At 44.4% G+C, this 558,097-nt stretch overlaps 6 protein-coding genes, 6 long non-coding RNA genes and 1 pseudogene across 42 annotated transcripts; 8 read left to right on the top strand and 5 right to left on the bottom strand.

The window, feature by feature from the left end:
• Positions 1 to 29,339: 29,339 nt before the first annotated feature.
• TC2N (tandem C2 domains, nuclear) lies at positions 29,340 to 76,224 on the top strand. 6 transcript variants are annotated; one of them, XM_045060406.1, is made up of 13 exons: positions 29,385 to 29,473; positions 35,804 to 35,936; positions 43,508 to 43,630; positions 44,995 to 45,228; positions 52,527 to 52,694; positions 54,290 to 54,381; positions 55,583 to 55,658; positions 56,424 to 56,524; positions 56,906 to 57,022; positions 61,389 to 61,580; positions 68,656 to 68,770; positions 71,044 to 71,243; positions 73,188 to 76,224. In XM_045060406.1, exons 3-13 carry the CDS (start codon positions 43,564 to 43,566, stop codon positions 73,296 to 73,298), a joined length of 1,473 nt encoding a protein of 490 aa, XP_044916341.1. In that variant the 5' UTR covers positions 29,385 to 29,473; positions 35,804 to 35,936; positions 43,508 to 43,563; the 3' UTR covers positions 73,299 to 76,224. The 6 variants fall into 6 exon arrangements, with proteins under 6 accessions (XP_023111731.1, XP_044916341.1, XP_023111732.1 ...); XM_023255963.2 differs by lacking the exon at positions 35,804 to 35,936 and having other exon boundaries at positions 29,340 to 29,473; XM_023255964.2 differs by lacking the exons at positions 29,385 to 29,473; positions 35,804 to 35,936 and adding an exon at positions 29,970 to 32,146.
• LOC105260679 lies at positions 57,615 to 60,890 on the top strand (annotated as a pseudogene).
• A 32,808-nt stretch (positions 76,225 to 109,032) lies between the features above and the next one.
• Positions 109,033 to 243,954, top strand: CATSPERB (cation channel sperm associated auxiliary subunit beta). Of its 13 annotated transcripts, none has more exons than XM_045060392.1 (28): positions 109,033 to 109,294; positions 113,002 to 113,080; positions 115,757 to 115,845; positions 116,356 to 116,454; positions 118,268 to 118,408; positions 122,845 to 122,905; positions 134,302 to 134,397; positions 138,750 to 138,899; positions 144,091 to 144,186; positions 144,324 to 144,442; positions 146,109 to 146,141; positions 150,605 to 150,671; positions 150,946 to 150,992; positions 151,626 to 151,778; positions 153,315 to 153,467; positions 161,158 to 161,302; positions 173,060 to 173,214; positions 175,547 to 175,701; positions 187,353 to 187,543; positions 189,519 to 189,857; positions 195,116 to 195,255; positions 197,841 to 198,038; positions 199,463 to 199,573; positions 203,585 to 203,695; positions 205,024 to 205,159; positions 206,683 to 206,783; positions 207,466 to 207,540; positions 243,652 to 243,954. In XM_045060392.1, exons 2-28 carry the CDS (start codon positions 113,002 to 113,004, stop codon positions 243,694 to 243,696), a joined length of 3,285 nt encoding a protein of 1,094 aa, XP_044916327.1. In that variant the 5' UTR covers positions 109,033 to 109,294; the 3' UTR covers positions 243,697 to 243,954. The 13 variants fall into 13 exon arrangements, with proteins under 13 accessions (XP_044916327.1, XP_044916323.1, XP_044916322.1 ...); XM_045060387.1 differs by lacking the exon at positions 243,652 to 243,954 and adding an exon at positions 217,075 to 217,487 and having other exon boundaries at positions 109,034 to 109,294; XM_045060393.1 differs by lacking the exon at positions 243,652 to 243,954 and adding an exon at positions 217,075 to 217,209 and having other exon boundaries at positions 109,034 to 109,294; positions 207,466 to 207,558.
• On the bottom strand, positions 128,341 to 140,111 carry LOC123386185. Its single transcript, XR_006599929.1, has 2 exons — positions 139,665 to 140,111; positions 128,341 to 128,918 (listed from the first exon to the last, which is right to left on the bottom strand). It is a non-coding gene; the product is annotated as an uncharacterized LOC123386185 (long non-coding RNA).
• A 14,491-nt stretch (positions 243,955 to 258,445) lies between the features above and the next one.
• On the bottom strand, positions 258,446 to 262,157 carry LOC109500986. The gene is made up of 2 exons (XR_006599928.1): positions 261,675 to 262,157; positions 258,446 to 259,720 (listed from the first exon to the last, which is right to left on the bottom strand). It is a non-coding gene; the product is annotated as an uncharacterized LOC109500986 (long non-coding RNA).
• Positions 262,158 to 267,767: 5,610 nt separating this feature from the next.
• PPP4R3A (protein phosphatase 4 regulatory subunit 3A) lies at positions 267,768 to 305,519 on the top strand. Of its 2 annotated transcripts, none has more exons than XM_011283450.3 (15): positions 267,768 to 268,251; positions 278,999 to 279,054; positions 282,398 to 282,496; positions 285,915 to 286,532; positions 290,291 to 290,368; positions 290,449 to 290,565; positions 290,998 to 291,114; positions 292,981 to 293,112; positions 293,214 to 293,316; positions 295,006 to 295,164; positions 300,381 to 300,550; positions 301,678 to 301,820; positions 302,400 to 302,590; positions 302,971 to 303,197; positions 304,254 to 305,519. In XM_011283450.3, exons 1-15 carry the CDS (start codon positions 268,110 to 268,112, stop codon positions 304,362 to 304,364), a joined length of 2,463 nt encoding a protein of 820 aa, XP_011281752.1. In that variant the 5' UTR covers positions 267,768 to 268,109; the 3' UTR covers positions 304,365 to 305,519. The 2 variants fall into 2 exon arrangements, with proteins under 2 accessions (XP_011281752.1, XP_011281751.1); XM_011283449.3 differs by having other exon boundaries at positions 290,998 to 291,153.
• Positions 301,814 to 347,743, bottom strand: LOC123386184. The gene is made up of 3 exons (XR_006599926.1): positions 346,909 to 347,743; positions 302,141 to 302,448; positions 301,814 to 302,009 (listed from the first exon to the last, which is right to left on the bottom strand). It is a non-coding gene; the product is annotated as an uncharacterized LOC123386184 (long non-coding RNA).
• Positions 347,744 to 347,851: 108 nt separating this feature from the next.
• Positions 347,852 to 477,297, top strand: CCDC88C (coiled-coil domain containing 88C). 7 transcript variants are annotated; one of them, XM_045060383.1, is made up of 31 exons: positions 347,854 to 348,097; positions 348,838 to 348,938; positions 355,956 to 356,064; positions 400,705 to 400,774; positions 414,739 to 414,797; positions 415,668 to 415,751; positions 418,330 to 418,470; positions 418,724 to 418,908; positions 419,642 to 419,723; positions 420,095 to 420,253; positions 429,560 to 429,706; positions 430,367 to 430,511; positions 433,645 to 433,829; positions 438,131 to 438,268; positions 439,305 to 440,375; positions 442,352 to 442,479; positions 444,095 to 444,230; positions 444,998 to 445,114; positions 445,280 to 445,468; positions 446,603 to 446,764; positions 447,894 to 448,171; positions 451,090 to 451,233; positions 453,283 to 453,469; positions 455,420 to 455,565; positions 458,115 to 458,204; positions 459,521 to 459,759; positions 464,605 to 464,793; positions 467,447 to 467,512; positions 470,219 to 470,287; positions 471,150 to 471,439; positions 474,988 to 477,297. In XM_045060383.1, the coding sequence occupies exons 1-31, from the start codon at positions 348,038 to 348,040 to the stop codon at positions 476,005 to 476,007; spliced, it is 6,186 nt and encodes a 2,061-aa protein (XP_044916318.1). In that variant the 5' UTR covers positions 347,854 to 348,037; the 3' UTR covers positions 476,008 to 477,297. The 7 variants fall into 7 exon arrangements, with proteins under 7 accessions (XP_044916319.1, XP_044916318.1, XP_023111729.2 ...); XM_023255961.2 differs by having other exon boundaries at positions 444,095 to 444,233; XM_045060384.1 differs by lacking the exon at positions 464,605 to 464,793 and having other exon boundaries at positions 347,852 to 348,097; positions 444,095 to 444,233.
• On the bottom strand, positions 400,689 to 407,880 carry LOC109500985. Of its 2 annotated transcripts, none has more exons than XR_006599927.1 (3): positions 407,743 to 407,880; positions 405,463 to 405,712; positions 400,689 to 401,104 (listed from the first exon to the last, which is right to left on the bottom strand). It is a non-coding gene; the product is annotated as an uncharacterized LOC109500985 (long non-coding RNA). The 2 variants fall into 2 exon arrangements; XR_002158917.3 differs by lacking the exon at positions 400,689 to 401,104 and adding an exon at positions 402,710 to 403,430.
• Positions 477,298 to 481,182: 3,885 nt separating the features above from the next.
• On the top strand, positions 481,183 to 510,616 carry GPR68 (G protein-coupled receptor 68). Of its 5 annotated transcripts, none has more exons than XM_045060401.1 (2): positions 481,183 to 481,670; positions 507,239 to 510,616. In XM_045060401.1, the coding sequence occupies exon 2, from the start codon at positions 507,375 to 507,377 to the stop codon at positions 508,455 to 508,457; it is 1,083 nt and encodes a 360-aa protein (XP_044916336.1). In that variant the 5' UTR covers positions 481,183 to 481,670; positions 507,239 to 507,374; the 3' UTR covers positions 508,458 to 510,616. The 5 variants fall into 5 exon arrangements, with proteins under 5 accessions (XP_044916336.1, XP_044916338.1, XP_044916339.1 ...); XM_045060403.1 differs by lacking the exon at positions 481,183 to 481,670 and adding an exon at positions 490,520 to 491,180; XM_045060404.1 differs by lacking the exon at positions 481,183 to 481,670 and adding an exon at positions 491,776 to 492,184.
• Positions 510,617 to 515,589: 4,973 nt separating this feature from the next.
• Positions 515,590 to 556,042, bottom strand: DGLUCY (D-glutamate cyclase). Its single transcript, XM_045060381.1, is given in 15 exon segments — positions 515,590 to 515,908; positions 515,910 to 515,942; positions 521,509 to 521,660; positions 522,363 to 522,470; positions 522,473 to 522,481; positions 526,280 to 526,428; positions 531,408 to 531,507; positions 535,169 to 535,432; positions 541,867 to 541,986; positions 541,989 to 542,069; positions 545,267 to 545,389; positions 546,542 to 546,689; positions 549,820 to 550,018; positions 551,767 to 551,920; positions 555,952 to 556,042. Coding segments are annotated over 15 exon segments (1,848 nt in total). The 3' UTR covers positions 515,590 to 515,791.
• Positions 545,001 to 549,926, top strand: LOC109500984. Its single transcript, XR_002158916.2, has 3 exons — positions 545,001 to 545,433; positions 547,618 to 547,720; positions 549,790 to 549,926. It is a non-coding gene; the product is annotated as an uncharacterized LOC109500984 (long non-coding RNA).
• LOC102902534 lies at positions 555,263 to 556,890 on the top strand. Of its 2 annotated transcripts, XR_006599924.1 has the most exons (4): positions 555,263 to 555,447; positions 555,528 to 555,904; positions 556,001 to 556,134; positions 556,756 to 556,890. It is a non-coding gene; the product is annotated as an uncharacterized LOC102902534 (long non-coding RNA). The 2 variants fall into 2 exon arrangements; XR_006599923.1 differs by having other exon boundaries at positions 555,263 to 555,904.
• Positions 556,891 to 558,097: the final 1,207 nt, after the last annotated feature.

The raw sequence follows: 558,097 nt of genomic DNA, 5'->3' as shown, positions 1-558,097 counted from the left end.
GCCCTCAACTCTGGCCTTGTAGTAGGATGACTCGTGGAACTTTTAAGAGAAAAACCTGATGTCTCGGGCTTTGCCCCCAGAAATTCTGGTTTCATTGGTCTTTGGTAGGGCCCGGGCACTGACTTTTTTTTTTTTAATGTTTATTTATTTATTTTGAGAGACAGAGAGCAGGGGGAGGGACAGAGAGAGAGGGGGAGAGAATCCCAAGCAGGCTCCTCACGGTCAGTGCAGAGCCCAACTCAGAGTTTGAACTCACACACCGTGAGATCAAAACCTGACCTGAGCTGAAATCAAGAGCCAGGCACTTAACCCACTGAGCCACCCAGGTGCCCCCCGGCATTGATACTTTTAAAAACTGTAGTAAACAGCCAGAGTTCAGAGTGCACAGTTACAAACCCTATAAAGAGAGGGGGACAAATATGGCCCAACCTTGGTCACCTTGCCCTCGACATCTTTTCAGCCATTTGCAGGGCTCATTGCCCATTTCCTGATCAGGGACTCTGGCTTTCCTTTCAAGAGTCAGAACCCCAGGCAGGGGACAGAGAGAGTCAACAGTGCAAGTCACGGGTTAGAGAACAGGTGGGGACAGCTGCCTTTGTGTCCCGTCCCAGGGGTTGACCTGAGGCTTCCGGAGGAGGGCATGTACTCCCTGATGAGGTTCAGTCTACAACACAGATGGACAGATATTCCCATTCTACTCGTTGGGAGCATATTTATTAAAGAACTACTGGGTGCCAGGAACTGTGCCTGTTCCTAGGATTAGTTGAAAGTTTCTTTAGCAGAGGAAATAGTATATTTGGCTCCCTTGCCCAGAGAGCATTTCTCTCACCCGTACTGCGCACCTGACTTTGCTCCCAGCTGTGTTTTTGTTTTTTAATTTCAAAGTTTATTTATTTTGAGAGAGAGAGAGAGAGAGAGAGAGAGAGAGAGAGAGAGAGAGAGATCCAACAGGGAAGGGGCAGAGAGGTGGGCGGTGGGGCAGAGGAGCCGAAGCAGGCTCTGTGCTGGCAGTAGAGAGCCTGATGTGGGGCTCGAACTCATGAACCATGAGCTGAAGTCGGACACTTAGCCGACTGAGCGACCCAGTCGCCGCCCAGCTGTGGTTATTTTTTAATTAAAACGAACCTTCCCATTGGGCAGCCGGTTTCCAGTGACGTTAACTAACAACATCGATGCCTCGGGTGCAGAGCTCGGAAGAATCAGGACAGGTTCCTAAAGACGTGCCAGCATGCAGGCCCGGCTCAGCTCCCTGCGGAGCGCAGAGCAGGAGGTGGCCCCGAGCCTGGGACTCCCCTCGTGTGGGCGGCTCAGGTGACGAGGAAAAGGTGTGTGTAGAACGCTGACAGTTTATGTGAGCACCGGGCAGCTCTCAATTACCCGCTTCGGCTCTACACAGCACAAGGGTAAGGTTTCCTTAATGTCAGAAAAAGAAGGCAGGAAGGCTGTCTCTTGGTGATTCAAGGACCCATTGGTGTCAAATGTGCCACATTTGGAACCCGACCCGAGTCTCCGGGGCTCACATTTTATTTGTCCGCGTCAAAACGTGGCTTCCTGCTTCTGAGAAAAAAAAGGCACGGAGAGACTCATAAAAGCAGGCTGAAAGAGCTTCTTGGACCTCAGATCGCTCTTTCCAAACATGGCCTGATGAGTTCAGTGTAAATGAATCAGAAGCATGTGGGATCAATTTACCTTCAAATACACCGGGGCCTAAAAATTAAGGGACAAAAAAAAAAAAAAAAAAAAAAAAAAAAAAAAAAAAAAAACAACGCCCCGGGGCAAAGTGTGTATTGACTGTAAGGCCCAACCCCAAACATTTGGGAAACCGTTCTAGAGGCTCCCAGAACCTGAAAAGCTGTCGGTTTCACCCACCCCTTGGGAAATCTTATTTTCACAAGATTGGGGATAAGCTTGCTCTTTGAATCACGGCATTGTGCTTCTCTGGAGTCTGATGGGGCTGGCTGTTCCCTCCGGCTCAGATACCTGGGCTCTGCATCGGGGTCGATCGTCAGCTTTGACCCATCCCCGAGCGGTGCTGAGAACTTGTTATATGAGCCCCGCTCCGGACCGCTCCGTCGGGTCCTGAAGGATGAAGGGTTCTGTGGTGGGAGCGGCACCGGATTAAGAGCGGAGACACCTGCACCAATCCTGTGTTACCTCCTAATCTTCTGGGCTCGATATGGATGAAAACTTCCATTTAGCTGCCTCTAATTCTAAAGCTTGGTGATTCCTTGAAATGTACTTTGGGGATGACAGCCAGCATTTCCATTAAACTGCAATTTTAGAGTTTCATCGCGGCTTGCCAATCATAACATTTTCTAATTGGCATGGAATCCACCTACCTGTTGCCTCTAGGCCTGGGTAATGTACTTAGAAATGTTCTTAGGTAACTGTCTTGGCCCTTGGGGTGTGATTTTTCCAGATGGTGAAAACATTTAAGGAGGTCTGATTACTTCATTTGCGGTGGTTTTAGGTGTGTTTCTGTGACCTGATTGTTTACTGTAATGGGTACAAATTCTTCATCTGGGCGAGCCACCCAACTTCGGCTCCTCTAGTTTCTAGATTCAGAGAGGTGAACAAGACAGATCCGGTCCGGTCCATGGATAAGAGAGTTTCCCCAGGGTTACGCAGCCTGTGGAACAAAAGTGGAATACAATGTGCTAGGTACCTTTTAGCGGTGTCAACAAAATGATTTTGATTAGAATGTAATAATTACTAAGACATATCTACTTTACACAACAAAAAGTCTTCTTTTTAAAATGAGTTAATTAGTTAATTTTGAAATTTACATCCAAGTTAGCATATGGTGCAACAATGATTTCAGGAGGAGATTCCTTGGTGCCCCTGGCCCATTTAGCCCACCCCCCTCCCCCAACCCTTCCAGCAACCCTCTGTTTGTTCTCTATATTTAAGAGTCTCTTACGTTTTGTCCCCCTCCCTGTTTTTATAGTATTTTTGCTTCCCTTATGTTCATCTGTTTTGTCTCTTAAATTCCTCATATGAGTGAAGTCACGTGATATTTGTCTTTCTCTGACTAACTTCACTTAGCATAATACCCTCCAGTTCCATCCGCGGAGTTGCAAATGGCAAGGTTTCATTCTTTTTGCTTACACAACAAAAGTTCTTATGAACATCTATAGATACACATTTGACATTTAGCATAAAATGCCTCTGCTTACAATTGTTACATACATGGCAAGAAAACACAGAATCAATGTTGGGTGAAAATATTCTTTCTTTTTGATACGCTTTGTACTTTGAAACGCAATGTTTTCTTTTCTAGAAGAGAAAAAAAAGCAAACATTTTTTAAAGCTTTTCATTATTTTGGAATTGGCCAATGCTCATCAACCACAAACAAATACACAGATTGTTCCTTCTTACTGATATTTTTGTTCTTGAAGTTCTTAGTGTCTTTACTTAACAAATGGCTGATATCTTCATTAGAATCCATGCGCAATTGAAGATTAAAGAAAAACAAACCAAACAAACAAAGCAAAACAGGAGGCTTTAGGACAAAGGGAGGCCATAGAGGCAAGGTTTATCACTTTGGTAGCTCTTAGGGATGACAGCCTCCAGTTAGAATGTTTCACTTGCTAATGCTTCCTCCTTATGAATCTTTGCCTCCAGTCATCCGTGAAAAAAAACCATCTGGGCAAGAAAACAGGTGTCAAATGGGTATGGCAGTAAATTGCCATGGAAAGGAATTCCATATTCGCAGGCAGTGACTAACAGCACTGTTTTCTGAGGAGTTTGGCATATTCTTGAGCAATGGTATAAAATGAAGGCAGAGGTAAATTGTACATAGATGCAGACATCAGGGTCATTGGGATACTAATTTGTCAAGATTAACTAATTAATCACTACGGATTTAGAGCCAGAGAGTCATGGGACAGCTTGATATCGTTTAAAAGTAGTTTTTGATTCAGGAGGATTGTTTTGGTTTCAACCCAGCCTTTTTTCTAATTCTTGCAATCCACCCTTCTACACAAGGTATCTGATGTTGCACAACTGACTTGTATCACAAGAGAGCAACTGTACTTAAAAACTGTGCTCTAGGGGCGCCTGGGTGGCTCAGTCGGTTAAGCATCCGACTTCGGCTCAGGTCACGATCTTGCGGTCCGTGAGTTCGAGCCCCGCGTCAGGCTCTGGGCTGGTGGCTCAGAGCCTGGAGCCTGTTTCCGATTCTGTGTCTCCCTCTCTCTCTGCCCCTCCCCCGTTCATGCTCTGTCTCTCTCTGTCTCAAAAATAAGTAAACGTTAAAAAAAAAAAAATTAAAAAAAAAACTGTGCTCTAGGGCGCCCTGGGTGGCTCAGTCGGTTGAGCATCCAACTCACGATCTCGAGGTTCATGGGTTTGAGCCCCGCGTAGTAGGGTTCACACTCATGGTGTGGAGCCTGCTTGGGATTCTCTCTCTCCCTCTCTGTCTGCCCCTCCCAGCTCACTTTCTCTGTCTCCCTCAAAATAAATAAACTTAAAAAATTTTAAAAACTATACTTTAAAACAGGTACCTTGAGTTCTTCTGTGTTTTAATGCAAACCATTTATAATTTATCTGTAAAGAGGAGCATGGATTGCTGTTATATTTGTGAAATATAATATACCCTGTTCTTAAGAATTTTATCAAAAAAGCCATCATGGGTGCAAGGCCAGGCTATGACATTTGCAAGGAACCTAGCTCCTTACAGAGACCTGTAGTCTTACATTTTTGTTTTGTTTTGCTTTTGTCTAGTTCCACATCGAAAAATACCCCATGGAGGTTTCCACTGTAAGCCTGGCATTTCCACACAGCCTCTTGCCAGTTTTTCTGAAAAGCAGACCTATGTATGGTCCAATAACACTGCTGAATTTTTATGTGCATGGGCACTATTGAAACTATAATCTACTTCCAGTAAAACCATGGTTAGTCAAGAGGATCTTTTCAGCTCAGAATTTATGCATAGTTGGGGAGAGCTAGACCCCCTTGCTGCCTGTTTTTTTGTTTTTTGTTTTTTGCTTTTTTCCTGTTGGGACTTTGGAATGTATTATCTTCTTAGGGTTCTCTGCACCATTAAAAAAAAATTCTGTGACATCATTTTTCCTCCTAAAAGCCAGGGCTTTCCACAAGTAGGTGGTGAAGAGCTCTCAGGTATAATGCAAGAATTCGGGGACCATAAGGGACACTACAAAGGAGTGGATTGCCTCATTTGCAGCAACATGTCTAGATGGGGCAGGCCTGCCATGCTCCTGAGTGAGGTCATAGGCTTGGGGAAGTTCTTTTCCCTTCCACTTTCTCTTCCCAATTCTTCCCTGTCCTCTCTTCTCTCCCCTTGTCCCTTCTCTGACTTGTCCCTGCACCCCTGCCATTGAATCTCCATCCAAAGTTGGAAGGAAGTGGCCGAGGCTAGGTCCTGTCCAGTGAGAGCACAGCGGGGTCTGGGGGGCAAAGCACAGCAACCCCCCAGCTCCTCTTTAAAAAAAAATTTTAACGCTTATTTATTTTTGAGGCAGAGAGAGAGACAGAGCATGAACGGGGGAGGGTCAGAGAGAGAGAGAGACACAGAATCTGAAACAGGCTCCAGGCTCTGAGCTGTCAACACAGAGCCCAATGCGAGGCTCGAACTCATGGACCACGATATCATGACCTGAGCCAAAGTCAGATGCTTAACCAGCTGAGCCACCCAGGTACCCCTCCTGCCTAGCTCCTCTTGACTCCTCTTCCCAGCACACAGAATTTCTCCCAGACTCCAGAACACCCTTTCCTGAATAGAACCGGGATCTCCTTTTCCTTCTTCTCCTCCTGTTGTCCCTGCACAAAAAAAGGAAAGCATCTTCATCTGGTGATGTGACCCTGGGTCTTTCTTGCAGCTGTTTTTCATAAGGATTCATTTTCAGGGTTCCTTCTTGATCTCCAGTCTCTCCACTCTAGGGTCAGTCTCCTTTATTCCAATACCCCCTGTCCAGGAGCCAGGCTACCCCCCTCATTCCCATTTAAAAAAAATCTTTCCATCTCTCTCTTGGTCCCTAGTCCATCATGGCACCTAGTAGCTGGACATAGCACCTATATTCTTCATGTAATCTGGAGCAGAGAGGCTGGGAAAGACTGGAGTCCCTTTAAATATGGGACGGTGCACAGTCTCCAGAGACCAGAGTCTCTGTGCCAATAACAACCCTTCACTTTCTTTGTAAAACATAGTCTAGCACTCTTCACAGATTCACAGACTGCAGAATCGTTCACCCAGACTACTCCCAGATGGGACATAGTGTGGTTTTATGGATAGTAGCCTTTAGTCGGGCTAATATATATCCTTGCAACTATCATCCATACACCACTTTTTCACAGTGGAGTTGATATCTGGCTATGACTTAAAGAATTCCTCAAGCATAGGGAGGGAAGGGCGCTGAGACCAGTGTGGTTGGAGCAGAGGATAAAGGGGCATGTGGATGGCAGGAAGCGATGGAAGTTGAGGTCAGATTGTTTATGTCCCTGTTCATCTCACTGAACTTGGTCTTTGTTGTGGAGGCCAACACTTCACAGAACACTAGTCCACGGAGGTGCTAACCAGGACTCTAAGACAAAAGAGTTCACTTGTTTAATAAGTTGAGGAATCTGAATCTCCTCTTTAAAGACTGGCAAATGACATTAGAAAATGAAAGGCTCTGAAAAGTTCTGCAATAAAAGGAAACATGTTTACTTTTGTATGAAGGTTAACCAAACTTATTCACAAGGGATACGCCTGCCTTCCCCCCGCCCCCCCCAGCTAAAACAACCATCAACATCGCCAGGAACAATCTTCTTTAGAGTTTGAGAGTTGCTGTCTCTGCTGTGGGGAGCTATGGTAGGGTTCTTATTTGATCTTGTTTTACTTTTTAATTAGGGGAAGGGACACGGTCTAATTTGTAGGAAGATCCCTTTGGAAATGGTGTGTGGAGATGGGAGAGGCAGAAGTCAAGAAAATCATTGCAGTTGTTCACATAAGAGATCATGATCTCTAAACTGGTCTTTCTAAAGAGTGAAGCTAGCTAGTTTCTTGCTTAAAACTCTTTATCGACATTTGCTCTGCCCACAGGTGAAGGTTCAAACACCTGAATGTGGTTGACGAAACCTTCCTCAGTCTGGCCCCTGCCTACCTCTCCAGCTCCGTCTCCTACCTCTTGCCCCTCCTTTATAAGCCATTTTGAACGAAACAAACCTGAAAAGGCTTATGAATTCTCTCCAGCTGTTCTTGCTAGAGCTGTCCTCCTTGGCTCCTCTCTACCCACTTGGCAAATGCCTTTTGGCAACATTGCCCTCACAGGTCAGGTGCTCTGGGAGCTTTCCAGACCCATGCCCGACACTCCAACTGCACTGCCACCCCCCGCCCCCTCCCCCCCGTGTGGAGTAAATCACTCCTTCTGCATGACCTGTGTCTCCAGCATTGTGGTCACCACATGGAGCTCCAAAATGCAAACTCCTTCAGGACATGGTGTGTTGCTTCTCACTATAGACTTAAGGGCTACCGCAGTGCCCGGCACAAACTGGGCGGTCAGTGTCATTTGATTGAACATGATCATGGAAACTGACAAGAAAAAATGGAGGAAAAAGGGAAAGATTCAAGAGAATTGCAGTAGATGGAATCAGTAGGTCTCCGTGATTTATTGGGTGTGGAGGCTAAGAGACACCCTGAACCAGGCTAAAGAATACTTCAGGAAGAAGAGTTTGGGTAGTGGGGAAAGGTAAATTCCATTTTTAAAAGTAGGCTCCACACACAACGTAGGGCTGGAACTCACGCCCCTGAGATCAAGAGTCAGATGCTTTATGGACTGAGCTGGCCAGGTACCCCCTTCCCCCCAACACACATACCTTTTTTAAATGAATTCCATTTTTTTTTAAGAAAGAGAGAGAGAGAGGGGGAGTGTGTGTGTGTGTGTGTGTGCGCGCGCGCATGCATGAGCGGGGGAGGGGCAGAGAGAGAGAGAGAGAGAGAGAGAGAGAGAGAGAGAGAGAGAACCCCATGGAAGCTCCACACACGTGCGGAGCCCCGATGCAGGGCTCAATCTCACCACCATGAGATCATGACCTGAGCTAAAATCAAGAGTCAGACACCTAACTGACTGGGCCACCTAGGTGACCCTGATGAATTCCATTTTAAACCTGCTTCTTTAGTTCTATTTTTCAGTTGAGGTATAACTTACATACAGCGGAATAAATGCATAGATCTCAACTACACGGATATCTTGGACAGGAAAACTATGAACTTGCAATGACTGTAAGCCAGCTGGAGGTATTCTGAAGATGCTCAGAAGCATGTGTGGAAAGAGAGAAATTTGGTGCTAGAGATTGGACCCTGGGGGTCCTTCTGAGAAGTGACCATGGAGATGTAGATGAGGTGGCCCCTTGGAGATGAGAAACTTGAGGATCCAGTCTTTGACCTAGATGACCAAACACACTTAGGACAGCAGTCACAGAGCCAGTCACTTCCTTGAGTGAGTGATGGGGCGCCTATCCTCATGGTCTGTACAAACCACATACGAGGAAAGAATGCTAAGATAAACCAAAGTGACTCAGAGCCGCATATGAAAATTGAAAATTGCATTAACCATGCCACCTAGTAGCTTCTTGAAGCAGCGGAGTCATTTTCCAATTAACCCATTAGGCAAATAAATGTTCCTGGTTGGAGGCTAGCATTTATTTTCCCCCAGAGTATACTGTATTTAATTAAATGTATAGGAAAAATTCTGTTGGCCTAAGGAGTTATGGCAATGTGGTAGGAAGAGCGCTAGTCTGGAAGTCTAGACATCCTTGGCTCTTTTGCCAACTCTCTCTGGGGAAAGAGAATTTTTTGAGGTTCTCATAACCTAGGGCAAGGCACGTGACCCCCTCAGAGCCTAAGGTCTTTCTTTTGTGACCTGCGGAACATTTTAACCCTGAATCCTGTGTTGACTCAACTCCTCAATTTTTTTCCAGCTTTCATCTGGCCCTGGCTCTGACCTGGTTAAGAATCCCTGCTCTCACAACTCTTTGCTCTGGCCCCTGGCAGATAACCCTTCTCTCTCCATTCAAAAGCAGCCTGCGTTCTTTACACCAGCAGATGGAAAAGTGAGCTGAACACCACTTGGGTTCTTCATAGGAATTTTATTCTATAAAATTCGGATCCCTGGATGTAATTGTGTCAGCCTGGTGAGGCGGGAGGAACACTGGGATTGGAGGTGACTAGAGCTGGATTTGGGTCCTCATTCTGCCACCTAGCAGTTTGTGACCTGGAGAAGGTGCTCAGGTTTTATGAACCTCACTTTCCCCATCTGTTAAATGGAGATAATGATACCTCCTTGTTGTTTTGAGAAATAAGATGGTGCGCGTGGAAATGCTTGGTGCTTCTCTTCTAGCAAACGGCAATTGCCCCATGCCTTTCTTTGCCTCAAATATTCTGAATATCCAAGCCACGATTCACCCGAGCCATGACTCAGTTTATAAACAATTCCTGGAACTTGGAGGACCAAAGTGGTCCCATGTGCTTTAGCACACCCTCAGCAATTTCCATTTCATTTCACTTCAGACTTGAAATCTGACCCATTTCATCCTCACGTTCTACAAACTGGGGACATGGTTTCTAACAACATTTCCACTCTTCCAGTGCCCTACGGATGTACCAGGGAGGTGGTTTTAATTGCATTTTATTGATGATGCCCTGTAGAGACCATATGGATCTGAAACAATTTAGAAATTATGCTATGTGGGCCAATTACTTTGTGTACAATGAGGGATCTGAGGTGGGGCTGGGGGGTTGACTAGCTCTGGTGACCTGGTGATAGATGGGCATACAGGTCTCTTGATTGTTGGTCTTGTTCTTTTCCCCTTAGACCACAGAATGGGTCTCATCCTAAACTATTTTAACTGCTTATATCTCGAGTAATCGGAAAGATAGTTCCTTAATCCACAGGGCTCTCCTTGTTCGTTTGTGTTGAAGGACCTTCACTAATTGAGGACATTTTCGTGTCCTTTCTTGAGATTCAATAGGGTGAATTCTGGCACCATGAGGGACAGCAGAAACCACACACATAGAGGCCAGAGGTGTGTGCAGCTCCAGCTAGAGTTGAGGTAGAATACTCATCATCAGAAAAGGCAAGAGTTCACAAGCCTTGGGTGGAAAATGGACAGCTGCCTCTTCAGTCTAAGGATCTGTGATACAGAGAGAGAAGCAGAAAACATTCCCATGCGGTGCTCTGGTCTTTGGAGTTCATGGAGGATCATGAGTAGGCAACCATCGTACGGACAGCTCTGGGTGATGGTGGAGGCGATGTTTGGTGACAGTGCACGAGGACTGCCACGCACACCTCTCCCTCTCTCCTCCCTCTCTCTCTTTCCCTCCCTCCCCCTCTCTTCTTTTCTTTCTTATGCAAACTTATCTTGAGTATTCTTTATATACCAGGTCTTGTGCTAGATCCTTAACCCTGACTCTAAAGAACTTACGCTTCTCTCTCCTTGATTGTCCTTCAAAGACTCACCCATCTTTCTTACTCATCTCCCTACTTTTTTTTTTCTTTTGTTCTTCCTTCTTTTCCACCTCTCTGTTTTTCCTTTTCCCATGGGTCTTTGTTTCATTGGTAATCCAAAAGATAGCTGTGGTCTCCTTGGTCTACCAGGTCTAGATAATATTGCCTTGAACTTCTCATTACATGCCCTATGGAATTCCAAAGCACTCACTGATTTCTGAACACTTCCATGGGACATAGAGAGGGCTTTTATTTTCATGGTCACCTCTGACTCCAAACACCGAACTTCTCTTGAATTTGCTTGGTTCATAGGCCGTCTTACTACCAACCCAGTCCCTTGCCAAGTTGACCCTGACACGAAACTCTGCCTCTTGCTTGATTTCCAGAAAAACAAGATGAAACAACACTTCAGTGGGTTGAACAGTGTCTGCCTCCCCCCCCCCCCCCCCCGCCCACTCATGTCCCTCTGGAACATCAAAATGTGAACTTATTTGGAAATAGGGTCTTTGGATATGTAATTAATCAAGTTAAGAGGAGGTCGCATTGGAATAAGGTGAGCCCTAGATCCAATGACTGATGTTCTTTTAGGAAAAACAGAGGACATACAAAGATACACAGAAAGACGGCCATGCGAAGACGAGGCAGAGCTGGAGTGATGTGGCCACAGATCAAAAAGAACCAAGCATTTCCAGGAGCCATCAGAAGCTAGAAGGGTCAAGGAAGGATTCTTTTCTAGAGACTTCAGAGGGAGCTTGGCCCTGCTGACACATTGGTTTTGGACTTTGAGCCTCCAGAAATGTGAGAGAATAGATTTCTATTGTTTTTAGCCAAGTTTATGGTACTTTGCTATGGCAGCCCTGGGAAACTAACACAAACACCATTTTCATTTGGGTGTGCAGTCAGCTTTACAGAGGACGTGAGAGTGGAGACAAAGCAGAGAGGAATGCACATTGTAGCTCTCTGTGCCTGCTGTTTTGCTGGCTCCCTCTTCCATGCTCAACCTGCCTCTGCATCGCCTCTCCCCATGAAGTCCCCAAATTCCAAAGCCGTCTTACCCTATCATGCAGAACTCTGGGTCTCAAACTCGGCTCCCAGCCCACCACTGAGGCCAAACCCTTCCCGACACTTAGCTGTATGAAAATACTTTGCAGGGACTAGCAGCCCCTCTTAGAAGGGAGATGTGGATTGAAAAAAGCCACACCTATTCCCCTTTGGGGAGACATATTTCTTTTCGACTTCCTGTTCTGCAGCCTGCCAGAGACCGTGGGTTAGGCTTCTTTACCTGCACCCATCTTTAGAATGCTCAGGGTGTGGGTTGTAGAAATCAGAGGGACTTGTCTGTCTGTCAGTCAGTGGACGTTGCCCTGGGCACTCTGGGGAGACATTCAAAGAACACAAGAGGTTATCCTGTCCTTGAGGAACATTCCAGAAGACCACCCTTAGCTTTTCTTTATTCAGAGCTTTGTTCAGCTGGTTCAATCTCTCCCGTGTTCTGATAACAATCTCTCACCTTCTACTTCTTCCCCCTCCGCCTCTGTATTTCCAGTTCTCCAATGTGCCTACTATTAGACAGCTTTAAAAGTTCTGTCACCCTTAGTATTCTGTTGTTTTATGGTTGTAAATTTCCAAGACCTGGGGGCAGTATTGTTTTTCTTCAATTTTTTATAGGAGATAAGGAAAACCAAGCCCAGAGATGGAGTAAATTGTCCAAGATCAGCTGTGTTTACGTGACAGAGCTTGCTATCACTTTCTGAGAGTGGTTGATAGCCTCAGCCTTTTTAGCCTGGAAAAATCTACTTAATTTAGACTAGCCATCTTCTCATTAGCATGAGAGCTCTGGATCCGTAAGCTTGATTCCACTTAGACACTCTCTGTTTTAAGAACTGATTTCTAGCCTGATTTTAAATTAAGTTTATTCAATGGTTTGAAGAACTCTGTGTTTAGACTCCGGTTTCAGAGAAATATTCTTACTAGGTTACACGAATATTTTGAAACTCAGCCCTTCCTTTTTTTTTTTTTTTTTATTCAATAAAAGTTTGCACAAACAATGCATCCCACAGGAGAAACTTATGCCAGATCCCAGATGTTTAACACGTTTGCTTCAGATATTGGAGTTCATGGCCTCTTGTGCTTGTTAAACTAAAAAATGTAAGACCATAGAAATGATTTTTAATATCTAAGAGCTCTGCAAGGCCAGGCTGGACTCTGGGCAATTGCATCATTTCAACAACCTTTTGATCACAGGTTTTTCATGTGTGTATGTGTATGCATGTGTGTGTGTGTGTGTGTGTGTGCGTGTGTGTGTGTGTGTGTATGTGCATGCGTGCATGTGTGTGTATAATTTTTTTAAACAATCCAAGCAAACATTTCAAGGAGAGGAAGCATAAACTCTTTTTTAAATGTTTATTTATTTTTTTAAATTTACTTAGAGAGAGAGAGAGAAAGTGCAAGCAGGGGAGGGGCAGAGAGAGAGAGAGGGAGAGAGAGAGAATCCCAAGGAGGCTCCACACTCAGCACAGAGCCCAACGTGGGGCTTGATCCCATGACCAGAAGGTCACAACCTGAGACAAAATCAAAAGTTGGTTGCTTAACCTGGGCCACCCATGCACCCCAGAGCACAAACTCTTTAGTTTTGACTCATTTTCAGTTTATTTTGGTTGCTCTATGCAGAAATGTTCAAAAAGTTCCTTTTCTAATCCTGATGTTGACTCTTACTTGTAACCACATGGCTGGGTCTGCCATTTGATCACCCAACCCTGTATTGATGAGTGTCGGGGTTCACAATGCCATCATACATGATAATATCCTGCATCTACTGGGGGCTGACTGTGCCAATCACTGTGCTGTGTCTTTGCTCGTGTTGTATCATTCAACCCTCACACCCATCACCTTCACACCTACTACTTTGGTCCCAGCCACCCTCCTGTCTTGCTTCCATTATAATTAGTTGACTATCTAGTCTTTCTGCTTCCACCGTTTCCTCCCGGCTCCCTGCCATCTCTTCTCAACCCAATAGCTGGGGTGATCCAAATAAAAGTTAAATCTTTTAATGTCATTCCTCTACCCCCAAACCGTTCAATGTCTTCTCAGCCTATTCAGAATAAAAGCAAATGTCTTTTTGATGGCCCATGCTATCTCTCTCGCCCCAAACCTTACTCTATGCTCCTCTGTCCCTAATTTCCCCTTCTCCCTCTCTTTCTCTTATTCTAGTTATGTGGCCCTCTTACAGCTCCTCAGATAAGCCAGGCAAGTTTCTTCTGGATGGCTCAATAGAGCAGCAGAAGTTCAAGCACACATATAATATTATGTCTATTAAGGAAAGTGGAAGATAATTTGTTTCAAACAGTTAACAACAGGTTGGTGACGTACTGGTGGAAATTTCAAAAATAAGTTCAGCAGAGGTTAAAGCACACATAATATTATGCCTATTTAAGGTAGGAAAGTGGGAGATAACTTGTTTCAATTAACAATAAGTTAGTGATCTACTGGTGGGATTTAAAAAAAATATCTAAAGCCCACGAGAATTCACATTTTTTCAACAATCTTTGTTATAGGAAATTTGGCCAAAGGCAAGTTTCCCTTATAAATACAAAAAATTGGGGCACCTGGGTGGCGCAGTCGGTTAAGCATCCGACTTCAGCCAGGTCATGATCTCGCGGTCCGTGAGTTCGAGCCCCGCGTCAGGCTCTGGGCTGATGGCTCGGAGCCTGGAGCCTGTTTCCGATTCTGTGTCTCCTTCTCTCTCTGCCCCTCCCCCGTTCATGCTCTGTCTTGCTCTGTCCCAAAAATAAATAAAAAAACGTTGAAAAAAAAATTTTTTTTTAAAAATAAATACAAAAAATTAAAATTAGTGGGGCAAAGCATTTTTGTCCCAACAGCATACACTTAGTTTTGAGGGACTGTTCATTTCACCTACTGTGCAATGTTAAGGGTTGGGAGCTTTAAGTTATGGGCATTTAGTACCTGCAACTAACATACTGAACCAATGAATGAGCAATGATACCCAAAAACTAAGGCTCTCTTAAATAGCCGGAAAATAAATCATTTTGGGAGATGTGTTTCAGATCATTCAGAATACACTTTTTAAAGCACTAAAACTTTGAAATAATTGTAGTCATTCTGATGGATCTTAAAAATAAAATATTGTCCACTTTCTTGTCCTGGTAGCCAGACTATGCCATATGGGAAGTTTTATTTGATGATGATTCAGGATTATCATTATAAACATTGGTGGCTGCACTCTGCTGTATTATAATATTGGTGTATAAGTCAGTTTGTCCATACCTTGAATGGTCCCAGGCAATGGTGCTTCTTAAATCCCCATGTCTTCCTTGCATAATTTTATAATAGGTATGTAGGAAGGGAAAAAGGAGTCACAAATGGGCAATTTCCATCCTGAGAGTTTTGTGGGAGACTTAGCTGTGTTGGTGTTTCAGAGGGAAAGGTAAGCTTTATGTGCTAATCATAAGCAAAAGGGCCTTGGATCCTTTTAACAACCATTTTCTTCACCATCATTTCTGTCCTGCTGCGTCTGCAACACCATCGAGCAGCTCCAAAGTATTGGCCACATTTAGAACTGGGGACCAGAGACACTTTGACACACTGCCTGGACCAAAAAGAGGGAGAATAACCAAAGGGAGGGTGGAGGCGTAGCAGACACAAGTTCCCTTCACTTCACATCTTGTTTATAGGAACCTTATATAGGAAGGTACAAAATTGTCGTTCAGCCCAAAGATCAACTTAACCTGCCAACATACATCTTAAAAAAAATTTTTTTTTCAATGTTTTTATTTATTTTTGAGACAGAGAGAGGCAGAGCATGAACAGGGGAGGGTCAGAGAGAGAGGGAGACACAGAATCCGAAGCAGGCTCCAGGCTCTGAGCTGTCAGCACAGAGCCTGACACGGGGCTCGAACTCACAGACTGTGAGATCATGACCTGAGCCAAAGTCGGATGCTTAACTGACTGAGCCACCCAGACGCCCCACCAACATACATCTTTATACATATACTCTACCATTGCGACATGGTCTTAATCACTTTAATTCACACTTAAATAGTGCTTTGGTGTACAAAATGCTTTGTGTTTTTTTCTTTCCCTCATCGAATATTTGTTCAGTATCTACACCACTGTCCCAATACTTTCTGGTAGACATTAGGAGTACAAGGACAAATATGGCCTGTCCCTCCCCATTTTCTTCTTTTGAGCATCATAATGACCCTGAGAGGTTGCTAGGGCAAAGACTATTATCCCCACTTTGCAGGAAAGAGATTGAGGCTCAGGTTCTCGCACTGTCACAAAAAAGTACAAGAGCCAGAAATTAAACTCAGGTCTTCCGCCTGTAAACCCCATGTTTTTTCCAGTACGTTATGCCTTAAACCAACACTGAGAGGTGAGCATCATGCAAAGCAAATGAAAATGTATGCGCATCACAACCGAATGAAAATGCCAAAGACTCAGTTCCAAAGAATCTTGTAAGGACCTAGTTTTTGGAGAATTCCCGTTAAGTGTCTCGTGTTCGAGTGACAGAAACCAAACATGTGTTAACTTAGGCAAAGATGTAATTTGTGGGTTTATAACTGGTGTGGCTTATGTATTAGAACAGTGGTGGGGCGCCTGGGTGGCTCAGTCGGTTGGGCGGCCGACTTCAGCTCAGGTCATGATCTCGCGGTCTGTGAGTTTGAGCCCCGCGTCGGGCTCTGTGCTATCAGCACAGAGCCCGGAGCCTGTTTCAGATTCTGTGTCTCCCTCTCTCTCTGACCCTCCCCTGTTCATGCTCTGTCTCTCTCTGTCTCAAAAATAAATAAACATTAAAAAAAAAATGGGGCGCCTGGGTGGCGCAGTCGGTTAAGCGTCTGACTTCAGCCAGGTCACGATCTCGCGGTCCGTGAGTTCGAGCCCCGCGTCGGGCTCTGGGCTGATGGCTCGGAGCCTGGAGCCTGTTTCCGATTCTGTGTCTCCCTCTCTCTCTGCCCCTCGCCCGTTCATGCTCTGTCTCTCTCTGTCCCAAAAATAAATATACGTTGAAAAAAAAAATTGAAAATAAAAGCTTACTAAACTTTAAAAAAAAAAAAAAAGAAGAGTGGTAAAAACAGGGTGAATCTTCCCTAAGGACTGAATGCAACCACGAAACCTCCTATACCACTTTTGCTTCTCTTGGCATATCTCCTTTATTGTATATTGACTTCTCTCTTGGAGATATGGCCCCCAAAGGGTCTTCCATCACCAAAACAGAGGACTGACTGCTCTTTTCTGGTTACAGTTTGAAAAAAAATATCCTAGACAAAGATTCTGATGGACGTTCCTTGGGTTTAGGTGCCTTCTCATGAGCCAATCAACTCTGATGGGGGTGGGGTGGGGGTTGTGAAATCATGGGAAAATATAGCAGCTGCTGCTGGAAGTCCACGTTTGGAGTAGAGGACAGGGTGTAGAGGACCAAAGGGACAGGAAGAGAGATGTTTGTCTGGAACAACTGATCTCTCAAGATTGGTTCTGGGGAATTTATTCTATCCCCCTCATCTGAATTGAAGAAAAAAGGTCTGATTGGCCATGTCAACCATTATAGAAACATGAGGGAGGTCAATTTAGGGTAATGTTTACATAATCTCAAATCTCAGAGCAAAGGGGAAGAAAACATTCGGTGGTAAATGATCAGATTGGGGAAACAGTGACTTGGAAGTTCAACTTACCTTTGCACTTCCTTTCAATGATCTGTGGTTGTGCAACAGACCTTTCCAAGATGTAGAGCCTTAAAACGTTTTATCATTATTTAGCTCCTAAACGCAATATGGGCAGGGTTCAGTGGGGAAGGCTCATCTCTGCTCCATAAGGTGTCAGTGGGGGTAGCTCAACCAGGAACTGAAGGATCCACTTCCAAGGTGGCTCACACACATAGCTGGAAAGTTGGTGCTGGCTCTGTTGGATCAGAGGGTCCTGGCCCTTGGTTCTTTTTATGTGGGCATCTCCATGTGGGTTTCTCTGCAAACTGCTTTGGCTTCCTCGGAGCAAAGGTGGCTGGATTCCAAGAACAAGCACCCAAAGACAGCCAAATAGAAGTTGTACTGCCTTTTATGACCTAGCCTTAGATGTCCTATTTCATTATTTCCACATTCTGTAATTGACCAAGTATTCTCTTGGTCAACCAGTCACTATGGTTAGCCTACATAAAGGACAGGGGACATAGAACCCAACCTTTGAGAGGAGTTTCAAAGAACTATGAACATGATTTAAGTCACCACACAAGTTAATACATTTCCTTACTTTTATGACTACTTCAGTTGGGTTTTTTTGTTACTGGTGGCCAAAAGTATCCTCACTGATACGGTTAGTGTCATCTCAGCTGTTGACAGTAGAGTGTCCTAAATTCACAGGTTCCAAGTACAATGCCAATTGTAGCATGGTTTCCAATAATTTGTTACTAGTAATTTAATAACAAGGTTTCGAAACTTTTTATGATTTTTTTTCTGTTTGCAAATCAGAGCAGAATCAAGCTGACCACTATAATAGCAGAACCGTCATATATTTTAATTCTATTAGACTTCTCTGAATGGGTAATTAAGGGATAGAATCAGAAAAAAGGATATGGTACATAGGAGCGTTATTCTAGGTTGAGGGCCATTGGCCTGGATGCCTCTTTTAGTAAGAGTGAGAAGAAACTCTGGGGTGCCTGGGTGACTCAGTTGGTTAGGGCATCTGACTTCAGCTCAGGGCATGATCTCACGGTTCATGGGTTCGAGCCCCGTGTCAGTATCTGTGCTGACAGCTTGGAGTCTGGAGCCTGCTTCGGGTTCTGTGTCTCCCTCTCTCTCTGCTCCTCCCCCACTTGCACTCTGTCTGTCTGTCTCTGTCTTTCTCAAAAATAAATAAAACATTAAAAAATTTAAAAAAGAGAGAGACAAAACTCTAGATAGTCTGTGTGCTTAGAGTCAAATTCTTTTTCTTCTCCATTATGCTGCAGCTAAGCTAGTGGGGTTAAAGACTTGTGATCACATTTTATATTCTCTATCTAATCCTTTTGGCCTTTCTGTGGGCAAGAAAAAGAATGAAGACATTCTTCTCGGTCATCTGCATTGTCCTGCCCCACGATGAACCCTAACAAAGCAAATAATGTTTAAGTGTCCATTGTGTTCTTAGCACTCGGCTAGGCATTGCAGGTATAAGGATAAGATGTGGTTCTCTAGGAAACTAGAAAGTGAAAGGCATTTGGAGAGCAAGAGGAAGCAACTTAAAATTAAACCAGGTGCATAAGCCAGCCTTGTAAAGAAAAGGAGAGTGAGTAAGAGCTGAGCACTTCTTGGATTTTAGGGTGCTTTCTGCCCAGGTATAGCAGCAGATCATGTGATTCTCCCTTCCCTGCTGCCTCTGAGCCAAGGTCAACATCTGACCCAGCGTGCCCAACTGTGTGCTAGGAAGACCGGCCAGCAGCCTGTGCCTTGTGTCTGGAAAGTCTGAGCTGAGCGCATCAGATTGCTGGAATCTGAAGGGAGCCGCAGTGTCTTCTTTTGGGCGGTAGGCCCTAAGCTCAAAGTTCTAGCAGATTTGCCACCAAGGCATGCATCATGGACTCCGGTGCAGGCTGCAGCTCTGAGGGGTCAGAGACCCCAAGAAGCGGGTTGGGGTGTGCAGGCATGCAGAAAGAAGGAACCTCTGGGAGATGAGGGGCCACAGGGTGTCTGGACATCCTTGGGTTCTGCTCTTCCTGGGGCTCACTTGGTGAGATTCCTGAAAAAGTATGTTCCCTTTGTTTCCTTGCCCAGAGTGCCATGCTCTGTCTTTTACTTGAACTAATTTGAGTGGGTTTCTGTTCCTTGTAACCATCGGAGCTCTGTCTAGAACAAGTCAAGAATTCGTAGAAGAGATGGCCATTTCAATGGGCCTTGAGTTATGAATTGGATTTATGTAAACATAACTCCTATGTCTGGACTTTCCAGTTTGCTGACCGAGCCTGTGATTTAATGAAAGGAGCTTGACCTTTAAAGTCACACACACACAGCCTTAAGGTCAAATCCTGACTCCTTCATCACTTCCTTGTGATCTTGGAAAAGTTACTCATCTATAAAGTTTAGACAATAATCCCCACTCTGCAGGGTTGTTGGAAGAATTAAAAATAAGTCTATTCATATGTGTGTGTGTGTGTGTGTGTGTGTGTGTGTGTATACACACACACACATACATACCATTAACAGTGCTTGGCATGTCAGCAGAGAATGGCAGCTATTATCATTCCAAATGTATTTGGATGGGAGAAGGGAAGTAATATTTAACCCTGTTCTCAGTAATGCAAAGTGGTTTTGATTGAGGCATTTTATGTTTTTCAACTTTTTCTTGAGTTTATTTATTTATTTTGAGAGAGACAGCTTGAGTGGGGGAGGGGCAGAGGGAGAGAGAGAGAGAGAGAGAGAGAGAGAGAGAGAATCCCAAGGAGGCGCTCCGTGCTGTTAGCACAGAGCCCGAAGCCGGGCTTGAACCCACAGACCATGAGATCGTGACCTGAGCTGAAACCAAGAGTCAGATGCTTAACCCACGGAGCCACCCAGGCGCCCTACATTTCTTCACATTTTTAAGTGGCTTTGTACGCTGGGGGCAAGTGTGTGGGCATGTGGGCATGCGTGTCTGTTTGGCAAGGATATTGTTTGTTCCCCTTGCCTTCTTTCCCACTGAAGTTGTATCCACTATGTTCTCCGACTAGTTATTGTTATTAATCAGGCTTGCGGTATGAGACGAACAGCGGTGATGAGTTGGTCAGGCTTCCAAGCAAGCTCATGTTTTGCAGGAAACGCCAAATTGTTTCCTGAGGGGATGTTTTTTAGGAATGGAAGGGTATGCTTCATTGGCCCTCACAGACCCCGTGCTGTCCCCGGAGTGCTGTCACCTCCCAGGGTGATACAATAGCTCTTTAAAAGCCAGTGCGCGGAGCTGCTGTCCAGTTTTGCTGGAAGTGTGTTTGCGTTGTTGTTTTTCTTTTTTCTTCTGGTAAATGAGGCTCAAGTAGGAAATGGATTGCAGACCTCCCACATTTCCTCAAGAAAGATCCCAACTTCATCCGTCCCCTCATAAACTAGAAGGGTGGGGGAAGCTAACAACAGGCAGGGAGTCATGGAGGGGAAAGGAATGCCCGAGAAAATAGGACTGAAAGTGTTTTGAAGACACTCCTCCCCCAACCGATGCCTCTAATTAATAAAAAGATCAATGCGTACTTCAAACTAACAAATTAAGACGCAATTGTCGTAAGAATACGTCTTTGGATATTTGGCTCACCTGCCAACCACATTTATTCGTGAATTCTCCTTATGGAGCAGTTTTAAAGAGAAGGAAAGAAAGTCTTGGCATCCTAAACTGCCTGGGGATTTTTCTGGGCGTATGAGTTTTTCCTCAAATTCTGATGAAAGCAAAAATCACAAATAATAGCCTTCAAATTTTATTTCAGATAGTGAGTTTGAGTTGCATTTGTAAACAACCACTAGTATTCAGATGTAGTCGTCCAAAGAGTTTTTAAATCTTTCTCTTTTCTGCTGTGACACATATTTTGATTTCATATCTGACCAAAAGGATAGAAAATTGTTAAACAGAATTTTACTGAAGGTTTTACTGAGGCTGAATCCTCTGATTTACCGTTGGCCCAACGGGAGCCCCCTAGTGGCACGAGAGGGGGTCTGGGCACACTGGTCTGGAGCTCTCCTCCACCTCACCACAGAAAATCGTGGTTGGAGGGTGTGTCAGGAAACCATTGCCCTGCGACGGTCCCAACACGCCGAGGCATGAAATGACAATCATCTATTGTTTCTCATGTGTCTGCTGGTCAGCTGGAGATTAGCTCATCTCGTCTGGGTTTATCTGGAATGAATCTCATTCCATGTCTCTCATCCTCGTTGGACCACCTGGCTTGGCCCAGGCGAAATCTTCTCATGGCTTTGGCAGAAGCACAAAGGGCAAGCGGCAACATACGAGGCCTTTTCAGCTAAGCGCTGACATGTAACACTCTTGGTCCTATATCACTCTATTGGCCAGAGTGAGCCGAATGGCTGAACCCATAATCAAGGGCTAGGCAAATCTAGTCCACTCCTTGAGTGGAAGGAAATTCAAAGTCATGGCCAAGAGTATGGGTACAGTGAGGGATGAAGGGCTGGGGCCAATACTGTAAACGGTCACAGAGAAGAAGTTCTATGACTACTCTTGGTGAGTGAAACCATACTGCTCGCCTACAACTGAGACATGCTAGTCTGTTCTGTGGCAGTGATGATGGCTATCATAACTTGGTGCTTTTAAGCCCTCAGTATTTCTCCTAATTTCTCTAATTTTGGTTCCACGTCTCTCCCTGGGCAACCTTCTGATTATCACTCAGCTTCCTATATGGTTGTTTCTGTAGGGTATGGTATAATGTTTGGACCATGAGCTAGAAGCATCTGGGACCCATAGCGATTGTTTGTCTCATGTTCTGTTCACAGACAGGCCCTATTAATATTGGTAGAATCTATTGTCTACCTCAGTCCCTAGGGAGCTTGGCTGAGCCTTCTTCTTCAACAGAGTTTCACTTAAAATGCTAATGGTGAAAAGACACAAGTTTCTAAGCTTGAAAAGTTCAAAAGTCAGTTTCCATACTCCAGTAAAGTCATTCTGTGAAGCCAGTGAGCAACTAAATAACTACCCTCTCTTGGGGAGATCCCTGTTGGTGTATGATTCTACCCAAATGTTTGTAGTTCCTACTTATAACACCAGGACTTTTTCTTTCACAGGGGAAGGGAAGAAAAGTATAACCCACGTAATCATCCTGTTGGGCAGCCAAGGACACGCCTGGCGAATCAGAGGGATCCAGCCAGGGAAGCAGGAGCACTAAAGTGTTACCGATACAAGAATAGGATCTTACAGAGTTATGGGAGAAACTTGGGGGAATAAAGGTCTGGAAGTGGGGTTGAAGGATCAAAGCCTAAACGGCCCCCTATGAGGTACTGGTGCAGGTGAACGTACTGGGTCAGAATTTGCATCTAGGAAACCGGGCACACCTGGCCGCACAAGCAGACTCCACGGAAGAACTGTGGAAAAATCTAGGGATAGCTCTCAGCTCTGTAGGTCTTCAGCCAGGCTTTGGAGGAGGGCCTGGGAGGACTGGCTGTGGAAGCTGACAGCATCTCTGTTGGTCTGCCACTGTAATCTTGGGGGGTCTTCCAAGAGGAATAGCTCTGTTTCATTTATACCTTCCAGATCTTGTCCACATTCCTCTTGCGCTCAGTCTAACATAGAGCCATACATAGGGAAAGAAATTTTGGGAGATGTAGTTACAGCTTAAGCAAGTTGACAGTTTAAGCCATTGTACATGGGAGTCCAGAAGAATGCAGACACATTTACTTTAGGTTTGAATCATTTCTTCCAAACCATACAAAGTTCACAGGAAGTAGGAATTTAGATGTTTCTCTTCCTTCATTAAGGGAGTCTGGGGGCATTTGTTCTGGAATCCTGGGGCAGTTCCACATGATGTGCTCCACGTGTCTTTCCTTCTCTTTAGACCAGCTTCCCAGTCTGGGTGAGTTGATGAGGTGGTTGGTAGAAAATCCTCCTTTTTTTTTCCTGAATCCTCTCTTCTTTTCCTCTTTTATAACCTTCCTTTGATCCCAGCGGTGCTATTGCCTCTTGTCCTAGGGGCTGAATAATTTTCATTTAGGCTTCCGTGAAACTGTCAGCCTCTTGGTGCTATGAAGCTTCATTGATTAATGGGGCTTGGAGAAGCAGGAGGATGGTGATGTGTTGGGGAAGGGCTTTGGGGCGAAGGCACTGGGAAAAGAGGACTTCATCATGCTAGGTCTCTTGGTGGAGCATCTATGACCAGCCATTTTCCCACTGTTCCCTAGCTTTGGTGGGTACTAGTTATCCAGGAAAGAAGAGGATGGGGGAAGGAAAAGAAAAAAAAAAAAAAAAAAAAAAGAAGCTCACTCCATTGCAAACAGTCCCGGTTTATTCATCACGTGTCCTGGAGACCAGTAGACAAACTCCCTGGTGGGATACTCAAGAGCCTTCAGAGCCAACTTCTCACACTTAGTTTCTATCTCTCAATATACAGTTGACCCTTGAACAAGGCAGGGTTAGGGATAGGACCCGTTGGCCAGTCAAACATCTGGGTGTAACTTCTTTTTAATGTTTAGTCATTTTTGAGAGAGAGAGAGACTAGCAGAGGGGCAGAGAGAGAGGGAGAGAGAGAATCCCAAGCAGGCTCTGTGCTGTTAGCGCAGAGCCTGAGGCGGGGCTTGATGTTATTAATGGTGAGATCATACCTGAGCCGAAATCAAGAGTTGGATGCTTAACTGACTGAGCCACCCAGGCACCCCTGGGTATAACTTTTGTCTCCCCAAAACCTTAGCTGCTAATAGCTGTTGACTGGAAGCCTAACTGACAACAAAACCAGTCAATTCACATGTATTTTGTATGTTATATGTATTATATGCTGTATTCTTACAACGAAGTAAGTTGGAGGGAAAAAAATGTTACTAAAAATCATGAGGGAGAGAAGATACATTTACAGCACTGTACTGTACCAAATTCACGTGTAAGTGGACCCAGGCAATTCAAACCTGTGTTGTTCAGAGGTCCACTATATTCTCTGAGTGACACCAGACCTCCTGAAGCTCACTCAGGGAAATTCTTCAACGTGCAGGAAAGAGATTCACAAGGGCTGCTGAGTGATGGTGACTCTAGGCCAGTTTTCAGGTCAAGATGTCAGCATTCTGATCAGGTGGCCACCCAAAAGAGAGAACAAAGAGCTGTGGATTCATAAAGATATTTATTTGTCCAATTGGGACAAACTTAAAGTCTGTGGCCTTAATACCTTTGAAAAATTTTCATGTTCCGTGTCTCCCATGCAATGCTTAGAGCAGGAGACAACATTTTCTGGTGTCTTATGTAATCTATATGCCATCATTTCTGACAGTGTTAAAATCAGGGTAAGTAAAGTTACCTGCTTGGTGGGGGTGGGGGGGTGGGGAAGCGGAATCCCTAAATGTTAGGAGTTCACACCATAAAGTTTATTTTTCACTCCCATCACAATCCCGTCAAGATTAGCGGGTGGTGGGGAGAGCTTTGTTCTGTGAAGTCAATCAGGGACCTGGCCTCCCATCTGGTCACATTTTCAGCTTCAGCAATGGTCTAAGGTGGTCAGGGAGAGGGTGGGGAGAAGGCTCACCAGTTTTTTTTGTTTTTTTTTTTTTAATTTTTTTTTAATGTTTATTTATTTTTGAGACAGAGAGAGACAGAGCATGAATGGGGGAGGGGCAGAGAGAGAGGGAGACACAGAATCGGAAGCAGGCTCCAGGCTCTGAGCCATCAGCCCAGAGCCAGATGCGGGGCTCGAACTCACAGACTGCGAGATCGTGACCTGAGCTGAAGTCGGACGCTTAACTGACTGAGCCACCCAGGCGCCCCATCACCAGTTCTTAATTATCTAGACCCAGAAGTAAAACTCTACCTCTGCTCAAATTCTATTGGTGAGAACTGGCCCCATGTGAGGGGGAAAGGACAAAGTAATTCAGCTTTGTGTTCAGGAAAAGGAAAGGAAGTTTGGTGAGCATTCATGGCTCTGCTGAAATGTCACTCTCCCTCTGAAGCAAGTGCTTAGGATTGTTCCTGATGTACCACTGGTACTCAAGAATGTTAGTTGAACAAGTACATAAATGAATGAATGAATGAATGAATGAATGAATGAATGAATGAATATGTATAGGCTTCTGCTTTTCTAAGGCAGAAAATGAGAAGAAAATAATTTGGGGGGAAGCAGAAATCTGTCTGCCACCTCCATTTTATTCATATGGCCATTTGTATTTGTGATATTACTTCACGAGCACTCTGGGAATTCATATTCTTTTAAAGACTTTTTTTTCTCATTCATTCAACAAATATTTGAAGGCCTTCTATGGGTCAGGTGCCAGGCTCAGGAAGTTATAATTCCTGTCTATTTGGTAACTCACGTAGGATGAGGTTAGTAGGAGGAGGGCAAAGAAGCCAACAATCACAATGATCGTGTAGGTGCCATGATCGAAATACGGATGGCTGGTGGTGGGAGTGCTGGGGTTGGGCACCTAATCCGCTCTGGGATGGCTGTTACGGCGTTTCATCTTCCAGAAGAGGTGATACGAACGTGAATGAATGAACGTGAATTTGCCAACTGAGACCCATACAATAGAGGTAAGGGAAACAGTAGTGCAAATTTGGCAATTGAGGGAACAACAGGTGGTTCAGAAAGTCAAAAATGTACCCCAAAATGGGTAGTGGAGGGGAGGCTGAAGGGGTAGGACTGGACTGAGTCATCCATCATTCATAAACTGCACTAAATGCAGGATGAATGAAAAGGGATTGGGACAGGGATGAGGTGGTTTCTCTCTCAAATGAAAGAATATGAGTAGGAAAATCTAACCAGCGATGTTATCCACACCAACCTGGTTACATTTTTCTCCTCAGATCTGCTTCAAAGAGTATAATACATTAAACGTTAACATTTAACATTAAAACTAAGCCAACAAAAGCCACTCGGAATGTTGCAAGAACCATCACTTTATGGGGAGAGTTTAAACCACAAGGGCACAGAGAAAGGTATATAGTATCCTTTATTCCTATCTTGCCTCTGGAACAGGAAGGAGGCCCATTTCGAGGAAAACAAAGGACACGGTTTCATTGTTTTCAAAGAACTATCTTTGTCAACAGAAGTGTTCTTTTAAGGACACCTTTTTAGATGGAAGGTGGAAGGAAAGGAAGAACGTTTCAGGGAACGCTTTCTCTTGGGACTTTGGCATCAGCGAGGAGGTTGGTAAGATTGTTCAGTTAGGGACCCAAGGGCTCAGTCCAGTTAATAAGTATTACTAAGCATTCACTCATTCTTTTTTCCTTCAGCACATCTGAGCGACACTTTTATGCCCTGCATTATGATGTCAGTTGCTGCAGGAGAGTAAAGGATAGGTGAAGGTCCCTCGCCTTGAGAACTAGCACGTGCAGCTAGAGGTTTCTAGCCAAGGATGTGCTCTATTGAAGGGTGTGAGATGATAGAAAATAAATATCGGTCTCTTAGGAGTGCCTGGGTGGCTCAGTGGGTTGAGCATCTGACTTTGGCTCAGGTCATGATCTCATGGTTCATGGTTCATGAGTTGGAGCCCCACATCGGGCTCTGTGCCAACACCTCAGAGCCTGGAGCCTGCTTCAGATTCTGTGTCTCCCTCTCTGCCCCTCCCCTGCTCGCACTCTGTCTCTCTTTCTCTCTCTTTCTCAAAAATAAAAAACAATATGTATCTATATCTATATCTATATCTATATCTATATCTATATCTATCTATAGACATATCTATCTATCTATCTATCTATCTATCGTATTGGTCTCTGCCCCAGGTTCCTGGCTCAGGAAATCCTAAAATCCTTGTAAATTTCCAAGTGATAAGAGCACTAGGTGACTCTATGTGGGCTCCTGGATGAGGAATGGTCACCAGAAAGACCATGATTAAAAACTTGCCAGAGGGGAAAGTGGCTGGAAGTGGGGCTAATACGTGATCATGCCTATGTGAGGAAACCTCCATTAAATCCCAATAGTGCAGGGTTTGAAGACTTTCCAGGTTGGCAAACACATCCACACTGGAAGGATGATGCACCCCAACTCCACGGGGACCCTCCCAGACCTTGCTCTATGTATCTCTCTTCATCTGGCTGTTCACCTGCATCCCTTATCATATCCTGTAATAAACTGGTAAAACTAAGCATTTCCCTGTGTTCTGTAAGCTGCTCTAACAAATTACTTGAACCCAAGGTGGGGGGCGGTTCATTGGAAACTTTGACCTATAGCTGGTTGGTCCGAAGCACAGGTGATAACCTGGCATGTGATGTGGGGGTGGGGTGGGGTGGGGGTGCAGGAAGACAGTCTTGTGGAATTGAATGCTTCACCTGTGGGATCTGATGCTCTCTCCAGGAAAGTGATGTCAGAATTGAGTTGAATTGTGGGACATCTATCTGATGTTGCAGAGAATTACTTGGTGTGGGGGGAAAAGCTCCACGTATTTAGTGACCAGAAATGTTGGAAATGAAATGTTTTATATGAGGAGTAAAGGAGATACACGGGCAAGAGATAATGCAGGAGGAAAGAACTGGGTTTTCCCCTGCAACAGGTGGGAAACTGAGTTTTTCTAATACAAAGTGTCAGAGAAAATATACATATTCTCTCTCTCATTTGACCTTTAAATAGAGCACATATGTGTATATACACATGCACACATTTTATATAATATATATTTAAGAGCCTTGGAGTCTGAAGTCCAGAGTCGGTCTTGACTCGATACTCAGGCAACCACCATTTGTTTGACTCTCAATATTTTCAACTGTGAAACAAGGATAATAACAGTTACATCATAATTGTGAGGGTCGAATGAGATGACTCATGTGTAAGCTTTGTGTAAACAGTACAGGACTTTGCAAACATTTGTAATAGAGAAATGATTGAAGGTGAACGTACGAGGACGTTTAAGCAGTGTTTATCAAAGTGTGTGAGTTGAAACACTAATTCCCCAGGATGGCAACAGGCATCTCTCAGAAAGAGAGTTGTGTGGTGTGTAAGGGAGGCGAAACTTTACCGCCACCCTTTTAGGGTTTCTGGCTGGGACTGAGAATTAAGTTGGCATAGATGAACAGGAGTGAAGCATACAGATCTTTAACATGGACACAGCAGCCCTTATGGGAGAATGAAGATCCAAAGAAGCAGTTAGAGATGAACATTATATACTAAGTTGAACAAAGGGTGCTAAATAATGGAAAAGGGGCTTGAGCTGGGGCAGATAATGGTGAAGGGACTAGGAAGATCAGGGTTAGTTTCACAAGGTTTGTGGGTATAGACTTCCTTTATCCTCTACTCCCTGGTGATAAGAATGTTTCTTGCCTCCCAGTATAGGGAAGACATCTTTCACTCGGGAGTTTCATCTTCCACTTTCAGGAAGAAAAAAGAGGGTCAGAGTGATCTTCTTGTATCTGCTGTTGTTCAAGTGCCTTTAACTTAAAAGAACCCTTATGTCAAAGTGGCATATTTTGGCCTACCATCCTTCAAGTCAAATAAAGTTGGGAACTACAGGATGATACAAAGCAAAACACAGTTCTTAAGCGTGTTAAGTGCCCGTGACTCTCAAGGAGGGTAATTATACTGTGTCTGTTTCCCAGATTAATTTGATCTTGGGATCTAGCCCCCCCCTCCCCCCCCCCCCCCCTGCACTCCAGCATCTGTAGGGCCTGGAGATGAGCAGAACCCACTTACCCCCTCTGGGACAGACTGCTCCTTGGGAAGAAAAGGCTTACCTTTACTTCAATTCGTACTTCCTCAGCCTTTCAAAAGCTGAGCCATTCATCAACAGGTAATCTAGGAATCCACTCAACAACTTTCCAGGAACGGGGCTGAGACTCCCACCGTGGGAGGCATAAAAGAAAAGGGCGAGCCCACTCCTTGCCAGGGTGCTAGAGTGGATTCTAGCATAATATGGGGGCCCGGGCACTGTAGTAGACACCTTCCAACAGACCTATTGCTAGCGAGGTGGTAGTAGCTGTGAAGCCACAAAAGTGAAGAGAAGCGGGCTGATCCTTAAAGAATTTAAAATTAGGGTGTAAAGTCAGGTGACGCTACAAGGCAGCTAAGAAAAGCTTCTTCCGTTTCCAAGGGTGCAGCCACACCTCTGGCAAGAAAGCCTGCTCCTCCGTCCCCTCTACATAAAAGTTCATCAGGCCCCAAACGTTCCCTCTGTCCCTAGGTTAGTTTTTACCTCCCTTCTGACCCCTCCAGGCACTCCAAAGACCTCTCCGGAGGGGCCCAGGGCAGCGGCTGGGAGAGGCGGGGAGGGAGGGGCCGAGCGCGCAGGCCCGCGCGCTCAGGTACCGGCCGGGCGGCCCCGCCCCGCCCCTCGGCGCGCACCTCCCGAGGGGCGGGGCGGACTTGGAGGGACCGGGGGCGGGGTCTCGGGGCGCGGCCGCACGAGGTGACCCGGGGCCCGGCTCCCGCGGGAGGCCACGGCGGAGCGCCCGCTGGCTGCAGGAGGTAACCGGCCTCGGCCGCGCGGCGCCGTCTCAGCGCGGCGTGGAGCGGGGGGCGCCCGGGAGCGGCGCGTGGAGACCCCGCGCGGGGCGGCCGGGCGGCACGTCTCGGGCGGGGAGGGGGCCTTGCGCTCAGGTGCGCCGTGGGGCCGCTCCCGGGCGCTCAGCGTGGCGCGGGCCTCAAGCGGCCGCTGTCGGGGGCCTCCGGGGGTGGGGGGCGCGGTGTGAAGGCGGCCCCTGCCCCAGCCGCCCGGGGCTTGCGGATGTGTACGGTTTTTCGTCTCCTTTCACTCTTTAGAAACGTCGCCTTGCTTGGGGGCTGGGGGTGGGGGGGGGCGGTTTCCCGAGTCTCTCAGTGACACCTGCTCTCCGGAGCCCTCGGGGAGGTCTGAGGTCCCCGGACAGCCGAGCTCACCCTGGGGGGGGGGGGGGGGGGGGGGGGGGGGGGGGGGGGGGGCTCAGTGACTCAGGGGTGGGGGGCGAGGCCAGGCCCCTGCCCTGCCGGGGTCCGCTCACTGGGACGCCCGGACGGGAGGGACTGGGCCGCCCGGACGGGAGGGAAGGGACCCCGGCCCGCACCCTGCACCCCGCTCTCTGCCCGGTACAGGTGGCCTCTGGGCAAAGAGGGAAGCGAACTTCCTTTGCCTGGAGAGTCCGGTAAGAACACATTAGCGGAGTGTCTTTAATCTGTGACGTTTCTGAAACTTGTAGAAGCAGAGAAGGGGTATTAAAATGTCACTTCCCTATGGTTTTTGCAAAACAGGAATTATACACCCAGCTTGATTTTAGATTTGGCTTCTATCTCTTACAGTTTTTCTTCTTCTTCTTCTTCTTCTTCTTCTTCTTCTTCTTCTTCTTCTTCTTCTTCTTCTTCTTCTTCGCTGTGGTTTCCTTTAAATAAAGGAAAGTAGGATGGCTGATTTGTGGGGTATATTGCACACAGGTAGGCGTCCAGGGATAGGCAAGATAGTTGCCAAGCCAAAAACACCGATTCCTTTAGAATACTCAAAAATACAGCATGTAAAAGGATTGCGTTGGTTTTTAGAATACTATTGATTTTCTCACTCCAGGTAGGCATGTAGTAGAATTTTGTCTTCTGATTAATACTGCAAAAAGTAGCCTGGAAATTACGAAGAGTCAACAACAACACCGTCTATTTACTAATTTGATGTTTTGGTATGTAACTTCATTGTGGTGAAAAACTGCTTCTTCTGGAAGGACATGTTAATATTGCTTGACTTGAGAGCTGGGATTGGAGGAGATTTGCCTTTTATCTCTTGTGTTTTGTAGTTTTTGTTACTATGAGTTACCTTCGTAACTGGAGGAAAGTCTTTATAGAAATTTGTGTTTCTTTAAACCCGTCAAGAAAAATATTTCAAAAGTATCTCTTGTATTTTATTGGCTCCACTTGAATTATAATTGTATTCACGCATAAAGCTAACAGACTGAGAGATTAATTCAGGCTGAGAGAAAAGCAGTGAGATTCTTGGAGACCATCTGGCAGACCTGTCTAGTATTGGGATTTTCTGAAGTCAGGATAAGAGTTGTAAATGTTGGGAGCATCATGGATTTGTGTAGTTAGTCCCGTGAGAGTGGAAGAAATCTTCCAGTAAGAACAAGAAAAGAAGACCAAGCATGGGAAACCAACATTGAAGTGCTGTATAGAGACAGCCACGGAGAGTGAGGAGGAGAATTCAGGAAAGAAGGAGGAAAATCTAGCAGATAATGGTGCTTAGAAGCCGGGAGAGGAAAGAGTTTTAATCAGGAGGGAAATCTATCTCAGTCAAATGAGTCAGAAGGATCTGGAAGATAGGCGCTGATTAAATGTCTCTCGGCTTTGGTAGTTAGGATAGGAGGAGGTCATTGACCTCAGCAAACACAATATAAGTAAAATGATAACAATAGAAGCCAAATATGAATGAATTTGAGGAGTAAATAGAGAATGAAGAAATAAAGATAAGGAGTGTAGAGTCCTTATTTTGAGAGACAAAGATTAGAAGAAGTTACAGGGTGGTAGAGGGGAGTTTATGGTCCGTTCGGAAAGAATATAAGGACAGTCGAATACCTTTATGTTAAAGTGCATCTCACAGCATTGTTCCCCTCTCGTGGTTAAGTAGCAGAAGCTGAGAGCAAGTAGCTGAGCAGACTGAATAGAACTATTGTGAGAAAGATTTTCATCGTCCCTCATTCAAATGATCGCGATCTTAGTGGTATTTTGGTCTCTTGGGGTCTGGTGTTATCTGTGTTAAAGTCACACTTTCACAAACTGTGTTGGATTGTATTTCACCTGAGTTCCAGGACTGTGAGACTCCCAGCTTGCATTCAAGTCATGTGATTCCTCTTATATATTTCAGTGATTCTTCTAAATCTCTTATGTGGAAATCAGACGTCTTTACTAAATCGGAATTCATGAGGCATGCACCAAGGGCTTTGCTTCAGTTATTACCATGCATTCAAGGGAAAATGCCCTTAACGTGAAAATTTCTTTACAATGAGTGTCACTTCAGTCATCATTGAAGTTTAATTTTTTTCGTTGCCGTCCAGACAAGTAGTTTTATGTATATTTACCTGGGGAATATGCAAATACTCGCTACAATGGAAAAGGCCAATAACCAAATGTTGCAAAGGATATGGAGCACCTGGAACGCTCATTCTCTGCTGATGGAAGTGTAAATTGGTAAAGCATTTTGGAAAACCTGTCAGTGTCAAGTAAAGTGTGACATATGCATAAAGTGTGTTCAAACCTGACAAAATCCTAGAAAATGCAAAGTAGCCTAAAGTAACAGACAACAGAGGATGGGTGCAAAGGAAAAGGACTGGAAAGGGGTGTGAGGAAACTTTTGGGAATGGTGAGTGTGTTCACTTTCTTTTTTTGTTGTTGTTTATTTATTTTGAGAGAGAGAATGGAGATGGGGGTGGGGGGAGGGGCAGAAAGAGAGACTCCCAAGCAGGCCCCGCACAGGGCTCGATCTCATGAACAGTGAGATCATGACCTGAGCCGAAATCAAGAGTTGGGCGCTTAACCGACTGAGCCACCCAGGCACCCCTTCATTTTCTTGGTTGTGAAGATGCTTTCACCAGTGTATACATATGTTTGACTCATGTAATTATACATTTTAAATATGTATAGGGATACCTGGGTGGCTCAGTCGGTTGAGCTTCCGACTTCGGCTCAGGTCATGATCTCACTGTCTGTGAGTTTGAGCCCCGCGTCGGGCTCTGTGCTGACAGCTCAGAGCCTGGAGCCTGTTTCGGATTCTGTGTCTCCCTCTCTCTCTGCCCCTCCCCCTCTCGTGCTCTGTCTCTCTCTGTCAAAAGTAAATAAACATAATAAAAAAACCTTTTTAAATGTGTATAATTTACTGTAAGTACCGCAATAAAGCTGTAAACAAATAAATAAAAATAGTGGAAGATGGGGTGCCTGGGTGGCTCAGTCGGTTAAGCATCCAACTTCGGCTCAGATCATGATCTCGCGGTTTGTGGTTGGAGCCCCACATCCGGCTCTGTGCTGACATCTCGGAGCCTGGAGCCTGCTTCAGATTCTGTCTGTCTCTCTCTTTCTGCCCCTCCCCTGCTTGTGCTCTGTGTCTCTTTCAAAAATAAATAAACATTAAAAAAATTTTTTTTAAATAGTGGAAAAAGATATGCTAAATATATTTTTCTTTTAAAAACTGTAGTTATCTCAGGGTGATGGGATTATTGATAATTTTTATTTTCTTCATATAGTTTTCTGTAATTTTCATGTTTTCAACCACAGCCATGCATTTACTTAATTTTTAAATGAGAAATTATATGTACAAAATAGTACTTTTCACACAGCTATAGATTTAGAGAATACAAATAAAATAAATGCCCCTGTACTCATATCATGCTTTAGAAATAATACTTATTGGGGCACCTGGCTGGCTCAGTCAGTTGGGTGTCTGACTCTGGCTCAGGTCATGATCTCACAGTCCTTGAGTTCGAGCCCCACGTCGGGCTCTGTGCTGACAGCTCAGAGCCTGGACCCTGCTTTGGATTCTCTGTCTCCCTCTCTCTCTGCCCCTTCCCCACTCACACTCTGTCTCTGTCTCTGTCTCTCAAAAATAAACATGAAAAAAAAATTTAAAGGAAACAATACTTATGAATATTTTCAAAGCCCTGACTGTGCCTCTCTCTTTCCATGCTGCTACTTTTTTTTGGTATATTATATTTATGAGATTCATTGATGTTGCTATGTTACAGTTCATTTACTTTTTATTGCTCTATATCATTCCATTGTATGACTTTACTGCTGTTTATCCGCTTTCCTGTTAATGGATATTTAGGGACATTTTCCATTTTCTTTTTTTTTTTTTTTTTAATTTAATTTTCACTCTTTGCCACTAAGAGCTGTTTTGTTATGGCCATTCTAACGCATGTCTCTTTGCCCAGAAGTAGAGTTGTGGATCTTCAGTTTTGCTAGAACATACTGAATTTTTCTTTTTCTTGAGAGAGAATGTCAGCGTGAGTGAGGGAGGGGCAGAGAGAGAGAGGGAGAGAGAGAGGGACTCCCAAGCAGGCTCTACTCTGGCAGTGTGGTCTATCTGCACTGCCAGACCCGGGGATCTGTCTCACAAATGGTGAGTTCATGACCTGAGCTGAAACCAAGAGTCAGACGTTTAACCGACTGAGCCACCCAGGTGCCCCCATACTGAATTGTTTTGCAAAGTGGTTATACCAGTTTTTACTTCCACAGGCAGTGTGTTCAATGTTCACTTTGTTCCCTTCCTCAACATTTGAGACGTTTGTACAACAACATTTGTAATGATCTGAATTGTTTCTTTTCGACAATCTGGTAGGTGAGAAATGGTCCTCCATTGAAGGTTGAATTTACATTTCCTTAATTACTGATGATGTCAGATGTTCCACAATTCTGTTATGTCGGTTTATGTCTTTTGCCTATTTTTTTGACTTAAAAAAATCTCCTTCTAGAAGTTGTATTTATTTATGGTACTGAGTCTTATTGGTTATGCATGTGGGAAATATCTTCTCCCCAGCAAGTGGCTTGTCTTTTACTTTATATGGTTTTTGATAGATGTATTCTATAGTTTAGAGTACTTGAGTGTTTCAGACTTTGTCTTTATGGTGTATGATTTTGGCATCTTTTTGTTTTTAAGCTTCGGCTTTTTTTTTTTTTTAATGTTTATTTGTTTATTTTGAGAGAGAGAAAGTGTGTGTGCGCCTGTGAGTGGGAGAGGGGCAGAGAGACAGTGAGCGAGCGAGCGAGAGAGAATATCCCAGGCAGGCTCTACACTCAGTGCAAAGCCCCAAGCAGGGCTCAATCTCACGACTTTGAGATCATGACCTGAGCCGAAATCCAGAGTCAGACACTTAACCAACTGAGTCACCCAGGTGCCCCTTGGCATCTTGCTTAACACATTTTTCTCTTCCTTGAGGTTAGAAAGATGTAGTCTTATATTTTCTTCTGAAAGCTTTAAAATAGTGTTGCCTTTTGTATTTACGTCTTTAATCCATATGTGATTGATTTTTGTGTCATGTGAAGTGGGGGTCCAGTTTCATTTATTTTCCAGACGGGTAATCAGTTTTTCCTAGCATCATTTATTGAACATTCTGGTTTTCCTCCTACGGATCTATACGCATCATATGCCAAGTTTCCATATATGTGTGCATACGTTTTTGGACTAATCTTTCTTTGGTCTCTTTGTGTATTCTTGCTGCAATCATATTTACTTTAATTGTGTAAAGAGCCTTGATACCTAAGAGCAGGAGTCACCTACTTACAATTCTTTTAAAACTAGACTCCCCCTCAAATTAATTTTTTTTCTAAAGTAAACTTTCATTGGAATATATTTTAAATCTTAAATATCTACTGTAATCAGCTGAAGTCACAAGGAATACTGAAGCTACTTTAATGTAGACTATATCAGGCTTTTTGTTTTTGCAGATCCTGTCCTAACTCATTAGAGTTCATTCTAACTTGTAAATAGAGAATTTTCATTTTGGGAATATAGTTAAGATTTGGAAAAACTTTCACACTGAAAATAGCTAAGAATGCTGTGGTGCAATTTTTAAAAAAGGTACTTACGAATTAATATGCCAAAATCAAAGAGAAAGCTGAAAATCAGAGACTAAAGGAGCCCTTAATTCTTACTTGCTCTGAGTGCATTTGCTAAACTGGGGAGACTTGATTAGATTTGATTAAGAATTCGGTGGATTTGCAGGACAGGAGGCCTAGTTAGAAGTCAGCCTAGGGCTCGTTCAAGGTAAGCTAACAAGAGACTCTCTGCCTCTAGTTCTGGAAATCCCAAAGTTCTGTGGCCTCAAGGACTAAAACTCACTCTACCTCTTTTAGGGAACCACAAGGGAAGTTGCCTTGATGCCAAGTAAAACAGGAGAAGAAAACGTGTCCTTGGAAAGTTGTAACCATGGACGGTGGTAGAGAGGTGGTTCACATCACCTTGGTGTTCCCCCCAAAATTCCAAGATGTAATTTTTTTAATATCTTATTTTTCTTTAGATACAATTCACATACCACAAAATTCACCCTTTTGAAGTGTACAGTTCAGTGGTTTTTCATATATTCACAAAGTTGTGCAACCGTCATCACTAATTCTAGACCATTTTTTCCCCCGGAAAGAAACCTGTACCCATTAGCAGTCACTTCTCATTTCCCCCTTTTCCCCCAATCTCTGGAAATCACTAATGTGCTTTCTATTTCTATGGATTTGCTTATTCTGGGAATTTCATGTAAATGAAATTATACAATACGTGGCCTTTTGTGTCTTGCCTTTTTCACTTAGCGTGTTTTCAAGGTTTATCTGTTTGGTAACATGAATCTGTACTTGGTTCGTTTTATTTTTTTTTATTATTTATTTATTTATTAAAAAAAATTTTTTTTTAACATTTATTTATTTTTGAGACAGAGAGAGACAGAGCATGAACGGTGGAGGGTCAGAGAGAGGGAGGCACAGAATCTGAAACAGGCTCCAGGCTCTGAGCTGTCAGCACAGAGCCTGACGTGGGGCTTGAACTCACGGACCGCGAGATCATGACTTGAGCCGAAGTCGGCCGCTTAACCGACTGAGCCACCCAGGCACCCCAGTACTCGATTCGTTTTAATGGCTGAATAAGATTCTACCATATTTTGTTTTTGTATTTCTGTTTGTTAGCTGATGGACATTTGGGTTGTATCCGCTTTTTGGCTATTATGAATAATGCTGCCGTGAGCATTTGTGTACAATTTTTGTATGGAAATATAGTTTTCATTCTCATAGCTGTTACCTACGGAGTGGAATTCTTGGGTCATATGGTAATTCCATGAAGGAACTCCCGAACCATTTCCCAAAGCAGCCGCACCAGTTTTTATTCTCACCAATAATCTTTGAGGGTTCCGGTTTCTCTAGATCTTTGTCAACACTTGTTTTTGTCTGTCTTTTTGGTTATAGCCGTCCTCAATGTATGTGGATTGGTATCTCGTGGCTTTGATTTGCATTTCCCATTACTGCTGATGTTAAGCACCTTTTCATGTTGTTTATTGGTCATTTATCTGTCGTATTTCTTTAGAGAGTCTATTCACATCCTTTGCCCATTTTTAAATTGGGTTATATGTCAATGTATGAATTTAAAATAATATGGTAAACAAATGCAGATATTCTCCGTGGCAGTGTATTTTTATCTTTGTCTCTAAAAAGTTCTGTGAATAAAGTTTCAAAGTCACTGAATAATTTGTCAAAGATAACCAAGTGCACAGGAAATAAGACAGCCTGAACAAGAGTCAGCAGAAACAACAGATAATAAGAAGTAAACTTACAAAAGCTTACATATTGGAATTACTACTTATGGATTATTAAAATAACGAGGATGGGCTCAGGGCACCTGGGTGGCTCAATCAGTTAAGCATCCGACTCCTGATTTTTCACTCAGGTCATGATCTCAGTCATGGGATCGAGCCCCGAATCAGGCTTTATGCTGGTAGCACGGAGCCTGCTTGGGATTCTTTCTCTCCCTCTGCCCCTCTCTCTCAAAAAACAAACAAACAAAACTATGATAGGCTATATTTAATGAAGTAAAATACAAGTCCTTCCTTTTTTCCAGCTGCTTTTGAAATTTCCTCTTTATCACTGGCTTTGAGCCATGTTATTGTGATGTGTCTTGGCATAGTTTCCTTCATACTTTCTATGCTTAGTGTTTGTTGAGGGTCTTAGATCTGTGGTTGGTAGTTATCAAATGTGAAAATTTTTAGTATTATTTCTTCAAATATTTTTTCTGCCTCCCCCCATATCCTTCATGGATTTCAATTACACGTTTATTAGGCTGCTGGAAATTATCTCATGGGTCATAGATGTTCTTTTTATTTTGTCTTTGTTCTTTTTTCTCTTTGTTTCATTTTGGGTAGTTTCTCTACCTGTGCCTTTAAGTTCTTTAATCTTTTCTTTTGCAATCTCATCTGCTATTAATCCCATCCAGTGTATCTTCTACCTCAGATACTATAATTTTCATTTTTAGAAGTTGCATCTTTTTTGTATCTATCATGTGACTTCTTAACTTTTTGAACATACAGTGTCAGAAATGTTTTAAAGTCTAACTGTCCATGTATTTCTGTGTGGTTCCAGTTGGTTGATTTTTCTCAGTGTTTTTTTTTTTTTTTTCCTTTTTGCATGTTTGGTCATTTTTTTATTGGATGCCAGATATTGTGAATTTTACCTTGTGTGCTGGATGTTTTTAGATTTTTAGAAGTATTTTTTGCTTTGGGACATACTTGTTTATTTGGGAGAGAGGGGGACAGAGGATCTGAAGCAAGCTCTGTGCTGACAGCAGATGCAGGGCTCGAACTCATGAACCATGAGATCATGACCTGAGCCAAAGTCCTCAGGTGTTTAGCCAGCTGAGCCACCCAGGTACCCCAGGACACAGTTTTTTTTGAAAATGGTTTGATCCTTTTGAGTCTTGCTTTTTAAATTTGTTGGTTGGAAAGCAGACTAGCATTTAGTTAGGGCTATTTATTACCCCACGGAGGCAAGACCCTTCTAAGTATTCTACCCAATGTCCTGTGAATTATGAGGTTATCCCAGTTTGGTTGGTGGGAACAGACATGAGTCCTGACCTTGGCGAGAGATGGTATGGTTTTTGTAATCTTTTCTGGTGGTCTTTGCCCAGTCTTGTGCGATTTGCTTGTGTGCATGCTCTGAGCAGTGCCCTGCTGAATCCTGGGGGGTAGGGGGAGGCTTTGCTGAGGTCTGTGGTTGTCTCTGTGTGTACCTCTCTACTCTCCAGTAGTCTGTCATGCAAACTCTATCTGCCTTCTTTTTCTTTTTAAGTTTTTATTTACTTTTGAGAGAGAGTGAGAGAGAGAGAGAATGAACACATGAACTGGGGAGGGGCAGAGAGAGATGGAAAGAGAGAATCCCAAGCAGGCTCCATGCTATCCACGCAGAGCCCAATGCAGAGCTCGATCTCATGAATCATGAGATCGTGACCTCAGCCGAAAGCAAGAGTCAGAAGCTTAACTGACTGAGCCACCCAGGTGCCCCATCTATCTGCCTTATTCATATTCACATAAAGTTGTTTTCTGCATCCCTCCCCCATAGTCCCCAGTTCATTTTGGATGACTCAAGGCCATCAACTTTGAGGACCTTTGAGAAGCAGTAATGGTTTTTAACCAGTCCTCCCACATTCCTTTCATGATTAATGTAAAGTATTTGCAGGCTGGCTGGGGGTCAGAAATGTGGTTTGATGAGTTCATTAGGAGTTTTTATATGAGGTAGTTATACTTTGTTCCTTTGTCGATCAACTATATATTTGCTGAGTTCCTCCTATGTTCCCAGTATCATATAGGGTGCTGAGTGATAAGTAGAAAGTAAGTATAATATTGTTTCTGAAAAGTTTATATTTTAGAAGGGGAGAGAGAACAAGTATCATAAATGTCAAGAAAATATATATACATATATATATTTTTTAAGTTCACTGGATGTTTAGAAATGAGAGAATTCAGTATGACCTGAGTGGTCAAGGAATATATCCTTTAAACTAGGGCTAGGGGCACCTGGGTGGCTCAGTTGGTTAAGCGTCTGACTTCAGCTCAGGTCATGATCTCCCAGCTTGTGGGTTCGAGCTCCGCATTGGGCTCTGTGCTGACAGCTCAGAGCCTGGATCCTGCTTTGGATTCTCTGTCTCCCCTCCTCTCTCTGCCCCTCCCCCACTCATACTCTGTCCCTTTCTCTCTCCCTCTCTCATAAATAACCGTTAAAATGTTTTTTTTTTTAACTAGGGCTAAAAAAGGGATTTTGAAAATGTATCAATTTTTAAAACAAATCAGTTACAAGATATAATGGAAGAAAAGATGCCTTTGCTGATAGCCAAACAGATCTTAAAGGCATACACTTAACAAGAAAAGTTCTACATTTATATGAGAAAAACTACAAAAACTCTTCAAAATACAAACACAGGGCACCTGGGTGGCTCAGTCAATTAAGCGTCCATCTTCGGCTCAGGTCATGGTCTCACAGTCCGTGAGTTCGAGCCCCGCGTCGGGCTCTGTGCTGACAGCTCAGAGCCTGGAGCCCGTTTCGGATTCTGTGTCTCCCTCTCTCTCTGCCCCTCCCCTGTTCATGCTCTGTCTCTCTCTGTCTCAAAAAAATAAATAAACGTTAAAAAAAAAATTTCAAAATACAAACACAGACTAGAACAAATGTTCTGGGTAGGCATGCACAACATCTTAAGAATGTCAGTTTTTTTTCTAAAATCATTTATAAATATAACAGAATCCCAACAAAAGTACCATTAGATTTTTCCTCCTGGGGCTAGACAGATTGTAAAGTTCATTAGTAAGAACAGACAAGCAAGGAAAGCTGGGAAAACCTTGAAATTAAAGAGCAGTAAGGTTGAGGGGGCCAGCCCTGCTGCATATGAGAGCATATTATTGTAGGCCATTATCATTTTATTTATTTTTTATTAATTTTTTAATGTTTATTTTTGAGAGGGGGGAGGGGCAGAGAGAGAGGAAGACACAGAATCTGAAGCAGGCTCCGGGCTCTGAGCCGTTGGGCACAGAGCCCGACACCGGGCTCAAACTCATGGACCACGAGATCATGAGGTGAGCTGAAGTTGGACATTTAACCACCTGAGCCACCCAGGTGCCCCTGCACTTTAAAATGTGTTACAGGAAAAGACAGTCCAGTTGAAGAGAATAGAAAATATATAAATATCTCAATTATATGTGGAAATTTAGTCTATAATAAAGGCAGCATTCTAAAATCATTGGAGAAAATACAGAATTTTAAATAAATGGTGTTTGTGATACTGGAATAGCCAACTGGGAAAGGTAGGATTGAATCTACTTCTCATACTGTATGTACACTGGGGTGTTAATATAGAAAGTAACACCATACTAAGTATTAGAAAAGACCATGGGTAAAGTCTTTTATGACCTACGTATGAGGAAAAGTTTCCTGTGAGTCCAAATCCAGAAACAAAGAGGGAAAACATAGGTAACCATAACTACGTGTATGTGTATTCACACATTTATGTATGTTTTTATGTGTGTATATATATACACACACATCTCCCCCCCACGCCCCCTCTCCCCCCCCCCCCCCCCCCCCCCCACACAAGGCAGAAAATACCTCAAAAAGACAATGACAGACTGGAAAAATGTTTGCCACTTATATCATGGGCAACGCATTAATCTCTCAACTATATAAAAATCCTCTAAAACTGAGTCAGGAAAGGACCAATAGCTTTATAGAAAGATGGGCAAAAAAGGTAATGAACAGCGAGCTCATAGAAACAAATACAGATTAGCCTTATATGAAAAGGCGCCCAACCTCACGTAAAAGAGATGCTAATTAAAACAACAGAAGATATCATTTCTTTCCTATCAGATTGGCATTTTAACAAATACTTTGTTGGTGTCTGTATTTGGAAGCTGGAGCTAGTGTATTGCATTAAGAATTTGCAGATTATGGCCTGCTGAATGGGGAGGTACGAGCCACCCGCAGGGGTCTGCAGGTAGTTAGTTCCCTCATCATCTGAGCTCCCACTTTGGGGAAATGAAAACCCCCCGGGGTTGTTTTGATCGAAGGCACAGTGTCAGTACACCCACACAAAGGAAGTAAAGTCAGCAGATGTGTTACTTACAGATCCCAGAAACGGAAGTGGGAAGGTAGAGATGAATTAAGATTTGCTGTGAGTTGATCACTCTTTCATCTGGGTGATAGGGATTTTCTTACATCATTTTATCATCTTTTGTATACATTGGAATTTCCTATGAAAAATGTACAGAGTTTCAGTAGGCATAAATGAAGAGAGTGCATTTGGAATAAAGTCCGTGAGCCCAAGGTGGGCAATTGGACATAAAGTTCTTTTTTTTTTTTTTTTTAATTTTTTTTAACGTTTATTTATTTTTGAGACAGAGAGAGACAGAGCATGAAGGGGGGAGGGGCAGAGAGAGAGGGAGACACAGAATCGGAAACAGGCTCCAGGCTCTGAGCCATCAGCCCAGAGCCCGACGTGGGGCTCGAACCCACAGACTGTGAGATCGTGACCTGAGTCGAAGTCGGATGCTTAACCGACTGAGCCACCCAGGCGCCCCTGGACATAAAGTTCTTAATACAAACTTAAGTTCCTGGTAAATTTAAAACAGACTCCCAGGGCGTTTGGCTGGCTCAGTCGATACAGCATAGTACTCTTGATCTTGGGGTTATAAATTCAAGTCCACACTGGGTGTAGATATTACTTAAAAATAAATCTTAAAAAAAATAAGACAGACTCCTTTTATTTCCATCTTATGTTATATGTGACTTAGTTAGCTGATAACTGTGTGTGTGTGTGTGTGTATGTGTGTTTATTTTTATTTTTTTATGGCAATCACCTTTTATTTTTTTCTTTGCTTCTCTTTATTTATTTTTTTTAATATATGAAATTTATTGTCAAATTGGTTTCCATACAACACTCAGTGCTCATCCCAAAATGTGCCCTCCTCAATACCCATCACCCACCCCCATCAACCCTCAGTTTGTTCTCAGTTTTTAAGAGTCTCTTATGCTTTGGCTCTCTCCCCCTCTAACCTCTTTTTTTTTTCCTTCCCCTCCCCCATGGGTTTCTGTTAAGTTTTTCAGGATCCACATAAGAGTGAAACCATATGGTCTCTGTCTTTCTCTGTATGGCTTATTTCACTTAGCATCACACTCTCCGGTTCCATCCACGTTGCTACAAAGGGCCGTATTTCATTCTTTCTCATTGCCACGTAGTACTCCGTTGTGTATATACACCACAATTTCTTTATCCATTCATCAGTTGATGGACATTTAGGCTCTTTCCATAATTTGGCTATTGTTGAGAGTGCTGCTGTAAACATTGGGGTGCAAGTGCCCCTATGCATCAGTACTCCTCTATTCCTTGGGTAAATTCGTAGCAGTGCTACTGCTGGGTCATAGGGTAGGTCTAGTTTTAATTTTTTGAGGAACCTCCACACTTTTCCATTTCTCCACATCCTCTCCAGCACCTATAGTCTCCTGATTTGTTCATTTTGGCCACTCTGACTGGCGTGAGGTGATATCTGAGTGTGGTTTTGATTTGTAATACAGTGTTTAAGATATATTTTTCTGTTGGTGTAATTCTAAATGTTAAACCAACTTATAAAGTATGAAGTTGTATATTGGCTCCATTTATAGGACCTTTGGATTACTAAAAGAATTGATTTGGAGGAAGTGAAAATTTTTCTCAAACTTTTTATGAGTGCCGTATTTTCTTGCAAATTTTGCTTGGGCATTGATTTGGGTATACCTGGCAAAAAAGAAGACTGAGAGTGGAATTTTCCCTTTTTTTCAGGTTTAACATTGAGATTTTTCATCTAGTGATTTTTGAGTATCTCATTTTAATAACTTATAAGAAGCCTAGCTTATACAAAATTATATATAAGATAAAAAATCTATCTTCCTTGAAACATTTTTGCTTTGTATTCCTCATTACATCTTAGAAAGACAGATAATATGATTTATTTAGTGATACCTAACGCATTAAGCCTGATCATGTTAACTTATTTTCTGTTCTGCCAACAGATTGATACTAAAATTGGAAGTTTGTATCAATTGCTGACTGTTAGAAATTGTTTGTAATGGCAACAGAATTTCTAAAGAGCTGCTGTAGAGGATGTTTCTATGGTGAAACAGAAAAGCACAATTGTGAGTTTGGCTTCTTTTTACATCGACAAACATTTATTTAATATCTTTTTTAAATGTGGCATTTTGTAATATAAAGATAAATGAGAAATATTTCCTGACATCATGGGGGAAGCAGACATAAATGTAAGGCACACCAGGTAAGTAATAAGGTACCCTGGGGCATAAGAGACAGAGAGAAATTCAACCTGGCGGACACCCTGGGACATGACCACTGAGAAGATGGCATTTGGCATGGGAGTCTGAAGAGGACTTCAGCAACTGCGTGGGAAGAAGAAAGTCAGAGAAGGTGAAGATTGGACACGAGGATTAGTAGGTGGATGAAACTGCACAGGCAAAGGCAGGGAGAGAAGAGAACTGTTGAGTGTTTTTGGGGACAGTATACTCCAGCAAATGTTTTAATTCGAATAAAGATAGTTCTAGTTGATGACAATGCATTAAAAAACACCTTTCACAAATGAATGACTAACGGAGAAGAGACCCATTATTTCATCAAGACCCCATATTTATGAAAGACTTCTGGAGATTTCCCTTTCTATTTAATGGTCTCTTCATTTTCTTCAGAGTTATGACTGGAACTTTATTTGTCTTTGGCTTTTTCTTGTGTTTCATTGTCTGGAGCATAGCTCCCTAGTATATTTGAATAGGAAGGCTTCTTTTTGCATTAAAACATTTCATAAATTCCTACACAGTAGTAGTTGGACTTTCATCCAGTCAACAGACAATACCGCTCATACATAAAGATGAACTCTGGGTGTCCCTTACCTCCCCAGCCTAAGTCACCAGCTTAGGAAACACATATCATTTGAGACCAAGGACAAAATAGGTCACAGAAGCTAATACAGAGAGAGTTGCTAGTGTATTGGGGTAAAAATACATTTTATTTTGTGATTCAGTAAAGATTTTTGGAGACTTGGGAGACCTTTAGCTTCTTTTCGGAATTGCTTTATATATTTAAGACTGATATTAACCACTAGTACTGACAACAAGAATTGCTTCGTTGGCCGTATTTTTAAATACCTGGCTTTTACTTGAAAGTATTGTGGAATTAACTACAAAATAAACTTATTTTCCATCTGTGAACTCTTTTGTGGGAATGAGTTTCTTTAAAAACTGCTTTTACCATTATGATAAGTTAATATACTTTGGCAATGGTATGCTAAATTTGCAAATATTGCCTGGACAGAATTAATGTAGATTCCAGAAGTGCTTGATAGGACCTAGAAGTGGTAGTTTTTCTCTCAGCAGTTTCTTCTAGAAGATTAAGTAAGTACCAAAGCATGGTAACTTTAGATTATTATATATAACTCTACATTAATATTTGTGATTTTTCTTTTTCTTTTCTTTTTTTCTTCTTTTATATGTAGTTTCCACAGAAAGAGACTTTAAAGCAGCAGTCTCAGAATGTCAGAATACCACTGTCTGTGTACCTCCATTGACTTCTGTCTCCGTAAAGCCTCAGGTTGGCTGTACTGAGGATTATTTACTTTCCAAATTACCGTCTGATGGCAAAGAGGTACCATTTGTGGTGCCCAAGTTTAAGTTATCTTATATTCAGCCCAGGGTACAAGGAACTCCTTCACATCTGGAAGAACTGGAAGGTAAACAATAAAAATGGCAGGATTTAAAAATCAACATGTAGCATTTAAATGCTATTGTTTCTGTTATTTTGTTCTTTCATATGTTTAAAGATATAAAATCCTTTTATATATAAATTTTGTATTTTGTTTCTTATATGTTTTGCTCTTTCTGTAGAGGAACTTAATGTATAATATTTTTGAAAGATCTCATTATGAAATCTGATCACATTCAACACATCTGTGTATAGATGTGTCCTTTTTGAAAGGAATCATGTAATATCTCAGTTATCTTTAACACGTCTGGAAAGAAAATGAGGAATTTGTTTTTATTTGATCAGTAAATATAGAAAGCATTCTTAAATTTTTTTTGTTTGAGGATAGTTATTTTTTTTTTTTATTATTTTTTTCTTAATGTTTTTTTTATTTATTTTTGAGACAGAGAGAGACAGAGCATGAGCAGGGGAGGGGCAGAGAGAGAGGGAGACACAGAATCTGAAACAGGCTCTAGGCTCTGAGCCGACAGCACAGAGCCCGATGCGGGGCTCGAACCCACAGACCGCGAGATCGTGACCTGAGCCGAAGTCGGATGCTCAACCGACCAAGCCACCCAGGCGCCCTAGGATAGTTCTTATTTTCTATCTTCTAAAATTTGGTGTAAAGAGAAGAAAGGAAGCAATGGAGTAGTCTTTCTTCACCACTACACTACATGACCCAGTCTCAATAGCCACTTGAATGAAATAGTCATTGGGTAGATTTTGGTTGATGTTGTTAGAGGCCAAGAGAGTGATGGTAAGAAGAAACAACATGTAACTCTTGTATTTTAAAAATAATTTGCTTCAGTCCATTGAAACACTCTCACAGTGTCCCCCCCCCACCTCAAAGTTTTGTTATGAAACATTTCAAACACACAGAAAAGTTGAAAGACTATAATGGTGAATGTCCACCACATAGAATCTGTTATTAATATTTTACCAAAATTAATCACGTGTCTGTCTATTGATTCTCCTATCCATTATTAATCCTCTTTGAGTGGGGCATGGGTGAAGAACACATTTCAAAATAAATTGCAGACATTAATATACTTCTAAATACTTAAGCATATATGTAATTTATTAGAGTTCAGTATCTGTTTATAGTTTTCTTCTTTTGATATAAATGTTATACATAATGAACTACCTAAGTTTTAAGTTTGTATTTGTTGAGTTTGGTTAAATGCATGTAACAGTGTAATCCAGACTCCTGCCAAAATCTAGAATATTTTTCCAAATAGTCTTTTCTGCCCCATCCTTCTTCTCTTCTTTTTATTTTTAAAAAAAAAATTTTTTTTTTCAACGTTTATTTATTTTTGGGACAGAGAGAGACAGAGCATGAACGGGGGAGGGGCAGAGAGAGAGGGAGACACAGAATCGGAAACAGGCTCCAGGCTCTGAGCCATCAGCCCAGAGCCCGACGCGGGGCTCGAACTCCCGGACCGCGAGATCGTGACCTGGCTGAAGTCGGACGCTTAACCGATTGCGCCACCCAGGCGCCCTCTTCTCTTCTTTTTAAAAAAATTTTTTGACATCTATCCATTTTTGAGAGACAGAGACAGAGCATGAGCAGAGGACAGGCAGAGAGAGGGAGATACAGAATCTGAATCAGGCTCCAGGCTCTGAGTTGTCAGCACAGAGCCCAGTGTGGGGCTTGAATCCACAAACCGTGAGATCATGACCTGAGCCAAAGTCAGACACTTAACCGATTGAGCCACCCAGGCACCTCCCATCCTTTTTCTCTTCTCATTTTGGGATTCCAATTAGACACATGTTGGACCTTTTTATATTGTTTTTTGTGCCTCTGAGACTTTTTTTGTTTTTGCTGTTCAACCTTTTTCCCCCTCTGTCAAGATTGGGTATTATTGACTGTCAAGTTCACTCTTTCCTCTGTCATCTCCATGCAGCTGTTAAGCTCATCCAGTTAATTTTTATTTTAGACATTATATTTTTCAGTTGTTGAATTTACATTTGGTTCTTTTTTTGTAGATTCTATTCTTTGGCTGTGATTTCATTTTCTTTTTTTTTTTCATTATTGTGAGCTTATTTTCTCTTATGTCTTTGGACTCTAGCATCTTTGCTAATTGTAACATCTGAGTCACTTAGGTGTGGATTCTGTGCTTTTCTTTTCTTTTTTGAAAGTGGGTCAACTTTTCATGTTTCATTGTGTATGGAGTAATTTTGGATTATATTCTGGATGTGGGGTGTTTTGTTGTAGACACTTTAGAATCATATTACTCTGAGAGGGTTTTTTTTTTTAAACAGGTGATTAACTTAGACTATGCTGCAAATTCTGGGTCTTTGGTGGCAGCTCTTAGCTCATATTATATTACTCTGAGAGGGTTTTTTTTTTATTTAAAAAAAATTTTTTTAATGTTTATTTATTTTTGAGACAGAGAGAGACAGCATGAACGGGGGAGGATCAGGGAGAGAGGGAGACACAGAATCTGAAACAGGCTCCAGGCTCTGAGCCATCAGCACAGAGCCTGACGCGGGGCTTGAACTCACGAACCGTGAGATCATGACCTGAGCCGAAGTCCGCCGCTTAACCGACTGAGCCACCCAGGCGCCCCGAGGGTTTTTTTTTTTTAAACAGGTGATTAACTTAGACTATGCTGCAAATTCTGGGTCTTTGGTGGCAGCTCTTAGCTTAGTTTTTGTATCTTTTCTTAAATTGTTAAATTTTTGTTTTTTAATGTTTTATTTTATTTTTTGAGAGGCAGAGCCAGAATGAGCAGGGGAAGGGCCGAGAGAGAGAGGGAGACAGAATCAGAAGCAGGCTCCAGGCTCTGAGTTGTCAGCACAGAGCCCGACGTGGGGCTTGAACCCACAAATGCAAGATCATGACTTGAGCCAAAGTCAGATGCTCAACTGACCGAGCCACCCAGGCGCCCCATGTATCCTTAGTTGGGGTCCGTTCCATATATGTGTGGCTCAGGGATCAGCCAGATATTTGAGCAGACTGTAGTCACAGAATTTGGAGCTTTCTCCTTTCCAAGATTCCCACCTTGCTTTCTAGCAGCTGTGGCTGCTCTGAACTCCGCCCTCTGGTTCTTCAGGCCAGAAAGAGTGTGGATTTTTCTGTTGGAGTTTATCCGCCCTGTGCAGCACCAACTTTGGCTTGCCCTCAGGCTAACAGTCATTAAAACAGGCGGCCCTGTTCCCTTTCTTCCAAGAGTCAGTGCTCTCCAGAATCTGCACTGCTTTTGGTCACTGTCCAGTCCCTTCAGGGTTTTTGTTCATTTTGTTTTTGGTCTACAGTGTACTGTTGTTATCTATAGGAGAGTTGGGTTTGGTAGGAGTGATCTTTTTTCCTTCCTTCGTTCCTTCGTTTTTTCCTTCCTTCCTTCCTTCCTTCCTTCCTTCCTTCCTTCCTTCCTTCCGTCCGTCCATCCATCCATCCATCCATCCTTTCTTTCTTTTAAATTTTTTTTTCAATGTTTATTTTTTTTGGGGGGGGACAGAGAGAGACAGAGCATGAACGGGGGAGGGGCAGAGAGAGAGGGAGACACAGAATCGGAAACAGGCTCCAGGCTCTGAGCCATCAGCCCAGAGCCTGACGCGGGGCTCGAACTCACGGACTGCGAGATCGTGACCTGGCTGAAGTCGGATGCTTAACCGACTGCGCCACCCAGGCGCCCCTCTTTTTTTCTTTTAGAGAAACAAGGAAAGAGGAACCCTGTGCCTGGCCCACCACCTTGTTTTACACATATCAGTAGTATCTCTCACAAACAGTGTTTAAAAGCTTTGTGTCACAGGATACCTTGATAATTGGTCTTTCTCCTTTTCTTGTGCTTGTTAACAGCGTTGAGATTAAGCCATACAAACAGTTTTGTAATCTGTTTTATTCCTATCACACATTGTGAACATGTTTTCATACTCATTGCTTTTTAATGGCCCCATAGTATTAAATCTATAGATGTCCCATAATTTGTTTAATGAATTTTGTCTTCTTAAAACATTTAGGGTATTTTATGTATTATTTTCATAATAAAAATGAGAAATACCTACCTAGCAATATGTGATAATTTTTCTTTTGTCTTTTCATTAAATCACTAGAAAACAGATTGCTTTTTGGTTTGAATGAGTGGGAAATTGGTTTACACTTAAATTATAGGCTCAGTGAAGATGTGGTAAAGCCATCTGATTTTTATTATATTGGAGAGAAAATCATTAGAGTCAAGAAAGTATTCTTGGTGCCTAATTATAGAAATCAGACATGCGCAGGTTGTTTGTGTATGTGCCTGTGAATGATGGGTTGACAAGGAAATTTTGAGAAGAAGACAGGACAGAGCACTGTCAGTATGACTAAAATTATGTTTCAAGTATTCGAAATGTGTTTTGTTTCATTTCTTACTGACGTGTCCGATGACAGCCATAGATTGCTGCTTTGTAACCCAGAGATCCCATCGTTCACATCTTACTGCGCTTGCTCTATCTCCTATCTACCTATCCATTAAGAGAATGTGTTTTGAATCAATATTGAAATTTTAAATAGAGCTTTTGAGAGGTGTAAAGTAAATGTTACTTTGCATTTAGTTTTATATTTATAGCACTGTGGTTCTGTAAATTGAGAAGCATTCCTTTTGAGCTTTAAAAATAATATCACTGTATACTGTTTGAGAGGAAAATTGGAATTCTGTAAAGGAAAAATGAAATCAGAATATTCTTTTTTAGGTATAGCCCATAAAGGTAGTGAGTCATTTTTGGTACTACTACTCCTGACAGCATATTCTTGTTACCATAAACAGACTTGTAGCAGTGTTTGTGTGCTGAATGATTTAAGGGTTAGCTTATAAGGTGCACAGGCTCCTTAACAAAGCTCTCTGGCATCAGAACCCCCTCTTGGCGCCCCTCTGCCTATGTATTATGCTTGGATTGCACACATAGCTATTTGAACTGGGGTGAGGATAAGATCTCACCTCATAACCCCATATTTTATTTTTCTTTTCTGAACTCAGTGTGAAGCCACCTGTTTTATTGTTTAGCTCAATTCAGAAAATATTGGTTTATACTGTGGGTTCTATTTTAAATGGGACAAAAAGAATGAAAAGATGGCAATAATTTAAACTCTTAAAAACTTTATGCCTCTGTGTTATTTCCAGTGTGATTCTTAACTTTGAAAGGAACTTGATCTATTGTTTTACCCTTTTTAAATTGTGAAATATGCACATGTAGAAAAAAGGAACAACAGAAATATGTAACTCAGTGATTTACTCCAGTGCAGGACACGTGTATGGTCACCACTCGAGTAAACAAATACGCACTGGCAGCAACCCAGATATAGTCTTTTGTTTATGATAGGTCCTTTCATTCAGCATTATGTTTGTGAGCTTCACTCAAATTGTTGTCAGTAGCTTCAGTTTTAGTATCTGTACAGAAAATACATTTATTTTCATTTATTATAAATGGCGTGGTATAGTGTTTCTGCATAGCATACAAAAGGTCTTTTTAGGTAGCCTATATAGACTACTGTTCATTTTACTGTTAATGGGCATTTGAGTTTTTTCCAGTTTTTGGCCATGACGGATAATAATGCCTCTGAGCGTTCTTGTACTCGTCTGTTGGTGCACATGTGCGGGCATTTCAGTGGTGTGTATGTCCCCAAATGGCACTGCCATTTCATAGGGCATACGTCTCCCTCAGTCTTGGTGGAAATTGCCAAACTGTTTTCCATAGTGATTGCCTCTGTTTATATTCCCTCCGGCAGGAGTGCGATCTTGTCAACGCTTGCTTTTATCAGGCTTTTTAGTTGTAACCCATGCTGGTGAGTTTGTAGTGGAATCTCACTGGAGTTTTCATTTGCGTGTCTACCTCATGACTAATGAAATCGAGCACTCACTCATGGTTTTGGCTATTTGGATGGCTTCTCTTCTGAAGTGCCTGCTTGAGGCTTGCAGCCAATTTCTGTTTGGGCTTGCCTTTTTCTTATTGATTTGTGGGGAGTTCCTTATACATTCTGGATATAAGCCCTTTGTTGGTTATATGTGTTGCACATAACTTTTCCCACTCTATGGGTGACCATTTCACTCTCTTCAATGGTCTCAAAAAATGGAAAATTTTTAATGTAGTCCAGTTTATTAAAAAATGTTTTTTATAATAATGCTGTGTTGCATTTAAGAAGTTCTTGCCTGCCCTAAGGCTGTGTAAACTTTCTTATAAATTGACTGAAATGTAGACGTTTTATTGGTTTGCCTTTAGCATTTAATTTAGATCCGCAATCCACATGCAATTAATATTTTATGAATTTTTTTTAGTTGGGATGAGGTTGTTGTGTTTTTCTTCCGTATCAATATCCAATTGTCTTAGCACCTTTTAGTGAAAAGACTGTTCTTTCTGCATTCTTATCCAGTGCTGCATTGATTGTAAATCTAATGTCCATAAAAACAGTGTCTCTTTCTGGTCCTCTGTTCTGTTCAGTCTTATTTTATTGTGTACCAGTGTTCTGTTCTTAAAACTCAGTAGCACAGATCTTTCCATCTTGTTTTACTTCTTAAAGTGGATTTCATTTTTTTGTTTGTTTTTGTTTGGTTATCCTAGGCCCTTTGTGTTTCCATGTAAATATTTTCTAATAATCTTTTTGTTGATTTCTAACTTTATTATATCGTGGTTAGAGAGCACACTCTGTGATTTCTGCCCTTCCAAAGAATTGCTCTGCATATCTCAGCATGTGGTCAGTTTTTATAAATGTTTTGTGTCTTCATCAAAAAACGATCTTCTTTTTACTTGAAAGATGTTCTTTATGCAAGTAGAAAAATAAAAGGAAACTCAGGGATGCTGGATGGCTCAGTTGATCGAGTGTCCAACTTAGGCTCAGCTCATGATTTCACGGTTCGTGGGTTGAAGCCCCACGTCAGGCTCTGTGCTGACAGCTGGGAGCCTGGAGCCTGCTTTGGATTCTGTGTTTCCCTCTCTGCCCCTCCCCAACTCACGCTCTCTCAAAAATCAACAAACGTAAAAAAAAAAAAAAAAAAAAAGAAAAGAAAAGGGAAACTCAGATTAAAAAAATACAGGAAAATACAGGATTGTGTATAGGGCAAAGAGAAATGCCGCAGCACAAGAGAGAAATTACCAGACTGTCTTGAGAGCAGGTTTCATGGCTGATCCCTGGCAGGATGCTCCATGCAGAGCACAGTAAATAAACATGTGCGGATTTCTATTTTATATCTCAAGCACATGTGATTTAGTGTTACTTGAGGAAAATTTTTTTCTTCCTCTTGCATTGGATACGCCAGCTGTTAGTTAATAACTTCAAGAAAAGGGTAAAACTGTAGAAACACTTACTTTCAGGATCTGCAAGAGCATCTTTTGGAGATCGAAAGGTAGAACTTTCCAGTTCATCCCAGCATGGAGCCAGCTACGATGTATACAACCCATGCTATAGGTATCAGCACATTTCACCTGATTTGATCCGGCGCCTTCCTCCACGTTCAGAAGCAGTGAGACTATATGGATCAGGTATGAAAATTTTTTGTGTTTTTTCTTTGTAGAATGTAGGAATCAAATAAATGCAGAAATCAAATAAATGTAGAAATCAAATGTAGAAATGTAGAAATCAAATAAAGTCTAAGACCCTGGAAGAGATGATTCTCATGATGAAGAACAAAAAATAAGATAGAGAAAAGCAAGGCTTCAGAAGTGATATGAAAAACATTATGGCTTCTCTGTGGTATTCTATCTCATGTAAAAATTGAAAGATTAATGAATTATGTGTATTGAGAGTTCCAAGTTCCATTTTCTTTGTCCTTTTCTGAAAAGTTTCATTTTCAGATTATTTCTGTATTTTATACATCATCTGCCTATTCAGAAATTCTACAACAGGTATTTATTAGCTTTTTCTTTCCTGCTCTGTTCAGTGAAAATGATAAATTTACAAACTCATGATGAGATGACGAATGTAAAGAAAGAAAATAGAAAATGCCCAAATAAGGAATGCCTGGGTGGCTCAGCTGGTTAAGCATCTGACTTCGGCTCAGGTCATGATCTCATGGTTTGTGAGTTCAAGTCCCATGTCGGTCTTTGTGCTGACAGCTCAGAGCCTGGAGCCTGCTTCAGATTCTGTGTCTCCCTCTCTCTGCCCCTCTCCTGCTCACTCACTCTCTCTCAAAAATAAATAAATGTTAAAAAATTAAAAAAAACAAAGTGCCTAAATGATTATAGAATTTTCTCGGTTTAATATTTGAGGACTGTATCAATTTTAGACTGGTATAAATGTACATATCTGATTCATAAAATCCTGTTTTTCAAGATTTTAATGTTATATATAGCTACCTCAACAACTGAATTCAGGGTAAGGTATTGAAAACAAAACAGAAGTATTTATTTAAATACTTATTTCAGCACTGTGTTAGAATACACAGTATACAGAGTTCCATTCTTTAAGAATCTCCTAATTTAGGAGAGAAGCTAGAAATATAGACTAGAAATATAGGAGCACATGGAATTCAGTATTTTTTTTTTTAATGTAATAAGTACTCATTAAATAGTTGAATTGCATTTAGCACAGAGGACCTACGTTCTCTTATATCATTCCTATGGGATATAGAATTGAGTAATGAAGCAAAAAGAATGAATATTTCCTGCTTGATAGTTGATGTGGATGTGAAAATGTATTGTTTGATTTATATTGGTTTCTGTTTGGAACAAAAGTAAAATAATTGTAAAAAGTTTAAAATTTTATTAGAAGAGGTTTTTTGTTTTTTTTTTCTCATGTTTATTTTGAGAGAGAGAGAGAGCGGGTGTGTGCACGCACGTGGGGGAGGGGCAGAGAGAGAGGGAGAGAGAGAATCCCAGCAGGCTCTGTGCTGTCAGTGCAGAGCCCAACTTGGGGCTCCATCTCAGGAACTATGAGATCGTGACCTGAGCCAAAATCAAGAATCAGATGCCTAACCGACTGAGCCACCCAGGTGCCCCGAGAAGACTATTATCTCTTAAATCGATTGCATTAATATTCATGATAAATAGAACTAAACAGAGATTTAGTTCATGGTGAATAAGTAAAATTCCAATGTTTCTTCTTTAATGTAAAGACATTTTTCCATGTCCATTCGTAGTTTGTGATTTAAGGACCAGCAAACTTCCCAGTTCCCCTGGGCTAAGCAAGTCTATGTTTGATCTTACAAGTTCATCCCAGCGGTTCATCCAGGTGAATTACTTATATAAATGTATACGATAATTTATTTTCAAGCTAAAAACTCAGAAATGTGTGAATTACATTAGAAACAACATGTATAAATCTTTTGTAGATAAATCTATGGTAATATCTGAAGAGTTAACACTTGGCATTTCCCATGTATATTATTTCAGGAAGCTCTCAGCTGAATGGTAAAAGGCAGTAGTTTTTTTGTTTTTTTGTTTTCTTTTTAATGAATCTTATGTCTCTTGGTGTACACTCAGGCAGTCTTGAAGGCAGTTGGAATTTAAAATGGTCTGGTTCAAAGTGCTTATTGATTTAACCTTCCTTGTTGATCGTAACTACCTAGTAAATAAAAAATACTATTTCTATTCAGACATAGGGCCTAATTAACATTAACACAGCATCCTCCTATTTTTTAAATGGAATAACTTTTCGATGTTTAAAAAAGTTTCTTCTAAAAATATAAGTAAATTGTAATCATTAAAAATTGGAAGATAGAGTTAAGCAAAGTGAAAAGACAAATCACCTATATTCCTGTAACTGAGAATAAAAGCGCTATGAAAATATTGTTGCATATACTTGTGGGCTTTTTTTCCATGTAAATGTATATGCATACATTTTATTCAAATGGAAGTGTATTCTAAATAATCCTTAGCATCCTCAGTACAGTTAATATTTTACAGAATTAATTCTTCATAGCATCAACTTTTTAATGTGTATCAGAATTGGTTGGAGAACTTTAAAATACAGATTGCCAGGCCTCACCCCCAGAGCTTTCGAGTAGCCCTGCACTGGGGCCGGAGTTTGTATTGCTAACAAATTCCTTGATGATGTTGATGTTGGTGGTTCAGAGGGACTGTGCTTTCATAACCACTACTTTGCAAGTTTTTAAGTAACAGGGCACTTCCAGATATATTCTTATTTTTACTTGTACTTTTAAGTATGAACGTAAACGGTGATCTCTTCCTCCTTATTATAAAACTAAACCCCAGACAGCAAAGGCTTTCCCCATGTATGATCTAGTAAGCTCTTTAAGACTTTCCTGTTAACACACACAGAAAGCTTGTCTTCCTCTTTACTATCTGACCAGTGACACTGTTGATGGTTAGCATGCAGTTTGATGCTGGGGGTGTGGGGAAGTTGGGGCATAAGTTTCAGATCCTTGAACTTTGCTGTGTGATATCTGACTAGAGACCAATTTTATCTGTAGAGACATGATTCCCTGTCCAGTGTGCCTAGCAGCTCTTCTTCCAGGAAGAACTCCCAGGGGAGTAACAGAAGCCTGGGTAAGGAGTAAAGTACCTTCTTTTTATATTCTGAGGGGAATGAATTCTGCCGAGTCGTAATTTGAACATGTATTTGATAAGGTAAAAAAGGACAACTCTAGATGGTTATATCCATGTTACCGGCATATGAATACTCAGATTAGATGGCCCACTTCTTGTGTTCGGGCATGAATGCATCTTTAAAAAAGGCATAGCAGTTGCACACCTCTTGTTTGTTTGATATAAAGTATACTAGTGAAGGAACTTCCGGCAGCATATAGGATTAAAGCCATATCATTGTTTTGTGGTAAAGTTTATCTTAGTTTTAACTTAAATCTCTCACGCTATACTTGGGTTAAGTTCTTAAGCCAGGTACTTTTTACAGCAGGCCTTCCCCTGCTATAAAACGTTGATGTGTCATTTTTGTCTTATTAAAGTGGCAACTTAAAAGGGTAATTTTGCCATTTTTCAGTTGTACTCTTAAAATTGGATTGTATCGGGGCACCTGAGTGGCTCAGTCGGTTGAGCGCCCGACTTCAGCTCAGGTCATGATCTCGTAGTCCGTGAGTTTGAGCCCTGTGTCGGGCTCTGTGCTGATAGCTCGGAGCCTGGAGCTTACTTCGGATTCTGTGTCTCCCTCTCTGTCTGCCCTTCCCCTGCTCATGCTCTGCCTCTCTCTGTCTCAATAATAAATTAAAACATTAAAAAAATTGGATTGTATCAAAGCATGATTGGATTAGAAGGATTGCATAACATTTCAAATGTCCCTGTCCTTTTACAATTCAGATACAATTACTCTGTCAGGAGATGAAAGAGATTTTGGGAGATTGAATGTGAAAGTGTTTTATAATTCTTCAGTAGAGCAGATCTGGATCACAGTTTTACAGGTAAGTTAACTTAGTTAATACCAACTCTGCTTACAAAACTGAATATTTTCACTATAAGCATCTACTGTTTCTCTCTCTGGGGAATGGGACAATACTTTCTTTGGAATTTAGGACTCTGTAACATTTTGCATAAAACTGTATTTAATAAAGACTAAAGAAAATAAATCTGTAGGTATGATGGAATTATGGTTTTAACCTCAAGAAGGAGATTGATATGATGTCTAGAACATTAAATGTCAAATTATTTCAATGTAGATGAAATGAGAGCTCAGTAGATTAGTTTACTTTTATAGTTTGTATTTAAGTCATTAACTCAAGAAATACACCAAATATTTGTATTGTCAGAGTCCTTTATAAAATCTGTACTTTTAATTTTTTTAGTGCAAAGATTTAAGTTGGCCTTCTAGTTGTGGAGACACTCCTACCATTTCTATAAAAGGAATACTAACATTGCCCAAACCAGTGCATTTCAAATCTTCAGCAAAGGAAGGCTCTAATGTAAGTGGCTGTTTTTGTTTGAATTTCTTTTTATGGGTTTTTTTTTTCCATATTTGTCACTATAAACCACTTAAAGAATTGGAATAAGAAAGTGTTTTTTGGGGGGAAATTGCAAATTATATACCTCTTGCTTTTTATTTTATTTTATTAAAAAAAATTTTTTTTTTCAATGTTTATTTATTTTTGGGACAGAGAGAGACAGAGCATGAACGGGGGAGGGGCAGAGAGAGAGGGAGACACAGAATCGGAAACAGGCTCCAGGCTCCGAGCCATCAGCCCAGAGCCCGACGCGGGGCTCGAACTCACGGACCGCGAGATCGTGACCTGGCTGAAGTCGGACGCTTAACCGACTGCGCCACCCAGGCGCCCCTATACCTCTTGCTTTTTAAAGGCAATTTTGAGCCTTAAAAATATTTGATACTTCAGTGCCCAATATTAAGATGTATTTAAAAAGAAAATCTTTCTTTTTTTTAAGTTTATTTAATTTGAGAGAGAGTGAGAGAGTGAGCTGGAGAAGGGCAGAGAGAGAGAGAGAGAGAGAGAGAGAGAGAGAATCCCACGCTGCTCCACACTGCCAGTGCAGAGCCAGATGTGGAACTTGAATTCCCAAACCGCATGATCATGACCTGAGCTGAAATCTAGAGTTGGACGCTTAACTGACTGAGCCACCCAGGCACCCCTAAAAAGAAAATCTTAATCACTAAAGTATGTACAAGATAAACAATATCTAAGAAGACTGTTTTTCTTGTATGAAAGGAAAATGAATGTCTGTATTTTTATCGTCCCTCCTCCTACCCTGCTTTGGCTTTGTGAAATAATTGCTTGATTGCAATAAATTTCTTTTAAATACTTCCAGCTATTATAACTGGAAGACTTATCCTGACTTTGGTTTTATAGATTTCAGATTTCACATTAGTTTAAAGACATCTTCATTTTTGTCTCCTGATACATGTTGAGAGGTTAGTGTTTTTCCATGCAAATGAAAGGTGTTTTCTGTAAGTACATATAATTTAAAAATAAGGTTTCTCAAATGACTAATACCATGAAAAAATTTACTCTCACTAGTAATTATAGAAATATGAATTTAAATTGCATATTGCTTTCTCTCTTTTTTTCTTATTAAAATGAAGAAAAAAATTCATAAATACTCTAGAATATAGAACTTTCTGGAAATTATTTTGACAAAACACATCGAAACCTTGAAATATTTATGTGCTTTTACATAGTAATTCTACTTGGAATGTGTTCCATGGAAGGAGTTTAAAAGGCAACTAAAAAATGTGTAAAGTATTCTTGGCAGTTTTGTTCATAGGGGAAAAGTTGGAAACTATCTACATGTCTTAATAGGGGATTGGTTGAGAAAATTCATGGTATATATACCATGTGTATTAGTTTCCTCTGGTTGCTGTAACAAAGTACCACAAACTGGATGGCTTAGAGCAACAGAATTTTCTCTCCCACAGTTTTAGAGTAAGTCTGAAATCAAGATGTCATTAGTGTTGGTTCTTTCCTTCAGCAGTGAGGGAAAATCTGTTCCACGCCACTCTCCAAGCCCCCGGTAATGGTTAGCAGTCTGAGTCATTCCTTGACTTTGTTTCATGCTTCCATCTTCCCATGGCATTTTCCTTCTGTCATTGTGTCTTCATGTGGCCGCCTTCTTACGAGGACTCTAGTCCTAGTAGATTGGCAGTCCACCTACTCCTGGATGACCTCACCTTAACGTCACTAGCTACATCTTCAAAGACCCTATTTCCAAATAAGGTCACATTCTGAGTTACTGGGGGTTAGAACTTCAGCATATCTTTTGAAGGCCAAATTTAAACCATAACACTGTGTGATAGAATACTGGGCAGCTGTAGAAAATTTTTAGGTAGAATTTTTAAGGACATGGAAAAATGCTCTTAAGTAAAAAGACAGTAATCAAAGTTGGTTTATATGTATTAGTATCTCACACTGAAAATATGCCTTTTAGAAAGTCTAGATGGAAATAAATTTTAATTGGTTATGATGCTGACACTCAAAATGAATCCTTCCTGAATTAAACAATTTCACTTTCTGATTTTCAAATGAAACTGAGTTAACTTAGGAAAAGTTAGGAAAAATTGTTCTTATATTAAAGTTGGCATAGGATCTTACTTTTAAGATTTATTACTATTTATCAACTTGTTTACCTCTATTATAGCAAAATGTGAAGTCAGCCAACACACTTGTTACTTCATGTGTAATCTCATTGCATCTCAAGTTAAAAATTAAACATTTTATGTATACTATATTGTTGGTGTGGTCCTGTGGTTGAGACTCTGAGAGAAAAAGATAGCTCTGGTGGTTGGGAGGCTCTCAGAAACAATTTTGACTATACAGACATAAGCAATTACAATAAAAGTGAAAATTTGGGCACCGTATCTAAGATACTGATTTTAGTTACCCAGATCAGATATCTTGTCTTTCCAAAAGGAAAACAAAAACAAAAACTCCTTTTCAAACGAAAGCAGTAAAGATGGGAAGAAGGAAGTGTATAGCGAAAATCAGTCTAGTGTCAAGAAGATGTTAGAATAACAAAATATTAAAAGTAACAAAAAGAACATTTGGGAAAATATTCTGAGCATGAAAAACACTGACTTGCTGCCTGGACTGGATGCTAATGAGAGAAGATAGGACTTTTTAAGGAGATTGATTTTCAGATTGGAGAGAGTGGAGCAAACATCACTAAAAGAGAAATCAAATCCCAAGGTAGGTGGGAAGAACATTAGAAAAAGAATAGAAATAATTTAGGTCTCTTAATGTGAATGGATAGATTTGGGGTACTTCCTGAGAGAGCACATGTGAGATTCTTGAACCACTTACTGTTGAAAAATTGCGGTGGATAGCAGGAATGAGGCCCCAGAACCAAAGATGGAAAACAAACCCAGTTTTCAAAAAGGAGAAAAGCTATATTCTGCTAAAGTTGGTGTTGATATTGACCTGAATCCCTTAGTAATTAAAAGGATAATTTGTGACTTCCGCCCTTTTGGCTCCCTGAGCAGCGCCATCACGGTAGGCAAGAACAAGTGTCTTATGGAAGGTGGCAAAAAGGGAGCCAAGAAGAAAGTGGTTGATCCATTTTCAAAGAAAGATCGGTATGATGTAAAAGCACCAGCAATGTTTAATATAAGAAATATTGGAAAAACACTAGTCATGAGAACTCAAGGAAGCAAAATCACATCTGATGGCCTTAAGGGTCGTGTGTTTGAAGTAAGCCTTGCTGATCTGCAGAATGATGAAGTTGCATTTAGGAAATTCAAGCTAATTACTGAAGATGTTCAGGGAAAAAACTGCCTGACTAATTTCCATGGCACGGATCTTACCTGGGACAAAATGTGCTCCATGGTCAAAAAATGGCAGACCGATGATTGAAGCTCACGTTGATGTCAAGACTACCAGTGGGTATTTGCTTCGTCTCTTTTGTGTCGGTTTTACTAAAAAACACAACAATCAGGTTCGGAAGACCTCTTATGCTCAGTACCAACAGGCCCGCCAAATTCGGAAAAAGATGATGGAAATCATGACCCGGGAGTTGCAGACAAGTGACTTGAAACAAGTGGTCAATAAATTGATTCCAGACAGCATCAGAAAAGATATAGAGAAGGCTTGTCAGTCTATTTATCCACTCCCTGATGTCTTTATTAGAAAAGTAAAAATGCTGAAGAAGCCCAAGCTTGAATTGGGAAAGCTCATGGAGCTTCATGGTGAAGGTAGTAGTTCTGGAAAAGCTACTGGGGATGCTAAAGTTGTGCTAAAGTTGAACGAGCTGGTGGATATGAACCACCAGTCCAAGAATCTGTTTAAAATTCAGACATTTAATGGTGACAAATAAAAAATCTTATTTGGGGGGCGCCTGGGTGGCGCAGTCGGTTAAGCGTCCGACTTCAGCCAGGTCACGATCTCGCGGTCTGTGGGTTCGAGCCCCGCGTCAGGCTCTGGGCTGATGGCTCAGAGCCTGGAGCCTGTTTCCGATTCTGTGTCTCCCTCTCTCTCTGCCCCTCCCCCGTTCATGCTCTGTCTCTCTCTGTCCCAAAAATAAATAAACGTTGAAAAAAAAAATTTAAAAAAAATCTTATTTGGGATGTTTTAAATAGATAAATAGATAGATAGGTAGATAATTTGTGACATTAAGAAAGGCAGTATCCAGGATAAATTCTGGAAAAACAATTCATGGTCATTGTCATCTTAATTTACACTGAAAGAATTTTTTTGTTGTAAAAAATTAGATCTTCCTTTCTTAGATTATAAAATGTTATTTTCATTTCTTTGGTATTGCCATATCATCTCTTTTTCAGTCCTTTTATTTGTATATTTTATATCATTTTCCTGCATTTTTTTTTTTTAGAGTATTGAATTTATGGAAACTTTTGTATTTGCTATTAAACTCCAAAGTCTACAAACCGTAAGGCTTGTATTTAAGATTCAAACCCAGACACCCAGGAAGAAAACCATTGGAGAATGCTCACTGTCACTCAGAGCTCTTAGCACACAGGAGATGGATTACTCTTTGGATATAACGCCACCTTCAAAAATTTCTGTAAGTGATAGTAGTATCACTATAAAAGTGTTTTATACTTTAAGAATTATTTTGTGGATGACCTTCTGTTGGAGTATAACTTGAACACTCTAGAATATATTAGAGGATCGGGAAGGCTCTCAAGAAGCAATAATAATAGTAATAATAATGATGTCATTGTTTAATAAGGCTTTTTACATAAGTGATAAAAGGTTAACAGAGACCCTTTGCTTTCTCCGTTGAAAAATAACCTTAGGGTTACCTTCTCCTAGGACATTTTTATTAATGTTTCATATTTTATACTTCAGGAAAATAATCCTGAAGTTAGGAGTCATTTTATTAAGTTTTTAAAAATTTCTTTTATAGCTGATAATTTAGGAAGAGCAAGAAAGAAAGTTGGGAATCATAAATTCCAAATTCAAACAAGATTGACTTAAAAAAAAAAAAATTCTGTTGGGGCACCTGGGTGGCTCAGTTGGTTAAGCATCTGACTCTTGATCTCAACTCAGGTCTTGATCTCAGGTCATGAGTTTGAGCCCAGCACTGGACTCCAGGCTGGGTGTGAAGCCTACTTAAAAAAAAAAAAAAAAAAAAAAAAAAAAAAAGAGTGCCTTAAAAGAGATTAGGAAAGTGATTTTAATCATGAGCAAGCTCAATATCTATCCATAAATTGGGTAGAATGGAGGTTCTTAACAGCTAGTTTGTCAGTTTTTATAAAGAACTTGATTATCTGTAGTGCTGATTGATTTTTGAGACCTGATAATTTGTTTCTCTCAACTAGCCAGCTGAACACTATCTTAAAATTGTTTAGAAATCCCTAATAATTTACTTATATAGTTTCTATGTCAGGATAACAGTTATAGAAATTTTTTAATCTTTAAATCTTTATAAGCTTTTATAAGGCCAAGCCTGTATGTAATTTTAAATTTATATAGGATTTATATTTTACCTGCCTTCAAAAATATTTAATGTGACTTAAAGTGGTTCTTATCCTGGCTACACATTAAATCAGAATTTGGTGGGGGGTGGAGAGGGTGGGGGGAGATGGGAGGTGGGAGGCCAGAATCATCTATAGTTTTTTTTTTTCTATAATTTATTTATTTTTTATAATTTACATCCAAGTTAGCATAGAGTGCAATAGTGTGTTCATGAGTAGATTCCTTAATCCCTCTTACCCATTTAGCCCATCCCCCCTCCCATAACCCCTCTAGCAACCCTCTGTTTGTTCTCTGTATTTAAGAGTCTCTTATGTTTTGTCCCCCTCCCTGTGTTTATGTTATTTTTGCTTCCCTATGTTCATCTGTTTTATATCTTAAAGTCCTCATATGAGTGAAATCATATGATATTTGTCTTTCTCTGAATAATTTCGCTTGGCATAATACCCTCTAGTTCCATCCACATAGTTGCAAAGGGAAAGACTTCATTCTTCTTGATTGCCAAGTAATACTCCATTGTATTTGTATCCCACATCTTCCTTATCCATTCATCCATCGATGGACATTTAGACTCTTTTCATACTTTGGCTATTGTTGATGGTGCTGCTATAAACATTGGGGTGCGTGTGTCCCTTCAAAACACATACCTGTATCTCTTGGATAAATACCTAGTAGTGCAATTGCTGGGTCATAGGGTAGTTCTATTTTTAATTTTTTGAGGAACCTCCATACTGTTTTCTAGAGTGGCTGCACCAGTTTGCATTCCCACCAGCAGTGCAAAAGAGATCCTCTTTCTCCGCATCCTCGCCAACATCTGTTGTTGCCTGAGTTGTTAATGTTAGCCATTCTGACAGGTGTGAGGTAGTATCTCATTGTGGTTTTGATTTGTATTTCCCTGATGATGAGTGATGTTGAGCGTTTTTGCATGTGTCGGTTGGCCATCTGGATGTCTTCTATGGAGAAGTGTCTATTCATGTCTTTTGCCCATTTCTTTACTGGATTATTTTTTTTGGGGGGAGTGTTGAGTTTGGTGAGTTCTGTATAAATTTTGGATACTAACTCTTTATCTGATAACGTCATTTGCAAGTATCTTCTCCCATTCTGTCAGTTGCCCTTTAATTTTGCTTATTGTTTCCTTCACTGTGCAGAAGCTTTTTATTTTGATGAAGAAGCATCTGTAGTTTTTAAAAGCTTCCCAGGTGATTCTACTCTGCACTCTGGCTTGAGAACCAGTGAATTAGAAGGGAATTAGAGATTAAAAAATAAAAAACAGGGGCGCCTGGGTGGCGCAGTCGGTTGAGCGTCCGACTTCAGCCAGGTCACGATCTCGCGGTCCGTGAGTTCGAGCCCCGCGTCGGGCTCTGGGCTGATGGCTCGGAGCCTGGAGCCTGTTTCCGATTCTGTGTCTCCCTCTCTCTCTGCCCCTCCCCCGTTCATGCTCTGTCTCTCTCTGTCCCAAAAATAAATAAACATTGAAAAAAAAAATTAAAAAAATAAATAAATAAATAAAAAACAAAGGATTTCTATAACTGATCAAGAAGTGAAATTTTTAGATAGTTCTTTCTTGTCTATTATTTTCTGTCTCCATCTCCAATGTGTTCTCTGTACGGTATTTATTACAACTTAGAATTCAGTTACTTGGTTTAAGCAAAACAAGGCTCAAGCTTCCATCCGTTTTCTTTATGTTTTACTGTGTTCTTAGCAAGGGCCTAATTATATTCTTGGCATTGACTGTTGGTACGTAGGTAGGAATGAAAGAATAAATGATTAAATGGAAGCATGCTATATTAGATTATTTTTATATTCTGTTTAAATGTAGGAAATTTACTTTGTAACTGTGACAAGGAGTTTGTCACTTGCATCTTTGAAACTAGGTTTGGTAGACCTTAAGCTGCAACCATAGTTTACAGAAGGCACAAAATATATTATTCAAATGGATAATTCATTTACTAAAACTTTAAAGACGGGTAGAGTATATCAGAAGATAACTCAGCAAAGGTATTTTCTGGAGAATTGAGTTGTTATAATCTTATCTGCCTTGGAGAATCTGAATGAATGATTTTGGCTAAGTTTCTACCAAATTACTTCATGTTTTAGAGGTCTTGCTACAATTGTGTATCTGTTGTGTGTTAGGTCCGAGGGGTACAAAAAGATTGATGGCCTGAAAGAAGAACTTAGGGGCTATATTGGACCAGTGGGTTTATATTAGTGTGAATGTTTCATATTATTGGCCAATGCAAAAATAGTATGCTTTGTTTCCTGTGTCGAGGAGGAAAATTGATATTCTAGTTGACAGAGCCGGACTTTCACACCCATCCTCCACGGTGACAATTATGCCACCACACACAGCAGAACTTTCATGTAGAGCTAACGTCTTAGTAGAGAGTTCTTGACCCTGACAAATAGTAACATAAGTATTTATTTGAGAACCCAAGTCTCTGTTGAATAATGCGGAAAAGATGAGATTTTTATTTACAGAGCCTTACATACAACTGATGTGGTGTTAGGTGATTTAATGCTCACACTCAAATCTATGAGCTTTCTGCTCTCGGTATCCCTACTGAGGGCACCAACACATGAAAGCACTTGCATGATTTCCTCCAGCCAGTAGTTGGCGAGCCAGGATTCGAACAGAAGCATTGATTCCAGGACCAGCTCTACCATATGTCACTTCCCCCCAAGAAGATATTCTCAGAGATCACCAGATCATGGTTTTCTCTAACTATGCTTTTCACTTTCAACAACGATTCATGGAAGGCTTGGAAAGTTTTCTTTTCTTTAAAAAAGGATCCATCGGGGCGCCTGGGTGGCGCAGTCGGTTAAGCGCCTGACTTCAGCCAGGTCACGATCTCACGGTCCGTGAGTTCGAGCCCCGCGTCAGGCTCTGGGCTGATGGCTCAGAGCCTGGAGCCTGTTTCCGATTCTGTGTCTCCCTCTCTCTCTGCCCCTCCCCCGTTCATGCTCTGTCTCTCTCTGTCCCAAAAATAAATAAAAAACGTTGAAAAAAAAATTTTTAAAAAGGATCCATGTTGCAGGATTAGAGATCATGTATCTTCCATAGTTTTGTGCCCATTAAAAATGCACTTTATACGTGCTAATTGATTGGAATTTTATTTTATTTTATTATTTTTTAAAAGTTTATTTATTTTGGGAAAGAGAGAGCATGCACAGTGTGCACGAGCTGGGGAGAGGCACAGAGAGTGAGCGACAGAGAGAATCCTAAGCAAGTCCTGTGCTGTCAGCTCAGAGCCTGACGCCATCCTCAGTCCCACAGACTGAGATCATGACCTGAGCCGAAGTCAAGAGTTGGACACTTAACTGACTGAGCCACCCAGGTGCCCTGATTGGAATTTTAATTTTTTGGTTATAGGGACATTGAAAACCACTTTGAATAGTTTTTCATGATCTGAATTAATATCCTGGAACATAATAAATAAGTTGAATTCAGAAATGACACTGGCAAATTAGAAATAGCAAACCTTAGGGGCGCCTGGGTGGCGCAGTCGGTTAAGCGGCCGACCTCAGCCAGGTCACGATCTCGCGGTCCGTGAGTTCGAGCCCTGCGTCAGGCTCTGGGCTGATGGCTCAGAGCCTGGAGCCTGTTTCCGATTCTGCATCTCCCTCTCTCTCTGCCCCTCCCCCGTTCATGCTCTGGCTCTCTCTGTCCCAGAAATAAATAAACGTTGAAAAAAAAAAATTAAAAAAAAAAAAAAAAGAAATAGCAAACCTTTGCCAAGCGCTGCTTTGTTTTGTGAGAGTGAGCTCTACAAGTGTGTAACACTAAGGGAAGTTTTGCCACCTTTAGGTGTTTTCATAAGTGTTGTTACATTGTGGACACACAACCATAATAACAAAAAAATTTTACCCATAGTTTCCTTGGTGTTTTGTAAATAATAAATAGCTGTCGTTTTTTTAATGTTTATTTATTTATTTTGAGAGAGCACCAGCAGGGGAGGGGCAGCGAGAGAGGGAGAGGGAGAGTCCCAAGCAGGCTCTGCACTGTCAGCACAGAGTCTGACATGGGGCTCCATCTCACAGTTGGAAGATCACGACCTGGGCCAAACTCCGGAGTTGTGCTCTCAACCGACCGAGCCACCGAGCACCCCAAGTAACTTGTATTTAATCTATTTTTTTAAATGCCAAGAACAGCAGCATTTTTTTAAATAAGAAAGAGCTCTGTTTTATATATGGCTACCAAAAAAGATTTATTAATCCATTCTTAAACTCTGATTACAAAAGCAAAAATAGTACTTTCACTTTATTAGAATTCAGCATTTGTTGCCAAAATAGACAAGTTTGATCATCATTTTAGACTTTTCAAGGGGGAGTCTAACCTTGACCGTTGAGTTTATACTTTAAAGTGGTTCACTTTTCATTGCCTCGCTCTCGATTTATGTCATGACCAATTTAATTTTAAAATTTTTATTTATGTACTTATTTATTTATTAAATATAATTTATTGTCAAATTGGTTCCATACCACACCCAGTGCTCATCCCAACAAGTACCCTCCTCAATGGCCATCACCCACTTTCCCCTCTCCCCCACCCCCAGAAACCCTCTTAAATCCAGGTATAATTGGCATACAGTGTTATATTAGCTTCAGGTATACACCATAATGATTCAGTGATTCTGTACATTACTCTGTGTTTACCACAGTAAGTGTAGTTACCATCTGTCACATGTAGTGCTATTATAGTATTCCTGACTATATTCCCTATGCTATACTTTTCATCTCCATGACTTCTTTATTTTATAACTGTACCTCTTAATCCCCTTTATCTACTTCACCCATCCCCTCACTCACCTCCCTCCTGGCAACCACCAGTTGGTTCTCTGTATGTGAGAGTCTGTTTGTTTGTTTTGTTTTTTAGGTTCCACATATGAGTATCATCATATGATATTTGTCTATCTTATTTCACTAAGCATGATACCCTCTGGGTCCATCCACATTGTAGCACATGGCAAGATCTCATTCTTTTTTATGGCTGAGTAATATTCCACTGTGTGTGTGTGTGTGTGTGTGTGTGTGTGTGTGTGTGTGTGTGTGTAGACACACGTACAGATCTTTTTAATCCTGGCATGAGCAATTTTAAAATGCCAAATCCTGTTTTGAAGGAAACGCCCATGATTCAGTCGATGGCAGATACATGGAAAGGTTCTTTTTCAGTGAGTTATGTGCTGATGGTTGGGGAATACTCGGTAATTATCAAATACAAATCTCTTCATCAAGTGTCATTCAGCCATTCTGTAGCTTTGTTGGAATCCATACTCACAAAGATTTTTGTGCCTGTCTGTGCTGGGCCCCAGGGAGGTCTGTTAACCTGATGTTCTTTCTTCTCAACATGTGAGCAGTAGTATTTTTCTGTTTGGATGACTTTATGTTTCTCTCCTTGATTTTTTACTCCAAGGACCTTGAAATCCACATAAGTAGGCTGGCTTGTGTTCCATCTCACGGATTACTAACTTTCTTCTTTAGTCAGTGCTACAGAAGAGCACATTTTAACTTTTTCCCCTCTGAATCTCCTTCATTTCATTGTTTGCCTCAGGTTTTCTTTGACCTTTTCCTTATTATTTACTGCCTCCGTCTCTTTCATTAGCTTCCTTTTTGCCAACTTTCTTGGCTGGCTCTCATTCAGCATAGTAATTCAGATCTTAACCTACACATTTATTCCTTGTAGTCATCCTTTGTCTTCAAATCTTCTAATCTGGGTAGCATCTACTGCTGTGTCTATAGTCAGAAAAAATAACGGTGGTTCTTATATATGAAGCTTTTCATTATAGTTTATGTATTCTTAAAAACAATTCAAATGACTAAGTGTTTTGAAAGTGGCCTTTTTTGGTGTTTATTTCATGGACATTTTCTTTACAAAAACTGCTGAAGAATTTCATCTGTTTTCAATTTGAAATATCTTTTGACCTCCCTGGTTTTGAAGGATCAAGTATGTAGGTTTAACTTGGCTTTTCAGAATCCGTGAAAGTGAGTACCTCATATTTACAGAATCCCTGCATTTACCCTAACCATATTTTCTACCATAATTTTGTGTGTCAATAAAAAGCATCGCTTTCAAAACTTAAAATTGTAGCTCTTTGCTTTTGAATTTTTGAAATATCTCCAAAACTTTATTCTTAATTATCAAATGGCACTTTTTTGATACCTAGGTTTGCCATGCAGAACTTGAACTGGGGACTTGTTTTCAAGCAGTAAATAGCAGAATTCAGTTACAGATTCTTGAGGCACAATACCTTCCAAGCTGTTCATCACCTCTCACTTTGAGTAAGTATATCTGTGGTTCAAAGTGAAATCTTCAGAAAATATTAGTCAAAGCTAGTTTTTCCTATATTTCTTAACAATGGAAATTAAAATCATACTTTTGTTATTTAACTTAAACACTTACCTTTTAACTTAAAATTACTTTATTGGATTTCAGATTTTAGCCATGTGTCTACTCTACTCCGTAGTCTCTTAGATTTTTATCCATTTGATGCTATTCCTTATTTGGGTCATTAGTTTATATAGGTTGAGTGTCCAGAGGACTGTCAGATATATTTCACCAGCCTAGATAATTTATCTTTTCTCTAGGTCTATGCCCATTGTTGAGTATTCTGCTCACTAGAAACTTAATTCAAAAAACCCCCAGAAAATATCACACATAAACCTTGAAACACTTTTCCTTCCCTGTGCCTTTGGGCACCAGAAGGGGCGCTGATGTTTTGGTTGCGTAGGCCTGGTTTATATGGCTGTTCCTAGAGCTGGAGGTGTGAAGTCAGTCCTCCCTAAGGGCTAAGAGTGGGGTAAGAGTGCTCCTTTATTCGGCTACGAGAAGAGAAGATCCCTGCAGGTGGGCAAAAAGCAGTGGATGTCTGAAAATAAATGCAAGCGACCATTCAGCTCAGGAAGTTAGGAAAAAAACAGCAACACAAAGGAAAGTAGAGGTAAGGAATTAAAGGTAAAGCCAAAGTTGATAGATACCGAGACAACAGCAAAAGACATAATCAATGAAACCAAAAACTTTTTCTTCGAAAAGATCAGTAAAATAGACAAACCTACAGTAAATTGGATCGAGCAAAAAATAAAGAAAACAGGCACAAGGAAGAAGATAACATTTCAAATTTGAAGGTGGTTCAATAATAAATAAGACAACCCCATTTATAACTATATCAATTCATTTGAACATCTCTGTAAAATAATTGATTTTTGGAGAAGAAAATTGTTGAAATTCACTGCAAAAGAGGGAGAGCATCTGAATAAAATGATAACCATGTGTAGGTAGTTAAAGAATTTCCTCTAATAAAAGCACCAGGCCAAGATGATTTTACTGGTGGATTCCACCAAACTTTCAGGGAACATTTAATTCCTATTTTATATAAGCTGTTCCAAAGCATGAGAAACGATGGAAAAAGTAACTTTATGAGGTTAGCATATTCTCGATATCAAAACAGAAAGGATAGTGCACACAAAAAATAGCTATAGACTGTTACCACTTATGTAGATAGATGGAAAAATCATAAAATAAAAATAAGCAAATAAAATCTAACGTGGTATTAAAAGAATAAATTACCAGGGCTACAGAGGGTTAATATTCTAGGAAATAAGGACATCAGTAGAAATCCACAGATGGAATTTATTTATGACATTAATAGGGTCTTTCTTTGATCAAAACTGCTGTCAGGATTATCATAATCTCCACGTTGGAAATCTGATGGTCCGTCTAGGTCCTCACTTGGCAGCTCCCTTTTTTCTGGAAGTTCCCTCCTTACTCTCTTGCTGCCCTGGCCACCTCAGCTGTATCCATCCCATGACTACTCAAACTAGTCAGACTGCCCTCTCTGCCTGAGCTGTAGGGACCACGTGTCAGTGAGACGGGGGAGACGGGGGAGTATGCTTAGGGGAAAAGTTACATAAACCTGAGTTTTACCCAGTGCAGTTCCCATCTGTAAAAGCTGACTCTCCTCCAATTTCTTCCTGCTTTTGGTCAGTCTTTAATGGCTTGTGCACTTGTTTTTTATATTTTTTTTTCCCCCAGAATTTATCATTTTAATCTATGGGAAGGTTAGTTTCTACAACTATTCTGCCATTACTGGAAGCTCTCTATCTCCATTTATTTAAAGAGTAAATTTTCTCTAGTGGGTGTGTGTTTAACCTCAGGAGTCTCGAGCAAAGAATTTTATCTGTGTAAAACCGTGAACTAAATTCCTCCAGCTGTCCAAAGAGTTGGCCCCTCTCTTTTGTATAATCCTTTTCAGTGTGTGCTGCCCTATTGCTGACTGTCATGTATGCCTCCAGTTTCCAGTCTTTAATGGCATTCAGGTTAGAGAAAGATTAGATTCATTGGAGGTTGCTGTAGTTTTTTGTAAAGCGTGATGAGAACTATAAAGTTTACTAGAGATGTTTTCCGTTATGCCAAGAGCTCGTCAGATCTTTTTTTTTTTTCGTCAGATCTTGAGAAGCGGCTTATCTGTATTTTCACACCAAATGTAACATATAGATATGTATCTTTTATGACATTTAAAATAAAATCTTACATATCAAAATTTCTTATTGTTTAGGTTTTTTTGTGAAGGTGGCAATGTTTAGTTCAGGAGAGTTGATTTATAAGAAGAAGACACGCTTACTGAAGGCCTCCAGTGGCAGAGTAAAGTGGGGAGAAACTATGATTTTTCCACTCAGACAGAATGAAAAAGAAATTATTTTTCTCATTAAGCTTTACAGTCGGAGCTCTGTAAGAAGACGACACTTTGTGGGGCAGGTTAGTAGGGATTTTTTTATCTTGAATTCTTTGCTTGCACTTTTGTATGCTCAAAGCAGTTAGTCATCAAAGGGAATACGGGATAAAATTGAAGTTGAATAGAGTAAAATTCTTCAGCATCATAAAATTTAATGTTGCCACAAAAGTGAAATCTTGTCACACTTTGCTTTAATACAAATAGTTGGAATTTCTGAGCAGTCAGGCTTCTTATCTTGAAATAAGTCTATTTCTGAGCTTCTCAGCTGTAAACACTATAAGAAAGGTCAGTTTTTCAGTACTGTTGAGTTTGACGCTAAGTATTTAAATCAAATTTTGTAAGGCTGGAGATATCCAACTTTCTTCTTTCTGTGTCCTGTTCGATTTAATGTTTAACTCTGTGTGCTATTAACTGAATAATGTTAGATTTGAATTTGAAATTTGAATGTTAGATTTAAATTTGAAAACATTAGTGTTAGCAGTGGTTGTGGTGGTATTTAGATAGTTAGTATTGGTGTCTAGATTAATCTATTTAAAAATTTTTAGTCATCTGTGTAAGACAACAGAACGCTTGCTTACTTGCCAATCCTATAGGGACTTGTTTCCTTTGTAGTTTCCAAAAGTAGCTCATTATCTTTTATCTTAATTATGATTGTTTGGCTTGAATTTAAATTCCAAAATCTACATTACTGGTTTAAAGGCTTCTGTCTGCTTGATAACAAGATGTTATTAGCAGCCTATGTGAAATCCTTAAATTATATGTGAATTTTCAAAGATTGATAATAACTTTTTGACCCACTTCTTCACGTGTTTTACCTAAAACATTTATTTAAAAAATTACAGTTTTGTCGTTCTTCATTTATTCCTATTTGGGAAAGAGTTTGGACTCAAAAGCTCATATAGGTAGCATACTTTTCAAAGCCGTGAGGCCCATGAAGTGGATTCAGTTAAGGCTTCCTATCTCACTAAGCCTCAGCGATCATGTAGGAATGGAATGGGAGATTTCAGGTGATTTTCAGCATAACGTTTTTGGTGATTCCATTTTCTTGGTTGAGAGTCCAGTTAAGAATAGTAATTCTGGAAGGGTTCTGGCTGTCCATCTGTTCCCTCTGGCTTCTCTGGTGTCCTTAGTAGCCATCATGATGGGGTAGCCAAATGTGGACTCAAGGTCTCCCCACCCTTACATCAGCCAGAGCATGCTGGCGTTATCTGATTCATATCATATATTAAGGTTCTTTGTAAGATTTTATATGAAGGTAAAGTTCTTCAGATCAGGAAATTAAGGGGGAAAGGTTGAAAATCAGTGGCCTGCTCCAGTTTCTTTATTTAAAAGAATTAGAAACTCCGTCTCACAGAAGTTAATTCCAAAGTAGTGGCACTTGGTAGTGCTAAAGCTGAGGTGAGAATTCAGGCTTTGGGTTCCTTGCCCACCTTGCCTCTGTGGTATGTAACCAGTGTGATGTCTTACATTTGCATGATGCTTTGCAATTTTCTCAAATTCATTCATGTCTATTACCTAAAGTTAGTTTAGATTTCAATTAAAATCACAGCTTTATCTAATGTAAAAGGTGGTTAAAATGGACATTTCTTACCAATCTAACTTAAATCATGATTAGTCTCCGTTAATCCTCACAGAAGTGTTTCAAATGATCAGGATCAATTGTAAGTTGAGCTCCTAGGCTTATTGAATAACAAAAGATACTAATTACTGTTTTGAGAGAAATGATTTTTATAATCTTTCATGTTGAAGTTTTAAATTGGATTGATTCATATAAAACAGTCTGCAGGGCGACTAGGTTAAGTATTTTAACATTTACGTTTCAAATACAAATCAAACAAAATTTTGGAAAAATGGAAAGATGTTTAATTGAAAATACGTGAACCAAACTTCCACTCGTCTTTCATCCATAAGAGTTCTTAGCAGTTTGAATTCAGACTCTGTTAAATGGTTGTGCTGTTCCTTTCTAGATTTGGATAAGCGAAGACAGTAATAACACTGAAGCAGTGAATCAGTGGAAAGAAACCATTACAAATCCAGAAAAGGTTGTTATCAAGTGGCACAGATTAAATCCATCTTGAAGACTTCACACATTAATTTGATGAAGAATTTGACATTCTTTTAGAAGACTTAGGATTTCAATTTGCTACCAATGAAAAGAGACAAATCAATACATTTGTCAATTTATTTATGGAGGTCATAATTGTAATGTGTAATGGATCTTATAGAAAATTAAATTTGATTAAAGAAAATGGGATGAATTATATCTGATATCCAAAATAAAGGGGATGTTTTAAAACTATGCCAAAACAGACAGTGAAATAAAGAGTAGTATTTCTGGGGCAACTAAATAAATTATAAAATCAATGAGAATTTCAACCATAGGTGGTGATTGCTATCTTACATTTATGGGTTTTTTGAAAGCTTTCCCTAGATATTTAAAATCTAGTATTTCAAGTCTCTGTTAGTACTGTTAGATATATAGAAGACTTTACTACTGACTGTTTCAGTGCCGGTCATTCTTGATTAGATCTTGACTCCACTGCTTACCTCTTGCTACCTCTCTTCTCTCAGAAAACAAATATGAATCATCGAACCACTTCAGCTCTTAGGTATTCGGGGAAGAGTTGTGCCCTAGGTTTCTTACTTCTTACCCATAAGGCGTCACATTGCCACTGTATAAATTATTTATCTCCGAGAAACTTCAAATATAGAACGCTATGTTTTGGCAAGAATAAACGAAAACACCAGAAGGTTGAAGTTTAATTGGAAACCTTGTGTGTACACATTTTGCTGTGTTTTCCTCCCTCAAATATTTTACCTTTTGTTTTAATTGGAGTTGGAATAAGATTATCCTCCATATAGCTCCTCCTAATTAGCAGAACTAAATGAGCTTAATTAGCAAGTTCAATATTTTATGATAATTATTTCCCTTTTTTTAGTGCTTATATCTCTCTCTCTCTCTCTCTCTCTCTCTCTCTCTATATATATATATATATATATATATATATATGAACTACTTGTTCTATAATCCACAGTGCTATTTTCCCATGTTTTTTAAGAAACTGTACGTGATAGCATTATATAGCACATATTTTCTATTGCAGTTTCTCTCAGGAACTCACTAGAAGTCAGTATGTGGGCCTAATTTCAGGTTAGTCAGCTATGCAAACTATGCCCCAAAAGAATAGCTGCTTGGAGAAACAGATAATACCTTCCTTGATCTTGGCAAGTCTGACTGTAGTTTTGCTAATGAGTAGACCAACTGCTCTGTGGTCATGGTCTTCCATTTTTCTTTCTCTCTTACCTTGTCCACACATGCCAGGAGGTAGATGGTGATATTTTAGACCAGAAGATACTTTGGTATAGCTTTAGAATACCCTCTTCATTCTAGTTCTTATGTTCTGTATGTCTCATTAAGATTTTCTCAAGTAAACCCTTAATTCCTTTTTTCCTAGGTATCATCTCCACAAGCTACAAAATATGCCTAATTTACACGTTCTTTGCTTCTATTCCCTAGAGTTTATGTTACACTGGTGGTGTTGACAGTGTGCATTTGGAAATAATTTTCTGAGATTTGTGAACAATGAAATATTGGTCAGTACTCACGTGAACTTTCAAGAGAAATGACCTTGACTGTAGTGTTTTACATCTTTGAGACAAATGACTTTATTTTTTTAGAGCAGTTTTAGGTTCACAGCAAAATTGACAGGAAGGTACAGAGAGTTCCCAGGAACCCCTGACCCCCACATACACATACCTTGCTCATCATCAACATAGCCCACCAGAATGATACATTTGCTAAAATCAGTGAACCTACATTGGCATAGTGTTATCACCCAAATTTAGGGTTCGCTCCTGGTATTGTCCATTCTGTGAGTTTTGACAAGTGCAGAAGGTCGTATAGTCACCACTGTAGTATCATACAGAGTAGCCTCACTGCCTTAAAAATCCTCTGCAAATACACCTATTTTAATAGCCACCAAATAGGTATTGTGGCTTTTGGACAATAAATAACAGACTTTATTGTTTTTTTTTTTTAATCTAGAATTTAATTTGAGCAGTTTTTTGTGTTCTATTAATGCTTCCAATTCCTAAATTTATTATATGTAGTCATGTATTTAACTCAATTTTAATTATTTAATGTTTAATGTTTTTGCAATACGTATACAATGTATAATTTCAGAGAAAAGTGTGATTTTTTGGTTTCTTGCATGTCTTGGAATCATAGGTAAATAAAAAAAAATAAAAAAAAAATCTTTTCACTTAAAAGACCTTTCAGTTAGAGTAGTATTGACACAACTAAGTTCCCAAATATTTTAATTAGTTTTAGTTAAGCCTTTTTCTGGTGCGAGAGGTACCGAATACAGATGATATTCTGGTTGTCTTTGAAGCTTTACATGAAATATGAAAAGAAACACACTTTTTTGTTAATAGCTACTCAAATTATGAGAAAAAACATTAGCTGGTAATAAAAACATGAGATAGTAAGCAAAAATCACTTGTCTTTGTTTTTACTCGGGTATTTCTTGACCTTTACCCACTTATCACAAGGACAAGGGAATCAAAATGGTGCTAGATGACCAGAGAGAGCCATGGAAGGGTTCACACTGATAGCTGATAGTTTATACAATGCTAATCCCTAACACTGTGCTTATTTATGTGTAAGCTTTCAGATTGATACAATTAGGTAGCTACAGCCCATGTCAAAATACAACATCACTCTTCAGCTTTCATTTGGTTTTGCATGACTTTTTCTTTTAGCAGACCTCCTAGGGAAATTATCACTGAAGTGTATCAGTTCCAGCATTTACCAGACCGTTAAGAAGAAACCAATGGCATTTTGAACATATGTAATTATGAGCTGAAAATAAGCTAAGGTGAACTTCTGCCTAAATATAGTTATGTGAATTTCTGTGATACTATTGTACTGAAACCATATTTCCCAGAATTTCCCCCCAAATTGTTACTGTTTGTTTAATAAAATAATTGTTCATTTTTGAAGGATTTTAGAAATTTTCAGTAAATTTCACTATTTTATATCATGACGGCAATATTTCAAAAGGATACGTTATTTCCTTTTGGTAGTTGATGGGGTATATTGAGGGAAGTACCAGATAAAATATCTCTATGTATACTGTATTAGGGTTTTTTCGGAGAAACAGAACCAACAAGGTGTATGTATACATTTTTAAAAAGATACATTTTTTTAATTATGAGAAGTTGGCTCGTGTATTATGGAAGCTAAGAAATCCCATGATCTGTCACACAGGCTGGAGACCCAGAAAGGCCAACAGCATAATTCAGTCTGAACCTGAAGGCTTAAGACCCAGTGGACTCAATGGTATGAATCCCAGTATGAGGGCAGGAGAATATGAGATGCTTAGCAGGGAAGCAGGAAAAAAGGGATCAATTCCTTCCTCATCTCCCTTTACTTTATTCAGGTTCTCAGCAGACCAAAAGATGCCCACCCACATTGGGGAGGGAAATTTTCCCAGCCCAGTGATGCAGATGCTAATCCTGTCCAGAAGCATCCTCTCAGACACACCTAGATAGAACGTGTAACCTGGGCACCCCTGGCCAGTCAGGTTGACGCATAAAATTAACAGACATCTACTTGTGTTCTCTTGGTGGGTCGGCTGAAATTACTGTTCAACAATTTCAAATGCTTGGAGTTTTGGCTGAAACATTGAGTTGAGGAAAGAATTATGAAAAGTGAGTATATATGAAGTCCCATGTCCATTTTGAAATAGAGGTTTAATATTTTAAAAGATATTAAAAGAGTTAGTGTTACCCTCCAGAATTGGGTATTTTTTGGGTAAATTGTCTGAAGATGAATGCTGCCAACATTTTTAGTCCTTTCCTGGTGGGATTTCTTTAACTTGGCAATTACTGATTTTTAAATTTTTTTCATGTATGGAAGATCTGATGTCTAAAATAACTATTTTATTAGTTAAAACTGGTAAGTAAATTAAATTATATAATGATAACTATATTAACTATCTAACTGTATTAAGCCATAGGACTCTGATAACAGCAGCAGATGTCCAGAAAGTTCCGTATGTCTTCTCGGATGACTAAAAGGTATCTGATTCCATACTGAGCTAAATCACTGAGTAAGATAGATGATGATGTTTATTTAGTATTGATTTTCATATTGTCATGCCATGGAATTTTCTGAGTCACCATTCTTTAGTTTCTGAGGCAGGAGGATGATAAAAAAATATCTGCCCTTCATGATAGGACTAGATTTATTAAAAAAAAATTTTTTTAACGTTTATTTATTTTTGAGACAGAGAGAGACAGAGCATGAACGGGGGAGGGGCAGAGAGAGAGAGGGAGACACAGAATCTGAAGCAGGCTCCAGGCTCTGAGCCATCAGCCCAGAGCCTGACGCAGGGCTCGAACTCATGGACCGCGAGATCGTGACCTGCGCTGAAGTTGGACCCTTAACCGACTGAGCCACCCAGGCGTCCCAGGATTAGATTTATTTTAACAGATTTTGTTGACTGTGGCTCTTGCTGTCTTTTAGTTTAATTTCTCAGTCTTTAGTATTTCTTGATTATACAGTATATGGAGACTTGATCTTGAAACAACTAAATTTTTAAATGAGCCATTTTGTGTACTTCATAATTGTAAAAATGTCTATATGTTACCTTTTGCAAAGAACTGTTGTAGGTGCTTTTAGGGGTAGAGGTGGCTAAGCTATCACTCTTTACTCTGGGGTTTTATATTTTAGTAGGGAAATAAAATAGCATAAAGCAGAATTGTAGTAAAAAGCAGGATTAGAGGTATGGTCAAAATGCTTTAGAGGCTCAAATAAAGAAAATCAAATCAGCTGAAGGAATTAGGAGCATCTCTGATTTTTTTTTTCTTTTTTTTATAACACACATAGCCCCCACACACAACATGGGGCTTGAACTCACAACCCTGAGATCAAGAGTCACATGCTCCACATGCTAAGCCAGCCAGGTGCCCTTCTCCCTCCTGGAAACCATGTCTTCCCTTAGTTTTCATGTTATTATGCTCTGTTTGCTGTCTTATTAGCCTTCTAGCCTTTTCTTTCTTCTCCGTTGGCTCGTCTTTGTGCACTTTAAACACTGGGACTTCTTTAGGACTCAGTCCTAGACCATTTTCTCTTCTCACTCCATTTTGCCCCTCAGGGCAATCTCTTCTATTTTCATGGCTTCAACTGCTATTTACTGGCCAAAGGCTGCCAAATATAAATTAAAAAAATTTTTTTGAACGAGAGAGAGAGAGAGAGAGAGAGAGAGAGAGAGAGAGAGAGAATCCCAAGCAGTCTTTATGCTCAGTGTGCGCTCCATCCCACAACCCTGGGATCGTGACCTGAGCCGAAACCAATAGTCGAGCACTTAACTGACTGCACCCCAAGGCTGCCAAATTTATATCTCTACCCTAGTTTGCTAATGAGCTCCACTATCATTTGGCTGATACGGACATCCTGTCTCGAACATATCCCAAGCGAAACTTTGGATTTCCCATTCTCCCACAATCTGGCCTGCACTGTTCCCTATCTTAATAAAAGGAGCCTGGAGCCACCTTGGAGCTTCTCTGTCTTTCATTTCCCGCACTCAAATCAGTCACCCTAGTCGGTAGCATACGTGCTACGGAGATCTTGAATCCACCCGCTTTTCCGTCCCGGAAAGATATTCCGGGACGGAATTCCTAGTCAAACCCAGCATCCCCTCCCACCTGTAAGTTCTATTCTCGCCCCCTAATTGGTTTCCTGCCTCCCTGTTTTCCCTCCAAACCATTCTCCACGCAGTGGCCAGGGTGATAATTTTTTAAATACAGATATGATTGTCACTCCTTAGTTCCTATTGCTTTTGGTGTGAAGTCCAAAATGTTTAAGTCTACAAGGCCCTGCATTATCTGAGCTCTGCCTTTGACTCCAGCCCCATCTTTCCCACTGATCTGCTTTCAGTTCTTGGAAGGCAATACGCCCCTCGCTTCTTCAGCATCTTCACACATGCCATTTCATCTAAGTGTAGTAGTTATCCTTTTCACCCTTCCCTTTGCTAAATCCCTTGTTTAGGTGCTCACTTAAATATCTGTTCCTCAGACGTCTTTGCCTTCTCATCTTAGGCAATGTTAGAGGCTATTTTCAGATGTAATTTTCCTTTATTGATTTTATCATAATTGTCATTAAATAATTACACGATTTTTGTTCAATGTATCTTCTACCCTGCAGTTTTCATGAAAGTTTTCATGTTTACTGCTGCATTCCTGAGGCCAGCATCGTACCTGGCACATAGGAAGTACATATCTGTTTACTCATCCACTTAACTGATAGGCAGTGGTCTGAGTGTTTGGGATACAGCAGTGGACAAACAGAAGAAAAATGAATGAACACATTGAGTCATGTCTTATTGCACAATAGAGTGGGCTTAAAGACTAATATCATCTTGTGGAGAGAGATAATGCTGGATTATTTAGCAAATTTACTTTTAAAAATTCATTGACGCATTTCTTAATTATAGAAAAGAGGAACATGATAGCCTCACACTATGAGTTCTGGCCTAGGAAAAAAAATTCTGAAATTCTCAGCATTGTTTAAAATCTATGATTCTATTCAGTAACACTTAATTCTAAATTTTGTAGATTGCTGAGATAGTAATCACATTTTGCCTTATTATTGCATGACAACAGCTTCATGTATATCATTACCAAGCACAAAAAGTATATTAATTTATCTAAAACATTTATTTTTTTGCAGTTAAGTTTGCTTCCTGTATAAAATAGGAAGGTTACTTAGATTGTATCCAGCTTTGAACATTTCCTGTAAGATGTAAATAACCTCTTTAAATTAGCAGCCCAAACAGGATCCATATGAATTCCGTAGAATAGGTGAGTAGAAGATTGGTTTGTTGACAGTTCTAGTCCTGGAGGATAGAATGAGAGATTTGGAGGCCTACTGTGATAGAATTTAGGGAAGAGACTCAAGCAAGATGCTGTCTGAGAAGCAAGCCTAACCCCGTGTATGTCTCAGTGGTAAGGACGTGTCCTCAACAGGTAATGAGTCTGGACATGAGGAAGGTGGGGAGGATTGCTGAGGAATGTTTTCTTATTCATAATGGAAAAGGAGCCCCGGGAAGGAGGACTGACAGTCACCAGAAGGAAGAGAGGCCTCGAGGAGGAAGGAAAGCCTGTGGAGAGCAGTGAAGGATAGAGGTGGGAAGGTAAGGATGTGGTTATATGAGGTGCCTATATGCTTCCTGATACTGTATCTTCTTTCTTTTTATAGAAGACACTTGTAATTCAGATTCCCTTCAGTGTACAGAATTCTTACACTGTCCCTTCCTCTCCTCCTTTCCTCCATCCTGTTCCTGCCCCTCATTTCTCCCTCTCTTCCCCTCCCTGCCATTTACCAAAACCCGTTTTCACTTTCTTTCTAGAAAATCTGAAAATGAGTTTGGCCCAAGATAGTAAAGTCATTGACTCTGACTTCTAGTAGAGTCTTCCAGGGTAAATGCCCATCATCCTGGAACACAGGGATATTTATTCAACAAATAACTATTGAGTAACTACATTGTGCCACTCATTTTAGGTGCTGGGAATACACCCAATACACAACACCCCCACTCCCACCACCGAGCTTATATTCAAGCAGATGTATCAGAACATACAGAATATTTCCATATAGAATTTGATGGATTTCATGCAACGGGCAAGCAAATAGAAGATCAGAAAATCTGTTCCTGGTCTTTCCTTCTGTATGACTGCTTCATGTACTAATCGTCCTAATTTAAATTCCTTCTGTCTTAGTTTATTTCAAATACTCATGTTCATAATATATTGATGAGTTACTATGTAGGGTTTTTTACAAAAGTACATTTTTTAAAATATTTATTTTTGAGACAGCGCAAGCGGGGGAGGGACAGAAAGAGGGGGAGAGAGGATCTGAAGCAGGCTTTGCGCTGACAGGCTGACCGCAGCAAGCTCGATGTGGGGGCTCGAACTCACAAACTGCGAGATCGTGACCTGAGCCAAAGTCGGACGCTCAACCAACTTGAGTCACCCAGGTACCCCTAAAAAATACATTTTAAAATGCTATTTTCCTTAAGTTACTCTGAGCTAAAACAGGACATACAGAGATGTCAAGTGACCGTCTGAAAAGAAGAAACTCAGAATTCTTAACCCAGGCAAGTATTGTGATTATTTTAAGAAAAACCCACTTGTAAATAAATTTTTATCTGTGTTGCTTGTGTGTTTGGGTTTTCTTGGCTTTAAAAGACAGCAGAGATGAAGTTTATTTTCTAAATGTGATTTTGTTTTTATTGAGTTTAGACAAAAAGAGGCAACAGACATCTTTGTATTTTCTGCATTTACTTCCTGTGTGTGTGTGTATTCATATTTATAAACCTCACTGTAGTCCCATGTCAATCCTTTTCTGTGTTGTAAGGCTGGGGGTAAAAGGAAAAAAAGGCAAAAGGTATCAAAAACATTTTCTTAAAATGTTAAAACTAGATTGTTTATTAACTGAGTATAGTTTCTTCTCTGGGACACTGAAAAAAGGACTTGAGTCTTTTCTAAAAACATTTCATTTCTTTTTTTCTTAAAGAAATTTTTATTGTTTTGAAGCCTATGGGCAAGGCAGCAGGAAGGGTGGGCTGAGATAGTGGGCTTTTGCAGGGAAACGGTGACATCAGGGGTCCAGAAAACTGCATCAGGTGGTGGGATTTGGCTTATGGGGTGCATGTGTGTCTGTCTGTCCGTGCACTCTGCACATGTGTCCATTATCTTGTAGAATTAGAAAAATGACATCTGTTTTCTTGAAAGGAATGGGAATAGATGATTCCAACAGGACTGGGAGAGTGAGGGAAACATTATGACAGATTTGATCTACGGTCCAGTTTGTTTCTTTTCCCAGTCCAGAAAAAAATAAACTTGAGAAATAACAAAGGGAAAAGTTTTCCCTTTCCTAGTCCAGAAGAAAGTAAGTTGCAGAAACAACAAAACAGGAAAATGTTTGGAATGATGCCTCTGTTTATTTGGCTTAGAGAGTGTGGTTCCGAGAGGCAGGAGTTGCTCATTGAGTCTAGCGTTCTAGTTCTGCTGCGTGGGTAATAAATAGTACATCCTATTCCTGGCTCCTTCTTGAAAGCTGAAAGAGTTAAAACGGTCTTATTTTTTTTCCCCTAATGATATTACCTGGGTATATGAAACAAGATAATGGTTTTTGGCTTTTTTTTTCCTTCCCCCACGTGCCTGAGGGTGTGACACACTTCCGTCACTAACAATGAGTCACAGTGGCAATAATTTGCACCAGCTTGTGAATCTTGAAGGAAGTCCGCTGGGCGATTTCTTGAGTTATTGAAGTCAATAGACCATGGTGAAATTCACACACATACCTAGACTTTGTAGTTTTCTGATTTTTCTTTGTGTGTGTGTGTGTGTGTGTGTGTGTGTGTGTGTGGTAAAATAGACATAATATTTACCATCTTAACCATTTGTAAGTGTATAGTTCATTAGTATGAAGTATATTCATATGTTCTGCAGCCATCATCACCATCCATCTCCATAACCCTTTCCATCTTGTAAAACCCATACTCTGTACCCTTTAAATTACTCCCCATTTCTCTACCTCTCCCCCAGCGCCTGGCAACCACCTTCTACTTTCTGCCTCTAGGATTTTGACTGTTCTAGGTCTCTCATGTAAGTGGAATCCTATAGTATGTATCCTTTTGTGACTGGATTATTTTACTTAGCATAATATCCTTAAGGTTCGTCCATGTTGTAGCACATGTCAGTATTTTCTTTCTTTTTTTTTTAAATATGAAATTTATTGTCAAATTGGTTTCCATACAATACCCAGTGCTCATCCCAACAGGTTCCCACCTCAATATCCATCACCCACCCTCATCAGGGGCACACGTCAGTATTTTCTTCCTTATTATGGCTGAATAATATTCTATTACATGTATATACCATATTTTGCTTATTCATTCATCCCATAGGGTATATTTGGGTTGGTTATATATTTCAGCTATTGTGCATCATGCTGATATAAACATGGGTGTGCAAATATTTCTTTGAGATTCTACTTTCAATTCTTTTGTGTATATATTGGCAAGTGGAATTGCTGGATCCTATGGTAATTCCATTTTTGATTTTTTGAGGAACCACCATACTATTTCCATAGCTGCTAAACCATTTTACGTTCCTATCAATAGGGTGGGAACAATAAAGCTTCCAATTTCTCCACATCCTTACCAACACTTGTTATTTTCTTTTTTGTTTTGTTGATCATAGCTGTCGTAATGGGTATAAGGTGATATCTCATTGTAGTTTTGATTTGCATTTCCCTGATGATCAGTGATATTGAGCATCTTTTCATGTGCTTATTGGCCATTCGTATTTCTTTTTGGAGAAATGCCTATTCAAGTCTTTTGCCCATTTTTGAATTGGGCTTTGTTTGTTTGTTTTTTATTCAGTTTTAGGAGTTTTCTATATGTTCTGGTTATTAATCCCCTACCAGATATATGGTTTGCAAATATATTCTTTCATTTTGTGGACTGCCTTTTACTATGCTGATACTGTCTTTACTGTCTTTTGATATACAAAAATTTAAAATTTTTATTAAGTCCTATTTCTCTGTTTTTACTTCTGTTGCCTGGGCCTCTGGTGTCATATCCAAGAAACATTGACAAATCCCAAGTTATGTAATTTTATCTTTAGGCAGTTCAGACATTAAAATGTAATTTATCCTTTTGAATGTTTCAAAGTCCTTATTCCTTATTAATATTATTATGTAGATATTTTTTAAGTCCTATGGCTTAATGAGGAATGTGGAAAATAAACAAGTTCATATATTTTATTTTTAAAATCAAGATGTTGGAAGGTTAATCTTTTGGACTTTGGGCCACATTTGAGAAAAATTGATTTAATTACTTTTTTCCTTTATAAAGTAGAAAAACTTTTTTCAAGACCTTGTGTCATTGAAGTAGATAAAGACAGTAGATAAATGTGGTTGTTGCTGAAGAAGGGAGGTGGAAATAAGGGGAGACCAGCACTGCTCAGGGCAGCTTCACCTGAGTGAAGTCTCTGAGTGGAGCGTCTGGGCCCTCAGTTTTACAAGGCTTGAATTTTCATTCCGTCAGAACACTAATAAATTCGGGCAGTTGGCTAATGAAACTTTCCAAAGGCCAATGTACGAAGTACAATACCAGTTTACTAATTTACAAAGGAAACCTAGTCCCTTCTGTTAACAGAAATATTTACTTCTGCCTTCACAATCAATGACGAGTTGAATTTTGGAAGCTAGATGATTGGGCGGAGAGCACGAAGTCAAAGCAAAGGGACATGGATTGTAGACAGAAGCTATTACCCAGGCTCTGGCATGGCCGGTCTAGCATTGTGCCCCTAACAGGAGACTGCTGAAGAGCCTTAACTTCCGATGTCTGTGTTTAACGCCTTTCTCCTGGAGGGCACAGGACTCGCACACTCCGTTCTGCCTCTTCGGCTTTCTGGTTTGCGATAGATCATTCTAATCATCCGTACCTATTCAGAGTCTCTGGCTAGGCAAGTTTTCACTCACTTGATGAGGTTTCAGCTTGCTGCTAAATTATAATCCCCTTTGATGGCGCCTCCCAGACACAGGTCCCCTGAAGTGCAGCTTTACGAATTCCCCTCACATTTTGGTAATATTTAAACGTATGTCCAAAGTCTCCAGGTTTGTAATTTCTGTTTTATTAGTAGTGTTTGAAGTATTTGACACGGTTGATTACTCCCCACTTACAAAAACACTTTTCTTCATTTTTGAGAAACTTTTTTTTCCCCCCATGTATTCCTGCATTAGTGGGAGTAGCTGTAAGCACTCTATGAGATAGGAAGGAAAATATGGCCCTGTCATCCACAGGGTAAGGAAATTCGACGGGGTTTGTATTGTGCTTGTTTGAGAGCCTTCCTAGCGCAAGGAGGGGAAGAGAAATTGATCAATGCAGAATTCCTCTCTGGCTTGTCAACAAACATCTCCAGTCGTCATCGTCCTCGTGGGAAGCTGCATCCCAAGAATATGGCATTTTGAGATTTGGATGACTGGAGCTCACATCATACAGCTCCAATAATGGTCTGTTTCCCAAAGATAACAGGGAAAACGTTGTTATGAAACACCTGACTCGTCTTTGTGTGCTTCTCACAGTCCAGCAAGATTTCCATTTTTATTACCGGGTCATTTGAAAGTGCTCAAAGTGTACTTTTGATACCATTTGTCATCTCAGTTTACTTATCTGGAAGTGACAGTGTTGTGCTGTTTTTCTGCCTGAGGAAGAAAATGATGAGAAACAGGTTTGTCACTCCAAGTATGGTGTAGAGCTGTTTTGAAGGAAATTAGTCTTATATTGGTATCATGTTTTCAAGATTGACTGAAATTCCTTTACTGTTACAGTAATTCTCTGCAAGTTTCAGAAGTAGAGTGTCCTTATTATGAGAACATTAATTCATAATATAAAACTCTAAATTTTATATTTAAAAAATATAAATTAGTGGGTTGCCCGGGTGGCTCAGTCGGTTAAGCGTCTGACTTTGAAAGCTCAGGTCATGATCTCACAGTTTATGAGTTCAAGCCCCACGTCAGGCTCTGTGCTGACAGCTCAGAGCCTGGAGCCTGCTTTGGATTCTGTGTCTCCTTCTCTCTCTGCCCGTCCCCTGCTCATGCTGTGTGTGTGTGTCTCTCTCTCTCTCAAAAATAAATAAACTTTAAAATATATATATAAATTGGTTTATATGTTCATAAATTTTAAAGAAAGACTCCTTCAGTCAATGCTGCCTTTCCCGCTTCTGTGGGGTGGTGGTACTGAAAGTTATCTGCGAGCGATTTATCTTCTGCATTATTAGCCCACGTGGCAGGTTGTCACCATCCACTTGGCATATTACCACGGTGTTTGCTAGAAGTTACAGGTTCTTACAGCTACAGCTGCTGAGGAGTGTGCTAACTCTAAGGTTAACCTTTATGCTTGCTGTCTTTAGGATATGGCCACAATTACAGGAACCATCAGTAATGTTTTTGGAGGGGAGGAGAGTTACTATAGTGTACTTACAAAACACAGCTGAAAGTTTACGTTTATGGAAAGGACTGTTATCTGCTAAGATTCCAAAGAATTTTGTCATGGAGGTGGGGTAAAAGTGAGGAAACACTTACTTAGCTCCCAAGCATGGAGAAAAAACATCGCTTGTCACCAAGCTTATTGGTTTTAAGTGTAATCGTTCCATTTGAAGAGGTTAATGTCCATAAGAAAAGAAAATGTTAAATTATACACACATGAGAAATAGTTTATCTTATATAGATAAGTGACTTTCAAATTAACCCAAGTATACTGAGCGTCTATCATATGTGGGATCCAGAGAAGACTGTATCTCTATTTTTTTTTTCAGTTTTACAATTAAAGCTATTTGCGAGTCGTTTAAAATGTTTAATTTTTAACTTATTCAGCATGTGTTTATACGCTGCCTCCCATACATGTCTAGGGGAATGAGGTGGGAAGGCTCAGCTGTGTTTTGTGTAACAGAAGGATCATTAATGGTTGGAGAGCTTCCAGATTGAATCTGACTCAAGTTAAATAGCAACAGTTAATAATAACCAAGAGAGATTAGTTGCATGCCAGAAGTCTCTTGAAATAGGCTGTCCTGGGAAAAGAGAAGTAATTTGATAATATGTAAATCCCATCTTCTTTGGGAATGCTTATTTCTCATTTTCTCAGGACACAGCCTAAGAGACAGACTCTGATCACATCTCAGTTCCTGGTATCGTTAGCTCAGATCTTGGGCTTTATACGTGGGTGCCTCATCTACCGTCTTGCCCTTTGGGGCCGTGCTCATGGCGCTTTCCATTGCCTTCCTCTTTCTTCCTTTCTTGCCTTCCTTTTCTCCACCTCACTACCCAATTCTATGTGTTGTGAGAGTCTCAGAATCACTTTTTCTAGGAAACCTTCTGTATTAGGGTTCTCTGGAGAAACAGAATCAATGGGGGTATATCTATATCTATATGTATGTATATGTATACACACATATATCCCATATGTATAATTCCTTATTATATATAAGGAATATATAAGGAGTATATTACTCTATATTGTATGTATAATATATAATACGGAATTAGCTCACAGATCGGCAGTGTAGGCTGGCAGGCTCAAGACCTGGGAGAGCAGATGGTGCAGTTTTGGTCCAAAGACCAGTGGGCAGAGATCCAGGAGAGCCAGTGCTACAGATGAAGTCCAAAGGCAGTATGCTGGAGAATTCTCTCTTGCTCAGGGAGGCTGATCTTTTCATTCTATTCAGGCCTTCGGTTGATTGGATGAAACCCACCCACATTACAGAGGGCAATTAATCCTCTTTACCAAAATGCACCAATTTAAATGTTAACCTCAAGGAAAACACCTTCCATGTTGACACATAAAATCCGCCGTCACACCTTGCCTCTTCTCAGGCTGGCCCCAGTTTGGGCGGGGGCCCTGGATGCCTGAATTAATGTTGTCAGTGCTGTGCTTGTGCTTTTGAAGAAACCCTTAGCAATAGCTTATTTTATAAAGTTAAGAAATTGTAGCATTTATGGTTTGAAGTTATACTGAATGTTCTAGATGTGATCTCACTGGCTCATAGCACTTGCCACAAGATTATTCTCTTCTGTGGTCTGGCTGCTATACTTCTGTTAATGTGACCCAGGGTTTTATTCATTTCCCCCCGTTTTATCACTGTTTGAATTTGCGATTAAACCACTAGTTCTTTTTCTCTATATGAACTGTCGTTAGACCAATTTGCTTCCTCTCCTTCCTGTCCTGTTTTTCAGTACTTGACGGCATTTAACATTAAGTATAGATTTCACATTATAATTCCTATCTTAAAATATTATGATTTAGCCCATCTGGTTGATTTTAGAACCATGGAACCATAGAGGCAAAATGAACATTTCTGTAGCAAAAAACTGGGATCCAAAGTCAATGTTGCATAGATTTCTTTAGCTAATTAGTGCCAAAGCTAAATCAAGGATACATATTTACTGGTGTCTAGTCCAGTGATTCAACAGACATCAAGTACCTGTTATATCTCCAGGTAATGTGTTAAATTTTGGTTAATGTGCTGTATTTTGGTTAAAATAATTTTAGAATATATAACAACTTTATGACATAGGTCACTGTCCATTTTAGTTACAGAGAAGGAAATAATGAGGGATCAGTTTTTATTCAAGCCTATGTCTTTGTATAATTCAAAATTCAATCGTTTTGTTATATCTTTGCCTTAGTTGTTAAAATTCTTTTCTTTTTTTTGTTTTCTTTTTATTTATTTATTTTGAGAGAGAGAGAAAGAGAGAGAGAGAGAACAAGCAGGGGAGGGGCAGAGAGAGGGAGAGACAGAATCCCAAGCAGGCTCCGCACTGTCAGTGAGGGGCCCGATGCGGGGCTTGAACTCATGAACCGTGAGATCATGATCTGAGCTGAGATCAAGACTCAGGCACTTAACTGATTGACCCAGGTGCCCATGTTGTTAAAATTCTTAAAGCACCCAAGGTAGACATATTGCTCTACTGTCTGTTACAAGGAGCTGTTGACTTTAATAAGTATGCTTTAGGTATCATTTACTTAACAATAATTTAATCAAATAGAGATCTACCTAGTTGAATTACATTACTTCCCTTCTCTGTCCTTTATTTTTAAAAAACTTTAAGTAGACTGCATGCCCAACTTGAGGCTTGAATACATGACCCTGAGATCAAGAGCTACATACTCTACCGACTGAGCCAGCCAAGGACACCCCCCCGCCCCGCCCCTGTCTCTTCTTTTTCAATAATGAAATGAGGCTATTTGGGTATGATTGGACAGGAGACATACCTTACCATGACGTTGTGCTTTGCCTTTTTGTTTCCACATCAAATAAGGGTTGACATGTCAAACTGTGAAGAAGTCAAGAGAAACTTGTTTTCAGGTTTATTACTGTTTCTTAAATACTACAAGTGGCAGCAAAATAGCCTTCATTTGAATCAGTACCCTCAGTCGCCCCACACTTTCCAGAATAAGTGCATTTTACTTAAACGTATTGGAGAATTTGAAGTTGAATCTCAATAAGTGTTACTTCCTTTCTCTTTGGTTATACACAGTGTCCCCAAGAGATGAAAGGCATAACATGGATTTTTTTAAAATGCCATTTAGGTTTCTTTTTTTTAAATGTTTATTCATTTTTGAGAGACAGAGTGCGAGTGGGGGAGGGGCAGAGAGAGAGGGAGACACAGAATCGGAAGCAGGCTGCATGCTCTGAGCTGTCAGCACAGGGCCTGACGCGGGGCTTGAACTCATGAACCATGAGATCGTGACCTGAGCCAAAGTCAGACACTTAACCAACTGAGCCACCCGGGCGCCCCTAGGTTTTTTTTAATTTTGCATTTAGTAACTGTAAGCAGTGTGAACACAGCTTAAAATATTTGCTTTTCTTCTGACTAAAACATGGGCAGTTGTATTATTGAGAGCAAATGCTCAGCTTTGAGATCTTAGATCTGAAAAGTCAAAACTGTATTTCTGTTAAACATGTTTTGGTTTAATGATTGACAGCAGGTAGTTGAAGTGCCGTGTGGTGTGAGTTGTGGTAGTTAGTATCCAGGCCCTTCTCCTAATAAGAGGATTTACCAAAGAACCAGAGAGAGGACAGTATGTCTCTCTTTGCCCAGTTCCTGCTGAGTCAGACTTGGATGAAGTATGGGGTACAGGCCGTCCATCTCTGGAGCCAGATGAAAACTTTTGGCCTTCATTCCAATTGTCACCCTACCTTTCAACTGGTAGCCACTAGTCTTTGATTAAAAAAAAATTTTTAAGCCCCTTAGAAGGTTTTCTGATGCACAGTCCAATCTATCATTATCAAAGATGAGAGGGAATTCATTATGTCAGACCTACTTCAAAAACTATAAGTTTGGTTTTAAATCACTTTCAAAGAAATCAATAATCCAGGAATGAATGTTTTCATTTTAGCCTACCTATTATGGTTACCAGAACAGGGCGCCTATCTTATAATGAAACTGAGAAACCTTTTCATTCCTGGAATTTCCTGTTGGGAGTGTAGAGTTTTCTAAGCAATATGTACCACTGGCTAGTTACACAATATGTTGGATTTTACTGCCAGCTCTTTGTTTAAAAAGGGCGTGAGAGGTTTGGCCCAACAGGAATGTGAAGTCAAAGTTAACTATGACGTCATCTTACTGCTTGTCACTTGAATGAACCGGATTCGTAAGTAAATACATATATATTAAAATTTTTTATCAGCTCTGATGAATCAGTTGTAAAATAATTAGCTTTCCCTAGCACTTCCCTGCATATGATTTGGGGAAACTTTTTCTTTTTCACTCCAGGAACGTGTTGAGAGGGGGGAAAAAACGTGGCCCCCAAAGTTGCATCCACAGGTTAAGGGACATGTAAGGGAGGTTTCTTTGGTGATTGTAGCAGAGAGGAAGGTGCACTCATAGAGTATTTACATCCCCAGACGTGGCTGGAGGTTGATTCTTCATAGTCCTGTCCAACTTGCTGAGCTTCAGGCCCCTATTCTCCTGTCTCTATGTGCACAGGTGCTTTGTCCGCCACAAAACATTTCAAGTTCTGTTTAGAATAAGAATCTTACACAGAAAAGTGTCTACAGTTTGTGCTGCTTTTAGAGGTGTATTTAGAGACCATGCTATATAGTCTCCTTCAATAACACGTCGCCTCATTTAATAATTGTAACCGTCAGGAATTCCTTAGGTTAATACCTAACTTATCTCTATAAGACAGGGTTTCTCAACCCCGGCACTGCTGATATTTTGGTCTGGAGAATTCTTCTTCTTCTTCTTTTTTTTTTTTTTAAGTTTATTTATTTATTTTGAGAGAGAGAGAGCAGAGAGAGAGGGGGAGAGAGAAAATACCAAGCAGGCTCCACATCGTCAGCACAGAGCCTGATGCGGGTCTGGAGCCCTATGTGGGTCTCGATCCCATGAACTATGAAATCGTGACCTCTGAGTCATGCCCTCTGAGTCTGTTGCTTTAATGACTGAACCACCCAGGTGCCCCTGAGCTGGAGAGTTCTATGTTGGGGGTAGGTGGGACTTGGGGGGCTGACCCATACATTGTAGGATGTTTAGGAATGCCTCTGGTCTCCATTCGCTAGATATGCCCCTGCCCCAGTTAGGACAACTGGAAATGTCTCCAAACATTGCCAAGTGTTTCCTGGGGGGATGGGGAGAATTTCCCCGGGTTAAGAGCCACTGTCCTGAGGCAAAATAGAATGTTAGAGAAAAGATCTTAGCAATTACCCAGCTCTTATTTTCTCATTTTCCATATGGCTATGATTTACTTAAGATCTCATGACTCCTTAGTCCCAGAGATGACTGGGGTTTCCTGACTTTGCAGTATCTTTTCCTACCATACCCTCCTTCCTTGGTTTGGGTTTAAGATATCCTGACGCCCTGCTTATGGGCTTGTCCAACCACGTGGCTTCTGTTAGGGCATAACCACCATTTCGTAACCTGTTCCGTACAGGGCGCACAAAATCTGTAGTTACCCTTAAGTATCCGCTTGAACACATTGCTTTAGTTTTCTTCCTCTCAAGCAGCAACCCTGAAACGTGGATTTACAAGTGGTTTATTAGCAAGTGTTCTCAGGAGAACTTGGTAGAGCAGTGGGGAAGGGGACAGGGAACAGAAGGAAAATAGCCGACAGACTTCCAAGGAGGTAGTTTCAGCTCAGTCTGACAGGAGAGCTCTGAAGAGAGTGGATATAGATCTTATCTCAGAATTTCCCAGATCAGGCACAAAAGACCTGGAGTATCTACACTTCCCTCCCCGTCAGTCATTGTTTACGGTGGAGTTTCTTAATCTGGACACCATTGCCATTTGGGGGCTAGTTCCTTGTTCTTTGTTGCGGGAGTCTGTCCTGTGCACTCTGGGTGTTCAGCGGCTTCCCTGGCTCCTGCCTGCTCGATGCCAGTGATCTCCCAAGCCCACCCCCCCCCCCCCAGTAATCACAACCAAAAATGCCTCTAGACATTTTCACCCCCGGAGGTCAAAATACCCCCCAGTTGAGAACCACCGGTTTAACGGTGGCCCCTGGGGAGGTCTGAGTTCCCAAGAACTTCACGTGATCAGACAGACACAGGTGGAGGCTGTGGGGCGGGGGGGAGACAGCAGGAGCCAGCGTGCCGGAGAGGTTAGTGAGTTCCAGTGGGTGTGCGTACAGCACTGACATCTCCAGTTACACGTATATGAACTCCGTAAATTTCTCCTCCGCTGCAGGAGCAGTAGGAAGGATCTGATACGAAGGCCCCGTTTTCCTTTAAGGGCACATACTGGAGTGACTCCGACAGGTGTGAGTGGCCTCGCAGCAGGTGCCGTGTCAGCAGTACTAGGATCACCCTGCCATGGCCAGCACACACCCGAGCTGCTCCTCCACCTGGGCTCATCTTAATCTCTGTGGAGTTGCTCTGATCAGAAATATGATCTGAGAAAGAGTGCGATAACTTGGAACCATTCCTGCAAGATTAGGGTTTCTGGCTTTTGTTTGCTGCATCATCACACAAAATCACCATGTTTTGGCTGTAATCTTGGACCTATTTTCTTATTTCCCTTCCTCCTGGTCATCTATTCATTTCTTCAGCAAGTGTTTCTTGAGTGCCTAATACATGCTCAGTACTTTGCTAGGAATACAAGAGGAGACAAAAGACATATGGTCCCTGCTTTCAGTCTGGTAGAGGGGAAAGATAGGAAATAAGCTGTGGTTCCAAGAGCAGGGTTGTCTGAAGATGGCCATGAAGCCTCATTCTTGGTTTTCTAGCCAATGAGAACTGGGGGCTCCTCTTCTCCCGGTAGGAGGGCTGTGCACAATTCTTACGGAGCTGGTGGCTTTGTCTTCCCCTTGGAAGTGATTGCAACTTTGCAGGGAAGCTGGCTGCCAAAGTCCGACTGCCTGGCACCAAGTGGTTTGCTCATTCCTCTAATGTGAAGGCTCTATAAACAGGGGCTCATTGTCTTCCTATGAGAAGCAAAGCACAGTAGTATGGTGGTTCCCGTAGGAAGAGGGTAAGATACTCATATCTTCTAAACACTGAGAAAGTTAATCCTGTGAAGACCTAGGGGAAGAAACTTCTAGGCAGAATATGGAAAATTTTTGAGGTGGAGAAGAGCTTGATATGTTTGAGGAATTCGAAGAAGGCCAATTTGGGTGCACAGAGCATGGTGATTGAGGGAGGGAAGGAAGGAAGAGGCATGAAACAAAGGTGGAGTTCAAAATACAGGTGGAATCCGGTCATAATAAATGGCCTCGTTGGCCATGGTTAGGAAATCAAGTGGAAAGTGGAAAGGGGTGGAGAGAGAACTGAGATCAACTTTGGAGGCACAATCAGCTGGACTAGTTGGCCAACAGGATGGAAAGGAGAGAGGGAGAGTCCAGGATGATTCCTGAACATTTGACCCATGCTGCTAGAGGTGCTAAGACCAGGGTGGGGGGAAAATGGTGGGAGGAGCAGGTTTGTAGGACAGGATGCAAACTGCCATTTTTGTTATGTCATGTTTAAAATGTGAACCATCTGAGTAGAGATCGAAGTGGGCAGCTGAATACATACCAGTTAGAAGTTCAGAGACAAGGTATAGGCTAGAAATGTAAATTTGGGGGTCATCAGCATACATGTGATATTCCCGACCAGGTTTGCCAAAGGAATGAGTGTAGACAGAGAGGAGTACCAGGGACTAGTACTGAGGTTCTCCAGTATGGAGAGGACACAGAGATGAGGAGGAACCAGGAAAAGATACTCAGATGACGGGCTATCTCCAGTGCCTTTGGTTAACGTAAAAAAACATTACAACTGGGCGTTGGAAGGAGAAAAGGAACACCACGAATGATTCTTTCTGTTCAGTCTTGGGACCACAAGGAAAGTTATAGATCATGAACACCTCCTTGGGTGATAGAATTGTATATGTTATCCAGTTATATAGGGTCATCCAAATGATACAGAAAATGATTCCGTTTTTCAACATTTTCATAGAAATGAAAATACAGCGTTTGAGAATTCTCAGAAACCTTCCCCATGCCTTCAGGATGAGTTTTGCACTTCTCCCATGTACCCATCACACATATCCTTATCACCACATTGATATGCAGGATGGTAAAATGTGAAGAACCATGAGTTCACATGCTGTTCCTTCTGCCCTCCGCACCCACCCCGTAAGTGTACAACTCTGAATACCAAAGGCCCTTCTCAGCTTTTAGTTTAGGTGTCATCTTAAGAGGTATTCCCTCAAGGGAACATAACCCCTACACCCTATTCTCTGTTATAGCCTACAATACTCATGATCTCTTATTAATGTATTCAATCCTTTGCTAATTTTTGTCTGTCTCCTCCACTGGGTTATAAATTCCATGAATACAAAGACATGGCAGGCAGTATGCTACCCCAGTCTGCACATACGTGATAAATATTTTTTGAATGAATGAGTAGTGATTATGAAAAATTTTTGAAAATTAACAATAAGCAGTGATGTAAAGAGTTCCTTTTCCTTTCTCTTGCTACACAAATGTCTGTATCTTACCATTTGTAATTTTTTTTTCATTATTACTTTTTGGTGTCTATGTGACAATGGCTGCCCCCACACCCAACTTTTCGCCATTTCTGTTATTTCTTGAGCTTTATACTATGTCTGCCTAGTCTTCTGCATACCGCTATATCTGCTTTTCACCACCTGTAGGTCTGTGCTCACTCTTCACCTTTTAAAATAATCTTGCCCTTTAACAACCATATTCTTCCAGCCTCCTTCTTGCCTGACCTCAGCTTGCTGCTTTGTTTGTACTTCTGGTGCTTACCTCCAACCTGTCCACCTTATTCCATATCACTGGCTCCAAATTGGCTTCCGGTTTACAGGTACATTTCTGGGCCTATGCTCTTGTTGGGAGCCCCCAGGCATCGCACTGATTTGAAGACCTTAGGGAGGGGGACTTGAGAGCTGGGCCCCGCAGTGACTGGTGATGGGATAATCAGCTGTTACTTGGCTGGTATGCCTGTGCTCTTCCACAGATAATTTACCCCTGCTTTTCTTGGAGGCATAAGACTTTGGCACAAACAGAAGGATTTGCCCTGGAACTTCTCCACTCTATGGATGTCTGCCTAAGGTTTTTCATTTTCAGAGGCCTTCAGCTGTGATTTTTCCAATAAGATCTCTTGCTTGAATTATGTCTCTGCCTCAGTACAATCTTAGTTATTTAAAAAATCTTAAATAAAACAATCTGCCTTAGTTATGGTCTTATCCTGTTGGTTTTTACTTTTTACCATAATGGTCTGATACTATTTTTAAAGTTTCTGCCTGTAGTAGACATTGTCAAATACGTGGTGTTGCCCAGAACCCTCTGTTCCTGTGTTTGGGATGTCCTTACGTAGGCGTCTTGGTGTGAAATGGAACCCAAATCCCACAGAGTTGGTATCTCAGCCTTCACCTTGGGCCCATGTATATGACCTAGGTGTGATCAGTCAGGCACATGGACTTTGAAACTGGAGCCTGTGTGGATAAGAAGCAGGGCAGTGGTGAATCTCAGCAACATCCAGTTTTAGAAGAAGTACCTTGTGTCCAGTTCCAGTGAGGGTTGTGTGGTAAACAGTAGGTGGTCAGTGGTTTGGGCTGTAGCTACAGCCATGTGCTCATGGATTCTTCTATGGCATGATATTTGGCTATGATCTTGGCTCCTGTGAGCCTTTCCAGCAATTATGCAGGACCAACAATGTCCTTTCAGTTGACTCCTATTTAGAAATCAGCCATAGTTAGTTACATCTAAGAATTCTACCTATTTTCTTTACTGATTTCTCTTTATATCATTCCTTCTTGTACCTCTGATCATCTTTCTGGGGTCCTTTTCTTTCTTAAAGTGCGTACTTTAAATTTTTTTAATGTTTATTTTTGAGAGACAGAGAACAGAACTTGAGCGGGGGAAGGGCAGACAGAGAGGGAGACACAGAATCTGAAGCAGGCTCCAGGCTCTGAGCTGTCAGCACAGAGCCCGACGCAGAGCTCAAACTCACGAACCACGAGATCATGACATGAGCCAAAGTTGGATGCTCAACTGACTGAGCCACCTAGGTGCCCCATGAAGTGTATTCTTTAAAAGTTCCCTTAGTGTGGAGTTCCTGATGGTACAATTGACTTGAGCAATACAGGAATTGGGGGCACTGATCCACTGTGCAGTTGGAAGTTTGTGTATAACTTTTACCTCCCCCACAACTTAACTACTAATAGCCTACTGTTGGAATGGATGCCTAACGGACAATATAAACAGTTGAATAGCATACATTTTGTATGTTTGTATGTATTCTATACCATATTCTTAGTAAGTTAGAGAAAAGAAATGTTACCAAGAAAATTATAAGAGAAAAAACATTTATAATCTTGTACTATATAAAAAGAATCCCCATAGGGGCGCCTGGGTTACTCAGTCAGTTAAGCGTCTGACTTCAGCTCAGGTCATGATCTCGTGGTTCTTGAGTTCGAACCCCACATCAGGCTCTGTGCTGACAGCTCAGAGCCTGGAGCCTGCTTCACATTCTGTGTTTCCCTTTCTCTCTGCCCCTTCCCCACTTGCGCGCGCACTCTCTCTCTGTCTCAAAAATAAGTATTAAAAAAAAAAAGAAAGAATCCCTATATAGGTGGACCTGTGCAATTTAAACCCATATTGTTCAATGTCAACTGTTAAGTGCTGTTTTTATCTACAAATGACTATTTTGCTCTCATCCTTGAAAGATAGTTTTTCTGGGTATTTTTCTCAACACTTTGAAGGTATTTTTCCATGGCATCCTGGCCTTAATTATCACTAAAAAAAGTCAGTTGTCTTTCTAATGGTTTCTTTGTAGGTGGTGTCTTTTTTCACCTCCTTTTGCATTCTTCTTTTTGAGAACTGAAGATCAAACTGAGAAGGTCTAGAAATTACTAGAAATCTATTTCCCAGCAAATCTCCTAATAGTCATCCTGTTTTAGTCTGAATATCAACTCTAAGAGCCAAAAAATCCTGCCCCATCTATAAAATTGGTTCAGTTTTTCTTTCACTGTGATTCTGTCGCTTCTTCTCCCTCATACCTTCTTTGGATTCCATTTTTTAGGGTTTATTGTAACCCTCAGAAGTTTTACACTACCACCACCGTCCCACATAGCTGCTGACTCTCCATCAAGCCCTTCCCCTCTCTTAGAGTCTAGATTTAAAATCAGTAAGCAAAAATTATGGAAACAGTCCAAGTGTCCATCATCTGATGAGTGGGTAAAGAAGATGTGGTATATATACACAATGGAATATTACTCAGCTATAAAAAGAGAATGAAATCTTGCCATTTTTAGTGACACAGATGGAGCTAGAGAGTATAATGCTAAGTGAAGTAAGTCCGTCAGAGAAAAACAAATACCATATGATTTCACTCCTACGTGAAATTTAAGAAACAAAAAACAGATCACCAAAGGAAAAACAAATAGAGAAAGAGACAAACAAAAGTTCAGACTCTTCACTATAGAGAACAAACTTCTGGTTACCAGAATGGAGGTGAGTTAGGGGGATGGGTTAAATAGGAGATGGGGATTAAGGAGGGCCCTTGTGATGAGCATCGGACGTTGTATGGAAGTGTTGAATTACTATTTGTACACCTGAAACTAATGTTACACTTTATGTTAACTGACTGGAATTTAAATAAGAACTTAAAAAATAATAAAATAGAATCAGTAGGCGAGGATGTAATGAACTGAGGTAAACTGAGCCCATCCAAGTTGAATGATGTTAACAGATCGGCAACTGTAGAATCAAACAAGCATAAGCTGTTGAAGGCTAACCAAAGCATCGTGCTCGGTAAAGAAGCACTCCCATTCAATCAGGAATGACATAAGGATGAATTCATCATAACTATCTTTGTTCTCAAGGTATTGGCCATTGCGATTAGGCTGAAGTAGAAATAAATGGTAAAAAACAAACATTTTGGTTTTTTTAATGTTCATTTATTTTGAGAGAGAGAGAGAGAGAGAGAGAGAGAGAGAGAGAGAGAGAGAGAGAGAATCCCAAGCAAACTCCACACTGTCAGCACAGAGCCTAAGGTGAGGCTTGAACTTACATACTGTGAGATCATGACCTGAGCCAAAATCAAGAGTTGGATGCTTAACTGACTGAGCCACCCAGGCTCCCCACAAGAAACATTTTAAAAGGAGAGAGATTAAACCAATATTTGCAGACCCTGGGATTCAACTGAAAGGCTAAATGGTGGGATGATTCAGTAAGGTCACCAAGACAAAAAGCATATAAATAGAAATTTATATGTTCAAACAACAACCAGTTAGAAGTAACGATGGAAGAAATGATCCCACTGCATAGATTTGAAAAAGATAAAAAGAAAAGTATAGACTTAGCATGAAACATGAAGAATCTTTCTGAAAAAAATTGTAATTTTTTCTGAAAAAAATTATGGCAAGAACAACAACAACAAAAGACATTTAGATAGGAAAATTTAATGTCTTCATAGTATTCTCCTTCAGTCAGTCCGACTGACATCAACAGGATATTTTGGTTTTTGTTTTTTGTTTGGACAAACTGATTCCAGAAATCACATGGACAAAGAAGTAACAATTACCAGGAAAATTTTGAAAGGAGAAAATTAATGAAAGTGTACTAACTATACTAAAAATAACATATTCTACAGTAATAATAAACTACTGGCACATGAATGAATCAATAATTCAAAGGAACAGACTAGAAGACCCAGAAACAGACCTGAAGATACGCAGCAATTAAATGAAAGTCTCATTTCAAAACAGTGGAGAAGAAAGGGATTATTCAGTAAATTGTGTTGGGACAACTGAGTAGCCATCTGAAAAGAAAAAAAAAAGTTGGATCTCTACTGCAGAGATTATACCAAAATGATTTCCAGATGAATCAAAGAAGTCACATTAAAAAAAATGAAACCATGAATTACCAGAAGATAAACAAGAAAATCCACTTATTTAACTACAGAAAGGAAAGGAAAGGAAAGGAAAGGAAAGGAAGGAAGGAAGGAAGGAAGAAAGAAAAAGAAAGAAAGAAAGAAAGAAAGAAAGAAAGAAAGAAAGAAAGAAAGAAAGAAAGAAAAAGAAAGAAAAACAAAAGGAAAGAAAAAAAGGAAATCGTATAACCATAAAAAGAAGTCTAATGAGAAAGGACACAAAGTGGGGCTATTTTGTAATTTACCTCATTGACAAAGGGCTAATTCCCTTAACATATAAAATCATTAAGAAAAAAAAAATCAGTCCAGAAAAAAATGGGTAAAACCTAGGACAGTTAAGAAAAAAAGGCAGAATTTAATATGAGAAATGCGAATGCAGTGACAATACGATATTTTCCGCAGCATGACGGCGCTTGGTTGGTGAGGAGGTGGAGATACCGTGTTCGTGCTGGGCTGGAGCGTGTTTCCACAACAGCTGTGATGGGCAGTTGGGAGACAGCAAAGTTCTAGGAGCACGTTTCCTTTAACTCAGCAATTTCACTCTCAGAAATTTATCTCAGAGCTATATTCACATATGTGTGAAATGACATATGGACAGGAATATTCTTTTGTAAGTTTTTAAACTTATTTTGAGAGAGAGAGAGTATAAGCAGGGGAGGGGTAGGGAGAGAGGGAGAGAGAGAATCCCAAGCAGGCTCTGAGTCATCAGCACAGAGCCCAACACGGGGCTAGAACTCACGAATTGCAAGATCATAACCTGAATTGAAACCAAGAGTCAGACGCTTAACTGACTGAGCCACCCAGGCGCTCCAGGAATATTCTTTGTAACTGAGAAAAGATTGGCAATGAGCGACATGTCTATCAACGGTGGCTGTTTATATAAAGTATGGGACACGTGCACAATAGAGTAAGAGGCAGCCACTAGGAAAAAATGGGACAGCTACAAGGAAAGAGCTCCAAGATTTAATATATATATTAAAAAGTAACACAGATAACAATGACCACAGGAATAAGAATCCAGGGAATCTGACTTTAGGGTTCCTAGTCTTTACTAATATATATTGTCCCCAGTGGGGAAGAGTATGTTTACTCTTTTTAAAAATTTCTTTTAATGTTTGTTTATTTTTGAGAGAGACAGAGCTCGAGAGGAGAAGGGCCAGAGAGAGAGGGAGACACAGAATCCGAAGCAGGCTGCACAGAGCCCGATGTGGGGCTCGAACTCACAAACTGTGAGATCATGACCTGAGCTGAAGTCGGACGCTTAACTGACTGAGCCACCCAGGTGCCCCGAGAATGTTCACTCTTTAAAAGCTGCCCAAATGTTCACTTTCTTTTGTTTGAAGATACACAAACATGTGGTAACAAAGTAGTCCTGAAACACTGATGACAAAAAGGACAATTTCAGGCCCAGTCAGTTCTTGTCTTAGCCCTCCTTTCCAGGGGCATCATCTTTCCAGGGGCATCATCTTTAACAGTGTGTGTGTCCTTCCAATGATTACCCCACACAGCCTTATAAAATATGCTAATCCTTCTATTTCTTGATTTGCCAGAGTATGCTTTGTTAGTGAGTTCAGTTTAAATGGTGGAACCGATAAATAGCATTTATTACGACTGTGTCATAGTCCAACCAGAGAAGCAGAATGAGTAGGAGATTATATCTAGCTATCCAGCTATCCAGGTATCAGTCTAGCTATCTACATATCTATGTGTAAATAGACATACATACCTATGTGTCCATACACACACACTAGTTTGTTTGCTGTTTTATGAAAGATACGAGTAATGTGCCTATAATATCGGCAAGCTGTCTGTCTTCTGATCATACTTTTTCCTTCCTTCCTTCCTTCCTTCCTTCCTTCCTTCCTTCCTTCCTTCCTTCCTTCCTTCCTTCCTTCCTTCCTTCCTTCCTTCCTAGCAGGAGTCCTCTGTCATCCTTTTCCAGTCTAGACTGTGCACCCTCCACGCTTGCTGCCCGCTCATCATCCCAGGACCTACCTTTCACTATTCTTCTGGATTACTCCAATTCTTTCTGGATCCCATGTCTTTTGTTTTGCTTGAGTACGTCTGCAAGCAACTTCTAAGAATGACACATGGGATATAAGTTTCTAAGTCCTCACTGTATCTGTTAGATACTGCATTAGAAATAGACTCACCACATAATCAAAAAGGAATTTATTTGAAGGATAATGGGGTGCTCACAGACTCCAGGAGACTCAGCCTTAGAAAAAGATAAAGGTCAGGCAGGTCCAGGGAAGGTCACAGCAAAAAGTGCTCATCTATATTGCTTGCAACCTACCTCAAGAATGGACTCCCATTGTCAGTCTTGTTCTGCTCTGATTCCCAGTCCAGGAAAGGAGCACTTGTTTTTTCTGGTGCGTGGGTCATATACTTGCCACTTGACTATGAAAAGGTGAATCTTGATCAGTGGTGCCATTGGACTACACGGAGAGGTTGAGTCCCCAAAAGTGAAAAAACGAAAACTGTTATTAACAAAGAGTGGTGGAATAGATGTTGAACGAAATGTGTTCATTAAACTCTGCTTGAGTAAAATGTCTTTTTTAAAGTTTATTTATTTATTTATTTTGATAGAGAGAGAGAGAGAGAGTGAGCAGGGGAGAGGCAGAGAAAGAGGGAGACAGAGAATGCCAAGCAGGGTCCATGCTGTCAGCACAGAGCCCAATGGCAGGGCTCGAACTCACAAACTGTGAGATCATGACCTGAGCTGAAACCAAGAGTCAGACTCTTGACCAACTGAACCACCCAGGCTCCCCAAGTAAAAATGTCTTGAAATGTCTTTATTCTGTTCTCATTCTTTCTTATGTGATGCGTTATAGAATTCTAGGTTGAAAAATCATTTATTTTTTCTGTAGGACCTTGAAGGCATTGCTCTGTTTCTTCTATCATCCAGTACTGTTGATAGGACTTATGTCAGTGTGATTCTTATCCTTTTAGTGGGAATTTCTCTCAAGGTTTTTAAATAAAAACTCCAATGGCCGACAAAAATCCAACTGCCTCTGGAGATGCTTTCTTGGGGCCATCTTGTTAAACCACCCAATTGTCAGGCGACTCTATCTAAGGAAGCATAAACAGTTATTGGTATCAAAGGATGCTGTGATCTTTGGATTTGAATTTCAACCAACCCTTCACATCTCTCTAATAGGGCACAGTAATAGAACAGAAGTCGATGAGAGACCAGCATGCACTCAGAGTCCAGATTCTTATCTAATGCAGATAAGTTCAAGTATGCCAGATTCTTCCTCCACCTTCAGTCTCCATGATGCGCTCACCAGGGATTGCCCCAACTGGATGGCAGGCGGCTGGCTGAGGACCACCTGAGTCTCCAGCCAGAGGCAGGTGTGAGCTAGGCTGGAGGGGAGCCAAGGGTGGGATGGGCTGGGGCAGGGAGGAGGAAACAGGGGCTGCTCTCCAGAAGTTTATAAGCATCTTTATCCTTGTTCTGAAATTTCATCAACTGGGATCAGATATGAACCTGATTTCATTTCTCACGTTGACATTTCAGTCTGTATACTTGTGTCTTTGTTTTGCTTTGAGAAGGTGTTGAATTTTCTTTGCCCATTGTCTATATTAATACTTTTTCTCCAATGATTTTACCATTTAAAAGAATTCCTCTTGTTCTCTTGATAGTTTTCATCCTTCTTCTCTATGACCCTGATGATAGTTGTGATCAAAACTGTTTTCCCCTGGACACCTTGAGACTTATCTTTATTTCTGAGATTATTTTGTCTTTTTCTTCCATTTCCTGAGTTTGGTCAACTCTGACTTCACATCTTCCTGGTTTTTTCTCTGTTTCTATTGTTGGTTATTTCAAACTTATTATTCAAGGTAATTTTTGTTTTAATGTGCAGATTCTTATTTTAACACTTTAATTCAGATTAGAGGGTTCTGTTAAAGTTTCCTCTCCTTTGTACTTTTTGTTTGTTGCTTTGGGCAGGGAGAATATTTTCTTTTTTTAATTTTTTTAACATTCATTTATTTTTGAGAGACAGAGAGAGACAGAGCATGAGTCAGGGAGGGCAGAGAGAGGGAGACACAGAATCTGAAGCAGGCTTCAGGCTCTGAGCTGTCAGCACAGAGCCCAACGCGGGGCTCGAACTCACAAACTGCGAAATGGTGACCTGAGCTGCAGTCGAATGCTTAACCGACTGAGCCCCCCAGGCGTCCCCGAGAATATTTTCATCTGCTGAAATGTTTCACTTCTCATGATCTGTCTTCTAATAGCTTTGTCTGATGTTCATGCCACTTTGTGTTCATTTTCAAACATATTTTATCTGGACAAGCCTCAAGGAGGGGGCGGAAGTTGAGTGTCTAGCTAGGTTTCTGAATTCAAAAGCACCTTCTGTTGCTTTAGTGAAGTTCGTTTGTGAAGTAAATGCAAACTTTTTGAGGTAGAGTCAGTGTGTTTTCCAATTTTGTGGTTCTCGTCTATCTCTGTAAGACCTTCAATTTCTACGGCTTTCTTTTTTCTCTTCACCATCTAACATCTGTGAGATTCCTCCACCTTCCACGGCATCTTACCTCTTCTTCAGAATGCTGCTCTCCTAAAACTGCAGGAGAACTTTCAAGCCAGTGCTCTAACCTGCCAGTTCTCAAAGCTGGTCTTTGTATGTCCTCTCTTAGGTGGGGGATTCCACAAGAGAGATTCTCTGTCTTCCACCTCTGCAAACTCTTGTTCTCTCTTCTTTTCTTTACAGTCTCTCCCTGACCTATATGTGACATAGACTCTGGAGTCGGTTCTTCTGGTTCTAGAAATTGCTTTCTCTACTTATATGCAAATTGAAAGTGTTATTAATCTCTGTTTCCTGGTTGCTCTAGGATTGCTTTATTGATTCCTCTTATTTGTGTGACTTTTAGGGAGAATATATGGGGAAATTCAACTGTAAGTAGCCACCATTTACCTTCCATAATGTTTTGTACTTATCAGTTTGTTCATTTGTTTGTTTTGTACAGGTTTTATTTTTACGTAATCTCTACACCTAACATGGGGCTTGAATTTCCAACCCCAAGATCCAGAGTCACATGGTCTACTGACTGAGCCAGCCAGGTGCCCCTTCATTTATTTTTAAGAAGTCTCCCCTAGCCCCCAGATTATGGTTTAAACATACCATTTCTCAGTAAAAGAATCACAATTCCGTACAGAAATGACTGATTGTCTGCCTGGGACAGGAAATGTATAAGGTGAGCCTGGAATATCTTGTCCTATAAGGAAGGAAACAAGGAAGGGAGCTATCAGAGATCACTAGAGTCATTTCAAGAAGACCAGAGCCAACTTTCAGACAACACCTGCCCAAAATTGCACACTTTCAGCAACAATGAGGATAATAACTAATGGATAGAAACACTCAAATATTTAAATAGAAACCTATTGGGGTGCCTGGGTGGCTCAGTCAGTTGAGTGTCCGACTTTGGCTCACTCAGGTCATGATCTCACAGTTAGTGAGTTCGAGCCCCATGTCAGGCTCTGTGCTGACAGCTCAGAGCCTGGAGCCTGCTTCGGATTCTGTGTCTCCCTCTTTCTCTGCCCCTCCCCTGCTTGTACTCTGTGTCGCTTTCTCTCTCAAAAACTAAACATTAAAAATTTTTTTAAATCTAAAAAATAAATAGAAACCTATGAGTTCATAACGATACTAAAAAACAAACCTTATTGGTTGCTTCTATGAGGATTCTAGAGAATCAAGTCGCTATTTTCAAACTGGTAAGCGAAAGAACGAAGCATTTATTTTGCCTTTACTTAGGAACTATACTCTGAGTAACCAGATAACTGTTGAAGGAAAGTTGATCTTTATAAACGTATTCCAGCAAATAAATGAAGAATAAATGATAAAATATCACCATATTGCAGCCTCTAATGAATTTAACAGGTGTAGGAGAGAAATGACAGCTGCTATGTCATGAGAAGAGAGACAACCAGACTTTATGTGCCTCCTGTTGAAAGTATCCAAAAACACCTATGAAGTGTTCCTGCCAAAAAAATTAAACCTGAATCTGACCAAGCCTCTAAATCAACTTAACAACTTACAGGACAAATGAGATAGACTTAATGGTAGAAAAAGATACCATGGTGATGCCATCAGCGAAATCCAGACTGTGAGAGACACATTAGCAGTAGCGAGTTCTTCAACTAATAAGTTGCAAGGAGAAAGAGAAAAAAATGATAGGGGAGAGGTAGGGAAGTTACCTGTAGATTGAAAAACTTCAAGGATAATGGCTAAAATGAACAACTCAGGAAACAACAGATGTTGGTGACGATGCAGAGAAAGGGGAATCCTCTTACACTGTTGGTGGGAATGCAATCTGGTGCAGCCAGTCTGGAAAACAGAATGGATGTTCCTCCAAAAGTTAAAAATACAACTATCCTATGATCCAGCAATTGCACTACTAAGTGTTTATCCAAAGCATACAAAAATACTGATTTGAAGGGACACATTCCCTGATGTTTATAAGCAACATTATCAACGATAGCCAAATTATGGAAAGAGCCCAAATGTTCATGGACTGATGAATAGATAAAGAAGATAGATATAGATATAGATATACACACACACACATGATGGAATATTGCTCAACCATAAAAAATAATGAAATCTTGCCATTTGCAGTGACGTCAATGGACTAAACAGTATTATGCTAAGTGAAATAAGTCAGAGAAAGACAAATACCATATAATTTCATTCAATGTGGATTTTAAGAAACAAAACAGATGAATATGGTGGGGGTGAGGTGGAAAGAGAGAGACAAACCAGAAAACAGACTCTTAACTCTACAGAACAAACCCAGGGTTGCTGGTAGAAGGCAGGTGGGTGGGAAGATGGGTTAAATGGGTGATGGGTACTAAGGTGGGCACTTGAGATGAGCATTGAGTATTGTCTGGAAGCGATGAATCATAAATTCTCCTGTAGCTAATATTGCACTGTATGTTAACTAACTGGAATTCAAATAAGAACTTGAAAACGGAAAAAAAAAACTTCAAAGCTATATCAATTAATTGCAAAGTATGAACCTCATTGGATTTTTATTCATACAAAGTATAACCAATTTTAAGCATGAGACAGCTGGGAAATAGGTACTATCACTGGATAGACATTCCAGGATTCATTCTTAGCTTTAGGAATGAAATGGTATCATGGCTTTAATTAAAAAGTAATTTTCCCTAAGGAATATATACTGAACTATATATGGATGTTTAAGATATCTTCAGGATAATCCTGGAGAAGAAAAATGAATGGGTAGGTGTATCGATGAAACAGGACTAAAGCTAGGTGATGGATGCAAAGAGGCTAATAATACCATCCTTCCTGCTTTTTCTAATGTTTGAAATATCCCATAATAAAACATTTTTTAAAACTGGGAGAGAACTGTTAATCTGGGGTGATCAAAATGTCCTTGTTATTTTATTCTTTGAACTTTCTGAGTCTTTATAAGTTTTCTTATATAGAAAGTATGAGCAAAGTATGTCTCTGATTGGAATGGACTTTGAAACCATGAAGCAATGGAAATGACCAGAAAGGAAAATACAGATAAATTCGATTGCATCACATTTGAATTACTGTACATCCAAGCTCATCATAAACAAAATTGTGACAAATTGGGTTTAATATTCACAGTAAATATTGCGAGGGACTGTTTTACCATTTCACAAGCAAAACACTAAAATTCCAGTAGGACATGGTCAAGAAGTCTTCTAATTTATAGAAGAAAAAATGGCTAATAAGCATATTGTAAATTTTCAGCTGCACCAATACTAAAACAAGAAAAACGGTGAGATACTTTTTTTGGCTTGTTATAGACTGTATCTCATTCTCAGTGCTGCATTTTCTGGAAAGCAATTTGCCAACATGTATCAGGAGTCTTCAACATATTCATAGCCTACGAAAACCTTTCAAATGTTGGGACAGATTTTTGTTTAAGACTGTTTATTACCACATTATTCATAACAGGAAAACACTGAAAGCAGCTGAATGTCTTACGTTTAAATAATTTGCGTGTAGTTATTTTAGATATGTAAGTGTGAAAACTTCTGAAAAAACACTTGAATTACACGAGAAAATAATCAGAATAACAATGACTGAAAGCTATATACAGAAGGATCCTACATGAAATGTATAAATGTGTAGGGAAAAGACTGACTAAATTTGTCAGAATGTTAGCAGTGGTTCTATCTGACCATTGGTTTATAGGTAAATTTCCCTATACCTGTTTATATTTTTCAAGTTTTGCATTATGAGCACTTTTTTTTTTAATTTTTTTTTCAACGTTTATTTATTTTGGGGACAGAGAGACAGAGCATGAACCTGGGAGGGGCGGAGAGAGAGGGAGACACAGAATCGGAAACAGGCTCCAGGCTCTGAGCCGTCAGCCCAGAGCCCGACGCAGGGCTCGAACTCACGGACCGCGAGATCGTGACCTGGCTGAAGTCGGACGCTTAACCGACTGCGCCACCCAGGCGCCCCATGAGCACTTTTATAGTAAGAAAAAATCCCCTCCCCCCCCTCAAAAAAAAGTCAAAGTCATCCATCTGTCTTTCAATTAGCCCCTTCCCTGGTTCTCCTCCTAACTGGATACCCAGTTCCTGACTTGTGTTCCAGGGGGAAGAACATCTCTCATTGCACTGTTAACAGAGAAATGATCTGCCATGGGAGTTGTTTGGTCCTCATTTGCATCAAAATTAATTCATCAGTAACTCTGAAGCAGATCCTTGTCTTCTGGGGGAAGGAAAACACTAATCAAATTGGGAGGAAGCATCACATGGGGGCAAATGAAGAAGGGAAACGAAGGTGTGGCTGGGGGAAAAGAGGGCCATGTCACCTGCTGCTTCATAGTTTTCTTGAGAGCCCTCAGTGTGCGCCTCTAACACTGCTCAGGCATTCCTATTTTGATGCAGTGTGGGCAAGCAGCAACCACAGTGTTGCCACAGAGACTGAAAATACAAAGCCCTCGTCACCTTCCGTAGTCAGAAACCAGCAGCAAAAAGGAGTCCCAGGTTTCTGATAACTAACTTCTTGTTACAGAAGAAGCGTTTTGTTGAGTTCTCCTCGTTATTTCAGACTGAGGGGTAACTTTCTTCTTTAGGTCAGTGGGAAAGGTAAGAGAAAGGTGTTTCTTATACAGGCTCTTCCAGGAATAGATTAAACTAGCGGGTTCTACCTGGCCATGGAAAAGGATGTCTGAAGGAGGGCATGAGTGTAAAACAGGTTTTATTATCCTTACTAAAAAAATTGCTAGTCCCGGTGACCATTCATGACTTGTCGGGATAGTTAGTAAATCAGAGAGGTCAGTCTGGGCTCAGTAGCCAAAGGCACCCTAAGTGGATATAATCAGCAAGACCAAGGCCATTCACAGAACCATGAGTCTGGAGAACAGCTTGGTATCTCACTTGGTTTTGCTGATTCCCAGGCATACACAGCTCATTCCCATCTTTGTGCTTTGTGTATTTACTTATCTTGTTTACCCCATCAACAAGGTCGTCTCTCCTTTTCTAAAAGTCCCGATATTTCTTTAAGACATAGTTATGAAGCTCTCTTTGACAGATTTTCTCCTCTTAAACCTCTTTGTATGTAGTTAGCATTTCCTTTTACCATTCATGCTTTTCCCCAGGCACTCAGTAGTCCCATGATGATTTACGGACTTTGAGAATAGTCATTGGTAGGTTTCTGAACCTTCCTGGGTGGAACATGGTACGTTTGGCGAAACTCCACCTCTTAAAATTTTTAAAGAAACTGAGAACAAACTGAGGGTTGATGGGGGGTGGGAGGGAGGAGAGGGTGGGTGATGGGTATTGAGGAGGGCACCTTTTGGGATGAGCACTGGGTGTTGTATGGAAACCAATTTGTCAATAAATTTCATATAAAAAAAAATAAAGATGACCTTTGGTTCTCTGAAAGAGGCAGTTAATTGGAAATTCCAACTGCCTAGCCTTTAGATTTTCCAAGCCCACTTCCGTACTTGGTAGCAGCTGATTGGCTGTTACTAAAGTTAAGTGGACCATTAAACCAGTAAACTGAAAATTTGGACCCAGTCTTCTTTCTGAGCCTGAATGGAAGAAAGCTTGGGAAAACACAACAAAGAAAGGGGCAAGTGATCAGGCATCTACTCTTAGAAGGCAGTCACGGTAAGAAATAGTAAAATGAGAGCCCTACTCTAGTTCACACCGACAACGTAATCACTCTTCTATAACGGAGTGACTTCAAATGAATCCGATGGTGGAAAATGCAACTTCATTCTTTAGGACAATTCCCAGTGTTTATTTGGCGCCGGAGAATAGAAAATACCCCGCTTTGTGACTTACGTCTGACCATTAGATAAAGCTCATAATAGTTAGATGGGATTGAAAACTGGAGGTAATTTAAGGGCGGAAAGAGTGAGTCGGGAGTGGGATGCAGACAAAGAAATTGCTTCCGGACATCAAGACATAGATTCAGAGCTGGTGTTTATCCGTTGTGTAGCCTGTGTAAAGCAGCTGCTAAAAGCCTAAAGTGCATCATTCGTTCAGTTCTCACAACCACCCTGCGAAGTGGCTGTTATACCCGGTTTACTGAATTGAAGAAGTTAAGTAACTTTCCAAAGGTGAGACATCCCAAACGGGCAGAGCCGATCTGAAGTCAACGTCAGTGCTTTTTCTGTAGCCGTAAGATGGTGGTTGAAAGGAGGTAGGACTAAATTGAAGAAAGTTGTAATACTGAAGAAGGAGGAAAGGAGACTAATGAATGTATGGAACAGAATCTCGGGGGGCACATGTAGCAGTTTCAGTAAGAGGTCAAATCTAATCATGTACTTAATAGCTTTCTGTTTTTACATTCTCGTTTTGTGGCATCTCTGTGTGCTGGCTAAATCTTTTGAATCAGGAGGTCTTGGTTCTATGCCCAACATGTTACTAGCTAGTAATGGGCTTTAGACATGTAACTTCGTGTCTCATATATTAACTCTAAAATACATTCCATCTCTAAGTGTAAAAATGAATAAATATGGGCTGAATTACTAGCACAAGGGAACATGCAGCTACTAGCAAAGTCACGGAGGGCCCAGAGGGCCTTCCTTAGCTGTCTCTCTCTTCAATTATGCTCTCTTGGCTTTCCTTTCCTTAATGAAAGCACTTAAAAGCCTTTCAAAGTAGGTTTTTAGTTCTTTGGTCAAAGATAGATACAACCAAATCCACTCAAATGAAATTAGAGAACTTTTTATATTTATCTGAGAGAACTGAACTGGGACAAGTCTGAGGATAACGTAATAACAGCATCTGTCTGGAGCCCCGGGGCATAATAGATTTCAGTCAGTTTTTTAAGGAGGAGAAAAACGAATGGGTTCTGGTACTGGTGTTGTGTCATTTAATGTGAATATTGAGCAAAATAATACAAGATTTTCCTGGCAAAGGCACTATTTTCTTTTTCTTTTTCTTTTCTTTTTTTTTTTTTTTTGTTTATTTTTTTTTTGAGAGAGAAAGAGAGAGAGAGAGAGAGCGGGAGGGGCAGAGGGAGAGGGAGAGGGAGAATCCCAAGCAATCTCCATGCTGTCAGTGTAGAGCCTGACACAGGGCTCAAATCCACGAACTGCGAGATCATGATCTGAGCTGAAACCAAGAGTGAGCCGCTGAAATGATGGAGCCGCCCATGTGACCCTAAGGCACTATTTTCAAAGTGACTGTGATGACTTCTCCATTTAATGTTAAATTCATTCCTACACCAAAACTATAATGGCACATAGCACCATGCTGATACAGTTTCACCATGCTGAATAACTTTTCAGGGTTGTGTGAATTAGGCAACTGACTGTCCTAGATGCACTACATGGTTAAAAAAAAATAATGTCCATAAGGAGTCAATATGTAGTTTAAGAGACAATTGGTGTGTGTCTTATATAAATGGTACATCTGTGGTTTTTAATCTGTGCTGGACTTCAAAACTGTGATCTACTGTTTTTGAATGCAACCTTGAGCTCCACCTTTGCAGGGTTTCTTCTGTGATTAAATTGATTATGGGGCGCCTGGGTGGTTCAGTTGGTTAAGTGTCTAACTTTGGCTCAGGTCACGATCTCACAGTCTGTGAGTTCGAGCCCCGCATCGGGCTCTATGGTAACAGCTCAGAGCCTGGAGCTTGCTTCGGATTCTGCGTCTCCCTCTCTCTCTCTGCCCCTCCCCTGCTTGCTCTGTCTGTCTCAAAAATAAATGAATATTTAAAATTTTTAAAAAAAGATTACAATTGTAAGCAAATTCAGAGCAACTGGGTATCTGAAAAGATTTTCTTTGGCTGGAGGTGAGCTGCACTAAAACTTAACAAAATGTTTCTGGACAAAGAGAGTGAGAGAAGAGAAACAGAAGGACACTAATTCATCTGTTTTGTGTCAGTTTGTTAAAACAAGTTGTTTTCTCAGATGACCAAAAAAAAAAAAAAAAAAAAAAAAAAACCCTTAAAAAAAACCCACAGTTCTCCCCAACCATGTGATAAAGATGATGAATTTAAAAATCCGATGAATGTTTGAATGTTATATTGTTGATTAAATGTATTGAATCAAGCAAACCAATTTTAAGGGAGGAAAAACATCAGTGAAATTTAATTTACTCAGCAGATGTCAGGAACCACACAGGATCTGGATTATGCTTTACCTGCATCTGGCAAGTCAATCTGTTACTGTTTCTTGGATGCTGGCAAAAGACACAAGACTCCTAGGTCAGAGACAAAGGACTTCATCACTACAGCAAAAGCAGTAGCCAGAGTGTCAGCATGATGTTCACTCCCAGTCTCCATGCCCCCCAAATCCCATGGAGTAGATATCCATCATGGAAGCTGTATTAGCATACTAAGGTTACAGTAACAAAATGCCACACACTAGTTGGCTTAAACAATAGAAGTGACTCACACTTCTGAAGGCTTAATGTCTTCATTAACTACATTAACCTTGAACTAACACCTTAGTTCAAGGTGTTAGCTGGGTTGGTTCCTTCTGAGGGCCAAGAAGGAAGGATCTGTTCCAGGCTTCTCTCCTTGGTCATCTTTTCCCTGTGTCTTCACATCATCTTCCCTTTGTACATATCTATGTCCAAATTTCCTCTTCTTATAAGGACACTAGTCACACTGGATCAGGGCCCACCCTAATGATTTCACTTTAACTTAATCACTCTTGTATAAAGACCCTATCTCCAGCTACAACTGCATTCTGAAGCCCTAGGGGTTAGGGCTTCAACATATAAGTTTTTAGGGGACACATTTCAGCCCATCACAGATGCTTGCTTACACACATAGTGGGGTATATTACAGGAGGAGAACACTGAGCCTGGGAGATTCACCATGGAAACAAGCCTGCTCTTGCCCAAGGGGGATGTTACCTTGTTCCTCAAGGATTCTTGCCACAAACACGACTCTGAGAAAAGGCCTGGGTAAAGAGGGGCCAGGGCTTTGCGGTGTTGGCACACGGGGCGGGGGGACATACAGGGATGCTCAGGGCTCGTGTGCATTCTCTCTCTCAAGAGCAGTGCAGTCAAAATATCAGATAAGGTACAGCTCTGCCTTCTCAGAGTCTTTATCAAGTCAGGCTCTGTTTTATACAGCTGAAGAATTGATCACACCTCTCCAACAGTTATCTACATTGAAGAAAAACCAGAGCCCCAGCTCTTTAGTTTGTGGTAATTATAAATATCTTTAATACCAACAAGGAAGTAAATGTAGAGCTTAGTCAACTGTTAACATTGGTTTGTCACATAAAGGGAAATATTTTTAACTTAAAAGGAATAGATGATTTCTTTACTATGTAGTTGTTTACAGAAAAAGGAACTAAAAAGTATGTTCAGAGCAACTGAATAGAAATAATTCTTATTTCTTTCGATAGATGGAATTGCCACTTTTATATATTATAATTTTACTTTTGACCATATTTGACCTTTCATCAGGAATAATATATAATAAAGGTAAGTTTCAGACTCTCTTACTCTCTATTTTCTCGTAGGAGTTTTCCTTTCCATCCCTTCCTCGTTAACAGTTAAAATGCTTTCTTGGTACTTCTCTTTACCTTACCTCTCAGTTTTTTTCAGGTATTATTTGTTGTACTCTTGTCTAGCAATTTCTAATAATATTGTGAATCTATTGTTATTAAGTTGTGTACATAGAGACCTTTATTATAGTGTTTCATCATTTATAAGTCATAGAATATTAAAGTTTGAGGAGCACTTTATTTTTTTTAATTAAAAAAATTTTTTTAACGTTTATTTCTTTTTGAGAGAGAGAGAGACAGAGCATGAACGGGGGAGGGGCAGAGAGAGAGGGAGACACAGAATCGGAAGCAGGCTCCAGGCTCTGAGCCATCAGCCCAGAGCCCGACGCGGGGCTCGAACTCACGGATGGCAAGATCGTGACCTGAGCTGAAGTCAGACCCTTAACCGACTGAGCTACCCAGGCGCCCCTATTTTTTTAATTAAAAACATTTTTTTAAGTTTATTTATTTATTCTGAGAGAGAGAGAGAGAGAGAGAGAGAGAGAGAGAACGAGCAGGGGAGGGACAGAGAGAGAGAGAGAATCCCAAGCAGGCTCTGCACTAACAGCGTGTAGCCTGATGCAGGGCTTGAACTCATGAACCAGTGAGATGACCTGAGCCAAGATAAGAGTCGGACGCTTAACCAACTGAGCTATCCAGGCACCCCTAAGGAGCATTTTATATTTGAAAAATTGTTCATTATTTAAATAGATTTTTTTCATTCTTCCTACATGAATGGTTACCTGTGGTATGAATTATAAACTGCATCATAAAGCGAACAGATTGAGACTGAAGATTATTTTCTGAAACTAATACATGGATTAAATCACTCAATAGGACTTTTATGGTGGAAACGCTTTGTAAAAGGAATGAAACAATCCACCTCCACTTGTGCAGATTGTTTAGATTCTCTAGCATTTTGGACTGGATCTGCTAGAACATAGTAGATGCTTGATTCAAAAAAAAAAAAAAAAAAATTGTTGACCAAACAATGAAGAGGGGGATTCAGTCTGTCTTCTGTTCACAGGTTTGTTGCAGAATTGCTTGAGTTCTAGGATGACCCAGTACCAGTCCCTAGGTTCTTCTGAAGAATATGTAACACACGTATGGGTATACTCTAAGACTGGAGAGTCACAGGCCAACTTCTAAGATTTCAGAGAAGGGAGAGTTGACTTCCACCTGAGTCGGGGGTGGTCAGGGAAGGCTTTGAACAAAAGAGAGAAATCAATCCAGGCCCCCAAAATGAGTAATCTCTATCTATGCATGCATGGGGAAGAGCATTTTACAAAGACAACATCAGGGTAAGTGATGGTAAAGTCATGGAGGTAGGTAATCATATAATGTGAGGGGAGAAGTGTGTAGCTTCGTTTGGCTAGAATGAAGGGTTAGAAAAAGTAAAATACTTTGGAAAGGTAGGAAATCGGCTCATGTCAATGAGATACTGGAATGCCAAGCTGGGATTTGGGCTTTAGTCTAAATTCCTTGTGATCGAGGTTGTCAGAATGGATAAAAACACATGATCCAACTCTGCTGTCTACAAGAGATTCACTTTATTATTTTTTTTTCAATATATGAAATTTATTGTCAAATTGGTTTCCATACAACACCCAGTGCTCATCCCAAAAGGTGCCCTCCTCAATACCCATCACCCACCCTCCCCTCCCTCCCACCCCCCATCAACCCTCAGTTTGTTCTCAGTTTTTAAGAGTCTCTTATGCTTTGGCTCTTTCCCACTCTAACCTCTTTTTTTTTTTTTTTTTTTCCTTCCCCTCCTCCGTGGGTTTCTGTTAAGTTTCTCAGGATCCACATAAGAGTGAAAACATATGGTATCTGTCTTTCAAAGAGATTCACTTTAGACCAAGATAAGAAGGGATCTTCCTCCCAACCCCGCCCTTTTTGGGGGAGGAGTCACCTATCTTGGCTCTCTATTAAAATACAAATTCTGCCTTCTGTCCCTTTTCTGTGCTCCCCAAAGACTTGAAGAGTCAACAACTATTTAATATTTACATGGCAGATTTTCCAGCTTTGTTTTATTGTTGATCTTTACTTTTGTACCATTGTGGCTGAAAAATATACTTGGTATGATTTCAGTCTTACTAGATTTGTAGTATGTGTGATGGCTCTTTTAGCGTGATTTAACCAGGGGATTCTTCTGTGTGTACTTGGGGATAATGTGTATTCTATTTTTCTTGGATTGAATGTTATATATAATATACATATTATATATAACATATATATATAACATATGTGCATGTGTATATATATATATTATATATTCTGAAGAGTGCTTCCAGTTTATATATATATATATATATATATATATATATATATGCATGTGTGTGTGTACATATATTTTTTTTATGTATTCTGAAGAATGCTTCAAGTAAAAAGTGTTCTTGTTGATTTTGCATCTGGATAATGAAATTTGTTGAAAATTTTAAAAATTAAAAAAAAAAAAAAACCAACCCTGGTTTTTGGCCACTTCTGAATTTAAAATATACAGCTATAATTCTTACCCCCTTAAAATTATTTTGTCAGTTTAAAAACTATGATTCTTTTCATGGAAATCCTTCTATCAGCGACCTAAAGTATGTGTATTCTTGTTGTTATTTAGGTGATATAGAGAAACACTTTGCTTGTGCCAGTGAAGGGATCCCCCCAAAGAATGAAATAATCAAGCTGTACCTTTCTTCCAATGACTTGGTAAGATCCATTAATAATATGTGACAACCTCTCACATTCTTTTTAGCTCCACGTGTAAAACCACTAACACTGTACTTTTTCAAATACCTTCTACTATGTTCAGACTTGGGGAGGTAAAATTCTACGTAAATAATAATCTTTTCTATTCCATTCCATTTGTATCAAGTGAAATATTGCATTTAGCCATTGAACATCCTGGGTTGTTTTTTCTTTTTCTTTTTTTTAAGATACCTTCTCCTTCCCTTTTTATTTTATTTTTTTAAGTTTATTTTGAGAGAGGGAGAGAGAGAGAGAGAGAGAGAGAGAGAGAGAGAGACACATTCTCAAGCAGACTCTGCACCATTGGCACAGAGCCCAATTCGGGACTTGAACTCATGAACTGTTAGATCACAAGCTGACCCAAAATCAAAAGCTGGATGCTTAGCTGACTGAATGGCTCCCTCCTTCCCTTTTTAAAAGGTTGGCTGTAATGATTTTTATTTTTTATAGATCTGATTTGTTCTTTTGAAGTTTGACAGATACAGCCTGTTAGAGAAATTTACTTCACATGACCTAGAGAAAGAATCTTTCTCTTTTAGAACAAGTACCACATTGCAGATGCCATTTGGGGTAAGGGATCATTTGATTTCTTCATTTCATACAATGGCATTTAAACACACACACACACACACACACACACACACACCAAAATAAGATAGCCATGCAGCAAATGCTAACAAAAACCTAAGTTAAGAAAAAATGTACAGATTGTTTGAAAGTCTATGATAAATATAACACCCCACAAGGACAAATACATTTTTCCCAAAGTCTTTTTTGACTTAGTTCCCAGTTCTTTCCTGATATGCCAGACATATATTTAAGTCTTTTATTCACAACTGCTACGAAGGGCATGCCCTTTTGAGTCAAAAATGCCTTTCCTCTTTGTGATTACTTATGGGGCAAAAAATGGATGTTAGAGGAAGAAAAACCTTCAGAGCTGGGGTCAAATCTTGGAGTTATACACAGACATACATGGTCTGTCATGCCCTGGAGCAGGTTACCTAACCCCTCTAATCCCTAGTTTTGTCCTCTTAAGAAAGAACTTAATTATCACCTACTTTTTAGAGAGTTGTCATATAGTAGTTCTAGAATATATTAGTAGAAGTAAAACCTAACATTTATAAAATGTTTATATGTGTCAGGCATTTTTCAAAGCGTTTTATGTTCATTACAACCTTTAATCTTCTGTAAGATGAGTACTTAAGATAAGTAGAGGAGTACTGGACCTACCCTCTTAGGTTCTGTACCTGGGGCCTGTAAAATAAATGGACAAAAGACAGATTAACAGGAGAAAAACCCAGACTTTACTGACACATGCAGTATGTATAGCCACAGGAGAACTCAGTGGTGAGTAATTCAAAAGGGTGGTTAGAATTTGGGGCTTATATGCCATCTTAACAAAGGGCAATAAGTTGTAAATCAGTGACAAGACAGGGAAAAGGTGTTTGTCTTCATCTGTCTTCCAATCTCCATTAGAACCTAAGTTCCTTGAGAGCAGGGCTTTTTGTCTGTTTTGAGCAGTTCTGCTTCCCCAGCCCCTGCAACACTGCCTGATTTGTGGTAAGAGCTCAGAAAACGTTTTTGGAATGAATATGTTTCCCTATTTTGTAGATAGGGAAACTGAAACCGAGGCAACTTGCCCAAAGTGGTCTTAACTATTAGGAGAACTAAATGAGGTGAAGTTGTTAGCATCTATCTCGTGTTGGTTTTCATTTGTGATTGCTGCATTTTCTTTTTTTTTTTAATGTTATTTTACTTATTTTTGAGACAGAGAGAGCAGGGGAGGGGCAGAGAGAAAGGGGGACAATAGGATCCGAAGTGGGCTCCATGCTGACAGCAGAGAGCCTGATGCGGGGCTCAAACTCACAAACTGTGAGATCGTGGCATGAGCTGAAGTCAGATGCTTAACTGACTGAGCCACCCAGTGTCCCAGTTGCTGCATTTTCATATACCTTCTCAAAACTGAGAAACAGCAATAAAAATACACTAAAATGAGTTTTCCTTTATACATTTGCTCCTTGTAAAATTTAAACACAAAATAATGATTTTAATAAAACAGGGATTTCTACATGTGATGGGCATGTGGCTTTGATTCTATATTTATTAAATGTAATAACTTTATGTCCATTCTTTTTACAGAAAAGATTACCATATGGTTGAGGTTTCAACCTATTATGACACTAGTATGATAGGTTACTAAGTTCTAGAAGCGTGCTTTTTCAAAATAGATTTTTTTTTTCCTGGTTAGAGACGAAAATTACTACAGATAGACGTCTTTAGCAGCATAGACAATTCATAGATTACCTCTCATTTTTAAATTAATGTAGGAGATGCTTCTCACCATCAAATTGTCATTACTTTCCACCCCTTCTCTTTCCTACAGAAAATCCAGTGTTTTTTACTATCTGAAAGTGGGCATACTTCGCAGGAATTTCTAGGTGTGTTCACATCAGGAGGACTTGCTCCCAGCTTGGAAATTATAAATAGTACATATACAGGCATCTTCCACTTTAACTTAACTTTGGTAATGACACTTTATTTTATTCTTTATATTATTAATGAGAAGCATACTCTCTCTTGTAGGATGTGTTTTTTTTTAATAGCTAGCCCATAAGATCACATTTATATATGTTTTAAACCTAACAGTACAGTGTTACATGTTTTGCTTTAAACAATTTTTAAGAAATTAAAGAAAAAATAAATTTTTTTTTTACTATTTACCTATGTATTAATGATTTCCACCACTCTTCATTTTTTTGCAGAGATATAAGTTTGGGCTATTTTTTCAGCCCAAAGAATTATTATCATTTCTTTTCTTTAATATTTTATTTTATTTTATTAATTTTTTCAGATAAAATGGTTTATTCCTTGTCTCATTCAAAATATTCATGCCAGCACTTTCCTTTGGGTAGCAAATAAATTTGTAAATTCTGGACATCCCTTCCCACATCATTACAAATATATTTGAAGTGTTTATTTTTTTAATTTTTTAAAATTTAAATCCAAGTTAGTTAACATATAGTGTAATGATGATTTCAGGAATAGAATTTAGTGATTCATCACTTACATATAACATCCAGTGCTCCTCCCAACAAGTGCCCTTCTTTTTTTTTATTAAATTTTTTTTAATGTTTATTTTTTTTTGAGAGAGAAAGCGTACGAGCAGGGGAGGGGCAGAGAGAGGGAGACACAGAATCCGAAGCAGGCTCCAGGCCCTGAGCTGTCAGGACAGAGCCTGAGGTGGGGCTCAAACTCACGAACTGCGAGATCATAACCTGAGCTGAAGTCGGATGCTCAACTGACTGAGCCACCCAGGCACCCCATAAAAAGTGCCCTCCCTAATTCCCATCACCCATTTAGCCCCTCCCTGCACCCAACACCCCACCAGCAACCCTCAGTTTGTTCTCTGCAATTAAGAGTCTCTTATGGTTTGTCTCCCTCTCTGTTTTTATCTTATTTTTGCTTCCCTTCTTCTATATTCATCTATTTTGTTTCTTAAATTCCACATATGAGTGAAATCATATGATAGCTGTCTTTTCTCTGACTGATTTATTTTGCCTAGCATAACACATTCTAGTTCCATCCACATTATTGCAAATGGCAAGATTTCATTCTTTTTTTATCACCAAGTAATATTCCATCGGGTCTATATACAACATCTTCTTTACCCATTCATCAGTCATGGGCATTTGGGCTCTTTCCATAATTTGGCTATTGTCAACTGTGCTGCTATAAACATTGGGGTGCACGTGCCCCTTCGAATCAGCATTTTGTTGCCTTTGGATGAATACCTAGTAGTGCAATTGCTGGGTCGTAGGGTAGTGGCTGCACCAGTTTGCATTCCCACCAGCCGTGCAAAAGGGTTCTCCTTCTCTGCATCCTTGCCAATATCTGTTGTTTCCTGAGTTGTTAATTTTAGCCACTCTGACCGGCGTGAGGTGATATATCATTGTGGTTTTGATTTGTGTTTCCCTGATGATGAGTGATGTGTGTGTTAGCCATCTGGATGTCTTCTTTGGAAAAGTGTCTATTCATGTCTTCTGCTTGTCTCTTCACTAGATTATTTGCTTTTTGGGGAGTTGAGGTATCATTTCTTACAGTACAGGTGTATGGGCAGTGAATTCTCCAGGAGTTTCATCCCCTTGAAAATGTCTTCATTCCCCCTCATTTTTTCTGGGATAACAACTTTATTAAGATATAATTGCGTACCATACAATTCACCTATTTAAAGTGCACAATTAAATGGTGTGTAGTATATTCAGAGAGTGTGCAAAAATCACTACTGTCTAATTTTATAACATCTTCATCACCACAGAAGGACAGCCCATCCCTGTGAACTCCCCAGCACACCCTCTGCTCTTCAGATGCAGGTGACCACTAAACTACACCCATCTGTTGTAGATTTGCTTCTTCTGAACATCTCATGTAAACAAAATCATACAACATTTAGTTCTTTGTGACTGGCTTCTGTCAGTTAGTGTAACGTCTCCAAGCTTCATCCATGTGGTAGGATGTGTCCTACTTCATTTCTTTTTTAACTTAAATTCAAGTTAGTTAACAAACAGTGTAGTCTTGACTTCAGGAGTAGAACCTAGTGGTTCATCTCTGACATAAGACACCCAGTGCTCATCCAGAAAAGTGCCCTCCTTAATGCCCATCACCCATTTAACCCACCCCCTCACCCACCTCCCCTCCAGCAACCCTCAGTTTGTTCTCTGTATTTAAGAGTCTCTTATGGTTGTCCTCCCTCTCTGTTTTTATCTTCTTTTTCCTTCCCTTTCCCTATGTTCCACTGTTGAGTTTCTCAGATTCCACATAGGAGTGACATCATGTGATATTTATCTTTCTCTGACTGACTTATTTCGCTTAGCATAATACCCTCTAGTTCCATCCACGTTGTTGCAAATGGCAAGATCTCATTCTTTTTCATTGCCCAGTAGTATTCCATTGTGTGTATGTATATGTATATATATGTATATATACATATATATGTATGTGTGTGTGCATGTATATACACATACATATATATGTATATGCATATACATATATGTGTATATGTATATATGCATATACACACATATGCATATACATATGTATATGTGTGTGTTTACATATATGCATGTATATATGTATATATATACATATACATATATATGTGTATATATATATGTATATATATATATACATATATATATACATATATATACCACATCTTCTTTATTTGTCCCCTATATGTAATGTGTCGTTTTTCTCTGGATGCTTTTAAGATTTTCTCTTTGTATTGACTCTGATTGGGTTGCTATGGTCTTCTTGGATTATAAATTTACCAAATTTGTGAAGTCTTCAGCTACTATTTCTCTGAAAAAATATGTTCTTCTCCTTAGTCTGTTTTCTTCATGAGATTCTAATTATGTGCATTATCTCACGGATATCTAAGGCTCTGTTCATTTTTCTCTAATCATTTCCCCCTTTTTCAGAATGGATAATTTTAACTGCTGTATCTCTAAGTTTACTGATTCTTTCTTTTATCATCTCCAATCTGCTCATCTACTAAATATTTTATTTCAGTTATTGTACTTTGCAGCCTCATTATTTTCATCTGGTCTTATTGTTATATTTTTCACTCATGTGCTAGGATTCCCTATCCATTCTTTCACTAGGACATTTTCTTTAAGCGTATATACATTAAAAAAATTTTATGTTAGAGAGACAGCACTGGCAGGGGAGAGAGGCAGAGAGAGAGAAAAAGAGAAAGAGAGAGAGAGAGAACCTTAAGCAGGCTTTATGCTCAGTGTGTAGCATGACATGAGACTCGATCCCACACCCGGGGTCATGACCTGAGGCAAAATCAAGAGTTGGATGCTTAACTGACTTAGCCACTCAGGCACTTCTAGCCTATGTACATATTAGTAATAGCTGCTTTGAAGTCTTCGTCTACTCTCTGGACTCACTCTGGGTCAGTTTGTCATCTAACTTTTTTTTTTTTTTTATCAGTTAGATGTTTCTGTTTCTTTTCATGTCTTGTTATTTTGGTTGAAACTGGACATTTAAGATAATAAGCTGTAGCAGCTCTGGATTCTGTTATGTTCTTATGAGAATTTGCTGGGCTCTTTTGTTGTTGTTGTAGTGTAAAAGATTCTTTCTTGTCTGGACACAAACTGTAAACTGTCTTAGCTATGGTTTCAGCAGCTGCTATCTTTGCTCAGGTTTTAAGCTTCCATGGCTGACTTTTTAAAAATGTTATTTAGTGTTTATTTTTGAGAGAGAGAGAGGAACTAGAGTGTGAGCTAGGGAGGGGCAGAGAGAGAGGGAGACACAGAATCTGAAGCAGGCTCCAGGCTCTGAGCTGTCAGCACAGAGCCCCGATGTGGGGCTCGAACCCATGAACCGTGAGATCATGACCTGGGCCGAAGTTGGATGCTTAACTGACTAAGCCACCCAGATTCCCCAGGGCTGATTATTTTAATGAGGACTTCATGAGTCTCCTCTGCACTTGTCTTGCCCCAGGGCGCAAGAAGAGTTTATATTTAACTCTTAGCTCACCACTCTTGCAGTTCCCTTGTCCATGGGATTTTCCTTTTCAATTCCCCAGTTCTCTTTTAACACCAAGTTCTGTCCTCTGACACATCAAGCCAGTAATGCCCCAGTTTTGTGCTACCTGAGCGTGGTTGCATGGTATTCCACTTTATGGCTATACTATTTTACATCCCTATTAAGATTTTAGTTATTTCCAATCTATACTATTACAAGTAATGCCAAAAAATATCCTTGGATATATTTTATTTCACACATATGTGAGTATAATGTAGGAGAATTCCTAACAGTGAAATTGCTGGGTAAAAGGTATATGCATTAGATGCTCTTGTTTAATTTCATTTTTAAAGATAAGGTTGAATATGCAGAATAAGTGTGGCCACGAACATTGTAAAACACTGTGTTCTGATGTCTTCTTTATTCAAGTTCAGTGATCGACTTTACTGGTTGATTGAAATTCCCAGAGAAAACATTACGAAAAATACAGGTAAGAGTGATCTGAATTAATTCTTTTACTCATGGGTCTGGATTGCCAAATTTAGCAAATAAAAAATTATTTATTGTATTAAAAATTATTTGCTATTCCATATGATGTCTCATGTAGTATTTCAGACATACTTACTAAAAATTATTGTACTTTATCTAAAATTAAAATTTAACCTGGGTTCCTGTATTTTATCTGGCAATTCTATTATAGATAGATTGGTTTGACACACATAACATTTATATTGTTCTTCATTTAAATAAATTCATTTTCTAGAACTCAAAAACTATAGCATCAAGAAATTCATGTGCCAATAGGTTACCTTAAAATAGACTGCAATATGTAATGAATTATTCACTATGGAGTCTTCTATTAAATGTTACATGGCAGCATAAATAGCTTTATATCCTACTGCAAATACTCAGATGGAAAAGGAGGAAAGTATATTGAGCTGGTGGACTGAGCTAGTAGATCTTGAGGCATGAGATACATTTAATGAGATAGATTGAAAATGATGGAGGGTAAATTGTTTTAATATGGCAGGGGAAAGAAGCAGAAACCAACTTGGCTTCACTGAAGGAAAAATAAGACATTTGTTTTTGTCATGGAACCAAATAAAAATGCAACCAGGTTACAGGAAGGAATTAGTGCTAATAAATGGACAGTCATCAAGACCCCATAGACTGCTTTCCTCCTATTTCTCTTTTCTATATTTTCTGTAAATCTACATTTGTTTCTCTCTCTCTCTTTCTCTGCAGGCTATCTTCCTAAACATGCCTCATTGCTAGTCAGTTTTTTAAGTATATATTTCTTAGGGACCAACCCAATTCCAAATTCCCAGAGGAGTATCTTTAATCAACAAGTGTTGTTCCAGCATCCACCTGTGTATCAATCAAATAGTCATGAGGGACCAGGACAATGGGAATCCTATAGGCCAACCCCTTTAGGTACAGGAGTAATTAAAGGACATATGAAATTGTGTGTCCTTCGGAGTAAAAGTGAGAGTTCATTAGATAAATGATCGAAAAGATTCCAAATAGGGAAGTGTCAAAGCAAAAGTCTGTAAAAGAAATCCCAGTGCTGTAATATCTGATATGATTCATATCGGCATTTTTATCCTTTATTCATCTCAATTTTTTCCAAATTAATCTATTGAAAGCTTGGTGGGTTTTTTTTTTTTTCAAGGAATTCATCCAGAAAATCATACTCTTTCTTCTTTCTTTCTTTCTTTCTTTCTTTCTTTCTTTCTTTCTTTCTTTCTTTCTTTCTTTCTTTCTTTCTTTCTTTCTTTCTTCTTTCTTTCTCTAACTTCTCTCTCATCAGTATAAGGATGGATCATTCTAGCTCCTTGGCATAATATTGATATTACTTTGAGAACTGAAAAAGTGAAGATCACTCGTTATTTTTGCTTCTTCTATTTACAAACTTTAGTTTCAGAAATGCAGTGATTCTAGGGTGACCCAGAGAGGAACAAAGGCGAGCTGAGAGCTTGAGTATTTTATGGAAAGACACCAAATGGGCTCTGCCACAACTCCCAGGACCGAGTAAAAGAAATATATTTGAGTGCATAATTTAATAGGAGAGGATGGTCTAATTTCTAATATGCTAGAAATTGGAAAAAAAGTGTTCAGGGGAAAGGAGATCATACTTTCTCATTCATTTTTTTCTTCCTTAATCATATCTTATTTCCTGTTCTGCCATGAATTGGAGTATTATGTAAACATAACATCTTGGGAAGGGTAGTTGAGGTCACATCAACCACCAAGGTAGCAAAACAGTCATCATAGTAATGGTGGAGCTAGCAGGTAACATTGACTGAATCCTTGTATTTCATCACTACTGTAAACACTCTACTTATATTAACTCATTTATCCCTATATGGTAGGTCCCATTATGATGTCCATTTTCAAATGATTTAACAGAGGCCCATGGAGCCGTAGGGAGATGTAGTGATAGCCAGAGAGTGCTGGAGGCAGCCTGAAGTTTGAACAGCATATAACTATTGAAAGTCTAAAGAGTTGCTCTTTGATTTACACTTCATAACTTGTCCATTTTTTCCCTTTGAAAATGAGGTATAATTTACATTCAGTAATATGTACCCTCTTTAGCGTCCAGGTCTAGAAGTCTACACAAATGTATACAGTTGTGTAATCACTACAGTCAAGATGCAGAACTGATCCATGACCCAGTAAAATTACCCCACCTGTAGTCGACCTCTCCCTGTTGCCCAAGCCCCAGCAACCACAGATCTGTTTACCCTTCCTATCATTTTGCCTATTGTAGAGTCGTATAAATGGAATCACGGAATACGTAGCCTTTTGAATCCGGCTTCCTTCACTTAGCGTAATTCATTTGAGATTCATCTGTGTTGCAATTTCTTCAAATTTCCTTACTGGATAGGATTCCGTTGTATGGATGTACCACAGTTAGTTTTATTGAAGGGCATTTGTATTTTTCCAGTTTGGGGCAATTTTGGGAAGAGCTGCTACAAGCATTCTCATACAAGTTCTCTTATGAACATAAACTTTTATTGCACTTAACTAATATTGACTAGTAGGATCACTGTGTTATGTGGCAAATGTAAGTTGAACTTTATAAGAAATTGTCAAACTGTTTTTTCCAAAGTAGCTGTATCATTTTGCATTCTCACCAGCAGGTTATCTGACTCCATATATAAGAGCGTGTGTGTGTGTATAATTTTATCCATTCTAATAGGTGTGTAGTGGCATTTAATAATAGTTTTAATTTGCATTTCCCTAATAATAATGACATTGAACATTTTTTGTGCTTATATTGCCATTTGAATTACCTATGCAGATCTTTTGCAAGTTTGTTATATATTTTGGATACAAATCCCTTACCAGATGTATGACTTATAAATACTTTTTCCCAGGCTGTGGCTTATATTTTTCATCTCTTAAGAATATCTCTCAGGTCACCTGGGTGGCTCAGTTGGTTGAACATCCAACTTGATTTTGTCTTAGGTTGTGATCCTAGGATCATGGGATACAGCCCCACATCGGGCTCCCCACTGAGTATAGAGCCTGCTTGAGATTCTCTCTCTCTCTCTCTCTCTCTCTCTCTCTCTCTGCCCTTCTCTCCCCCACTCATGCTCACTCACTCTCTCGCTCAAATATATATATACATATATATATATATATATATATATATATATATATATATACATACACACACATATATATACACACACATACATATATGTATCTTTAAGATATGTATATATACATATCTTTAAGATATATTAAATATCAGAGTTTTTAATTTTGGTGAAGTCTAATTTATCAGTTTTTTATTTTATGGATTGCACTTTTGGCATCACAGCTAAGTCAAGTTCACAAAGATGTTCTCCTATGTTTACTTCTAGAGGTTTGTGGTTCCAGGTTTTGTATTGAGGTCTATGACTCAATTTGAGCTAATTTTTGTATGTTATATAGACTGAGGTTAATGGTGGGGGAATATGGATATCCAGTTATTCCGGCACCACTGTTGTAAAAACTCTTTGTCTCCGTGTTACTATTTCTGGGTTCCCTGTCTTTTCACAAATACCAATTGTCTCAATTATTTCAGCTTTATAAATAATAAGCTTATAAGAAGTAACATTAATCCTTCAACTTTGATCTTCTTTTTCAAAATTGTTTTGGTTAGTATACTTCTTTTATCTTTATAAATTTTAGAATAAACTTATTTAGTTCTATTTGAAAACTCCTGTGGTTTTAAAATGTTGGATAGCATTAAATCTATAGAGAGAATTGACATCTTACCAGTGGACACTGTATACGCTGTATCCATGAACACTGTATACCTCTCCATTTATTTATATCCTCTTCGAACTACTTCATCAGGGCTTTGTGGTTTTCAGCATAGAGATTTTACACATTAAAAAAATTGTAACTAAATATTTCATGGCTTTGGTATAAGTGGTTATTTTTATTTTATTTTATTTATTTTATTATTTTTTAAATATGAAATTTATTTTCAAATTGGTTTCCATACAACACCCAGTGCTCATCCCAACAGGTGCCCTCCTCAATGCCCATCACCCTAAGGGGTTATTTTTAATATTTGAATTTCCAACTGTTGACTGCTGCTATGTAGAAATATGATTGATTTTGTAGACTGACCAAGTGCCTTGCAATCTTGTTAAAGTCACTTATTGGATCAAGTAGCCTTTTGTATATCCTTTGATTTTTCCATGTGGAAAAACAGATATAATTTTATTTCTTCCTTTCTAATATGTATTCATTTTATTTCTTTTTCTTTCCTTATTGTAAAGGCAGGACCTCCAGGACCATGTTGAATAAGAATGGTAAAAGGACATCTAGGCATTGTTTCCAACTTTAGGAGGGAAACATTCAATATCTCAACATTATGTATTATGTTAGGTATTTTGTAGATACCCTTTATCATGTTAAGGAAGTTCTCAATTTGCTGCGTTTTTGTGGTGAATTGGTGTTGCATTTTGTTAATGCTCTTCTGCATCTGTTGAGAAAATAAGGATTTTCTTGTTTAGTATGTTGATATGATAGATTTCCTTGATTCATTTTTGAATTTTGCACTAGCCTTGTAATCCTAGGATAAACAACTCTTGGTCATGATGTATTATCCTTTTTATATATTGTTGGACTCATTTGGCTAGTAGGTTCTTGTGGTTATCAGTCTAGAGTTTTATTTTCTCCTAATGTCTTCATCTCCATTTGGTATCCAATAAAGCTATCACTATACAATGAATTGCTTTGTTGTTGTGGATGCTGCTGATGAACGCCAGGGTGGCGCTCAACTTTAAGTGAAAAAGGACAGACAATGCAAGGCTTTGGGGAAGAGTCCGGGTAGCCCAGCACAGCTGGTAACATTCAGGAGTTCTTATGGAGCTTCAGATGCTTTAGTCTTTATCACCCTGGGGAATGTCTTCATGAGGCCCTGCAGGATCAAGCTTTTTGGCTCTTGAGCCCCAGATATGGAACTAGAAACACACCTGCCCAGATGCTGTGTCTCCATCCCTCCATTTCTGATGACTTCAAGAATGTTTTTGACTGGGAAACCAGTGACCTTCCCAGAAAGCCCAAGCTCATGGTGGGTTGGAAAATATTTGCCAAGAGGCACAAGGTTTCCTAGCCACATTATTCTTCTTTCAAAGATATTTTCACTTTGGTCTCTGAATTAAAATGCTTTCTACTTAAGGATTTTCAGAAGGCTTAACTAAGGGGCTGTGATACCATTGCATTCCCCATAGATAAAAGAACCTGTCTAAATCATTTTATTGCATTGGAAGTCAAGCTTTCACTAGAAACCTGTTTCTGGATATTTCTTGGTTTATTTTATTTTATTTTTTTCTTGGTTTATTTTTAATAGTTGCCCTTTTGGTTCAAATTATACAGATTTTTAAAAATCCTTTTTATCCAGGAATCTGGGCAGAAAGGTTGGCTTTTAAGTTTTGATGCATGCTCTTTATTGGACAGCGTTTATGAATAGTGAACAGGTTCATTGTTGCTGGGTCAGACAGCAGTGCTGGGGCCAGCAAGGGGCCCTGTGTCCAAATCCCCCCACCCCTCCCTCTCCGGATGGGCTCTGCTTGGCAACTTGGTGCAGCTGAGGTCATCTCCTGGACTTTAAGGGTGAAGATTCCCATGGAAACAGATGTAGAACAGTCAAGTCAGCAGGGGCAGGTGAGATTGCCAAGAAATTCCGCCTGGTCTTGAAGCCCTCTGTTAAATAAAGTAACTTTGGGGGCTATTGGTTGTAAAATTACCACAGCAATGGTGATACTATAACCAAGTTCTGAAAGCTTGGGTTTCTGGGTCTGCTTTTCAGAAGGGTGACTTCAAGGTTGAAAAAACACGCGCCTCATTCTAGAAACACGGCACTTTGCATAGAAGTTTCTTTGAAAGGGAGTCCTGGTTTAATTGCCAAAATGAAATGCAGGTGGTCACTGCCTGAAATCCCACAGTGCTGTGTGTTTGTTTGTTGGGGTTTTCGAAATCTCGGCCTGCAGGTAAACCTGGTGAGAAGCAAAAGTAAGTACATAGGCTGTTAGAACTAAATAACACTGAACATAAAGCTGACTTCTAAGAACAGAAATAAACAAATACATGCACACATAAAATGAGGAAGAGTCTTTCCTATATTATGGAAGGAATTTTGTAGTATTGATATTCTCTTTTCATTAAATGTTTGGTGAGCTTCTCCAGGCCAGTGAAGATATCCGGGTCTGGGGTTTTCTTTGTGAGAAAGCTTTTAACCACAAATTCAGTTTCCTTAATAGATGTGGGAACATTCGCATCTTCTAGTTTTTCTCAAGTGTGTTTTGGCGGTTTGCATCTTTGTAGGAACTTTTCCGTTTCATCTACATTTTTGAATTTATGACACAGCGAGTAGAATAGACAGTCCCCAGTGAGGTTCCCTATTTCACCTCTAATATGAGTTATTTGCACCTTTTTTTCTTCTTGATTAGTCTGGCAGTTTCCTCAATTTTATAGACCCTTGCAAATAAACATCTTTTGATTTCACTGATTGAGAATATTAGTTTTTTGGGGGTTTTGTTTTGTTTTGTTTTGTTTGATTTTTTGGCCTTCATTTCACTGAACCTCACTCTTTATCTTATTCTTCTTTTTGCTTTTGGTTTAATTTGCCCCCTTTTCCCTAGTTTCTTAATTTGGGAACCTTTAGATTAGGGGTCGGCAAACTACGCTTTTGGCCCGCAGCCTGTGTTTGTACACAGAGTTTTATTGGTACACAGCTATGCTCATCAATTTATGTGTTTGCTGGGGCTGCTTTTGTATTACCGTGGCAGAGTTAGTGTTGTGACAGAGGCCATATGGCCCACAAAGCCCAAAATATTTACTATTTGACTCTGTATAAGGCCTTTACTGTCTTTCAACCCGAGCTTCAGATCATTGATTTGAGGTATTTCTTTTATCCAATATAAATATTTTACTGCTATATATTTCTCTCTGGCACTGCTTTCGCTGCGGCTCGTAAATTTCGATGTGGTGTGTTTTCATTTTCTCTCAGTTAGAAATACTTTCTCATTTGCCCTCCTGCTTTCTCTTTGACCTGTGATTATTTAGAAGTACATTGTAAGATGTCCAAATACTTGGAGATTTTCCAGATATCTTTCTGTTATCTATTTTTTTCCAGATTAATTCTGTGTTCTGAGAACATATTTCATATGATAATTTGTTAAGATGTCCGGTATGGCTCGTTTGGGGAATCTGGCACGCACACATGAAAAAAATATTCTGCTATTCTCAGCTGGAGTGCTCTATAAATGTTGGTTAGGTCAGTTGGTTTGATAGCATTCGGCTTTTCTATATTCGTACTGATTTTTGTCAGTTACTGAGAGAGGGGTTTTGAAATATCCAAGTATAATTGTGGATTTTTGGATTTCTTTTTTCAGTTTTATCAGCCTTTGATTCATGTACTTTGAAGCTCTTGTTAAGCATGTACACATTTGGAGTTGCAGCTTTTTAGTGAATTGATCCCTTTATCATATGCATTGCTGCTCTTTATTCCTGATATTACCTTGATCTGAAATCGTCTTTGTCAGATATTGATATAGCCACTACAGCTGTCTGTGAATTAGTATTTGCATAATGTATCTTTCTTTTTTTCATTCTCTTGCCTGTTTTTCCCAAGGCAACCATTAGAACACATTGACCAACAGAATGAAAGCGCACAAATGAATTTTAAAATAAAATCAAGGCGTCAGTAAATAAGATCAAACACAAAAGTACTGATGCCTCCCACCGAGAATCCAATCAGATGGAGGAAGGCAGAAATTTAAATCAGAGAGCAGAGCATGTGAGGAGGGAATTAACCATAGCACAACAAGATAGGATGAAAAATTGCTCAGGTTACTAGTGTAATGGAGGAACTGGAGCTGTAGGAAGGACTCCATGGAAAACAACCAGCTAGTCTAGCAAAAATAAACATTCAAGCACTGGAATAGCTATGGTGCTATCCCATAGCTATCTCATAGTGATGGGATACCATCACCTTGGTCACTTATCTAGTGGACACATCTTCTTTACCCAAAGTAACTAGGGTTTTAACAGCCAGATATCCCTCTTTTCTATAACTCTTAATGCAGTTCTACTGTTGTTCTTACTGAATTCTTGAATAGCGTGTGAGACCGATGTGAGGGCACATCAACTACTTGACTAGGTTTGTGTGGAGCTTTGTCATTGAACCTCTTCAACTTCCAGTTCTGGATCTACCAGCTAACCCTGCATTGCATGGCTTCTTGGCTGTTTCATATACATCTTTCACTACATTAACCACATTGCAGGTGGGATTAATATTTCCTGTGTGTTTAGGATGAGTGGGATTAGTATTACCACCAGAAGCATGTGCTGGTTAATAAACATGTGGGAAGAGATGCAGTTGCTATAAATCCAACCTAATTTGATTTATAATAGATAATAATTGGATGTTACTGTTAATAAAGAATTAAATCCAGAGGCGCCTGGGTGGCTCAATCGGTTAAGCATCCAACTTCCGCTCAGGTCATGATCTCGCAGTTCTTGAGTTCCAGCCCCATGCAGGGCTCTGTGCTGACAGCTCAGAGGCTGGAGCCTGCTTCCAATTCTAGGTCTTCCTTTTACTCTGCCTCTCCTCTGCTCTTGTTCTGCCTCTCTCTCTCTCTCTGCCTCTCTCTCTGTCTCTGTCTCTCTCAAAAATAAATAAACATTTACAAAAAATTTTTTAAAAAAGAATTAAATCCACACTTTTCCTTATATTCAATCGCTCCATGTGCCGTTATAGGAACCATACCATTTCTGTCTTTAGTCAGAACTTGTAAAGAGTTATCCAAGACGTGTGGATCCCCAGGGCTCTTCATATTTTAAAAGTCAAAGATGGTTATGTACATACCAACTCTGAACCAGTCCCACAGAGGGCCAGTTAAGTCATACATCCAAAGATTGACTTCTCTGGGTCAGCCAGTCACGTGGGAAGCTCCTTTTGTAGAAACATACATGATGTTTTCTCACACCATTATCTTTCTCAAAGTCCAGGAATTGCTTGATGGAAAATAGTGACAGCAAGAAGCACAAATATCATCTGATCTATTTGGGCACACTAGCTACTTCAGCAGCCACTGCACAGACCCAACTAGATGCCTGGGTGTACATGAAAACCCATTTAGCTGTCATTTGGGTCAGGCATGTTTTTCACGAGTGCACCCTGGTTTTAGCCTCAGCCTTGGCCCATGTCACAAGAGCTCCCAGGCTGAGTTCACCACCCATGGCTTCCCCATCAATGCTTTTATATTTATATTTTTATATATACTTTTATATTTAAAGTGGATTTATTATAGATAGCATATTCAGTCTTGATTTTTACATCTTGTCTGGAAATATTTTGACTGGTATTTTTAGATCATTTACGTTTAATGTAATTGTTGATATGGTTGTTTTGAAATTTATCATCAGGGTATTTTCTATTCCTTCTCTTGTGTTTTCTTTTTTCTCTCATGAACCAGTAAATTTTAATATTAGTTACTTAATAGTTAATTTAATAACTAATATTTAATATTAGTTATTAATTTCACCCACTACAACAGAATCATAAGCCCTGTCCCCAGCTAAATCTGCCCCTACCACCCCCCCTTTAAAAGATAAGCTCCTGGGATCTGGGCCCCAGTGGGGTAAGTGTCCCTCATGTGAGAGAAGTTGTAATTCTGAAGAAAATGACCACCAGAGTAGGAAGAGCTTTTAGCCCAAAGGGAAGCCAGAGGGCACACGTCCAGCCACCCTCAGGGACCAGGAGCCCGTCCCAGGTAGACAGAAATTTTTGCGTGGGATGAGGCTCTGTGCTGAGCCTGAGGTGCTGGTGAATGGACTTGCCAGTGAGAACAGAAACTCAATAGTGAAAGCCACAGCCGGGGCGCCTGGGTGGCGCAGTCGGTTAAGCGTCCGACTTCAGCCAGGTCACGATCTCGCGGTCCGTGAGTTCAAGCCCCGCGTCAGGCTCTGGGCTGATGGCTCGGAGCCTGGAGCCTGCTTCAGATTCTGTGTCTCCCTCTTTCTCTGCCCCTCCCCCATTCATGCTCTGTCTCTCTCTGTCCCAAAAATAAATAAAAACGTTGAAAAAAAAATTTTTTTTAAAAAGATAGTGAAAGCCACAGGGGGAAGAAGTGGCCGGCATTCGTGTGGCCAGTGTGTGACTCTGTCCCTCACCTCACAGGAGGAGGGGGCGGGTGTCTGTGGTGGCCAGACCCTGAGCTCGTGGGTGGATCCGCAGCCAGGAAGGGAACCAAGAAAGGGTCAGCAGGCAGGAAACAGGGAAACAGGATGTGCAGACCGCCAGCCTGGGGAAAGTGCACTGTGTGAGGCAGAAAGTTCCATCCCTGCCCCTCCACACTCCCTCCACGCTGACAGTGTGGAGCCTGATGTGGGGCTCAAACCCATGAACCATGAGATCATGACCTGAGCCAAAGTCAGACACTTAATTGACTGAGCCACCCAGACACCCCTCTTCTGTTCTACTTTTCTTTCTCTGTCTTCATTTATATTAATTATGTTTTATTCTGTTTATCTCTACTATTGGCTTATTATTTATACCTTAAATTATTTTTTTGTGTGTTGGCCCTAGGGGTTACACCATATATATATATATATATATATTCTTTATGTGTATATATGTATATACGTGTACATACGTGTATATATACACATATGTATACACATATATACATATATACGTGTATACGTGTACATACGTGTATATATATACACATATGTATACACATATATACATATATATACGTGTGTGTATATATATATATATATACACACACACACACACATATATATATATATATATATATATATATATATATATATAAAGTTTATTTTGAGAAAGAGCGAATTGGGGAGGGACAGAGAGAAAGAGGGAGAGAGAGAATCCCAAGCAGGCTCAGCACTGTCTGTGCAGAGCCCGACGCGGGGCTCAAACCCACAAACTGTGAGGTCATGACCTGAGCCAAAGTTGGATGCTTAACCAACCGAGCCACCCAGGTGCCCCTACACTATATATTTTAATTAATCATGGTCTGCTTTAAAATAATAGTATGCCACTTCACATGAAGTGTCATCATTTGCTTTTTACCAAGCCACAACAGCTCTTATAGAAAAATTATGATCTAAAATATCATCTGGATTTATGGTTGTGGTAGTAAGGCTACTTCATAATTCTTTTTTTTAATTTATTTAACCATCAAAATGTCTGTAGGAAGAGCATGGGAAACCTTATATTTAAATGCAGTCAAAGCGATTGGGAAATGAATAATAATATTGTTGGTCGTGTGTATATAGCCTTAAATTTCACCACCTTGGCACACACAAAAAATAGCTAATTATTCGCCTTTTGTTTTCAAACAGATATTGCAGCTGTAGAAGAATGGTTAGTAAGGATCACATTACAACACGGATTACATATTTATACTACGGAAGGAACACTATTGGATAATGTCCGAGGTAAATGCCAACAGAGAAAAGTAAAATGGAATTCATAATATTCTTTCAACAAATGTTGTAACCTACTATATGCCAGACTCCGTGCTAAGTTCTAGCGATAAAAAAGAGAGAGAGATGATCATTATCCTTGAGGGGCTCCCATTCTGATGAGGAAAACAAATAATTAAATACACCTCTAATGGATAATAGAGGTCTGCAAAGAGTGCTATAGAAATATGGAAATATATCTTTTTTCTATAATCATATGGAGGTCATGATAAATGATGGCTTTATAAAGTTAGTTTTTGCACGTTCTATGAACATGTTACAAAAGATAGTGTTCATTGCATTTCAGTTTCCTTTAGGATGACCATCAGCAAAAATATTTGCTCATTCTTTGTAGGAACATTTACATTTTTTCATGAAAAATTGATTCTTTTAAGTTTATGAACACTGAGTGACATAATTGTCTAGGCTTCTCTTTTCCAGTTGTCTGACTTATAGGCCAATTTTTGATCATCCATAGCATTAAATTGTATTTTTTTAAGTCCTCATTCCTGGATCTTGTATTTACTTTCCTCACCTTCCGTTTTTTTTTTAAATTTAAATTGCAGTTATTTAACATACAGTGTAATATTAGTTTCAGATGCTTTTTACTTTTATTCTTTTACTCCCACTCTGATAATGGTGCTATGTAGAATGCAGAATAAAGATAAATAAATAATACATCTTATGGAAAGTAGTAGCTTTAGGAGAGTGGGTAGCTTTAAGAAAAGTGATGATGTCCCACCCAACCTTATGTCAATTAAAATCTGACCTCTAAGGGTGCCTGGATAACTCAGTGGATTAAGCATCTGACTCTTGATTTTGGCTCAGGTCATGATCTCGTGGTTCATGGGTTCAAGCCCCACTTCAGGTTCTGTGATTACAGTGCAGAGCCTTCTTGGGATTCTTTCTCTCTCCCTCTCTCTCTGCCTCTCCCCCCCCACCCCAAATAAATAAATAAACATAAAATAAAATAAAATCTGAGCTCTAGAAGTGGAGCCAGCCATCTGTAATAAAAAAAAAAAAAAATCCCCCCAGGTGATTCTGACGTGCAGAGGATTGAGAACTGGTCTAGAACAAAGGTTGCATGTGTGCAAAAGACAGATCTATTTAATGTAGCATTATTTGTAATGGAAATGAGAAACAACTTAAATGTCCATCAATAGGGGAAAAGACAGATACCTGTAGAATTTTCTGTTAAAATGAAGGAAATAGACCCATATATATCATCAAGAACAGAACTCAAAAGCATTGAATGAAAATTCAAGTTTCAGAATAGAATAGGAGAACATTTACTCAAAATTTAGAAAACACATAACAATGCTATGTACCATTCATGGGTACATATATATTGTAGTAAAAATGTAAAAACATGGGATTAGAATCATACACAGCAATTTCATGATAGTGGTTGCATTTGGGGAAAATTTGGAAATGGGGCCACAAAGGGAGCAGAGATATCTTCAGTCATTCTATATTGTTTTATTTCTTTAACCAAAATTAAAACACCTGAAAAATGACAAAATGTTGTGCTTTATTATTTTGTCATAGCATCCAGGTTTTTAAAAAATAGTCAATTATTGGGGCGCCTGGGTGGCTCAGTCGGTTAAGCGTCTGACTTCGGCTCAGGTCATGATCTCGTGGTTCTTGAGTTTGGGCCCCGTGTCGGGCTCCGTGCTGACAGTTCAGAGCCTGGAGCCTGCTTCAGATTCTGTGTCTCCCTCTCTCTCTGCTCCTCCCCCACTGACGCTCTGTCTCTCAAAAATAATAAACATTAAAAAAAATTTTTAATAGTTATTCAATAGTAATTGCAAGCCTTTGAGATGGATATTTTGAAGCCCTGTGCTAGCTACCTTTAAGTACTGAAGTAACAGTCCATAATTATTTCAGTTTTCAAAATATTTTTGAAATCTGAATCACAACACATTGAAAGGCACCCAGGTTATTATCTACTGCATTTAAATGTTAGCATATACTTAATTTAGAATGTATAGAGGTAACGTGGTAGCAAAGAGTTCTACAAATGAGTTGTTCTTAAAGGTTCCAGATGCAGAAATGAGATTCATGTGTTTGAGGAACGGAAAGGAGGCCTGTGATGTGGAAGCAGAGTAAACGACAGGCAGAATGGCTTATAATACGTTTGGAGAGGCCAGCAGGGAGCATGGTGATAAGTGCAGGTGTTATTCTAAGGGAGAGCCTTTGGAGCGTTTGAAGCTGGAGAGTGATACATTCTGACTCCTGCTTTCTAAGTGGGTCACCTTGGCTGCTGTGTGAAGACACTCAGAGAAGGATGGCAAGAATGGCATAGAGGAGATTGGTTGACAGCTGTTGCCCTGGTCCACCTGGGAGGTGGTCCGGGGGACATGGGCCGGGGGGTGGAGATGGTGAGAAATAAGAATCTTTAGAATGTGTTTCGGAAGTAGAGCTGGTAGGAGTTCCTTCCTGGTGGACGAGGGATAAGGCAGACAGAGGAATCAGAATGAATCCTAGATTTCTTACTGAGCAATCAAATGGGTGATGGTCTCATTTACTGAAATGCTGGAGACATGGGGAGAAAGCATTGAGAAGGGGCAATTAAGGGTTAAAGTTAGGGTTAGAGTAGGAACTCTTTATTCACTAGTAACTCCAAATCCACCCCCTAGACCCCTCCACTAACACTGTTCCTAATCACAATCCCTGGTTCCCTTTCATAAGGGTCCCTTTTCTGTCTCCTCCTTGACTTCTCAATAGTAGTCAAGACTTATAACCACTCCCTCATTCTTAAAACATTTAAAATACAGTATCTGACTCTAAGGGAGCTTGTACATCGAGGTGTTTTCATTTTGATGTGATCATGTCCCAGCAACAAGGTCCAGTCTCTCTGTCCTGTAAGATCTGGTTATTAATTGCCTGCACAGACATGCTGTCACCCTGGAGAGTCAGCTGCCATACCCCAAATGCCTTTGAACTTCAGAGTGAATAACATTGGTTTATAAGTTCCATCTCTTTCTGGTCTAAGCTACACTGTATCAACCCACATGGAAATCTACCTCCATTTCTTGCTTTTGCAGGAAGTGAAAAATGTATCACTTAAAGTCTTTGGGCTTTGCCGCAGATTTGGGGGAAATGGTAAAGATCTACATTGTAGAAATGTAAACAGCTAAAGAATCAATTATTAGATATCTCTTCATTTTACTTTTTTAAATGTTTTTTTCATTTTTGACAGAGAGAGAGAGAGAGACAGAGCATGAGCGGGGGAGAGGCAGAGAGAGAGGGAGATACAGAATCCGAAGCAGGCTCCAGGCTCTGAGCTGTCAGCACAGAGCCCAATGCAGGGCTTGAACCTACCACTAGATCATGACCTGAGCCAAAGTCGGACACTCAACCGACTGAGCCACCCAGGCGCCCCTAGATACTTCTTTTTAAAAATCCCTTGGCTGTTTTTGAAATTCAGACAACAGTATTCTGTCAAATTGCCCTGGCTTGCTTTTTGTACTCCCTTTTCTCATTTTTCAGAAGAAAAAAAAATTCCCCTATTTTCTTATCATTAAAATTTGACTTCATCCATCCCCAATGCTTTGCATATCCAAGAATAGATTGCCAGGTTGATGGGTGGAACCTGTACCCCTCTCATTGGTTTTTCCTTGTAATCCCAGCCCAGCTTCTGTGTCTCTTCCGGAAATCCCCCAGTGTCTCAGCCCCTAATGATACCTTTCCCCATCTACTGGTATTCTGGATTTATTCCCGTTGTTCTATATCTGCTGCTGTTTCTGTGGAATCAGAGGAAGAGAACAAAAAGTAAATGTGTGGTGTGGGCTTTTGAAGCAGAAGCTGTTCTCCATCGTAAGTGTCCTATGACCCAGCAATTCCATTTCTAGGGAGAGATCCTGCGGCCAGTCCTCGTCCCCAAAGGTGACCAAAGCAGTGTCTGCCATCACACACGTTCTTCTGCAGTGTGACTATGCCAGGCCCCCATGAAGGGCACTTAGCCTTCATTCCTTCTACTCTGGAAAATAAGAATCAACCTTTTTTTTTTTTTTTTTTTTTTTTTTAAGCTGATGAAGGGTGAGGTAATACACCTGCTTTTTGGAAAATGAAATAGGCACTCTACATAGTGCTTTAAAAATCCTTAAACTGGGCACTTGTGATGAGCACCAGGTGTTGTGTGTAGGTGTTGAATTGCTAAATTCTACACCTGAAACGAATATTACCCTGTTTGTTAACTAATTGGAATTTAAATAAAAACTTGGGGGAAATTCAAAATAAAAAAACCTTTAAAGGAAAGCAGTAACGTCCCCTATTCAAGCCTGCAGCCACGATTTATAAACACCTAAATTTGATTTCCACAGAACCTATTCTTCAGGGGGATCTCGGGGCCATAATGACAAAAAGTGATATCAGCAAAGTGTATCAGCACGTGATGGATCTCAAAGTGGCAAAATGCCCCTGTGCTAATGATGTAGCGTTACTTGGCTTCATTTTGAATGAAACCTACAACGGTAAGTCCGTGGCTGTATTGAAAGTTGGATGTGGGTTTTGTGTTTTATAACAGCAGTGTTTAACTGGCAGTGCAAGTTAGACTCAACGGAGTCAAAACGTTTCCTAAAACTACCTGCGAATTTACTCTTTGTCACTTCCCCTTGTCAACTTGCAAGCGTGATCAACTACTTTTACTCTGCGACTTTTGGTCATGTTCATCGTGACTGTAGTGTCTCTCCTAATTTCATTTATCTCCTGATTTCTATTAATATGTTATTTCCTCTCAGAGGTGACTCCTTGTGTAAAATGGGAATCATGTTCTAAGGCATCATAACATTACTTCATTTACTATGTAGGTGCTTTTAGATTCCTACTGTAGTATTTAAAAGCATCCTACTCCGTTTCAACTTTTTTTTTAATGTTTATTTTTGAGAGAAGAGAGAGAGAATGAGTGGGGAAGGGGCAGAAGGAGAGGGAGACACAGAATCTGAAGCAGGCTCTGAGCTGTCAGCACAGACCCCGACGTGGGGCTTGAACTCACGAGCTGTGAGATCATGACATGAGCTGAAGTCGGACACTTAACCAACTGAGCCACCCAGGCACCCCATCATTTCAACTTCTAATGTATTATGATAGTTGTTTTTCCTAGATCATCGGTGACCTTCTAGTCCCCAAACCCAATGAATGAAAAGGAAAATAAAAGAATTAAAAGAAACAAAATACTATTACTCACAAATAATATGGGCACCCTAAAATCCCAACTAAAATCCTCGAATCCAACTCACCATCCATGTGGATGACCGACGTAATACTCAACGGCCAGACGTCGTTTCCTGCAATGATCTTCCCCCATCGCACTTCTGTGGCCATATTCTGGACCTCATCATCTCCCCTAATGTTGTTACCTGTGGAGTCTCTACCATGAGCAACTCACACTGTCCACGCCCCCTCCCCTCACGTCCTTACCACCTCTTCTAGTGCTCCCACTCCGGCGCTCCTTCGATTTCACTGAGACTTCAGTGTCTTGTCCCTACCACCTTCTCCACTTCCCAACACCCTTGGTTTTCTCTCTCCCTCCCCTCCCCCATAATTTGCATAGCCCACCCTTACAGATCCTTCTGTAGCTTCCCTGCCCTGCTCTGTCTTCCATTCCCCGAGCAGTGCCAACTCCGGTTAAAACCACCTCTAGTCCTGCCCCGAGACAGCGGAATGTTGCTAGAGAAGACACTGCACGCCAGTCTCCCTTTCGCATTCCACCGACCGCTCTCACTTTAAATTCCCGATCCCAAGTCTCAAGTGGGCCCTCAGCACCACCCAGAAACCCTGTCCCTCTTCGCTGGTATGTTTATTTTCCGATTCCGCCAAGTGGCCTTATCTCACACCCCTTCCCACACCTCAAACCCTCCACGTCACCCCCTTCCCCTTTCCACTCTCAGCTGTGCCTTTGTCTAATATTTCATATAGAAAACCAGGATCCACCACAAGGCACTCCTTCGTCGTTGCACCTGCAAACCTGCCGTTCTACCCGCATTGGTGCTTGTGAGCCTTGCCTTCTCGCCTGTTGCATTGCAAGAAGCATCTCTGCCCAGACTCCACCTGTCGGAGGCCACCACCCCCAACCCTTGTGTTCTGGATCCCGTTCCCTGTGACCATCTGAAGCACCTTGCTCCTGCTGCCTCTCTGCTGCAAATGCCACCTTTCCCTCTGCATCGTCTGCTCTCTCTCCTCGCTGGATTGGGTCCATTGGCGTACAGACAAACCCTCCTTTGTTTGGGAGCATCCTAGCTGTTCTTCTGTTGTCCTTCAAAGCAAAATTTGGGCAAAGAACTTATTGTAGATGGCGCTCCGTTGTCCCACCTCCCGCTTTGTCTTCATTCCGCTAGAGATGAGTGTTTGGTGCCCACCAGTCTTGTGAAACGTTTCTTCCCAAGACCATTCCTGATTTCCATATTGTCAGTTCCAGCTACCCGTTCTTCTTCTTTTTTTTTTAATGTTTTTTTTTTTTAATTTTTTTACATTTATTTATTTTTGAGAAACAGAGTGAGACAAAGCGTGAGCAGAGGAGGGGCAGAGAGAGAAGGAGACACAGAATCCCAAGCAGGCTCCAGGCTCTGAGCTGTCAGCACAGAGCCCGACGCGGGGCTCGAACCACAAACCGTGAGATCATGACCCGAGCCAAAGTCAGACGCTCAACCGACTGAGCCACCCAGGTGCCCCCATGTTTATTTATTTATAAGAGAGAAAGCACAAGCACAGAGCTTGACACGGGGTTCAGACTCACGAGCCGTGAGATCATGGCCTGAGCTGAAGCTGGACACTTAACCAACTGAGCCACCCAGGCGTCCCCAGCCGCCAATTCTTTATCCTCATTCTACTTTCCTTCCCAGCAGCACTGGACACAGCTGGCCACTCGGTCTTCAAAACACTTTATCCTCTTGGCTTTCTCGGTATCACCTTTGATTGCTTTTATCTGACCACATTGGTCATTCCTTAGTTTTCCAGACAGACTCCTCTTTGGTGTGTCCCCTCAAGTAGTCGTCAAACTCAGGGCTTTGTCCTTGACTCTCCTTCCTTAGGGAGCCACGTCTCTCTCTTTGAAAAACTTAACCCAGTCCTATGGTTTAAGTGCCATCTCCAGGCCAGTGATTCTCAAACCTATATTTCTGGTGCTGAGCGCTCCGTGGAGACCAAACTCCTCTATGCAATTGTCTATAGTTTACATTTCCTCCTGATGTCTACTGAGCATCTCAAATACAGTAACTCTGATCCAGAACTCTTGACTCATCTCCCTCTGAAATCTGTTCTTCTCCAGTATTCCTTATCCCAATTCATATGGAGTTGCTCCAAGCTAAAGTCTAGAACACATTCTTGACTGCCCTTACTCTCGTGACATTCCAGGATGGTGCCGTACCCAGTGTGTATCCCCAGTGTGACCGCTTCTTTCCTCTGCTGAAGTCTTAAGTCAACGTTGGTTTTCCACGAGACTAATTCATAGCTTCTTAAGTGGTCTCCCTATTTGTATTCTTGCCCCAGTACAACCCATCTTCCATACAGCCACCAGAGTGGTCTTCTCAAGTATAAACCAAATCACATCACTTCCCTGCCTCAGACACGCAGCGGCTTCCCTTATGGCCAGTAGAATAAAATCCAAAGTCTTCACAGTGGTCCACATCAGCTTCTGTAACCCTGGGGTACAGTCGTGGTCGTTGTTATACAGAGTGGCTTTGTAACTTAATTTGAGCCTCAAAGTATTAACCAGAACAAGACATTTGTTTTCCTACTTACCCTTCTATTGAATATTTCTAAACTTTGCAGGGCCCTGGTCATGTGATATCATACTGGACACCGATGACCATCCCTACTTAGAATATAGGATAGTGTTATCTGCGGAACGAGACTTAGAGCTCAGAATGGCAACACACGTCATTAGCTTTTTCTCTCTCTGGAAAAAGTATATGGTGACAACACTTCCTGCTACATCTTTCCCTACACAGAAAACAGCTGAGAGTGGAAATATACACTTCACCACATGAGTGGTCCTACATTCGTCTTTGGGAAACAGAGCACATGCGTTAGATCATCAACCGTCTTCAGGCTCTCCCACCACCCTCAATAATTATGCCTGTTGACTAGATTTCAGGTTAATATTCCACATTTAAAGCAAAAGACTCTCAACACTCCTAGGTATGGCCAAAGAAAAGTGAGATCAAAGTATTTGCGTTGTGTTCTGTCTTCTTTTACGAGGTTCTCATGAGGCATAAGCAAATACTTTTTCTATTTTTTTAAAAATCACAAATAGTAAAGTAAATCAAACATAGTTTCTTCCTCTTGGAATTTTAACTTCCTTATTGGAGTTTTAAAACTATTGACTAAGATTGTATTTCTGAACTAGGAATGTACTTATGCTTACAAAAATACCATCAGGGAAGAAAAAAACCCTCTTCCTCTACTCTCTTATGTCTAGTGAATGAGGGCTGTGAATTAAATTAACAAAGGCAGATCATCAGGAAAAAAAGGCACACATCTTAAATTAATATTTACATTCACAGGAGCACCTGGGCGGCTCAGTCGGTTAAGCGACCGACTTTCGCTCAGGTCATGATCTCGCGGTTCACAAGTTTGAGCCCCGTGTCGGGCTCTGTGCTGACAACTCAGAGCCTGGAGCCTGCTTCAGATTCTGCTGTCTCCCTCTCTTTCTCCCCCCCCCCCCCACTCACACTCTGTCTGTCTGTCTCTTTCTCTCTCTCTCTCTCTCTCTCTCTCAAAAATAAACATTAAAAAATATTTACATCCACAGAGTTAACTTAAAAGCAGTGAAGCTCAAATAAGTGGTTAAACTTGGGGGCATATATACCATTTTAACAAAAGAAAGAAGGTTGGGCTTCAGGGGGTGATAAAGTATGGGGAAGTGACTAGGAAAGACGTGAGGGGATTAATGAAAGAGAAGGGCCGTTCTGGGAAAGTGTGTGTATGCAAACTTAGCATCGACTTCTCTTCCATCTCTGGTGAGAAGAGGGCTCTTCCTCCTGGCACAGGGGTGGGGAGGCATGTGTCCCAAAGAGAAAGTCATGCTCTGCTTGTAGCCAGGTAAGGGGAGGGCAGAGATCTCTTCCTGAATCTGTTGATTCTCAGCTGCCTTCAGCTCAAAAAAATTCTTTTTTTTAAAAAAAATTTTTTTTTCAACTTTTATTTTTATTTTTGGGACAGAGAGAGAGAGAGAGAGAGAGAGAGCATGAACGGGGGAGGGGCAGAGAGAGAGGGAGACACAGAATCGGAAGCAGGCTCCAGGCTCTGAGCCATCAGCCCAGAGCCCGACGCGGGGCTCGAACTCACGGACCGCGAGATCGTGACCTGGCCGAAGTTGGACGCTTAACCGACTGCGCCACCCAGGCGCCCCAAGCTCAAAAAAATTCTTAACCAGAGTGGCATATTTTGGGGGGACATATTCTGATCCCTTTGATACAAAACAGAATCCTTAAAATTTAAATCAGACAGTTGGCTAAAATCCTATGTTAACCTGAAGTCGCTTCATCTTTCCAGTGCTTAGGAAGTGAGATTCTAGCCAAGGGGAGGCGAGTTGAGGCAGGGCAGAGATTGGTTTGGAAGGTGGGGCAGATGTCAGTTCTGGCTGCAGCAGTCTGGGAACCATAGAAGTGGGTTACTCTCTTCGTAACGTTATCTAGACTGAATCTTCCTTTTTTCTCCTGTTAGGTATTTACATAGGCCTCAGTTTTTCTGGATTTTGGAATTACAGTGATACCACGTGGTATAACCTGACAGATACGATCTATTCCCAAGTTGGAGAAGGTAATTCCTCTAATGGTGACTTCATCTTCAGGATCCCATATATAGCAATACTTGATCAGTATGAATGAAATGAAATGTCTGTGCTGAGGAGCTCACCTTTTCCTTCCTTTTTAACCTGGTGTGATTTCTCCCCTTAGAACACACAAAGCTTTCAGTGGTGGATATGGTTTTAACCAATCACTTTTTAGTTATCCTCACCTCTCTGGGTCTTTTTGTAAGTGGAGATCTCCGTTATCCATCATCCTCTGTCTTAACGGTATGTGAATTGCTTTTAAATACGTTCCTAGTTCGGGGCTCCTGGGTGGCTCAGTCGGTTGAGCGTCCGACTTCGGCTCAGATCATGATCTTGCGGTTTGTGAGTTTGAGCCCCACGTTGGGCTCTGTGCTGACAGCTCGGAGCTCGGAGCCTGGAGTCTGCTTTGGATTCTGTGTCTCCTCCTCTCTCTGCCCCTCCCCTGCTCATGCTCTGTCTCTTAATAATAAATAAACGTTAAAAAAAAATAAATAAATACATCCCTAGTTCAGAAATACAATCGTAGTCGTTAATTTAAAAACTGTAAGAGGAAAATTAAAAATTCCAAGTGGAAGAAACTATGTTTAATTTACTTTACCATTTGTGACTTAAAAAAAAAATAATAGAAGAAGTATTTGCTAATGCCTCATGAGAACCTCCAAGAGGAAGAAACTATGTTTGATTTACTTTAATGTTTGTGATTTAAAAAAAAAATAGAAAAAATATTTGCTAATGCCTCATGAGAACCTAGTAAAAGAAGATATAACACACTCCAAATACTTTGATCTCACCTTTTATCTACATAAAGTAGACATACTTGATACTTGAGCTATGTGTGGTGTGTCTTAGAATTTAAATGCTTCTTCCTTTTAGAAAATGTAAAGCAAAATACAATGGCTTTTTCCCTTGCCTCATAGTGTTGACCATATCCTTTGGAAATGGTGCTAATTTTATTGCCGCACAAGTTTATGTTTTAAACATGCACATATAGAAGATTTTTTATCTATTTATAGCTATGTATGTTCCCCCAAATACTTTATGGTAATTTATACAGCTAAATATAGTATTACAAATGAGTCAGAAAGTTAGCACTGGGATTGAGTGGAGGGGCGTATACATTTTGGTGAGGATACGCAATACATATACCATGAAATTCTCAAACAGGTCAATAAACATCTCTCAAAAACTACCACAACAGAAATAAGAGCAGTGATAGAGATTTTGAAACAGTGGAAAAAAAGATGAGAGAGTATAGAAGGGGTGATTGCTTTGGTTGAGAAGCAGGTATTTGTTACATGTGGGGATTATGAATATTCACAGCCTTCTCTCCTTCCTCACCATTTCTGAGGAAGTACCATGTGTTGCTCAAACAACCAACAGATCTGACCTTTTATGGGCTTACCGTGGAATTGTTGGAGACTTGAAGAAGCCGGGCACAGTGACTTAAGTCCAAAACATGGAGGATTGGGCACAGGTTGTACAGTGAGGGCTGGCCCTGGGTGAGGCAGGAGAAACAGGGGACCATGGAGAAAATAATATGTTAAGGGATTTCCTAATCCCAGTGGGTGGCAGATTTAGTACCTTTCTGTACCCTTCTAAACTCTTCCGTTTAAATCATTATGTGATTTAAAAAACAAAAACAAAAACAAAAAACTCAGATCCTTTCTGTAATTAAGTCCAAGTACAAATAAATCAACAAAACAGTGAAACAAAGCAAAGACCAGAGAGGAAATCCCCAGGATATTATTTAAACTATGTTAGAGGCTGGTTTTAATGGGTGACACTCCTAACCGCTGGGATACAAAAAGCATCATTTCCTTTAGTATAATTCAAATTGCTGTGTTTTGTTATGCTTCCTGATACGCAAGCAAAAATTAAAGTGTTGTTGTTGTGTTTTTTTTTCTTGTAGTTTTCAAGGGCAGACTTTTGTGGTTTCGAAAGGGTAAGAAGCTTAAATTTTCCAGGGGTTGGTTAGAAGAGGAGTGTTTCCTTGATGACCCGAGGGATGAGGCACAAGATTAAGAATTCACAACACAGATCATTCCTGTTACTATGATATTATTTCCAGTTTGAACTTAAAGAAACTTGCTCCCAGCAGACATTAAGCAATGATGTCCTTCCCTTTCAAAGGAAGAAGTGTATCTGCTTGTTTCATTGGCCTCCCCTCCCCCACTTCTTTGCAAGTTCTCTCCAGAACTGTTGTGGTTGTTCGGGTGTATTCTGCACAAGGGCACCCCCTTGAAAAGAGAGTCGGGGCTGAAATTTGGCTAACACTTTTCTCCCCAGTCCATCTACCCCCCCACCCCCTTGTGGGTCTCTGCCTGCCTGGAGAAAGGGGCACCTCCAATTTTCACAAAAGTGCCATTTAAGCCAGCCACAGCTCCGCTGCTGGCCTGTGAAGGGTGGGGTGGGGAAGGGATTCCATCCGTCTTTTCTTTCCTCTGTTATTACAAAGTCAAGTTTTGTGATTCAAGTAGGTCATTCCCATCAACATAAGCATGCTTGAGTTTGGGGCCCACCACAAAATTATGAGGATTCCTAGCCTATTGCCATGGCCCGTCCCCCTTCCATCCTCATGCAGGCCTGTGGGCACACACCCAGCTGTGCACGCACACACACATACACACACACACACTCACTCGCTCTCACCACCTAGAAGGAAGGAGCACTTACGTCTCAGGACGCAAATGCAACAGATTCCTGCCACACTAACTGGAGGAAACGTAAAGCAGAGACCCAGGGAGGTCCGATGGGCAACACTGAGGTACATTAGAAAGATCAGGGGGAAGTACCTGCCAAAATAGAATTCCGTACCCGGCACAACTCTGTCATTCAAGAACGAGCCGGAAGGAAAGAAAGTTGCACAGATAAGACATTAGCCGAGCTTACTACCCAGAAACCCCCACGAAGGAGTGGAATACCAGAAATAGTGACAGACCTAACACGTATGCTCTAAACTCTATCAGAGGAAGGAACTTCGTCTGTGAGCTCCACTCTGGGATCCGCGTCCAGCACGGTGCCTGCCACAAAGTAGGCACTTAGTAAATATTTGTTCCAAGAATGGAATTGGCGTAAAAAAAAATTTACAGTTCCAAATTTTGTGTTTAGTACTTGGGCGGAACCAAAACTCCAGATACTACAAGGAGGAAGGGAGATGATTTTCAGCGGATGACCAGCCTATTGCGAGACCCTCGTTTGGTGGGAGAATCAATATGGGGAATCATTTTGGAATTTGATAGAAAAACGTACTCAGTTCAACACAAACCGTACAGTTTAAGGGATAATTACCCGAAAAGAAAAGGAAATATGACCTAAAGCTTCCAACCCACCAGAAGAAGGGAAGAAGATTAAGGACTAATCCATCAGTTCCCACAAAAAGCAAGAAAGGAGGAAAACAGGTGCAAAGATAGAAGAAATGGAAAACCAACCATAAAGTGAGATGTTAGAAATCAATCCAAATATGTCAGCTAAAGTTGAATCATACAAGAAGCAATAGAATAAAGAGACAGAGGGGACTATACCCTGAGCTCTTTTCCTTACCCCTCGGCTCCCACTAACTTTCATCTCCAGTCCACCTGGCTGTCAAGTCAGCAGTGTTGGGGATGCTAGACAGCTGGACTCAAAGCCTGAGCTTTGAGGAACCCCTCAAGCTTTGGGGAACCCCAATGAGGAGGCCTGGCATGTCTTTCCTCTCATGGGTCAGGTGAGAACAAGGCATTTGGTGACCTGCAGGTAGAGGGCCAGAAGGTGGAGGCTCCTGGAGAGTGCTTGGCTTGCAGAAATCCAGGAGCCCCCAGAGAAGGTTTCAGTCAACCTTGTGAGAGTGGCTGGCCTCCTGGAGAAAAAAAGCCCAGCGGGAAGGCTGTTTTCTCCCTGTGCCTGAGGTGAGCAGGGTGAAGGAGATGGAAGCAGAGAAGCTTCTTTCTGGTTCTGAGGTGAGGGGGAATGGCAGCCCAGAGGTGGAGAGACCACTTGGCCTTCGGTTACTTCACAGTCTGAGATGCTTCCCAAACCAGACTTGAGTGCTCCCTTCAAAATACGTCTAAGCCAGCTCAGCAGGCGGAGAGCACAAAAGATCATTCGAATCAGACCATACAGCAGAGTTGCTGATGGAGCAGGTGATAAATGAAGAACAACAACAAAATGAATCGATTCCTTTAACAATTATCCAATGAGCATCTATTCTATGGCTACTGTTCTTGGCACTGAGATATTAGCGAGAAGAAAAGACCACCAACATCTATTAGCTTAGAGTTTCAAGTGCCACATGAAAGTACTTCCTGGGATTAAATACCACACTTTAATTAAAGTGTCTAATTAAAAAAATAGGATGAATTGGGGCACCTGAGTGGCTCCAAGGGTTAAGCATCCGACTCTTGATTTTTGGCTCAAGTCATTAACTCACGGTTGGTGAGTTCAAGCCCCACCTTGGGCTCTGCACTGACAGCATGGAGCCTGCTTGGCATCCTCTCTCCCTCTGTCTCTGCTCCGTCTCTGCTTGTGCTCTCTCTCAAAATAAATCAGTAAACATTGTTTTTTGTAATGGAATAAATTGAGGGATAGAATAGCCACTGTTTAGATGCAGATAAGCAGTGCTGAAGATGAAGAGGAAGAAACCTCTGAAACCAGGGAAGATGGGTAAAAATCATGGGGCAAAGATAGGCCTTTGAGGATAATCCAAGTCTAAGAGGTGAGAGAACTTTGGGGAGGAATAAAAAAGGAACAGATAGAAGACAGGCAATAATAACACAAATAGCAGAAGAAAATTACACCAAAATTAAGAAAGATCCAAGGCTATCTATTGAAAAAACCCACTATATCCTGGAAGAATTGAAAAAGATGTATGCTTGGGCATATCCTAATATTTCCGAATTTGACGATTAAGGGGAAAACACTACAACTTTCCAAACAGAAGAAACAAATGCAAAATATACCTCACTGGCATTAGAGTTCACTTATACAGCAGTAGAAGCTGAAAAAGAGTACAATACACATCTACAGACTATCAAGACAGAGGGACCGAAATTCAAAAATCCTTTTTCTAGGGGCGCCTGGGTGGCGCAGTCGGTTAAGCGTCCGACTTCAGCCAGGTCGACGATCTCACGGTCCGTGAGTTCGAGCCCCGCTTCGGGCTCTGGGCTGATGGCTCAGAGCCTGGAGCCTGTTTCCGATGCTGTGTCTCCCTCTCTCTCTGCCCCTCCCCCGTTCATGCTCTCTGTCTCTCTGTCCCAAAAATAAATAAAAAACGTTGAAAAAAAAATTTAAAAAAAAATCCTTTTTCCAGTCAAGAGATTATTCATCTTTCCAATTAAGAAAGAATTTGGAAAGTGTATCACCCAGTTATTCCAGCTAAGGAAAATACTCAGGAGAGAACTTTAACAAAATAAACCAGTGAGCACAGATGTTGGGGAGATAAAGAGAACAGGAAACAGTGATGAGCAGTGCTTAGCTGTTTCTCTCGTCTTACCTAATATCTATGTTTTCTGTCTGTGTAAATCAAAATGGAGTGCTTGATGAAGATCTTGAAACAGAGAGAACATGTTGCAAGGGAAATTAGAATTTCCAACATCTAAAAGTGACTATTTTCAAACAGTAATACATTCCCATAATTAAAAACCAAAACAGTTACATAAAGATCTACATTAAAAAGTCCCATTTGCTGGGCGCCTGGGTGGCGCAGTCGGTTAAGCGTCCGACTTCAGCCAGGTCACGATCTCGCGGTCCGTGAGTTCGAGCCCCGCGTCGGGCTCTGGGCTGATGGCTCAGAGCCTGGAGCCTGTTTCCGATTCTGTGTCTCCCTCTCTCTCTGCCCCTCCCCCGTTCATGCTCTGTCTCTCTCTGTCCCAAAAATAAATAAAAAACGTTGAAAAAAAAAAAAGTCCCACTTGCTCCTTTGTATATACTCTCCCTGCTTCTTCCTGTCCCCTACATCTTTTAGATTTTCAGTGACATACATTTATTTACTTATTTATTTATTTTATTTAAAGATTTAATTTTTAAGTAATCTCTACCCCCAGTGTGGGGCTCGAACTTAACAACCGAGCGAGCAAAAGTCCCACACTCTACCAGCTGAGTCAGCCAGGTGCCCCCTCAGTGACTTTTAAATGTAAATTTAAATTATTATGAATACAAACTCCCCTCACTTGCTCCCACTATATCCTAAATATGAACATATCTGTTGTTTTCACTTAGCAACATGTCAGGGGGGAAAATGCCATATTAGTACGTGTACTAATTGTTGTTTCTTGCCCAACCATTTCCTTTGTTGACATAGAATTTTTCTCCATGTATTTGCCTCACACTCCTGAACTATCAAACTTTAGAAGTTTTCATTACGTTTTTCTCTTTTTATATCTTAAGTCTCCCTATTGCCTAAATGATATTTTTATTTCTTCTTTTATGTAGGTTGACTATGTCAAAGGAAAATTGTGGTATAATGAAAAATGTTTTGCCAACAGAGAACACTTTGAAGGTAAATTGAGAAGAGATATTAACAGGCTTTTTTTCAACATAGATGGCGTATAAAGATGAAATAAAATGACATAAGATAAAAATAGAATAAAATAGAAAAGTAGGTTTATTTTATATAAGTTAATGGCCTAAAACTGAGGGGGGAGGGAAATTAAATCTGAAATAGGCAGGCCCTGTTATAAGTTAAAAAAATATTGTATTTGAATGTACTTAATTAATGATGCATTTAAAACTGTAGATGCTGCTTTTAATTTCTGTACCTTTGTATTTTATAGTTGATTATGTTACTATCACCTTTGAGAGAAACAGGACCCTGAGTGAGGTATGTTCTTAAATATTTTAAAAGGTAAGAAATTTTAGGGGCGCCTGGGTGGCTCAGTCGGTTGGGCGTCCAACTTCGGCTCAGGTCATGATCTCACGGTTCGTGGGTTTGAGCCCCGCATCGGGCTCTGTGCTAACAGCTTGGAGCCTGGAGCCTGCTTCGGATTCTGTGTCTCCCTCTCTCTCTGCCCCGCCCCCACCTGTGCTTTGTCTCTCTATCAAAAATAAATAAAATGTAAAAAAAAAAAAAAAAAAAGGTAAGGAATTTTATTTCTTGGATTATTTCATGGATTGTTATTAATCTAAAAAAACGGCAGTTCTACAGGCTGAAGGACTTCATCCCTCTTCGTGCCCAGTTGTGTTTCTACTTGGGTTTAACGGTACTTACCTAGCTACGTTAAATCTGGAACTACACAGTAGTTCTCGAAAAACAATTCATGCCGGAAAGAGAGGCTTCACAGTGTTTTCTGGACTCCCCTCCCCGCCGGAAGAGAAGCACAAACAGCAAAGATTTATCACTATTATTTGTGGTTGATCAGGAGAACACAGTGGCTCACTAGTGTATCTGCTTAAGAGAACTAATTAGAACTTACATTTTAAAAATGGCATTAACTTTTCCTTTCTCTTTTTGTAGTCAAGCTCTTGTTTTTACAGCAAAGAACCACTCCGTCAATGGTTACCTTGCTTACCTCACATTTTAAAAGGAAGGAAAACTATCGCTTCAACTCTGGTAACGTTTCTTGTTGACCAAGAGCACAGTGCTGGAGTCTACCTCTTCTCCAACCAGGTAAGCGTTATGGCCCCGGGGGGTTACTCTTGATGACACAACAGTGAAAATTTACCCTTGCAAATTTATCTCCAAGTTCTTGTTATCTTTGGCAGTAGGGGTGGCTATAATTAACCACCACAAAATTATTTATGGTTGATAATATAGTTTAAGGCACATTAGGGATTTCTTGCCTCTGCTTTACCGTTTAGTTTGATGAAAACAGAAAATACGATGGTGTCTGCATAGTGATTCTTTACTTCTTCTCCAGGAGAATATAAGCTGAGCTTGGTCTATATAAGGTTAAGGTTCCATAAATTGATTTGTTTAAATGAACAAAAACTGGGGCGCCTGGGTGGCTCAGTCGGTTAAGTGTCTGACCTCAGCGCAGGTCATGATCTTGTGGTTCATGAGTTCGAGCCCCATGTCGGGCTCTGCGCTGGTAGCTCAGAGCCTGGAGCCTACTTTGGATTCTGGGTCTCCCTCTCTCTCTGCCTCTCCCCCAACTCTCTCTCTCAAAAATAAATAAACAGTAAAAAAAAAAAATTAAAATGAGCAAAAAATGGGACTAGCCCTACCCTTATAATTTTAGTGGAGAAAAAATAATTTTCTTCTACCCTCTTAAGTTCAGTTCTTGAGGCCCTGCAAATTAAACTGATAAAAGACAGATAACAGGAGAAGAGAAAACAATCGATTTATGCATGCAGTGTACATACATGTGGTTGAAAATCAGTGATGAGAGACTCAAAAAGGTGGTTCAAATTTGGGGATTATATACCATCTCAATAGTTTAAGGGGGCAGGAGAGAAAGGCGCTTAAGGGAAAACAAGTGAAAAGATAACAGGAGAACAAACAGGAGATAAGAAAGTTTGTGATAATATTTGCTCATACAGGTTTGAGTGGTTTTCCCATCTCCTCAGGGCCATAAAACTCCTCTGGAGGAGGGATTTGGGGTGGGTTTTATTTGTGTTCTCCCTTCTGGAAGTAGATCTGCTCTGAAGAGGAATTAATGATAGTTTTATTTCCCAGAAGTTGCTGCTTTTAGTCAGAGAAGGGAAGGCTTTTTTTTCTGCATCTGTTGAATCTTAAATGTCTACAGCTTAACGATGATCTCTATACCACAGTGGCATATCTTGGGGTACACTTTCTGATCCCCTTCAACGTCACGATCCAAGTAGAGTTGTAAGGTGACCCAGGCATCCACGCTTTTAAAAGGTAGGGTGCCATGACAGTTGTAAGCATGGGCGTTGGAATCGGTCTATTTGAGCAATAGCTCTATGATAAACTTCCCCATGCCATTTATTATAGAAGCTTGGACAAATTATTTAATCTTCTAAACCTCATGCTCAACATCTATAAAATGGGCATATGAGGCAGGGAGAGGCAGAGCAAAGACACATCGATGGTTGCCACTCCTTTCAGTTCTCTTCTGTGCTAATGGATGCGTCCCTGTCTTAATCAAAATCCAAGTAACAGGAAACACAAAAAATTGTAACATCGTCTAGTAATATAAATGGTAAAATTCTTATGATTTGTTCATGCTTAATCTATTTCTAGAAAACCACCACTGTCTCTGTGAGCACCCTAAAAAATAACAAACCAGGATTAAAACCAAAATTTCCACTTTTCGTATTTCCTTCATCATTCTCTTCTCCTGTGGGAATGGTATTCCATCCGCGAAGCCATTTTCTGTATGCTTATGGTGATCAGGTGAGTACACATGACATTTCACGCTCTAGGGTAGGTGTAAATCATGCTCTTGTTCTGTGCCGAGTGGTTATACGTCAAGTAAAAAACAGCATCATCCTGATGCTCAGGGAGATAGAAGGCCCAATGAAGAGAAAATGAGAGCAGAGGAATTAGGAGAGTGAATGCAAACAAATCCTTTGCAAAGTTTTGCTGAAAAGTAGAGCAGTAAAATGCAGCAGTGGTAGCAGGAGGAAGGGAGGTCAAGAGAAGAGGGAGAGGGGCACCTGGGTGGCTCAGTTGGTTAAGCGTCCAACTTCGACTCAGGTCATGATGTCACGGTTTGTAGGTTCGACCCCCACCCCCCGCCCCCAACCCGTCAGGCTCTATGCTGACAGCTCTGAGGCTGAAGCCTGCTTCACATTCTTTGTCTCCCTCCCTCCGCCCCTCCCCCACTTGTGCTCTGTCTCTGTCTCTCAAAAATAAACATTAAAAAAAATTTAAAAAGAGAGAGAAGAGGAAGAGACAGAAGGAATTAGGCTATGCGGATGGGAATTATTCAGTAGAGAGGGAAAGACTGGTGATGTGGGTGAGAGAGGGAAAAGTTGCTGGAGCGACATGTCTAAATACAGTACCAGGAAGAAGGGAGGGCTTTTGGATTCCAGAGCCGGTAAGTGGGTAGATGTGGTAATGGAAGGGGGTGGAAATTTATCTTTTATTTTCTCCACAAAGACCAAAGTTATTGTTTGAGCATGAGGGTGGAGGAGCGTTGGGGGTTTGAGGAAAGAGACAACAGAGAGAGAGAGTTGCCTACGAGAGTGGGAGAGTGGATTGACGGATGAGAGAAGACAGTACAATTGCTTGGGCTTTGTGCTCATGGATTCCAAGTGCGACCAGTTCAGCATTATTGTACGTTCTTCTCTGTGGTCAGTTGTGGGGGTCCACACACATCGGAGAAGACAGAGAGTTGTATTTAAACACGGTTGGAGTTTTATCAAGAGGTGATCAGGAAGTAAAAGAGTGTACAGAAGGAAATGCAGTGAGACAAAAAAAAAATTAAGAAATCAAAGGCATGAGTAATAAAATGTAAACAAACTATTTACTTGCAGAAGATCTGATTGCCTATGTAGAAAACTTAAAAGGTACATACACATTATTAAAAAGAGGAAAAGAGTTAAACAGTGGAAGGGAAAGTCAGTTTCATTTCTGCTCATGATCAGCAAATTTGAAAGCATAATTTTTTAAAGTTTATTTATTTTGAAAGAGAGAGAGAGTGAGCATGAGCAGGGAAGAGTAGACAGAGAGAGAGAGAGAGAGAGAGAGAGAGAGAGAGAGAGAGAGAGAGAATCCCAAGCAGGCTCCACACTGTTAGCACAGAGGTAGACACAGGGCTCAAACTCACAAACCATGAGATCATGACCTGAGCCGAAATCCAGAGTTGGATGCTTAACTGCACTGAGCCCCCCAGGCACCCCTGAAAGCATAATTTTTAAGACCTTATTTACAACAGCAAAAACAAAACAAAGCAAAACTACACACACACAAATTTTAAAGTATGTAGGAATAAATCTAAGAAAAGATTTCTGAGACTTATATGTAGAAAATTATAAGCTTTATTGAAGGACATTTAAAACTTTAAGAAGAAACAGATAAAAACATACTTGTAAATAGGAAAACTTATAATATCATTTCTTCCTTAAATTAATCTGTAGATCTAATACAACTTTAATTAAAATCTCAAGGCTTGTTGTGGAGTTTAAGTTAATTCTAAAGCATGTATAGTGTATGTCAACTCTACCTCAGTATAAAAAAATTTTTTTAAATAAAGCCCCCCAAAAAAGTATATATGGAAAAACGAAAGACCAAGAATAACCAAGACACTTCTTTTTTTTTTTGTTTTTTGAGTTTATTTATTTATTTTGAGAGCAAGAGAGAGCCCAAGCAGGGGAAGGGTGGCGGGGGGGGGGGGGGGGGGCACGCGGGGTGGGAGAGAGAGAGAAAATCCCAAGCAGGCTCTGCACTGTCAGGACAGAGCCTGAAGTGGGACTTGATCCCATGAACCATGAAATCATGAGCCCAAATCAAGAGTCAAACACTTAACCAACTGAGCCACCCAGGCACCCAAGATGCATCCAAAAAAGAATAAAGATGAGGGATTTGTACTACCAGATATTAACAGTTTTTAAAAAGTTTTCATAATTAGAATGTGTTTTGACCCAGGAACAGACCAACTGACCAATGGAATGAAATAGAAAGCAAATAGACCCATTCATATCTAGAATGTTGATCGAGGCCAAAAATAGCATCACAGCTGAGGGGAAAATAAAAGATTGCTTAAAATAGGGTGGGAAGCATTGGTTACATATGGAAAATGTTGCCACATACATCACGTCCAACTCCTGATGGATTAATAATTTAAATATAAAAACTTTTACAGGAAAATATAAGTAAATGCCTTTCTGACATCAGGATAGGGAAAGCATCTTTTTTTTTTTTAATTTTTTTTCAACGTTTATTTATTTTTGGGACAGAGAGAGACAGAGCATGAACGGGGGAGGGGCAGAGAGAGAGGGAGACACAGAATCGGAAACAGGCTCCAGGCTCTGAGCCATCAGCCCAGAGCCTGACGCGGGGCTTGAACTCACGGACCGCGAGATCGTGACCTGGCTGAAGTCGGACGCTTAACCGACTGCGCCACCCAGGCGCCCCAGGATAGGGAAAGCATCTTAAAACAAGACATAAAAAAACAGCGACCATTAAAAAAGGTAGCATCACTTCCATTAAAAAGAATTCTGGTTCTGCAAGATGGCAGATTTAGAATCTTTGGGCCCTTGTTCTCCCATAGACACAGTGAGTTAGCTACAAAATACAGATCAGAGTACCTTTGCAAGAACTCTAGAGACCAGTTGATTAGCTACAGCACCCAGACCAACATAAAACCAAAAAGGGATTCTAACAAAAGGGGTAGGAAAATTTGCCCATCTGTGCCCCACCCCCAACCACTTTAGCATGGCACAACCAGGAGGAAACCTCCCACACAATGGAGCTTCCCTTGGGATAAAAACAAAAGAGTGGGCCTTGCATCCAACATTCTGGCTTGTCTGAGGGAGGCCCAAGGGACTGGTTTCAGTCTTGCCTAACCCAGAGCACTGATGGAACTGGCAGGATTTTTTGGAAACTGCTGTAAAGGAGGTGGAGTAGCATTGCCAAGATGGCGGAGCAGGAAGCATCAGACATCCCTTTCCCCCCAGAGACACCAATATAACAATATACAGACCACAATACCTTTGAAAGAACTCCAGAATCCATTTGAGAAGCTACAGCATCCAGACCAACCAAGAGATTCCAACAGAAGGGATAGGAGGACTTAACAGCATTTTCCATATCCATCCATGACTCTCCTTCTATTTGACTTAATGCAGCACCACTTGGAGGAAGCCTCCCCCTCCGGGGATCCTCCCTCAGGATGGAAACAAAATAATTAACTGTGTGTCCAACATTCTGGCCAGACTGGGGAATCTGTGTCACCTAACTCAGAGCACTGATGGAACTGGCAGCCTTGTTCGGAAACTGTTGAAAACAGATATGACCTCTGCAGCACTTTAAAGCTGCAGTTCTACAGGCACATGCCAGGAGCAGCAAGAGCTTATGGGTGTCTGGAAGGAGAGGGATAAACTGCTTAGGCAACTTGAAACAACTAAAAACACAGCACAAGCCAGAGAAAACACATCCTTGGAAGAGATTGCAGAAGTCCTAGAGCCTCTAGCTGGTCTAATTGGTAAAGGTCTGCATGAAGCCAGTCCATAAACAGTGGGAGAAGTGGTTGTGTAATCAAATGCCCAAGTCTCAAAACAATAGCATCACAAGGCATGCAAAGAAACAGGGAAACATGGCCCAATCAAAGGAACAGAATAAAACCCCAGGAAATGACCGTAAAGAAATGCAGACTTATGAGCTGCCTGACAAAGAATTTTAAACAACTGTCATAAAGATGTTCAACGAACTAGAAGTGAGCATGGCTAGACAACTAAAAGAAATAAAGAAAATAATGAACTAATGGAGAATATAAAAAATAGATAGGAACTATAAAAAAGGTCAAACAGAAGTTCTAGAGCTGCAACATACAATAACTGAGCTGAAATACTCACTAGAGGAGTGGACGTTAGACTTACTATTTGAAATCATCAAGTCAGAGAAGCAAAAAGCAAAAAAGAATGAAGAAAAGTGAAGAGAGTCTCAGAGACTTACAAGGACTATCAAACAGACCTATCTATGCACTATGGGAATTACAGAAGGAGAAGAAAGAGAGGAAGAACTTATTTAAAGAAGTAATGACTGGAATTTTCCAAAGCTGAGGAAAGAAACGGATGTATAAATTAAAGAATCTTAAAGAATTCCAACCGGGATGAATCCAAAAAGACCAACACCGAGACATAATTGAAATGTCAAAAGTCAACAAAGAATCTTGAAAGCAAGGAGAAAAAAGTGGCTCATTATATACATTGGAACTTCCGTAAGATTATCAGTGGATTTCTCAGCAGAATCCTTGCAAGCCAGAAGTGAGTGGGATAATACATTCAAAGTGCTGAGAGAAAAAAAAATGTCAATCAAGAATACTACATTTGGCAAACTGTCATTCAAAATTGAAGGAGAAATTAAGATTTTCCAGGAAAACTAAAGATGAGGGAGTTCATTACAACTAGACCTGTCAGGAAGGAAGGAAGGAAGGAAGGAAGGAAGGAAGGAAGGAAGGAAGGAAGGAAGGAAAAGAGGGAAAGAAATTACTGAAGAGCCTCCTTCAAGGTGAAAATAGAGGATGCTAGATAACATCAAGAAGTCACGTGAAAATTTAAAAGTTTTCCAATAATGTAAATACATGGACAAATTTAGTACTTGCACTGTAATTTTGGTGCATACATTCACTTTTAATTCTCGTATAGAATTTAAATGAGAAAATCATTTTTTAAAATTATAATCCTATGTTAATAAATATATAAAAAGATGTAATTTGTGACATCATTGACATAAAGTGGGAAGGCAGTGCTATGTAAGAGGAGCTTTTGCCCACAATGAAGTTAAGTTTTTATCAGATTTAAAAGAATGCTATAACTTTAAGATGTTTTATTGCAATGGTTACCACAAAAAAAAAAAATGTATAGGATATATGCACAAGAAAATAAGGGAATCAAAGAATGTCACTACAAATAATCAGTGAAATGCTAAAGAAAGCAGTAAGAGAGGAAAAGAGGAGGAACAGAAGCTACAAGACGCACAAAAACACAAACCAAATGGCAATAGTAAGTCCTTCCGTATCAGTAATTACTTTAGGTGTAAATGGATTAAATTCCCCAGTCAAAAGACAAACATAAGCTGAATCTATAAAAACAAAAAACATTGAGAAAAACTCTCAGGATGCAACCATGTTCTGTCTACAAGAAAATCACTTTAGATCTAAGCACACCCATAACCTGAAGGTAAAAGGGTTGAAAAAAAAAATATTCCATCAAATAGTTACCAAAAGAGAGCAGGGTTGGCTATACTAATACCATACAAAATAAACTGCTAGTCAAAAAGTGTTGGAAGAGACAAAGAAGGACATTATATAAGAATAAAAGTTCAATTCACCAAGAAGATCTAACAATTATAAATATTTATGCCCCAAGCCATCAGAGCTCCTAAATATAATGAAGCAAACTTTAAAAGAATTGAAGGGAGAAACAGCAATGTAACAGTAGGAGCCTTCAATACCCCGCTTTCAATAATGGATAGAAAAACCAGACAGAAGATAAGTAAGAACACAGAAGACTTGAACCACACTGTAGACCAATTAGACCTAACAGACATAATCAGATGACTCCACCTGACAACAGCAGAATATAAATGCTTCTCAAAAGACACAGAGAACTCTTTAGGACAGAACATAAGCAAGGCCACAAAAAAGTCTCAACACATTTAAAGTGACTGAAATTATACAGTGTTTTTTTCTGATCATAATGGAACAAAACCAGAAACCTATAGTAGAAAGAAAACTGGAAAATCCACAAGTATATGGGAATTAAAACAACACGTTTTTAAACAACCAGTGAGTCATAGATGTCGTCAGAAGGAAAATTAGAAAATATCTTAAGAAAATTAAAATGAAGGAGCGCCTGGGTCATGGTTAAGCATCCGACTTCGGCTCAGGTCATGACCTTTTGGTTCGTGAGTTCAAGCCCCACATCGGGCTCTGTGCTGACAGCTCAGAGCCTGGAGCCTCCTTCAGATTCTGTCTGTCTGTCTCTCTCTCTCTCTGCCTCTCTCTCACTAGAACTCTCTCTCTCTCTCTCAAAAATAAATAAAAACATCTTTAAAAATGTTAAAATGGGGGCGCCTGGGTGGCGCAGTCGGTTAAGCGTCCGACTTCAGCCAGGTCACCATCTCGCGGTCCGTGAGTTCGAGCCCCGCGTCGGGCTCTGGGCTGATGGCTCAGAGCCTGGAACCTGTTTCCGATTCTGTGTCTCCCCCTTTCTCTGCCTCATGCTCTGTTTCTCTCTGTCCCAAAAATAAATAAACGTTGAAAAAAAAATTTTTTTTAAATGTTAAAATGAAAATGAAAACAAAACACACCAAATTTATGGGACGCCCCAATAGCAATACTAACAGGAAAGATTATAGCTACAAACACACACATTAATAAGGAAGAAAAATCTCAAATCAACAACCTGACTTTACATCTTAGGAAACTATAAAAAAGAACAAATCAAACCCAAAGTCAATAGATGGAAGGAAATAATAAAAATTAGAACAGAGATAAAGGCAATAGAGAATACAAAAATAGGAAAAATCAACAAAACTAAGAGTTGGTTCTTTGAAAGTTGAAAGGCCAACAAAATTGATCAACCCTTAGCTATATTAACTAAGAAAGAGAGGAGTCTGGGAAGGGATAGAGGAGACCACAATTATCTAAGATAAGGTATAAAAGGAAAATTATTTGGACGGTGGTCAAAGAGACTTCAGTTGCATTTACAACATGTTAAATTTAAGAAAAGCCTATTTTCAGGTATAACTTGTCATTAAAATTCATTTTTAAAAAGAACTTTAAAAACCTGAAATCTTCATGTGAATAAGACTTAGGCTATTAAAAAGGGTACCAGGCAGGATTCATCCAATACAGGATCTGATTTATCTTCAAGCAACCCGTAACTGAAAGATGAGGGGATAGAGACACTCACGTGCTATGGTGGAGTATACGTGAGGATTTACCAAGGTCCCAGGACCACTCTTGCAAGTGTCCGGGGCCTCTTCCACACAAAACATGTTCACATCCAGATCGGCTGGATGCCTGGAACATGAAAGTCTCGTGTCAGTATGAGGTGAGCTCGCTCCTTCCTATCCGAGTACACCCCACATTTCATCCTTTTAGAATCAAAGGGACCCCACTTGGGAGATGAAGGGATACCTTCATTCTCTTACACATTCACCACGCACACTGTGTAGACCTGTGACTCGGCCACATACACTGTCATCCAGGTCCTAGGAAAGAACCAGAGCGTTGATGAAGTGGGTAAGGAGTCTGTACGGGCGTGCGTGCGTGCGTGCGTGCGATGGATGCGTGGGAACATGGGGAAGGCCATGCTGTAGGACTCTGCTTACCTAGGAAGATAAGGCTGATAGGCGAATGCTGACGGTCAGATGGCAGCCTCTTCAGTGAGCTCGTATCTTTTTATTTCCTTAGGTATGGTTTTCGATCGACGGCGGCAACACTTTCGAATTTTTAGCGGACTTTCACGATGATATCATAAAGAACACTTACCATAGTTTTTATACTTCAGATATTACTTTCGTTTCCCAAAGTGGAAATGTTTACTTGACGAAAGCAGGTGAGGAATTCACTTTAATTGGCGTAAGCACTACATGTGAGTCAGGGATTAGAAGATACGTGAAAAAAATTCTGCCATTTTAATCAACTAATCTTAAGGTCTCAAACCTGTTAGGGGTGACGGATTTTTATTTATTTATTTTTTTATTATTTTAAATTTTTTTTTTCAACTTTTTTAAATTTATTTTTGGGACAGAGAGAGACAGAGCATGAACGGGGGAGGGGCAGAGAGAGAGGGAGACACAGAATCGGAAACAGGCTCCAGGCTCCGAGCCATCAGCCCAGAGCCCGACGCGGGGCTCGAACTCAACGGACCGCGAGATCGTGACCTGGCTGAAGTCGGATGCTTAACCGACTGCGCCACCCAGGCGCCCCAATTTTTAAAAAATATTTTTATTGTGGCAAAATACACATAACATGAAGTTGACCGTGTTGCTCATTTTTAAAGTATACAGTTTGATGGTATTAAGTACATTCAAAACGATCAGCCATCAGCATCGCCCATCTCCAGAACTCTTTCCATCTTATAAAACTAACACTCTGTATCCCTTAAAAAATAAATCCTAATTTCCCCCTGTCCCCAGCCCAGCAACTCCCATTCTGCTTTCTGTGTCTACGATTTTGACTACTCTAGGCCCCTCATATAAGTGGAATCTTCCAGTGTTTGCCCTTTTGTGCCTGGCTTATTTCGCTTAGTATAATGTCTTCAAGATTCATCCGTGTTGTAGCAGGTGTCAGAATTTTCTTCATTTGTCAGACTAAATAACATTCCACTGTATGTATATACCACATTTTGCCTATCTATTCATTCCATCAAGGGACCTTTGTGTTGCTTCCATGTTTTAGCTATTTTGAATAGCACTGCTATGAGCATAGGTATACAAATACCTCTTTGAAACCCTGCTTTCAATTCTTTTGGGTGTCCGCCCAGAAGTGGACTTGCTGAATCATATGGTAATTCTATTTTTAAGTTTTTGAGAAACTGCAATTCTCTTTTCCATAGTAGCTATGCCATTTTACGTTCCCACTGCCAGCATAAAAGAGTTCTAATTCCTCTGCATCCTTGTCAACACTTGTTATTTTCTGTTGTTGTTGTTGTTGTTGTTGTTGATAGTGGTCATTCTAATGGGTGTAAGGTAGTATCTCATAGTTTTGATTTGCATTTTCCTAATGATTGATCATCTTTTCTTGTTCTTATTGGCCATTTATGTATCTTCTTGGGAGAAATTTCTATTAAAGTCCTTTGCCAATTTATTAATCAGATTACTTGTTTTTTGTTGCTGAGTTGTAGAAGTTCTCCATATATTCTGGATATTAATCCCTTATGAAACATTTGCAAACATTTTTTCCCATTCTGTGGGTTGCCCTCAGTCTCCTTGGTTATGTTAATTCCTAAGGATTTTATTCTTTTTTTTATGATATTATAAATGGAATTTTTTTCCTAATTCCCTTTTCTTTTTTTTTTTTAATTTTTTTTTCTTTTTTTTCTTTTCTTTTTTTTCTTCTTTTCTCAATGTTTATTTATTTTTGGGACAGAGAGAGACAGAGCATGAACGGGGGAGGGGCAGAGAGAGAGGGAGACACAGAAACAGAAGCAGGCTCCAGGCTCTGAGCCATCAGCCCAGAGCCTGACACGGGGCTCGAACTCCCGGACCGCGAGATTGTGACCTGGCTGAAGTCGGACGCTTAACCGACTGCGCCACCCAGGCGCACCTCCCTTTTCTGATTATTCATTGTTAGTATATTGAAATACAACTGATTTTTAGGTATTGATTTTATATTGTGCTACTTTGCTGAATTTGTTTATTGATTTTATATTGTGCTACTTTGCTGAATTTGTTTATTATAACTTTTTTTTGTAGAATTGTTGGGGGTTCAACATATAGGATCATATCACTGTGAACAGAGATCATTTTACTTCTTCCTTTGTGATTTAGATGCTTTGTATTTTTTTTTTTTCTGGCCTAATTGTTCTGGCTAGAACTTCTAGTACTGTGTTGAATAGAAGTGGCGAAAGCAGACATTCTTGTCTCATTCCTGATCTTAGAAGAAGAGCTTTCAGTCTTTCACTATTGAGTATCATGCTCACTGTGGATTTCTCATAAATGGCTTTTATTATATTGAGATAATCTTTTATTCCTAGTCTAAGTGTTTTTATCATGAAAAGATTGGAACACAGATCCCAATATTTGGAGGACAGGGATCTGTCCCACCCTGAGCCCACCCTGGCTCCTATAAACTGCCCCAGGAATATGTGCACAGCTGCCTGCCAGGTGGCTTGAGTAGAGGATGGGTAAATACTGCCAAAGGCTGACATTAACCGTAATTTACCATCCAAGCCTTACTCCGGAAGTTGCAAGCCTTCAATAGACTCCAGAATTCCAAAGTAATTACATCAGATATACTCTGCCAGTGCAATTGTTGTCGGCCGACAGATTCCTGGGACTTCCTACTCTACAGTCTTCCCAGAATCCTCCAGGGGGTGATAGAGTTTTAGGATCTACTAAAGTAGGACCCTATGAACAGCCCTAAAGAGGGGGACCCTGGAACATCATGCTAAGCTCTCGTTTACAATTTCTGTGATGTTTTACTTTCTCAATAGACAATAATATACTCCCACTTACTGAGCTACATTTGTGCTTAGCACAAATGCTTGGCGTTTAACATTCACAGCGTCCCAGCTGACGTAGGTAATGTTAGCCTACTTTTTCAAATTGATGCAACTCAAATCACATGATTTGTAAGAGGTGGCATTGTATAAATGGTATATGACTCTCAATCTACTTTAATTTTGTGATTTTGTTGACCAAGCTCACATAGCTCCTCTCAGTTTATTGTGCAGCAAAAGGAACAGTTATGGACAGATGCCCAATCTTTTCCAAATCAGTTGAATTTTGTTAACCAGTCTTGGAGCCTAGAATGATAAAGGAACATGGTTCTCTGTTCAGGGCTACATCTCTATGATCTGCATTCTCATTTTATTTTGTTATTCAATTACTAGGTCTTTGAGATCTTGTTTTGTTGAATCTATTAACTTGTTAAGGTCTATTGATGCAAAATATGGGGGATATTTTACCTTATCTTGAGACAGGCTTCGTCTCAACTGGATTCTTTATATCTTTTAAATGCTATAGTACCTTCCTTCTCCGCGTTTTCATTCCTCTTCCCCTCTGCTCTTCCCCACCTTCCTCTTTTCCCCTTTTCCCTCACTATGTCTTCTCCTCCTTCTATCTCCGATCCTCCTTTATTTCTCTCTAATTCATCACAAAAGTGTGTAGCACCGGTCAGATCTTCTATTTGCTCTAATATAATGTAGGTGAGTTATTCTTGAAACCTGTTTGCTTCACCTCATCAAGGTAGCACTTGAACTTGTTCTGCTAGGACAGTGCCTTGGAAGGTGGTAAACCTGGCTACACTCAAGAGGGTTTGATTTTTTCCTTTGAGAACCATCTTATCCATTGTCAACTTCTCTCTTGTTAGGAGAATATTCCTGAGAGCCCTCAGGATTTTGTTGATTTATCTTCCTTCTCTCAGTATTACCTAAAAGGGCTGGGTGTAGAGTGGTGTGACCTGTTACATCAGAATTTTCTTTCTTCCCTTAGCACTTTCTTTTGTATGTTTTGACATATCGTTCTTTTCCCTATTTTGATTGTTGCTGGTGGTTTTGTTTTTGTCTGTTACTTATTTTTGTGGCAAAATATACCTAGCACAAAATTTAGCATTTTAACCATGTTAAATGAGCCATGTTCATCAATGAACTGACATCAAGTACATTCACGTTGTTGGGCACCACCAACACCATCCATCTCCCGCCAGATCTTTTGCATCTTCCCGAACTAAAATCCTGTATCCACTAAACAATAACTCCCCATTTTTCCTTCCCCCGAGCCTCAGGCCACTACCTTTGTCCCTGTGAATTTGACTACTCTAGGGACCTCAGATAAGTGGAATCATACACTTTTTGTCCTTTTGTGACTGGCTTATTTCTCTTATCTTCAGGTCTTTTTTTTTTTTTAATATTTGTTTATTTTTGAATGAGAGAGAGAGCGCGCACACAAGCGAGGGAGGGGCAGAGAGAGGGAAGACAGAGGATCCAGAGCAGGCTCTGCACTGACAGAAGCAAGACTAATGTGGGGCTCGAACTTACAAACCCAGAGATCCTGACCTGAGCCGGAGCTGGGCAGTCAACCAACTGAGCCACGCAGGCACCCCCATGTGTTGAGGTTTTTACTCATGTTCTAGCAGGTTATTAGTACTTTATTCCTCTTTATGATCGAATAATATTCCATTTTATGGATATGGCACATTTTGTTTATTAGGACATTTGAGTTGATGGACATTTGATGTTTAAACACTTTTTAGCTCTTATGAATCATGCCTTTATGAACATTTATGTTCAAATTTTTGTGTAGAAACATGCTTTCAGTTCCCTTGGGTACGTGTGTAGGAGTCTAACAGCTGGGTCATACGGTAACTCTGTGCTTACAGTTTGAGGAGATGCCAAACTCTGTACTGTTTCACATTCCCACCAGCAATGCGTGAGATTTATTTTTCCACACCCACACCAACACTTATTATTTATTGTCTGCTTTATTTTAATTACTTGAGTGAGAAAAGGTATCTTATTGTGGTTTTGATTTGCGTTTCACTAATGACTAATGATGTTGAGCAGCTTTCCATGTTTTTGGTGGCCATTTGTACGTCTTTGGAGAAATGTCTGATCAAATCCTTTACCCATCTTAAAGTTGGGTTAATTGTCTTTTTATTGTTGAGTTGTAAGAGAACTTTATATATTTTGGATATTTGTCCCTTAACAGATACATGATTTGGATGCGTTTTCTCTCATTCTGGGTTATTTTTTGACTTGTTGATGGTGCCTTTGGATTCACAAACATTTTTAATTTTGATGAAGTTCAATTCGTCTATTTTTCCTTTTGTTGTTTGCACTTTAGGTGTCCTCTCTAAGGAAACAACCATTGCCTAATCCGAGGTCATAAAGATTTACTCCCATGTTTTCTTTAAAGGGGATTATAGTTTTCATACATACGTCTTGGTCCATTTTGTTAGGTGTTCATAAGACGATGAAGCTATCCATTGAATAAAAAATAAAACTGAAGTTCAATCAATAACTTCATAGGCAAGGAGATTTGCCTTCAGAAATACAGTCTTCCCAAACAGTGCTCCAGTGGCACTTCTGTAGATTATTGGGTAAATTTGGAATTGGGGCTAAACTTAGAGATAACTGATCAGGTCTAACCACAGTGAGAAAAACATTGATTATTCCCGAGATAAGAGTGAGGCTGGATTCATTGTTGTTGTTTGTTTTTAACAAGTCAGCATTCTTTACTGTTTAGTTTCCAACCAGTTTCTTCTGGTCTCTGATACGATGTTAAGCAATAAGCCTTCTGAAGCTTTCTGCTATAACTTCAAAAAGCAAGGTTTCTTCGACCTCATTATTGTGTCCTCAATGCACACCACCAGAATTCAGTGTCAGATTCAGTGAATCTCCTTATTGGTTCTTCCTTACTCAACGATGAGGAGAGACCACAGAATTCTGATTCTGTTTCTCCAGGACCACACCACTGTGTTTATGTATTCTATATCCAATTTGTTTTCCAGCTCATTTTTAAACTTTTATTCAATTTCTGTTGGTATCAGGTTCATCTTCTTGGTGTATTTGCTGCTCTATTCGTTGAGACGGCAGTTGTGACATAGCATTTCAGAATCGAATGATCAGCCATCACAGGATTATGAAATAAACGAAAATGGCTATGAGTAATATTAGGAGGGGTTGGAAAGTAGAGTGAGATGTGGAATACTTCCAGTATTCCAGAAAGCTCCCTCACGCTACTTTCCCATCAGTATACCTTTAAGGGTTGCCGTTATTCTGACTTCTAATACCCTAGATTAGTTTTATCTGATTTTGAACTTCACATAAATACAATTATGCATATATATTTTTTTTCTCAGTCAACATTATGACCGTGATATTCCTCCACACTGATGCAGCAATTTGTTCTTTTTCACCGCTGTGTAGTCTTCCACTGTCTGAATACCATATCTCTTCCACTTCTAGTAGGTATTTGAATTGTTTCCATTGGGTGCTGATTATCGATAGAGAAGCCATGAACATTTTTGTATTAGTCTTTTTCTGGACAGAGCTTTCGTTTCTGTTTGGCATATACCTAGGAATAGAATTGCTGCACCGTAAAGTGTATGTTTATTTGGCTTTTTGTGGAAAAAAATGTTAAGTACTATCAACGTTTCTCCAAAGTAATTGCATCAATCTATTGTCCCATGAGCAACATGGAGGAATTCTCGTTGCTCCTCCTCCTCTCCAGCACTCAGGTTGTTAGTCTTTTAAACAGGAAGCCATTGTGATCAGTATGTAACCATATCTGCTGAAGATTTGCTTTGCATGAGTAATAATGTTTAGCACATTTTCGTATGTTCATTGACCAATTTTTATATATTTTTGGTAAGTTATCTCAAGCCTCTTTGTAATCTAGTTTTATTGGAATGACCTTTTTGATTGATTGCTCTGAATTTTTAATGTATCATGGACATGAGTCCTCTTTTAGAAATATGACTTACAAACATCTTTTTCCAACCAATGGCTTATCTTTTCTCTTCTCTTTTTTCTTATTTTATTTTGTATTTTTTTAATGTTTATTTATTTTTGAGACAGAGCAGGAGCGGGGGAGACACAGAATCCGAAGCAGGCTCCAGGCTCTGAGCTTCAGCACAGAATCCGACACGGAGCTCAAACCCACGAACTGCGAGATCGTGACCTGAGCCGAAGTCGGACGCTTAACCAACTGAGCCACCCAGGTGCCCCTCTGTTCTTTTTATGGTGTCCTGTGAGGGGCAAAATTATTGGTTTTTAAAAGTTCAGCTTATCGGGGCACCTGGGTGGCTCAGTCAGTTAAGCATCCAACTGTGGCACAGGTCATGATCTCACGGTTCGTAAGTTCGAGCCCCATGTCGGGCTCTGTGCTGACAGCTCGGAGCCTGGAGCCCGCTTCGGATTCTGTGTCTCCCACTCTCTCTGCCCCTCCCCCACTCACGCTATTTCTCTCTCTGTCAAAAATAAATAAACATTTAAATAAATAAACATTTTAAAACAGAGGTAATGCAAATAAATAGATGATAGATAGACAGATAGTAGATAGGTAATAGCATCACCCAAGCCCAGTGAAAGCTGGGATGGAAGAGGGGCTGTCCTATAAGAGGAATAGTGTTGGAGGCTCAAAGCTACTGCCAGAACTGTATCACTAAAGTAGGGAGAAAGGCAGGGAAAAACTACCTAGACTTTTCTCTCCTTCCCTTGTTCTTCTCTCCTGCTAGTGCCAAACCCGATCAGAAGCCTTCTGGAAACAGAGCACAAGTATTGCAGTTCGTAGAGGTCAGCCTTCCAGTGTAGCAAACAGGGAAGAGGAAGTCTAAGGATGTATCTGGAGGAAAAGGCAAACAGAGAATCAACAGCGCATATTATGAAATAAAAATTGAAATAGGCTAAATAAGATTACTTTGCAAGCAGTAAAAATAACACCTAAGAAAATGGAACTAAATTGTCAATATAAATGATGAACTATGACAAAGTATAGATAGAAACTAAAGAAACATGTCTTGGGAATGCAAGCTGGTGCAGCCACTCTGGAAAACAGTATGGAGGTTCCTCAAAAAACTAAAAATAGAACTACCCTCAGACCCAGCAATTGCACTACTAGGCATTCATCCAGGGGATACAGGTGTGCTGTTTCGAAGGGACACCTGCACCCCCATGTTTATAGCAGCACTATCAACAATAGCCAAAGTATGGAAAGAGCCCAAATGTCCATCGATGGATGAATGGATAAAGATGTGGTATATATACAACAGAGTATTACTCGGCAATCAAAAAGAAAGAAGTCTTGCCATTTGCAACTACGTGGATGGAGCTGGTGGGTATTATGATAAATGAAATTAGAGAAAGACAAAAATCATATGACCTCACTCACATGAGGACTTTAAGAGACGAAACAGATGAACATAAGGGAAAGGAAACAAAAATACTATAAAAACAGGGAGGGGGACAAAACAGAAAAGACTCAAAAATATGGAGAACAAACTGAGGATTACTGGAGGGGTTGTGGGAGGAGGGATGGGCTAAATGGGGAAGGGGCACTAAGGAATCTACTCCTGAAATCATTGTTGCACTAGATGCTAACTCATTTGGATGTAAATTTTAAAAAATAAAATAAAATAAAATAAAATGAAAGAAAGAAAGAAAGAAAGAAAGAAAGAAAGAAAGAAAGAAAGAAAGAAAGAAAGAAACGTGTCTACATGGAATAAAAAAAAATAGGTGGAAAGAATCTAAAATGATAAATACAGATGCTTGAGAAACAAAGTTGTAGGAATTTCCGGTGAAGAACGGAGGCGGTGTCTCTGTTTCTCTATATCTACAGTTCCTGGCACGTCCCCTCCGATACGAGTGGACAGATGGGTGAATGAATAAATACTGAAAATAGAAAACAATACAGGAAACCAAAACTGACAATAAGATTTTTTTTAACTAAAAGCGAAACACTTCTGAATTATTTGAAATAGAAAATGTAAATCAACTTTAAAGGCACAGAAAAATCAAGTCAGTCTTGGATTTTTTTCTGCTGCCACGATGAAAGGCACATATTCTTCTACAGAACTTTCAGAGAAAAATAATGTTACCTAAGAATTTGGAGCCAACTAACTTCACCAGTAATTCACATGCAAAGCCAACAGAAGAATGTTGTAAAACCTATGTTGAGTCAAAGCTGGGGTTCATTGATCATAAGATGACTTTGTTCTGTTATCACAAAGAAAAACTTCCAATGAAACCTTAACACCCTGTTTTAACAGTGTTCCTGAGTGATGCTTGGATTACTGTGACATTATTGCCTTATTTGGTATGTGATAGGGTAATCGTTCTGAGTGGTATTTCACTAGCGAAAGATAATGTAATGTCATCTCCTGTGCGATTCTTCCTTCCTTTTTTTTTTTAAAGAATTTTTTTAATGTTTATTTATTTTTGAGAGACAGAGACAGAGTCCAAGTGGGGGAGGGGCAGAGAGGGAGACACAGAATCCGGAGCAGGTTCAACGCTCCAGCACCGGATGCGGGGCTCAAACGCATGGACCGCGAGGTCATGACCTGAGCCAAAGTCGGAGGCTTAACCGACTGAGCCACCCAGGCGCCCCGGATTCTTTCTTTCTTAGGTTCTATGAGACACTTGGTGTCGTACAAGAAAATGTGACATTGTGGTGATTCTTCCAGTGTCGCTTACTGATAAATATATACCCTGCTTTGTTTTCTTCTCTTACTGCGCCCATAACAATTTTGTTTCAGTGCCAAATTGTAATGTAATATTATTGAAGGCATCTTAAGCATCAGTAAAATTCAACAATATTATACCAGTGTTTCAGGAAACTTGAAGTGATGGGCAATATAAAAAGCTGGCACAAAGTACATGCCTGTGTGGCCCAATGACCACTGTACTTTGAGTGCCACCTGGTGGGAAATGATTGTAAGACACGGCAATTACGAAAGTGATCTCAATCAAAATGTTAAAATGTGAAGAAAGTGTATCTTATGTTTATAGATGAAATATGGCCTAGTGAACCTTAGCAACTGTAATATTTAATTTTGTGTCAACTTGACTGGGCTAAGGGGTGCTCATATTTTTTTAAATTATTTTTTAAATTCTTTATTTTTGAGAGAGAGAGAGACAGAGAGACAGAGAGACAGAGACCGAGAGGAGACACAGCATCCGAAGGAGGCTCCAGGCTCTGAGCTGTCAGCACAGAGCCTGAAGCGGGACTTGAACTCCCCAACTGTGAGATCATGACCTGAGCTGAAGTCAGACACTTAACCAACTAAGCCACCCAGGCACCCCAAGGAGTGCCCAGATTAAACTATGTCTGAATGTGACTGTGAGGGTGTTTCTGGAGGAGATCAGCATTTGAACCAGCAGGCTCTATAAAGCAGACTGTCCTACCCAGTGTGGGTGGGTGGGCCTCATCCAATCCATTGGAGGCCTGAGTGGAACGAAAGGGTGAAGGAAAATGGAATCCCCTCCTTTGCTTCCTGCCTGCCTGTGAACTGGGGCGTAAGCCTTCTGTCCTTGGCCTAGGACTTAAACCAGGGGCCTTTCTGGTTTTCAGTCCTCATGTCTTTGTCCTCTGACTGGGAGTTATGCCATCTGATCCCCTGGTTCTCAGGCCCTTGCTTCTGTAGCTTACAGCCGATCACAGCAGTTCTCAGCCTCCAAAATTGTATGAGATAATTCCTCACAGTAAACCTCTGCCCATATCATATCCACTTGTGCGGGGTGACAGAGGTGGAATTGGTGAGTAAAGGTTGGCTTCTATATGCATCTTGAAGCTAGAGTCAGTAGGATTTGCTGATGGCCTCGATACAGGCTGTGAGAGGAAGAGGAGAATTAAGAATGACACCACGGGAGGTGCCTGGGTGGCTCAGTTGATTAAGCGTCGGACTTCGGCTCAGGTCGTGATCTTGCAGTTCGTGAGTTCAAGCCCCGCATCGGGCTCTGTGCTGATAGCTCAGAGCCTGGAGCCTGCTTCGGATTCTGTGTCTCCCTCTCTCTCTGCCCCTCCCCTGCTCACACTCTGTCTTTCTGTGTCTCTCAATAATAAATACATGTTAAAACAAAAAAAAGAAAGAAAGAAAGAATGACACCACGGTTTTGGATTGAGCAAAAGGAAAACTGCAGTTGGTGTTATGGAGAGGAGGAAGGCTGAGGGTGGAGGAGTTTGCCTGGGGGTCGGGAGTCCAGTCTGGGATGAGTCTGGTTTGAGATGCCTGACCGCCATGGATCTGGAACTGTCAGTAGGTGGCCAGATACACAAATCTGGAGTTCAGGGAAGAGAATGGGATGAGAGGTTTACATCTGGGAATCATCTGCAAAAAGATGGATTTAGTGGCACCTGGGTGGCTCGGTCAATTCAGTGTCCCACTCTTGCTCTCAGCTCAGGTCTTGATCTCAAGTTCCACGCCCCATGTTGGGCTATGTGTTGGGTGTGAAGCCTACTTAAAAAAAAAAAAAAAAAAAAAAAAAAAAAAAAAAAAAAAGGATTTAAAATCCTAAAACTGGATGAGATCTCCAGAGATAGAGAAGAGATCTAAAAATTGAGCCCTGGGGCACTCCAACATTCAGGGATTGTGGGAGGCAGCTCCCTCCCTCTCTCTCTCTCTCTCCCTCTCTCTCTCTCTCTCTCTCTCTCTGGACCAGTGTCCGTTCGGTTAGGTGAGTGCTATGCTACTACCAGATTACTGTCAGGACTGCCCATCATGTTTCTCTAAAGGCATGAGAGAAACACAGGACACCAAATTTGGTTCAACCTATTCATCGTAGGATAGCTAATGACTCCACGGTCTCTGCAGATAATTCTCTTGGCATCAGGAAGAGGAACCACCACCAGGGGGAGCTCACTTCTCTTTCTCCAGATCTCTTCTGTGACCCTCATTCTGGCCTTCACCTACTTCAGGGAACAGGTTCTGTAATGAAATGGAGCCCCGAAAGGACTTTTGAGGGACTTAACCAAGACCAACATGTATTTTAATAATTGTGGAGTCTCAAAGCCTTATTTCCACCCCTTAGTTTAAGTGAAGGGTTTTTTAGTTTTTTGGGGTTTTTTTGTTTTGTTTTTTACAAGGCATGGTATTCAAACGTCTCTAGTTGTATTACATCGACACCAAGAGACTTCTGTTTCTTTCCTCGTAGGATTAAGAAGATATAGTAAAATCGGATCTATTAATGACGATATCTTCACATTATACTATGACCACATGGGTTTCATACATAAACTGACTCCAGACCATTTTGAAGCTGGTGGGTCATTTGCAGCCTTTGGAAATTCTAAAGGTATTTTTGGACAGGTTAGTGATATAATGCATTGAAACTGTTCACCTTGCTTTAAGAATACATATACCACATTCCACACACAGAATTGTGGGAAAACAGGAAGGTATTTTCCTTGGGACAAACTCGTATTAATGCACTTTGCTCTGTTTGACTACAGGAAAAGCCTCCAGATAGCAGAGAACATCTCCAAAACCTTCTTCCCAGTCCCTTTCAGGGTTATATAGATTTAACTCCACCCAGACTATCTTCAGAGCAACATGACCAGATATTCTAACCTTATTACTTAGACCTATTACTTCCAACCCAGGGTCACGATAGGTTTGGTTTTCTGCCTCCCAAGAAATATGAGCAAGAAATGTGAGTTCCATTTTTCCCAGTGGTTTACCTTTCCTCTTTCATATTAACCCTGCCCCTTCATTTTTTTTTTCCTTTTCTGATGCTAATATAGGACTTCCTCACAGGTGACAGTGCAAAGAGTTGTTCTAATAATTTTAATGTATAATGTGCCACTTGTGATGGTGCATGTGCCTAAGAACTCATCACTGGGCACATGGTCACGAAATGAACTTTCCTGAGTGTATCAGCAAAGAACAAGGTTTTTGTGTTCACTGGGGCTTAACAAAACCTTCCCTTCGGCCTAAAGGAAATGGAATAAAGGCCGACTCTAGTTTCAACAGATCACTGCAAACTACCAGGCCAAGACTGGGGCCGAAAGGTTGTTGTCTTTGCTTTCCCTGTCCGAGATATTCCTAGAGAGGGCGGTGGGAACTTCCCTGTGACTGTGAAATGCCTCCATGTGACTTTCTGTGCAGTTGCCAGTCTGCCGTGTGGGCTCTGCATAGACACAAATCAAATGACATGAGGGGAGGGCGGAACTTGCCAAAAAAGCAGATTCCACAGTTTTTCACTAACTTCACAATTTGTAGGAAATGACTTAGTTCTCTTATGTGAAAGTTTACATTCTTAAAATCAAAAGCCAATAAATAGGTTTGTTTTTTTTTTAACTCACCTCTCTCCCCCAGACAAGCTGTGTGTGCATCCTCCCGGGATAAAAATCACCACTGGCTTTTTCGTGGCTCTGTGTCCCTGATGAGGAAAATGAGGCAGAGCAAGGCTGAATAATCTACCCCAAATCACACACACCACTGACATCTACCCAGACAGCAGGTCCCAGGCCCCGCGTGTTGCCTTTCATTGAACTTGTACACACTTTTCATAGGGTGGTCTTGTCACTCCCAGGCTAGAATGGCTTTAGGAATTCTAAAATTGTTTTTAATCTTTATTTGTTTTTTTGAGAAAGAGAGTTGGGGAGGAGAAGACAGAGAGAGAGGGAGACACAGAATGTGAAGCAGGCTCCAGGCTCCGAGCCATCAGGACAGAACCTGATGTAGGGCTTGAACTCACAAACTTCAAGATGACCTGAGCCAAAGTCAGATGCTTAACTGACTGAGCCACCCAGGCACCCCGTGGTGTTTGGAACTCTAAAGCACTCTCAGCCTTTCGAGAGCCCTTAAGACACTGATTCTGTCTCATGTCTATTCTCCTGCGTCTGTTTCCCACTCTCTCCCCTCTTCAGTGGGTTCCCAAGTTTAAGACACTAGGGGGACAAGACATGACAGAAGATGGGTCTTGGAGGCACTGTTGAATGGCCGCACCCCCAACCAGTCGGCACTACCTACCACCCCCACTCCCCATGTCATAACAACGAGGTCAAACCACAACACCCCCTTCGGGATGGTCCTCAAAGTTCCCCAAGCTGGACAGGATCAGGATCAGAGTAGAGCGTGTTGGAAAGACACTACGGGTCAGAAATTGGGGCAGCCGTGCTGGCGTGGACTATAGGGAAAGGCTTGTGAAACAGAAGAAATGAGAAAGGCTATAGCACAAGAGAGGGGGGGTTGTGGGGTCAGCCGTGGGGTCACTGGCATGCGGCGGTGGGAGCAGCGGCTTTCAAGTGAGGAGCCGTATGCCACAGCCCCCTCCTGTAAAAAAACAAAAACAAAAAACAACTCCAGTAAGAACCGAGCTCCGAAATCTGCCCCTCCAGACCCCTCGCACACAATGGAAGACATGCCTCGGTGCATTCTTCCACTCCAGCTCCTGCCAAGGTCACAGGAATCCCAAACTGAATCTTACTCCCCAGAATTTGCCTCCGCACCAGGAGAAGATATTATCCCTCATACACGCGTGGGTATTCAAACAGAACATGTTGAAATATTACTCCTACTGATGAACAAAAACGGTCCTGCTTTGACCTGAACTGGAAACAAATCTCATATTTGCATTTTGCCCTAAGTGAAGTATAAAGTAGTTTAGACGCACTGTTTTCTTTTTTTCCTACTCCAGCCTCCTGACATGGGCTTCGAAACTGCACTCGCGCCACAGTTTATCACTTTAAAAGAAGTGGTTTTTTTTGCGTACGTCCCCACAAACGAACCTCAGGAAAGTAGATACACCAAGAAATTCAGCAACATCCACTTGGGAAAAGTGATACACTCCAGGTAGGGACTGATTTGCCTCACACGTATTTAGATTTCACACTGGTTTCTAACCGCTAAATTTTTTGAGTCATGTTCTTAGCTGTACCAGATAGAGTATATCTTTTTCCGATACCTCAGGAGCCCACATACGTTGGTAGATTCCAAGGTGCCTTGACTGATGCCCCAAGTTCAGAAACACAGGATTGATCACGTCAGCACCTTCAGTATCAAAGATTTCGTCTTTGAGTAATCAAAGATGTCCTGGGCTACATTGGATACTGCTTGTCTATACTGCTCACTTACATGGCATTTCTCACATGTACTAAGGACAAACACATCTAGCAAAGCGAAGGTCATCTTGCACAAAATACCGCACGGCAGGGTATGTGGTATTCTTAGCCACGCTTACTTCTAAGATAACAGCAAGAGCCCAGGACCTTTAAAGCTACCTTTAGGGCTAAAAACCGTCTTTGAAGACCACTATGAATTTTACAACCCCCAAAATCTAACAACCAGAAAAGGAACAATTTCAGATGACCAGAAGAAACTCACCCTACTCCAAACAGGTGTCTCCGCCAGATTGAAATCTGTTTACTATATTTGTATCGGGATATCAGTTTGCACCTTGTCGCGTAGCCAACAACTTCATGTGCCATGGGGCAGCTCACACAGAGATGGAGGTAAAGACTGAAGTTGGATAGGATGGAACAAATGCTGCTAGTAGTCCCCCTATCCCACACAAGGATGATAGAACTTTCTGTGTCGAAGAAAAGTACCTGGGATTTTGTGTGTGTGACATTTCCAAGCCACTTAGTCTTTTTTTATTTTTATTTTTAATGTGTGTGTGTGTTTAGAGAGAGAGAGAGAGTGCAAGAGCATGAGCAGGGGAGGGGCAGAGAGGAGAGGGAGACACAGAATCCGAAGCAGGCTCCAGGCTCTGAGCTGTCAGCACAGAGCCCAATGCGGAGCTCGAACCCACAAGCTGGGAGATCATGACCTGAGCTGAAGTTGGACGCTTAACCAGCTGAGCCACCCAGGTGCCCACCACTTAGTGTACATAGGCACGTCCTTGTAGAAAACATACAGAATCACTTTTTAAAAGACTGACATATGATTAATATAATCTCAATGTTAATATTAGTGTTTTACATCCTAGTAATTTAAAAAAGCATATGATCCTCTTAAGGATCCAAATACAAGTTTCCCCTCACTATCCAAAAGTAGAGTGTTCCTGTGAAACTTTTTGGAAGCCAAACTGGCGTAAAGACGCAATTACCCTTAATTTTTATGGAAAAATTTCTGAGCATTCCCAGACCCCAAAAATAACCTCCATTAGGCTTTTTCTGATGCCTTACGACATATCTTGCTAACGGATGCACAAAATGAATGGAGATTGGGGCGCCTGGGTGGCGCAGTCGGTTGAGCGTCCGACTTCAGCCAGGTCATGATCTCGCGGTCCGTGAGTTCGAGCCCCGCGTCAGGCTCTGGGCTGATGGCTCGGAGCCTGGAGCCTGTTTCCGATTCTGTGTCTCCCTCTCTCTCTGCCCCTCCCCCGTTCATGCTCTGTCTCTCTCTGTCCCAAAAATAAATTAAAAAAAAAATGTTTAAAAAAAAAATTAAAAAAAAAATGAATGGAGATAAACCACAGCTGCTCACACAGGTCAGCCCTCTGGCATCTTGGTGCAGAGAATGCTGCGAGCGGTTCAAGGGGGAGGAGTTCGGCGGGACCTTCTTGCTGCTGGGGATGTGCGCTGCCCCTATGAGGGCTCAGCTCACTGCAAAACCAAAGCTGGATTCTGTTTTCACTTTTTGTCTCTTCTCGTGGAAGTGGGCATCCTCTTGGGATTTCTTTCAGTTAGGGAAAACAAGGGCTAATGTTGGTCTTTCCTAAAAGTGGAGCGGCGCAAGGTGAACTCTGGAAAAGTGAGGGTGCCTGTGTTTAAAAATCAGAACAGCGCATTCTGGGGTCAGATTCTACCTTTGCTCTACTGGTGCGGAAACGAGGAAATGGGCATCTCCAAGGCAGGAAATGGGAGAAAAGAGCCAGGATCAGAGAACTAGAAGAAAGCCAAACTTCAGCTGGACTGGTCAAGGATTTGGGACCCAAGGTTCCAAAGTTAGCAATCGGCCAAGGCAGATTCTAGGTATTCAGGGGCTGGAGCAGGGTGAGCCCTTCATTCATTTTCCCACAAACAATTGCTTAAAACCTGCTATGTGCAAGGCACTCTGGATACCATAGAGCAGTGAAGACGACATTCGAACCCACGCACATCTTGAACTCGCGTCATTGACAGCAGAAGAGCATGGGCCATCAAGAGAGTGTTTTCCTGAGGGTTGAACCCTTATTGGAGGATGTTGGAAGGTTGCTCGGGGGCGGTGATGCTTATGATGGGAACAGAAGAATGCGGATGAAGAGAGGGGTGGGGGGAAGTTTCCAGACTGAGAGGACAACACGTAGAAGGCCCCCAGGCCAATGGGAACATGGTGTGTGTTTGAGAAACCAAAGGAAAGCCAGAGTGACTTCAGTGTTGTGAAAGGAGGAGAAAAGTCATTCAAGACCGTGGAGCCAGGTTGGGTGGGGCCTTCTGAGTCCCGCGGGGATGGGGTTGGGGGGTTAGATGTCATTCCAGGTGAAGGAGAGGCATTGAAGTCTTCTAATTATGTGAGTAACTGGATAGATAGATGTGAAATTTGCTCACTGCATAAGCTGGAGAGACTACCTTTAATTTTCCTCTTACTGTCCTTCAAGCCCCTCCGTGGACTTCCCTCCGTTCTATCTCTAGATGAATATCAGGCAAGTCCCATAGCTTTTCTCTTCGAGGGCAGGTGAATATTTCCTTGGTCTAAAAATGTCTAAGTCAGTCTAAGAATCACGTGACTCTCTTCTTGTCCAGTGTTTTAGGAGAGGCCAAATTCTTACCCAATTTAAATTTGTTTCCCAGCCCCTGTTTGGGCCTGACCTGGACTGGGGAGCTGGGGGAGGTGGGGTATTGCTCATTCTTACTATTTTTCAGCTTCTAGTATCTTCTTCCCTTGAAGCTTATGGTTTCTAGCCCTTCCAGAGTTCGGGGAAGAGAAAGCAGGTGAAATAAAGGGGGGAGAGGCCCTCCTGATGGAGACCTCCAGAGTCCTTTGGAAGGGACAAGGCCACTACTCCACCTGTCCACCCTGCTGGTTCCCTCGACCCCTTGGGCAATCCCCCTGGGAAGGTCTCCTTTCTTTCCCACCCCAACACTAGGCCTGGTCCCCCAGAGATCAGCATCATCTTGATTTCTGCGTGAACATTGACACATTTTTTTCTTTATGGCTTTAACATGTACCCATGCATCAAAACATACTATTTAGTTTTGCTAAATGTATTATTCTTCTGTGACTTGCCTTTTCCATACAGCGATATGCTTTTCCATACAGCGATATGCTTTTTAAATTCCTCGGTATGGATGCATCTGTAATTCACTCACATTAATACACCACGATCTATTTGGCAACTCTCCTATGTTTTCGTGTAATAGTCTTAGTTTGGCTTTTCATTTTTAAGTGTTTAGTCTGTCTAGAACCAATGTGTGTCGTGTGAAGTAGGAACTGATTTCTTTCTTTTTTTATATATATAACCAGCCATCTGTAGAAGTCACTCTTTCCCCCCACTGATGTGGGCTCCCCCCACCCTGCAACATGTGATGAGTCCATGTGTGAGGGAGTCTGTTTCTGTCTCTCTTTTGCTTCGCTGGAGTATTCATGTTCCCTTTGTCACAGTGACTAAAACTCTGTGTAACAACCCCTCCTGGTTTTTCTTGGCCTTTGTCCTTGCTTTAAAATTTTTTTTTCAATGTTTATTTATTTTTGAGAGACAGAGAGTGAGTAGGGAAGGGGCAGAGAGAGAAAGGGAGACACAGAATTCAAAGCAGGCTCCAGGCTCTGAGCTGTCAGCACAGAGCCTGACACAGGGCTTGAACCCACGAACCGCGAGATCATGACCAGAGCCAAAGTCGGACGCCCAACCAACTGAGCCACCCAGGTGCCCCGTCCTTGCATTTAAATGTTACATTCAGCTTGTCAGGTTCCATTAAGGGAGGGGGAAAAAAACCACCAAAAAACAATAATCTGTTAATAGAAATTACCTCTTGCAGCCAAATTCTGCCTGGTATCTGAGATTCAATCTTGGGTGGAAATTTCCGGCTCTTCTCCTCATAGTGAGATAATGCTTTAAAAAAATTTTTTTTAATGTTTATTTATTTTTGAGAAAGAGCATGTGCAAGCAGGGGAGGGGCAGAGAGAGAAGGAGACAGAATCCCAAGCAGGCTCTGTGCTGTCAGTGCAGAGCCCGATGTGGGGCTTGGACTCACAGACCACAAGACTGAGCCAAAGTCAGATGCTTAACCAACTGAGCCATCCAGGCGCCCCAAGAGACATTCATTTTATGGACAATCAATGTGACACTGGATAAGAATGCAAAAAGAACAGTCTAGGCTTTTCAATAAAAGGTGCTAAGACAGCGGCCTGAGCTTAAAATTGAGTTGGATGCTTGACCACCTGTACCACCCAGGCACCCCTAGATAATTCTACCAGAACTATAGACACAAGACAGCTTCCTGACCCTCTATAATGGGTCGAGCACTATTATTTTATACTTCTCTCATCCTGATGTGTCTTTGCCTGTGCCCCATGGCTTTTGCTTCCTGTCTCCAAGTAGCTTCAAGCTTTTGCTACATAGGGGGACAGAGGGAGGGGAGGTGGGAGGGAAGCAGGGCTTCAGTGCCAGCACCCTCCAACCACCCCTCCCAGCACTGATCACTTCTTTGGAGGCCAGTGTGCAAAAGTGGTTAATATCTTGCTTCCCATGGCTTTAAATTTTTGCTTCCTATGAAAGAAAGTTCAAGAAAGTGGGTGATGCTTGATGCCTGTTTCCTCCCATCCTCCATTCTGCCTGGACCACCACCAGGGGGTCTCTCTGGTCTATTGCCCTGCCCCTGTCTTTCTCATGAGCCTCTGGGAAAGCCCATGGGAAGGAAGTAACTTGTGAGTTCAAAGGGGACACCCCTTTGAAAGGTACCCTAGCTTCTCCAAACTCATAATGCAAGCATATACTCAGGCTTCCTTTTTTTTTTTTTTTTTTTTAACAATTTTAGCCAATTCTTACTTGCTTGTGTTGTGGCCAACACTGGGTCTCTCCCTCCCAAGCTCTTCTATTGGTAAGTCTCTTCCTGTGTTCAGACTCTCCTTGGAATGGCTTATTCCCCTGGATTTAATGTTAGTTGGTCATGTTAGTTGGTGACCTTAGTTCTCTAATGGACTTATGGAGAGTGATGACTTTGTGCTTTATTTCCTTTGTTTTCTTGTTGGATTGATATTTCTTCCTCTAAAGCAAAATCAGAAGTCTTATAACTAGGGGCGCCTGGGTGACTCAGTTGATTGTGTGTCTGACTCTTGATTTCAGCTCAGGTCATGATCTCACAGGTTTGTGGGATCGAGCCCCACATTGGGTTCTGCTCTGAGTATGGAGCCTGCTTAAGATTCTCTCTCTGTCTAACTCTGCCCCTCTCCCCTGCTCACATACTCCCTCCCTCCCTTTCTCTCTCTCTCTGTCTGTCAGAAAACAAAAAACAAAAAAAGAAACAACCCACTGATTTCTTACCTCTCCCAGAACAGTAGAGTTTAATTACCCCCAACAGCAAACCCTAGACACTTGAGTAAAAGAGACTCGAGTGGAGAAGGGGAGAAACAGCTTTGGTAGTCAAGGTGTCTGCCTGGCCATTGGTCATTGACTTCAGAGGCAACGAGGGTCATTTTTTCTCATTAAGAAACTTCACTCTTTTTTTAAAATTTTTGTAATGTTTTATTTATTTTCAAGATAGAGAGAGACAGAGCATGAGCGGGGATGGGGCAGAGAGAGAGGGAGACACAGAATCCGAAGCAGGATCCAGGCTCTGAGCTGTCAGCAGAGTCCAACGTGGGGCTCGAACTTACAGACTGTGAGATCATGACCTGAGCCGAAGTCAGAAGCTCAACCGACTGAGCCACATGGGAGCCCCTAAGAAACTTTACTCTTTAGAGAAGTTTTGGGTCCATAGCAAAACTGAACAGGAAGTACAGAGTTCTCATACATCCACCCTCCGTACCCACATACACAATCTTCCCCACTGTCAATGTCTTGCACTATGGTGGTACACTTATTACCTACATTGACATACCATCATCACCCAAAGTCTATATTAAGTTTATATTTTATATTTTTATAGTTTATATTATGGTTTATAATATAAACTATAATATAGTTTATATTATGGTTATATTATGGTTCACTCTCAGTGTTCTATATTCTGTGGGTTTTGACAAATGTATGACATGGACCCACCTTATAGTACCATACAGAGGAGTTTCACTGCCTTAAAAATCCCCTATGCTCTGCCTAATTATCCCTCGCTCCCAGATAACCCCTAGCAATCCCTGGTCTCTTCTCTGTCTTCATAGTCTCGTCTTTCCCAGAATGTCATACAGTTGGAGTCATTGCAGTATGTTGGAATCATAAAATATACAGCCTTTTCTGGTTCGTTTCTTTCACTTAGTAAAAGGCATTTAACTTTCCTTTGTGTCTCTCCGTGCCTTGAGAGCTCTTTTCTTCCTAGTGGTGAATAATATTCCATTGTCTGGATGCACCACAGTTTATTTATCCACTCACCTGCTGAAGGACATCTTGGTTGCTTCTAAGTTTTTGGCAATTATGAACAAAAGCTCTTATAAACATCCTTGTTTAGATTTTTGTGTGAGCTTAAGTTTTCAACTCACTTGGATCAATACCAAGAAATGTGATTGCTGGATCACGTGGTAAGAATATGTTTAGTTTTATAAGTAGCTGCCAAACTGTCTTCCAAAGTGTCAGTACCATTTGGCATTGCCCCGAGCAATGAATGAGAGTTCCTGTTGCTCCATGTTGTTGCAGGCATTCAGTGTTGTCAGTGTTTTGTATATTGGCCATTCTAATAGGTGTAGTGGTATCTCATCGTTGTTTTAATTTGGATTTCCTGATGATGTATGATGTGGAGCATCTTTTCATATGCTAATCTGCCATCTGTATATCTTCTTTGGTGAGGTGTCTGTTCAGTTCATTTGCCCATTTTTAAATTGGGTTGATTTTTTTATTACTGAGTTTTAAGAGTTCTTTATATTGTAGGGGATCAGAATGTGCCACCCCAAAATATTCCAGTTTGGCGTGAGGATTGTTTTCAGCTGAAGACAATTGAGAAGAAGCAGATACAAGAAAAAAAAAAATCTCTGACTTAAAACCCAAGTTGCCCCTTTAATAAAATGCACGTAAGGACACTGTGACTCGTAGGGATAGGCATTTCAAGGCATCACACAACTGATAAATGAAAGAGCTTTTATTTCTCCTCTGGTCTTCTAACGAAGAGCATAGATTTTTATCATTTTCCTGAATTCTCATCTTACAAAAAGAAAAAAGAACAAAGAAAAACAGTGCAGCAATTAAGCTCGTGCGTGTGCGCACAAACACACAAAGAAAAAAAAAAATCTCTGCCCTCTCCCTCCCCACCAGGAAAGGCAAGATGATTCCTAATCTCCAGAGACTCTTTTAAGCCCAGAGGCCAGAGTGGAATCTACATAACCAATCTTACTAAACAAGACTTCTCTTTCCTTAGTTTCCCTCAGAGGCATATTTACTTTTCCAGTTTGGCACTCCTGAAAGCCTAAACCGCTTTTCCTTTGCCTTGTCGCTTTTCAGAGAATTTACTGTTCTTTGTTAAAATGTTTTGTAAGCCTCAGGTTCTAACCACCCCTTTGAGTTCCTCATCACTGAAGTTTTCTCTAGTGTGTAAACCTGACACACAGGTTAATAAACTCTATTTGTTAGACGCCCAGGTAGCTCAGTTGGTTAAGCATCCAACTCTTGGTTTCAGCTCAGGTCACGCTCTCACAGTTTGTGAAGCCCCTCGGCGGGGTCCGTGCTCACAGTGCAGAGCCTGCTTGGGATTCTCTCTCTCTCTCTCTCTCTCTCTCTCTCTCTCTCTCTCTCTCTCTCTCTGCCCCTCCCCCACTTGCTTTCTATCCCTCTCTAAATAAATAAATAGATAGATAGATAAACATTAGAAAAATAAACTCTATTTGTTTTCTTCTTGTAATCTGTCTTTTGTCAGTTTAATTTCCAGGCCCTCAGGTTCAGAATTTAGGGAGGTAGAGGAAAAAAAAAAAAAAAGAAAAAAAGGCTTTTTTCCTTCTCTACAGTTCATTTTGGGTAACAGTCCTTTATCAGGTGTGTCTTCTGCAATATTTTCCCCTGGTCTGTGGTTTGTCTTCTAATTCTCTTGACAGTGTCTTTCACAGAACAGATGTTTTTAATTTTAATAAAGTATGGCTTATCAGTGTTTTCTTTTATGGATCATAACTTCAGTGTTATATCTAAAAAGTCATCCCCATACCCAAGGTCATGTAGATTTTTCTCCTATGTTAATCTTGTATGAGTTCTATGGTTTTGCATTTTATATTTAAGTCTGTGATCCATTTCAAGTTAATTTTTGCAAAGAGTGTAAAGTCTGTGTCTAGATTTTTTTTTCTTTTGCATGTGGATGTTTCAAGTTAACATTTTTTAAATGGATTTTTTTTCCTTGACTGTAAAGTACTTGCTCCTTGCAAATTTCTTAGGAGTCAGATAAACATGAAGAAGCAAATTAGGATCACAACTGTAAACATTTTGATGAGTTAGCAATTAATCCTTTTAAATATGCATTTTTAATTTTTTGCTTACCATTTTTCACCTTGCTTCTTTCATTTATTCTTTGTTTCTTTTCTTCCAAGATTTTATTTAAATTCAAGTTAGTTAACATCCAGTGTAGTATTGTTTTCAGGAATAGAATTTAGTGATTCATCGCTTACATACAACACCCAGTGCTCATCACAACAAGTGTGCTCCTTAATGCCCATCACCCATCTAGCCCATCTCCCCACCCACCTCCCTCCATCAACCGTCAGTTGGGTCTCTACTGTTAAGAGAGTCTTATGGTTTTCCTCCCTCTCTGTTTTTATCTTATTTTATTTTTCCTTCCCTTCCCATATGTTCATCTGTTTTGTTTCTTAAGTTCCATGTACGAGTGAAATCACTCTGATGGACTTGTTTCATTTAGCATAATACACTCTAGCTCCATCCATGCTGTTGCAAATGGCAAGATTTTATTCTTTTTGATGACTAATAGTTCACTGTATATGTATCCATATATCTATATCTATGTGTCTGTATCTACATCTATATCTGTATCGTATCTTCTTTATCCATTCATCAGCTTGTGGACATCTGGGCTCTTTCCATCATTTGGCTATTGTTGATAATGCTGCTATAAACACTGGGGTGCCTGTATCCCCTTGCATCAGTATTTTTGTATCCTTTAGATAAATACCTAGTAGTGTAATTGCTGGGTCATAGAGTAGTTCTATCTCTAACTTTCTGAGGAACCTCCAAACTGTTTTCCAGAGTGGCTGTACCAGTTTACATTCCCATCAACAGTGCAAGAGTGTTCCCCTTTTTCCACATCCTTGCCAACATCTGTTGTTTCCTGAATTGTTAATTTTAACCACTCCGCCTGGTGTGAGGTGGTATCTCATTGTGGTTTTGATTTGTATTTCCCTGGTAATGAGTGATGTTGAGCATTTTTTTCATGTGTGTGTTAGCCACCTGGATGTCTTCTTTGGAAAAGTGCCTATTCATGTCTTCTGCCCATTTCTTAACTGGATTTGGTGGGGGGTGGGGGGGGTGGGTGTTGAGTTTGGTAAGTTCTTTATAGATTTTGGATACTAGCCCTTTATCCAATATGTCATTTGCAAATACTTTCTCCCATACCGTAGTCTGCCTTTTAGTTTTGTTGATTGTTGCCTTCTCTGTGCACATGGTTTTTATCTTCATGACGTCCCAGTAGTTCATTTTTGCTTTTGTTTCCCTTGCCTCCGGAGATGTGTATAGTAAGAAGTTGCTGTGGCTGAGGTCAAAGAAGTTGCTGCCTGTGTTCTCTAGGATTTTGATGGTTTCCTGTCTTACATTTAGGTCTTTCAACCATTTTGAATTTATGTTGTATATGGTGTACCAAAGTGATACAGTTTCATTCTTCTGCATATCGCTGTCCTGTTTTCCCAACACCATTTGTTGAAGAGACTGTCTTTTTTCCACTGGATATTCTTTCCTGTTTTGTCAAAGATGAGTTGACCATACAGTTGTGGGTCCACTTCTCGGTCCTCTACTCTGTTCCATTGATCTATGTATCTGTTTTTGGGCCAGTACCATACTCTTGATGATTACAGCTTTGTAATACAGCTTGACGTTTGGAATTGTGATGACTCTCACTTTGCTTTTCTTTTTCAACATTACTTTGGCTATTTGGAGTCTTTTGTGGTTCCATACAAATTTTAGGATTGTTCTATCTCTGAAAAATGCTGGTGTTATTTTGATACAGGTTGCATTGAATGTGTAGACTGCTTTGGTTGTATAGACATTTTAACAATATTTGTTCTTCTGATCTGAAAGACTACACCAAAAAAATTGCTAGAATGATACATGAATTCAACCAAGTCGTAGGATATAAAAATCAACGTACAGAAATCTGTTGCATTTCTATGCACCAATAATGAAGCAGCGGAAAGAGAAATCATGGAATCAATCCCATTTATAATTGCACCAAAAGCAGTAAGATACCAAGGAATAAACCTGACCAAAGAAGTAAAAGATCTATACTCTGAAAACTTTAAAACACTTATGAAAGAAATCGAGGACACAAAGAAACGGAAAAACATTCCACGCTCACGGACCACATTACTTCTTTCATTTAGACATTAGAACATGACCACTTTCCTTATATAAGGAAAAACACTTTCTAAATATGATTTTAATTGTTACATCTATTCTAACTAGATCATGTATTATCATTTACTTAATTCTCTGATTGTCGGTATTTCTTATTTCTAACTTTCATCATAATGCCATGATGAACATCTTTGTGTGGAAAACTTTTTTTCTTTTTCTGCATTTCAAGTTATTGCCTTAGGATAGAGCCCTGTCAGTAGACTTATGGAATCATAGAGGGTAAATAATGAGAGAGCCCTTCATGCACAATGTCAGTCTGCTTTCTGGGAAGCTTGTACCAATTTACAAACCATCAGTAGTGGATGAGTGCCTATCTCCACTCAATTCTTGCCACTCCTGAACCCTGTCATTTAAAAATCTTTGCTGGGGCGCCTGGGTGGCTCAGACAGTTAAGCCTCCGACTTTAGCTCAGGTCATGATCTCCCGGTTTGTGAGTTCGAGGCCCACGTGGGGCTCTGTGCTGACACCTCAGAGCCTGGAGCCTGCTTTGTATTCTATGTCTTCTCCTGTCTCTGCCCCTCCCCCGCTCATGCTCTGTGTCTCTCTGTCTCTCAATAATAAATAAACATTAAATAAATAAATAAATAAATAAATAAATAAATAATAAAAATCTTTGCTAACCTCTGATGGGTGAAAAACTGTATCTAGTTGCAGTGGTTGAGATTTCATTGATTGCTAGTGAGGTTGAATAAATGATAATCAAATACTCATTTGTTAGCCATTTTTGATATATTTCTAAATCATATTTTCACAAACTTGCTCATTTAAACCACTGTTTTATCCAGATGGGTTTGATATTTGTTGCTTTGGTCTTTAGGAAAACTGGAACAGCTTATATAAGAGAGATACTACAACATAACCTTACTGAAGGATTTTTGTCCTCTATTATTGTGGAAGTGATAGACCCTTTTGGAATAGAAGAAGTGAACGAGAGCTCTTGTTTGTCTAGTTCCCTTTCCATTACTCAAACTGGCAATGTCACCTATAAACTTACTCTTCAACCGCAAAGTAAGTGTAATAATATAGCACATCTCTGATAGCTTAAAAAAAAAAAAAGATGAATTATCTTTTTAGGAGGATTGTTCATGCTTACTTATAAAACAGTAAATTTCAAAATTTTGTCCAGTTGACAATCTGCTGAAGTCTACATACTCAGGTGCCTGGAGGAAGTTTTGGTTTCTAATATAACAAACCCTAACTATAACTTCATTAATATTTCACCGATACTAGTGCCTGTCTTTTATGCCTGTAATGTTATTGATTTCATCATAAGCAGTATTCAGGAGAAGTAAAAAAAAAAAACACAAAAAAAAAACCCAAACAAAAAACAAACAGAAATCCAAAAAAAAAAAATTGTTCATGTAGATTTTGCCCTACATACTAAAATAATTTTAAATCACTGTTATGTAGGGTAATTCTTTTCAAAGGATTATACGTGATAGATACAAAGCCAAAGTTAGTATAGTTTACTGTAAGGATTTGGATTTTATTGTGAGTAAATGGGGGAGCCATTGGAGGGTTTCATGCAGAAAGTAACACGACAGGACTTAGATTTTAACATGTTCACTTTGGTTCCTGTGTTGAGAATATACTGCGTAGGTGATGGAGAGAGGTTAAGAAGGAAAGGACAAGAGAAATCAGTTTCGAAGTTGAAGTAATCAGGTGAGAGATTATATTAAATTGAAGATGCCTGTTACTCATCCAAGTGGGGAAATGAGGTTCACATTTAGGAAGACAAATGTGGAGTTCAGGAAAGGCATCTGGACTGGAGAGAGAAATTTGAGCCATTAGTACATGTATGATACTTGATGCTATGCGGCCAGATGATGTCGCCCGCAAGATGAGTGTAAATACGGAAAGAAAAGGCCTAAGATGCAATCCCTAACATTCCGACAAGTCAGGAAAGGAGACTGGACGGTCTGCTCAAAGAAGAACTAAGAGAAACTGTCTCTCAGAAGCCAGGTGAGGAAGGTCTTTCAAGAAGGAGGTCAGGTCAGAAGAGGAAGGAAAACTGACCAGCAGCTCTGTATGAAAGTTACTGACAAAAGCTTTTGTTGGCTGGAGTAGTATAGATGAAAGTCTGGTTGGATTAGATTCGAAACATTAGGAAAGGAGAGGAATTGAAGACAGTGAATGCAGGCAACCGTCTCGAGGAATTGTTTATAAGGGGAGGAGAGAGATTATGTGGCAGTTGAAAGAAAGCTGGGAAAGGATTTTTGTTGGTTTGTTTTAAGTGGGAGAAAATTAGAGCATGTGTACATGATAAAGAGAGCTATGAGGGTCTCTTCTGACCGCTTTATTTTTTCAGAATGAGGAGAATATTGGTGGTGGTGGTATGTTTCAAGACCTATCAAAGACATTTGATTGTGATGACTCCCCTTCCTTGAAACAGCCTTCTTTTGGCTCCCTGCACATCCTCTCTGATGGATTTTCTCCACTGATTTCTTCTTTATCTGCTTGGTGAAATCTTTCTCCCTTTCCATTCCTTATATGGTGGTGTTCCTCACGGTCCTTCCCTAAAGTCTAGTTTCTTTTAAATCTTCATGCTTTTTCTGAACAATTACTCATCTACTCAGCAAATATTTGTTGAGCACCTTCTATGTAGTAGGCACACCTTTAGGTACTGGGGAATCACTGGCTATGTTATCCTTCTCTTGTGAAGATTCTAAATTATTAAGGTTGTTGGCATTTCTATAGTAATCAGCTTTTTTGTCACTACTTAGCCCTATGTGGGTATTTTTTTTCTGAGAAGGATTTTATGGAACTAGTTTCATAATAAAGTTAAAGTATAGGTTTGTGCTTGACATATTTGTGATATACTTTCTACAAAATAATTTGAATTCTGACCTCAAAATCTGGCCAGCGTGTTCTCTGGTTAAGACCATAGTTTAAAAACTCAAATTGTGTTTTCATCAGTTACGTCCACCAGTGTGCTTGGAGAACATTTGCTATTTTATTTTATAATAAATGATTCCTGTATTAGCCTCAGGTACCATTTCTTCATTTCAAGATCTGGATGTGGAGAAGACCGTGGTGATTCCTGGTTACAGCAGCTTCATGATCATAAGCATTTTAGATGATAAGAATGCCTTGGCTATTGCTACCATGCCTGCAAAAGTACTCAACAATATGACCGTCCCCAAAGACTCCTGGTTCTTATACAACTTTGGGCACAGGAATGGACGAATGTGGAAAATATATGCAAAACCATGTAATTACTGGTTTCAACAACATGATGATTCCCTATCCCTCAATGTCCTGAAATACATTGATCTGGGGAAGTCTCATACTTTAAAAGTTAAGGTCATACCTAATACAAAAGGTAAGCTTATTTGTATTGGGAAACATCAAAAGGAGATGTTGTTGTTTTTCTGGAATATATACCCTTTGATAGTATTTCCTTTATCTTTGGCTTATGTAGTAACTGGCATTCTGCTAATCACAGTATGGGCTGCTAATGACTGAATGCTTACTGTGTGCGAGGCTCTGTACTAAATTATTTTTGTGTATTTTTACTACTTACAACAACTCTAAAAGGCTAGATTTTAATTCTCATTTACAGATGAGGAAAGTGAGTTAAGTTACCAGCCCAAATTTACACAGGATTTTAGTTTAGATTTTTGCTGTCCTCTGAAAAGAAAATCTTTTAGTTACTTTGGTGTTGTTGTAATTATTTCAAGTATTTATTTTAAGCCCCAAAAAGCCTTTTAAAATAGAATTCTGTACTTTTCCCTATTTTTCCATGACATTGACTTCTTATAAAAGTAATATTAAACTTCCTAAAGATGATGGGGAAATGGCATACTAGAAAAATAAAATAAAAATTTTAGTAAAAAGCTGAGCTAGAAAGAGAGGAGGAAAGATGGAAGGAAGGGAGCAAAAGAGAAAAAAATCTTGTCGCCAGAAATGAAGAGGGAACTCAAAGCCAAATAAATTAGCTACTTTGTGGCTCCCTGAAGGATGTGAGACTCAGATATAGGCCATATAGACAGAGGGATGGATTTTAATGCCCAAGCATTAGCAGCATATGCTTTGTGGTAGGAGGTTGGAACCAAGACCATTAAGTAAAGCTAAGAGCTTAAATCATGAAGAGGGGATTAGGAAAACTACCAACAAACCAAAGAGGGAGCTTGGGAGGTTATCGTCTCCACAAGACTCAAAGTGGAAAAAAAGGATCTCCTGTAAAAACCCCAACTCCTTAAAAACCCCAAACTCCAAGACTGTATAATCCCCAGAGACTACACACCAGTTGCAGGAATCCCAAGCTGAGAAATAATTATAAGACCTGGGCTCCAGCATAGGCAAGCTTCGTAGGAATACTTTCATGACCCAGGGAACATAGACTTCCGTGGAAAAATCAATAGCCATTGAACATGAATTGAGGAAAAGAATCTTGTTTTATTTTCTTAGTGTTTATCTTATTATTTATTTTGAGAGAGAGAGAGAATGTGCAGGAGAGGGGCAGAGAGAGGAGGAGAGAAAGAATTCCAAGCAGGACTCGATCCCACAACCGTGAGATCATGACCTGAACCACTTAACCCACCCACGCGTCCCAAGGACAAGAATTTTAAAACATGTAAGAAAATGACCTAAATGTAAAAGTCTGCAGGCTCTCTCCAAGAACTCGATATTTAGTCTCTAAGAAGTTGAGATAGGGGCGCCTGGGTGGCGCAGTCGGTTAAGCGTCCGACTTCAGCCAGGTCATGATCTCGCGGTCCGTGAGTTCGAGCCCTGCGTCGGGCTCTGGGCTGATGGCTCAGAGCCTGGAGCCTGTTTCCGATTCTGTGTCTCCCTCTCTCTCTGCCCCTTCCCTATTCATGCTCTGTCTCTCTCTGTCCCAAAAATAAAAATAAACGTTGAAAAAAAAATTAAAAAAAAAAAAAAGAAGTTGAGATAATAGAAAAATCAGAAAGACACAATAAAACAAGTACATGTAAAACTCTCGAGGAGACAAAAGAAGACCTGAACCATGATGAAAGGACAAAACGCTACTTTTAAAAGGGCTCATTTTGAAAAGCAGAACCAAATACAATTTATACAAATGAAAATTACAGCCTTCAAAAAAAATGGAGGACATCTATTTCTGTTTCAATCAATATTGTGGACTTAAATTTTGTGGAAATCTTCCTCTTGAAACCCTTAGAATCCTCTCATTGATTATATGACTCATTGTCCATATTTCCTTCAAGTAATTTTAGAGTTTTAATTTTATAGTTTTAACTTTCCAAGTCTTTAATTGATCTAGATTTTGCTTTGGTATATCGTAGGTGGTTAGCTAGTGGTTCGAATATCACTTCTTGAACAGTGTGTCCTTTCTTAACTGATTTCAAATACAACTTTATCGTGTAAACAATTTACCTATCTCTTGGACCATTCTGGATATTTAAAACTCTGTTCCTTTGTTATCTCTTTGTATTCGGGCACAAATCCTACAGCGTTCTAATTATTGCAGCTTTAAAATATACCAAATTTGTTGTTGAATTATATAGTTTTACTTATTCAGTTTGATGGAAGCCAATAGTAATCAGCAAATCAACTCAATTGCCTCTTTGTGAAGAAAAGCCTAGTGCATGCTATACAAAGTGTGGGTGTCTTGACGAGCCACATCAGCAGCATCTGGGTACTTGTACAAAGTCCAGAGTCTTTTGTGGTTCCACACAAATTTTAGGGTGTTTTGTTCTATTTCTGTGAAAACCCCTATTTTGTCAAATGCTTTTTCTGCATTTATTGAGATGATCAATGATTTTACCCTTCATTCTGTTAATGTTATACATCACATTAAAGTCCCTGAATAGTAAAGCAGTCTTTGGAGAGAACAAAGCTAGGGGCACCTGGGTGACTCGGTTAAGTGTCTGACTCTTTCGGCTCAGGTCATGATCTCACGGTTTATGGGTTCTAGCCCCATATCGGGCTCTTTACTGACAGCGTGGAGCATGCTTGGGACTCTCTCTCTCTCTCTCTCTGCCCTTCCCTTGCTCTCTCTCTCTCAAAATAAATAACAAAAATTTTTTTTTAAAAAGGAAAGAACAAAGCTGGAGGCATCACACTCCGTGATTTCAAACTACATTACAACACTATATTAATCAAAACATACGGTCCTGGCATAAAAGCAGACACATAGGCCAATGGAGAAGAATAGAAAGCCCAGAAATAAACCCATACATATATGGTTAACTAATCGTTGACAAGGGAGGCAAGAACACACAGTGGGATCTATCCTCTGATAGATCCAGTGTTGGGAAAACTGGATCATCATATCCAAAAGAATGAAACTGGACCCCTATCTTATACCCCTCACAAAAACTAATGAAATGGAATAAAGACTTAAATGTTAAGATCTGAAGCCATAAAACTCCAGAAGAAAAGATAGGGCGAAAGATCCTTGACATTGGTCTTGGCAATGACTTGGATATGGCACAAAATTCAAAGGCAGCAAAAACAGCAGTAAACAAGTGGGACTACATCAAGCTGAAAAGCTTCTGCACAGCGAAAGAAACCATAAGCAAAATGAAAAGACAACCTACAGAGTGGGTGAAAATATTTGCAAACCATATGTGCAATAAGGGGTTGGGTAATACTTACAATACATAAGGAATTCATACAACTCAATAGCAAAAACAAACAAAACCCTGCAAATAATGCAATTAAAAAAAATAGGCAAAGAACCCGAATAGACATTTTTCAAGGAAGGCATATGAATGACCAACAGATAACGTGAAAAGGTGCTCACCATCACAAATCATTAGGAAAATGCAAATCAAGACCACACTGAGATATCACCTCACACCTGTTAGAATGACTAGTATCATAACGCCAAGAGCTAGCAAGGACTGCTGAAGATACGGAGAAAAGGGAACGCTCATGCACTGTTGGTGGGAATGTAAACTGGAACAGACACTATGGAAAACAGTATGGGAGTTCCTAAAAAATTAGAAATAGAACTATGATATGATCCAGCAATCGCACTTCTGGGTGTCTATCTGAAGGAGATGTAATCAGTATCTCAAAGAGATATCTGCAGTCCCATATTCATTGTGGCATTACAATAGCCAAGCTACGGAAACAACCTGAGTGTCGGTTGATGGATGAATGGATAAAGAAAACATGATGTGTGTGTGTGTGTGTGTGTGTGTGTGTGTGTGTGTGTGTGATGAATATGGATGATATGCTAAGTGAAATCAGCCACATAGGGATAGACAAGTGCTGTGTTATCTCACTCAGGTGTGGAGTCTAATTTTTAAAAAGCCTAACTCACAGAAATTGAGAGTAGAATGCTGGTTGCCAGGGGTTCAGGAGTAAAAAGAAATAGACCGATGTCAGTAGATACTTCTCACTGTAAAGTGAGTCATCGTAAAGTGAGTAAGTTCTGGGGATGTAATATACGACATGGTGACTATAGTTAATAGTACTGCATTATATCCTTGAAATTTTCTAAGAGAGTAGATCTCATATGTTCTCACCACACACACAAAGTAACTGTGAGGTGGTGGGTGTGTAATTAACTTACTGTGATGATCATTTGACAGTGTCTATGTATATGTATACACACACACATATATACATGAAATCATCATATTATACGCTTTAAATATATCCAGTTTTCTTTGTCAGTTATACGTCAATAAAGCTGAGGGGGGTGCGGAACTTCAGTGCCCTCCACAGACCCCGCTAAATCAGAATCTGGGTGTTAACAGAATACCCAATGATAGTAGGAAGCACTGGCCAGATCGCTTTGGTTTAAGGGAAACTGTTGCAGATGAAACTTCAGGCTAATCATTTCCTACTTCTCAGCCCTTTCTGATTAGTAAGGATGGAAGTTAGACTACTTGCTCTGCCAAATCTCTTTTTCTATTAAATTTCTCAGTATGGAGTGATTGCAAGGCAGAGACTGGCCTGACGATGTGCCGCGTTAACTGCCTAGTTTTGTCTTGGCAACGGTGGCCGACAGCTCTTTTAACTGAGCATGTATCCTTCAGTTTCTTCCCTGAGCCATCCAGTTCAGTGTGACCGGTACTGTCCAAGTGACCTTTCCATGCATTTGAGAACTTGGCTGAAGAACGAGAAGTGGAGGGGAGCAATATTTCTTTGAGAAAATATTTGCAAAGTTGAATTTTTCTAAGAACCATCAAAGTTAACTCTACATAAATTCCTAACTATATTTGTGGCCATTATGCATCCTTCATAACGGACTCTGCAGTTGTTCTAGAATCCTGATTAGCCAGTCATTATGAAATTGTTTAAAATTTTCATGATTATGCAGCCCTTGGGTTGCTCAGTTGGTTAAGCGTCCAACTTTTGATTTCGGCTCAGGTCATGACCTCGCGGTTCATGAGTTAGAGCCTCACATGGGGCTCTGCGCTGACAGTGCAGAGCCTGCTTGGGATTCATTCCCTCTCTCTCTCTCTCAATAAATATTTAAAAAAGTAAATAAAAAATAAATTTTTCATGATTTAATTTTTTCCTTTTTATTAATTTCCAGAAGAATTTTACCTGGAGAGATAGATATAAATGTAGATACAGATATTTTAGTATAGTTGACACCCAGTGATTTAATTTTAACCTTTGGCCTTGTTTCCATAGGTGTTCGAACACTTGAAATACCACTACTGAATGTCATTGTTGGAAACCCAAATTTGTTAGAAGTTAAAACTGAAGGCTCTTTCGATGATACTGATAGTTATGTAATGAAAATTTCTGCAGCTAGCAAAGCTTTACGTCAAGTAAGATTTTAGTTACAAAGAAAAAATCTATTAATTATGGAAAACTTAGAGTATAAACTAAGAGAAAGAAGAGAAAATCACACATAACCCTATCTATCAAGAATGACTAAGCACTTTTAACATTTGGGAATTAACCAAAGGCATCGTAGCATTACGGAACAGAGGTTGAATGAGTTTTGGAGAAGACTGGCTGGTATAGATCTTCTGGTACTGTGAACTTGGGAAGGTCACTTTACCATGGCTCAGTATCCTCATCTAGAAAATGGAGATGGTAATGATAATACCTACCTCATAGGGTTGTTTTTGAGAATTAAATGTGATAATTCAAGTAGGACATCTAAAACAATGTCTAGGGGCACCTGGGTGGCTCAGTCGGTTGGGCGTCAGACTTCTGTTCATGACCTCATGGTTCACAAATTTGAGCCCCACATTGGGCTCTGTGCTGACAGCTCAGAGCCTGGAGCCTGCTTCGGATTCTGTGTCTCCCTCTCTCTCTCCGCCTGTCTCTCTCTCTCTCTCTCTCTCTGTCTCTCAGAAATAAACATTAAAAAAATTTTTTTTAAATAATGTCTGGCATGTAGAAAATCCTCAGTCACTATAAACGAACTGTATTTTTCTTTTCTTTTTTTCCCTAAAACTGGGAGAGCTTTGTACATACACTTTGAACATTTTGCCCCTTCCATTTAACTATATGCTTTAATCCTTTTGAGTTACTAAATATTTTTCTACATATTTCAAAGTTGTTTTTATCATGAAGATTTTTGGATGCAGAAACAAGTAGAATTTCCATGTACTTAATACTCAAACAGTAGTCAAGACATTGCTACTTTTGTTTTATCATCACCCCTTCCCCCCGCTCTTTGGTTTTTGGCTTATCGTCTGAGATATTTCAGAATGAAAGCAAACATCATGCCATTTCACTTCTTATATGATTCAATACATGTGTATAAAAAATATGTGACTATCTCTCACATAGCTATTATCATGCCATTGTTTTTCCTAAAACTTTTTAAACAATTTTTTGGCATCCTATAAAACCTAGTCCATAATCAAATTTCCCCAATTTTCTTAAAAATATTTTTATAATTGTTTTGTTTGAATTTGGATCCAAACAAGATTCACACAGCACGTGATTATTTTTCTCTGAAGTGTCTTTTGTTTGAAGGTAGGTACCAGTCCATTTTCTTCCCTTGTCATTGAATCGTAGAAATCAGATCAGTTGTGTTATAGAATGTCCAACATTTTGGATTTTTTTTGTTTGCTTCCTTGTCTCTTATTTAACTTGCATGTCTCCCAACCCTAACCATATTCTCTTTAATGGTAGAACAAACCGTGTTTAGATTCTGGTCCAATGTATTTTGGTAAAACTTTTTAAAAATACATCATGTTCAATGGGTACAGAGTACAGGGACAGAGGTACAGTCTACAACATCACTACAGTATTAGTATTTCTAGATTTTTAAAATTCCAAAAAGACTTTAAAATTTCAAACGGAATATAGCTAATTTTGTTGAATATTCAACAAAATGTGTTCAAACACACATATTGTGCATAAATTCCTACTAAAAACATATCTTTGTGAGCTACAGCAATTGCTACATGTATATCTTCTTTTCAAAATGAATACCAGTGGAAGTTATTTTATTCACATCATCCAAGCAAATCTCCAGATGTTCATGAGTGAAGGGGGGGAAGCATCATCAGTCTGAGTAGGGTGTAATAATGGAGTTTATTTCATAAGCTTTCTCATTTCCAGTGTTGCCCACAGCTGTTAGATTGCAATGTACTTCTTCCTGGAAAAGAACGTGTTTTCTGTCATGATTTATTCTCAAACAATCTTTATGGTCAAACATATCTCTCTATTTCTATTTTCACTCATTTCTTTTCAGATATTCTTAAATTTTTTTAATGTTTATTATTTTTGAGAGGCCACGAGCAGGGAGGGGCAGAGAGAGAAAGAGATGGAGACACAGAATCTGAAACAGGCTCCAGGCTCTGAGCTGTCCGCACAGAGCCCAATGCGAGGCTCAAATTCACAAACAGATCATGACCTGAGCCCCAGTCGGACATTGAACGGACTGACCACCCAGGCGCCCCTCTCTTTGTATATTCTTTCATTGGTCACTGTGTTAGTTTACTTGGGTTGTCATAACAAAATACCACTAGGATTTTGTTATTTGTTATTTGCTATTAAGACTAGGAGTCTTAAACCACAGAAATTTATTTTCTCACGGGTGTGGGGGCTGGAATTCCCAGATCAAGATGTCAACAGGGTTGGTTTCTTCTGAGGCCTCACGCCCTGGCTTGTAGACGGCCGTCTTTTCCTCGCGTCTTTACGCTGTCTCACCTCTGCGTGTGTCTGTGTTCAAATTTCCTCTTGTTATAAAGACAGCCATTATATCGAATTAGGGTGCACCCTGATGATCTCAGTTTAACTTAATCCCCTCTGTGAAGGCCCTGTCTCTAAATAACAGCCACGTTCTGAGACACTGGGAGTTAGGGCTTCAACATACAAATTTTGAGTGAACACACTTGAGCCTGTAACAGTTACTTTAAGTAATCTTCATTTACTTGGATATTTCCAGGGTTCAACCTCATTGGCGTTAGTTGTCTGGGGAGCATCTACTGAGTGCTTTGTCACAACGGTCGTGCCAACATTGAAAAACAGCTGTAGTTATCTCAAATCCATGCATCATATTCCGAGTAAACCTATCCCACTGGAAGACTGGACTAGTGGCATTCACAAAGACAGTCAGGGGTTCAATATGATCAAAACTTTGCCGGTAAGAACCCCAAGCACATTGTCGTAAGGGTGCCCATGACATACTACTTTTGTGTGATTGGCTGGCCATTGTGTCTGAACATTTCTTTCCTAAGATACTCAAAACACCGGTCATTTTTCAAACTTCTTGTCATTTTGAGGATGTGATTATTATTTATTTCTAAAATATAAGAACTTCCTGAAATAATGATTTTTCTCGGTAACTCAGTGCCACCATTTTAAAAATCACTTTATGCTATATTATGGTGGCATAATCTCGGGGATTTTGTAATATACAGTGATTTGTCATTATGTTGACCTGTCCCGGGCTGATAGTTTACTGGTTCCATTGTGATGTAGTTACAGTTTTTTGTTTTTTTTTAGGTTTTTTTTTTTTTTTTCAACGTTTATTTGTTTTTGGGACAGAGAGAGACAGAGCATGAACGGGGGAGGGGCAGAGAGAGAGGGAGACACAGAATCGGAAACAGGCTCCAGGCTCTGAGCCATCAGCCCAGAGCCTGACGCGGGGCTCGAACTCACGGACCGCGAGATCGTGACCTGGCTGAAGTCGGACGCTTAACCGACTGTGCCACCCAGGCGCCCCGTAGTTACAGTTTTAATTTGTGCCTTGTCAGTATCTGTGACACCTTAAAAAAATATACATATATATAATTATTATATATATAATTATATATATTTATATATTATATATTATATATTTATATATAATATAATATAATATAAGTAATATATAATATTATTAATAATATAAATATATATAAAAATATATATAATAATATATATAATATATATAAATATATAAAATAGTATATATAATATATATAAATATATATAAATAATTATAATAATATATAATTATATAATTATAATAATTATAATTAATAATATAATATATTAATAATATATAATATAATATATAAATATATATAATATATTATATATAATTATTATAATATATAATATATATTATATATATAATTATTATAATATATAATATATATTATATATTATAATTATTATATATATATAATTATTATTCTTTGCTATTACTTTTAATTTTCTCTGTGACAAAAAAGCAAATAACCAAACTTGAAGGTTTATTTACTAAAGACATCACTAAGACTTTTTATAAAGTGTTGAAACTTTATTGCATTTGCTTCATGGTAGCTATTTTATCTACTAACATTTTTTTCACTTATTTACAAGTTGCAAACAGTTCTATTACCATGGGTTGAGGTTGTCGAAATTCCGGAAGAATAAGGTGTAAGGAGTGCAGGGGAAGTAGAAATGGACTCTAATACCTGGAACTAAAAATTAAAAAAAAAAAAATTGCTTTGAATGTTTTTATGGAAAATCAAGATTTTTAAGTTAAAGACTTAGTAAATAACAATGAATTACCTGTTTTCTTTGCTTGGTCACTTACAGGTCAACTACCGGCCTCCATCTAATATGGGGATTGCCATTCCCCTCACAGATAATTTTTACCATGCAGACCCTAGCAAACCCATACCGAGAAATCTATTTCCTAAGTCAAAGGTAAATAATTTTTCACATTTAAACCAGTACTTATTTGAATTCGAGAAATCATTCAGCGAAATTACAGATGGCCCTAGCTGCAGGGATTAAATGAGAAGGTGTATTCTAAACAATGTTCTACCTGCCCTGATATGTCAGCACTGTTATTATTACTACGACTCCTGCCCTCTTCCTCTTCCTCTTCCTCCTCCTTTAGCCCCGTCTCCTCTCACTGCTATTTCTAGAGGTGGTTTTGGAGCCGAGAAGTCTAAGTGGACCCCTTTCTCCTGACTGTTCCCTGGTTCCCATCTGGATTTCCAAGGGGATACGTGGCGTGAGAGTATCTTTTCTCAAAGGAAAGGAGCCCCAGGCCCGTTTTATGTCCAGCTTAGTGAAGTGAAGGGTTGTCCTTGAGGAAAGAAGACTGTTTGATCCAACACAGACACATTTAAAGTGCTGCCAAGGTTCTTCCTAGAGAACAACCACACTCTCTGGAGTGTGGACTGAACACGGTGGGAAGAACAGAGAGAAACCAATAGGTTCCGAGGAAGAGTACGTGATGGGCAACGCACCTACCTGCCTGTAGACGTGCACAGACATCCACATCCATTCCATATCCGCACGCACTGTGTATGTGCACGCACACGTACACAAAGACATGAAATGGTTCTTTCTCTTGTTCAGGACTCTCTCTTGTCACCCCATGTCATTGGGAGTAAAAGCCAAATTCTCACAGCGGTCTATCAGGTCCTTCATGATTTGGCCTTGGCATTGCGTCTGACCTGATTTCCCCCAGGGTTAATCTGCTCTAGCCACACTGGCCTCCACGTGGTTCTTCAGATATGCCAGACATATTTCCAACTCAGGGCCTTTGCAGCTGAAAAAATTCCTGTCTGGGATGCTCTTCCGCCAGAGAGCACACGGCACACTCTGTCACTGTCCTCGGGTCTTTGCTTCAATGCCACCATCATTGTGAGGCCTGCCTTGACCACTCTATTTAGAATTGGAAACTCCACTTCCGTTGTTACCCACTCCTTGTCCCCCTTCTCTCCCTTATTGTTCTTCATTGCACTTATTATAATTTTACGGATTTTGCTCATTTGTTTTAGTTATCATGATTCATAAAAAGATAAGCTGGATAAGTCAGGGTTGTTGCTGTTGATTTGAAATCTTCTCCTCTGCTGCCTCTTTAGTTCCCAGAACAGTGCCAGACGTAAAGAGTGCTTTAAGACTATTGGACAAACTAATAATACACATTTGTGCAAATATTATTACACACGTAACACAGGGGGAGGTTGACTTTTGGTTGAATCTTGCATTTTGGTGTAAGAAGCTCTGTTCCAGGCGATGACCAGCTATAATACTGAGTTCGGCTTTGATTCCCCTTTTTTTCCCCAAAGATAAACCCTGTTGTGTCACTAGAACCAAGCTTCTACTACTGAAATATGATTTCACTATACTTAGGTGGAAATCCTTAATTTGTTTGGATTTTCAAGATTCTCTTGGGAGTTGAATAGTAACTGTATCTAATTTACAGCTAAGTCAGTAATTTTTTAGTGTACTTTTTATGCAGTCGACACATGTTAATTTCAACATTTCTAGTGCTATCAGCTACTGTACAAACAGATGTTCTCTGAGGATACAGCAACAAACAAGATAGACAGATACCTTTATAGATCCTTCCTGTAATGGGGGAGGATAGGAGTTAAACAAAAAAGTTGTACAAATTAAATACTGTTTCTGTATGTATGGCTGTGCATAACCCGAAGCAGAATTATCTAGGCATATTTCTGCAACACAGCTTTCTCAATTGTCCCTCGCAGCTACTGAATCAGAAACTATGGGTGCAGTCCTGAAATTTGCATTAAAAAAACCTCTCCTAGTTAATCCTTACTTACCCTTACACTTAAGACAGCCAAGTAGTAGAAATAGACACAAAACACACAAGATGCCTGTGGATCAGGGGCATATAATCTAGTCCAAGGGAGTCAGACTGAAAGAGGAGTAGGGGTGAGCCAACAAAGGAAGAGCAAGGCAGGGTGTAGAAGAGCGTAAAGGAGAGACAGAGAGCATCCCAGGAGAGGCGGTGTTGTCACAAGGGCAGTCATGGCAAAGGGCTCCATGAGTCAGGAGAACCGGGAGGCATGGAGCGCAGTGAGTGTGTCTGTGTAAAACAGAGAATACACATTCCGTTCTGCGTGGAACATTCATACAAAGTGATGGCTTATTTTGTAATAAAGTCTTAATGAATTCCAAAAAGGCTTAATATGGTCCGCATTCTATAACTTTAATTCAAATTAAAGAAATGCAAAACAATGCAAAAAGACAATAGTATGTGCAGACACACATATATCTTTAATTCACTCACCCCTAAATCTGTCTAGTGTGACTTGTGAAAAATCCTAAGTAAAATATTACCAGCAAGTCAAATGCAGGAATACACTAACACCATAGTGTATCAGGAGACTGTAGAGTTTCTCCAGTGTGAGCAAGTTTGAGCATAGGAAAACATTAAAATAACATACTGTATAAATGGATTGAAGTAAAACTAATCTCAACAGAAGCCATAAAACATATTTGATACAATGTAACATTCATTTCTGAATAAGTTTATGTAAACCAGAAATAGAAGTGATACAACCCAATGCAATAAAATCGGTGAGAAGTCCTTAGCAAACATATAAAATTCAATATTAAAGCATGAATGCTTCAATGCTTCCATTTTATTTTGTTCTGTAGGGTCAACCTAAGTCAACACAACAAAAAATAAATAAAGTGTAAATATTGTAAAGAGACAAAACTCACCATTTCCACATATAATTACTTACTTAGAAATATGGAAGAAACCACTGACGAACTATTAAAATGAATAATAATTATCACTAATGTAATCCAATGGATATCAGATCACAAAGAAAAATCAGTAATGTTCCTATATATCTGTACTAATTAATTGGAAGTAATAATGAAAAACAACCCACACTTCATCTGCCTACAATAAAAGATGCAGAATTTAATCTAAAATTATGTGTAAGGCAGGTATGAAAAACATTGTATGATTTAGGTGAAGCACATAAAAAAACACCTAATAAATTGAGAGAAGTCTCATGTTCTTGATGGGAAGGTTCACCATTAAAAAGCTCAGTTCTCTCCAGAGTAATTGCACTGCATTCAGTGCAAATACAATCAAAACCCACCAGGGTATGTTTGAGGGAACACGGTGGGCTTATTCTAAAGCTCATAGTGAAAAGAAAATTTGTATTAATAAATAATCTGAAGGGGCTCCTGGGTGGCTCAGTCGGGTAAGTGTCCAACTGCAGCTCTGGTCATGATCTTGTAGTTCGCGGGTTCAAGCCCCGCGTCGGGCTCTGTGCTGTCAGCTCAGAGCCTGGAGCCTGCTTTGGATTCTGTGTCTCCCTCTCTCTTTGCCCCTTCCTCACTCATGCTTGCTCTCTCTCTCTCTCCCTCTTTCTCTCTCTCCAAAATAAACATTAAAAATAAAATAATAATAATAATCTGAAGAACAGAAAATGGATTTGTCTTCCTCTATATAAAAAGTAATTAAAATAATATAGTATGACTCAAAGTAAGCAGATAGAAGGAAGTAGTAAAGATTAGAGTGGAGGTGAATAAAAAAGAGAATTGAGGGGCGCCTGGGTGGCGCAGTCGGTTAAGCGTCCGACTTCAGCCAGGTCACGATCTCGCCGTCCGTGAGTTCGAGCCCCGCGTCGGGCTCTGGGCTGATGGCTCGGAGCCTGGAGCCTGTTTCCGATTCTGTGTCTCCCTCTCTCTCTGCCCCTCCCCCATTCATGCTCTGTCTCTCTCTGTCCCAAAAATAAATAAAAAAAAAAAAAAAGAGAATTGAAGAAAGGTGGAGAGAATCAACTTTTACTTCATTATTAATGGATATTTTTGCCCTATTAACTTCTCAGGGATTTTATGCATTCAGGGAACAAATATTTATTGAACATTTACTCAGTTGGCAGAAAGCCTGCCACAAAAAAAGTAAGTCAACCTGTATTCTATTTGCAGAAATCTGGTAAATTCAAACAGTGTGCTAATGCGTCTACTCGGGAAGAGTGTAACTGCACAAATGATCAGAAATTTTCACATGCTGTCGCTTTCTCAGACTGCAGAGAAAAGGTAAGCTAATTTTTAATTACCCGAAGACAAAATACTTTCATATCAATGAAGATTTTGAAATGTGCAGTTTGATTAAACATGAGTGTAAAGACAAAGAAACGTCTCATTATGACACAGAATTAAATAGGACACAGAGCTAGAAAGATCTGGATTTAAATGTGCCTAAACCAGTTAATTAACCACTCTATAAGATAGAAGAATACCCGCCCTACCCCGTCCATTTCACAAGATTCTTACGAAGATACGCACACAGGCACGTATCTGTATGAAAACAATTTGTGACCTGTCCTACGCTACACTGGATTATGGTGAACACTGATTCACTAAAAAAAAAAATGTGGACATGAGTGTCAGTGCTGGGAATATGGGAGATCAAGTCCTTGTAATCAAGGAGTTTGGTCTGGTAGCAGCCACAAGATAGAAGACAGTATAGTATATTGGTTAAGAGAAGGGTTCTGTGTCAAATGTTTTATTCTGTTAGCCTCAAGACATCCAAGAGTGTATCAAATGGATATTGATGTTTGCAATAGGTGAGTTAAATGTCCACTTAGTATAGCTTTCAAGCAGATCTATTTCAAGGCCTTGTAAGACTATATAATAGCATTATAGACTCTCCATCTCTGTCTTCTATCTATCTATCTATAGCATTATATTAAGTGATTTGATTTTTATAAAATCTTTTATATAAAGATAAAATCACTGAATACCATGTTGGGCGTAGAGTTAGCATTCAGTGAATTGTGAGGAGTGTCGTATATACCCCTGCAACTCTCCCCTCACTGAATTACAATGTATCTCTTGAACATTTGCTGACTGCCAAACGCTGCTCTACGCATTCTTCGCAATTTGTCTCCAATTCAAGGCACTGACAAGCCAGGTAATTTGCCAAAGATCACCTTGCTGATACATGAAAGAGTTAGATTTCAGCTCTGACTCCAGAGCCTGAGCTTAAAGAGTGTGGCCGAAAGATCATGGCTGGCTGGGAGAGAGGTGTGAGAGAGGTGGCCAAGAGCCACCTCATGCAGTGCCGTTTGAGATGTGGGTTAGCCAAAAAGGTTTGAATACCATCATAGAAAATTTCTGAAAAAGACCAATAGAAAGCCATGAATTTTGTTACCACAATGTTTGTGTATTACTTTTGGAGTTCACGTTAATTCTGCTGTAAGACACCGTGTTTTTCACGCCCTGAGAAGGCAGAAGCCCTGAGGGGCACATGTCCCTTAGAATGGCCAAGCTCTCGGAGAATGTATCTATTCACTCTTTACCAGGAAACGAAATTAGTCCTGAATTGTCCAAATTGACATTCATTCTCGGAATTTGCATTTTAGGTTCCTCGTTTTAAGTTTCCAGTTACACAATATCCAATTTCTTTGGAAATTTACAGTGAGGATGGACATATCCCAGTGGAAATGCCGTATCTGGTTACCGTGACTGAAGTGAACAGGAGGGAAAATTGGAAACTAAGTAGGATTTGCTTTCTTCTATAATTATTTTGTCTTATAAGTAATGTTGTTATTACCTAGGTAAGCGGCTTATAAAACCAGTTTACAACAACCAATAGTTCTTTGGAAAAGAATTTGAGTCCGTTGGCAACTTGCGGTTTACTGTCCTCCTTGTCTCCCACGTATTTCATTATTACTTTCGGTGCCCTGGATTTCGTGGCATAACAGCATTTTTGAAGAATTTGAACTATAAAACATTTGAAAGCCATTTTGTAGATGAGTAGCAAAAACGATTGATTGAATTTGTGCTACACGTTGGTCTAGTGTCTCTTTCGAATGGTTTCGCTGTGTTACAGAGAAGGTTCTAAAAGGTGTGGCCAGATAGCCTATAGAATCTATTCTCTAATACGAGCAAAGTTTTTTCAAAATTCTATGGTAAAATAATTTTAAAAGATGCAGAAATTTTTTTAAACAAGAAAAATCAGGGGCACCTGGCTGGCTTAGTCAGTAGGGCACGCAACTCTTGATCTCAGGGTTGTAAGTTTAAGTCCCATGTTGGGTGTAGAGATTACTTGAAAGTAAAATTGTAAAAAAATAAAATTAAATTAAAATTAAATTTACCACAATTCAATGTTACCTCGAATATACAACTTTTTCCTGCACATTTTGTTTATAAATACTTTGAGGCAATCTCCCACTCGATCAGTAAGTAGACAAATAGATTGATAGATAGAATTAAATGAAATTTTGGCCAGTTATTAATGTTACCAAATATCCAGACACTGGGTGTTCAGTGAGTCTTACTCTGCCCAGTATATGCATTCTTGAAATGAAAAATCTAGCAAAGAAAACTACTATTTCACTTTACTAACATCCCCATTTTCTGTGGTATGCTGGAGCCCAATGTTGCCAGCTTTTGAGCATCAATTGTTAAATATTCAAGCGTTTTGTGTACTGGTTGTTAAGCCATTAGTAGCTGGAGATTAGCCATGGTGAGGCTATTTATACCATGGAAATTGGCAAATGCTGCTATCAAAGCTTTCTCCTCCCTTAGATCCCATGTACCATTATACCACTGCAATTTCTAATCCCCACACCATATATCTGGTTTTAGAAAGAATTACAAGAAAAGCAAGAACACCTGATCGTTTCTTTTAGAAAAGATTTAAGTGATCCTCTTGTGAAAGTTTTCTGCCACCTTATCGAAAATCATTTACCAACCACTAAGGTTGCATTATCTCATTGCCAAAGATATAAAGTATGGACAGGTTAGAACTTGTCATAAGCATGGGGTTGGAAGAAAAGGGCAACCTGAATAAAGTGGTCAAAGGGCTTGTCCCTCTTGACAATGTCCTTGAGAAGATGCATTGTTGGCCTCATTTCCCTAAGTACATTTTCTATAAAGTCAAACAGAACTGAAAGTCTGGGATAACTTAGCCATGTTACGGAGGAAATTCCTTCATTGTACCTTGATGTATGTAGTAAATTTTATGCAAAATGTGCAAACAGCATAATGTGCTTAAAATATACCTCATGTACTTTTAGAACACAGTGTACCAGAGAATGTAAAAAAATTGAAAGATTACTTAGAACCACGTCTTGATGCTCCAGTGTATAATCCTTTAGGCCTCAACTTAAGTATAAAGGTGAGTTGACAGCATTTTTGTTTTTCCTGTTTTGAGTTCACAAAGAACATGTGTCTAAACTAAGATTGGTTTACGTTTTAAAGTATAGCTGTCCGTCAGTAGCAGAAACTGTATCTTTAAGATATACGGAAAAGTGTTTATTTTTCCTCCATTTCTCTTGACATCAGTATTTCAAAAGGTATCTGAAAGTTAAATTGAACACTTTACTAGTTTTTGAGCTGATAGGCAAAACTAACAGGTTATTTTTCAAGGTAGAGCAGAAACGTTATTTCCAAAATTTAGGAGGTAAATGAGTTTTCTTGTGTGTACGTTTGGATGTATACAGGTATGTCTTCATAGCGCCCATAAGAACACATGAAATTGATATAATCTAGGTAATTATAAAAGTCAGTAACAATTAGTGAATGTATCAAAACCATGAATATGATGATTAGCCCAAATTACTCGTCAAGTCCATGTTAGGTTTTGTGTCTCTGTTTCTTCATTCTAAAAAGAGGTATCACCTATTTGTCCTTCTCCCTCCGTTCTAATTTTGATACATGAAGTAGATGTGCAAAAGCCTTAGGAAGGGGATCGGATTTTTCTATGCATCATCTGTAGGGAAAGTGGCCACAGTGTGTATTTTAGCTTGAAGGAATATACGTGTCCATGCTGCTAATGACCAAGTGTGTTTCTTCCACAGGGCTCTGAACTTTTTCACTTCAGAGTGTCTGTTGTTCCGGGCGTCACTTTTTGCAACTTAGTTGAAGAATTTCAGGTATAGTAAATGCACAAGGTACTGATGGGATGATGGCTGGGGAAGTAACATGACAAATGTCAGTGCAAGAGACACTAAAGAGAAAAAAAACAAACAGCATAATTTGTGTGACACACAAGGCTTGGAGACCAGAGATCCTGAGGAATGGTGAAGGCAGAGTGCGTGACAGGTATAGGACCCAGCAATGCTGGGAAAATTTTAATAAGTGCTTGTATTTGTTTTTATTCTTTCTCCATCTTCCATATTTAACTCAGTTTTCAGACTTTTACCGCACTTCCTCTCACGGCATCTCCCCAGAGGAACACAGGTCTATAACACTCAAGTTTCCATTATGATCTTCCCTTTGATTATCATTGTTGTGATGATAGTCTTAATATGCCTAAAGCTGTCAGGATCCAAAAATATTTGGAACCAAAATCAGTGCCCCTTAGGGGGCAGGGAATGAGAATTTGAGTTAATTGATTAATGACTCATTCATTATCGAATAGTGATACCACATTATCAAAAATAAAATCTCTCTTTCTCTCTCTCTCCCTCTTTCCCCACCCCTCTCCTTTTTCTTTTTTTCTTTCAATATATGAAATTTATTGTCAAATTGGTTTCCATACAACACCCAGTGCTCATCCCAAAAGGTGCCTTCCTCAATACCCATCACCCACCCTCCCCACCCTCCCACCCCCCATCAACCCTCAGTTTGTTCTCAGTTTTTAACGGTCTCTTATGCTTTGGCTCTCTCCCACTCTAACCTCTTTTTTTTTTTTTCTGTCCCCTCCCCCATGGGTTTCTGTTAAGTTTCTCAGGATCCACATAAGAGTGAAAACATATGGTATCTGTCTTTCTTTGCATGGCTTATTTCATTTAGCATCACACTCTCCAGTTCCATCCACGTTGCTACAAAGGGCCATATTTCGTTCTTTCTCATTGCCATGTAGTACTCCATTGTGCATATAAACCACAATTTCTTTATCCATTCATCAGTTGATGGACATTTAGGCTCTTTCCATAATTTGGCTATTGTTGAGAGTGCTGCTATAAACATTGGGGTACAAGTGCCCCTATGCATCAGTACTCCTGTATCCCTTGGGTAAATTCCTAGCAGTGCTATTGCTGGGTCATAGGGTAGGTCTATTTTTAATTTTCTGAGGGACCTCTACACTGTTTTCCAGAGTGGCTGCACCAATTTGCATTCCCACCAACAGTGCAAGAGGGTTCCCGTTTCTCCACATCCTCGCCAGCATCTATAGTCTCCTGATTTGTTCATTTTGGCTACTCTGACTGGCATGAGGTGATATCTGAGTGTGGTTTTGATTTGTATTTCCCTGATAAGGAGCGACATTGAGCATCTTTTCATGTGCCTGTTGGCCATCCGGATGTCTTCTTTAGAGAAGTGTCTATTCATGTTTTCTGCCCATTTCTTCACTGGGTTATTTGTTTTTCGAGTGTGGAGTTTGGTGAGCTCTTTATAGATTTTGGATACTAACCCTTTGTCCGATATGTCATTTGCAAATATCTTTTCCCATTCCATTGGTTGCCTTTTAGTTTTGTTGGTTGTTTCCTTTGCTGTGCAGAAGCTTTTTATCTTCATAAGGTCCCAGTAATTCACTTTTGCTTTTAATTCCCTTGCCTTTGGGGATGTGTCGAGTAAGAGATTGCTACGGCTGAGGTCAGAGAGGTCTTTTCCTGCTTTCTCCTCTAGGGTTTTGATGGTTTCCTGTCTCACATTCAGGTCCTTTATCCATTTTGAGTTTATTTTTGTGAATGGTGTGAGAAAGTGGTCTAGTTCAACCTTCTGCATGTTGCTGTCAGTTCTCCCAGCACCATTTGTTAAAGAGACTGTCTTTTTTCCATTGGATGTTCTTTCCTGCTTTGTCAAAGATGAGTTGGCCATACGTTTGTGGGTCTAGTTCTGGGGTTTCTATTCTATTCCATTGGTCTATGTGTCTGTTTTTGTGCCAATACCATGCTGTCTTGATGATTACAGCTTTGTAGTAGAGGCTAAAGTCTGGGATTGTGATGTCTCCTGCTTTGGTCGTCTTCTTCAAAATTCCTTTGGCTATTCGGGGCCTTTTGTGGTTCCATATGAATTTTAGGATTGCTTGTTCTAGTTTCGAGAAGAATGCTGGTGCAATTTTGATTGGGATTGCATTGAATGTGTAGATAGCTTTGGGTAGTATTGACATTTTGACAATATTTATTCTTCAAATCCATGAGCAGGGAATGTCTTTCCATTTCTTTATATCTTCTTCAATTACCTTCATAAGCTTTCTATAGTTTTCCCTCTCCTTTTTCTATCCTGACCCTGCCCTAAGGCTAGCCCCAGTAATGAGTCCACACTGCTGCAGATGTATGTTAACTGGTTTTAAATAAAATATGTTAAGGTTTTAAATAAAACCTTAAGAACTCAAATAAAATAAAATTGGCAAAAATACAGTAATTCAAAACAAAAAAATAGAAGCATAGCAAAGGCTTCAAAATAAAAATGCAATATACACACCACCTAAGTTCTAGAGTAACCCCTGAGCAACATAGAAACCAGGAACACATACTAGCATAGCAAAGATTTTGAGAACTAAACTGACAATGGAGCCACCACAGAAAGTAAAGCAGAACCTGGGGTCTGAACTCGACCAGTGTGTCCAAATACTAAAACAAACAAAACACCCAACAGGGGCACCTGGGTGGCTCAGTTGGTTAAGCGGCTGACTCTTGATTTTGGCTCAGGTCATGATCTCACTTGTGAGTTGAAGCCCCTCATCAGACTCTGTGTTGACAGTGCAGAGGCTGCTTAAGATTCTCTCTCTCCCTCTTTCTCTGCCCCTCCCCTGTTCACGCTGTCTGTCTCTTGAAATAAATAAACTTAAAAAAAACACTTCCCAAAGAATTTTTAACAGGACTCAGAGTCTCACAACATAACTATATGTTTTTAATATTTATTTTGAGAGAGAGAGAGAGAGAGAGACAGACAGAGCACAAGCAGTGGAGGGGCAGAAAGAGAGAAAAACACAGAATCTGAAGTAGGCTCCAGGCTCTGAGCTGTTAGCACAGAGCCAGACGCGGGGCTCAAACCCACAAACCATGAGACCATGACCTGAGCTGAAGTCAGCTGCTTAACCGACCAAGCCACCCAGTTGTCTCCCACAACATAAATATCTTAAACGTCCAGGATAAAATCTAAAATTACTCACTATGCCAATAAATAAGAAAATATAATCCTCAAAAGACAATCAGCACTGGACAGCAAAATAAAATAATTACACGTTATTATTTTTTAAAATTTATTTATTTTTGAGAGAGAGAGGGAGAGAGGGAGGGGCAGAGAGAGAGAGGGAGAGGGAGAATCCAAAGCAATCTCCATGCTGTCAGCATAGAGCCTGACGTGGGCTCAAACCCATGAACTGTGAGATCACGATCTGAGCCAACACCAAGAGTCAGACGCTTAACTGACTGAGCTACCCAGGCGCCCCCAGACAGATGTTTTAAACCAGCCATGATAACCAGCTCCCATGGGGTAAAGGTAAACACTTGAAATGGCTGAAAAGGGAATGGAAGAAATTCTCAGTAGAGAAATGGAAGCTGTAAAAAAGTACCACATGGAAATTTTAGAACTGAAAAATACAGTATTTAAAACTTAAAAATCACTTGATAGACTCAGTGGCAGAACAAATATGGCAGAGAAAAAAAAAATCAGTGAATTTGAAAATAAATCAGTAGAAATCCACCCTGAAGAAAAAAGACTTCACAAAGAATGGCCTCCTTTCTGCCCACGAACGCCACTGAGGAAGCATCGTGAAAGTCTCCCTCCCACCGCCATCATGTCTAAGCCAGAGTCTCCCAAAAAGCCTGAGCAGCTGTGGAAGCTTTTCATCAGAGCTTTGAGCTTTGAAACAACCGAAGAGAGTCTGAAGAGCCATTTTGAGCAATGGGGAACGCTCACAGACTCTGTAGGGATGAGAGCTCCCGACACCAAGTGCTCCAGAGGCTTTGGGTTTGTCACGTAAGCCACTGTGGAAGTCGTGGATGCAGCCATGAATGCAGGGCCACACAAGATGGGCGAAGTGTTGTGGAACCAAGAGGGCGATCTCCAGGGAAGATTCTCAAAGACCTGGTGCCCACTTACCTGTCAAAAAGATTTGTGTCGGTGGCCTTGAAGAAGACCCTGAAGAACATCATCTAAGAGATTCCTTCGAACAGTATGGGGAAATGGAAGTGATTGAAATCATGACGGACCGAGGCAGTGGCAAAAAGAGAGGCTTTCCTTTTGTCCCGTTTGATGACCATAACTCTGTAGACCAGATCGTCATTCAAAAATACCATGTTGTGAGTGCGAAGTAAGGAGAGCCCTATCTGAGCAACAGACAGCGAGCGCTTCATCCGGCCAAAGAGATCCAAGTGGTTCTGGAAACTTTGGTGGCGGTCGTGGAGGTGGTTTTGGTGGGAATGACAACTTTGGTGTTGACAGATTTGTGAGCTCAGCCACGCACAGCATGGCAGGGCCTAGCTGCTACAGAGAAGACATGTTTTAGACAATACTCATGTGTATGGGGCAAAAACTTGAGGCCTGTGTTTGTGATTAATTGTATCACAGGTTCTTTTATTTTCGGTTCTGTGGAAAGTGTAAAGCACCCCAACAAAGGGTTTTTATGTCGATTTTTTTTTTTGCACCCATGCTGTTGATTGCTAAATGTAATAGTCTGATCATGATGCTGAATAAATGTGTCTTTAAAAAAAAAAAAAAAAAAGAATGGCCTCGGGAACCTATGTGATGACATCAAAAGGTGTGACCTTTATGTCACCAGAGTCAGTGAAGGATGGGAAAAAGGGATTGATGCAGGAAAAGAAGAAAGAGGAGAAGTGGGGGGGGGGAGGGGGAAGGAGGAGGAGAATGAGGAGAAATAAAGCCTGAAAATGCCCCAAGTTTGGTGGAGACATAAATTTATATATTCAAGAAGCTTAATGAATCCAGACCAAAAGAGATCCTGTCTAAACACATCATAATCAAACTACTAAAAATCAAAGACAAAGAAAAAAAATCTTGAAAGCAGCCAAAAAAACAAACAAACAAACAAACAGAAAACATGTGAGTGGACAATAATTTGAATTACTGCTGATTTTTTTTCTCGGAAACCTTAGAAGCTAGAAGAAAGTTGTCCAACATCTTTAACGTATGGGGGACAGGGGTAGTTTGGGAAGGAAGGGCGGCCAATCCAGAATTCTATATCTAGTCCTTCAGGAATGAAAGAAAGGCGAAAGCATTCCCAGATGAAGGAAAATTAGGATAAGCCACTGTCAGCAGAAACTCTCTTTAAAAAAAAAAAATGTATAAAGAAGTTCTTCAGACTGGAAAGAAATGTCAACAGAAGGAAACAAAGCTTCAGGAATGAAAGAGGGACCAAAAAAAAAAAATGAATGAAAGAAAAGAGGGGGGTGCGTGGGTGTCTCAGTCAGTTAAGCGTCCAACTTCAGCTCGGGTCACGATCTCACGGTTTGTGGGTTCGAGCCCCACATTGGGCTCTGTGCTGACAGCTTGGAGCCTGGAGCCTGCTTCAGATTCTGTCTCCCTCTCTCTCTGCCTCTCCCCCACTCACACTCTGTCTCTCTCTCTCTCACTCACTCAAAAAATAAACATTAAAAAATTTTTTTTCTTAAGAAACAGAGGAAATGATTGCATAGTTAATAAAAAGAATCAGGGCACCTTGGTGGCTCTGTTGCTTAAGTGTCTGATTCTTGATTTGGGCTCAGGTCATGATCACAGGGTTGTGGCATTGAGCCCTGTATCAGGCTCTGCCGTGAGTGTAGAGCCTGCTTAAGATTCTCTCTCTCTCCCTCTGCCCCTCCCCTGCTTGTGTTCTCTCTCTCTTTCTCCCTCTCCCTCTCAAAATAAAATAAAGAAAGAGAATCATTAAGAAATAGAAAAAAAGAGTGTAAAATTTCTTGGGACTGTTGAAACCTGCTTTTCAAGTATCCCGAAGCAACGGATTTTTGTGCACCATAAAGGACACTATTGGGAGAACTGAAAAAATTTGAACATCTGTAGATTAGATAACAGCATTGTCTCAGTGTTAATGCCTTGATTTCGGTAATTACAATGTGGCCATTTAAGTGGATTCTTTGTGTTTAAGAAATGCAAATTGAAGTATTTGGGCAGTAAAGAGACATTGTGTCCAGAATATACTCCTTTATGATTCTGGGGCTTAACCTTTTTTGAGACATGGTGTGGGATATATGGATAGTCAAAGAAGATTGGAAGGGAAACATTTGAGGAAAAACTGTTTTCAAGAACTTTAGAGGAGGCGGTTTGGCTGGAGAATACAGAATTCAGAGGTGATACAGGTGCCTAGTCTCAAAAAATAATGGATGGCTTAACTGAACAAGTGAAACTTTTATAGTGTCTGGCGAGGTGACTCAAATTTTATTTTAGGTAAAAATGGGTAAGGAAGGGATTCTGGGTAGAGGGAACAGCAGCCTCAAAGACAGATAAGGGAACGTATAAAACTTACCGCTTGAGTAGCTTATAGACATTTGGATGGAACTCAAGGTTATGTATAAGAACATGGGTAGGTTAGGGTCAAATTGTGGGAGACCTCAAATGTCGTAAAGAGAGCTTTAGAACATTCCTATTAGCAATAAGAAGATATTAAACATTTTCGAAGAAAGGTTGGACACAAGGTCTATAGGAGCCCAGTCAGAGTCAGAGTGAATCAAGGTTTACAGCAGCCCAGTCAGAGTGAATCACAGGATTTTTGTTCCAAGCGCTGGGACATGTATTTGTTCTTTCTTGATGATATTGAACAAAAAACTTGTAGCCCCAGGAGCTGCTGCTGTCACCCATGAGGGCTGTGGGGACTGAGAGGGGAGATACCCAACACCAAGGAAGCAGAATAGAAAGATGGAAACAAACCCCAAACGGACTATGATTATAATAACTTGTTTCCTCTGGCTCTAACTTCTGCATAGAAAAGAAAATTCACTTTTGCAATTACAGGTAGCGTATAAACTGTCTCTCTCATTGGCCACAAACATATTAGATCTCTCTCTCTTTTTTTTTTTTTTTTGAATGGAAAATCGAGGGTTCTTTTTTTTCTAAGTTTATTCCGTGAGAGAGAAAGTACACGAGCCTATGAGCTGTGTAGCAGCAGAGAGAGAGAGAGGGAGAGGGAGAATCCCAAGCAGGCTCCATGCTGTCAGCACAGAGCCCAACCCAGGGCTCTATCCCATGAACCATGACATGACAATGTGAACCAAAATCAAGAGTCAGACGCCCAACCAACTGAGGCACGCAGGCACCCCAGATTAGATCTTTCTTAACAAAGCTAATTATCCAAACTCTTCTGATGGTCCAGCTTAAAAGGAAGATTTTGGTTTTTAATTTTTTTTAATGTTCATTTATTTTTGAGGCAGAGAGAGACAGAGCATGAGCAGGGGAGGGGCAGAGAGAGAGGGAGACACAGAATCCGAGGCAGGCTCCAGGCTCCGGGCCATCAGCACAGAGCCCAACGCGGGGCTCAAACTCGTCAACCGCGAGATCATGACCTGAGCTGAAGTCGGACGCTCAACCGACTGAGCCACCCAGGCGCCCCTAAAAGGAAGATTTTTGTTTTCTTACAGTACCGTTTGGAAGGCCACAAGTAGAATATCCATTCAGCATCTAACATTTTCTACCAAATTCCCAATAATTCCAGTACCAACTGAACACATACCATTGGCTCTAAAGTACAACAGGAGATGGTTAGGCCAGCTGATCCATTATTGCAAGGATAAGTATCTGCCCAGGTGGGAAAGAATGGTTTCTCGCTGCTCTCCACACCACTCAGCCGGGTCCACCTTTTAAATTCTGCAGCTTACAACATCCCACTTCCAGTAACAGTTCCCTATGGTCAAAATTCTTTTGGTTGCAAATAAAGCAACTTCACTTAAAAAAAATAAAAGTGTTTTATGGACAGATTGGTGTCCTACCAAGATGAATCTGGCGATGTTATTATGTCAACCTGGATTGACAGGGTGGAAAGGAGGTTAAGTGGTTGGTTTGTACAAGGTGAGTCGATAGAGCTCACAATAGCAGGATCGAAAATGGAATGGAATAAGTGAAAAATAAATAAATAAATAAATAAATAAGAAGGGGTGCCTGAGTGGCTCAGTCGGTTAGGCAGCCGACTTTGGCTCAGGTCATGGTCTCGAGGTCCATGAGTTCGAGCCCCATGTCGGGCTCTGTGCTGACAGCTCAGAGCCTGGACCTGTTTCAGATTCTGTGTCTCTCTCTCTCTGACCCTCCCCTGTTCATGCTCTGTCTCTCCCTGTCTCAAAAATAAATAAAACATTAAAAAAAAAAGGGGGGGGGGCGCCTGGGTGGCGCAGTCGGTTAAGCGTCCGACTTCAGCCAGGTCACGATCTCGCGGTCCGGGAGTTCGAGCCCCGCGTCGGGCTCTGGGCTGATGGCTCAGAGCCCGGAGCCTGTTTCCGATTCTGTGTCTCCCTCTCTCTCTGCCCCTCCCCCGTTCATGCTCTGTCTCTCTCTGTCCCAAAAATAAATAAAAAAAAAAACGTTGAAAAAAAAATTAAAAAAAAAAAAAAAGGAATGGAATAAGTGAAACTGAGAGAAATTGTAAAAGAATTGATGGCATACGAGGGCTGTTTCTAAGAAAAGGCATACCTCCTTAGGTCACTAGGAGGGAGGTGGTAGTAACTTCAATTTGAGCTGTATCCTAAAACAGCATAGTGATCCTTTTTCTTATCCTTGGCATTTTCCCACGTTTGCCACTGTCTTACTTCCACTCATCCCTTCTTCTTCTACCTCAAAATATGATCTTGCTTCCTGCCTCACAGACAAAACCCAAGTCACCGGGCTCAAACCACCTCACTCTCTGTCCCCACTTCTACATTTAACATAAACGGGGCCCATTCTTGACTCAAGTCCCAGAGAAGAAGATGCCTCTGTGTCCCTCTGTTAACAATCCTGTCTCTCTTCTAGGAACTTATTTTTATTAGTTATCCATTCAGGTGTAGGAAGCATTTTGAATATACAGAAGTTTCCCTATGTTAACACCTAGAGGATTTTCCAAAGAGATGATGGCTTGAAAGAGCACATACTGATTCCCCCTCCCGGGAATGCCCATTCTTCTTCTCCTCTTCTGTGGACCCAATTATTCTTCAAGATCCAGCTCAGGAAGCTCCATCCCTAGTCACCCTAGGCAGTTAGTCATTCCCTACGTGTCTTCCCAAAGCACTCTGTCCATTCCTCTATAACTGAACACAGAACTTTTCCCCGCCGTATCCTGCCTGCCGCCGCCATTAAAGACCGATGATAAAGGTATAGGATGGTAAATACAATTCTTATCCTGTATTGTGTGCAAATCATTTCTTGCCAGATTGTCAAGTGACTGTCTCTGGGCTTTGTGGATCCCGAATATCTGCATGTAGCTGAGCAGAAGCTTGCTAAATTGGTTAATAATACCTCTGCTGTTGGGGAAATCATATGAAGTTCAGTGTCTCGAATGACTAGATTCAGAAAGCTAACGGACTTTGCTTTTTCCATTGCAGATTTATGTTGATGAAGTACCATTGCCATTTCCGGGACACACACTTATTGCTGTGGCCACAGCTGTAGTGCTGGGGGCATTAATTTTTATAACATTTATGCTTCAAATACGTAACATCCACCCAGGTGATATGTTCCAAAACTTTATGACAACAAACAAAGTGAACTTATCAAATCTCAGCATCAATCAGCTGCCTTATAGATGAAAATCTGAATAGTGAGCAAACAGTAATCACAATTCTCTCTTTATTTCCTGTTTTTATTAGACAATTCCTAGAACAATATGTTTAAATGTGAATATAAAAATGAGATAAAATGCTCTTACCATCCAACTCATTATAACTCAAATTGCTATTTGTCAGTGTATTTACCATTCTGTTTTCCTATTTTAAATACATGAAAAATTATTTATTTATTTATTTATTTATTTATTTATTTATTTAATCCTTACACCCAATGTAAGGCTCAAGCTCACAACCCCAAGATCAAGAGTCACATGCTCTTCTGCCTGAGCCAGCCAGGTGCCCCTACGTATACAGAAAATTTCTTTTTTTATTTTTTAACATTTATTCATTTTTTAAGAGACGGAGAGAGACAGAGCACTAGTGGGGTAGAGGCAGAAAGAGAGGGAAACACAGAATCCGAAGCAAGCTCCAGGCTCTTAGCTGTCAGCACAGAGCCCGATGCGGGGCTCAAACTCACAGACCGTGAGATCATGACCTGAGCCAAAGTCGGACACTCAACCGACTGAGCCACCCAGGCGCCCCCCCCCAAATTTCTTATGTTAACCCTTACATAGAAGATTTTCCTTGAGGTTTTTAGGAAACTGTAAAATGACAACCATCTCTGTGTGGAATGAGTTTTCCGTATGTTTTAGCTTTTATTGACCGGAGCCCATTCTGTGGGATCAGAGCGCCTGCGCCTTGCTCTGTTCACAAAAGAGTATAAGCAGAACGCAGTCCTGCCAGGGAAAGGCAGGTGCGGAGGAGACCCATCCGCAGGTGTACTATCAGAACCTCCTAGGAATTAAAGATGAAGCCATTTGAAGCAACTTCAAAACCAGACGGTAGTGCCTAAAAAGAGGGAGATGTGACCCCCATTATGGGGGTGTTGGAAGAACACTGTGTGTGCAAGGTATTGGTTTACAAACCCACGTGCAGAAATCCAAGAGATGTACCTCTGCGTGCTCTCTCAGAGCACCTGCTCCCAAATAGAAGATGGCCAATACATTCTGAGATCAGGCTACACTCTCTTGGAAAAGCTCAGGAGAGGCAGCACACTGCTCTGACAACGTAAGGAAAAGGTAAACATCTGGTTCAGGAGAGCGCAGCTCTGAGAGCTATAAACTGTGGTCGTGCCTGTATATCGGGAAAGGTCTCTTGAGGTGGCAGTGAGCAAGGTGGCTCCAAGGATCAGACTCAGGAGCCAGGCATCCAGGATTGCCACTTCCTCGATTTGTGACCTGGGCAAGTTACTTCCTTGTGTCTGAGTTTCTTCACCTGTAAAAAGGAAATAGTCTTAATACTCACCTGATAGGTAGATAATTAATAGGCAGGTTATTGTGAGGGCCGAATGAATAGTTGCATGTAAAGTACTTAGAACAGCGCCTGGCTCCATGAATACTCTAATTGTTAGCTGTTGCTGTTTGGTGGCGCATAATAGTGATCGTGTCTAATTGTAATAAAAAGGGAAATTTATTGGAAGAATACTATAGAAAGATAATCCAAGCAAAATCTGGACAATCGATTCCAGATTCCAGAATGAGAACGTTCTGGGGACCTAGGAAACAAGAGTTTTTCAACTCTTCAGAGCATCCATTGGGCCAAAGGTCTAGAGATAAAACATGGCACCGTGGTTAAAAGTGTAAGTTCCAGAGTCTAACAGCCGGGTTTTTTTTTTCTTTTAATAAATGTTTACAAATTTTAGAATAGTTTTAGATTTATAGGAAAGTTGTGAAGATAGTATGGAGGGTTCCCATATAACCCACACTCAGTTGCCACTGATATTAACATCGTATGGCCTGGTTTTTATCTCCCTCCATCACTTACTAGCCATATGGCCATTGGTAAGTTATTTAACCTAAGATTCTATACTATGGTCTATAGATGCACACGTGTGTCTTCCTGTACATTCAAAGATGCTCCTGCTAAGATAATCCAACTATTGTACATGCACCCACAAATTCATTCACCTCTTCCCCCCAAAAAGACAATTCAAAGTCTACCTGCTATCAATTTCTCTTAGTTTCTTCTTGAAAAGGGGGGAAATGGTGATAATTACAATGCTTTCACAGAAAACAAGAAATGTGAATAGAGTTTATGACCCTTGTTTCTGTAACACATACTAAAGCTGATATTAGATTCCTCTCCACTCTACATTCCATGTGCTCCCTTGCCTTTGAACCTCAGCAGCTCAGCTGACTAGGATCCTTTGCCCAAGAGAATGAACTATCTTCATTTCCAGAGGGTCTGAGTCTTTGGTAAACCTACCCTTTGGTTGTCGGGTGTCTGTTACTTTCCGTTGGTCATTATCCTTGGGTATTTTTGGTAATAAACCTTTGTGGCCCAGGATCCACCCAGGTTAATGTTGGTCCTCATTGTGTTACAGCATCTCTACTTTTCCTCAGTAAGATCAATTATTCTCCCTCTGCCTGTTTTCCTAATATACTAGGAACCAAAAAAGGCTACATGGCAGTCTTGGTTTCCAAGTCAGTGGAATCAATATCGTGTTCACTGCTGGAAGCATTTCTACACTAGCTGGAGAGACCACTTGATTGTCAGAGCCCAAAGTTCAGGGCACAGAGAGCAAAGTTTCAGGAGTATTTTATTAAGTGAAATATTAAAAAGAACCATTCATTCTCCATCCTTGTTTCCCAAATGAATGTGTTATAGCTATAAGGAATAACCCTGTTTACTGGGAATTATGGCATAGAACATACATTTTATCCAACCAGGGAAATTGCCAGTGTCCAAGGGGCCATTGTGCATGGACTTTCAGTAGACTTTCTCTTTATCATAAGATCACCTATTTCTGGGTGACAGAGTAACAATAGTGCTGTGAATTCCAGAACATCAACCCATTTCTTCACTTGTTTTTGTGCCGTTGAGGATAAGGTCACAGGCAAATCGTGAGGGGCTGAAACCAATAAAGTCACAAAGTACTGAAAAGAATATCATGTCTCCCCACTCGTAACTAGAAAAAAAAAAATTTGACCTAATACAAAACTTCAATGTATGTGGAAATGAGAATAACCTGTTTCTAGATTTTTCTGATTGGAAAATTCTGAATACATTCAACAGGGCTTTACTATTCTCATGGGGGGGGGGGCGGGGAGTGCAGGGATTGCCCCATTCCTCGTGTTGGAATATAAAGTGGCAGGGATGGAAGAACACCATGGCAGCATATAAGGCATTCAAAGCAAATGGGCAGGCACGATCACTGTGTAATAAAGATTGACGTCTTTTTCAAGAGCAAAAGGCAGCATGCTTACTGCCTGTTATCAAAGAGTCAAGTTCCCTAAGTTCAGGGTTCCTTTCACATAAGGTAACTCATTACATGGGTAGATGTCACCCCACCCTCTTTGTGTTACCCTGAGACTCAGGTGAAAAATGTGGTGCCCAAACGATGATAATTTGGCTAATGCTATTGCTGAAGGTGATAAATAGTCCTTTGTTCTGTCCCAGGAGTCTTGTATCTTCACCCAGCACCCAGAACTACCTTGTAAGTTTGCAAGTGGGATAAAACCTCAGAGCCTTCAAAGTTATTGACACAAACAGGACTTAAATTTTTTCGTAGGTTTGCTAGATCATGAGAGTAGAGTAACCAGATCTGTACTGCAGCCTGTATTGGGCTAGACGCCACTCAAAGCTGTCCACTTTTTGAACCAAAATGAATTAGAGCAGAATATTCTAAACATTATGTGTTATGTGTTGCCTCACATTTCCCAAATGACCTACCAGGCACTGTTTGCCCTCCTTAGTGGTGGGGATGGAAGATGCCCTCACCTGCCCTTTACTTTGGATTGAGAGGCCCCCACAGGCTCCGGAATACTGAATTAGCCCAGACTTTGCCAAAGTGTATTCTTGTTGAGTTTGATTTTCTTCTCCATCACACATGTATCCTATCAAGATATCTTGAGAACTTGCTTCTACATGCTTCTCAGGGCCATGAAACATAATATTCTATAGCCTAGTGAGGTGGTCCACTCACTCCCCACTAGCCTGGGGAGGAGAGTCAAAGGGGGCAGAACAGTAAAGGTATATTGCTGCCCTGCCAGGGGAAGGCCTGCACTTGAAATAGAGCAATACTCCAAGTACCAGGCCCTTCACTGGTTGTCTCTGCACCGTGATTACTGTGCCTACTCTGCTGTCATTGTAATGACCATGCAGGACATGGTCATCTAGCACCTCCCATCTCCACCAATACCAGGATCCAGCTCTCACTGCAGCGCCACCCACCCCCATCCAATCCTACTATACAATATGGTGGGTAAGAGCTTGGGCTCCAGAGTAGGAACATCTGGGTGGGAATGTTGTCTTTGCCACTTTCTAGCTGCGTCCTCTTGAAACTATTTCTGTGTCTTGGTTTCTTTGTCAGTGTGATAATGTTACTTACCTCATCGGATTATTTGGGAATTAAAGGAGATAATACACAAAGTGTATTAGAACAGAGCCTGGTACCTAGAAAGTGCTGTGGACCTGTTAGCTACCCAAAGAGAAGGTCAGGGAGCATGCCTTGAAAGATTCAAATACTTTCCTTATCAATCCACTCCTAATGACACCAAAAAGAAAAAAAAAAAAAAAGGGAGAGAGACTTCCAGGTGTCATCAGTCTGAATTCCTCTCCACGGGCCAGGCGCTCTATAGCCTTTTAGTGTCCTGACATAATGCAGATAGTGGGTCAGATTTGCATTAGTTCATCCAGTCCCTTAGAAGCCCAGCTTCAGCTAGCATACTGACTACAGTATCGCTGTGACAATAAATTGAGAATAATCAGTACTATATTCTTTAGTCTTTGGTCGAACATCTCCAAACTCTTGGCCCGTAAACATTTCCCTAGAGTTTTGACAATAAAATCAGCACATTTCTATACCTGCAATTCTGTGATGTAACTCTTCTGAACACCGTCCTGTTTATTTTGAGTCAGAACCCAACATTCAATAAAGAGTCGGGCACAAGAAAGACTTTGAGATTCAGCCTACAAGAGAGGCCCATCTGGAAGCCACAAAGGTTTCACTGAAGGAAGAATTTAGACAGTATTTGGTTGGCTGAGCATATTGGATTCTAAAGGAGCAGCGACCCTCACACCTCAGCTCTCCGTGGTTCATGGCAACAAACGTGTATTTCTTGCTCACTGGTCTGTGCATAGGCTGTGGTGCTTCGCCTCGAAGCAGGTCTGCCCTGCGTATCTGTGGTTCTGGAACACAGGCTAAAGGGCAAGGGCCAACCTGCCAGCTCTTCTCACAGCACAGGACCAGACACAAGAGACCAGCCAACCCATCTAAACTACTTAAAGCAAGAAGTACGCATCATGTTTGCTCACATTCTGTTAGCCAGATCAAACCACGTGGCCAAGCCCAACAAGACAGGCATGTCCATTACTTTCATTCTAAACATCAAGTTTTAAGATCCCTCTCTTACCTGATTGCTGCTTTTATCTATTGCTGTGCAACCAACTCCACAGTTTAGTGACTTAAAACAATAACCATTACATTTGCTCAAGATGGTGTCGTCTGAACTGGACTTAGTTGAATTGTTCTGCTGGTCTTGCCAGTGATGATGTCTGAGCTGCTTTCTCTCTCCATGGAGTCTCGGGGCCTCTCCTTTTCAAGAGACCTGTCCACATGGCCTCTCTTTGTGGATTCTCTACCAGGATAGCCAGACCTCTTATGTGGTAGCTCGGGGCTCCTAAAGATGCAAAAGGAGAAGCTTGGGTCACCTACTGGCACAACATCATCCATGTTCTATTGGCTAAAGAAAGTCACCAGGCTAGCCCAGATTCAAGGGAAGAGGACTATGCCCGATCATGAATATTGAGAGATGAGGTTTTTTGAAGGCCACCAATGAAATAGACCACCAGAAACCACCCTCCTTAACAAGTCTAGGTTCCTTCATGTGCTGGGAGTGAAACATCTAAGATGGCTTCCTAACTCACATGCCTGGCTCTTCAGGTGGTCTGGCCAGAACAGCTAGAAGCTGGCCAGGCACCTGCCTCTCCACATGGCCTAGCTCCATGGAGCTAGCTTAGGCTTACTCACACACTTGTGGAATCGTGGTAGTTGGATTTCTTGCACGGCAGCTGGCTTTCCCCCAGAATACAAAAGCAGGAGCTACCAGATTTTCTTCAATACTTGGACTTCAAAGTCTCACAAGGTCATTCCTGCTTCATTTTAATGGTCAAGGTAGTCCCATGGCCATCCCAGATTCAAAGGGAGGAGGAATAGACTCCACCTCTTTTGTGTGGCAACATGGCACGGCCAAGAGCCTGTGGGTCTGGTGGGATTGTTGCAGTCGTCTTTGGAAATATAAGATGCCATTTTGATGTTCATCAGAGAAATATACCTGGTCTCTGAACACAACTGGAAATCCCTAAACTCATTTCTGAACCAGGTTTTCATCACCTCAGCTTTTGACCATGTGTAATGAGAGCTTCATTCAGAAGGGTCACAAAGTAGTCTGGCCAAGACTATCTTACATATACCACTACTTTTGGTGCCGAGAGCTCAGACCCTGGAGTCTGCTTCAGATGCTGTGTCTCCCTCTCTCTCTGCCCCTCCCCTGTTTGCACTTTGTCTCTCTCTCAAAAATAAATAAACATTAAACAAATTTTTAAAAATTTTTAAAAAGCAAGTCAGCTAATATCTATCCTGCTCCCCACACACCCCCATCTCATGTCACACCCAGGGGACTCAGGACCCTGCACTGACCCAGGCAGCTTCAGGTTACAGCGGCAAGGGGTTCCTGGTGAGACCTTTTCACACACTGCTGTTGTGTGACTAAGCTCCCACACATCGAGCCACACACAACTACAACTTCTATCTCAGGTCTCCAATTCAAGTAAAAAATCCTTGGCAGGAATCAGGCTAAAGGAGTCTCAATGAGATGGTTATCCCAAGATCAACCAGCTGTGGTCACGTGACAGGGACATGAAACTCAGCCTAGCCCTTCTGTTCACTGGGGTCATCCCAAGAAGACAAAAATTCTTATTACATAACTTTGTCTCATTTAATATATTTTGTCTGGAACTCAAACTTGAGGAATTTTATTTTGATTTCTCCTTTTTTTAAGTTTAGAGAAACATTTATTTATATGCAAGTTAAATTCATCCTTTTTGGTGTACAGCTCTAAGAATTTTGACAAATGTATGTGAACATTCATGTAGCACAATCACAATCAAGATCTAGGGCGCCTGGGTGGGCTTGCTGTTGTCAGCACCGGGCCTGCCTCTGTTTCCCTCTCTCTCTGCCCCTCCCCCACTCAGGTGCGGTCTCTCAAAAATAAATGGTAAAAAAAAAAAAAAAAAAAGAGAGAGATCCAGAACTTCCCCATCACTCCAAAAAATTTTCTCCTGACCTTTTTTAGATAACACCTCTCCCACTCTTACTGCCTGGGAGCTGTGGGTCTGTTTTTGGCTCTACAGTTTTTTCTTTTCCAGAATGTCATATAAGTGGAATCATCTGGTATATAACCTTATACGTTTGGCTTCTTTCTCATAGCAGAATGGAGTTGGAATTTGTCTATATTGTGTATATCACTACTTTGTTTCTTTTTATTTCGGAGTGGCATTCTATTGTATGGATGAACCACAGTTTGTTAAACTGTTTACCGATGAGAGCATATTTTGGTCGATTCTAGTTCTTGGCAAATAGGAATAAATGTGCAATGAACATTTGTATACAGGGTTTGGTATGATTTCAACAAAAAAATATGGGATTTTGATTGATATTGTGTTGAGTCAATAGTTAGATTAGGGGAGAATTACTTTTTTTTTTTTTTTTTTTGAGAGAAAGAAAGCATGTGTATACACTGGAGCAGGAGCGGAGTAGAGGGAGAGGGAGAGAGAAGATTCCAAGCAGGTTCCATGCTCAGCACAGAACCTGACACTGGGCTCTATCTCACAACCCTGATATCATGACCTGAGCCAAAATCAAGAGACAGACACTTAACTGACTCTGCCACCCAGATGCCCCCAGAGGAATTGAAATCTTAACCATACTGAGTGATTCACCTCCTGAATGTGCTACCTCTCTCCACTTATTTATATCTTCCTTCATTTCTCTTATCGGCCTTTTGTAGTTTTCAGCATATAGGACTTGCATACAATTTGAGAGACTAAGTATGTCATGGTTTTGGTGCCATTGTAAAAGGTACTATTGTTTTAGTTTCAATTTCTATTCTCTATGAGAAGAAGAAATATATATAAACCAATCAAAAAATATACAGGATCCATATGCTGACAATTATAAACAAAGATGAAATAAGTCAAAGAAGATCTAAGTAAACAGAAGAGATATAGTGTGTTAAGTCTATGAATTAAAAACTCAATATTGTTATGATGTCAGCTCTCCCCAATTTGATCAGCAGGTTAAATGCAGTTCCAATCATAACCCCACAAATTTTGTATAGATATAGACAAGCTGATTCTAAAATTTATATGGAAAGGCAAAGGAACTAGATTAGCCAGAACGATTCTAACAAGGACAAATTCGGATGTTCGTGCTGTCGGATTCCAAGACTTGCTATGATTCTACAGTCACTGAAGGAAGGTGGTGTTGGGGAAAAGATAGGTATATCAATTAAGGGAACAGAATGGAAAGCCTTTCCAGTAAATGGTGCTCGGACAACTAGATGTCCATATGCAAAAAAAAATCAACCTCAACACATACTCCCAAACTTATACAAAAATTAACTCAAGGGGCGCCTGGGTGGCGCAGTCGGTTAAGCGTCCGACTTCAGCCAGGTCACGATCTCGCGGTCTGTGAGTTCGAGCCCTGCGTCAGGCTCTGGGCTGATGGCTCAGAGCCTGGAGCCTGCTTCCGATTCTGTGTCTCCCTCTCTCTCTGCCCCTCCCCCGTTCATGCTCTCTCTCTCTCTCTCTCTCTCTGTCCCAAAAATAAATAAAAGTTGAAAAAAAAATTTTTTTAATTAACTCAAAATTATCATAGAAAAAAACTTCTGGAAAAAAAAGTAGGAGAAAATTTGCATGACCTTGAGTCTGCTGATGAGTTTTTAGATACGATACAAATGCACCATCTATAAAAAAATAAATAATGACCTGTGCTTTTTGAAGTTAGTTAACTATTGCACCGCAAAAGACATTATTAAGAAAATGAAAAGACAAACCAGACTGGAAGAAAATATTTGCAAGTCACATATCCAGTGAATGCAGAGGGGTGTCTGGGTGGCTTAGTGGGTTGAGCATCCAGCTCTTGGTTTCAGCTCAGGTCATGATCTCACGGTTTTTGAGTTCAAGCCCTGCATCAGGCTCTGTGCTGGCAGCGTGGAGCTTGCTTGGAATTCTCTCTCTCCCTCTCTCTCTGCCCCTCCCCTGCTCTCTTTCTCTGTCTCTCTCTCAAAATAAATAAACTTAAAAAAAAACTTGTATGCAGAATACATAAAGAACTCTTTAAACAAGAAGAAAGTGAGCAGCCTCTAAAATGGGCAAAAGATCAGAACAGACACTTGCCAGAAGAAGTTATACATATGGCAAATAAACATTAATAGAACATGGTGGCTGTGGGGCACGTGGGTGGCTCAGCTGGTTAAGCATCTGACTCTTAATTTTGGCTCAGGTCATGATCTCACTGTTCGTGAGTTTGAGCCCAGTATCAGGGTCTGTGATGACAAGTGCAGAGTCCGCTTGGGATTGTCTCTCTCTCTTTCCTTTTCTCTCTTCTCTCCACTCGTGCTCACAGTTTCACTTGCTCTCCTTCTCAAAATAAAGAAATAAACATTAAACAACAACAAAAAAAAGAATTTGGCAGTTGAGTGGCAGAGGAGGAAGCACCGTGATGATGTCAAATACTGGTGTGGTTGCAAAGTCATGGTAACTCTTAATCATTGCTGGTGGGAATGCAGAACAGTACAGCCACTTTGGAAAACAATTTGTTAGTTTTACTAAAGGTAAACATACACATACCCTTTGACCCAGTAATCCCGCTCCTAGAAATTAATCCAAGTAAATTGAAGGCTTGTGTTCACACAAAACCTGAATGTAAATGTTTATAACAGCCTTATTCATGACTCCCAAAAGTAGATTCAACCAAGCTATCCTTCAGCTGGTGTACTGATAAACAACCTGTTTAGAGAATGCTATTCACTGATAAAAAGGAATAGACTGAGTTTTGTTTGTTTTTTTAGAGAGAGAGAGAGCATGAGCAGTGGAGAGGGGCAGAGGGACAGAGAGAGAGAATCTTAAGCAGGCTCCACACTCAGCATGGATCCCGACACAGGGTTTGATCCCACCACCCTGGGATCATGACCTGAGCCAAAATCAAGAGCCATATGCTCAACTGACAGAGCCACCCAGGTGCCCCCGAAGGAAAGGACTGTTCATTGGGGTGCCAAGGTGGCTCAGCGAATTAAGCGTCCAACTCTGGATTTTGGTTTAGGTCATGATCTCATGGTTCCTTGGGTTTGAGTCCCGCATCCAGCTCTGCACTGACAGTGCAGAACCTGCTGGGGATTCTCTCTCTCCCTCTTGCTTTGCTCCTCCCCCCCTCAAAATAAATAAGTAAATTAAAAAAAAAAAAAGAATGGACTGTTAATTGATGCAACAACATAGAGGAATCTTACATGTATTTGGCTAAGTAAAAGAATCCAAACCCAAAAGACTATATTGGCACTTTCATATGATTCTACTTCCACAACATTCTGGAAGAGGCAAAACTATGGGAGCAGAAAACAGATTGGTGGCTGCCAGACATTGGGGGAAGTTGGAGAGGTAGACCACAAAGGGGTCATAGTTGGATTTGTTTAGCATCGTGGAACTGTCTATGGTCCTGTTGTGGTGGATACATGACTCTACATTTATCAAAATTCTTGGAAATGTATATACCACAAAGAGTGAAGTTGACTCTATGCCATTAAAAAAAAATCATCCAGGAGGTTGAGACATCTCAGAATGGAATGCACTTTGTAACAAATGAATCTAACTGTATTGCAAATGTCTGATATGACCTTAATGAGATGGGTGAAGGAAAAGGAGGTGACCTGAGTAATTTGGGAAAAGAAGTGTCTTGACTAGATACTGTAAGGCTAAAGACAACATGAACAGAAGGTACTGTACTTTAGTTGTTAAATTTGTTTCTTAAAGGGGTACAGATTGGAAATTCTGAAACTACTTAATGCATATTCTAGGGTGGAGCAAATAAGTAAATAAAGTGTAGACTATAGGCTCCAGGTTTCTCACTGTGAGAGAAAGAAATTGCGAAGAAATAAAGGAGGAGCCCCTGGGTGGCTCAATCCATTAAGCCTCTGACTCTTGATTTCAGCGCTGGTCATGATCTCAGGGTTGGTGAGATCAACCCCGTGCTGGGCTGCTTGCTGGGCATGAGGCCTGCTTAAGATTCTCTCTCTTCTCTCCCTCTGCCCCTGCCCCATTCATGTTCTCTCTCCAAAAAAATAAAAATAAAAAATAAAAACAAAGAAGCAAAGGGAGAGAGGCTAGAATGAGCCCTGTGATGCTAGATTAAAGTGAGAGACACTAGTATAAACTCAGGTTTTTTTCTTTTAATTTCATTTAGTTTGAATTCCAAGATAGTTAACATACAGTGTTATATTAGTTTCAGGTGTACAACATAGTGATTCAACAATTTTATATGTACATACTCTGTGCTCATCATAAGTGTGCTCTTCACCCCCTCACCTGTTTCCCCCATCCCCCACCCACCACCCCTCTGGTAACCATCAGTTTGTTCTCTATAGTTAAGAGTCTGATTCTTGGGGGTGCCTGGGTGGCTCAGTCAGTTAACCCACCAGACTCTTGATTTCAGCTCAGGTCATGATCTCACGGTTTGTGCATTTAAGCCCCACATCGGGCTCTGCACTGACAGTGTGGAGCCTGCTTGGGATTCTCTCTCCCCACCCCTCCCCCACTCTTTTTCTCTCAAAATAAATAAACTTTAAAAAATTTAAAAAAGAAAAAAATCCATATTACTACTAGCTATAGACAACTAGTTTTAACTTAACATATGCAGTATGTGCGTATACGCATTTGACTTAAATGGTATTATGGTGAAAATCTCATTCTGTTTCTTTCTTTATCGCTCAAGATTTTGTTTGGACTAGTCTGTTGCTTCTAACTGGTGCATAAGAATTCGTATTTTAAATGTGCATTCACCACATTCTAGGTATCCATTCCCTTAATGATCAAACCTAGATTTGCCTCCAACTTCGCAATCCATAAACACCACCACAGCAAGCATCCCATTATATGCCACCTTAAGGGCAGAGGGGGTATCTGTCCCACCCCCAGACACACACATCTGGACGCTGATTCCTCTTTGCTGAGTCAACGGGAATTTGCATTCTTAATCCACTATGTACCTCCAAATGGTTATTTCTAGAATGTCCTAACCAGTTTCTACTTGCATCAAAACTTCCAGAGTTCCCCTGTACCCTAACACGTAGTAGCATACATCTATTTTATTTTTGTCCTTCGGGTATAACATAGTTTTAAAATGTATTTGCCAGATTACTAATAAGTTTGAGCACCTCTTCATATAGTTGCTAGCCGTTCACTGCCTTTTGGTGTACTTTGCTCAATTTTCTGTTGAGTATCATTATTTTCTCTGCGATTTGCTTGAGCAGATATCAAGTGGTTTTCACGACTTTGATCATAATCAACAGGAAGAATATATTTAATACTATAACCAATGCATATATATTATCTATAATATATATCATATTAGTATATGTAAAGATTATATATGAATATATTAATTATAATATGTATTGATTATATGAACAATATGTAATTGTATATTAAGTCTATGTAAGTAATTTTGATTAATTATATGTTACTATGCATTAATATATATGTATATGTAAATATTATATTCTCCATACACACTATGTATATATATGTATATATTTTATTTATTTTTTATTTTTTTTAATGTTTATTTATTTTTGAGAGAGAGTGAGACAGAGCATGAGCTGGGAGGGGCAGAGAGAGAGGGAGACACAGAATCTGAAACAGGCTCCAGGCTCTGAGCTGTCAGCACAGAGCCCAACGTGGGGCTCAAACCCACAAACCGTGAGATCATGACCTGAGCTGAAGTTGGCCACTTAACTGACTGAGACACCCAGGTGCCCCAGTGTACATATGTATATTTTAATTTGCATTTTATTTACACAATCTAAACAAAAAGTTGGTGAGTATATTCCCCTAATACTTACTATGATCTCTGATATTCTCCATTCCATTCTACTTTATTTTTTAAAAAAATTTTTAAGTTTATTTAGTTTGAAAGACAGTGAGCAAGCTGGGAAGGGGCAAGAGAGGGAGAGAGAGACAATCCCAAGCAGGGTCCACACTGCCAGTGTGGAGTCCGATGTGGTGCTTGGGCTCACAAACCAGGAGATCATGACCTGAGCTGAAATCTACAGTTGAACGCTTAACTGACTGAACCACCAGGTGCCCCTCTACTTCATTTAAAAACAAACAAACAATGTTTGTTTATTTATTTATTTATAATTTTTTTTTAATTTACATCCAAGTTAGTTAGCATATAGTGCAACAATGATTTCAGGAGGAGATTCCTTAATGCCCTTTACTCATTTAGCCCATCCCCTCTCCCACATCCCCTCCAGTAACCCTCTGTTTGTTCTCTATATTTAAGAGTCTCTTATGGTTTGTCTCTGTCTCTGTTTTTATATTATTTTTGCTTCCCTTCCCTTATGTTCATCTGTTTTATATCTTAAATTCCTTATATGAGTGAAGTAATGATATTTGTCTTTCTCTCATTTCACTTAGCATAATACATTCTAGTTCCATCCATGTAGTTGCAAATGGCAAGATTTCATTCTTTTTGATTGCCGAGTAATACTCTATTGCATATATATATATATATATATATATATATATATATATATATACACACCACATCTTCTTTATTCATTCATCCATCAATAGACGTTTGGGCTCTTTCCATGCTTTGGCTATTGTTGATAGTGCTGCTATAAACATGGGGGTGCATGTGTCCCTTTGAAACAGCACACCTGTATCCCTTGGATAAATGCCTAGTAGTGCAATTGCTGGGTAATAGGGTAGTTCTATTTTCAGTTTTTTGAGGAACTTCCATACTGTTTTCCAGAGTGGCTGCACCAGCTTGCATTCCCACCAACAATGCAAAAGAGATCCTCTTTCTCCACATCCTCACCAACATCTGTTGTTGCCTGAGTTGCTCATGTTAGCCATTCTGACAGGTGTGAGGTGGTATCTCATTGTGGTTTTGATTTGTATTTCCCTGATGATGAGTGATGTTGAGCATTTTTTCATGTGTCGGTTGGCCATCGGGATGTCTTCCTTGGAGAAGTGTCTATTCATGTCCTTTGCCCATTTCTTCACTGGATTATTTGTTTTTTGGGTGTTGAGTTTGATAAGTTCTTTATAGATGTTGGATACTAACCCTTTATCTGATATGTCATTTGCAAATATCTTCTCCCACTCTGTCGGTTGCCTTTTAGTTTTTCTGATTGTTTCCTTCGCTGTGCAGAGGTTTTTATTTTGATGAGGTCCCAGTAGTTCATTTTGGCTTTTGTTTCCCTTGCCTCCAGAGATGTGTTGAGTAAGAAGTTGCTGCGGCCAAGATCAAGGAGGTATTTGCCTGCTTTCTCCTCGAGGATTTTGATGGCTTCCTGTCTTACATTTAGGTCTTTCATCCATTTTGAGTTTATTTTTGTGTATGGGGTAAGAAAGTGGTCCAGGTTCATTCTTCTGCATGTTGCTGTCCAGTTTTCCCAGCACCACTTGGTGAAGAGACTGTCTTTATTCCATTGGATATCCTTTCCTGCTTTGTCAAAGATTAGTTGGCCATACGTTTGTGGGTCCATTTCTGGGTTCTCTATTCTGTTCCATTGATCTAAGTGTCTGTTTTTGTGCCAGTGCCATTCTGTCTTGATGGTTACCGTTTTGTAATACAGCTTGAAGTCCGGGATTGTGATGAGTCCATCTTTGGTTTTCTTTTTCAGGATTGCTTTGGCTATTCGGGGTCTTTTCTGGTTCCATACAAATTTTAGGATTGTTTGTTCTAGCTCTGTGAAGAATGCTGGTGTTATTTTGATAGGGATTGCAATGTTTATTTACTTTTGAGAATGAGAGAGAGACAGAGACAGAGTACGAGCAGGGGAGGGGCAGAGAGAGAGAGGGAGACAAAGAATCTGAAGCAGGCTCCCGGCTCTGAGCTGTTAGCACAGAGCCCAATGTGGCGCTCGAACTCTCAAACCTTGAGATCATGACCTGGGCTGAAGTCAGAGGCTTAAGCCACCCAGGTGCCCCTACCTCATTGTTTTTAATGCTGATTGCAATCACTACACTGAATTTATCACCCAATAATGGTCTACAAATGATCAATTGATGTAATTCCTACTCAGTCTGTCATGTCTCTATTTTGCCAATGGGTACATTGTTTATCAGAAAGTTTTAATTTTGATGGACTCAAATTCATCCATTATTTGAGTCTTGGTTAGGAAGTTTCCCCCACTTCTAGTTCACATAGATATTTTCTTACATTTTCTTCAATTTGATTTATAATTTTAACTTTTGAATTTAGGATTTCAGTCTGAGACACACACACCCCCCCCCCCTTTGTTTAATAAAAAATGGAGACTTAACTTTATTTTCTTTATTTTTCTCCATGGAGTGAGCTAATTTCCCCAATACCATCAATTAAACAAAAAAATTTTTTGCCATTCTTTTGTGGCACCTTATTTATCATAGCAGGGTGTTTTTGTCTTTAGACTTTTGTAAGGAGGAGTAAACAAGTTGCAGATGGGGTGATTTATAGTTGGGCTTGCTTTTCAAGCAGGAGAAGTTTCAGTCAGTTACATGAACAGGAAATGTTTTTCTCTGTGGTTAGTTAGTTTCAGGGGACAGCTTTGATCTTAGCAAATCAATCATGAGACAAAGAATGGGGAATTGGAGGATCAGTGTCTGGCCTTGTCAGCAGGTTCAGGCAAAGGGGAAAGGTCTGTGTTTGGCCTTGTCAGTGCCCCCTCTTGTGCAAGAAAGACATCATTTGTCTCAGAACACTCTTAGGGGTTAGAGTCATTTCTGCGGGGTCTTGGTCAAGGCTCAGTGAAACTGTCCATGGAGTCAGCAGTTCCTTGTTGGCGCTCTCCTTGGAGCACTGGCTGAACCATCTGTTGAGCTCTGATGGTGGTCCAGAGCTGAGAAGGGGTTTTGGAAGCAAGGCATTTAGTTGGGAATATAATTGTAGGAAAGAGGAGACAAGTGACGGAAGCTGTGTTAAGAAGCACAACGAGGACTCGAAGCCAGTGGGAACCCATCTAGTGGATTCAGACAAATTGGTGTGAGAGGTCCTTTGATAATGGGTCAGGACCATGGTTGCCATGCAAAGACATTTCTTGGTTAGCATCTTAAGTGTCCTTGCTTATAATGTGGAGGTCAGGGAGGTTGAGGGGGAACAAATGTGCAACACCGGGGGACTTGAGTCTTTATGGGTAGAGGAGGAGTAGAGAAAGAAATGGCAAGGAGGGCTGAACTGAAAAGGAAAGGGAAGGCATGACTCACGGAAGTCCTGGAACTAATGGGGGATAGACAAATGGAAGAATAATGAGAAGGAGATGAAGGAGGAATATGAAGGAGACCAGATCGGAGGGTCTGAGGTACTCATGTTCCAGAGTCATGGGCAGAAGCTGGCCCCACTGTGATGTCGTCTACTTGTTCCAAAGCTAGTGGGAAAGTAGTCTGTCTCCTGTCATTATCTGCTTCTGACAGCTCTCAAAAGAGCCTCAGTTTAAGGTCTCCTGTTGGGGTGAATTTCCCCAACTTCAAAATAAGACTGGTGTGGTTTTTAAAATTTTTGTAAATATTTATTTACTTTTGAGAGAGAGAGAGAGAGAGAGAGAGAGAGAGAGAGAAAGAGTGGGGGAGGGGCAGAGAGAGAGGGAGACACAGAATCTGAAGCAGGTTCCAGGCTCTGAGCTGGCAGCCCAGAGCCCAATGCAGGGCTCGAACTCACAGACCGCGAGATCGTGACCTGAGCTGAAGTTGGACACTTAACCGACTGAGCCACCCAGGTGCCCCTAGACTGATGTTTTTTAAATTGTGAAACATGAACCCAAAGTTGTACTCCTTACAGTTTTACAGAAGTCAGTGGTTAGGAAGGCAGTATGGTTGACATGGGTTTGAACCGTGCAAGTCCTCTTACACACAGATTTTTTTCAACAAATACAGTCCAGTACTTCAAATGTATTTTCTCTTCATTATGATTTGCTTAATAACAGTTTCTTTAGCTTTCTTTATTGTAAGTATACAGTATATAATACATATAACATACAAAATATGTATTAATTGGCTATATTATCAGTAAGACTTCCGGTCAATATTAGGCTATTAGTCATTAAGTTATTTGGGAATCAAAAGTTCCCCCAAGGATTTCTGACAGTGCAGGGAGTCAAGGCCCATACCCTCTGCATTGTTCATGAGTCAACTGTATTGGTCTTCCTAAGATTGGGTTCAACATTGGTCTTTTGGTGATATTCCTTCCAGAAGCCCTTTAACCTAAAGATAAGGGCTGAAGTCAGATGTCTGGGGGAAAGACAGACTTGAACTACTGGTAATAAATAAGAGTACATTGAGTAAGACCTTGTCAGTATTTGAGAATATCAGATTGGGGGTGCCTGGGTGGCTTAGTCAGTTAAGTGTCCGACTTTGGCTCAGGTCATGATCTCACATTTCGTGAGTTCAAGTGCTGTGGACAGCTTGGAGCCTGGAGCCTGCTTTGAATTCTGTGTCTCCCTCTCTCTGCCCCTCCCCTGCTCGCTCTCTCTCTCTCTCTCTCTCTCAAATATAAATAAACATTTAAAAAATTTTAAAAAAGAATATCAGATTGGATCAGATTTGAATTTTCTATGGTACAAAAAAAGTAAGGAATCTTCACTGGCTTTCCAGTAATTATTTCATAAAAGGATAATCAGTGTTGAGAGGAGAATGAAAATCAAAGGGTCAACAAGGTTGATGGCAAGACCTTGGGCTAAGTCAGGTTGAGTTCTTCAGAGTTGGACTGGTTTAAGTGTAAGAGCACCATTGGCCCATTCTGGTTTTGGTGGATCAAGGGTGGTACGGACCATGCAATTTTTGTAAGATGAAAGAACGCATTGAGTATCTTGAATAACTTGAGCAATGAGGTGAGTTCCTCTATCTCTGGAGAGGAACAAAAGGATTCCCCAAGTGGGGAAAATCCTTTCTAGCAATGAGTTAGCTAGAGCTGTGGCAGTAGCCTATTTGCAGGGAAAAGCTTCCAACCATCCTTTTTCAAATGCAGACTATAGTTAGAACATATTTGTATCCATGAGACTTTGGGAGTTTAATCAATTCCATTTTCCAGTGGAGAAAGGGACCTGGGGAGCTGGCTATCATCCTTGCTCTACCTTTACATTTTTACCAGGACTATGGTTCTGGAAGATGGGACAAATTAAGTAAGGTTCCCTGTTCAATATGAGGGCTGAAGTGTCCTCATCATTTTTGGAGGAGACCCATTTGTAGAGGAGACCCTTAAGATTTCCACTATCACAATGTACAATATTATGAAGGGTGTGGACCAGTATGGAAACTGTTCATGAATAAGAGGAAAGTACCTGACCACTGGGTCTAAAATGAGGTTAAAGAGCCAAAAAGGCTGATAGCTTGCTGTGTGCTTGAGTGAGGATGCTTTCATGTTTGTAAATAGAATAGGATAAGGAGTTTTAATTTTAAGTGCTAGTGAAGTAAAGCAGAGCTTCAGTCAACCCCTGAAGTATGACAGTCCATGGGTATTGGTGATCTGTACATATGAAGGCAAAAAAAAAAAAAAATTGTAGTTGGGGTGAAGAGGTATATTGGAAAAAGCAGAATATAAGTCAGTGACTATAAAATGAGTAGTGTGTGGGATAGAGGCCAGAACAGTGTGGAATTAGCAGCTGGAGGAAACCTGAGTTTGACTATTCTGTTTCTTGTTCATGAGTCTTATGGGGTCCAGTATCTCTTGGCAGTAAGTCTCTTTACTGGGAGTATAGAGGTATTACAGGGACTGCCTTAAATTATAAGTTGAAAACCATGGAAGGATTCTGCTTTTAGAGGATCTTACGGTAATCTTGGAAGTAGCATGGGCTGGTTTATTTTTACTTTGAGAGATTCAGCCTCCCGGATTTGGCCTATAAGTGGAGGGAGCAAGTTCAACGGGAGTCAGGTATCTTAGTTAACGTAGCTAGTACTTGTCTTAGTCTGTTCAGGCTGCTATAACAGTATCAGGCACTGGTGGCTTATAAACAGCAGAAGTTTATTTCTCATAGTTCTGGAGGCTAAGTGCAAGATCATGGCACCACTTCAACAGCCATCATGATGGCAAGGGTCAAGAGAGCTCTTCTGCAGTCTCTTCTATTAGGGCACTAATCCCATTCAAAAAGGCCCCGCCCTCATGACCTAGTCACCTCCCAAACACCCCACCTCCTAACACCATCACATTGGGAGTTAGTTTTCAACACATGAATCTGTGTGGGACAGAAACATTCAGCCTGTAGCATCACTTAAGGGAATCCAAAGGGTTCTGATTCGAACAAGAAGTTATATGATGCATGAGAGTCATTGAAAGGCAAGGATAATAGGCATGGAGTCAGGGACTCGAGGGTGAGGTCATAGAGAGGGCAAAGACTGATATTCCAATTGGAGAGTAAATATCTTCTCAGAAGGTTTACTGGGCAGTGGGCTAAGCAGAAGGCTGTGCTGTAGTGAGGGGTCTTGGTGAGACAGAGAGATGCTTAAATAAAGGCAAATCATGTGGCAGATTATCTAGTCTTGCCCCAGGTATGGCTTGTATACTCCAGGGGATGGTGGTGGGGAAAAAAGAGATGCTGGTTGTGGAATGTGTTGTTCCTGTGCCCACTGGGAAGGTGGTGGGATCATTATTTCCCCTTCCACAGTGAGAGTCACTTGTGGAGACAAGGGGGAGGGTCCCTCGGGGAAAAGTCACTCTTCTATTTGTTTTAAGGTCAGGTGACTCAAGTCTGAGATCCCCCCTTTTTTTAAATAAGATTTACAAGTATCCCTATGTGTGGTTGCTGTGGAAGGAATAGATCGCCCTGCTTTCTTTCTAACTCTTTCGGTTGTGAAGCAACAAAACCAAACAGAAAGAGAATTCAAACCAAGAATCAAAATCAAACTCTAATAAAGATCAAATGTATATCAAAATTAAAAGTACAGTGACATATCATGGTACTTTTCTTTTAGTTTTTTTAATTAAATTTTTGATTTTAATTCCAATATAATTAACAGGGTTATATTAGTTTCAGGTGTACAAAATAAGTGATTCAACAAAAACTCTATACATTGCTCAGTATTCATCACAACAGGTGCACTCCTTAATCCTTATCACCCACCCATTTTACCTATCCCCCCCCCACCTCCCTTGTGGAAACCATCAGTTTGTTCTCAAGAGTCTGTTTCTTGGGGCGCCTGGGTGGCGCAGTCGGTTAAGCGTCCGACTTCAGCCAGGTCACGATCTCGCGGTCCGTGAGTTCGAGCCCCGCGTCAGGCTCTGGGCTGATGGCTCAGAGCCTGGGGCCTGTTTCCAATTCTGTGTCTTCCTCTCTCTCTGCCCCTCCCCCGTTCATGCTCTGTCTCTCTCTGTCCCAAAAATAAATAAAAAACGTTGAAAAAAAAAAATTAAAAAAAAAAAGTCTGTTTCTTGGTTTGTCTCTCTTTTTTTCCTTTGTTTGTTTTGTTTCTTAAGTTCCACAAATGAGCGAAATAATATTTGTCTTTCTCTGACTTACCTCACTTAGCATCATACTCTCTATGTCTATCTATGTTATTGCAAATGGAAAGATTACATTTTTATGGCTGAATAATATTCCATTGTATATATATACCACATCTTCTTTATCCCATTCATCTAGTGATGGATACTTGGGCTGCATCCATAATTTGGCTATTGTAAATAATGCTGCAATAAATATAGGAGTGCATGTACCCTTTCAAATTAGTGTTTTTGTATTTGGGGGGTAAATCACACCCAGCAGTGTGATTATTAGATCATAGGGTTCTATTTTTAATTTTTTGAGAAACCTCCATGCTTTTTTCCACAGGGGCTGCACCAGTTTGCATTCCCACCCACAGCGCATGAGGCTTCTCTCTTCCCCGCATCCTCGCCAACACCTGTTGTTCCACTATACAACCATTAGAATGGCTCCGTTTCAAGACTGATCATACCACGTGTTGGAGGTATAGGTCATACAGTGGTTGTACAGCCACTTTGGAAGACAGTTTTATCATTTCTTAGAAAGTTAAACTTCTGCTGACCATATTCCTATGTACTTTCCCAAGAGAAATGAAAGTACATGTCCATACAAAGACTTCTACCCAAATGTTCATGGCAACTTTACTTAGACTAACCCAAAACTAGAAACAACACAAATATCCATCAATAAGTGAATGGATAAACAAATTGGGCTATGACCACACAATGGAATACTGCTCAGCAAGAAAAGGGAATGAACTATGGGTACAACCACAACAGGGATGAACCCCAAATCATTATGCTGAGCAAAAGAAACCAAAGAGAATACACATTGTATACAAACCAATCTATTGCAACAGAAAGCAGATCAGTGGTTGGCTGGGGGTGGGGTGAAGCAGTGGGAGGGGCATTGAGGACACTTTAGCAGGGGATGGATATTTTCATTATCTTGATTGTGGTGATGTTTTTTTATTTATTTATTTTTTTTAATTTTTAACGTTTATTTATTTTTGAGACAGAGAGAGACAGAGCATGAATGGGGGAGGGCCAGAGAGGGGGAGACACAGAATCCGAAACAGGCCCCAGGCTCCGAGCTGCCAGCACAGAGCCCGACGCGGGGCTCGAACTCACGGACTGCGAGATCATGACCCGAGCCGAAGTCGGCTGCCCAACCGACTGAGCCACCCAGGCGCCCCTGTGGTGATGTTTTTTTACTGGCATACACATTTGTCAAAAATTACCAAATTATACACTTCATATATGTGTCTTTTATTATATTTCAATTACATCTCAATAAAGCTAATAAAAATTAAAAATGGAAACATGAAAGACAATATAACCACAAATCCTGGCAAGATTAAAAGATGTATGATATCTCCAAGGGCAACAGGACAGAAAAAGCAAATTTAAAAAGCTGGAAGAGGGGCACCTGGGTGGCTCAGTCGGTTGAGCGTTCGACTTAGGCTCAGGTCATGATCTCACAGTTTGTGAGTTTGAGCCCCACGTCAGGCTCTGTGCTGACAGCTCAGAATCTGGAGCCTGCTTGGGATTCTGTGTCTCCCTCTCTCTCTGCCCCTCCCCGACTCAGGCTCTGTGTGTCTCTCTCTCTCAAAAAATAAACATTTTTTTTTTTAAAAGGAAAAAAGAAAACAAAATAAAAACCTGGAAGAATGCATTCTTCCCTAACAAATTCTAAGTTACCAAAATGAACCTAAGAAGTGATGGAAACTTTGCATAAACCAATTATCATTAAAGAGACTAGAAAAGGTATTAAGCAACTGCCACTGAAATAAAACCAGAATCAGATTAACAGCTGAGATTTGTCACCTATACAGAATAGATCATTCCAATAGTATTTGAATGTTTCCTTGCCATAAAAAAAGTGGAAACTCTCCCAATTATTTTTTTTTATTTTTTTTTAACGTTTATTTATTTTTGAGACAGAGAGAGACAGCATGAACAGGGGAGGGTCAGAGAGAGAGGGAGACACAGAATCTGAAACAGGCTCCAGGCTCTGAGCTGTCAGCACAGAGCCCGACACGGGGCTTCAACCCACAGACCGCGAGATCATGACCTGAGCCGAAGTCGGACGCTTAACCGACTGAGCCACCCATGCGCGCCCCCTAATTCTTCTTCTAAAGTTTATGTACCTTTAATGGTAAAAATGATCAGTGATTCCAAATAAAATATTAGTAAATCGAATCCAGCAGTGCAGTTAAATGCACAATACAGCATGACCAAGTCGTATAGTCCAAGGGTGCAAGGACAATTCAGGGTCAGGAAGCTAAGCAACATAGTTCATTTCAAATGCATCAGTAAGTTAAAAGAGAAAAATTAAATAATCATATAATTTAATCCTTAAAAGGTACTTGATAAAATTTGGTAGCTCTTCCTTTTATAACATAGGCATAGTTACAAAAACATCAATAGCAAATGATATCTTTAAGTGACAAAACACTGAAGCGACATCAGTGAAAATCAAGAACATGACCAAACATTTGTGGAACAAAGGCACCCCAAGTCCCCTTCCATGGTACCCCTTCTTGAATGTACGCGTCATGTGTCCAGGGATTTTGCTTTATCCCCCCAGGTATCCTCAGCCCCTAGGACACTGCTTGACTCTCAGCAAACGTTCAATGAACATTGGTCAAATGATCAAAACCATTAGGAACAAGGCAGGACAACCTGCTACTATAACATTCCACGTCGTCTTGGAAGTTATAACAGGAACACTAGGACCAAGAATAAGGTACTGGCATAACACTGGAAAAGGAGAGATAAAAACCATCTATTTGTTGCTGGCATTATTTTATAACCAGGAAGGCCAAGAGATTCTCATGAGAAGAATGCATTAGAACCAATAAAATTCCTTGGGGCGCCTGGGTGGCTCAGTCGGTTAAGCATCCCAACTTCAGCTCAGGTCATAATCTTGCAGCTCACGAGTTTGAGCCCCACATCAGGCTCTGTGCTGACGACTCGGAGCCTGGAGCCTACTTTGGATTCTGTGTTTCCCTCTCTCTTCCCCTCCCCCACTCGTGCTCTGTCTCTCTCTCTCTCTCTCTGATAAATAAACATTAACAAAATTTATAAAAAATCAATAAAATTCATGAAGTTCATAAAATGGCTTATAAGTTATATGTACAAAATAACCATTCTCTATTTTAATTTCCTAGAAAAATAAATGGGGGTATTTTTCCCATTCATAATAGCAACAAAATCTATTAAGTACTTGGAAGTAAACGTAACAAGATTAGAACCTATATGAAGAACACTATAAAAATCTTTTTGAAAGCCATAAAATAAGATTTGAGCAAAAGGAAAGACACATCATGTTCTTGACTGGGAAAAAATACAAAAATGTCAATCCTTCAACCCGTCATTAGAATAGATAAATAGATCAGTAAAATGTATTGTCCCTAATATAAATATAGTAGTATTCATATTGACAAAGGTATTATTTCAAATATGTGGAAAATAGTGGATTTTTTTAATTAAATGGTGCTGGCACAACAGGCTAGTCACCTGGATGAAAATACAGTTGAAGGCCTATCTTAGCACCATATACAAAAATAAATTCTAGAGGCACCTGACTGGCTGAGTCAGTTAATCGTCCGACTCTTGATCCCGGCACAGGTCATAATCCACAGTTCATGAGACTGAGCCCTGCATCAGGCTCTGCACTGACAACACAGAACCTGCTTGAGATTCTCTCTCCATCTCTCTCTCTCTCTCTCTCTGCCCCTCTCCCTCTCATGCACTCTCTCTCAAAATAAATAAATAAACTTAAAAAAATAAATTCTATATGGATTGAAGCATAAACATCTTTCAAGAAAATATAAAATATCACATGTATAACCTAGGACAGGGAAGACTATGGACAAAACTGGAAATCCAAGAGCTATAAAGGAAAGGTGAGATTTGGACTACATAGAAATTAAAATCACGTTTTGGAAAAAATACTATAATCGAAGTCTGTATATTATAACAACTTTAGAATCATCAGGGAAACACAGATCAAAACTCCAATGAGCTACCACCTCACACCTGTCAGAATGGCTAAAAGCAACAATACAAAAAACAACAGGTGTTGGCAAGGATGTGGAGAAAGGGGACCCTCTTGCCCTGCTGGTGGGAATGGAAGCTGGTGCAGCCACTCTGGAAAACAGTGTGGAAGCTCCTCATAAAAGCTAAAAATAGAACTACTCTACGATCCAGCAATTGCACTACTAGATACGTATCCAAAGAAGACAAAATACTAATTCAAAGGGATACACGCACCTCAATGTTTATAGCAGCATTATCTTCAAAGCCAAATGACGAAAACGTCCCAAGTGTCCATCAACTGATGAGTGGATAAAGAAGTGGCATATATATATGAATGTGCATGCCAAAACCTTGGCATCCATTCTTTGGATGGAGCTAGAAAATATTATGCTAAGTGAAACAAGTTAGAAAGACACGGACCATATGATTTCACTCGTATGTGGAATTTAAGAAACAAAACAAGCAAAGGGGGAAAAAGAAAGAGGCAAACCAAGAAATAGACTCTTAGCCATAGAGAACAAACTGATGGTTACCAGAGGGGAGGTGGGTGGGAGGATGTGTGAAATAGGGGATGGGGAGTAAGGAGGGCACTTGTGATGAGCACCAGGTGTCATAGGGAAGTATTGAATCACTATTTGTACACCTGAAACTAATATTACACTGTACGTTCACTAACTGGAATTTACATAAAAACTTTTAAAAAATAACAAACTTAGAAGATATTTTAAAAAAACAGAGAACAAATTATTTATGATCCCTAAATATAGAAAGAGCTCTTACATTTCAGCAAAAAATGGATTAGGTAGCCCAATGAAAAAGTAGATTGTTCACAGACAGGCAAATCCGAAAGACAACAAACACGAAAAACTGCTCAAATTTGATGATACTCAGGGAAATTCAAATTAAGATAACAATGAAATGATCCTTTTACTAGCGGCCTGGTAGCATCTATTCCTTATAGGGATATCAGAATATTCTCAGATATTTCTGGTACAAATGTTAGCATCAGACTTTCTGGAAAATGATCTGACAGAAGCCACCAGTCCCTTTCCTGGGGACCTAGCCCATAGAAATAAGAGAGAATATATATGTTCTATGAACTTTATTGTAGCATTGTTTATACTAGCAAAAATAAGTACAAAGTGAATGTTTACCAATAGAAAATAGATACATGCCCCAAACCATGGAGTATTATACAGCCTTTATAAAGACTGAATTAGGGATACACTGGGTGACTTGGATGAACTTCCATGAGATATAAAAAGCAAGACGGAGATAAGGGTGTTTAATTCTACTTTTATAAGACAATATATGTTTGTGGATATATGTTTATTTTGTATGTGATTAAACATGAGGAAAAGACAGGATGATATCAATTAAGTCATTTACATAAATTCCCCTGGTGCATGGTATGAAAGTAGAGAAGGATGTAAAGGAGAAGGAGAATGAGAAGGGAAACAACCAAAAAGCTAAAGAAAAAACACTGCATCAAAAAAAAAAAGTATATATGTATTTTTGTAAAATTATAAGTGGGTGTTTTTGCAATTTTATGTACGGTTGATTCTTCTTTCTTGCAGATTCTATATTTTCCAGTTTGCCTATTTACTAAAATTTATTTGTAACTCCAAATCGACCAACAGAAACACACATTAAAACAAGGTTATGGTCAGTTGACAAAAATGTGGTGACCAGAGGCTCACAGGAACCTAAGCCCGTGTTTCATTAGAAGCGATGATGCACTATTCACTAATTAAGGGTTTGCAGTGACCTTGGAGAATGTAACTACCACATATAATGAGAACTGACTGTGTTTAGTACACATTTTTTAAAAGATGAGGTAAGGGAGAAATTATCTTATATTTTCCATGCTAAAATACTTGAGTGTTCTTAACTGTATTTATCTTATTCACATTAAATCTTACTAAATCTGATTAGTTCTGGGAGTTTGCTGATTTCTTTGCTAATTTCTGAGTTCCTTGATTTCATACAATGATGTCACATTTTAGTCTCATCATTTCCAATAAGTACTTCTTTGTACTTTTTAATGTCTTTATATATTGTCAATGCCTTTCAAACAACAGAAAAAAGGATGAAAAATGAGGTTCCTTGTAATATCGCTGAGTTAAAAAAGAATAACTTTGGAGCACAGGTCACAAACTCAATGTCTGTGGGGCCAGGCATGTCATTTGCACAATCAAGTGTCCCAGAAGCACCCCCTTGTGGAAGGTTCATTACAAACATTGCAATTTTCAGTGTTTGCAACTAATTCAGAATTTTTTAATACAGTGTGTGAGCCAGATACAGTCGAAAGTCTGCCAGTTTATGACATCTTGCCACATGTTGACTTTTAAAAAAAGTTTTTAAATGTTTTTGAATGTTAATAACTCTGTTCCACAGCAGCTGCTGGTATATTGTATTTATCATTTATTCAAGTGTTAGTGGGAAATCTAAATAATGCTTAAAATAAAAATGACAAATTATACGGATGATACTGATAAGCTACACAGTAGAAATAATAGCTTCTAGTAAGCTCCACCATTAGAAGCATGTCTGCTTGATTCACAACCCAATATTGAAAAGAAAAAAATTATTAATCACTTTAGAAAGAAAAAAATGGCTTTGGTAAAGATCTTAGATTACTTTGATTAAATAATCTAAGTTCTAATCTAATGTTCTTAGCAAAAGAAAAACACATTAGATAGATAAACAAATGAATTAAGGAATTTCAAAAGGGATATAAAACAACACCACCTAGAGGAATTTTCATCCTTTTTAATTAAGTCTGCTGAATTTCTGGAACTTCTTTTTCTTGGGAACAAATGTCTTTAAACTGCTCTACTGACTCATCTGCATATGGTTACCTATTGTAGCTACAAGGCACTTACTGATTCTTCTAATAGTCAGAAACTTAAGGGCTTACAGGGGCCAGGCACGGATAAAAAAGCAGGACAAGTGAGCACTGACAGGTGTGTATGCTCTCTCTAGACGTAGTTTCTACTCTGTGTCACCTACCCGTTGTTGTCCCATGGTAATGTGAGCAATGTGGCCAGATTTCCCAATCCCTGAAGAGAAGTCAGAAGTCCAGATTTTTTTATGTAAAATTTCCCAATTTTTAAACTATGCAGGCACGTGTCATAGGTCAGCGAACTGGATCTAACCCTTAGATTAGTAGTTTGCAACCCCTGGTTAAAGGATCAAAAGGTTAAGCAGGCAGAAATCAGAAGCATGTTGATTATTAGAATTTTAACTGACACTGGTGGCCCCGTAGGCATTGGACCATAATCTCTGTTCTTTATCTCCTTCTCCTCCCTTTAGAAATGTAAAGATATTTTGAATTTCAAATGTCCTCTGAAAACGTAGCTCTTTGCCAAGCATTCTCACGTATAGTTTATCAAAAGAGCCAACACGCTCTTGATGTTTGTTCTATTATTTAATGTTTTAAAACTCAAGAAGTCAATTCCATTAGGAAATATCAAAAAGCTGACTCCCAAATTCAAAAAGATCATGTTGAACTTCTGGGTCAAAAGAGTTGGTGGAGGGTATAAAGGGATGACCACTCTAATAAGAAACATCTCCACCTTCCGGCTCCTAGACGAAATGCAACAGAAAATAGTATTGGGAGCCAGTTAGTGCCTAACTGGTTACACGAAAAGTTCTGAGTCGGGCCGCCTGGGTGGCTCAGTCAGTTGGGCCTCTGACTTCGACTCAGGTCACGATCTGGTGATGTGCGGGTTTGAGCCCCATGTCAGGCTCTGTGCTGACAGCTCAGAGCCTACAGGCTGCTTTGGATTCTGTGTCTCCCTCTCTCTGCCCCTCCCCTGCTCATTCTCTGTCTCTCTCTGTCTCTCAAAAATAAATAAGCATGAAAAAAAAAAAGTTCTGAGGACAGCCACAAACATTTGAGTTGCTCTGGCAACCTATTATACAGGAGGCTTGTCAGTGTATCCTGAATGGGATCCAGTTCTGGAGTGATCATTGTTAGAGTTTCAGAGATCACATGCCCGGTTTCCGTGCAACTTTATTTATTTCTGTACGGAAAACATAGTGTACATGTAATGACTCTCTAGACGTAGTTTTTGGTAACTGGATATGATAGGAAGATATATCAGTCAGGGTTTAAGAAGACACTTAGGGAAGGTGGAAGGATGAGGAAAGTATAAGGAATAACTAAGTCACTTTACAATTTTTTTTAATGTTTATTTATCTTTGAGAGAGAGAGAGAGGGAGAGAGAGAATCCCAAGCAGGCTCTGCACTGTCAGTGCAGAGCCCAATGTGGGGCTCGAACTCACAATTCGTGAGATCACGTCCTGAGCCGAAATCAAGAGTCAGGTGCTTAACCGACTGAGCCACCCAGGCGCCCCAAGACACTTTACAATTTGACCAGAGCAGCCCTGATCATGTCATGCAAATTATCTTGTAAATCTTTTAAGCATGTCTTTCATTAGTTCCCAACTCTGTTAAAAAGACAGAAGATAAAGGATAAAGGATACCCAAGTACTATTGCATGCTTGTAATCCTATAAATTTTTTTCAGTGTAACCTGCATTCTTCAGGACAATTTGAGAGGTTTTGGTTTGAAGATTATCTAGTTCAGGCCACCTGGGTGGCTCAGCCGGTTAAGCGTCCGACTTCGGCTCGGGTCATGATGTGGCAGTTTGTTGGGCTCTGTGCTGACAGCTTAGAGCCTGGAGCCTCCCTCTCTCTGCCCCTCCCCCACTCACACTCTGTCTCTCTCTCAAAAATAAACATTAAAATAAAATAAAATAATCTAGTTCAAGTAGAATCCCAATAGTGAATACCTGGTAGGTAATGACACTGTCATACTGGGTCCATATTCTGTTTAAAAAATAAATCTGTTGCTAAACCATATGGGAGGGTGATACAAACTTTTTTTTTTTAACCTTTATAATAAAGACTTGACATTCCCTCTATACATCATGTTAACAAGCAATTTTAAACCATGGTTTTTAAAAAAATAACGGGGAATGGGGGCTTCTGGGTGGCTCAGTCAGCTAAGCATCTGACTTCGGCTCAGGTCATGATCTCGCCACTCGTGAGTTCGAGCCCTGTGTCGGGCTCTCTGCGGTCAGCACGGAGCCTGCTTCGTTCCTTTCCCCCTCTCTCTCTGCTCCTCCCCAGTTCATGCTTTCAGCCTCAAAAATAGAAACATGAAAAAAAAATTTAAAAAAAGGATATACTTAACACTCCTTGATATATTATCATATGCTCTTAATAAAAGGGACTCTTTAGAAGTATTGTATCCGTTATTTGAAGAGGAAAAACAATACATCTTTTTGATGAATAGCTTCCCGTGGTAGAAAGAACATTGAATTCAGGGTCCAGAGCCCCACCTTCAAGCTTTAAGCTTCAAACTCCATCTTCTCTCTTGCCAGCTATGAGAAGCTTAGGTGAGTCCTAATTCTCTCGACCTCATTTTTCTCCTCACTAAAATGAGAGGCTTGGATTTCATGATTTCTGGAGTTCAATCCCACTGCCACCACCTTTAATCGCATTTATTTTTATTCTGAAGAGTGCTTCCTAGATATTGTTTGGCTAATTGATGAAAACTGTAAAATAAAATACCAATCATTTTTTAGCAGAAGACACATAGGATATGAAATTGTGAAAACCCCTTTAAATACAGAATTATCCCATGAACCATCATATCCCCAGAAAAGTTAAAGTACGATAGTCTTAGGAGGAATCCCGTGCTTTACATACAATTTAAATTCCTCTTCAGAAGCCAGAAAATATTCAAAACTTTTTTTTTTTAAGGTTTGTTTCATTTTGGGAGGGGGGTGGGGGGCAGAGAGAGGGAGAGAGAGAATCCCAAACAGGCTCAGTCCGAGCTATCAGCCAGGAGTCTAAGACAGGGCTCAAACTCACCCACTGTGAGATCATGACCTACCTGAGCCAAAAACAAGAGTTGGCCTCTTAACTGACTAAGCCACCCAGACACTCCAGAAATTACAATATTTTCAGATAATCTTTCCAGATGCAAAATTTAAAATTAAATATGGGAAATACAGGCTTCCAGTTATAGAACAGTAAGTCACGGGAATAAAAGGCACGGGATGGGAATACAGTCAATGATCCTGTAATAGTGTTGTATGGTGGCAGATGGTAGCCACACTTGTGAGCAGAGCATAACATACAGATTGAATCACTATGTTGTACACCTGCAGCTAATAGAACGTTTTGTGTCAACTACAATTTATTTTGCTCAGGCAAGGGTTTTTTTTTAATATGAGATCTTACAAAATACGCCAACCAAGAAGCAAGAGCATGCAAAATAAGATCAGGATTAGGTACAGCTGTGAGTAACAGCAACTTCAAGTAACCATGATTTAAACAACAGGGAAATTTGTCTTTCACACAAAAGCCTATAATTAGCAGTCTAGGGCCAGTAGGGTGGCTTGACTCTCTGATGTTCTTAGAGATCCAGGCTTTCCGTAATTCTTTTTCTCCCTAGCTTTAACGAGGTATACTTGACAAATAAAATTTTCTATATTCAAAGTACACAACTGAATGACTGATACATTGTGAAATGACAACCACGATCAAGTTAATTAATGCATCCATCACCTTACAGTTACTTTTTTGGGGGGGGATATTGAGAACACTTGATATCTACTTTCTTAGTGAATTTCAAGTATATAATACATTATTATTAACTATACTTACTTTGTTGTGCATTAGATCCTCAGAACTTACTCATTTTATAAATGTAAGTGTGTACCTTTGGACCAATATCTCTCCATTTTCCCCACCTCCCAGCCCCTGGTAATCACCATTCTATTCTCTTCTATGAGTTTGACTTAAAAAAAAAAAAAAGTGGAATATACTATATTTGTCTTTGTCTGGCTTTGTTTGTTTGTTTGGTTTTATATTTATTTGTTTATTTTTCCAAATTTTTATTTAAATTCTAGTTTAACATACAGTGCAATATTGGTTTCAGGAGTAGAATTTAGTGGTTTAGCACTTACATATAACACCCAGTGCTCAACACAAGTGTTCTCTTTAATACCTGTCACCCATTTAGCCCATCCCCTCCCCACCTCCCCTCCAGCAACCCTCAGCTTGTTCTCTGTAGGTAAGAGTCTTCTATGGTTTACTTCCCTTTATCCTCCTTCCCCTATGTTCATCTGTTTTGTTTCCAAAATTCCACATATAAGTGAAATCATATGGTATCTGTCTTTCTCTGACTTCTTCTGCTTAGCATTTTACTCTTTGGTTCCATCTACGTCCTTGCAAATGGCAAGATTTCATTATTTTTGAAGACTGAGTAATATTCCCTCATATATATATACCACATAACTATATTTCAATTTTTTGAAGAATTCAACTTAAAATTTATTTAAAAAATTTTTAAGTTTAAATATGAAAATGTTCAAATATGCAAACAGTTGTTGAATGTAAATTCCTATCATTCATAGGCTACTGAAAGGATGACAACTTCTGAACACATTTGTTCTCTCTACACACGTTAGGTTTCTCATTTAGGTTGGTCAGTGAGTTGGTGTTTGCATAGTGCGGCTGTAGAATTTAAATTGCCGAATGACATGTTGATATTTTAACAAATTGTATTTATAAAATGGGGTTTATAGAGACAGCAGTTAATGTTAGCATTCAAATTCCAGTTAATCAGTATTTTGTTTGATCTTAACAGTCTGCTCATGTTTAGCACGTAACATCCTTTTTCCTAAAAAAAGAGAATGACTTCATCTTTTTCATTAGAAAGAGTTCAGGGCACCTGGGTGGCGCAGTCGGTTAAGCGTCCGACTTCAGCCAGGTCACGATCTCGCGGTCCATGAGTTTGAGCCCCGCGTCAGGCTCTGGGCTGATGGCTCAGAGCCTGGAGCCTGTTTCCGATTCTGTGTCTCCCTCTCTCTCTCTGCCCCTCCCCCGTTCATGCTCTGTCTCTCTCTGTCCCAAAAATAAAATAAAACGTTGAAAAAAAAATTAAAAAAAAAAAAAGAAATAGTTCAAAAGACAGCCTTACGGTAAAAATCTTTTATATTGAACTTTCTGCTCTTTAGTTGGCATTAAATGTAGTGTATTAGGACTTTTTCCCAGGGTTCAACATCAGGTGATGGTATCACCTGCACGCTTTGTACCAACAGGTGTCTGAAACTTGCAAGGATCTTTAGTTCCACTAAAACTTTGTATTTCATTTTCAGGTATTCTGTTCCTTTAAATGATTGGGATAGTGGAGCCCACCAAGACTCTAATGGTTTCAACATAACAACCACACTGCTGATAGGAATTTAAGTAAATTAGAGTAAAGTAAACAATGTGTATTAGTGATGTAAATACCAGGCCATTCTAATCTAGTTCCTTTCTTTTGAGATGCTTAAAATGCTTTATGACTATTTTCTGTATTATGTATTACGTATATATTATTATATATTATATGTTATATGTTAATGTACTATTATTAGAGAGACTACATGTTTATATTTATATTATATTTATATTATATTTATTTATATCTATCTATATCTATATCTATATCTATATCTATATCTATATCTATATCTATATATCTATATCTATCTATATTTATAGACAGAGGGAAAGAGAGAGACTTTGTAAGACGTTCAATTTAGCCAGGCAGAAATAATGATAAAACAGGGACGCCCAGGTGGCTCAGTCAGTTAAGCATCCGACTTCGGCTCAGGTCATGATCTCACAGTTTGTGAGTTTGGATCTCACCTTGGGCTCTCTGCTGTCAACACAGAGCCCACTTCAGATCCTCTGTCCCCATCTCTCTGCCCCTTCCCTGCTCATGCTCTCTCTCTCTCTTAAAAAGAAATAAACAGGGGCGTCTGGGTGGCTTGGTCAGTTAAGTGGCGGACTTCAGCTCAGGTCATGATCTCACGGTCCGTGGGTTCGAGCCCCGCGTCGGACTCTGTGCTGACAGCTCAGAGCCTGGAGCCTGTTTCGGATTCTGTGTCTCCCTCTCTCTGACCCTCCCCTGTTCATGCTCTGTCTCTCCCTGTCTCAAAAATAAGTAAAAAAAAAAACAAAAAACGTTAAAAAAATTTTAAAAAATGATAAAACAATATTCAAGTGAACTTTCTAATGACTATTATACATTTTAACAAGATGTTACCACCCAAATAGCTATACCTAATTTTATTTCCCATCATATCACCTGTAATGGGTTCAATGGTGGTCCTTAAAAAGATATATCCATGTCCTAATCCCTGGAACCTGCGAATGTTCCTTTACTTGGAAAAGAAGCCCACAGATGTAGTTCAGTTAAGGGCTCTGAGATGGGAAGATTATCCCAGGTTATCTGAATGAGACTTAAATGCCATCACAAGTGTCTTTGTAAGAAGAAGCAGAGGGAGATCTGATGCATACAGAAGAAGAGGAAGCAATGTGGCCATGGCGGCAGAGGTTGGAGTAATGTGGCCACGAGCCAAGGAACACCTGCAGCCACCAGAAGCTAGAAAAGGCAAACAACAGATTCTCTCCCCTAGTGCCTCTGGAAGGGAGCACCACTCTGCTGGCACCGTGATTTTGGACTTCTCGCCTCCAGAACTGTAAGAGACGGATTTCTGGTTTAAGCCCGTTTGTAGTGATTTGTTATGGCAGTTCCAAGAAACTAATACCTTACATTAGTTACACTACTTTCAGATGTGTTTCTAGGATGTCAACTGCTTTTCAATTTCCTAATCTTCCAGAGTTGCTTATGTCTATATGTCTTAATAATAGAAATTTAAAAGAACATTGAAGAAAGGACTATTATATTCTGGGTTCAATGATTATTTAATCTGTGACAACAAATTGTAATATTTCAGATCTTATCAAATGAGGTTTCAAGTATGCATTGTTCCTTCAGATCCCTTTATTTAACTATGTAGAATGTGGTAGCTATTGAGAATTTTGTATCTACTAAGAAAAAAAAGATACCATATGTCATCCTATCATGGAAAGCTGATTTATTTGGTGAAAATAACTAAAATTGGTGAGTAAACATCTGTAAATATCTTAACACAACCTGTGATAATACAGTCAGAAATTATAAGGCCAAAAGTGAAGAGAACCCAATTCCCCAGGAGAGAAGGACGGAATCAAAGTCCAGGACATTAGGAGGAAGCCTTATTGGAGAAGACAGACCAGAAGTAGAACACCCCTCACAGAACTATAGCCAGTGTTCAAGTCACCTGGTTTGGCAAAGGTATTTTTAGCCTTAAACTTGCTTTAACACGATTCTTAATTGGTAGTGATCCAGGGACCTGGCAAAGGCAAATGAAACTTTTCTTTGAAGTGAAGTAAAGTACCTCCATTCTTGGCCTCGAGTTATATCTACAAATAATTTTTTTTTCTTTTCTTTCTTTTTTTTTTTTTTTGGAGAATTTATTTATTTATTTATTTATTTATTTATTTATTTATTTATTTATTTATTTTATATGAAATTTATTGTCAAGTTGGTTTCCATACAACACCCAGTGCTCATCCCAACAGGTGCCCTCCTCAATACCCCTCACCCACGTTCCCCTCCCTCCCACCCCCCCATCAACCCTCAGTTTATTCTCACTTTTTAAGAGTCTCTTATGGTTTGGCTCCCTCCCTCTCTAACTTTCTTTTTTTCTTCCCTTCCCCTCCCCCATGGTCTTCTGTTAAGTTGCTCAGGATCCACATAAGAGTGAAAATATATGGTATCTGTCTTTCTCTGTATGGCTTATTTCACTTAGCATAACACTCTCCAGTTCCATCCACATTCCTACAAAAGGCCATATTTCATTCTTTCTCATTGCCAAGTAGTATTCCATTGTGTATATAAGCCACAATTTCTTTATCCATTCATCAGTTGATGGCCATTTAGGCTCTTTCCATAATTTGGCTATTGTTGAAAGTGCTGCTATAAACATTGGGGTACAAGTGCCCCTATGCATCATCACTCCTATATCCCTTGGGTAAATTCCTAGCAGTGCTATTGCTGGATCATAGGGTAGATCTATTTTAAATTTTTTGATGAACCTCCACACTGTTTTCCAGAGTGGCTGCAGCCACTCTGGAATACAAATAATTTTCAAATACAATGCCCAAATGGTAGCCCAAGAATATCAGGAACCCCCAGAAATCAGACTCTGAGCAAGAGAAGGCAGAAACAGACCTGCAAACCCTTCAGGCTTTGAAGACATCAGGCACAGGCTATGAGACAGCTGTGCAAGCTAAGTTTACATAAATAAGAACCAAGGTTGGAAATATTTCTAGGGAAAGAGAGGGTTAGTTAACTGGATCACAGGTTGTTATAACAAAACAATCCAGATAAAAAGTAAGGGATGTCAGGGCACCTGGTTGGCTTAGTCGGTTAAGCGTCTGACTCGTTAAATGAGCTCATAAAATGATCATGACCTGAGCCTGGTTTCGGCTCAGGTCATGATCTCACAGTTTGTGAGTTCGAGCCCTGTGTTGCGCTCTACACTGACAGCTCAGAGCCCGCTTGGGATTCTCTCTCTCCTTTTCTCTCTCTTCCCCTCCCACCACTCACTGTGTCTCTCTCTCAAAATAAATAAATAAACTTGGGAAAAATAACAAAGGATGTCAGACTAGATTTGAGAGAAAAACTGTGGAAAATACAAAAGATAGGGTAGATTTAGAAGAGACAGTAAGAGACTGTCAGATGGAGTCCCCCAAAGGGAGGATAGGAGGGCAGGGGTGACTCTTAATTTTGGCTCAGGTCGTGATCCCAGGGTCGTGGGATGGAGTCTTGCATTGGGCTTTGTGCTAAGTGTGGAGGCTGCTTGAGATTCTCTCTCTCCCTCGCTCTCCCTATCTCTCTCTCCCTTTCTCCTTCTGCCCCTCTCCAGCTCGTGCTCTCTCTCACTCTAAAATTAAAAAAAAAAGAGGGTAGAAGGCAATACTTGAAGAATGATGGTTGAGAATGTCATACAGGTGATGAAAAACAGCACGTTAGCCAACTGTATATAGTGGTTACACTGGTTGTTTGCTTCATACTAATAGTTTTATTTATTAAAATGTTTGAGATAATTAGAGCTTCACATGCAGTTGTAAGAAATAATACAGAGAAATCCAGCATAACTTTGAATCCACTTTCCTCCAAGGAAATAACTTGCAAACTATATATGGTACAATATTCCAATCAGGATACTAGCATGGATGCAGTCAAGATACACAAAGACAATGTTTCCATCACCACCAGGATACCTGCTGTTGCTATTTTATAACCACACCCACCTCCTTAAGCCCTGGCAACCGTGAATCTATTCTCCATTTCAATCACTTTATCATTTCAAGAATGGTCCATAAATGAGATCCTAGAGTATGCAACCTTTTGGGATTGGCTTTTTTCACCCAGCATAGTTCTCTGGCTATTCATCCAGGTTGTTGCATTGCTTTTTATTGATGAATGCCATTCCATGGTGTGGATGTCCGGTATCTTGTTTTACCATTCACCCATAAAAGAACATCAGGGTTGTTTCTAGTTTAGGGCTATTACAAAGAAATTGCTATAAATATTTGTGTACAGGTTTTTATGTGAATGGAAGTCTTCAGTCTCTACAATAGATGTCCAGGAGTGCAATTGCTGGGGCTCATAATTCGTTTTCCTTTAAGAAAATAACAAACTGTTCTCCACTGGTATTATGAGTGGTCCAATTTCTCTGCATCCTTACCAGCATTTGGTGTTGTCACTACTGTTTCATTTTAGCTATTAAGTGTATAGAGACATCTGATTGTAGATTTAATGTGCATTTCCCTAATGGCTAATGATGGTGACCATCTCGTGTGCATTTCCCGTCTGTACATCCTCTTTGGTAAAATGTCTGCTCATATCTTTGGTCATTTTCTAATTGGATTGTGTGCGGGTTTTTTGTTGTTGTTTTGTTTTGTTGTTTTGAATTTCTTTTTATGAAAAAATATTTTGCCTGACATTATGGTTTGCAAGTAAATTCTCCTAGTCTCTATCTTTTCATCTAGAATCTATCATCAAGGAAGTTTCTATTTTTGATGAAGTCCTTTTTATCAACTTTTTTGATAAAATTGGAGTCCAAGAATTTTTTCCTTCTTCTAGTTCCCAAGGAATTTCTCTCTCTCTCTCTCTCTTTTTTTTTTTTTTTTTTTTTTTTTTTTGGTAAATGGGTTATAGTTTTACATTTTACATTTAAAGGCAAGGTCCAGGGGCGCCTGGGTGGCTCAGTCGGTTAAGCGTCCGACTTCGGCTCGGGTCATGATCTCGCGGTCCGTGAGTTTGAGCCCCGCATCAGGCTCTGTGCTGACAGCTCAGAGCCTGGAACCCGCTTCGGATTCTGTGTCTCCCTCTCTCTCTGACCCTCCCCTGTTCATGCTTTGTCTCTCTCTGTCTCAAAAATAAATAAAAACATTAAAAAAATTAAAAAAATAAAATAAAAAATAAAAAAAATAAAAATAAAGGCAAGGTCCATTTTTAGTTAATGTTTTATAAGGTGTAAAAATTAGATCAAGTTTCTTTTGTGTATGTGTGTGCCTATGGATGTCCTAATGCTCCAGCATCATTTGTTGCAAAGGTTCTCTTGCCTCCATCAAATTATTTTTTGCACTTTTGTAAAAAAAAAAAAAAAAAAAAAAATTCAGTTGGACATGTTTACATAGGTCTATTTTCTGCGTTTCTATTCTGATTAATCTCTATGTGTATCCCTTTACCAATACCAATCTTGATTACTGTGGCTGAATGTAGTAGGCTGAATGGTGGCTCCCAAAAAGATATGATCACATCCTAACCCCCAGAACCCACGAATGTCCCCTTATACAGCAAAAGGGTAATATTACATTATATGACAAAAGAGGTCATTAAGTTAAGGATCTTGACAGGAAGTTTCCAGTGAAACATCTGGGCCTGAAGATTTCTTTCGGGGGAGATTTTTAATTACAAATGCATAGGGTTAACAACGCTAGGGCTATTCAAATGATCTATTTTATGTTAGGTAAGTTGGGGTAGTTTGTGTTTTTCAAGGAATTGGTCTATTTCATCTCAGCTGTCAGATTTATGTGTATAGAGCAGTTGATAGTATTCCCTTCTACCCTTTTGATGCCTGCAGGGTCTGTAATGATATCCCATTTCATTCCTCACATGGACCATTTGTCTTTTTTCTCCTTTGTCAGTCTTTGTAGAGGTTTGTCAATTTTATTGATCTTTTCAAAGAATCGTCTCTTTTTTTAATTGACTTCCTCTATTATTTTTGCTTCCAATTTCATTGATTTCTGCTCTAACCTCTATTCCTTCCTCTTTCCTGTATGCTGTGGATCTATTTTGCTCTTCTTTTCCTAGGTCTTGAGGTAAAAGGTTAGGTGATTATCTGAGAATTTTCCTCTTTTCTAACCAATGCATAACTATAAATTTTCCCTCCACTCTGCCTTAGCTGTGTCCTACAAATTGTAACATGCTATTAAAATTTGTAGTTTTCATTCAGCTCATTTTTATCGTTGTTAAAATAATGTATTTTTATTGTTCTTCAGTTAATTTTTTTTTAATTTCCCTTGAGACTTCCTCTTTAATACATGGGCTATATATACATATGTTGTCTAGTCTCCATTTGCTAGAGACATACCTGTTCTCTTTTTGCTACAGATTTCTAGTTTGAGTCTATTGTGATTGCAGAACACACTCTGTATGATTTCTATTCTTTTATTTTTTAAAAATGTTTTACTTTTTTATAATTGTTTTTATTATTACGTTTATTTTTGAGAGGCAAAGAGAGACAGAGCATGACTGGGGGAGGGGAAGAGAGAGAGGGAGACACAGAATCTGAAGCAGGCTCCAGGCTCTAAGCCATCAGCCCAGAGCCCGATGCGGGGCTCAAACCCACAAACTGTGAGATCATGACCTGAGCCGAAGTTGGATCCTTAACCACCTCAGCCACCCAGGCGCCCTGATTTCTATTCTTTTAAATTTATTGAGGTTTGTTTTAGGGCCCAGGATATGATCTACCTAGGTATATTTTGTGGGCACTTGAAAAGAAAGTTTATTGTGCTTTGTTGGGTGGAATTCTATAAATGTTGATTGGATCCTGTGGTTGATGCTGTTGTTTAAGTTCCTCGACAACATTGTTGATTTTCTGTCCAGTTGCTCTATCAATTTTGAGAGGGTGTTGAAGTTTCCAGCTGTAGTTGTGGAACTGTTTATTTTTCCTTTCAGTTCTATCCACACATTCTGAAGCTCTGTTGTTTGGATCATATACATTTAGGATTACTATGTCTTCTTGATGGATTGACCCTTTTATTATTAAATCAAGTCCTTCTCTGTGTCTGGAAATTTTCTTTGTTCTGAGTCTTCTTTTTCTGACCTATAGCTCTGCAGCTTTCTTGTGGTTGTCTGCATGATACTTTTTTTTCCTATCCTTTTACTCTGTCTACATTAAAAAAAAAATTTTTTTGGGGGGGCGCCTGGGTGGCGCAGTCGGTTAAGCGTCCGACTTCAGCCAGGTCACGATCTCGCGGTCCGTGAGTTCGAGCCCCGCGTCAGGCTCTGGGCTGATGGCTCGGAGCCTGGAGCCTGTTTCCGATTCTGTGTCTCCCTCTCTCTCTGCCCCTCCCCCGTTCAGGCTCTGTCTCTCTCTGTCCCAAAAATAAATAAACGTTGAAAAAAAAAATTTTTTTTTAATGTTTATTTTTTAGAGAGAGACAGAGCATGAGTGGGGAAGGAGCAGAGAGAGAAGGAGATACAGATTCTGAAGCAGGCTCCAGGCTCTGAGCTGTCAGCACAGAGCCTGTTGCAGGGCTCAAACTCATGAACCATGAGCTCATGACCTGAGCTGAAGTCGGTCGCTTACCGACTGAGCCACCCAGGCACCCAAAATTGTTATATTTAAAGGGAGTTTCTTGTAAATGACATATGCTTGGGCTGTTTTTAACCCACTCTGCCAATCCGTGTCTTTTAATTGGTGTATTTAGACCATTTATATTTTATAATTATTGGTATGTTGGGGCTTAAGTCTGCTATTTCATTTTTGGTGCTTAGCTGTCTTCTTTTTCCCACTATTCTATGGGGTTACTTGAGTAGTTTTTAGAATACCATTTTGATTTATCTGTAGTGTTTTAAGTGTGTTTCTTTGTATGGCTTTTTAGTGTCTGCTCTGTGTGTTTGGGTGTGTGTATATGTATATACATACACAAGAATGTGTGTGCATATATATGTACATATGCAAGTATGTATATACATAAATATAAATAAATTATATATATATATATATATATATATATATATATATATATATATATATATATGTAGTCTTATCATAGTTGACCAATGTCATCATTTTACCAGTTCAAGAAAAGTGTGGAAAGTTTGCCTACATCCCTTTACCCTGTTGCATATATTTATGTTAGGTATTTCTTCCTTATACATTAAGATACACATCAGACAGTGGTATAATCTTTTTTTCAACAACCAAATGTACTTTAGAAAACTCAGTATGAGAAGGGAAGCCAGTTGTATTTATCCATATTTTTGCTTACCACGTTCTTTTTTTCTGATGTTCCAAGATTTCTTTTATTGTTTCCTTTTCCCTTGGAGAATCTCATTTAGTCATTTTCTTAAGGTAATTTTCCACCAACAGATTGCCTCTGTGTTCCTTCACCTGGGAATGCTTTGATTTCTCCTTCACTCATGAGGAATATTTCCCCTGGGTATAGGATTCTGGATTAACAATTCTTTCAGCACGTGAAAAATGTTGTGCCATTTCCCTCTGGCCTCTTTGGTTTCTGATGAGACATTTGCTGTCATTCAAAGTGTTTCCCCCTATAGTTAAGGTGCTTCTCCCTGCTTTCAATACTTCTTTAGTTTTCAGAAGCTTGACTATAATGCAAATGGTGCTGTTTCTCTAGGTTTACTGTGTTTGGAGTAGACTCAGTTTTCTGAATCTGTAGGTTTATGGATTTTGCCATATTGCAGGAGTTTTCAGCCATTATTTCCTTGGGTACTTTTTCAGCCCGGTCTTCTTTCTACCTGTCTTTTGAGTCTCCAATAACATGAATGTTGGATCTTCGTGAAGACCCACGGGTCTCTGAGGCTCTGCTTATTTTTTTTTTCCAGTCTATTCTCTCTATTGCTCAGATTGAGTAATTTCTATTGTTCTGTCTCCAAGGTCATGGATTCTCTCCTCTGTCTCCTAGATGCTGCTACTGGGCTCATCCATTGAGTTTTTTATTTTAGTTTTTCACTATATTTTTTTATTTCTCAAAATTTCTAATTGCTTCTTCTTCTATTTCTTTGCTGAGACTTTCTGTTTTTTCACTTGTTTCAAGTGTATTCATAGTTGCTAGTTGAAACATTTTTATGATGAATGCTTCATAATCTCTGCCAGGTAACTCTAACATCTCTGCCATCTCAGTGTTGGCATCTGTTGAGTGTATTTTTTCATTCTATTTGGGCTCTGCCTGGTTCTTGATAGGACAATGATTTTTTAATGGAATCAGGACATTTTAGATAATATGTTATGAGACTCTGGATCTTACTTAAACCCTGTATGGCTTTTTCTGACCCCACTCCAGCCAGGGAAGGGAGTGCTGCCTCATTCCTGCCAGGTGGGGGTGAAAGTGCAGGTTTGCACTTGGCCTTCTTGACTTCCAAGCTGAGACGCTCCTCATGACTGCTGGGAGAGAATGGGAGTTCCAGCACCCCCACTGATAACTTCCCTGTTTGGGAAAGAAAAGAGTAATTGAAATCCACTCCTACCCCTCTCTACTCACTGACACTGCCTTAAATTCAAGAATTTGTCATTTCTTGCCTAACTTGGGACAGTTAATTTATAAATGGACCCTTCTGCTTTGATGTCACTTCTCTTTAATTCTTCCTCCACAATGCTTCCGGAGGGATCTTGAAAAAGCATAAATCCAGTTATCACATTCCCCTACTTTTAAAATACTTTCATGGCATACCTGGGCAGCTCAGGCGGTTAAGTGTCAGACTCTTGATCTCAGCTCAGGTCACGATCTCATGGTTCATGAGTTCAAGCCTCACATCAGGTTCCTTCTGATGGCATGGAGACTGCTTGGGATTCTATCTCTCCTTCTCTCTGTCTCTCTCTCTCAAAATAAATGAATAAACTTAAAAAAAATCCTCTCATGAATCCCTGTACCCTCCAGAATAAAATCCAAAACAAAGAGAAGCCTTCAGGATGTGGTCCCCACCAAATTCTAGCACCATCTCGCTCTACTATAGCCCCCTGCACCCCAGCCACATCAAACTACTTGTCCCTGACAGAACTGAAGGAAAAAGAGGACAAAAGAAAAAATACCACAATCACTTTCTCCTCTTATTTCTTCCCTCAATAATCTCCTGCCATTCCTCCTACTGACTGAACCCAACCGGAAACAATGAGCCACAGGGCAAGAGAGTCTGGGTGAAACCCTCCATGGGGATCAGTACCCAAGCCACAGACCCAGGGAAGGCAGTCAGGTGAAGAATGACTAGCACATTTGACTTCGAGCCAAGGTAAGTCCTAGAGTGGCTATAAACCAAAGATTTTATCTTGCCAAATGCTATCCTCATCCCCTAAGATCCTGAAATTTTCTGACAAGCGTTCATCAGTGTGTGAGTACCAGCATCCCAGACCTCAATTCAAATAATATTAAATGTGTTCTACAAAATTCCATTTTTATTTTATGGCTAGAGCCATGGACAGAGTGCTTTGCTCTCTATGGTTTCAAAATTCTTCATAGTTCAAAAAGGAATTAGATAATTATACCCAGGGTCAGAATCTGGTGAGTGGTATAATACGGATGGTTAAATACATGCCCAACTATTCTCACTGACCAAAACATCATTTCATCCCACTTACAATAGCCATTTCTTAGGATGTGAAATGTTTTTATGATTTTCAGGCGGAAAAAAGAGTTCTTTTTTAGCAGAATGACTTAAATCTACCCAATGGGTTTTAAACAAATTGATATGTTTGCCATTATGTATAGTTATAAGCTTCATAATTGCTGCTAGAATCTGTAAGCAGAGGAACTTGTACTATATGCTTTCGATACCATTAAGCAAATATAAAAAATAGATTTTAAAAATAACTTTTAATATTTAAAAAGAATATGAAGTATTTACACTCTCAATAAATTCGAAAGCCAGATTTTTAGACCGGATTCACCCAGGTGTGACCTAATAGCCTGCACAGTTGTGTGTCACATGCTTTTCTCCCTTCCCTCCCCAGGGCCTCTCCAGTGCTGTAGCGTGGGGGTGCCATGAGAAACCACTCCAAGTCCAACCGTGCATAACTCAGAAGTGAACACGGTCGGCGAACTTTTGACTAGGGACATGGGAGCTATGGATAAATGCCCCATTTCACCCCCCAGATTAATGGTTCGTGGAACCAAAGAAATCTTCATCCGCGGCGGTGGCGATGTTTGGGGAACACCTCCCCGTATTGGTGCCTCCTGCCTTTTACCCCTCTGCCTTGCTTTTCTTCACATTCTCCAGCCGAATACGGATTTTCAAGTCTTTGTCTCAGGCTCTGCTTTCTGAAGTACCTTAGCTAGGGCACCTCAACTTCAACCATGCTTCAGTTCTCTCCTTTCCCACACTAATCTGGCAAGCTTGTGTTCTTTGTTTTAATCAGTCCTGCTCAGAGCTTGAGAAAGGAACACTGACCTTTAACTGTCTCTCGGAGAAAACACAGTGTTCTCGTAGTCACTGATAGAAAGAAGGTTCTGCCCTCATTTTTTATCATCATCTCCCCCTTCTTTTTTCCCCCTTTGATCCAACTTCAGATAGAAAGAATAAGTGAAAGTTAAGTTTAATGAAACAAAATTTTCAAGGCCAGTTTTGTAAAATAAAATAAAATAAAAAACACCAAAACAGAGATTTTCAGTATTATAAAATATCCATACAGTTCCTATAAGGTTGATTTAATAAGATCTGATCTATATTTCCCAAATCAAATTTTGGAACCAGAGTCAGGTATTTGAATCTAGACTGTGTCCTTGTATCTGCTTAAGAGTTCTACAAGGGGGGTGCCTGGGTGGCTCAGTCGGTTGAGCATCCGACTTCGGCTCAGGTCAGTCCGACTTCGGCTCAGGTCATGATCTCGCGGTCCGTGAGTTCAAGCCCCGCGTCGGGCTCTGTGCTGACGGCTCAGAGCCTGGAGCCTGCTTCAGATTCTGTGTCTCCCTCTCTCTCTGCCCCTCCCCCATTCATGCTCTGTCTCTCTCTGTCTCAAAAATAAATAAACGTTAAAAAAAATTAAAAAAAAAAAAGTTCTACAAGGAACCCATCAGAAGAAAGGTTTTTAAAAATGCAAAACAATTTAAATTCCATCTATTCCACCCCTGGAAAGTGTACTGCTACATTTCTTTGTGATTAGAATAAATTACCCAAGCAAACCTATGCTTTTGTTACTACTGCTATGTAACAAAATGACCTAATGCTATGTAACAAATGACCTCAGTGGCTTACTGTGGCCATTTTATTTTGCTCTCGATTTTACACGTCGGGAATTGGGGAAGGGTTTAGCTGGGTAGTTCTCGTCTGAAGGTTGCTGTGTGGTTGTGGTCAGATGGTTGTGCCGCTGTCATCCAAGAGTTCAAGGGGGCCATGGTTGTCTAAGATGAAGCATTCACAAGGCTAGCAGCAGTTGACATTGCCTGTCAACTGGGAGCTCAGCCAAGACTGTCTACCAGAGCGGCGACATTCAGCCTAGTAGGAGAGGGGAGCTTCTCACCTGACGGCACAGAAAGCATTCCGAGAAAACCAGGCAGAAAGCACTCCAGAAAACCGTTGCCCCGCCTCCAACGTCACACAGCGTCGCTTCTGCTTCTTTTACTGATTACAAACAGGTCACCAAGACCAGCCCAGATTTTAAAGGAGGAGACAAAGACTCCATTTCTAGTGGGGAAAAATGTCAAAGAACTTGAGGGCAAGTTTTTAAACATTGTTAGATGATGTTTACTTGTGGAGTTCTAAGGAAAGAGATTGCATTCATGACCAATCATACAAGGGAAGTTTCAGAGGCCAAGATAGGGTATAGATGAAAGGACTGGTTCATCTCTCTTCTTAATAGACCTCAGAACCTCAAAAGACCTGGGCACTGCATTCCAGGATGCTTCTCCCAACCTTGTCTCCCTCTTACTTCGCTCAGGATTAGACGCATGCCTCTCCCAGCCATTCTGGCTATTTCCTTTCAAATAGGTGTTTCCTCGAATAAAATCCTTACATGTTAATGAGTTGAGTTGAGATGAGTTGAGATGAGATGCGTTCTCTTTTTGAAAAAAGAGAATCTCTTTTTGTATTGCAAACCTACAGACAGAAATCAGAATTCTTAAGAAAGATCAGAGAAAGAACAAAGTGAAAGTTGTATTTAAAACCTTCTCATCCTGGGGGGCGCCTGGGTGGCTCAGTAGATGAAACATCCGATTTCGGCTTGGGTCATGATCTTGCATTTTGTGTGTTCAAGTCCTACAACGGGCTCTCTGCTGTCAGCACGAAGTCCATTTCAGATCCTCTGTCCCCCTCTCTCTCTGCCCCTCCCCTGCTCAAGCACACACTCTTTCTCTCTCTCAAAAATACACATTAAAAAAAAAAACAAACCTCATTCTGTAGAAAAGCTTTAGCAAAGATTATAAAAGTCAAATACATTAAGTACATATCAACTCTCAATATATAATTCAGCAGGCCTCAACATAACCATAAGTAAATTTTTGTTTTCTCATTCCTAGTTAAAATCTCGTATCGTGGATAAATCAAGACTTATCCCTTTTACATTTAAAGACTTACTGCATCTAAGAGCTGAATTTAGCACTAGTCTGGGTCCTCCAAAAAGCATACACCAAGAGCAGATTAACATGTAAGGATTTTACTTGAGGAAACACCTATTTGAAAGGAAACAGAGAGACAGAATGGCTGGGAGAGGCATCTAATCCTGAGTGAAGTAAGAGGGAGAGAAGGTTGGGAGAAGCATCCTGGAATGTTGTGCACCCTAAAGAAGCTTTGGCAAAGCTGGTCAGGGAGTCCTTGAGCCAAAGTCAGCCTATAGAAGAGATGTCTCCCAGGACAACTGCCTTAGTATCCTGCTGCATCCAGTCATTGGTGGGGAGCACCCTGTGGGAGGTATGCTGTACCTAAGCACCGTGATAAATTTCAGAGTGCAGCAGCTGGGGTCTTTGGTGAATTTTGTTCCCTGTAAAAAGAGGTCTGCAAAGGCATGTTCTCATGACTGCCACATTGGCCATCACCTGAATAATGCACACAGCTATAGCTATTCAAACACCTAGCAAGCAGCAGAAAGGGCTGTCCATTTGTAAGCACACAAAGCATTTCCCCTGAGGGAAATGTACAAAACTAAGAAAGCATGTGTGCACTGAAATTTCCCATGGTTAATTCCAATACCCATCTCCTCTTTCTCTTTATTGCTCTAAATATTTCCTTTGACCATTCCTTAGGAATCCTTGCTTTTACTTCTGGGTGCTTGGGCTGTCATGCATGAGGGCTTGGGAGACAAGTGGGAGACTGTGCAGCATGCACACTGAAAGAAGTCTCTGGGTTCTCCGTTGCCCTGCAAACTAATATAAATGCTGATGCTAATTAACGCTGCTACTTTCTGCTAGTGCCTGGGAGTGTTTTTCACAGGGCTCTGAGCAGTTGAATATCAACAATTTCTGGACTTACTTTTTGTAACGTAGTTGGAAAATTTCAGGTGCAACAAATCCTAGGGTGATGACCAAGGAAATAAAATAGCAGAATCAAATCCAGGGGATATGAAAGAGAAGTAAGTTAGCAGGCCCTGGTGAGGGACTCCGTACAAAGGTGAAAAAAAACGTGAAAATGACTCACATTTTTACCTGAAGTATTAGAAAATGGTTGTGGACTAAATTGTTGCAGACAGCTCATTTCAAATCTTCATTAAGTACCTGGGCATCTCAACCAAATAAAGCACTCTTTGACACCAGTCTCGAAAAAGGTGAGAGAGGAGACTTATTTGTCAGAAGTGGTAGAGAAAAAGGAAAGGATACATGGGCATCAGTCACCTCCCCACCTCCCCAACCTGATTTCCCTCCCCTAGATCGAAAGCAGTTTCAGGAACTGGGTTGTCTCTCTCAAGACAGATATGCCTGGTGAGAGACAGGATGCTAATGGCCCATTTCAGACCATGATTTAGTCATTGTAGACCTCTGTTTTCAGGCGCTGGGCTTGTTCTTAGCTGGGAAGTTGGCTTGGCTACAAAAGAATCCACTTAAGGAGCACGTTGTATGCCACAGCAGCACCCACCTCCTGAGTAGAGACACCAATGTTACCCTGTTGCGTTCCACAGGTCACCTCCCAGTAACACCTACCATTATGGCAAGGTCTGATTTTCACTGGTGCCCTCAGAAGGGAGAGGAGCTTTCTTTCAACGGCTCAAGTTCTTTCTCTTAACCTAGAATGGGGAAAAATACAAATGGTAGAAATAAAAACATATTGGCTGGCTAGATTGTACTTAACTCGGACAAATCACCACCAGTTATAATATACAGCATGTTTTAGGAGGGAGGTGAGAGTGAAGGCAGTGAGACCAGCTGATTTTCCCACAAATTATTTCATGTTTGGTTTGAGGATCGAGTAAATAATAATACAAATACATGTAATGACGTCTTACTGCATCCAAAGTGGACAAAATTGTTGTCATGCCCTGATGCTTGAAATTATAGCATTTTACATTTTAGAGAAAACTGCCTTGTTTTTATCATTTTCCACTTTTGTTTGCAAATAAAAGTCTGCAGCTGTTCTTTGTAAGCGTGTCTTTGTATTTGACTGAGAGGTGGGAGGGAGGAAAGGTCCCAACTTCTGATTTTAAAACAGAAAATCCCACATCCTGGGGAACTCCTCAGCACTGGTCATGCTGTCAGGGCCTCTTTCTGAATGTAGATGGGTGTAACACGAACTGCATTGCAGGTCTGAGATGAGATTATTGGTGATGTAAGCACTTGAACCTGCCTTAACAGTGGCCACTAGACACAGGTGGCTACTGAGCACTTAAAACGTGGCTTACCCGGGAATGAGGAACTGAATTTTAAGCTTTATTTCATTTTAATTGAATTTTACATTTAAAAATTGATAGTTGTTTTTGGAAAATCATTTTTGAAATAACTTGAGCATGTGAATCTACTTTTTCAGTTGTAAATTTAATGAACTTTAAATACAGATTAGGTATTTGCGATGAAAATTTGCCTTCCAAGTAGACATTTACACCATGAGTAAGCCACACCTCGCATCTTGAACTTAGTTCGGAAAAAAAAGGTAAAATGTCATTAATTTCGTATGAGTATTTTGAAGAGACTGCATTCAATAAAACACATTAAAATAAATTTCAGCAGTTTCTTTGTACTTTTTCAAAAAGCGGCTGCTGTAAAATTTTAAATTACAAGGCGTTCATATTATTTCTAGTGGACAGCAATGACCTAGACGGCCTGGCAAATAGGAAAAGCCCTCCAAACGGCGGCTTTTACTATCATGAGCGTAAGAATTTGGAACGAGAATCTGATTCCTTTGTGAAGATTAGCAGTGTTTAACGTCTAACGTTGGGAGTTACTCATCCCGATTACATTGTATCGTATCCGTATCTGGTTTCGTAAACCCTTCACGATCTTTTTTTTTTTTTCTTGGCAACATGGAGGACTAGAAAAGAACAGTTCTGATGAAGACTAAAGGAATGGCGGGAGTAGTGGGAATGTAAGGGGAGGTTTTAGACTTGTCACTTCGGGTCTGGCGCCAGCCGTCCCGTTTCTGGATTAGCCACACCAGTGCGTGCCCCATGGCGGCTCCCAAGACCTGCGACTGACCTCGCCGTGCAAACCTGCGGCCTTTCCCGGAAGCTTTTCAGCTTCTCCCCAAAGGAGAAACGCCTGGAGTCCGCGAGGCTCCGGCGCCTCCCGGACCCTGCGCTCCGGGAGCCGAGGCCGGGAGAGGACACTCGCGGAGGCGGACACGCCACGACGGGGCTCCGGGGCGACGCGGCCCGGCGCCTGCCTGCAGGCCAGGCAGGGACAGCAGCTGCCGGACGGTGAGCCACCGGGGAAGGCGGCCGCACTCGGAGCCCGAGACGCCAGGCGCGCGGCGGGCACACAGCGGGCAAGCGCGCCGAGGCCGGAGGCGAGTTCCACGCCCCTTTCGAATCCCCGAGCGGGGCTGATGACGAACACAGGGCGCGACGGCGCACACACCGCCCCGCGCTCGCACGACGGTGCGTGCAGGGAGCGCGAGGGAGCCCCGGGCCGTCACCGGCGCGACCGGCGTTCCGCCTCCTCCGCTCCCTGCGCTCCCGCCACCTCGGCAACTCGGCGCCCGCCTCCCGCCTCCGTCCGCGGCCTCCGCCGCAGCGAGGCTCCCGGCCTCGCTCCTGTCTCTTTAAATGGTGGGGCCAACGGGCCGCCCCTGCAGCTGCTGCCTGGGTGGCCCCGCGCGCCGCTATTGAGGGGCGAACCAAGATGGCGGCGGCTTTGGCTTCGTGAGGAAGACGGAAGAGGCGGTGGCAGCGGCGAAGGGAGAGGGACTTCCAGGAGCCAGGAGCGCTCGTGCGCTTGGGGGCTCTCGCAGTCTCCCGCGCAGTGGTAGCAGTTGCAGCAGGAGCAGGCACCCCTCGGCTGGGGACATCTGAAGCAGGGGAGCGGAGCGGAGCCACTGGCTGCGGTGGCAGGGCCAGGTATAAGGAAGGAAAACATGGCGGCGGCGGCCTGAGGAGGCGGCGGCGGCGCGGGAAGCGGCTTCGCGGAGATCATGGCGGAGGCGGGAGCAGGGCAGTGACCGGCGCCTCGAGTTCCTACCGCATCGGGGCGGGAGGCTGCGAAGCGCTGCGCGCCCCTGTCGGGGCGGCCGGGCTCGCCGGGCCTGGACAATAGCGCCGAGGAGTCGGAGGCGAGGAAAGGCCGGGGCCCAGAGCTCGGGCCCGGGAGCGGGCCATGCGGGCGGCCCCGCGGCCCCGCAGCGGCCAGCGGCGGCAGTGAGGCTCGGGCGTCCTCCGCTTGCGGGCGTCCTCCTGCCTTGGCTCCCGCCTGTCCCGGCCCCCCTTCCTGGGCGACGCCAGCGGGGCCTCTGCCCCGGCCCCCGGGCGGCACGATGACCGACACCCGGCGGCGGGTGAAGGTTTACACGCTCAACGAGGACCGGCAGTGGGACGACCGGGGCACCGGGCATGTTTCGTCGGGCTACGTGGAGCGGCTGAAGGGCATGTCCCTGCTTGTCAGGGCCGAGAGCGATGGTAAGTGAAGCCCTTTGCGGCGGGACCCTTGCTTCCCCTCCCTCACCCCACCCCGGCCCTGGGCCGCCTCCCTGGTTGGTTGGGGCTAATGCGAGAACGGAGGGGGCGACTGGGGCTGGGGGCGGCTGCCGCCCTCGGGGAGGACGGGCCACCAGCACCCCAGTCCTCCCGGAGCTAGCTGCACGGGGAGCGCTCGAAATGTGTTTTTCCTCCCAGCGCTTGGTAGCACTTGCGGGGACGAGGGGAGCCCAGCACGCTTGAACTGTGCTGCCTGGGCGTGTGGAGAGGTCGGGGGCCTAAGATCGGGAGCCCGGACTGTTCTTTTGCACTAGAGTGACCTTGAGAAAGGCACTGATTAATCCGATCTTCTGCCTTAGTTCACTCATCTGTAAAGCAGGCGTGAAACTTTCTCGGAGCGAAGAAAGTTCTTAGGTGTTTCAGTCTTTGGAGAACGTTTTGCTGTGCCCTTTTTTTTTTTTTTTTTTTTAACTTTTTCTGCTACAGTTTTTTGATCGTGTTGCACGTTGGCAACACTGGTTCATGAATCCGGCAACTCTGCATTCGGCAGAGAAAATGCTGCTTTGCCGTGAGGTCGATTTGTGTTCCCCCAGTGTTGTCTTTTCCACAAATACAGATTTTTGTGTATTGTTTGTGTAAACTTCTTGTAAGTTTGGAATAGTTTTATACGAGCTCTTTTTGTTTGTTTTTGATTGCTTAAATGTATATTCATTATTTGGTTCAATTAACAGGTGGGGAGAAATTAATTGGCCAGTAACTTTAAAACCTTTCGAATCTGCCTTAGTGCCTGTGCTTCACGTGTTTTGAAATAGCCCTGCAGGTTCAAAGACCCAGTTGTTTGAGAATAAGTGTTTCACATTTTTCAAGACTTACTTTATTTAGGGATTGCCACTTCTCTCTGTGGCATAGCTTGGGTTTCACTTAAAATGTTCACGTCAGGTGAAAGTGTTTTCAAATTGTTTCTCCCGAATTTGAAAACTTGTCTTGTTACGTTAGTCTGTAATTTCACTCTAGCTATTTGTTTATTAGGATTGTAGTTGTTCTGTATCAGAATTATTACAAACTCGTTTCAAGGAATTTTAATTGGACTTTCAACCCTGAACTCCCCATTCCATGAAAAACACACAAGACTCACCCTTCTGTAATTGAACACTCAAGGGACAGCGATTTTCAATTTGATTTGAAAAATTGTAATTTGGAGTTATATTGGCCACAGGTTATCTTTATAAGGCTACCCAGAATAGCCTAATTGGAGAGATTATTTCCTTTGGGAGGGATTTAAAGGATTTTGAATACATTGGGAATATTTTTCTGAGGCCTCTTATTTGCCTCTTAAAAATACAAGTCTGAATGTGTTAGCATGCTTTTGTGTGACTATCACATAGTCACCACTACTCTAACATCTTCTCCTTTGCATGTTTGGAAAACTTTTTACATAATGAGTTGAAAGAATGGGCTTTGTAGGTTCAGTTAACTTCCAAATGAAACTGTGGGTAGATTTGAGGTCAATTCTTTGAAATCTCATAACTTAACATGTTTAACATTCACATCATGTATTTAATTGGACTTATTATGCAGTGTTTTGTTTAAAGTATTAAGTGTTATGTTTTAATGTCCTATTATCCTAGGGAATCCTCCTGTTCTAATGTACTGATGTAGGGGTCTGGTTGTTTCCCATTTTTATTTTTACCTCTTTGGAAATAGCCCCTAAACTCCCTTCCTCCCTTTGGAAAGTTTGGAACTCTGCAATAAAACAGGTTGAATGGCAAAAACAAAATGGTTTTAATTTTTATCCATTAGTTTTATTTATTTTTATTTATTGATGGAGAAAAAGCTGAACTAAATATAACTGATGTGCCTGTGTTAAATTTAAGGTAAAGAAAAACTAAATCCAAAGAGTGGGTTTAGAAAATTCCAGCACACTTATGGAATAATGTCGTAAATAATCTCTAGTTTGGGGGCACCTGGGTGGCTCAGTCAGTTAAGCATCCCACTCTTGATTTCGGCTTAGGTCATGATGTCACAGTTTGTGGGATCGAGCCTTGCACCAGGCTTTGCACTGACAGTGCTGAGCCTGTTTGGGATTCTCTCTCTCCCTCTCTGCCCTCCCCAACTTGCGCGTGCTCTATCTCAAAAATAAATAAATATTAAAAAAAAAAAAAACAATTTAAATAATCCCTAGTTTGGTTAATGTTTTTTCTAATAGGAAAACTCCAAATAGGATTCAAAGTAAAAATTTATTGAGTACCTGCTATGTGCCAGAGACTGTTTACTTGTGTCATCTGGTGTAGGTACTATTATTCGCTATATTTTGCAGATGGGGAAACTGAGGCTCAGACAGCTAGCCTATGGCTTGAGACTGTTATTATTTAATTATCATTAACTGTTTATAGTGTGTTTTAAATTCCCATTGCTGTCTACTTGCATTTGCTGCTTTATACTTACAGACTCAAAGCTTATTTCAAAGAACATAAAAAAAATTTTTAGCCTAAAGATATTTAAAATTATAGTTTATCTTCACGCCAGATGGAAGTTTTTATATGGACTGCTAATTTGGGTCATCCATTATTGTGTGCTTCTCCCATTCTCCATTATAGGATAATTGAGAATCTCTGTATTTATTGTGGTGAACAAAATGGAAAGTATTTCTGATTTTCCATAAAATGAGCCTTTTATCTTGTTAGAGGCCTTTATACACTACACCGAAAATCAGGAAGGCCACTTCTGAATGGAAGTACTTGTGGCCTCTCTGTTGACAGGGTGCATCTTTGTGTGTAAGTATGTGTCTTTCCCCTCTGAACTGAGTGGCTTGGCAAATCTGTAGCCCACCTTGCCTTGGAGGAAGGGATGTCCTGCAAGCTATCGAGCCCATTTTTTTAGGGGTTCCTTATTCATTAGTTCATACTGGTAAAATACTTTGTACGAACACAACCCTTTCTTTAATGAAGATAGATTACTTCATTTCTCAGGTACCTGCAGAATTCCATCTACCAATAAAAATTACTTGGTATTGTGTTTTTTTTTCTTCTTTCAACTTCTGCTGTACCTGTTAAGTTGCTTGAAGTGAAGGATAATAATGTCATCCCTTACCTTGCCCTCTCGGTTTATTATTTCAGATCATTCTAACTTCTTATTGTGGCTTTTACCACTTCCATCTTCCAATTTTAGAATTGATAAAAGAATTTGGAATTTCTCCACACAGTGAAGGATGTCTTTTTTACATAAAATCATATCCATGTTCTTTTTTTCTGGATTACTTACCAAGCATCAAGAATAGTGTTCTTACATTTGGTTTTTACCTTAAGTTATATTAAGTAATTTTTACATTTCAAAATAGTTTCCCCTATTGTCTGACTTACCTATTTCAGAGTTTAGAAGGTTAAATTTTCAGTATTGCTTGGGGCATGAAGAAAATGAGACGGGGAAGTGTTTTTGTCAAGGCAGAACTGCTACTGTGGCGAAAACTAGAATCCTGTACGTCTGCCTCTTGTAGAACGTAGTAGTAGGTAGTGGCTCACCCCCACTATAATTAGAAAAGGAGGTCAGAACACTTTAGGTGGAAAGCCTGTTTTGTTTTGTTTGGGCTGTTGTGGTGATTTGAACAGAGATAGTAACAGCATTTTTTTTTTCTCTCATAAATTAGTAAGTAGTATAGAATCTTGTGTACAGTTGACATTCCAGATTTAGCTGCTAGGGAGAGCTCGGTATCAGTAGTGGGAGAAAGATTTCACTTTGAAAAGTCCATTTAAAGCCCCCTGTTTTTTTGTTTTTTTTTTTTCTTATGTAGACCTACTTTTGTAGACAATCAGTAGGCCTAGGGTGAGCAAACCCTTATTTATCATCTGTTGTGGGTGGTAACTTCGACAGTTTGAAGTCCATCAGCTAGGTCGGGTATAGGTGATCAGGCTGGAGTGTAGTGAAAGTTTGACATAGGCGTGGAACCTCTTAATGTAATGCCACCATTTTTCCCCCAGGCTTCATTTCAGTTTTTAAACGCTGTGTGTAACTTGAGCCACAAAATCAGGAGAGAGGGACTTGGAACACAGAATTGCTATAGGTTTAAAGTGTATGCTGCTGTCCTATCCAGATGATATTTTGGACTTGAAATAACTCATTTTTGATGGTGTTTTATTTCCTCTAATGAAGCACAGTACTTAAGCTCCTGCCCTTAGTTTTGAGCATTAAGGACAGTATACCAGAGATGAGTAGATGTTAAACTGCTTACCGTGGAGTGACAGCTGGACCTGTTCATTCTGAAATCTTTAATTTATCCAAATCTAAACTGTTTCTTTTCTTTTTAAAAATTTTTTTAATGTTTATTTTTGAGAGAGACAGAGACAGAATGCAAGGTGGTTAGGGGCAGAGAGAGGGAGACACAGAATCCGAAGCAGGCTCCAGGCTCTGAGCTGTCAGCACAGAGCCCAACGCGGGGCTCAAACTCACGAGCTGTGAGATCATGACCTGAGCCAAAGTTGGACGCTCAACCGACTGAGCCACCCAGGCGCCCCTAAACTGTTTAACAACCTGAACTTGATTCGTTGGTTGATACTGAAAATAGAACCATAAAAGTTACAGAAACTGTAACATCTCATTTCTCCAGTGAAAGGAAATGCTATCTTCTAATCAAGTGAACTTTCTAGCTAAATAACACTGTATCAGAAGATTAAAAATCTTAACAGTTTTCTTGGAGTGTTTTCTAAGTATTATTTGCTACAGTATTTTTCTTAATATAAACCTGTTGATTAATCTTTATTGTAATATGTTTCTGGATCATTGTTATTACTAATTTTTCTGCTATTCAGCAGCACAGTGATGCCAGTGAAATGATATTTTGACCATGCTTTAAAAAAAACAAGTACTGAGTGCTGGTTATGTAGTAGATGCTGGGGTTGGCACTTGAAATTTTTGGTTAATACAACAACCCTAGGGATATCATTTTTTCTAACCATAAGTCTTGCTCTAGTGACTCTTTGATTAAATAGTTTAGTTCTGTGGTCTTTTTTTCCTGCACTCAGCCAGAAATCTAGATTTTTTTTTTTTTAATGTAAAGTCTTTGCATTTTAAAACATTTTCATGAATTCAGTGTATGAATGTGTGTTAGACTGCAACCCAAACAGGCTGTCTGCTGGCTGGATCCAGGCGGCAGGCACTAGTTGTAGGTTCTCTGATTCAGACACTTTTGGAATGATGCTTCACTGGTGTGCTACCAACTACTTCTCATCCCACTCCCTGGAGGTATTTGTTTTGATCGAGGTGTGTTGGGAATTGGCAGCAGGATACAAGAATAGATTCAAGGATACATTTCATTTTACAGGAGGAACAAAGATGTCATGAAGCAGGGAGGTAAAGTTTTTAATGACCTCAAATCATCTATACTCATTGTTGTACTAAATGTTTTATTGTCCATCATTCTTGCTTATCTGTGTTTGACAACTTCTACTTACAGTTGTCTTGGTGATGTTCTGAGTGGCATTTTCCCTCCTATACCATTGTTCCCCCGTTTCCTGAGTGTACAGACCTCCTTTTTGTCTATATATTTAGGGCATCTATGTTAAGATACACAGATCTGTCATCTAAAAGCATAGTAAATCATTGTATATGTTTAATTCCTGCAAGTATACTGTTGCTGGCATAGAGTAGCATTTCTGTAACTTTCTTCCCCAGGAGATCTTTATACTGTTAGAACTTGGGATCCCCCAAAACTTTTGTTTTATGTGGGTTGTATCTACTGATATTTGCCATATTAGAATTTAAAACTAAGACTTTAAAAAGCTTTTCTTAAGTCAGAATTTAGTGAGAAGAGTGTCCCTTGTTTTGTAGTTTTACAAATCTCTTTAGTGTCTGGTTTAATTTCTTAACCTGCTTCTGCATTCAATCTTTTGCAATATCAGTGTCAACACTGAGAAAAATAAGGGTGAAAAGGTAAATAATATTTTAGTCATATTATGAAAATAGTTTTGATTTTCCAGACTCCTTGAGGTCCCCCACTTTGAGGACAGCTGGCATAGAGATTGTTTCTAGGTTTTTACCATTACGGATGCTGCTAGTGACCCATTTGTTCGTATACTTGGCACTGTGTGAACATGTAGGCTAATTTCCAGAACTGTTAGACCAAAGAGTAGTATGTGTTTAAAAGTCTTTTAGATACAGATAAAATGACCCTCCCCAAAAGTTGTGCTGGTTGTCAGTCTTGGTATTAGTAAAAAAAGAATTTTTTTTTTTTTTTTTTTTTTAAGAAGTCTGTGTGCAAATATGGACTCGTAAGGCCTATCAGAGCTTCTTTGACATAGACTCCGACAAGCATTTGCTGTGTAGGAATACACTTTAGCTCACCTGAGGGTGTTTGATTTTGCTACTGGTCTGAATGATAGATTCTGCAGTGACAAACTGAATTCCATGTATTGATGCATTCCTTTTAGTTTGATCATGGTCTTGATTTTTCTTTGTGTCCAGTATATCCTTGCCAACTGGCTTTTCTCAAGTCTTTGATATTGGGTTTTGCTGTGTAGGCTTGTCTTTCTCTAGTCTGTGTGACAGAGTGTCTTTGTCAGACGAGGAGGAGGTGTCATGGAGAGGGTGAGAGTGAATTCTTCTTGGGGGATAAGGTATCTTTTATTGGAGAGGATGGGTATGTTTCTCAAATGAAGTTTGGGTGGGGACTCTTGCGCATATGTGCTTCAGTTTTTAAGCTAACATTGGACCTACCTGGTATCAAAAGCATGTGTTCTCCTTAATGAGAACCAACTCTACCTCCTGCAATGTTGCTTGAGGTCTGCTGCTACGGATCATCTTCCTCATTTCTCCCCTGTTGTCTCTGCTACCATGATAAATGCCTCTCACCTACAGTTGAACTCTATGTCCCCAGCCATACCCATATATTACTAGGATGAAATGGCTATTCCGGGTACTGTAGCTATAGCAACTGAGACAAGTAAACTTGGGAGAAAGGATTGTGTTAATGTGTATTAACACTCAACTGGTTCTTTTTCAGTTAATTGGAGAAGTGCTCATAACTTGATCTAGTAGAAACTAAGAGATAGGGGAAGGGAACCTACCTAATAGATAGCCTAGATATAAAACCAGAAATATGTCTTTGTTATTATCTTAGCCCCCAAACTAAAAGGCAGTTTCCATGCTTCACCCTCTGCAGCCTACTTACTGCTTTCTTAGGGAGCATGGTATTTGGAGACCAGAGCTGGACTTCCTAAGGTGGTATATTAGGTCAAAGCCATGGGATGTGACTGAAAATGTGTTTCAGAAGATACTTCCCTTTAACATCTTGAGCGGCCCAGAAAAAAGAAAAACTTGCCAACATCAGAAGCTTCTAGTTATGTGCTTATTCTTGCTTTAGCTAGGGCTTTTGGAGGGAACACTTGAATTTGTGGTTTTTCCTTTCTAATTACCCTTAACCCTGTAATTTTATGGAGAGAGAGTTTTGAAGCAAATGCAAAAGGAGTTGGTACCTGAAAAATAATAGTTGTACCACTACCACTTTTTGTTCTTAGAGCGGCCAGGTCAGGTGTGTGTTTTCCTTCCTTCCTTCCTTCCTTCCTTCCTTCCTTCCTTCCTTCCTTCCTTCCTTTCTTTTTCTTTCTTTTTATTGAAGTATAGTTGACACACTGTTACAGGTGTGGTTTTCGAAAGCACAATTTGAAGTGATTAACTCCACCCCTCTGTTTACCCCTACTCTTGAACTTTTTAAAAAGCTTTTCAAGTGTAATACATCAAAAAGGCACATAGATCGTAAGTATTCCGCCTGATGAATTTTTGCAAAATAACCAGCACTCTGGAAGCCTGTCCCTTCTCAGTCACTATCTCCATCTGTGTATGAACACCACAGGTTAATTTTTGCTAGTCTTTAAATTTTATGTAAATAGAATTATATGGTAGGTATTTATAAGATTCACATATTTGGTTCACTCATTAACACTGCTATGTGGTATTCTACCAAATGAGTATTTACACTTTTTCAAAAACATTGTTCACATGCCATATAATTCACCCATTCAGAGTGTATAATTCAGTATTTTTCAGTATATTCACAGTATTATGCAACCATCACCACAATCTAATTTTAGAATATTTTGTCCTCTCTGAAAGAAACCGTGTAACCATTAGAAGTCACTACCTATTCACTCCCCTTTCCTCCCCAGCCCTAAACAATCACTAACCTACACCTCTTTCTCTGATTTGTACACTCGGTACATTTCATATAAATACAGTCATAGAATATAGGCCTTTATGATTGGCTTCTTTCACTTGTAATATTTTCAGGTTTTATCCATGTTATGGCGTGTTTTTTTTGGGTTTTTTGTTTGTTTTTTGTTGTTGTTTTGTATAGCTGAATAGTATTTATGCATTAGTTTTTGGACATTTGGATTGTTTCCACTTTTTTGCTGTTATGAAAAAGTGCTAAGAAACTACATGTACACATATTTGTGTGACCATACATATGTTTTCATTTCTCTTGGGTATATACCTAGGAGTGGAATTGCTGGTAACTCTAGCAATTGAGGAACTGCCAAACTGTTTTACAAACTGGATGCCTTTTTACATACCTCAAGCAAAATGTATGAGGGATCCAATTTCTCCACATGGTTGGCAACACTGTCTTTGATTATAGGCATCCTAGCAGGTGTTAAATGGTCTTAATTTGTGGTTTTTATTTGCATCTCTTTAATGACTAATGATGTTGAGTATCTTTTCTTATGTTCATGGTCCGTTTGTATATCTTTGGAGAAATGTCAGTTCAGATTTATTGACCAAAATTGGGTTGTCTTTTTATTATTTAAGTTGTCAGAGTTCTGTATAAAAATCCCTTAATCAGATATATGATTTCAATTATTTTTCCCCACTCTATGGGTTGTCTTTTCACATTCTTGATGGTGTTATTTGTAGCACAGATTTTGATTTTGATCCTATCCAATTATCATTGATCAATGATGTCCAATTTTTTCTTTTGGGTAGATCATGCTTTTATTGCAGCTTAACTTTTTTTTTTTTTTTTTTTTTTTTGGTTCATTTATTTTGAGAGAGAGTCCACATGAAAGTAGGGGAGGGGCAGAGAGAGAGAGAATCCCAAGCAGTTCCTGTATCGTCAGCAGAGCTTGACACGGGGCTCAAGCCCACGAACCATGAAATCAAGACCTGAGCTAAATTTGGACACTTAAATGACTGAGCCACTGGTGCCCCTGTGCAGTTTAACATTTATTCATTCATTCATTTAAACGTTTGTTTATTTTGAAAGAGAGAGAGACAGAATCCAAAGTAGGCTCTGAGTCAGCACAGAGCCCGATGCGGGACTTGAACCCGTGGACCGCAAGATCATGACCTGAGCCAAAAAGTCAGACGCTTAACCAACAGTACCACCCAGGCGCCCCTAATTTTAAAGAGGCATTGCTTATTTTGGTTGTAAGACACAAGACCTCTTGAATCTTTAATCCAGTTTCAGTCTGTTATTTATGTAGTTTTTTGAAGATGGATTGTTTTTGAGGATGTGATAGGTATTTCAAGTAGGTTTTGGGAATTGTTTTCTGCTAGAAACCACGTTTTGAGTATAATTGTATGCCACAACTCATCTATAAAAAGTTAAGTTTGATCCATAATGTACCTGAATACTCTGATTTCACTGGGAAACGACAGATTGCAATTTCTGTTCTAGTATTTACAGGAAACAGTGGAGGAATATTTACAAAGATAGTTGAAGGCTTTTAATAATGTTGACTCTAGATATTCATGTCCTTGCTGCTTTTTCGTGTTATGAATGCAACACTAGACAACTTCTAATTACAAAATTTAGAAGTCCAATAATTGTGTATAAAGGAAATTGAAGCACGGGGAAATTTATCAAAGTTTATTTTTAAGGGGAGTCTGGGTGGCTCAGTGGGTTAAGTGTCTGGAGCCTACTTCGGATTCAGTGTGTCCCTGTCTCTCTGCCCCTCCCCTACTCATTTTCTCTCTCTCTCTCTCTCTCTCTCTCTCTCTCTCTCAAAAATAAATAAACATTTTTTTTTAAGTTTACTTCTGAGAGTGTGCAGAGAGCAGGGGACAAACGGAGAGAGAAAGAATCCTCAGCAGGCAGCACAGAGCCCAACGTGGGGCTCGAACCCACGAACCGTGAGATCATTACCTGAGCTGAAGTCAGACACTCAACCAACTGAGCCACCCAGGTGCCCCAACAAAGTACTAGTTATTTCCTGAATATCGCAAGTCTTATGATATGGCCAGGGGGGGAAAAATACAGAAATGTGCAAATTAAAATTAGTTTACTATCAGAAAACAATTGATTATTTGAAGATGGAGAAGTGTGGCAATTCTGGAACAGAAGTAAGAGACTTTCTGAAGGTGAAGCATAATGTGGGGATGTACTGGGGAAATGGATCGTATCCAAGTCCTGATGTGTTTCAGAGATTTAAACCCAGGTCATCCTGCTACGTGCTGTGCCATGTCACTACTCTGTGCTGCCCGTAAGGTGTTAGATTTCTTTTACCACCCATTCCTCACTCTTCAGATAATTGTGTTCTTGTTAAAAGTAAACATAATATATCAAGTATTTGTTGGGTTACAAGTTTTATTATATTTAAAATTGTTTTTAAAACACTGTTTCCTTAACTGAAGTTACATTTGTATCAAGTGTTCAGGAAAGGAAATGTGTGTGTGTGTGATGGAATGTAATTGTGCTGCTTTGCAATCACATAATGGAATGTTTTGTTTTTCTTTTGTTTCCCAGGTTCTCTGCTTTTAGAGTCCAAAATAAATCCTAACACCGCATATCAGAAACAACAGGTAAAAATGTGAAGATGTTATGTTTTACCTTGTATGTTATCCTCTCAGTTTGGTGATTAAATGAAAATTTACCATTGATTACTTGCAATGAGAAATTCAAAACAGGTTACAACATACTTTCCTAGTCTAATTCTAAAATGTGATTTCAACCAATCTCTGTATAAAGCAATCATTTTATTTTAAATTAAAAAAAATACTTCAAGTTAAACTTAGTTTATATTTCAGATATTCTAGCAACTAAGATTTAATTCTCAAAAGTTAAAACTAAAACAGTATAGTTTTCTGGTTTCTCCCTAAAGAAAAAAGTGGCTACTGATATAATCAGCTATTAACACAACGAAATGGTAGAAACTGCTTTCTTTGCTGTTGTAGATGCTAGTGCAGAAGGGATATTTCTGTCCCTATACAGCAATCCAGTGTAGGTAAGAGTCTGATTTCTTACATAGCCTGAATAGGACCTTATGGTAATATAACAGTGATGCAGTTTGTTAAGACAACTTTTAGTTTCAGTATGCTCTTTCTTGTATCCATCAGAGAGCAAGTGATACCTGAAAGTAAATCTTTCTCTATTTGGTACCTAGTAGCACTGTCATCAAAGGGTATTTATTCAGAACACGAACACACACACACACACACACACACACACACACACACACACACACCCTGAGTGCTGTACAAAGCCAGTAAAAGCAGTATCAGTCCCCGCATTACCCTGAAGGTATAGATATAAAATAATTTAGATTAAAGGCTATTACCAATGCATTCATATGTGTATATTACTTTATAAATATATTAATCTATAAATAAATTGTAAAGTGCTTTGCTTCATCACTGACCATTAAAAAACTACTAGAGGAAAGTTAGTGTTGGCTTTACTTTGCACATTAGATCCCTAAAGATTGTGACTTGGTTGAGGTCACACAGAGAGTGTATGGGAAAGCTGATATTAACTCCTAAATCTGTTTAGTGGTGATGTATTTGTCCAACAAACATTTGGTACAATGGAAATATTTTCTTGATAGTCTAATGTTCTGCTAACACCGTTGCATTTAGTGATCTTAAGAAAACCATTAAGAACCATTAAGATTGGTTGATTGGAGTGGCTGGAGACTAGAGTATTTGCCATTGCTATTCTATCCCTAAATACATAAATTAGTGTTTTGAGGTTTTAGTTAGGTGAAGAGTAAAAGTCATCTGAAGAAAAAGGAAAGATCAAGTCTATTTTGAGGATGAATGAAGAGCTCCGTATGTCTTAACCTATAGGTTAATGTTGGATGATAAACAAGATGATTTTAGGCTCTTTAAGGAAAACAGAAGAGCAATTCCTAAAAATTTTCAAACTTCTAAATTTGTCAAATGGACAGTTAAGAGCATATGTCTAACTGTGCACTGATATTTTTTGAAGGTTATTTCTGTATTTTTATTTAACTTTATTTTTTATTTTTTAAAATTTACATCCAAATTAGTATATAGTGAAGCAATGATTTCAGTAGATTCCTTAATGCCCCTTACCCATTTAGCCCATCCCCCCTCCCACAGCCCCTCCAGCAACCCTCAGTTCTCCATATTTATGAGTCTCTTTTGTTTTGTCCTGTTTTGTCTCTTAAAGTCCTCATATGAGTGAAGTCATATGATTTTTGTCTTTCTCTGACTAATTTCACTTAACATAATACCCTCCAGTTCCATCCACGTGGTTGCAAATGGCTAGCTGTGCACTGATTTAAGCCTGTAGATGAATCTGAATTTACATTGTACCAGAGTAATTGCTTATGGTTGTATTAAATCTGTCTTATTACTAATGTGATCATTGGTTTTAGGTTTGTTCCAGTAGGTGTTATATTATCAGCAATTTTCATAACAGTATGTATTCTACCTATTTTAAAGATGAAGCAGACTCTAGGGGGTTTCCCAACTGACTAATTTCTGGTGTGTTGATCTTACAATGTTAATATAAATTATTTTGAGTTTGAACGGCTACTCAGTCACTGTGGAACAGATGCGTGCCTGGTATCTATGATCTCTAGAAGTTCTTCAGGACAGTAAAAAGGAGTCTTTGAGCTGTTTTTTAAAATTTTGAATAAAAATTGTGGATTTATTCTATTAGTAATACTGCACAGCCTATTCAGATGATCATTTATTTACTTCTGGTTGGCATCACTGTAGTTCAGCGAGAGACTACTGGTCCTCATGATGGACAGTTACATAATTGACTGAAAGGAATTAATATGCCGGTTAGGAGACAAATTTTTAATCAGGGGATCCATCTGTGTACAATAAGGGGTATCTTTGATAGGGAAAAGTATTAGAAGCTTCCTCCATGTAGACATATCTTTTAAGTTACCTTAAAGATGGACTAGCCATGTTTCCTTCTTAATACAGGAACCTTTTATCATTCTGGTAGATGCTCACCTAGCCTTTGCTTGGCTCCTTGCAGTTATTTCTTAGATTGAATTATGTTTTCTTTATGTTGTACTCACATCCTCCTAATTCTGACTTCTCCTAATTCTTTTCTTTGGACCAGCCTGAAAAAAAAAAAATGCTATATGGTAGCTGTTCCATTAGGCTTCTTTTTGAATGTAATTCTCCTTGGTACCATTCAAAATTTCATATATGGGTCACAAACCTCTCTCAGTTGGAGGGCTTATTTTTGAAATAGTTGATGACTCCGGAACAGTGTGTATGCTTATTACTGTCAGTAAGTTTGAAAAGATATCTTAGACCCTATAAGTATTTTTACTATTCATTAAACTTATTACCATTAAATAAAAGCCTGTCCAAGTAGGAGCAAAGGAGTTGTGGGTGGTAGGAGCATCTTGCTTTTCGAACTACAGCACTTCGGTGAAGGTTAAAAAACTTTCTGCCCAGATAAGTGCTCACATATTACAGATTTAGCCAGTAATTTCATGGGCTTCAGGTGCCCCAGGTAAAGAACATCCCATGTTGACAATAGAGAGATGAGAGAAGGAATTTTGTTTATTAATTCCATCCTCCTAACGTGCCCTAATTAATGAATGCTCAGGCTTCCTTTCTGGGCATTGTGACTAGAGCATAAAATGTAACTAGTGTGCAGGCAAAGGATTGATACAGTGTTTAGGTATGTATCTTTTAGTACATTTAGATTGGTCGCTTTGTAGTACTTTTTATTTATTTGTTAACTTCTCCTTAAAGAAAAGATTGTTTTCATTTTATAGCCAGGTATACAGAGGCTTGGCAATTACCAGTATGGATGTTGCTGAGTACTGTTCACACGCAATTCCTTGTTGCTTTGTTTATTTAAGCCTTATACTTTAAAGTAGTTTGTGATAATTGATACTAATCAGACTTTTTTTTTTTTTCTCTCAAGGATACTTTGATTGTGTGGTCTGAAGCAGAAAATTATGACTTGGCCCTTAGCTTTCAAGAAAAAGCTGGATGTGATGAAATTTGGGAGAAAATATGTCAGGTAATTTTAGGAAACTAGAAAGTTAACATGCTCTCTGAGTATATTGTTTTTTGCTGCGCTTTTAGCTAATGCCCAAGATTTTAAATAGCATTTCATATTTCTTAAATTCACTGTTGTCTGTGAAAAGCTTGATTTATAGGCAAGTGCAATTTATCTACCTCAATCTGTGCTGAACTCCACACTTTCATATCCAGCTGTCTTTGAGAGCTCCTCCATGAGTGTTCACTAGTGTCTCATTTAATAGTTCAGAACCGAACATAATCTCCTCTGAATCTGTTCATTCTCCCATCTCCCTCATCTCAGTAAATGCCATCCAGTTGCTGAAACCAGAAACTTGTGGGTCATATTTATCCTTCCTTCATCACTTAACATCCATTCAGTCCTTCAATTACAGATTTTAAATTCGTTCACTTCTCTTTATTTTCACTGCTATCACAATTTACTAAGCCACTGTCATTTCTTGCCTTGTTTATTGCTTTCACCCTGACTGGTCTTCGCAAATCCAGACCACAGCTAGAAGGATCTTTTTAAAAATGCCAATCTGATCTCACTTTGTTCGGTAACTTCTAGTAGTTCTTGACTATCTGTTCCACCTCATCTTGCGTGTTCTCAGTTGATTCTGGAATTTCCTAGTGACTCTGGTACCTCTAGTCACATGATCTCCACCGTCTTGTCGGGTATGCATTTGTCATGCGCTCTGTTTTGCATTTATTATATGCTAAAGCCACTGGCTCTTGTTGTAGACTCATTTGAACGATTGCATCCTCAGGACAGTTTCTCAGTCTCCACACTTATTTTAATTGGAGAATAATCTTTAGCAGGTTCTTTAATTTATTGGTTCTCAAAGTGTGGTCGTCAGACCAGCAGCGTGACCCGAGAACTGATAGAAATGCAAATTCTGAGACCCCCACCCTGAGACCTACTGAATCGGAAGTTCTGTGAGTAGGTCCTAGTAATTGTATTTGAATTACATTTGAACAAGCCTTCCAGGTCACATTTTCTCTGTAAAGGGCGGGATAGTAAATATTTCAGGCCTTGTTGGCCATGCAGTTTAACAGCCATTCAACTCTCGTGTTGTAAAATGAAAGTAGCCACACGTGATGCATACCTAAAGAGCGTGGTTCTCTGGTAATAAGATTTATTTACAAAAATTGGTGGTGGGCCATGTTTGGCTATCATTTGTCAGTTCCTGTTTTAGGTGATTCTCAATGCCCCCTGAAGTTTGAGAGCCATCGCTTTAATAAAACTGCAGTGTCCTTGAGGCACAGTGTTTCCTTATTTGCAGAATTTATTTCTGCTTGATCGCCTATTCAGCTGTGTTCTTCACATATTAACGCGACCAACAAACTGTCCCTTTTTGCTAATGTGTGAAAGACTGACATTTATATCTGAAGTCCTTTTTCTTCATTCTTGTTCTTTGCTTTCTTTCCCATATGTTTGTTTTCATAGCACTTGCCTCCAGATTTTGTCCTGTGTGTAGTAGTTCTCCCATAGAGAGAGGAGATTGAAGAGCTTGGTATACTAAGGGCACCCATTGCTCAGACAGACCTTGTTCTCCTTCACTTTTCTGAGTTGAACAAGCTCACCCTGGACACAGTCTATTAGGGCCAATACTCACACCTGGGACTCCATGTGTTGCTGCCATGACAGGCTTTAATAAATTTAATAAATTGCCTTTAATAAATTGTCACATCCTCACTATACGTATTCTTAGGCTGTAATTCTTCATTTACACTTGGGCCATAGGTAGTAGTATTTGTATACTTTGTCTCTAGTAACTTTCCTAGGACTCACTGGCTATTTTATGATTTTCTGATCTTCCCCTTCAACTTGTGCATACTTTAGATTCCAATTGTTGTTTCTCAGTCACAGTCTTTCATGATCCTCTCTGTACTTCTTAATTTCTAGATCCTAGCTCTAAGGAATGCATTGCCTTTTGCTCTTTTGAGATCTTAACATGTTTTTCTTACTCTTGAACTCTGCTCGTTTCTTGATCTAGAAACAGCAAAAAGTCTCGACCCCCATTTTCTAGTATCCTCCTTGATAGTAGATACTAGGTTTGTATATATCTCTTCTTCCTTACACTTTTCATGGCCTCCACATTTTCATTTTCATTTCATTTCATTTCTAAGACTTATCCTTTCTCTTAAGGAAGACTTGTAGCTTATTCTCCCTTTCTTCTGTTTTCATTCTTCATTCCTTCTTCTCCGAAAGTAAGACTGAAACGTATTTGTCAAATCATTACAATTCCACCTTGATTCCCTGAGTAGATCAGATTCCAAGAATATCCTAACCACGGGCCTTTTTGATTCCCTTCATATTTGCAGATAAACTCAAGATAGCATTGTCATTACAGTAAGGGTTTTTGTCCCTTTACATTTGGTTTTTTAATCAAATGCTACTGTATTTCTATAGGTAAAGGCATAGCCTGAGTATCAGGAATCTAAAGCTGTATTGAGAGTTTATGTAGTTAACAAATCCAAAGCCAACTTGAGACTATGGCTGGTACAATCCGTGAATGTGCCTAGTTGCCTTTCAGTGGTTGTTGCCCATTGGGTTAAGGTCAAGATGATATCAACTTGGAGCATAATTTCAAAACCTATTCCAGGCCTTCTCCCCTTCCAATATCCATTAACAGTCTCTTAACCATGCTAAGCAATTTCAGTTTCTTGGCTGTTTCATATAAGGTCTAAGTTTTCCATGCCTTTATCATTCAACTTGGCCTGTTGGGCTGCTAAATTTAGTGACAGTGTCTCAAATTATAGGGCTAAGATAGCAAAACTTACTTTATTTCAAAATAAGTCTATGCCCTTTGGTAAAAATATCCTTTTACCTTAAAATGTATTTAATTGTGAACCCTGAGAGCCCATATATTGACATTAAGTTGGGGCTTACAACACTTTTCGGGCTTCTTGGAAGGGATCATGAAACCTATAGATTTGGGTGAATAGAAAGGAAAACTTCCATGGTTTGGTTACTTTTAGTAGATAATCTTGGGGACTATTCTCTACTGTGCTCTACTACGTGTATGTTACAGTTGCTTTTTATAAATAGTTTCACTTTTGTGTAAATATGCTTGTTTCCCATAGTTTTTCTTAACTGATATTTTGGGGCCACCAACCAGCACTCATAGCATATCACTGACCCACTTTGGTCCAAAGCCAGTTTGCACATGTCTTTGGCCCTTGCTTTCAGGAATCGATATTAAAATTTTCCTTGTAGCTTATAATTAATTACATGTTTTCTGTGATCACAACATTATGATGTTTGATATTTATTTGAATTTTACTTAAACTTTGGTGGCTCTCCTGGCATACAGTGCTAGGATTCTTAAAACATCTCTTGTATTCATCTAAGAATATCATTTAGATTTGCTTGATTATATTCTATGACAGCCATCGTAAATCTTATTTAATAGGTTCAAGGAAAGGACCCTTCAGTGGATATCACTCAGGATCTCGTAGATGAATCTGAAGAGGAGCGTTTTGATGATATGTCATCACCGGGTTTAGAATTGCCATCTTGTGAATTAAGTCGCCTTGAGGAAATTGCAGAACTTGTGGCATCATCTTTACCTTCCCCCCTGCGTCGTGAAAAACTTGCACTAGCACTGGAAAATGAGGGTTATATTAAAAAGCTCTTAGAGCTTTTTCATGTGTGTGAGGATTTGGAAAATATTGAAGGACTGCACCACTTGTATGAAATTATCAAAGGCATCTTCCTCTTGAATCGAACTGCTCTTTTCGAAGTTATGTTTTCTGAGGAATGTATAATGGACGTCATTGGATGCTTAGAATATGATCCTGCTTTATCACAACCACGAAAACACAGGGAATTTCTAACAAAAACAGCCAAGTTTAAGGAAGTGATTCCCATATCTGATCCTGAGCTGAAACAAAAAATTCATCAGACATACAGAGTTCAGTACATCCAAGATATGGTTCTACCTACCCCTTCAGTCTTTGAAGAAAATATGTTATCAACACTTCACTCCTTTATCTTTTTCAATAAGGTAGAAATTGTTGGTATGTTACAGGTGAGTTAGATCATTTTATTTTCCTACTTACAGAGATACTTCTTGATTGATACCGTTTAAACTGTTAATTGATTTAGCAGAAGTAATTTATTGTTCCTTGTAAATACCTAAATTGAGTTTTGATTTTTGTCTGAAGGTATGTATGTTGGTGTTATTAGAAGAGACTATAATATTTAATACTGTGGGACCAGAGGGGTGTTATGTTTACGTCAGGGAAGGTAAATGTGATAAAGAAGTCTAGCTTGAAGAAGTTAAGGGAATGGTCTTAATGAAATGGTTGAATGTAGAATTAACTGAAGAATATAAGTTCTGTAGAATTGGTAACGCTGCCAGGTAATTATATATAAAGGGACCCAGTTTTTAGGGTCAAGGGAATACAGATGTTGGCAAATTATAGTTGCGTGTCTCCTTAGCAAAGGGCATGCATGCTTCTTTATTAGACGAGTAGGGGGAAGTTGGATGTGGATATGAGTTACAGCTCCACCTGTCACTTAATAGCTATGTGACTTGGGCAACTTTCTTAACCTCCTGAAGCTTCGGTTTCCTGATCAGAAGGATGGTGATATTAGTATCTACCCTGTAAAGTCATGTGACGATAAAAGATCATGCATGAACGTGATGTAAGCCTTTTGAGCATTATTTTAAAGTATCTATTAATATTTGCCTTATTAAACCCCAAATTTTCTTTTTACAGTATCCCCAGTCAGGTCTGGTGTTTTAGGGGTGCTTGTGTCAGAATTGCCTAGGGTGTAATGTTTCCTGGATTCTGCACAAAGCACAGAAATCAAAATCTATGAGAGCTAGCCAGCAATCCACATTTGTAACACCTTCAAGGTCCAAAAACTTCTCAGGATGTTATCCTGTAGTGTAGGAATTAGTCTAGTCTAACCGAGATAAATCTTTGCGCTATGTGCAAAGTTCTATGATTTGTGCACCTGCCATGTTTTTTGTTTCTTTGATGCCCATGATACTGTAAGAATAACAGACAGATGATATGACTTGAAAGATACTAAGACTTTACCTCAGACCTACAAATAATTGAAACCTGGTTTTGTTAAAGGAGGCAAATAAATGTCGGTAAGAGCTGCTTGATAGGACATGTTATGAATAAAGTAGTAAGTTTAATTTTTATGGTTGTTCCTTTTTAGAATATTGATGTATTTTCAGGGTTCTTGCCTTTGTCACCTTAAAGAAAGAAAACTATAAGTTCAAATAAAAAAGTCTTTTTTTTTTTTTTTCATTTTTATTTATTTTTGAGAGACAGAGCACAAGTGGGGAGGGGCAGAGAGAGAAGGAGAAAGAATCCAAAGTTTAGGCTCTAGGCTCTGAGCTGTCAGCACAGATCCGATGTGGGGCTCGAACTCACAAACTGTGAGATCATGACCTGAGCCAAAGTTGGACGCTTAACCGACTGAGCCACCCAGGCGCCCCAAATAGAAAAGTCATTTTACCAACACTGCTGTCCTGGAGCTGGGAATAATTCCAGTTCATGTTGACTGATTTGACATGTTCTCCATTCTTTTTAAAAGAGACATTTAAACAGATAATACAGTCAATACAGTAAAGGACAATAGCAATCTCTGTACAGTATATTGTGATTGATATAGAACAGGGAGAAGGTTCCAGTACCAATTTCTATTTGTTCTTTGATAAGCATCTAGTTTTTACTGGAGCCTCTTTCTGGTTTCCTTGATAGTCCTGAGTGCTTCTGGTCTTTTCCTTTAGCTCCACGTGATTCTCATTTTGTTATGCAGGGATTTGTCACTTCTGTGTTTTCTTGGTCTTCATACCTGTGAGATGCCAGTTTTACTCATGAAGTATGAGTAATTTGAAGTTATTGAGTCTGTTTCCCTACAGTATGCTTTGCAAAATCTTGGCTGCCAATGCTGTAGTTTTGTTTCTCATGATGCGGGGCCACTTAGATCCAAAGTGCTGGTACGAAGGAAAGAATCTTATAAATTTTGAAAAGGGATGATTGAGATATAATTTAAACCAGGTTCTACCCACCTTATGTACACAATCATACTTTCCCCTTACTCTTAACTGCTCTGTGTAACATTATTAAATATTTAAAAAAAATTTTTTTTTAACATTTATTCATTTTTGAGAGAGCATGAGCGGGGAAGGGGCAGAGAGAGGGAGACACAGAATCCGAAACGGGCTCCAGGCTCTGAGCTGTCAGCACGGAGCCCCGATGGAGGGCTCAAACTCACAAACTGCGAGACCCTGACCTGAGCCGAAGTCGGACGCTCAACCAACTGAGCCACCCAGGCACCCCATATTAAACATTTTTTTTTTTTTTTAACATTCTTATTCTCTGAACTTCTGTATCCCCAAATAGAGCAATTCAGAGAATCTTTTTCAATCATTTGATTTCCACTTGGTGGGATATGTTATATCTGGGATGTGTCTTGAATTTGGGTGCCACTTGAGGTATGGTCTGTTTGTATATTTTAGAAAAAGTAAAGGTAGGATTAACCAATTTAATATCACAGAAGATGTTTCCTGAGCACGTACAACAGAGACTATGGAGTTTATGATCTAGTGGGAGATTACATACACACATATGCATATATCTATACATACGTACTAAGTATATATTTTTAACTTAGGCATGTCTGTAGGGCTGAAGTAGTGGTTGAATCTAACACTAGCTGAGGTAGTATGGAATTAAAGTATAACAAAATTTTTTATATCGATATAGATATTTTAAGTTTATTTTGAGGGAGACAGAGACAGCATGAGGGGTAGAGATAAAGAGAGAATCCCAAGCAGGCTCTGTGCTGCTAGCTATGGAGCCCAATGTGGGGCTCAAACCCACAAACCATGAGATCATGACCTGAGGTGAAACCAAGAATCGGACGCTTAACTGAGCCACCCCAGTGCCCCAAAGTATAATAAAATCTTAGTGAAAAATAGTGATGGAGGGGCGCCTGGGTGGCTCAGTCGGTTAAGCATCCAGCTTCGGCTCAGGTCATCCAGCTTCGGCTCGTGGTTTGTGGGTTCGAGCCCTGCATCAGGCTCTGTGCTGACAGCTCAGAGCCTGGAGCCTGCTTTGGATATTGTGTCTCCCTCTCTCTCACTGTTTTTCCCCTGCTCACAACACTGTCTCTCTCACAAAAATAAATAAAGCTTTAAAAAAGTTTTGTTTTTAAAATACATTTTTAAAATGTTTTATTTTTGAGAGAGAGCATGGGAGTGTGAGCAGGGGAGGGGCAAAGAGGGAGGGATAGGATCTGAAGTGGTCTCTGTGCTGACAGCAGAGAGCCGACATGGGCTTGAACCCACAGACCATAGGATCATGAGCTGAATGAAGATGGAATGCTCAACCACATGAACCACCCAGGCACCCCAAAGGAAGCTTTTCTTAATTTTTACCTTCTTTATAAGTCAAGTTTTATTTGAACACAGCCACGCTCATTTACATATTGTTTACGGCTGATTCTTACTATAACAACAGAGTTAAATGATCGTGGCAGGGACCATATGGTCCACAAAGCCTAAAAATATGCACATGGTGGCCCTTAAATAGGCTTAGGAAATTAAAGCCTTGCCCAAATATAAAGAAGAATTTTCCTTGATAAATCCCCAGTTTCTCCTTTAATAGTTTGGTTTTTCCTTCTCTCTTTTTAAAGAGTACCATTACCAATACCATCTTTCCTTTTTCCAGTTATTCGGTTTGTACCTTCTATAGTATCTGAAAATTATGTTTTAATATACTCTTACCATTAGCATAAATTTGTCCTTTGATTTAATAGGAAGATGAAAAATTTCTGACAGATTTGTTTGCACAACTAACAGATGAAGCAACAGATGAGGAAAAGAGACAGGAATTGGTAAGAAATTTGATACTTATGAAAGGCACAAAACTAAAACAACAGACCTTTTATATTCACTTGTCCTTTTCCTTCTTTAGGTTAACTTTTTAAAAGAATTTTGTGCATTTTCCCAAACGCTTCAACCTCAAAACAGAGATGCTTTTTTCAAGACTTTGTCAAACATGGGCATATTACCAGCTTTAGAAGTCATCCTTGTAAGTTTGTTCCTGTTTATATTTAATTTCCATTATATTTTTAATCCACAAAGATAATATATTTTTATGTTACATGCAATTTGGTTATAGCCAAGATTTAATATTAGCTGTGTATTATTACATACAGTAAAAACTATGAAATTCTAGTGTTAGAGAAGAGTCCTTAAACCTTATTGAAAGAATACTCAGGAATTTTCCGTATTTTTAATAATAAATTGTTAAATTTGCAGCCCGTTGAAATGTGACAGAAGAAAAGTAAACAGGAATAAAAGAAAGTATAACTTTATCCACAGAACAGGTTTTACCTGCCAAATTACCTTGACCTCTTTCTTACTGCATTGTTTTCTTATAATTTGTTAGGTTTTGGGTTTACGTAGCTGTAAGTTCCATATTTTTATAATTCTAGGAGAAATAAGTGCTTTTTATCTGCAGGGCATGGATGATACACAGGTGCGAAGTGCTGCTACTGATATATTCTCATACTTGGTTGAATATAATCCATCCATGGTACGAGAGTTTGTCATGCAGGAGGCACAACAGAATGATGATGTAAGTAAGAAGTTAACAGAGCAAAAAATAACCAACAAGGTAAATATTATTTGCGCTAACAGTAAGTATTTGTACATGGGGAGCTGTAACTGTATTTATTATTCATTTTTAAAGATTCAAATAGCTAATATTCGGGAAAAGTGTAGCCATAATACACATGGCTTTTTCTTCCCCTAAATTGGCTCCTTAGTTTAGAAATTGTGTCTTACAGCAATTATTTGTTAATCCTCACCTTAAGTTTCTTTTTAAATTTTTGAGATCATGTTTCTTAATTCTGTCATTAACTTGATATGCTATCTTATTTGAATCATTAATCAATAAATTGTTCTTCTATATGTGGAATTATAAGTAACTTCCCTAGGAAAACATTGGCTTTGCTAGGGATAGATTCTCAAAAACACCAGGAGTGAAGAAAGGAAGCACAGTCCCTTGGAAAAGTATTTAGGGTACTTTCTTTACTGCCTGACCATTAGGGAACGAGCTGTGGCCTTGTTTACTCGCTCTCACTCACACACACACACACACACACACACACACACACACACACACACACACACACGTCAATTATAAAGTGAGAGAATCCGTAGTGTGAAGCGTGCTCCTGGAGTGTGCTATATGGCGTATGCAGCAGCCCCAAATGTGTGTGCTCTTTTGTTTTATTCTTAGATATTTGATCCAATTATTCTGAATTTTTTTTCTTCCTGCTCCCATAAAATTTTAGAAGTGACTTCTAAAAATAAACTAATATGTTTTGCCCTCAACTGCATCTTGAAAGGGGAGGGAGGCATTTAGGAAAAAAAAATCTATGCAGAATTCTTGCATTTTTTACAAATTGAGAAAATAGATTTTACTTTTTTAAAAAGTCTTAAATGTCAAAATGAAGTGGAATGCCTAGTAATTTTCTGTATTTAAGGGTTGGTCTTTTTGTTTGTTTGTTTTTTAATCGTAGTACCAGGGTAAGTGTAGAAAAGTACCAGTTTGGACTGTTAAATGTTATGTCACATTTTTCTTTTATAAGTAGTCCTATCCAGAAAACCAAAATACCTGTATTATTAAAAATAAAGGCTATTCTTGTTGGCCCTGAAACTCACTAGTTGCACATACATTAATTTAGTATGTCACTTTCATGCAGTAGGCCTCTTAATTCCCAATTTCGGTCTTTATGTCCATCCTACTGCTGAATATACAGGCAAGAGCAGAGATTTCCTCACTGAATCCCTCTGTTTTTATTTTACTCCTTGGGCTAGGAACTGCAGTCATAGAGCTTCAGGAAAACTAGCAATCAGTTTTCATTGACATTGGGAATCATTATAATACATTTGTTCTCTATGCTATCTAAATACCATAATCTTATTTCTTCTAACTTCACACATTTAGGTACCAACTAAATTTATTTTTAATGGAAATTTTGTATCATTTCCATAAGTGGAGAACACATACAGACATCATTTGCCATAAGTAGAAAGAATCTATAGAAATGCAGTGAAAATAGAACAATGCTGTAAATTCTAGCTAAATATTCTTACTATGAAACTGAAAGCCCATTAGCTTTCTTCAGAAGGGAAATTTTGTTATCAAGAAGTACAAAGCTCTACTGGCACCAAATGAACTTTGTGTTTGCCTTAATCAAAGGGATTTAAAGATCAGAGAGAAAGAAAGAGACTTTCTTTTCTGTACTACTTAGTGTAAATGTGCCTGTAGCGTGCTTGAGGGAAACACTGCCATATATCCTGTTAAAGAAATTAGTCATTTCTTTTGTTTGCAGTTAACAAGGCAGCTAGTATAATGCTGTAACGTGTCATAGTGTGTGCTTTTACATTCTCACTCATAGTAAGTGATCCTTATTGTATGTACTTTTCTCACCAGGATATTTTGCTCATCAACCTCATTATAGAACATATGATTTGTGATACAGACCCTGAACTTGGAGGAGCAGTCCAACTCATGGGCCTGCTTCGAACTTTAGTTGACCCAGAGAACATGTTAGCTACTGCCAATGTAAGCCACAGGCATTTTTCTCGTTTTCATACTAGTATATTGTTTATTGCTGGTAGGAACCAATGCCGTTAAGGTTCATGGAAGTGTTTTTGATTCCTTAGAAAACAGAGAAGACGGAGTTTCTGGGTTTCTTTTATAAGCACTGTATGCATGTCCTCACTGCTCCTTTACTGGCAAATACAACAGAAGACAAACCCAGCAAAGGTAAGATAATGCAGGTTGGTAGTGAAGTTCTTTGTTCTTGAATTCTGAAATTCAGAGTTGATGTAGAGTAATAGTCTTTAAAAGTTCAAGCCATTTGGATACATTTTCAAAAAAGATGCTCAAGGTAAAATTTCTTTAAAAGTGCTATAATTGAAGACAATAAAACGTAATAGGAGATAATTGTTGCTTTCAGAATTTTAAAAGTTTTTAAGGCAATATTCATATTTTTTTATTTTTATTTACATAGGTTAAAAAAATAGAAGGAAGTAATTATGAACAAAGTAATTTTGTTATTTGCACTCCAGATGTGCAGAGCAAGGCTGTGCTATTAAACTCTTTCTTTCCATTGGGGATTATTCATATACTGATGACTCATTATTTCTGCATTTCATTCCTTTAGCTTGCGTGTGTGTATTTCAGAGAGTAGGTTTTTTTAAATTTTTTTTTTTTAATGTTTATTTTTGAGAGAGAGAGAGACAGAGCATTGAGCAGGGGAGGGGCAGAGAGACAGGGAGACACAGAATTGGAAGCAGGCTCCAGGCTCTGAGCTGTCAGCACAGAGCCCGACGCAGGGCTCGAACTCACGAACTGTGAGATCATGACCTGAGCCAAAGTCGGACACTCAACTGACTGAGCCACCCAGGTGCCCCCAGAGAGTAGTTTTAGGATGTTCAAGGGAAATCCTTTATTGATGTTTCGAGAAGATGATTTTGTTCTCGATGAATTATCAGTACAATATAACTTACATACCACTTAGAAAATAAATATTAAATTTATTTTTTTGTGACTCTAGGATTAAGTCTGGGAACCATGATAATTCATTTTTCTGTCTACTTTATTTGTACTAGGTAAAGCTTAAGGCTTTTTTCCAAACACATTTATTTAGTTCTTTAAACATTTATTAAAAACCTGTTGTGTGGAAGGCACTGTGCTATATATAATCTTTAGGGGCTAAATGGGGGAAATGAAAAAAGTAAGTAAAATACTTCCAGAAGCTTTCTGCCTGGTGAGGAAGAAAGATAAGCCAATGATTATAACTCAGTGTGGATTCATCCTATGTAATAAAGGAGCCACAAAACATAGTGGAATCATAGGAGCAGAGAGAATAATTCCACCAAAGACCAGATGGTATCTTTCAAGCCCTCCTGTGCCATGTGTACTGTCCATCTTATGAGGGATGTGTTAAGACACGGTAGAGCATTCTTGCACCTTGGAATAAAGCAGATCTAATAGATTCATGTCTCCTCTCTGCCTTGCTGTTCATACTTGGGTTTTGTGAAACAAATTCCTCTTAGAGTTGCTGAAGAAAATGTAAAGCACAGTTCTTGGCACATGGTAGGATAGGAATCCATTGTTTGTTCCCTTTTCCTTAACTTGAAATTTGGGGTTGGGGCACCTGGGTGGCTCAGTTGGTTAAGCATCTGAGTTGATTTCAGCTCAGATCACAATCTCAAAGGTTTGTGAGGTCAAGCCCCGTGTTGAGCTCTGCGCTGACAGCTGGAAGCCTGCTTGGGATTCTCTCTCTATTCACCCCCCCCCCCCCCCCCCCCCCCCCCCCCCGCCAAGTAAATAAACATATAAAAAATAAAATTTTGGATTGATAGGATTTTACTTGATTGGGATTTAGATACTTACATTTGGAAAGGAAAAGAATATTAGTCATTAAATATAATCGTGTTTTGGTTTTAGATGATTTTCAGACGGCCCAGCTGTTGGCACTTGTACTGGAGTTGTTAACATTTTGTGTGGAGCACCATACCTACCACATAAAGAACTACATTATTAATAAGGACATCCTCCGGAGAGTGCTAGTTCTTATGGCCTCAAAGCATGCTTTCTTGGCATTATGTAAGTGTTACTTCTGGTAGAATTATTTATTATTGATATATTATGTTGTTGGTACCTTTGGGTCTTAACTGCCTAAGAAAAGATCATGGATTTCAGGTCAAGAGACCTACATTCTAATAGGAAACTACACTGATTATATAATTTCACCACATTTTGAGATGATTTTCCTCATTTGCATATTTCTCAGTTATATAAGCAAAGGGGTTGGTGTGCATCTACAAAATTAATATTAAAGTCTTCCATTATTAAAATGGCACCTTAGATCATTTTACCTCCGTAACTTTTTTAGGACTGCATTACTAATTATAAATTAGGCGTTCCTGGGTCTCACACTAAATCGTGAAGAATATTTTTGTAATTTGGAAATTTATAGCTAACAGCACTGACTTCCTAAAACACATTCCGAGTTACAAAATGCCCAGCACAAATGTCTGTAGATGGTCCATTCATTGACTGCACAAATACTTTTTTCTCATGTTTATTTCTATTTGACAATATGACATTTTTTTGAACATATAATTTATTGTCAGATTAGCTAACATACAGTGTATATACCGTGATTCATCACTTTACATACAACAACCAGTGCCGGACAGTGTAACATTTTATTACCACTGACAATTCAGAGCGAGAGGGGCAGACTTCAGAGGTGACCAGATCCAGGCTGTGGTCTATTTTTGTACAACTTACAAGCTGAAAAGTGGTTTTCATGTTTTTTAAAGGGTTGTTAAAAAAAAAAAAAAAAAAAACAAAACGCTACAGATGCCATACATATGTGGCTTAATAAAGCCTAAAATGTGGACTTGTAAACCTTTATGGGAAAAGTTTGTCAGCTCTCTTAGAGCAACACATGGATTGTTCTTAGTTGTACACGTTTTTCAAAAACTTAACTGTGTTAAGGCCCTATTTGTGGAAATAAAACATGTTTCAGAATTGCAAATAGGTTATTTGAGAATGTACTTGATCATGTAGCAGCCAGCCTTTGGTAAGTTGACAGACCAATGTGGGGTTACCTTAGAGGCTCGATAAAATGTCTGCTGGTAATTTGTCTTTTGTTTTTTATGGGTAAGTTTGGTTGTTTTGTCATTGTTTAAAGGCATCACAGTCATTCACTAATTGAAGGCCTGAATATATGTATATACATGTATATCCATTTTTTGCTATTTTTTTAACTTCTTTTACAATTTTTTTACTTAATGGATTTTTAAAATATCCTTAACATTATAAGAACATTATTTTTATAAGGATGTGTCTGATGTTGATTTGCTCTACAATATTTTATCTTTAAAGTAGTAAGTAGAAGTAGATTTCCTTCTAAAAACATTAAACATTTTTATCACGGTAACCGCTAGTTGACTTAGTTTTTCGGGCCAATGTACACACAGCAGTATGGACTGAGACTACATGTAGTCATAGTATATTTTCATTTTTCAACTTTCAGATATTTAGTAAAATTAGTTTCTGTTGATTGTCCAGAAACTTTGATGCTACCCTTGGTAAACTTTTTCAGCCAAAAGTAACTCGGAACATGTGTGGCATTAATCCAGACTGCTAAGAACAACAAAAAAATGGACAACAAAAGAAACAAATGCATTATTTCAGTCCTGCCTTACTAATGTACTATCCATGAGCTTAGCATTTGCAAAAGAAGGGCTTTTTAAACTCATTCACTTTCCTTCTATACCAACCACAGCAAAAGTGAGAGCCCCCTGACTAAATTGAGAGTGAATTCATAATGAACACTTCTTTCGTGTTAAAATAGAAGGTTTTGTTCAAGTGCGGGGAAAGGCAGTTTAGGACAGAATGGAAAAACTAAATAAATGAGTATGTTGATCATTTATTTCAATAAATGTATCAAGTACCTACTATCCTATTTTGTCAGTACTAAGCTCTGCATTTTAGACATGTGTCATCTGTGAGATCAAGGTGAGTCTTCAAATTAATGGCATGTTGTTGTGAATGATAGTTTGGTTGGTTTGGTTTTCTTAGAGTAGAAAAAGTTTCTTGTAATCAGTGGCATCTTAGACTTGATGAAGTATGCTAAATACCTGGTACCAAGAAAATGAAGATGATTAAGACCTGGACTCAGCTGTCAAAGGGATCAGAGTTCATTAGGAGATAGTCCTGTAAAAATCAAAATACAATGCCCTAAGTACTATATTGAGGTGTGTTTGGAAGCATAGTGGAAAGAATTTATTCTCCACGAATGAGTCAGATCAGGAAAATTTTGCAAAAGAGGTAAACTGGGTTGTATTGGTCATGGGAGAATGGCATGCTTGGTTGAACACACAGCTGATGTGCAGATGTGGGGAAAGTGTGACATGTTAATGGTTTGGTGTAGGTAGAACACACGAGTCCAGTGGGAGAGTGGCAGGAGAGGGATAAAAAAGGCTTTTGGTTCGCAGTTCTTGATCTCATTATTTTGCTTGCAGTATCATCAAGAAAAGGTCTCAAAATTTAATGAGAACGATGAAGAGATTTCATTTCAGGGAAGGTTTATATTGTAGGAAAATCTTAGTTATGCTTTATTCTTCGCATTTTCCAAACGGAGTTAGCATTAAACCTAACTCACTCTCAAATTATTCTCCGTGTGGCTGTCTTCCCAGATTGAGAACGTGAGTAGTTTCTGGAAGAGGATGCCAGTCATAAGGAATAAGCACTCTAGGACTGGCTGTAGAGTATAGAGTAGGAGGTTTTGATCGATGATTTCTTAAAGAACGAAGTATAAATTTGAAGAGATGTAGAACATTTTCAGTCTGCTAACATCACATTGAAAGAAAATGTTAGGTACAGTGTTCATTATAAGTGAATTTAGACACCAGATTATAAGGACAGCGGGTAACAAATGAATGGTTAAATGTAAACAAGTTGGGAACTTCACCGAACTTGTTTTTTTTTTTTTTTTTTTTAATATCCGCTGCTTATTAGAAGGCTTTTATCCTAAAGCCAACAAATCGGTTCTGTAGGGGAGACCAGCAGTCCTTTCACAATGTAGGCCTTTATAGGTTAGATATATACATAGAGCAGTTTTATCCGTCTTATTTCCTTGGTTTCTCAGGGTTCATGTCTAGTTTTTTTGTTAAAGATGGGGACATCTATAAAAGGAATGAAATAAAAATGTTACTATAGATGCTTTATTTGGCCATCATTAGTTACATATGAGGCAAGAAGTCTCAACTTGTGACACGAAATCTCCCGTTGTGTGAGGTAAAGAGGAATGACTTTAGACATGATTGAAACGAAGCACCAGAGATTCCTGGAATGTTGATAAAGTTTAGAGGGAAGCATGGAAGCAGAGTGCACTTTACATCGAAAGTCCTCCAGTTATGCCACTGTGGCCTCTCCCAGAAGCTTTCTCTAATTTACTCTGAGCAACTTGACTTGATAGAACTCACTGGTAAATTTTTGAAAGCAACCTTTATTCAACAGCAAGTAGTGGTTGGATACTCTTGATGCAGGTTTGCTTTTGGGGAAGACTTGGAGTGGACGTGACCCATTTCTGGATATAAATAAATGAGGGCAAATGGAAAGGAGGAACAAAACAAAGACCAGTAGAACCGTCTTCCATCTACACCAGCAGTTTCTGGACAGAACTGCTCTTGAGGAAATAGTGGTCCCACTGCACACCTCGGTCTTAGTGAATTCTAGGAAGGGAGTTTCTTACCAGTTACCTAGGAACCGCACGCAGACCACAGGGTGCAGCTAGCGTGTGTTATGGTAGGACACAAGTCTCCACAAAGCCTGCAGAGTTCAGAGTACTGATTCTTGAAACAATAGCTCGTGCCTTAATTACTAAAAACTGAACATCTGGCCTGAGCTCCAATGGATTGTTTTTTCTGACAAATGGAACTGCCTCACTAAGTTCCTTTGTCAAGTGACATCACAAAAAAAACCAAACTCTAAAATCACTGTTTTGGGAAAATAAACCCTTATTAGGCTTGACTTAACACACAGGTGCCTCTTACTGTTTAAAATGTCTTAATTTCACCATGCTTTTGTATTTGAAAATAATTCAGTAGTTGAAAAAAAATTGCAATTACTCTTCTATACATTATTTTGAAATTCCCTGCCCAGAGTGTCACTTTAGAAAGAGACACTCTTCAATAAGTTGCATTGTTAAGGCAGTTTATAACCAGCTTGTACCTAAATGGGCATTCACTTGTGGACCTCTTTTCTGCCAACTAAAGAAAAATTGAGCTGCTTTACTCCTCTGCCTTCCCACCCAGAAACCGTGTCAGCATGGTTGCCTGGCTACCTGCTCATGAAGGACTTGATTAATAACAAATTGGCAATTTAACGAGCCACTTCCATGATCTCCAAAGAAACCAAAATACAAACACAATAATTAATCTTGCCAACCGAAGACGATGTGACTGCATGAAGTGAGTATGCTTTTTTGAACTGTTTACAATAACTGGGGCATTAACTTACTGATAAACTCCATTTAGGTAAAGAGGGTTTGTCTAGCTGTCTGAGTATATTTGGATCTTGACGAATGGTGACTTAAGTAACTCCCCATACCTCAAGATGTAAATATACCTTTTAATCTGTAAGTTAAAGCCTAATTAATTGTAAAAAGGACAATTAGGAAACAAAGTTAAAAAGCATACTCGCTGCAATAAGCCTAGAGGACCACGTTTTAAAAGCAACATTCTCTAAATTTATTTCAAAATTATGGGAAGGCAAGTTATGGGTCATGCAGAGTTTTGTGGGTTTATAGTAGTGCTCCTGACACATTGACAGATCGCCATCGTAAACCCAGAACTCTGATTCAGAATAGTAAGAGTGTCCAAAAATAATGAATATCAAATTATACGTGGATTGCCCTAATAAAACAATGGTTTTTCTGTTGTTTTCAAGGTGACTGTAGAAGGACATATTTAGAATTTTCTCATCTTTAGTATAAAGCTTAATTCATTTGTCAGCCCTGTTTTAGCTCTTATTTTAGATGTGAAGTACATTTTGGTCATTAGTAGGTTCCAGAATTTTTCCACTCTCTGAGACTTGTGTTCTATCATGACATACACTATTTCCAGAATACATTTTTCTGGTAACCCTTTTGTGATCCCTGTTCCTTAGGTACATACTTCTGGAAGCGGTAACCTAACACTGCACGAAGAATTATTACACAGGTTTTTTTTGTTTTTTTGTTTTTTTTTAATCTAAAATATGGAAGTGGGGTATATAATTTGAACCACGATGCCTCTGTGTTTCAGGTGCTCTTCGTTTTAAGAGAAAGATTATTGGATTAAAAGATGAGTTTTACAACCGCTACATAATGAAAAGTTTTTTGTTCGAACCAGTTGTCAAAGCGTTTCTCAACAACGGATCCCGCTACAATCTGATGAACTCTGCCATTATAGAGATGTTTGAATTTATTAGAGTGGTAGGTTCTGTATTTTCCAGTTAGAATTTTGGTTTTGAGAATACTGAATATGCATTATTGATATTGTGGCTTGAGATTATACTTGGAGAAAATTTTAAAAAGAAAACCCATGTAACCAGAAGCTTGTAAGGGATTCAGTTCAAAGTAATACAGTCTCTCAGCAGCTGTGAATCCTTTACAGGATAGTTTGACGACTGATTTAACACTGTCATGGTAATCATTTTAAGAAAGTAGAATTAACAAAAACCACATCAAAACTTTGAGGGCTTCTGAATTGTGACTTTTCCCTATATACTTTCAAAGAACAATTTCAGGGGTGCCTGGGTGGCTCAGTTGGTTAAGTGCCAACGTCAGCTCAGGTCATGATCTCACAGTTTGTGGGTTTGAGCCCCACGTGGGACTCTGTGCTGACAGCTCAGAGCCTGGGAGCCTGCTTCGGATTCTGTGTCTCCCTCTCTGCCCCTCATCCACTCGTGCTCTGTTTGTTTCTCAAAAATAAACGTTAAAAAAAATTTAAAGAATAATTTCATTACAGACTTCTGAATCCTTAGTAATAGAGTAGGCTAGTGGTTCTCAAACAGTGTGTTAGAATTATCTGTGACATGCTTTAAAATTATGGCGAAACATACATAATGTGAATTTGCCTTTAAAAAAAAAAAAATTTGAGCATGTGTGCAGCTCATGACCTGAGTTGAAACCGAGTCAGGTGCTTCACCAACTGAGCCGCTCAGAAACCCCCAAAATTTCCCTTTTTAAAAAGCGTACAATTCATCGGCATTAAGTGCGCTCACACTGTTGTGCAACCATCACCACCACCTGTCTCTAGCACTTTTCTGTGATGTGCTGATCCCACCCCACACTTACTTAAATTTAAGAATCATCTGGAGTGGGACCTGGGCATTTACTTTGGGAAGACCCGTTAATTCTGAGATACATCGAAAATCAGAGACACTTTGGTACATAGCATAGTCAATTATGCCCATTTTCAGCGTTTGATTAAGACTGGCTTATAATTTTATGAAGTTCATCTGTTTGGAGCAGGTTATTGAATTCTCTACAATTAAGCCTCCTGTCAGCAAAAGTAACATTTTCCTATTGTATGTTTTCATTATAATTCTTTTCTGTAGGAAGATATAAAATCATTAACTGCTCATGTAATTGAAAATTACTGGAAAGCGCTGGAAGACGTAGATTATGTACAGACATTTAAAGGATTAAAACTGAGATTTGAACAACAAAGAGAAAGGCAAGATAATCCCAAACTTGACAGGTAAATTACTACATTTTTTAATCTATTCATTCAAGTTCGACAGTGGTGCCTCTTTGTGGCCTGGCTGGGGGAGGGAGGGATGGGATAAGCGGGAGTTGTAGTTTTCTGCAGTGGCCAACGTGAATGTTGTCCTGAAGGTGTAGGTGGATATTGGCTTGGTCTTGGACTCTTCTTTAGGCATTTATCAGACTAGATAGTAAAAAAGAAAACCCAACACTTATGTGGCAGTGGGGCTTCATTGATTTGCTTTGAATTACTTTGTTACCAGTTACTTAAGAAATCTCGTATATTTTTCTAAATGCATGAATTCACATACTTACGGTAGATTTTAAAGTCCATGAATTAGGATTAATTCCTGATGTTAACAAGTTTAATAACTGATCCATAATACTAGAGATGGTGGACTTTTTCAATCATATACGAAAAACCTGGTTGGGTAGAGTCTGGTTCTTCATTAGCCTGTGTATAAATCTGTTCTCTCCTTGCTCTGTTAAGACGGTCTAATTCGGAGCACCACTTTGAAGACTGTCTAAAGGAGTCTGTGGAGGAGTCGGTTTACTTTCTTCTCTTTACTCCTAGCATGCGGTCCATTTTGAGGAATCACAGGTATCGAAGAGACGCCAGAACACTAGAAGATGAAGAGGAGATGTGGTTTAACACTGATGAGGATGACATGGAAGATGGTGAAGCTGTCGTGTCTCCATCTGACAAAACTAAAAACGATGATGATATTATGGATCCAATAAGTAAATTCATGGAAAGGAAGAAATGTATGTTGAAAAGCTGGGCAAAAATGACAGCTTTCCCACCCTGGTTTCTTTCTCTCTTGAGAAAACGAGTATCTACTTTGTGTCGTGACCTAGATTTCAAAGACTTAGTTGCTTTACAGAATGTGACTTAATGGCTGGGGGTGAAAGCATGGACTAAATTTTCTTAATTTGACTTGATTTAGGAGAACTAGATTATTTCGGGAAGGGTGGAAACACTGGATACAGAAGGAAGGTTTCATCCCTTCTCAGTAGCGTGTTGAACATGTGTTTTCCCCCAGCAAAGGAGTAAGCTAGGAAATTGTGTTTAGTGCCACCTCATTTGGGGGGATTAAAAAAAGACAAGTATGAGTGACAACTATTGACAATATTCTTATTTTTAGTAAAAGAAAGTGAGGAAAAAGAGGTGCTTCTGAAAACGAATCTTTCTGGTCGGCAGAGCCCAAGTTTCAAGCTTTCCCTCTCTAGTGGAACAAAAACTAATCTCACCAGCCAGTCACCTGCAGCAAATCTGCCTGGTTCGCCGGGATCCCCAGGATCCCCAGGATCTCCAGGCTCTCCTGGATCTGTCCCTAAAAGTACATCTCAGACGGCAGCTATTACTACCAAGGTACATTTTGACTTCCAGGCCTTTCTCATTTAATCTGGTTCAACAGTAACTGTGACTGAGATTTCCTTTGGGTACTGTCTTTTGGAACTGATCAAACCTTTCTGAACTAGAGGGAATGAATAATCCTCCCACTACTACCTGAATGTATAAAGAACTTGAGCAATTTCTGAAAGTTTTTTATGACCAATACCAAAGTCTGAATAAATTATTTTGGTGGTTTGTGTTTTAGAATTCCGGTTCAGATTTGTTTCAAAACATATACAAAATTTTAAAGTTATTCTTTATCAACTTTCCCAATTAACACCCAGATAAAGACTTGTGTGGAAGAAAAATAAATACCTGGACATTGCCAACACTATTTTTCCAAGCAAGGTTTATAAAAAAGAATTAACCATCATCTCTTTTCATATAAGAAAGGATCAAAATTTTAACACCAAAAATGTGGACAAGACATAATCTTAGGATAAAAACCTATTCCCCGGGTCACCTTATGCTGCCCAGGACTAGCAGACTGGGCATTTGGAATTCGTTGATCTAAATGGGGAATACAGTGCCCCCCCCCCCCCCCCCCGTTTTTTCTTTGACAATTGCACGAGACCCCTAAGGGCTAAGAAGTGAATCTGAGAGATGCTGAAGTGAAGGGACCACAGAGCAGTGGGACTTCTTCCACAGCCTCCTAAATAGAGCTGCAGTGGTTTCTGGTGAAGGCATGGGTCTAAAAGGAAGCTGGAAGGAAAGGCAGACTCCCTTTCCTAACTTCTAATGGTCTGCCCTCCTGGTCTGTTGATCTTCTGTAGTTTGTTAATGCACTATTAAATTTTAAAACATTTTTTCAATTCAGTAATTACTGATTCCATCTCCTGGGTGATTTGTTAGGATTATAGACTAAAAATTTTATTACGGAAAACTTAGGGAAAATGCAGTGAATTTCAGTTGCATCTAATCTCACGTAACCACACAGTATATTGGGAGGGGGGAATCTGTATCCTTTATCTAGACTTAAAATATGTGCTGGAAATGTAGTTTAAAAAAAAAATAAACCTTATTTCTGAACAGGGAGGCCTCGTGGGTCTGGTAGATTACCCTGATGATGATGAAGACGATGATGAGGATGAAGACAAGGAAGACACGCTACCGTTGTCAAAGAAAGCAAAGTTTGAGTCCTAATAATGGCAACTGCCTCTGATCAGTACCTGTTGAGAAAACTGGTTCTCTACCCCTCCCCCCTACAAAATCCACAACAAAGCAGTGGTCTCTTGTGAATGACTGATCCAGATCAGCCTCCCACACTTGACTTCTGCTCATCAAGTGCCAATTCAATGGAGCAGGAGGAGGGGATATTATACATTTAGGGGAAAGACTTAAGCCTTTGAGCTCTCCAGCTTGGACCACACATTGCCCTTTTCTCAGGGAAGGAAATGGAAACAAAAAGCCAACAGGGCAGGGGTTTTGTAAGTGGAACTCTGGATTGACTGGTCAGTTGCTACAATCAGAATATGCTTTCTCGGACCACGTTTGAGACTCAGAAGAATAGGCTCTTGGGCCCTGATTCTTCACTAGTTAAGAATGCCAGCAGTTTCTTTGTATAAAGAGACCTGCCTTTAAAATCATACATTCTGAGCATTTTAGTCAAGCTACAACAGGTTTGGAAAACCTCTTTGGGGGAGGGGCGAATATAAAGTTTCCTCTTTTTTATCTGTTCCCTTTGCCCTTCAAACTGCAGATTTTTTTTTTTTTTTTTAAAGTGGGGATTTGTCCCTACTTGATTAAAGATTGAGTGGAATTCTAGATGTGGTCATTTGTGTCATAATTTTTTGGTTTCATTTTGTTTTTGATTTTTTTCTCCCCTGAGTGTATGCTTAGTTGTTGAGTATATATATTTGGGACCATTAAAACTTTTTTTGATGTAATATAACCTAACGTTGTGCTGGTACCTGTTTTACCATGTGTAATTTTTGTTCTACATCACAGTTCTTAATTTGTTTAGAGTTTTATGAAAGATGGTATAGTTTTTATTGACAAAAACAAAGTAATCTTACAACTATGTGCATACAAAAGCAATACTATTTTGTGACTAAATATTTTATATTAAAATTTACATCAGCAACTGTCTTGAGAATTCAGGGAAATAGAGTGGAATTTAAAATTTCAACCATTTTGTTAAACCTAGAAACGTGAAATTAGTATTCCAAAGAGATTCTGAAATTTCATATCTTGGGAAAATGACGGTACATTAAATCTAAATTGAGGCTGGATGATTTAAAAATAACATATTTGACTTTTGAATAATAAAAAGAAAAGTGAAGAGTAAGAGAAATTGTATTAGTTGTATGTTTCGTTTCTTTTCTTTTTTTTTTTTTTAACTACTCCCTTTGGAATACCAGCTGGAGTTGTAAGTGGTGGTCCCTAAATAAATACGTGGCCAAAGGACCATCAGCTATCATCTTAGTGCAACAGTATTTTTAAATAGGTTCCTTTTATTGTCGTAGGTGTTAAAATTCTTTTAAGGAAGTGAAAAGGTACCTTGACATCACATACCCTCACTTTTTTTTTTTTAAATAAGCTTTTAGAACTTAAGAATGGGTTTACAAATGTGAATAAAAATCCATATCCAGGAAATGATACTATTTTAAGTATCATACTTTTAACTGAGTTAATCTAACAAGCACTGTGTGCTTCTACTCTTTTGCTTAGTCCTCAGTAAATTCTAACATGTGGTACCAAAAACAAGGTTATATTTAATAGTTGGAAAAAAAACCAGGAAGTGATAACTTGTTACAGTCATGAAACAAGTTTTGTTGGCTGTTTTTTTAAACAAATTTTGGGTGCATAATTAACTATAAGCGTTTAAGTGTATTTCACTACAGTCTAGAGATACTTCGGAGACTCCAGTTCTGGCTATTAATAATTGAAGTTAATCAAGTTACCTTATCAATAAAGCGAAGAAAGATCTTAAGTTTATATTACGTCTTCCTTTGTTACCTAGCAAGTCCCATGTTTGTGCCTTAACCGTACAGTTTAAACTCACTGCTGGTTGGGCTCCTGGAACACTTAACTTGTCTTGGTGTTCTCACAGCTCTGAGTAGAGGGGAGGAGCGCCCCATGCTTTCATAAATTCCGGTCCAGTAGTTAAATTAACTATTGGCCCTTAACAGGTAAGAGATACCCCTTCATTGATGGATAGTTGCATTTTCCCAGCTATTAGCAATTACAGGTACTGAAGCAGAAAACTGACACCAACTGCTATAATAGAAATTAGTTCTAAAACAGCTGGTCACTTTGCAGAGGGAAACTTAGCAATAAATTGCTAGAAGGACAACACTTGAATTGACAGGTCCACCTGACTCAAGCCTGTACTGTTGAATAGATACGGTCTTGAAAACAGATGTAAATATAATGGTGTGAAGTTAGAAATTCTTATTTTCCATTTTAATGATACCTATTGGCTCTTTTGCTCATTTTGCAGTGCTTAAAATGAAAAAAATTGCATTTCTGTGGGGTGATTTCCCAACAACTTCTGAAAAAGACAATTAACTGCATGAAACACCTTGATATCCTGTCTGGTCCAGAAATGCCACCCTGGCTTTTTTTTTTTTTTTTTTTTTTTTTAAATAGAATTGAAGCCTGATAGTTTTTTCCCTGCCTGACTATACTCAAATCTTGCACATGATTTTCTCTGGAAGTCAGTTTTTGTGAATTTGGAAATGAAGGAGAGAAGCATGGAACGGGGGACACATTCCTCCTACTTTTGTCCTTAAGCAGTAGTCTTTGTAAAGTTACCAAGAATAGAATAGCAAGCAGTTGATATTAGAAGATCTCTTTAAGTGGAAAACTTTTCAGTTTCTCAACAGAGTTTTGGTATTTATCATAACTGTTTAAACAGCACGGTCAAAATCACTTTCGGAGGAAAATTTAGGACCTTCAAAATTCTTATATACAAGGTTATATTAACTTTTTCTGCCATAATATCCATTTTGAGCAAGAGGATTATAAAAACAAATTTGTATGGGCTGGATTATTGTCTGCTGTTATACTGGGACACTCAGAGAACACAGGGAAATGGGGAAATAGTATATTGTGATACCCAGTTTAAACTGGTAAGCCAGTTTGATTCCTTTCTCTGCCTTTCATCTTGGCTCCTGAGAATAGTTCTGAAAGGAAACTGTAGAGCGCCTCTCTTCAGACAGATAAATGTCTAGTGGAGTCAGATGTCTTGGTCCTTAAAATAGCTCTGGTTGGAGACAGAAGTTTACTTGACCTTTTTGCTGTCCTAGGTTAAGTTCTTCCATCAACTCGTAGGGAACACTGATTTCTCCAACATGATGCTGAATGGGTTTTGATTTAAATTCTATTCCTACTATTCCAAAGACACTGCCCTAGTGTAAGTCACATTCTACCTACAAATTTGGAGTGGACCCTTGTTCCATTCTTATGTATATTTTTAAAGTTTATTTATTTTGAGAGCGAGAGGGGCAGAGAGAGAATCCCAAGCAGGCTCCGCATTGTCAGTGCAGAGCCCCACGCCAGGCTCGATCTCATGAACCATGACATCATGACCTTAGCCAAAATCCAGAGTCAGACGCTTAACTGACGGAGCCACCCAAGCACCCCTCCATCCTTATGTTTCTTGACACTTAGGTCAAATCTTTAAGCATGTGGTGTTAATAGAGGCCAAGGTATGGAGAAGACCGTGGGTAGTAGCAGATGCTCTCTTCCTTTGATAGCTCCCCTGTTTATCCCTTAAATGCTGGGATTCTCTACTGCCCCGTCTTGGGTGCTCATCTTCCCAAGCTCCAGCCAGGGCATGTTAATGTCCCTGTCCAATCATGCTGTGCCGTACAAGACTGCCTAATCTGTCATGTGCCCCTTTGAAGGCTCTTCTTGCCTTGCCTGCTGATAAACTTATATTCATCTTTCAACCTTGGGAAATGTGCCCCTGACACTACTCCTTCCTTGTGGAAGGGGTTATATCCTCTTCAACTTTGTTTCCATAGTACCTAGCAAGATACCCTAGCCCACAGATGGCTCTCCAAAACGTTTACTGGGTGAATGAAAGATGGAGTAAGGTGCACACAGATTATACACACTGGGGAAGTCTTTTGGCTGATGCCCTTACGTAGTTACGAGTTTGACTCCTTGACCATGAGATTCCCACTTGTGGATATAAGGGGAAGACTTGAGACCTCTGTCCTGTCTCCTGTCCTGCCTCAGGTTAGAAATACCAACAAAGGCCTATCTCAAGTTCACAGAATTACCCTATATTGAGTTATTTCAGCAACCCCTAAAATTCTGTTTAGGCTTTCCTGGTCTGTTCATCCCTGGCTCCAGCACCTTTAACTCATTCTCTCTCTTACTGGTCTTTCGATCATAGATCTTTGCCTGTAAGTACAGACCCCTGCCTTTTATCACTGGACCAAGCCATGAGCTACCAATTCCAAACAACACTTGCCTATTGGGATGGAGTGTTTATTAAGCCTCATTCTATTAAACTTTTACATCTTGGCATATTTCCTGGAACGTGAGATCCTAGAAGGCGGGCCCCCCAGATTTATGCGATTCTCTCTTGTGCAGCTATTAGAACACAGATGGTAGGTAGACGGCACATAGGTCAGGCAGATTTCCTATGTAGGATTGATCAACTGATACTTCTCAGTAACTTGATAAAAGGGATTCCTTTTCTTTATTTCTTAAAGAATAATTCATTTTAGATAAAGAGCCTGAAAAATGTGATCAAAAATTGCAGCACTTAATTTTATCACCAAATATCTTTCTACAGGAATGTGTTCCTGTTGCCTTACAGAAAAAAAAGCAGATTAATTTTACTTTAATGTTCCTGTAATTCGTGAATTGCTACCTCAGGTGTTCTCATTCTAACTTGTAAAGCACTACTCTAGAGGAACATGAGGAAATCATGAGACAGTTTATTAACCAGCCTCCAAGATGGTTCTGTTGGGTTTGTACTGTGAGGTAGGAGTTCCATCAAAACTAAGAGCCCAGAAAAATTTGGCCTTTAGAGTTCCCAGGTGGCTTTCAAAAAGTTTAGGTAGGGAATGTGAGGAATTGCTATTAGTGAAAACCTTTCACCGAAGTCCACCGCGCCCCCAAGCCCCTGACCCTGACCCCTTTTGAGACCTCAGGAAGAGGTCTATTCTGGAAGACCGTGATGGGGGTAGATAAAATAAAAGAGGCTGAAGGAGCGCTCAGGAAACCTCACAATATGTGCTCCATGCATGCCGAGTGGTGACTGGATTCTAACAGCAGGTTTCCTGGTAGAAAGTGGTGAAAAGCCGAGGGCATGGACAAAGTACCTATGTGGCAACAGCATAGTCCGAAAGCTGTGGGTGTGAACAATCACGGTTATTCAGACCGTGGGCAAGTTCCTCGAACCTTGGTTTCCCCGTCTGTAATGGGAGTGACTTCACAAGCGTGAGGACGGCAGAGCTGATGTGTACACGGACAGCAACTCTCCCACGGGCAGCTTTTCCAGGGACAGCAGCCGTTCAATATGGTGCACTAATACAGTCCCCACCTGGAGGGAGACGGGCTACGGTGCGGACCTTTTAAAACCTGAAACTGCCGGCTTTTAGAAGTCGCTCGTTGTCTCTGCAGTGTAGGGACCAGTATACAATATACTAGTTAACGATTATACATCCAGGGATGGCCCGGAGTAAGGAGCCTGGCCGATCCTCCCTCAAAAAGCAATTTAAAAACGGCAAAATTGTTACAGTCAACCGTTTCAGGGCTTTCCAAATTAGCTGAAGACACGTAACAGACTGAAAAAAAGTTCACTCGAGAATCTTCAGACCGGTGAAGAGTCTGTGCCATTTGGACCTGTGGTGACTCATCCCCACCCCTGCTCCTCCCTCAGCTCAGTCTGCTAGAAGCTCTACCGATGCAGTTTCCTAACTGGAAGTGGCTCACTTGGAGTACAGGAAAACACACACGTGGTTGTTCACAGAAACAGGAGCTTGACCAAGAAAAATGATTCCGATTATTCAATTCAGAAATGAGAGACATTTGGTTGGGGCCATCGTTATCCACCTTACAGAAAGAAAAAGAATTAGAAAGGAATATTATGATTAACTGTATGCCAATACACTTCGGTAACTTAGGTAAGAATGGACCCAGTCCAAAAAGACACAAAACTACTGAAATTAAGTCAAGAAGAAATGGACAAAAATCTGAACAGACCGGTAATCAAAAACTTCCCAAGAGAAGTCTAGGACCAGATGGCCTCACTGGTGAATTCTAGCAAACATTTAAAGAAGAGTACCAATCCTCAAATTCTTCCACAAATTAGAAAAGGTAGGAACAACTTCCAAATTCATTATACAAGGCCAGCATTGCCCTGAAAGCAAAATCAGACAAGGACACCATAAGAAAAGAAAGTGACAAGCTAACATCCCTGAAGACCACGGATGCAAAAACTGTCAACAAAATATTATCAAACCAAATTCAACAATACATTAAAAGAATCATGCACCATGACGAACCTAGATTTATTCCAGGCATATAAGGGTTCAATATCCACAAATTCAATGTGATAAATCAATAAAATGAAGGATAAAAATCATAGGATCAGCTCCGTGGATGCAGAAAAAGCATTTGACATAGTTCATCTAATTATGATAAAAACTCTCAGAAAAAATCAGGCATATATATATAAAGATATCCCAACATAATAAAGGTCATATATAACAGGCCTACAGCTAACATTCTTGGTCAAAGGTGAAAAGCTAAAAGCTTTTCCTCTAAAATCAGTAACAAGACAAGGATGCCCACTCTTGCCACTGTTGTTCAATACAGTATTGGATGTCCTAGCTGAAAAAAAAGAAAAAAGAAAAAAGAAAAACACAAGATATCCAACTGGAAAGGAAGTAAAACTGTCACTATTTGCAGATGACATGATATTATATAGAAAAAAATGAAGGCTCCACCAAAAAGCTATTAGAAGTACTAAACAAAGTCAGTAAGGATGCAGGATACAAAATCAATATATAAAGCTCTCTTACATTTCTATACGCTAATAACAAACTATGAGAAACAGAAATCAGGCTCAGGACCAAGGCAGAGCAGGGAGATCCTGAGCTCACCTCCTCCCGCAGACATGCCAAATTCTACGACTACACACACACACACACACAACCACCACCTCTGGGGAGGAACCAAAACCAGCAGAACAGATCACACCCAACCAAGGAGGTAAGGAAAAGCCACGTGACACACCGGAGGGGTGGAGACACGGTTTGGTGGGGGCCCGCACTGTAGGAACGTAGAGGCCCTCCCTAAGGAACGAGGGGTCTGGGCCCCACATTGGGCTCCACGGCCCGGGGACCTGCATTGGGAAGATGAGCCCCCAGGGTGCCTGGCTGTGAAAATGGAGGGGGCTTACTGTCCGGGAGGGGAAGAGCAGTGAGAAACCAAGACGCTGCTCTCGAAGGGCGCGCCCACAGTCTCATCGCTGAGTTCCAGCAGAGGCAGCAGTCTGAAAAGCACCTGGGTTACATGTGAAGGAAACCCACGCGCTAAATGAGGGCACTGTCAAAGGGGCAGGGATCCGTTGGAATGCTTGCTCCCTGGCAACGTGAGCAAAGTGGTGGGCGCCATTTTGTGTTTTGTTGTTTTGTTTTGGCACTTACCTCCCACCGGGAGGCCCAGTGCCGGCAGACGCCTTTTCTGAATGTCACCATCTACTGTGCCACCACTGCTGGCCCCTCCCAGGTGCTCCCCTGAGGACGTGCTCTGTCAACCCACGGGACAGGCCTGGAGCCCCTCCCCAGTGGCTCCCTACCCCACCTCATATGCTGGGCAGGCTCAGCCAGCCCTAGAGCCCTTCGAAGCGCCCTTACCCCACGGCAACATGCCTGCGGCAGTGGTGGCCCGGCCTCTGAGCCAGACAGGCCAAGGCCACACTTGCACACTCGCACATCCATACCACGTGCAGCCGAGCCACACAGGCAATCACTCTGGGGGACAGCCCCACACACGAGTGAGCCTGCGCCAATGCCACCCAGCCACGACAGGAGGGTGCTCGCAGCCCACACGGACACTTCTATGGTGCCTGGTTTGGGTGACTGGGGCGGGGGGCGGGGGTTGTGTTACTGGGCCCCAAGAGACACCCTCTGCATAAAGCCACTCCTTCAAAACTGGGGGAAGTAACTGATGTAATACATAACAACACATAATAATAAGAGAACTGGGCAAAGTGAGGAGATGGAGAAAGATGTTCAAGTTGAAAGAACAAGACCAAACCTCAGAAAAAAAGAAAAGGAAACAGATAAGGATGTTCAATGGACTTGAGAGAACAACAGATGAACACAGTGAGAACTTCAAAAAACAGAAAATGGAGAGCCAACCAGAGCTGGAGAATATAATAACAAATAAAAAGAAAATACACTAGAGAGACTCAATGGCAGATAAGAGGATACAGAAGAAGAGATCAGTGATCTGGAAGGCAGGGTAGTGAAAATCATCCAGGCTAAACAACAATAAGAAAAAAGAATATTAAAACATGAGGCTAGGTTAAGGAACCTCTGGGACAGCATCGAGCATACTAACATTCACATTATAGGGGGCCCAGAAAAAGAAGAGGGAAATGGGCAGAAAACTTAATTGAAGAAATAATAGCTGGAAAATTCCCCCGAACTGGGGAAGAAAAAACATCCAGGTCCAGGAAACATAGCCCCAAACAAGATAAGCCCAGGCAGGTCCACATCAAAACACACACAAAAACAGGGCCCATCTGAATACTGCCTGCAAGAGATGCTTCAAACATAAAGTCCAATACAGACTGAAAGTGAAGGATGGGAAAAGATATTCCATGCAAATGCTAAACCTAGGTTAGCAATCCTTACATCAGAAAAAATAGACTTTAAAATAAAGATGATACCAAGAGACAATAAGGTCATGACATAATGATACAGTGATCAATCCAACAATACAGAAATTTAAGGTTTATGAACCCAACATAGGAACACCTAAATATATAAAGCAAATATTAACAGACATAATAAGGGAAACTCACTGTAATGCAATAAAAATAGGGGACTTTAACACCCCATTTACACCAATGGATAGATCATCCAACAGAAAAATCAATAAGTAAACGATGGTTTTGAGTGACACATTAGACCAAATAGACTTACCAGATATTTACAGAACATCCCATCCAAAAAACAGCAGGCCACATACCTTTTCAAGTGCACATGGAACATTCCCTAAGATTGAACACATGGCAGGCCACAAAACAACTCTCAATAAATGTGAGAAGACTGAAATCATACTAAGCATCATTTCTGACAATAGTGGGATGAAACTAGAAACCAACCATAAGGACAAACTGGAAAAACACAAACATGTGATGCTAAACAACATGCTATTAAACAACCATGCAATACATTAACAAAAAGGTAAAAACCATATGATCAGCTCAATAGATGTAGAGAAAGCATCTGACCATATTCAATATCCATTCATGATTAAAAAAATTATCAGAAAAGTGAGTATAGAGGGAACACATCTCAGAATAATAAAGGCCATATAAAATAAATTATACCCAATGGTTAACATCATACTCAATGGTAAAAAGCTTAAAGCTTTTCTTCTAAGATCAGATATAAGACAAGGATGCTCACTCTTGCTACTTTTATTCAACAAAGTATTTGAAGTCTGAGCCACAGCAATCAGACAAGAAATAAAAGGCATCCAAAATGGAAAAGAAGTAAAACAGTCACTAATTGCAGATGCCACGATGCTATATATGGAAAATCCTAGAGACTCCATTAAAAAGTACCAGAATAAACGAATTCAGTGAAGTTGAAGGATACAACATACAAAACTCTGTTCATTTCTAGACACTAGTAAAACTACCAGAAAGAGAAATTAAGAAAGCAATAACATTCACAACTGTATCAAAAAAAAAAAAAAAAAAAAAAAAAAAAAAACCCCACAAAGGGGCATCTGGGTGGCTCTGTCAGTTAAGTGTCTGACTTCAGTTCAGGTCATGATCTCATGGCTCATGAGTTCGAGCCCCGTGTTGGGCTCTGTGCTGACAGATGGGAGCCTAGAGCGTGCTTTGGATTCTGTGTCTCCCTCACTCTCTGTCCCTCCCCAACTTGTGCGCGCACACGTGCTCTCTCTTGAAAACAAATAAACATTAAAAAAAAATTTAAAAACTCCACAAAACAACATAGGAATAAATTTAACCAAGGAGAAAGACTTGTAGTCTGAAAACTATAAGACATTAATGAAAGAAATTGAAAAAGACACAAATAAATACAAAGATATACCATGCTCATGGACTGGAAGAATACTGTTAAAATGTCCACAATACCCAAATAATCTACGGATTCAATGCAATCTCCATGAAAATCATCATAGAAATGCAAATAAAAATCTCTTTGAGTTATCAACTCACACCTGTCAGAAAATGGCTAGTATCAAAAAGATAAGAAATAGTAAGTGTTGGTAAGGATGTGGAGAAAAGGGAACACTTATATACTATTGGTGGGGATACAAAATGGTACATTCACAATGAAAAACAGTATGGAGGTTCTGCAAAAAATTAAACACAGAACTAGCATATGAACCAGGTATTATCCAAAGAAAACAAAAACACTAATTCAGAAAGATACACACACCTCTATGTTCACTGCAGTATTTACAAAGCCAAAATATGGAAACAACCTAAAGCGTCCTTCCATCAATAGATGGATGAAAAAGCTATGGTGTGTGTGTACACACACACACACACACACACACACACACACACACACACACACTGGAATATTAGCCATAGAAAGTATGAAATCTTGCCATTTGCAATAACAAGGGTTGACCTAGAGGGTATTGTACTAAATGAAGTAAGTCAGACACAGAAAGGCAAGTCATACACACACAAAAAGATATGATTTTACTTCTATGTGGAACCAAAAAAGTAAAACAAATGAACAAACAAAAACAGACCAACTGAGGGGGCGCCTGGGTGGCTCAGTCGGTTAAGCGTCCAACTTCAGCTCAGGTCACGATCTCGCGGTCCGTGGGCTTGAGCCCTGCGTCGGGCTCTGGGCTGATGGCTCAGAGCCTGGAGCCTGCTTCCGATTCTGTGTCTCCCTCTCTCTCTGCCCCTCCCTCGTTCATGCTCTGTCTCTCTCTGTCTCAAAAATAAATAAACGTTAAAAAAAAAAATTAAAAAAAAAAAACAACAGACCAACTGATACAAAGGACAATCTGGTGGTTTCCAGACAGGAATAGGGTAGATGATGGGCAAGATTAAAAAGGCATTAAAAGGTACAAAATTCCAATTATAAAATAACTAAGACATAGAGATACAATGTACAGCACAGGAAACAGTTAACAATATGTACCAACTTTTTATGGTGACAGATGGCAGCAAGATTTATCATGGTGATCACTTTTAATATACATTAACGTTGAATCACTATGTTGTACACATACAGTCAATATTCTACGTTAATCAAAATGAAAAAAAAAAAGAAATTAAGAAAACCATTCCATTGAGGACTGCGTCAAAAAGAAAACACCCAGAAATAAATTTAACTAAGAAGGTGAACAACTGTACACTAAAAACTATAAGACACTGATGGAAGAACTTGAAGACACACATGGAAAAAGAAAGTATTCTGTGCTCATAAATTGGAAAAAATATTGTTAAAATGTCCACACTACACAATGCAATCCACAGATTCACTGTAATCCCTATCAAAATTCCAATGGCGTTTTTCACAGAAATAGAACAATCAATCCTAAAATTTGTATGGAACTACAAAAGACCTCGAGTACCCACAGCAATCCTGAGAAAGAAGAACAAAGTGGAAGGCATCACACTTCTGTTTCACATTGTATTACAAAGCTATAGTAATCAAAACAGTATGATACTAGCATCACAACAGAAACATAGATACCTGGAATAGAATAGAGAGCCCATACATAGCAGGGAACAAAGGCTCTGGCAAACGCCATCTCCCTCTCCCATCCCCCAGCCGAAATCCCAAAGGGAACCAGTTCTCGACACCGGACTTGCTTGCACCGCGCAAACACCCAATGCTGTGCTTCTGTGGATCCATCCCTCCAAAGGGTCGGCCTGCCTCCCTCCCGGTGCTGCAGGGCCCCTCCCACAGGGGAGCCTGCTCCTCCCGCCCCTGTGCACCTTGCGGATCCACCCGGCTAATACGCCAGATCCCATCAAAGCAGCACCACAAGCCTGGCAGTGCGCAAGTAGCCCAGACAGGGGCCACACCACTCCACAGTGAGTCCTGCCCCTGGGAGAGGGGAAGATAAGGTAGACACCAGTCTGACTGTGGCCCCAGCGGTGGGCTGGGGACAGACATCGGGTCTGACTGAGGCCCCGCCCACCAACACAAGTTACTCCAGACAGCACAGGGGAAGTGCCCTGCAGTTTGGCCCCACCTCAGGGACTACCCAAAATGACGAAACAGAAGAACTCTCCTCAAAAGAAACTCCAGGAAGTAGGGACAGCTAACGAAGTGATCAAAACAATTTAAGCAATATAAAGGAACAAGAATTTATTATTTTATTACTTTTTTATTTAAAAAAATTTTTTTAATGTTTATTTTTTTTGAGAGAGACAGAGTGTGAGCCAGAGAGGGGCAGAGAGAGGGAGAGACAGAATCTGAAGCAGTGTCCAGGCTCCGAGCTGTCAGCACAGAGCCTGACACAGGGCTCGAACCCACGAACCGTGAGATCATGACCTGAGCCGAAGTTGGATGCTTAACCAACTGAGCCACCCAGGCACCCCAAGAACTTAGAATAATAGTCATAAAATTAATCGCTGGGCTTGAAAAAAGTATAGACAGCAGAGAATCTATTGCTACAGAGATCAAGGGACTAAGAAATAGTCATGAGGAGCTAAAAAATGCTACAAATGAGGTGCAAAATCAAATGGAGGCGGCCATAGCATGGATTGAAGAGGCAGAGGAAATAGGTGAATTAGAAGATAAAATTACGGAAAAAGAGGAAGCTGAGAAAAAGATAAAAAAATCCAGGAGTATGAGGGGAGAATTAGAGAACTAAGTGATGCAATCAAATGGAACAATATCCGTATAGCAGGAATTCCAGAAGAGGAAGAGAGAAAGGGGCTGAAGGTGTATTTGAACAAATCATAGCTGAGAACTTCCCTGATCTGGGGAAGGAAACAGGCATTGAAATCCAAGAGGCACAGAGAACTCCCTTCAGACGTAACTTGAATCGATCTCCTGCACAACATATCATAGTGAAACTGGCAAAATACAAGGATAAAGAGAAAATTCTGAAATCAGCTAGGGATAAACATGCTCTAACATATAAAGGGAGACCCATAAGACTAGTGACAGACTTATCAACTGAAACTTGGCAGGCCAGAAAGGAATGTCAGGAAATCTTCAATGTGATGTACAGAAAAAATATGCAGCCAAGAATCCTTTATCCAGCAAGTCTGTCATTCAGAATAGAAGGAGAGATAAAGGTCTTCCCAAACAAAAACTGAAGGAATTCATCACCACTAAACCAGCCCTACAAGAGATCCTAAGGGGATTCTGTGAGTAAAATGTTGCAAGGACCACAAAGTACCAGAGACATCACTACAAGCATGAAACCTACAGACATCACAATGAGTCTAAACCCATATCTTTCAATAATAACACTGAATGTAAATGGACTAAATGCTCCAACCAAAAGATACAGGGTATCAGAATGGATAAAAAACCAAGACCCATCTGTTTGCTGTCTACAAGAGACTCATTTTAGACCTAAGGACACCTTCAGATTGAAAGTGAGGGGATGGAGATCTATCATGCTACTGGAAATCAAAAGAAAGCTGGAGTAGCCATACTTATATCAGACAAACTAGACTTTAAATTAAAGGCTGTAACAAGAGATAAAGAAGGGGATTATATAATAATTACAGGGTCTATCCATCAGGAAGAGCTAACAATTATAAATGTCTATGCGCCGAATACGAGAGCCCCCGAATATATAAAACAATCACAAACGTAAGCAACCTTATTGATAAGAATGTGGTAATTGCAGGGGACTTTAATACTCCACTTACAACAATGGATAGATCATCTAGACACAGGATCAACAAAGAAACAAGGGCCCTGAATGATACATTGGATCAGATGGACTTGACAGATCTATTTAGAACTCTGCATCCCAAAGCAACAGAATATACCTTTTTCTCGAGTGCACATGGAACATTCTTCAAGATAGATCACATACTGGGTCACAAAACAGCCCTTCATAAGTATACAAGAATTGAGATCATACCATGCATACTTTCGGACCACAATGTGATGAAGCTTGACATGAAGCATGACATGTGGTTCATGTGGTTGACATGAACCACAGGAAAAAGTCTGGAAAACCTCCAAAAGCATGGAGGTTAAAGAACATCCTACTAAAGAATGAATGGGTCAACCAGGCAATTAGAGAAGAAATTAAAAAATATATGAAAACAAATGAAAATGAAAATACAACAATCCAAACGCTTTGGGATGCAGCAAAGGCAGTCCTGAGAGGAAAATACATTGCAATCTAGGCCTATCTCAAGAAATGAGAGCCCATAAATAAATCCACACATATATGCTCAATTAATTTACAACAGAAGCCATGAATATATAATGGAAAAAGGATAGTCTGTTTGATAAATGGTGCTGGGAAAACTGGACAGTCACGTGTGAACGAATAAAATGGGACAACTTAGACTATACACAAAAATTAACTCAAAATAGATTAAAGACTTGAACATGATACCTGAAGCCATAAAACTCCTAGAAGAAAACAGGAAGCTCCTTCCTTGAGAGGAGTTTTGATGATTTTGGGGAGGTCTGACAGAAAAAGGAAAGACAACAAAAGCAAAAATGAACAAGTGGGACTTTGGCACACAAAAATGCTTCTGCACAGCAAAGGAAACCGTCAACAAAATGTAAAGGCAATCTACACCAAATGGAGGGAAATATTTGCAAATAACATCTAATTAAAGGATTAATGTGCAAAATATACAAAGAACTCCTACAACTCAACACCAAAGGCTCATACAATCCAACTAAAAAGTAGGCAGAGGATCTGAATAGACAGTTTTCCAAAAAAGACATACTGACTGCCACAGGCACTTGAAAAAGTGCTCAACATCACTAATCGCTGAGAAATGCAAATCAAAAACCAGAATGAGATCTTAACACACACCTGTTAGAACAGCTATTATCAAAAAGAGATAACTAGTGTTGGTGAGGGTATGAGAAAAGGGAACCCTCGCACACTGACGATGTCAATATAGAACTGCCCCTGCCAAAAAAGTACGGAGTTTCCCCAAATTACAAATAGAACTATCGTATGATCTAACAATTCTATGTCTGAGAATTTATCTAAAAGAAATGAAAACATTAACTTGAAACATACATGCACCAACACTGAATCTTCCACGTGGGACCACTCCCCTAGAGTAATCAGCCAGCTACCTGCTAGTAGGTTAACTACACTGGAGGCTTCCATCACGGAAAGGCAGGATTCTTTTTCCTTGCTAGAATACACACATACTCTGGACACAGGTTTGTCTCCCCTGCATACATGCTTCTCCAAAAATCATCTGTGGACTTACAGAGAGCCTTATACACCACCACGGTGCTCCGCATCATTGCTTCTCATCAAGGAACTCACTTCACAGCCACCGAAATGCAGGCATGGACTTGTGCTTGTGGAATGCAGTGAGTGGTCTTCCCACATTCTTCACCACCGTGAAGCAGCTGGCTTCACAAAGGATGCTGGAATGGACTTTTGAAGATGTATCTATGTCTTCTGATACAGCATCAGCTAGGTGGCAATACCTTGTAGCTTGGTGCAAGTTTATTAGAAAGCTCTATATGCTCTGAATTGGCATCCAATATATGGTACTGTTTCTCCCATTGCCAGGACCCACAGATCCAGTAATCAAGGCTGAAAATGGGGGTGGCACCACTCACTATGACCCCTTGCGCTCCACGGGCAAAATTTCTGCTTCCTGTCCCTACAACCTGATGCTCTGCTGGCTTAGAGGCCTTAGTTCCAAAAGGAGAATCGCTTTTACCAAGATGACTTCATTAAACTGGAAGTTAAGACTGCCACCCAGCCACTTTGAACTCTTTGTACCCTTGAATCAACAGACAAAAACGGAGTTCTGTGCTGGCTGGAGTGACTTGATCTAGTCACCAAGGGGGAAATGGGGCTGCTCCACCACAATGGATGTAAGGAAGAGTATATATCTGGAATATAGGAGATCTCTTAGTATCACCATGTCCTGTGATTAAAGTCAACGGAAAACTACAATTCAACTTATGCAGGACTCCCAGTGGCCCAGACCCTTCAGGAATGAAGGTTTGAGTCATGCCGCCCAACTAATGAAGGTCAAGAGCCATGACCACGTCAGGTGTTTACTGAGAGCAAAGGGAATGTGGAGTGGCTAGTGGAAGAAGGAAGTTATAAATAACAGCTATGACCAAGTGATCAGTTACAAAAGTGAGGACTGTAACTGTCATGAGTATATCTTCTTTATTTTGTTATGAATGTGTGTATGTCAAATATATTTTTTTGTCTCTCTTACCCTTTATCATCTTACCCTAACGTAAGAGGTCCTGACTTCATATATTGAAGTGTTGTTAATGACATCAGAGTATTTCAGTTATAGGACTTCAAGTACAACAGGTCATATCACACAGGACTTTGTATTCTCTTCTAGGGAAAAGTTCGGCCCAATTTTAGTTGTGCACAGGACGAGTGTTACCATGTTAGGTGGAAACATAACCTTGTTATTGTCTTTTTTCAGAGATAGAGTGTGGTTTAAGAAGATGTGTTTGGGCACCAAGCTGATTAAGTGGTAGATTTAATCAGTTCATTGCGATAGTTCATTTTATGTGCTTACTTAGCTAGGCCGCAGTACCCAGAGACTTCACGGAACATCTGAATGTTGCTGTGAAGGCATTTTTTAGATGAGATTAACATTTAAATGGGTGGACTGTGAGTAAAGCAGATTTCCCTCCAGAGTGTAGGCGGGCTTCATCTAATCAGTTGAAGACACAAAGAAAATAACTGAGGTCACTGGAGGAAGAGGCAATTCTGTCTCTGGACTGTCTTCAGACAAGAGCTCCAACATCATCTCCTCCCTGGGTCTCTAGGCTGCTGCCCTAAACCTGCAGGTATGAATCTGTCAGCTCCCACAATTGCATGAAACATTTCCTTAAAATAAATCCCTCCCCCCATCCTCTCCCTCTCTCGATATACTGACATGTACACACACACGTGTGTGTGTGTGTAGTGTGTATGCACATATCAAATATAAATACACATACAAATATAGATACACACATCTTATTGGTTCTGTTTCCCTGGAGAACTCCGAGTGATACAGATGCCAAGCCAAGATCACATCATTCAACGGGGAAGAGTATTTTCTACAAATGGTACTGAAACAAGAGAGAGCCACATATCAAGAATGAAACTGCATCCTTACCTCATACAAAAACCAACTCATAGGGGTGCCAGGGTAGCTCAGTTGGTTAAATGGCCGATTTCGGCTCAGGTCTTGATCTCATGGTCTGTGAGTTCGAGCCCCACATCAGGATCTGTACTGACAGCTCTGAGCCTACAGCCCACTTCAGATTCTGTGGCTCCCTCTCTCTCTGCCCTTCCCTTGCACACACGCACGCGCACACACACACACACTCTCTCTCTCTCTCTCTCTCTCTCTCTCTCCCCTTCAAAAATAAGTAAACATTAAAAAAAATCAACTCATAATGGATCAAAGCCCTAAGTGTAAGAGCTAAAACTATGGAATTCTTACAAGAAAACATAGGGGATTCAGCATTTTGATCTTGGATTTGGCCATGAGCCAAAAACATGAGCAACAAGAGAAAATTATATAAACTGGTCTTGATCAAAATTTTAAGGTCTTGTACTTCAAAAGACAATGCCAAGAGAGTGAAAAGACAACTCACAGAATGGGAAAAATATTTTCAAATCATACACCTTATAAAAGACTTGTACCTGAAATATATAAAGAACACTTGCAACTCAAAAGCAAAAAGACAAATAATTAAAAAACAGCAAAGGATCTAACATTTATCCAAAAGATATACACAAATGGTTGATAAGCACATGAAAAGATGCTCAACATCATTAGCCCAGCCATCAGGGAAATGCAAATCAAAACCACAATGAGATGATACTTCACACCCACTAGGATGGCTGAAATCCAAAATGTCAGATAATAAGTGTTGGCAAGGATGTAGAGAAATCATACCCCTCATACATAACCGGTGGGAATATAAAATAGTGCACTTTGGAAGACAGTCTAGTAGCTCCTAAAATTAAATAAAGACAAAGTTACCACATCACCTAGCAATTCCATTCCTGGGCATACACCTTAGAGAAATGAAAAAACAGGTCCATACAAAAACTTGTACGTGAATGTTTATAAGAACATTACTCTTCAGAGCTAAGAGGTGGAAATAACCCAATGCCCATTAACTGATGAATGGATAAATAAAAAGTGGTATGTCCATACAATAAAATATTCAACCAGAGTAAGGAATAAAGTACTAATACAAGTTACCACGTGAAGGAACTTTGAAAATATTATGCTAAGTGAAAGAAGCTCAGAACAAAAAACTATACTATATGGTCCCACTTATATGAAATGTCCTGAATAGGCAAATCTAGACAGATAGAAGGTAGATTAGCGGTTGCTTAGGGCTGGGGGAAGAGAGGAATAAGGAGTTGATAGCTGGTCCAAGATGGCAACATAGGAAGATTCTGAGCTCACAACCTCCATGAATTTACCAAATCTGTATCTATGTATAGAGCAATTTCTCCTGAACTAGAACTGAGGGCTGACTGAACAGCTTCTGCACAATAGAAGACAGAAGGACCACATGGAAAACAGGAGAGACAGAGACAGGGTAACAATAAGAACCACCCCCACCAATGCTCTGAACTGCAGTGGGAAAGGATAGTACTGTGGGACTGGAAGCAGATTTATCTGTCCTGGGGCACAGAAATAAACGTTGTGGTTTAAAAGGGCAACTGAAATACAAAGGAACTAACTTTCCTATTAGGTGGGGGAGCCTGCTGGAACTGTTTCCAGGTCAGAGAGGCTCATGAGCACCACTGTTTACACTGCCCCTCCACCATGAAGGTACAGACAGGAGCAGGATCTGGGCGCCCCAGTTGGCTTGCCACCTGAGCAAAGCTCCAGGCCCCTAGCCTATACCAGCCCAGCCTTTCCATCAAGGAGGCTCCAGCACAATGCACATGAGGACACCTCTGTGCAGTGTCCTCTACTGCTCCAGCCATCTTGCCAAGGCAACACAGGCATAAAGCACCTTGGGAAACCCCAGGCTCCTACCTGCTTCAGCTCCAGACTACTCACCAAGGTACCTGCTGCATGGAGCATCCTAGGACCTCCCAGCCCACACGTGGTTCAGCTCCAGCTTTCCTGCCAAGGCACCCGCTGCACAGAGTGCCCGAAACCTGGGGCTCACAGCCTCCTCAGCTCCAGCTAGCCAGCAGGGCTGCCTCAGCTCAGAGCACTGGGACCCCCCCACCCCCAGCAGCTCCAGCCAGCCAGCCACAGCCACCATGCACACACAGTGTACACAGGTAATGTCCCTAGGCAAAGCCATTCAAGTTTAGGAGAAGTAGCTGTTCTGCTTAATTCATGGACACAAACACAAACAAAATGAGGAGACAGAGGGATATGCTCCAAATAAAAGAACAAGTCAAAATAGGAGAAAAAGAAATAAATGAAACCAAATTAAGCGATCTACCTGATAAAGAGTTGAAAGTAATGGTCTTAAAGATGCTGACCAGACTGGAGAAAAGTGTGGATGAACTCAGTGAGAATTTTAACAAAAAGGCAGAAAATGTAAAAAGGAAAAAGAGTTAAAGAACACAGTAAGTGAAATGAAAAATACCCTAGAGCAATCAACAGCAGATGACAAGATATGGAAGAATGGATCAACAATCTGGAAGACAAGATAACGGAGAGCACCTAACTTGAACAGTAGTAAGAAAAAAGAATTCCTAAAAAAATGAGAGCAGGTTAAGGGGACTCTGGGCCAACAGCAAGTATGTGAACATTCGCACTACAAGGAGTCCCAGAAAAAGGAGAAAAGAACAGAAAACTTACTTGAAGAAGTATTAGCTGAAAACATCCCTAACCTGAGAAAGAAGAGAGACATCCAGGTCCATGACATAGATGACCCCAAATAAGATGAAACTAGGAGGTCTATACCAAGGCACATAATAATTAAAATGTGAAAGATTTGGGGCACCTGGGTCACTCAGTCGATTTAAGTGTCTGACTTTGGCTCAGGCCATTATCTCATGGTTCGTGGGTTTGAGCCCCACATTGGGCTCTGTGCTGACAGTTCAGAGCCTGGAGCCTGCTTTGGATTCTGTGTCCCCTTCTCTTTCTGCCCCTCCCCTGCTCACTCTGTCTCTCAAAAATAAATAAACATTAAAAAAATTTGTTTTCAATGTGAAAGATTAAAGATAAAGAGAGAATCTTAAAGGCAACAAGAAAAAAACAACTATTTACAAATAAGGGAAACCCAATAAGGAAGTCAGTTGACTTTTCAGCAGAGATGTTGTGGGCCAGAATGCAGTGGTAGGATATATTGAAAATGCTGAAAGGAAAAACCCTACAACCAAGAATACTTTACTCGGCAAAGATATCATACAAAATTGAAGGAGAAATAAAGAGTTCCCCCAGCAAACAAAAGTTAAAGAAGTTCATCACCACTAAACCAGCCTTATAAAAAATGTTAAAAAAGGGGCACCTGGCTGGCTCAGTCAGTAGAACACGTGCCTTGATCTCAGCATCGTGAGTTTAAGCCTCACGTTGGGCATGGAGCCTACTTTAAGAAAAAAAAAAAAACAAAACAGATTTATTTCAGTGAAAAAAGGCCATAATTAAAGGAAAATTATGAAAGGAAAAAATTTCATGAAAAAGTAAACATATAAAGGTAGTAAATCCATCTTAAGGGGACTCACAAAATAAAAAGATATAAAAATGTGACAACATATACATAAAACATGGGGAAGGGGAAGCAAAATTGAAGTGCCTTTAGAATGCATTGGAACTTAAGTGACCATCAACTTAAACACAGACTGCTATATATGTAGGATGTTATATACAAACCTCATGGTGACCACAAACCAAAAACATATAATAGATGCATGTAAAAAACAGAGAAAGGAATCCATCCACAACACTAAAGAAAGTCATCAATCACAAAGAGAGCAAGAGAAGAAGAAACAGAGAAGCACTACAGAAACAACCAGAAAACAATAAAATGACAATACATACCTATCAATAATTACTTTAAATGCAAATGGCCTAAATGCTCTAATGAAAAGACATAGGATAAATGAATGAATGAATAAAACAAGATCCATTTATATGCTGCCTCCAAGAGACACATTTAAGACCTAACGACAAATACAGACTGAAAGTGAAAGCATGGAAAAAGATATTCTCTGCAGATAAAAATGGGGGCGGGAGGGGGGGGCGGGAAGCCAGGGTAGCAATACATCTAACAAAATAAACTTTATTTTTCTTTATTTTCTTTTTTCAAAAAGTTTATTTTGAGAGAGAAAGTGTGTGCATGTATGTGTGGGAAGGGGAGAGAGACAGAGAGACAGAGAGAGAGAGAGAGAGAGAGAGAGAGAGAGAGAGATTCCCAAACAGGCTCCATGCTGTCAGTGTGCAGTCCAATGTGGGGCTCAATCCCATGAACCATGAGATCACAACCTGAGCTGAAATCAAGAGTCAGACACTTAACTGATTGAGCCACCCAGGTACCCCAAGACAAAAATAACTTTAAAACAAAAGCTGTAACTAGAGACAGATCATTAAATAACGATAAGGGATCAATCAATCAGGAAAATATAATAATTATAAATATCTATACACCCAAAAAAGAACCAAAATATTTAAGACAAATATTAGCAGACATAAAGGGAGAAACTGATAGTAACACAACAATAGCAGGGGAATTTTCACACTCATTTACATCAATGGATACACCATTTAGACAGAAAAACAATAAGGAGACAGTGTCTGAATGACACATTAGATCAAATAGACTGAACAGATGCATAATTCCATCCAAACACAGAATATTTATTGTTTTCAGTGTACATGGAACATTCTCCAAGATAGATCACATGTTAAGCCACAAAACAAGTTTCAATAAAGTTAATCACACTGAAATCATATCAAGCACCTTTTCTGACCACAATGGTTTTAAATTGGAAAGCAACTACAAGAAATAAAAACCTGGAAAGAACACAAACATGTGGATGCTAAACAATATACTACTAAACAACCAATGAGTCAACAAATAATTAGTTTTAAAAAGAGAAAAAATATATGAAGACTAGTAAAAATGAAAACACAATGGTCCAAAATCATTGGGGTACAACAAAAGCAGTTCTTGGAAGTTTATAGCATTGCAGGCCTACCTCAAGAAGCAAGAAAAATCTCAAACACTAAGGTTACAGTTAAAAGAACTAGAAAAAGAAGAACAAGCAAAGTCCAAAGTTAGTAGAAAGAAACAAATAATCAAGATCAGAGTGGAAATAAGTAAAACAGAGACTAAAAAAACAATAGAAAAGCTCAATGAAACCAAGAGGTGGTTCTTTGAAAAGATAAATAGTGACAAACCTTTAGTCAATGCATCAAGAAAAAAGAGAGGGGACACAAATTTAGAAATGAAAAAGGACAAGTAACAACAAACACTACAGAAATACAAAGGATTACAAAAGAGTACTACAAAAAATTGTAATACCGACATATTAGGCAACTTAGAAGAAATAGAGAAGTTCCTAGAAACATACAATCTTCCAAAAGTGAATCAGGAAGAAACAGAAAATCTGAACAGATCAGTTACCAATAATGTAATTAAATCTACAGCCAAAAACACTCCTAACACACAGAAGTCCAGGATTAGACGGATTCACAGGTGAACTCTACAAAACATTCAAAGAGAAAGTAAGTCCAATTCTCTTCAAACTATTCCAAAAAATAAAAGAAGAAAAGAAAATTTCCAAATACATTCTATGATGTCAGTCTTGCCCTGATACCAAAACCAGACAAAGACACTATAAAAAAAGAAAACTCCAGGCCAATAACCCTGATGAACATAGATGAAAAAATCCTCCACAAAATATTAGCAAACTGAATTCAATAATATATTAACAGGATCATTCACCATGATCGAATGAAATTTAGGGATGCAAGAATGGTCCAATCTATGATCAATCAACATGATATATCACATTAACGAAATGAAGGCTAAAAATCATATGATCACCTCAATAGACGCAGAGAAAGCATTTGACAAATTTTAACATCTGTTCTTAACAAAGTGGATTGAGAGAGATATTTACTTTATAAAGGCCATATACGACAAACCCACAGCTAAAATCATAATTTAAGATCAGGAACAAGACAAGGATGCCCACTCTTAGCACTTTTATTCAATATAGTACTGGAAGTCCTAGCAATCAGACAAGAAATAAAAGGTATCCAAATAGGTAAGGAGGGAGTAAAACTCACTATTTGCAGGTGACACTGTCCTATATATGGAAAACCCTAAAGACTCCATCAAAAAACTATTAAAACTAAAAACTCAGTAAAGTTGCAGGATACAAAATATATAGAAATCGGTTGTAGTTTTATACAATAATGAAGTAGCAGGAAGAAAAATTAAGATAATTCCACTTTTAACTGTACCAAAAAAAAAAAACAAAACAAAACCCTAGAAATAAATTTAAGAAGGAAGTGAAAGACCCATACTCTGAAAATTATAAAACACTGAAAGAAACTGAAGAGGATAAATGGAAAGATATACCATGTTCATGAATTTGAAGAATTAATATTTTCAAAATGTCCATACTACCCAATAGAATCTACAGATTCAATGCAATCCCTAAGAAAATACCAAGAGTATTCTTCATAAAACCAGAACAAATACTAAAATCTGTATGAAACCACAAAAGACTCTAAATAACCAAAGCAAACTTAAGAAAAAAGAACAAAGCTGGAGGTATCACAAATCCAGGCTTCATGATACATTACAAAGCTATAGTAATCAAAACAGTATGATACTGGGACACATAGATCGATGGAACACAATAGAGCCCAGAAATAAACCAACACTAATCTGCTCAATTAGTATACCGCAAATGAGAGGAGAATATACAATGGGGAAATGTCAGCCTCAAAAGATTGTGCTGGGAAAACTGCACAACTACCTGCAAAAGAATGAAACAGGACCACTTTCTTACACCATACACAAAAATAAACTTGAAATGGATAAAGATCTAAATAGGAGAACTGAAACCATAAAACTCCTTAAAACAGAGGCAGTGATCTTTTTGACATCAGCCTTAACATTTTTCTAGATGAGTTGCCTCAAGCAAGGGAAACAAAATGAAAAATAAATGACCATGACTACACCAAGATTAAAAGCGTTTGAAGGAAACCATCAATAAAACAAAAAGGCAACCCACTGAATAGGAGAAAATACTTGCAAATGCTATAACTGACAAGGGGATAATATCCAAAACTCATAAAGAACTTATACAACTCAACACCATATACAAATAATCTGATAAAGAAATGAGCAGAAGACCTAAATGGACATTTCTCCAAAGACAACACACAGATAGCCAACAGAAATATGAAAAGATGCTCAACATCATTAATCATCCGGAAAATGCAAATCAAAACTGCAATGAGATATCACTTCATACTTGTCAGAAAGGCTAGTATCAAAAAGACAGGAAGTTAAGTGCTGGTGAGGATGTGAAGAAAAGGGAACCCTTAGGCACTGTTGGTGGGAATGCAAATTGGTGCAACCATGGCGGAAAACTTTATGAAAGTTCCTCTAAAAATTAAAAATAGAAATACTGGGGCATCTGGGTGGCTCAGTCAGTTAAGCACCCAGCTATTGATCTCGGCCCAGGTCATGATCTCAGGGTTTCATGAGTTCAAGCTCTGCATTGGGCTCTGCACTAACAGAGCAGACCTCCTTGGGATTCTCCCTTGCCCTCTCTCTATCCCTCTCCTATTCACGTGCTTGCGTGCTCTCTCTCTCAAGTTAAATAAATAAACTTAAAAAAAAAATACTATATGATCTAGTAATTTCACTATGGTATTTATCTCAAGATAAGCAAAAACACTAATTCAGAAAGATACATGCATCCCTAGGTTTACTGCATCATTATTTACACTAGCCAAGATAGTGAAGCAACTTGAGTCCACTGATAGATGAATGGATAAAGAAGATGTGGTATATTTACACAATGGAAAAAATATTCAGCCATAAAAAAACAATGGAGATCTTACCATTTGTGACAACATGGATGGACTTAAAGAATATTATGCTAAGTGAAGTTAGAGAAAGACAAATATCATATGAGGTCACTTATATATGGCATCTAAAAACCAAAAGAAGTAACCAAACAAAACACAAAACAGAATCATAAATATAGAGAACTGGTGGTTGCCAGAGAGGATTCTGGGGAGATGAGCAAAACAGGCGAAGGAAATTAAGAAATGCTAACCCGCTTACATTGTAAATATTAAGTCACAGGGATGTAAGCAGAGCATAAAATATAGTCAATAATATTGAAATAACATTGTATGGTAACAGATGGTAACTACACTTACAGTGATGAGCACAGCTCAACGCACAGAATTCTCCATTCACTATGTTGTACACGGGAAGCTAATATAACATTGTATTTCAATTATATTTTAATAAACAAAAAGAAGGTGGTAGCAAAAGGATCCAGGGTCTCTTTCTGAGGGTAGGGAAAGTTCTAAAATTGTGGTGATTATTGTGAAGATCTGTGACTACACTGAGTTGTACACTTCAAATCGGTAAATGGTCTGGTATGATAATTCTGTCTCAATACACCTATTTTTAAAAATAAGAAAAAATATCTTAGAAACAATGATCTAGCTTCCACTTTAAGAAACTAGACAAAAAGGTAATTAGGCCCAAATCAAGCAGAAATAAGAAAACGGAGAGAAGAAACCGATGAAATTAAGAATAGAAATACAACACACAAAATTTTTTTCTTAAAAAAATACAAAAGTGGGGAGAAACTGTCGGTTAAGCATCTGACTCTTGATGTTAGCTCAGGTCTTGGTCTCAGGGTCATGAGTTCAAGCTCCACCTTGGACTCTGTGCTGGGTAAGGAGCCTACTTAAAAAAAAAAAATTCAAAGTTGATAAATTGAACTAGCCAAATTGACCAAGGGAACAAAAAGAGAGAAAAGACAAACAGCAAACAGCAAAAATGAAAGGAAAACCAATACTGACATTACAAATGTTAAAACGGTAAGAGACTAGTATGAACAACTTTATGCTGATAAATTTGACAATTTAGATGAAACAGAGAAATTCCATAAAAGACTCAAACTACCAAAGTTTAATCAAGAAGAAATAGATAACCTGAACAGTTTGTGTCTATTATAGAAAGTGAGTTTGTAGTTTAAAACCTTCCAGCAATAAAAACTCCAGGCCCAGGTGTCTTCACTGGCAAATTGTACCAAATATTTAGGAAAATATAATGCCAACTCTACACAAACTCTTGTAGGATATATAAAGAAGGAAACATATCCTAAGCCATTCTATGAGGTTAACATTACCTGACACATAAATCAGAAAAAGACCATCATAAACAAATATCCCTCACGAACACAAATGTGAAACTTCTCAACAAATTACTAACAAAATGAGAATAAAAGCACATAAAAAGAAACAATCAACACGGCCAACTGCGGTTTATCCCAAGAATGCAAAGTTTGTTCAGCATTTGAAAATCAATCAATGGAGGGGCACCTGGGTGGCTTAGTTGGTTAAGTGTCTGACTTTGGCTCAGGTCATGGGTTCAAGACCGCAAGAGGCTTTGTGCTGATAGCTCAGAGCCTGGAGCCTGCTTCGGATTCTGTGTCTCCTTCTCTCTCTCGCTCTCGCTCTCGCTCTCTCTCTCTCTGCCCCTCCCTGACTTGTACTCTGTCTCTCTCTCAAAAATAAATAAAACATGAAAAAAAATTTTAAATACTAAAGTAATGATCATAAAGATACTCACTGGACTTAAAAAAGAGTGGAGGACATCAGTGATATCCTTAAAAAAAAGAGATAAAAAAGACCCAGTCAGAGATGAAGAACACAATAAATGAAATTAAAATTACACTGGATGGAATATATACCAGGCTAGAGGAAGCAGATGAACAAATTAATGACTTGGAAGACAGAGTAATAGAAAGTAACCAAGCAGAGCAAATGAGAGAAAAAAATATGCAAATTGAAAACAGTTTCAGGGGACTATGACTCCATCAAGCATAATAGAATTCACATTATAGGTATCCCAGAATAAGAGAGAGAGAAGGGGGCAGGAAATTTATTTAAAGAAATAATAGCTGACAAGTTCCTGATCTGGGAAAGGAAATAGATACCAAGATCCAGGAGGCACAGAGTTTCCCCCCAACCCCCGCCACCAAAATCAACCCAAGGAGGTCCACATCAAGATACAGAGTAATCAAAATGGCACAGTGGTGACAAAGAAAAAATTTTTTACATCAGCAAGAGAAAAGAAGACAGTTACATACAAAGGAAACCCCATAAGGCTATGAGATTTGTAAGCAGAAACTTTGCAAGCCAGAAGGGAATGGCATGATATACAAGGTGCTGAATGGGAAAAATCTACAACGAAGAATACTGTATCCAGCAAGGCTATCATTCAGAATAGAAGGAGAGTTTTTCAGACAAGCAAAAACCAAAGGAGTTCATGACCACTAAACCAGCCCTACTAGAAATATTAAAGGGGACTCTTTGAGTGGAAAGGAAAGACCATAAATGAGAGTATGAAAAATATGAAATACAAAAGCAGTAAAAATAAATATTTCTGTAAAAGGTCAAGGATTCACAAAATAAAACAGTGTAAAATATGACACCAAATACCTAACGTGGGGGGTAGGGAGAGGAGTAAAGAATGAGTTTGAACTTAAACAACCATCAATTTAATATAGACTGCTATATGCAGAAAATATGATATATAAAACTAATGGTAACCACAAATCAAAATCCACTGATATGCAAAGAATAAAGAGAAAGGAATCCAAGTATATCACTAAAGAAAACCAGCAAACCATGAAAAGAAGAGAACAAGAGGTCAGAGAAAAACTACAAAAACAACCACAAAATGAGTAACAAAATGGCAATAAATATAAGTAAATAATTACTTTGAATGTAAATGGACTAAAGACGCCAATCAAAAGACATAGGGTAAGTGTGTAGATTGAAAAAATAACAAAAAACAAAAACCCATGCATATCCTGCTTACAAGAGACTCATTTCAGACCTACAGACACACCTGCAGATTGAAAGTGAGAGGCTAGAGAAACATTTATCATGCAAATCGATGTCAAAAGAAAGCCAGAGTAGCAATACTTATACTGGACAAACTAGACTTTAAAACAAACTGGAAAAAGAGACAAAAAGGACACTACATAATAAAGGGGACCAGCCAACAAGAAGATTTAACAATTGTAAATAATATGCACCCAAAATGGGAGCACCCAGATACATACAAGTTAATAAACATAAAGGAATTAATCAATAGTAATAATAAGGGTTTTTAATACTCCATTTACATCAATGGACAAATCATTCAAACAGAAAATCAATAAGGAAACAGTGGCTTTGAAAGACACACTGGGTCAGATGGATTTAACAGGTAAGTTTCAGAACATTCCACCCTAAAACAGGAGAATACATATTATTTTCAAAAGCACATTAAACATTCTCCAGAACAGTTCATGTATTAGGCCACAAAACAAGCCTCAACAAATCTAAACAGATCGAAGTCATACTGTGCATCTTTTCTGACCACAATGTTATGAAACTAGAAATCAACCACAAGAAAAAATCTGGAAAGAACACAAATACAAAGAGGTTAAATAACATGCTACTTACTGAACAATGAATGGGTCTACCAAGAAATAAACAACTACATGGAAAGAAATGAAAACAAAAACACAATAGTCAAAATCTTTGGGATACAGTAAAAGTGCTAAGAGGGAAGTTTATTTAATACAGGCCTACCTCAAGAAGAAAGAAAAAATCTCATAAAAACCAACTTAACTTTACACATAAAGGAGTTAGCAAAGAACAAACAAAACCAGCAAAAGGAAATAATAAAGATTAGAGCAGAAATAAATGATTAAAACTAAAACAAACAAACAAAAAAACCACAATAGAACAGATCAATGAAACCAGAAGCTGGTTCTTTGAAAAAAATCAACAATATTGATAAACCTCTAGCCTGACTCATAGAGCGAGCGAGAGCAAGCGAGCAGATGCGCAAGAAGTGAGTTCTGTGACACAAAGAAACAAAATCACAGATGAAAGAGAATAACACTGCTATGGAAATACGAACAATTGTAAGACAATATTATGAAAAATTATACACCAACAAATTAGACAACCTAGAAGAAATGGACAAATTCCTAGAGACATATAACCTACTGAAACCAAAACAGGAAGAAATAGAAAATTTGAACAACCAGTTACCAGCAATGAAGCTGAATCAGTAATCAAAAACTCCCAACAAGCAAATGTCCAGGACCAGACAGCTTCACAGGACAATTCTACCAAACATTTAAACAGTTAATACCTATTACTCTCAAACTATCCCAAAAAACAGAAGAGGAAGGAAAACTTCCAAATTCATTCTGAGGCCAGTATCACCCTGACACCAAAACCAGATAAAGACACCACACACACAAAAAGGCCAATATCTCTGATGAACATAGAGCAAAAATCCTCAACAAAATACTAACAAACCAAATCCAATAATACATTGCAAAAATCATCCACCATGATCAAGTGGGATTTATTCCCAGGATGTAAGGGTGGTTCAATATTTGCAATTAATCAATGTGATACATCCTATCAATAAGGATAAAAACCATAAGATCATTTCAATAGATACAAAAAACATTTGACAAAGTACAACATCCGTTTCATAATAAAAACTCTCAACAAAGTAGTTCTAGAGGAAAATTACCTCAACAGAATAAAGGCCTTATATGAAAAACCCACAGTGAAAAGCATACTCAGTGGGGGAAAAACAGAACTTTTCCCCTAAGGTCAGGAACAAGATGAGGATGTCCACTGTCCCCACCTTTATTCAACATAGTACTGGAATCAGATAAGAAAAAAAAAAAAAAGCATCCAAACTGGTAAGGAAGAAGTAAAACTTTCACTATTTGCAGTTGACATGATACAATGCATAGAAAACCTAAAGACTCCACCAAAAAACTAGAACTGACAAATGAAAATTCAGTAAAGCCACGATACAAAAATCAACATACAGAAATCTGTCACATTCCTACATGCTAATAATGAAGAAACAGAAAAGTGAAATTAAGAAAACAATCCCGTTTACGACTGCACCAAAAACAATAAAAAATCCAGGAATAAACTTAACCAAAGAGGTGAAAGACCTGTACTCTGAAAACTATAAAATACTCGTGAAAGAAACTGAAGAAGACATAAAATAAAGACATTCCATGGATTGGAAAAATATTGTTGAAATGTCTATACTACTCAATCCACAGATTTAAATTCAATCCCTACCAAAATATCAACAACATTTTTTGCAGAACTAGAACAAATAATCCTAAAATTCGTTTGGCACCACACAAGATCCCAAATATCCAAAGGAATCCTGAATAACAAAAGCAAAACTGGAGGTATTACAATTCCAGACTTCAAGTTATGTTATAAAGCTGTGGTCATCCAAACAGGATGGTACTGGCATAAAAACAGACATTAGATCAATGAACAAAATAGAAAACCAGAAATAAACTCACAATTACACAGTCAATCTTTGACAAAGGAGGAAAGAATATATAATGGGAAAAAGACAGTCTCTTCAGCAAATGGTGTTGGGAAAACTGGACAGCGACATGCAGAAGAATGACAGGACCACTATCTTACACCATACACAAAAATAAACTTCAGAAAGGGTTAACGACCTAAATGTGAGACCTTACCATACAAATCCTAGAAGAGAGCAAAGGCAGTAATCTCTCTGACATTGGCCATAGCAACATTTTTCTAGATAGGTCTCCTGAGGCAAGGGAAACAAAAGCAAAAATAACCTATTGGGACTACATCAAAATAAAAAGCTTCCTCAAAGTGAAGCAAAAATCAACAAAACTAAAAGGTAACCTACTAACTGAGAGAAGATATCTGCAAAGAACATATCCAATAAAGAATTAGTATCCAAAACATATAAAGAATTTATACAGCTCAACACCCCCAAAACTCAAATAATCAAATTTAAAAATGGGCAGAAGGGGGCACCTGGGTGGCTCAGTGGGTTAAGCATCGGTCTCTTGATTTTGGCTCAAGTCACAGTCTCACGCTTCCATGAGATAAAACCCCGTATTAGGCTCTGTGGTAACAGCTCAGAGCCTACTTGAGATTCTTTCTCTCCACCCATCCTCCACGCTCTCAAAATAAATGCTTTTAGAAAAGATTTTTTAACGTTTATTTCTTTTTTTTTTTTAATGTTTTATTTATTTTTGAGAAAGAGAGACAGGGCACAAGCAGGGGGGAGGGCAGAGAGAGGGAGACACAGAATAGAAGGCAGGCTCCAGGCTCTGAGCTGTCAGCACAGAGCTCAACGCGGGGCTCGAACTCACGGTCTGCGAGATCATGACCTGAGCCAAAGTCGGATGCTTAACCGACTGAGCCACCCAGGCGCCCCTTTAACGTTTATTTCTGAGAGAGCAAGAGCGAGAGAACAAGTGGGGGAGGGGCAGAGAGAGAGGGAGACACAGAATCCAAAACAGGCTCCAGGCTCTGAGCTATCTGCACAGAGTCCAATGCTGCACTTGAACTCACAAATCATGAGATCATGACCTGAAGTGAAGTCAGATGCTTAACTGACTGAGCCACCCAGGAGCCCCAAATAAAAACTTTTAAAAAAATGGGCAGAAGACATGAACAGACACTTCTCCAAAGACATTCAGATGGCCAACAGACACATGAAAAGATGCTCAACATCACTTATCATCAGGGAAATGCAAATCAAAACTCTAATGAGATATCACCTTACACCTGTCACAGTGGCTAAAATAAAAAAAAAAAAATACAAAAAAGGACAAGTGCTGGTCAGGATGTAGAAAAAAGGAACCCTCGTGCACCGGGCTGGGAATGCAAACTCATGCAGCCACTGTAGAAGACAGTACACAGGTACCTCAAAAAGTTAAAAATAGAACAACCCTGTGATCCAGCAATCACACTACTGGGTATTTACCCAAAAAGTACAAAAGCATGAACTCAAAGGGATACATGCACCCCTAGGTCTTCTGCATCTGCAGCATTATTTACAATAGCCAAATTATGGAAACAGCCCAAGTGTCCGTCGATAGATGAACGGATAAAGAAGATGTGGTATATCTATACATAATAGAATATCATTCAGCCCTAAGAAAGGTATCTCGCCATTTACAACGACATGGGTGGAGCTAGGGAGTATTATGCTAAGTTAAACAAGTCAGAGAAAGATAGTATGATTTCACTTGTATGTGGAATTTAAGAAACAAAAACTAAGAAAGAAAAATAAGAGAGAGAAACCAAGAATTACACTCTAGAGAGCAAATGGTTACCAAAGGGAGGTGGAGGGTGGGTGGGGATGATGGTTGAAACAGGGGAAGGGGGTAAAGAGCACACCTGTCACCATGAGCACTGAGTAATGTATAGAATCGCTGAATCACTATACCATACACCTGGAACTAATGTAACACTGTATATTAACTATCCTAGATTAAAATTTTAAAAAAAGACCTAATTTTAAAAAAAGTGCTAAAAGACAATAACTTCCAACCAAGAATACTCTGCCTGGAAAAATTATCATTCAAAATTAAAGGAGAGATGGAGTTTTCTGGACACTCAAAGCCAAAGGAGTCCATCCTCACTAAACCAGCCTTAGAAGACATGCTAATGGGACTTCTTTAAGCTGACTAGCAACAAGAAAACACAGGAAAGCATAAACCTCACTGGCCAAGGTAAATATATAGTAAAGGTAGAAGATGCATTATATAAAACTAGCCTAAAGGTTAAAAGACAAAAGTAGCAAAAATAACCATAATTACAATAATTAGTAAAGGGACACACAACATTAAAAGATGTGACATGTGACATCAAAAACATAAAACATGAGGGAACAGTAAAAATGTGCTTTTAGAATGCCTTTAAACTTAAACTGTTATCAACTTAAAATAGGCTGTTATAAATATAAATTCTTATATGTAATCTTCATGGTAACTACAAGCAAAAACCTACGGTAGATACACAAAAGATGAGAAAAGAATCTAAACATGCCACTAAAAAAAATCATCAAGCCACGAAAGAGAGCATGAGAAAAAGAAAGGAACAGAGGAACTACAAGATACAAATAAATGGAAAGATATTCATGCACATCAACTGGGAGAAAATTGTTAAAAGGTCCATGTGACCCCCAAAACAATAGATTCAATGCCATCCTATCAAAATTTCAATAGCATTTTTCTTTTTCTTTTTAAGTTTACTCATTTTGAGAGAGAGAGGAAAAAAAGGAGAGGAGAGGAGAGGAGAGGAAAAAAAGGAGAGGAGAGGAGAGGAGAGGAAAAAAAGGAGAGGAGAGGAGAGGAGAGGAAAAAAAGGAGAGGAGAGGAGAGGAGAGGAAAAAAAGGAGAGGAGAGGAGAGGAGAGGAAAAAAAGGAGAGGAGAGGAGAGGAGAGGAAAAAAAGGAGAGGAGAGGAGAGGAGAGGAAAAAAAGGAGAGGAGAGGAGAGGAGAGGAGAGGAGAGGAGAGGAGAGGAGAGGAGAGGAGAGGAGAGAATCCCAAGCAGGCTCTGCACTGTCTGCAGAGTCTGACAAGGGGCTCGATCTCACGACTGTGAGATCATGCCCTGAGGCGAAATCAAGAATCAGACTTTTAAGCAACTGAGCCACCCAGGCACCCCTATTTATTTTTGAGAGGGAGAGAGCATGTGCACATTAGCAGGAGAAAGGCAGAGAGAGAGGGAGAAAGAATCCAAGGCAGGCTCTGCATTGTCAGTGCATAGCCTGATGCAGGTGTCTCTAACCCACAAACTTTGAGATGACCTGAGCTGAAACCGAGAGTTAGATGCTTAACTGACTGAGCCACTCAGGTGCCCCTCCAATAGCATTTTTCACAGAAATGGAACAATCCTAAAATTTGTATAGAACTACAAAAGACCATGAATAACCAAACCAATTTTGAAAAAAACAAAGTGGAAAGCACCATGCACCCTGATTTCAAACTACATTACAAAGCTACAATAACCAAACAGTATGATAGTGACATAAAAATACACACACAGACCAATGGAACAGAACGGAGAGCTCAGAAATAAACCCATGCATATATGGTCAATTAATTTACAACAAAGGAGCCAATAATATACAATGGGGAAAGGACAGCCTTCTCAATAAATGGTGCTGGGGAAACTGAACAGCCACATGTAAAAGTATGAAACTGGAGGGGTATCTTCCACTATCCACAAAAATTAATGCAAAATAACTTAAAGACTTGAACACAACACCTGAAACCCTAAAACTCCTAAAAGAAAATATAGGCAGAAAGCTTCTTGACATTGGTCTTGGTGCTACTTTTAAAATCTGACACCAGGGGCGCCTGGGTGGCTCAGTCGGTTAAGCGTCTGACTTCGGCTCAGGTCATGATCTCACAGCTTGTGAGTTCAAACCCCGCGTTGGGCTCTATACTGACAGCTCAGAGCCTGGAACCTGCTTTGGATTCTGTGTCTCCCTCTCTCTCTCTGCCCCTCCCTGGCTCACACTCTGTCTCTCTCTCAAAAATAAATAAACATTAAAAAAAATGTTTAAAAAAAATAAAATCTGACACCAAAAGCAAAGGCAACAAAAGCAAAAATAAACAAATGGAACTATACCAAACTAAAAAGCTTCTGCACAAAAGAAACCATAAGCAAAATGAAAAGGCAGCCTACCAGATGGGAGAAAATATTTGCAAGTCATGTATCTGATGAAAGGTTAGTACCCAAAATATGTAAAGAACTCAACCTAATACCAAATAAGAAAAAAAGAAATAGTCCACAAACAATCTGATTTAAAAATGGGCAGAATATCTGAATAGACAGTTCTCTAAAGAGACATATAGATGGCCGATATACGAAAAGATGCTCAACATCACAAACCAACAGAGAAAAGCACATCAAAGCCATGAAGAGATATCACGTCACACTTGTCAGAATGCCTATTATCAAAAGGACAAGAAATAATAAGTGTTGGTAAGAATGTGAAGAGCGAACCCTGTGCACTGTTGGTGGAAATGTAAATTAATGCAACCCCTACAGAAAACAGTATGGCTTTTCTCAAATAATTAAAAATAGAACTACCATATGATCCAGCAACTCCACTGCTGGGTATTTGAGGAAAACAAAAACATTCAAATTCAAATTTGAATTCAAAAAAGATACATGCACTCCAATGTTCACTGCAGCATTATTTGCAACAGACAAGATATGCAATTAACCTAAGTGTCCATCAAGGAATGAATGGAGAAAGAAAATGTGGTACACATGTACAAATGGCATTATTCAGCCATAAAAAAGAATAAAATATTGCCATTTGCCACAACATGGATGGACCTTGAGGGCATTATGCTGACTGAAGTAAATCAAAGAAAAACAAATATGATATAGTTTCTTTGTGGAATCTTTAAAAAACAAAAACAGGGGTGCCTGGGTGGCTCAGTGAGTTAAGCGCCTGACTTCAGCCCAGGTCGTGATCCTGCTGTTCAGGAGTTCCAGGCCCATGGGGGGTTCTGTGTTGACAGTTCAGAGCCTGGAGTCTGCTTCAGATTCTGTCTCAGTCTCTCTTTGCCCCTCCCCCGCTTATGCTCGGTCTCTCTCAAAAATAAATAAAAAAACTAAAAAATCAAAACAAAACAAAAACAAAAACAAAAACAGGGGCGCCAGAGTGGCTCAGTCAGTTAAGCGTGGTACTCTTGATTTCAGCTCAGGTCATGATCTCATGGCTCGATTCATGAGGTCCAGCACTGCATTGGGCTCTGCACTCACAGTCTGGTGTCTGCTTGGGATTCTCTCTCTCTCCCCCCTGCTGAGGTCCCCCCTCCATCTAAATGCTTGCATGTGCGCTCTCTCTCTCTCTCTCTCTCTCTCTCAAAATAAACAAACTAAAAAAATAACTAAAAAACAAAAACAAAAAAACCTAACTCATAGATACAGAGAACAGATTGGTGGTTGGCAGTGGGGCTGTGGGTTGAGGGGGGTGAGTGAAATGGGTGAAGGGAGTTAAAAGGTACAAATTTCCTCTTGTAAAATAAGTCAGGGGAATGTAATGTACAGCTTGGTAACTATAGATAATAATACCGTACTGCATGTTTGACAGTTGCTAACAGAGTAAATGTCAAAAATTAAAAATTCTTGGGGCGCCTGGGTGGCGCAGTCGGTTAAGCGTCCGACTTCAGCCAGGTCACGATCTCGCGGTCTGCAAGTTCGAGCCCCGCGTCAGGCTCTGGGCTGATGGCTCGGAGCCCGGAGCCTGTTTCTGATTCTGTGTCTCCCTCTCTCTCTGCCCCTCCCCCGTTCATGCTCTGTCTCTCTCTGTCCCAATAATAAATAAAACGTTGAAAAAAAAATTTTTTTTTAAAAAAAATTAAAAATTCTTACAAGAACACAAATTTGTAACTACATACAGTGGCAGATGTTAACTAGACTTACATGTGGTCATCACTTTACAACACACACAAACACTGAATAATTATGCTGTATATCTGAAACTAATATAATGTTAATTATATCTCAAAAAAACCCACAAGAAATAAAAAACACAGGCGAGGAGGGAACATTCCTGAATCCATTTTACACAGTTGGCATTACCTTGGTATCAAAGCCAAAAAGCATACTACCAGAAAGGAAAACTATAGGCAAATATCCCTGATGAACTGAGATATAAAAAATTCTCAGCAAAATACTAGCAAATTGAATTCAGCAGCACATTAAAAAGATCATTCACCATGATCAGATGGGATTTATCGCTGGGATGCCAGGATGATTTAATATGTACAAACCAATGTGATACATCTTATTGAATGCAAGGGAAAAAAATCCCATGGATCATTTCAACAGACACAGAAAAACCATTTGACAAAATTCAACATCCATTCATGATAAAATCTCTTTATAAATTAGGCACAGAAGGAATGAACCTCAATAAAAGCCACATAAGACAAGCCCACCGCTAACAACATACTCGATGGTGAAAGGTTAAAAGCCTTTGCTCCAAGATCGGAAACAAGACAAGGGTGCCACTCTCACTACTCCTATTCAATCTAGTACTGGAAGTCCTAGCCAGAGTAATCAGGCAAGAAAAATCTAAGGCATCAGAAATGGAAATAACTAAGTGAAATTTTCTCTATTCGCAGATGACAGGAATTTATACATAAAAAATCCTAATGATTCCACCAAAAAACCCTGTCATATCAAATTCAATAAAGTTGTAGGATACAAAATTAACATACAAAAATTAGTAGCATTTCTATACACTAATGATGAACTATCTGAAAAAAAATCCCATTTACAATAGCATCAAAAACAAACAAACAAAAATACTTAGGAATAGTTTAGCCAAGAAGGTGAAAGATCTCTACACTGAAGACTATAACACAATGAATAAAACTGAAAAGACACAAATAAATGTAATTTGGGTTGGAAGAACTAATATTGTTAAAGTGCTTACACTACCCAAATATATCTATAGATTTAATGCAATCCCTATTAAGTTCCCACAGCATTTTTTAAGTAAAAAAAAAAAAAATCCTAAAATTTATGTGGATCCACAAAAGACCCTGAATAACCAAAGCAATCCTGGGAAAGAAGAACACAGCAGGAGGCAGCACAATCACTTCCTGATGTTAAGCTATGCTATAAAAATATAATAATAAAAACGCTATATGGCATAAACACAGACGAAAGGAACAGAACTGAGACCCCAGAAATAAACCCATGCAAATACGGTCAACTAATATTTGACAAGGGAGCCAAGAATACTCAATGGAGAAAAGACAGTCTCTTCAAGAAATGGTGCCATGAATATTAGATATTCGTAAAAAAAAAAAAAAAAATGAAACTCAACCCCTATCTTACTTATACCACTCACAAAATTTAACTCAAAATAGATTAAAAATTTAAATGTAAGACCGGAAACCATAAAAATCCTAGAAGAAAATATAGGAAAAAAGACCTTTTCCATGGGTTTTGGCATTGATATTTTTGGACAGGACACCTAAAGCACAAACAACAAAATCAGAGATAAACACGAGGGACTACATCAAACTAAAAAGCTTCCGCACAGCAAAAGAAATGATCAAAATGAAAAGGCAACCCACAGAAAATGTTTGCAAACCACGTATCTGCTAAAGTTTAAAATTAAAAATATATAATGAACTCATATGATGCAATAGCAAAAGAACAAATAATCTAATTTAAAAACGGGCAAAGGATATGAATAGATATTTTTCCAAAGACAAATGAAAGGCCAATAGGTACATGAACAGATACTCAATATCACTAGTCATTAGGGAAATGCAAATCAAAACCACAAAGATATATAATCTCATGCCAGTCAGAATGGCCAGATGGGAGATAACAAATGCTGGCAAAGATGTGGAGAAAAGGGAACCCTCGCGCACTGTTGGTAGAAATGTAAATTGTACAGCCACTCAGAAAACAGTATGGAGGTTCTTCAAAAAATTAAAAATAGAACTACAATATGATCCAGCAATTTCATTTCTGGGTATTTATCAAAAAAAAAAAAAAAAAAACAAAAACAAAAACAAACAAACCCAAAAACCCTAACTCAAAAAGATATCTGTATACCCATGTTCATAGCAGCATTATTTACAATAACCTAGACATGAAAACAACCTAGGTGTCTACTGATGGATGAATGGATAAAGAAGTTGTGGTACATATATACAGTGGAATATTAGTCATAAAAGAATGAGATGTTGCCATTTGCAACAACATGGTTGGACCTTGAGGGCATAATGCTAAATGAAATAAGTCAGAGAAAGACAAATATCATTTGCTCTCACTTATACATGGAATCTACAAACAAAACAAACAAGAAAAACCCCACACATTTTGTAGAATAGAAAATGTGGTTCCCAGAGGCAGAAGCTAAGGGGGAGGGGAAAACTGGATAAAGGTGGCCAAAAGGTACAAATTTCTAGTTATAAGACAAATCAGTACTAATGCACAACATGGTGATTCTAGTTAACACTGCATATGAAGTGTTGGGTGTTAACTACTTGTGGTAATCATTTTACAATGTATTAGTTAAATCATTTGCTCTGTACCTTAACCACCGTTGTAGTTCAATTTTATATCAAATTGGAAAAAGAAAAATTTTAAAGCCTACTATAAAGCTACAGTAATCAAAACACTGTGGTATTTGTATAGAGAGAGGCATCTTGACCAATGGAATGGAAAATCCAGAAATAAACCCTTGTGTATACAGTCAAATGACTTTTTATGAGGGTGCCATGACCATTCATGGGGAAAGGATGGTATTTTCAACAGATGATGCTGGGGAAACTGGATTATCCACAGGCAGAAGAATGAAATTGGACTCTTAACTAACCCCACATACAAACATCAACTCAACGTGAATCAAGTGCCTAAAACAATAAAACTTGGAAGGAAACATAGGACAAAAGCTTCAGGATATTGGATTTGGCAATAAATTCTTGGATATGATGCCACAGGCAACAAAAGAAAAAAAAGGCAAGCTGGACTTTGTGAAAATTTAAAATTTGTACATCAAGAGACACTATCCAGAGAGCAAAAAGGCAACCCATGGGATGAGAGAAAATATTTGCAGATCATTTATCTGATAAGGGATTCATGTTCAGAATATATACAGGATTCCTTAAACTCAACAACAACCACAGACATTCAAAAGTAGGCATTTCTTCGAAGGGGATATACGAATGGCCAGTAAGTATATGAAAAGATGCTCAACATTAATCATCAGGGAAATGCAAATCAAAACTACAGGGAGATCCCACTCACATCCATTAGGATGGCTCCTACAAAAAACAAAAAAAAAAAAAAAACAAAAAAAAAAAACCAGGAACAGGTGTTGGTGGGGATATGGAGAAATCAGAATGCTTGTGCTCTGCCGGTGGAATGTACGATGGTAGAGTCACTGTGGAAATCAGGAGGGAGGTTCCCCCAAAACTAAAAATAGCATTACCATAGGATCCAGCAATCCCACTTCTGGGTATATACTCAAAAAAGAATTGAGAGCAGGGTCCCAAGGAGGTATTTTGCACACTTGTATTTAGGGCAGCTTTATTCACAATAGTTAAGACAAAGAAGCAATCTAAGTGTCTATTGACCAATAAGTGGATAACAAAATGTGATGTATACATACCACGGAATAATAGTTTTGAAAAAGAAGGACATTCTGAAATATGGTATTACATCGATGAACCTTGAGGACATTACGTGAAAGGAAATAAGCCAGTCACAAAAAGATAAATACCGTATGATTCCACTTATATGAGGAACTTTGAATAGTCAACGTGATAAAGACAGAAAGTAGAATGGGGGCTGCCAGGGGCTGGGGGAGGAGAGAATGGAGAGCAACTGATAGGTATAGAGTTTCAGATTTATAAAAGGAAAAGAGTGATGGTGATGAATGGTAGTGATGGCCTCACAACAATGCAAATGTATTCAATTTTGATAAACCGAACACAGTGGTTAAGATGGTGAGTTTTAGGTTAGGTCTGTTTTGACGTAAGAAAAATATTTTTAAATTATGAAATACACACTCATTCCAACAAAAACCAAATACGAAGACACATTAACAAAGAGCCATTCCTGACCCCCACCCCCAAGTTGCACAAATAATTTAAGCTATCAGGTAACCTAGATATGCCATTAGCTGACAGTGCTGAGCCAGCATTTTCCAAGAAGGGAAGGAAAATTCCTTTTCAGAATGAAGAACATAATTAAAGTAGTCCTAAGAAGCAATGTCTAAAGCAGAGAAATTACTTTTTATATAGAAACAAGCAAGAAAAAAAATTAAAGAGTGAAGTCTCAGACAGACGGAGTGAAAGCCAAAGGGTGTTCAGGTGGGGATGGAGAGGCTCTGCTTAGTGGTTAGCAGATGGTCTGTGTGTAGGCTCCCTGAAGCTATGCTCCAATCCAACGGAGACTTCAGGGAAACAATTCTTATTTAAGAGTATTCTTTTTTTTTAATGTTTATTTATGAGAGGGAGCACGTGCACAGTACGAAAGGGAGGGGGAGTGGGACAGAGAATCCATAGTGGGCTGTGCGCTGACAGCAAAGAGCCCCACGCAAGGACTGAACTCGCAAATCCAAGATCATGACCTGAGCAAGTCCAAAGTCCGATGCTTAACTGACTGAACCATCCAGATACCCCAATGAAAGAATTCTTATTAAAGTGGTGATAGAACCCTCTGCAAAAGATCAGGAAGAGACTGTCATTATGGATCTTCATAAATCCTTTCACATGCACCACCTGGGCCCTCAAAATTATATTTTAAAGTCACATAAGGGAAAACGTTCTTATTTCAATTTTAGAAATTAAAAGGCTTCTAGGAAGTACCTTGTACAGGTGGTCCAGCCTTTCAAAGACTTTCAACCCTGTAACCTGGGCACCTTCTGGATTACCTGACCCCCTGCCTCTCAGGAAACAAGAATGCTGAGCAGTCTCTGAATAGGGTGAGGTTAAGGTCTAGGCAATGAATGATGGATACATCAATGATCATGAACCAACACGGCAGCTAATTGACCCCAAATCAGAAATTTCCAACCTGTGGCCCAGGGATTACCAATGTCCCCAGGGACAAATTCTCTTATCATGATGAGAAATGTCTCATCCCCACTGTCACAAAGCATTCATTAGTTCAATGTGTTTCTTAGCACAAAACAGTATGCTTATCAAATAACTTTAAAGATCCCTCCTTGCGTCTCCAGAAGAGTTGGGGGCAATGTGGAAAACACCCTGGTCCTTCAGGCATTCACTACTTTACAGAACAAAGACCTTCCAAGCAAAGATGGATGTAGATAACATGCTACACCTGTTTTCCAACCGATTTTACAATTAAGGGCAACTAGGGAATTAATAAATTTCTGGTGCATGGGAAAACTACTTGGGTTAGAAATTTTAGTTCCTTCGCAGTGTCCCAGTTGTTTCCTCAGTTACCTTGACTTCCACATTTCTCTTTAGGAACTCTTAATCACCCACTTGGCTCTTGGGGCCGCAATGTCACCCCCTTACCAGCCCAAGATGAGAGAACTCGGCTGCAATACCACACTTCACCGGCAGATGCCGCAGGCTCAACACCTGGCAGCCAACTTCGAACTGACTACCAACTCAGCTATTTGATGCCTACTGTATACTTGAAATACACTAGGCGCTTCAGGTCAACTCCACACCGGTTGGTTCACCTGGACAACGCGTGAGGATTAGATTAAATCGCATAAAGTGCTTTGAACAATGAACTGAATCGTAGTGTGAAATTATTACCAGCCCAAGGTGAGGTGGCAGACAGGAACTTGGGTCCACCGCATTTGTCTCAGCAGACTGGTCGGGTCCCAGGGCTTGCTTTCCATCCAGTTGGGCCCTTTTCCTTTCTCCTGTCTTCCTCCACTAAACTGTTGCTACGTCCTCCAATTTGGAATCCGAGATTTGGCTCCTCTACGGCAAAGAGGCGGTAGTTTTGAGGGTCGGGATCACAGTGGGGCGGGCCCAAGGAGCATCACCGTTCACCTACTGGAACTTTTAAAAGGGAGGCAGACCGGGAGGTGGCGCGGCGGGACGCAAGAGGTCGCGTTCTCACGGTCTAAACTCAACACTAAGTTTCCTCCTGTGACCTCCGGGCTCGCGCCCCATCTGCACGCGAGACCGACGCCAGCACGTGAGGGGGGGCGGGCTCCGCTCTTCTGCCACAGGCCGGGGCGGGGCCTCTGGCGGCACCTGGGCGGCTAGAACTCCGCGTGGCCGAAGGGCTGCACCTGCCCGGGGCCGGCGGTCTCGGGATCTGGCTCTGCTGTGCCCCTAGCGTGCGGTGGGCCGGGGACGACCCTCGGAAGCAGGGCGCCCGAGTCTCCGGCGCGCCTCCCGGGTAGGCACGGGGACGCCAGCGCCCGCGCGCTCTGGCCCGCACTGGGAGTTCAGGCCCGCCGCAGGCGCACGCGCGCAGGGAGGCGCCACGTGCTGGGGCCCCGAGCGCGGAGGCTGCTGCGCTCAGCGTGGGTGCGTGGCTGCGGCTCCACGTGGGGGCAGCCCCGCCTACCGCGCGGACGCCCCCTCCCCCTGCACACGTGCGGGCCTTCGCCCCCTCCCAGCTCCCAGCGCAGCAGCGCCAGCGTCCGAGATCCCGGCTCCGGCACCGCGAGGCGGCGCGCCGGCTGCCAGGGGCTGCTGAGGGGCGGGGCTGCCGCCCGCATTGTTCCTCCCCGAGTGGCGGGCCCTCCCCTTCCCCCAGCCCCGGGCGGGGCGCGGGGCCGCCGTAGCCGCGGAACGTGGGCTCGCGCCCCGCCTTTGTCTCCCGGGCGCGAGCCGCCGCAGCCCCGCGCCCGCCGCTTGCTGCCAGAGCCGCTTTGTGCCGCGGCGCGGGGGACCGGGGCGTGGAGCCGGCGGGCGCAGCCTCAGCATGGACGTGACCGTCTCGGAGCTCATGGAGCTCTTCCTGCAGAGCCCGCTGGTGACCTGGGTGAGTGCTCCCAACTAGCTTCTTGCCTTATTGTTGGTGCACCGGCGGTAGCCGTACGTTCTCTCTTCCCGGGGTACGGGGTAGCTTCCGGAACGCGAGGGACTCAGTAAGTGCTCCTGGCCAGGGTCGGGGTCTGAGCCCCGGGGTCCGGAGGCATTTCCAACTTGGGAGCCGTTGCGCCTGTTCCGACCGGGGTCTGAGCGGGTACACCTGTTCCCACTCGGGCGCTGGACTGTGTCCCTGGAGTGGACAAGGTCTGAGTAGTCACCTGGGCCCCCCCCATGACTTGATCACTCGAGTAAAGGACCCACACTCCAAAAATATCCTCGTGTAGTTTCTGAATCCCTGAGGCCGGGTGGATGGCGGTGGGGATTGGGGGTTTCCGAGTGAGAACGTTTACAGGCTGGGGTCGGCGCAGTCCTTTCCAGTAGATTTGAGACGTGAGAAATTTATTGAAAACTCCCTTTTGGGTTTTTTTTTTTTTCTTCCCCCTCCGCCCTGGAACGCTGGAGAAAAGCGGGGAGGAAGTTTTCCTCCTCTCTGGCTTCTGTTGCCTGGCACGAGGAGCGGGTAGAGGCCCTAGAAAAGGGTGGGCTTGGTGCCTGCTGAAGGGTGAGTGGGTGTGGGTGACCCCCTTTTCCTGCACTGTCCCTGCTTGCCTTTACCCGAGAGACCTTTAGACTGTGCGCTTGGGGGTGACTTTTCCTGTCTGAGTTCTCTTTATGCCCCTTTCCCGGCAGGTGAAAACTTTTGGCTCATTTGGAAGCGGCAACCAGGACAACCTGACAATGTACATGGATTTAGCGGATGGCATCTTTTTGAACCAAATCATGTTGCAAATGTAAGTTATCTACAAGGAGAAAGGAAAAAATGATGCTTCAGAACGTTTAAGGTTGTAGAAATGGAACATGAAGTTGAAACAGGAGGGTTCTTTGCAGGCAGGGTCCCTGGTATTGCAGTATAGTATGAAGGTGACTTCTTTCCCCTGGGGATATGGAGAATTCCAGGACAGCAGGTTGGCAGCTTGTTTGGTAAATTTGAAATTGAACGACTATCATCCTCTTGGTCTAGATAGCACAATTGACTTCAAACTCAGATACTTGAGGTTTGAACTCTGAAATAAAAAAACAAAACAAAACCCTTTTTGGGGGCAAGGAACTGTAACGGAGAGTCTGGTTACAGGAAGTGTCTAGGGTGGACCCAGAGCATCTGTGAGGGACTATAAAGTTCCACTGTAGGTTGGGATGCCTGTGTTTCTGAGCTTTCCATTTCATCTTGTTTTCAGTTGCCCCGAAGCAAGTGCAATTGGTTAAGGCCCTTCCCCTGTATTGGATTTGAAGTCACTGTGTTAAGAGAGGCCCTGGGAGTCTCAGTGCTGTGGTACTGTTTGTCTTGAAGCACTCGCAGCTTAAACAGGGTCTTGGTGGAAGTTACACTTGTTAGCATGTATGTCTGACCACATCCTTTCCTGTTGCTGAATTCTGCAGAGCCTGTTTGATTGACAGCCTGCCACACGTAGGTGTTGGCTCTCCACTGCGTTCTGTGTTTAACCCAGAAAGTGCAGGGAACACATTGGAACTGAGTGTCAGCGTGATTCACAAGCGCTGGAAGCAAAATAAAACATTCTAATGTTCTCTGTGGATCGGCCCCTTGTGCTCACCTACTCACCTGCAACTAAGCAAGTTGTCATACTTGAACATGAAGCCATTAGCTAATGAGAATCAGCTTTGCGGCCCACACAGGAGGAGCACTTAGCTTGGGCATATTCAGAAAGTGGTTTAAATAGATCTACCTAAAAAGGCCTGTTTTTTAAAATTCCCTGGCAACGCTCCTTCTTTTAGTAAGTCATTGGGTGTCATGTTGTGTGAGAGACGCTTCAGTTTGCCTGTTTCTTAATCTTACCAATCTTGTGTTTGGTTAGATTCTAAAAAGACAAATCTGTTGCCATTTTGGCAGCTCTTGTCTGAGAACATTGATGAAAACGAGTTTTCCTGGGGTTGTCAAGCGTCATATTTAAGTTCTGGCAACTCTACCCCCATTTTGGTGGACCCCGAAAGTTACTGGATTTCATTGGTTCGGTGACCAGTGTGTAACCCAAGCCCAAGACTGTTTAATTAAAAACAGCAGTATCCTCAGCCTTTTCATTCAGTTTTTACACCCAGGCGGAGGGGAGAACAAAAGCCCTGGGACTGTTTCTCTTTCTTCCCTGACCTTTGGAATTCCTGAAGCGTTTACCACTTGCTTGTAAATCAGGAGAGCCTGTTGGACCATTCCTTTGAGAAATGCCAGCTCATCACTTGTTCACACTTGGCCCGTGGCTAAATTCAGTTTGAAGGGCTTCTCCACTTCCCTTGACAATTTTACATGGTCTCTCCTCTGTGATATGCGAAGATAATCATTCTAGAAATGGGAGCTGATAAGACCTAGCAGCTCTTATGGCCTCAAGCAGTGTTTCTGGTGCCTTCTGGCCAGGGTCAGGAACAGAGGAAAGGACACCAGGAAGCTGTTTGGGTGGCTTTCTGAACAAGGAAATCAAGGAGTGAATGGCTTCAGCAGCACACCGTTTACAGAATGACCCTGTTCCAGGTGATAGCAATCAGAACGTTGTTTGCACCTGGAGGTGGGTGGGGATCGTCTGGAAAGGAGACACAGGTGAACTTTTAGGGACGGTAATACTGATCTGTACATTGATCAGGACATTGATCATGAAATGAAGGGCATTTCATTTTTCAGAACTCATCAAGCTGTAACTTACGATCTGTGCATTCGCTCTATGTAATTACCTCAATTGAAAAAAAAAAAAAAAAAGTGTTCCAGCCCTAGTGTTGACAGCCTAGGTAGCCAGCCAGGGTTTGAACCCTAGGTCAGCTTACACTCGCCAAGTGAGGCTGGGCACACACAGCTCAACACTTCAGTTTGCTCATCTGTAGAATGGGAAGTAAATTGCCTCCTTTAAGCGATGGTTGTGAGGATTAAAAGGGATGATGTGTTAGCGATTAGCACAGTGCTTGCCACTTAACAGGTATTAGTATCAATTATATATGTGCCATCTTAATCCAGAACGGATTTGAGGTGCCCCTTAGGAGTTTTTTCAGTCTACCTTTCTCCTGTGTTAGTCTCCTAGATTACTGCATAGCTCATAGCCTTGGTCCTCTCTCAGCAAGCGCTAGGGCACAGCTGGACGCTGGGACCCGAGTCCAAGCCCCATATTTGACACTGTAAGCCTTGGTGTTCACTTGTGCCAAATGGAGAAATGTCAGGCTAACTAGCAGGTAAGTGATAAGGCGATTCTGCCTTATCTCCTATGCTGATAGCTCCAACTGTGTGCTACTTGCCTATTTTGGTAAATTCTCCCCAAGTTGGTAGGACCTGGGAAAATTGTAGAGAGCAGTGTGCTCAGTGGGTTGCTGGAGCTCAGATAAGAGGCATGTTACCTAACACTTCAGAGCCATATGGATGCCGGTGGGGGTCACGTGGCTGCACCTAGGCTTTGTCTCCGGCAACTGAAGAAGGCCACGGTAGTAGTCTCTTGGCCCTGGCCTCACGGTGACATCAGTGCCTGGAAGCAGGAAAGCCCTGTGGGCTCAGCTTTCAGGGGAGGCCCAGGTCTAGGAGAATTCTTGAGTGAAAGGCATTGAGTGGCTTGGAACAAGATGCATGGGGCACCCTGCTGAATAGTGCCTCTGTAAATGCAGTCTTTCTGGGTGATCTGCTGGTACCCAAGGGAAAACAAGATTTCTGATTCACTTTGGACACATTTCTCACTGTCTCGTAGCAAAAGTATTTAAGCACTTGTCTGCCTGATGTTTTCAGGGACCAAGTTCGCATTCCCTTCTCTGCCACTTACTAGTTCAGCCACCTTGGGCAAATTACTTACATTCTCTAAGCCTCAACTTCGCTATCAGTAACAAGGGGATTGTATTTTATAAACTTGGGAGGATTGAATAAGGTGATGTGTATGGAAAATGCCCAAGAAACGTCCATCATTGTTGGGAGTGAGGCCTGGGCCACGTTCGTGCGTGCACCCCTGTGCCTGCTCCAGCGTGCATCTGTACTTCTGAGAGCAGACACCTTCTGATTTGAGGCTGTGGCTGTTGAGTGCAGTTGGGAACTTGGGATTGGGACTGAGAGCCTGTGCCCTTGCAAGGCCTGTGGGAAGTCCAGCACTGTTTGCTTTATTCAGACTCCCTTCTTTACCCCTGGTGCTCACTGCAAAATTCAGGATCTTTTTCAGGAGTTAGAAACCTCCTCAGGCCTAAGTTTCTAAAAGGCATTTGAAGGATAATTTTTTTTTCCCCTAGTGTGCTGGAAGAGGAGTTCTATTCCTATTCGGTATCTGTGAAAGCTGAGGATATAAGGGCAAATACTTGTTGTTGAATGAGTTTGTGTTGGCAGGAAAGTGTTGGCACAAAAATTTTTACTTGTGAACTTAAGTGATTTCCTTTTTTGGCTACAGAGTATGACATGGGGGCTTTGAGTCCTTAAAAATAACACCAAGGGGGCACCTCAGTCAGTTAAGCATCTGACTCTTTAGCTCAGGTCATGATCTCACGGTTTCTGGGTTTAAGCCCTGGGTCAGGCTCTGCATTAACAGTGCAGAGCCTGCTTGGGATTCTCTCTCTCCCTCTCTGTCTCTGTGCCTCACGCACTTGCTTGCTGTCTCTCAAGTTGAAAAAAAATATATTTAATTACACCAAAAGTTTACATTCGTTGCAGGAGAATAAGAAATGGTGAGCAAAATAAAATTACCTATAATTTTACCACAAAGAGGTAGCAGTACTAATCTGTGTCTTCTGAATGTCTATAGTAAATAGGTATATGTTCCTTAATGTATTTTTATGCAAACTTGGGCTCATGCTGTTGTTTTTTTAACATCCTTTTTTTTTTTTCACCTGTGATATATTGTGGACATCTGTGTCAATACATTTCTTGACTCAGGTTTAAATTTTGGAAGCCTTTGGAATATAACCAAAGTTGGGGGCTGGCTTTCAAAAAGGAGGGGGGCAAGATTGCTATAAACCTAAATCATAACTCTCTTTAAAATTCTAGGGCAAGTTGATTTCCTTTTTTCTAGTTAGAAGTTTTTATGAGAAGGAGGCCCTGGGGGCCCCACACTTTGGACTTGGAACTCTCCGAGATGGGACACACTACCAGATGTTTGCACCCCCAGTGCCTCTCTCCTGCCCTCTGACATCTAGATATTGTGGAAAGAAGATCTTGTTGTTAATGATGGCTTTTGGGGATGTGCAGTTGGTGCAATGGTTATATGATGTGCTTTCTGGGATCTAGGACCAAGTACGGCCAGTGCGACCTGGCCTTCACAGAATGACAGTCTAGGGCTGGAAGGATCCTACAGTCATTTTGCAGATGAGCACCCTGGGGCCCAGAGAACCTTGGCCAGTCCTGCACCCCGGACTGGAGTCTGTGTCCTCTGACCCATTTCCTGCAGCATAGAAAGGTGGAGGTTACTCAGTGCTGGGAGAGTGAGGATGAGCCTTACTTAACCCTAGTTGACTTTTGTTTCCAGTTGTTTCCTCATAACCTCTCTACCCTGAGAGCCTCAGTTAGAAGATGGGAGTACTAATGATCGTGATAATGAGTCTAATTACTCATATGGTAAGCATCGAATGAGGCTCTTTTGTAGTGTTGTTTCTCTTAGCTGAACTGGGAGAACAAAAGCCGAGATGGTCAGAGGCTTCCCTGCTGTTATCTGAGGGGCACCCAGGTCTCCGCCGCCCCCCCATGCCTTGTGCGTTGTGCCTTTGCTCACGCAGTGAACGTGTATTCCACCACGCGTGCCGAGGCCCTCTGACTCAAAGCTGGGACCGCAGTAGCAAAACAGAAAAAGTCCTGCGTGTTCTCGAAGTTCAGTTTTAAGAAGTACTTTAGTCACATTATAAACTTGTTTCTCATCTCTTGAGATACCTAAGCAGAGGAGAAGTGAGCCTTTGAGATAAATTATTTGTAATGTTAGGTATACTTCTGTAGCTAACAATGCCTTTGCGGTTTATGTTCTGAATGCCGCCTCTATTCCTAAATTAATTTCCACTGAACTGTTAACCTTTGTTTTCTCAGTAATGAATGGCTCCAAGAGAAATCTAACGTGCAAATGGCTTGGCCAGGCTCCATTACCGTGTGGGGACAATAAGACATGTTGTCACATGACAGTTGAAAAGAGATTCCCTGGTTGACCCAAGGTACCCATGCGATTATTTTAGGGGATACAGGGTGTTCAAACAAAATCCATAGCTGACAACATGTAATGCGTAAAGGGGTTTGCGTACACATGAAACAGGGTAGAGACTCGTGGTGTATATGTCAAATGTTTAACGGCTGAATTCCAAACAGCTCATGTTATTAAGAAAAAGATTATACTTCCAATGACATTTGAAAAGATTTGTATTTGTAAATTTTTTTTGGTCAGTTTTGTGTTAGTTGGCTTTGGGATGAGTCGAGTGGCATTGAGGTTGATTTCCTTAACTCTCCCCCCCCCCCCCCCAATTCCTGTGCTCCTGTCTCCTTGTGGGCCGATTACTGAGGAAGAGGCTGACTCTGCCTTCACACCACCCCGGGGAGGTTCAGCACCCTTATCATGGAGCCAAGATGACAGATGATGAAGCCCTGAAAACAGCCCTCATTTCAGTTAGCTCTCTTTGTGGAGGATGGGACAGGCACCTGGGAGGGAGGGCTTTGTTGTGGAAAGCATCGCGTGGGGAGGTGGAAGCTGAATTTCTTTTCCTGACTCTGTTCTCTTCACATAAACATTCTTGAAAAATGTTCTGGCCGTAAATGAGAGGAATGATAAATCACTTGATTCAGATTTCTAGTTTCATCGCAGCTGGACCTGACTTTTGCCTGAGATTGGAAAATAAATGACGCTTTGGGGGTTTCCCACATGAATTATTTATATCTCTGCTCTTAGCCTTTCTCATAGGGTGCGTGTATGTCATGCCGTGTCACAGACTTGGGTTTTTCGGGGGTAGAGTTGTGTCCCTGAAATGTCAATCACCTGCAGGACCAGCCTAGACCAATCTGGTTGACGGGGTGGGGGAGGGGGAGATGGAACTTTAATAATTTTGATTTATTGTCAGAAAACATCATTTTTTTTCCTTTTCTTTCTTGGTATTTAGTATATTTTGGTCTGTTCAGACTTGAACATTTTGTTTTATTTTTTTTAAGTCTGTTTATTTTGAGAGAGACAGCGTGGGGGGCGGGTAGAGAGAAAGGGAATCCCAAGCAGGCTCCCCACTGTCAATGCAGAGCCTGACACAGGGCTGGAACTCATGAAACCATGAGATCATGACCTGAGCCAAAGCCGAGAGTTGGACACTTAACTGACTGAACCACCCAGGCGCCCCTTAACCTTTTTAATCTTGAAATCTTGGGATGGGTTATTGGTTTTTATACAGTATAACCTTTTGGGTCTGCACTGGCATTTGGTAGTGGATTATGGGTGTTGCTAGCAGTAGGGATGGAAATAGCATTGACTCCAGCTGGGGGATGGGGAAGCAGGGAGGTGATGCACGCCCCCCCCACCCCCCCCCACCCCCTCCCACCCCCCCACCCCCCCCCGTCAAGGTCTGGGACTTGGCAGTAGCAGAATAAGGAGAAATAGCATTGACCCCGGGCCTGTGATGGGCTAGGTGCTGCGGGATGGGGAAGCAGGGAGGTGATGGGGCGCCCCCACCCAAGATCCGGGGATTGGCAGTAGCAGAATAAGGATTTGACTCAATCCACAGTCATAGCTGCGTAGTAACCGAGGCTAGAGGGGAGGACGGGAGGTTCACTCTTGCCTGGGAATGGGGGTGCGTGGCAGATGATGCGATACGCAGTTTCCATTCTCCTCTTCCTTCTCTAGTGACCCCAGACCAACAAATCAGCGCATCAACAAGCACGTTAACAACGATGTGAACCTCCGCATTCAGAACTTGACCATCTTGGTGAGAAACATTAAGACCTACTACCAGGTAAGGGCCAGGAACTCTGTCCCCCCAGGGTTCTGCTGTGCATCTGGCAGTCTCGTCACTCAGGCGGTTTCCCCACAGGAAGCTGAGAGGAAATGGTGTTCATGGTCAGGCATCTACTCGCTAACGCTTGGTGTGTTTTCACTTTTGTATTTTTTGGGGGTGTCATGAGAAGGGTCTGATGTTGGATTACTTTGTCTGGTGAACGTCCTTTGAGCTGTGTGCCCAGCATCGTGTATGGTGTGGTGGGGGTTCCCAGAGATGGCCCTCCATTCATAGCCGCAGCCTCAAGCATGCAGCTGAACGGAGACTGGCTCCGGGGGGCGGGGCGGGGGCACCCTGACGTGGTGTCACCCACAGCTCAGTGAGCTTTTGTTCAGGAGCAACTGCAAGGGTTGGGGTGGGGGGGACCACAGAAGGGTTATGCTTGAGCCCCCAGCTTGCAGACAGGGATTCATGGTGTGGAGTGTCCGTTTGTTAGGGTCTCCCTGTATCTCACTGGCAGATAGGTGATGGGTTGGGCAAGGGGGCCTGCCGGGGAAGGCCTGTTAAAATCCCCATCCCAGCCTTGGGAAGGTCAGGTGAGAGTCTTTGATATTGATTGTAAATGGATTTAAACTGTGTCTCAGAACCCTGGTTTTCCAACTTCATAGCAGTGAAACAAGAATTCTTCCCTCTGTGCATTTTTCCTGAAGCCCCAAGTGAAGCCCTAGTGACTCTGATTGACTTGACAGGTCCTAGTGGTCTCTACTCAGCTCCCCTCTCTCCCTCTGGGGATCTCTGTGGGTTCCCAGGACCCCAGGGAACACCATTTGAGAACGACTGCTCAAGAACAAATCTTTTCCAGAATTCATGCTGGGGCTTCCCTGATTGCTTGGGCAGACTCTGCCTCTGAGACCTGTTCCTAGCATCCACTTTCTGGACTGTAACTCCGTCTTGGTGCTGGGGTTCAGGGGCATCTTTCAGAGTGGAGAGATCCCTGCAGACATGAGGTAGGCTCCGTCTCTGTCCTGTGTGGTGCAGTGGTTGCTGGCTCTGAGGTGAGCTGAGGCCTCCTGCAGGGCCAGCTCCTGCTGAGGGCTGTGGTGGCTGCAGGGGCCCCTCTTCTGACTCAGTACAAATTTGGGAACAGATGGGAGAGGGAGGGAGTGGACTGTGTCCGGGGTTTTCCGAGATGATTGTTTCCACCCTCTCATTGAGATCGGGGTGTGTGAGAGAAGGCTTCGGTGCTAGGACACTTTCCCTGAGCAGCCAATTCCACAAGCCACCTGAGCTCATTCCATGGACCAGCACCTTGGACTCTCTGAGCAGCTTCTGGGAGACTTAGGTCCAGCCCTGCCCTATTAGTCCCAGGTAGATGCCAGCTGTGCTGAGGAGAGGGCCTGAGCCAGCTGGATCTGTGGGGTGAAGTGGGTTTGTTTCCTCATCTGAGGGGTGCCACACTCGGGGCCGGGCATGCTGCAGGCAGGCAGGAAATACTCAGCGAGTGTTCCCCTGGAGACGGCCACAGACAGGGGAAGTTGGGTAAAGGTGATTGGCCTGCCGGTGAACTTGAGTCTGGGTGTGGAAGGGGCTGTTCAGCATGTACTCAGGGCTTGATCCCTGTCTGCAGGTGCCTTCAATGGTGTGTGCTAAGTGCCTGGAGAAGTGGATGGTGCAGATAGTTGGGAGAGACAAGATCTCTAACCCATGCTGCAGGGTTGGAGAGGGGGAAGGCTTCTTGGAGGAGGGGGCACCTGAGTGGAGTCTTGGTAGGTGATTGAGTTTCCAAGTTTGGAAGGTCATGGGAAAGAGAAAGGGGAGGGGTGTAGAGGTAGAGGAAGACATGGAGGCACGAGACAGGTCTGTCCTCGATCTGTCAGGGTCCACATTTTCTGCAGCTGCTCAAATGAAGGTTTGTTTCACTAAGTTTTAGATGAATCAGAACTGGAGAAGATACGAACATAAGAGATCCCGAAATTCAGAACCGGTGTGCAAGGCTGGCCAGGGCTAACAGCCCTGTCGATAAGTTGACAGGTGTGTCTCAGGCCCGAGGCATGGCAGGGAGGTGGTACCCTCTCCCTGGTTGGTGGCAGTGATGAAGCGCTCAAGTGGAGGTGATGGCGTGCAGGGGCTGTCCTCTGCTCTTGCTGGTCCAGGAGGTCGCATGCTGATGGTGAGCAGTGGCTCCTGACAGTCCAGCCGAAGGGAGTTTGACGCTTATTTGAGACAGTGTCCGTTTGGAGGCAGATTGCTGCTCTGTGTCAAGTTCCAGAAGGTGAGAAACTAGGGGGAAAAGATGTCTAGTCCATGCTCAGGGCCCAGGAAGTCTCAGAGGTAGAAGGGAGGACCCTGCATCCTTGTTCTGCTTCTGCACTGTTAACCCTTCGAGGGCAATACTGGTGTGCATCAGCAGCCCAGTCCAGAGTGAATATTTGCTGAAGGCACTTGCTCAAGGCCGCAGAGCCGTTCTTGCCCCTCAGTCCTGCTTACGTGGAGAAGGCTAGCAGGCCATTTGCTCTCTGGGCTGCCACACGTTAGATGTGGGCAGTTGTGTATATTTTTTCCTTCCGATTTATTGTAAAATTAAGCTCTAGTTCTGTAAGTAATATGTGCTCTTTGTAAACAACTTGGAAAATAAGTAGCAAGAAGAAAAGAACACCCACAATCCCACCACCTAAAGACAATCCCTATTAACGTTTTTACTGTTTCCTTCCAGTGTTTGCATGAATAGTTTTTGTTTTACATGGTTGTGGCCGTGCCATATATACAATTGCATATCCTGCCTTTTTTCCTTCCACCTGACATTCAAGTGTAGACATAATTCGTTATTATTATAAAAGGTCACTCAAGAAAAGTTTCCAAGAGAAGTACTGCCCGAGTCCCTTTGTGAAAGTGGCCTGGCAGGTTGTGAGGGCTCAGGATGAAGCAAGACAAATGTCATTCCTTACTGTTACAAGGGTGGCCTAGAAGGGTGAGAGGCTGCCCCCAAGGGAGTGGGACTCCCACTTGGCTGTGGCTTTTCAGTAGACTTGAGACATTGAGTCTTGCCTGTGGCTTTTCTGAGACATTGAGGTCACAGAATCCAGCCTTGAGTGTTGTTTGCCAAGCAGTGGTTCTGCCTTTGGCGGTCCCCTTCTTTTCAGAGGCACCATGGGACAGGGACAGTTAGAAACGATGGGGACCTCTCTTGAATAGCGTGGGCTTCTGTCACAAGGAAACTCAAGTTTTGGCTCTGAAAACCTTCGGAGACAACGATCCTTGACCTTTTGCTGGGGCAGAACATAAACGGTGGGTAAAAATAAGCATGGCCAGTCTCAGTCTGACCATTGGTGTGTCAGCCAGATCTCAGGCTGCCTTCTGACCTGCCGCTTGGACTTCTCTGCCGTTGGGGCCTAGATACTGCATTTTAGTAGTTCTCCAGCTGTTAGTCTTGCCATCCTTCCAGCAGGATTGGGAATCACTGGGCTTTCTTAAAGTGTGGTCCCCAGGCCAATGGCATTGACATGGCCTAGGAACTTAGTAGAAGTGGGGATCCTCAGGCCCTTCTGCAGATCTCCCCAGCCCCACAGTCTGTCTTAACAAGCTCTCCAGGTGATTCTGATGCACATTCTCGTGGGAACCAAGGGTTAGAGCGTTTCTAGTGATGTCCAGAAGAGCCATCTTCAGCCAGGTGTCCCCAGGTGACTCCTGTCCATCACGTACAGAGGCACATCTCATGTGTCCTGGGACAGTGAGGCAGAGAAGAGAGTGCCTGGTTCGGTCTCTGGCTTTTACAGAAGAAAAGGCTGGCAGTCCAAGGTGAAGGTACCTGCTCCAGGATGAGTCTCCGCAGGTAGGACATGTGCTGAGGCTTGGAGGAAAGGCAAGCTTAGACCACAACTGCACGCTGCTTCTGGCCACCTGGCTGGCCAGCTTTGAGTCCGGCATCATGTGATGCTTATTTCAGTGCTCAACAACCAAGCCCTTCTTCACCTGAGTCTTTTTTAAGTTAAAGTTTGGATTTATAGAATGGTTCTTTTTTATATTCAGATTCTTGAGTGTTTATATTAAATGCATGTTCATTTGATAGTGGAGCCAGTAGGAAAATATGGCTAGTATAAGCAGAAATCCCTGGTGCAGCAGTGGCTGTGTGTTTGTTCTTTGGGGTTTGTGCATGAGTGTCCCATTGCCATGACCTGCCCTGGATACCTGCACCCTTGTTCTGCCTCCTGACAGTCAGGGCCTACTTGTCATGTGAAGTTTCTGAGGCCTTTTTTGGCTTTATGCTGCTGGGAAGCATTTCAAACAGAGGCTTGGATAAATTCACTGTGTGTTGATCTTTGTTGTCAGGTACACATACAGATCTCTGTCCTGAAATTGGGACCCTCAGGTGGATGTAGGGACCCACCTGCAGAACTTACCCTGAAATGAGAAATTTGCAGAGTTTCTTTGAGCTTCTCACCTTAACTGATCATGTGCCGGAATAGTCTGCGTTCCCTCTCTGGGCCGCCTGAGTTCTCATCTGTCAAGAAGTGGATGGGCCCTCATGGGCCTCAAATTCCACAGTCAAGCAGTGGCCGGAGACATCTGACAGGTCACCTCAAGGAAGCTCTGTTTTATGAGTTCCTTGAACTTGGCTCTTCTGAGCTCTCGTCTCTCGCCATGGTCAGAAGACCAGAACCAACCCAGAATATTGTTCTTTATCTCAGAAGAAAAGCAGAGTAGAGAATCTGGGGTTGCCTTTTATCTTTTGTAGTCTCTTTCCTTTATTGCCTTGAAGAACAAAAGTAGTACAGATGGTCATAATGCACCCTTGTGTCTCTGTTAAAAATAAATGTGAACGTGTGAGTATTGTTCATATCTGCTTTAGGTTCCCTGCCCCCCCTACGTTTCTCTGATAGAAGTCCCTAGGATGCCTCTAGTGAATCGAGTTCTCCTTCCCTCCCTCCCTCCCTGGAGACGACCCCATTGTTAATTTGGTGGGCGTCCAGTTCATGGCTTTACACTCTTGTGTGTATATATGTTTATGTGTATGTGTGCATATATGTTGTTTTTTGTGGTACCTTTAGATAAAACTTCATGTACCGTCTGTACCTTTTCCCCACTCAGCCAGTTTTTGCTATCTGTCTGTTTCCTGTAGTGGTTGTATTTGATAAGCATGGGCTGGCTAGTTAAAATTAGAAGTATCTCTAGAAGTGTGTTCCCTCAGTTGGAGAAAGGAAAGACTTTTATCAAAAGTAAGAATAGAAGGAAATGTACGTTTGATATCATTGGTGGGAACATAGTAAACTTCATAGGTCCCTCTCGAGAATTCATGTGGTCTGAGCGTTTAGTGTTTAGTTCAAGCAAAGCCTCCTTAGGTGGGTGTGGCCTGCTTTGATGGATAGGGACAGTGCTCAGGGGAGCTTATGGTCCACACAGGCCTTTTCTACAGCACCAGTACCGGCAGAATTTGCTTTGTGAAAAATACATTGTATCAGATTTGCGGGGGAGTACTCATCTTCTCCACTTTTGATTTTATTTTTTAAAAAAAATTTTTTTTTCAACGTTTATTTATTTTTGGGACAGAGAGAGACAGAGCATGAACGGGGGAGGGGCAGAGAGAGAGGGAGACACAGAATCGGAAACAGGCTCCAGGCTCTGAGCCATCAGCCCAGAGCCCGACGTGGGGCTCGAACTCACGGACCGCGAGATCGTGACCTGGCTGAAGTCAGACGCTTAACCGACTGCGCCACCCAGGTGCCCCTCCACTTTTGATTTTATAGAGGAGGGCTGTGAGGCTTCACAGGAGACGGAAGGGGGATATTCTTTTAAAAATTTTTTTTTCTTTTTTTAACATTTATTTATTTTTGAGAGACAGAGCACAAGTGGAGGAGGGGAAGAGAGCGAAGGAGACACAGAATCCCAAGCAGGCTCCAGGCTCTGAGCTGTCAGCATAGAGCCCCATGCGGGGTCTGAACTCACAAACTGTGAGATCATGATCCGAGCTGAAGTCGGGCGCTTAACTGACTGAGCCACCCAGGCGCTCTGGAGGGGGTGATGTTCTTGACTTTGTAGCTTATATTTACGTTTTGAAGACGTTAAAAGTAACATTTTTTATTATAAAAATTTCTGATCGCAGATGGGGAGAAGTCAGGAAAAGTAAGTTCACCCATGATCATGCCACTTAGAGCTGCTGTGGTTAACGTTTTGGTGTTTATGCCTCCCATCTCTGCGTCTGTGTGTACATGGGTTTCACAGTGTGGATTATATCCTCTATGCTGTTTGTAACCTTTTCACTTACTGTGCAGTGAGCATTTTCCCACGTCACTAAATGTTCTTTCGTTACATGAATTTTAATGTCTACATGGCACTTGATGGCTCCACCATTGTCGCTGGTACGGAGTTATTTCTGTCTCAGAATTATAAACAATACAACCATGAACATACTTGGTACTTGAGCCTTTCAACAAATGTTTTCATTTCCTTGGGATAAATTCCTGGTATGGAATTGCTGGGTCAGAGGGCATGAATACTTTGAGGACCCCGGTTGCTCACTGCCAGAATTGCCTTGTTTTTCTGGCCGGATTGCCCGTTGGCGCCCTTTGCGTATTAAGATGTGCAGTGTTTCATATCGCTGCTGAATGAATAATGAAGATTTCTGTGTCTCTGCCGTGTGGATGAAGGTCTGAGATTTTTACTGTATGCCTGGGCACGTTTCCTTGTGTTGGAGTATTACTGGATGCTGGTCTGGAATCTCCAGCAGGACAGCCTTCCGGCAATTGTGGTGTGGTGACCGAATGTGGTCATGAGCTGTGCGGTGCAGCCCCAGGCCTGGGAGGCCTTCATTAGAGAGGCCCCTGTGTCCTGTCCCCAGTCTGGGGTAGGAGCTCTTTTTCTGTTAATGGGCTTGACCCGGGAGCTTGCCTACTTCCCTGTGACTATTCGCGGTCAGTTTAAAGTGCAAGAGGGAACCTTCCAGGCTGTGTTGGGAAGTGAGCCTGAGAGGGGCGGTGGTCTGCACGGACCCCTCCTTTCCTCTTTCCTTCATCTCACTTCCTGTCCCTCATTGTCTCTAGTGCAGTGATGAAATGTGGGCTGAGGAAGCCCTGGGGCCCCAGAGGGGAGGGTGTCACTCGCCAGGGGTTGCCTGGTTCCTTTCTCTTTCTTGTTGTTAAAGCCTTTCTCCAGACCTGAGGTGCCCACCTCCAGTGGGCGGAAGAGAGGCCACAGGGCACAGGAGGGAGTTCCCCAGCCTGGGAAAGGGCAAAGCTCATGGGGAGCTTTCTGTAGGGCGTGACACTTGTCCTGAGTCTTGGAGGATTGGCAGGGAGCTAGGCTGGCTGAAAATGGGGTGCGTGGAAGGGGGTGTCCTGGGAGAGGAAAAGCACCTGCAAAGCTGTGGAGACATAAGACAGGCTGAGGACTGATTGAATCACTTCAAGGTGGCTAGAGGTTGGGTGTCTTTGCGGGTGGTGATGGGGGGAGCCTGGAAAGATGAGGAGGTTTCAGGGAAGTGGATGCCATGCTAATGAATTTGAACTTCATCCTAAAGGACTTGGGAGTCTTTGGAGAGTTTTTAAAAGGGAAAGTTTAAAAAAGGCAATGCTGGCACCAGCATGAAGAACAGATTGGTGTCAGAGGGAGTGGGGAGTCAGGGCAGATCATGGGGGTCTGGACCAAGGCAGGGGCGAGGGCACGAATTCTGAGAGACTCCGTGGGGTGTTGCCCATATGGGGCTATGGATAGCAGCGTGCTTGGTGCCCCACCTGGAGCGAGCTTCTGAGGGGAGGGCAAAATGCATTACCAGACCCAGGACCACTGAGAGCTGCAGCAGATCTGACCCTCCCTCCCACCAGGGTCCTGGGGTTCAGGACCCGCCCGATGGGGTGGCCGTGACTCTGAGTCAGCTGGAGGGGGGCAGCTTTCAGGGCCACTAGAATTCTGTTTTTCTACACTAAACAGAGGGTATTTACTCCTGACCTGTGACCCTTCCTGTCCTACTGACCAGGGTGGGGCAGATGGGGCTGAAGCCCCAGGGTCATGTGCTTTGCAGTCCCAAATCTACCAAGAGGCAGGTTTTGTTTCCGCAAAATGGGAGACTAAGTGTCAGTTGAACTTGATTTATTTGTTTTTTTCTCCTTTTTGTTTTAGAAGAAATGCTGTCGAGGCATATGAAATAGCAAGCAGGAACTTCGAGACTTAGTTTTTACCCCCCTCAGAAGGCTAGAAGAAGATAACCGTGCTTTCTATGAGCCAGGCCCTGGCATAGTGGGGAGGAAATTGCTGTCCCCATTTTACAGATTAGAGAAGGGAGGCTCAGCAAATAAGATATGGAAACAGCCCCGGAGAGCTGCAGGGTTTCTTGGTCTTTGGTTGCTTGGTGAAATGCCTTTCTAAGAAGCCTTCTGTAGTCTGTTGTGTAGGGAGATAGCTTGCTGTAGGTAGAGAGTCTGTTTTATAAAGGTTGGCAGGGCCACCAGGAAGGATCTGCACTGACACCAGAGTGAGGTGGATCCTGAGCTCAGAAGCTTTGCGTGGTGGGCCAGGCTGGGAGCGCTGCTTCCTGAGGCTCTCCCGTGTTGAAAACTAGATTTCACACCAGCCTGGAGCCCCAGAGGAACGGACTGGATTGCTTCAGGCACCTTGTGAGGCCGGGGTTGGGCGGTGGGTGGGATGGAGGGAACAGCTGGCCTCAGACTTCATCCTGCACCCCCAGAGCAGCAGGAAGCAGAGAATCGGGGTTAATTGCAGAGGGTGGGGAGGGGTGAAAGGTGGGTCTGATGTAATTAGTGGAGCTGGAATTTGGCCAGGCCATGGAGGCTGAAGGCAAGGAGGGGAGAGAGAGAGACACACACAAAGACAGAGGAGGCGGGGGAGTATGTGTATAGACACCATCCTTTCTGGTCTGTGTGGGCTCCCCCTCCTGGCCTTGAGTCCAGACCTTGAACTCTTGGGGCTTTGCCTCCTGTCCCTGAGCTGCCACACCTTCCCTCCCAGGTGCTGAGGGTGCCACCCAAGGCCCCTTGGGCTGCCAGCTGGCTTTGGGCTGTTCACAGCACGGAGCCCAAAAACCTGGTACAGGATTGGCCCAAGGGACCCACTCAAACCTCTGCTTCTGCGAATCCGAACTTTGTCCCGGCTCCTCTCCTCCTTCTGAACGGCCCTTCTTTCCTGAATCCTGTTTCTGATACATGTTCTCTCGCCATGAATTTCCTTCTCCACTTTTAGCTCAAGTTTTCTCATAGCCAGTGGCCATTCGTTTAAGAAGGGTCTTTTTGTGAGCCCTTCTCCGAAGGTCTGGGCACAGAACGGAGCCGGGGGTGGAAGCTTGGCTGGGGGCGGGGGAGGGGGGGTCACCCCACCACCGGGCAGGTGGTCTGAATTTGTGCTTCCAGCAGAATATTGGCTAAGCCAGGCCGCGAAGCTCTCCGATGCCGAGGATGGGCCATGCTGCTTGTAGGTGGAAGGAGTTGGCGTCCTTTTCAGTTAGCTCTTGTTGCTCACACATTCAGAGCACAGCCGGGAGTGTTGAGGATCCAGCACTGCTGGGTGAATGAAGGTGGTAGAAACAACTTTCGTAGTGCACTAGGCACCAGAGACGTAGGAAGCGGTTAGAGGCACCGATGCCCTTTGTGACGAAAAGGAGGGAAGTGGATTTCTCAAGGTTTGAGAAAAAAAGAAGGGTCTCTCCCTTGCCTTGGGTTTTGGTGTTTGGTGCCGAGATCAGCATGTGGGATGTTACAACTCCTTTGTCAGGAGGAGTCCCTGAAGAACTTGCCCGGGCAGGCTTCGCCCCTCCGTAAAGCCGCCCGCGTGGCTCACGTCCAGGGCTAATGGCAGTTTTCCTTATTCAGCCTTTCTTTCTGGAAAGGCAGAGTTTTTCTCCTACTTGGCCACAGATTCGGGGCCTTGGTCCTTAATCTTAAGATAGAATTGCAGTCGTTTTTCTGGTATTGAGGAGGAAGACCAAGGAGGATGAGGAAGTGCTCTTAAATCAGTGGGTTCAGCAAGGTTGATGGAGGTGTTGAAGAGGCCCCCAGTTCTGAGTTTGTTGGTGGTATGTTGACGGAAAGTGGAGGTTTTGGAAGGGCTGTGCCAGCTACACCCTGCAAGGTTTCCATTGGCTTGGGATTTAGGTTTCTCAAGAGGTTAAAGGGGGAGGGAGGTGTTCGAAGTATAGGGCCATGCTCTGACCCTATACTGACCCCATACCCTATACTGATGGGGCACAGCGCAGCTTCGGGGGGGTCGGGGGGAGCCTCCCATTGCTTCTGTCCACCTAGAAAAGGAGGCAAAACTGAAAAGAACAAGCCCTTTACTCAGGGTCTCAGAATTGCAATTCAGGGAGCACCAAACATGACCGAGTAACCAGAGAGTGGGGTTACTGTGTGGGGAAAGTAAGGGGTTTTTATGAGAAAGAAGAAAAGGGGGTGATTGCATGATGCCGATAGGGAAAAGGAGAGAAAAAGCCTGCTAACGTAGGCCTGACGGGTTGAGCTGCTTCTGATGACTTATCTCATTGATTATTTTATTGAAGCTACCAAACACAACCTTCCCTGGTGTGTATTAATTACTTTTACTGTCCTCATATGATACAACTGCCAGTTGCTCTGTTGAAAGTTTATGAGCAACTGCTAGTAAAACTATTGCCACTTCTGGCCCAGTTCAAGAGTTCGTATCAGTTGGAAAGGAAAGTGGAGCTTGAAAGCAGGGTGTCCAGAAACGTCGTACGGTGGCACACTTCCGTTGGCTGGGAGGGGGTAGTCGGGTTTGCTTTCTCAGCTGGGGGCAGGATGTTAGCCACTGGCCCGTGGAATGGATGAGTGAGCTCTGTGGGGCGAAGGCCAGGAAGGTGAAGCCAGAGGGGGAAGAACCAGATGGAAGCTGGGGGGGGGCGGGGCAGAAGTAAGGGCAGACTCCATTGCTTTGTCAGGTTGGGTCATGTTATTCTTTCAAGGGTCTAGAAACTTGTGTGTCCCTGTTCCTACCGATGTGACTTAGGCTGGATCATTGAACCTCCCCTTTAAAGTGTGGGTAATACCATATTGCAGGTTGTCATGAGGCTCAGGTGAAATAGTGCCAAGTTTCTTGAGTCTGTGAATGCTCATGGCAGTGGCTCCTCTCCCAGGCTGACCTGGCATTTGGTCAGTATGAAGGGGCCAAACACAGCACAAAAAGGAACTGTAAGCCTCTGTCTGCAGAGGCGCGGGATCCTGCAAGCTCACCGCTCAGATTGGTGACCTCGGGCAGCTTCATCTCCGAGAGTGTTTATCTGAAAACGAGGATATGAATAGCGCCTGCCTCAGAGACTATGAGGAGGGTTGAATGAGGGCCTTGTGCAGGTTCCCTGCCAGCCGTGAGGATAAGATGCGCACTGGTGGAGCAGAGGGTATCGTGGGCAGGTCTGCCCCTCTGGGCGTGCTTCATTGATTTCTTAGTGGGTGGCTTATGGACGGGCCCTTCCAAGAGGTGCACTGTGATTGGTTTGGGTTAGTCCAATGAGCATGCACGTATGTGCTTGACTTGCCATACATATTTTTCTCCTATATGAGCTTTTTAAAAAGTTTACTGTGTGCTCATGGTGCGGAGTGTCTTAGGCCTATTATCTTACGCATATTATCTCATGATTTTATCTGCCACCAGCAGTGAAACACCTTAAAAGTAGGCATTACATCTTTGTGTCTCACCCCATCAGCATGGAAACATTTCAGCGTGTGTTAGAGACCAGATACGAAACAACAGAACAGACAAGAACAACTTACTCTGGAGTGAGTCTGGAGTAAGTAAATTCAGAAAGTAAGTCCTGGCATTCAGGGAATTCATTACTGTGCTGGGCTTGGACCCAGGATCCTATCTCTAGGCGAAAATAGTCCTACAGAGTTCCCTGACCTGTTGCTTCTTTCTAGACTAATTGGAAGACAGGTCCGTGTGTGTGTGTGTGTGTGTACATATATGTGCATATATGTACATTTAATGTTAATTTTTGAGAGAGAGCAAGTGAGCACAAGCAGGGGAGGGGCAGAGGGAGAGAGGGACACAGAACCCGAGGAGGGGCTCGAGGGGCTCACACTCACGAACTGAACCATGAGATCATGACCTGAGCCAAAGTCAGAGGAGCTTAACCACTTAACCGACTGAGTCACCCAGATGCCCCAGGGCCTTGCTTTTTTCATTCTTTGTGTCCCTTGAGTGCCTGACACACATCAGGGACTGGGGACCTGACTGTTGAGGAGGTCACTGGGGGCAAATGAGATCGAAATGGGGTGGGGTGGCTGGAGCCTTTGAATCCCACTCTTAGAGGGGACCCCCACTGCTTTCACACCAACCTGCAAGCTTTCATGTGGTGTTTGCTTTGTTGATGGAGATGCCATCTGTCAGGTACTAGGGAGGCCCAGTCCCTGGGGGGTGGAAATTACATTGATTGTTTTCAACTTTGTCTAGCCAGCTTGGCTCCCCTGAGGTTAGTAATGTTTAGGCTTAATGGCTTTAAAACTTTAAAAATGAATGCCTCCTTTCCAAACCACAGCAACCAAACAGGCTTTTCCTCCTGCTCTTGTAACCAGTCAGAACAGTTTACTTTCCTTTAAAATGTGGAATTGTGGCTGCTTAAAGTATCAGAAACTCTGGGGGTGCCTAGGTGGCTCAGTTAGGCGTCTGACTTCAGCTCAGGTCGTGATCTCACAGCTCTTAAGTTCAAGTCCTGCCTTGAGCTCTGTGCTGACAGCTCAGAGCCTGAAGCCTGTTTCAGATTCTGTGTCTCCCTCTCTCTCTGCCCCTCCCCTGCTCCTGCTTTGTCTTTGTCTCTCTGTCAAGAATAAACAGTAAAAAAAAAAAAATTTACAAAAAATATCAGAAACTTTGAAGCAGGTTGTCACTTCTTGTGCCAAGTTGGTCTTCTAGCCACTCTCTCCTTTTTATGGTGAGAATTCTGAATGTTGGAATTTTATAGCATAGAGCTTACAAAATTGGACTTTTCAGATGGAAAGGGACTAAGTCGCAGCTGTACATGTCCCAAGGTTGAGATGCCAGAAGAATGAAGAGTGGGTGGTTTCTTTAGCTGCCTAGGGCAGTTAATCCAAAATGGCTTGCCCCCACTTTCCGAGGAAGGCAGATGGGGACTGAAGTATAGGTCGCCTGGGAGGAAGAAGTGCTTAGATCTGACCTGCTTCTCTTTCCATCATCTGTCATCATCCTGGTTTCTTCCTTTGGGAGGTAAACTCTCAGGCTGCCTTCACCTCATTTGCCCCCAGCCCATGTGCTGGGGCCTGGGGGGGGGGGGTGCTCTGGACAGTGTCCTTCCTGGACAGTGTTCTCCCCAATGTTCTGTAGACAGTAGACAGCAGGGTCTTTCCTCCCCTGGTGCAAGCGACCTGACCCCTCTAAACGATTTCCTCCTTTGTCTAAGGGGGATAATTGAACTTGACTCCCTGGGTCAGAGTGCTTGCGTGGCACCTGCTGCAGAGCTGGAGGCTCGTGCCAGCAGACTGTGCCTGTTACCAGGCTGTAGTACTTACGTCTTTGCCCCACTCTGTGCCCGCCTGCCTCCCCCTCCACTCCTGTGTCTTGTCTCGGTACTTTCTCCTGTCAGAGCACCTTACCTTGGTCCTCCTCTGTGAACCTAGGTTTATTTATCTTCCTGAGCCCTGCCATTTCAGCTCCTACCTGCTTTTCTGGGTCCTGCACCCGTTTCCAGCTTTTTTCTCAGGGCAGGAACTGGCAGCCTCCGACTTACCAGGGACTGGGGGCAGTAAATGTGACTGATGGGCTGCCCGGCCACTTGGTGTCTGAAAGAAGCAGTGCGCCTGCCCCACCGGTGCCTCCCTGGCCTGAGGGTCCAGGGCCAGCCTGAGAACTGCTGCAGGCAGCTTTAGGTGACAAACTAGACTCCACTGTCCCTGCTGTGGTGCGTCGCCTGCATTGAAACTGGGTCTTTATCCATCCGGCGTTCAAAAACTGGGAGAAATTGATTTCTTAAAAAAAAAAACAAAACAAAACAAAAAAAGAGGTCAGAGTGGGAGAGAGCCAAAGCATAAGAGACTCTTAAAAACTGAGAACAAACTGAGGGTTGATGTGGGGTGGGAGGGAGGGGAAGGTGGGTGATGGGTATTGAAGAGGGCATCTTTTGGGATGAGCACTGGGTGTTGTATGGAAGCCAATTTGACAATAAATTTCATATATTAAAAATGAACAAATAAAGGTAAAGCCACTTTGATGAACCCTTTCACAGCCTTTTTAAACAGAGAGTAATTGGAATCGTCACCAGCGAAGGTTTCCTCTTTTCTTTTTTCCTTTCGAAAGTGTCTTCCTCTAGTTCTGAATGACTGAGGTTCCTTCCCTGCTCTGGGAGGTCAAGGTCAGGACATGGGACTTCCATTTCCATAACCATCCTCCTCCTCCAAAGGGTCTAGTTGGGTTGGGTTCTTTTGGGAGGGGGGCACGTGGTTTGAAGGGATGGTTGTGCCAAACAAAGTCCATAGGTCATTTAAATTCCCAGGTGTGTGTGAGCTCCCAGGTATAGTCTCTGGAAAGGAGAGCTTGAACCACTGGGGAAGATCAGGTTGGCAGGAACAGGGTCAACTGGGAGCAGCTATTATGGTGGTCCTGATGATAGCTGCCACCCTGAGAGTCCCCAGAAGGCCTGGAGCAGCCAGATGGAGCTGGGAGGTGAATTCATGATGTGACTCTGAAATGCGAGTGTATGTTCACATTTGGATGGGAAGAGCTTAGAAAGTATGAGGTAATTACCAAAAAAACCCAAACCAAAACAAAAAAACATGGTATGCTCAGGAAAATTGAACTTTTAGGGGTGCCTGGGTGGCCGAGTCAGTTGAGCGTCCGACTTTGGCTTAGGTTGTGATCTCAAGGCTCGTGAGTTCGAGTCCTGCCTCAGCCTCTGTGCTGACAGCTCAGAGCCTGGAGCCTGATTCTGATTCTGTGTCTCCCTCTCTCTCTGCCTCTAACCCACTCGCATTCTGTCTCTGTCTCTCTCAAAAATAAGTAAACATTTAAAAAAATTTTTTAAAAAAATTGAACTTTTAGTCTTTAAGGAGGCTGCCTGGTTTTAGAAATCCTCTTTGACTTAAAAGGCAAGGAACACCACCCACATTCACAGCAGCATTATTCACAATAGCCAAGGTGTAGAAGTAACCCAAGTGGGTGGATGGGTAACAAAATGTGGTGTGCGTACAGACAATGGAATATTAGCCTTAAAAAGGAAGGAAATTCTGACACTTTCTATGACATGGATGAACCTAGAGGACATTAGGCTAAGTGAAATAAGCCAGTCACAAAAAGACGAATACTGCATGATTCCGCTTACATCAGGGACCTGGAACAGTCAGATTCATAGACCTAGAAACCGTTAGGATGGTGGTAGGTGCAACAGTGTGAATGCGGTAACGGTACTGACCCGTACGCTTAAAATTGGTTAAGATGGTAAATGTTAATGTGTATTTTACTTGGTTTTAGGTTGTGTGTTCTACCATAGTCTTACCCCAAAAAAGGACTGAACCCATTACCCTTTCCTTCTGGAGGCCCCTGTTCTCTCCTCTCTGGGTCCTTGGGAGAATCATTGTTTTGATTTTTTGTTTTGTTTTCGGCTCTGGGAATCCCCATAGTAAAGTGAGACCAGCTGTTGGCTTTTTGCATCTGGTTCCTGGAAGGTGGCTTCAGTGACACTTTTCAAAGGGTGCTGCGAGGGTAGCTGTGGGCTTTACCTCTTAGGGTCTGGCAGTGTGGATTTGAAACAGCCAATTAGCAAACAGAGAGATTGAACTGGTGTGTGCCCCACGAAACCTTACAGCCCCACAGGTTTCTGCGGTTGAGGAGCTTTATTTAGTGTTGATACCTGTGAGATAGCCAGCTTGCATGATTTCTGCATTTAACACACAGCTCATGGCATGCTTTGGGTGTTGAGCTGAGTTAGGTGGGTCCCCACCCTCTCTAGTATGGTAATGAGGTAGAGATGCTAAAAGCATAAATGGAGAGGATGATAGGAGGTTTTTGTGGAACATACGGCTCTGTGCCAGATGCTGGTCTCATATTTTCTGGAGGAATGAGGAGAGTGTCTAATAAGAACATACGTGATGTTAATCATAAAGGGCTTGAGACCCCAGCCCCAGCTTAAAAGTGCCGTGTCTCTGCCCTGTTTCGATGGCTTAATGACAATGGGGGACTACTTGAACAGGGTCAGTCAGCATTTCTTTTATTTTCCTTTCCTTGTCCGCACCGCCCCCCGCCCCCACCATCTTTTTTTTTCTTCTTGTTTATTGTAAAGGAATAACCTTTTCACCTGGAGTCAGTGTAGGGATTTTTCCACATCAAAGCAATTGATCTTGAGTCCTGGCAGCCAGGATACTCCTGCTGATGATGGATAGTCCTAAGATATGAGGACTTTTTAGAAGTTCCTGCTTAAATCAAACCAGGATTAAATTGTCAGACACAGAAGCGTCCCTTTCCCCTTGAGGTCTTCTGGGTCTAGGTCAGTGACTTCATTTTTGAATTGGAATCACATCTGTCCAGAAGAGAAGTTAGGAGGCAGTGAGGGGGATGGTGGTAGCAGAGGTGAGAACACACAACCCCTCCAATTCCCGTTTTAGTGTCTGGACTTGGAGGGAGAGTGGATGGAGCCATTTTTCTTCTCCCCTTACCTACCCCTACATGACCTATAAAGGCCCCGCTCGGCTCTTAGCCTTAGTGTGAACTAATCTGACCCTCTTCCTGGTGGAGGACAGGAATGCTCCCTGTGCACCTCGGTTTTTCTTGGATCTGCTGCTGGTCTGGCATCCAGACTAATGTCCTGCCTTGGGCTGGTGGGCACATGCTGGAGGGAGGGGTCCTTTTCCATCTGGAAGTGAGCCTTCTCCGCACCCCCATGAAGGAGACCTTGGCCTGCTCTGCAGAGCGAGGTACCTGGATGCTTGCTTTTCTGTCTTCTGTTGTTACCACGTAAACAATGGTCATCCGAGTAAAACTTGACATTAAAGGACAGAAGGCAGATGTCTCCCTGCCTTCCTGCCATCTCAGCACATCAGAGGGGCTCATAGTTCACCATCCTTCCCAGCCAAAATCTCTTTGCTAAGAAGGGAGTCTCTGGCTTTTGTGGGGACAGCTGGCGGTTATTAATACCCGAGGAAGTCCGTCACACAGGCCCCAAAGGGGAGGAGTTAGCATCTCTCTCCCCAAGCATGCTTCTGAGGCACAGCCTGCTGTGAGAACAGACCTTGGTCTTTATTTGGTTGCAACGTCATGTGTTAGAGTGTTCCAATCCTTTTTTAGTCATTTTCTGTGCTTCCCAAGTGGCTGACAGCTTGCCATGTGTATTTCTTGTTTACAGATCCGTTTGAGAGCTTATTGTGAGCATCTGAGTGCTGTCCTGAGCAGTAGACACACTCATAGTGTGCTCTTGCCATAGCTTGTGTCACCCAGGAACGGCTTAAGTCCTCGGCTGGGATCTCGAGTCCCCATGGTGGACTGGGACAGATGCCTTAGCCTGGGGTGTTGCTGGGGCAAGTGCCACCTGGTTCCTGCCTGGACCTCCTAGTGTAGGAAGCCCAAGGTTTAGAGGCAGCATCAGTGCTCTGGAAAGCTGGGCTGAAGCCCAGAGCTACCCTCATTCTACACAAGCAAGGGGGTCAGGGTGGGGGAACGGGGGGCGGTGGGAGAGGGGCTCGGCTGGGGCTCTGCAGCGAGTTAACAGCAGAGCTGGAACCCAGCTCTCATGTGACATTACAGAAATCTGGTCATACGGTGACTGGGGCTCATTTACCACCCCGATCCTCTCTCATGTTAGCCAGAGGCACGGCTCAGACATGCCTGGGGCCTGATAAATGTCCCTCTGTGGTGTTAAGGCTCAGGAGACTGTGACAGAGGGGTGTTTCAGAACAAGCCCTGCTGGGGTGTGGCTGGCAGAGGGTTAAAGCCAGGAGGGAAATGAGAGACCCAGTGTGGTGGTGGGGGTCTCACCCCAGAATACCTAACGTATGCTGCACGTGTTCCCCGCCCCCACAAAGTGAGAGATTTGGCTTTTTTTTTTTAAATTTTCTTATTTATTTTTGAGACAGAGACAGATGATGAGCAGAGAGAGGGAGACACAATCTGAAGCAGGCTCCAGGCTCTGAGCTGTCAGCACAGAGCCCGTCACAGGCTCGAACTCACAGACTGTGAGTTCATGACCTGAGCTGAAGTCGGACGCCTAACCTAACCAACTGAGCCACCCAGGCACCCCCGGGAGATTTGGCTTTTAACTGGCCTACGTGGGCTTGGGTGTCAGTGTTGTTTAAAAGCTCTCTTGGATGCTTGTAATCAGATGATTGTGATGCGCAGCCAGGCTGAGAACCACTAATCCTATTCCGCCTGCTCCTCGCTCCTCCTTTAGCAAATGGGAAACAAACACAGGGCCTTTGAGTGGTTTCCTTTTGTCCCTTCTGTGATTCGGAGGCAGCGGCAGCGGGCAGCTGAGTCCGTCTTGGCTCCCTTCTCCCAAGATTGCTGTCTCATCTCCTATCCCTGTTTCCCCATCAGGCATGAGCCTGGGATCTTGGTGAGGCTGTGGAAAGTTGCCGGAGCAGCACTGGGGAGCCTGTGTACTTGGTGTAGACAGATCGACCTGAGAAGGCCTGAGTGTGCTTCCCGGTGCCTTTCTCCAGCCCAACAAGACAGGGCAGGATGGCTTGGGTGTTTCAGTTTGCACCTGGCTTTGGAACTTTGGGGGAGCCAGAAAGTGAGCTCTCTCCCATGTGTGCGGCAGCCGTCAGCCCTGTGCCAGGGTGGTTTTGTCTAGAGAGTGATTCCTACAGTGTGTGCTGCTCAGGAGGCTTGGCCTGCGCGGGTTTCTGGGAGAGGACACAGTGGAGCTGGAAACATGGCCTGAGCCACTTGGCCAGGCCTCCCAGGCTGGCGACTGCCTCCTCTGTCTCCTCCCCATTCTCCCCAGCGAGGCTCTCAGGAAAGCACTGAGCTCTTAAAGCAGGAGACTGTGCATAGCCTCCAGGGGCTTACCTTCTCAACACAGGGCCCTTTGAACCAGAACTGGCTTGTCTTAGAGCCCCGACCTGCTGTTGGTAGAGACCTTGGAGGTTGTTCTTAGGCAAGCGTATTGTTTCTGTTTTGGTGGCCACATGGTGTGATTATCCCTCTTTGAGCTTTAACCATCTGAAGGGGTTATTCCGTCCAAAGGGTGGCGGATGCTTTACTCCCATCTAGCTCCTTCTCCTCTAAAAAAGCTTTTGCAGAAAATCCTGGGTGCTCACTGCCCCCCAGTCACTACTACTGAGCTCCAGCTGGCTTCCTCTCAGAAGACCCTCCCTCTGCTGAGTACCTACTGTGTGCCCACTGCTCTCACAGTACCCCTGGTTCTGCAGATGCAGGACCTGAGGGGCTGAGAGGTTCAGTAATGTAACCAGGCCAAGGCGGCACCTTCACCAGCTTCAGAGCCGAAACTCTCTGATGGCAGACTTCACAAGCAAGTTAAATGATCTTTGCGTAAACCTTTTCTGTTTCCAACCATGTAGTTTATTTTCTTTTCCAGCACAGGCCCTTGTGTTCGAGGCCGCACATTTTGATTTGATGTGAATGATTGCACTAAAAGCTGATATCACCTTGGGCTTGTTGTTCTGCGTGTTCATGCCTCAGTTTCCTCATTTGTTAACTGAGAATCCTAACAAGATTGGACTGAGGATAAATAAGTCAGTATATTTAAAACACTCAGGGGGGCACTCACTCAGTTATGACCTGAGCTTGATTTCGGCTCAGGTCATGATCTCGACGTGGTGAGATTGAGCTCCAAGTCAGGCTCTGTACTGGGCGTGGAGCCTGCTTGAGATTCTGTCCCTCCCAGGGCGCCTGGGTGGCTCTGTCAGTTAAGCGTCCGACTTCAGCTCAGGTCGTGATCTCGTTGTTGGTGAGTTCGAGCCCCACACTGGGCTTCATGCTGACAGCATGGAGCCTGTTTGGAATTCTCTCTCTGCCCCTCCCCTGCTCTGTCAAGATATGAAACTAAAAAAAAAAAAAAAAAAAAAAAATTCTCTCTCCCTTTCCTGCTGCCCCTCTCCTGCTCGTGCTCACATTGTCTTTCTCTCTCTCCAAAAAAGAATATAAATAATAAATACTCAGAAGAGTGCCTGGCACTTCGTATAGAAGTGGCAATCACCGTCCTTGCATCTGATGGTGGAGGGTGCCCAGCCCAGTCTATTGCATTGGGGTCTGGCTCCCTTCTCTGGCAGAGGTGCTGTAGGTAGAGATCTAAGGCCCCTGAGGTGGTCTGAGGGGCTAGACTGGCCCTCTGGATCCCTCAGGTCATTCCAGTGCTGGGTGTGAGGAGAAAGGGTGCCAGCCTACTGGGGAATTGGTGAGGGTTCCCTTTGGTCTGAACAGTCAACGCCCCACACCATGATGTGCCACGCAGGCTGTATGGGCAGAAAACAGATTGGCCTCTAGGACAAACTGTCAGCCACCAGGGCAATGAGCAGTCAAGATGTGATCATGATGAGGATGTGTGTGTGTGTGCATGCATGTGCAAATATACACGAATCCTGTTCTGGCAGGAGTGTGCTGGCTGCATTCACTTTAATTGTAGGTTCATCGTAGGATAGAGAACACTCATCAGAAGATCTATAAAAAGTATGAGGTGGGTGGTTCAGGTATTATGACCCCCATTTTACAGATGAGGAGATGAGGCCTTGGCTTCGTTTCTGTTCCTAAGTGGCTTACTCAGGGTCACAGACAGCTCGTGGGTGTCAGACCTGACATCGGAAACCTGATCTTTCTGTTCCTGGTACGGTGCTGTCTTCTGTGCTTCATGGCCTCTGAAATAAAAATGCACGTGGATCGGTTTTCTAGGCGATGGGGAAGGTGGGTAGAGTTGTGTCATAAGTAGCAAGCTCTGTGCCCCGTGACAAAAATGGGCTTTTAATACTCCAGAATATCCAGACCCCCTTGGGCACACCCTGAACTTCCCAGGAATGGTACCACCTTCTGGCTTCAAAGCCATCCACCACCTGGTGACCTGAAGCCCATCTCCAAGCACGGGTTTCCTAGGGGGCCATGTAGGGATGGAAGCCCCCCACCTTGGAGGGCTGGGCAAGTTGAAAGATGCCTGACACCTTGCTGGTCCCCATGCACTGGCTCCCTTTCTTATTGAGGCTGCAGGAGGCTCCCAACTTCATAATGCTGCCAAGAGACTGCTGGCTTTCAGAGCTGGTGGTGGTCTGGGCCACAGGCCTGATGGGGAGGGCGTGGTGGCGAGCGCAGCCACGGGGGGCATTTCTTGTGTTAAGGTTCCTTGTTTGGGCAGGAGAATGCCGCATGCGGGAGAGATGGGGGAAGGCATGTTGGGGCTCTGGTTGGGTGACATTCGTTGGTAGGCTTCTTGTTTTCTTAGATTGTTAGAAGTATTCAGAATCCTATAGATAAACCCTGGCCGACAAACCACTTTTCACCTGGAGTTCTGATGCTTTGGCATCTTGCAGACCCTTGAACCTAAACCTCAAAGCAATACCAGCCTGGGGCACTGTGCCCTGGTGGGCCTTGTCTGTCAGAAAGGGAGAATTTGTGGGTGCTGGTCTTACCACGTGGTTCACTGGAAAAGGCTCTCGGGGATCTCAGTGATCACACTGCAGTGTTTCGTGGGGAGCAGTAACTTTGAAAGAGAACAAAGGAAAAGTTTGGAGAGTAGGCACCATATTGCCCTTTGATGCTGGGTGGGTGGTGGCCCCTGTACTGTGGGTTTGGGGAGCAGGGTGTGAGGCGTCACTAGATTCAGCCGCGTGTCCTCCTCTGGGGTTCTCTGGTGACCGAGGATACAGAGGGCCTGGATGCACGTGGGCCGTGACCAGGCAGGAAGGGAAGTGAGGATCGCAGAGCCCAGATTCCCCATGTGACTTGTTAGCACCACACTGATGAGCCTGATTCACCAGCCGGCCAGTGGAGCAGCCAAAGCACAGGAGAGTGTGGCTGAAGGGGTTCCAAGGTGTGTGGTGGAGGAATAGTGAGCTGCCCTCTCTCCCATGTGCTAGCGCTTAGTTCACAGCAGAGTAGTGAAAGGCAGGGTGTTTTCCTCCTGAGAATATTTGGATGATCCTCAGGGTTTGGATTTCGATGCACTGATTCTCTCACCTTAGTCTTACTGGATGCACTAGAGCATCATGATCCCCAGGTGTGGTGCTCCCGGAACGTCTCCCCAGGATGCACCAGTGCATCATGGTCCCCAGGTGTGGTGCTCCCGGAACGTCTCCCCAGGATGCACCAGTGCACTGTGGTCCGCACGCGTGGTGCTCCAGAAGGCCTTCCCTCACATGGGGTGCAGAATTGGTCTTCAAATTGGAAATAGAGAGACGCAGCCTTTCTGCGGCTTCACGGTCACCTGTTACTGGAAAGGTTGACACACACAAGTAAATGTGTTTCACTGTCTCACTGTGAGAAAGATGGGTCTCCTACTAGAGTTTGAGGTGATCACATTTCGGTGGTACATCCTCTCCATTGGTGGCCCCAGCTCCCTGTCGGAGCGCGCAGCTGACGGTAAAATGGTTTATAACCTGTGGGAGTGCTGTGTCTTTTCCCAGCGCTTCATTTCCCCCAGAACAGTGTTGTTCCCAGGGGTGTCTGGTTTCCCACTGCCATTCACCAAGCTCGGTCTTTAAGCAGCAGGAACTGGTTTTGCAGAGTAAACTGATACTTCCGTGGGGATCCTCAGTGCGAATAAGGATGGGGAAGCTTAATAAGTTACTGGCGGACCTTTGAGGAGGCCAAATGACCCTGGCTCCTGGCCGCCTCCCCCACCCCCTCTTCCTCCTGCTCCTTAACACTTGAGTGCACAAGCAGAATGAGGGAGGGCCTTCCCTTTCCTAGGCGTTGTGGGGGGAAGGGCTTGATCATCAAAGCCAGTCTTGCCTGGGGCCCTTTGCCCGCAGGACCCCCCACTGGAGCAGGCAGGCCTGGGCTTCAGACAGACCCCTTGGGAGACGAGGCTTTCTGTCCACCTGACTGCTCCCAGCTGTAGTGCTCCAGAGCTGCGGTACTCTGGGCTGATGGTGAGGAGAAGCGGGCTCCTGCAGGCAGCTGTGGGCTTTTAAGCTTTTTGCGAGGTTTGGCAAGAAGGCCCTGGGGCTTGGGAGCGTGTCGGGTGCTGCCAAAGGAGGGGCAGTGAAGCGTGGGAGCCAGACCCTGGAGGTCCCTCAGCCGATCTCAACCTGCCCTTAGAGGCTGTTGTCAGTAGTACTAGAAGCTGGGATGAAGGAGAATGCCCCCAGCCTGGGAGGGTGGAGGGCAGTGAGTTCAGGTGTGAGGACTTCATTCTCTCCCTGAGGGCTCGGGGGTAAGGGACAGGTGCGGCCACCTCCTTTCCCTTCTATGGCACGAGTATTGAAAGAGGCACAGTCAGAAGAGGCCATGTGTCCTGATAAATCAGGATTTAAACTTTGTGTGGACAAGTCTGTGCTTCATGTCGGAACGGCTGTGGTCTCCCCCTGGGTTTTCTGTAGGAGACCAGACAGTCTGTGTGACCCCTAGGGGCTTCCACTCATGCCTCGCGCCCTTCTCAGGCTGACATGAGACGAGGTTTTATCTCTCCACCTTGGCGGCTGTGTCTCTTCTCTGCCCTCTCTCTCAACTGCTGGATGATTTCCTTAGGGCGCAGCATGAATTGGGCTCGGCCCTGGGCCCCGAGGCTGGTGGAGAGATAGCCGACCTCACCCCTGCTGGAGGAGCTTGGCGTTAAGATTCCTTCGAACACGGTGGAGGCAGAGCTGAGCTGGAGATGAGACCGCCTTGTAAGGGCCTTCATCTGGAGAACTTCAGAGTCCATTATTCCCACCAGAGGTGGCCATTTCAGAGTCCAAACACTGTCAGGGAGGATCTCCTGTTCCCGCTTTTTGCATGATCTTCTCTGGGTGCTCTGTTGTGGGGCCCACTGTATTTACAGCGTGCTTGGAGACCATCTAGCCCAGGGAGTGGCGGATGAGCTCGCGCTGAGGTACAGATGGAGCAGGTGTGGCCGCGCAGAGAACTGTGTGCAGAAGGGCCGGGAGGCCTGGATCTGTGGGAAAGAGGGCTTCCTTCTGTAGTATGTCTGCCATGGAGGGAGGAGGAGGAGGACAGTGCTGTTCCCTGCATGGCTTCATTTTACACATGAAGAAACCGAGGCCCCGAGAAGGTATGATCTCTGTGTTTAATGGTGAGTCTGGAACTAGAACCCAAGGCTGCTGTGAACCTCAGCTCTGTGCTCTTTCTGCTGCCCAGACATGGAAGAACCTATCCTAGCTGGAGAGGCCAGACGTGCAGATGTGAAACAGGAGAAGATAGCAGACTAACCCTGATGAAATGGGCTGTTAAGAAAATCCACTGAAAAAAGGAATCAGAAAGGAGATCTGGGGGTGGGCTTGGACCAGAGAGGGGAGTGAGCTGGGTCTTGTAGTAGAGGCCTGATTGGGACAAAGGCAATTAATTGTGCAGTCGCCTCTGCGAGGCAAAGCCTGCCACCTGGGGCAGAAAGTACAGAAGCTGCAGCCTTCCTCTTGATGTGCAGACTTTAAAGCCTTGACCTTCGGGGCTCTTTGCCACCTACTTTCTGGAGCTATCTCTGCTGGAGGCCAAGGCAGCAGGATGGGAGCCGGATCGGCACTCAGCTGCGGCGCTGAGCCTGGCGCACCGCTTGCTCGATGGGGCGGGCTCCGACTTGGAGCCCGTGCTTTACAGGCATGGCTCAGGGACCTACTTTCCTGGTCACAGTCCTTACCGTCTCAGAGAATGAGAGACCTTGTGGCGGGGGGAGGTGCACCCAGACTTGATTTTTCTGGATGTGAGAGAAAATGCTGTGCCTGTCTAGTCTGGAGGTGTCCGAGAATGAGGTGTTTGTCCAGATTCGGGGACCTTAATCTTGTCCCGGGGTGGAAGATAGAGCATCTTCCTGGCCTCGGAAGATCCTGTGTCCCAAGGTTGAGAATGAGAGGTGGATCAACCTCGAGTCCCCCAGCTGCCCTTCTGGCTGCAAATGGGGTGTCCAGAGGGGCGCCCCCCCACCTCTCTGTTAACCATTTAACTGGATGCCAAGGTGAGTCCTCTTTTTGCCCAGGCTTTCCCTCCCCCGACCCCCAGGGTAGAGCTGGATGTCTGTCCATCTTCAGCCCCCCTCCTGCTCTCCACTGGCCTCATCCTGCGGGGGAGAATCGGGGGTCTGACTGTCCTCGGCGCCCTCCAGGCCAACCTCCTGAGACCCCCTGATTGGTCCGAGGACAGGATGTCTTCACTGCTGCTCCTGCACCCGCCTCAGTTTCTCTGTCTCCCCGCTGCAGCCCCGCGGAGCTGTGCTTGCTCAAGCCTTGCATGGCCTGCACTGTGCTCCAAGGCCCCACGCCCGGCCGTGTAGCCATCCCTCAAGTGCGCACAGCCCCAGCTCCAGGGCACCATCCTCGCTGCCGCCTCTTGCTCCGCCGCCCCCAGCCCGGGCCTCCCTGAGTCTGGACACCCCATCAAATAAAGACTCCCCGTGTTTATCCTTCTCCCAGTTCAATAAAAGAGTTTTTTATTCTGGGGAGAAAAAAAAAAAAGCCTTGACCTTCAGTAGCAGGAGGAATGTGTAACTTCATGGGTGTAGAGAAATGCGGAGAAGATAAAACCCTAGGCCCAAAAGATTGTTTCCATGTTGGCCAGCTGGTTTGCCGCACCTGCTGTGTCTCCGGGACCTGGGCTCTGGTGTTTTTGAGACTTGGGGTCCCTCCTCTCCATGCGACCCCTTTGGTAATGTGCAACGGGTCTGGTGGGTCACAGGCCCCCTTCCTGGGATAGGCGGGGGATGGGAGACTCAAACTCCCCACAGAGAAAGTCCTTAAACCTTTAACTTCTCCCCGTGTTACTACACCCTTCCATGTCCTCAGCCCCCCAGTCTCACATGCTCCTTAGTCAGTGGTTAGAGTCATGGAAGAAACAAATCTGCATGGGGCGTGCACATGGGGAAACCCCTCCCTAGAGCATACTGCAGGTCTCACATGAAACCTGTATCCACGCTCTCCCTGCTCCTTCCCCCCTCCTCCCGCCTCCCCTCTCTCTCACTTCCTGGCTGGACTCTAGAAACATACAGAGCGCTTCATTTTAAGACGCACGTAGGAAAAAGAAAATAGCATGTAATTGTGGTTATGTAAGAAAATGCCAGTGATCTTTAGAGAAACATTCTGATGGAGGGCTGAGATGATGTGATGCTGGAGGTTGTGTGAAAATAATTTTATAGCAAAGGGAAAAATGACATATGAAGCTGATCTTGCTGGCTGCTGGGTACGTAGGGCTTATTGTACTGTTTTTGTCTCCTTTTATCTACTTTTGAAAATTTGCACAATAACCATGTTGTAAAAGCGTATGTATAATAGGATTCTTCTGGAAACTTTTTGGCTTGCATGTAATTTTGGGTGCTTTTGCATTAAACTGGTCTGCCCGCTTTGAGAGGCATGTCTGATGCCACATTGGCACTTTGCTCTTATGTCCTTGCTTCTGCTGCATGTTGAAGCAGGTGTGCTTCCCTGTGTAATGCTTTCCAAAAAGTTGCAGAAGAGTTAACCACCCCAAGATGACCAGAATTCTATCCATAGCATTTGACAAAGATTTTTTGGGTGCTCTTGTATAAATAGCAATGAGAGTTTTGTTTCTATTGGACAAGTATTTATTGAGCATCTATGTGTGAAGACAAAACAAACGTGAGGAAATGACTTTGGGGGGGTGCTGCTAGTGTCAGGATGACAACTTGAAGCTGGAAGGTGAGTCCTCGTGGCATAGCATGGAGGTCCTTTCCAATAGTGGGTTTGTCCAGTCCCCACCATCTCATCTCGTTCTGATGTCCCACGACACTTATATTCAACCCCAGACCCTTTGGCCTTCACTCACATGTTTGCAGGGTGGACCCTTTCTCCAGTAACTTAACTACTGCCCAAGAAGATTCAGTTTTTTATGTGTTGATTTCAGGCAGGCCCACTGGAAATGACTGGAAGTGGGAACAAATGAGGCACTCCAGTGGAGGGCCCAGGCACCAGTGTAGGTACCTGACCTGGCCATGGAGAGCCATCACTGTCACTTGTCCCTGGAGCCAAGAATGAGAGCGGGAGCTGGGATGGAGTAGAAGGAGGCAAGCTCAAGGAGCCAATACTTATGTGGCCCCATCTGCCACCTCGTCTGGTGGGCTTGCATTGAGGCAGTTTAAGAGTCAAGGGCGGTGGATGACAGAGTGAGAAAATGTCGGCCATTGAAGACCAGTCAGACTTGGCAACAGCTCATCCCTGGCCCTGGGTGACAAAGGTAGGATCCTATACAGACTGGCCTGGTGTGTCTGTGTTTCAGCCCTTGACCCTGAACTTGATCCTGTTGAGGTGTCTTAGATGTAATCCTTGCTCTTCCAGCCTTTTCCCTCTGGCGGGAGTTGGCCTGTCAAGTGGGGAGGTCTTTGTGGTTGGGAACACGGGATTTTAGAGTCCGGCTGCTGATGGGTCAGGACCTGGCTCTTGCACGTAGTAAGTGGTGGTGCTGGGTCGGTGTTTGCTCCCAGTCTGACATGAGGCAACTGGGAGAGAACTGGTGAACTCTTGTTGTGTGGCCAGTGTTGGCTATTCTGTTTCTCATCCTCTGCTGGAGGGAGTGCAGATTGGTGCAGTTACTTTGGAAAACAGACTGGCATTAATGGCAAAAGTTCAGCATCCACATACCTGATGGCCCAGCTCATTTTATGCCTAGGTGTATACCCAAGAGAGTCTCTGGCGCGTGAACTCTGGGAGACTTGTACAAGGATATTCACAGCATTTCTGTTCACAACAGCAAAAACCTGGAAACAGCCCAGATGCCCATCAGTAGGGGAACGGATGAATACACGGAGATGTGACCACACAATGGAATATTATACAGCTGTCCAAACAAATTAACTGCAGCAACGTGCAGTGATGTAGATGAATTTTAGCAATATCATAAATATTAGGTGAAAAGAGCATATGCTCTCAAAGATTACATACACCATCATTCCTTTTCTTCTAAAGTTAAAAAGCAACTAAATGTGCTTTTTAGGAATATTTACAGATGAAGTAAAGCTGTAAAAAAGAGAGCAAGGGAATGTGCACTTGTGATCCAAGATGGTGATATCTTGGATAGAAGGGGGGGGTGGAGGTGGGATGGGGGAACCATCTGGTTAGATGGAGGTTATTGTCAAGATCATAGCCTGTGTTGGGGTGGTGGGTTTGCAGGTGGTTATTACATTGTAAAAAGTAACTGAATGTTTTATACGATCTGAAGAGAAACCAGAGTAAAAAAAAGTAACTGAATGAAAGCGAGCCATGTGTGACCACAGATGAGTGTCATGAGCCAAGGATTATGTTTAATAATTAACCTAGTTCTGTGCCTGTTAGGTCCAGCTTGCCCCCCCCCCCCCATCCCCCACTGCCAAGTTAGTTTTAGCAAAGGCTGTGATGGCCCAGTGTTCACAGGGAGGGGGGGAGCGATCTGCTTTTCCAGAGCTGCCTTCCCCCTGCCTCTCTCTTGCCCCCCTTGCAGTTCAGGCCTCCCTCTTCCACTAATGCCTGCTGGCTGTAGCAACCTCCACGGCCCATGGCTCTGTTCTGCCTTAACCACTTGTTTCCTGTGTGTCAAAGTGTCTTGTTATAGGTGGCCTCACCCACTAATCATCTCCACATGTGTGTATATTTCTAACGAGACGGTAATTTCCATGAGGCCAGAGGTCGTGTTTTATCGCCTGTCTTATGTGGCAGATTATCCCCCAGCTCCTGTCCACTCTCCCCCTTCTTCCTTAATAAAAGAATCCCCAGCCTCCCCTCCAGCCAGGCATGGCTCTGAGGTCAGGATTGAGTGCCACTTCTGGGAAGCCCTCCTTGAACGAGGGGGCAGCATGCCTTTCTCAGAAGCTCCCTCCTGCCCACTGCCTGGAATGCTTCGCAGTGCCCAGGTCCCTGACACCTAGGGCTTCACTGTTTTCAGGTCTTCATTACTCCCAGATGACTGTAATTCTCAGGGATCTGTCATGTAACCGCCCCCAGCTCCATGGTTTCTAGCACCGCAAGGTGCATAATGACTGTACCGAGAGTCCTGTGGATTCTAAAAGGTCAGCAGGATCTCACATTGGTGTCAGGATTCCAAGGAATTGGCGTTGGGTCCCACACTCCACTCACCCGCAGGTAACCTGGGCATCACCTAACTCCTCTGAACTCCGCTGGCTCATGGAGTTAGGATGGTGCCTGTGGATGCCAGAGTTAATCAGCACCCGTAGACATGTGCTGTAATTTTCACAGCAGCCCCACAAGCTCAGGGACTCCACTGTGGAGGCATAACGTCACCTCTCGGCCTGCCCTCTGTGGCGACCCCACTTCCCAGGAGTGGATTTAGGGGCCCTTTGACACACCTGTGCCTGTCGAAGGTGCTCTGTTCCCTGCCTGCTGGTGCCAGCCCTCGGCAGCCACCGTGAGCCCTCTACTCTTTAGAGGAAGCTCTGGGTGGGTGGTGTGAGATGAGATGAGCTTGCTTTTTCAGGTGGGGGTGCTTTGTCATGGCTTCTGTTTCTCTTTATTTTTCTGGCTGAAAGCAAAGACCAGTGTCTTAGACACGGGGTGAGAGCCCCTCTGTGCAGAGGGAGGTGGTGGCGATGCTAATGGAGGGGCGGCTCATGTGTGCGTGAAGCTGCAGCCAGAGTAGCCAGCCAGCCTGCCTGCCTGGAGCAGTTCTGTTCCAGGCCCAACGTCTGGCCTCGTTTTCCTGGGTCTTAATGGCCAGGCGAGTGCAGTGTGACTGTTGGAGCAAAGGCCTTTCCTACCGCTGCAGGCCTGGGCTGTACCTGGGCAGTCTGCCGAGAGATGGGCCTATCCTGTGGCTCAACCCGTGGTTTTCCCTTGGGCCTGTGGTCCTGGCTGGGAGCGCACAGCACCGTCCCACTTCCTGCATCTTTCCTCTCTGCTTCCGGATGGGAGATGGAATTTATGATGACCGGCTGCTGGCTTTGCAGTATTCCATCTCTCCTGTACGTTCATTCAGGAAACGTTTACTTGGAGCTTTCCCTGTGCCCGCCCACAGCGCCGTTCCTGACTGAGCTCACTCGTGAGGGTGGTTGATAAATGCCCGTCTCCACCAGGAGTGTGTGTTCACTCACCATCATCACATCCCCGACCCTAGCACACTGCCTGGAATAGACCTAGGCTCAGTAAATACTCATTCAGTGAATTAGCTAATGAATGTAAAAGTGAGGCAGTCCACGAGTGTGCAAGGCATGGAGGACCATGAGTGCATTCTGGAAGACAGATGCACTCCCCAAAAGCCAGGTGTAAAACAGACACCTGCCCCACTCAGTCCACGACAGCATGTACACACTTGGACCAGAGCAAGATGTTCTTCTCTCACACACACACACACACACACACACACACACACACACACAGTAGGTGCTCAGTTCATGTGCACAGATGGCATCTTTTCTCATCATCATTTGGCTTGGGCTGGAGGAGTCCACCTGCCATGGGGTGGGATGGGCACAAACCGTCACCCTGCTGGATTTGAGCTCAGGAACAGGTGGCCAGGATGCCTTTATTTGTTTGAAGGGTGGGTTCTCAGCTGGCCCCACAGGCAGCCTGAGCAGCTGGGCCGCCCTGTGGCCAGGTGCTGGGGTGGGTCTGCATGCCTTAGTTTTCCCACACACCCCCGCCCCCCCATGTTCCTGGATTCTGGTGGTCCTCACACCCACCTTACCCACATCTGAAGGGAAGCCTCCCTTTTCTTTTTTAAAAGGAAAAGAAAGGTGATTGCTTTGTTTTGTTTTTGTCTTCAGGTCAGATCCTCACCCAGAAAGGCCCAGTTGGTCTAATTGAAGGCCATCCTTTCTGCCTCTGTCCTTTAGGGACCCACAGTCGGGCTGTTCACACAGCACGCATGCCAGCCTAGCTCATCCGATAGAACACTGAGTGAACCCCTCCTCGTACCACACCCTGGGCAGCTGCAGGGAGGGAGATGGTCCAGATCCCCACCTTGGGGACCCCACAGCCTGGTATGGAGGCTTCGCAAGTGAAGATGGTTTCGCAGAGGGAGCTCAGTCTGGAGCTTTATAATGAGTGACAGAGAAATGCTGGTCCCTTCCTCTTGTCTCCGCAGCATTTTATACCACAAGCGTGTTACAGCACTTTATTACACCGGGCTCTACCAGGGAGTGCCCCCGTGTCTTAATTCCTAGCTCAGGCTGACCTCACTGATCGATTGTGGCACTCTCTAACTCCGAGCCCTGGCCTCAGAATCCTTCTCAACACAGTGCTCCAGATAGCCACCACTAGTCACCTGTGCCTGGTGTCCAAGGCTCAAAGGCTTTAGAACCCCTGTGTCCTGGTGAGTTGCTCATGTGACATTCCTGTGCTGCCTCAGGCTTCAGAGTGGGGAGTCTGACCCCGCGAGTCCACTGCGGGCACTGCTGGAAATGGCACCACAGGTTAGGGTGGGCCCCTGCCGGTGTGCGTCACCCTCCGTGGGACTGCACGGTGTGTTCCAGCCACAAGACTTGCCCTCTTGCAAGACTTGTCTGTAGCTGGAATTCTCTTATTCCACGTGTCCATCTGGCTCACACCCTCTCTCCACTCATGTTTGTTCAACTATCACTTCATGGAAGGGCTTTCCTTTGGCTGCGTGTCTGTAATTTCTTTTTCTGTTACTCCGAATGGTCTTACCTTGCTGATTTTTCTTCTCCACACTTAGTATTTCTTGGCACGTGCTTATAATACACTTATTTACCTCTTGATTGCCCTCATTGACTGCAGCATCCCCAGCAATCAGAAATATTTGATCGGGGTGCCTGGGTGGTTCAATCAATTAAGTGTCTGACTCTTGATTTTGACTCAGGTCATGATCTCACAGGTTAGGATTCTCTCTCTCTCCTTGCCCTGCCGCCCCCTCCCCTGCTCACACTATCTCTCAAAAATAAATAAACTTAAAATATTTGTTGGATTAAACAGATCTTGTGTTGGCAAAGAGCCAGCCAGTGGACCTGGGTTACCGCCTGCCGGTTAGGACTGGCTTACTGTTCAAAAGCCAGTGTTGCTTGCACTCTGCAGGAAGGGCGAAGATGTAGTCAATGACCTGAGGTTCTGAGGCCTCTGTTCTCACCAGACCCTTCCTCCTGTGGTCAGTGGGTTTGGGTCAGCCAGCAGTTGGTGACCATCTGTGGACAGCACGTGCAGAGGCCTGGGGTGGTGGAGGGGACAATTCAGAGATGAGCACCTTACAGCACCCCAAGACCCTGAAGTTCCCAGTCACGTTGAACTGACTATAGGGGTGCACGCCCTAGGGCTCAGGGGCACAGAGGAGGAAGTGATTATGTCCAACCAAGGAATTTGGGTAGAGGATGGCACTGGAGGTGAGTGTTGCAGAGTGGGGGAGATGGCATCAGGTGTTGGGGGGAGGGGGCATGCATTGAGCCACCACCAAGCCCTTGCCCAGCTGCCTTGAAGCTGATACCATCTGTTGAGATTTTCACTTCCTGACGAAATGTTACTCATTACAAACTCATTTCTTAACCTTCCTCCTCCCCAGTTTTTCAACTGTGTCCTGAGTTGCCCTCCCCCAGTTTCCTGCTATAGAATACATTTTTGGTGATAGGAAAATAAGAACCTTTCAGAGTTCCTTACTCTCTAGATGAAGTCTGGCCATGAGTGGCAACCTCCCTTAACGATGCGAAGTGACCAGTGTTTATAAGATTTGTTTGCTTAAACCATCTGTTTCTCTGTTTCTTTGCTGTTGTGGTTGTTCCCAGGTGGTTATCTGTAGGATGGGGAAGGCCTCTGATGATCAGACGGATGTAGCAACTGCTACTGTTATTGGAAGATTAATTTTTAGAAATGTTCTGCTTTCAGTAAAACAGGCTAAGTATGTGCCCCCCCGCCCGCCCTTAGGTCATTTAACATGGATTTGAGGATTAGTTTTCAGAAATCCTGAGGAGTAAATGTGTTCTCCCCGTTTTACTTTTCTAATAACGTAGAGTTACTCTAGTCAGGTTCCCTCCAAATGCAAGGATCCTGGCATTTTTGACCCAGTATATCATTTTGTCAATGCGTCTCATTTAGTTCACAGAAATCCCTCCTCTGGGAGCCAAAAGTCACCTCTTTGTAACTTGTACCTCTGTTTCATCTGCAGCTTTCTGGGCGAGGGAGGCAGTAGTACAGGCCTACCTAGCTCACTTCGTGCTGTGGAGAGTTTGCATTTCCACCTTTGCTGGTCTCGGAGGTGCAAATTCTGTCATTCTGCCTGAGGCAGGCATCACTAATCAACCAAGCAACCCCCCCCCCCCCATGCCCAGGCATCACTAATCAACCAGGCACCTCTCTCCCCATCCCCCAGGCATCACTAATGTACCAAGCACCCCCTGTCCCTATACCCTGTCCCCTACAGCCTAGGCCTGCCCTGAGAGTTCTCAGCATAGCACCTGCCAGGCCTTGAGGGTTGAAACCTCTGCCAGCCTTTGCAGTGCCTACCATCGTGTGTGCTTTTCCTCCAGCGACTGGAGGGAAGAGAGAAGTAAGAGCAAGGGAGTAGAGGTGTCCAGGTGTTCCTATTCAGTCCTTTCTGAAGGAGCCAGAGCAGTAGAGAGGAAAAAGGGGTGGGGAGGATTTCTCCATTCCCGAGGACCTCCAGGGTGAACTCCCACACCCACCTCACTGTGGCTGTCTTCACTTCTGGTCTCTGCAGGCCTCCTACATGTGTGCATCCCAGAACTGTTCTAAAGCGGGACCCTTGACGCAGGAGGCAGGCATGTGTTCTCCCTAAGAGTGTCTGGGGGCCTCATTACGTGCCAGGTGCTGTGCTCGGTCTCCTGTGGGTTAGGTGTGATGCCCCCCCTGCCCGCCCGGCCACCTGGCAGGAGTTGGAGCTGAGTTCCAGCGGCAAGAGGCTGCTGGTGGGCCTGGTTTGGGGACTCCAGAGCCACTGCTGCCACTGCAGAGCTGAGTACGGAGTGCATGCCGGGGGCCCCAACTCCATGAGCAGGGGCTCTGCTGCTTCATCCTGGACCGGGCCAGGAGGTGGGATTCCAGTGCCCGTGTTGGACACAGGAAGTGGGGGTGGGGTGCCTTTTGCTTCTTCCTTTGCCTTTGTTGCCTCCTTTCCCTGCCATCAGCACGATCTGCTAGGCATGTGATACGCCTGGGGGGCACCTGTGCCTCTCTGTTCCATCGTAGCTCAGTGCCGCCTCTTCCTGAAAGCCTTTCTGGGTGAGCCTCTCCCATGTGCTCCTCAGTTGAGATGCCTCTCATCTCCGCTGTTAGGGTGCCAAACTTGCCAGCAGGTCGGCCCCCTGCCAGGCGGCAGGCTCTTCAAGGACAGAGCCCGGCCCCATGCGCACACACCCTGGGCACCCTCACTGCTCTTGCACGTTTTGTTGAGCTTGTCTTTCTGTCTGTGTATTGTAGATTTGAGGACAGAAGTCATCTCTGTGTGACTCCCCTCCCCCCACCACACACACACCAGCATACCACCTGACACCTGTTAGGTACCCGGAAATACAGTGGTGTCCAAAAGAGAGTGATCGGCTGTCCTTCTATTCCCCCTGCCCTGGGGAGATGGGTGTGGAGGCCTGGCTGACTTGGATGCGTTGGTGCCTTGGGTCCTGCGACGCTCACGCTCTGGGTTGGTCTTCCCTCCCTGCCTTTCCCTGCCCTCGCAGGTCCCAGCAGGCTGCCACCTGCTGCTGGAGGCTCCCAGGCACTCTGTTCCCTCCTGCTCAGACTTGTACCCTGGGAGCGAGGGAGCTGGTACAGCACTGTCAGGAACGGGTGAGGGCTGCTAGGGTGTGGCCCCTGCTCCAGCCCTGCCTGGGCTGAGTGATGGATGCAGCAGAATGGGACACAGTGGATGCGTAGACACCCAGCAACTTGCTGGGACAGGGGAGGGCCGCACCCCTCCCACTAAGCTCTGTAGGCGTGCCCAGGGCAGACGGTGCCTGGGAAATCAGCCTAGGGCCCCCAGCTGCTGGGGGTGTAGGGGAGCAGTTTGGGTCCCGCGGACTGGTGGTGTCGGTGGCTCTTCTAGCCTCCCTCCCTTACACACATACCCACACACACCCATGCTACACCCTGGCCAATAGGTGGTCTGCCTGTGAGCCCCACACCCTCCCTTGCCTGCTGATCAACAGAAATGTAGACTCTTCCAAGAAGCTGGAACACAGGGATTCTCCAACTGCTGGTCCACAGCTCTAAGATCCCTCATTGCCATGAAGTAGGGTTTCTTGTGTCAGCCCCGAGCACTGATGCTGTTGATGTTGCTGAGGAGAGGACAGGGCGGCCCTGAACCACTCTGGGCATTGAGTGTGAGGACAGGACCACCCCTCCCTCCCCCGAGCCCCTCCTGGAGCATGGTCCTGGGTGTAGGAGGCACCCAGTAGACACTGATGAATGAACTGCTCTCCTTGCCGTGGTAGAAAGAGCTCCGGGGTGGAGGCAGAGGAGACCTGGCTTTCTAGGCCCAGGTGTGATGCTGCCCACCCCCCCACCCTGTGATTTTCCTCTCTGGGTCTCAGTTTCCCTGCTCTGTAGGCAATCTGGAAGCCTCTTGCAGTTTTAAAAGCTAGTTCTCACCAGCCCCTTGATGCTGGCCAGGATCTGTCAGCAAGTCTGCGTGTCCGTCCGTTGGTCCATCTGGAGCCCTGTGCCCCTCCCCCAGCACCTGTGGCTGCTGATGGCTTTGCTGCAGAAGTTCTCCCCTAGAGCCCAACCTTGGCTGCTGGTGACAGGCTTGTGTTTACCATGTAAAGTGGCTCCCGAAACACCATTTATGGGCAGAAATTCTTCTCAGAGGAGCTGAACGCAGTGCCCTGCCCATGCTTCCGGGGCTACCCCACCACCTTTTTTTGGTCCACGGGCTCAGAACAGGCACTTACCGGCATCAGATAAGATGGCTCCTGCTGCAGAGCAACCCCAGGCGTCATACCAGCCCTAAAGGGAAGGTGACAAGCGTCTGTGGGGACATTTGAGCATCCTGAAGTCCCGTCCCTTGTTGGGTTTCCCCTGGGTTCTTCCGGGACACATGGGCACTTGCCTGTTTTCAGAGTTGGCAGTCCTGAGTTAGTGACCTGATAAAAATGTGATGTGCTCCTCTGTGCCAGCACACTCTCCTTTCCCAGTTCCCCTCCCCCAACTTCTGAAGGAGCCAGCCATCCCTTTAGAGGTGGTCCTAGTCCTGTTACAGATGAGGGTGTGGCTCAGAGAGGGACTGTGGCTTTCCTGAGGTCACACAGCACATAGCTTTTGCCCTCATGCAGTGATGATTGAGTTTCCAGGGGCTCCTTCCCACAGGTCTCCTCCACCTCCTCCTCTGTGGAAGGAAATACTTGTTTTCCTTTCTGCGAACAAAGAATGGTGTTGTTTGCTTTTGTGAACAGCCACGAGGGCAGGCAGCTACAAAGCGTTCGGGGCAGGCGGTTCTTTCACGATGTGATAACCACGGATGGCCCGGGTTGGTGGCTTTACGTCGCTGGGTCCTGAGATGCAGCGTGGCCTAGTTAGGGGAGCCAGCACTCTTGGGCTTGTGTGGATCCGGACTGGTTTCAGGCCCTGGGGACCCCAGGATTAATTGAAAGGAGTCGGAACAGATGGATTGAATCTATCAGCAGCTTTACGTGACAGCCTCTTAACATAAAAGCACTTCATTACCCACTCATTTTGCCAGGGCTCACTGCCCCAGTGAGAGGGAAGGCGGCCGGAGCCAGAGCCTCTTGTCCAGATGGAATTACAAGCACGTGGCCCCATGGGCTCAGGCTTTGAACAGGCGGCCGAGGATAAATCATCAGGCTTACGTCTCCTCCCAGCAGCTACATTAGAAACTCGTGCTCTTGGCTGTGATATCACAGAAAGTGGGCTGTGGCACCTGGCTTTGGAGTCTAGTCCCTTTTGCTCTCAGATTGGGTGATACCATGGGAGGCGTGATCTGTCGGGGTGAGGCCGGCAGGCTGTCAGTACCAGGCATCACCACGGAAGGTATGAGGCAAGCCTCACCTGTAGAGAGTGCTCTAGTGTGAGCCACGGGGAAGCTGGCGTGGTATGGGGGAGAGCTCGCCACGCAGACTGCCAGTCTTGGCCCTTGCTCTGGACCCCACGTGAAGCCCTGTTACCTGCCCTGTGCTGTGGTTCCCTCAGATGGGAAATTCTAATAATTCTTGTCCTGAGTACCTGTTGTGAATATTGGGAGAAGGAAAGAGATGGGGCACTTTCTGTGGTTGGGTGTATGTTTGGCAAGGTCAGGCAGGGTTTTTGGCACCTTCTGTTTTGACTGAAGAGTCCTCAAGGGCGTTAAGGAACCCCTCTTGGCCAGATGCGAGTGGGAGGTTTCAAGGTGTGATATGGAGGACTGCTAATTGATGACATGAGCACACACTGTGTGGTGTGTGTGCAGAGGACCCCTGGAGCTAGTCCCTGGCTCTGTAGGTCTCTCTGCGGTGCTCTGTGAGTGTCTCATTGTCGGATGCCCAGAGGCATCCCACCCGTGTGAACCCCAGCTAAGTGCTCCGCACTTCCTGGACGTGTTCTTGCTGTGGGGTTTAGATATGTCACCTCTTCTAGGGCACTGGAATAGACCCTGAGAACATCAGAATTCAGGTGATACCTTTCCTGTCTGAGTCATTTCTGTAGTGTTGGAATTTTTAAATACCCTTGTTCTGCTTCTCTTTGCTCATAAAATGATCGTATTTGGGAATTAACAATCAGAAAGCATGGTGTGCCCAAACCAGCATTACAAATTGACGAGGAGATGTCTTAACTTTTGCCTACATCTGCAGGCTGTTGAATCTTAAGGCATGTGGCAGCCGATTTTGCCAAGATTCCAGGCAAAGACAGTTGAGTTACTTCCATCATGGTGGTGGAGCAAAGCAGATGGTTTTTAGGACTTGGTTCCCCGGTTAGTGTGAGAGAGAGAGGACACCTCTTCCCAGAGGATAATTTTTTTTCATCTTAATATAAATGTTGAGGAATATTTTCTGATCAGTCTGATTTTCTGTCAGCTGTCACTGTTAGCAGCTTTTCGCTGCCTTTGAATGGGGAGTTGATGAAGAAGGCAAAATGTGAAAAGGCCACAGAAGAGGGCAAATGAAGCCTTAAGAATTCAGGGGAAAGAAAATCATATGTGATTAAGGGCATCAGTGGTAGCTGCATAGAGGAGGTGATGTTTTCTGTGAGTGTGGGAGAATGATTAGGATTCTGACTGGTAGTAATCGAGGCTAGGGGTATGTGAGGAAGATTGTGCCCCAGGAGGAACTGCAGAGTATGTATAGTAAGGGGTAACCAAAGGCTTGGCTTGTTGGCCACATTTAGCAGTTAATATAGTTTTGGGCTTTCTCCCCCGCCTCTGGAACTCCTAAGCATTCTCCGTAGCCCAGCTCAGAAGCCGCCTCCTCTGGGAAGCCTTCCCAGACTTGGTTGCGCTGTGCTGCTCTGACTGACACCTGTCCTTTTGCGCTGTGATTTTCTGCCTCTCTGCCTTTCCATTCAGGCTGAGAGTTCCCCACTCACAGCATGGTGCTCAGTATGTATCTTTGGAATATCTGAACCCCAGTTCTAAAGGGGTGCTGGGTGTATGCTCAAAGCTGGTAACACGCGTGTCTGATTTTCAGTATTGGCTCTGAGAACGTGGACAGGTCCACAACAACACTCTATTTCTTTAGCCGTGTGGAAGGCATCTTTTGCTGTCTGGACCAGCCAGACCTCCTTGGTAATGATCTGGATGCCTCTGCTCGGTGATTGTCTTAATTTTGCTGGGATTTCCCCTCGTTTACTCAGCATCACCTCCCATTTAAACCCCTTGGGGGGGCGGGGACGGGGTGGTGTCACTCATGGGCCTGAAAACTTGGCTTGTAGTAGCATTTATTTGGTCTTCCTGGCACCATATCAAGCCATAAAATTCAGTTTGATTTTGGGGGAGAGAAAAAATTATTTCAGCAGCTTCATGAAATCCTTGTTCTTTTTTTAAAAAATTTTGTTAATGTTAATTTTTTACAGAGAGAGAGAGAGAGAGAGAGAGAGAGAGAGAGAGAGGGGGCATGAGCGGGGGAGGGGCAGAGAGAGAGGGAGACACAGAATCCAAAGCAGGCTTCAGACTCTGAGCTGTCAGCACAGAGCCCGATGTGGGGCTTGAACTCACAGACCACGAGATCATGACCTGAGCTGAAGTTGGACGCTCAACCGACTGAGCCACCCAGGCACCCCAATGAAATCCTTGTTCTTAATCCTGTAGTCCCACTACACACGTGTGTTTCTACCCCAGAACTTCTCCAGGACCTCGCATTTCTTCCACCAGGGGAGAAAATGACCTTTCTCTTTGAGCAGGCACAGAGGTCCAGATGGGACCTGGCAGGCTTGTAAGCCTTTTCATTGCCTCGGGTGGTAGATGGGACTTTTCTGGGACCCCTAACCTGAACCTTCAAGGGGCTGATGCTCTGGAGCCCACCCCTTCCCCAGGCCTATAAGTCAGCCCTGTCCCCATCCCTGGCCAGGTCGCCTGGGTCCTGCTGGCTGGTGTCTGCTCTTCCCAGCTGAGGGAGAGGGGGGAGGGGGGTGTGTTTTAAAACATGGGAATCCATTTCATTCATCTTGGATACCTGATGAGTTGTCTCAAAGGAGGTCATTTTTGTGAACCTGTCCTTTCATGGTTTACTATCTGATGAATAGATGCTGCGGACTGTATGTGTGAGAAGCCATATGGGTTAAAATACCATAGATATGAGCACATTACAGGCCCTTTAGAAAATACTGGAAAACTTGCTTTTGTTCTGACAGCACGAGTGAAGAATGTGGTGTCATTCTGGTGCATTCCCTTTGAGGGTTTCTTTTTCTTTTTTCAACCCCAGTACTGCACATAGAATTGTGTGTCCTTCTATTCACTGAGGCATCTTGTGTTCTAACCAGGACCATCTACCCATCGGTAGCCTCAGTGTTGAAGTGCTACTCCCATATCACACCAACTCCCCCCACCCACACCATACTTCCTTTCATTTGTATGTTGAGGTGTTGGTAGGGGTATGTTAGGGTCTCCATTTAATACTCTGCTGTTGACAGTTGTGCAGTAGACGGTTTACCAAGAGTTTGGGGTACATGCACTTATTCCCAGAGGTAAGTTTGCAGGGACCTGAGCTGAGTCCCCTGTTCCTAAGCCAAGGGTGGGGTCCTGGGAGAAAGCCCAGGCTCACCTGGGGGCTTCCGGGACATTCAGCTGCGTGAACATGGTTGTGTGGGTGCAGTGTACATAAGTCCTGAATGGGGACTGGCCAACGTGGAATTAGGGGGCCCAGCTCCCACAGAACCTAACAGTTTAATCGAGTGACTGGACAGATGCAGAAATTGAGCCGCATCTGCAAGCCCCTGGGAGCTGAGGGTGGGGAGCTGCATGAGGAGGGGGGTCACATCAGGCCCTGGGCCAGAGGAGGTAGATTGAAGCAACCAGGGGTGCTTGGGTCCATCCCGGGTCCCTCCCAGCCCCTGCTGTGCCGCCCCAGGCCTCCCACTCCCCCTCTCTGTGTCCTCCTGCCTCTAGCAGGACAACCCTGTCCGTAGAGCAGTGACAGAAACTTCCAGATCTTTTCATCCTAAGACTTTGCCCTGCTGACACCCACCAAGTGCAGGCGTTCAGGAGACTTTGCAGCCTCTCTGGGAGGAGTGAGGTTGGAGGGAGCTTGGGGGGGATGGCCGGTGACAGTAGGGAGTGACGAGGGTGCAGCGTGACACTGTGGAGCCAGCCCGAATTGCCACCTGGGCCCCGAGGTGGACTCACAGACCAGCAGGACCAGTGTTTGGCCACGGGCAGTGAAGCCGTGCCCCTGGGTGCTGCAGTGTGGTCCACAGTGGCTGCTTGCTTAGTTGTGCGTTGTGTGTGTATCCAGGTGCCTCTGGAATCTGTTCATCCCCATCCTCCCATTGTCCTTCCTGTCACTACCAGCACCCCATTAACTGGAGCCCAGAATGGGGCTCCTGTGTCCCCGGGTTTCCCCCCACCGAGTACATTTGTACTTGTCAGGAGAGGATTCTGATGGGAAGGAAGCCTTTTCCTTGCACTCAGCTTCCTGGTTCTGTTCTTAGAACTTCTCCCCACCGGTGACTTCTGAGAGCCAGGCCACGGGCCCTGGGTCACCTCCGGTGGCCGCTGCCGCTGGAATCCGGAAGCTGGAATCCGAGGGTGGGTGAGTCTCTAGGCTTGTTGACAGACACCATGTGCAAACACAGATGCAGCCCCCAACCCCCAGCAACTGGGGTGACAGACTCTTTCAGGGGAGTGTCCCCGCCCTGTCCCATTCTCCCCTAGCCTGTAGGGCTCACAGCCCTGGGAGGAGCTTCGGAATTAGGATGAGATTCTCGCTCCTGGACTGGCAGCCTCGCTGGTTGGTGTCCCCTAGGTTCTGTCCCCTTTTTACATTACAGAGCACTTGCCCCGCCTCTGCTGCCCGCAACACCCACCCTCCTTTCGTCCCTTCTTGTGACTTTTCCTTGAATTTGTTTACAGCAGTTACCCATGGGATCCTTCCAGGACACAACTAGGGCAGCTTCATTTATGAAAAGGAGCATCTGGGGTCCCCCTTGCATCTTCTATTAGGATCTGGGAACAAACTTAGAGGGGGAATGGGGAGGAGAAGGAAGAGGTACAGAATCCACCCTGGATCTCGGTATTTAACCCTTACCCCACCCCAGTCCCTCCAAAGGGTGGGGTCTCAGGAAGGCTGCACCCTGACCCTGACTCTTCCCTCCTGCCCATCAGGCCACACGGATGGGGTGACCAGACAGAGGCTGCCCTTGTCCTTCATCATTGCCTCAGAATGTGGCATTGGCCTTTGCTTCTGCTTTTTGCAAAGGCCTGGCTGGTGCCAGGAGGGTTTGCTGGCACATTTGAGGGCTCCTCAGAGCACACCACTGGGCTAGTGTTCTCTGTCCTGGCTCTTGCCCACCCCACGCAGCCAGCCAGGGTGTGACCAGGTGCCTGCTGAGCCGGCCAGTGTCAGCTGCGGCCTCCACAGTGGCTTTCTGTTCTGAGTACCAGGCGGGAGGGTCTCCTCATCAGCAACCACCTCACGTCCCCACTAGATGGAGGGCCTGGCCTGTCGCCTTGGAGGCCCTGCCACCCCGAGGGGACCAGGAGACACGGCTTTCCTCAGGGACTGATCTCGGCTGAGTCCCCTTGTCACTGGTGTCGGGGAGTGTGACAGCTGCTGGCCACATGGGGCTGTTGGGGCCTCCAGATGTGGCTAGTGTGACTGAGGAAGTGAAAGTTAAATTTAAAAACTGATACTTGATTCAGTTATTTAGGAAAGCTTTTTAAGTGTGTTTGGAACATCTTGGGGTGTGTGAAGCTACTTTTGCAGATCAGGTGTTTCCAGTGAGAATTTAGCATCCAAACTGAGATGGGCTTTGAGACCAGAGACCATAGTATGAAAAGAGAATGTAAAGTATCTCATTCATGATTTTATGTTAATTATGTGGTGAAATAACATTTTGGATATATATTGTCTTAAGGCATTATTAGGATATTTTCATATAAATACACCTTTTTAAAAAATCTTTTTTTAAGACGGTTACTAGAACATTTGAAGTTAATTTGTGTCTCGCGCTGTATTTCTCTGACCTTGCTGCTTCTATCTTGAAGCCTGCTTTTGCTGAAAATGTGATTGGTAGTCCTTGGCGGGGGTGGGGTGGGGGTGGGGAGATGGTTAATGTCTCAAGAGTGGTTTGGGCCCCAGGATTCGATCTTGGGAGACCCACAGTGTGTTTTGAAAGGAACAAATAAAAGATATCTTCTGTTCATAAAGCATTACTTCTTGATTGCACAAATGACCTATTTCTTGTGGGAAAATTAGTAGTGATTAGACAAAGTTAAACATGCTGCTTTGGAAGGGGAGTATGTGGGTGTTCTAGCAATATTTCCGAGCAATGCTCCCAGCAGTCTTCTGCTGAGCTCATCATTAGCATAGAAATACCACTTTGCGTCATTTCAGAGTCCTTCAAGACGCTTTCATGTTCTGTATCTCTTATAAACGTAAGCACCCCGATAATAGTGCTAGCACTCCAGACTCCTGGACGGTGGCAGGGCGAAACCAGCCAAGACTCCAAAAGGGACTATAGCTGGTTGGACAGTGATAACAAGTAAATCCTCCAGAAGTTGGGCTGCGCACTTGAGTTTACCGTTGGGGCAGAGCAGGGACTCTGTGCCAGGATGGGCTTATCTGGCCTGGAGTCCTTCCTTTTGCTGGATGAGCAAGCTGGAAAGTGGATTTTGCTGATTTTACTGTTGATGTGTGTTTTGCCCCAGGGTGGGACTGTGGAATCCTTTGGGGTGAGTGCATTCAATTAAGAGACTCTGTGTGTGTGTGTGTGTGTGTGTGTGTGTGTGTGTGTGTGTGTGTGTGTGTGTGTGGACTTCTTTCAAGCCCTGAAGGCGGGCTGAGGCTGCTACACGGTTCACACTTCTGTCCAGCACAGGTATTTACAACTAAGACGTGTTCGAGAAAACATGAGGATCTCTGACGTGGTGACCTGTGACCCCATCGTCGAGTGGGGAGGGGCCCGGTGTGTTTGGGTCCACATCCACTCCCCCCAAGTTCTGGTGTGGACAGGAGCCATAGAAACAGTGAGGGGGAGATAAAATCACTTTATATGTTTTTTGAAGGTGTTGGCCTCTTCAGGCATGCCTGCCAAGGCTCTCGCTCTAATCTGATGATTTGGACATCATTCTGGGGTGTTCAGCTGGACCCTGTGGGATTAGGGCATTGTGTGATTGTCCCTCTTGTCTCCATCAGTGCTAGCTGGCAGTATACAGAATACAGAGACCCTCGTGTTGTACAATAGAGTGACTCTGGAAAAAAAGCTGTCTCACTGGAAACATTTTTAAAAAGGCCTAAGAGGAGCTTTGTTGGTGAAGTTTCTGTAGTGACCACTTTTGTAAGACCAAGAATACCTAAGAAACCTATCCCCTTACTGGTCTTCTGTAAAATTAGACTTTTATCTTCTGATTTGTGAAAAACCAGGTACATCTGGGCGGGGGAGGCAGACCTGCCCTGAGAAGTGCTTTGGGCAACATGAGCGGTGGGTCCGAGCCGGCACACTCCCAGGGGGAGCTTGTTAAAGACCCCAGACACGGGGCCATGACTGATGGCTGGTGCCTGGGCCTCCTTTCAAAGCCCCTTGGTGTGAGGGCCAGAAGGCGGCTCATTTCCGCGCGCTGCCTCTAACGGTGCAGATTAGCTGTGATTTATCCCCTCTCCCGGGGAAGCCAGTGTCGTAAAGGAGAGAAGTCCCCTCATTTACAGCTTATACCAAAGGCCTGCTGAATGCTAGGGTCCTGAATCATCAGGTCGTGGGGACTCAGAAGCATCTCTGTAATCTTTACTCTGTACTTTTTTTTAATTGCATGAGCAGACCATAAAATAAAAATAAAGACATCTCTTAAAAAGCTTACACCTAATCCTCTATCCTAGCATGCAGTAGATCTTTTCCCCGAGGTCTCTGTACGTATGCAAGCATGACTTTTATTTGTTCATGAGCAAGGCTGAAGTATAATTAACTTTGACTTTTCATGTTTATTTGTATTGTAAATATTCCTTCCTATTCTATAGGATCCTTCATAGTTACCGTTCAACAGCTGCACGTTTCGTCCAGTGACTTGATAAACTGTAATTTTCTTAATCATTCTTTACTTTTGTTTCCTGTTCTTAACGGTATCTTTTCCCCTTTGTTTCTGTAGGAAGTTCTCCAGCAGCTGATCGTAATGAATTTGCCCAATGTTTTGATGATTGGCAAAGACCCGCTGTCTGGTGAGTGGAAGCTGCCCCCTGCGGTGCCCGGGCAGTGCCATCGGCTCTGAGCAGCTGCTGGAGACAGAGCTCTGGCTGCCGGCTCAGAGCCACCACAGTGACAACACGTGATCATTTTGGTGCGATTTTAAAGGGTGGTTTATTACTCTGAGGCATTAAGCCAAGAGCACGTTTTTTTCCCCCCCTTAAGAATGAGCCCTCCCAACCCCTCATACGCAAGTGTGGAGGCAGGCGAGGCCACTGCTTTGTCAGGCTTAGGCGCCTGAGTCGTAGGCCAGACTTGCTGGGGGTCTCTCTTTAGGAAGCCACACCGTCATGGTATTGTGGTATCTATTGGCAAGAAAGTTAAGAACCTTTTGAGCGAACGAATGTCCCTTCCGCTGGATTGTACTACACTTTGATTCACACTGTGGTGTATCTCTCTGGCATGTCCTGTTTTGTATCTGTTTTCATACCTCCCACGGGTCTATGGAGCCCGAGAGGGCAAGGTTTCTAAGTCCCAGGCTTGGACACTCGGTGTGCCTTTGAAAGACTGAATGAAATGTCCTCCATTGCAGAAAATCAGAGCTTAATTCATACCTGCCCAGCTAACTCATCGGGAGAGTTACACAGGCTGATGGATTTCTTCCCTGCCACAGTTGTGTGCCTTGACCTGCACCCATGGCTCATGGACATCAGCTCGCCGGCCCCAGGGACAGTGCACTAGCTGGCTGGGACCCGTTCCAGCAGACACTTGGCTAGCGTAGGTCTCTGGCCTGCTAGAAACAGGTGAGGGTCCAGGAATGCAGGAAGGACCCCACACAGTAGAGGCTTCTACAGAAGGAACCGAAGCTTTCCTCTGCAGCATCTCCTCTCACCCTGCTCCCACTGGAGTCTGGCCGTCCTTGCTCCTGCCTGTATGACATTAGCTAAAGTTGCCTGCAGACTGAAGGAAGAGTACACCGAGTGACCAGCCCAGGACACTTCTTGTAGAGAAGTTGTGTTTTAGCGCCGCGGCCCTCGGCTGCAGCAGCATCTGGGGGCACCAGGTCGGGGGCAGCTGAGCATCAGATCACTTTGCTCCTGGCGAGTGTCCTCCTGGGCCCCAACTGGGTGGTGCGTGTGCCTTTTCTCCACATGACCTCCCATAGTCTTTAGCACAGCTGGCCATGAGCACTCACGGCCTTGCATGATGGCTTTGCAGAGGCCACCCAGGCCCACCGGGTGGCTCCTGGCAGCGAACGCCCTTACCCACCCGGTGTGTCGGTAACCGGGGCCTTTGGTTCACTTTGCCCCCCGCTCTGCCTTTGGGCCGTTCGTCTTTTGGTTTGATTTCCTGGTTCCCCCACATAGAGGATGCCAGCCACAGCCCCGGGCCCCAGGGACAGTCGGCGCTCTCGTATTTCTGTAGTAACATCAGGAAAGTGGGGGTCTCCTTCGCCGAGCAGAACTGTCCTGACATATTCGGGGGCCGGTCTTACAAGGGAAGAGAGATGCCTGTGGGAGGCTGGCCATGCAAGCTTCGTTCTGTTCTTCCGCCTGCTCTGGAGGCGGCCACGTAAGGTGAAGAGGCGGGCAGGGGAGCAGGAAAGAAGGATGCTCCCTCCTTGAGCCCTTGGTGAGCCTGCCATGTGCTGGGTGTTGTGTATGTATTAAAACGTGGAAATCAAAGTGTGCTTCCGGGGTGTGGCTGTGCCATCCCATTTATAGGTGAGAAGATGCAGGCCCGTAGAGTTTAAGTGATGAGCCCTCGGTCACTCAGCCCGTAAGCAGACCCCGGAGTCTGAACTCCCCATCCATAGCACACACGGACATGTGAGGTTGGGCCAGTGTTCAGCCGTTTTGACCTACAAAACTGGCAGTGGCAGATGGCTCAATCTAACATGAAACTCCTCCCACTCCCCCACCCAGCCCCCCATCACCCTGGCGTGCTGTGTAGCTCACCCGCTTCCTCTGGGTGCCCCTTCTTTTCCCTGTCAGTGTCCTCTCTTCCTGCTGCTGGTGGGAAGCCTGTCCCCTGGAAGCCCCTTCAGCAGGTTCCTCCTCACCCTGGAACTCTGGCCCCAGCCTCCCCCTCGGCAGAGTCTCTGTTCCAGCCTCTGAACCACAGGGGCCAAGAGGTTGTCCACATGTAGAGACAACACAGGCCCCCACTTCAGGTCCAGTGCTGAACAGAAACATCCAGGTGAGGTGGACGCTGACTTTTTCTTGAGACGGCTTTATTGAGGTATAGTTTGCATCCCATAAAATTCACCCGTTCTGAGTATACTGTGGGGTGACTCTCTGTCATAATCATATAGAGTCGTGTGACCTTTGCCATAGTTCAGGTATAGAACGTTGTGGGAAGCTGCTTTCCAACTGACAGGTGCGTGGATTGTCTCCAGCACAGAAAAGAATCCGTACATGTCACTCAAAAGGTTGTGTCTCCAGCTCTCAAGGAGAGGTTGGAAAGAGACCTCGAGCGTGGGCCTCGTGACAAGCCCAGAGGGCCCCCAGGCGGGGTCTTTGCCGGCCGTGCACAGAGACCGGTTCTGGCTCATCACGGCGCTGGCGGCCTGGCCGGGAGCTGGGAGCTGGGCACACGCTTGGGTAGGTTTTGACGGAAGTGCCAGGGGGCCTCCGGGAAGAGAGAAGGTTGGCAAGAAGATGCAGAGGCCTATTTATGGAATGGTGTTGTCTGTTTTCAATTAAAAAAAAAATAGATGAGTGAAGCATTTGGGGTTTGTTTTTGAATAAAGCACAAAGTTGCTTTCTGTTTTGGGTGGTGGCCTGGAAGTGGGTTTGGAAGGTGAGCGGAGCGCTGTCTTTTTACTCCTCCTCGCACGTCGTAGGAAGATGCCTGTGCTCTTTTCGGCTCACGTTGACACCGTACCGTTATTTATAACACATCACAGTTTGGGGTTGTTGTTACTATTTTTTTGGCAAATGTGTCTCAGTGGAGCCAGGGGCCACGGGCGGGACAGAACCCAGCAGAGCATCCAGTCCCAGTGACACCCATCCTGAGACGCCAAACCTTTGTCCCCTTGCTCTGACCCCAACAAGGGAGGTGTCATGATTTCTGTTATGAGATTTTTTTCTGTGTGTCTGACCTGCTCTGCCTGCGCCCGTCAGACAAAAGGATGTTCTCTTTTTTCTGCCTCTCTCTCTCTTTCTTTTCTTTTCTTTCCTTTCTCTTCTTTCTTTCTTTCCTTTTATTTCTTTTCTTCCTTCCTTCCTTCCTTCCTTCCTTCCTTCCTTCCTTCCTTCCTTCCTTCCTTCCTTCCTTTCTCTCTCTCTCTCTCTCTCTCTCTCTCTCTCTCTCTCTCTCTCCCTTCCTTCCTTCCTTCCTTCCTTCCTTCCTTCCTTCCTTCCTTCCTTCCTTCCTTCCTTCCTTCCTTTCGAGCGAGTGCAAGCCAGGGAGAGGGGCAGAGAGAGAAGGAGGGAGGGAGAGAGACAATGAATCATAAGCAGGCTCCATGCTCATGATTGGAGCCAAAACCCAAGAGTTGGACGCTCAACCAATAGCTACCCAGTTGCCCCAAAGAACTTCATATACTTTAAACTGTTGTTAAAATCTCTCTGCAGTGGGGCGCCTGGGTGGCTCCATCAGTTAAGTGTCCGACTCTTGATTTTGGCTCAGATCGTGATCTCATGGTTCAGTTGATGAGTTCGAGCCCCACATTGGGCTCTGCAATGGTAGTGCAGAGCCTGCTTGGGATTCTCTCTCTCCTTCTCTATCTCCCCCTCCGCCCCCGCTTATGTTCTCACTCCCTCTCTCAAAATAAACAAACTTAAAAAAAAAAATCTCTCTGCAGTACCTGCCCCTGTGGCCCCAAATCCTCATTCTCTCTTCTTTAGCTTGAATTGCCACTCTGGATTTTCTCTTTAATGGCACAATGTTGTGCAGCTGTCTGTCACCTGGGTGCCAGTCCCTTGGGAAGCGTCTATCCAGTACCTCATTACTGTGGACCCCACTTGTTGGAGCCCGGCTGGGGTCTCGCAGGACTCTGCTCTGAGCCCCTTGCTCACTTTTACATGATGGCTGTGAGCAGGAAAGCCTTGCCCTGGTGGCTCCCACCTTGTTCTGGTGGCTCCCAGGGCTGGGTGTTGTAGGGTGTCCCTTTGTTTTGTTTCTAGTTGGCTAAATCCTGACCTCTCTCACCCACACTTGTCAGGCAGGTACCTCGGCTGTGCCTTCGGGACACCTGAGTTCTTCTCTCCTCTTGCCACATGGCCACCCTGATCTCCCACCCGGCTGCGTGCCAGAGTGGCTTTGTGACACCTGCCTGGCTCTGTCCTTGCCCCTGGTAGTCTGTCCTAAGCACAGCCCCTGGTCCTCTTAGATACACGCCAGTCAGGTTGTGTTACTTTCTTGCCCCTTCCCTCCTGGTGCTAGGGTCTGCGCAGCGGCTGTTGCCACTGCCTGGCATGCTTTTCCCAGACACAAGTCTTTGCTCAAGTGCCCCTCCCGACCCCCTGTGTCCCCAGGCCAGTCCCCTCATCCTGCTCTGCCTCCCCCTTTCCCAGTATTTATCACCCTCCAGTATCATTTATTTTTTCATCTCTGTTGCGTTGCTTACCCACCTCCACCCCCAGGATGTAATTTCTCAAGAGGACAGGAATCTTTGGGTTTTTTCTTCTTATTGCCGCCCATCTATCCCAAGTGTCCACAGCAGTACCTGGCCCATAGTAGGTGCTCAGTAAAGAAAGCATGCCTGCCGGAGACCTACCTTTATCTCCTCCTGTCCCCACTTCCCTTCCTTCAAGCAAGTGCAGCTGACAAGTGTTAAGCACATGCTCTCACAGATGCAAAAGGTCAGATGTCAGTGGTCGGGGTCAAGTGGAAGTCCATCTCTGCCCAACACCATGTGTGTGTGGCTCCGCGAGACTGGAGATGATGCACTGGAAACTGCTCTCACCCCACCAGCTTGCCAGCTGTGCATCCATTAGGGACATTTACATGGTTTCTCAGAGTCTGTTCTGGAAGAAATCATGACAACCAAGAGGTGATGATGTCTGCTTTATCTGTTGGTCACACCTGGACCAGCTCCCTGGTCCCCTCAAGCTCTGCTTTCTCAGCAGCCAGGCCTGTCACCGGGCCACACAAAAAAAGACTAGATTCGTCTGACAGAAGCCAAGGTGGTAGCAAGTTAATTTCTCCGATGAATCATTCAGCAGTCATGCTGGAAGAGAGCATTGTTTGTCTTCCAGGGTTTGTATCCAAGTGCAGTAGTGGTTTTCTGACTTGTAAATGGCTGATCCCACCTAAGACGCTTAGAGTAGAAGGAACGGAGCCATGTTAAGTTGGGAAACCCAGCTCAGAGAGGAGAGGGAACTCCTTCAGAAGCATATGGCTTGATGGCCCCATAGGTAAGAGACGCATTTGTCACCGTTAAGCTCTGCAGATGGATATATACGTGGGTCATCGGGGAGTGGCCACCGTCATCCTTCAGCCTGGTGCTGTGTGGATTTTAAACACAAGGCAAGATACCCGGGTCTGTGGAGGGGCTGTCCCCATATCCTACAGAGTGGTGTCTGTGAATACAGCTGGAACACTTGAGGATAGTCTTGGGGATTCCATTAATTGCTATTCAGTGGGCTGGCCATTGGTCTTCTGTTTTCTCCCTATTCTGGTGCTCACTGAAGGGCTTCTAGTGACCGAGAAAGCACCTTGATGAGTGGGAGCATTCTGTGCCTACAGGTGCCGTAGCTTCCTCCCAGCTCATGCAGGCCTCCGTTCTGACGGAGGAAACCAAAGGGCCAATTTCTGCCCCTCCCCCGCCCCCATAGAAGACTAGAATGGCCCTGCACCCTTGCTTTTTTGAGTAGGCTACCCCTCGGCCAGAGGCCCACAGAGAAGTTGAGCCCGACCCTCTCCTCCAGCTTTCATTGTCAGATGCCCACCACGCTGGGTCCAGGGCCCCTGGAAACAAGGAGGCTGTTTTTGCTCAAGAAGCCCCCAGTCCGTGTTGGGGGAGGGAGGATAGGAAGACCACGTTGGTAACTGCTAGATCTTTTCCAGGGTGAGAAGTGACATACGTGTGCTTTCCATAAAATGCAGAGCAGATGATGAGTTCTGCCAGGCAAGCCAGGAAGACCTCCTGGAGGAGGCTGTGTGTGGCAGAGCAGCAGAGGAAAGGTGTCCTGGGAGGGAGAAGCTCACACCAGTGGAACTGTGTTGGGAATCCCGTGAGGGGCATCTGTCCTCAGGACACTAGGAGGAAGTCTCTGTCACAGCCGAAGTTTACTTTTCAAAGGCCGGAGGGAAACTCCTGGGATCAATATTTAACCCTCGCAGTGTTTGCTTGCTCTCCTGTCAAAGGCATCCCCAAAGTGCTTTTCAGACCCTGTGGAAGCCTTGCCTCCTAGTCCACACGGCACAGCTCTGCCTTCTGCAGACTAGCAGGGAGCCTGGGTGGGCTGTGTGCCTGTGGCTTGCTCCCTGCACCCCGGCAGCCCGGGAAGAGGGCCCAGAGCTAGGTTTGTTAGGAACAGTCTTCTTGCCCCAGTGAGTGTTCTCTTAAAGATCTCGAGGGCTGGCTTCCCTCCCCCGCCATCTCCCTGCGGTTCTGCCCTCCCTAGTGCCGCCGCTTGCCGGGTGACCTGGTGGCAAGCGTCCACCATTGGGGGTTAAAGGGAGATTTCTGGTGTTACTTCTCTTAACATTATTTTGTTTTTCATTTCTCCCTCATTGTAATTTTGTTCTTGTGTGCACATATTTTTATTTTTGTATTTACAAAAACCTCAGGTTCTTTTTTTTTTTTTTATGTTTGTTTATTTTGAGAGCGTGAGGGAGGGAGGGGCGGAGAGAGAGAGGGAGAGAGAATTCCAAGAAGGTTCTGCCCTGTCAGCACAAAGCCCAACATGGGGCTCGATCCCATGAACTGTGAGATCGTGATCTGAGCCAAAATCAAGAGCAGGATGCTTAACCGACTGAGCCACCCGGGGGCCCCAAACCTCAGGTTGTTTAGACAAAGAGGGAAGAAGTAAGTGAGCAAAGGAGAACCAACCTTGTAGCCATTTGGATCCTGGTGACGCTCCCCGTTCTGTCCTGGAGGGAGCAGGCTCAGAAAAGCATCCAAGTGCGGTTGCAAATGGCGAGGCTACGGCCTGCTGCTTTGCTCCTGTGCTGCTTGCTGGGTCCGGACAGGAGTCTTTTGGTCCATCTAGAATGCAGGGGTTGCTGGACACTTGAGCTGAAAGCCAGCACTTTGCTTTTCCAGGAACGTGAAAAGCTTGGTTAACACGAGGCACAGGCAGGTGTTAGAGCGCAGCCAAATGCCGGCCTTCGGAACAGGCCTGGGATCTGCCTGGATACCAGCCTTTGTTGAGTAAACTTCTTAGCGATGGTCTGTACACAGAGACGGCTCCCTGGCTGTGGTAACCACGCCATGGCTTCCAGCAGCACTGTTCCCTGTGGCCGTGGCTGTCCGAGGAGGAGGGACGAGATGTTGTTTGTGAAAGGTTCTTTATGGTCACTGATAGTATTTGGGCTTTGAGTTTTCTGCCTGGTGGTGGGGAGGAACCCTTCCCTTCCTCACATCATCTCCTGCCTGTGGCACCCTCTCGCCTGCGACCAGTGCGGATGCTGGGTCTCAAGCTGAGTTCTTGTGGTCAGATTCTGCTTTTCTTCTTCTTTTTGTTAATGTTTGTTTACTTTGAGAGAGAGACAGACTATGAGCAGGGGAGGGACAGAGAGAGAGGGAGACACAGAATCGGAAGCAGGCTCCAGGCTCTGAGCCATCAGCCCAGAGCCCGACGCGGGGCTCGAACTCACAGACCGCGAGATCGTGACCTGAGCTGAAGTCGACGCTTAACTGACTAAGCCACCCAGGCGCCTCTGCATTTTGCTTTTCTGATCTGTAATTGTTCGATGCTAGGGAGAATTAGCTTTCCCCTGCTGTGGCCTGGGTGGGGGGGGAGGGGGGACAGGCAGGGAGTCCTTTCTGTTGGGCATGCTGTCTGAGGGGCTTGGGGTGGCTGTTTCAAAGTGTTCTCCCCAATCTGGGAGCAGCTGCCTCTGTTGCTGGGCAGACGCCTCTTGTTGCCCACACCTGGCGGTGCTGGGGATCCGGGGGTCGGTGGCAAGCTGGATTGGGGGGTGCACTGATGCCGGGATCAGGGGGCCGCTGGTCGGCGGGGGGGGGGGGGGTGCGTGGGAGGCTCCTGCACCGTTTGCACTGACATGCGACTTGGTGCCTGCCAAAGCCCACCTGTGATAACCATTTATTCAGTAACTGAATAAACAGATAGTGGAGTGCCTGGTTATGTTCCTGCCTGGTGGGGGCCCCGTTTGGTAATGTTCTGGGTGTAAAAAAGCTAGGTGAGGGCTTCCTAGGAGTCGCCCTTCAGCCAGTGAGGTATTATGTGGAGATGCCTGCTTCAGACCGTATGCACCGAGACAGGTATGTGGGGGATGTCCTCATGTGCCCACCCACCAGGAACTCCCCATCCATTCTGTTCCTCGGCAGTGCCTGTGGAAGGTGACCCTGACTGTTCAAATGATAATAAACTGCTGGTTTTGATGCAAGCCGGGTCCTCTGGAGGGCCCACAGAGCTGTGCTCTTGTGAGTGAGTCTCAGGATGTCATTAGACGTTGAAGAGACATACACGTGGGTCACGTTCAGCGCAGCATTACTTTCAAGTCAGTGAGACAGCCCCATAATCATCCTTAGGAAATAATGGTTTTTTAAATAAGAAAGCACGGAGGGGTGCCTGGGTTGCTCACTCGGTTGAACATCTGACTTGATTTTGGCTCAGGTCATGATCTCAGGGTTGTGAGATCAAGCCTCACATTGGGCTGAGCACTGGCCGTGGAGCCTGCTTAAGATTCTCTCTCCCTCTGTCTCTCTCCCCAGCCTCCCTCTGCCCCTCTTCCCTGCTCGAGCACTTTTGTTAAACAAGAAACCAGGGGGAAACACAGTTAGTGATTGACTCTAACACACAGCAGAGGAGAGCAGTATAGAGAATTATTAAGAACAAATAGGTACATACAAATGCATAGTCTCCATCCCAGCAGGGAAGGAAACTGAAATTGTTCTCTATGTTCTACCCAAGGACTCAGTGTTAACTGTTAATGTCACTCGCTCAGTCAGCAGGCACTGGTTAAATGCCTGCACTGTGGCATTTGGATCAGATAGAGTTCTGTTCTGGAAGGAGCTGTAACCCTCAGAAATGACCATTTCAGGGGGCAAAGGGACGATAGGGAGTTAGGGCAAAGCAGGTGGTGAACAGCCCAGGACCAAATCTTAGTTCTGTGACTCTGCTGGTCTGAACCTGTTCTTGTTTGTAAAGTGGAGATAATGCTGTCCTTTGGGGTTAAATCAGATGACTGTGTGTTTTACTGAAAGTACAGTAATGGCCCATAGGCATGAAGGGCACGGGGTGGGGCGGGGGCAGAATTAACCTGAAAGGGTCCATTTTCCAGGTGGTGACGGTTAAACCCTCAGCCTGGCTGGCAGTTTGCTGATCCTGGGCCCCTGTGGTGGTGGAGAGCTGAGTGAGCAAGACTGAGGAGTCAGTGTCACTGCCTTTCTCTGACCCTGTCTTTGCAGGCAGTCGCGGTGCCTTCTGACCTCAACAGAGCAGAGGGTGTGCAGGAGGGGCTCCGTCTTAGAGGGGACTGTTAGCATTCCTTTGCCTAAATCCCCACCTTCATGCCTAAGTGAACATTTATCAATGACAAGGTTTATTTTCCATATCTAGAGACCAGGAAGTGGGAACATTCAGAGGGCTGCATCTTGGAGACTCAGAGTGGACCCAAAAAGGACCCTAGAGATCACGTACCAGGCACGGAAGACAGGTTTTGTTTCATGTGTCAACTTCGGTTGATTGGCAGGTGCTGTCCAGTGCTCTTTTCAGAGGGATTCTGAGGCCCCTTTCCAGGCTGCTTAACAAGGTGTTGATATTGACGAGCCACATGTACCACAGACAGGAGATTAGAAAGGGGATTTTCCAGCCCTGATCTAGCTCTGCCTCCACATTTTAGAGGTTTATGTACTTTAATTATCAAACTACACTTCGAAGGGCACCTGGGTGTCTCAGTTGGTTAAGAGTCTGCCTCTTGATTTCGGCTCAGGCCATGATTGCATGGTTCGTGGGATCCAGCCCCATGTTGGGCTCTGTGCTGATAGTGCAGAGCCTGCTCAGATTCTCTCTCTCTCTCTCTCTCTCTCCCTCTCCCTCTCCCTCTCCCTCTCCCTCCCTCCCTCCCTCCCTCCCTCCCTCCCTCCCTCCCTCCCTCCCCTGCTCGCTCGCTCGCTCGCTTGCATGCTGTCTCAGAAATAAATGAACTTACTGGAAAAAAAAAAAAAAAAACCCACTTCTATCTACCTACTGTCTATCTACTTCTATCTTTTGTCTACCCTCACACACATGCAATATCAGATAGTTTCCCTTCTGTTTTGGAAGCGGGTTGCTACAAACATCTAACTTTATATATAGCTTAGATCAGCATATGTTGATGTATTCTATTTCTGCTAAGAAAGGCTGGTGTGAGTTTCTCTGTGTCAGGACTGTAGGAAGCAGGTAGTAAAGGAAGGTTTTTCTTAGATTCAGCCATTAGCTCAGGCTGTCGTGGGATTCCCCCTGGGGTTGTGGGTAGACGCAGAGGATGTCGGATGTTTTTGACCCTCCCCCCTTGGTTGCCTGTGACTCACTCGGTAGAGAAATGAACATCGCTTCATACACTGCCCCCCATTTCTCACTCTGAAGACCCACCCATAACCACAAAGCATTCATAATTTGACAGACGCCATGTTCCCTTACCTCTGGGCCTCTGCACATGCTGATCCCTGTGCCTGAGCCCTGGTTCACCTGCGTCCCACATCCCTCGTCATCCTTGGGTCTCAGCTCAGGGGTCATTTCCTCAGGAAGCCTTGCCTGATCCTTACTGCAAACTAGATGTCCTTCCTCTGGGTTTCCATAGCATTTATCAGCTTTTTAAAATTGCTGGTCCTGGTCTGAGCTCAGAGGACTGTATTGATTCTGGTTCTGTTCTCAGCGAGCCTCCACCCCTGGGGGTGCTTGGGAGGGAGTTGCCTGCAGGTTTATTTCTTTTTGGCCTGCTTAAGTGTGTCACTGAGCCAGTCTTATTGGCAGGGACCCAGTACAGAGTCTTCGGGTATGTTTTGAAACTACTCAAAACCTACAATCTGGCAGATTTATGAAAATAGCAGTAGTTTGCCTTACTGTTGAAATCCTGAGAGAAATTGGGCATCAGCTTCCCAGGAGAAATGAGGGAACTTGTATTCTTCCATTTTTTATTTTCATATACTTTTTTAACTTCACAGGAATCTGTGTAGGGGTAAAAATCACAGGATGCATTTATTTATTTTTTAATTTTTCAGAATGGGTTTTGTTTTTGAGAGAGAGCATGAGCGGGGGAGGGGCAGAGAGAGAGGGAGACACAGAATCCAAAGCAGGCTCCAGGCTCCGAGCTGTCAGCACAGAGCCTGATGTGGGGCTTGAACCCACGAACTGTGAGATCATGACCTGAGCCAAAGTCAGATGCTCAACCGACTGAGCCACCCAGGCGCCCCAGGATGCATTTATTATAAGCAAATGTTTGTATTCACTTAGCCTGGTGAGAATGAGCACAGCACTGGTTCATTTGAATGAGGGCAGGGGTGATTTTCCTGGTACCCTGTTCATTACCAAAAAGTTTATTTTAAATACTTTTTTTCCATGAGAATTTTTCTAAAACTCTGTCCCTTTAAAACCTTTCCCCCCTACTCTGTTCTAAGACTTAGCAAAACAGGAATTGCGTACTTTTCTAATAGGTGTGAGTGAGTGAATGAACGAATGAATGAATGACTCATAGTTGTCAAGGTGTGTAAGTGCTGGGTGCTGAGGGAACAGAACCCTTTGTTGTTTGAATAGCCACAGAATGTAGTTTTGAGGCCTTGGTGTGTGTGTACATAGGGTTTCTGGTCTTTTCCTTGCAGTCACTGGCTTGTGCTCCTGCTACTGGCAGTGGGCGTGTTCAGTGTTTGTTCCCACGTTTAGTTTGCTCATCTGTTGCGAGCCAGGAAGATGGATCATCGGGGCTGTTTAAATTATTCTAGTGTATGATATAATGAGGGCCTTTGGGGCCTTCGCTGTGAACACAGTATGTAAAGATTCTCCGTGTGAACTCTGACTTCCATCTGGGCTAACGGGAGACCTTGCGAATGCTTTCCTCCTGTGTGTCCCTGCTGGTTATATGCCGGGCTCATGGCCCATGACAGGTGGTGAATCACTGGCAATGGCTGGGAGGGGTCTGTACCTGTTCTATCCACCAAAGGTGTATGAGGGGCACTGGCTGGGTGTCTGGGGACAGAGGTGAGGGTGGTCACCTGGGCTGGATGCAGCACTGTGGCCAGGGAAGATTTTGGTGAGACTGATGGTAGGCTTTTAATCTTCAGGTGGGCATTTCCTTGTAATCGACACTAAAATTGTGATTGATCATCAGTTCAGCTTTACAGAGAAGTGAGTTATTGTGGCCATCTATTTATGTCTATGGATTAGACTCTTGGGACGAGTAAAAGGCCTCCAGTAAAAAAAAAAAAATGTATGAAAGTCTGAAAATGTTCCCATTTCAAACACTGATGAAGTTGTGCACCTTACTAGCAAAGAGAAGGGCCTTAGCCCAGTACAGTGATGTTCAGTGCCATCAAAGCTAAGTGTGTTAAGACTGTGGAATCTGAGTGCTCAGAAGGCTCCCTGTGGTCCAGCTCGCCAGCCCCTCCTGCCCACCTTCACCTGGAAGGTAGGAAGGGGTGTTCGGTTTTGGCTGAACGAATGTCCAGCCCCCACATCTGAGACTCCACCACGATGTCAGGGAAAAGCTATTTTGAGACACTTTTCCGTTGAGAAATACTAGGACAAGATCGCACGTCACTCCACACCCACCTTACACCCAGGGACCTGGAATGAACCACACTAGTTCCTGGGACCCAGGTTTGGTTTGTTTATCCTAGCAGGTGTTGGGGATACCTGGGGCCGTTTTTGCACAGGTGAGCTTATGCTGGTAAGTCTGTCAAGAAAACCAGGCTATATGTGGCATGTCCCTTTTCCCCCCAAACAGAAGAGGATATAATGAGAAAGGGAGAATCCTGTAGAATTTTTCAGCTGATGGAGGGCACCTTTTGGGATGAGCACTGGGTGTTGTATGGAAACCAATTTGACAATAAATTTCATAAAAAAAATGAGATCGAGCCCCGCATCAGGCTCCATACTGACAGCATCATACCTGTTTGGGATTCTCTCCCTCTCTCCCTCCCCCCCCCAAAATAAACTTTAAAGAAATTTTTTTTTAAATGAAAGATGTAAGTATGTGTATAAAGAATTAGCCACTAAGATGTTCTCTATCACATTATTTAGATTAGAGTATCAAAAACTTGAACCTCTCCAAGAAGATTGGTTGAATAAGTTTGTGGTCTTTGTACAAAGTAAAGATGAGACCATCAAAAATGCCACATGTATGTTAGGAATTTGCTTTAGACTATTCTAGTCGAATGTGGGTGGGGGGGGGCGGACCAAACCGATGCATAAACACTCCATAATGTGAAGCCAGGCTGTGAGTGTGGCAGTTTGTTTCTCTGGCTCCTGGACGTTCTTTGCATGGTAGAAAAGTAAAGTTGCGTACGGCCGTGTTTTGGAGGACTCCGTATTTCCCGTGGGGATTACTCTCTCCCATTGTACTTTGCTTCCCACACACTGAAAAGAGCTGCTGGTTCTGAAGTTCCTTCGTTATCATGAGAGGATATTTATGCTATCTGAATGGAAAAGGGCCACAAATAGTCATATATGGAATTCTCATTTGGTTCAAAAAAATAAACCCATACATAGAAAACAGATGGACTGTGCACACCTACATGGATATCGCTGGGTTGAAAGAGTACTTTTTCTCTAGCTTTCTAGCTTGATCCCCTCCACCCCCGCCTCCCCTACAGCACATGCAGATAAGTGGTGAAATTTTATGAACAGTTGAGCTTAATTACATTTATCTTGCTCTTTTGGTTTAGGGAAGAGCATGGAAGAAATAAAGAAGGTGCTGCTGCTGGTGCTGGGCTGTGCCGTCCAGGTAGGGATCCGGACATGCAGTGGGGAGGGCCTGCTCTTAGCCATCTTGTGTTTGGAGTTGTGCGGATCAAACGCCCCCTGAATTGAGGTGGGAGTAAAACCATTGGTTGCCTGAGAGACAGTGGCCACCATCTTGGATGGCACTGATTTCTCACACAGAGCACCCTGTGCAAGAGAGCAGGTGGGGATCCCACGGACCAAGACGCCATGAGTAGACTGCCCCGTATGGGAACATCTAGAACAAGATCAGTAAACTGCAGCCTGGGGGCCAAATTGACCTGCCACCTATTTTTGTAAATGAAGTTTTATGGGAACACGGCCATGCTGATTCCTTTACATATTATCTGTGGGGCATGGCCCACTGGGTCTGAGAATTTTTTTTTTAAACCATCTGGCCTTTTACCAATGAAGTTTGCCAGCCCCTGGCCTAGACCAGGTGTTCTTGTTCTTTACCGGTTTAGGAATCATCTGGAGAGATTGTCCAAAGTGCACATTTCAGGGGCTCCTGGGTGGCTCAGTGGGTTAAGCATTTGACTCTTGATCTCAGCTCAGGTCTTGATCTCAGGGTTCTGAGTCCAAACCCCACGCTGGACATGAAACCTACTTAAAATAATAAAGTGCAGATTTCAGCATTCTACCGCCAGTGTTTTCAGCCTGGGATGTGCTTTTTAAAAATCTGCTATAGGTCTGATCTAGGTAGTCAGAGCAACTTCTAGAGAAACCTCAGTGTAAGGGCTGGTAAGGGGACAAGAGCATTCTGGGGTATAAAGGAGAAAGCCAGGGCTTGGGTGGATAGTTTGTACTTCTGTAGCATGGTGGCCCCAGGTTGCCCTCACAGAATCCTTCCATTAACACCTGTAACCCTCCACAGTGTGAGAGGAAAGAGGAATTTATTGAAAGAATCAAACAGCTGGACATTGAGACCCAAGCCGGGATCGTGGCCCATATACAGGAGGTAGGTGTGTGGCTTCGTGGGGTGTGGCTGTGGACCGCCGCTCCTGTGGTGGCCAGGAGATGGGCAGTCTCCACCGGTGAAAAGTTTTAAGAATATGTCACCCATCAATATTCTTGCTGATCTTAGGTTTCAGACACCACAGACAAATGTATTCTATTTGGAAAGGTAACCATCAGCGAGCTAAAATAAAATGGGGTAAAAATAAAAAAAAATTTTTTTAAGCCCTCAATCAAGTCATCTTTTGCCTCCTCTTCTTGCCTAATATGGACTCAGACTATTTTTAAGAGCTGTCAAGTGATTTAGGCTCAGAATTTGATTTACAGACCCTGAAAATGTATTCTGGCAAATGTCACCCTGTTTTGAATGGTTGATCTTTATAGAAAGAGATTCTCTGCTTCTGTCAGTAACATGGCAGAGAGACAAGCCGCCGCCACTTGAGAAGTTAAAAACCAGCAAGTCCCAGAGGGCTGTCTCCAGAGACCGAGCGTCCGGGATGGGGTCAGGAGGGCTCTGCACTGAGAGCAGCCTCTCTGCCATTGACCTTGGTGGGAGGGGGTTTCCCTGGAAAACGAGCCTGTAGAGAGAGGCAGGTGCTCACCTGAAAATTTTCTTCCCTGATCTCCACCCCACCCTTACACCACAATTCTTCAGTTACCTCAGGACTTAAGGTTCAGCCTTCAGTGTAATTGGACAGATGTATTAAATATAAAAGACATAACCAGGAGCTCGTAGGAGCAGGTATATAACTGACAGGGTCAGTGAAGGCAGAGCTCCTGCTGCTGGCACCAGGGACAGGCTGCTCCTGGGCTCCCGGGCTTCCACAGCTGCCCAGGGCACTGTCGGAGCGTTGGGGGCATGAGTTCTGAGATGGGATTTGAAGCAGGAGACAGATGCAGTTCTTGGCCGGTGGGGGGTCCATCAGGGAAAGTCAGTAGTGTCGCAGATATTCTCAACCATCCTTATCAGGGGCAGACCAGCTGTTAGCCTAAGAACCATTCTGCTTTTAATTTGAAAATTGTATTTATCTGGGGACTGGGTCCTTGAGGCCAGCAGTGTTTGTTTGTTTGTTTGTTTTTTGCCACTGACCACCTTTCCTGCTCAGACAGCAGAATATCAGAGAAAGAGAAGGTCAAATGTGGCCAAAAAGGAGTCTTGCATGCATGTCATTTGGTGGCTGGCTATGGGGACTGGGCTTCACAATTAGTTGGGTGCTGCTTAAACGTTCAGTGTCCAGACCCCACAAGAGGCCTGCTGAGTCCGAACTAGGGGATGAGGGTTAGGGTTAGGGTGACTGATGTGCACTGGGGTTGAGCCCCTGCTCCCCTTTTCTCCTCTGTGGGCAGACCTAGCACCCATCCAGCCTGTGCTCCCAGTTCTGAGAGTTTAAGGTACCCTGTACCATGGGATAAGGTTCTCCTGATTCCTTAGGATCAGCTGAATCTTAGCTTTTCCTTTGTCAGGAGGGGAGAGGTAAGAAAGGCCTTTTGAGAAACTAAAGGGCCCTGTCTTTTGTTTTGTTCAACTATCTTCTGTTTCTGTTTACTGCTCTGAAAAATTTAAGAACTTCTTTTGGTGCGCCTCACTGAACGGATAGCTCTGGCTTCTTTCTGTTTTCCCTTGTTGAGGCCTGAGTACGCGAATACTTCACTTCCCAAACTGAGCTATCAGGTGCTCCAAATAGATCATCTGCCCCCTCGGTAGGTCTGGGGCTGGGGGGTGGTGAGAAGGTCAGACTGTTACGATCCATGGAGAGGCTGCTGTGTGCGGACATCGCTGTGGGTCTCCACTCACACCTGGCGGAAAGGGAAAAACCAGATGATTTTACGTGAGGAATGAGATTCAGGCTTACTGAAAATTGTTTTAGATTATGAAATATCTTCCCCCGAAATAAGATTGTTATGTGCCCCATATTCTGACATAAGACTTTTATGTAACATTTGCCGTATTCACATTGGATTTGAAGTAGTAACACAAGGTCCCCCTCCTGAGGGACCCTCCCAGCCCCTGAGGCTTCCCTTTCTTGAGTTGTAAATTGACAGCTTACAACAACCATATTTGAGGACTGTTTAGGGAAATACTGTATTGTAGGAGAGCTTTCTGGCATTAAAGAATCCAGGTGCTTGGCCCGCCTGGGTGGTTCAGTCGGTTAAGCTAAGTGTCTGACTTCGGCCCAGGTCATGATCTCACGGTTCCTGAGTTTGAGCCCCATGTTGGCCTCTGTGCTGACAGCTTGGAGCCTAGAGCCTGCTTCGGATTCTGTGTCTCCCTCTCTCTCTGCCTCTCCCCCGCTCATACTCTGTCTCTGTCTCTCTCTCTCTCTCAAAAATAAACATTAAAAAAAAAAAATCTAAGACTCCAGGTGTTCTCTGAGCCGGTGTTGAAAGCAGGAGTGTTTTGCACCAGAGCTTGGTTGAAGGGAGTTTGCACTTACTCATGCGGCCCCCTTGGTGCAGTAGATGTGTCAGTGACGGGTTGATAATGTCAGTGGAACGTGTCAGCCACGACCCTGCCGCCCGGCCTAGCGCGGGGAGGCGGATGCCCCTGCCGGCCTCTGCAGCGCCTGCCTATGTGCCCACAGGTGACCCACAACCAGGAGAACGTGTTTGACCTGCAGTGGCTGGAACTCCCGGACGTGGCCCCGGAGGAGCTGGAGGCCCTCTCGAGGAACATGGTGTTTCACCTCAGGAGGCTCATAGATGAGCGTGACGAGTGCACGGAGGTGCGTGGCCGCACACACCTGCGGGAGGAGAAGTCCGTAGAAATGCCGAGCTCGGGGCCCTGCCCCCATTCACGCACTCCTTGTCCCACCGAATATTCCAGCTCTTCCTACAAACTCGAGCCACCTCCCTCGTGGTTTCTCCCCCACACCCGGCCTCTGCTCTTGCTTTCTCCTTGTCTGTCGATGGTTGGGCCAGGGCGCAGGGCGCGCTGGTGCGACTGCTCTCCCCCCCCCTCCCCCTGCCCTGCCGCAGCTGATCGTGGACCTGACGCAGGAGCGGGACTACCTGCAGGCGCAGCACCCGCCCAGCCCGCTCAGGTCCTCCAGCGCCGAGTCCACCCCCAGCCCCACCAGCAGCCTCTCCAGCGAGGACAAGCAGCACCTGGCCGTGGAGCTGGCGGACACCAAGGCCAGGCTGCGCCGTGTGAGACAGGAGCTGTGAGTCCTGCAGGGGCCCCCGGGCCGGGCTGTCTTTCTGCTTTCGGGTGGTCTGTCGTGTGGTGCGGCCAACCGGAGCCCTCCGACCCGGGCCCCAGAGCCCGCTGCCCCAGGCTCGCTCGCTGTTTGAACGTGGACTAGTCCCCTCCCTGTCCGGGCCTGCACGGGGAGGGGTTCTACCAGATCTTTAGGGCTCCAACCGGCCCGGGTTACAGATGGTCTGCAGATAGCCTCTTGTCCACACTTGTCCAGTTTGGGGCAGGACTGATCACCTACTGGCATGTTTTCTTGGCTAGAGGGAGGATGCAACCCCACCCCACCCCCACGCCGCCACCCCACCCTGCCACCCGGTGAACCTGTTGTCGCCTCTTTTCCTGCAGCAGGAGAATGTCCCTGTGCCCCATCTGGGGAGCTGCCCTCCTCCCCCTTACAGCCTGCCTGCCTGGCGGTGGGGAGTGCACCTGTGGCGGGAGCCTCCTTACCTCTCCCCCTGCCCCGCACCCTCACAGGGAAACCCAGTGTCTGGTGGGTGGAGTTTGAGAGCAGGCTTTGAAAAGTTAAAAGCAGAAGAGAATGCAAGTCAGGAACATTTTTGTAAGCCCCGTACGCACACTGCCCTCCTCCCTCCCAGAAGCCGCCGTCCCACTCCCTGCTGTGGTCTCATGAGGTGGGGGGCCGCTCGGGGTGCTGGCTGAGGACGCTCCTCAGCTCCGTTCCTCCACATCGCCCCCAGGGAGGAGAAGACGGAGCAGCTTGTGGACACCAGGCATGAGGTGGACCAGCTGGTGCTAGAGCTTCAGAAGGCCAAGCAGGAGGTGAGCGGGAGGGCCTGTGCGTGTGTCCTGGAGGAGGTGGTAGTGGCCGAGACTCTGCAGTGACTGTGGCCCAGAGGCTCAGGAAACCAGCATCAGGAGCTTCCGGCAAAGGCCTCTGTTTCTGTCTGCTCAGAGTGACGCTGCCTGACAGCCAGCTGTCCTGAGAACTGCTGTGGGGGGACGACCCTGTGTCTTCGTGACAGCCTGTGGGGGACCCCACGCAGGGGCCTGCACACCGACCTGCCGGGCCCCCCGGACCCGGCTTCTCCTGGGATGTCCCGGAAAGGCTGCACTGCAGGGACTTGGGCCCCTCTCCCCTCCCCAGAGGGGGGGCCCTAAGCTGGCTTCCCCTGCCTTTTCCCACCCCCCAGAACATCCAGCTGGCGGCTGACGCCCGGTCTGCCCGTGCCTATCGCGACGAGCTGGACTCCCTGAGGGAGAAGGCAAACCGCGTGGAGAGGCTGGAGATGGAGCTCGTGCGCTGCAGGGAGAAGCTGCACGACGTGGACTTCTACAAGGCGCGCATGGAGGTGAGCCCGCCTTCCAGAACGCATCCGCGCCGGCCGGGAAAGGGAGCTGTGAAATCTCCACGGCGAGGCTTTCCCTGCACCTCAGCCTGTCTGTGGGCCCAGGAGGCTCCCTCCCTCAGCTCCTTGCCCACCTAGAGGTGTCACATGGGTGAGGGAGGGGAGGGAACGTGGTTCTATAATGAAGAGCTCAGACTCCTTTTAGGATTTTTCCTTTTCCTGCTTCCTGCCACAGTGATGACCTTCAATTTGTGGATTTTTATTTATTTTTTCCTACTTCTTGCAGTTTCTGTGGCTAACTCTTACAGGGAATTAGTTTCTTCGTCCATAAAATAGAAATAATCATACCACTTCATGAGTTTTTCCAGATGAAAGACAAAAAATACCTGTCACTCGGGCAAGTCCCATAGGAAGTCCTCAGTCGTGGAGCCCACTCTGATCCCCAGGTTCTGGGAGGATGCAGGGGAGGGCGTCAGGGCTAACAGGGGACTGGAAACCGAGACCCAAGTGGGGTTACCGGTGCTTCAACTGCTCGCCCTGACTGCCTCATGTCAGCCACGGGTTCCAGGACCCACTTTCCCAAGGATTTGGGGACTTTGCCCCTATCAACAATCCCAAGGTGGGGTCTGGAGGTAGTTTTAATGAGATGGTGAAATCAGGATGTCAGCCTGTACCAACCGGGCTTGTTTGGTAAGAAAGATTTCCAGTTGCCATTCAGGAGGCTTTTGAGGGGACCAAACATGAGTCTGGGGGGCATGGTATCCTTCTCCCAGCCATGCTGCTGGCAGGCCAGCTTGGGGAAGGCTGTTTGGCTGAACACCCGGACGCGCTCTGCTGCTACAGGCAGGCCCTGCCCACGGGCCACGGGAGGTGGTGGGGAAGGCTGTGGTGCCGGGCCCATTTGTTACCCTAGAAGTGTCTGTTCCCCGAGGAATGTGACGCCCTACCTCCTGCAGAGAAGGCACCTTTGGTACTGTGGCTTTGGGGTGCAAGAGGTGGGGGGTGGGAGACCACCTCTGGCTTTGTCCTGGAAATGGTCCACTGGCCCCGCTGAATTTGAAAGGCATAAATCCCCAGCACAGACAGGTTCTGGGACACGGGCATATACCGGGGCCTTTTATCACTTACTAGAAATGCCACAGTTGAGAGAATCGGGGGGGTCCCGCACGTTTCCCCAGAGTGCTGCCCCAGCAGCCCCTTCTAAACAGTGCAGGCCTTCCGCAGCCCCCAGATGGGATCACAGGCAGAGTGTGGCTCCCACACCTCACCCCAGGTCTGTCCCATGGAGCAGGTGGGCATCGGGATCCAGTCTCTGTCTCTGTGTGCACCCCTGGCCCTGTCCAGGCAGCCTCACACGGTCATCCAGACACGGTGACTTAGCGCCTGTGTGGTACCAAGGTCTGCACCAGCAGCTAGGGATCTAAACCCAAGATGATGCATGCCCTGCATTCACAGAACTTCCCGACTTTTAGGGTTTCTCCCAGGACCCCCCTTTTCTCAGACTTCTCAAATTTTCAAATTTCATGCCTCTGTGTAGTAACAGCAACATTTTTCATATTGATTAATTGCATAGTGAAAAGTTACTGGGAGCTTGGTAATGCCTTGAATTTTACTTTAGTTTTTATTCACCACAAGAGAAATGGTATGTGTCTGCATGAGGTGTTTACTTTGGGGCAGGCAGGGACACGCATGGGTTTGCAGACCCTTTGCCGCCCAGGCTGGCTGATGAATTGGGCATGGTCCACGGAGTCCAGGCCACTATTGAGAGGATGAGTCTTGCTGTGCTGGGATGCCCCTGATGACAGGGTTCAGTGGACAGGAGCACTTGGGCACTCATCCTTAGATCTCAAGTAGTCACATCAGCCTTTCTCGCTGTCTGGAGGGGCCCAAAGACTCCAGCCATGGAAGGTGCATGGCATCCTCAGGAAGCGTTTTAGTGAGGGGCATGGCATGGTTTGGATTTCAGAAAGCACATTTTGGGTTGCCAGGTGGGGAACGGACCAGAAGGGGCAACAGGATGCCATGGACTGTGGAAGTCTGCCAGCCAGATGGGCCCACCTGGGACCCATACACCCTCTTATCAGCCAGGATGGGCCCATCTCCAGCCTGGTGAGCTTCCTCCCTCTCCTGGCCACAAGGCTGCAAGCTGCTGAGCGTTACTTGAGCAACATCTGTGTGTTCTCATTCATTTCTCAAAGCAGCCCTGAGGACGAGCTAAGCTTGGGGAGGTTGGATGGACTGCCCAGGGTCCATTCTGCTGCAGCTTCCGTGACTCCCAGTGGCATGGGCCCCAGAACGGGGACTCTGCTTTGTTTGTGGGTATGTGCTCAGCATCTGGACCAGTGTCTGGCCCATGGGTGGTGGTGGATGAGCATTTGCTGAAACAATTGTATCCGGAGTTTTTTTTCTTTTTTTTTTCTTTTTTCTTTCTTTTTTTCTATTTTTCAGTATTTATTTAATTTTGGGAGCATGCAAGCAGGGAAGGGGCATAGTGAGGGGGACATAGGATCTGAAGCGGGTTCTGTACTGATAGCAGTGAGCCCGATTTGGCCCTCAAACTCCCTAACCTCGAGATCATGACCTGAGCCAAAGCTGGACGCTCAACCTGCTGAGCCTCCCAGGTGCCCCATATCTGGGGTTTTCTTTGATCAGCGTTTATAGAGCTTGTTGCTGCTGGGCTGCAGTAGAGCCCCTGCCTTCTCAGACCCCTGTGCAGGCTTCCCCTGGCCTGCTGCCTACCAGGGCACACTGGGGTATGTTGGAAGTTAACCTAGAATGCTGCTTAGAGACCTCAGGACAGGTTGCTTTGGGATGCGAGCCAGTAGTACTTGGGGCCTGCAGGGATTGAGGTGGGCTGCCTGTCCCCAGACGTAGGGGCCCGGGCCTGGGCCGCTCAGTCCTTCTGGTGCTTTGTGTCAAGGAGAAGCGCTACCTTGATGCACGGGTGTGTTTTTTTTGGCCCATGTTTGTGTTTCAGAAAACAACGTTGCCCAGCTTTGTACGTAAAACCAGATTTTCCAGGGTGCAGTGATGCACACCTCCAAGGGATTCACCCCAAGATTCTTGAATAATTTCTAAGTAATTAGAAGTATGCAGTACCATGCAGAGATGTGTCTGTGAATGGAGATTGACCTGCATGTGATAAAACCTTAGATTGGGAAAGACCCAATTACGATGTTTACACATCCAAAAACTAACAACAGAGAGATGGGGGGATATGTGACAAAGCAAATAGAGCAAAACACTAATTACAGAATCCTGGTGATATGTGTATGGTGTTCAGAATATTTATTTCAACGTTCTAGTAGGCTTTAAAATTTCCATGATAAAATATAGGGGGGCGGTGGAAGGTAAAAAGATAGCAGTGGATGTTAACCCTTTTGAATAAGCTCATACATGATTAACATCAGCTTAATAGTTTAAAATACTGAACAGCCCCATGTGTTAGATCTCCATTTCTCAAGAGGTGGTCTGTATCCACCTGTATTTGAGTCCAGCATGCCTGTTCAAAATGCAGATTCCTGGGCCCCAGAAATGTGTGTTCTGAATGCTCTCTTGCAGATGGTTTTTCAGCATTGCCAAGCGTGAGGACCACAGTCATGAACAGGGTACTTTCCTCCGACTGCTGGCTTTTCTCTGCAAGAGGTGGGGTTGGCAAGGCTGACGGCTAGTCTGTGGGTGGACCTTGGCCTGAGGCTGCTTGTATGGAACTCGAGCCCCTGAGCGCAGGGACTAGGTCTTAATATGACGGCGTGGCCAGGGCCTGGCACACACAAGGCACTTGGTAATCACCCCACAAGTCAGGGAAAACCCCATCACTCAGCAATAAAAAGACTTGATCTGGAGAAAAGGACGGGAAGAATCTAGAGCTTTTTTCTCTTGGAGAGTGGGGTAGTGGTAGGTGTGATGGTCAGGAGGGCAGAGAGAGGAACAGGATTGACACGTTCGTGCCAGCTCACATTGTGGACACCTTCCCTGTGGGGGACGCTCTTCCAGACACGGAGAGTGGCAGGAGAGTGGCAGGCGGCCCAGGTGCCCTCCCCGAGAGCCTGTTGAGTCTCCCCGCTGAGAGACACATTAACGCCTATCATGGGAGGGCCTATCATGGGAGGCAGTGTGTGCTCGTGCCTCATGGGAGGAAAAGATAAAAGGCCTTGGGGTTCAGGACAAGGGCAAAGTTAATTTTGGTTAGAAAAATATGGACCACAAATTTCCATGTTTTACCGTGAAGCTTCTGGCAGCTTTTCCGTGCCTCCCGGTGTAGTTTACCTGAGGGTTCACACTACAGGACGGAGAGTGGTGTGGCCATCCCTGGGAACGGCGGGAAGCATGGGGCCGGTGCACCGGGTGGTCCTTGGCTTCTTTGCAAGCACTTGTCCCTCCTCGCTGCTGCCAGTGAGCCTTGTGGGAGGAGGACAGAGGCAGAGAGGCTGCCCGGACGTTCCTCTTGTCCTGTGATTTGGATTTGGCTGAAATTTCCAGCAGCAGAGGACAGGTGCTTCAGTGCCATGTGCATCTGTGTGGGGTGGAGGTAAGACAGGCCTTGTCCTTGCTCCTATGTGGGATTTATGGCTTCCTAGGCAGTGCTGGCCCCAAAGTAAACAGTCTGAGAGGCAGAGACCTAGCAGGGCACAGTCCTAGCTGCCACCCCCCTTGCTGGGTGTTCTGTAAAAGGGCATTGTGCCCTATAGGAGCTGGTTTCCAGTGAGCTGATCCTAGCAAGCCCTGGGAGCTTGACCGTACAGTGTGGGGGGGGGGGGGGGGGGGGGGGGGGGGGGGGGGGGGGAGGGGGGGGATGCTGTTGGCAAGGCAATTAGGAGCTGGGTTCATGATCAGTCCACCCAGCCCCAGATGCTCCCCATCCTCCAGAGCCCATTTTCCCACCTGCCGGCACGTCCCTGCCACTGTCCAGGGCAGGTGGAAGGGGGAGTGAGGGTCTCTGCCCTACCGGCCTTGTCTGTCGTTGCTCATGTGACCCCACAGCCTACACACAGGATGTCTTCCACGGGTATCCAAACTGGCCATTCTGCCTCTGTCTGTCCTTGTCCACATCCCTCTGCGTCCCCCAGCCTTCTGCTTCGCACTTCACCTCCTGCAGGCCCCAGGCAGTGCTTCATGTGACCCCGGGCAGTGCTCCTCACATGGTGCTGTGATGTGTGTTTTCCTGTTTCCTGCCCACACTGGGAGTTCCTTGAAGCCCAGGTCCGGGCCTGACTGACTTTGAGCATGTTGTGTAGCTTGGCGATGGCCAAACCACAGTCCATCTAGGGGTTAGACCTGGCCCCCATCCACCTTGTAAGTATAAAATTTTACTGGAGCACAACGGCATCCGTCCGTTGATGCATTTTTCTGTGGCTGCGTTTGGTTCACCTGCAGGGTTGGATGGTTGTGACAAATTTATGACCTGAAAAGCTGAAAATACTTAACTGCCTGGCCCAGAGTAGGTGCACAGTAAGGTGTTAAAGAGCAGTTATAACTGTATTTATGAAGCTTTTTCCGCATGCTAGGAATGGTTAAGCTCCAACTACATCACCACGTGTAAGCCTCATGGTGGCCCACAGGGTTCAGCGGCCACTGCTAAACATGTTTTCATGGGAGAAAACTGAGGATTGATTTACAGTGTCTGCATTTTGCCGTCAGTACGGAGGATGCATTGAAATGTGTCTGCCTGCCTGTAGGGCCTCTGCCTTGACGGGGAAGGAAATAAAGGCAGGGAAACTCACAGAGAGACGCAGCGGTGCGGGGGGGGGGGGGGTGGGAAACGGGTGCTCAGGAGGGGGTGATGGTGGCCCCTGCCTCAGACAATACCGTGAAAGGGCAGACGGAGGCCCTGCCTCCAGTGGTCCATGTGGGAATTTGGATGTCGTGTCGTGAGTGGGGAACGTTAAAATTCGGGGAACTGAGTAAGAACCTGGGACATATATTGTCTGTTTACACTTGGGACTTTGTGTTTCTCCATGTTTTTTAACGGCTTCTAAGGAGTGCTGATAAAATTCGGTACATAGGTAAAAACAGGGCAGACAGACCTGATGTTTGTACCGATCACCACACACCTGGAGGCAGGTGAAGAAAGGGCAGGTGTTCTAGGGAGCCGAGCTGATGGCAGTGGGACGGGGCGAACAGGTGGAGTTTAGTGAGGGGGCGATCTTGGCTGAGTGAGCAGGAGGTCCACCTGCCCGGTGTGGAGTGCCCCTGTCCCCGTCCTGAGGACACCTCCGGACTGGCTTTCTGTTGCTCTGGGTTCCGGAGAGATGCATTGGGTACTGCGATCTGAGTGCAGCGGGGAGGAGCCGGTGGTTGGTTTGATTCCGCCTCCCCTCCCCCCCCCCCCCCCCCCCCCCGCCCCGCACCTCTGGCATTTGGTTGTTGGGGGTCAAGGAGGCCCCCTGGAAACGAGTGTTGGCCTGTTGCTTGGTGGCTGGATGCCTGGGGAGTGCTGGGCTGACCACAGGGGCATGAGGGAATGCCCCTATCTCACTGGGCCTCAGGCACCGTGCACGGAGTATTTGACAAGCATTACTGCGTCTGATCCCGTATCGGCCCTACTTGTGTGCCCGTCGCAGAAAGGAAGGATCCACAGTTGAGGGACATTCACTTGCTTCACATCCCATGGCTAATAGTGCATTGGCAGGCCTGGGAATCGGAGCCTGTCAGCCCACATTCCCGGTCATTGCTCCCGGTCAGCACGACAGATTAGCTGGGGCAGCTCTTTAGCCCCTTGGGGACCAGCCATCAGACCTGGCCTGTGACTCCCTAAATGTGGCCCCTCAGCTGTTCGCAGGGCTGGGTCAGGCTTTTAAATAGCCTCCTGGTTCAGTTGAGGTCAGATCTGCGGGGGGCAGGCTGGCTTCAGGCAGCTGCCCAGAGGGGAGGAATACAGATTCTCAGTCATCTGGGCTGAGCCCGAGGCTTGCCATAGGAGCTGGGGCACAATTCCACGCAGTTCTAGTCCCTCCCTTCTGAGGTCGTGGGGTGTCCAAGACAAGCTGACGTACTTCTGTTGCCTAATATGTGGTGGAGGTTGATAAGGCCAGAGGATTGAGATATAGTTGAATAGTAGTTAGAAATCACCCTGTTCCATACTGTGTTTCACTCCTGGATACTCTTATCCGTCCCTGCCTATTGGAAGTCGCTGAGTCCTTGAGGGCCCACCTCACATGCCCTGACTCCCCCCCGCCCACCCCACCCCACCCCACCCCTGCTGCCCACCCGTTTCAGCCAACAGTGTTATTGAACAAATCTATGAGGCTCACAAGGGCAGAAATGGAACAGCCCTACCCTGAGGAGTTTAAGGTCTGGGGCAGGAGGGCAGGCCACATTGCCTCACAGCGTGTCCAGGGCACTCTGGGAGCCCAAGTACCTGGTTCAGCAAGCAGGACAGAGTGAATTTGCAGGCATTTCTCAGAGGGGGCAACTCAGGCTGGGTTTTGAAGGCTGATCAGGAGTTGGTTGTGAGGATGAAGGGGCAGTCTGTGCTGTGGGCACGGAGAGCCCAGTAGTGAGGTGATGGTGGAAAGTGCTGGTGGGTGCAGCTGCTGGAACTCAGGGTGTGAACAGTGGGGGCAGTGGCCAAAGAGAAAGGGCCAGCCTTCCTTTCTGCTTGACACCCCCATGTGCTCTGGCTCACATCATTATGGCTGGTCTGGGCCTCTTTCCCACGTGAGCCCCTTGAGGATGAGTTGTCAGCTGAGGGCGGTGAAGAGAACACATGTCTGGACCTCTTTGGCCAGAGCTCAAGTCCCAGCTTCGCCCCTCAGCGGCTTTGTGACTTGGGGCTCATGGCTTACTTTAAGCCTCTTCATCTGTAAAAAGGGTCTGTCCCTGCCTCCCTCTCGGGACTGTTGGGACGAGTGAGGTAGAGGGTGTGCCCAGGGCAGGGCCAGCTGCACAGTAGACAGGGTCTCCGACAGAGAGAGGACGTCTAGGTAATCTGAGTCTTAAACCCTTCACAGCTGCCACACTTTGATCAGAACCGTGACCACTGACCAGAAGGCATGTGGTTTCCCCCTCGACCAAGAATCTTCAGTGCAGGGAAGACACACATGTAGTGGATAAGCAAGAGCTTCCCGGTTGTTAGGGGGGTAGGCCTTTGAAAACTCTGCAGACACATTCCCACATGTGTGTGTTTGCACGCACCGTGAAGGCGTTTCGGGAAACTGTCCCTCCAAGATCCTGAGTGGTGCCGGAAGGGCTCTGAGGAGAAGAGAAACCAAGAAGCCCCATAACAAAGAGGGAGGAGAAATGAAGCAAATGAGCCGAATTCTGTCGTGTGTGCTGGGCTGTCTGGTGCAGGAGCGAGAGTCCCACTGCCCCTCGCCCACAAAGGGGGTCTTCGAGGGAATGGCCATCACGTTCCACACCCAGCATTGTGCCTAATACACAGGGGGCCGGTAGCATTTACTTTGGGGGTTCCCATTTGTTTGTGACCTGTCTCAGAGACTCCCCATTTCCAGAAAACTGCTGAGAACTGTTGTTCTTCCAAGAGTACGTATGTGACAAGTTCGGATAGGAGCTGGGTATGGAACGAAAGCTGATCTCAACAGCTACCTGTTCCCAGGACCCTGACTACAAAGTGAATGTTGAGTCTACAGAGCTAGACTCAGCCCTCGAATCCGGGACAGACTTGTCAGCCCCACCTCTTTCTTGTTAAGGAAACGGGGCTCGGGGCACCTGGGAGGCTCAGTCAGTTAAGCATCCGATTCTTGATTTCAGCTCAGGTCATGATTTCACAGTTCATGAGTTCTCTGAGCCCTGCATCGGGGTCTGTGCTGACATCACAGAGCCTGCTTGGGATTCCCTCTCCCTCTCCCTCTCCCTCTCCCTCTCCCTCTCCCTCTCCCTCTCCCTCTCCCTCTCCCTCTCCCTCTCCCTCTCCCTCTCCCTCTCCCTCTCCCTCTCCCGCCCCCGCCCCCGCCCGTGCTCATTCGCGGTCTCAAAAATAACAACTTTAAAACAGAAAGAAATGGGACTCAGCAAGGCCCCATGTCTGTCAGCAGAGTCCGCTTGTCCAACCAGATGAGGTTTTAAATGGCAAACGTCTTCATACCATAGGCAGCATAGACATCGAGGAAGTGTCTACTGAGGAAGACACCAAATTCAACCATTTTCTTGATCCGGGGGCTTTTCTTTCAGTAGGGCATGCCCATTTGGCCTGGCCCAGTGAGAAAGGTGGGGTGCCGAAAGGTGGAGACGTACCTCCCTCCCCTGCACAGTGGCCTCACCCCTATGTTGTGTGTTTTCGGTCCAGAACCCTGGTTGTGAGCCAGGTGCCTTCATCTGACGGTTCTCGTGTATGTTTTTGCCGAGCAGGAGCTGAGAGAGGACAACATCATTTTAATCGAGACCAAGGCCATGCTGGAGGAGCAGCTGACTGCAGCCCGGGCCCGGGGCGATAAAGTTCACGAGCTGGAGAAGGAGAACCTGCAGCTGAAATCCAAGCTTCACGACCTGGAACTGGTATTGCCAGCTCCCACCACTACATCCGAAACAGATTGGGGCGGTGTCCGGTTTATGCCGTGCCCTCCTCGGGGCTTTCACCCCTGGGCTCTTGCTGCCGCCGCCACGGTGGCTCATGAACCATGGTGGGCAGCTTGCTAAGCTCAGCGCGACTGAGTGGGCAGCACTCGACGCCCATGACACGGGACTCGACTGCTTGTGCTCTTCCGTAGGCGTGGGTGTACGTGCATGTCTGTGGCAAGAAGGTCCTTGCTGGCCTTCATGGTGCGGGTTGAGCTGTGATGTTGTGAGTCTCTGTACAGCCTCTTCAAGGTGTGTGAGGCCTGCTTGAGGACCCCAGAACCACCTGTCGTCACATTACTTTAAAGCCCTGCATGGTGTGTCACTTTGTCAAGACAGCATTCAGTTAGAGACCTCAGGTCTCTGTTCATTACCTAGGTCACTGGGGCAGGGTATCTCTTAATGGCCGTAACTCAGCTGGTCCTGTGTTGGAGAGGTTTCCTTGCAGCTGTATTTTTTGGGAAGTGAGCCAGGTGCATGGCATCCCTTCATCCTGGGGGGCGGGGGGGGGGGGGGAACAAGGGCAGGTGCCTGGGGGTTAGAGCCTGTCCAGCGGGAGCCCCTGGCCACAGCCTCACTCCTTTGCTCTTCCTGCACCAGGACCGGGACACAGACAAGAAACGAATTGAGGAGCTGCTGGAAGAGAACATGGTCCTCGAGATAGCCCAGAAGCAGAGCATGAATGAGTCGGTGCACCTCGGCTGGGAGCTGGAGCAGCTGTCCAAGAACGCAGACCTGTCCGATGGTGGGTGCCGCCTGGGGTCTTCAGCCGGCCTGCAGCAGCTTTCTCATCCAGGGAGCCGAACCCTTGGCTCAGAATCTTCCGTGTCAGTCTAGCCATTCACCCCAAGTAAATAGGGTTTCCATCAAGAGCCATTTGGAATGGTTTCATCACAGCTCTCCCCAAGGAGAACATGAGGGGTCCGGCAGCTTTGGTGTCGGGACATGAAATGCAAATTAAGCGTTGCCAGCTTTCTCGTTTCCCATATGGACAGTCCTAGGAGCTTCCAGATTACAGCACGCTGACCCCCAGAGGACATGTTAGGCCTCTCTATGGATGATTGAAAGCTCTGGATGGCAGGTGACACCCCCAGTGGTCATTAATCTCCACTATACACGTACCCCGGGCATTATTTCCTCTGTTCATTTGCATAATTGGGCAAGATGGATGCAGTCTGTTTTCTGTCTCTCTGGGTGGGGATTGCTAAGTGGCTGCCCCTCACAGGACCCAGGCCTCATCCTCTCCCCCCTGTGCCCAGCACCCCAGGCGAGGTGTTGGCCGGGGAATGGCGGGTGGGGCAGCAGGAAGCTCCAGCGCTCCGCAAACAATAAGCCAGTTCCTTTGTTCAAAAATAGTACACGTGCACCTGATAGTGTGAGTTAATGTTTACTTAGAACCGTACAGAGTGTGGGTAGGGTATTGGGTGGGTTTGGGGGACTTTTTCATTTCTGATAAACATCCCTAAACATAATGGAGGGGTTACTGAAAGCAGCTGGGTATTTCTTCTCTTCAAGCTCCAAACCTAAAATACATTGATTAAATTATTAATCAGTGTGAGAAGTTACTTCTGCCTGTGCCATGGTGTCTGGGGGCTGTGGTGGGGCCTGAGGGTTGGTGGGGGTGGTTCACATGGATTCCTGCCCTGGGAGTTCAGGTTCACCAGGGAGGACCGCTGCCCCCTGGCGAGGCAGAGAGGTGGTGCAGGCTGCCTAGGACGGTATCAGACCAAAAGGGAGTGTTTCAGTGACACCCAAGGGTGGCTGTTGGAGTCGGAAGCCTCACCGATTCACACGACTGAGTGTGTTTGTGAGCCCTTTCAGGTCCATGATGATTTATTCTTGGTGTTCCCAACTCCTAGTGCTTAGCGGGGAGCTCGTGGGCTTTGGTTTGAATGGTGGCATGTGAGCAGAGCCCGAAAGTGCTTGTGCATGTATGGTGTGGTGGCTTCTTGAGTCAGAGCTAGTTGGCCAGCCCAGTTTCCTTAGCTGCAATATGGGGGTGACGCAGCCACCTCGCAGGATTGCCTTGAGTACCCAGTGATGGGAGGCAGTGAAGCGTTACACTGTACATGGCCCACAGGCACTCTGGGAAGGGCTCCTCTTTCTTCCTGTCTTGCTGTTGTGTCAAAACTCCTCCCTCCCTCCCTTCCTCCTTCCCCCCCCTCCCTCCCCCTCCCTCCCTCCCTCTCTCTCTCTCTCTCTCTCTCTCTCTCTCTCTCTCTCTCTCTCTCTCTCACACACACACACACACACACACACACACACACACGCATGACCTGTCTCACAAATCTGATTGCTGGGGGTGCTAATGAGCGAAGCACTCAGTCAAGAGTCATTGGTGGTTTTGTGATAAACTGTTGGGTCCTCATTGTCTCTGAGGGCCTGCCTTTCACTGAAGGGGAAATGAGGCTTGTAATCAATTCCTTTGTTTAATGTGTGGAACCTTCACATTTATCCTCCGTGAGTACAGAGCTTCAGTTTGAGATGATGACAAAGTCTGCAGATGGATGGTGGGGGCGGTTGAATCTAACCAGCGAGAATGTATCTAATGCCGTAGAACTGAAAATGATAAAAATGGTAAATTTTATGTTCTGTATATTGCACCACAATGAAAAATGTGATTTTTCCCATGAATGCTGTCCCAGTGATCACAGGTTCTGAGTCAGTGGGGTTTTAGGTCAGGTTAGTTGGATTCGTAGCACAGTCGACACAGCCCTCTGTGCACACGTTTTTGCACATCGAGAGCGCATGTGCTCGTGGGTGCGTTAGTGCGGGGATGGTCAGCACTGCGGACACTCCATCCACCTCCACTGCTGCATGCCTGTTGTTGCCTGTGGTCTTGAGGCCCTTCTGGTTTGTTGGGTCTGTACTGCTGTCCTTGGTGGGTGAAGAGACCTCAGAGAGGGATGTGGATGCCTTCCAGTTCTTAGGATCATGCAGGGGATCCAAACACACGTTTTTTTTCCCAGCTTGATGTGCTTGCTATGAAAGCCTTCAGCTCTTGGTACCTCCAGGCCCTAGCGTGATGAGTAAGCAGCAGGTGGGGGAGGCCATATTAGCCATACAGTGTGGTAAGGCTCCCAGAGCTGAGCATGGTTCTCACGGGACAGAAGAGGACAGGACAGCCCTGATCCCTTCTCTCAGGGGCTTTCACATACATTCCTTTTTCCTTTCCAGAAAAGCCCCTTAAGTTACCTAATATTATTCACCTGCTATGGCAGGATGGGGCCAAGAACTCCTGTCCCCCGACTCTTGGGTCTGTGCCCCCTTCTTCATTTATTTCTATCTGAGCTGTTTTAGAAGCAGAGTAGATAATCTGCCTTTTTCTGTCTTTGGCTCACATTTTCATCTCACTCAGAATTTTAAAGCAATTTATATATACCATCTCACTTTTTTCCAGTACAATTGTGAAATTACAAAATCTCTGTCAAAAGGTTGGCAAGTACCTGGCATACATCCCCACACAGTTGCTGACCACTTGTGGCAGACATAACTAGTCAATTATCATGTTCCTCCTGCTGAACCTCCCAGAACTGGCCCAGAAATGTCACCTGTTTGCCATCTCTGTTGGTCTGTACAGTCCTTGAGTGCACAGTCAAGTTAGCAGCTTGGTAAAAACAGTTCCCAGCACTTAGTCTGTGACTTTTACATTGGCCCCTCCGCTATGAGCTGCTTTCTTCTTAAGCTCCTGGTTGCTCCGCCAGACCCCAGCTGAGCTGGCAGAGGGACTGGAACTACCGGAGAAGGTCTCTAGCGTGCTGACCATAGCAGCACCGCATGGACTGGGGGTGAGGCACCCAGCTGATCCCGGGGTGGGGACGAGAGTGGAAGCAGAGTCTCTCCTGGAACCCGGACTGTGACCCGACTTTGTGTTTCAGCCTCCCGGAAGTCATTTGTGTTTGAGCTGAACGAATGTGCCTCCAGCCGCATCCTGAAGCTAGAGAAGGAGAACCAGAGCCTCCAGAGCACCATCCAGGGGCTGCGGGATGCATCCCTGGCGCTGGAGGAGAGCAGCCTGAAGTGCGGAGAGCTGGAGAAGGAGAACCACCAGCTCAGCAAGAAGGTAACCCCAGCCGGGGGTGGGCGACCTCCCCCCCCGGCCCTTGTCTGTAATGTGCAGCCAGGCAGAGCGTTCAGGTGTTGGTGAGTGTGCACGGTCGGGAAAAATGCAGAATCCACTGCAGGCACAGTTCATTATAATAGAGGGATAAGCGTGTCCTTGACCAGAGGCAGCATGGCTTGTCCCTGCACCACAGATGCAAATGTGGCCCCAGTGTGACTCGACCTCTGTGTGCCTTGTCTTCATCTGCGAAATGGGGTTAATGGGGGTTGTAAGGATTTTATGGGTTATTGTAAGTAGAGTCGGGCACATACATAGTAAGTGCTCTATGAAAAGAACGCACTGTTAAAAAGCATAGGACGGGGCACAGGAAGAGGAATCGGTGATGTCAGACATGCCTGTGTGCGTGTGTGTATAGGACACTGATGGACTATTTTAGGGTATTGCTGGTGGTAACACAAGGTCAGAGCACACCTCTTTCTCTTGGTTTACGGGGTGAGGAAGAAGAGATGGCCAAATTGCATTTGCCTTTCAGGACAACTGCTGGGTCTTTGATTTAGCACTATAGAGCCCAAACCTCTGGGAGGACAGACAGAGGCTCCCAAACCGTCTTTGTTCTCCAGTTACGAGGACCCCTGTTCGCACAGGGGATGCGGATCAGGTCCACGAAAGGGCAGTTGAGAGCCAGGGATTGCCTGCATGTGTTGGTCACAGGGCCTCAGTAGACATCACCCACGCTACAGACCGCGCACCCGCGTCATGGGCTATCCACGCACCAGCTGCCAGATTGCAGCTGAGGGAGAGGACAGGAGTGCTCTTGCCCGCTGACCACCGTGCAGGGCCGATGCTTCTGGGTATCTGGGTGTCTGTCCCGACCTGCCCACTGTCTGGCCAGTGTCATTGACTGAGGTTGCACCGGCAGGGGGAGGAGCTTGGGCTGCAGACAAGAGACGGGTCCACTGGTGCTGGCCCTGCCTGCACTTCCTCTCTGGGGGAGGCTTGGGGCATCCCCTCCTTCTATGAAATGGTCTCTCCCATCCCCTCCTGGGACTTTCCAGGCTCGGTTACTCACCCTTCTGGTCCCTTTGAAGCATTGTGTGCTCCGCAGCGTGGTAGGTGCCAAAGTCTGTCATCTCTCATAGGACAATGGAAAACACACTCTCTTGTGCTCTGTGTCTTAATGCAGAGCAGCGTGTGGAGGGCAACTAGACAGTTTGGGTGTTTAGATTCACATGGGCCTAGCACAGGAAATGTCTTTATAAATGGCAGTCTGACCTCAGCCAAGATTAAAAAAAAAAAATTTTTTTTTGACCTTTTGAGAAATGAGAACCTTCAACTCCACAGGTCCTCACGGGTCTGCTGTAGAAAGCTGTGCTGAAATCTTGCTGGCCCAGCTCCCAGCCAGCCTCAGAGGTTTTCCCTCCCCTTGGGGTCCACCCTGGTCCCTCCTCTGCACAGACAGGACCGGCAGTGGGTGCTGCCTGCCCAGCATTATTTCTGAGCCCCCGTCTCTCAGTCCCACCTCCTGCTTCCTCTCTGGATCGTTTCTCCGGGGGGATAGCAGCCCTCTCTGCCACAGCCTATGGTAGCATATCTTGGCACAGCATCCCTGGTAAAAGGGAGGTGCCACTGTTCCCAGACTGGAGCCATCCTGTGTCTGGAGCCAGGAGCCCTGGGGAGGGAGTCCTTCTGCCCACTGGAGCACCTCTTCTCCCTGTCCTCAGCCTGCCCGGGGTCTGGCTGGATCTGTTCTGACCCAGCGTGGGTAGTTACGTTCTCTCCGCACCATCCAGCTTGGTACAGAACACTGGAGGGAGCCCGTCAGCTCCTCTGGAATTGCCTTTCCCCAGCCTTGGTCACCTCACTCTGCGCTTCTCTCCATGGAGTGCGTCTCAGTCACCAGCTGGCATTTCTTGGTCAATAGGTGAACCACCAACCCAGCTGAGCCCCACAGGGGACACATCCCCAACAGTGACTCCTGGAACAAGGGAGGGCACCGCCTTGGGACGAGTCCAGACAGCACAGCTACCCTAGGAGGTGTCTACAAAGGAGGGTTAAGGCCAACCAGGACACAGTGACCTGGAGGCCCCTCCTGCCCCCTGCCGTGCTAGCCCGGCTCTCCCATCATCCTGCACGTAGCCCAGGCTGCAAGCTTGCTTAGGTTCGGGATGTCTGTGGGAACCATCGTTCCCCAAAGTTAATATCTTCCTTCTAATTAATGAAATTTTCATGGGACTTAGAGAAACTGCCTCGCCCTTGTGACTATAACTGTGTCAATACCTTGCAAGTTGAACGCCTTGAGCTAAGAAGTAAAGAATCCTTAGTTTCAGAGACAGGAAGGCAACCCGTTGAGGGTGTGTACAGATCCGGAGCTGAGGGGAAGGCCCCTGGCACCCACATGCTCTGGGAGTCCATAACCTGAGCCAGGTACTTGAGGAAGGATGGGAAGCCCTCTCAGGGCTGACAGGCCTACGGCCAGCTCACATCTCAGCCCCGCGAGCTCCCCCAGGGCCACTGTGGTCCGTCGGAGATGGGTAAGAATAGGGGCTCCAATTCCATGGCAGAAAGAACCAGAAAGGGAGAAAGATGGCAGTGGGCATCCAGCAGTGATAGGTGGGATGTGGGGACATCGTGTCTTCAGACTAGAAGCAAGAAGAATCAGAAATGCAGAGGCTGGAAGAACATTCCTTTCTCCAGGAGAGAAGGGGCAGCCAGGGTAAAAGATTACCAGAGAGGTCAGCGGGTGAGCTGGGAAGGCAGGGGGCATGCACCATAGGCTGCTGACAGTGCCTGGGAGCAGGTCTGGGGTCACCCACTGGTGTGCATCCTAGCCCTGCTGTGTCCTCACTGTGAGGCCTTGGGCAAATCACTTAGTTGCTCTGGCCCAGAGTCGTCCACTGCATGATGGTCAGTAATAATTGCCTGTTCCCTTACCCGTCACTGGCAGGACGTTCTTGGGGAGGGTCTGCTGACATTGGCACACCTGACACCTGCCAGATGTGTGCTGAGCACTTGATGGGATAGCTCATGAAGATGGACACCGCTGGCCCAATGTCATTTACCGAAATTTGCTCATCATGGTCCTGTTGTTAGCAGGAAGGGACCAGACTCTGAACCCGTGTCCCTCTGACACCAGTAAGCGCCGTTTCCCCAACTCCTGTCCCCAGTGATAAGGAGTTTGGGGTTGGCAGGGAGGGACAGCAGCCCCCATGAAGCCCTCAGACTGCAAAAGGTGACATGGGGATCACCTGGGAGCCGAGTTGTAGGCCCTGCCTTCAGCCTGCCAAGTCAGAATCTGCATTTACCACGATGATAAATGTGGGTATTGGGCATGATAAAGTGTGATAAGCCCTGAGCTAGGTAGTTTATGTTTAGGAAGGATGGGCGCTGGTGGGTCTTAGCCAAGAGCATGGCACCCAGGAGGTGATACAGGTGGTCATCCAGGCAAGATGGGAGTGTGGTCCAGGGGCGCATGGGTGGTTCAGTCAGTTGAGCATCCAGCTCTTGATTTCAGCTCAGGTCATGATCTCACAGTACATGAGTTCAAGCCCCAAGTTGGGCTCTGTGCTGACAATGCAGAGCCTGCTTGGGATCTTCCTCCTCTGTTTCTGTCTGTCTGTCTCTCTCTCTCTCTCATGCTCTCTGCCCCTCCCTGACTTGCACGCATGCACACACACACACACACTCTAAAAAATAAATAAACTTTAAAAAAAAGGTGGAACATGATCAGGCCTGGGATAGTCAGGGGGCATGTGGAGGGGGAGGGGCACAGGTAGAGAGGACAGGACTTGCTGACAAACTTATTGGAGGGTGAGAGTGGAAGGAGAGATGCATCAGAAGACTGCTCTGAGCAGCTGGGTGAACAGGTGTGTCCCCAACTTAGGTGGCCTTTGTGAAGGAGAGGGTAGGAGGGTGAGTCCAAAGTCCCTGCAGGGCATCCAGCAGTGGTGGCTGGTGGCCCCTAGAGCGTGTGCTCTGACCCTTGAGAGCGTGGACAAGGCCTGAGACAGAAGCGAGGGACCTGGGTGTGGCTAAGAACATTTGGCAGTGAGGATGAGCAGGGGTGGGGTGAGAGGGAGGCTGACTGGTTGGTTGGTGCCCAGGACCCTCCCCTCTTCCCTAAGCCGAAAGTGCAAGGTGTGAGCTAAGAGTTGAGATTGCTACGGAACAGCACCTGGATGTTTTTCCTTGAGAAGAGGCCTGTGCAAGTAGTCTGTGAGGCTGGCAGGGTTTTGGCTTGTCTTAAAACGTCGTTCACTTTGTGAAAGTGACTTTTGCACTGGCTGGGTCTTCTGGCTCTACAGATTGAAAAGTTACAGACCCAGCTGGAGAGAGAGAAGCAGAGCAACCAGGATTTGGAGACCCTGAGTGAGGAGCTGATCAAAGAGAAGGAGCAGCTGCAGAGTGACATGGAGACCCTGAAGGCCGACAGAGCCAGGCAGGTGGGTGCCTCCGGGATGAATGTTCTTTCTCACCTGTCTTGGGAACTCTGCCTACAGGGGGAAGAGTCCAGGATTATAGCCACTTCCGGTAATTGATGAGTGATATGTGTGTTACCACTGACCCAGCTTAGCTGCCCTCAAACCAGCCATTTTTAGCTGACGGTGCAGGAACAGGGGTCAGCTTTTGCCTCCCAGGTGACAACGGCAGTCCTGGTTTTGATTGTCGTGATTTGGGGGAGGAGAGAAAAGGTGCGCGTGGCCTGTGGGTGGAGACCAGATGGCCTGCAGTGCACAGGACGGCCCCTCAGGACGAAGAACAGATCCAGCTGTAAACATCTGTCGTGTCCTAGCAGAAAACCCTGGCAAACCTTTGAGCTTTATTTGGCTCACGCTATAAGAGGTCCAGGGTGGGCAACGCAGTGCTGGTGCAGTGGCTCAGTGATGCCAGCCAGAAGCCAGGCCTCTCTCTACCTGTCCTGCCAGGCCTAGCTATTGCACATCCCCAAAGTATGGGCAGGAAAAAGGTCACGATGCCCAGGGAGAGCGTCCTGCTGGGTGCCAGGCATGTTCAAGTCATGGAGCTGACACTCTCCCTGAGCCTGAAGGACGAGGAGGGGACAGAGATGCTGTAGATCAGTGGGGGGGAAGATGGGGGAGTGTTCAAGGCAGAGGGAACATCACGTGCAGCGTCCGCAGCGGGGGAGAGTGGCATACGGGGAGGCCACAGGTGGCAGGCTCAGGTCGTGGGGGTCTTGCTGCCCAGGATGAGGAGTACCAGAGAAATCCCCTTCATTCTCATTCTTGTAAATAAGAGGAAGAGAAGTGGTTTACATTTGTGAATCTCGGTGACTGCTGTGGATGTGTTTGGCCTGAACTGAGTAATGACTGCCCTTGACCTTGGCCTGGGAAGCAATGGGATGGCTCTGGGTGGTCCTTCAGGGGCCTACAATTTATTCTCCTAGTTTGGACCCAGGTCACTGAAATTTATCCACGCAGCAGCCACCTCGTGTGTCATTCGCGTTATATTTCTCCGCAGATCAAGGATCTCGAGCAAGAAAAGGATCATCTCAACCAAGCGGTGTGGACGCTGCGGGAGAGGTCGCAGGTGAGCAGCGAGGCCCGGGTGAAGGACATCGAGAAGGAGAACAAAGCCCTCCACCAGACGGTGACGGAGACCAGCAGCAGACTCAGCAAGCTGGAATTCGAGAAGCAGCAGCTGCACAAGGACTTCGAACAGGTGAAGGAGAAGGTGGAGCGGGTGGAGGAGCTGGAGAAGGAGCTGCACCGGCTGGAGAAGGACAACGAGAAGCTGGCCAAGAAGGTGGCCTCCCTGAAGACGGCCACCGAGAAGGCGGACGCCCTGGAGCGCGAGAGTCGGGGCCTGGCTCTGGAGAACCGGAAGCTCAGGAAGTCGCTGGACACCCTGCAGAACGTGTCCCTGCAGCTCGAGGGTCTGGAGCGGGACAACAAGCAGCTGGACGAGGAGAACCTGGAGCTGCGCAGGATGGTGGAGACCATGCGCTTCACCAGCGCCAAGATGGCTCAGATCGAGAGGGAGAACCAGGAGCTCGAGCGGGAGAAGGAGGAGCTGAGGAAGAACGTGGAGCTGCTGAAGGCCCTGAGCAAGAAGTCCGAGCGCCTGGAGCTCAGCTACCAGGGCGTGAGCGCCGAGAACCTGCGGCTGCAGCAGACCCTGGAGAGCAGCAGCCAGAAGTCCCAGGCCCTGGAGCGAGAGCTCGGCGAGCTGGAGGCCGAAAACCAGGTCCTGCGGCGCGACCTGGAGGCCCTTCGGCTCTCCCACAAGCAGCTGGAGAGGGCTGAGAAGGACAGGAAGGCCCTGGAGCAGGAGGTGGCCCAGCTGGAGAAAGACAAGAAGCTGCTGGAGAAGGAGGCAAAGCGGCTGTGGCAGCAGGTGGAGCTCAAGGAGGCGGTCTTAGACGACAGCACCGCGAAGCTGTCTGCCGCCGAGAGGGAGAGCCGCGCCCTGGACAAGGAGCTGGCCCGCTGCAGGGACGCGGCCAGCAAGCTGAAGGAACTGGAGAGGGACAACAGGGACCTCACCAAGCAAGTCACCATGCATACGAGGACACTGACCACCCTGAGAGAGGTGAGCTGGCACCGGCAGGCCCCTCCCCTGTGGTGAGGGGGTGGGGGTGCGTGCCTCCCAAGCAGACGTGAGACTGTGTGTGTGTGTGTGTGTGTGTGTGTGTGTGTGTGTGTGTGTCCTCCCTGATTCCGAACAGAATAAGGTCTGCCAGTGCGAAGAACAAAGGGAAAGCACTGGTTCTAATCTCCCTGCCCAGAGGTGACCACTGCTCATAGTCTGGCCGATTTTATCCCGTCATTCCCCGTGTGCGTTTGTACATACACACGCTTGACATCGTGCATCCCTGCATCCTAAGCTCTTCTGTTGTTTATTTACTCTGCCTTTCTTTTCTCATTACAGTAAGTAAGATTGAAGCCATGGATTTCTAATGGCTACAGGGTTTTAATGCTGTAGATTTACTGCAATTAGTTTTTGGACGTTTAGGTGGTTTTCCAATTCTTTTCATTATTTTAGATACCACTGGACACTTGCATACATATATCTGTTTTCTCAGGCTATATTCCTAGAAGCAAAAGTAGGGGTTCTAAGGGTATGAACATCTTAAAGTTTCTTGCTAAGTTGGCATCCTACTGTTTCCCCAATATTTATTGCATGGGCCCTCTGGGGGTTCCTTCAGTGTTTGAGGGGGAATAAACTGCTTTAGTAAATGACTTCGGCATCTGAATGGCCTGGCACAGAAATTGAGTCTCACGTAGGTAGGAGTTGAGTGTGGCTGTTCATGGACAGCCTTAAATTCAGTGACTTGGGCACCTGGTTTCTCCCGTCCTGTGGCTCGGCCATCCCGCAGTGGAGTCCTCTTCTGGCTGTGGCAGTAAATGAGGAAGACAGTGAATAAGAAAGATTGCACTCCACTGTGCAGAACGCGGTCACATGGCTGCATCTAGCTGCAGGCGAGGCTGGGGAACATGTTTCAGCGGTGTGCCAGGGGAGAAAAGGAAATAGATTTGGTGAACACAGGGATGTCTCCATGTTCATGTGCGGGAAGATCGTAAGGCTATGGGAGAGAGAGTTCACTGATATGACCCCTAGTCCCTGTCTCTGGAAGCAGAAGATAAGTTCTGCCGTGGTAACACTCAAACCCGGAGTCATAGCGGCTCATCACGCCAGGGACTGACTTCTCATTTGTGAGAGTCCAGGTGACTCCCCAGGAGCCTGTCATCTGTGCTGTGACTCAGCAGTCCAGGCTGCTTTGATTTATGGCTCCGCCTTCTCAGCACGGGGCTTGGGCAGTTGCTGAGGCAGGACAAAGGCAGCTGGAAGGTCACACACCGGCTCTGCTGTGCTGCAGCCAGGAGGTGACCCACAGCATGTCCACCCACCACTCACTGGCCAGAACTACCGGGTAGCTGGGACATTTGGGGTGAGCTGATGGAGTGTTGGGAGAGCACCACGCTGTCACACGGCCGTCGAAGGCCTGAGGATTTGGTGGGAGGTCAGCTTGCATGCCAAGTAGCTGGGGCACTGGGCAGACAGCAGTACCTGCCTGGAGAGCTTCGAAGATGGGTGGGAGTAAGAAGGGGACCTACATACAGTAAGTAAACCACCTAAATGAGAGCAACTGCTTTTGCAGAATAAACCACAACCAGAGTTTTTAGTAAAATCTTTATCTCTTTTGTCCTTTTTTCTGTTCCAAATTCTCCGCAAGGAGCATTTAATTCCATTACTGCACAGAAAAGGTAATCGTGTTAGAATTCAAAGCTCCTACTCAAAAGTCAACATAAATGGCGTTGCACAAACACACATCCTTCCCGTATCACCATGGAGGCCGGGAGGCTGAGAAAGCGCGTCTGTCCCTTCCCTTCCCTTTGGAAGACGTCCCTGGGGTTCACCTGTCCCGTGGAACTGTCTGCTCAGCCCTCAGGACACCTGAGTCAGCCATGACTCGGGAAGACGGCTCCTCGGCCTTGAGAAGGGCCTGTGCCAGGGCCTCCGTGCTGGGCTCCCGTCCCACACGCATCCTCTCCCTGTCCTGGCAGGACCTGGTGCTGGAGAAGCTCAAGAGCCAGCAGCTGACCAGTGAGCTGGACAAACTGAGCCAGGGGCTGGAGAAGGTCGGCCTCCACAAGGAGCTACTGCTACAGGACGAGAGCAGCCATGGCGACACGTGAGGACCTCCCTGCCGCGGTCTGTGGGCTCTTACCCGGGGCTGCACGTCGCACGCTCCCAGCTCCAGAGCTCTGTTCACTCTGCCTACTTAGGGGCTTGTTGTCTTGTGGTCTTTATGAGGGGCTTGTGTCCTTTACAGATCATCTCCCTGGAGGTTTGCAGGGAGGGGTGAAAGGAGACTCTCTTGTCCAGTGGAAAGGCTTCTCAATTTTTTTTAAATACACTTTTTAGAGCAGCTTTAAGCTCAAAGCCAAGTTAAGGGGAAGGGACAGAGATTTCCTGAATGCCCTGTGCCGCCCCGCCTCAACCCCCGCCCGGCATAGCCTCCCTGTAATCCATATCCCCACCAGGGTGGTGCATGTGTTACACTTGATGTGCCTCCACTGACCCATCATCACCCGAAGTCCACAGTTTACATTGGAGGCCGCTCTGGATGGTGCACATTCCATGGGTTTCAACCCTTGTGTAATAACCTGTATCTGCCAAGTGTCCTACAGAATGGTTTCTCTGCCCTGAAAATCCTGTGTTCCACCTATTCATTCCTCTTTTCCTGGTCCCAGCGCTTTAATTTTCAAACATTTAACCGTTGTAGTCTTTGCCTGCGGTTCTTTCAGTAACCGTCTCATTGTTCAAAGAAATCCAGTATCATGGATTTTTCCTGGGCTTGTAACTGACAAGATCCACAGGACGGATAATGTGTGACACGCTGTCGGTGTGGTGAAAAGGCTACCACTTACCTAGCTAGCATTGTAGTCTTGGGCAAATGGCCTAATCTTTTCTTTTTCTTTTTCTTTTTCTTTTTTTCTTTTTCTTTTTCTTTTTCTTTTTTTTTCTTTTTCTCTTTCTCTTTCTCTTTCTCTTTCTCTTTCTCTTTCTCTTTCTCTCTCTCTCTCTCTCTCTCTCTTTCTCTCTCTCTCTCTCTCTCTCTCTCTCTCTCTCTTTCTCTCTCTCTCTCTCTCTTTCTCTCTCTCTCTCTCTCTCTCTCTCTCTCTTTCTCTCTCTCTCTCTCTCTCTCTCTCTCTCTCTCTCTCTCTCTCTCTCTCTCTCTCTCTCTCTCTTTCTCTTTTCCTTCCTTCCTTCCTTCCTTCCTTCCTTCCTTCCTTCCTTCCTTCCTTCCTTCTTAATGTTTATTTTTTAAAGAGAAGTGAGTCAGGGAGGGAGAGGGAGAGAGAGAATCCCAAACAGGCTCCTTGCTTGTCAGCACAGAGCCCAACATAGAACTCCATCTCACAAAGTGTGAGATCATGATCTGAGCTGAAATCAAGAGTCAGATACTTAACCGATTGAGCCACCCAGGTTCCCTGTGCTTAATTAACCTTTCTGAGACTAAGTTTCCCCATCTGTAAAATGGCCTTGATGATACCTTCCTCTAAGACTATGCCTGTAATACTACAGCAGTGACCTCTCATTGGAGGGTGTCACAGGTGTGTGCAGGGAGCCCCGGGGAGGGCTCTGGGTGATGGCTTTTGGCTCCTACAGTTCTTCTGGGCCAAATGCTGCAGAATAATAGGGAAAACGAGCTTAATGGAGGAGATAGGTGTTGGTAGCTGGGAGACTGGGAGCTTGTGGGTGGAAGAGGCAGATAGGTACAGTTGTGTCTTTGTATTTTTCAGAAAGTTCAAGATTCTGGAGGACAGAAATGACTCATTAAAAACAACATTAGCCCTGAAAGAAGAAAAGATTGTGTTTTTAGAAGCTCAGATGGAAGAGAAGGCCAGCCTGAACCACCAGTTGCAGAACGAGCTCCAGGTGGTAAGATCTGGCCCCCTTCGGTGCGACACTGTAAGTCCCGGTCATGAGGCCCCTGCCCCACCTTTTCCAGCCCCTCACCTGGGGGTAGCAGAGGGCCGGCCTGGATGCCCATTTCTCGGAGCAGATGTGCCGAGATGCAGGGTTCTGAGCGGGGGAGCTACCATCACAATCCTGTGCATTGGGGCTGGACAGGATCAGATGCCTGGGAGGAGAGGAGGCCACATTCAGAGCAGCACTGAGTCTGCTAGGCAAGATCGGGAACACCAATGAGGACCAGTGTGAGATTATGAGCATCGAGACCAGACAGAGGCCTCGAGTCTCTTGGGCACCCTCACATGGGACAGGTGGGCGTGGGTGCACAGGTGCTTCATCAGGATGTCCACTCCTGGTGATATGTGCTCTTCCAGCTCTCCTTTGCTTCTTTTAAGCAAAGGCTTTTTTTTTTTTAATGGTTATTTATTTTTGAGAGAGAGAAGGAGTAGGGGAGGGGGAAGAGAGAAAGGGAGACACAGGATCCGAAGTGGGCTCTGCACTGACAGCAGCGAGCCCGATGTGGGGCTTAAACTCTAGAACAGATCATGGCCTGAGCTGAAGTTGGACGCTTAACCAGCTGAGCCACCCAGGCACTCCCCCAACCCCCCGCCCCTTCTGCTTTTTGAAGCCTTGTCACATTTCTTGGCTGCGTGATTGAACAAGGAATCTAGAACAAAGTGGTTCTAGAGCTGGAAGGGGCTTTGTAACATCACCTGGTCCACGTCCCCCAGGCTCATCTCCATTTGATGGAGTGGACAGCTGAAGCTCGGGAAAGCGAGAAGACTTGCCAAGGTCGTGTGGTTGAAGTTGAGACCGAGGCAGATGTCTGGAAGGAGGGGGAGCACAGGGTGGGTTATGTATGTTCCCTGCAGAGCAGAAGGACGGTGTCTGGCTTATCACTGGTGCCAGGTGAGGGTTGGGTTTGCTATGGGGCTCTCCTCTAGCCACGAACTCAGAGCTCTGAGCCAGCCTTTTCCTGCCCCGAGTCTGCTTTTCCTGCTCCCACCCCACAGTTGAAGACCGAGTGTGAGGTCCTCAGGCAGAACCAGCAGGAAGGGAAGCACTTGGAGAACTCTTTCAAACACCCTGTGGACACTCTGGTCACCGGTCTCCAGGGGAAGGAGCCCTGGGGACCCAGCCACAAGGAAGCCACCATGGAACTGCTCCGAGTGAAGGACCGGGCCATCGAGCTGGAACGGAATGTGAGTGGGCTGCCCCCGCTGTGGTCGTTGAGAGAGAGAGCGAGTGAGCGCGCAGTGCACTCTGTTGATTGTCCCGGTGATAGGCCGCCATTACCATAAAGGACACGAGACGTCAGAATCTGTTGAGATTTACCCAGATCCAGCTGAATACTTCTTGAGTTGTCCTGGCAAGTCCTATGAGCTGCTTGTCATTTGAGATCTCGTCAGCCTTTCTAGCGGAAAGGAGCGCGTTCACATTTTCCCATGGTGAATCTCTGTCTGCCTGCCCGTCAGACTTGGCCCTTGGCTTGTACACCCGCCCCCGTTAACACACTGTTCCCCTAGGGGTTGACAGACCGTGGCCTGCCAGCCCACGGACATATGCTTTGTTACGTATTGTGTGTGGTCTTCCCACCCTCGTGGAGACCACGTGCCTGGAAGACTGCAGAATTCTGTCCGTCCCTTTACAGAAGTTTGCCGGTGCGTGTCTAACCCCCTGATGTTGTCGGACTCTCCCAACAACCTTGTGAAGCGGGTAGTGATGATCTTCATCATTTGACAGATGAGAAAGTGGAGACAGTTTAAGAGACTCGACCCTAGGCCCTGTGCTAGTAAGGGACAGCACTGGACTGTAACCCATGTGTCCTGACCCGGTTGGTGGCATATTTTACATGGTATCTCTCAATCTGCTGGGACGTGAACCGCCTTATTCTGTCTGTTGTCGCTCCTGAGTGGGGTGAGGTGTGGCCACAGGCTTTGACTCCCTGTCCTGTGGGAGAAGCTCACAGAACGGCGCTTGTGGGATGTTCAGCAGAAAACAGAAGCATTACAGAGAGAAGTCACTGCACGGCTTTAACCCCAGCTTGCCTTTGCCTTGCACTCAGATGCTCAGGTTTGAAGCCATATTGCCATTAGGTGAATGCATTTCTGTCTGGAAAGCACATACCAAAAAAAAAGTAGTTCTCTCCCCTCCCCCCCCCCCAATTCTGTTGATTATCTTTTCCAAGAGGGAAACGTTACTTGTCTCACCTGTTGGATTCTGGCTTTAGTCCCCATAGCATCAACTCTCGAGTGTTGCTTCCCACCCCAGTGCCTGTGGCCGGTTACATTTCCCGAGCTGGTGTCTGACGGGTCCCGTGCTTCCTCATCCCCTAGAACGCAGCTCTGCAGGCAGAGAAACAGCTGCTCAAGGAACAGCTGCAGCACTTAGAGACCCAGAACGTGGCCTTCAGCAGTCAGATCCTGACACTGCAGAAACAGAGCGCCTTCCTGCAGGAGCACAACACCACGCTGCAGACCCAGACGGCCACGCTACAGGTGAGTGAGGACCCAGCCACAGGCATCACGTAGAGACCCGCCTGCCACACTGGCTCCTCTGAGCACGGGAGAGTCTCCGCACGTTTATTTTGCGTTGGCTCATTGCAAGCAGCGGGGCCCGGCCTGGGGGTCTTTGAAGGTGGTGCGGGTTTGTTTCCAGTGACTGAGCCCGTGGCTGCAGGGCTGGAAACATGCTCTGCCCGGACTTGCCTGTTTCTCAAAGTCTCTTCCATAAGCTTTGACCAGGAATGACTTGGAAAAGAGGTTCTGGACTCAAATAAGTCAATTTTATTTACTATAAAACCTGGCAGAGTCTCTGTTAAGCTAGTGTGAATTTTTAATCTCCACGAGGGACGTATAGGGCATCAAGTAGCTGCCAGGCTTTTGAGAGCTTCTAGTGAAACTGTCATTCCATGCCACATATTCGAGGACGTTGGTTTTTATTTACGGTTAATACATTGTGAGGAAATGAATTAATCGTCCATTAATGCAGTTTCTGAGAAAAGCGTTTGAAACATGGGTCAGGACAGTAAACGGGAAACTATTAGGCAAAGATGTTGGAATTTGTTGTATTAAAATAACAGAATTGGATATTGGTTGTTGGTTTTGGTGGTGGTGGTTGTGGCCAGGTCTTCGTCTGGGTTTCACGTCAGTAAAAGTGGCCCCAGAATGAGTCAGGCAGTGCTGCCCCTTCAGTTTTCTGATAGTTTGGGATGTTGTGGGGTGGTGGTTCTGTGAGCATCAGTTAGGGTGGCTGGTGGTGGTGACCGGGTATTCTACAACGTCACTGGTTTTCTACTTGTTCTAGGAAACAGGTGTGTGAAAGTAGCCAAAGAGGGTGCCCGGGAGCTTCTCCAGAGAAAGGACATAATTGGCCCCAAAAGGTCCCATGTAGGGAGGGCGCAGGACCAGAGCCGTCTGACAGTCTGGTGCTGCCTCTTTCCAGAGCGGTTCCTCAAGTTCAGACGGAACCGTCCTCAGCAGCTGGGTGTTGGCTGCCCCGAGGGTCCCCGTTGTCCGGGTGTCTGCCTCCGGCTCCTCACGGCGTGGTCACCGCGAGCGGGGACACGGAGCGTGTGGCTCCCTGGGGCCTGCCCGCGGTCAGGCGGAGCCTTCTCCCTCCCGGCAGGTGGAGAATTCCACTCTGAGCTCCCAGAGTGCCGCGCTCACCGCGCAGTACACGCTGCTCCAGAACCAGCAGACGGCCAAGGAGAGCGAGAATGAGAACCTGCAGAGGCAGCAGGAGCAGCTGACGGCGGCCTACGAGGCGCTGCTGCAGGACCACGAGCACCTGGCCGCGCTCCACGAGCGGCAGTCCACGGAGTACGAGGCCCTCATCCGCCAGCACAGCTGCCTGAAGACGCTGCATCGGAACCTGGAGCTGGAGCACAAGGAGCTCCGGGACAGGTGTGTGCGGGCCTCTGGCGGCGCCCCTGCCCCTCCAGGCTCGTGTCCTTGCCCACAAGCCTTCCCCGCGTTTCCTCTCGGGCCGTTGCTTCACGTTGTCCGGGACACCCAGACTTTCCCGGAGGGAAGTCCATCGAAAGTCCCACCCAGCGGTTGGATGAGTTTGTGCAGCTGGAGGCCGAGTGACAGGAGGGTCCCCGAGTAGAGAAGGGGGTGCCGTGCCCACTCCCAGCTCAGGGAATCCCCAGCCTTGGGGTTCCTGCTTCCCTGAGGATTCCCCCACCTCTCCCTTCCTCTCCCAACCAGGAAGAAGGAGGCCATTCACCACAACTGCCCCGCAGTTTTTTACACTGACCCGCTCCCATGGACTTCCCCAGCCTCGTTTTCCCTGTCAAGGTCTGGGACGCTTTCTTTCCAGCCTTCGATTTTGGCAGCTTGTGAATATATAGAAAGCAAATAGAACAGTATAATGAGACCCCCGTGTACCTCTCAGCCATACCTCTCTCTCCCCCTACCTGCCCTCCTTTCCTTTTTTAATCTAAAATTTACATGCACTGAAACCTATAGGTCTTGGCACTCTTCACAAAGCAGGGTCCTGGGTTTCGTGTACATTCAGCTAGCGTTGCCCGAGCTCCTGTCCCCCGGCAGATCCCTGAGTGTTTCTGGGCAGGACCCGGAGTCTGGTGGGAGGGGTGCTGTGCACCTGACTCTGACCCAGGAGAGAGCTGTGTCTCTACAGAGAGGTGGGCACTCGAGCCCACGGAGCTGTGTAGGAGGGAGCAGTTGATTACCCACTTCCTGTGCTTGTCAGGTGTCCTTGCTGACAGCATCTCCTTTGACTGGTCTTAGTCATTGAGCTGCAAAGTGGTAAGGGCATCTGATGACGCTGAGGGCATAGAGGTGATGACATTCATTTATCCACTCACCCGTTGCTTCTGTTTTGCCTCTCTCTGGGGTCCTCTACCTGCTCTCTCCACCCACATCTCCTTTCTTCAGGAGCTGTCGAAGCATCTGCTCTTAGTAAGACACTATGCCTTCCAGCCCAAATTAGCGTCTTGTGCCTCTGGGCATTTCCATCTCCCCTCTCCTCCTGAGCCCCTCCTAGGTTCGTGTGGCACTTGGTGAGCGTGTACTGTGTGCATGGTGCTGTGTCTGGACTTGCCAGGGATGCTCCCGGTTGGCTAATGAAATGGAGCAAAAGGTGTTCACAGAGCTCTGAACCTTGCCCACTGCTCACCAGGCACTTAAGCGTCTTGTCATTAACATCTTATTCTATGTTCTAATCGTGTCTCACGATATTCTTAGTGTCTGTTTAGAGGGTGAAGGTTTTTGCAGGTGGAGTTTGGACTGGCCTTGAGGGGGTTCACTGTTGTTTTCCCTCTGGCTCCTTGTCAATACAGCAGGCAGAACTACTGTGTCGCTTGAATTTTCACTGGCTGGACAGATGGCTGGAGGCCCCCTTGGTCTGTCTGCAGTGGGGCTATGGCTTTGGGAGTGTAGGTACTTGGGACACAGGGATGATGGCACTTTTTAAATTGGATGCTCATTTCTTCTTTCCCTTAATAGATATTTACCAAGTGCCATGCCTCGTACCCAGGATTCACTGGTGAGCAGGACACATGGCATCAGTCCTGCAGTTAGGTGGTTACTAGTGGTTACGGATACCCCGTGGGCTTTTCCAAGACATGACCACAGGGAAACAGGTTTTGGGGAGCCCTGATATCTGCCTGTGGCCCTAATTTGCAAACCTGGATGGCTTTTTTCAGAATTGTTAGTCTGGTTGAGAAATGTCACCACCTGAGAAGCTAGACAGAGCTTCCACTCCCAGCTTTATGCTTCTCCACAGTGTGGCAGAAGGCCCCACAAAAGTGTGTCATTGAACGGCTGCCTAAGCAGGTTTCTGGCTTTGATCCCCGACTAGTCCTGGCTCTAGTCAGGTGGTATAAGTGGGCGCAGGCGTGGAGCTGTGAAGACAGGTTGGGCACCCTGTCACACTGTCTGACAAGGAAGGGGGTCTGCAGAGGAGGGATTTGCCCGAATGGGGACGATTGAAAGGTGGTGCCTCAGCCGTTGCCATGGATTTGGGGGAGATCCTGAGTCATCTTTGAACACGGATGTTTCCAGCAAGTAGAAAAGACAGCCTGGGCTTGTCAAGGGGTCCATCCTCCTGTGCTCTGCTGGTTTCCAGAGACAACTACACAGTAACCCCCAGAGACTGAGGCTGCAGAAGGAGAGAAAAGCCTAAGGGGAGGGGGAGGGCTGTGGTTGGGGATCCTGAGAAAAGGCTGTGCGCGCATGCGTGTGTCTGTGTGTGTGTGTGTGTGTGTGTGTGTGTGTGTGTATGTGTGTATGAAGAATTGGCCACTGGCAGCCAGTAGGTCCCCACCAAGCAAGCCTCTGTCCCAGCAGCAAGGCCAGGCAAAGAACAAGGAGACTCAATTCCGGAGGAGAGGAGGGCGGAGGGCTCACCCAGGCCCCGGTGAAGAGGGATTAAGAGTTAAGTGTGGTGGAATTCAGCTGTTTATTTTGTCGTTTCTTGCAGATGTGTTTGTGCTTAGTGAACCACCTAGTAATGTAGCCATGACTCCTGAAGGGAAGGGCTCAGAGTGCAGGAAACATAGCCCAGGCGGCCGGGGAGGAATGGCTGGCTTGACGGGGAATCTGAGGGACTGTGGACACGTGTGGGGCTGGAGGAGACCCCTGGCCCAGACGCCTCTCCTGGCCACCGTTCTCCGTTTTTCTGCTGCCCTGCATCTCGCCCTGCCTGTTCCTGCCCCATCCCCCTCAAAGACACCAAAGAAAGCCTCCAGAGGGGCCCTGCCTTCTGTGGGCAGCTTCACAGTCCTCTGGGGAGTTGGGTACCTGGAGGGAAAGGAGGCCCCAGCCCAGCTCCCAGCGGGTGTGCTCCCCTCCACCAGGCACGATGACATGCTGAAGCGTCAGGCGGAGCTGGAGGAGCGGGAGAAGGTTCTGAACACCGAGAGGGAGGCACTGCAGCAAGAGCAGAGGACGGGCGCCATGGCCGTGGGTGAGAACCAGCGGCTGCGGGGAGAGCTGGACAGGTGAGCTCCGTGTGGGGCGGCTGCCATCCGGGATTTCACATAGACGCACTCAGCCCCGCCGAGAGGAGGTCAGCAGGGGTCCCCTGGCAGTCCTGTATTTTTATATTTTTACTTAAAAAAATTTTTTATTGACTTTTTGAAAGAGTATGCATGAGTTGGGGAGGGGCAGAGAGAGGGGGAGACCCAGATTCCAAAGCAGGCTCCAGGCTCTGAGCTGTTGACGTGTAGGCTCGAACTCATGAACTGCAAGATCATGACCTGAGCCGAAGTCAGATGCTTAACCGACTGAGCCACCTGGGTGCCCTGCAGACCTGTATTTTTATAAACCCTGTCCTGTTCACAGCTGGGTGGCACAGTTGAGAGGGGGCTCTAGCTTGTTGCTGGGATGGAAGGACTCGAGAGACACATTGCATCAGGCACAGACCCTCATCTGATGTAGGCCACACGGCGATCTCATGAAGGACACACCATTGATGCTTGGTATTCACACGTTTCCTGTTGTGAATTCACCTCCTTCCTAAAATGCATGTGTCACCCCCAAATCGATGCTCATGGTGCTTTGATGCACATGCCCGGGGTGGCCCGGTACCTGAGTCACCTGATGCACACATTTCCAGCTGAGGACATACAAGGATGCTCTGCCTTCCTGTGTCAGTTCTCATACTGTGAATAAGCATCCTTCTTGTGACCCATGGGATTTTCATATTTTTGTCTTATTTCGTGGCAGTTTTACTATTTAAAATACCCACCAAGTGGAGTACTGAAGTGTTGTCTCGTGTTCCTAAGTGCAAGGCTGTGATGGCCTTACGGGGAAAGTACACATTAGATAAGCTCCATTCGGGCAGGAGCTACGGTGCTGTGGCCGGGAGGTGTCTTTAAACAGAAACCCCTATAAAATAAGGAATGTCCTGATCGGTCGACTAAAATGTTGTAACCAGAGCAGGAACCTGTACTGTGCATTTTCCCGAGGAGCAGTGGTTCAGTATCCACCAGTTCAGTGATCTTGGGGGACCTCACAGAGCATCACTGCCTCAGATAACGAGAGTCAGCTGTACTGTTATTATCCCCCCCACCCCACTTTTTTAACAGATAAGAAACAGGCTCAGAGATGAGCAGATTTTTTCAAAATCACTTAATGGCAGAGTCAGGATTTGAATCCAGTCTTACCACAGTGACCGTATAAAGCTGCTTTGTCTCCATGTCCTTGCATGAATGTGCACCGGGGCCACATACTGCAGTGTGTCCTGTGCCCTGGGAGACCAGGCTCGTGGGTGAGGGAGTGTTGGCGATAGTCCTGACAGTGACGTGGGGAAGAACACAGCGGCTGAAGGTTGTCAGCCACGAGGCAGGCTCACCGCTACCAGGTCATCTTTCCGTTTTATGCTTTTTTCTTAAGAGAAACGGGACATCGGAGTATTGATGTGAGACTTTCAGGTTTCTAAATGTTAGCACACTGATCCATTTAAAAGAAGGGTGCGGGGCCAAATAAGACACAGCTGTGTCCAAATGAAATCCATGAGCCTCCAGTGACTGGAACTTTCTGATCCAAATCTTCCCCCAAGAAATCCCAGTTAGATAATAGTTATCATGATGATGATAATTTTAGCGGGTTTTTGTAAAACCCTGGCATCTCATATTTTATTTACCCCAGGAGTTGAAGTTAGGAGCTTGAAATTGGGAAGAGCCAGACGCAAAAATGTTCTGGTTCTGTGTTTCCAGAAAACAAAACAAAACACGCTAACTACTGAACCCTTTTTTCCAAGTACATATGCAGATATCCCAAGGCTTTAAAGGCAAAAGACATGATAGCAGTGATACTCTGTTGGAGCAGGTGTCTGAGCCTACCCACTCTGTCCCCCCAGCCCAGTGCGAGGACACCAGGGGGACCCTTGTAGAACCCCAAGGGACGCAGTTTGAAAACTGCTGATTTTGTTCAAGCCTCTCATTTTACACGTGAAAGAACTGAGGCCCAGAGAGGCTATCATCTTGTGTAAGGCTGCACAGCAGGGACAGCTCTTCAGCTCTTGGCCTGTGGCTCTCCACCCCCAGGGTCAATTTCCTGCACCACCAGCTGAAGGGGGAGTATGAGGAGCTGCACGCCCACACCAAGGAGCTGAAAACCTCCCTGAACAACTCACAGCTGGAGCTGAACCGCTGGCAGGCACGGTTTGACGAGCTGAAGGAGCAGCACCAGAACATGGACATCTCGCTGACCAAGCTGGACAACCGCTGCGAGGTGAGGCCTCAGGACGTGGACAGCCCTGAGCCCAGTGGGGTTGCGATGGGTCTGCGCTGGCGTCGGCATCCGAAGACTCTGTGGAAGGCGGTACACGGGCTGAGAGGGTACTGAGGCATTTAAAAGGGAGACAGACACCATGATTGGCAGAGATGTATTAGAAAACACCTCTCCATCTGCCCTGTGCTTCCCCGAGCATCAGAGACATGCGTGGGGACAGCAGAACACAGACTTATTTCCATCCCCTTGTCTGTGTCTACGCTTTCGTCCTCGCAATTCAGTATCCACGCTGTTCCCGAGAAATGGCGTGAATGGCTGACTCTGGCTCCGGGTCCTGTATCCCGGGGCATCTGGGATGGAGCTTACTCAGGAGGGCCCGGGTTTCCAGAGGAGCAGAGCTCTCTTTTGGTGCCCTAGGTTGGAAATTGTCTTCTTAGACAGCAGAACCATCTCAAATGAAATCGTAAGCAGACCCCGCGACAGATAAGACCAAAGTGGGTTGGGCAGGGGAGACCACTTGGTCCCTCCCCAACTTCATCCGTGGGTCCCTCCCCTTGGATGGCGCCATCCCCAGGACACAGCTCCCCTTGCCTCTCGTTTGTCCAGAAATCCTCTCAGAGGCCTTTTCCTTCGAGCTCGTGGTGGCCCTGTGGGACATCTCAGCTGAGGACACCAAGGCCCAGGTGCCTCAAGGCCCCCTGGGCTGGGGCAAGGGGCATGTGGAGGAGGTGGGGGCCAGACTTTAAGCCAGAGGAAACCTCAGCCACCATAGGCTGTGTTGTCACAGGGAGGTTCTTTAGGGTTTCGGAGGAGACCTCAGACCGAGGTCCACGGTAGTGGAATGGAGCTCTGTCTGAAGCCAGAGCCTGGGATTGTCCTGCTACATCAACCGTACTGATCTTCTGAAGCAGGAGTTGGCAGATCTCAGCCCATGAGTCAGATCTAGCCCACTGCCTGTTTGTATACATTCGGCTATGAACTAAGAATGTCTTTGACAGTGGTAGTGGTTGGGAGAAATCGAAAGAACAGTTTGTGTCAAGTGGAAATGATAAGAAACTTAAGGATAATTTTTTTAATGTTTATTTTTGAGAGGGAGGGAGGGCGGGAGGGCAGAGAGAGAGGGAGACACAGAACCCGAAGCAGGCTCCAGGCTCCTAGCTGTCAGCACAGAGCCCGATGCGGGGATCGAACCCACGAACCGTGAGATCATCATGACCTGGGCTGACGTCGGACACTTAACCGAATGAGCCACCCAGGCCCCCCAGAAATGATAGGAAATTTAAACGTCCATGCCTGTCAGCAGTTTTATGCGAACATGGCCGCACCCGGTGCGCTTACATTTTGTCTGTGGCTACTTCCTGCTGCAGCAACTGAGTCGAAGCTTTGCAACAGGCGACCCCCTTTCGGTCTGGAAAGCCTGAAATACTTAGTGTCAGGTCCTTTGAAGAAAAGGCGTGCTGACCCTCTTCAAGAGCAGAGCTGCCCACCAGAAATAAAGCACAGGCCACGTGCACGTTAACGTTTTCTAGTAGCTGTGTTAAAAAAAGTAAGAACAGGTGGGATTAATTTTCATGGTATATTTTGTTTGGCTAACATATCTAAAACATTATCATTTCGATGTGTATCCAAAAAAATATCTTCTATGTTCTTTTCTTTACTATCATTAAGTCTTCACAGTCTGTCGTGTACTTTGGCGCACCTCCGTTCAGACCAGCTGCATTGTAAGCTCAGTGGCCACACGTTGCTGGTGACTGCCAGATTGCGCAGGGCAGGTGCAGAGGGAGTTCAGCCCTTCCCATGCCGTTGGCTCTTTTGGTCCTGGCAGGTTCTCGCTGGCAGAGGGAGGGGTGCACGTCCCTGTGCACGTGGCCCTTCCCCTGGAAGCCACATTCCCAGCAGAGGAATCACGGGATCGCGTAGTGTCTGAAACGCTGTTGATCTGTGTTGTAGCTGCTCTCCCGTCTCAAGGGAAACTTGGAGGAAGAAAATCATCACCTCCTGAGCCAGATCCAGCTGCTGAGCCAGCAGAACCAGATGCTTCTAGAGCAGAACATGGAGAGTAAGGAGCAGTACCACGAGGAGCAGAAGCAGTACATGTAAGGGCACGTGTGGGGTTGACGCCTGTAGGCAAAGGGCGGGGGGAGGTTCTAGCTTCCCGGGCCCCATCCAGGACCTGTGACACTGTGGACAAGGAATGGCCCCAAGCCTGTTGGCGTCCTGAGGGCAAGGGGACAGACCACCTTACCAACACATCCTTCTCTTGGCTTCCCTGGAATGGTTCTAGGTTTCTGTAAGTGGTGGTGGTTAGCTTTTGTTTGTGTTTCAAAGGCAGTACCCCCACCAGAAGCTTTGGAATCTGCTTTTGGAATTAAGCTCACTTTTAAAAATATGACAGTGCTGGTGAGAAACACCTCAGGGAAGAATCCAAGTGGAAGGCTGAGCACAGGTGCCATAGCTGGTGTCTTTCTGTCACCTGTGTCTGTTTTCCCCTGGATTGTCGCAAAGTGGGTCGTTGCTGTGCTGTGATTGTCCTCCCTCAGCTGGTGTTAATGAAGTGCCAGCTCTGGCACGGGCCCCATGGGGTGCACAGATCCATTCCCTGGGGGCCAGGAACTGGTAGGGGTGGGGGGTTGTGCGAGGAGCACCTCTGTGCTGGGCACCTGCTGAGCTTCATGGAAGGCAACGTGGTGGGGAGATGAGGTTCTCTTGTGGACATGGAAGGTGGGCAGGTGGGGAACCTGAAGGTGGAGCCCAGCAGTGTTCTGGGTGCAGGGAATGTGCACGGAAAGAAGCCTGGACGAGGAGGTGGGCACTCAGCCGTGGAAGGCTTCTCTGCACAGCTTGTGAGTTTGGATTTGCCGGGAAGGATGCCATCATCCGAAAGGATGCTGGTCTAGCAGGGCCTAGGAAACAGAGGTCTGGAGGAGGAGCCCTGGTCCTGGAAACCTCATGCTTTAGAAGTTGAGTAATCCGAGATCCATCTCATGGATCTGGGGTGATTTTCACCACTCTGTGCTGTGGTGGGTGGGCTCTCCTTCCTCATGAGGGGGACTGGCTGGCCAGTGTGGGGAACGCAAGAGGAAGCTGGCTGGCAGAGGGATGTGATCACAGTGAATGCCGCCGCACTGGGCCCGCTCTCCAGCATAACGACACTGCTTCGTTACTTTTCTGGCTTTGATCCTGTAGAGGTGGCTCGCCACCTACTGGAGGATGGTTTACATTGAAAACCACGCTGTAAATTTAGGGTAGATCGGACTGACGGAAGTTGGCCGTCTGTAACCCAGCTGATAAAAAATGCCAGCAGGGGGTTGGGCAGGTGCTAACCAGAAGAGTAAGAGCCTGGTATCCAAGGGGGATGATTTGATGGTGGTTTTGCATTAGAGAGTGCAGAATGCCGGGGGCTTAGCAAGCTTCCCAGAGCCTGCGCTGAACAGAGAGCACCGTTCTGGGCCCTGGGAGGGGTGCAGTGCCCGCTCGCAGGGAGTTACTGTGCATCTGTGGGGCCAGACAGCCACGGAAGTGCTCACAGAGGAAGGCTGAGCAGCATGGCAGTGAGGACAGAAGAGTAACACAGACATCAAGCCAAGGGGGCTGGGAGCAGAGTGGGGCTTCCTGGTGGGCGCCAGAGGTTCACGAAGCTGTCACTCTTGGGATGTCATCGTACAGTGATGTCTCAGCTCTCAGTTCAGACGGAGCCCCTACAGCTCCATGACAGAAGCCTGTGTACCTGTCTCTGGTTCAGAGGCCTCCTTTTCTAACGAGGAGACCAGGGTTCCGAGCTGTCATGGCTGCTGAGACCCAGGTGGCAGCCTGGCAGTGCGTGTAGAAGGCACCGCCCCTGGGACTCCTGAGATAAAGCAAACCAGAAGCACACCCTTCATATCAGGAAGACCAAACTCGCCTAGGGCACAGCAGTGCCCTCTGGCAGCCCCAGGGTCCAGAGGGGTCTTGATCCTTTTTGTGTTTTTGAAAATGTGAACTGATCTCCAATAGTTAGTAATCAGGACATGTTGCTTCATGACCTAAGTTTCTGGCTTCTCTGAAAACATTGGCGGGTCTGCTGTGTAGGCCTCATGCATCCCTGCCTAGTGGCCAACTGTTTGGGCTACCGTGCCCACCGCTCCCCCTGCTCTTTCTAGGCCTGCTTTGCTCCTTCTCTGGCCCTGGAAGCTTTTGAGTTTGCCCTCGTGGAATGTTCTCAGGAACTGGCATTGGGATAGGTCCAAATCAGAGGTCTGACTTTGCTGAACTGACTAGCTGAGGGCACACCTTTCCCCTTTCACCAAAGGTATTATTAACGTGCAAGTGCTGTGGCCACCCCCGAATGCCCAGTGTCCTGAAAGACCTGGCCGCCAAGTCCTTAGAGCTTCTAGAAACATGCAGGTTTTCAGATGGTTAGGAGTCTGCTCCCTTGAGTCGGCTTGCATCCAGACCCTAGGTGATTTATCATGGCTCCTTAAGGTAGCAGGGCTCCCTGGACTCATGCCAGACGTTTCCATTCGCACATTCCCAGCTTTGTGATCATGAGGGTCATGACACTATGATGTCCAAATCCCAGAAAAGGTCCCAGGCTGGGCTGATGAAGTAAATTCACGTGTTTTATTTAAAACTGGATTGATAGCCCCCCTTTCCTCTCTCTTCACAGAGACAAATTAAATGCCTTACGGAGACATAAGGAAAAACTGGAGGAGAAAATCATGGATCAGTACAAGTTCTATGACCCTGCTCCCAAGAAGTGAGTTGATGGAAGTGTCTGTGACTTAGACCTAGAGCAGAGAATGTCCGTGTTCATGAGTGGGGTGGAAACTGCTCCCGTCTGGAGCAGCACCCAGCTTGTAGAGCCCATGCCTCCCGCTCTGTGGAGGCCCCGTGTGCAGGCCCTCCCGTGACAGAGGGGAATTAGACGTTCGGCCCCACCCCCTGTGCTCTGGCTTGTCCTGTGAGGGACGGCGGATGCCAGCTGACTGTGATGAGACGTGGGCTTAATTTAGCCACAGCCCTTTCAAGGGGGCAGAGAGTCCGTGGTTTTGGAGCCATTAAAATGGGACAAATGGCTGCCGTGTCAGGTTCTGTCTCAGGATTTCGCAGGACATTGCAAATCACGTTCCTGTTTTGGAGAAGGAAGCTGGTATAGCACCTCCTGCAGGTGAACACGGGAACCCCTGGGCCTCACACAAATTCCTCTGGGCTCCCTGAACCCTAGGGCAGGTTCACAAACACATTTCTTTCTCCAGGGAGCAGTAGCCCCCTGGCTGTGGGGCCCGCTCAGTCTCCCAGCAGGGCCGGCATCATCCATCATGATCGACCCCTGAGCCAGCCCTCCCGTGTCCTGTCCCAGCCCAGCCTCAAAGTCAGAATCACCATGAAGCCTCAAGGCTCCTCTGGTGAACCACAGAATTTCAGAACCTCATTCTCACCCTTCTCTCTGACAGAGAAATGGAGGCCCAGATGAGGAGACCGAGTGGTTTGTGTAGACACAGTGCTGTCTAGTTTCAGAGTCAGTTTTTTTGTTACATCAGGATGCCCCCATTTCCATTCAGCTGCTACTCTGTCGTTTACTCTTAAAATTCACTGGTTTTAATTTAAACGGCCTACTCTCTCTACCTGCCTCCTGCTCTCCCATATTCCTCTGTGCCAGGGACTGGGAGAAGAATGTCCACTCACCTCACTCACTATTAACTTTAACAGAAAATGAAGAGGTCCATGACTCTGTTCCAGAATGGCATTTTGACAGAAAAATTGCCAGCGAACACAGATGAGGTTAGCACAGCGCCACTTGGTTTCACACAGATAACCAAGAGTCAGTGGCCGTGTTTGAAGTCTGTTTTCCCAAGAGGCTAGTGTGGATTTCTGCCACAATACACATTTCTACCATCCCTGGGCCCCAAATCCAATGATTATGGTGATGAAGAGCACCACCATTCTGAACCCCAAATCAATGGCTTCCAGGCTTATGGAAAGTCCAGCTCCCATCAGGGCCCCCCACCCTGTGACCTGCTGGAGGGACAGTGCGGGTTGGCCTTGTCCTTCTAACAATCTGCTCGTAACTAGGAAAAACCACTGGATTGGAGCCAAAGCCTTAGTCAAACTCATCAAACCAAAGAAAGAGGGTTCCAGAGAACGACTCAAGTCAACCGCAGACAGCCCTCCCTGGCAGCTGGAGTCCCCAGACCCGACGACGCCATCTGCCTCTCAGCCCCTCCGGTTGCAGCCAGACAACCCCGAGACGGCCCCGTCTGGCTCCAACTTTGCGGAAGAGCAGGACCCCCTCAACGGGCCTGTGGGGAAAGGTACGAGTGGCCGACCAGGCTGCAGCCCGGTTCTGGAGGGGATGCTCCGAAGGGCCGTGCCTCGAGGGTGGAATGAGAGACGGTGCATGGATGTGCACGCATGTGCAGAGGGGCATGGAGAGGGTGTGCCTCATACGCACACATCTGCCTCTTCGCGTATGTTAGCAACCAGGTAGAAAATATACATCCACGTCAGCAGCTTCGTCCCGTGACAGTTTTGTTATTTTAGAATGAGAACCATCGCCCAGCAGGTACGCTGGGGTAGGGGGCCTGACACCCACAGAGATACTTATGCAGGCGCTGTAGAGACAGGCTCGGTAGTGTGTATGTTTTGGGGTTGTACATGTCAAAGATTTAGTGTGAGCTGTTGCTGTAGGGAAATCCCAAGTGCGTTTAACGTGTTCTGTGTGCACATTAGGTCTTCAGTCAAGTCCCTGAGTCCTACCAGCCATGGGGCACAGCTTACCCTTGTACTTAGGCCTGTCATTTGGAGTTTGCCAGAGGTTCTGAAATGGAGTTCTAGTTGTGTATGCTGTGTTTCATCACATCTAAGACTCTATCAGCTCTACACTGCATAATTACTTAATGTGCCCCCCGGGAAGAAAAAGACTGGCAATCAGAAGAGGCAGTGCCTTACCACTCAGAAACTTTGTTATACTCTTGTTGGAGAGCTCTTCCAAAGACTTAGGTTGCTGTGCCCAGACGTAAACGGAAAACAGGAGCAAAATAAATTGGTAGTGGCAGTGACCGTTTTATCAGAGGTACCCCCTGGCCAGTGGTGACTTTCAGACACCATCGGAGCTGTGTCCTGATTTCAGAGATGGGAAGGAATGGGGAGAAATGCGTGTCTTAGAATCAACCAAACACGGCAGTGGCCATGAAACGTTGTTATTTTTTCAAATTTACTTTTAAGTGGTGATTAAAGATTACTTACCCATAAACCTTGCTAGTAATGTAAGTGTTTATGCAGGACCCTAGGACTGTCTGAAGACCAGGCCTGAGACCTTTGTGCCCCCGGCTGCTGACGGCTGGCGGAGACAAGCTGCCTCTTGAGTGTGGCATGTGCACAAGCCTTTTGGGGGGGGGGGGGGCGGGGACATTCACCATGCGAGGTCCTGTTGTGTCACTTTTGAATGCAGAAAAAACGTGCACACGCACACACATTGGCGACGAATGCTTGCCTCCCTCCCCTTCTCTATAGATCAGATTAGGTGAAAGGCTCACGTGCAGCTAAGAGATAAGGAAGCCTAACCTTGGTTTCTAGAGGAGCCCTGTTGCCTCCCGTTTTCATGTTGGCCATTTAAATCTGTTGACGTTTATCCCCTCCGCTTCTATTATTCTGTAATTGACTTAGTGAACTACTATCCGTCTAATGAGCTAGGAAAACTTTGAGAGGAAAAAAAGTGCTTGGCTGGTCCAGACCGTTGAGCTGATCCATGAACGAGCAGGTCAGGGAAAATTATTCACAGTGGCAGCCATGTGTGGGGTGCTTCCTCTGGGCTCAGCATCCCTGTAGCTAATTTACATGCTTTACCTGTCTCCTTGAGTCCTAACTACCACGTCCGGCAGGCACGATTAATCATCCCTCCTCAGAGCTGAGAAAGTGAGGCTTGGTGAAATTAAATTCTTGCCAGTGTAACCAGTGGTGGAACTGGGATCCACGTCTGTCGGGGTGCGAGCTGGAGTTCTTGACCACAGTGTGCAGTTAAAGCCCTTTGGGTCCCGGAAGATGCTGAACTAAAGTGTGGCAGAACCTGAGGTCCCTTATTCTGGCCATCAGGTGGCGCTGTGGAGGAAGAAATAACCGAGGATCCCATATTGCTTTAATCCTAAATGAGAAATTGGTTAAATCAGCTGTGTCAATATAGGACGTGTTCAGAAAGTAAGACTTGAGTGTCTGCTCTGACAAGACTTTAAAGGCCAAGAAGTGTGGGATTGGGGTAGAGGTTGTGCGGGAGATCGAAAGGGAAATAGTTCTTGATGGGGTTTGGTACAAAAAGTGATATTTTCGTTGTTTTTAAACATATACTGCCAAAAGAGGTTATTGTAGATATACAGAGTTACTGGTGAATACTTAAGGGTAGACTGTTCATGACACCAGGCCAGAAACAGACCATTAGGGGTTTCCAAGGCCTTTGAACAGGAACAGGAGTAGAGTGAGCACCACATCATCAGGGGGCCTGTCATTAAAATGGACAAGTAAGAGAAGCCGGGTCCTAAATTAACAAACATCCTTATTTAATAATTTAACACTTTGAAATTGAAATATGTCTCAGCCATTGGCTCCTTGAGCAGTATATAGTTCTCCTCACGTGCAGAGTGAAGCATTGGCACAAAGATGCCGGTGAAATTAAATTGACTCAGAGCATAAATGATTCACGGAGTCCTGGTTCTGGGCTTGTCATGGGTATTGTTTCTGTCTTTCCTGGGTTGGACAGGATTCTGATTTCCTGACTACATTTAGCTTATTTAGAGTCATTTGTTGTTACTCATTTGATTTATTTCTTTTTTTTTTTTTCTTTTCTTCCTCTCTTGGGTATTCCGGGGAATAACAATTTAGCAACTCAGCGCAAAAAGAGTCCCTTTTTGAGAAGCAAAAGCAAGGACAAAGACAAGTCTCCAACGGCCCACCCAACTCTGTCTAAACGCCTGCGGTTCTGGTCTTCCTCTGACATCCCATCCTCTCCTAATGAGCCTGTCCCTTTTTCAGAAATTGGAGATTTCTAATCCTTTTCCTGTATCATGTGTCTTCATCACGTAATCCTCCTTCATTTCTGAAATTCAAACAAAACCAAAAAAGAAACAAACAAACAAAAAGTACCTAAAGGCCAGATGACCCATAGTGGACCCCTCCTTCCCAACCCCAGTTCAAGCCAAACTTAAAGTAGCCAGCGTGGATTCTGATTTCAAAAGAGAAGATGAGTTGTCACACCCTCTGGACCATTTCTCCAGCGCAGCACAGTTTTAGGGGAGCCTCGGGACATCCGTGCACAGGTCCTTGGGCCAGGATGTCCGTGCTAATAAGTAAGTCTGGTGGCCGTGGGCTGCCTTCCCCTCTCTCGCACCTGCAGGCTTATGTCATGCCCGTGTGTAAAGCAGGACTGGTCGGTTGTCGCTTTGCTTCCTAAAATATACGGCCTCTGTCAAGTGAGATTTTTTTTTAAGACTTATTTTTAAGCAGCTAAATTTAAAACCGCTGCCCTTTCCTTTGTCAGAGCACCGAATTGTTGGCTTTTGCTGACAAGGCCCTTTTTAAATGTACTCTATGTTTTGAAGGATTTACTGCTCCATTCAAGCATTTTGTATAATTGGATCGATGTTGCCAAGCCAGAGGGCAGCCCAGAATGAAGTTTTATGACTGTGTGGTAGCTCTCTGACCTCTTGGACGTGGAAGCCAAAATGGTAGCGGACAGAAAGACCATCAGCACACCAGTCACGCCCAGAGCCGGGGGGATGCTGGTCACGCCCAGAGCGGGGGGATGCTGGTCGATAGAGGCCTTTAGCTACTGCACTGTTTGCTGTCTTCCGTCATTCCTGTGTGGTCTTCTTGAGTTCTGCCACATTTTTTTTTTTTTATCACCTGTATGATTACTTCCGTGTTTTCCCTTGAACTGACTCAGCGTTGCTACTTAAATTTATTTTTGAAAGGAAAGATGATTATCAGTACTGTCTGTGGAAAACCAGTATCAGCATAAAAACAAGGGAACCATAAAAGTACATACATACCTACTAAGCTGTTGAAGTCGGTCAAAGTGGCACTGACTTCATCTCGCACGCTCCGCCTTGGGGACCCCGGGCCACCGTGCTCCTGGTCCCCCAGGACTCTGTCTCGCCAGCATGCCATTGGAATCGCCCTGTCTCTCTGCCATTCGTGCTGTCTGCTCATCTCCACCTCCCCTCCGCTCATTTTAACCGCACCTGTTGGATGCCTGTCCCGACTCATTCCACCAGACTTGAATCTTGCTTCTCATCAAGGGTATCTTTCAGAATCCAAATTTTGCCTTGGTTTCAAGTTGTAAGATTTGGGCACTGAAAACTTCCCGGCGAACCCAGACTTCGAGTGGCTGAGGGGCCGGTGGGGTCAGGTCCACGGAAGGGCCCTGGCTCTGGGTCCCCAGCCACGGGGTTCCTGGGTTGGGACATGGTGACGTCCTCCTGCTCCTAGTAGTTCCAACGGCACTCGTGTTACCTTCCATTTAGAGAGCCCATCTCCTTTCCTACTGTTAGGTAGTTGGAATGAGTTAGGGTTTTTTTTTCTTTTTTAATATTTTTACATAGATTTTGTTTTATAATAAGAGTATGTGTTCATGGTAGAAAATTCAGCGATTGCAGAAAAGCACAAGATGCAAGGTAAAAGTGACTCTTAACAGAAATTAAGAATTCTTACATTGTCAGCGTGGCAGTGAACATCTTCAAATCCTCAGTGAAGCCAGTTGACAGGATGCACATCCTGGGCCTTTGGAACCTTGGCTGCAGGCCTTGACTGATCTTGAGCGGAAGTTATGAGGATCTTTTTAGATCAGTCATTGGAGTTACATACAGCAGGTGTACCCCGTAGTTTGTATGTGGGACCTGTAGCAACAGTGTGTCGATCGTCTTGAGTTCTTTGTCTTCTCCCAGCTTTTCAGGGCTTGCAGTAGGACCCATCTGTAGAGCCAGGGCCGGCCTCTCTGGGCCTCCCGACACAGGCCTGCAGCCTGCGCCCTCTTGTTGAAAACGCAGCCCAGCTTCTGTCTTGTTGTGGTCCGTGTGCCCTGGTGTCCCTGCTTCTAGACCTCAGTGTGGCAGTCCAGCCTTCGCACGGGCTTTTGCAGCCCCATTTCTCAATGTCCTTCTCTGCCCCAGGCCCTGGGGACCTAAAACCAAAGCAGGGGTCCCCGCACAGAGGCAGCCTTGACCGCACAGATGCCTCCGCCGACCCGGCCATGAAACCCTGGCCCTCGGAGCTGAGCTCCCGGACCTGTTCAACCTCAGCCATCACTACAACCCCTTCCAGCTCCACCCCCATCTCCCGGCACCCAGGCCGCACCAAAGGTGAGTTGTGGGCCCCTCCAGAATAAGAGGGATAAGCGCCCAGGGTCCTTCCGAAAGACCCCAGGCTATGAGGTGGTAAGCAGAGCAGGTAAGCTGTAGACAAGCTTTGAAATCACAAAGGCATGGATTCTGCCTACCAGCCGTGTGACTCAGGGCAGACAACTTCACCATCCAGAGGCCCGATCCTAAGCCACTCTCACCAGCACTTTTCAGGAAGTGGTGGCACCCAGTAGCTCCAGAAGGGAGGTGAACTGGAGTTTGGGCTAAATGCAGGCAACGCCCTCACTCCACCGTGGTGGGAGTTTGGAGGTTTATTCTCTATGGAGGAAACACGAGCGTGTCTCTGAACTGGAGGTCCACTCAGTAGATAAGAGAGTGGGTCTCCTAAACTGAGGACAAGGGGATTTGGGGAGGGGCTTACAAACTGAACTTCTCCCTGGGTGCCAGGAGCCATACGTGTCCACACCTCTGGACGTGAGATTAAAATGTTCTTCGAGCCATCTGATAAGCTTGAGAAATTCCCACCAGAACAGCTCAGTCATATCTTGCCAAGTGAAGCCTAGGGAAGTTCAGGGATCCCTGGACACCTGAAGAGAGCCTCTGGCCAGGGCGACCAAAACCAATACGAGGCCACAGAGTAAACAGCACAGAGGTGACAGCTTTGAAATGCCTGTCATTAATAGAGTCCGAGATAAGTGAGGTGGTTTTACCCATGAAACAAGAACAGGATGCTGTAAAAGAGAGCAGTTGGGGGGAAAAGCACTTGGAAATCTAAAATCTACAAACAGGAAGATAAAGCTTAAGACTGAAAAAGACATCCTGCTTATAGTTTAGAGATATGAAAATATCTGAAGCAACAGCTGGAAGGGGTGCCTGTGGGGTGTTGGAAATTGGAGAGAACTGGGGAGGATTACTGTTATACCACCACCCCACCACCATACCACCTGGCTGTGCAGAACCTTGGTTTGACAGGCAAAGCACACAGGGTCCCCACCCTTAAGGCGCGTCTGGGTTAGCTCCACGACCTTGTTCACAGCTCATGAACACCTCTGGGGAGATGAGTGGGCACAGGGCGAGCAGGTGGTCCTTCTCTACTCCTGGCCAGACACTGGAAGTGGTAGTCTCATGCTGGTGGAGGTCAAGGGGATGGTGTCACATGCTAGGTGGACAGCCTGGACAGGCTCCTTGTCAGCAGTCTCCCCCCGATCTCCCGGGGCCTGGGGTACAGAAGCCCTGCCTGGTCTCAGGGAGGAGCCGGGACTCCATCTCCCCTCGGATTTCCAGCGACCTGTGCGGTTCAAGGTCCAGCCCTTCAGACTAATTCGCGGGCCCTGTCTGGATCCCAGTCCTAAACCAGAGCCTGAGCCTAGAAACCTCTCTGGCCATTCCTACACCTGTGGAGCCTGCAGGAAGGTGGGTCACCTCTGCAGACCCAGTCCTGGCCACGCGCTTCCCCGCCAACGTGTACTCACACTCCTCAGTATTGACTGCCATTGGGCAAATAGCCAGCTTCAAATGGAAACCCCCCCTTAGAGTCAGCCATTTCTCTAAGTAAATCTGATTCCTTTTAGAACAGAATTTATTGGTTTGTTTTGTTATTTTGGGGGGGAGAGTGCGTGTATATGTAACCAAGGGAGAAGGGCAGAGGGGGAGAGAGAAGGAATCCCAAGCAGGCTCCACACTGAGCGTGGCTCAGTCTCAAGACTGTGAGACAATGACCTGAGCTAAAATCAAGAATTGGACAACCGACCGATGTACTCAGACGCCCCTAGAGCAGAACTTAATAATCAAGATCTGGGTGCTACAGAGTTGCCGTTGCTTCTGGCCCTTTCAGTAGAGAAAGATGGGACACGTTATAAGTTTGTGTCAATACTTCCGATTCAACTGTAACATTACAGGGATTTTTCCTTCTTTGATTTCATATCTGTGTGTCCTTTTCTTACATGGAAATCTGGTCTCCTGAAACATTGACTTATCTTTTTCCCCCCAAATATGTGGTAAATGGTTTAAAAAGTTATGCCAGTGTTATTAAAGTAAATCCACTAAGCAGTATTTTCTTTATAGTTTTTTTACTCTCTAAGTTCCATCTCACTAAGGATGCACACGTAGAGTTTTACATTCAAAATGTAAACAGATCAATGTTTCTCTCTGTGTGATTGTTAACAATTGCATGCAGTGAGGTTTGTTCTGTTTTCAATTTTAGACTTCTTCATAAATTAACCCTGTTTTTAAAATACATAATATAGATTCAAAAACCTGAATAATATGAGGAGGTATTCTCAGTGTTCGAGGTCCCCTCTCTGCCCCCGTCCCCTGAACTCGATTCCAAAACCACTCTCTGGATACCCTTTTTCCTTCGGTACCGGTTGAAATTCCTGGTGCTTCTTTCTGCAAAAATAAATGGCACCTTGATTTTTTTTTTTTTCCACCTAGGCATACATCATGGAGATCTTTCTTACTTTAATTGGTATTAAATGGCCACATATCACACAGTCTTTTCAGCCAACCCTTCTCCAGAGCTGATTCCTTGAAGTGGGATTGCTGGGTCAAAGGGCAAATAAAAGTATACTTTTTCCTAAATAAGAGTCTGTAGTTTTTCAAAGTGTTCCAGAAACTCCTGCGTTAATAACCGATGACCTTACTGTCACCATAGGCTATAATTCAGATGACAGCCTCTGTGACCCGTCCCTGGAGCTGGAGTTCAACCACAGGCAGTACGGTGAGTGCTCAGTGTCCTGTCCTTGTGCCTGGGGTCTCAGACTCATTTTCATCTGCAGTACTTTTCCTTCAACCTCAGTCCTGTGTGGACGTCTGACATACAAAATGGGTAGACGTGAGGATAGAGAGGGGCCGCAGTTCCTCCAGGCTCCTTCCTGCCCTCCCCAGGGTCCTGAGCATGTGGCTTCTGCTTACATACCTCCAGGGACAGGGAAGTCACCACTTCTTTTTTTTTTTTTTATGTTTGTTTTTGAGACTGCACAAGTGGGGGAGGGGCAGAGAGAGAGGGAGACACAGAACCCGAAGCAGGCTCCATGCTCTGAGCTATCAGCACAGAGCCTGACATGGGGCTCAAACTCATGAGCCGCGAGATCATGACCTGAGCTGAAGTTGGAGGCTTAACTGACTGAGCCACCCAGGCGCCCCGGAAGTCACCATTTCTAAAGTATCCCGCGTCTACAGGCTCCAACTGCCCTTGCTTTGGGGTGCCCCTCAGGTTTGCCAGGGCATTGTGGTGACCCACACGGGGAGCACTGAGTGCCAGGAGGTCCCTCACTGTCCTCACTTGGAGTTCAGTTGTCCCACAGTAGCTCCAAGTTGTACTAGTCTTAGGAATTGATGAAGCCCTTGGCCATTTGATGTAGAGACATTGTAAGTTTCTGCAGAAGGGAAACAGTGAATCATACCAGCTTTCTCAAAACTTAAAAGCTGCTTTGGGTTTTGGTGAGTTTTGAAAAACAAAAATCCTATAAGGGTGAGGAAATGATTCTTAAAATCAGAAAGCTCACTGTGAACTCTGCTACTTGGGAAGTGATCAACAGTAAGTGTAGGGGCTATAGCATTGTCTCCCGTCTGTCATTGTCTTCAGTGTCTTATGATGCGGACGTTCATACAGATACAGACGCTGGCGCTCTGTATGAGTGGAAGGACATGCTCTGTGGCACAACAGTCTGACACGAGGGCCCCTTGTGTCTTTGCACCGAGGGGGGGGGGGTGCCACACCTGGACATACTGGCCGCGGTGCTTTGTTAGGGGCACTGAGGAGCCAGATTGGTGCTCCAGCGGCTGACCAACCAAGGGGTTTTCTTCCTAAGCACTCTGATTCCTTGAGCTTTTCTTATCAGGGGAGAAGGAAGGAAAAGCAGTTTTCAGTGCTGTGGTTGAATAAACAAAAGTGCTTTGGGGTCCTGTTGATTTGTGTCACGGTTTTCTTTGAATGAAACTTAATTCCTTTATAATTTTTTTTAATGTTTATTTTTTTTTTTGAGAGAGAGGCAAAGTGTAAGCAGGAAGGGGTGGGTGGGGGGGTAGCGGTGGGGACACAGAATCCGAAGCACGCTCCAGGCTCACAGTTGTCAGCACAGAGCCCGACCCGGGATTCGAACTCACAAACTGTGAGATTATGACCTGAGCTGAAGTCGGCTGCTCAACTGACTGGGCACCCAGGTGCCCCAAAACTTAATTCCTTTTTAAAGACGTGCGTTTTCTTCAATTTTTCCTTCTGAAAGAGGGGACTCTGCTTTTACACTGTTCGTGAAAACTGCGGATTTCTTGGCTCCTCCCCAAACCCTGTTTGCTAGTAAGAGTTTTCCAGATGCCTGCTATTTGCAGAGCGCACCAGCACTTGGGAACTGGACGCCCTATAGACCCAGTAAAGCAAGAGCAAACTCTCCCCAGGGGCGCGGTGAACAGAGCACCTCCGCGCGTCTTCGGTTCTCCGTGCCCTTCGGCTCGACACCAGCTGCGTGCTGAGGTGGATGCAGGGATGACAGAAGGGCAGTTCTTGTCCCCCAGGGGTTCGTGGTCCGGCAGGACAAACAAAGTGGTGTGGGGCAGGCCGGCAGGGCTCCTGGAAGAGTGGACCAGGAGAGCGGGGGTCTGCCGGCCTTGGAGGGCCAGCCCGCCCTTTGCAGCGGTGAAGCCACCCCCACCTGCAGCCGGGCTCGCCCCCCGCCCTGAGCTCCCTTGTGCACACACTCAGGCAGGCTCACGCAGCCAGGAGAGCTGCTGTCTCCAAGTTCCTTGTCACCGGAAGGGCCAATTTTTCCCTTGGGGGCAGATGGAAATTCGAGGCAGAGGAAGCAAGGAGCTAAAGGGCCAAGAAAATAAGAAAACGGGCCAAGAAAGCAAGGAGCTGAAGGGTCAAGAAAACAGCCAAGAAAAGCAAAAGCACACTCTCCCTCCCCTCCTCAGGGTCCCCGCACTCACTCCCGTGGATCAGCAAAGGGAAGATGCCCTGGGCGCAGGCACGCACCCTCTTGTACACGTGTGCACCCCGCCGTCTCCTGTCTCTACCCCCACCAAGTCTCACATGTGTTCCAGAAGCCTCTATGTAATAATAGGTGTGGGCGCTCTCCTCTCGTTAGCTTCCCCCGAGCAGCCCTTCTCTTTCGGTCTGCTTCCTGGACTAGCGTTCGTGTGCGATTCGTGTTGTTAACAAAATTGTCTCAAGTCCTAGCCCTAGACCTAATAAAAACAACGCTACCTGTCGTTTCTGGGTCACTTGCTGGATGCCATGCCTCACACGCAAGTTGCTGGCGCTCCCGGTGGGGGAACATAGAGAACCCCGGCACCCGTCCATCCTCAGGGCCTCTGCCTGGACTTTGGCGTGGACGTGCTTTGTTCTGCGGCCTTTCTCGGGTCAGGTGGTTCAGTCTGGGGTTTACCTGCTCGTTGGCCCTTGACACGGAGTGTCCTTTCCTTTCAGTGTCCCGACCAGGCAGCTTGGAGAGCAGTCGAAATGCATCCAGCGACAGCTCGCCCCTCAACCTGAAAGGTCGGTCAGCCTTGGCTTCCGCACGCTTTTCGTTATATTGGGGGCTTTGGTTCTGGGCTCGTGTTGTGTTTTTTTTTTTTTTTTTTTTTTTTTTTTTTTTTTTACAACAAAGTGGTCATCTTCACAAGGTTGTCTGCCTCATCGGACATTTACCGGTGGAGTCCACATCGTGCTGTTTGAGGCACACACCTGGGCGTTTGAGCGGATTTGAGTTTGAATCCCTTCATCCCCACAGACCAGCCCTGGGTGCCCGCCCCCCTGCCCCCCGTTCTCTGAATCTGAGCTACTTCATCTGTAGCGTGGGGGTACTGACCATAGTTCTGTCTGGTGGCCAGAGGGCATAGTGGGATGACTTTGATTCTTCTGTACTTTCTTAACTTCGTTTTATGGTGCACAGTATCGTCTGTCTTAACATTTCTGAGCATTTGGAAAGGATATGTGTCTTGTCCCAAGCCTGGAAACTTTGCACAGATAACTTTTTTCCCTTCGCATGCACGTGACCAGCCCCCGGAAGACCCCTAGCGTGGAACAGGTGCTGATTAATCCTTTAATACATGGATGGATGAGACCTACTGAGTGTGGTGCCTTCAGGCTACTAATATTCAATAATAGCTTAAACGTTACCAGGAGCTTCCCACTTTTATCTCCAGGAGTTTCGTTTTTAAATGCCAGAGTGAAATTCTGAAGCTCTCCAAAACGTCCTTAACATCCAAATTGCAGCTGGGAGAAGTGTGGCCTGGGTGCCCTGGCAGGGCTCTCTGTTTTCGGTGACTGCGAGGCAGCACAGAGCCCGCCGGAGGCAGGGGAGACGGCGAGGGAGACTCACGCGTGTCCCTCTGTACCACCCCGCCCCCACTCCCAGGTTCCTCTGACCAGCTCCACAGAAGGTCCGAGAGCTTCAGCAGTGAAGACCTGATCCCCAGCCGGGACACGGCCACTCTGCCACGGGACGCCAGCACCACGGGACGCGCCGCCCTCAGCCGCCATGAGTGCCCCCCGCCCCGGAACGGGCCTCTCCCCCAGGAGGGCATCCAGAAGAGGGGCGCGGGCCAGCCTCACGCTGGGGGACGACCCAGCTCTGCCTCGCCGAGCAGTGAGATGGTCACCCTGGAGGAGTTTCTGGAGGAGAGCAACCGGCGCTCCCCCACCCCTGTGAGTGGCCCGGGGCTTGGACACAGAGTGCCTGTCTTCCCCACATGGGCACGGGGGGCCGAGACCCTGGCAGCAGAGTCCCAGAAAGGGCCGGGCCGGGCATGGTGTGGCCTGGGTGGAGAGCTGGCTTGGATGGGGGAGGGAACCCACTGGTCAGCAAGCCACTGGGCACTGGCAGCCGGCCCCAGACCTCGGAGCCTGTTTTCTGCATTGTGAAGTGAGCAGGCAGGAATTTGCTGCCAGCATAGAGGGTAGGGATGGGATGTGCCCACCACTGGGAGCTGCTCTCGGGATATGGCCGGCACCCAACTTGGTGGGGCTAGGGTCTCAGCAGCTTTTGTGGCAGAGCCCCGAATACCCACTTCCCCCGAGCCTCCACCAGCAGAGGTTGGCAAATTGTTTCTGTAAAGGGCTCGATGGTAGATATCTTAGGCATTCTGGGCCATGCAGTCTCTATCGCAGCCTCTCAGCTCTGCCATTTTCGTAGGACACAGCCTTAGATCTTCTGTCAGTGAATGGACATGGCTGTCTTCCAACAAAACTTACGGGTGTTGACATTTGAATTTCATTTAATTTTCACGTGTCACGTAAGGCTTTTCTTTTTAAAAATTTTTAAAAATCATTTTAAAAATGTAAAAATTCTCCTTAGCTCTTAAGCCATACAAGAACATGTGGCCAACCAAGATTGACCTCCAGCTGTAGTTTGCTGGCCTGCATCCTGCAGCTCTGACCCCCAGACATCACTGGCGTTGGGGTGCCCTCCTCTGTGACTTGCCAGTGTCTCTGTTTAACTTTCCTGAAGCTACACACGTGTGTCTTTTACACGCTCTGCCTGACTTCAGTCAAGTAAGCAGTTGGGTTACTGAACAGATGAAGTATACTTTCTTGCAAATGAGATCTTGTAAGGGTTTTTGTGTTTTTTGAGCATGCATGAGTGCACGCATGAGTGGGTTGGGGGCAGAAGGAGAGGGAGAAAGGATCAGAAGCAGGCTCCACACTCAGCATGGAGCCCAACGCAGGACTCGATCTCATGACCCTGAGGTCATGACCTGAGCCGAAATCAAGTCAGATTCTCAGCTGACTGAGCCACCCAGGTGCCCTGAGATCTGTAAGGATTTTTAATGCTTCCATGATTCTGTCTCATTCCCCTTAACAGCGAAACTTTCTTTAGCCACATGGTAAACTCTATGACCCACCTTATAGGCCATGGTGGAAACACTAAGTATTAGCTCAGCAGATACTTACTGAGCACCTACTACATGTTACACAGTGTGCATAGTGCCTGCTCTCGAAAATCAGAGCAAACCATTAATTGGCAAGCTTTTCTCATAGATTTGCTAGGTGCCGAGTCTTGTGGTTGGCACTGGAAGGAGATAGAAAACATGGCCCCGGCCGTCCCTTCATTTACGTTTCTGTCCGGCAAGCACTGGCTCTGTGCACTAGGACTTGGAGAAGCCACACAGAAGCCCTGCTGCTTTCAGGAAGCTTATGGTCTGCCAAGTGGTTCCCAGACTCTCCTGGCGGCCTCGCCAGGACACAGGCTGCACCCTGGAGCTTCTGACTCCGTGGGTCTGAGGTGGGGGTCCCTGAGAATTTGCGTGTTTACTGGATTCCCAGAGGATGCTCTTGCTGTCAGCGTGTGTCCAGGCATCACACGCTGAGGAGCCGGATTCCATTTATCCGGTGGAATAAGTGAGAATGGTCCAGAAAGCAGGGGTGCCTGCAAATTGGAAGACTTTCCTTCTCGACCCTTTCCGACTATATACCTACCGCAGTGAGTTTCCTTTCCTTTTGTAGATTTCGGGGGGTGGGTCCTGTTCAAGGGGCAGGGCCGTTCCCCCCTCAGTTCAGACCTGTCCCTGGTAGTCCCCGTTCCTCACGCTCCATATCATCACCTGTCCCTTTTCAGCCTAAACAACCCCAAAATTATCTTACTGCAAAGTCCGTGTTGGAAGCCGATGTTTGGCCCTGGAGAGCCACCCTCACCTCTCTGCCTGCCTAGGGTGCACACCCCCTGCCCAACCCGTGCACCTGACCTCTCCCACCCTCCCCCGACCAGTCCGGAGAAGTCACAGTGTGCCCGTCCGTGCTTGCACCTCCCTGATGCCGGCAAGGGAGTGTCTCAAAATGGGCTCTCTGGGCGGCCAGAGAGGGTGGCCCCATGCAGGTGCGCATCACAGGATTAACCATGTGTAGGCAGCAGCTGGGTCAGCCAGCAGTAGGTGTTAATCCTGGTCTGTGCTCTCCGGGTGTGGGACCTGTTAGACCCCTGGGGCTTCAACTTCCTTCCCTACCCAAGATTGTCTTAATCCAGCCTTAAACAGCCTTGCAGCGTTGCTTCAAGAGTTCAGGGAGGTTTGGGTTTTCTTGGTGATTAACCTATGGTTCCTAGCACAGTGTCTGGCACTCAGGAAGCACTCAATAAATGGTTCCTGTCCCTGCTAATGACTGAAGATCTTAGCGTGTGCTCAACCGAGATCTGTGGCTCCAAACTAGCATAAAACAGTAGGTTTTGCCTCTGTCAAGTTGAGCATCCAGATGTTTCCGTGGGCCAGCAGTTTGTTGGCAGGTACAGATGGCTTCTGAGCTGCTGCCCCGTCCTGCAGACTGGCCCCTCCCACCCCCCCGACAGCTCACAGCAGGCTAGGGTCGGACTGCCCCAGCCCTCAGTGCCTGACTCCCACCTGCCACATGAATGCACTTCTTTGCCTGGTTTTGCAGTGTCCACCAGCCCGAGGAGGAACCTCCACTTGGCTCGTCCAGGCCATGAGGTGCTGACAGGAGGCTGAAGTTACCGAGCGGCATCATAGAACTGGGCCTCTGGTGGCTCTGTTTGCCTACACAGTGGTGGCAAGAGGGCACCAGTTCCCTGGCCCGGGGAAGCCCAGCCAGGGAGCGGTGGCTTGAGCGGAGCAGTCTGGCGGGCTGGGTCGTCACATGTCCCCCGCTCCCGCCACCCTGTCCTACCAGGCAGCTTGCCGTACTGGCTCCCACCCACCCCCGCTGTGCCTGCCTCTTATGTGTAGAGTGGTCTGAGTGGCAGTGAGGGTTCTGGCTTTGCAGGAGCTGGTCTTGTTCCCCTTCCTCTGTGGCTCCACACACAGAGCCCTTGCAGTGTGTCTGAGCACAGTGGGCTGACCGGGAAAAGAAAAGTGTGGCCCTGCCGGTCAGCTTCCCTCGGCCCTGCGCGGTAGGAAAGCGAGAACAGATTGGAACAGTTGGCTTTCAGCCCTGACCTTTCCAGAGACTGGATGAGCTTTGCGGGAAGTCCTTCCCGTGTCTGGAGGTCTTTTCTTTTTGTGAAGTTAGGGGGCTGCCGGAGTGGCATCTGGGGTTCTCTCCCTGGTGTTCTGTGTCTCGCCCCCTCCCCGTCTTGACTAGTGTGTGTGGGGCACGGGCGATGCTCTGCCTCAAAGAGGCCTAGCGGGGGCAGGAAGCCTCAGTCCTGGCCACCTGTGCTGCCCAGGGGACGTCCTGGGGTGGGGAGGGCCGTCGGAGCACCTGTCGGGGCCTTGGCCCACTTCTCACTCCTCCTCTCTTCCCCATAGGACACTCCCAGCTGCCCGGATGACCTGCTAAGCGACTTCTTCAGAAAGGCCAGTGGTCTCCCGGCCATTGGAAGCCAGCCGGGGCCACCTGCCAGGAGAGAAGGGGCCAAGATGCCCACCAGCTTCGTGGCCCCTACCATCAAGATGCCTGTCAACACCCCTGAAGGGAAGTTGCTGAAGCCTGGACAGTACGTGAAGCCAAACTCCAGACCTGCCGAGGCCGAGGCCCCGCCCAGTGCCCCCCCGAGGCAGGCCCAGCCCCCCCAGAGCCTGTCACTGGGCAGACCCCGGCAGGCCACGATGCCCCCGACGTCCCACACACCGGCCGGCCGGAGTGCGTCCCTGAGCCGTGCCTTTAGCCTGGCCTCGGCCGACCTTCTCCGGGCCAGTGGGCCAGAGGCTTGCAAACAGGAGGCCCCTCAGAAGCTGGGGGGTCCTGACACCTCAGGGGGCAGAGAAACAGGCAGTCACGTCCTGCAGAGCCCCACACCCCCCACCTCCCACAGCCTGGCCCGGGAGCGGACCCCGCTTGCGGGAAAGACCTGCGGCAGCTCCGGTCAAGGCCCAACCCCCCGCAGCCGGCCCCCGGACGTGAGGCGCTTCTCACTGGCTCCCCCAAAGGAGGAGAGGCTGGTCCCCCTGCAGCAGTCTGCCACGGCCCCGGCTATCGCCTCTGGAGGTGGCGGTGCCTGTGGCAGCAGCTCCCAGCCCCAGCACTTTCCATCGGCTGCAGCCCCGGCTACCAGGACCAAACCCCAGACGCCCCCCCACTCGGGGGAGGCGGCCACCATCGCCCCTGTCCGGGGGGCGCTCGGCGTCTCAGAGGGAGACGGGGTCCCGAGGCAAGGCCACGGCGAGGGCCTCCCTGCCAAGAGTCCGGGTAGGTCTCCCGACTTGGCTCTGCATGCCAGCCGGGCCCCTGAGGACTTCAGCCGCGGAAGCAGCTTGAAGAGCACGCCGGCGTCCCCCGAGCCTGGCGGGGACCAGCAGACGGTGTGGTACGAGTATGGCTGCGTGTGACTCGTCTGGACCGGCAGCCCCTGAACCCTGAAACTACTGACTCCCCTTCTGGCGGTGACGGGCTTTGCTTCTGCCCCTGTGGTGCCAGGAAAGGGCTTTAGAATGAGGATGGGGGTTCCTGTGCGTCTCTCCTGTTAATGAAAACACTGTGCCAAGCCCTGCGAGGGTTACACTCCCAGGTGTGTGTCTTCTGTAGCTTCCAGCACCTGAGAGCTTTCGAACAGATCCACACTTGACGGGGACACTCAGAATGCAGTGACAGAACCATTGAAGCAGACACTATTTGAGCACGTCCCGGTAGAACACTCATTTGCAACTCGTCAACCTCTCTTAAGGCACGGGTGTGTGTATGTGCGTGTGTGCAGATACACTTTCACGTGGCCAAGCCCCCGCCCTGCGGCTCTGGAAACTCCATTCCCTCTCCCCAAAGCCGTTTGATCCTAGGAGAAGTCCAGACTGGCCAAACTACAAAGATCTTGAGGACCTTGGTTGGGGGGACCCCAGAATTAGGCTTGCTGCTGAAAATCAGGGGTGTTGCCATGCCATTTCTGGGGTCCCAAGCAATCCCCTTCTGCCCCAGGGCTAAGGTGACCTTCTAGGCAGGTGGCAAGTGGCCTCGGGCTTTGCCCCCCCCCCCCCCCCCCCCCCGTCCCCCTGCAGCCAGCTCCTAGGCTCTGCATGGTGGGCTCGGGGGCCACGGGGAGACCTGCCTTCCCTGACTCACTTCTCTACAAACACTGGATCTGCTGGGGCTGGGGGGCTGGGGGCAGAGAGAGGGCCCTGCCCCAGCCCCGACCAGCAAGTGCACATAGTGTACAGAGGGGAGGTGTATGCAAGAGTGGGGTACAGCCTCTCCACTTCCCCAGTCTCAGATGAGATATTGATTTATTATTTCTGAATAACTTCTTGTGGTAGAAACCAAATTTCTTTTAATATATTACATATGTATGTACACGCCCCTGTGAGATATATGTCCTTTGAGGGGGAATCTATTTATGTTCCACTGGGAGTCCTTCTTTTTGATCAGGAATCTTAACCTGCTGCTTTTGTGTATTTGGTCAGATTCCTGACACGTTTTGTTTTCTGTTTAGTAAAGGTGCTCTTTCTGGGATATACTAAACTTGGTGATTTTTTTTTTTTTAAGATTTATTTTTTTTCTTTTGATTTAATCCGAGGAAAAAATGGGATTGTTAACAAGGTCAGTTTTAGGAGCGCTTTCGGTTGTGTATTGAATAGCCATTCATTCTGGAACACACGGACAGGATTGTAATAAAATGAGATGGCAGAGAACGGAGTCCTGGTTTTCTCACTGGACAGCCTTGGCATTATGGGACAGGCTGTCGGGGGCTCCCGGGGCTCCCTGCTTCACCTCCAAGAGCCTTCTCGGCCTCTGGAATCTACTCTTTGCCAACAGGTCAGAGAACAAGTTTTTCGTGCTTACTATACAGCTTTTTCCCAGACTTGTATATTTTTTTTTCCTAGAGTTTATTTTGAGAAAGAGGGCGAGTGAGCAGGGGAGGGGCAGAGAGAGAGAGAGGAGACAGAATCCCAAGCAGGCTCCTCACTGTCAGCACAGAGCCGGATGCAAGGCTGGAACTCACGAACCGTGAGATCGTGACCTCAGCCGAAATCGAGAGTTGGATGCTTAACCGGCTGAGCCACCCAGACACCCCGTTTTGATGTGGGATTCAGCTCCAACTGGTCCTTTGGATTTTCCCAAGAGTACTCAATTAGGATCTGGAATTTAGATCTCCGGGACCTCAGATCAGATGCTTAAATAGGAGGGAGGGAGGATGGGAGGCATATACATATCCACACATGGTGAAGTCTTTCTTCAAATGGCTTTCTGTCTTGCTGCCTCGGTGTCTCTCTCTTTCCTCACCAAGCTTTTTTTAACGTTTATTTTTGAGAGAGCACAAGCAGGGGAGGGACAGAGTGAGGGGGGACAGAAGATCCGAAGCAGGCTCTGTGCCGACAGCAGAGAGCCTCATGAATGGCTTCAACCCACGAACCGTACAATCACGACCTGAGCTCAAGTGATTGAGCCCCCCGTGGGCCCCCCGATTAAGAGTCTCCTGCCTCCTCGCCTGTCCTTTCGGAAGCTTGCAGTCCCGTGTGACCGCTCAGCGGGGGGCTGCCATCCACAGGCTCAGGCCAAACAGCAGCAGCCACCTCTCCGCTTCCTCCTGTGCAGACTTTGCCACCTGGCCACTTAGCACGTGAACCTCGCTTGGGATTCTCTGCTGTCTGGAACGGGTCTCCAGGGCTCACACTTGCCAGCCCCTCATTCATTCATAGTTAAAGGTGCCTTCACAGTTAAGGTGCTAGGTCCCAGAGGCTGCCCCTTGCGGGCAGCCCCCCAGGGCTAGCCAAGGGCTGACTGCTGAGCTGTAGGCCTGAAGCCCCCCACCTGCTGTCAGATCCTCCTGCCTGGACCTTCAGGCCTCGCTCGACTCTTCCACCTGGCTACCCCCCCCCACCCCCCACCCCTCTGGCTCCCTCGCTCATTCAAGGACCAGCTGTCCTGTTATCACAAAAACCAGAAGCCCGAGATGCAGGCTTGGTCCCTCCTCTCTCCACACCCCACACCTATGTCACGTTCTGGACTGTGTCTGAAATCTGCACCCCCACCCTCGTCTCAGTTTTTCTCATCTCGGGTCACACACACACACCTGGCCCTGGGTTTGGGCGGTAGCTTGCCCAATAGACTGCCTGCCTCAAACAACTTAGCCCTCATGGCACCTCTCAGGGCATTCACCCCCCGGTGACCTTTCCTTTTGACCCATTCCCCTCAGTCTCTGCCTCTGCACTAGTCACACCCATGCCTTTGTGGACTGGGCCGCTCTACATGGCTCACCGAGGTGCACCCAGCCCTCTTACGGCTCCCTCTCGCCCCAGACAAGCTCACACACATCCACAATTTTAATTACAGTCTGTTCCCAGAAGGCTCCAAACAGCTCCAGCCCCAGCCTCTCCTTGGAACCTCCGGACCTGTGTTTCCAGCTTGGATGTCCCTCTAACTCAATGCTCAGCATACTGTTTACCATCTGCCCCCCACCAAAGCCTCTTTGTGGTTCCCATCTCGTCTTCTCTGTCCCCTAACCTCCAGATGATATTTGACATCCCCCTCCCTCTTCCCTGTGTCCTATCCATTACTTTATCAGCTGGTTCCAGCTCTGACACCTCGCTCGCATACGCAGCCAATCCCAGGCAATGGTCCCCACCCCCGGGCAGTACCACAGGGTCCTGTTGCTAAGCCAGGCATCCCAGATCATGCCCTTCCTGAGCTCCAGGCACCTCCCTCTGCACGGGCCTGGGAGATATGGGACCTGGCATCTGAGGAGCCGACTAGCAGTTGGCATTCGTGCGCACAGCTCCAGGGTGAGGTCTATACCTGGAAAGAGATTTGGAATCATCTCCGGGACAAGACGGGCTCACCCTGGGTAGAACACTAAAGTGAGAAAGCACAGGACAAATCCTGGGAAGGATCTAGCCAGCGTAAAACATCCAGCCCAATGTTCATCAACCGAAGGAGAAGGAACATGTATACATACATAAAATTTTATAAAGATGTGTAATAAAATTTACAAATAGTAAAATATCTAATACTTTCTGCCTCAGAACCCATACAGCCAATTGATTCTCCTAGAAAGCTCTCATCGATTTCTGCCACACTTGTGTATTTGTAGCCAGCCTGTGCTTGCAACTGACATCTGTCAGTATCATTCCAACAGGGATGTTGGTTGAAATTTCCCTTTATGTTAACCAGTACCATGAAAGCAAAACGAACCAGAAACGCATGTCAGAACTTCACTCCTTTGTGGATGACAGGGGGACTACATGGTCACGGAGGAGGTCTGAATGCAGGATGAGCAAGTTTCCTGCATTTTGTGCTGTCACATCATCATGGCTACAGACCGAGCACACTTCTTAAAAAAATAGATGTACCGCCTTACGTGGCATAAATATTCACCCAAGACATACTTTTAAGTTTACTCTGCACTATGAACAGTTTCTCTGCCATTTTCTTAAGTCTAGACACTGAGAAAAACATAAATCAAGCCCTGATTGGTCCCCAGAAATCTGCCAATTTCTGTGGTGTAAATATTCTCACCATGGCCGATTCCAAGCTGCCAACATGGCGTCATGGACCATGGAGGTGGGAAGAGACGTGTGGCACCTGTTACGGAGCATCACCTCCACACCGATACAGTGGGTGTAAATAACCTCAGGAGTATGGGTACTGGTAAAATAATTAGGAAGCAGCAAGTTTTATGTATTTATTCCCTTTGCTTTTAATATTATTTATTTAGTATTTAGGGGTTGCCTGGGTGGTTTGGTCGGTTGAGCATCCAACTTTGGCTCAGGTCACGATCTCATGGTTGACAAGTTCGAGCCCCACGAACTCTGTGCTGACAGCCTGGAGCCTGCTTCGGATTCTGTGTCTCCCTCTCTCTGCTCCTCCCCCACTCATGCTCTGTCTCTCTCTGTCTCAAAAATAAACATTAAAAAAAATACAGTATTTAATCAAAGGTTTACAGAAGTTAATTTTTTTTTAAATATTATTTATTTTTGAGAGAGAGAGACAGAATACGAGTGGGGGAGGAGCAGAGAGAGACGGAGATACAGAATCCAAAGCAGGCTCCAGGCTCTGAGCTGTCAGCACAGAGCCCGACGCGGGGCTAGAACCCATGAACCGTGAGATCATGACCTGAGCTGAAGTCCAATGCTTAAACCGGCTGAGCCACCCAGGTGGCCCTAGTAAATTAACATAATTAAATTAATGTTAATTAAATTAAAACAAGTTAATTTTTAGTGATGACTGTTTATCAACGTGCTTGCAAAATTCCTGCACGCTCCTGGGAGCACCACCTTTTTAGAGATGGGCTGAAAACGCAGAGACAGAATTGAGAACCGAAGAAGACCAAAGAAGAGGGAGGAAGCTGTGAAGAGCTGACCGCCTACTCCGTGTTGGTGTGGGTGGCGCAGAGTTCTTCCAGCACAGGGCACAGGGAGCCATCGCTGGAGGCTGAGAGCTCCGACCCGGGCTTCTGTGTCTCCTCCCATCGCCCCTCCTTGCCCTTCTGCCCCAGGTAGAGGGCAAGAGTGGGCCCGAGGGAAGCCCGCGACCTCTGCGTCTGTAAAATGGAGCAGTGAACGACGTGAAGTCAGGCAGGAGCCCGGGGCGCCGGGCAGGCCTGGCACGTGCTGGGGAGGGGTGAGGAGGGATCATGGCAGCGCTCAGACCCGTCCTCCCCTTTCCAGGCTTTTTGGCCCAGCCCACTGAGGTGAAGATTACGGGGGTCACCTGGCGCAGTGTGAGAGCTGGCAGAGGCAAAGCCGGCCACCTGCTCCCCAAATCCTCTCCTCCAAGAGACTCCCAATAAAGAGCCGGGAGGAAACCCCAGGGCCCCTCGGCGCTCCCCGCGGGAGAGCAATGGTTCTGGAAGCCGCACCCTCCCCGGATCCCTGGGGCGGCTGCTCGGCGCCCGCCGGGAGCCTCCGCCCCCTCCACCTCCTCCCGCGGCGAGGCGGCGCGCGAGCTGGAGCCGGTGCGCGGGGCCGCCCGCACCTCGTCCCCGGCCCGTCCCCGGCCCGTCCCCGCTCGTCCCTCCGCTCCCGCCCGCCGCGATCCGGCCTCCTGCGCCCGGGACCCGAGAGAGGTGAGTGCGCCCCGGGGCAGCGCGGGGTTGGGCCGGGACGGCGGGGCAGGCAGCGCGCGGATGACGGCGGCCCGGCCCAGGGGACCACGGACCTTCAGCAAGGCCGGCTCCCTGACATCTCCTGCGGCGGAAAATTCAAAATCCAGTCTCCAGATAAAGGCCTTAGCGGGGAGTGGAGGAGGAGGAGAAGGGCTGGGAAATAGGTCCGTGTCATCCCAAGGTCCACACTGATAATGCTTTGGGGGCCCAGGGACCTATCACCCAGAAGGTGTGTCACGAGAGGGGGAGTTTGGGGGTGCAACGGGCCGGAGGAGGCCGCCCTGCCCAGGGCCCCCGCGGTCCCCGCAGATTTCAGAAGTCCAACACCATCCAGGTCCCCGGGACACACACCCTGACCCTGCATAAGTGCAGCTAAGGCCCAAGGAAGTGCGCCGTGGGCGGAGTCCAAGGACCCGGTCCCAGACTGGAGACTTTCCTGATGGGGGGCGGGGGGGGGGGAGGAGGGGGCAAACTAACGTCTCCCGAGTGCCTGCTGGGGCCTGGTGCTTCTCCAGGAGCATCTCCACTGTCTGTCTCCGCTCTTCCCCCATCCATTCCCTATGGCCCATTCAGCAGCCCCACATGGAGGGAGCTGGTCCCCGCCCCCCTGCCAGTACAACTCACACTCTAGCTGGAGAGACAGATCCACCTTGTTTCTCTTTCCTGCCCCAAACGATCAGAATCTGAGGGGGCACTCGCCACCAGCAATATACCCTTGGACTAGTGAGAAATTCTTAAGCCCCCCACCATCAATACTCAAAGGACCCCTTCTGTAGCCACAGCATCATAAACACCAGTCACTGGGAGGAATTCCAGGATGCTCCTGCCCCCTTGTGGGGTTCAGTTTAGAAGTCACCTCTTCCAGGAAGGCCACCTTGACTGCTGTCCTCTTGATCAGATGCTCTGGTACCTTGGGCTCCCACAGTATGGCCCTCCTGCCCTTCATCCTGTGATCATACCTGCTCTCAGAGTATTGTCATTGCCGTATCAATCCCAGCTTTCCCTCCTAAGTCAGTTTCAAAAACTCAGCCACTCTAGTTCCATGTTAGTATATACATAACATTTTTCTTGATTTTAGTTTGGAAACTGGATGATTGCAGAACCTCTATTCAGGAAATAGAAACTTTTCTCTGTTGGTCATCTCTTCTCTCTGGCCAGCCCGCACTGGCCCGGATGGCCCCTGAGTGGCTCTTTCAGGGGCACAAGGCAAAAAGTTACCCAGAGGTCCCCTGGGCCTCCCCCTCGGTCCAGATCCCATGGGCATCTTGGCTCTAGCACCGTCTCCTCCTGCCCCCCACCCTGGTTCCTGCCCCACCAGACGGCCCCCCGGGAGCTCAGCTCCTGCCCTCACATCCACTTAGCCACACAAGCCTGCATGACAAGTGGAGGACGGCATGCAGGCCACTCACTGTCCCCTGGCTGTCTCCTGCTCCTCTCCAGGCTTCTTTGCTTCCCGTCCAAAAAGGCACACAGAGCAGTTTACTGTGCCCCCTGCCTTAGCAGATGGACCCCAGGCTCCTCTCCTGAGAATTCTCTTAGAGAATCTCAGCCTCTCAGTGGCCACCCAGTTTCCGCTCGCCGTCCCCAGCACCGCACACAGCCCAGAATAGGATGTGGAAGTTCTCAGGAGTCAGGCCCGGCGCTGCCCCGGGCACACACTGTGTGCCCCTCTTGGTGTTCAACTGGACCCCAGTGGTCAACTCCGGGATAGGAGGGAGAACCCCCCACTCACTCATGGTTCCATCACACTTGCGTACAGTTCTTTTTCAAAGGAAATTGTGTTCCGCTCGCAGAAGTGGAAAACCAGTACCCTCTGCCACAAAATGAAGGTAATTAAACCAATAAAAACAAGGAAAACCAAGAAGTGTTGTTAGACTTCAATGGGCACCTGTTGCCTGCATAGCACACCCGAGTCTAGCTCTCCAGGTTACAAAGCGAGATTAATAAGAATTAAAGAATTCAAGACACACTAACACCCAGCTGAGACTTTCTCCTTAGTGCAGGAAGATGAGCTAAGGGAGAATTAGCTAGAGGTGCCTGGTGGCTCAGTCAGTTAAGCATCTGACTCTTGATTTCAGCTAGGGTCATGATGTCACAGTTCGTGAGTTCAAGCCCCGCATCGGGTTCTGCCCTGAGGGTGTGGATCCTGCTTGGGATTCTCTCCCTCTTTCTGTGTTCCTCCCCGTCTTATGCTCTCTTTCTCTCTCTCAAAATAAATAAAACTTTTTTTTTAAAAAAAGAAAGAATTGGATAGTGAATAATAAAATATATGGCTAAACTCCTCTCAGTCAGCACCTGCTGAGTACAGAGCACCACATAGAGCCTGAAGTGATACAGAACAAGCCTTCAGTTTACCTATCCTGGAAGGGCCACCCAGGAAGCCCACCCAGATGTGCTTCCAGGAAGCCCACCCAGATGTGCTTCCTTAACAAGCTGTACTCGTCCTGCTGTAAGGGTTGTTATATGCTTTACTATAATGGGGTATTGGCTTCTACTCCCAGTGTAAGTGGGGGTTCCATAAGAACCCCCACCAGGTCTGTCTCAGTCACTTACTATCCAGGTATCTATTCCCCACAGGGCCTGGAGCACAAGCCCTGAATAGGAAGATGAATGAATAATGATTGAATGACTGTGTTGACCTCCTTGACTTTGGTCCCCCTGGGCCTCTTCCCACAATGCCTTTCCTTCCTCCTCCTCTTCTTCCCTGTCCAAACCCCATACCTTTCATCCTTCAAGGCCCACCTGAGGGTCTAGATTTTCCAGGAGGCCTTTTCAACCCACTGAGCCCACCCGGATGTGTCCTGCCCTTTTGTATTCAATCCCTGGCAGTGCCTGTGCCCAGAGGAAATTCAGTTCCATGGTCCAGGGTGTTCCCCACACCTGCACGGGACAAGCAGAGTGGGTGACGTCACAGATGCTTCATGTCTACTGTGGAGTGAGTCAGCGTGGTTCTTCCCTCAGGGATGCAGCTGAGTCGGGTCTCGGCAGCCGTATGAGTTCCCTGCTGCTGCTGTAACAAATTACTACAAGCTTGGTGGCTTAAAACAACGCAAATTTAATCTTGCAATCCTTGAGGTCAGAAATGGGTCTCACTTCCTTTTTCAGTTTCTAGAAACCTTGTAGAGGCTGCCTGCATTTCTTGGCTGGTGGTCAACTCCCATGTTCAAAACCAACAAGGGCTGGTTGCATCTTTCCTACCTGTGGAAATTCCAGGATACTCTCCCCATCTTGAGATCCTTAAATTAATCACACCTGCCAAGTCCCTTTTGCCATAAAAGGGCAACACAGTCACAGGTTCCAGGGATCAGGACACAGACATCTTTGAGGAGGGGCATTATTCTGGCTGCCATATAATCGCTGTCCCTGGTGGTCAGAGGGCACTGTGGCTGGTGGTATATTAATAATAATTGACATTTACTGAGCACTTACTCGGGCCACGGACCGTTCTGAACGCATCACCCAGCACTCTGAGGTAGGTGCCATAGTTACCACCTTCACGGTACAGGGCAGGCACTGGGAGGTTAAATAACTTGGCAAGTGGCAGAGCTGGGATTTGAACCCACGCAGTCTGGCTCTGGTGCACCCTCCTGACCTTGGGGCTACACTCCCTCCCTGTCACCATTCTCACCTCCAAGATACCAGCCAGCAGCCTGCGAGAGGCCAGGCAAGGTCTGAAGCCCAACAACAGGAGGGGGAGAGTTTTCACCGAGATTTTCTGGGTGAGGCCCCATCTCTGGCCAGTCCCCTCCCATTTCAGCCCTCTCTCACCCCATTAGGGGTACCTAAGCCTATCTCGGGGAGCTGCAGGGAGCTTCCGATGGTTCTTCAGGCAGGTGGGCCTGGAAAAGCTCCTGGGTGCCAAGTACCAGTCAAATTCACCTCTGCCCTCCCCCCACACCCCTCCCCCAGGCATACAAGCCCCATAGAAGGCAAGTCTTATACAACAAACCAAAGAAAAGGAACCACATTTCCCCAGCTCGCCATTACAAAGAAGCCTGTATATCTGAGCCAGAGGAGAACACGGATGCCTTCCACAGGCACTCGGTGAGGAGGGGTGCCCTAACGTTTATTGAGCGCCCACTAGGGGCAGGCATATTTCCAAGAGTTTTATACTCAGTAACTCATTTAATACAACAACCCTATGAGGTACTGTTATTATCCCCATTTCACAGATAAGGCAACTGGGGCAGAGAGCGGTCATGTGACTGTTCAAGGTCACACAGCCAGTATGAAGATTCAGTCCATTCTCCATGAACAGGAGAACCAAGGCAGAGGCTGGTCAAGGCTGGCTGAACAGTCCCAGCCTGACTCCCTGTATTTCAGTTGGCCAAGCCCCTTTTGTGCCTTCCCAGCATAACCTGCCCTCTTTGCACCTGCTAGGCTGGGCCCCTGGTTTCTATGACAATATATTTCTTTTTTTTTTTTAATTTTTAATGTTTATTTATCTTTGAGATACAGAAAGAGAGCACAAGTCGTGGTGGCAGGGAGGGGCAGAGAGAGAGAGGAGACACAGAATCCGAAGCAGACTCCAGGCTCTGAGCTGTCAGCACAGAGCTCAACGCAGGGCTCGAACCCATGAACCATGAGATCAGGAACTGAGCTGAAGTCAGACACTCAACCGAGTGAGCCATTCAGGTGCCCCTGTGACAACAGATTTCTTGAGAACACTTTTATATTTCATCCTCACACCAATCTTCTTTATCACCCCCATTTTTATTTATTTATTTTTATTTTTTTAAATTTAGAGCAAGCAGGGTTGGGGCAGAGGGAGAGACGGGGTAGAGAGAATCCCAAGCAGGCTCTGCACTGTCACAGAGCCTGATGCAGGCCCAGAACCCACAAACCATGAGATCATGACCTGAGCCGAAATCAAGAGTTGGATGCTTAACCGACTGAGCCACCTAGGCGTCCCATTGCCCCATTTAAAAAAAAAGAAAAAACCAGGCACAGGGAGGCCACATAACTTGCCAGAGTTCTCCAAACTAGAAAGCAACAGGTTTGGGATTTGAACCCGGACATTCAGATGCTACCCCCTCTCCCAGCCCCCAAGCCTGAGCAAGCCCAGCCTGAAGGCCTCCACCCGGAGTCAGTAGCCAGGCATGCGACATGGGTTCCCCAGCTCTCCAGAAGTGTGTGCTTGTACTCCAGCTGGACTTGTGCTGTCTTCTCCACCAGCCTCAGAGTTTCCTGCTTTGGGTGGCTCCATTAGTCACACTCCGTCTGAGAGCCTGGGGATTGTCTGAGTGGGAGCGGAAACAACGTCGTATTAATCAGGTCAGTCTGATTAATCAGTTCAGGCCCGAGCCTGCCGGAGTGTGGTTGATGCCAGAAAAGATAATGCGCAGAAAAACCAGCTTCTTGCTGCTTGAAACTGTTCTGGCAGGAGCATGACTCCGCAATGACAAACATTTCTCAAAAGGAGAGTCACACATACCCGAGTGAATAGCCAGGAAGCTCATGGCCACAGGCAGCACAGGGCAGGGGAATCTGCAAGAGGCAGCGATGTGCTGCTGACGTAGCAGAGTGAGGAAGCAGGGACTCCTTCAGGGGATAAAGACAGATTTCCTCTGAGGCTGGCCAGCTGTGCTCATTGGAAGAACCAGCTGGAAAAACAGTAATTTTTTTAAAGTAGATAATCTGTGCACATTCTAAATATGGGCATATTCTTCCATTAGTGTGAGTTTGCAGTGAAGACGCATCTGGCCCGTGCACTTTTGTGTCACTCAGGGTCTTGGCAGGAAGCGGACGCAAGGTCAAGCAGGGTGACCGAGGAGAGGTTTACACAGGGGACGGTTTTTAATGATGTGGGGATAGAGTTAAGGGAACCAGCGCAGGAGTCTGCAGCACCCTGGGCCTGGCGTCGCTGCTGCCCCAGGCTGGAGGGGGCAGAGGAAGAGCAGAGTAGGACAGGGACTCCGGCAGGAGCTAAAAGGAAGCAGCCAACCTGAAGCTACCCTGGCAGGGAGATAAATAGTCCCTCCTCCTCACTCTCTTGCCATTTTCTGATCCCAGTTAGTGCTTCCCATTGGCCAAACCCAACAGAAGCCAGAGGGCAAGGGAGGCTGGTGATCCAATCCAGGGAGCAGGATGGAGAGGGGTGGACAGTAGATCTGGATGGGCCCATAAAAAGTCCTCAAAAAGTCCTCGGCACTTTTCTGGCCCTCAGGAAACAATCCCTTTCAACCATCCCATCGGCTGCCATTTCCGGGCCCTGCAGCGGCCTCCCTAACCCAGACACTGGGAAAATGCAAATGCCGAGACCGAAATCCCATGAGAGTCTGGAAAAGAAATGGACGTGAACGTCACTTATGCCAGGTATGGAGAAATTCTGACCACGTCTCCAGAGTCCAGCCCATTGCGGGAGATGATTGCTGTGGGCAAGGAAGATGGTTATTAGCGCAGTGTCTCAGATCAGCATTCCATGGGCCGTAATTTGCCATTCCCTGGGACCAGGAAGGTTCTGGAAAACAATGCATGCTTCATTTTAACATGGTGAGCTGTTGGTTGTTTGCAAGGCCAGTGCCAGGTTTTGTTTACAAAACAACAAATTCTACTGCTCCTGCCAATGACTGGGCAGCTTGACATCAAGAAACGGCAGAAGTCGAGCCAGAAGGTGACGTTGCAGACAGGGTGACGAATCTCTTTGCTTCCCCAAATCTAGCATCTTCTTAGGGAGAGCACAGCCAGAGATGCCAACCCCATCTTCCACAGGCCAGCTCTGGATCTTTCAGTGAGTAGTATAGGTGCCATGCTGTTCGGTCTCTAAAGAGTAAAGCATGAATCCAAACAGAGCTTTGCTTTAATCGAAGAGTATTTATCCTCGTGAGAGGTTCTGTGTTTGGAGATCTGTAAGCAGAGACTGTGTGCTAGAAAAAGGCAGGGAGAGAGGGCCACCAGACACTGCCACACCGTTCCAACTCCAGGGGACACCATCCGGTCGGTTCCAGTGTGTACGGGCCCCCCGGAACCGTGCGTCGTGGCAGCCTGGACAGGATTCCCTTGGTAATAACCTTTCCACATGGCATGCACGGTTTGTACCCCTGGAAGCCAGAATCCTGCATCTGGCAACTGACGATGGGCTTTAGAACACCCCACTCCTTTCCTGGGGGACGGGACCCGATTGCTGCAAGAACAGCTTCCCTTAAGACTCTCTCAAGTCCTGCTTCAGACACTCAGAACCGAGTGGCCTCAGGTAATTCACTGAATCTCAGCTTCCTAATCTGTAAATTGGAGAGAATAAAACTACTTGGAATTCAAAGAGAGCAGCGTGCATAGGCACTAAGGACAGTAAGCATTCAAAAGATAAGAGCCTTGTAGAAGAGGGTATTGGGAGGAGACAATAATGACAGCTAATATCTACCGAACCCTAATACCTGCTGGGTGTCGAGCTAAGGGCTTTGCCTGATTTAATTGTGAAATTGCTTCAACCCCCTTTTGAAGGGGTGTCCCCATTTCGCACATGAAGAGCTAGGCACAGAGAAGTTAAGGGACTTCTCCAAGGTCACCCTACTGATAGGTAACAGAGCTAGGACTCTAATTCAGACACTGGCTTTGGAAGGCAAACTTTTTTTTTTTTTAGTTTATTTATTTTGAGAGAGAGAGAGAGAGAGAGAGAGCACACATACGCACGCGTGGGGAACGGGCAGAGAGAGAGAGAGAGAGAGAGAGAGAGACAGAATCCCAAGCAGGCTCCGCAATATCAGATGTGAGACTCGATCTCACTAACCGGGAAATCATGACCTGAGCTGAAATCAAGTCAGACACCTAACCCACTGAGCTGCCCAGGGCTCCCCTGGAAGGCATACTCTTTAACAAGTACTCTCAGCCTGGCAACTTTTGAAAAGCATATGTGCATTTTTATGGCCTGAATAGTCAATCCAGAAAACTCCATGTGTGAAGATGTTGCAAGAAGGAGGAAGATGTCGCACCAGGGGCCCCATCCAGCCTCTGCTTCCGCTGCCTTTCCTGCTGAGGTGTCCTCTGCCCTCTTGTTCACTGTCCATCTCCCTCCAGAGACTCCCCTAGGGGCCAGGTCACAAAGTGAGCAGCTATGAGCCACCCAGAGGGGTTAGCAGAAGGTGAGACATCTCTCCATTTCTTTACCTCTCCTGCCTGCTCTCTGACTGCCCTCCGTCCTAACCCCTGACCGCCGGTCCTAATGACCAATGGCACAAGTCTGCAGACTCCCGCAGTGACCATTCCCAGACACTCAATTCACAAATTGGAATGGGGTGCCATCCTCTAAGCCAGGCGCTGGGCCAGGAGTGAGAGTCCTACAGAGAGACGTCTGTGCGCCAATGACCCCAGTGGACGGTGCAAAAGACGCTGAGAAGGGGTCAGGGGAGCAGAGCACAAATTGCCAGGAACAGTCGTCAAGGCCCGGTAGCAGAAGTGACTTCTGGGTCTTAAAACTGGGGCTGGAGTTCAGAAGATGGGGACAGGAGTTCTTGTGGGTGGAGGGGGCCACAGGAGTTGATGTGAGCGAGCAGAGGTGCCGAGGGAACAGCTAAGGCTGGCTTGGCACAGACTGCTGGCTCTGGGCTCACCTGCCTGAGTTTGAAACCCACTGCCTCCACTTATTACCTGCGTGACCTTGGGCTCATTACTTGACCTTTCTGTCCCTTATTCCCCCATGTGTAAAATGGGGGTGATAATGGTATGTACCTAATAGGATCATCTAAGCCCTTGGCACAATACCACAAGCCCTGGCTGCTGTTTTTGCTGTTATCCGTGAGCCCGAGGGGCAGAGGGGGAGACCGCCTCCTCGACTTCCCTCCTTGACCTCCACAGCAGGAGGTCTGTGTTGTGACTCAGGCACACTCAGGCCCTGGGAAGCACCAGCACCGGAATCCAGGAAGCAGCAAACCTAAGTGCAGACTCCTGGAGGGGGGCGCCCCGGCTGAGGTCAGGGGAGGTGCCGGGGGAGGTGCCGAGAGGCTCAGGGCGGCAACGCGGTACCGCATTTACTGAGCGGCTACCGATGTGCTGGCGCTGGGGATAAGGACCCGCAAAGTACAGGAAGGTCGCTTCATGCACTCTTCTCTCAGCTTCCCCAGGGATGTGGCTGGAGAAGGAACCTTGTCCTTCTGCAGCCAAGACCAGTCTGGCCCACCCTGGCCACCCAGAGCCTGTTCCGGGGACACGGTTGTAGAGGGTGGGGAGTGCTGTGCCTCTAGGACAGGTCTGAGCCACTGCGGTTCCTCCTGGCAGGCGCCTAGCCTGTGGCCTGCGGTCAGAAAGGCTGGGTAAGGACCCGGCAGGGCTGGGTGTGTCCGACCGGCAGGCGCGGGAAAGGGGGAGAGGATAGAGGAAATCAGGGCACAACGAGGAGGAGGAGGGCCCGGCCAGGAAGTGGACCCGCCGGTGTTCCCAGACCACCCCTGCCAGCCGTGCCCACCCTGCTTGCTGGGCGTCGGCCCTAGGAGGGGGCGCCGACAACTGCGACCCACACGCGGGCCCTTCACCGCGCAGGTAGGTCCCCCCCCCGTTGCGCCCCCACCCCCCCCAGCTGGGCCTCTTCCTCTCGCCAAGGTCGTGGGGTCCCTGGCGCGCCCGCAAACTGCTTGCGGACAGCGGCCGCGTCCTGGGCACTGGCAGCCAGTTCCCCGCCTTCGCCGAAGCGGCCCCACGAGCGCGCGATGACGCTTCGGGCCGGTGGGGCCACCTGTGCGTGCGCGGAGCGCAGCCACCAAGCGTGGGAGCGACCTCGTGTGCACGGGGGATGGGGGGGCGGGGGGGGGCGGTGCGCGGGGCGGACACGTGCGGGAGCGGCCGGGTGTGCGCGCGCCGGGCGGGGCGGAGGCGGCCAAGTGCGGTCGCGCCCTGGGCGAGCAGTACCGGCAGACCGCGGCTGCGGCCAGGCCCCGCCTGGCCTGGTGTCTGCCCCCGAGCGCCGGCGCGCCCGGGCCCCCCTCCGCGGTAGAGTGTCTCCTCCCGCGGTAGCTGCCTGGGTTAGCAGCCACCCCCTCGGCTGGCTCTGTGGCCACCTGGTAATTAACACACACACACACACACACACACACACACACACACACACACACACAGCTAACCCTTCTTTTCCCAGAGCTCGGCAGCACAGGGGACCCAAGATTCAGTGTGGGCCAGGCTCTCCCTTCCTTCCCCCAGGCCTGCGCGGTGTCTTTCACGTGAAGGGCAGGTGTCCGGCAGAGGGAAAGCTTGTCTGCGATTGGCCGAAGGAGCGCCCGGATGAGGTTGGCAAGGCCACCTGCCCGGCAATCCGTGGGCCCGGGTACTCCTCAAGCTGGAGAACAGTGACGCGTTGGCCAAAAGGCACAGGAAGACACTTTGGGATTCAAGAGGAGAAAAAGAGGAGGGAGCACCGATTTGGAGCCAGAGGCAGGTCACTTCCTGTGGCTGGGCCTCTGTGAAATGGAAATAACTACTTTAGGGAGGACAAAAGAGATGTGAGAATGTTACAGATCTGAGATGGTGAGATTGTGTTGTTCTCCCCGCAGGTAAGCTTCCAAAGAGAGGATGGTGGAAAAAGGATTCCTAAGCTTAACAGGGGATGCCGGGCTGGAACAGTGTGGATGCTATAATGAGAGCTCAGTTCCAGAGGGAGATGACGGGAGTGCAAATCTCAACTCTTACTCTTAGGAGAGCGATCACCTTAGCAAATCAGCTACCCTCTTTTTAAGCCTCCGTGTGATTTTCTACGAAATGGGCATGATAGTCGAGCCTGCTCCCTAGGGTGTTACGAGATCATACTGGAGAAGATCTCGCCTTGAAAGCCTTACAGAGCCCCTGAGTGTTAGCTAGGAGTCTGGTTATTACCGTCAGGTTGCACCCTTCTGGGTACAGCACACACACCGTAGGGAGAGAAGACGCAGGGAAACAGTAGAAACCGGGTTTTATCTTTCCTGGCTGGCCGGTCTCAAACAAAATACCTTACCTCTCTGAGCTTTAGTATCTCTTGGGAAAAATGGAGATTATTATATCCACCTCACAAAGTTGTTATAAAAGTTAAAATAACCATATGAGTGAATCCAGCACATGATAAGCCCTCACCTGATTTTGGAGAAAAAGAATACTTGCGTTCCAGTTTTTACTGCTGCCTAACACACCAGTTTAAAGATAATGGCTTAAAATAACAGTACTCAGCTATTTTGCTCAGGAAGCTGTGATTTGGGCAGGGTTTGGTGGGCGTGGCTTATCTCTGCTCCTTATCTCGTCAGCTGATACCTCGGAGCTGGCGCCAGAGAATCTTCTTCTGAGATCGCACACTTGCGTGATCCTGGCTGCCAGCTGGGACTGGGGCTAGGGTCTTGGTTCCTCTCAACGGGCCACGCCAAGAGGCTGCTTGGGCCTCCCCATGACATGGCGCCCAGGTTTCAAGAGCAACTCTCCCAAGTGATAGGAAATGGGGGTTTATAGTCTCTTCAGCCGTGGACTCAGAAACCAGCACAGTGTGTTTCCACTTCATTCTACTGACCATGTAGTCACAGAGACCACCACCATTCAAGGGGGAGGGGACTTAGACTCCATCTCTCAATGAAAAAAGCATCAAACGATTTCCAACTATCTTGACTGTACCACAACTTGAAAGTCTTTTTTTAATTTTTTCTGGGTGCCATGGTGACAAATTAATTCATCCTTGCAAAGGAGAAGACCAGCAGAGAGCCAGATATCCATAACGAGGGCCTTATCACAGAGCCTGTTTCGGTCACGGTCACTTTCTTGGGGCCTGGTTCCGGAATGAGGGAGCAGGCCTCCTATACAGTGGCTTCTCTAGGATCTGTTTCCCGGGACCCTCTCTGCTAGCCCCTTGTCTTTAAAACCGGAGGGAGAAGCCAGGCAGGGGATAATTTGAATTGAGAAAAGTAGATTCTAGCAGGTGGCCCAGGCTGAGTATAATGAACATCTATGTAGCGCTCAGTTCCCTGGAGAAATCTGTTTGTTTTTCACGAGGGTTGCTGCTTGGGTGCTTGGGGAGTGACTGTTGTCCTACATTATTAGGTTATTAACTGATGGGTTGGAGCCCCGGGGGGTGGGGAGGCAGGAGGCCAGAGAGGGCAGCAGGCCCCAGGAGTCGCCATGGCAACCTTCAGGTCTGTGGTTTTGTGCTTTGGCTCCAAGCAGGAAGGATGTCCCAGACCTTCTCAGAAAGACCACAGACTCTCCAAAGAGAGACCAACGTCTCTCTTTCGGCAGTAGGTTTCCACCGTAATGCATTCTCACACGTGGCCACCCACCAGTGTCTTCAGAGTCGAAACCAACCCTCTTCCTGTGGCCTGCCCCAGTCTCTTAGCTCCTGACTTCAATTTCAGCCACACTGGGCTGCAGAAAGAAACAGATTTTAGATTCATTTATTCATTCAAGCATTCAACACATTTCTGTTGTGCGTTTATTTTGGGCCAAACCACCTTCTCCCTAAGAGAGAACAGAACAGACCCGGCTCCTCCTTCCGCACGGGCTTACTGTCTGGAGGTGGAGGTGGGCATTAGCATATAATCATACAGATTCCCGTGCACTGCATTGATAGTTACTAGAATACAATGAATTTATTTTTTAAATATTTTATTTATTTGGGTTTTTTTTTTAATTTTGGAAAAAGAGAGTGCAAATGGGGGAGAGGGGCAGAAAGAGAGGGAATGAATCTTTTTCTTTCTTTCTTTGTGTGTGTGTGTGTGTGTGTGAGAGAGAGAGAGAGAGGGCGCAAGTGAGTGAGGGGCAGAGAGAGAGAGAGAGAGAGAGAGAGAAGCCGGGCTTGCTCGAAGCCGGGCATGTGTTCACCTGAAGCAGGGGTTGAGCTCACCCAGTGCAGCACTTGAACTCATGAACCGTGAGATGGTGACCTGAGATGAAGTCAGATGCTTAACTGACTGAGCCCCCCAGGGCCCAAAAATACAGTGGATTTAGACTTGACTTGAATCCCGGCTCTGCCAGCCCTGTGACCCTTGGTGTGCTCGGTGGTAAAGCCGGGATGATAATATTTACCTTCCAGGGTTGCCGCAAGGCATCAGCAAGGCATGTTGTGGGATACACAGAGCCTCGCATGTAGCGGTAACTCTGAGTATGTAAGCACCCGCCCGGTGTCCCCTCGTCCGGTGCCTGTTTGTCATTTGGAACTCATTGGCCACCTTCTTCCTGTATGGAGAGCCCCGGTCCCAGCTCCCTGGCATTCACAGTCCTCCAGCTGGCCAAGGAAGGATGAAAAGAACCCAAGGAGGGATGTGTGCAGCACATTAAGCTGAGCCTTAAAGCCGTGGTTCTCGGACTTTGGCGTGTGTCAGAAAAACCCAGAGGTGTTGCTCAAAGTGCCGCCTCTTGGACCTCATCCCTCAGTGATTCTCAGTCAGTGACCCAGGGCCGGGCCTGGGAATACTGATGCAGGTTTGCTGGAGCTCCCCGGGGAAACCGGATTGGGCCTGAAAGACTAGGGAGCAGAGGCCAGGAAGTGGGTGGGCCCTGTGTTGGGACTCAGAGTGAGGGTGATGGGCCTTCTCCCTTCCTTCACACTTCGGCCACCTCTGCCCACCTCACCCGCCCCCCCCCCCCCGCCACGCTCTCAGGGCGCCAGCTCAAAGCCCATCCGCACCCAGAGGCTCTATCCCAACTCACCACAGATGGCTCCACGTCTCACAGATGGCTCCATCATTCACGCCGACATTCCAGAAGCACTGCTCTATAGGGTTTTAGATAAGTGCGATGTGGTGGTGTGGTCAGCAGAGATAATGACCCTCAAATGATGTCCAGTTCATAGTCCCTGGAGACAGTGAGTATGTTACCTTACACGGCAAAGGGAGATTAATTAAGATAGCAGGTAGAATCAAGGTTGCTAATGGGCTGACCTTTAAATAAGGAGACTGTCCTGGATTATCCAGGTGGGCCCAGGATGATCGCAAGGGTCTTTAAAAATGGAGGAGGGGAGCAGCAGGGTCAGAATCAGAGAAGATGTGAGGCTGGGAGCAGAGGCCGCAGTGACGCAGTGCGACACGAACTCAACCCGCCACTGCTGGCTTGGAAAACGAAAGCCAAGGAATGCTGGAAGCCTCTAGAAGCTGGAAAAGGCAAAGAAATGGATTTCCCCTAGACCTTCCGGAAGGAATGCAGGCCTGCCAATACCAGTGAAACCAATGTCAGACTTCTGACCACTAGACTCTAAGACAAGAGATTTGTGTTGTCTTAAGCCACTAAGTGGATGGTACTTTATTCTGGCAACAACAGGAAATTCATACAGTGGTCAAGAGTCATTGGTGCCAAACAGCTCTACTCTTTCCCAGCTATGCGACTCGGGGCAAGTTGCTGGCATGCTGGGTCTCCGTGGACCGAGACAGGGATAACCCTGGCTCACAAGGTTGGTGCCAGCATTAAAACAGGAAGCATCTGAGAGGTGCTCATCCCAGGTACTAAGCACATGCTTCCACAATGGCAATGACTATGCTCTTTGGCCCTATGTTGCCTCCACTTCTTCTCTGACCCCACCAGGGCCGTGGTGCCAGGCGCTCTGGAAGGTTCTCTGCTGGTTCTTTTTCTTGGTCCTTGGAGCCATCCTTACTTCACACCTGGCCACCTTTGAACCTGCAACAATATCGCACCATGCGTTAGCTCCTCTGATGTAAGCCTGTGCTTACAGCCTGTGCTGCTGATGTAGAAGGCCTGGGAAAGGCCAAGGCTGGCCTTCAAGACACAAGTCAGCAAAGATCCCTGGTGTCAAACAGCCGATGGCTCACGATAAGACACTGGTACTTGTCAGAGCCCCCGGGGAGCCTCCGAGGTCGTTACCCCAGCCAGCCCCAAATCAGGAGAGTAGCCATGGGGATAAGGTAGTGCACCATAAAAAAATACCTCACCAAGTTGGCCTGCCCACCCTTCACCCTTTCTAGGGGAAAGCAGACCATGGGGCAGGACCTTCTAGCCTGTCACTTCCATCATCACCATCCTCATCACCCCCGGATCCTCACTAACATGGAGGACCTACTGAGTGCCAGGCTGAACCTCATCTCCTTTGGTTCTCACAGAAGGCCAGTGGTCACAGGGTATGCGATTTCTCAAGGTCACATAGCCAGACAGTGGCAGCCCGGGGATCTAACCTGCACAGTCTGGTCCAGAGCCTCTGCTCTTAACCTTCATCCCGTGCCCATGGCATTGCTGCCATGTGCTGGACGGCTTGCAGGGTGCCACCAGCTCAGGGCAGACTCTGAAGTCCTCCCTATGATGAGTCTCAGACTGTCTGGATTCTAAGAGCCAGGGGTGCCCGAGAGCCTTCTTGCCTATGGTCCTGTTGCCCTCAAAATAGCCTCCAGAGTGGCTCAGAAAAGTCCGCCAGCCCCTCAGAGCCAAGGTTGTTGGAGGAGATGTTTATGCTGGGGGCAGACAGGTCTTCCCAGGGCTCAGTCCAACCTTCTGGGGCTGCCATTCTCCTGGGGGCCTACAGGGCTTCCTGTCTGCTGTCACTGAGGGCTGAGAGATGGAGACAGTGAATTCAGGTGGCAGACCTGGTCCAGTTGATGTCCTGTGGCTTTCCAGGATGGAAGGAGACACTAAGGTGGCCCCTAGCAGCCCCTATGAGTCACCGTACCCTACAGAGCTCAGGCATTCTGGCCCTTCACTAAACTCCCCGTTCTGCTCAGCGGCAGCTCTGAGATACTATCACTTTGGGCTTCTGAAGTCTGAATGCAAGGAGGCAGTCCGGGGGCTTCTCTTGAGGCTGTGTTTTTATTACAAACTCATTACTTTGTACTTAGTTACAGGTTTATTTAGTGAGGTTTGGGCGACTCGAGGTTATGAGGTCCCTAGGGCCCCTCAGGCCCCTGCTTGATGCTTTGTGTTATCACGCTTTCTAGGCCTTCTTTCCTGTTTTAGGTTCAAGACAAAATCCTGGCAGCAAAGGAGAACACAGCACGGGCTCCTTTTTCTCTTACTGAGTGGGTGTCTCCGAGGATGTGGGCTCAGCTGACTTGAGTAAAACTAAAGCGCCACCCGCCCCCTGCGTGTGCGTGTCCTATTAGGCCGGGCCCCCCTGCAGAAGGAGCCAGAGACATTCTCTCTGGCCTGTGTGTCCACCGGGTGGTCAGGCATTCACCACTAAGTCAACCCGGCCCTCCTCACCCACGCATTCCTTCCTGTGACATCAGGAGACGCCAGCCACTCTTCCGCGGCTCCGGAAGAACATCTGTGTCGAGAAGCATTTGCTCGGAGGGCCCGGGCCCAACCCAGGGGGATTTGTTTTTCCTGAGACCTCTACCAAAACAGTCCCCCCAAAAGACTACAGCGATTCACCCTCTGGAGAGGACGAGTCCCACAGATCACCCAACGGGGCAGGGAGAATGCACTTTCTCAATGACCCCCATGCGTGGCAGACGTTGGCTTTGTGGCCCCAGCAACGTGTCCCATGATGCAGCTTCCAAGGAGAGTTCTTCAAAGGGAGGAGGCTATGCCAAGACAGCATGACGTCTGAAGTCGCCAGCGCGTTCTGAGAAAATCACGGCTCTGTCATTTAGCTGTAAGGCCCCGGTTTAGAGCCTTTGCCCTTCTGTGTCTGAGTGTCCCCATCTGTAAGATGAGGGGGCTGGGCTGCGTAACCTCCAGGGGGCTCTTCCAATCCCGCTGTGCTAAGCAAGCTTAGTAAATGCTCCTGAGAGACAGAAGACCCCGTGAAACCAGAGCCCTGTGCTTGCTCTCTGCTCGGGGCCGTGCTATTTTAAAACATCGATGCTTGCCTTCTTCATAGCCCGGAACCTTCCCCGTTGCCCTGGCTCTATCAGTCTGCAGAACAGGATCCAGCTTGCCTCCACCACCACATCAGTGCTTCTCCACCTGGCCACCCACTGGAATTGTCCTGAGATCTTTGAAAAACATTGGTGCTGGCATCTCACCGCCAGAAAGGGTGATTTAATTCATCTGAGGCGGGGCGTGGGCATTAGTATTAATTTTTATAAGTCCCTCCGGGTATGTTCTTAGGTGAGTTACGACCCACTGACCCAGATGTTGGTTGTTTGCCGCTGAAGGGTGACAGCCCGGGGCTGGGGGCGGAAACAGTCCCCTTCCCCTGTCCTTGCCGGCCGTCCCATCGTTCTTGCCGGTGTCCGCAGCATATTCTAGCATTGGCTTGTCTGAAGGGCTCAAGCAAGGACTCCTGGGGCAGGGGTTCGACACCCTGTAGCTCCTCTCCTGGTATCTTGTAGGTGCTCAAGGTGGTTTGATGGGTAGAATTAGTGTGGTTAGCTCCTCCTGCACCCCCCACCCCCACCCCACTCCCCAGGACTCTTGCCCCTAACTCAGGCTTTTGCATTCCTGGCAAGGTCTCTCCCTGCCCCCCTGGGGTCTGGAAGCCTTTGGAGGATGCGGATGGTGGAGGGAGCAGTCCCCCCCTGCTCTCATCCTTGGCTGGCAAGTGTTCCTCGGCAACCACCCAGCCTGATACCGGATCGGAGTTCACATGATTCTGCCTCAGCTCGGGAACGGGCAGCCTCCAGCTGGGATTTTCTAGACCGAGCTGGGAGGTGTGGTCTGTGGGAAATCTCCGGAGGGGAAGCGCGGGTCCTGGCTGCAGAGTGGCCTGCTTGGGGCCGTCCACCAGGCCCGGCAAGGTGGGTCCCGTCTCCTCCCCCGGGACTCTCCAGGGCAGAGGAAGCCCGGCTATTTGAGGTTTGAGGGCAGCGCTCAGCCGAGTAGACAGTCAGAGAAGAGCCAGATTTCCCCTTTGCTGCCGCTCCCTGCCTGCTCTTCACCTGGCGTCAGAGACCATCGCCTTCCCGGGGTCTGGAGGCTGAGAAGGCGGGGGATCAGCCCAGTTGTTTCCAAACTGAGGATCGTGACTCATTAGTGGGTCAGGAAATCAATTTAGTGTAGAAATGATCAGAGTGCGTCGCAAGTAGTGGGGTAAGTATTGCTTTGGGGAAGTTTTATTCTCTGTATGCATGCATGTGTGTGTGTGTGTGATGTCTGTGTGCTTGGTTACAATGTCAAATGTATCCTTGCTACGCTTTGTGGTCAGAAGAGCTTAAAAGGCAGCAAATCAGTGCCGTGATGCCTGGGTTCTGGGTTCTGGATTCAGATCCGCCCGACTTACTGTGTGAACTTGAGCCACTGGCTTAGGCTCTCTGGGCTTCAGGTTCTGTGAAATGGGATAGCAGTGTGAGCCCCACCTGCCCCAGAGCGACTGCCTGAGCCCAGATGGGACTGAACTTCCCAACAGGGACAAGGGCTTGAGAAATGATATTTTCTCCTTGTTGTTGTTGCCCGAGTGAGGCTGTTTGGGAGCAAGATGGAACTCAGGAAGCCTGCAGCCTGATTTCTACTCCCGTCCCAGAGGGAAATGTCAGCCTCTGAAAGCAGGTGGAAGTTTGACCAGCTAAAGGGAAGGGAAGCTGGGTGCGCAGGAGACTCCCTGCTCCGTGGGCTCGGGGCTCCGTGAGTAGCCGTCTGTGTGCGTGCCTGTGTGCAGCACGCGAAAGAAACGGTGACAGATTAGATCATTGTTTATGCACCGGCTCCAGGCCAGCATCAGGCACCTCCGCCTTCTGGCTGGGGATGTGCAGGAGGCTCTCAGCTTGCGTCAAAAGGCGCTTCCTTCCTTTCAGGGCTAATTTTTCTTGGTCGTTAAGGTCCTGGAAGACCTTTCTCCGTGCCGACGAGCATTTGTAGAAAGATTTGCTTTCAGGGGTTCGTTGTGTCGTGGATAGTCCGTGGATTTCTTAGCTGGATGATGAAGCGTTTGAGGTAGATGCAGAGACTCCTTGTGTTCATTCTCCACCCCTCCCCCCGCCCCTCGGGCCACCACGGACTGGGCGCACTTTGGGTGCTGAGGACATGGGTGACCCTGTAGACCTCTGCTGGGTGCAGGGAAGCAGGCCCGGGACTAAGCCCGGTGGCCCTCCTGGTGGCATCTGAGGACCGGAGTTTGGTGAAGCCTGGGGGTGGAGGGTGGTTGCTCACGGATCACCGTGATAGACAGAAAGGGAACATGACACAGAGTTCATGTTCGCAGAGTTTGGGCCGGTCTGAGCTCCAAACCTAGCCTACCACATCGTAACTGTGGAATCCTAAGTGGGTTGGTTCATCGCTCTGAGCCTCAGTTTTTTCACCTGTCAAATGAGCACTGATGAGAGTGGTATTGAAAGGGAGCGAATGTGCGGAAATGTGCCTGGCACGTCGAGCCCTCTCGGCCGATGTGGCTTGGTTCTTCTATTCCATCTAGGTTTTCCCATTCACGGAACACTTTTGCATCCACTGTGTCCCTTGATTTTTGAGGAGGAAGTTTCTTATGGACAGCAGGTAGAGAAGGGACCCTCCTGGCAAGGTGGAGTTTCTATCTGGGGGTACCTGTCCTCAGGAACTGGTAGAAGGGAAGGTTGGCTGTGATAAGACCTGGGTGCAAAAGCTGGACCCTCTGACCAGCTCTGGAGGCTTGAGCAGATGCCAGGCTTCTGAAGAAGAAACCCCAGTAATCCTTCCTCCTTACTTTTCTATTTCTATCGATGATACCCCACTGTCCCAGCACCCAACCTCAAACCCATCTACCTATCCACTCACCCATCTATCCATCTCTCTCCCCATTAACCCATCCATCTGTCTACCCCTCACCCATCTAGCTATACTTTTTTTAATTTTTAATGTTTATTTGAGAGATAGAGACAGAGAGTGTGCAGGGGACAGGGAGAGAGACAGAGAGAGACACAGAATCAGAAGCAGGCTCCAGCCTCTGAGCTGTCAGCACAGAGCCCGATGTGGGGCTCAAACCCACGAACTGTGAGATTACAACCTGAGCTGAAGTCGGACGCTCAACCGACTGAGCCACTCAGGTGCCACCCGCCACCATCTAGCTGTTTACATATCCATCCACCCACCCATCCACCCATTCATCCATCTGTCTACCCATTCCCTCATTCATTTATCCATCTACCTCCTCATACATTCATTTACTCATCCACCTACCCATCTATCCACCCATTCACCTATCCACCCACCTAACAAATAATTTTTGAGAGCTTATAAGGACCAAGCACTAAGGAACATCTGAGATTTGTCCCTGACTGGGGTCCCTGCCCCCTACCTCCCTTCTAATTAGTTGTCAGTTTCTGTAGCTCCTTCTTGTCTCCTCTCTGGCCATGCTTCCTCATACCTAGACCTAGTCATGCCAAGCTACTCTCAGTTCCCCAAACGTGCCCGTTGTCTCTCTCACATTTGGCCTGTTGCACACATTGTTTCCACAGGCAGAAACTCCCCTCTGCTTGGGTAGCCCTTCCCCCTTCTTCTGTCTTAGTCTGACTTGCCGCTCAGGAAGGCTTCTCTGGCTGGGTCAGGTTACCTCCCATGAGCTCTCTTAAAGTCCTGTGCTCTCCTTAGGAGCTGGTCTCACCCGTCTTCTCCGCTGTCTCACGAGTAAAAGCAACTTGAGTTTCACTAAGTGACAGTGTCTAGGGCAGTGCCTTCCATACAATAGATACTCAATAAGTGTCTGTTGTATGAATGAATAAGTGAATGGATGGACAGATGGATGGATGCACGAAAGCATGGTTGCATGGATGGTTTAGAGGATGCCTTTAAGGGTGGTCAGATGGAGCTAGGAAATCCAACAGGAGGCCGTTGTACCAATGCTGGGGGTGAAGTCTTGACCAAGTCAATCTAGGGCATTGGTGTAGGAAATGAAGAGGAAGAGATTGATGTGGGAAATATTTAGGAGTTGAAAATGGTAGAACTGGGTAATTAATTGGATGCTTTGGATGAAGATAAGGGAAGAAGCCAAAGGCCATTCATCTGCACAGGTAGAGATGCCCCTTCCAAGAGGCCATTAGTGCAGAAAATGATGGAAGGGGGCTGGGCCTCATCATGGAGCATGTCCTGTGAGGCAGCGGGAAGCTGGTTACGTCCACTGTCCGCCTGGTGGGAGGCCTGGAGTCGTCAGAGTGCAGATGGGGTTGAAACCACAGAGGGAGGCTGTCCCACAGAGGCCGTGTGTGGAGTGAAAAGAACAAACCAAATTAAACATGAGTATGAGGGGGGCTCACAGTACCACCGTGCGCTGCCTCGAGGGGCAGTCATTTGTGCGTGCTGTTCTGTCTTATGAGACTGGAGGCTCCCTGAGGGTGGGAGGAACACAGAGGAACTGGACTCTTGGACAAGCCACTCCATCCCTCAGTGTCCTCTTGCCTAAAATGGGGAAAATAACAGGGCTGTAGCGAAGATGGGTGAGAGGGCAGAGGTGAAATGCTCTGTAAACTGCAGAAGATTTTGCAAATATGAGGTGTAAGAACCCGGACAGATCCAGTCCCTATTTCTTGAGAGAGTGAATCAGGCTGTTGACCTCCCAAAGGCTGCATCCTGGTTCTGCCCATAAGGGTTCTGTTGGGTCGTTAAGTTCCCCTTACAGCTACCTCTGCCTCCCAGCTTGGGAACTCGAGTTATCAGGATACTTATCCTGCCCCTTATCAGGACTCAGATCCCAGACTTTCTAGAGCTTTGAGTGCCTTGCTACTCAGAGTGTGGTCAGCGGGCTGGCATACGAACGCCACATAGGAGCATATTGCAAATTCTCAAGCCCCACCTCAGACCCACTGGATTAGATATTCGGTAGGTAAGGCTCAATAATTTCAATAAGGTTTTTTTTTTTTTTTTAAGTTTATGTATTTATTTTGAGAGAAGAGAGTATGAGCGAGGGAGGGGCAGAGAGGGAGGAAGAAAGGGAATCCCAAGCAAGCTCCACACTGTCAGCACGGAGCCCGACACAGGGCCCGAACTCATGAACTGCGAGATCACAACCTGAACCGAAACCAAGAGTCGGACACTTAACCAGTTGAGGCGCCCCTCAATAATCTGTTTTAAACAAATCTTCCAGGTGACTCAGATGCACCTAAATATGAAAACCACGGCTCTGGAACACCCAAACCCACTTTTCGCTACAAGGGAACGTAGGAGGTGTTTTAACCTAAACATAGTAAATGTTTCTTCTCTGCCTTGCACGCTTGAACATTTTTTACTTTGGTTGCCAGAATTCGCTTATTGTTGGCCTAGGAAAGAGGAAGCCACAAGCCATTGCCCCAGCTCCCCCCTCACCCGCCACACACACATATATACACTCACCACTTATAAACAATAGGCTTCAGCCTGGTGACCTTCCAAAGACCCGACAGGACGTGTTTTTCTTCACGATGGCTTCATTTGCCCTGTTTTGGGGGCATCTGGGGGCCTGTGCTTATGAATGAATTTTATCTTCCTGCGGGTGGACTTTATCTGGACTTTGGAGAACCTGAGGTAAATCTAGAGACAGGGGCTGTCCTGGGTGAGTGCTCTTGGGGACAGTTCAGGGATGTGTCCGGCTGTTGACCTCATATGTAAGCCAGCTGAACTGTGCGTGGGCTTGGGATTCAGGGATAGGAGGGCCGGCAAGTGGAGGGTGAGTGGAACCAAAGTTTGACTCACCGGCCGTGGGCAGAGTTGAGGGGTCACAGGGCTCATCTGCCCCCTTTCCCCCTTCCTCTCACCATCAAAACATATAAGCAAAACCAAAAAAAAAAAAAAAACACAAAAAGCAAAAAATAAGAAAACACCCTCGTGCACTGTGGGTAGGAATGTAAAATGATGCAGCCACTATGGAAAACAGAATGGCAGTTCCTCAAAAGAATTAAAAATAGAACTGTCCTATGATCCAGGAATTCCACTTCTAGGTGTTCACCCCAAAGCACTGAAAATGGGGACTCAAGCGGATCCTCGGCATCCCTGTTCATTGCAGCGTTATTCACACCGGCCAGTAGGTAGGATAGAAACAACTCCGATGTTCATTGACAAATGAGTGGAAAAACAAAAACACAGTACATACGCACAACGTAATGTTGTTCAGCCTTCAGGAAGAAGGAAATTCTGCAATATACTGCCCCATGAATGAACCCGGAGGACATTTTGCTAAGTGACATAAGCCAGACACAAAAAGGCAAACACCGAATGATTTCCCTCACACGAGGTCCTAGCATAGTCCAATTCAGAGACAGAGAGTAGAATGGAGCTTGCCAGGGGCTGGGGGGTGAGGGGAATGGGGTATGGGGTATAGGGGAATGGGAATAGGGTATAACGGATACAGAGTTTTCCAGTTTGGGAAGATGAGAAAGTTCTGGAGACGGGTGATGTGGTGATGGTTGCATAACCGTGTGAATGTACTTCACACCGCTTAAAAATGTACACTTAAAAATGGTTAACATGGTACATTTTATGTTATATATATCTAACCACAATTAAAAACAGCGAGAAGCACTCCCCTCCGCCACCATCACTGAGATTCCGGGCTTGTGTCCTGGAGAGGGTGGAGAGGTGAGCCCGACGGGAGTCCTGCCTTCTGGAGACTGAGAGTTCGAGAGTGAGTCTCAGGTGGGGACTGGCTGGCCAGGAGGGGGGACGTGGAGTAGGCAGACCTGGGTCCTCCTGCCCACGCTTCCTTCCTCGGGCCTGAGGCTCAGAGAGCTGGCCTTTGTAGCCAGAGGGTGGTGGTGGTGGGCAAGGCTGAGGGAGTCGGGGCCAGATCATGCTGGGCCTTGTAGGTCCCGTAAGGAGTTTGGGCTTTACTGTAGGTGTGATAAGAAGCCATCTCAGTGGGTTTTAAGCAAGGAAGAAGAAGACCTGGTTATAATTAGAAAGATGGCTGTGCCTTCCATGTGGGTAATGGGCAGGAGCATGAAGGGGAGAGTCGGGGTGGGGTGGGGGGAGCCCCAAGGAGTCCCAGGGACTCCAGGTGAGGAGGGTAGCTTTGGACCAGAACCATGTCTTGCCCATTTAGAGGCAAGAGGCCAGGCAGGAGCCACAACAGAGCTGCAGGAGGGCGATGGCGGTGGGAGGGGGCCTGGTCAGCTGGCGGTGAGGTGGCTGGGGGCAGACTCTGAGGCTTTTCCCTTCTGGGTCCTTGAGTCCCAGATTGACTATTGTTGCGAGACCATGCAAAGGACAGGGTTGATTTGCTGATACTTCGAAATAGCTTAATTCGAATGTTACTCATTCAGAATTTGCAACCATATAAGACTGTATGTTCTCCGGGGGGGAGGGGGTGGTGAAAAAAATCTGAGCTATTACGATGATTTGTTACCCTCCAAAAGGCTACAGGACACAAAGAGATATGCAATACATATGGGGTATTAAAATTTCATGGAAAGGGGGTGGTTGGGGGAAAAATGTCTAATGAGGGTCTTTGGGAGAATAATTCTTTTTCTTTTCTTTTCTTTCTTTCTTCTTTCTTTCTTTCTTTCTTTCTTTCTTTCTTTCTTTCTTCTTTTTCTTTGAGACAGAGAGAGCATGAGAGAGTGAGAGTGGAAGAGGGGGAGAGAGAGAGAGAGGGAGAGAGAGAATCCTAAGCAGACTCCACGCTCAGCACGGAGCCCGATGCAGGGCTTGATCCCACAACCCTGGGATCGTGACCTGAGCTGAAATCAAGAGTCAGACACTCAACTGACTGAGCCACCCAGGTGCCCCCGGGGGAGGATGACTGTTAAACAAACAAGCAAAAAGTTGAAACATCCCGATTTAGACTCACAGTGAGATTTTTCACTGGAACCAGGAGTGTTTAATCAATAGAGGAGCTCAGGCTTTTCATTATATATATAGATATATATCTGTGTATATATATATCTGATATATATATATATATATATATATATATATATCAGATAATTTATAAAGTAGGCTTACAACAACAATTTTTATTCTATTTTGTTCTAATGTATCTGTAAATAGAACAATAGCATTTTCTTTCTTAAATTCTCAACACGATAAACTTCTTGCAAATGCCATCTTTGACTCGGCCTCTTTCCCTCTGGCAAAACAATGCCGTGCATTTTGACATCCATCATTTGATGTGGCCCTGATACTGCCCCTGAGGGTGAGTGCTTCTATCCCCACCTTCCAGATGAGGAAACGGAGACAAGGGGTAAATGACTTGTCCGGCCTGTAAGCGGCTGACCCCGGCCTCGTGTTCATTTCTGTTGGTTCCCGTCTTGTGCTGTTCCCTGCGCTGGGCCCTCAGTTCTCCAGAGAAGAGGTGAGGGAGCACCTCCTGGGGAGCGCCGGGAATCCAGGCAGTGGCCTGAGGGAAGCACGGCCTTTGTTTCTTGCCAGAGCACAAGAGGACGTGACAGGGTTGGGCCCTGCTGTCTGGAGAGGCCCCCAGGAGGGGCCGTGACCTCAGTGTTAACTGCCCTGGTACATGTCTTGGAGCAGGAAAGATGTGACGGATGCATAGTGCTGTCGTAGAGAATGGCTGGAGCCCTCACTGTCGTGCGTGGGTCGGAATTGAACTTTACCTTGAGCTTCCCTTGGAGGGTTTGTGCTCACGAGGGCTCCTAGCCTTGCTTGCTGCCCCGAGGGACCAGGAAAATAAATAAGGGACGGGAGGCCAGGGAAGGGGGACAAGGAGGCCCAAACCACATTTCACATTTTAGTATCCTGGTGTACAACCCGCTGGGATAGTCTAGTTGAGTTGAGGCCGGTCCGTCTTCTCGATCGGGTGAGGCACTTAGAACGGGACCTGGCACACAGTAGGTGCTACGGAAATGTGAGCTGCTGTCACCCTAAGCCTCTCCCGCCTTCAGCTTTCAGGGACTTCCCCGCCACCGAGGAGGCCCAGCCTTTGAACCGGCTTGAGCCACACCCCGCAAGCAAGATGGCGTCAGAGAGCCCGGCCCCTTCCCCGAGCCCATGAGGGGCGAGGCCCCTTGAGGCCCGAAGATGGGGAACGTCACTGAGAACTCGTCGCTGAGCTGTCCCATCGACCACACCATCCACCAGACTCTGGCCCCGGTGGTCTACGTGGCGGTGCTGGTGGTGGGCTTCCCGGCCAACTGCCTGTCCCTCTACTTCGGCTACCTGCAGATCAAGGCCCGGAACGAGCTGGGCGTGTACCTGTGCAACCTGACGGTGGCCGACCTCTTCTACATCTGCTCGCTCCCCTTCTGGCTGCAGTACGTGCTGCAGCACGACAACTGGTCGCACGGAGACCTGTCCTGCCAGCTGTGCGGCATCCTCCTCTACGAGAACATCTACATCAGCGTGGGCTTCCTGTGCTGCATCTCCATCGACCGCTACCTGGCCGTGGCCCACCCCTTCCGCTTCCACCAGTTCCGCACCCTGAAGGCGGCCGTGGGCGTCAGCGCGCTCATCTGGGCCAAGGAGCTGCTGACCAGCGTCTACTTCCTCAGGCACCAGGAGGTGGTGGAGGACGACAAGCGGCACCGCGTCTGCTTCGAGCACTACCCGCTGGAGCCGTGGCAGCGCGGCATCAACTACTACCGCTTCCTGGTGGGCTTCCTCTTCCCGCTGTGCCTGCTGCTGGCCTCCTACCAGGGCATCCTGCGGGCCGTGCGCCGCAGCCACGGCACCCAGAAGAGCCGCAAGGACCAGATCCAGCGGCTCGTGTTCAGCACGGTGGTCATCTTCCTGGCCTGCTTCCTGCCCTACCACACCCTGCTGCTGGTGCGCAGCCTCTGGGAGGCCAGCTGCCAGTTCGCCAGGGCCGTCTTCAACGCCTACCACTTCGCCCTGCTCCTCACCAGCTTCAACTGCGTGGCCGACCCCGTGCTGTACTGCTTCGTCAGCGAGTCCACCCACAGGGACCTGGGCCGCCTGCGCGGGGCCTGCCTGGCCTTCCTCACCTGCGCCAGGACCGGCCGGGCCAGGGAGGCCTACCCGTCGGGCACCCCCGACGCCTCGGGGAAGAGCGATGAGCCCGAGTTGCTGACCAGGCTCCACTCGACCTTCCAGACCCCGAACTCGCCTGGAGCGGGCGGGACCCCCGTGGGCGGCTTGGCCTAGCCAGGGTCCCGCCGTGTGGGGCCAAGTGAGGCCTGAGCTTGCCCGCTGCCTGCCGCCCGCGTGGCCAAGCGCAGGTGGGAGCAATGGGGGCCTGGGCCGCCGTGAGACCTCTCTGGTCCCGGGGGGGGGGGGGGGCCTCTCTGGTCCCGGGGGGCCTGCTCCAGCTTGCTGAGCCCAGTGGGGATAAGCCCCCATCAGCTGATGGGAGTCGTCTGCGGCCGGCTTCTGGGGAGAGGAAGACAGTGAATTGTCACCTCCAGGAAGTTCTCAAAGACAGGCTGGAGGCGGGGAGGGTGCAGAGCGTGAGGGGTGGGGATTGGGAGATGAGGGTGGGGATCTGGGTTCACGCCTGCCAGGACCTTCCAGGGCCGTTGTCACCGATGACACCTGTCCAAATGCACGGGTGTTTCCTGAGGACATGACACGCGAAGCTGTATTGTCATCATTAACACTTGAGCCCCACCCCACAAAGGGGTCGGAAGGGAGATGACCTCCCTGGAGGCTGGAGGGGAGAAGGGAGGTGGGGAGGCGGTCAGGCACTGGGAGCATGTGGTGGGGGGACAGTGAAGGGCATGTCTCACTTTCACAGGAAAGGTGAGTGGATTCTACAAGCCCCAGGGCTGATGGAAGACAAATCCCGGGGCTCCCTGGGGCCATATCTGTGGCCCTTTTAAACAGCCAGTCCTGAAGCGCAGGGCCAGGACAGAGGCCTAAAGCCAGTGTGTCTAACCGAGTTCCCAACACACAGAGTTCTAATTATTTTTCTGATTCCATTTGCCCAGAAGCACCAGAGGCAGATGCCAGGAACCCTGTGTGTGTGTGTGTGTGTGTGTGTGTGTGTGCGTGTGCGTGCAAGCATGCATGTGTTCACCGTTAAAATGCCAGGGTCTCCATGACAGCTCTGTGCCAAGACACTGAGGCCAAGGTTATATGACTACTGGCAGAGTTGTCTCCCCTCCCCCCAGTCCCCACCTCAGCCCCCTGCCACACGCCCTGTGGAGTGTCTTAGCAGTCTCAGAGAGGACCCTGACATTCTCTCCGAGTTCTCAGATACGACAAAACAAAACGGAGACTCATTCTCTGGCATCTCTCAGCCCAAAGGCCTGGGGTTAAGCTCCATAGTGGTTTAAATAGCCCCTGGGACAAGAAGAGGAGGTGGCCCCGGGCTCGCCCTGCCTCTTTTGTTCTCCAGCACTGCTCGTCTGCCAGACGTCTCACCTCACCACCTGGAGAGTGATAGTGGGTCTGTAGGGCCATATGTAGACCAGGGTACTGCCCACCATCTTCTGTTCTGTCCTGGGAAGCTCAGTACCAGTCTCCTCTCTCCTGCAATTTTGTGCCCGACCATGTTGAGCCTCCACCTTGCTGAACATACCAAGGACCAGAAGAACTTCTTACTGCTCCAAGGATCTGCCCACCTTTACAGAAATGCTAGTCCTTCAGATTTCCTGGGCAGTGGGCTGGGGCCAACTCTGACTTCCTTTGGAGTTCTGGGATTCAAGCTCCTCATTGCCAAGGGGCTAGGTGGACTCAAGCCTGGGGAGGGACCAGGGGCAGGGAGACACAAGGTGGCATCCATAGAACATTTATGGAATCTGCTAAAAGGAGAGCCAAGGAGAACATCCTCCAGATCTCTCTGACTCTCCTCCCATCCCTTTCCAAGGGGTGGATTTACCCTGAGTTGCTTACTCTCCAATCAGGGGTGCCCAGAGGCAGATACCCCAGGTTGGATGTGTCCCAGGGAAGTGGCTTTGGCTTTGACTGGATAGCTCTACTCTAGCTCCTATGGAAGGTCTCCCATAACCTGGGGAGCTTCTCTTCCCCTTCTTGGAGGAGGCAGTGACCAGATCTGAAAGTGGCAGAAAGGCCACACTGCCAAGAAAAGTCCACCCGGCCCCAGCCCAGAATCTTACTGGGGCAATGGAACTGGTTGAGATCTCCATGCCTCCTCATGCCAAATTTCCCCCTATTTTGACCTTAAACATGGGTGTTCCCACTAGGAGGATGGACGGGGATGAGCTGAGGGTGGTTCCTTTTACTATCAAGAGTTGTATTTTTGTACGGTCCTCCCTTTTATGCCAAGTATGTGTGTGCCGAACTGTGCAATGGATTTACGTAGCAAACTTGAGTCTGCAAATAAAGCAAAGTAAAAAGCCACAGCTGGAGTGTGCTGCAGTCTTTATGGGGAAGGAGGGTCTTCCAACACCAGGGGTATCTAGAAGGCTCTTGAAATACCCAATGGAGTTAGGAAGGTCCAGGGATTGGTTTTCTTAGAGAAAAGTCAGAGAAATTAGGGTGTTTTCCCTTGGTCAGCCAGCAGTGGCCAAAAACAATGGAGCCTTCAAGTGAAGTTGGGTCTTCTCTCTCTCCTCTTGAGATTCATAAAGTGTCTTCAGCTCTATAGCACATCGTTACAAATCCACTCTGGGACTTAACTTGTTTTCCTCCTTTTGAGGACAGAGTCCAGCCTTGTGATTTGGAGAATATCACTCACTCCCTCTGTCCCCCACAGTGAGGAAGGGCTTGATGAGAGAGACCACCCCACTCACCATGGAAGAGTGCCAAAGTAGAAAGACCTGCTGGAGTCATCTCTTGGGGATGTCCTCACTTCTTGGGTTTTGTTTGGGGAGGTTCACGTTTGTTGACCAGCCCTTTTAGGTTTTAGCATCTTCTCAACAGTGGCAGGCTATGTGTTTATCGCTCAAGATTAACTGCATCATATTAAAATGTAAATTTGGTTTTGGTCACTTAATCCTTCTCTGGGTCAGATTCCTGGAGTCCTGAAGTTTTCTGCAAGAATTGATCCTTCTTCCAAACAGACTAAGTGAGGACGTTATTGGGGATTAAGACTCCTTTCTCTCCTGAGAGAATGGATGGAGGAAAAGGCCCATCTGGTTTGGATGGAAGGTGACAGAGCCATTAGATTCCTTTTTTATTCACCAGTGTTGCTTAGCAAGATGAGGGCTCATCTTCCTGTTTATATACATTGGTCTGTGGGTTGGCCAGACAAGAGTGGGAGAAATTTTCAGCACAGAATGCAGCCCCATCTGCCGCATTCCCTCTGACTGGTAGAGCCAAGACAGCCAGAATGTGGTCCGCTTGGTTCACTGCTTTTCTGAAAAATCGGCTGCTTGAAGCTGGCGATCCTACAGCCTCCATTCCTGGAATTCATCTAGCAAGACAATGGCCTTTGATGGCAATCACCTGGAGGTCACAATAGTACCCAATGATCTGGAGAAATGGTGGGATTTTTATTCCATTTGCTTTAATTCAACAACTCTCAGAAGGACACTGCTAGATTATATGTTAGATATCGTTGCTGGAATGCACCATACAGGTCATGATATCCTGTTTGCTCTCCATGAATTATCCCAGGTATAGCCCCTCTCCCCCAAATGATGGTCCAGTTTTCTGAACAAATACCACCAATGACACCAATTTGCTACTACCCGAGATAAGTCGTCCCAGGGTTGGTCAGAAAATCTTAACTCTTAATGAGCCAAAGTGGAATGACTTTCCCCACTGGCCTTAAAGCACATGAGCTGTGCCCCTGGAGTACATGGTCCTTCCAGTATTGGCATCTGAAGAGAATTTTCTTATCCTACTTCTCAGTATTAAACGTTGCAAGTTTGTATTAGGCAAGGCTGGATTATACTGCAGTAATGAATATACCGCCCCCCCCCCCCCCAATCACAGTGCCTTAAAACGAGAAAAGTTTGTCTTCTGTTCATCCAAAGTCCAACGAGAGGCTGCCAGTTCTGGAAAATATTCATCCAAGTGATGGCAGTGATTCAGAATCCATCAAGAGGTTCCCGCATCTTGGGGTACTGTTCCATCCACACAGGTAGGGGAAGCAGCACCAAAAGAATCTCACAGGGCATTTATGGCCAAGTCTGGAAGTGATTGATATCTACTACTCACACTCCATTGGCCAGATTCCAATCACATGCTCCAACCCAACTGCAAGGGAGAATGGGAAATGTAATTTTCCTATGTATTCAGGAAAGGGAAACAGAAGTGGTGAGCATCCAGCCAGTCTCTGACAGATGGCAATTTAAGTCACCTACCTCCATTTAACAGGTTTTAAGCTCTCACCTTCCTAAACCTTACCTGAACAAAACTCACTTCTTCAAATGTGATGCTTGGATCTGAAGTGAGACCAAGCCTGTCTGATCTGCACTGAGGAGAAAGGGACCATTTACCTCACACTGTGTTTCTCCTCCTCCTCCTCCTCCTCCTCCCTCTCCTCCTTCTCCTTCCCCTTTCTTCTTCTCCTCTCTTCTTCTTCTTCTTCTTCTTCTTCTTCTTCTTCTTCTTCTTCTCCTAATGTTTATTTTTGAGAGAGAGGGAGAGAGGGTGAGGGGGTAGGAACAGAGAGAGAGGGGAGCAGATCTGAAGTGGGATCTGTGCTGAAAGCAGAGAGCCCAAAGTGGGGCTCAAACTCATGAACTGGGACATCATGACCTGAGCCACAGTCAACCACTCAACTGACTGAGCCACCCAGGCACCACTACCTCACTGTGCTTCTGTCGATGCATTGGCTTTTCTGGAAGACACAGCACATCACTGACATACACTGAGTCCATGTGAACTGCTCTTACGCCACATCTTCTCCGTCCTGCCTAGAGCGGTGGTCTCTTGAATCTGGGAATTATCATTGAGGAGCAGTGAAACCCATATGGAATGGGCAGGAAGGAACAGAATGCAGTGGACTGGACGATGGTGGGGCTGGCCATCAGCAGGGCCCATGCAATTAGGGGCATGAAATGAATTCAGAGGAATGTCTTGCCCAGATGAGCAATAGGACAGCACTTGACCAGGGGACAGCAGGGGTCTAAGGAACCCTGACTCCATTGGTTGGCTTGCTTGCCTTTGAGTCCCACCTCCTGTAGGGTCTATGGGGCATGTGCATCTCGATGTGCCCAAGGTCTCCAGCCTGCCCTTGAATATCCAGAGAGCATCCCAGACACTACTTGCTAGGATCCCCCTCTAACATTCCTGGAAGTGCCCCAAGATGCTCACCTGCCCCATGAATCCATCCCGGGGGACGTTCCAGCCCATCTTTACCCCAGGCTGCCCCACCATTCCCCACTGCAACTGGCTTCTCCAGACCATAGCCATGCTCACCCAGTCACCCTAGATGTGGACACAGGCCCTTTATCAAAACACAGCCAACACTAGGATAAACTTGAGCCAAACTTTATGAAAGGCTTGACCAGGAATCATCCTGTGGAACAGAAATGGCTGAAAACTGGATCCTGGAACTCAGAGCTCCAGTGGTCCCTGGGCTGGTCCCTGCTGGCCCCTATTCCCGGCTCTTGCTTGCACCTTAGCCCCTTTCTCCCTGCAGTGTGTGTGTGGGAGGGGGGGCGGGGGTACTGCGGATGTCTCACTCCAGAACTAGGACCCCCCACTCGCGGCCTTCTCTGGGCTCCACCCAGGTCTCGGCCTCTGTCCTAAACAATGTCATCATCATCCCACAAACTTCTGGCCACAGCGCACATAACCTATTAAACGGTCATGCCTTAAACTTCTCCATGCCAGAACAGAACTCTGTTATTACTATTGCAAAACCAAAGGCCCATTAGTGTCTTTCCCCAAAATATGAATCAGAAGAGTGATGGCAGCTTTACCAAAGTGATGCTTCCTCACTTCCTCTCTCCTAGTCATCGAGACTTCACAAATGCCAGGGCGGGCTCTCAGAGGCCCCCATTACGCAGAACTCTGCCGTCTCAAGTCAGGGCCGAAAACTGTAAGTGTGGAACACCTGGCCAGTAAAGCTGACAGCTGAGACAGGCTCAGTGAGCTGTGAGAAGTTGCAGATGAGAGGGACTGTGAGCTCATCACAATGAGCACGTCAGCCCTGGAGGCCACACCAGCGGAAGCACAGACTTGTAGGTGGGGACTCCCCGCCAGAATGACAAAGGAAGGTCTGGACTGTCCCACCCCTAGCTGGCCAGGGGCTTTGCCGTGTAAATAGCACTGGAAGTTAATCTCAGATTACTTACTACACGTTTAGGCTTTAACTTCTATTGAGTAGACAACCTAGGGGTAATTTTTGTAGCACGTGTTTCACGCTTCACAACTAATGCCCCTTAAAGAGTTGAAGTGGACATGTTTAAGGAAATAAAACAAAGCAGGCCCAATAAACATTTGGAGCTGTAGCTGGGAAGCCAGACTACCCCATCTGGATGAGTGAGCCATTGCTCGGCAGTGAACTAGCACGAGATACTGTATTAGCTCAACAGGGGAGTGTAATGGGATGTGGTCGGTGATCCTGCTCCTAATTTTGTTGGGAAATGTGCACTGGACGAGTGTGAGTGAGATAAGGACAAGCTGACTACAGTTGTCCAGGAGGAGCCTGTGAGCCACCTGAGCCCTAGACACTCCTGACCCCCCAACCCCCTGGCTCCAGGAGTGTGGCCGCCCTCCTATTCAGGGAGGCCAAAGCCCCTGGCTCTAGGCTGGGGCTGAGCATATGGGGAGGAGGCGGGCCAAGAGTCAGGCTCTGTGGTAGGGGGTGTCGGGAGGTGTGGGGGTGAAGAGAGGTGAGGAACAGAAAGGAGGGGTGATGGCGATAAGCGTAAGGTTTGAAGACCCAAGGAAACAAAATGTTTGAAAAAGAAAGCATTTCAGAGGTATAAATATTTTGTTGGTGGTGGTAGTGAGTAAACCTTTAGTAAAGTCCCAGAGGTTTGTAAATATATGCTACATATTTGTACATTGAACGATTTCTTTTTTTTTTAGTTTGTTTATTTTGAGAGAGAGAGTGGAGGGGGGCGGGTGGTAAGGGCAGAGAGAGAGGGGGAGAGAGGTTCCCAAGCAGGCTCCACACTGTCAACACAGAGGCTGACACAGGGCTCGATCTCACAAACCACGAGATCATGACCTGAGCCCAAATCAAGGGTCAGACACTTAACTAAGTCGCCCAGGTGCCCCCTCCTCACCCAGGTGCCCCCTCCGTTCTGTGTGTGTGTGTGTGTGTGTGTGTGTGTGTGTTTTACTATTTCTTAATTAGCCTTGGGATTATTCATGGCTCTAGTCATGCCTACTCTTGTCCCCATAAGTGGTGCCTCGGAAAACTCTCAGAGCAGACCATGTGGGTGCTCTGAAGAAGCCTGAGGAGGAGGGCTGAAATCAATCCCTCTTAGCACTTAGGAAGAAAAGCAAAGGACTGGAAGCCCTGAGGAAACATCCTCCTCAGTCCCCAACGACTGCGCTGTCCCGTCCCAGGCGCTGCTCACCCAGGACCGTGTGGAAAGGGGCTCGGGGCCCTCAGGGAACTCCCTCCTAGTTCCAGGCACGGCCATCTGGTACGCACTCTACGTGCACAGTCACACACCCATCGCAGTGACATCCACCAGCTTCTGGATCATCTGGGCGTGGGTGTCGTGGAAGGGCAGCCCATCTACCTCCGGGCCCACCTCGCCCGAGACTCCACTCTGGACTTGGGTGCCGTACCAGGATGCCCGACATTTTTTCTTCCTGGAAAAACAAGGGGATGGGGATAGAAGTGGGGGAGGGGGAGGGAAAAGAAAGAAACACATACATTTACAAGTGGGGGATAGAAGTGGGGGAGGGGGAGGAAAAAGAAAGAAACATACATTTACAAGTGGAGGAAGAGTGTTTCACTTGGCATGGACTCCTTTTTAAAAACGATTTTTGCTTAACCACAGTAATGCCACTGGCAGACTCATAATGAAAAGTGTCCTGTATCACCTCTTATCTGCCCCCAACCCCCCAAGAAGCAGCAATTTGGAACAGTTTGGGATGTTTCTTCTGGTAACTACCTTGGAGTTAGTGTTTGTTAAAAACACTGAAGATTCGCTTCTGCGGGGACAACACGGGCTACTCCCTGCAACCTAGCCCCTGCTCAGCTCTGGATCGGCGGCGGCTTTTGTGCCGGGGAGGCTCCCATTCCTCCTGAGACACCGCCTGTGGGGCGTGTACCAACCCTTCCTGCAGCCACCTTCTTGTCTTCTCCATACGACCCAGTGTGGATGTGGGGGCATCCGGAGGGAGAAGAGCCATGGAGAAAATGCAGCCTGACCTGAAAGCGCGGGCCTACTTGTTCTGTGTCCTTCACCTTGACCACGCCTCCTCCCCTTGAGTAACCTCCCGCTCACCTGCCTAACAGGACTCGGACCCTTCCCCAGCCAATCCGCTGAGGCCACAGCCATTACCCCACCAACTGCCCCTAGGCCCCAATAAAACCTTTGTCCTTTTGAAACTCGGCTCTCTCTCCCCGGTATCTCAACAGCTGCGTCGGGTGCAGGTAGGGCATTGAGCTCAAGCTAGCTCGAATAAAGGCTCTTTTGCTTTTGCATCGGACTCGGCTCCCTGGCGGTCTTTGGGGATCACGAATTCCGGGCATAACAGACCCTGGGCCCAGCAGGCAGGGTTTAGGATCAGACAGATCTGACTTGGGTCTTTCCTGGTAGGTGTTTTAACTTCTCCTTGCCTCAGTGTCCTCATCTGTATAATGGGGATTTTGATGATAATAGTAGTAATGCCTCCATTAAATAAGACGATGGAAGTAAAGCACCTAGTGTGGTCCTTGGCGCACAGTAGGTGCTCATGAGATGAAGTGAATTATTATTGGCAGGGTTGGGTCCCCCGGCCTTTAGCCCAGAGCTTTTTTTCCTTTGACATATTTGCTCATTTTTTAAAAAGTGATTTGATCCCCCTCATTTCACCTTCCGAAAGTAAAGGTCCCAAAGAACTACTTATGAAAGCTAGCATAAGCTAGCATGAGTTACTCTCTGGTTGAAAAGTTCTCCCTGAGGAAGGGGGTCTTGGGTGTGGGCAAAAGGAGAGAGGAAGGTGCCTGAGGGGCAGAAGTCAAGTGTGTTCTCCCCCCACTCCTCCTCCTCCGAAAGCAGAAGGTGGGGGGGGAGTGGTGGAGGAGACATAGGAATCCACAACAGGAAGGTTAGGACAGGACTGAGAAGGGCTCTCATCTTCCTCCTCAGGCATTTCTCATTCATTTCAGCACCCATCAAAGTTTCCTTGAGCACCAGCTGTGTGCCAGAGCTGAACCAGGGATACAGTGGTGAATGTGACATAGTCCCTGACCCCCTGGGGGGTTCATAGTCTAGATAAGTGACCAGGCAGGCACAGTCTATGGGGATCACAGCACCAAGCAGGGGGCATCCAACCCTGGTTATCAGAGTGGCTCAAGAAAGACTTTCTAGAAAACAGACAGCTAGGATGTCAGATGACAAAAGAGCAGGAAGGAGCCAAGACAGGGGCTGTGAGGAGCACTCACTGAAAACCAGTCAAAACAATGGAGAGAGTGCTGGCAAAAGTCACCTGGGAACTGTCTCTACTCCCAGCTGGTGGGAGAGCCTGCATTTCCACCTGCCCTGAGTGCCAAGTTGGGAGGGACACCCACGGGCATTTCCAGGCATCTCTTTGTCCACCAGCCCCTTCCCAGGGACCACCCAGCCTAGAATGGCATTTCCTGCCCTTTGTTTGGGCTTTATTCTTCCATTTCTCTCTCCATTGGATCATATCCTCTCTTTCTGGGGGAGTGCTCCTGGGTCCCCGGAGGGGGGATGGGCATTTCCTCTTAGCGCACTGCCTACTGGCACCATTCCCATCCTTCTGGGTCCCAGGGAGAGGCTTGGGGTGTCAGGGTGCATGTGATTAGACAGCAGCTTTGGAACTGGTTGGCACTCGGCCTCTACCAAGAGCCACAAGGAACAGCTGGGCCAGTGGAGACTGCCTGAAAATTTCCAGGAATCACTGAATGACCACACCATCTTCAAGGAGATGCCACCACATGGAGGAGGCGACAGAAGACAGGAGACTTGACCTGGAGGCGGAGCACCTGGAGGCTGTGACACCAATCCAGGCTGAGACAGTGTGGCATGAGAGGAGGGACGGAGGACGGAAGTGAGACAAGAAGGCCAGGGCTTGGGGCCTAGTTCATTGTGAACAGGGAAAGAGGCCCTAGGATGCCTTCTGGGGCTTAGTGGCTGAGTGCGTGGGTGGTCACTGTTGGTTCACACAGGGTGCGTGGTAGGGTGGTGTCATGGGTAGGTGATGTTGCTGTTCAAAGTGGGGTGGGAGAAAGGGGCCTCCTAGGAAGTTAGAACTGTTCTGTATCATGATCTTGGCAGTGGCTGTATGGATGTATATGTATGTAAAAACTCATCTGCTGTACATGCAAGATGTATGCACTTCTTTCTTCTATGTAACTCAATTTTTAAAAGTTAGAAAGAAAAGTAGAGTGGGATGAAGGTACTGGAAGAGAAAAGGAGCCCAGGATGAAGCCATGTTCCTGCTTGTCTGTATCATCCATCTATCCATCCATCTAGCCAGACAGCCAGCAATCCATCCATCCATCCATCCATCCACCCATCCATCCATCCAGGCATCCATCCATCCATCCAGGCATCCATCCATCCATCCACCCATCCAGGCATCCATCCATCCATCCATCCATCCATCCTTAGTCCTTGTAAGGTGTCATCAATCAGCTCTTAGCTCTTGACAAGGTGTGGGGAATGCTCTCCAGCCATTTAGTGCCCTCAGATAAAACTCCCAGGCACAGCCAAGGGCTGGAGCAGGCAGGGTGTGCCTTAGATGGTGGTGGCTACCTTCCCTGGGCTCCTCAGCCTGGTGCCCACACCTGCTACAGTTACAAGGGGACCCCTAAGAACCGTCCCTGAATATGGGAGGCCCTGCTTACAAGCAACTCACAGAGCAGAGATGGGGGGGGCATTCCTCATCCTGCTAATCAAGCTGCACCACCTGCTCAGGCCACAGCTCTGCCCACACCTCTCGATGAGTCAGGGACATCCATGGAGCCACCTACAGAACTCTAGCATGACGATGCACGCTGCACTGCTTCGTGTGCCTGCACCTTGGCTTATGTGGGTCCTCTGCCTGGAAGAGCCTTCCCACCCTTTCTTACCTGCCTACTTATATCCCACTCATCCTTTAAGACCTAGCTCAGCACGACCTCCTCCAGGCAGCCTTTCTTGAGCCCCCTGAGGGAGCTGAGTGCCTGCTCTCTGTCCCCACAGCAGCTTGCCCTGCACACTTCTATCGTTCCATGAGTCCCCACACCTGACCCCAGGGAGATCCCGAGTTCCCTACCCAGGGCCTGGGTCTGACCCCATTGCCTCTCAGAGCAGACCTGGCCTGGCCCAGAGGAGGGGCTCAACACACACGAGTTTGTACTTTTGCTTTGAAAACGTTTCCTTTTATTTTCCTTACAAGAGCGATACATTATTAATGTATTTATGAAGGACTGGGTGGAAACTCAAAAGGAGAATTTTCCATCCCCAGAGGGTAAGCATTTGGTCTGTGTGAATTTGTTTGGCTGGGTTCATTCTTTTGTGTCTGTGTGAATCAGGAATCATGTGTCAGGCAGCCCCCCTGAGTGTTTTTTTCCAGTTCAGATCCAGGAAGTGCAAAGAAAACACAGAAGGCCCTGTGGGCCCCTATGGGGCAGACCGTTTCCCCTGAAAATGTCACTTCAAGCTGCTCTAGTGCCCCCAACCCCACATGGCACCCTGGCATTAGCAGGAACCAGGAAACTTCTGAGCCACAGAAACAGAATGGAGTCAGAAAGACCCAGGCTCAGGTCCAAGGTCATCTCTTAGCTGGGTGAGTTGGGCAAGCCACCTCCCTTGTTGGAATCCCAGCTCCCTCATGTGTAAAGTGGGGACAACATCAACCCAGGGAGGTGTTGGAGAGAAACGGGGTGGCAGGAGGGAGAAAGACAGAGACACGGAGGGAGAGACAGGGCTCTGGATGCACATGCTTCTCCAAAGTGAGGGGCTCTGGGCCTCAGCCCCTGGCTGCCTGGGGACTCATCACAACCACTCGCCCCACCTGAGCTGCTATGTCCAGGCTCGAGGCTCAGGAACCTTCCCGCCTTGGGATTGCCTTCGCTTCTCCCCAGACCAACCCTCTAACCCAGGGTCTCACAGTGTGGTCACCCAGAACATGTCAGAGATGCCACTTCGGCTCAACTCAGGTCTCTGGAGTCAGGTACCCTGGGGTGGGCTTTGCACCCTGTGGTTTACAATGCCCTGAGGTGATTCAGATGCCTCTAGATTTGGGGACCTGCTGCCCTAACAAAGCACTGCATCGGACTGCCCGTTCATTCATTCATTCGTTCTACAAGAATTTACCACTATGTTCCCTCTGCTGGTTGCTGGGAAAGCAGACACAAAAGACCTGGTTCCTGGTCTTGCATTTAGCGATCCATACCTTTGGGAGGCCAGGCTAGGAAAGTGAGGCCTTCAGGTGCACGAGACTGCTTCTGGACTGGTTAGGAGTGGCCGTGGGGTCCGCGGCCCAGCCTGACCTCGCACAGGAACCCCTCCTCCATGGGCCCACGTCAGAGGCTTCCTCCTTGCAGGGCTGCGCAGCTCCGCAGAGGGCAAGGTCTTCCTTACAGTGAACCTGCTTTCGTGACCTCTGCCTTTTGGCCTGCTTCTGTCTCTCAGGGGGCCGAGGGCGTTGTCTGTCTCCCTCCTCCAGGAAGCCATTCAGGTGTGAGCCATTCATCCCCCCCCCAGTCTTCTCCCCTCCAGGCCAAACACCCCAGCTCCCTCCACGGTTTCTCAGGCTTTGCGGCCCTCTCAGCCTCCCGCCTGCCCCCAGGTGAAGCTGCTGCTCACGGGCAAGTCCCTTCAGGCCTGGGATTTAGACATCAAGTCAGGGCTTTGGCTCCAATTTCCCATGATCCAAATTATTCTGGAAAATTCTCCCAGAAGGTGCTTCAGGCTCAAGGAGGAGCAGGGGATGAAGAGGTGGGTTTGAGTCTGCGATTGGGGTGAGTGGGTAGGGCCGTGGGAACTGAGGCCCCAAGAGAGAACGGCAGAGTCATTGAGTCCTTCTGTTTTCAAACAATAATCATCCTAAAATAATCCACATGCCAAAGAGCCACATTTTGTGGTGGCAAATTTTGCTCCCCTACATAGGCAGGCTCTGCCTCTGGCTGTTAACAGGCAGCAGTGGTCCTGGCCCTGGGCTGAAAGCCTGAAAGCCCTGCCTCTCCTGCAGGGAGTGGCCAGCTGGGGTGTGTTACCTTAGCAACGGATGGAAGGGCCTGAGCCCAGTCCTGCTCCCCAGGTGCTCTGGAGGGTCCAACTGCCTCCCTTAGGTAATGTCTGTGGACCTCACATGAGTTGAGGATGTACAGCACACAGGCCAAGGCACAGCCTCCCCAGTTAGAAACACCTAGAACAGAAAAAGATTCTATCATAGAATTGGAAAGCCTATGGGGTCCATCACCCTGCCTCTAAGCAGCAGAACTCATCTCAAAGAGTGGCCCCAAGGGGGGTGTGGGTGGCTCAGTCGGTTGAGTGTCCAACTTCGGTGACCATAAAACCTATGACCCACAAGGAACGGTATGGCCATAGACCACCCCTCATATGATGGAAACAAGCCAATCAGGAATGGACCACCCAGCATCTAGAGTTATCCAGTCAATAAGGGTAGGACCTGAGAAGAAACAAGAGGGAAGGGAAGGGGCTGACCAAAACCCTATAAAATAAAGACCCTTGTCTATAGGGTCTTACTTACTTTGTAAGTAAGAGTAATCTTATAGTCTAATAAACTGTTGCCTGCTGCTCAGTTTGTGTCCACATCTTCATTCTTCAAAGCAGTGAGACAACAAACCCCGGGTATTGAGGTAAAAAAAAATTCTGCAACACGGACAGTTCAGAGCCTGGAGCCTGCTTCAGATTCTGTGTCTCCCTCTCTCTCTGCCCCTCCTCCACTCACACTCTGTCTTTCTCAAAACTAAATAAACATTAAAAAAAAAAAAAAAAAAAAAAAAAGACCGGTGGCACCAGGAGCTCCTGGGAACTTGTTAGAAACACAGATTCATGGGCCCCAGCGCAGACCTGGGCCTGACTGGCCCGCCATGTGAATACTCACCAGTGATGACAGCAAAGTCAGCCTCCACATCACAGGCAATCACATCCCCTTTTCGTATGTGTCTTTTCACAGCCTCCTTGACTTTGCCCTTCCCAAGCTGATTGCCCCATCACCGACCCCTGAAGGCAAGGGGAACCAAGTCAGTGGGTGTATAGGATTGAGCAAAATGGGGGCTCGATGTGGGGCAGGACGGTCCCCCCCCCACATGTGTTTTGTTGCCTCAGGTTAGGGAAAAGGGTTGCTTCTGGGTACATTTTCAGACAACTAGGAGATGTACTTCTCCTTCAGATCTTCTAGGAACTTCTTTAGTTAAAATTGAGTTGAGGGGCGCCTGGGTGGCTCAGCCGGTTAAATGCCCAACTTCGGCTCAGGTCATGATCCCACAGTTCATGGGTTCGAGCCCTGTGTTGGTCCCTGGGCTGAGGGCTCAGAGCCTGGAGCCCCTGCTTCAGATTCTATGTCTCCCTCTCTCCCTGCCCCTCCCTCACTAGTGCTCTCTCTCGCTCTCTCTCTCTCTCTCAAAAATAAATAAAACATACAAAGTTTTTTTAAAAAAGTGAGTTGAAGTTTGGAACTCACCAGAATGTGGCCAGTGCCCTACTGAGTCATGCTCTCTAGTCACAGATGGAATACCCCCTATGCTGATGTTACCAAGCCCGAGGGAGACGCAGCTGTGGTTCCTCAACTTTTGAGTGACTCCTGCTTACAGAGGGGCTTCAAGGAAGGCCCTGAACCCCATCCATGTGCTGGGGAGCTGATACAGATTGTGAAGGTCAATTCTGTAATTTAATGTAAATTAAAGACTGAGCCTGGGTGGCTCAGTCGGTTGGGTGTCCAACTTCGGCTCCGGTCATGATCTCACAGTTCGTGAGTTTGAGCCCCACATCAGGCTCTGTGCTGAGAGCTCAGAGCCTGGAGCCTGCTTCAGATTCTGTGTCTCCCTCTCTCTCTGCCCCTCCCCCACTCATGCTCTGAGTATGAAATATATGTGTGTCAGTTAATCTACACCAGAAGGGTGCCTGGTTGCTTGTGGAGTAGCCTAATGAGGAACACATACCACAGGGGTGGTTGGTTAGCACTGGAAAGAGACCACGGCCTAAAGGCGATCTGATAAGCAGCACCAGAGGGTTTGTTAATTAGCACAATAAATGCTAGCGCAAATACGTTAGAATAAATCAATATCAGAAATGATTTAATTCTTCTGTGAAAGGAATGGTGTTGAAGATAGGTGAACTGGCTAAAAATAATTACCAGGCTGCACCACCCTCACAGGAACAGGATGCAAAAAAATCTAACCAGGGGCACCGGGGTGGCTCAGTTAAGCGACTGACTTCAGCTCAGGCCATGATCTCGCGGTCCACGAATTCGAGCCCCGAGTCTGAGCCCCGAGTCGGGCTCTGTGCTCACGGCTTGGAGCCTGAAGCCTGCTTCAGATTCTGTCTCCCTCTCTCTCTGTGCCTTCTCTGCTCTGTCTCTCTCTCTCTCTCTCTCTCTCTCCAAAAAAAAAAAAAAAAAAAAATTATAACTAACTCTGCAGCCTACCCATCTGAGGTGGTGCTAGAGGAACACCGTTTGGTCCTGTGTCCAGGTATTTCTGGAGGCTTCTGGAGGCCAGAGGTCAGCTGAATCTGCCTCCAGGAGAGGGTTGTGGCTGCCTTAAGATAACCGCTTACCCAAAGCACTTGTCCAAGGGCCTCAAGGGCAGAGGGCCAGGCCATGCAAGCCTGCAGAAAGGTTGCATGGCTCTTTTTGTGTCTGTTTCTAGAAAGGCCTGGAATGCGTGGAAGCATTCCACCAGAGGCTAGCATTCACTGTGAGATGGTGGACAGGGACCAGAGCTACCCCACCTCAAGCGCCAGAGACCTGGACGCAGCCCAAAGAATCAGACTGTTATGAATGGCCAGATGCCTTAGGTCCACACCCTGAGGATTTCTCTCTGAAAAATTTTCTGGGTCCACGACAGGCTACTGAATGAAGGGAAATAATAACAACCCCAGCATGGGTATTTTGTCTATTTCTGTCTCTGCTCTTTTGCATTTTATGAATTTTATCTTGTTTGCTCCTCAGGTGAGTCCTCGTTTGCCTCACTTGATGGCATTCCCAGAATCTCCAAGAGGGGTGGCACCTAGGTCCTGGGTGGTCAGTAGTACGTCCATGACAAGGTAGCTGCCAGTGGAAACTGAGGAAAACAGGGTGTTGATGGAGCAGAGGGGAGAAAAGACCAGGGGTGGTCCTGCTGAGAAGGGGGTGCTGGGGGAAATCACAGGAGAAGCTTGGGCTCCTTTGGGTAAGAGAGGGGTCCAAGGGCCCACAAAAAAGGGGCAACAGGAAGGCACAAACAGCGAGCTCTACCTGCGTCCTCTGGGATCTTGGGGGGATGAGCAAAGATTAGGGGTCCATTCATCAGGGGAAGAGCAGCTCCTTCAGACCCTGATTGCCCCTTTGGACTTGGAGACCCCTTCCCTCCCCGCCCTGGGCATGCCTTCCTCCAGCCCTCAGGTCCTTCGCCTGGCCAGCCTCGAGAGACAGGAAGCCCAAGCCAACTGTGCTGTGGGCACCACACCCACGGCCTCTTCTGGGAAAGACCAGGCGATTTGCAGAAATTTTCTACCCAGCCAGGAAGACTTTCATTGTCTCATCCAACCTCAAAAGCCAAAGGAGACTAATGAGTCTGGGAAACACTCTGAAGTGTTTGAATGAAGAGAACAAATAAACACAGAACAGAGAAACTTGCCTTAATTACCCCAGGGTCTATACCTACTCCCAGGGGAAGAACACTGCTCTGGGAGTTACAGCAAGCCTTTCAGAAATTCAGTTAAAGCAACGTGATTCCATGAAAAGCATGTTTGGAGGGGTCCTGGGAGTCTGGACTCCTAATTCTATCAGCAACACTAATGTGCTCAGCGACCATGAGGAACCTCCGTAGGCCTCATTTTTGGACACTCTACCTTACCTACTTCCCAGGGTTTTAAAGAGGCTTCAACAATATATGGATGTGAAACCTCTTTGAAAGCGATGAAGTTCTGTACAAACACAAATGATCACATTATATTATTAGCAATCGGAATATTGCACTAATCATATATTCAAGATATATTTCAAAACTAAAGCTCTTATAAGATGAAGCACAGTATATACATGGTGCATTGGTCCTGAATGACTAAAAGAATATGTTATGCCTTGATTTTATTATTATTATTATTTTACTATTAGTTTGTTTTTTTTTTTAATTTTTTTTCAACGTTTATTTATTTTTGGGACAGAGAGAGACAGAGCATGAACGGGGGAGGGGCAGAGAGAGAGGGAGACACAGAATCGGAAACAGGCTCCAGGCTCTGAGCCATCAGCCCAGAGCCTGACGCGGGGCTCGAACTCACGGACCGCGAGATCGTGACCTGGCTGAAGTCGGACGCTTAACCGACTGCACCACCCAGGCGCCCAGTTTTTTTTTTTTTAAGTTTATTTATTTTGAGAAAAAAAGAGACAGTGTGAGTGGGGGAGGGGACGGAGAGAGAAGGAGACAGAGAATCCCAAGCAGGCTCCACACTGCCACACACAGCCTGACACGGGGCTCTAACCCCCAAAACCGTAGATCATGGCCTGAGCCGAAACCCAGAGTCGGATGCTTAACTGACTGAGCCAGCCAGGTGCCCCTATTTTACTATTAGTTTTAATATTTTAGAGTTGGGGGAATAGAATATGCTAAAGCATCATTTTCCTTTCTTGCTGTGGGAATGTTGGATTTCTAAGTGATAATGTTGTTATTGTCTACACAGATCACAATAAACAAAGAGCATCTCTGGAGTAGAAAAACTATGGACCCCATAGAACTCCTTCATGTCACCTGTTCAATAGTCAACTAAAAAGGCATTTAGTGCAGACACGCTCTTGTTGAATTCTCTGTGCTCCCGGCTTACCAGTAGCTGAGATTCCAGGAATCTTCTGTGCTGCCAGGAAAAGATCATCAGTGGGGTCAACCCAGTGCCTGATGCTCATCTTCCTCGCATTATAGCAATTACCATTGGCGGCCCTTCCTGTGCGCTCAATTGCCACCAGATGGTCGAATCTGCCAGGAAGCAAGGGCATAGGGGCTTTATGGAGGGTGTGGCTGACTTGTTGGGTCATGTGTTTGTGTGAAGGACCCTTGTGCTCTCTTTGATTCCTTCATTCCTACAGAATTTGACTCAACATTTATGTGTGCCACGGCCTGTGCTGGGGGCTAGTTGATCAGATCATTTTTTTTAAAGTTTATTTTTTAAAGGAGGGAGGGGCAGAGAGAGAAAATCCCAAGCAGGCTCTGCATTGTCAGCATAGAGCCAGACTCGGGCCTGGAACTCAGGAACCGTGAGATCATGACCTGAGCCGAAACCAAGAGTCAGATGCTTAACTGACTGAGCCACCCAGGTGCCCCTCGATCAGATCACTAAAAATCTCATCAGAATCTCTAGCGGTTCATTAGAGTCAGAGGCTGTGAGATTGAGAAGGCTAATGGTCAGGGTCATGTGCTTGACGCTGCTGATGCCCTGCCCCGTCTCCACTAGCCAGTGGGCACCAGCACCCAGGGGTTGGAGCGTTGGCTGCTCCTGGCCCACTTGTGGCTTCTTCTAGGTTCTCGTTCGGTTTACGAACACAAACAGACTTAAAAAAGAGTTGAAATGGAAGACGAATGAATCTAATACAAGACGGAGATTAGATAAGAGGCACAGGGAGCAGCGGTAAGCTTGTGGGCTATGGAATCAGATGGTGTAGGCTCTGAGTCCAGACCCTCCCGCTCCTGGCCTTGGCCAAGTGCTTAACCTCTCTGACCCACATTTGCTACCTCGGATGACCTGACAAGGGGACCTGTCTCATACAGGGCTGAAAGCAGCCTCCCTCGGCCTCATTTTTGGACACTGTGCCTGCAATATCTACTTCCCCGGGTTTGAAAGAGGCTTCAACAATATAGTGGAGAAAATGCACAAGAGGTGCTTAGCAGAGGGCCCTGCACCCACTCAGTGCACGGTAAGTGGTAGTAGTTGTGGATGTTATCACTATTAGGAGGAATATTATCTTTTTTTCTCCACTATTTTTAAGTTTTTATTTAAATTCTAGTTAGTTAACAGACAGTGCAATATTGGTTTCAGGAGTAGAATGCAGTGACTCATCACTGATCTACAATGCCCAGTGCTCATCACAAGCGTCCTCCTTAATGCCCACTGCCATATAGCCTATCCCCCACCCATCTCGGGAAAATACTGTCTTGATTATCCAATTTCAAAACATGAAAATCACACTTCTTTATTTCTGCAAATCCTCCCATGATGGAGTTCTTTAAAATCTTTGCTACAGGTAGCTAGGTGGTTAAGCGTTGACTTCAGCTCGGGTCATGATCTCGCGGTCTGTGAGTTCGAGCCCACATCGGGCTCTGTGCTGACAGCTCAGAGTCTGGAGCCTGCTTCGGATTCTGTGTCTTCCTCTCTCTCTGCCCCTACGCCGCTCATGCTCTGTCTCTCTCCCTCTCTCAAAAATAAGTAGACGTTAAAAAATTTTAAAAATCTTTGCTGTGGGAAACTGTGTGGTGGTTGCTCAAAACACGTAAAATAGAATCACCACGCGAACCAGAAATTCCACAAAAGAACGGACAGCGGGGTCTCCAAGAGATATTGCACATCCTTGCTCACGACAGTGGTGTTCCCACCAAGCGAACGGTAGAAGCAGCCCAGTGCCCACCGACAGACAGGCAAAAAGAACCAAAAGTGGTGCGTCCTCAAAAAGGATGGAAATTCTTTAAAAAAATGTTTTTTTCAACGTTTATTGATTTTTGGGACAGAGAGAGACAGAGCATGAATGGGGGAGGGGCAGAGAGAGAGGGAGACACAGAATGGGAAACAGGCTCCAGGCTCTGAGCCATCAGCCCAGAGCCTGACGCGGGGCTCGAACTCACGGACCGCGAGATCGTGACCTGGCTGAAGTCGGACGCTTAACCGACTGCGCCACCCAGGCGCCCCAAAAAGGACGGAAATTCTTTTTTTTTTTTTTTCTTTTTTTTCAACGTTTATTTATTTTTGGGACAGAGAGAGACAGGGCGTGAATGGGGGAGGGGCAGAGAGAGAGGGAGACACAGAATCGGAAACAGGCTCCAGGCTCTGAGCCATCAGCCCAGAGCCTGACGCGGGGCTCGAACTCACAGACCACGAGATCATGACCTGGCTGAAGTCGGACGCTTAACCGACTGCGCCACCCAGGCGCCCCGAAAGGACGGAAATTCTGACATGTGCTACGACATGGATGAAACTTGTGGATAATTTGCCGACCGAAATCAGCCAATCACAGAAGAACGAATACTGTAGGATCTCACCTTTATGAGGTACTAGAGCAGTTGATTCATAGAGACAGGAAGTAGAAGGGTCGGGGTCAGGGGTTGGGGTCGGGGTGGGGGATGGAAAGCCACTGTTTAATGGGGACAGCATTGCCGTTTGGGAGATGAAAAGGTCCTGGAGATGGACACACGACAATGCGAATACACCTTAATGCCACTGAACTGCACACTTAAAATGGTTAAAGTGGCAACATTTATGTTATGTATATTTTACTACAGTAAAAAAAAAAACACTAAGCTCTGAATGCTTTTTCTGTACATGTTTTTATTTCTATTTTATTAAAAATATTTTTTTATGTTTATTTATTTTTGAGAGACAGAGACAGAGAGAGAGCAGGGAAAGGGCAGAGAGAGGGAGACACAGAATCTGAAGCAGGCTCCAGGCTCTGAGCTGTCAGCACAGAGCCCGATGTGGGGCTTGAACTCACAGTCTGCGAGATCATGACCTGAGCTGAAGTCGGACGCTTAACCGACTGAGCCACCAAGGTGCCCCTGTACATGTTTTTAAAAAACAAAATCTTTATGCCTGGTCTGTGCCCTCTGGTTGTGCATAATGTGGTGACATCATACATGCCTGGATGAATAGGCCACCGGGTAGGTTTTGGAATGTAATCCTGAGGCTACATGTCCACGGCAGAAAAAGGCAACCACTGAGAAGCAGAATCAACAAAAGGAAGGAGCTTTTTTTTTTTTTAAGTTTATTTATTTATTTTGAGAGAGAGGCAGAGAGAGTGAGCAGGAAAGGGCAGAGAGAGAGAGAGAGGGAGACAGAGAATCCCAAGAGGTCTCTGCGCTGTCAGTGTGGAGCCTGATGCAGGGCTCAAACCCACGAACCGTGACATCATGACTTGAGTTGAAACCAAGGGTCGGACGCTTAACTGACTGAGCCACCCAGGCGCCCCAGGAGGAAAGAGCTTTGACCCTGAATTTCCTCTAGATCTGTATCAATGTCGTTGAAAAAGCTGTTTACAACAAGACCTCCAATTGAGATTAATACATTCTCTATTCTGCAGGGAGAACACCATTTCTGGATCTTCCCCCCAGGAGAATTCAGTTATATACCTCACGAAGGTGGATTGATTTTTTTTTTTTTTTCTAGGCCTGCAGGGTCCATTTAGCTACAGTGGGAAGTAATCCACTCCTGGGAAGCCTGTTCCCTGGAAAGAGTTAATGCATCTTCTCCAAAGACAGCAGAACCCTCTCTCCACCTCTCTTCGCTCAGCAAACAGAGCAGCACCTGTGTTAACTGCCATCGGGGATCCCACACAAGAGAATGTTCCAGCTTCTCCCCGGAGTTCCGGAGCTTTGTTTATATGCCAACTGTTTGCAGAATAGAAACATCTCTAATATGAACCATACATGTTCTTGCAGCTTTAAATAGCATATCAGCTTCATGATTGAACTTTTCATTGGTGACTCAGGGTTGTCATTATGATCACCAAATTCTGCTGTGACGTGCAGTAAAGCTATGCCCTCCAGGCCTATTAAGTCAGTGTTTTTAAGTTCTAATGGGACACTCATTAGTGGGTTGTGAAATAAATTAGGCCACGTCAGCATTTCCAGAAAAGTAAAATAGAACACCGAAGAACAGAATAGAACAGACTGGAATAGAAAATGTCAGAAAATACTGTTTTTTGAATCTTCTGTTCTAGTTGTGTGTGCATACATGTGTACTGTTTTGCAATGCAAAATGTAGTATGTATTACTTTTGTCAAAAACGTTTGCAGAACACGGTATTAAAAATTAAGATCTGAAATTCATCCCTACCTACAATAAAAATATTTTTCAAAATGTTTGATCATAACACGCAGTAAAAAAAAATACACATACTTGGGGGCACCTGGGTGGCTCAGTCAGTTAAGCGTCTGACTTTGGCTCAGGTCATGATCTCACAGTTTGTGAGTTCGAGACCCGCGTCGTGCTCTATGCTGACAGTTCAGAGCCTGGAACCTGCTTCGGATTCTGTGTCCCCCTCTCTCTCTGCCCCTCCCCCACTCACACTCTGTCTCTGTCTCTCAAAAATAAACATTAAAAAGGCACACACACTTGCATAAAGTTTCCTGACAGTACTTAACATGATGACTTAAAATATACAATGGTATTTCTATTTCTATTTCACCTTCCGAAGGTGCTGGTTACCCCCACTGGAATGATTCACTGCCCTCTGATGGGTCATGACCCAGTTTGAGAAACTGTTAAGGTTTTGTTTTTGTTTTTTTTTTAATGAGTGGATTTTTTTTTTAATTTTTTTTTTCAACGTTTATTTATTTTTGGGACAGAGAGAGACAGAGCATGAACGGGGGAGGGGCAGAGAGAGAGGGAGACACAGAATCGGAAACAGGCTCCAGGCTCCGAGCCATCAGCCCAGAGCCTGACGCGGGGCTCGAACTCACGGACCGCGAGATTGTGACCTGGCTGAAGTCGGACGCTTAACCGACTGCGCCACCCAGGCGCCCCAAGGTTTTGTTTTTTATAATTGTCCTATTGTCTCCCTCTACGGAGAAGACATGCCATCTCTCAGGGACCTGCCACTCCCAGAGACCCTCTGCGAAGCCCCCAGTACAGCTTGAGACCCTCCAGCCTGGCCCATCAGAACCCCGAGGTTCTGTCCTCTCTGGAGTTGTCAAAGTTAATAGTGTGTGGGCTTTTCCACCACCACCACTCACACTGGGAGGTGATATACATACCTGGGCGACTTGGGGTCCCCATCTTTGCAGAGAAATGCCTGAGAAGTTCCCGCTGATTCACCTTGGAGAGTTAATATGGGGATCTGTGTCTTCAGGACCCCTTGAAAGTAAAGGCAGAGGGTGGACGCATCAGCCCTAGTGCTGCATTTTGGAAATTCACGTTGGCTTTTCAAAAGCTTCTTTGGAGAGGATCATCATCATGGGTGAGCAGCACCTACCTGTAGAATACTTTGTTAGGAAAGCCAAGACCTGGATGCAAAAATACTTGCTTCCTTTTAGTCATGAGTAAACCCCAGGGCTGGTGGAGTGTGTGACCCTGAGTGGAACTGGGCTAGTGGCACCAATATTGTGGGCTAGCAAATAGGCTGCATGTAGATGTCCATAACACCATGTGATCGGAGGCCTATTCTGGCTCACTGTCCTTGTGAGCGCTGAAGACATATTTAGGTGCCCAGGTGACAGGGAGGCAGCTCTCCACTAAGTATGTGACATGCATGCTTTCATTTAACTGGCACAACAATTCTATGTGATAAGAACCTTATGAACCCCATTTTACAGAAGAGGAAAACTGAGGCTCAGAGATGCTAAATAACTTAGGCAAAGCTGAACATGGAGGTCAGTGTCACGACCTCAGTTTCCACCCTAAGTTCTCATCTGGTCCCCACCCTCCCCTCCCTGCACACCCTTGGGGAAGTTCGAGAACAACAGAAGAGAGGTCCCAGAGTCTGGGCCTGGAGTTAGCTACTGATAGTAAAGTGATTTCCAAAAGTGAGTTTGGCTCTCAAAAAAGGCACCTTTTCTAATTACAATAATAATACATATTATTGTAGAATACATGGGAAGCACACACAAACTCCAAATTAAAATAAAACTGACTTGGGGCAGCTGGTGGCTCAGTCGGTTAAGCATCTGACCCTTGGTTTCTGCTCTGGTCATGATCTCATGGTTTCGTGAGTTCTAGCCCCGCTTCAGGCTCTGTGCTGACAGCTCAGAGCCTAGAGCCTGCATCAGATTCTGTGTCTCTTTCTTTCTCTGCCTCTCCCCGGCTCGAGCTCTGTCTCTCTCTGAATCTCAAAAAATAAACATTAAAAAAAAAAATAGTCTCCTTCCTGGGATAGATTGAAACTAGTTCAATCTTTCTTAAAAAATAAATAAATAAAAATAAAATTGACTTGATTTTCTTTAACTAAGACCTCACAGCAGTTTGGGGTGGAATCCACGCACCTTCACTGGCCCAGGATGAGGTCTCCCCGCAGAGCTTGAGATGCCTAACAGAGGGCCTGCGACAGGGATCGGACCCAACGCTCATGGTCCCACGGGTTCTGCAGGACCCCCCAGACTGCTCTGTGGACCAGAGGGGGTGTCATAATCTCCGTCATCAGCCCCTCACACCCCTCACATAAACCCAGCCCAGGTAAGGTCTATGTTACGACCATGTGCTTATATAACAAATGTGGATTCGGGATGGCCCAGCTTCACCGTGTTGTTGCCCCAAGCTCTTTGGGAACTGCCACAGTGGGTGGAGGGGCCAGAATCATTGTCAGAGACCCTAAAGGGCCTCCCTCCAACCTCTCTCTCTAGCCCCACCCCATGTCTAAGGGGGAAAGACAAGAGGAGGGCAGTCAGTCCACTAAGGGAAACTCACTGAGCACATTCTACATGGGGCAGGCCAGGGAACGGGCAGGGAGGGGGGTGCGGGGGGTGGTCACAGCAGGCTGAAAGATCCAGCCCCTTTCTGTGCTGTGAGGAGCAGCCTGGTGGCCCGGCACGAAGACTGACTAAAACACCCCTGGGTGGGAAGCTACATTCCTAGCTGTGTAATCTTGGACAAGTCACAGAAATTCCCTTAGTTGTGGTTTCCTCCTCTGCAAATGGGGTTAATCATGCTCCCTGCCCCCAGGAGTGCTGTGGATGCAGTGACAGGATATGTGCCAAGCACTGAGCTGGGGGAGGCTGGTGCATAGTAGGTGCTAAGTTAAGGCTGGTGGTTTCTTACTTTCTTGACGTTGGATCAAGGATACAGGATTCCCGTAAGAAGGGGTACCAGGGGCCAAACAGGGCGGGGCACATAACATACCTCCAAGAGGGGGACACACAGAAAGAGCCCCTGCAAAGGAATGTCAGGGCAAGATGAGAACCCGCACCTGAGCTACGAAGAACCAATTCATCAGTTTGGTCCATTTACGCTCAAGACAGGGAAGAAATGACTAAGCTCTTTCTTCTTTAAACATGTGCAGCCTTTGGTTGTAAAAAGAACCGAAATAGTTTTCATCAGAAGGGCCAAATCTCTTTTGCTTTCCTCGTCCACATGTAATGAAATTTCTGCACAACCTAAACAGTAGATTCCACCTGCTAACCCGCCCGGCTGAGCGAGCCCCAGTTCTGAGCTCTTGTGCCGCCGGAGTTGGAGCCAGCGAGCAGGTGAGCAGAGAGCAGACCTGCTTCTGGGAACGCACGCGGCTAAAAATACCGGACCCGGCTGTCAGATGGAAAAAAGACTGCCAGCCTGTTGGCGGTGGCTGCCACCGCGGCCCGTCCCTTCTCCGTGTTGACAACACGGTCGGTAAGTTTTCCTCTGTCCTCAGGGCAGCTACTCCCTTCTCCATCTCCCTGCTGGCTCCCCTTCTTCTCCTTAGCCTCTCCCTGGGGAGCATCCCAGGGGGGCAATCCTGGGCCCTTTTCTCTGTCTCATATTCCCTCGGTGATCTCACCCTGTGTCTGGACTTGAAAGACCATCAATATGCCAACTGCTCTCCGATTTATCTTTCCAGCCCAGACTGCTCTCCTGACCTTGACTCATAGATCTGTCTACTTGACTTCTCCATTTGTGTGGCTAATAGATTTCTCACCCCGAGGCTCCAACCTGCACTCTTTCAAAAACTTTTAAAACGTTGTAATTTTGGTAAAATACATAATGTAAAGTTTACTCTCTTAGCCATTTCTACGTGTGCATTTGCCCGGCATCGAATACATTCGCAACGTTGTTTGACGAGCACCCCACCATCCCTCTCCAGAATTTTTTCATCTTCACGAAGAGCTTCATTGAAGCCCTTTTTAGAGGCTAAAAGGAAAAAAATGTGTCTCTAAAGAACACAGAGAGGTAGGCAATGGGAAGCAGGGTAGAGCACCAGGCTCCCAGCTGATGCCCAAACACCACCTGTGGAAGGGAGGACAGGTGAAGAGACTTGCTCACAGTGCCCCCCAGGCCGATCGTGGTGCACAGACATCAGCAGCACAGCCTCACCCCAGCGCTGTTTGCAGCTCTCGTCCCACCTGGGTGCTCTGGGAACCTGTGCAGCATGGGGCATCCCCACCCATGCGGCCCCGGGAGGGACTCTGCCACCTGAGCCCTTCGGCCACTCTGTTCTTGACTATCCCGCCTCTGACTGGGGGGCGGGGGTCCAGGGCTGGCCAGGGTTGCTGAGTCCTCTGCAGGTCACCAGGGCTCTTGTAGGGAGGGGAGCAGGTGCACAGTGGGACCTTGGGACCTGGAGCCTGAAGGACCGGGGTTCAAACCCCAGCTCACCATTCCCATCCGGGGAAATCACCTGGACTTCTCAGAGGCTCAGCCTCTTCATCCATAAAACGTGGATATAATGCTGCTTATACCAGAGAGTTGTTCTGAGCTTCACGACAAACGCCCCTGCCCAGTGCACAGCCCTGTGCTGGGTGCTGGGCAGGAGTTCCACACACGCTGACCCCCACCCTCTGCCCGCGGAGGTCCCCTTGGGGAAATGGACTGCCCTCATCTCGCTGCTCACCTTGCTCAACGGCATCTTCAACAAGTTTCTTGAACAAACCCGAAGCTGTCAGGTCAACGATCACGGAGACCTCCTTCTCCAAGGCCTGTAGGCAGGTGGCCAGAGCAATGGCTCCTGATGGCCGGCCGTCTGTCTTTTCTGGGGGCTCATGGTTGAGGTGAGTGGGGAAGCCAGTGGTGACGAGCACCGAGCGGGCGTGGGACAGTGACAGGGAGGCCCTCAGCAGCTCACCTTTACAGAGCAGGTGTCTGATCCTCCAGTGGCCTAAAATTATTTGGAAAAAAAAAATCATAAAATAATGTCATTGTGTTTCGAGTCGAAACTTATGCAAACAGCGGTTTGGTTTTTTATTTCCTTTTGTTTCTCACGTGGATTTGAGGGGTGTGGCAGAGACGGCTGGTCGTTCCCTGGAATGCCTTCTCCTCTGTCCCCTCTCACAAAGGGTAGCCGGTCAACCTCTGCCCAGCAGCAATTCCAGTTAGTGGGGGTGGGGGGAGGGGAGGGCACAGGACTGGGTTCTCTCTGCAGCATTCGGAGAGGGTCAAAGGGAATGTGAATGGAAGTCACGTGCACCCCCTCTGGGCCTGCCACACACCTCCTTGCCTACCCCCCTTCTCGGGTGCTGGGGCGCGACAACCAGCGCCTGCTGGGGGTCACGGGGTGTGATGGCAGAGCTTCTGGTGGGGGCAGGTCCCCCTTCCTGCTGAACGCGAACACTCACCTGGGAAGGCCTGCCCTGGACAGTTGCGTGAGAGCCACACGCTTGTACTGTATTTGAGGAAAGCATCTTGGGGTCAATTTATTATCGTGGTCTTAGCAAATCCTAACTCGTACAAGAACGTCAAAGGAGGAGAGGCAATGGGGCTGCCCTCGTCGGGGAGTCACCAGAAGAAGGCCCTGAGACACGGACTTGGGGGCAGGGATTTCAGTGGGAAGTCAGCCCAGGAATATGAAGTCCGAAGATGGAAGAAGTGTGAAAAAAGGGAGAAAAGCCGCTAAAGAATGCGTGAGTGAGCAAATCAACCCCAAAGGCAGCTGGGGCCTGATCCCGCTGGAGATGCTCTAGGAAACCGTGGGGTACACACCTCAGGACTGTCCTGCTAGAGGACAGGGAGACTGGGCATTGAGGCACCTGCCCCTGTCCCCTGCTGGGTGCAGGTTACCCATCAGGACATAAACTCCCCATCACCCGGGGCTGTGCCTGCTGTGCTGGGTCTGGAGGTACAAGGACATGCTCAGGTGGAGGACAGAGAGTTGTGAGCCTAAGTGGGTGAGCTGTCCCATTGGGAACCCCCCACTGCAGCAGCAGGTGAACCCCTGGGGGCAGGGGAGACAGGTGGGGCACCTACGGCATCTGCTGTGATGCCTACTGGTGACTGTCAACCTGGTCCCAACTGGGCAGCACAGCCTCCCAGGGCCTGTCACATTTCATCATGACCCTGTCCGTATTCAGGGCACCCCAGATCATATCTGCGCCCCGTGAAGGCAGGCTGTGGCTCAGAACTTCCCCCGCAAGCTGTGGCTGAAACGAGAGGTGGGCTGAGGGATGCAGCCAGAGGAGGTCAGCTCGGCCTTGAGCTGCCTGGAGAACATGAAGGGACACAGGGTTGGGTTTCCTGTTGTGGGGGGACAGTTCCAGACTTAGAATCCGGAAACTTACATCCAAGCTCAGGTGTCGGAACATGGTAGCTGTGTGGCCTTGGCCTCATCCCTGGATTGCTCTGGACCTCAGTTTCCTAGTGGAGCATGGGGGGGGGGGGGTCCAGGTGGAGGAGGGTGCAAGGAAAGGGCCCTTCACATACCTCCAGTAGGAGTGCCAACTGAACATTTGTCTGGAGGGCGCTTTGACCTTAGATTGGCATATTCTAGTGGTACCAGCAATTCACGTGTAGGAATTTACCTTCATAAAGTGATTGTGGGGGGGTCCACACACATAGTCAGAAGGCGCTCATCACAGCCTTGTTTGTGGTGCCAAGTGACAGGATAATAATATAAATGGTGGCACATTCCTCAAATGGACTTCTAGGCAAACATTAGAAAGGATGTTGTAGAAAGCTAATGACATGGAAGGATGTTTGCAATATAAAAGGAAAAATATATTTACAATTTGTTTACATATATAGAAAGAATATATATATTCTTTCTATAACATATATAGAAAGAATATATATATTCTTTCTATATATATATTCTTTTTATATATATATTCTTTCTATATATATATATATATTCTTTCTCTCTATATATTTCTTCAGTCTTACAGGTTTAAGACTGAAGTAAAAGACTTTAAGGACAAATATTGAACGGCTGATAATGGTTAACTGGGATGAGATTTTGGTAATTTTTTTAATGTTTTTTTATTTCTTTTGAGAGAGAGAGAGAGAGAGAGAGAGAGCAGAGAAGGGGCAGAGAGAGAGAGGGAGAGAGAGAACCCAAGCAGGCTCTGCACTGTCAGCACAGAGCCTGAGTCGGGGGGCTCGATCTCACAAACCGACTGAGCCACCCAGGCGCCCCGATTCTGGTCATCTTTACTGCCTGTTTACGTTCATTATTTTCTGATGCTTCTCCAACGAGTATGAACTGCTGTTGGTGGAAGGAAAGAAGAACATTTTCAAAGAAAGAAATTGGAATGTAACCTATTTCATAGGATGTGATAACAACAGTGAGAGGAGGAGAGAGAGAGAATTTGTCAAATTTAGAGCAGTGTATGATTTCATCATTTGTGATGATTTTATTATGAGAGAAGCATCGTCACTATGAACCCTGTGTTCCTTCATACTCTCCAGGCACCTCAAATGCAAGCCAACGTCGTCTCAAAAATGACTGAGTGGCTCTAATAGTGAGTAATGCTCAGTATACCACCATTAATCTTGTATCTGCTTATGTAATATAGTAGGAATCAAAAGCATCTATTGTTCTTGGGGATTAAAGATGTTCCTTAATAGACCATATTGGCACATCCGGACAGTCATGAATCTGCCTTTCCCCCAAGCCTCATGCTTCAAACCTTGACACGGTCTGACTAAGCACCGAAGGGGGGCTTTGTGGATGGCCTCCTAGGTCATTCTTAGTAAGTTAGGGTGTGCTGGGTCTACAGTAAATTTGCTTCCTACTTACTTTTTTATCTGAGCTAATGGCAGAGTTAATAATTCATCTTCCCTTATGACCCTTGTGCTGAGTGGAAGAGATATAGCCTGGATAAGAATGTTTGTGAGGGAGAAAGTATTGCAGAAATTAAAAAAAAAAATCCACCCAGGAGATCAACTATGTAAGAGGTGCTCTCTCTCTCTCTCTCTCTCTATATATATATATAGCCATAAGCATTCAACTCCGTATATGCATATGTCCTTAAAGGTGCACCTGTGATAGGTATAGATCTCAAATTTACTGTGGGTTTATATGTAAAAGAAACCATACTCTTTGCAGAACCAATGAATGAATGAATGAATGAATGAACAACCTAACAGACATACAAAAAATCAAAAAGCTATGCCCTGTGGTTTTGAAGGAAATTTTGCTACTGTAGACCTTTGATCCCAAACCCAGGGGAGAGAGAAGACTTTTTTTTTTTTTAAATTTTAGAGAGAAAGAGAGAGCATGAGCTGGGGAGAGGGGCAGAGGGAGAGAGTGAGAGAATCTTAAGTAGGCTCCATGCTCCACGAGAAATCCAACATTGGACTCAATCCTACAGCTCTGGGACCATGACCTGAGCCGAAATCAATAGTCAGACACTCAACTGACTGAGCCACCCAGGCACCCTGAGATCAGACATTTTTTTTTTTAATTTTTTTTTCAACATTTATTTATTTTTGGGACAGAGAGAGACAGAGCGTGAACGGGGGAGGGGCAGAGAGAGAGGGAGACACAGAATCAGAAACAGGCTCCAGGCTCTGAGCCATCAGCCCAGAGCCCGACGCGGGGCTCGAACTCACGGACCGCGAGATCGTGACCTGGCTGAAGTCGGACGCTTAGCCAACTGCGCCACCCAGGGGCCCCGAGATCAGACATTTTTAAGGCTGGTTACTGGCCCTGGAACTATTTGATTCTTGGCCACAGTATTATTTAACATAAAAAGGCACCCTGGCTGGCTGCTCTATGACTCTGCCCAGCTGCTGCTCTCTGTACTGATGTTACTGTCATCAGCTCTGTCTAGGTGCTGGGACTTTGGCCAGGAGGGTCGATGTCTGCAGGCTGACCTTACCCCTCTGCTCTCCACAGGGGCCCCACCACCATCAATCCAGGTATCTGAACCCAGGAAACAGGGATCAGATGGGCCAGCAGGGAGACCACTATATGCCTTCACCAGATATTCAAAGTACAAAGAGCCCCCAAGTCTAGAATTACAGCCCATGAGAAGGTGCAGAAGAAATGGGGTGTGAGCCAGGAGAGACCAGAGCACTGTTTTAACTGGCCCAGTGGGACCATGATATACGATTTAAACTCAGATTCCAATTTATCCAACATTTGTTGATCGTGGGCTTTGGAGTCTGTTAGCGTGGATTCAATATCTGCCCCGACCATCTGCTAGCTAGGTGGACTTGGGCAAGTTTCTTAACCTTATATGCCTCAGTTTCCTCATCTGTTAAAGTTAATAATAGCTGTCTCATACGGTCACTGGGAGAATTCAATAAGATGAAATGTGTCAAAGCTTTTAAATTTAAAAAAAATTATTTATTTTGAGAGAAAAAGAGAGAACACAGAGGAGGGGCAGAGAGGAGGAGAGAGAATCCCAAACAGGATTCGCACTGTCAGCACAGAGCTGGATGTAGGGCTCAAACCCACAAACCATGAGATCACACTTAATGGCTTAATCAACTGAGCCACCCAGGCGCCCTGAAATGTGTCAAAGCTTTTAACATCCGGGGAGAGCAGCTGGGAAGGCTGCACCTTAATTCTCTGGGGAGCAGTAGCTAGCAAATTGATGGAATTTCTATGCACATCAGCGCCCTCTGCTGGCCATATGTTTAAAAATGAGACATTGGCTCTTAACAAATGGTGCTGCAGGGGAAAGAGAAAAGCCCCTCGACTGGCTTACAGCCCACCTCCTCCTACTTGCAACCAGAAGACCCCTAGTGGATCTCATGTCTAGAAAGCCAGCAGGTTGCAAGCCATAGAAGGAATGTCCTTTCTCTGAGACTCAATATACAATATACATGTTGCTTCCAAACTCTTGTGAGGCTGTCTCTTGCAGGGTCCTGCCCTACCAGCATCTGCAAGTGAGTGGCAACCCAGCCCCCCACCCCCACCTCTGTTGCCCAGCACAGCCTATTCTGCACCCAACCTCAGGGCAATGGCACAAAAAGATGGGATTAGGGACACTGAAACCCGGGGGTGACTTGTTTAAATGGTGCCAGTTGACTACCTAGGAACCATACTCCCTCTTTTCTTACCTACCCGGTCCCAACTGAGTCCTGCAGGCAATGTGCCCAATTAATGAGCTCACCTTCCAAAGTCCCTCTTATCTTTAGTGTTGACAATTTTGGGGAAAAAAAACATAAATAAAACCCCCCAAAATTATTCATAGTCGAACTACCCAGAGATCATCAACATTAGAATTTTGGTGCATTTTTGGGGGATTCATACACAGTATAAACATTTTTTAAAAAATCACACTGTGGGGGCGCCTGGGTGGCTCAGTCGGTTAAACGGCTGACTTCGGCTCAGGTCATGATCTCACGGTCCATGAGTTCGAGCCCCGAGTCGGGCTCTGTGCTGACAGCTCAGAGCCTGGAGCCTGTTTCAGATTCTGTGTCTCCCTCTCTCTGACCCTCACCAGTTCATGCTCTGTCTCTCTCTGTCTCAAAAATAAATAAATGTTAAAAAATAAAATAAAATAAAATAAAATAAAATAAAATAAAAAATCACACTGCGGGAATGCTCAGTAGAGGCAAAGAGGGAATTTAGGCAGCTGACCCTTGTATATGTAGGTGGAGGTGGAGGGGAAAGACGACTCAAACAAGTATCTTAATGACTCTCAAGTAACTTTTTAAAGAGTTTAGAAAAAAAAAAGAGTTTGGATTCTGAATATCTGTTTAAAAATTTTTTTTAATTTTTTAAAGTTTATTTAGTTTTGAGAGAAAGAGAGACACAGAGTGTGAGCAAGAGAGGGTCAGAGAGAGAGGGAGACACAGAATCTGAAGCAGGTTCCAGGCTCTGAGCTGTCAGCACAGAGCCTGATATGGGGCTTAAACTCACAAATGATGAGATCAATCTGAGCCAAAGTCAGATGCTTAACCGACTGAGCCACCCAGGTGCCCCTAAATTTTTAAAAATATTTATTTAGTTTTGAGACAGAGAGAGAGAGAGAGAGAGAGAGAGAGAGAGAGAGAGAGAGAATGAGCAGGGTAGGGTCAGAGAGAGGGAGATACAGAATTTGAAGCAGGCTCCAGGGTCCGAGCTGTCAGCACAGAGCCCGATGTGGGGCTTGAACTCACGAATCGTGAGATCATGACCTCAGCCAAAGTTGGACGCTTAATCAACTGAGCCACCCAGGTGCCCCAAGGCTATGCCTACTTTCTTGGTAAAACAGCAACTTCTTCTCTTTGATAGTGCTAGTTAAATAAAGAGGAATAAATTCTTCTTTTCATAAAAAATTCGTACTATAGATGCATATACTTTGCATACTGCCTTTTTCACTGACCATTACTTCAATGATGAATTTCTCCAAGTCATTAAGGTGTGAACACTTTGTTTCTTACCTGGGTCTATGGCAATTATAGTCTCTAGTTCTCTAATCTTCTGAACAGCTGAAGCCGATGTGATGCTGTAGTGCAAAGGATCTTGGGAAATGGGATGGACCTCAGGAATTCCCTCAGGGTAAGACAACTGGGTGGAGCCTCTGTATTCTTCAAGTTGGTCATGACTGTGCAACCCAGTGCACTGGTGAAAGCCAGCGGGGTCTCTAAAACACACAACAAGAGGGCCTGAATGCACTCACTTCATTAGACTCAGTTCATTCTCATCTAGCCCACTGTCGGACGGGCAAGATGGCACCATGCATCAACTCTGCCAACAGTGCTTCACGGCTTCTTGCACCAAGTCAGAAAAAACTGTCTTATGGCTAAATCAAGTCCCACTCAAACAAGTGCCTCCAATTTTTAGGAAAGTGAAGATGAGTTGGGTATGGAAGAAGGGAGAAGGGAGGCACAGCCATAGCTACAGATAGGGCTCTAGGAATTTCCGTCAATTTAATCCCACGGGTATCCGAAAGTACTTACTGAACTCTTACAATGCATGAAGCCATCTTTCTGTACTTTGCTAATGAATAGCTCTCTCTGAACATACCTCCTATTTTTCCCATAGGACTTTTATTTTGATTTGGTATATGCTAACTTTGTTCTTTAAAAAACTCCCCCCCCCCTCCAAAAAAAAGGGCTCAGTCCATTGAGTGTCTGGCTCCTGATTTCAGCTCAGGTTATGATCCCAGGGTGGCGGTATTGAGCCCCACCTTGGACTCCGTGCTGATCGTGGAGCCTACTTAAGAGTCTCTCTCTTTCTGGCCCTCCCCTGCTTGCATCCTCTCTCTCAAAATAAATAAACTTAGAATATTTTTTAAAAAAAGATTCTCTCTCTCTCCCTCTGCCACTCTCCCACTCACACCTTCTCTCTTGCACCCTCCCTCCCTCAAAACAAAACACAAACAAAACAACACACCTCTCCCACACTAAATCCTGGGCAATGTGAATCCCGGGCATTCTAGTATAGTTATAAAGAACTGGCTTTAGTGTGCCAAACAGAGTTGGAGATGAGACTTTATCTTCTCTAAACACGTTTCTTCAACTATATCATAATGATAATGCCTCAGATGGTTGTTGTCAGAACTGGAAAATGCACATGAAAGTGTTTTCTCAAAGTGGTTCAGAGTAAACCTTCACTAAGTGACGGTTTGCCTCACTGAATCAGGCACAGTATCTTACTCGTCCTATGCTTTTGTGCCTGGCTCATTTAGGTGCTTAATACCTCCTGTCCTTCATTTACGTCTTCTGCTTTCTTCATTGTCATTATTATCCTAGAGTGCTTCCACTTCTACTGAGCTGTGTGCTCCCAGAGATGAGGGACCATTGTTTACTTATCTCAGACTTCGAGTGTCTCAACGCACAAATGTTTCGAATTTCACGGAAAACAGTCACATTTTTTTTCAGATTTAACAAAAGTCCAAAGTTAGTCAACACTTCAGAAGGAAAACCTACTGATAACTGCAGAAAGCATTCTAACTTAATTTTTAGACGGGCAAGGACTAAGGATTTTGATGAATGGAATCACTTTAGACAGCATCTAAAACTGATCACTCTAATGCCAGGTACACATCAGAACAGTCAGCTCAGAAGGTGACACAGGGTTTTTCCCCACCAGCTGTGAGGTGTGTAGCTATCACCGAGAGAAGTTTAAATGTTGAAGTTTGAGCATGACTTTTGTAAGTCAGAAATATTCAAGGTCATCCTTAAGCCAATGACGTCATTTGGTCTCATTTACAGTCAGAAATGCTATTTCCAGCCAGAGCTAATGGGCTGGAGTTTGCTGCAGAATAGGGCGTCCCCTGTGGCTGGTGGCAGAGAGGAGTGAGGCCACCGTGCTAGACAATATTTACTGCACGTGTGTGGATGTGTGAACACACATGAGCACACACACACTCAGAAATGACCACACACTCCCTGAGAACTGCATCTTGTCTCGTGCAGCGTTTTATTCCCAAGATCTGGGTCCATGCCTGGTACATAGCAGGTGCCTAATACATTTAATGTTAGATAATAGAATTCCACGGATCTCATCACCATATTAATCTTCCCCTGTCATGAGGCCATTCTGATAGCTAAACTTATATGAATGATTTCAAAATCAATTAAAGTAACACTAAATTCTATGGATTGTAGTGTGAGTGTGGCTGACCTGGCTAGAATTTTCCAGTGTCTATGAAATAGACTGCAATAGTTAATGTTTTATCACATCCCTACCTTACTGTGAGCTAGTTAGGGCGCCCTCGTGTGTCGCTTCGTTGTAATAGCATCCTACACTTGGGGAAAAATAAACTGACTGTATATACATCACTTTCAAATACGGAGGTCCTGCCGGATGAAGATCTGTTCCAAGACCCCCCGTGGACAGGAAACCGCGGATAGCACCGAACCCTACAGACTATGTTTTTCCCTATATGTACATCCCTATGATAAAGTTTAGTTTATAAATTAGGCACAGTAGGATTAAGAAGGCTAACTAATAATAGAGCAATTATAACAATATACTATAATAAAAGTTATGTGAATGTGGTCTCCCTTTCTAAAAATACCTTCCGGTACTGTACGCACCCGTCCTCTTGTGACCATGTGAGGTGATAACGTGCCTGCGTGAGAGCGGAATGAAGCGAGGTGAGCGACCGCAGGCATTGTGATGGAGTGGGAGGCCACTACTGACCTTCTGACGATTCGTCGGAAGGAGGATCATCTGCTTCTTGACTGCAGTTGACTGTGGGTAACAAACCTCCCGAGGCAGAACTGAAGATGAGGGGGGCCCGCTGCACCTTGCCAACACCACGTGGAATGGTGTGTTTAGCTTTTGCCTTCGCTCTTGTTTTCACAAGCCCCACCCACCTTCAAAATGTCTCAGAGAGTCAAGCTCAATATTGGTCTTTCTATCACAATGGGCTGGGAGCCCTCTGCAGTGAGAAATATTTTAATCAAAGCATCCTTGGGCTGAGAGACGAGCTGCTGGTGAGACCCAGCCCTGGGAAGGGAAGAAGGAAGCCAGTGAGATCTGTATGCTTTGTGTTCTGTTTTGTGACTCTGTTTCTTTTTTGTGTTTAATGTTTATTTAGTTTTGAGAGAGCATGAGTGGGGGGAAGCGCAGAGGGAAGGGGGGACAGAGGATCCAAAGTTGCCTCTGCGCTGTCAGCGTGAGCAGGACTCGAACGCAGCGTGCGGACTTACAAACTGTGAGATTGTGACCTGAGCCAAAGTCGGACACTCAACTGACTGAGTCACCCAGGCGCCCATTATGACTCTATTTCTTAAGTCACTGCACTGTGAGTCTATGCTTTCAAGAACTACAGCCCCACTGGTTTCCATCGTGGGTCATGGTGATTGTGCCCCATAAGCCCAGACACACTGCAGCTGCTGACAGCTTCGAGGCTGGTCATTGGAGAAGGTCAGAACACTGGGACGTCCCCCGGCTGACACACCACAGGCTCCCCATAGTCAGGTCTAGAAAGATCTTTGATTCCCAACCATTCTGCAAATGGAAAAAGAAAATGAAGTCCATCGGATCCTGCCCTGGTAGGTCCCATCCAAGTTTGACACACATTGAGTGGTTTATGCTTCTTTCTCCCAGACAAACTCTGGTCCTAGGATTGCTGTCGATGGTACTGGAGAAAAGGAATTGGGACTTTAACAACCCAGGGCGCTTGCTAACTTCTAGCCCATTCTGAGTAGCACAGTTTCTGAACACAGAACCTCAAACCCCTGGTTTGATTGCTGGAGGAGCCTTGGGTGCACTTAGCCCAGCACCTTGTGCAGGTTGCTAACCAAGCCAGCATTTGTGAGCCCACATTTATCTTGGTACAAGCTGAGTCACATAACGCAGACCTAAACTCTGTTGCTTAACCACCAACAGCACCCCTACTGATGGTCTGGCATCAGAAGGCTCATGAGGACAGCAAAGATGGATGTGTTGGGCCAACTCAGGCCCACCGATGAGAAGACAATTCAATGATTCATCAATGCACTTTGCTTTGGGGGGTCCTGAGATCATCTTTCTAAGAGGAAGGTGGCCCTGCTGTTGATTGCATCTTTAGAGAAAGTAGGTTTTGTCTGATTGGTTCATTTTACACAGCTGAGCAAATTCAGTTACACTGAGCTTTGACTCTCACCCAAGACCCAATCCCAGGTTCTCACCAGGTCCTCTGAGAACCACAAAGAGGCCTGGACAACTGCCACTCTTGGATCTGCTCACTCACTCTCAGACTGACTTAATACCCTGGGGATCAGTTGAAGTGAACATTTGGAACAAAGCCTTCCCCTGCTAAATACGCTGCTGACCAACAGCCTGGATTAGAGGTTGCTCTCAGCTCAAGTCCCGGGACACATAGCTGTGCTGTCACTCTCTACCACCTGCTTCCCCCGACCCTTCAGGTTCACCTTAAGTTCATGGGAGATGATGGGTGAGGCTGACTATTCTGCCAAGGGGAACACCTTTAAACCTGAGGGGCCTCTGTAAACCCAGCCCGAAAGCTGCTGCGGGAGTCTGATCCTCGTCCAGGACGCCCAGGACCCCCGGGGAAGATGAGGACAAGCCGGGGGAGTTCGGGAACATAGCAGGTTCCCGTCTTCTCGTGCTGAAGTTCAGGGGTGGCTGTCAGAATACTGAATGAGAGTGGACACTCACCCGGGTCGCCGATATGAATGGGATGTCCCTTACTCCCTGGGGAGCAACTGGCCCGCACCAGCCCTTCCAGCTTGTTCTTGGGGATGGGCCTCATTGTGACCACCAGGTGGCAGCAAAAGCCAGCAATGGTGGCACAAGGCGCTGTCGTCTGAAAAGAGATCAAGGAAAACAAGTTGAAAAACAGAATTAACACAGATGGAAAGCCTGAACACCAGGAGTTCAAAGCAGCTGAATGAAAGAGGGGATCCAAGCAGCTATTATAAAATTATAGCTTCTACTTTTTGTTTGTTTTTAAGACTGATTTAATATTATATTATATTATATTATATTATATTATATTATATTATATTTATTATATTATATTAGTGACAGAGACAGTGCCAGCAGGGGAGAGGCAGAGAGAGAGAGGGAGAGAGAGAATCCCAAGCAGGCTCCTCTCTACCCACGCAGAGCCAGATGGGGGGCTTGAACCCGCAACACTGTGAAATCATGACCTGAGCCAAAATCAAGAGTTGGACGCTCAACCAACCAACTGAGCCACCCAGGTGCCCCATGTTGCTTCTACTTTTATGTGACATGGAAATGAGAAAGCCTGGTGGTATTTATTGGTCTAAAACAGAGAACCTTGTATGTGCTGTGGATGCTCTGGTAGCTTGGAGCAGCTGTAGACCCCCACTTAAAGCAATGTTTTTAACTACAGAAAAAGAAATGCACAGGTTTACAAAGCCAACCAATTATATTGCACATGCAGTTATCAAATTATGAAAAAATGTGATGCAGCGATATGTATCCTTCATTAACAGCTTGGGGAACAAGACGGCAGACCTACCATTATAATTTTGGTGTAGTGATCAACATATAGGATATTTTTGTGCTATCAGACTGGCCATGAGACATGAAACTATCTGGGAGTTCTCTGGGCAGCCACAAAATCACAGGGTCTGCTGATACAACTGTAGTTCCTTGTCTGCGTTCATAATCAAAGGAAATGCTCAGTTTCAGTCTGAAGCTATAAAAATAAAGATGTAATTTTTTTCCCCATCCAATTTCATGGGTCCTCTGAATTTTCTCCACAGACCTCTAGGGGTCCATGGACCACAGGTGGAGACCTCTAAGACAGCGGCAGAGGGTTCCAAGGACAAGGGATCTCTCAGGAGGCATTGGGATCTGCTCTGCCTTGTGAGTCCACACTGGGGATGGGGGCCCCACTGAGCCCTGCCTCACTCCTCCTGCCTTAGAATGACCTGTGTGACTTTCACTGGTGGCGGTGTTTGTGGTCTGAATGGTTTCTGGTGGCTGCCGTGGGGCTTATGAATGATTTAGGATGTGGCCAGGATGATGATCCACTGGGACGTGGCTGCTGCCCAAAGGGCTTGCTGTTGGCACTGAGGGGGGAAAATGCCACCCCAAAATACACCAGTTTGGCATACGGATTGTTTTGAATTAAAGTTACTTGAGAAACCGCCAGTGCAAGAAAAACACTCTACACCCCTTTCCAGCCCCCCCCCCCCCCCGGGCTGAAAAGCAGGAAATAATCCTCCCACGTGAAGGGACCCTCCCCGTACCAAGAGGGTAGAAGGCATCTTTATCTCCAGAGATGGGAAATCAAGGCCGAGAGGGCTGTGTAAACAAACCTTGTGACTTCCTTGTGAATTTACTACCCCAAGCTCAAACTTGTCTTACCCATTCTTCACAAATTCATTGTTTCTTTGTCTGAAAGGTGTAAAAGCTATCTGTTTTGGTCACTTCTTTGAGCCTCACATATTTGGGGCTCCTGTAGGTATGACATTAAATTTAGTTTTCTCCTGTTAATCCACCTCCTGTCGATCTAAGTGTTAGACCAGCCAAAGGGCCTAGAAGGGAAGAAGGGACAAGTTTTCCTCCCTGGCAGTACCTGGTGGCCACAGATGAAACCTTGGAGTGCCTGCCCAGTTGGTGTCTGAATCACAGCACTGGGGAAGGGACACGCATCAGGGACTTTCACAGAGGACAGGCAGCGCTCCCCGAGGCTGCCCCTCAGGGCCCCACCTGAATCCAATATGGCTGCCTGGCCGTATCTCCCAGGAGCCAAGGGCCAGAGGCAACCGTACTGAACAGAAGGCTATTTGGTAAGTGAGCTGTCATGAGAAAACCATGGCTCCCCTGAGCACTGACCATGGCAGTGATGAACATGCTGTGCAAAGCATCCCTTAATCGTCACACTTCTACTAGTGACATTTCATAAACGGGAGCCAGGAGTCCTAGGGTACGGTCTGGCTTTGGGATATGGGCGAGTCCTTTTCTCTCTCCAGGCCTCAGTTTCCTCATCTCAATGACAGACTGCCCATGATGTATCCGCTGCCAAGGGCGGTGTGTTTGGGGGCCACCTCTGCCCCAGGGCCCCTGCCAGTGACTGTACTTCTGTCTCCGCCCTTCCCTACCTTTAAGAAAACTGCTCAGGCACATGCTTCACTCATGAAAATTGTTTCTCATCGGAGGCAGCTCGGGCCTCTCTGGCAGGAGCCCAAACCAGGCAAGTTTCAATAAATGTCCGGAAGCCCAAGACAAAATCTGCAGTCCAAGTCCTCCATAGAGGACCCTGCAGCCGGCCGTCGATGCTGGCTGACCAGCCGTTGACGTGGGCTGATTCACACGATGTCCTGGAGGGGGGTCAGGGGAATGAGGGAATGTGGTTCTCCTGCCTTGACAAGCAGTGGCTGGAATGGAACTTCAGAGACACAGCAGGGAGGTGACCCCTAGCAGCGGGCACGTCCCAGGAGAGGCGACCCCCAGGGGCCACCGCTGGCCAAGAACAGAACCCAGCTTTCCTGACAGAAACATAACCCGGCAGCCAACAGGCTGGCCAAGGCCCTGCCACAAATCCCCGGGGCATTTACCTGGCCAGGCACATTCTGCCCGATGCCAGGAAGTTTGAGCCAAGGAGGATTTTCAAAAAGCTCACTGAGATGCTCTAAGTTAAAGGAGCCAGACAAATTCCAGAGAGGTTTGGTTTACACGGTTGCCACAATGTCTATAAGGGCTTGACTTGCACACTCAAGGCCACCCTGGGAGCTCACAGCAATCCCAGAGGTGGGCACGAGGGAGGCTGGACATTCCATTTTCCAGATGAGGGGACAAGCTCAGAGAGGTTAACCGCTTGTTGGGTTGCACAGCAAGAGAGTGGCTGAGCTGAGGTCACTTTAGTCTCTGACCTCCTGAGTGCATGTTCTCCCCACCACAGGAAAATACAAGGTGATGCACATTTTCAGGTCATTCTGCCCTTGGAGATTGTGTCCTACCTCGTACGCACCCACGTGACCATGCCCTACGGAGTCTCTTCTGGGGAGCCCCACCTTCTCCAAGGCTGCTTCCAGGGAGGAGCTGCAGTCCGGGAGGAAGGTCACCATGTCCCTCAGCTGCTCTGGGTACTCCTCCAATGAGGTCAGGCTGCCTCTGTGGGAACCAAACTCGTACTTCCGGAACTAGGGACACCCTGTCCTGGGGGGAAGCTCATAGTTCCAGAATCAAGATGGCCCCTGACCGTGCATTTTTAAAAAGAATGGGGGATGGGGTCCCTGGGTGGCACAGTTGGTTAGGCCTCTGACTCTTGATTTCGGCTCAGATTCATGAGTTTGAGCCCCATGTCGGACTCTGCACAGACAGTGTGGAGCCTGCTTGGGATTCTCTCTCTCTCTCTCTCTCTCTCTCTCTCTCTCTGCTCTTGCCCCACTTGTGCTCTCTCTCAAAAATAAATAAATAAGCTTAAAAAAATCTTTTAAAAAAAGAGACTTTTCTGTAGAATTAAAATATTATGGTTTTAAGCCAGTTCTTTATTCACTCCAAAATTATTTTGTTGAGCCATTCCTCTGTGCCAAGCACAAGCCAGGTGATGGGACAACAGTGACAGAGAGGACATCGGCCCAGCCCATAAGAAGTATGCAATCCTACGTTGGCGGTGAGACTGCACTGAAAACAAATACTTGCAACACAGAGCAGTGAGTGTTAACAGTATGGGTGGAGGAGTGACCCACGGAAGGGAGGAACTCATTCTCCCCCACAAAGGGGAAGGTGCTGGAGCTGGATCCTGAGGGATGAATAGGAGTTCACCAGCTGAACAAGGGGGAAAGCACATCCTAGGCAGAGGGAACAGTATGTGAGCAGCATGGAGGCATCAAACATATGACACACTGTGCGATCTGCTCTAAGCGTCCCCAAGATGGTAGCCTAGGGAGTGCTAGGAAAAAAACAGAAGGAGCTGGCCTCAGGTCTGGGTGGGGTCTCTGAAGGACTCTCCTAGCCCAGAGTCCACAAAATGGTAGCAGCAGAATGTTCTGGGGAAGCTTTCTCTCTGGGGAGATGGCTGGGGATGGCTGGAGTGTCACGGGGGAGGGGAGACACTGAGCCAGGGCCTGGTCACTACAGGTGACCAGGTATCAGGCCAAGGTGCAAGTCATGGGAAGGCACTGAAGAGTTTATTTATTTATTTATTTTTATTTTTAAAATTATTTATTTATTTTTGAAAGAGAAGAGAGACAGAGCATGAGCAGGGGAAGGGCAGAGAGGCCAAGATACACAGAATCCGTAGGAGGCTCTAGACTCCGAGCTGACAGCACAGAGCCCAGTGCAGGGCTTGAACCCACAAACCATGAGATCATGACCTGAGCCGAAGTTGGATGCTTACCCAACTGAGCCACTCAGGCGCTCCATGGCACTGAAGATTTTAAAGGGGGGAGTCATGTGATCAGACCTAGCATTTAGGAAAAGTCACTCAGGTGGGCGAGCAGAAGAGATGTGAGCCTGAGCTGGGGTCGTGGGAGAAAGGTGGGCTCGTTGGAATGCTATGGAGGAAGCAGAATCAGTAGGCCCATACCCACAGTGTTAATAACGGCTCTCCCTGGGTAGGTATCAGTAGTGCAAGTGTTTTTACTTTCTTCTTCATCCAGTGCTTCCGATTTCTGGCTTGGGTGAGGAAGTGGATGATGGGAGGTGCCAGCGGCATTTCTGCAGCCAGGGCAGGACTATCTTGGTGATCCCCAAGATTTTTCCCAGGGCAAGGGGCAGGGACAGGGACAGGGATGGGAATGGAGGGGAGGACAGCTCATCCCTGAGCAAGAGTCATGGGTGAGGCCTTGTACCAGGTACTGAGCATCCCCATGACTGGACAAAGAGGTCCCCGTTGACAGACACACCTGGCTGCTGCATGTGGCCACTCCCAAGCTTGAACCCTGGTAACCCAAGCATTTTACCTGGTGTCCAGAACAGCGTTCGGGGTAGGCAACGTCCACTTGCCTGGCTCAGTCAGGCCCAGGAGGGGCAGAGGGCCATTGTTGGCTTGGCAGAACTTTTCAAAGGCTGGAGCCAGGGACCTGTGCAGGACCACCATGCTGGCTGGTCGGAGCCCTGAGTTTGGTGAGAGAAGGGACACAGGCATAGTCGGTTGCCTCTTGGTAGAGCCTTTCAATTTTAACTCTTTATCGTAGCACAGCACAGAAAGATGCCCATAAGTGTACAACTTGATGAACACGTAACTGACACCCAGGTCAAGAAACAACATTATCAACATTCCAGAATCCCTCTATGCCCCTTATAGTTCATCACCCCAGCCTCGAAGGTGGCCACTACCGTGACTTCTAACACCATGGGTTACTTTTGCCTGTTCTTCATATAATGGAATCATACGATGTGAGCCTTTTGAGTCTGGCTTCTGTCACTCAATCGTATGTCCGGGAGATCCATCCATACCTTTGTGTTTGACAACAGCTGGTTCATTCTCATTGCTGTGTGATATACTCATTACCACAATGTATTTACCCAATCCTGTTGTGGATGGACATTTGAATGGCTTCCAGTTTGGGGTTATTATAAATGGTGCTGCCATGAGCATTTTAATACACGCATGTTGGGGTGCATTTCTGTCTGGCATACCCCTAGGGTGGCAGGGTATATACATGTTCAGCTAAGCGGTTTCCAAAGCGGTTGTACCAATTTATATTGCAAGTTCTTGCTTGTTCCTTATCCTCTCCGGTGCTTGCTGTTGCCTATCTTTTCCATTCCATCCACCCTGGCAGGTGGGTAGTGGCCTCACACTGCGGTTTTAATTTGCATTGCCCTGAAGGCCAATGCGGTTGAGTGACTTTCATAGGTTTTATTGGCCATTTGGGTATCCTTTGTGGGAAAGACACTGCTCATGTCTTTTGTCTGGGCAGATTCTTGACTTAGCAGGCTCACAGATTCCTTGACTCCCCCTCCAAGGAGGTAGTCTTACTTCAGCTATGGGGGAAGACACTTGCATGACACCACCTCCTCTGGTAAGGAGCCCTCTTCTGGAATGGGAAGTCCTTTGACAGCTAAACAAACCTGTGTTTGAATCCCGATTCGGCCTCTGACCAGCAGTGTGCCCCTGAGCCTTGGTATTCGCAAGGAGGAGATGGCAGTAATGACACCTGCCTCAAAGAGAACTCTGGGAGTTCATTCCTGTGTGTTAATTACCTAACACACAGGTGTACAGGAAGTAGGGGTTGGAGGCATGAATATGGGCTCTTGCATGGACATTTACAATTACGGTACTGAAGGAATATTTAATGATGGTTTGTAATGTACGGTTAAAGGAACAAAACTAGATAACAAAACCGTATTTGGGGCATATTCTCCTTTTTATACAGTTCATGAGAGAAATAACTAGAAGGAAATACATCTACATGTTAATCACAGTTATCTCCTGTATCAAGACTGCGTGATATTTAATGTTCTCTTCTGTGCTTTTCTCAATTCTAAAATTTACGTAATAAACAGGTATCATTCTGTAACTGGAGGAAAAAACAAACAAGAAAACTTATGGTTGTTTTTTTTTTTTAAGGAATTATTTCCTTTAAACACACCATCCCAAAGAAAAACATAATTATGCTGCTTTTGGAGAAATAATCTTGGTGACAATTCTCCTAAATGCTAGATTGCCGTATCAACATGTGGGCATCTCTTTTCCACAACGATACTGTCTGCTAGTATTTTCTCTTTAGCTCTGATATTTGCCTTAGCTCTCTGTGCTAAGTCATTTGTAGATGTAATCACTTATATTTTATACGTAAGGAGAACAAGGCTCAAAGAGATGAAGTGACTTCACCCGGCTGGGGCATGGCAGAACCAGGATTTAAGCCTGAGACAGGGGACCCCTGAGTCCCTCTAAGGTCACCATTGGACTGCAGGCATCAGACCTTCGTAGGATGGGTCCACCACCCATTCCAGCACCTTTCTCCTCAGGGATGGTAGAAAGAAGTGGATACAAGCAGATGCCGTACGGAAAGTTCTAGCACCAGCTTCTGCTCTAACATCCTGGAACTCATTGCCTCAAACCCTCGGTGCCTGCCAATGTTACAGACTTTGAAAATGGGGACGAGCTGGACACTCCCAGCCGCTGAAAGCCCAAGGAAGCTGACTGCATGTCTCGAGCAAGCCCAGCGTGTCTCCAAAAATAGTCTGGAGTGAGGTGGAAGGGAATCCAGCCAGCCTAGAAGCCTGGCTTTCCCTAGCCGCCTCCTTTCTTACCTCCAAAGCCTGTTGTGAGAGCAAATTGGGTTTTTAATACCGCAAATCAGAGAGGTATTATGAGCACAAAGCTTCTTTGTTTCCTTTTTAATTAAACGCACTTCAGAGGGCACTGTGTTTTCATTTTGTTCATCTCCACTGCTGATGGTACCAAGTCCCCAGTTGTTCCCATTAGTAACAAGACACCAATAGAGGGCTCAGTGGTGGCTTTTGGCGGGGGGGGGGGTGGATGAGTGAGGGGAGGGTCTGAACTGATTCCTGTGTTGCCTGGGTCTCTCCGGCTCCATCTAAGGTCATGACAGCTTTTTCTTTATGAGGAGAAACAAAGTGAGCCTTCCGAGTCCTTTTACCTCAAAGCAAAGTTGTCCATTCTTTTTTTTTTTTAACTTAATGACGGGAGAGGGAAAAAAAAAAAGCACCTCTAATGTCCCTAATCTGATATAAAGCCCCGGAAGACGTAGTCCCGAGCTGAGGTGCTCCAGCTGTTCTGCAGAATGAGCTTCTTTCCTTGCGGAACATTCCATGACAGCGGCTGACTTGGATGGTACATCTTACCCCCACAAGCTCAGTTACCCCTCCCGACAGCTCCTGAGGGAGGACTGAACTGTTACTTTCAGGGTGCAGGTGAGCTTAGGGAGGTCACACACCTTACCCACAGCTACAGCCAGAAGGAGCCAAGCTGGGACTTACATCCAGACTGGTACGCTCTGCTCTCTGGGAGCCCCGAGGTGCTAGCAGGCAGTGGGGTTCAGCTGATGTTTGCTGGTACGTCGTGTACAGGGTTGGGGGAGACTATGACCCTGGTGGCTCTCTACAAAGCACGCTCCCTAGGGCTCACAGCCCTGAGTGGCTCCTTCCCCGTTGACTCTGTCCTCGGCCATGTGCCTTGCTTTGCCAACGGGACGGTAGGAAGTATGACGCAAGCGGGTGTTTGATACGTGCTTGGGCATTACGGCTCCTCCTCCAGGAATCTTGAGCTACCCTGGAAAGAAGTTTGGCTACCACTGCTGGTGAGGCTTCCTAGCAAGAGAGAAGCATTAGGCCGGCCCCAAGCGCTCTGGGCCTCCCAGTAGACACTCCAGACATGCGAGGAAGAAGCCACCATGGATGGTCCAGCCCCAGCAGACATGGTACCACGTGAAGCAGAAACCGCCCCGCCCCCCCCCCGCCCCCCCCCCCCCCCCCCCCCCCCCCCGCCTCCTAAGGCCAGCGTCATCGCAGAATATCGCTGAAGCCGGTGAGTCTGGGGTGCTTTGTTATGCAATAATAGAGAATTCTGTTGGTCCAGAAATAGCCACAGAGGCCAGATATGTCAATAAACAGTGAAAACTGTCCTGCTCCAGCACTTTAAACCATGCTACTGGTTTTTCTCTTCGGCGATTCCGGTAACCGGAAGTCTTTCGTACCATGAAGTTTTGCTGGGACTTGCGTCAGTGACAACTTTGACGGCTGTTTTCTCTCACAGGACCTTTCAGAGCCTTGAGTGTCACTCCTGGAAGAGACTGGGGAGACGGTGCACCCAGAGAGGAACAAAACGGGGAGACGTGGTCTGAACCAAAAACCAGATTAAAATGCAGTGTTATCTGGGGGTGCTTTTCCCCCCGAGGGAAAACCCCTTTCGTCATCTGAGGCCATTGGCAGGTCCCCCCGTGGAGTTGGGTTGACCAAGCAGAACCGGTGGTACCGGAGCCATCTGGTAAGGTGTTCACGCCTGAGTCTGGCCCAACTGCCCGACCTGCTGGGACATTAATTAGGGACCCGAGCAAGTATCATCCTGCTCTTACTTCCTGTCTCCCAGGCAGAAGCTACAAGTTTCAGGAATTCCTGGGCCCTGCACCGCTGGTATTTCTAGGGATTTTCTTTCTTTTTTTTTAAACGTCTATCACTACTTACCCCAGCCATGCTGGACATATTTCTGATGTCTGGTGTCTTCCATAGGATCAAGCTCCTTATGGCAGAGGGAAGAGTGAAGGTTATCATGCCGTCTTTGAACGGGCCAGAGTCTGGGTGAAGGAAGGAAGAGGAACAAATGAGAAGCTCAGCTTCCTTGCAGGGGGCAGATTCGGCATCAGGTATCCATCACCACCCCCCACCCCCGGCCCTACCTGGTCCTGGCCCGAGTGGGCATTGTTTGGAGCAAATTCTCCCCACCCTATTCCCATCCCCTTCATGTCTCAGTTTCTAGTGAGAAACTCCTAACACTTCAAGACCTTTGTTCATGACCTTCCCCTGGCCCAGGATGTCCTCCCTCCCTCCCTCCTGAAGACCTTTCCATTCCTCAGTACAGGTTCCAATCCTCCGCCTCTATGAAGCACCCAGTAGGCTCACGCCGACTGGTTGCCGGGTCTCCTTGCCCCCAGAGCATTCTTTGAGCCACTGACTTCGGCCTGATGTTTTACTGGACTCTGAACCCCCTTCCTCTTTCCCGGGGAGACCCCAAGTACCCAGAGAGCAGGTTCACATCTTGGGCCTCCCGCGGTGTTACGACAGCCAAAGCACATAGCACACACCAAAAATACTTATGCTCGGATGAACAAGCGACTGCATGCCACGTGCAATCACAAATGAAAGAATAGGCCAGATTTTCTGTCTATGTGTGACTTCTGTTGTTTAGATTTAGGTGCCTAGAAGGAACAGATTTTATGTTTTCTTCTTTATATTCCCTGCCCCACCACCCCACCCCGCTACTCCAGGTACAGTGCCTTACAGAGATTTTTGGTGGATGAAAAAAAAATACGGCAGATTTTTAAATACAGAGATGGCGTCAAAGCTCCAGGAAATTGCATTCAGAAAGGAATCCTGTATGTTGACTTCTTGTGAAAACTAATGAAAGGAAACCAGGTTAGTTCAGGTTATGGTTGAGTTTAAAACGGAGGAGGGAGGCCAGCAGGGGGAGCGCTCACAGCCCCAACAGGAAGACCTACACCTTAGCAAGTCCAATACTACTTTAGCTACTAGTGTACTGCCCCAGCAGGAGGAGGAAAGGTCTCCTCCTCTCCTGGCAACAGCCCCGCCAATGACAGTCACAGCTCAGCCAATCAGGAGGCGCTACCCTTCGAACTCCCAGTTTACTCCAATGGACTTCCGGATTATAACAGCTCTCCCATCTTCCCCCTTCCCTCTGGAAAGGAGCTACCTACCTCCCCTTGGCTCCCCGGACTTGCCTCTGGCCTTGCCTGTAGTTTTGCCACAGCCCGCATGTCCTGGGATTGCAATTCTCTGCTATTTCCAAATAAACCCGTTTTTGCTGGTGAAATGGCCGGCAGTTTTCTCTTTAAGGTTAACATGCTCTAGAAGGAGGTTTCAACGCGTCAGCGGAATCTAGGGTTCGACAGATGAAGAGGCGAACGAAATGACAGAGATGAAAAGTCTAGCATAGAGAATGTGGCCGATAATATTGCAGTAGTTTTGTGTGGTTAACAGATGGTGACGACAATTACCTTGGTGAGCACTGTGCAGTGTATGGAATTGTCAAATCTGTGTTTGTACACCTGAAACTACTACAACATTGTAGGTCACCTATACTTCAATTTACAACAATCCAGGGCTAGACAGTCTCATTGTGTTGGCCTCCAAGGCACAGCCCATGTCGTCTTCATCTCAATATACTACATGTCTAGCACAGTGCCTGGCACAAAAGTGTAGTTCAGTGTTTGTTGAATGGCTAGCTGACTGACTGCACAATGGATGAAAGCAGGATTCAAGGGTGGTGTCCCCAGTGAAGGTTCTGGACAAGCCAGATTTTCCACAGCCCTTTCTACCTAGAGAAGAACCCAATGGGATTCCAAACCACCAATGCAGTTTTCAACTCCAATCTCATAGGTAGAAAACCATGCAAACCCCACGGCCATTTTAATGAAAAATTTGAGATCGTATAAAAACTTTAACACACAAAATATAAGAAGTATTGCCCTGGAAGGGGTAGAGATGTGTTTTAAACTGACAGTGAGTGCTTTAATAGCCACAGAACAAAGTGCTTCGGGGACACAGAGGAGAGAACAGTTGGTCCTGCTGGGCTGAGGGGGTTGGGTGCTG

Source organism: Felis catus, chromosome B3 (assembly GCF_018350175.1).
Source record: "Felis catus isolate Fca126 chromosome B3, F.catus_Fca126_mat1.0, whole genome shotgun sequence".
Classification (NCBI taxonomy): domain Eukaryota; kingdom Metazoa; phylum Chordata; class Mammalia; order Carnivora; family Felidae; genus Felis; species Felis catus.
This window is presented reverse-complemented; position numbering and strand designations above follow the sequence as displayed.

Excerpts from the sequence above, each read along its gene's own strand:
- TC2N (XM_023255963.2), top strand. The coding sequence starts at position 43,564 with ATGGCAACAGAATTTCTAAAGAGCTGCTGTAGAGGATGTTTCTATGGT. Across the intron at positions 55,659-56,423 it reads GGGGAGTAACAGAAGCCTGG|ATACAATTACTCTGTCAGGA; the intron begins GTAAGGAGTAAA and ends TTTACAATTCAG. Across the intron at positions 71,244-73,187 it reads GACGACACTTTGTGGGGCAG|ATTTGGATAAGCGAAGACAG; the intron begins GTTAGTAGGGAT and ends GTTCCTTTCTAG.
- CATSPERB (XM_045060387.1), top strand. The coding sequence starts at position 113,002 with ATGGAATTGCCACTTTTATATATTATAATTTTACTTTTGACCATATTT. Across the intron at positions 153,468-161,157 it reads TGTATGCTTATGGTGATCAG|GTATGGTTTTCGATCGACGG; the intron begins GTGAGTACACAT and ends TTATTTCCTTAG. Across the intron at positions 205,160-206,682 it reads GAGGGAAAATTGGAAACTAA|AACACAGTGTACCAGAGAAT; the intron begins GTAGGATTTGCT and ends ATGTACTTTTAG.
- PPP4R3A (XM_011283449.3), top strand. The coding sequence starts at position 268,110 with ATGACCGACACCCGGCGGCGGGTGAAGGTTTACACGCTCAACGAGGAC. Across the intron at positions 293,113-293,213 it reads ACATGTTAGCTACTGCCAAT|AAAACAGAGAAGACGGAGTT; the intron begins GTAAGCCACAGG and ends TTGATTCCTTAG. Across the intron at positions 300,551-301,677 it reads TGTTTGAATTTATTAGAGTG|GAAGATATAAAATCATTAAC; the intron begins GTAGGTTCTGTA and ends TCTTTTCTGTAG.
- CCDC88C (XM_023255961.2), top strand. The coding sequence starts at position 348,038 with ATGGACGTGACCGTCTCGGAGCTCATGGAGCTCTTCCTGCAGAGCCCG. Across the intron at positions 400,775-414,738 it reads TGGCAAAGACCCGCTGTCTG|GGAAGAGCATGGAAGAAATA; the intron begins GTGAGTGGAAGC and ends CTTTTGGTTTAG. Across the intron at positions 455,566-458,114 it reads GAGGAGCAGAAGCAGTACAT|AGACAAATTAAATGCCTTAC; the intron begins GTAAGGGCACGT and ends CTCTCTTCACAG.
- GPR68 (XM_045060401.1), top strand. The coding sequence starts at position 507,375 with ATGGGGAACGTCACTGAGAACTCGTCGCTGAGCTGTCCCATCGACCAC.